Source organism: Salminus brasiliensis, chromosome 13, assembly GCF_030463535.1.
Source record: "Salminus brasiliensis chromosome 13, fSalBra1.hap2, whole genome shotgun sequence".
Lineage (NCBI taxonomy): Eukaryota > Metazoa > Chordata > Actinopteri > Characiformes > Bryconidae > Salminus > Salminus brasiliensis.
In genome coordinates this window covers 15934220-16484799 of record NC_132890.1, presented here as the reverse complement: position 1 = coordinate 16484799, position 550580 = coordinate 15934220, and the positions used below count along the sequence as shown (strand labels likewise).

General features: G+C 40.8%; 12 protein-coding genes across 18 annotated transcripts; 9 read left to right on the top strand and 3 right to left on the bottom strand.

The window, feature by feature from the left end:
- Positions 1-20433: 20433 nt before the first annotated feature.
- On the top strand, positions 20434-55813 carry pard6a (par-6 family cell polarity regulator alpha). Its single transcript, XM_072695554.1, has 3 exons — positions 20434-20732; positions 25008-25230; positions 51112-55813. The coding sequence occupies exons 1-3, from the start codon at positions 20670-20672 to the stop codon at positions 52005-52007; spliced, it is 1182 nt and encodes a 393-aa protein (XP_072551655.1). The 5' UTR covers positions 20434-20669; the 3' UTR covers positions 52008-55813.
- Positions 55814-61663: 5850 nt separating this feature from the next.
- ranbp10 (RAN binding protein 10) lies at positions 61664-103200 on the bottom strand. Of its 2 annotated transcripts, none has more exons than XM_072695426.1 (15): positions 102769-103200; positions 88495-88606; positions 87796-87848; positions 81790-81957; positions 81556-81578; positions 81074-81258; positions 80124-80236; positions 78764-78872; positions 74212-74357; positions 73470-73662; positions 73179-73318; positions 70690-70835; positions 67902-68013; positions 66445-66586; positions 61664-64522 (listed from the first exon to the last, which is right to left on the bottom strand). In XM_072695426.1, the coding sequence occupies exons 1-14, from the start codon at positions 102965-102967 to the stop codon at positions 66456-66458; spliced, it is 1830 nt and encodes a 609-aa protein (XP_072551527.1). In that variant the 5' UTR covers positions 102968-103200; the 3' UTR covers positions 61664-64522; positions 66445-66455. The 2 variants fall into 2 exon arrangements, with proteins under 2 accessions (XP_072551527.1, XP_072551528.1); XM_072695427.1 differs by lacking the exon at positions 102769-103200 and adding an exon at positions 102275-102361.
- A 202-nt stretch (positions 103201-103402) lies between these two features.
- Positions 103403-114755, top strand: tsnaxip1 (translin-associated factor X interacting protein 1). Of its 4 annotated transcripts, none has more exons than XM_072695424.1 (16): positions 103403-103421; positions 104901-104958; positions 105067-105173; positions 106524-106650; positions 106826-106919; positions 108665-108861; positions 110258-110399; positions 110630-110799; positions 111557-111716; positions 112428-112555; positions 112667-112795; positions 112887-113045; positions 113212-113321; positions 113612-113735; positions 113952-114058; positions 114170-114755. In XM_072695424.1, coding segments are annotated over exons 1-16 (2019 nt in total). In that variant the 5' UTR covers positions 103403-103419; the 3' UTR covers positions 114375-114755. The 4 variants fall into 4 exon arrangements, with proteins under 4 accessions (XP_072551525.1, XP_072551524.1, XP_072551522.1 ...); XM_072695423.1 differs by lacking the exon at positions 103403-103421 and adding an exon at positions 103440-104169 and having other exon boundaries at positions 110258-110393; XM_072695421.1 differs by lacking the exon at positions 103403-103421 and adding an exon at positions 103440-104169.
- Positions 114756-115037: 282 nt separating this feature from the next.
- Positions 115038-125510, top strand: nutf2 (nuclear transport factor 2). The gene is made up of 5 exons (XM_072695428.1): positions 115038-115130; positions 117905-118026; positions 118541-118612; positions 120282-120380; positions 123559-125510. The coding sequence occupies exons 2-5, from the start codon at positions 117928-117930 to the stop codon at positions 123670-123672; spliced, it is 384 nt and encodes a 127-aa protein (XP_072551529.1). The 5' UTR covers positions 115038-115130; positions 117905-117927; the 3' UTR covers positions 123673-125510.
- A 194-nt stretch (positions 125511-125704) lies between these two features.
- edc4 (enhancer of mRNA decapping 4) lies at positions 125705-149510 on the top strand. The gene is made up of 29 exons (XM_072695370.1): positions 125705-125900; positions 126917-127073; positions 127374-127485; positions 127575-127677; positions 129843-130029; positions 130205-130352; positions 131918-132022; positions 132154-132263; positions 132500-132583; positions 132803-132898; positions 133012-133111; positions 133905-134085; positions 134309-134375; positions 134624-134718; positions 134875-135065; positions 135273-135349; positions 135600-135726; positions 136365-136879; positions 137137-137238; positions 137516-137659; positions 137735-137768; positions 138269-138449; positions 138647-138802; positions 140100-140215; positions 141219-141384; positions 141693-141879; positions 143328-143547; positions 143812-143975; positions 147283-149510. The coding sequence occupies exons 1-29, from the start codon at positions 125813-125815 to the stop codon at positions 147464-147466; spliced, it is 4197 nt and encodes a 1398-aa protein (XP_072551471.1). The 5' UTR covers positions 125705-125812; the 3' UTR covers positions 147467-149510.
- A 2361-nt stretch (positions 149511-151871) lies between these two features.
- Positions 151872-200507, top strand: nrn1la (neuritin 1-like a). Its single transcript, XM_072695065.1, has 3 exons — positions 151872-152076; positions 192593-192746; positions 198206-200507. The coding sequence occupies exons 1-3, from the start codon at positions 152025-152027 to the stop codon at positions 198492-198494; spliced, it is 495 nt and encodes a 164-aa protein (XP_072551166.1). The 5' UTR covers positions 151872-152024; the 3' UTR covers positions 198495-200507.
- Positions 200508-218272: 17765 nt separating this feature from the next.
- pskh1 (protein serine kinase H1) lies at positions 218273-231188 on the top strand. The gene is made up of 3 exons (XM_072695650.1): positions 218273-218612; positions 219390-220542; positions 228020-231188. The coding sequence occupies exons 2-3, from the start codon at positions 219589-219591 to the stop codon at positions 228335-228337; spliced, it is 1272 nt and encodes a 423-aa protein (XP_072551751.1). The 5' UTR covers positions 218273-218612; positions 219390-219588; the 3' UTR covers positions 228338-231188.
- Positions 231189-233064: 1876 nt separating this feature from the next.
- On the top strand, positions 233065-254911 carry mbtps1 (membrane-bound transcription factor peptidase, site 1). Of its 2 annotated transcripts, none has more exons than XM_072695487.1 (23): positions 233065-233164; positions 234922-235463; positions 238317-238574; positions 241689-241907; positions 242142-242252; positions 242386-242495; positions 243980-244096; positions 244527-244594; positions 245865-245967; positions 246838-246989; positions 247996-248157; positions 248471-248615; positions 248989-249177; positions 249432-249604; positions 249751-249866; positions 250228-250384; positions 250650-250774; positions 251913-251990; positions 252131-252271; positions 252399-252530; positions 253550-253676; positions 253764-253894; positions 254134-254911. In XM_072695487.1, the coding sequence occupies exons 2-23, from the start codon at positions 235238-235240 to the stop codon at positions 254349-254351; spliced, it is 3258 nt and encodes a 1085-aa protein (XP_072551588.1). In that variant the 5' UTR covers positions 233065-233164; positions 234922-235237; the 3' UTR covers positions 254352-254911. The 2 variants fall into 2 exon arrangements, with proteins under 2 accessions (XP_072551588.1, XP_072551587.1); XM_072695486.1 differs by having other exon boundaries at positions 233065-233239.
- Positions 254912-263872: 8961 nt separating this feature from the next.
- Positions 263873-271817, top strand: slc38a8a (solute carrier family 38 member 8a). The gene is made up of 10 exons (XM_072695564.1): positions 263873-264061; positions 264670-264868; positions 265054-265210; positions 266236-266340; positions 268270-268327; positions 269138-269252; positions 269978-270125; positions 270761-270960; positions 271551-271602; positions 271715-271817. The coding sequence occupies exons 1-10, from the start codon at positions 263873-263875 to the stop codon at positions 271815-271817; spliced, it is 1326 nt and encodes a 441-aa protein (XP_072551665.1).
- Positions 271818-272434: 617 nt separating this feature from the next.
- On the bottom strand, positions 272435-407450 carry necab2 (N-terminal EF-hand calcium binding protein 2). 2 transcript variants are annotated; one of them, XM_072695519.1, is made up of 13 exons: positions 407058-407448; positions 394485-394509; positions 354824-354932; positions 349780-349805; positions 346921-347018; positions 312243-312379; positions 310757-310881; positions 299290-299369; positions 290895-290951; positions 279416-279528; positions 276977-277054; positions 275209-275300; positions 272435-273965 (listed from the first exon to the last, which is right to left on the bottom strand). In XM_072695519.1, exons 1-13 carry the CDS (start codon positions 407385-407387, stop codon positions 273937-273939), a joined length of 1299 nt encoding a protein of 432 aa, XP_072551620.1. In that variant the 5' UTR covers positions 407388-407448; the 3' UTR covers positions 272435-273936. The 2 variants fall into 2 exon arrangements, with proteins under 2 accessions (XP_072551620.1, XP_072551621.1); XM_072695520.1 differs by lacking the exon at positions 290895-290951 and having other exon boundaries at positions 407058-407450.
- Positions 407451-412182: 4732 nt separating this feature from the next.
- On the bottom strand, positions 412183-518338 carry hydin (HYDIN axonemal central pair apparatus protein). Its single transcript, XM_072695200.1, has 85 exons — positions 518299-518338; positions 517723-517895; positions 516723-516848; positions 515780-515899; positions 513466-513600; positions 511148-511347; positions 510935-511059; positions 497004-497205; positions 496567-496750; positions 491672-491771; positions 489309-489427; positions 485740-485963; positions 485111-485178; positions 484710-484945; positions 480651-480751; positions 480432-480567; positions 480061-480225; positions 478443-478595; positions 471732-471970; positions 470376-470637; positions 468208-468351; positions 465070-465213; positions 463985-464298; positions 459730-459840; positions 458295-458568; positions 457988-458197; positions 457764-457904; positions 455675-455849; positions 454554-454684; positions 454245-454381; positions 454015-454151; positions 453479-453606; positions 452227-452421; positions 450315-450464; positions 447134-447373; positions 445921-446047; positions 443749-443922; positions 443492-443644; positions 442087-442263; positions 440325-440524; positions 439315-439431; positions 438938-439121; positions 438542-438683; positions 437626-437782; positions 437321-437533; positions 435997-436422; positions 435548-435754; positions 435226-435443; positions 434853-435035; positions 434641-434760; positions 434212-434371; positions 433921-434093; positions 433173-433371; positions 432869-432968; positions 432656-432755; positions 432128-432296; positions 431765-432006; positions 431562-431667; positions 431002-431206; positions 429100-429332; positions 428859-429010; positions 428557-428752; positions 428354-428462; positions 427288-427521; positions 426542-426915; positions 425186-425346; positions 424966-425060; positions 424568-424781; positions 423856-424077; positions 422838-422964; positions 421253-421418; positions 420891-421038; positions 420555-420762; positions 420118-420339; positions 419573-419742; positions 419278-419476; positions 418915-419073; positions 418187-418467; positions 417088-417307; positions 416689-416901; positions 414987-415150; positions 414571-414721; positions 414112-414342; positions 413053-413277; positions 412183-412715 (listed from the first exon to the last, which is right to left on the bottom strand). Exons 2-85 carry the CDS (start codon positions 517852-517854, stop codon positions 412206-412208), a joined length of 15294 nt encoding a protein of 5097 aa, XP_072551301.1. The 5' UTR covers positions 517855-517895; positions 518299-518338; the 3' UTR covers positions 412183-412205.
- A 13378-nt stretch (positions 518339-531716) lies between these two features.
- Positions 531717-549159, top strand: pnp6 (purine nucleoside phosphorylase 6). The gene is made up of 6 exons (XM_072694887.1): positions 531717-531991; positions 535081-535250; positions 537146-537249; positions 543533-543708; positions 544059-544249; positions 546755-549159. The coding sequence occupies exons 1-6, from the start codon at positions 531969-531971 to the stop codon at positions 546949-546951; spliced, it is 861 nt and encodes a 286-aa protein (XP_072550988.1). The 5' UTR covers positions 531717-531968; the 3' UTR covers positions 546952-549159.
- The last annotated feature ends 1421 nt before the right edge of the window (positions 549160-550580 follow it).

Here is a 550580-nt window from a genome sequence, read left to right as displayed (position 1 = left end):
AACTACTTCTAGCATAACTAACAGTTAACATATATATACTACATATATTTAGTACACCAAAAAACAGGGTGCAGTGGTAAAACACACAAATCACCACATGTCCCTCATGTTTGTTTGACCTGCGGAGTGATAAGGCTGCAGTTAAAGGTACAGTTGAATCTCATCAGCAGTAAGAATTAAAAGGCCATAATGGAATTTATAAAGAAACAGCAAATAGCCACAGACGTTCCTATGCTAACAAAGATGAACCTCTAGCTAAATGCTGGAAAGGTCCAAATGTAAAAACAGAAAGCATCTGATTATGATCCAAAACTAATGCTTGCTAATATCACAATAACATACAATCATGGTGTCATGACATCACTTCAAAAGGTCAAACCTGTTACGGCATTAACATGTAGAGTGTAATGAATCTCTTAAAACTAGAACTTAGAGATGTGTTTGTTGTAATACAGTTTTACATATACCATTGTCTTTTAATGCATTAAATGCTGAAGCACCATCACACATGTCAGGTTGAATGGTGAGTGTTGGTAAACAGCAATTTTTAGCTTCTTCCACAGATGTTCAATTAGATTCAGGTCTGAGATCTGGCTGGTCCACTCATTCACAGACTTTCTATGAAGCCAATTATTATTATTATTATTTTTTTGGCTGTGTGCTTTGGGTTGTTGACTCCAGATTGCTCTAAAGCAGGTTTTCTGGGCTAGGCTCCCCGCCCCTGCTGCTGAAAAACATCCTCACATCATGATGCTACCACCACCATGCTTTACTGTAGGGATGGCATTAGCCAGGTGATGAACGGTGCGAGGAAAATGTTAATGTGTGGTCATATGATTGATTGACATTTTCTGTCCCCTGCATCTGTTTTTTAACGAAAAAGATAAGAAAAATAATAAATGTGTTCTTCGAGTTTATATAATAGCGTAATTAAGGTTAAAGTGGAAATAGTCATTATAATCAGGTTTCACTGCAATCATGTTTTGTTATCATAATAATTATAATAATATAACATAAAACTGAATACGTAACTGAAATGGTAAAACAGAACAGTAATATGATTTTCCCATCAACTATGTGATAGAGATTCTTTTGATCAAAACACATAAAATAAAACTTTACTTCTTAGATTGAGTAATAAGAAAATTAGCATGTTATGGGTTCAGGGATTTGGGAATGTAAATTTCTCATTTAAATGTTAAAGGTTGCCATATAACTGACTTGACATTTACCCTTAAAATGTTTATATGCCAGTTTCCTTTTGCATGAATTCTTATGTCCATATAAAACATACAGCCACAGGAAACGTTTTGTCAGTGTGTGTTTGTGTGTGTGTGTGTGTGTGTGTGAGTGCCAAACAACACCAGGGCCATAGGGTAGGTTTGATCCCTGCTCCAGTCTCTGTCTGTGAAGAGTTCTGTGTGTTCTTCTGTGTCCTGTGTGTATGGGCTTCCTCTTGCTGCAGAAGTTTGTAGCCCTGTTTGCACCCCTGCTTTATTTGCTTCGGTAAGTCAAATGTTTGGCCAGTTAATTTCATTGAAACGATATTTGTGTTTTCTTAACACAGCGATTCTCACTTCAGCTCCTGGAGTATCCCTGCTCTAATAAATGTACTTCAAGTCAGGGAGGACTTTTTAATAAGTTGATTTGCTGGCTGAAGTGTGGTAGAGCAAGCCAGGCATAAATATATAAGGAAAGAGAACTCCTGCACTGTTTTCTGTGAAAGTTATGTGTTAACACATTGTTGATTTGCTAGAAGTACTGCTGCCTTCAAACTGGAAGCTGTGCAGGAATGCCTTGTTATCTGAAAGCATAGAGTTGCACTGACATAATTTTCCACAAGAGGGTGTGTGATACCCATAGACCTTCAGAACATTATGCAACAACAACAACAGCAGTTCAGAGAAACTTTTTACTTTGAGCACTTTCTGCTTTCCTACTGCTTTTTTACTGTGATATATATTCAAAGATCCATGGGCCCCATTTAACAACAGTACAAAAGAGCCAATGGCTGGCTGAGCACATAGGAATAGGTGTGTGTCGGTCTTCACACTCCCAGTGTTGGGAGCATTGCATGTGATAGGAGAATGTGTTGGGTAATTGTCTATCCAAATTGTGAAAAAGCATCAAAATGTGAAATATCATATGTACAGAATTGTGCACACTATTTGATATGACACCCAAAAATGAGCTGAGGTAAATTTTGTTTCCACTGATACTGCTTGAGATGTTTATTGGAGTCTAACTGTGGTACATTCATTTGATTGGGCATGATTGGGGATTGCCAACACCTGCTTATAGAAGGTCCCACAGTTGACAGTGATGTCAGAGCAAACTCCAAGCCATGGGGTCAAAGGAATTATCTGCAGACTTCAGAAACAGGATTGTGTCAAGGAATAGATGTGGAGAAGGGTCCAGAAAAGTTGCTGCAGCTGTACAGGTCCCAAAGAGCACAGTGGCCACCCTTTTTAAATGGAAGAAGTTTGGAACCACCAATCTTCCTAGACTTGAGTGCCCGGCCAAACTGAACGATCGGGGAAGACCAGCCTTGGCCAGGGAGGTGAGAAGTAACCCTGTCACTCTGACAGAGCTCCAGCATATCCTTAATGAGATGGGAGAACCTTTCAGATCAACCATCCAGGCAGCACTCCACAAATCACATCTTTATGGTAGAGTGGCCAGACGGAGGCCACTCCTTAGTAAAAGGCACATGACAGCCCGCTTGGAGTTTGCCAAAAGACACCAAAAGGACTCTCAAAATATGAGAAACAAGATTCTCTGGTCTGATGAAACCAAAATGAAATCTTTTGGCCTGAATACCAAGCATTACGTCTGAAGGAAACCAGGCACCACTTATCACCTGACTAATGCCTTCCCTGCAGTGAAGCATGGTGGTGGCATGATCATGATGTGAGGATGTTTTTCAGCAGCAGGACCAAAGCGACTAGTCCAGAAAACCTGCTCCAGAGCGTTCTGGAGTCAATGACCCAAAGCACACAGCCAAGAAAACAAAGGATTGGCTTCATGCAAAGTTTGTAAATGTCCTTGAGTGGGCCAGCCAGAGCCCAGACCAGAATCCAATTGAATCTGTGGAAGGAGCTAAAAATGGCTGTTTACCGATACTCCCTATTCAACCTGACATGTGTGATGGTGCTTAAAAAACAGTGACAATACTATTCCAATGCATCTTGTTATGACTCCTGGTGTCGGACACTGCTAGTGTGTTCTTTTTTTCTCATGTTTTCAGTATGTGGAGGTCTGTGATTGGCCACATGGGGGCCACCATTAAAGAGGACACCAAGACAGTACCAAGGACAGTGGTCTCCAACCCTCCTCCTGCAGATCTGTCTTTTTGCAGGTTACATATTCAACCCAAAACTAACACACTTTATTCAGCCAATCAAGACTTCTGAAGTAATCAGTTGAATCAGCTGGTTTGAATTAGGGTTGGAGCCAAAGTTTGCAAGAAGGTAATTGTAATTATAGACCCCTGCCGTGATCTTGCTGCTTTCGGTTTTCAGTGATGATGTTCGGGAGAACCGCGAATAGATGTGCCAATGTGTGTGCCAATGTGCTAATGCAAGAGGATAGGGTTAACATCATGATAAGTACAGACTAACTTAACTCTGATGCAGGGGTCTCAGGCTAACACAGACAGGCTAACTTTACCTAACAAGTTTAATTAATGCTAATGCAGGGTGTGTTGATAGTGCAATCATTAATAATGAAGTAGAGTACACAGTAACAGAATGAGGGCCTCTGGGTAAAATCAGGACAAGGTTGTGAGATTGGGCTTTACACTGCCTTTGTTCGCTTTGTTAGCTTTGTTACATTTAGTCAAACTCAGGAATCATCTTGGAAAAGTAGGTGGAGGGTGCCTTTTGTTTTGTCTCTTAATTTTTTCTGGACAGGGTGTTAGGCTAGATTATTGTAGACTGGAAGCCAGTGTAACGATGTCAGAACTGGTGTGATATGCTGCCTCTTGTGTGTTGCTGTAACATCCTGGCTGCAGCATTTTAGACAAGCTGCAGCTTATCAACCAGCTTTTTTTGGCAACCTAGTAAGCAGCGAGTTCTAGATCAAGTAAAAACTTGGATTATGTAAAAAAGAAGGAGAATCTCTGGAACTGCAGTGGACCACTCTTCTAGTTGATCAATGGGCTTGTACTGGGCCTGTATTTGGGTGATACCTAGCGTACATCATCAGTGTGGGAAATGGGGACATCCATTGGCTAGCCTACCACTTTGGGTTCCTTTTCTCTATTATTTTACCCAGTCGTCCTTCCTTTTTTCATTTCCATTTCATTCCCCCTATTGTTTTTTTCCTAATCTAGTGTTACAGAGCACTTTGGAAAATCACGAGACTGTCCAACAAGTGACTGCATAAAGGAAAGGAAAAAAAGCTGACACTTGTTCCAATACAACACAAGGTCCTCACCAAACATACAGATTGGCTAATACAGCAAGTGTTTTGTATGAATAGAGAGACTTCAATTGTGTGCACTTAAATACAAATTCAGTAGATAAACTGTCAAAAATCAAATATCAAGTGGCCTTCTTGCCACTGTTTACAGATAGTGTAAATGTAGTAGTGTATGTAGAGTGTTAAAGGCCATTTCACATTTGATAGTAATGAAAATCGAATCAGGTGCCAACAACACTCTTTATCATAAACCTATAGAGTAAAAATAAATAAGCTAATATCAAACACAATAACAATATTATTCTTTTTTTTTTTTTTTTTGCTTAGTTTAGTAAATTTCACCTTAATATCCCCAGAGGAAAGAAATATTCAAGTTATGGTCTTTTCTTAATCTTAATATTTCTCCTAGACATGGTTAAGTCCTGTTTGAGACCAATGTGAGAGAATGTGAGCAATTTGTGTCCTGTTTCTGAATTTCAGTTTCTGAGAAACAACCCTAGGGTTCCCCTCACTTTGATCAGAATAATGTCTTACAGGTGGCTTAATCTCTTTTTGGTCAGACAGATCTCACCTCATTCTCAGCTGACTAAGATTCATATAAGACAAGAGTGAGATCTCCTCATTTCTTATAAAGCTCTCTACTACATCTCAGAGATCCTTCAGCAGCCTACCAGAGCAGATAGAAATCTCAGAAGGGTAGGGTGGGGGGATTTGGGGGGGCTAGGAGACATTTCAGGAACCAGTAAAACAATACCGAGGTCTGCTTTATTTGTTATCAGACAAAGATATAAAAAGACTCCTTTCCTTTGGGTCATTTCTGAAGTATTCCAAAGGATTACAAGTAAACAGTATGCAAACAAGACGTTTGCATGCATTTCAAGAGGATTTCTCCAACAGCAGGAAAACTCATTAATAAATAATGTGTTCTTGAATATAAATATTAATGAAGATATATTTTGTATCACTTCTTGGTAGCAGACTCCTTAGAGCATATTTATCAAGCATATCAGCGCAAGAACAAGTAAGAAGTAAGATCTGCAGTCAGGTCTAATCAGTCTATGTAGTTCTGCAGAGTGCTTAGTAAAGTGCATAAACTAACCCAGATCCCAGATCAAGCCAGTGTTTGGCAAGGTTTTAATTATTAGTGCATAATGTAACATAAACTGCCTTTTTAAGTTAAAGGGGGAAAAGAGAGGTTGGAAAATAGTCATACACATGTACACATACACATACACAAAAATGTACACACGTTCCATTAAGCAATAACAGAAATTACCACAATTGTATATGTTCAGACATGAAGCAGATGGAGACTGTATGAATCAATGCCAGAGGGCCAATGCCCTCATTAAGACCAGATGAGGAGCCCTTGTAACAAAGTGTAAATTGGCAGTAGTAGAAACTGTTCAGTGGCAATTTAGGACCCACTTTATTTAAACCATTTTATAGTACATAAATACATATATTTATAAAAAATATATACATGGTATGTAAATGTAAAAGACTCTCCTATTCAGACTCTTGCCCTGTTCTGTCACTACCCCTTTCCATCAGGGAGCTTTTCACAACACTGCCCTGTCAGAGCCATCCAGCAGTTTCTAGAGTACACTGCTCTTTCACATTCGTCCTTCATTGCTTGCATTGTATAACCAATTCTGGTCAATCATTAATCATGGCATTGAACTGTGTCCTGACCATTCGTGTCCATTACCATTTGGACAGCGACACAATTTTGGCTCTTGGACAGTCTCAGTAGATTTGAAATGAAATCCAAGATGTGACAAAATTAACCATTTAGAAATGACAGCTACCTTTACTCATCAGTACTTTTACTTTTCACAGGGTACCCATCATTTTTATAGGGTCAAAGGCAAATGGACAATTGACTAAAAGCAGTTTTAAGCCAGGTGTGGCCTGTTCCCTTATAATTGTAGGACAAATGAAAAATAAAACAAATTTGCGTTAAGGTGTTAAATTTGCATTTAGCTGGCATTCATGGACACTCTCAAAGTGCAGCCCAAATAGGTGTTGATGCAAGTGAAGGAGGACACCCTTAGGCTGAAAAGGAAAGAAATGGTTAATGATCCGAAGCATGGCACATCATTTGTCATGATGGAGGCGCTGTTACTCCATCTGCGTACTCCATGTTTGTAACCATAACACTTTCCTCCATAAGGTTTTTTCTTTGCCCATGTGTTCAGCTGTACACTGATCTGAAAGATGTCAAAGCAGGGGCTCTTTTCATTGGGCCCAAAATCCGTGGCAGTCTCATAATGTAGATCTTGACACTAAACATTTTGGGAAGCCAGATTTTAGTTAATGCACTGTTCTACTGTGCAATGTTGCTAACTCAAACATGAGTCATCACAATGAAACCTTACCTGAAATCTCATCTCAAGAGTCAATGTCTGAAGAATTCAACTGTTAAGTATAGGTTGAATTTGTTATACTTTAGGATTGAGTGGCAGCCAGTGGCAAATGAAATGTTACATGAAAAGAATGGATTCCTCTAAATATTGTAACAGCAAATTCAGCCAGCAATGATAAAACAGTCATACCATAAACTTCTTTAAAGCTTTTGGAATGGCCCTCACAGTCCCCTGACTTACATATCATTGAAAAAAGTAAATATTAAACATGCTCTGTAAGACAGCCAAAGAATATCACAGAACTAGAAGCATTCTGCAAGGGAAAGTGGGTGAAGGTTTCTAAAACAAGTACTTCTAGCTGCTTACACAATACATATGCATGCTTCAGTATCTGCTGAAGAGGATATCACTAAGTACTGACTTAGTGACCAAACCTTTGTACATACCACAATTACTAGTTTATTTTCTGTTTTCTCTGTTTAAAGTTATAATTATTAGATGTATGTGCACTGATATTTGCAGATGAACAGAGATTGTTTCATTATTATAACTTATAACATAATATGTGTTCATGTGTAAAAAAGCCTTTTTCAGTTGTGCTTCAGCATCACAATGGAATGCCATTGTCTTCCCAGTCCAGTTCCAGTTCCCAGTTCCACTGTTTTGAGAGGAGATCACTTTTAGCATGCCCTTCACACTGTCCACTGGTAGAATGGGTAATAACAAAATTCCCAACAGTCCGTATTAGTCTTGACAAGACCCTGTGTTTATAACAACATGGCTTCATCTTATTTTATGAGGTGCTAAGGGAACACAACAAATCTCTGCTTACCTACCTCTTTACCTTCCATGTCTGTTTTGTCCCAGCCTGGATGTAGTGCCATGGCAAGAATTCTGTATCTTTGGAAATCCTCAGTCAAATATTTAGTCAGCATGTTTAAGGCAGCTTTAAGGCAGAACCAGAGAGCAGTTAAAGAGGCTTTAGAGCATGTTTAGAAAGGGGGATAGTGATGGGGAAGATTGTGAGGTTTCTAGCTTGCTGTAAGTGAACTGATTCTCATAATACATGTTGCGAAGTTGATTCCTATAGTAAGAGGTTTAGTTTCATTGGCATCAGTACCATCATTATGGCCAAGAAGCCACATGAAGCAGTTACTGAAGTGTTTCTGAAAGATGTTGTTAACATGTTATGCATGGGAACTACCATCTGGATGGAAGACAGCAGTGTGAAGACGTTGATGATGGCTGCTCGCCTGCAGGACATGTCCAGCTGATGAGTAGACTGCCATGCTGCATTGCACAGGTATGGAAGGCAGTCCTGTGGCCAGCAATTATTCATCATTTAGAGCAGGGTGACTGGAAATAAAACGGAAATAATTGCTTGTCAGGTTTTTACTTTGTCATCACTATTTGCTAGTCTTGAAATGACACTACTGCAAGGAGCCATGAGGCACATTTTGCAAACACAATTGTGTAACACCGATAAGGCACACCAAACCACACTGTGGCTTTAGTGAGGCTGACAGCACTCTAAAAGCTTACTGACCTTTGAAACTAGCATGGGTCCCACCACGTTGGTCCGGTATGTATCCACCAACTCCTTCTCTCCAGTGTCTGATAGCACTCGGTGGACATTCACACCAGTGTTGTTAATGATCAGATTCAAACTGCCATCTTTCAGCTTGCTGCCCACTGTCTTAGCAGCCTGGGAGATGCTTTCTGGGCTTGCAGTGTCATACATGAGAGAGGAACACAGCCTTTATCAAACTAGATCTAGAACACTGGTTGTTGAGGAAAAGTCTTTTCAGTCAATTCCGTCTTTTTGATCAGTCTTTCTGTGTCAATTGTGTGTTTTTCCTGCTCTAACATACCCACTTCAACTCAGAAATAGCTTTTTAATTGGCTAGGTTGTTGGATCAGGTGTGTTTGGAGCAAGGAAAACTTCAAAATGGGCAGTAAAGGGGTACTCCAGGAAGAGCATTGAGGACCACTGATCTAGTACAACAACTCAACATGACTGTATCTGCGCTATCAAATGTTTACAAGGGTAGAATCCTGTTTGGGGCTGGTTTTCTAACTGTTCACAAGGCTTAATAGGCTTTACTGCATTAACTGGATTGACTTATTAGTAGTAGCATAATGAGTTTAATATATTTGTTATTTTACTCTTTAAAAAAAAGCCTTTTAGGGATGCACTGTATGTTGTGGGAGGACTAATCAATGGGGGATTTGTTGAATCAGTAAAATGAAAGCTTATCATTGAGTCACGTTCCAGGCTAAATGTTTGAATCCCAGGGGTGGGACCATATTTGCATAAGGGTAAAAGATCTAAAGTGCCATCTGCTGGACATTTCACTTTATGTAAATGTTCTGGTCCACATCTCTCTTTAACAAGCATTAGCATTTCGGGAAACAAGTCCTGAACATCTCTCCAACTGTTAATCATGGGGGCGGATCGAACATGCTTTGGGATTGCACTGCAGCCCATGGTACTGGGAACATTTCACTGGTAGATTCAATTAGATACCAGCATATTCTGATAGCAAGCACCATCAACTCCTGTAAAAAAAAGTTATAGGTATTGATAATTAGTCTAATGATCCTAAACACAGCTCAAAATTCACTACCTACAGAGGTACAAGCTAAACGTTTTGCCATGGCCCTCACAGTCCCCTGACCCTTACATCATCGAAAGGAAGAATAAAAAAATCTCCTGACAAGGACTGAAAGACTCTTAGCTGCTACAACAAGCCTAAGAAGTAATGACCATGCTGGGTGCCCACACTTTGCTTCTGGCTTTCTTTCATTATTGTTATTTTGTTAACAGCTACCTGCTTAGCTAGTCACGGTAACAGCAATTGTTTTACAAGCTTGTATTCTGTTATGTAAGTATATGAACAGATTTTATTAGACATTTTAGGCTTGTTTACATTTTTTTCATATAAAAATTAATTATCCTGGTGAATAGAAAGATGAGTTCTAAATGTTATGTCCAGCAGATGGCACAAGTTCACTAAATGGGAAGTACTTAATGCTGATATCTCTCTCTCTCTCTCTCTCACACACACACACACACACACACACACACACACACACACACACACAGTGATAAACCTATTCAGTTGACTCACATTTATACTGATTAATTTCTAAAGTAGGACCTAATAAAAAGACTAAAAAAAGGTGGCCAAAAGATACATTTTAGCCTAAAGATATTTTTTTACGTTTAGACCTGTTTCAAACCTTCCATTCTTGGAAAAAAGAAGTCTTTAAACATCTAAATGAATTCCTCAATAAAAAGTATATTTTCCAGTCAGGTTTCAGATTAAACACAGTACTACATACCATCATGATATTCTTATAAAATGCCTTCAAATATTGAGTAGCCCTTCCTGCTCTTAAATTGGTTTGATTCATATCTTTTAAGGTAGAAAGTACTTTGTTAATCTAGGTGAGCATCGCACCAATGAATATGATATACTCTATGGTGTACCACAGGGTTCTGTATTAGGTCTTCTTCTTTTTTCTTAGTACATTGGTTCATATTACATATTACTTTTTGAAAAATGATACCACAGCTGTGTTGATGGCACACAGGTATACACCGATCAGCCAAAACATTAATACCATCTGCCTAATACTGAATAGATCTAAATAGATCTTCGAGGCATGTATTCGAGTATTCGAGGCATGGACTTCACAAGACCTCTGAAGGCATCCTGTGGTCTCTGGCACCAAGGCTTTAGCAGCAGATCCTTTCAATTCTGTAAATTCTGAGGTGGGGCCTCCATGGTGCCCATGACCTTGTCACTTTATCGGTGAAGTCTATCTTGAACCACTTTTGGTAGGTACTGACCATTGCATACCGGGAACACCCCTCAAGATGTTTTGACTGATGAATTGATTTGTCTTGCCATCACAATTTGACTCTTGTCAAATTGGCTCAGATCCTTATGCTCAACCATTGTTCCTTCTTTTAACACACCTTCAACAACTGACTGGTTACTTGCTGCCTAATGTATCCCAATCCTTAAAAGATGCCCTTTTGGTTTAAGATAATCATTGTTTTTCACTTCACCTGTCAGTGGTATTAATATTATGGCTAATTAGTGCATATTTCTTTTTGCACAGTGTCATATTTTAAAAAGTAAATGAAGGAAAGCAGAAATTCCTATACTTGGCAATGAGGCAAAAGCAAAAATGCAGTACTGTAATGTTATTTACTGAGTTATCCAAAACCACAGTTGACGAGTTCAGATTAATAAACAGATCACAAAATTTGCCACATTTCACCGTCTACATTTGACCCTTTTTATCATGATAATTATAACTAAAGCAGACACTTCATGTGTGCAATCAGCTTCCTCTGATGCTGTTAGCACTGAAAATTTACCCACTGGCTGGGTTGTAACTGTGGCACAGTCACTGGACAGTGCCCTAACATATACCCCAGCAGCAACAACGAATGTCAGAGCGCTTCCAAAGATTTTTGGTCGCTTACTCACGCTAAATAAAATGATAATGGGAACATAATGAATATTTATGTGAGAGTGATACATCATGTATCTGTCATTATGTATCATCATGCCTCAATTACCTTACTAAAATCGAAAGTGGATTGTTGAGGAACAAGCTGTCCTGTGTTTCTCGTGCCTCATCATGCTGGTTGCAGTATAAGAATTTGGTGCAAACAACAGTCAATAGAGTCGCCCGCACAATAATGCTTCGTGCATTATGACACAAGGCATGTACCATCAGAGAGTGGTTCCAGGAATAGGATACAGTTGCTGAACATCCCTGGACCTTAACCCTGTCAATCATCTTTGGAGTTCACAGCAAGCAACCCTGTAGCACAGTAATATTTGCATGGTACAACGTTTCTGCAACTCATCTACAACTCATTTGGAATACTGTAAAATTGAATTCCAGGTGAATACATGCTGTTCTGAAGGCCAAAGAAGGAAAGAAGAGGCAACACGCTATTAAGTGTATTAGGTGTAGGTTTTTAATGCCAAAGTCTAGAGTCCAAGAGACCTGCTCTTTGAGAGTGGCTTTGCTTCAAGAGCAGATCTAATGTAAAATGTCAAAATGCGCTTGAAGAGTAAATTTCTTCCCTAGATTTCCTCCACAATTTCAGATAGCCAATTACCCCCCATCACATGTAATTCCTGAGTCACTGAGGGGGGTGACTGTACCAAAATTTGCAGCAAGAATTCGGAGCTATCCTTTGGCAGACTGCAGATAGCTCAAGAAAAGGGAAACAAATAGATTGATGCAGCATGCAGCCGAAACAACAGGTTTCCAGGCACTGAAACTTGTGGAAGCTCAGAGTTTGGTCAAGTCATAAAAGGGACAGCAAGCAAACCTGGATGAACCAGTCAACTAAATGTGCCTTAAACAGTGGAAAGCTCCTAAGAACATTCACTTAACTTTGTGTTCTAAGATATGAGATTCTGTTCTCTAAACAGGTGAGATTTGAGCCTCAGTTAGCTGGAAGCATTCTTTGCATTTTTGGTGACCTTGATATTGCCCATTGTGTTTACTTGCATGTATTTTAGAGACGTTACTTTATTCAGGGGCGCTGTTCTGTTCTGTCATCTGCTCTCTGTCGGAGGTCCATCAATACATCAATAATGTCACATCCATACACACACAGCAGACTGCGACAGGTAGTGGTGTAACATATCACACACACACCCCTCCGTCTCGCGATGCGTGTGTTGCATCTGTTGTATAAAACTAGCGTTGTGGAAGGTTCTGGACTGTCATGCATGCCACGCCTGACCTTGCGCAGGGCTACAAAAATTCAGTGTCTGTCAAAATAACCCTGTCAGCTAACATCTGTTATTTTTTCCCTGAAAGACAGCACAGTTCTGGCCAGAACGTTTGGAAGAGTGAATTCAAATGGACTTGGTTTCAAAGTCACATTCCACAGCTCCGGTGTGGGAACAGTTTGGATTTAAGACGTAACCCTATGAACGAGCCGACTTGCTGGTCTTTTTTACTATCTAAAACCACCAGTTTCAGCCAATTATCCCATTACATGTAATTCCTGCCACACTGGGAGGATGGCACATGCGCAGCCACTGCCTCTTTCCAACATGCTAAACGACCATATTTATAAATTAAAAGATAAACATTTTCATATTGCAGTGTCTGAATATGTCATGTTCCTTTACATAATGTTTTGCCTTGCTACATCTTCCATGCACTCATCCGCCATAAATATTTTAAAGTCCAACCTTGTCACAGAGTTACTGTACAGTGGTCCGCCAAACTGGACCTAGAATTTAAGCTCTTTTAAAACTATCTATATGGGTCTCGAAATAAAATGACGTTAGAATGAAAGGCACACACTGACAGAACAGAAAGCAGCTGTGTTATGCAAGTAACCATGGAGAAAAGGGGATGGGGCATCTCATGTACTGGTACATGGTCTTAGGTTTCAGAAGGTCTCTAGTGTCTCCAGTGCTGTAGGATCAGCTCAATGGGCTCATACTCAAGACAAACCCAAAAATAAAAAAGCTAGATCAACCTAGATCAACTGCTTTGTAAAGGTTTTGATTCATAGGAATGTTTAGAATGTGTGTAACTAAATCATATTTCACTCTAGGCAGGACCAAGAATGCGGAAAGATCTGATCGAGTTTCAGATGTTGCCAGATATCTCACCTACAAACACTGCAATCAATAGAGCAGAAGAATGTTGTTCACACTCTCATTCACACTAGTTTCTCTGTGACATTTTCAATCCCTCAACAAGCTTGGGCCATTCTGCAGTGTGTGCTCATTGCACTGTAATCTACCTGTCAAGCTGCATTGGCAAAATTCTGCCTTGTCGCGACAAAGCACAGAAACCAAGCAGCTCAGGTAACGCTTCCCACAGAATCTGAGAGGATTTCTCAAACTTTCGGAGTAAGAATGCTGATGTAGTGTCTACCTTTTATCCTGCTGAATATCATTATGCTCTCCAAAATGGTAATGTAAGGAGATTTGGAATATTTTTATTGGTGCATTTTTTAATGAAATGTTCATACAGTGTAAACGGCAGCTGCTCTGTTTAACCGATGTTGAAAAATGTATTGTATTATTTTTGGAAGAGTACCTGATACGCTTGATACACATGAAGCATATCTAAATTATACAGACACCAGGGGATGTTCTGTTGTTCGTTTTAGCGCCTCGTTCTGGCTAACACTTGTACTCTCATCCAGCCCACTAATGCAATGGAAAGACTGATGACTTTGTTCAAATCTGGGTGCTAACACAACTGGTTACAGTTGACTACAAAGTGGGAATGCTGTACAAACATTTGCATTTGCAGAGTTTAAAAATCTGATCACACTTTTAGTTGTGGCTGCTACAGCTGGGCAAGTTCGGCCCACAATTACATTCCCATAGCAGTCTATATGCCTAATTAAGACCCGTACAGACAGTGACTAGTTCTTTTGAGCGTTCACTGTTTTGTGTCTTTGACCCAGAATTGTCTAATCACTCCTGTACGATATATGGGGGAGCAAAGGGGAGCTGCAGGGCAGTCGTTCCATGCCAAGGATTCTTTTTCGCTTGTTTTCTTTAGGCTTTAAGCCTGAGGAATGCTGGGTAGGCAGCTGATTGGCTGACGAGCCTGCAGGTCGAGTCTGGTAACCTGCTGAGGAGACGTGGGAGAGCCAAGAGAATGTGGCGCCCTCGGATGCACCGACCGCTCTGACAGCATTACTCACATACATACAAACACACACACTTACTCACATGGCCTAGCTCAGGAATCCTCCAGAACATTCCACATCACATCCCTCACAACCGGCACAGGTTCCTGTCCAAACCCCCACACTTCTCATTGATCAAGCGTTGGCTTTTACTGCGCTGACTGTTCCTGTCCCAAAGCATAGTAAAAATATCGCAGCCCTTGTACCCTTGTTTCTCATGAAACATTCATGGAGCTCACTCTGAATATGACATTTCCCTCATCTCCATCAGAACTGAGGAGTGTCGTTTATATAACCCTTATATCCCGGTCACCTAGAGTTTGGCTAGATAAAAATCCACTGATACCTTTTGTGTATGCGAAGATGTTCAAGGTGTTATCAGTGCCACTTTGAGTAGCTTCTGAAGTTACTCTGTTAAGACATTTGTTTGTCGATTTTATACATACATTCTCAGACTCTCACCTCTCTATACTCTCAATACCTAACACCCAGAATCAGAGTTAAAGCAGCATTTTGAGAAAACTGGGATTTTACACAGTTCTCCTGAGTGTTGTCCTACCCTCCTTAGCAAAGTTCTATACGGCAGTTTCTGCTGTGGTGAGCCTGGAATATCAATGACAGAAAAGCCACTCTCCCCATTACAGGTCAGTGGAGCAGTTATTTTTGTTAGAAATGCTACATAATGTTGCTTTTAAAAATAATAAAAAGCATACAATTTAATTTCATTTAAATGAAAGCATAAAAAATATAATAATCTTATTATCTCCTTCTTCCTGGGCAGGGTCACAGTGGGTCTGGAGACTACCAGAAATCATTGGGCACAAGGCAGGAAAACCCTGCTGGTCCATCGCAGGGTACACACACATTCACTTATACCTAAAGGTGAACACACCAAACTCCTCACAGACAACCTGGAGTGAGGATAGAACCTACAACCTCAGGCCCCTGGGTCTGTGTGTTTGTGCATTGACAAACAAAGTAATTCAGAGGTGGTTAACTGTGGAGAAACTCACTCAATTTGATATTTTTTACACTGGAATGATAGGAAACAAGGGTTGTGATGTTTAAAACACAAATATAGTAATTATTTACTCTCCTAAATGGCCAGTGAACCTACATGTGTCTTCTGAGTTATTATATAATGTCGATGATGGTCATTTCTTTTCTGTACTCTACTGTAGTCTCTTGAGACACCTAAAAGCACCAAGGTGAGCAATTCTGACTTCTGACCAGAACAGAACAGCATTAATGATACAATTGCTAACTTTAAAACTTTAAATTATTCTCATTTGTCCCTGCACTGGCTATCGAATGTTTACTTCACCTTGAGTTCACATCCCTCTCTTGCTTGCGAGCTTGTTTATTCTCCTACTTACACATAATCACACACTCAAATGTACTAAAAATGTTTTTTATAATTTTACTGCAATGTTTTACAGTGAAGTGCAAGTGAGCCCTCTGTTATTCTGACAGTTATTCACTTGAACAAATAACAAATAACTAATGTTGCTCCACAGTGATGGTTCAATTAATCTTAATGATAATGTACAAGAAATGAAGGCTCTCTCTCTGTTTTCAGTTTTGTATACAGAACAGTTATACTTCTAAAACTTGATACTGTTTTCTTGAATATAGGTATTTGTCAACAGATTTGACATGCCCATTTTTGTCAGCATGGCACAAAGGCTTGCAGCTAGTTGGGCAATCATGAGTTAATGTAGATTGTTTCGTTCTGTTTGGCTCTATTCTGTGGAATTGTAATGGAGAATAGCTGGTACTGGTATTACATTTCACGGAGACTAAGAACCAGCTATCTAAAAGTGTTTGTTTACCATGTGGAACATCTTGTGATGGTGTAGCAGGATAAATACTGTATTTTTACAACATTCCAGATGCTGACACAAATACTTTAAACCACTTCAAATTGTTCAGTAATGACAAGCAGTTTGTTGTTTATCTAATTGTTGCTATTAAAGGTGACACCTAAGTCTTAAAAAGGTCAACAAGACACTACGGGTGAGGATGTTGTCCATGATTACTGGATAAACCTTCAAGAGTAAGAACTATACTCAATCTACACTACACCCTCAAGACTTTTCTTTCATTTGAATATTCTGAATAGCTATGACTTTGCATATCGACTTTCTGACCCACCCATTTTTACAATTTCAGTGACATTTAGGTCCAACCCGTGGAGCTGCTATGCTACAGAAGCATGTAGAAGTAAGAATACCAACAGAAAATAGGTCAATGCCCAATGAAGGGCGACCAGAACAGCAGAGATTCAAGATATGAATGAGGAAAAAGCCTATCCTCTTACAGAGCCAACAATAAAAGGCCCAGCTGTCAGACACTACAGCACAAATGTTAGACCAGAGCTATCATTTTCATTTCTATCCAGGAAAAACTATTTGGCAATTGATTAAACACTTAATACTTAAATATTACAAAACACATTTTTAGTCAAGAAAGCTGATTACAGTTACAAGGGTACATGTACAATGTTTAACTCCTGAGTCATTTGCGGTACTTCTGCAGTTTTGGTAATGGTGCTTCATTTAGGCTCTGTGGAATATAAGGCTGGATGTCGTAGTCATTTTTTGTTAAGCGTGTGTTTGTGAACAGCGTCTTCAGCCAGTAGGGTGGAACAGGACTGAAGTACAGCATATCTTATCGGCCTTACTGCCAAGCAGACCTCTTTTAAATAGCTCACATTCTTAGGCATCCTTCACCTCTACAGCTGGAAACCAAGCCTCTCTCACTGGCCTTACACCTAACAAACACTTGTGTGCTCTAAAACATTAGCAGTAATGGTACAGAAAATCATGTTCGAGCATTTACAAGAAACTCATAAGAAAACATTTCCCAGAAATAATATGATGTAAACAAAGCCTCTTTTTTTTAAGGGCCCCTTTTCAACCAACAGTAGCCTACCTTGAACAAAACATTAAAGCTACTCATAGCTTATTCCTCATTTTCACCAGATAACAGCCATGAGTCACAGTACACTCATAGCAACAAAGATGAGTATATTCTTCTGTTAATTACTGACCACACTCCCTAACACGGCTCACTGAGAAATATCTGGTTTGACAGGTGAAATTGTTTATACATGAGTGTACTGAGGAGTGAGGTAATTACCCTCCACACATGGCCAGACAACCTTTTTTCTGCTGGCTATGATCAGAGAGCATGCATGCTAATCACAAATCTACACAGCACTGAAAGATGAACAGATGAGTCAAACAGCAAGTCAACCGGTCATTATACTGCTGAAATGACTGACAGACACATGACAAAAAAGAACTCCCACAACCTGTGGCTCCATACATGCACCTTTGACCTCCTCAACAAAGTCCTTTTTAACTAAGATGTTGTTAAGATGTGTTGTAAAGAAGAAGGGTGGTATTAGGAAATGGAATATAGAACCACTCAGTGTTCTGGGATGTCATAATTTTCAAAGGAAGCCCTGACATCAAATTTATATTAGCTTTATAACCCATAGCCTGCATGAGGGGTAGAACAGGGTCCTGGTGGATCTGTTATGAATAACCTATTAGCAGCCAAATGAAATGCCAAAGTTAGACATAGTGAAGTCAAGCATACTGAAGTGAGAAGTACTGAAGACTCTTAAAATATGGTTCCCATCTCACAGAGTGACACTCCTGACAGTCCTACTTCTACTTGAGTGAACAAGGAGGGAGTGAATGTCAGCTCAAAGGGAAACATTTGACATTAAGCAACTACACATGTCACAGGCCAGGAACACGCAGCCCTGTGAGCAAGTTGTTCTGAGGTGAAGGACATCTTCATGAAGTGGTTCAGGTTTTTTGGACCAGTGTTGTGGAATATGTTCCAGAGAAGGTCCCTTCTTAAACTGTCATAAGAAAGTAGATCAGACAGCAGCCTTGTCTTTTTGATAGCAAACAACCCTTTCATAAAGTTCTTTCACTGACAGTTTTCCCCACACTGACTTCTCCCCAGTGTAACTGATTTCAAACCAGTGATGTTCCTGGCGATCAGTAGCCTGGCATATCTAGAAGGAAGCAGCTGTGTGAGTTTAAACTACACTTTTCTCTTATCCTGAGCTATTGGCTAGTCGCTTTGAGCAATAACTGTGAGGGAGCTGACTTATCACTAAGCGATGAGGTAACTTTATGTCAAATCAGACAGAATATTAAAGAGGGGTGCTGCATGTCTCCAATTGTATTACTACTTATGTATTTCTTGCTTGTGACCTTATAAAGGGTTCTTTGAGTGATGCCACTGAATTTGCTTCAATAAAGAACCACTTTTGTAAAAGAGACATGGCTTAACAGAGTATATATATATATATATATATATATATATATATATATATATATATATAGGCTCGATAGGTACCAATTTAAAGGTTCTTCACACTCACAAATAACTTTCTTCTTTATTGAACCAAAAATGGTTCTTCCATGGCATTGCTCCAGAAACCCATTGTAGCATCCTTATTTTTAAAAGCGTAAAACCAAAAGTATGTAAGGTATCTCACCTGAATTCTAACATGATCAAATTTTTTCTCTTTTGTAAAAATGCATTATGCAGACAGAAATGTGATTTCTAGCTCATGATAATTGCCACAGAAAACTGGGTTCTGACATCTACTAATACATAAATTTGTATAGCAAGGTTGTACATTTGACATACATTTTAGGTCTTATTTCACATTGATTGGATCAGTTTAATTGGCAATATGACCTCTGTACACAAAGTGACCATCCTTTAAATATATCTCACACCTATTTTTTTCTGCGTTCACAAATGAGTAAACCTCAACATCCGGACAAATCAAGATAGCCACAAAAAGTGACCTTATCATGCCTTATTATCTTGAAATCTGTCAGTTGTACAGATCACAGTGTTTTGCAGATGTAAAACTATAGATTTTAGTAGGTGTGTGTAAAATGCTAAATGGTCACTTTTTGCTGAACATTAAGACAACACATGTTTCTCATGACAAATTATAAGCAGCTACAAGTCATATTTCTGGAGATATTAAATCCTAAATAAGTAAATCTAAATAAGTAACTCTTATAATTATCTGTAAAATCAGCTAAAATACTTTATAGATTTGGTTTTAGATCATGAGCAGCAAATAAAAAAGAAAAGCTGGATTTGACACCAACTCTAAATCTCTCTCTGTAGTCGATTTTAGCAGCACAGTCTGCTCATAATGCAGCAGAAAATTGTGATGATGAAACTGAACACCTGATACATTTGACCAATTTTGCTTGATGGGGAAGTGAAGGGATTTCATCATGTTCCTCTAAATTATGCAGGTGCATTGTTTTGTCATACAGAGCTTAAATTATTACCAGCCTAAATGGCAGAAAAAAAGAACAGTAGAAATGTGTTATATTCGTAGAGAGCAATGTCAATATGCAAAGACCCTGCAATAGTGATATTTCATACACTAGTACAGTCTACGCAAAATTTACTCAGTATTCTCAGTTCTCAGTACTCAGTTGTATGGGCCCCCTTTGACCTGTTTGGTTTACTTGACCTTTGGTTTTGCCTCTGGTAGTAAAGCCCATTTATATTACAGTCCAGTTTATTATAATTACAAAAATACTGTTTAAAGTTGACATACTGCTTAAAATCACAGAAAGGGCAATAAATTAAGGTTCAAGCAAGCATTTGTATCTGAATATGAAACTTCTCTAATATAGAAAACAAGTAGACTGTCTAACATATTTTCTTGCCTTCAACTAATCCTGTCTAAACACTTAAATATTTTTTAATGGTTTAAGGGCTTCTGTATTAAAGACTAATTAGTCACAGGTTTATTGTACTAAATCAGGATCGCTCGTGGTGACGTTCCTCGATCGGGCGTGTCTTTGCCGTGGGCGGGACGGCGTGGGCACTGACGTCATTGTTATTGAAGGGGAACGGGCGCCGCCCACTCCAGGAGCAGCAGCCTCTAACGGTAGAGCTCGCGCTACCCGCCAGTACTGCGGATCGAACGGAGCTGCGCGCGCCCGCTGCTCCCAGCCAGACATCCATGCTGCTAACACCACTGCTGCTGCTGCTGCTGAGAGCGAGCGCGCTCCGGTGCTGACCGCTGCCTTCTGTCCAGCTTTAGAGGAAAAGCCGTGACTGGAATACACACACACACACACACACACGTACTACAAACCATGTCGAGGAATCAGAGGACGCCGTTAAAGACCACGGACAGCGTGGTCGAGGTGAAGAGCAAAGTAAGTGTGTCTCAGACGGGTTTGTAAACGCGCGCGCCGTCTGCGTGCGTGTGTATAGGTGTGTGTAGGCGCTTGTAGGCGCGTGCTAGGTGCGAGACGAGTGTTTGGCTCGAGCCCAAGTTGTGCGGCTCGGGCTCCGATGGAGCGCAGTACTGGTGCAGTGTGTGTGTGTGTGAGTGTGTGTGAGTGTGTGTGTTCGTTCGATGCTATGGACGTGCGCAGTGAAGCGACCGGGCCCCGGCGATCAATTATGCATGTTGGACACCGTGCAGCAACGGTGCAGTAAAAATATCAGCTGTCCGTCTTAATTCTGCACACCTGCCCTCAAACCACTGCGTGCATACGATGTGGGTCAGGACTGTCAGGATAGCACACACACACACACACACACACACACACAACCGCCGCCTATAGAAAGCTGTAGCTCCTGGTACAGACTCGACTGTGAAATTGTACATGGCTTAGATTGGTTGATAGATTGCCTGGAATGCACGCATTTCAGCAGTCAACTCCAGCAGGATGTCAGTGTCTGCACTGTGACCAGCACCTCGAAGCCCCTTCACACTGATCATCTCATGTGTAAACAAACCCAAGCTGTTGTTGACTGGTCACATGCTCCCCTCCAGTCTTACCCGGTTTCTACAGGGGTGATGATGGGAACCAGGCATCACAACAGATTCAGTAGGGCTGTGTGTTGGCAAGAACCTGACCTTACCATACGTAGCACAATATTGGAGTTACAATTCAATGTGTTGTGATATAGTGTGATTTTTATTTTTTTTTAAAGAACATTTTAGGAAAAGTGTCATAGTAAAAAACTAGTTTAGCATATTGATATAATAAATCTAGTAAAATAAATGCTTATTTGTTATGCGGTCAAAACATCGGGATCTGAAGAATAGTACCACGCTGTTATCTAGCAGTCAGGGTTTAAACACAACACAAGATGAATAATCTTTACATGTAAACTATGACAAAATTATACTGTGATTTTTGAAGTATTGCCAGACATAATCAAACAAAATATCAATATTTGCTTACATCAGAATTGATCAGAGACCTGACACCTCTCTCCTGAGTGTTCATATATAGTGATGATGGTCAAATAGTGGCAAATCTGCTAAATAGGTTTAACTGGGGACTATTTAGCCTTACAACAGCATGCCATGAATTGATTAAAAATGGCATCTTGGGTGAAAATCTAATCTCAAAACTATTGGTAATCAGTGTCTCAGGCATTAGGTCGGGTAATCGTGAGGATTTCAAGCAAGCTGTTTTATGAGAAGGAGGTTTTAGAGGTATTAAACTCTTCGGACGTCTTGGTTCCATTCACCACCACTGTGAACACTTTAGATCTGGTAAGTTTCTCGGAACCAGATCATTTCACACCAGATCATTCTAAATGACTTTACTTAGACCATAACCATTTCATTAGGCTGAAGTTTTGAAAAGTAGGGGAACTTTATCTTTAATATTACAAGTATGATAGGATATGTAATTTTTAAAAAGAAGGGAAGACATCACCTGTCCTTTACACTGAGGTGCAGTTTCAGAATGGATGGATAGAAAGAAACAGTATGAAGGGTTTGATAAAGTTTTTATTTTTATTTTTTGACCACATGCTGCTGCTGACCAGGGTGTTTTGCACATGTTGCGTTCAGTGTGCTTGTTGTGTTTACTTTAAGTATTTCAAGAAAAGCAGCAGCCAGACCCACTGCGGTGCGATCGCTCTCCCTGCCGAAAGAATGTCAGACAAGCACGACCTCAGAAACGAATAAAAGCTAAGAATGGAAGGAGCAAAAGTGAGCTTTTTTTTTTAGTGTTGTTTTCTAGCATGTTATGAAATTAGAAGCTTCGCTTTGGTCGGTGCCACTTCAGTCAGGCGAGGAATGGAGTCGGATATGGGCAGGCGGCTGGGCCTGACTTTCGATTATCGTCTGAAGGCAGTAAATAGCAGGGTGGCAGGCCTCACTGCTTTTCCTTGGCAGTGAATCTGAAGTGTGTTGACCTTCTCTTGGTCAAAGAAAGACAGTGATACCATTAATCCTTCCTTTCCTTCTTTGCTCTCCCACCCTCCTTTTCCTCACTCACTCATTCATGGTGGAGGAATTCTTAGGGAAATCAGTGTTTGATGATTTCATGTATGAAGAGTTTAAGCTCTCACTGAGTCAAACTCTGCGTTAAATGTCAGGCTGGTTTGTGTCGGCTCAGGCGCATCACCGCGCTAAAACACCTCCCTCCTTAGTTCCGTGACTCATGGCAGGAGCTTTATTTAGGATCTCCTTACACAGAGCATGAATCCGTAAGTTTTTTATGAACTCTGTAGGTGCACAGGCTTGGTGTTCTTGGTGTTTTTTGTAAGAGCCTGTTGTTGGTGGAATGCTGCTTGAGAGTGATCTTGGCATGAATTCACTCACATGGTTTGTCTTTGATTAGCACTTCGGCATGTTGTGTGAGCCACTTTGAAGAAATACCACTAAGAGAAGAATGAGATAAGGCAGGTTTTTAGAGTCTTGGGCTATGTATGCACTGCATGCCTTTGGAAGGTATCAGGCTAACTGTATGCTTTTGATAGGTAACAAGAATTTGTCTGGGTTGTCTGGCTTCCCAGACTTAAAAGGGGAATTCCACCAATGTTTAAACATTTCTGAATATTTTAGTCATTAAAGTTTGGACAGTCATTCAAAGGTTAAGGAAAGTCATTTAAAGCCAATCATTTTGATGTGAAATGTCTTTTTGTTAAGAAACTTATGTGCTGTGATATCCTTAAGTGGCCTTACAGTACTCTAAATGCACCACCATACACAAAAATAAATAAATAAATAAAGATAATCTAAAATCACAACTTTTAAAGGCATCAGACAAGCTATTTGTGGATTAGCTTTATTTAGCTTTATGTGAAGTAACATTTAGAGGCGTTAAACTCTTCAGATGTCTGGTTTCCATTACCACCACCAACAACTATGTATGTTTCTTTAGAACAGAGAATTACTCTACTTTGTTCACATCTTTTATATTCATTTGTTGCTGCAAAACATTTTCAATGGAATTCCCCTTTAAATCCCTCTGTAGTACGTCAGCAAATTGATTCTATGCCATGACGGTCCACTTTCTCCTGCTATAAATAATATCAATGAATGAAGGACAGAGAGCCAGACAGGCTTGAAATAAATCGATTGGAAATACATCATCAAAGCCATTACGTAAAGACTTGTTGTGAGCAACTCCTAAATTTGGATACCTGAGTGGATGAGTGCAATAGGAACAGCAGAGATGCTTACTTCCTGTAAAACCCCTTCCCGCTAATACTGAGAACTTCACGATATCGGAAACTGCGGCTTCAAATCGCTCCTACAAATAAAGGAGCTCTAAATGGTTCTTTAAGAGATAAAGACATAAGACAGCGGTGTTTGGTTCCCTCTGGAAATGTTTTTGTAAAAGAGATGTGAGTGTGAAGAACCTTTTAAATTAGTAAAGAGCTTTTGCAAACATGATTCTTTTGTGTATGTGAAGGGACTCGTGGGTGAGGCACTTGAGGCCCTGTTAATAACCTTCAATAGAATCCATTGCGCTTGCCTATTGCTTTGTGGCCTTTCTCTGGTGCTCAACAACATCTCCACATCTCTCATGTCTGAGGAAGTCCCGGCTGCTCCGGGAATTACTCACCATGAAACCAGCACTGAGAACCTGCCTGGTGTGTTTTTTTTTTCCATGCTTAAGATTCCTAAGACAAATTAGTGTATGTGTGCATCTTTGTGTGAAAGCTTTGTATTTTGATGCTTATCTTCAGTCTTTATCTGTACAAGGGCTAGACTGACCCTGGTTCTGTCTCTCCCCATTCATCTGTCACCTCGATGGCTCCCGTAGATGCGTAAGTGCACATCAAAGGGATAGGCAGACACAGGTGGCCTCGAAATTGATACTGAAAAGAGCTGCTGCCAGTTTTTGTGTGTGTGTGTGTGTGTTCGTGAAATTGCTTGCCCATGCATTATATACCTTTCTGATTTCAAATATCTCAGTCAGGCCATCTCAGTCTGGCTAACAGAAGATAACAATATTTGGATCCACTCCGGTCCCCCAAACAAAAGATTCCAGAAAGCCCTCGTCTTCTAAATGGTTCACATTTCAAAGACATGGTAGCGGGAGGCAGTCAGGGAAGAGACAAGGCATCAGTGAGCACTAATGCTAATATTGTTTTCATGAGCAGTCAGTTGAGTTTCATTCAGTCTACATTGCTGTTGTGCCTGAGTAACCTGCATGTGCTTATCGCTGCAGTTCGAAGCGGAATACCGGCGTTTTGCGCTGAAGAGGAACGGCGCTGGAAGCTTCCAGGAGTTCTATCAGCTGCTGCAGACCATTCACCGCATCCCTGGAGTGGATGTTCTGCTTGGTTACGCTGACATCCATGGAGACCTGTTGCCCATCAACAACGACGACAACTTCCACAAAGCGCTGTCCTCCGCCAACCCGCTGCTGAGGATCATCATTCAGAAGAGAGGTAAGGGGCTAAACTTGGGAGTTAAATGGAAGGGCTTGGGTTTGAGGCCTCCAGTCCTGAGGTTGCGCTTGTGGCTGGTCTAAGGGTTATATTGAGATCATCAGGTTGAAGTGGCAAAAACCTTGTGGCTGTAAAATTGCATATTTCTGTAGTGTTTAATTTTTCTTGCTTTGCACAATTACAGTACTAATCTTTATTCATCATTAGGTTGTGGTTGGAAACAAAAGGATTCAGTTTGAAATGCTAAATGGAAAATTGGCCAATCAGGATCTTGCTCTCAGTTATATCTAGATAGATGCAGAAAAACAAGCTCTCTCATTGGATAGGACTTCAACGGATGTGGAGGATCTGTGTTGGGGCTCTTTACTGAAAGAAACACTGTCAAACTCTTATATAAATGGTTAAATATGTGCCAAATGTCTTTCACAAATGATGAATGTCCATGTTCAATCTACAATGGCCAAAAATGCTGTTAACTGTTACATATGTACCATAACAAGAACAGTCAGACTGAAATTCATGTGTTATTGTTTACATTGCTACATACGTAGTATGAGTGCATATCATCACTGTCCCAATACCTTGTATCTCCATTTTTGTTGTTTTTCACTTTTTGATGTAATTTGAATCTAGAAGTTGTTTTACATCGTGTTTAGAATTTCATGATGAATGGACCAATAGAAATGTTCCAAAATGACTTGGAATAAAATCTTTTTACATTTTTTTACAAGTTAGTCTCCTGTAACGTTACCATTTTAGAGATACGATAGGTGTGGCCAATATAGTATTTTATCCTATTGTGACAAATTGTGTTATCGGGTTACACAATATACTTTACTGAGCATATCATGGATATTGACAATGCTTAAAGGACTGTTTAGTTACTGCAGATTGACTCACCCACACGTCTCCTCCGTGCAAAGCCACCCAAAGCCTCTCTTTCCTCAAGCTGACATGCTTGGTGGAAAGTGAAGGGTCCCCAGCTCCACCACACCAGCTAATCGATGCCTGTGTCGACCAACATTGCTTGAGAGTGATGAGGGGAGAGAGTACCATCTACCAACATGGACAGAGCACGGCCAACTGTGCTCTCTCAGACTCCAGCCACTGATGGCAAAGCGTCATGGCTTGGAATTTAAACCCGTGACCCTCAGGCCATTTTGAACATTTGAATCATTTGAACATTAAAACATTGAACCATGGGAAAAGTATGGGAAAGTATTTGAATAGCAGTTTAAGAGTGTGCCCCTGCTTTTGTTTGTTGTCTGTGCGTGAAAATATCGCCAAAGATTTGTTATGACAGCCCTGTGTAACTGATGTCATCATCCATTGTGGGCAGTGTGCCAGCAGAAGCTAACTACATGATAAAATGTGTGAATGCTGGCTCTTTCAGGGCAGAGGTCATTTACACTGATGACAGAGACAAATGACTTACAAACACAAATGTGAGCCGTCAGAGCAGAAAAATCTGAATTGAGCAATAAGGCATGTCATGTACACGTAGCCCCAGTGTTGGGCCAGTTTGGTTTTAGTTGTGGACGTGCCTTTAAGTGTGCTGAAGCGCTCTGTTGGGTGGTGCAAGATGTACAGTCTAAGTTTGAGCGAGTCAGACAAGCAGCAGACTAGCAACACGTGTGTGTGTGTGTGTGTGTGTGTGTGTGTGTGTGTGTGTGTGTGTGTGTGTGTGTGTGTGTGTGTGAGAGAGAGAGAGAGAGAGCTGGTAAATGAGTTATTTATTAAACGGTGTGCTGTTACTGGTCAGCCGTGTTGTAAGCGAGGATGGTGATGCTGTTGTTTTGAGATGGAGGGGAAGGGGGCAGTGTCAGCGATAGTTGGTGCCAGTCAGACCCGTCTCAGTTCCTGGGCTGCTTCTGGCTCTGGTCCAGATCAGAGGAATGCTGATAGCTGTACAGAGGAGAACCAGAACATGCATTTTCTCTCACGCTCGCTCTTTCTCTGTTTCTCTCCGTTTTTCTCTCTCTCTCTCTCTCTCTCTCTCCCTCTCTCTCTCTATGTTTCTTTCATCGCTATTCCATTTCTCCTTTACTCTGCAGATTACGGTCGGCGGTTCTGATCAAAACTGGATCGGCGACCTAACAGCCCATAAAACGTGCCGCTAATGCCCTTAAGAATTTTCCCCACCAGTCGCCATCCTCCTCTGTTTCATGTTTCTGTTTGTTTACGCAGTGGTTTGGGAGATGTATGTTGACTGTGAATGCAACTAGGCACAGACATTAAAAAGGCTTATCTCCTATCATAATAGTAGCTACCACAGAGACTAAACAGCACGTCCTCATCAGCCTTTTATTGCTGTGACCTCTAACAGATTGTCTTGCAATTACAACAATGAGCAATTTCACAGTTATGCCTTTTACTAGAAGTTATGGTTAATGTAATGACACTAGACAAAAATAGCCATAATAATAATAATAGTGTTATGTATAGCTTAAGTCTTATTAAAACATTAAAGCTGCCATGGTCCAGAATGAGTGGAACCCTTTTTGATTCTGTTTAGAAACCTTATTTACAGGTTCTACATTCAAGTAGTCAACTTTTATTTGAGTTGTCATGGTTCTAATTGCCTTCTAATTGACTAAAGAACTCTTAAATAACCCCTTTTTTAAATAGTGTCTAATTCTTGCTGAGTATTAGTCTAAAGTACATTCTTGCCTGAGTGTCTGAGCTGCTGGTGGTGTGTATTATGGTGCTGTTTAGTAGCAGTGTGGGAGCTTTTAAGATGACCCATGTCAGGATGAACTCTGGCTTTGAAATGTACAGCCCTTCACAGGGCCACATTTAGCGTTGGATATTGAAGGTTACAGTGCTGTTTGTGTTAGACGTACAGAGATGGACTGTGTGCCCCTACTCACTGTTCTGATTGAATGGGTATTGCTGCCTCAGCGGTGTGGCCTGATGCTGACCGCTACAGGACACACACAAACACACACACACAGAAGGGGATGAGCTCAGCGCAACCAAGTGGATACTAGTAAACAAGGGGAATTTGGGACATGAAAGAAGTGTGAGGGGTAGAGAGAAACCTGGAGAGGTGTGTTGTTTTGTTTTGGTAGTGGTGGTGGGAGGGGGGGTTCGCAGTTTGGGTGGGCTGAAGCAGGAGAGCCTGATTGATCTGAGGTGGAGACGCCAGCTCAGGGGAGCGAGAAATATTGCAAAGCTAATGAGTTGCCCCCTGCATCAACCCCCACCAATGGGATTGGAGGATTAGGTGTGAGATGAGGGGGAGTGTAAAATGGAAGGAGCGAGATTAGAGAAAGGGTGGGCAGCACATAACATGGAGTGTTTCCTGCTATTCTATTTTCTGAAAGCTTTTTGGTTGCAGTGTATGTGGGAGAGTGAGAGAAAGTGTGTGTGTGTGTGTGTGTGTGTGTGTGTGTGTGTGTGTGTGTGTGTGTGTGTGTGTGTGTGTGTGTGTGTGTGGGCATAGCCATGTTTTACATAATCACTTTTTGAGTCAGGAGTGGAGCTCATTATGCATGTGTTGTAGTATCACAGTAGAGAGCAGAAGAAGGACGGAGGCCAGGCTTATTCATTAGCCTCCATGTTTATTCTAGCACACGAGGCCCACCTGTTTATGCTGACTCAAAGGTTGGGGGTGAAAGAAGAATACACACTGATTTTGAATTGATTCACATTTGTGAGAAAAGTAATTAAAGATGGAGGAGGATTTGGGCCTAGTATCACATCATTTCTGATGCACCAAGTTTCAACAATTTTGCTAAGTATGAGTGGTCAAACCTCGCACTAGCATTCCTCATTTTCTATTTAAAGCAGAATAAGAATAAGAAGGCTTAGATTAACACCTTCCTGTTCCCAGCAGCAGCTCCCTTGCTCGCTCGCTCTCCCACTCTCCCTCTCTCAGATTTCTGGTAAATGGGCTTTCAGGCTGGATATATTTAATAAAGCCCATGTTTGAGGGGGGCGGGAATTTGTATTTCCACAGTGGTCTTATCACTGCAACCGGCAGGCCCGGACTGGAGGGATGTCGCTAGGCGATTACAGCTTCATCTGCTCTGTGAGAGAGGAAGGGCATTTTCTGCTGCAGTGGATTTTTTTTTCTGTTGCCCAGCCCTTTCATATTTCTATATGCTCTACAGAGGCTGCTCTTCTTCAATGCTCTGGATTTGCATAGCATGTTGGCTTTTAGCACGCAGTGACTGGATCTGCTGGAGCAGCAGAATTCTCCCAGTCCCTGTTTAGCACCCTGCTAGCTGTTTCTCTCTCTCCCTGACTCTCTGTTTCTCTCTCTTTGACTCTCTGTGTTTCTCTCTGACTCTGTCTCTCTGTCTCCCTCTCTGAAATTCAGAGTGGATTTATTGGCATGACCCTGTCAACTTCAGTGCTGCCAAACCATATAAAGCTGATTATACAAATGTGAACAAATAAAAGGATTAGATGGGGTCAGTGGGGTAAAGATGTTTTTTAATGGGGTTTAATGAAGTTGAATTGTAGTTTGATGGGGTTTAGTGGTGTAAAGGTGTGGTTTGATTGAGGACAGTGAAGTAGAGTTGTGATTTGAATGGATTCAGTGGAGTTAAGGTGTTCTTTGATGGGCTGTAGTTTGATTGGGTAGTGGTGTAGAGGTGTAGGTTTGATTGTGTTCAGTGGAGAAAGGGTGTAGTTCAATTGGAGTCAGTGGGGTGGAGGTGTAGTTTGATGGGGTGTAATGGGGTATAGGTGTAGTTTGATGGGGGTTTAGGGAAGTAGAGTTTGTTGTTTGGAGGCCAGTGGAGCAGCGGTATGGTTTGATGGGGTTTAGTGAGGTAGAGGTCTGGTTTGATTGGGGTCAGTGAGGTAGAGGTGTGGTTTGATGGTCAGTATGGCATAGATGTGGTTTGATGGGGTTTATTTTGGTAGAGGTCGGGTTTGATTGGGGTCAGTGGGGTAGAGGTGTGGTTTGATTGGAGTCAGTGGGGTATAGGTGAGGTTTAATGGGGTTTGGTGTTGTAGAGGTGTGGTTTGATTGGGGTCAGTGGGGTAGAGGTGTGGCTTAATGGGGTTTGGTGTTGTAGAGGTGTGGTTTGATGGGGTTTGGTGTTGTAGAGGTGTGTTTGGGGTCAGTGCGGTAGAGGTGTGGTTTGATGGTCAGTATGGTACAGATATGGTTTGATGGGGTTTAGTTTAGTAGAGATTGGGTTTGATTGGGGTCAGTGAGGTAGAGGTGTGGTTTGATGGGGTTTAGTGTTGTAAAGGTGTTGTTTGATTGGGGTCAGTGAGGTAGAGGTGTGGTTTGATGGGGTTTAGTGTTGTAAAGGTGTGGTTTGATTGAGGACAGTGAAGTAGAGTTGTGATTTGAATGGATTCAGTAAAGGTGTTCTTTGATGGGCTGTAGTTTGACTGGGGTCAGTGGGGTAGTGGTGTAGTTTGATGGAGGTTAGTGGAGTAGAGGTTTACTTTGATGGGGTCTGTGTAGTGTGTAGTGTGGTGTGGTTTGTGTTCAGTGGAAGGGGTGTAGTTCAATTGGAGTCAGTGGGGTGGAGGTGTAGTTTGATGGGGTGTATTGGGGTATAAGTGTGGTTTGATGGGGGTTTAGGGAAGTAGAGTTTGTTGTTTGGAGGCCAGTGGAGCGGAGGTATGGTTTGATTGGGGTCAGTGAGGTAGAGGTGTGGTTTGATGGTCAGTATGGTATAGATATGGTTTGTTGGGGTTTAGTGTCGTAGAGGTATGGTTTGATTGGGGTCAGTGAGGTAGAGGTGTGGTTTGATTGGGGTCAGTGAGGTAGAGGTGTGGTTTGATTGGGGTCAGTGAGGTAGAGGTGTGGTTTGAGTGGGGTAGAGGTGTGGTTTGATTGGGGTTTAGTGTTATAGTGGTGTAGTTTGATTGGGGTCAGTCGGGTAGAGGTGTGGTTTGATGGTCAGTATGGTATAGATATGGTTTGATGGGGTTTAGTTTAGTAGAGGTCGGGTTTGATTGGGGTCAGTGAGGTAGAGGTGTGGTTTGATGGGGTTTAGTGTTGTAAAGGTGTGGTTTGATTAGGGTCAGTGAGGTAGAGGTGTGGTTTGATAGAGTAATGGGGTAAGAATTTCATTCTCCTGTGTCTCTCTCTTTCTCTCTCTCTTTGCAGTAATGTGTGTCTCACGTTTGTCATTTTTCCAGGCTTATGGTGAAAGCGGAGCCGTTTGGGTAATGAAAAATTCAAACAGTACCTGTCTCGCCTCTGACACTCGCTCTCATCTGCGCTGATAAAGAGCGGCAGCGCATCGCAGGGAGTTGTCATTTGTATCGTCCTCTCAGAGTGTGTGTTTGTGTGAGATTCTGACAGCAGCATGCAAAAGTAACAGGTCTGCTTTGAACTGAGAGGTAGATTCGGCCTTCGGGATTGGTCTGCATGGAGATTGTAGATGCGGATACAGTGGCATTGTAGGTGTTGTCGAAGTATGGAAAATCAAAAAGGAAACTCAGAACAGGAACCACAGACTGGCTAGACAAGTTCTTAGGAATGTAGCATTTAAATGAACTCATGTTTTCGACATCGCCAGCTACGTCAGCATTTCAGTAGAGCTTTAAACTGCTGGTCCCAGTAAAGCTAAGCCTGGAAGTTTGGTTTTAACGTTAAGTGTTTGGCATTCAAAATATTACACACTAAACAAGCACTGGAATCTTAATTCCAGACTCGGAAGGCTATGTTTGGTCCAGCAGAGCATCATCATTGTTATTACAATAACATGAGCATGCAGCTTCTGCAGCAGGAACACCGCCAGTACTGATACTACCAAGAAAGTGTTACAGACTGATACAAACCAGCTTATATAACATCCTACCACTCCGTCACCGCTTCAGGCTGACTGACTGACACGCATCAGACAAGATAGATCCACTGTGCTGGTGGGATCATCAGCTATCTCTAATCAGTTTTCTCTCTCTCTCCCTCTCTCTCTCTCTCTCTCTCTCTCTCTCTCTCTCTCTCTCTCTCTCTCTCTCTCTCTCTCTCTCACACACACACACTCTGCAGGGACATTAAGGGCAGTGTAACTGAAACAGAGAGGAGATTGATAGTGCTTTTAGTGTGAGCTCATCCCGCATAGCGGCGGGAGACAAATGCAGTTGGTGGATAATGGTATTGGTATTCTCATGGCAGATGGGTACCAGTGGGGCAAGGAGGCAATACTGACATCTGCGCTATAGGCAAATGAAAGGAGCTTTACTCTAAAATCTATGCAGCAGTTTCTGCGATTGAGATTAAGATTAGTGTTGGGCTAAATGACTGTCAATTCTCCATTGATTATTTATTGGAAGTCCCATTTTAGGCCAGCACTGGACTGAATCTGTGTCCGTGCATCTGAGGCAGCGCAAGCAGCAAAAGAGATGAGAAGAGGAGGGGAACATGTGATGCATTTAGGCAGAGAGACTCTGTGTACAGAGCTATTTCTTAGAGCTCTGCCCTCATACACACAGTGCTGCTTAAAATGGCCAAATGAAGAACATTACATGGAAAACGGACACAAACAGGTTCTTAGAATGTGTGTTTGTCTGCCTTTCTGTGCCTCTGTATGTGTGTTTCTGTATCTCACTCTTGCGTAAGAGTGTGGGTGTGTGTCTGTCTGTCTGCCTGGCTTTCTGTCTGTCTGTGTCTTTACATATTGTGGCTGTCAGGCTAAACATAACCCTGTTGGCACCATGCCTAATGCCAGGCGAGGACGAGTAGGGGGGCCCAGCATTGGACATGGAATAAGGGGCCTCCATCCAGTACTTTTGTACTTTTGGATTGTTTAGGGGGAGTTGGGGGAAAGGTGGGGTGGTAATCATCCAACATTCTGACATCTCCAAAATCTTGTACAAAGCCTTCCCTGGACAGTAAAGACAGTTACTACAACTAAAGTGGGGTACCACTTCACCACTTTAATACCACTGATTTCGGAGGAGGATGGTGCGGTGGCGCTGGAGGTAGTGCATGTGTCAAAGCTGAGGTTCAGTTTTAGTATTTACTGTATAGAACACAATGACCTTTTTAGATTTGTGTTTCTTATAGATCTTTACTTTTTACATGTATGGTTAAATGAATATTGCACCTGTATATATTGGTTATCCGCTCCCTTTGTCTTGCATCTTTAAAATAACGTTGGTCACCCTCTAGTTTCTGTCCATCCTTCCTCTGGATCTGAAAGGACGTGAAGCTCGTGCAAATAATAAGGAAACAGACTAAAAATAAGAACTTCTGTAAACCAGTCCAGAGTCCAGACTTCAACATCAGGGAGTTTTTGTTTGAGATAACTTGAATTTAGTAAATGCTTGAGTTTCCAAAATTTAACTTTGAAGGTGGGGAAAGATCTCCTTGTGCAAAAAAGCAAGAAATTATTTTCTGATGCTGAGAAACATTAACCATTAACATTGGTGGTCTCTGCACTTTTGCACAGTATTGCATGTATTTGTTTCTGTGTAAATTAATGCCTGAACATTACTGGTAAAAGTAATCTGGTTAAAGTGTGTATACTGTGTGTCTATAAGCATGTCAGAGAGAGACTCTCGAGTGGTTGTATGTTAGTGTGTGTGACCCTTTCACCCCTGTTCTGCTGCAAGAGTGGATTGGGCTTCATTAGTGCTCAGTGTGTCGCTGTGTAATCTCTAGAGAGTCCTAGTCCTAGAACAAGAATAAACTGCACCTCCCTTCCACCCAGCACCAGTCCACCACAGAACGTTTAGCATTTAGCGGGTGTGTTATTAGCTAATTAGTGAAGGAGACTAGCGTAACGCCCATCAGCTCTACTGCTGTTTAACAGCAGAAACAGGGAGTGAGAGAGAGAGAGGGAAGGAGGTTTGGTCTGAGGTTCCAGCGTCTGCTTAGGACCCCAGGGAGGCAGTGTGTGTGTGTGTGTGTGTGTGTGTGTGTGTGTGTGTGTGTGTGTGTGTGTGTGTGTGTGTGTGTGTGTGTGTGTGTGTGTGTGTGTGTACTTGTAAGTGTGTGTACCCAGTATGCTGTCTCGTCCAAGTTTAATATAGCTATCTAGAGTCTGCAGGCTGTCGGGTTGGGAGGGGGTTGCTGGGGGGATGCTGATTCTGTTGAAGCTTGCTGGATTACACTACAATCTTCGCTGCTGTAACAGTGAAACACTCCCTTTAAACACTCCCCTTCTTTACCAGCAGAGAAGGTGTGAGGATTGTAAAGGAGAGATGGAGCCACTAAAGTGCGGAGAGCATGTTGAGAGGATAGCGATGAACCCAAAAAAGTTAGGAACCGCAGGGAGAGAGGAAAGAGGAATGAGAGCGGGAGGGAGAAAGGGTGGTACATCAGCACATCTGTTGTGCAGGTGCATGTTCCTGGCTAGATGAGTCTTAGCCTCTCTCTCTCCCTGTCTCGCTCTCTCTTCCATGTCAGATGATCAGACAGAACACCTGCCATGAGAGCGCACACTACGCACATATTCTGCACATAGCTTTTTCCAGCAGCCTCTGTACGCCTCTCAGCAAATCTGACACCTCAGCTTCCGAATGTATTTCACCTCTTTTGTGAGAAACTGTGGAAGTGAAAACTTTTGTTGGAGGAAGAGCATCTGTTAATATATCTTTTAAAACTTTTTGTTGGTTTGTTTATCAGGAAATGTTAACAATGGAATGAACAACTGGCATTCTCAGATAATTTTTTGACAGCAGACAGCATTTAATTTTGTTTTATTTTGGCAGCTTAATTAAGTAGGTTTCAAAATTGCCATTTAAAGGTACCATAGAATGCATGTGTTTAGCATTTAGGTTGTTTTCTGATGTATAAGTATAGAATTTCATTACGTGGTGGCTAATGGGGAAAAAAATTTAAGCTTTGTTTTTATTGGCTGGTTTACAGCACTGCGATGGATCACAGTAGCCACGGATCGTAGCATAGTCTAGCATGGCTCAGCTCTGTAACAAGAGCAAATTGTTTTTTTGTAACTATTCCCGAGTCTTACCAGATAGTCCTCTAGGTGTCCTTTTGGTTTGGTGTGAGGTGGCAGGCAGTCAGCTAGTGTTTAGTCTTTTAGCACCCGCTTGCTTCTTGCTTGCTTCTGTGATGCATGGCAGTCCCCTGGCTTCCCCACATTGTGGCCCCCTGGCTTCCACCGGTTGATCCTTCCCAGCCTGCCTATCGTTAGATTTAGCCCTTATTAGCTTTTAGTCTCCAGTTGGCCTGGTGTTACTTCCGTGTGCTGAACTGTGCCGAGGTATAGTATAGTATATTTTGCGCTCTGGGGCAGTATTGCAAATTATGAGCGTACCAATTGTACTAACTGAGGTTAAAATGGGGGTGCTTCCACAGCCAAACACAAAGGTGCAGGGCAAAGGTGTACTCTAGAACCAAGGTTGGTGATCTGTGGTCTATACCCACAGCATACTGGGGCTGATGTCACACATGATTTAGTGTTTTAGTGATACGGATATAGAAAACGTTTTTAACTGGATTTAACTGGATTTCACTTGCTGAGTGTTTGATAGTGATTCAAGGGAGCAGTCTATAAATCACAATGTATTGGTTTGTAAGACTTTTCATCAACATAGAGTAGCAGCATTCAGGGAGAATGACTTCATTAACTTTATTAATGCTAACTTACAAGTCATGTGTGATCCCGCCAGCACTTCCTCCATGTAAACGACGCTGTCTGATGCCTCTGCGCAGCTACTCTGTGATCGAGCCGCTGTTGCAGTGAGTCAATGTGGCCTTTGACTCTTCTCCCACCGCATGTGGGCAGCTCCCTGCTTGCTGGCTATAGGTCAATAAGTTGCCAAGACAATGAGCCAGCGAATCGGGCGCGAGCCGGCCTGGGCCGCCTGCTCCACAGGTGCAATATCTGAGCCCCGATCGCCATGACAACCATGCAAATGAAAACTGCTGTTTGGGGAACAGAATGAGAGAGGAGCAAAAAAAAAAGAGGGATGAGTGAGAGAGAGAGAGAGAGAGAGGGGGGGGGGGGGTTGGAGACTGGGCCGCTGTTGTTGCCATTTTTAACCCTCTCCTGGCTAAACTGGTTCAGGCTAATTTTAGCTTGGGTTTTCTCAGTGACTGCGTGCGCCACTCCCTGGTGTGACGTGAGTGTTTTGTCAGTCTTGGTTTATTTCAGGGCCCGATTCTGAACAAGGGCCAGCAGGAAGCGGGTGGGATCAGGCCTAGCTCCCCATAGCGCAGTGTCCACTTCCTGTCCATCCACCCCTCCTTACTGTACCTAAATCCGTCTCAAGTGCGGGGGTCTTGAAAAAGCGAGGACAGTGCAGTGGATGACGAGTAGGCCAGAAGCAGACGCACTGTCGCACAAAAGGAGGGCGTGGAGCATATTGTATGCGGAAAATGGGAAGAATGCTCGCTTGGCTTTGGCAGCTGTGCGCATGTGGATTAGAAAGAGAATCTGTCTCTGGTTACCTGTAGAGCAGTTTCAGGATCAGTGATGCCTACTGTGTGGTTCCAGTCAAGTATATGAATGACCTTGGCTGATGTCTGATCACAGATCATGGCTTTAAGCTACGAAACCCAGACCACTGCGAGCCAGAAGTGGAATACCCTTGTTGTGGAACTGCAGGATACGTTGGTACTTGAGTGGGACTTAACAAAAAAGACCAAAGGAGAAATGGAGAAGCTGACTTATACCTGTTGAACCTCAGTGGAGGAAGCATAGCTGGCACTAAGGAAGTTTGTTTTATTTACATACCTTTAGCTCAGCTGGATCATGTAAAAATTAGGGAAGTAGTACAGCCTGTATTTGGCTTAGTAGGAAGTACAGAGGAGGCTAGTTGGAGATTAAATGACTTGCTGGGTAAAATATTGTAATATACTGATTTACCTCTATTAGTGATTGTCATGGTAATGTTGGGCTTTCAGTAAAGCACATGTTTTTAACAGAAAAAAAAAGAATTTGCTCAAGTTTGAATTTGAGTTTGAACACAGGGCCTCAGGAACTCCAACAGGGTCAAAATTATACATGCAGCACACCTAATGTTTGGTTAAATGTCCCATAGCCAGTTCTGAGAGCCGTCAACAAGCTTCTGAAATAGTTTGGGTTGGATATTTAACCACTCTTGCTTGAAAAATCCCATTCTTACAATAGGGTTGAGATCAGGACGTCGGGAAGGCCGTTTCAAAATCTTAAAGTTAGCCTGCTTTATCTGTTCCACAACTACCTTTAAAACCACTGTTCTGTTTGGGGCCATTGTACTGTTGAAACAGCGCTCATGTGTCCTAACTGCCTAACTGATGGTTTGAGGTTATGGTGAAAAATTGAGAGGTAGGCATTCTCTTTAATTATTCTGTGTGCAATGCACCACTACGTTTAGCACCTTTACTACTCGTCTTTTCATTTGAATCCTTTATTTCTCAACATCTTTGGCCACAAAGCTTATGAATGTAGTCAATCATGATCACCAACAGGAAGTTAAGAGCCCTTGGCCTTAGCAAAGTAAAACACATTTTAGCACCAATACATGAATAGGCTAAGTGTATAAAGTGGGTGTATGTATATTGTTGACCCTCTATGTACAATTTCCTCAGAATGTTAGTAGTATTGGGACTGCTATGATTGTCCATCAAACAGAACACACATTTTATTTTAAACTTTTTTGTGAATTATTTATGAAAACAGACTCTACTGTAAAAACTGGTGTCTCAAACTTTACAATGAACTAATTATATATTTTCATTAATATTTCAATCATTGTCAATAATGTAATATTAAATACAGTTTAAACCTTTTTTCAACTGTAGGGAAACTCAATCACTGAGCAACTAGATGTAATTCCAGGTGCAAGGTGGGGCTCTAACTCATTAGGCCCTATGGAGGGCCTAATGGCTAAATGTTGGTCATTGAAAGGGGGTTGCTGCATGTGCATGTGCGTTTTAGTCATAATCCTAGAGTTAGGATTAGAACTGGCCCTCAGAAGGCCTCTGGGGTAATCCCACACAAGCCCCAAAGTAGCATACTGTGGGAACACACAAACCCAGAGCTACCCTGCATTGTGTTATGAAACTACTTGTAGTTGTGTGTGTCTTTCGTGTGTGTACTAGAATATGTTCTAGGTGCAGTGGTTCTCTCACTGATCCTAATGGACCTCCATACAGTTATGAAGTGTAAATGCAAAAATGTAGGCGTCTTCGAGGAGTGATTTGAGAACTGCTTTTCTAGGAGTTATTTTGCTTAGCCATATGTAAGGATATTAAATTTAGCATACTGTGTGTGTGTGTGTGTGTGTGTGTGTTGGAGTGTGTGGTGTTACACGCTCTAAAGTTTGAACCGGTCCTTGTGAAGCACTGTGGCTAAGTGGGGGTTGCCGTTACCATAGTGACCATATGGTCCGGCGCCGCCATCCAGATGGTAGTAGCACAGGGTGAGGTCATATGCTGAGGACCAGGCACACGCAGGAGTGTGGGTGTGGGTGTGGGTGTGCGTGTGATTCTGTGAGATTGACGTGCATCTATGGCTGGCGAACTGCCAACTGCTACACCCAGACAAGGATGTTAATCTACAGCAAAGAACGAGAGAAGAAATGAGGCTGGAAGACACAGATCAAACAAATTGGCATGTTGAATAACAGAGAAGCAGGTGACATTTGGAGAATGAAATGACAGTTACGTAGGCTTTTAAAGAAATTGCACAAAGATCTAACTAAGACGACTAAGTTCATGGGAGGCCTAGATTCGGATTTGTCTTTTCCGGATATAGACCGCTTTTTCTTTTTTTGTGAGACTTTTTGTCTGGACATCAAAATAAATGAATGTAGCTAAGGTTTTACAACATTTAAAGTCATACAAAAAGACAGCTTTGGTGTCCGACAGGGTGACCTTAAATAATTAACTAGCATTTATGTTTTGGTCAAATTGGTTACCTTGTTAGTTTATAGGCCCATTTGAGATGCCCATTGATGTCTGACCTCAGTCAGTGCTCTTGTTGATGTTAATCCAACACTTTTTTTTTTTTATCAGAAAGGTTCCTAAATGGTTTCTAAAAGTGTATGATTCTTTGAAATGCCTTTGTTAGTATAGAAATCTTTATACTAAAAGGAGTCCTAAGGACTCTCAAGCCAATTTTTGTATTCTTGTGTGCTGGGAGCTAAGACAAGAGGGACTACAACACTATCGGTACTATAGTGATTCTTGTGAACCCTCTACAATTCCCACAATACCGTGAAAATCAGACCTTACTTGTTAGCGGTTTATAGCTTATGGTAGCATACAACTTTGCATTGTTGCGTATTACATTCCTTAATCATCGTCCACTGCATGGATGCTTCACCCATGCCACTGTGTCCACCAAACCGTGGTGTACATACCATTTACATCTTCATAGGATACAGCAAAAAGGTGGCGCTTCATGGTATCTCTGAGGACTAAAAATGTTAAATTCATAAAAGAAAAATTACATTCTTCTGAACCACCACGCTTATCCTTCATGCAGCTTTATAAGGAGCAACCTTAGATTTGTTCTTACATATGCTGAGCAATGTTTGGCTGCTCAGAACTACATCAAATGTAATTGATTTTTTGCTATTTTGTTTTTAAACATTCCGTACATAGGCTGTGTTACTGTTTCTGTTTGTTCAGTGTGTTCAGACTTTAACCAGTACTGTAACGACTGATATGAAGTGCGGTTCCTGTGCTCACAGTTCCTGTGCTCACAGTTCCTGTGAGCAGTTTTGTGGGCTACTAGATCACTAAGATAATGGCATCCAGTGACCGAAGCAGTGAAAAGTCGCAGTCTGAAGTAGCACTGTCAGCAGCATCCTACCAGTGGCATCAAGTGTCCATCTTTTCTGTAGCCAGCAACAGCAGCAGGTCAGTGGAAGCAATCCAGTCTGTCTCCCCTACTTGCTGTGTAATTATTAATGGGACATGCATGCCTACTGTTACTCTGTGCTGGAGGAATCAGCAGGATGGACACAGAATGCCTGTGAAGAGTAGAGCTGTGTATTAGCAAGAACCTGGCGATGCAATATGTATCATGATACAGGGGTTACGATTCAATCTTTTGAAATATATTGCGATACTGTAAGCAAGGTGATATATTGTGATTTATTTTGTTCAACACAAAAAACACTGCCACAATCCCTAGTGAAGATTCATGTTCTGCAAGGATAAGAAGGCCAGGCTGCTGCTGTTTCTCTGAACAGGAGGAGGAGGATAGGTCTGCAACAGTTGCAACAATTGAATGAACTGATGGAGCCATTATGCTTTCTGCACTTTCATCTGACTTTGCTCCATCACAAAATTGTCATTTCTTCATTTACATTACAGCAAAACAGAAGAAGTCATTTTGTCCCCAGCCCTTTCTCTTGTGTATTGTAATGTGCCATTCAACGAGCATTACAGTGTGAAACCCGGCTCAAAAAAGGCTTTTGGGGAGCTAAAAATCTGATAAACGATTAAATTGTCTGATTATAGTTTTGTTTGTGACAGCTGAGGAAGACATTCATGCTTCATTTACACACCACCCACTCTTACCACATGTTTACCACAAGAAGAAGCAACAACCAGATTCCTGGTTTATTCCTGGTGTGTATTTATCATTACTTTTTTATAGTTTATTCCGCATGCAAAACAGTTGATCCCTTTTGTGTTTTTCCTGGTTATGTACCAGAAAGGTGGCTGGATGGTAATTATGACCTTGGTGAGGTGGTGGTGGTGTGTATAAAAAGAGAAAAAAAAGAAAACAACCTATTAAGTTGATGGGTAAACAGTAGAGATGTCACGATCGATCATAATCAGGGTCAATCAAGGCATATTGTAATGGATTAGGTATTGACTATCGTAAGCAATTTTATGTTTTACCGGTTTAGAAGATGGCCCTCTTCTAGACACCATTAACAGACAGCCATTTTTCACTTTCCCACAGCAGTAAGGAAGGTTCTCAGAAGGCTATAGAATAGGTTCTAGTCTGTAGTGTGGGACTTTTTTAGAGTGGATTATAAACACTACATTTTTGGCTGTGTTTGAGCTACTTATCCTGCAGATATTTGTTAATTTTCTGTCATTTTTGTCCATGCCACCAAAACCATGTAGGGGAACTCCCGTCACACATTTCCTCTTAAATTATGTCTGGAAGCAAATCTATAGTGGAAGCGCTCTGCTTCACTTTTGGGGGTAGTTTTAAACCAGCACTGAATAGTGTGGTTAGAAAAGTGGGCTAATGCATACCCAAACCAATATCACATCAAACATGAAGTGATTTCGCTGCAGTGTTTTGAAGTAACTGGAAGATGAGTCAGACCAGTCTGAACATTCCAGTATATAACTGTTTACTAAAAACACAGGACGCCGGACAATACTCATTAAGGTGCTCCTATTGGATCTTGTAGACCTAGGCCTGGTTGCATCCCTAAAGGAGAAGCCATAATCTGTAACAGTTGCGTATTATTTTTCATATTCATACAGCTTGCCCCCACACAGCCTGTCACACTATACACATTCTAATCTATCTCGGATTAGCCCACCACATTTTGAATGGCTGGAAATCAGTGCTGTTGAGTTAATATCATGATTGCAATGGCAATATAACACCAACTGTGAACTTATGCAGTAGAGCTGTATGAAAGACGTTTTTTCATTATTGACATCACTGAGCTATTAGCGTGCGATTGCTATGACTAAGCTGGAAAGGGGCAGATCATTTAATTATAGTTGGAGATACATAGCCCACATTCCATACTGTGGAATTGGCACTTCAAAGAGACGGATCAGACAGTGTTCAACCTCAGACAATTACTGTCACACACAAAAAAACTGTACTGTAAATTGTTTTCTCTTCCATTGTGGAAATAATTTAATCATACTTACTCAAAATCCTGATTTTCCTAGCATAGGGGCTGATGTTGAGCTGTAGCTGGAAATTGGCAGCCCAGCCCTTCCTCCCAGTTAATCCATTGGCCCCCATGTCCAAACGATATATGACTCTGTAATAACTTTCCGATGTGATCTGTAGGCTCTGAGTCAATAAGCATAATGCCTCTGCCATAACAGAATATTATGAGGTGTTAACCCTCCGTCAATATGCTACATTACACTAGCATAACACACTGCTCAGAGGTGGAACCCTAAAGTCAATAAGCTACCATAACTAGCATAATATACCTGACCCAGTCACTGGCTAGTCAAATTTAAATCTAAGATTGGTCATGGAACTGTTCTGTTGTTGCAGGCTGAATAATTCAAAATTCGGTAACTTCAGGCTCGAGGGACTTTAGAAGCGTCACATAGGTGTGCGCTGTATTTTTTGGGCCTGCTCACTTAGAAGAATGGGTATGTTTTGTGTCTGAGAGACACACCCGCACACATAAGTTGGGATTTGGGCATATTTCTGTCTTGCTGACTGACTGTCACTTGGGAGTTTTATCTTGGCACTGAGAAAACATATGAGAAATGGGAGAGAGGGAGAGAGAGGGAAAGAGAGATAGGGAGAGAAAGGAGAATCACAAAGTCATATAAAGATAGAAGCAAGCTGTAATGATTTGACCTGCCTGTCATTCTTGTTACTATGCACTTTTTGCTGCAACAGCCCTTCCACTTGTTGTTATTCCCAGAATGCTGTGTTCCATCAAAAGTAGAGGAAGTCCATGTAGGCCTTCTTTGACTCTAATCCTGAGAACAATGTTCAGAAGCACAGACAGTGCCCTTGGCTCTCAGACGACTGGCCTTTATTGCTGATATTGTCATGCTATTTTTTTCCATTTCTGGTATCTGGTGTGTGTGTGTGTGTGTGTGCTCAGGATGTTAGATTCCTGTGACTGTCCTGGGTTTTTTTTTTTGGTCTTTAGTTACAGACATTGCAGAATTTTATATGTAAAGGGATTGAGTTAGTGGAATTTAATTATATTAATTCATGTGGAATTCATTATAATTTTTTTGTTTGTAGCTAATTGACATTATGTCAAAAGTGCAGATTCTATGCTTTCTGTTGCCACGTTTGTGTATTTTATAAATATAATTTTAACGTGTTTTGTGCACAGTAATAATTCATGGAAAGAAGTACCATTTGTTTTTTAAACAGGTTATATGTAAAATGTGACGTTATGTATCCAGTTTTTAAAATAGACATTTTTAGGGGGTTTAATATCTATCTAGAATCACTGACCTCCATGATTATTAGCAGTTACTTTAAAATGCTGCAGTGAAATCACTTCATGTGTGATATGCATGGAAAATGGTATCTCTTGTTTTTTCACCAGTCGACTACTGAGTATGCTGTGATTCTCCTCTTGGTTTTGAATGCTGGTTTAAAACTAGTCGCACTAAGGTGCTTCCACTATGACCCGGGGAGAGCTGGTTTGAAACTTGGGTCGTGCTGCTTGCCATCAGGAGCCTTAGGGAGCACAATTGGCCTTGCTCTCTCCAGGTGGGTAGATGGTTCTGTTTTTGCTGTGGGTCTCTGCTCGCCAATTCATCTAAGCTGCAGATCGGTGGCAGATCGAAAAGCGGCAGTGATTGGTTCCGCATGTGATTGCGGAGGTATGCGTCAGTAATCACCCTCTCAGTGTAAGGTGTATAACGTGATTGAAGGAGTACTAACAAGTGGGTTGGGTTGGGTAATTGGCTGTCTAAAATTGGGTAAAAAAAAAAAACACAAGGGAAAGGTGGGCAGTATTCCTTGTTTAGTTTCTAACCAGACGTATTTCAATAGAAAAGACATGGAGGGAGTGTTTTTCCATATAAATATAAAGTATAGTAGACTAGAATAGGATAGAAGAGATTATCTGTGTCGTTGCAAAAGTTCAACAACATAGCCAATACCTGATCAGTTAAAACATGCCTACATCAGCCCAGATACCAATCCACTGAACTGGATAGGGACATCCCTAGTAAATGTCATTTGTTGTGTAACTCACTATAATGAAATATGTAATTTCATAATTTCATTTGGATAATAAAGCAAAACAGCACTACCTCTAGTCTTTAAAGGGCTTTCATTTTTCCAAAACCTTTTAGAACAGTCAGGGATTCCACAGGCGTCCTTTGTTCCTGTTTTCCTCTTGATCTCAGTGTCTCAGTGTTTCCCACTCGCAAGAGAAGCTGTCTGTGTGTTCTATGGTAATTTAAGTCTTCTGCCACTCCAGACTTGGGTAATTTGATAAGAGCTTCGGTAATGTTGTTATGACTCTCAGACTCAGAAGGTGTGTGCGCGTGTGTGTTTGTATGGGTGCGTCTCTGTGTTTGGGGGATGTTTTTTTGAGCTTGTCCCGTAACCTCTTTTGACTTACTGTCTCCTCGCATCCTCCCCGATTACATTAGTGTGAGGTTGCCAGGGAAACACAGAGAATATGAGTGGGTTCAGTGATTAGTCATATACTGTGATTACGTGTCATCCAGCTGAAGTGATTGATGGAGCTGAGAGAGACAGAGAGAAGTAGAGGAGATATGGAGAGTATTCCTCGTTGTGTGTGTGCTTGTATGTGTGAAGGCTTGGGCTCTTCATCAGCTGTAAGTGCTCTATGCATTAGCCTCTAATGTGTCCAGCTATACATCACATCAGTACACTTATCAACCTGATGTTTATAACACACAGCGTGAGCACACATACACCATCATCATGATCAGCATCCTCAGCACTTTACAAAGAAATGCACATATCAACAATGGGCCAGGTTCATAAAATGCACTACTAAATGATCATGAGGTAATCTCTCATGTATCTTCCAGTAAGAAGCTGAAATGAACTATTTTCAATAATGTTTTAAAATGTTTGATCACACAGACAAGTCTTGATGCATGTACACCAACTCAGCTGATTAACCCATATACAGTCATGTAAAAGCATTAGGACATCTCATTAAAACCTTAATCTTTTGTAACATATTTAAACGTATCCTTGCTGTCTAATGAAAAACATGTATATTTATTATGTATGTAAAAATTGTGACTGTTAGGCAGAGAAGGCAGAATTTTTCTTTGATTGGCAGTTGTAAAATTATAACATTTATTCCAGCTATTATAGAGCATTTCTATTGATATATTCATTCGGAATCATTTACACAGTGTACAGAAGCAGCTACAGGGTTCAAACGATAAAAACTAGAAAACTAACAACGACAAAAATGGAGACACGTGGTCCTTGGACAGCAGCAATATGGACATTGGATTTTAACAGTGTTGAGAGATGGAGGTAATATAACTAAACAAATACAAATGTCTTTTTCCCTTAATTACTGACGTCTTTAGAATTTAGTAAATCTTCCCTTTGCTGTTATGGTCTGCAGCAAATGTGATGCATAGCCAGACACCAGCTTTTGGCAGCATTCCTGAGGAATCCTAGTCTATTCCTCATGGGAAGTGGCCTCCAGTTTACTTATATTTTTGGGTTTACATGCTGCAGCTGCCTTCTTCAAACCCCACCTAAGATTTTCTATGAGGTTCAAGTCTGTGACTGTGATGACCACTCCCAAATCTTCTAAAAGTAAGCCTTGGTGGACTTTGAGGTATACTTGAAGTTGAAGTTTTTTAAGTTTTTGACAATTGAAGTTTTGGGATTCTGTTCTGACTGTGTTCTTTTCGGACCTTTTCGAAAGTACTGAAGACACTTTCTGTGACTGCAGCAGTCATTGAAAGTAGTATTTTGGAGAAAGCACTTGTTTTATTAGTTGTGCTGATCTATTTAAATAGTTCTAGTTCGATAGGTTTATCACAAACGGCTGAAAATGTTTACATATTGCTAAACCTGATTTGTAATTTACTGCCCTTTTCCCCCACATTTATTGCTGTTTAAAATGCCTGCTTAAAATAAACTGCAGATAATCAGAGCATTGTCGGAGAGGATTTTAAAGGGGCCTGTCTTATTTAACACATTTAGTTTGGTTAGATCCAAAGAACTCTAAGAGTCCTTTAGAAATAAGGTTGTAGATGCATTTGAGACTAGATGTTCTTTGGCAAATGTTGGTCTTAAGAATAATTAGGAAACTATAAATTATCCAGAACTATAGACAGAGCTCATGATGATAAAATGAGAAAGTTATAATAAAATGAATGCCCAGAAAGCCTCATATTTTGTGTTCTTTCATCTCAAAACAAACAAGCATTCTGTCTGCGTTTCTCTCACCCTCCTTCTCTCTCTCTCTCAGTCCATGCGGAATGGGCGGACCCCCAGACTCTCCTCTCTCCCTCAGGCCAGCCCTGTCTTTGACCTGCCTGTCTGGATGGCTGGCTCCCGCCTCCCCCTCGCTGTGGCTGGCTAACCAGCAGGCCGGGCCACCTCCTTCCAGCCCCTGAGCAGCTTTAATAACACAAACTGCTCAGCTCACTGCGGGGGGTCCAGCCTTTTAGTTTAATGGAGGGAGACAGGCAGGCAGGCCCAGACTCCTGCTATGGGCAGAGCATACGACATAAATGACATGAAGACTAACAAGTCAGACTAACACACAGAGACCTACACTACTGTTCAAAAGTTTGGAATCACAGTTCAAATATTTGGAGTCAGTTTGTTTGAAGATCTATGTGTAGATTGATGCTGTTTTGGGCAGCGTCAGTATCTGCCACAAAAAGGGGTTTTCTCAAATGCAGTCAGAATGCTAGAACTACAAGTATTATGTTATGTTATTTTTATGGTTCCACACTGCAGACTCTAAACTGCATTGTTACCTTCTGTGAAAGCCTGTGAATAATGTCTGTTTATAACAACTAGACTATAGAGGATGCTGTGTTACAGATGTCTCTGTACCAGCATCGCTGACAAAAAATAATTAAATTAATTAAAATTAATTTGGCAAATGATCCAAACCTTTAGGAGGGACTGAATTGGGGCAGGACATATTTGTCTGTATATTTGTTGGACTCATCATATTTGTTGGAACACCAGTACATTGTCATCTCCACCTGATGAATATACTATATCCAGATTTTGTTCATCAGTGAACAGCAATATATGTAGGTATATGATGGTGTCAGTTTTGGACAGAATTAGGGGATGCTTTTTGTAAAGAGACATGCATGTAGGTTCATGTAGTTTTGAATAAACCATAAAATAAATTAGATATTGCCTATTTTGACAGATTTGTGCGATATGTGCAAGTCAACATTTAGTAGGTCAGCATGTAAAACAATGTGTTAAACAACAAACAGCTAAAACAGAAAAGTCGCTGAATTTGCTCAAAACGATCAGGTCTAATACAGGCAGTAAAATTCAGAGATCTACGGGCAGGTTGACATCTGGCAATGTCAACCTCACTACAACTGAGTGTGTAAATGGTCTACACCATTGAAATGGCAAATGCTTACACCTATAAAAATAAAAGGTTCCTAAATGATTCTTGGCTTGGATGTACCTTCAGTTGGTCAGGACATTTTATTATAAACTTCAGGTTTTTACTAAACTGAGACATGCTCTTTTTCTGTTTTCAGTTTTTATGGAACCCACAGTGGTTCTTTGATGGTATTGCTTCACTTTGAGCCATTTTGTGGTTCCATTTGACACCATTTATTTTTATGTGTGTAGTTGCAAAACACGGCAGAGTAAACACAAGTGCAAAAAAACGGCCACACACTTGCCTCTATTGTCCTTGCTAGAATTAGAGCGTCGGTCTGGGCATCTGTTGATGAGTATGTGTCACTTCTTATTAGTGCAGGGGTCAGGGGTCAGGGTGCGGCTGACTCGCTGACTCACCGCCCCCACCCAAACCCCCCACCCACAACCCTCCCACCCTTACTATCAGGCAGTGATAATGAATTAGACGTGAAGAGCTCTGTGTAATAATCTTGGGCTGGCCCCTTCATGGGCTTGCCCGGGCATGTGGTCAAACTGCCTAATTAATCTAATTCCTCCTCATCAGCTGTTTTGAAAGAGCCACTCATTGTGCAGTATGTGGAATATGATGACGCAGATGATTGGAAATTGTGCCGAGAAGGCCAATGGCATGGATGTTTTTGTTTTCTTTAAAGAATGGTGAGATACACTCAGAATGCTGGTGGGGTTTGTGCAGATCTATATGCAAGTCTGTGTTCAGTGCTGTGCGAATGTTGTAGGCATGTAATCACAAGTGTTTTATGGATTTGTTAAATTCCATACAATAATATTGCTTTTGGGTAGAGCTGGGCAATATGATGATACATTCTGTTATTGCGATACACAATATGCACTAAACAACCGATCAACTATGTTTCCTTACAAACAATGTAATTAGACTGGTTTAATTAGATGAATGGCAGCATATGTTGAATAAAATCACTGTATTGCGTATAGGAGCCTATCTGAATAGTAGTCTGAATAGTTTTAAGAATCTGTGGCTGTTGCGTATTGTGAAAAATATCTTTAAATATCGTCATATTGTATTTTTACAATATTGCCAGTTCTAATTTTGGGTGGTTTGTATCTTGTGGTATGGCCTCTATGTTTCTGCTGTAAGTCTTGTTCAGAATGTGGATTGTGATACCGTCACCCCTGCCCTGTGGAGGTTGATGGTGATGTCACTGATTCATGTTTTCAACCAACAGCTCTCACAATGCTTCTGTCATCAGCTGCTGTTCTTTTCTATGGTCGACCCGCCCGATGTCCGGTTGTTAGTATACCAGTGGTTATCAAAGGGTTGTATTGGTTGTGCCCAATGGCTCAAATAGATTTCCCCTCCCTTCTCAGCTTTAAAAAGGCTTGCTGTTCTTCCATGGATAGTTATCTGGTCTTCTGATCGCTCTTCTCCTGTTCCTTTAAAAATGTCTTCAGTTCATAACAAAAACAGAACAACTGTCCTTGCTGTTCAATGACTTTTGGGGGGGACTGCATATATGTATTTATGCATGTAGTGTTCCTGGGATGTAGTAGTTAGAAGGAAAAAAAAGAAAAATCAATGAATCTGTGTGGATATGCGGCGCAATTGATTTTGCTCAACCTTATAAATAGCCTTTGCTTTTTTGTATAGACAAATCATTGTGTTAGTAACTGAGCGAGAACACATACACGCGACTGGTCTGACAATAAGGGAAGTTTTGTACGACAGTAATTGAAAAATGATCATAATAAATACTTTGTAATGTTTTACATAAGACAGTTCTACCTGAATAATTCTTACAGCTATGTTAAACCTACTTTAAAAAGAAAACTATCATCTTAAATGATTATTAACCTCCCTGTGCTGCAGCCTTTCAGCAGTAGTTTATGATTTCACTATACAAATTCTCTTCATCCTCTGCTCTCACGGACTGTAACTACATTTCAAATAAAACACCAAACAGTTGCTGGAAGTGAGCCGGGCTGGGCAATTGCTCATGTTTCCTCGTTTACAAGTAACCGCTTTAGAGTAATAGCAGCAAACTGGATGTGTAGCACGTTAAGCCTCTAACCCAAAATGCTATCATACCACTAATTTTCATCTTGCCAAGCCGCCTTACTGCTTCACTATGACTGGGTGCCTTTGTCATTAGCTTGGTGAACACAACATTGTCTCTGCTTGCTTGATCATTCCAGGTCAAGTTACTGAAGTTGCTCCACCAGTTGTATTATTTTCATGGACTGTGATTACATGTAATGTAGTGAAGAAGTGAAGAGTGAGTTGTATGATTGTATAATATCAGTACAGTTATATTGATTTAAATGAGAACATTCAAAAGGGATATGTTTGGAACAAAATCCCTTTAAGGAATTCCATCCATTCTTAGTTGACTGGGGATAAGTAGAAATTGTCATAGACCTGTTGAATATTGTACTAAATTTCTGTGATTGTGAATCATTTATTTATAATTCATAATTTCATTCTGATCACACTGTTACTTAGAATCTTACTTCAAGGTGTTAGTATACATTTTGTAATAGTAACTAATGGAAAAATAGTACATTATAGTTACCCCCCCCCCCCCCATCTGAGTGATGGTGTTAACAACGTCCTGTTTTTTTCTGTATCTAGCTGTTCTTACTAATCCCAGCATGCCCTGTGTATCAAACTCCCTCTCCATGTTACCCAAATCCTTCCCTACCTGTCTGACAACTGTGTGTTTTTTGTTTTTTAAGTTTTTTTTTTGGGGGGGGGGTCTGGTGTGCAGGCAACTCTAAATCGCTGTGACAGTGGCTTTGATTTATCTGCCTCGCTCGTAATCTGATTCTGTCTGCTGACCTCTGTCCTTTTTACAAGTGACTGAGACAGATTTATTGCAATCGCTTTTTATTTTCATCCATCTATCCGTCCCTGCATCCGCCCTGCCATTACCGTGATTGAGTCTGTGCTGTTGCTTCGCACTGGTGGTTCCTCCTGACCTTATCACAGCATATTAACACTGTCACTGGCTGGCATCTCTGTCACCCATTTTCAGAGAAAAATAGAATTATTAGTTTGCGCTTTGCCGTGATGAATAGAGAAAGGAGTGTTATGGGCTGATATAGGTCAACGGATACAAGGCATTTTTTTTTTCAGATAAAGACATTGAGAGGTAATTGTGGCAGTTGGTGCAGACTCAGTTTTTGGTGGTTGCATGCTTGTGCCTGATTCATAGTAAGGTCTGGATTAACATGCCTGGATGTTTTACATGTGCTAATGCTAACTGGGAATCCTGTGAAACCAGATTTAAATAAAGATTGTAACCTTGGTTGACATTGGTATTCGGGTAGGCACAGAGGGTAGAGTTGATATTGATAAAATTGATTAAAAAAAAAAGATAAAATGAACTAGTGATATCGATCAAATTCTTACTTACTTATTGTGATGTGTTTTTAGATGTTTAATATGTAAAAGTGTAGATACACAATTAATAACAGATAAACTATTTTAGCTGAAGAACAGCTAATGCCGTGTTCGTATCTGTTGACAGAACTTGCAGTTATTGCTCTCCTTCAAGCGTATTCAGCTGTCTGAAAGGATGGCAATGGATGGCTTCATTTGACATGGTGGAAGCACATGCCAGCCTGCACTGGTAGTGTCATGTGATTGAGGGAGTCCTATCTAGTTGTTGGGAATTGGAAATCACTAAATTAAGTTGTTTGTGTAACCAGTCTCTCTTCTTCTCTTTCTCTCTCTCAGATGTGGACGAACCTGTGGTCTTTCCCACTAATTCGCTGCAGAGGAGAAAGAAGGGTCTTGCAGGCCTGCGTCCCTCGCAGCAGAAGAACAAGCCAGCCCTACTGATCGGCCTGCCTCAGGATTTCCGTCAGATCTCCTCCATCATTGACGTGGACATCCTGCCCGAGACGCACCGGCGTGTGCGTCTGCACAAGCACGGCACCCACAAGCCCCTGGGCTTTTACATCCGTGATGGCGTCAGTGTACGTGTTACACCACAGGGCGTGGAAAAGGTCCCGGGCGTCTTCATCTCGCGTCTGGTGAGGGGCGGCCTGGCCGAGAGCACGGGTCTGTTGGGGGTCAATGACGAGATTCTAGAGGTAAACGGTATCGATGTGGCAGGAAAGTCACTTGACCAGGTGACGGACATGATGGTGGCCAACAGCCACAACCTGATCGTGACGGTCAAGCCGGCCAACCAACGCAACAACGTGGTGCACCGCGGAAGCAAAGCTTCGGCTGGCAACGGCTCAGCTGGCTCTGGAGGCTCTATCCTCTCCCAGGACTCCGCGCACAGCCCCGCCTCACAAACAGTCAGCCAGTGCAGTAATAGCAACAGCGTGGCAGAAGGGGACAGCGACGATGACGACCCTGACCTCATCATTGAGAGCGATAACCTCCCCTCCTACACACCCCATCGCCTGGCTAACGGGAACGCCTACAGCAACACTCAATCGTCGGGGGCGTACGGTCACAGGCCCCTCCCCCAAAGTGTCTCCCTGCCCAGCAGCAGCTCTCTGTCAGACAGTAAGGCCTCCCTGAGCTCACTGACCACACCCACGCACAATGGCAGCCCCACCAAAACAAGCAGTAGCCAGGAGAGCATGAGGGAAGACGGCAACTTCATCACGTTGTGAAACGGCCCATTCCCAGCAGCCTTTGTTCGCGCAACACACGTCATTGATGTCATAAGAAAACCTTGTGCGCCCAAAATGATAACTTTAACAGAAGGAACAAAGTGTAAGTTATGAAAAGGCCTGCTTTTCAGATTGCTCATGTTCCTACAACATAAAGGGCAGCTGGAATTTTCAACAGGTATAAAAGAAAGCAACAAAAAAAGCATTTCAAGGTTTTCTTATGACCTCAACATTATGAAATCAACCCGCTCATATGAAGTCTTTATGCACAACTAGACAAAACGAAGGCAAAACAGACTGTTTAAAGTACTGTACCGTTCTGTCACACGACATCAAGAAGATGTTCATTTCCCTGAGGACTTTCCATGCAGTTGAAAATCGAAAGGGGGTCTTTGCAGTGGAGATGGTGTGTGTGGAAGTGCAGCCAGAGAGTACACGTACACGCTCGTCTTCTCATGGAAGTGCCTTACGGCTCTCCCTTCATTGCGCCTTATGTATTTCTTTTAAAGCAGTCTCTTTTGATCTTGTACCTGGACAAAAGCAAGGTCATCCATCTCCTACAGCAAGAAACTCGGAGACTCTGCCGGAATAGATGAAGGAACACATGCACAGTTGCAAACACACACACCTTCACACGCCCTTGAGTCAATGTATTTGACTCCAATAGAATTGGGATGCCTGGTCAGATCAGTGTGTGCACTGTGGAAGGAGAAGTGAACACTGCAGTCTTTTTGGCTTGTTTTGGAAGTGAGACTCATCTGCAGTGTATGTGCTGTTTCCTGCATGTCAAAATTGACATAGTAGCACTGGTAATAATGAGGACCGTCAAGATGAAAATAATGCAAGTCTATTAGAACTGTCCAAATCCATGACGACTATGTTGTACAGTTGGGCCTCTGTACAAAACTGCTCTAGGAGTTACGATGCACCATGCCATGTTCACACATATCAGTTTCTGTAGGTTCTAGCTGTGGCTACAGTATGTGCTTTTAAAATCTGCCTCTTTACCATCTGTTGAGCCTCCTCTGCATCATGCCTTTAATGGGGTAATTTGTAGTCCTGCAGACCACATAGCAACAATTTGACAAGCTTTACAGAACTTTGGGTAAACTTGCCTTCAGGCTAATGGCAGCTCAATGGCAATTGGATGATGCCCTGATTCGAAGCGTCCTACATTTGAATTGTGTTACGTAGGCAGACGAATGTAGTTTTTAGGAGTCTTATCCATGGACTCTCTTTGGTGTAGCAGAATTCAAACCCTACTCTACAACTGGGAAGGCAGTGTTATTACCTACTGTAGTTTCCAAAAAAAAAGCATAAAAACTGCATTCTGACAAACACTAAAGTTGTGCTACAGTCTCCCATTGGTTTGAATGGGATTTTTGCCAGTGTTCTATAAAGCTCCTCCAACGTCTCAACAGTTAAGAAGGCTGCATTTGTGGCCAGAGCATGGAAAGGTCAATTCAGCCTTAGAGAACATGTCTGTTTCCATACAATCATCATGACAGTGCACTTACATGAGCCCATACGTTGCCTACTATCTACTGCGTTGCAGCCAGAACGGTGGAACATTCATTTCTTTGTTGAAGCAGTCATGTCCTGGTATGAGATTAAAATCAGAGGAAGTCTAGTTCTAATGATGTTTGAACAGTTGAGTTCTCGTTCAGCTTGTGTTACTGAATTCCACTCATTCACATGTCAGCCTTCGCACGGTGATCACTGACGCTGTAGGCATGTTTGTGTTTGCTGTAACTCAGCGCCTGTCTCTTTTCATTCTCACCGAAGGTGTGAAGCCTTTGACAAAGCATGGGCTCTTGTCTCTAACTCATTTTTAATCGCTGTGCCTCGCTGTCGACCCTTCTTCACACTCCTTTCAGCTTTGGCTCGCCTCTGGCTTCCCAGGACGCTAGGAACCACGGGATGGACTCTCCTTTTGAAGCTGGCCAGCCGTATTTGCCTGCCTGGGGTTGTTATTCACTCTCCCCAGAAATATATCAATAATAGATGTTAGCACTGAGACGTGGCTGGAAGGTGGAGAGGTGTTGCTTCAGGGGGTCGTGACCTCTTGTGGACCCGGCTGTCTGTACGCCATCCCATGTGTCCTGTGTTTGTGTGAGAGTGTGTAAGGGAAAAAAAAGGAAATTCCTCTCATGTTTGGAAAAGGCCAAAATCATGCACAACTGAGACCTTGTTCATACAGTCTGCTCCTGATGAGCAGAGGTGTGTGTGAGAAGACAGTTTTTGTAAAAAGAGGGCATTGTGTGTGTGACTACTTCAAAGAGGGCATTGTGTGTGTGACTACTTGGTCAATGACTAGAAAATATATAAAAATCCAACATTTACTAAAATGTTTTATTTGGACTATTCATCAATCTACTAACTGGCACCTACTGAATTAATAGAGCAAAGCAGTAAAGCCCAACCCGAGCTTGGGGTGGCACTGTCCTGCACATTTTAGAGTTTACCTGGCTTCCCCATACCTGACCCAACTCCTTACCTAGTCCTTGCTGAGTGCCAAAGCAGGGGAAGCACAAAAATGTGCAGGGCAGTGGGTCTCCAGGACCATGGTTGGAGGCAGCTGGGATAAAGTATATTAATGTGAACGGACAGTAGCAGAACAGCGCAAGTAAACCACTGTATAATGGCTTAAATTGATACAGATTAAGTATTTCATGTTTGTTCTGCAAAACCTTGTAGCTCCAAAATGCCACACCTTACTTTCAATGGAGCATTTCCATATTTCCATTAATAATGTCAAAGAGTGAGAAACATTAAAAATGAAGATACAAGGTTCTTGCATAACTGCAACGACTTGCTCAAATGTGTTACTTTTGACTATCCATCAATCCACTAATTGGCTTGTCAAATATTAATAAGGTAATTGGGAAAACAGATGTTATCAACTGGACAAAAATGCAAAAAATGCTTTATTTTGACTTCATAAACTTAAAAACTTGGCGTGTGAAGGTTTCAGATATCTTAGAAAATGTGAGTTGCAGCGCAGCCAGGGAAAACCGCCTGTGACCCAAGGTCTTTATAAGCCCAGGGGTGGGTGAGTGTGTTCATTGAAGGTGTAGTTTCATCTCTGGAGCCTTATCCATTTCCACTTCATCACACTGAAGTTCAGTTAACTTTGCCTTCCAACAGAGAAAGGCTACAGAACTTGGGTTTGTTTTGATATCCAGACACAGCGTCTGCACTCTCTGGTTCTCTGGTGGAACTCACTGGATCTGCTACAGTGAAGGTACGATAAAAGATGAAGACTGTTGTAAGTAGATGAAGAGTGTTCAGGGGGCCTGGGACAGCTGTGGTTATGATATTGAAGAGGTTATATTCTCATTTTTGGGAGGACACTGTTGCAATGCACTGGTTAGTATTTCCTTAAGACATTATGAAGATTCATAATCCCTCTCTCTATTCTATCACTCTCCCCATCTACAGCTATTGAGGGCACACAAATAGCATTGACTATAACAATCACTGCAAAACCACCATGTGTACTGAACATAATTTTTTAAAAATATATGTAAATGTATATGTATATATAAATATGAAATAATGGACAATTTTGTAAACTGGGAGCCCTTTTTATTAAAAGAGCATTTTATATATGTGTAAAATATGGAAAGTATTTTTCTTATTCTTGTACTTTTGTATGTATATTAGAATCCAGGAGAGGACGTTTCTATTTCTTTTGCGTATGAGAAACCAAAATGAAATCTGCAAAAGCCTGTGGTTTTATTATAATCAGATGGGTAAAGGTGTATAATACTGTGAATGCTATATGCTGATTCTAAAATGTTCTATGGAGATAATAAAAGTATTTAAAAAAAAAAAGGCTTACTGTCTGAACTCTGGTTTATCACAATAGCACTGTTTTAATAAACTTCTAATCAATTAGGTTTAGAATATATATATATATATATATATATTATCTAAACGTATGATAAAGCCACTGCAACACAAATGTATCCCAAATGACATGCGAAGTGATCCCCAACACACACAAACACACCAGGAATATTAACTCAAATCATGCAGGATATGACCGTGTCCAGCTCATAGACATTTCATTTCCTGACACTTGTTATGACTGCTGTGATCATTACCATCACCTGACTGGCCTGGTCCACACCCATTCACCGCTCCCACAGTCTTCAGTGGCTGATCTGAGCTCCTACATGTATTAATCAATTTCCTCAGCAGCACCAATTTTATTTAAGACTGGGAAACCAAGCATGGACTTTCCCTGCCAGGCTAAACACTTGGGTTTTGGCGCCATCTACTGTTCATTTCTGCTAGGACAGAGAACTTCTGCCAGACCTCTAGCTAATATAATAATAAAATAACAGTATCACCACCATATTCATATCTATTTATTTTTCACAAGTTTAAACAAAGTTAAAACTACTACTACTACGAGCAAAAAAAAAATACTACTACTACTAATAATATAATAATAATTATTTATTATTATTATTATTATTAATAATAATAATCGCTTTTACATTAACGTGTTTAACATATAACATAAGAATTGACAACTCACAGCTGGATATGAGCGTTTGGATGTGTTGTCATTAGCCATTAGCATGATGCCATGGTGCCTTCCTGCCTCAGAATCCTGTCTGAGTAGGCAGCATTGCTTACGTTTCGGACACAGCCCGTGTTCGTGTGTGACATCATCCACCGGTCTCCTTGGTTACCAGTCAACCGAAATAAAAACACGCTTCTTGGATGTGGATTTTAATCGAATAGTACCGTTAAATAGTCGATTTATACACTATACACACTCAAACACACTCAGCAGCCGTATTATTAATTATTGCCGCTTTAATAGATACCCTAACAGTCCAAATGTTCCAGGTAAATAAGCTAGCTAGCACTAGTTAGCTAGCTAGCTATTTAGCAACTGTTGCAGGCCTGTTTTTACATTTACATTTTACATCTTACATGTAAGTCGCTCGACTTACAAAAGTGCTTCGCTGTTTAGTCAGAAAATACCACTAGCTAGCTAGTTTATATAGACTAGCTAAGATCCAAAGATACCTTATAAGCCTACATATAGCTAAGAGGTATAGGTAGCTAGGTCTGTAGTTGCCGATGTGCAGGCTGTCCAGAGTTGGGACAACTCTGGCAGTCTTGAAGACGGATGGTAGCTACATGACCTGAGGATGAAGATCTGTTAATGAGAAAGAAGATGAAAGGAAGGAGGTTTGGAGCAATTGTCTGGATCAGGGTCTAGCGGACAGGTGGTGGGATTGTTAGAGGTGAGAAGGTGTAGGAGGTCATCTGTGAGATATGTAGCTAGAATGATGCCTTAGCAGCTGTTACCTCCACTCTACACCTGGAGAGAAGAGACTGACTGGATAGAGGTAGGAGTCTTCCTGTGACTTCCTCTACTTTCTTTCAGCCATTCTTAGCTTGCAGAGAACATCTGTCAGCCAGGGGTAGATGGAGAAGAACTTGCTGATCTAGATGAGTAAGGACAGAGAAGGTGGACAGAGGTGGAGATAGATGAGAGGAGAGTGTCTGCAGCAGTTTGTAATGGGAGAGAGGAGAAAGATTCAAGAGGTGGCAGGGTGGTCAGGGCGGTTGAGGCCAGAGCTGAGGGGGAAACCGAGCGAAGATTGAGGTAAAGAGTGGAAGAACTTGTGGAGGTAGCTAGCAGTTGTAGGAGCAGAGAGGGGGAGTGAAAAGGAGAGGAAGTGGTGATCAGAGACGTCTAGAGGAGCAGGGACAGGTCTGCTGAAGATTAGGTCCAGAGTGTTCCCTGCTCTGTGTGTTGGTGCAGACGGGTTGAAGGTGAGATCAAAGGGTGACAGCAATGGGAGAAGGCATGATGACTGAAGTTTCTCTGATGTAAGGTTGAAATCTCCAAGCAGAATAAGTGAGGCATCGACAGGGAGTCCACTCAGGAGAACATCCAGTTCATCAATGAAATTGCCCAATGGACCAGGAGGCTGATAGAGAACAATGATGTGAAGTCTGGTGGCAGAAGAGACTCTCGCTCACACACTGTTGTGAATGTTTTGGCAGTGGAGTGAGGATGGTAAAAGTGTACTGCAGACACTATATGGTGGAGCTCTGCTGCTCTTAGCGGTTGTCTTTGTGCCAACAGATTTAAAAAGATGCCATGGTGACAGACACAAACTTTACATTTCTCATTACTGTTGATGTTTTATGGGAAATGAGATGTTACTTTGGTTCCACTTTTTTTGATAACAGAAATGTAAAAAGTAGTAAAGGTAGTAAAATCATGAAAACATTTGACAATAATGTCAAAATACAAATACATATCTTTTGGTAGAAGAAACCATGTTTACAGTGTAAACTGAGCATTAAATTGTTCTGTGTAAACAGGAATTCCGATGCTGAAGTCCAGGTGTTGCAGCACCCTCAAATGTCCATCAAAGGTGCAGCCACTATGAACAGCCAGCGGAAGAGGAGCGCTAAATGGTTCTTAGCATAAAGAAACCTTTAAAAGAAACCGAATAAAGGAACTGAAGACTTGCTGCCTCCCCCTCTGATCCTTTCTGTAAGTACATGCATACATGCATTTCATGCAAGTTCCACATTTGAAATCAGCTCTTGAACAACGCAACTCTAATCTGCTTACTTGTTAGTGAAATAATGAGGGAATTACCCAGACCCCTCTGAAGAACAGTCGAGAAGCCTTTTACCCACTTACTTCTACATCCCTGAAAATAGAGACTACTTATGAAGATTAATAATAGGTGAGAATGTAAAAAGCATCTTATTTTGGGATGAGTTGGGAATGAAGTAGGGTGGTAATCATCAAACATCTTGATCTGGACAGTAGAGACAGTTACTCCAACAAAAGGGATAAAAAAAGAAACAACGAATGAGTGGGTGGATGTCCTAATACTTGAAATGGCCAAAAAGGACTAGGAGTAAAACCTTTTCATTGTTTTCCAGTGTTTCCAAGTTTTTTTCTTCTCCTGAAAGTTTGTAAAGTTTTCATGTTGAAGAGTATATGAATATTTTACTTTTTTTTGCATGCAAAAGAACAGGACACGAAAAAATACAGCAGACTCACAATATATGCTCATGGATGTGTATTTTAATAAAAATAATTCTGTCAAAATTAAACGAGTACAATATTTCTTTAACATGTTTCCAGAACATAGTTTTGTTTTGTATTTTTTCTCCATTATCATCGTTTTCTTTTTTTATGTTGTATATACTGTATATACCTACATATGTGTTGTTTCTTTAGTTAAATAATGATTCAAGTAGGTTTGAAGGTTGGAGTAGACAAGCTTATAACTTGAAGCAGGGGTTAAAAACAAGTATTAGGTTTAGAAACTTTTAAAGTTCCTTAAAGAACTGTAGTAGAACTCTGTACATCGAGCATCAGCAAAGGAACTGAATGCTCTACTCTCATTTTTTCTGAATCCTGCTCTAAAATAAAATGCTAATACTCAACTATTAGTTATGGAAAACAGCAAAGTAGTCCTGATGATGTACATGAAGCTCCCTCACACTATTTATGTATGAATTGCACCATTACCATTGCTGTCAGAATAACACCTTGGATCTCCATTATAATCATTTTAAAAAGACCAACAGTTTTTTTTTACAATGCCAAACAATAAACCAACAGAGCAATAGTTACTAAACATTGACTTTCTGTTTGTGAGGTGTTTGGTGTGGGTTTCCTCTGTTTTCCTTCCACCTGCCAAAACACACAGGGCAGGTTAATTGGCCATGCTAAATTGCCCCTAGGTGTCGAAGTGTAAGTGAATGGGGGTGTGTGCTACTTCCCCATGTGTGGTCATGGTAGTGCCCTGTCAAGTTGGGGGTGCAACGGTACACAAAGTGACGTTTCACACACTGCAAATCCAGCGGCTTATAATGTAAGGTTTTTGGGTGGCACGTAAGCATGTGGAATGGCCGTATTTGATTTAATAGTGTGTACTGTGTGATTTCTGGTTCAGTACGAATACATGTACTGCTACACCCCAGTTAGTACTTCTGCCTTGCGCCCAGTGTTTCTGGGCAGGCTTAAGACTCACAATGACCCTGACCCTGAAACTTTTGCATAAGACTGTATTACTCCAATATCGCAGCATTAGATTAACCCCAGTTTATCTAACCGGGGTGATGAATGACAGAACACAGAGGAAACCTTGTTTCATTGCTTTTGGAACTGTTTAACAGTCCAGACATCCTAAAAATGCTTTTCTTACAAGTATACTAGTGTATAAGTAAAAAATATTGTGTAGATGATGTCAACATCTGTACTCTACATAATCTACAATCCTTCTGCAGTCCATCCAGCGAAAAAAAGATGGCTGCTAGAAGCCATTATCAATATATACACTATATGCACACAGGGCTGCAGAGCAGACCTGCTTATGACGTTCTATTATAATATATATATATAACAGGACTGAGGCCTCTTCCCTTTCTTGACACTGACCCTGAGCACAGTGGCTCCAACAGCATGCTTAAATAACGCAGGTGTTACACACACCGAATACACACTAGTCACTAGTCCCAAGTACTCCAGTGGGTCGTGTTTTAGGAACAAAGCATTTTCTGAAATACAAAAAAAAGAAATACAAATGTTAGTCGGCTGAACTTTAGTAGTCTAATAGGGGATAATAATAGGGAAGTTGTTCCTTTGGCAGCCATACATGCCCACACAATAACGCTACCTCCACGTTTGACATCTTGTGGTCCTTTGTATTTACTCATGTGTAAAATTTTTCATCAATACTGTAACTTCCTGGAGGGTGTTCCTGGTCTGGCCACTAGTTGTGAGGGGTTTTATCTCCATAAGGGGGAAAAAAAGCTTTTTAATAGCTGATTTGTCACATTTGAGTTGTGACCATTGCTCTTTGATGAGTTTCTTTGAATTTTCCACTTAATGATGGCTTGTTTCACCAGCAGTGACAGCTTGTTGAACATGTTGAGTGTTAAATGCAACAAATTCCATGCAAGTTTCACATTTGAAATCAGCTCTTGAACAACGCAACTCTAATCTGCTTACTTGTTAGTGAAATAATGAGGGAATTACCCAGACCCCTCTGAAGAACAGTCGAGAAGCCTATTACCCACTTACTTCTACATCCCTGAAAATAGAGACTACTTATGAAGGTAGTCATTTCCACACTGATTTCCTGTTTTGGATGCAAGTATCCTGAACCCAAAACTGAAAGTCTACACTTTCCAAATACATTGGTTAGAATTCTCCATGACACTATGAATTTGATCAGTTCCACCAGCTGAACAGCTGATATACTTTAATGAAGGCTAAATTGGAAAAATTAATAATAGGTGAGAATGTAAAAAGCATCTCATTTTGGGATGAGTTGGGAATGTGGGGTGGTAATCATCAAACATCTTGATCTGGACAGTAGAGACAGTTACTCCAACAAAAGGGATGAACTTTACAAAAAAAAAAAAAAAGAAGGAGAGAAACAACGAATGAGTGGGTGGATGTCCTAATACTTGAAATGGCCAAAAAGGACTAGGAATAAAACCTTTTCATTGATTTCCAGTGTTTCCAAGTTTTTTTTCTTCTTCTGAAAGTTTGTAAAGTTTTCATGTTGAAGAGTATATGAATATTTTACTTTTTTTTGCATGCAAAAGAACAGGACACGAAAAAATACCACAGACTCACAATATATGCTCATGGATGTGTATTTTAATAAAAATAATTCTGTCAAAATTAAACGAGTACAATATTTCTTTAACATGTTTCCAGTACATAGTTTTGTTTTGTATTTTTTTACTCCATTATCATTTTCTTTTTTTATGTTGTTTTAAAGGTTTTTAAAAGGTTCATGCAAAGTAGAGGGTAAATCATTTCACAATGGCTAAAATCAAAACTCAAATAAAATTTGAAAACATAATAGAAGAAAATTGTGCACAGCTTGTTGTATTCAGCTTTAGCTCTATTTGTCCTGCTTCTGTCATCCGAGGCACAAAATGGCACTGCATGGACAAGCGAAGAAGGACAAATGTGTCCTGGGAGGACTTTCAGCTATTTTTTTCCCTTCATTGTATACTGTAGGTCCCTATTCAAGATTCTGTTCTATGATGGATTACTTTCAAATGGCAATATACAGTTTGGATGTTAAGCCTATGCCGAGTTCCCAAAAACATTGTTTTTGTTTTATTTTCTCCTGCCATTAAAAAACCTAAAACAAGCTCCTACTACTGACAGATCAGTAAAAGTATGAGCTTTCAGGTAGAGCTGGGATTGTGTGTCAATATTAAACGATTATGGCTCTGTTAAGAGTTACACATGATGTCTCCATGCAACAGGGTAACACCACTCAGTTATCTTCATCGATTCATCTATCGGAATAAGAAATGATTAAACATATGTAGACTTGAACATGGATTACTGGGTATAAGAGTGTACAAAGCAGTAGCCAAGCAGTAGCCATAGAAGTAGCCAAAACCATGTGGTCAGAGGTGTACTTTTTTGTCCTTTTCTTTTCTAAACAGACTGCGTTTTTGCCTTTTAGCTCCTATTGATCGTAAAGATGATAAACAAATGACCTTGAGGAGTACATACATAACCTTCTGGACCATTCCCTCTAACAGCCCAGGGCCCAATCACCCCATGGTGAACAGGTCAACCCGGCCCTGCTACTGCACAGCCTCTAATGTCCCTATTTACTACTGCTTCCTGTGACACGAACAAGCTAGACTGGGTTGTTCGCAAAAGTGAGTGAGGTATAACTGAAATATACAATGCAATATGTCCAGAAGTAGGTGCAAAAACCAGGGATGTAACAAACAATCTCATGATGGCCAGCAGCGAAACTTGAGTAATAAGCGGAGTAAACGGCTAGGCTACATTCAACAACACAGTGGAGCACCACTCGCTGGCTGACTGGGCAAAATACTGGGTTAAACACGTAGATGTGAAAGATATGCCCCTCCCCCCCACACACTCAGCCCATGAAAGCATCAAAATGAGAGAGTATCACAGGAAAAAATAAAAATAAAGGGATTATTCTGACACTGATCCAATTGGAGAGCAACCTAAAAAGACCAAGGAGAGAGGAAGAATCGGGCCTTAGCCACATATCCTACAGTGACTGAGTCAGTGCTGTGTGTAGAGTCAAAGTGACAATGCCGCAGCTTATCATGGCAAAGGGGGATATAAAATGGAGAAGATTGAGTATGAAGAACAGGGAAAGAGGGAGTCAAGATGAAGAGGACAAAATTAATTGGGTAACAATATAAACAAGAAACCACAAGAACTAAAATACTTGTTTTTTGGGGTCTAATCATCATCTTGCATGCAATGAGTGGCTTAATCAGACTCTCTGTTCCATAATGGCCAAAGGTGTCTCTGACAGCTGTGTCTTATTCAAACAACTTAATAATACAGGATCAACAGAGATGCCCGTTGTCAGTAGTCTGTAGCTTGTTCATTAATAGGAAAACCTTGCCATAAACGCTATGCGAGCGAGCACAAAAGCAAAACGTACGAATTAGTGTAAGAAGTCAGCTTGTAAGCCTCAATGGAGCAGTCAAAAATGAAAAAACTGCTAACCTTGGTTTCCTTTAACCAAAACTTGACTTTTTTTATTTGTTACAGCCACACACAATTAGACACCCACAGGTCAATTCTGATATTTCTAACCAAGAAAATAAAATTAAATAAAAGCAGGGGGTTACGTTATTATCTGTACGGTACCCTAGAAAGATTGGAATTAAAATAGAAGCCTTTTTGATGAGCGTTTGTAAAAAATAGACTTGGTTTCAGCTGGACTGTTTTGAATCTAATAAAACTGGTGCTGGTGCCAAAGCTTTAACTACTAGCTTTGAAGTGGGAGACACAAGGGAGAGGTGCACCTTCTCGCTAATCTCTCACACACTTTCAGTTCTGAATCTGAAGAAAAAAAGAAAAAAAAAACAAAAACAAAAAAAACACAAGGGTAAAGGGATCAAACTGGGCTCCCTCTACTACATCATAATGGTATCTGCCTAACACCTAAAAACTGTAGTTAAGCTGTACAGTAGCCAGTAAAATTGAACGAGGCCTTAATAAGTAGCCACAGTATTGCTAGCTAAAAGCAATACCTCATTCTGCAGTGTCTCATGCTAAAATGACACGTCAAATACCTGAGTTCTGAATAAGGGAGACTTCTTGCACTTTGAAGAAGAGTTTACTACTGTGGATGTCCTTGATATAGTGCGCATTTAGAATAATATGTATTGAATTCACCCATAAAAACAAAAAGGGAAATCTGGTTCAAGATGAGCACAACAAACTGACAAAACAGAAACTAAAATAAAAATGACTAGATAAACGGAATAATAATTAATTATCTTTAAATAGTGTCACACAATTTGTATTTGATAATACTAAATTAAAAAGAAGCCTCTCTCCTCCTCATGTTTCTAGTCATTCCTCATCCGGACTGCCTGTGGCAAGCGGCAAGCGACACACTAATTCAAACGAGCGTGTTCCTCATGGCAACCAACTGGAAAGTCCTCTTCTTAGCTGTCCCGAACATTGCCTGAGGAGAGAGAGATACACACACACACACACACACACACACACACACACACACACACAGTATACTTTATTATGTAAAAAGCAAAGCAGTTAATAATCAACGTTTTATTCAAGAACATCTTGCACAGCGTAGACTGAAATATTATAAGGCTCTTTAAAAAGGCAGCAGCTGTAGAACCATGACAACTAGTTCTACTTAGGCTAAAGATATACTTGCTGTTAACTACACATTTGTGTATGCATGATGGCTGCCTCGTGTATACTCACAAATTAATGCTACATGTATGCAAGCTGCAGTACACATAAAAACAATAGGGGCAGTGCAGGCACTCAGCAGCATCATTTGGCGAAAAAGTTTAAAATAAAGGCTGTGTGACCAAGTTTGCAATTATCTGCATCTGCATGACGTGTCCTTGCTGTTGCACAGTGACAAATATGCTTGTTAGAACAGCTGGCGAGAGCTCAGTATTATTTTACAAGTCAATGTGGAAACCTGGTCAGTGTTCTCTGGTCTGCCCTCTAGTGGGAGCCTCCATTACCACAGGGTAGCACATGTGCAAATGTGTAATGTCATTTTCACAACGCAGCCAGTTGTCTATACAAAAGCGTGGCCCAACAGCAAGTATCTCCAGCCTTCTTTACACTGGTGAAAAAGCCTTCATAGATGGTTCTATACCCAAAAAAGGGTTCTGCTATAGTCAAAGAACACTTTTTGGTTAGTGTCACCATCAGAAACCACCAGTGTAACCATGGCAAACCACATAATGTTTATCATACTTTTAATACTACACTAAAGACTGCATTTCTAATAGTACAGATTATTTAGTGCAGGAGTGCATGGTTTAATGCACTTAGCAAGAATGCAAATCATTCATATGCATGATTTCTCAATACAAATATACTGGCTCGTTTCCACCCTTATTGAGCTGGTTGACCGCTTGCTCCTAAACACAATAAAAGAAAATTTGCCCTGCTCTGCAGGACATTCTTCTTGCGTACCGACCCAATCATTCCTAAACCAGTTCATTCCGTTCCTACTGTGCTAACAAAGCATGTTTTTACGGATATACCGACCACTGAAGTGCACGTTTCATTACAAAGAGTATAATTAGTGCTGTGTAAGGTTATAATTAGTGCTGGCTTCAGCCTACTTTTGCAAAGCGTCAAAAGAAGTCTAGGCTTTGGTGTATTCTTATTAAAATAAAATATTTGTATTTAAAAGGGTCCCAGCAAAGATAAAATGGCACACATCAGTCTGCCTGACAGGTAATAGATTACTGCTTTTTGTTTGAGTATTCAATAACAAAATGTTAGTCAGAATATCCAGTCATAGTCTAGATGAGAGAGCCAAGCTGCCTTGCTCATCAGAAGTGCTGCACAACAGCATACAGTCTTGCAATAGATACGCCTAATGTCCGATTGCACACACGCAGCTCGTCTAGTCCCTGTAAAAAAGAACTACCAATAGAATAGGACTCTATGGTGCAGATAAACACGATCCTGTTGGGCTAGAGACCTCCAGCATTAAGCTGTGGAGCAGTAGAGCATTGTGATTTCGTAAGCAACAATAAATGAGCAGGTGTCCTAATACTTATTTCACCTCAGTTCTTTATCTATGAACTGAAGTGATGTAAAATGTTAGTCTTTGCTGCATAGCATGCATAGAAAGATCCAAGTAATAAAACTCTGATCCAATTTGGAAGTCAAAAATACATTTAAAAATAAAGTAATTAAAATACTAAAACAATTACATTTCTGTTCTGGGAGCAGTCAACCATGTCTTTTTTTGTTTTTGGTTCAATAAAAGGGGGGTTTGGAGGCCCTGGAGGCTCCTGTTTCTTTCACAATATTTGTAGTAATTACTGAAAACAGTGATTCCAATCTCTTGAATGCTTAGTGCATGTATGTGTACATGGCAGTCACCTGGACTTGGGCTAGTGCAAAAAGTTGTCGACTCTGGCGAAGGAACAGGAGCCGGAGCGCACTCGGGCCATGAGCTGCACACACTCGGTGGCCTGGCCCAGCGCCAGCATAAGTGGAGGCTGCTTGGGCAGGTTCTGAGACTCTGCAGAAAAGAGAAGCTTTCATTTAGGCACAGCAAATACAGATGGAGAGGGTAAGAGTTCTCAAGGTCCGATATCACTTCACAATTTGGTAGTTAATACGCGCGCGCACACACACACACACACTTCAGATTTGAATTGATTTGCAATTTGTTAAATAGTACGTTACTTTGATGATTGTAATTGGTCATGTTAAATAAACAGCAGAAACACAAATAAGAAACACTTTATCCTAATTCTTATTACTGTACTTAATACTACCAGCTACTCAGAACTCATCCTACCAGTAATATATCCAAAATATACAGATCTTTGCAAAAGCATACAACCCCCTTAAACATAATCAGGTTTATCTGGATTACAAAGGGCACCTTATTTTGTGTAATCATATTTTATTTCAAATGACTGACAAAACTGACTTCAAAATTAATTCAGTGATATTAATCTTGCATATTAATTTGTTATCTAACAAAAATATTACCTGACAATGTTGCTTGCATAAGTATTCAACAAGCTCCACGTTCACACAGATAAAACCCTAATGAGGTCACAACTGACTTAAAATTGGCCTCTACCTGTGAATCCTTAAAAAGGTTCAACTTTTCTGGCTTAAAGACCATCTTAATTTAAGAACCACTGGTCAGACCCAGAATCTGAAGGAAAACTGTGAAAATGAAGACCAAAGAGCATTCACCTGTAGAAGACAGGACAGGCTATAAAGTCATGTTTGGATATTGCAGTGAGCTGCATCTCATCACTCAGACACTGCCTAAATAAGAATGGCCCTCAAATCTGTATCCTAGCAAGAAGGAGACTTCTAAGGAAAGCCACAAAGAGGTGGTCAATCTTAGTCACAGTTACACAGTTTAGCACAGTCTGCTAAAATGACAGAAGGTTTGGTTTTTTTTGGTCAGAAAAAAAAAAGTTTGGTAGAAACTCCAGCTTTCAGCAAGACAGTGATCTTAAGTACAAGGCCAAATCAACACATGAACAGCAAAAAAGCAAATGTTTTACAACGGCAAAGCCAAAGTCCAGATCTCAGCATAGTAAAGAATGTGAGGCACTGTTGGAAGGAAAAAATAAAAAAGCAGCCTACAAGAGTCATCCAGCCACACTGTACAAGCTGAAGTGAACATGCAAAGAAGATGGGTGACAATCACTCTCAAAAGCGTTCAGAAAAAAAGAACAAGGTGTTTCTTCTGCAGGAGTTAAATAGTTTCTTTAAGGATCATTTGTAATCCAGACAAATCTAACGAGGGGGTGGGGTGGAATTCCTCTGCACGAGACTGTGTATGGTATGTGTCAACAGGTTCTTACCCAATATGGCGCTGTTGAGGGCAGAGCAGATGGCCTCTCTCTGCGTGGGGTCCAGCTGCTGGCCCACTGGGCAGTTCCATGGATCTGAATATGCCAGCAGACTGAACGCATCCTACACACACACACACACACACACACACACACACACACACACACACACACACACACACACACACACACACACACACACACAAAAAGGGCAATGAGAGCGGTGTTTGCCAGTGCAATCATAGCATGAGGGCTAATAACCTTTCCAACTGTGTGTCCATTATCATCAGCTGCAAGCAAACAAACGGAGGCTGGAGGGAACACTAATGCGTGCTACTAACCACATACGAGTGAACTAAATGTCAAACTCTGTCTGCCTGCCAAACTCTGACTGACTCATCCCATCCCTACGGCAGGGTCATAACAGAGCAATGCCAAAGAGGCAGAGGGCTTCCGAATAACAGCTACCTGCTTACAGATACAAGCTCTAAAAGCAATCAAACCAAAAGTGAAGAAGAAAGCAACTAGATCTAGATCTGCAAAACTGCTCAGCCTTCAAGCTTGAAGAGTCCTTCAGAGCACCAATAAGTGATGCAGTGCAAAAATGTTGGTAATATTTTATTTTCAACCCTGCTACGTCTATCATGAGCCTGAAATAGTGAGTTGTCATAACCGATTAAGTTTGTTAATATAATAGTGTTGCATATTACTGGTAACGAAAACTGTCTCCAATGTTTGGTGTCATGATGTTAAACATCATAGCAGCCCCACCTTCAATCAGGATCCGCCCAAAAAACACGGTCCATCTCTAGTGACCATATAAATGAAGTACGATTGATATGCAAATTGAGCGGAATGAAGTAGTGTTTGTAAGGGGTATCCAAGTGCAATTAAAGCAACATTATGTAGAATTTGTACCTCAAAATAACAGCTTTAAACACATTGTGAGGAAGCAGCAGCAACAGAAATAACCATTAACTAACAAAATATTAGTCAACTACCAAAAGCATTAGTTGCTCTACTTAATGCTCTGAAACCAGGTCATATTTGTGTAAAATCAAGCAATATTACTCTTCTGCGACATTCCATATTCCTCTTTCACTTTTAGTGACTGTTCTGTATTTCTCAGCTTGTCTAGAAATGCATGCATTCCACATTCTGACTGTAGGGGGAGCCCAGGGACAGAAACCCCAATTCTCTCATAATGCAGCTTCTGCTAGAGAAAATAAATGCAATATGTGAGCAGATGTCCGACGTGTAGAGTGCATAAAGTCGACAAATTTAGCAATTCAGCGTAGCAAATGACATCTGCCACGTTCATGACATTGTTATATCAATGTTATGAAGTGAGGCTCCAGTAAAGTGTTTCCAGTGAGTGTTTACCATCATACACAAATGACTAATTTGCTTGTGGCCCTCTGTGTGCTGCCACACCAGCTCACTCTACAAGACCTCCAAAGGTGCCCTGTGGTAACCGGCACCAAGACTTCAGCAGCAAATCTCTCAAGTCTTGCAAATTGCAAGCTGGTGCCATTGGACTTCTTGTTCCAGCACATTCCACGGGTAAACAGCATACACGTACCTGGTCATTGCTCCAAAGTTCCAACACTTGACACATGACCATTGTACACACTTTCAACAGTGAACAGAGACTAGCATAGGCACTCTGACTGGCCTATAGGATTCATTCCTCCTGTAGCCATCATTAGAAGCCATTCAGTTTATTTTGGCTAGAGGAGCCTGGGGCGTTCAACATTCTGTCACTGGCTCATGTTTTGTAGCTCCTTGAATCACTGTCAGTATGTACTCACCACTGCTGAGCAAGAGTCCCCACAAGCCTTGCCTTTTCAGAGATGCTCTGAACCTAGTAGTCTAGCCATAATTATTTGACTCCTGTCAAAGAGGCATTTGGTCTTTACATTGCACACTTCCTCCAAAACAGACAGATCTGTTACCATCCCAGCCCAGACCTTGACATGCACCATTGTTATGAAATAACATTATTAAATCCGCTTTCTAAACTGCTATATTTAACGTTACAAAAATATTTTTTTTGGCAGCTTCTTCAACAAGATGACTCCTTGTGAACAGATCCTAAAACAGAGTGATGTGTGTTTAGAACAGTGAAATGAGTAAGCCTCTTAGCTACTGTTCACTCTGTACATTCACTTTTATAGGCTACCTCTGCAGCATGATTAAACTGTGAATAAGAGTGTCCGTCACATACCATAAACGTCAATGTAACTGCCCAACTGTTGTGTCAGTTAACTTAACAGTGATTGACTAGCCTCACTGAGGGACTGAGGGAGAGCAAGAGCCATCTTTCCTGGCGAGACAGGCAGGTCAATTACTCTCTCTTAAGCTCCCAACCACAGATAGCAGTAGCAGTTTTTGACAAAAGGTTGCACTGCAGATATTTTTAAAAAGACATTTCCGACGCTTTCAAAAACGTGCCTCACTGCTGCAAGTTGTAGAGAGCATCCATTTGCCATCCACCTCTAGTGTTTAATGGCTTCATTTATCCAAATATGCTTAGTGGTTTGGGCCTTTTTAGTTACTTTTTGAAACCCAGAGTTCCCCTACACGGCTGCCTGAAGATTAGTAGTGTTCTTGCGATCTCCTAAACTTAGAGGAGACAACTGCAGTGCCCTTGAGCAAGGCACCTAACCCCCAACTGCTTCCCAAGAGACGCAGCTAGGGCTGCCCGCCACTCTGGGCTCGTGTATGGATGGGTTAATAGCTGAGGTCAAGTTCCTATGTGTGCAACACAAAGTGATCGAATGATTCGTCCTTTCCTTACCTGTAGCATTTTCTTGTGTGTGGCATTCTTGCCGTACTGGCGAGAGAGTTGCTCGTTAAGGGCCTGCAGCTCACGGCCGAACTGGATCATCCGCTCTGTGGCCGCCTGGTTGCCCCCACACAGCTGCCTTGAGCCACAGCTGTCCTCTGGGAAAGAGATGATGACAGAGGAGCTCGTTTGTGGGTTTTAGGTCAGTGAGCATTTAGAAAACCTGTGCTGGCATCTCTATACAGTGAAACGTACAGTTCAGAGACACAACACTATATGGCTTATTCCCAATATATTCCAAAGTATGAAAGAAATGATCAGCTATTGACAGTGTGTTAGAAACTCTAATTTACACTTACCTCTACAGAAAATATTTTTTTGAAAAGATTTACTGATCTTTGGCAATGAGAAAGCTGGACAAACAACAAGCTCACTTCAACACCTGCAGCACGGTAAACAGCCTGTGGCAGTTTTTGTGTGCACACAACACAGCTTGGAGCAGTGGCAGGCACTTGTGGACCCCTGATATTTATGGCTGATTAGAACTGCCTCACCACAACAGCAATGAGACACAACCTGACTCAAACCACAGCCATTTCTAAACTGCTTTCTGCATGTATTTAATGCTCAAAACAAAGTTTTCCAAAACTATCAGCTGCTTCTACAAGCCAAACCCAGTGGTGATGCATGTTTAGGACGTGAGTGAAATGAGCAGGCCTTTCAGCCACTGTTCCACTCCGTGGCATCACTCCGGCTCTCTCCTGCGCTCAGTAACCTTGGAGACAAACATTAAATTGCAGCAGAGCTCAGTTTAGCAGCAGGCCAGGAGGCACAGACCAAGCGAGTGTGAGAGAGAGGGAGAGTGTTTAAGCTTAAAGTTTAAGACTGATAAAGTTGTGAAACGTTGTGAAAGAACTCGTGTTTACCTGTAATCTACCAAGAAAATGAAACGACTTGCCATTTTCAGCAGGAAAAATAATAATAACCAACAAAATCATGTTTCACCCCCTCCTCCCACTACCCCAACATATCCAAGAGTAAAAACGCAGATATTTCAGAGATCATCACTTATACCATGTTTTCCAGTGGAAAAGTACAGAAGAAATTAACTGCTTAATTTCATATTTTTTTGGGGGACAAAAAACAAAAAAAAACTAAACAAAAAAAAAAAAAAACGGTTTATGAGTGTTAAAATTCAGAAAATAAATGGGAACTGTGCTCAAACACATAGCATCCATATAATATATAAAACAAACATCACTTTCTATTCACTCAGAAAATCAAACACATGCAATGTAAGCAGGGGTACTTTTGTGTAAAACTGTTTATATTTCGCAAATGTTCCATCTATGGCAGCTGAATGTAGTAACTATTGATTGTATGCAGGATCAGGAAGTAATCCTAGATCTTGTGTGTAAGAATGAGATGACATTTTTTATTTTACTTAACCAACACCAACACCAACAACAACAACTATTCAGCCAAATTTAGTGTGACTGCAAATGGTACGCCTTGCCTCATAGGCAGGGTTAACTGTACAGTTAGGGCTACAGTCACTAGAAAAGTCTGACAAAGAAATGCAAAATCAGTCAATCATTTTGCATCTTTTTGATTTCTAATGTCTTGTTTCTGGTTATAATATTGATTTATTCCCCTTTACAACTACAATGTCAAAGAGTTTTCATTTCTTAACTTTTAATTGAAGTCAATACATAAAATGATTTTAGTATTTTTTTTTGAGGATTCGATTCAAAATTTTGATACAATGTTAAGAACTGCCAAATGTCAAAAAAGATGAGGCTTATTCCAGGTTAACACTACATACCTTTCATCAGTGTCAGCACCAGATTGTTTCACGCGTCACAGTACACAATTTCTTGTCTTGAAATCTGGGATCTTTTAGTGTTTTTTTGCACAATGCACAACGGATCAGTGATACAGGGTCACAAGTGACAAAATCTTTCACCAGTAGGTGAAACGAGTCTGTCTGGTCTCCAAAAACTTTTTTGTGCGAAAAATAGATGCGAGAAATAGATGCCCGTAAGAGACGGGTGAAACAAGTCGTCCATGTCTTGCACCCTTATTGGCTGTAGCTAGTCACTGCACTAACTTCCAGTCACAACATTTTTCACAGTAATGGACTGAGAGGTCAACAGGTCCAGATATTAAACTACATATTTGCTAGATATTTCTCAGAGGCTTTTTAAGGCATCTGCGATCACTCTGCGAGTTCTCCGATTATGTCTTTCAGCAGCTCGCAAACAGCGACAGAGCCAATGACGAGCAAGCTGCTTTTGTCAAAAACATTGACAACTAAATCTGGGCTAAAATCATGTGGTGTAAACCTACCATTATTTGTAACTAACTGTACAGTGATAAAACTAACTGTACTTTACACTGGTTAGTGGCTAGTCTTTTTTTATATGCTTTAAAACGATGCTATATTAAAGCCAAGAAGCTCCACATGTAATACCCTTAAATGTGCTTGTGTGTGTCTATACCTGCTACTCCATTGCCAACACTACTGTCATCCCCTTGCAGGATCTCCTGATGCTTGTAGGTGCCGTTCATGATGCGGGTGGAGGAGTTCTCCGTCACCCCATTACTATAGTGCTCCGGCTCTATCTCCATCTCACTGTCACTACACATGCACAAATATTTACAGTAAGACATCCAGTCAGACAACAATGCAACAACACAGAAACTGAACATTCCAGGTCTAGAGGTTTCCAAAGTGTTTTCTCTGTACTACACACAGTAGTACAAGAACCCCCTGAAGCATGCACACACACCTAGTCTCCTGGTTGCTGGTGGCGCTGTGTGGCTGGGACTTGGTGGAGTCGGTGGAGTTAGATTCAGAGTAATTGACAGAGGAAGGGGAGGAGGAAGGAGAGGAAGAGGCGGAGCTTGCTCCAGGGTATTTGCCGTGGCTCTTGCTTTTGTTAGAAGGGGTCACCCCGTTACTGCACGTAGGACTGTCTGCACCTGCATGGACAACAGACCTATTAGATATGGTGTGCTGGTCCCTGTGCACTCCTCAGCTCAATCACTCCAAAAGACATCTGAGCAGTCAACTAAACTTTCCATATGGAAGAATAGTTGAAACCATGCAGCCTTTTATTCCAATGAGTGTGTTATTTCTGTATTGACTTAAATGAAACAATCTGCAATCTGTAATTATGTATGTATTTATGTTTTATATAACACTATGTTAATGTTATTATTAATAAATAAAAATACACTGAATTCACCCTGAAATCTACAAAAAATTCAACATTTTATTATTAATTTTGCTGAGATTTAAACAGTCATCCAGTGTGGTTTAAATAAAAAGCACTAAATCTATTAAAATATGCTTTTATGAGCACCGAACTTGAATGTGACATTCCTAGTATGTGCATTTGCAAATACTCACAGGTTTAGAACAATATACAGTGCATAGGCTATAGTAAGAGCGATGCTACCTTTTACTTACAAAGTGTGATCTGATCAACAAACAAACAGTAAGCATGTGTATGTGTAAGCATACGTTACCTGTGCTGTGCAGATGGGGGTTGGCAGCTCCGTGTCGGGGGCTTATGCTTGGGGAGCCGGGGTAACTGTCTTGGGGTTTAGAACGGACACTAAAGCATCGTACCTCGCTGTCTGTACCATTCACCATCTCCACAAACTGCCGACACCTGAGGAGGGAGAGACCAACGTAGGAGGTTACACAATGTGTTTTACACATCTATCACTCAGCAAGCCACAGAAATGTTCAAATCACCAACAGCCTCTCACAGATTCCTTACGACATGTCTGATGCCTGGCAGTCATTAGTCCAGTCTCAGACACACGGATACTGAGACTTATTAGAGTAGGAGCTAGAGTGAGTCTCTTCTATGGTACATTAAATTAGTAAAGAACATTTATATCTGCTTCTTTTAAATGTTTAAATGGTTCTTCACACACTACTTTTAAAAAATAGGTCTTTACGGGACCATAAAAGGTTCTTCTATGACACAGCTTAAATAACTATTTGTAGCATCTTTATTTTTATAGGAGTGTTTCATTGAGATGTGCGCTTCATTCAGCTTGGGGGTGCAAAATAAAATACAGCAAAATAGTATCTGCCAACAACAACAAAAAAGTACAGAAGATAATTTTACCATCAAAAAGGTTAAATATGAGATGGTTAAATATACTTCAGCCATTGGGAATCAACAGCTCGTCTTCTTCCCTTTTATTCTCAGCAGCAGTGTGCTTTATCTGTGTATGACTGATGTTGAACAGTGTCACACATGATCTCATAACATGAGGTTCTGGAGGCAACTATGACAGAATCTGGATGTACAGATTTATTGAGGCTGAAATTCATTCACCAGTCATTAAGCATGCGGACATGTTTTACATATGTGGACAAACAAGTGCTGTCTCCGTGATTAATCTTTCAAGTTTGGCCCCAACTTCCTCCCATCTGTCACTCTCTTTACAGAGCCTAGTGACATATAAGCAGTTTTATTTAGAGATGCAAACACAGCGTTGCTACTGTTGAGCTAAGAGGGTAGATTTGCATTTTATTTATTATGCTGAAATATGGGTTCACTGATTCAATTGATTGCTCTAGACAGTTTATTAGGGATTAGTAGGCATGTTTTCCATCACTAAAATTCAACATGCTAGCTAGCATTGTAACTTGTGATTAATCATAATTACTCACAGAACATTGCTGTTATTTTTTTTAAATTAATAAACAGTTAATAAACAGATCATCGCTGCCACTCATCATCTCCATTTTTGCTGTTTTCTGAAAGTCAACCATTTAAGCACATATCATTACACTCATTACATCAACTGTAGTCAAATGGAATCAAGTAGAGAGGATGTAGGAGGCTTCCAGAGCAAGAGGGGACACAAACTTTTTTTGTTGCCATGACTTATGTAGCATTGATCTGTGGTCCAGTTTCGCCACCTCCATGCTGTGTTTCTACTGGATGATTGCACTTAATAGATCAATAATGAGAGTGCTAGGCAAGAAGCATGAAGGTTAATTAAATTCTAGAAATGTTTGAATACCAAATCATGCCTATGTAAATAGGCAGTTGATAATGGATAAGTGTTTTTAATCAGCAGCTCTTTTAAATCCAGTAACAGGTGATAGAAGTGATTGCTGAGTAATAGGCATCTCATTTGGTAAACGCAGTTGATGTTTACTCTTCAGTCAATGCAGCTTGTTCTGGTGTCCTCTGAGACAGGAGAAAAGACACGAGAAAAGGATGCAAGACAACAAAACAAGCAATTTAAAATAATAAAAAAAAATAATAAAAAAAAGATATGAGCTCCACCTTTATGTCTATTTTTGTATTATAACACGTTTTACAGACACAAAAAGGAAAAAGTTGGATGCAACAGGCTCCTGTCTCTTAACCATTTTCTGAAAAAGATTCGTACCATAAAAGTAACTTGTAAACATTGCAATTTTTTGGTTAAATAAATCATCAAATTTAGATGACAATACTTAATTACCCTCAGGAAAGCTGTAATATGTTTCCATGTAGAAGCACATTACTCACAATGACCGGTAGCCAGGCCTAAGTATAGCCTCCACAAATGCACTACAGATCTTATGTAAGTAAATACTTATGTAAGTAAATATATATTTCTGCTATTTATAGTTAAGCTTATTTGGTTCAAATAGAATTCTATTGGATTAACTGTGCTTGTATCAATGCTACAATTAGTCTGTTAAAATGAGCAGACAGTTGCACTGACTTAGTGCTGATCTTAGTTCTGAACTATTTATAAGCAGTGGTGGAAACAAAGCTTACATTTTCATTACTATCACAGATCTGCAGTTTGCTTGTGCAAAAATAGGATTGACCTTATTCAAATAATTACAGTCCTATGCAGAAGGTTTGGTCAAATTACATGTATCGTCAATAAAAGGGAACACAGAACACTTCTGCACATTCTAAAGTTGAATTACTGTTTATTTGTTCAACACACTGTAAAAGAAAAAGGTACTTTCAAATATGCGGTGTTGAAAATACACAGGAACCGTGTCTAAAATATGCAGAAAATGTCATATTTAAGTTTGTATCCTGCAGAGGATTTGTTTACTCATTTTCACAAAATATGCCACTTTGGCCAAACATTGCATAAGACTGCACTTCTAAAATTATTTAGCAGAAACCAAAAAGTAGTAGGGTGTGCCCTGCTCTTCCCCTACCAAGCATGATTCAGATTTACCAGTTCAGCGTATACTGCAGTTAAACAGAGAGTGCCTTTGAATTACCAGTGGCATGTGTCTAAGGTTTTACCTAATCATGGAAAGACTGCAAGTTTGAGTTCTGGTAAGGTCATGACCAAAAATGTCCTGAACTAATGGAGAGTTACTGCTGAGATTTTTTACTAACACTGATGTGGCTCTGTAATACATCAATTTGAGCCAAGATTATCAGCAAGTAATTTTTCGTTCAGGCCCAAGTTAGTATAGGTGTCAGATGAATTTGGGGGAAAAGTCTGCGAGTATAGCCTTGTTTAGGCTGCTGATGTTAAACAGTTATTCTGCTGTCGGCTAACACCAACTAGACAGCCAATCATTACATTACTTCCACCTATTCTACCAGGTCATCTAACAGATATTATGTCAATAGTAATAATGCCTGCCACTCTGCAATCAGTCAGACAATCGGTTTCTATTTAAAAAAAAAAAGCTATCTACACTATAATGCAATCCCAACAAGTCTGGTGTTACATGTTTTCACCAATATGGTCACCTCTGCTTTGTTTATAGCTTTATAGTCTGACTATGTCTAGGATGTTGCAAAGAAAAAAATGAATAACGAAGTTACAGAACTGAGTTTAGGTAGACGAGCTGTCATTCAAAACCAACACTCATGACCGAACTGTGTTCTGATGGTGAGTAAAGTTCAAATCATTGAAAAGAAATGAAAAACACACACTAATAGTGCTGAAAGGCAGAGCTGTCAGAGTCTAGAGTCTGAGAGACATGAACGCTTTTATGAATAAGTAGTTAATGTTCTACAAAATTACTCTCAAGTTAGTTTGCTGAAATACTGACACAGTGGTTCAGGCAAACCAAACTTGAAGCTCGGATATGTGTGAAAACAGGGTCCATCTTCAACTATTCCTCATGACCATCTGCCCAGCAACAGGCCTGACTAATCACATCAGGAGTAGTACACTCTAAAGCAATGATGACCGGTGGTTCACCCTGCCATAGCTTTGGTCACAGGAGCATGCAACAAAACAACTGCTGTTTCTCTAGAAAGGAAAACCTGGCAGGAAACACATGGATCTCTCTGACTGTTTTTCGGATTGTACCTTCATGTTTGTCTCTAGTTAATATAATCAAATGTCTTTGGATGTCTTTGGAATGCACAGAGCGTTCCAAGGTTCTCAAAAGTTCTGTGTCGCAGTGTGAGAGTAATGCCGATGAGCGCTGGCAGCTTTCTCAAGCAAAGTTGATTAAAAATGATGCCAGCAGCAGAGCCAGAAGAAGAAAGAGACTAACTGCAGGACTTTTTTGTAGAATTGTACTATTTACATATTGCATACTGAAGAATTCATAGTCTGTGCTGAGTACTTAATAGTAATTACTGAAAAAAAAAAAAATAAGTTACTGAATAATTCATAGTGGATACAGAATGATTTATAACAGATCCTTAACAATCTATACGAAGTACTAAAACAATCGGATACGGCATAGTTTATACTGGATACTGAATATTACACAGCAGATATCAAACAATTTATAGTAGTTTCTGCTATCACTTTCTGCATGCACTTAAGCTCTGGAGCGCTACTCTGTTGAATAGAACCTGCAAAAACCTTTGCTTGAAGGACTGGCTAGGCCATAAATGCTAATGTTACTAAAACGGAATGACAATAAGTAGTCCACACATCTAGTAACATGCAAATTGAATGATGCCAATAGTTTTTCATGACTTCTAATGGCTGTTAGCGACATTCACATGTTCCTTTTAACTATTCCATTTAGTTCTTATGGAGTGACTCACTTAGTTGGGGCAAATCTGTGCTGTGTGTGTGCATGTGCCTGTGTGCTCCTGTACACTTTACTCACTTCAACATGAAGAGTAAATTGGGGTTGCGTTCTAGGAGCCCGGGGTACAGCTGCTGTGTGGCTTCGATGGCCTCTCCGACACGACCTGCCAAGACCAGCTTCTGTATTCCTGCACATACACATACACCAGCCATGGGTTATTGGTGACAAAAGCCATACTTAGAAAAGATAAACTAAAAAAAAAAAAGATATGAGCTCCACCTTTATGTCTATTTTTGTATTATAACACACGTTTTACATACACAAAAAGGAAAAAGTTGGACGCAACAGGCTCCTGTCTCTTAACCATTTTCTGAAAAAGATTCAGAAGTAGTGCCAAACATAATTCCATAGATTAAAAGAACAAACTGTCAAAAATGTTAAAATAGCTACAGCTACCAATTTCTTTGCAGGGAAAAACACAACAATACTTATTTGTCCATCATGGCTGTGATTATATGCCTGTCCCCAGGCTCTCTGTAGTCAAAGGACAAACAGAGACTCAAGTTTCACAAGAGCACTAATATTGTGTATAAAAGAATGGTATTAATAAGGTTAGTGCATTGTGATGGTGATCTACATTTACATTTAAGGAATTTTGCAGATGCTCTGATCTAGAGTGACTTACAAAAGTGTGTTTCCGTTTACTTCAAAATTATCTTTAGCTAGATTGTATAGACTAGAATCCAAAAGACACCTCAACCTAAATGCTCCCAAATACAAAAGCCAGTATGAATACCTAGAGACACATTACTCCTAAGTAATTGCTTAAGTACTCTTGGAAGAGATTGGTCAGGGATTCAGGGGCACATTGCTTGTCTTAAGTTCAGACTAAAAAACTATTATTTCGAAAATTCTACTTAAAATATAAGCATTTCTTAATATCTGTTTATTTCAGAAAACTCAACTAAGCCTAGATGCCATGCTTAATTCATGACAGGAGAAATGTCACATACTGGGTACTGTAGGGTACAGTTTTCCCAGACTGTCCTTTGAGTCAGTGTGGTAAATCACTGTCTTGCAACCAGCATTTTATAGTCTTTGAATGGGTTTCTTAACCTACAATATATAATATACCTATTATATATATATATATATATATATATATATATATATATATATATATATATATATATATATATATATATATATATACATACATATACACATATATATACATATACATATACACATATATATACATATACACATATATACACACACACACACACACACACACACACACACACACACACACACACACACACACACACACACACACATACACACATACACACACACACCTCTCTGACTCCCAAATTGGAATTCTAAACACTGTGGGATCAGATGATGAATGGTTGGTGTGTGCATTGATTCTCACTCTGTCTGTTCTTTATGGAGGTCTGGTCCTCTTGGATCATGGTCTCTGTGGCTCGGGCAAAGGCCATGGCAGTGGCGCAGTAGCCATGATGCACCAGGTAGCTGGACACCATACTAAAGAGTACATCACACACAGTTATAACAATAATAAAAAAAAACCATACATTCAACAGGTTTACAACTTAGCAGACCTGCCTTTACAGAATTGCTATTGCAAAAAGGGAGCATCGCTAGGAGCATCCAGACTAGGGCCTGACAAACACAATGTTTATGGCCAACAAAGATGTCAAGCTTAGGGGGTTAAAAATTTATATAAATTTATATTGACAGTGCCATGAAAAAGTATAAGTTATTAGCTCTGTGTGAATTAAAAGTGACACCTTGGGTGATGTGCCATATTTAAATCTTTTAACTTATTTAAAGCAGCATAGTTTTTTAATGTAAGAAAATATTATTATTAACTATTAACTTAATTATTAACTTGTAAACAAAAAAAAAGGCTGTTTGCAATGTACTTCAGAGAAGGTTGAATACTTCTGCAAAACATTATATACTTTAAAATACTTTGTTTTCCATCATCACACTTCTTACACTTAAATAAGAAGCACAACCTTTAAATAATTCTTTAAAACATTCTTAAATAATACAAATAATATATTACTAAAAAAAAAAAAACAGATACCCAGAATTTTCACCCAGAGTTTAATTTTGGCTTCCTCTGTAGCTCCACTTTATTAGTTTAGCCTTGTGTTGTCAGGAAACAAACTACCAAGAGTGAATTTTGGCGTATGTCATTGTTCAGGCTCTAATCCTGACCAATCAGTGTGTTTTCATATATTAAAGTAATCATACAACTTAAAGAAATAAACAAATAAAGCATTTTAGATAAAATAATGGCGGCTAATCTTTACGTCTGTCAGGTCAAGGGTGTTTGTGAAACTGGCTTCTCACTTCTGCAGCACTGTCTGCCACTCGCCCAGCCTCTCTCCGATAGGGAAGCGAGCGATCATGCCGTGGATCTTCGCCCTCCACTCACTCATATAGTCCTCGATGTCGAACACAAACGGCTGCTGGCCAAAATTAGCGTCCACAATTTCTCCAGGAGTCTGTAGCCCTACTGTGGGATACAAGTTTGGCTGGGGAGAAAAAGGAGATATGAGGAGCGCTGCCTGCATCTTCATGGTGTCGCTATCCTGCTCCGTCATCGAGTCACTGCACAAGACCTTCATCCAAATCGCCTCAACTGGCAAAGCATCAGCTGATGAGGCTGCTTCATTAATCATACACTACAAGCTGAAAGCTCAGCCAAGCGCATTAGCACCCTCTTAACCTGGACAAAAATGCATTCCAAAAGGTATGACAAGATAAAGAGACACCATTACGTGTGTGTGTGTGCATATGGCATGTGAGTCAGTGCTTTACTCTTCACTTACTGGGAGGTCTGTGAATGCCACACCTGGAAGAGAAAAGAGGCAGACAAACATCAGCTCATGTAAAACATAATGAACTGCTGTGTAGCTATTTGAACATTCTGACTGGTTTCGTAAAACAAGTTTGACAGGCTTAACACTTGAGGCATTGCATTTTTGACTAAGCGTTTAGTCACAGGTAGTGTTCCAATGTTTTCATTGGAAGCCTAGGCCAGACAGGCAGGGTTTTTATTTTACCTAAACTGTGCCCGTTCTTGGTGTAGAAGCATGTGTTATTGATGAGGTTCACGCAACAGCCAATCACGTCGCCCGTTGTGAAGGTCGGGCCGTACGGTTGGCCGGTCCCTGAGGAGCAAAAGGAGTGTCCATCGTCACCGTGGTAACCGTAGGAGTGCTTGTCCCAGCCTGAAAGAACAGAAAAACAAGTGAAGGCTGTAATTACGAATAAATCACTTTAATCTGCTGCTGTCCTGTAATTGTGACATCAGAGCACTTTAGCTATTTATTCCAGGTAATTGGAAAAGTTAAGGATGTGAAAAAGGAAGCTGGATCTGGAACAACTCTAAAGAGCCAATTCTGCACAGCTTTTTGGATCCAGACATGGATGAGGCTGTTTACACCTGGCATTAACATGCACTTATCTGAATACTATCTGAATCTACTTTGGCCAGGCGCCTTTTCCACTCTTTACTAAAAGGTGCCGCCAGCGTTAAGATACTCTTTCACATAAAAAAATGTCCATAATGTACATTTCCCGTTTACTTCCTTCAAAATGGTCCAGCTTCATGTGAACGTAAACTGTTCTGAGAAACTGAGGGGAAAAAAAAAAAAAAAAATGGTCGAACATTCCAGGCATGGCTCAGAAAATGTGAATGAGTGCTTCAACTGCAAGGGAACACGCTCTCACATACTGCCAGCTATGGTCGATCATCTATGAATGTGTTTTAAAGTGATCCAACCGTAATCCGATCATAATGGTCTCAATCACTCATCACCAAAACTACAGTGAAGCATCTCTGACCCCCTCTGAAAGTGGTAATCCAATCACACTACGTCCTCGGTTTGTTTACACCTGGATTTTCATGTGGTCAAGTGAAATCTGAACATGATCCGATCACCAAAAATGCCCGTCAATCCAAGATATAAACAGCCTTGATGAGCCAGCACCAACATTCTTTCTTCCCCCTATGCACTCACTTCAGCTGTTCAGCAAAACATGCAATGCCTAACCCGGCCAGAAAGGGGCCTCAGACTACATATCAGGTCAGACTGAGCTGTAATGAGTCACTCAACTCCCGGCAACACTTACTGTGCACCGCAGACACTGCGAATCCCAATGCAACCTGTGCATGCCAGTCCTAGGCACTGCATATGGTAGTGTGTTAATGATCTGGCATTACTGGGCACAAGTTCTACCAATGTCTCAGCAACGCAGAGAGACTGACTGGACCGACACGTACCAAGAACAAGGAGTAAAAAAGTCAAATCGAGTGGGGGGGTGGAAAGTAGGTCGTGTGTGAACTGTGAGGTATTAGATTAATCTGCAGAGCAGCACTGACCGGGATATTGCTCCTAAAGCCGCGTTCACTGTTCCCTCCATGCTAATGAAATGGGCAGGGCTCCACTATGGGATCAGAGACGCAGAGGTCAACAGGGCGCGTAAAACCATTATGCTCCACTCACACACACATACACAAACCCTAACAGACACACACAGGTGACATCACCGCTCTTCCTCAGCAACAGCAGTGTCAAATCATACATCACCACTTTTTATTTAAAAACACACAATTACCAGAACCACTGGGTACAATTAAAACTAAACAGACAAATCTAGGTGCAGCTAAGGCATCTCACTCAAATAAAAGTACTACACTGGTGCCTATACTAGAAAGCTGCCTCAGGCCAAGATCAAAATACAATAGAAAAAAAAAACCTAGCCTACATGAGCACATTTCCATTTCCATCATATTCCAAACCCCCTGAAACAAAGACCAGCGGCACAGGCTGAATTGTACTGTGGAGTTGTAGTCAGCAGGTGTGTGTGGAATTGGCTGGATGACTCCAAAGCATTCCAAAGGCCTCAAGCGTCATGGAGAAGTCAATAGCCAGGTGATGGAATCACAGGCTGGGGCCAGCTGAATAGACAGAGGAGCCTGGCCGTGCCATGTATTTGGTCAGGAGTGGTGATGGAACGGGGCAGCAGGGAACAACCTAATAGTTCTAACGCTTGCTTAAAAATACCTGGCGAACAGACATAATCGCAAAAAATTCAATATAATTCTACGCTCTCTGAGCCATATGAGGTTGCCCAGCCCAAATACATACATATTTTGTCCTTAACGTAGGACTGCACCTATTAGAATGCAGACTGAAACTTCTCTCATTGCTTCCTTGGGGATCTTTAGATGTACAACCTCAAGCAACCTCACTGTTTAAAGCCTGTACTTTAGCTTGGCTAGCTCATAGGAGTTGTTTATATGCTTCACAGCGTGGTGCTAAATTACAGCCACAGAGAAAGAGAGATTCAAATAAAACAGGTGTGAATTAATAATTTACATATAGCATTGCTATAGGAATATGAAAGGATGGTGAAAAGCAATACTACATAAACGATCTACTACATCACGATTAATCTCAGAATTTGATATATTTCATCATGATTATCACAATTTTCTTTGTAATCTGTGTAAATGCTATAGAAAATAAGGATGTTTAAGTGAAATGTTAAAATAGTTCAAAACAGTTAAAATGGGGAATGCATTTTATGCTAAATGTACTTATGTGAAAAGCTGCTGGGACAAAAGAAAACTGTAAGGGGGTTTTATTCACTCACATACTAGGTAGGCGGCTCGTTGCTGCAATCATATTCTTTGCACTTTCTGTTCTTAGGGTGCTCACTTTACTTCGCCACATCCATAAAATGTTTGGCACAGGTTGCAGCATGATGCCTCTCCTCTGTTTTCATGACCGTTAAAGCACGTGAATCAAGTCGCCACTGTTCATCTACATAATGACCTGTAACTCTGACATAGCTGTCGTTACCTAGTGATGTCTAGTAATCACCCGTAAGAGCAATAGTGGCTGTGTTCCAAATCCTGAGCTAGTTTAGCCCTGCCTGAGTCATATAGCTTGTAAATCATATATATCATAATAATCATAATAATAATAAATTATATTATGGTGAATCCAATTCAGTTACAAAATACCACAGCTTTAACCTGTAGCCTACATTCTTCTTAATAGCAATAAAATTACTATGTGCTTACCAACTGGGATACACTAACAATAGGTTTTATATACAGTACAAAAATCCACTGGTGCAAAAATCCGCTGGGGCAATAATCCAAAGCACAAAGCTCCACTGAAACATCCACATAGAATAATTTCCTCTTACAAAAGACCCCTTTGTTAAAAGAGTGTGCCATCTTATTTCACTGCATATTTTAACATAACTACTACAATCTGCAACACTTAACATCCAGTAGTTCTTCACATTCGTTTGGTTGGAAGCCAAAGCTGACACGCTGGCACCTGTCTTGATTATATAAACCTTCTTGTTTTAATTTGTCCAAATGGTGTTCAAAATATGTGCCGTGTGTGTAGTTCATTGGTTAGGTTCTGTTTGCATAGCTCATTCGGTGTGTCTACTGTATATATTTTGAAGGCAGACACCATAAATGTGGCATTTAAACGAGAACAATAACAAGTTGCAATCATTTAAATTAAAACACTGATAACATTAATTATTGGCTCAATGCTACTATGAATTCTGTTAAAAATCTATACTGCTGTGCTGGACCAATACCAGTATACAATACATTATCCAGCACTGCTTCTTAGACACAACATCTTATATGTCATCACGAAAACAGCTTCAGCATGTTTATAACTTCATACTAAACACAACTAGATATTAGAAACAGCGCTCACATTAGCCCACAATACACCAATCCCACCATTCAATTTTCTACAGTAAACATTAATCCACATCAATCTTTAATTACAGCCAATCCAATCAACTACTTAATCCAAACCAATCAAATAAAGCCTATTCATGCCTCCTTCTACAGCACAAACGTTCCTCAGGACTAAAACAAGAACGTCCCATGACGTAGCACACATTTTCAGCCAGGAACATGTTGAGGGGGGGAGAAAAAAAAATTGTCCACTTGACATCCCTTTTCAAAGAAGCATTTTGGGATTTTGGGAGAGATGTTTAAGGTTATTGTTTGCTGATGGCCTTTTCCAGGGCATGTTCAGGCATGCTCAGAGCTGCAGAGAGTAGGAAACTGTAGGAAAGGGACGGACAGCATCGGTGAAAAGGGGTGGGTGAGGCTGAGGACAGAGGGACAGCAAAGAAATTGTGCTGGTGTGCAAGTGGTGCCAAACCTCAAACAAATTATACAACTGAAATCCAAGTAGGCCTTTCAGGAAGCAGGTGGAAGTGTGAACAATAAGGACTCTGCAAAGATCTATCTGACCGTCTCACTTAATTAACAATCAAACAACCAATCATTCATAACAACTGATTAAGACTAAGAACTTAATTGTGAATACACACAGGGCCATCATGATTGGTCACAGACATACCCAATCAAACAGGGATAGTTTCTTTTTCTTTTTTTTTTCATTTTAGTACGGTGTCCAATTCACCAATGCTAATTTGTCTCTTATTTTTTTCACTGTTTAGCAACTGCCTCTGTCTGCCATTGCAACAGGTGTTCCACACTAGTTAACACACAAATTTCAGCTTCAGCAAGGCAAAAGATTTACCTGCAAGAGAGGAATCCCATCCCTGACAAAGTAGTGTGCTGTTTAAGATTAAAGCAAAGTTATTTGCCAGTTTTTTTTATTAGAATTTTCCATTCCACCTTAAATGGTGCACCACAGAACGCAGGAGGAGGAGAATAACAGGCAAATATCAGCCTTGTAATTTTATCCACATTCCAGAAACCAAAGGCAAATTAGAAAAAGCATGATTTAACCTTTATGACTGACTGATTTATGGCTTTAGTTTTTAAGTTAATTTGTGTTTCCATGACTTTGTAGTCCAATTTATTATGCCATCTTCGTTAGGCAACAGTTGTGCATGTTGTGAGCGGCTTTATGCTAATTCAAAAGTTGGTTTAGTTTATGTGAATTCTGCATTTCACACAAATCCAAACAATACCAATACGAGAGAGAGAGAGAGAGAGAGAGAGAGAGAGAGAGAGAGAGAGAGAGAGAGAGAGAGAGAGAGAGAGAGAGAGAGAATATAACTTTGTAATCTGCTTTTTAGGGCTATGACTTGTTCACAAGCAGACTCTGAAGTTGTACTGTGCAGTGACACCTGTACAAATATGACCAAATATGACAAGTATTAAAATATAGTCTTAAAATATAACTTTTTTGGCCGCAATGTGGAAATGGTATGTTTGGAGAAAAAGGTTTCATTCAATTTCATTAAAACACCACCCCTCCAACTGTGGATTGATCATGCTTTGGCTTGTGTTAAAGCCATTAGTGCAGGGAGTATTTCAGTGGTAGAGGAAAGAATGGATTCAGTTAAATACCTGTAAAGTATGGAAGCAAACATCACACTGTCTGTAAAACAGTGAAGATGGAAGGAGGTCTTCCACAACAGGATAATCATACTAAACACACCTTAAAATGCACAATGGACTACTTCAAAATCTCATGCTGAAGGTTTTGCCACAGCCCTCACAATCCTTCCAGCTTGAACAGGACTGAAAATGAAATCTGCGGATAGACCTTAAAAGAGCAGGGAAGCAAGACAGGCGGAGAATCTCACATAACTAAAAGCCTTTTGAAAAAAAGAAAAACAAAAAAACTTGAAAGACTCGCTGCAAGAAGCATTTATAAGCTGTCATACTTGCCAAAAGGGGGTGTTTTGACATACTGACCATGCAGGGTGCCCAAACTTTTGCTTTTGACCCTATTCCTAGTTTGTTTTTTTTATATGGTAAGGCAATATAGCTTAAAACTAAAGAAGTTGGTCCTCTTTAATTTAACCCCTTTTGAAAATCACTACTGGGACTACCTAGATGGCCTATCCAAAAATGTATTTCGGCCTATGTCACAAACACACACACACACACACACCTAACTGATCAGTGCTGCTCAGTCCAAACTCCACCTGTTCATTACAGATCAGGAGTCATGTTTACCAAATGATTCCCTGAGAAGCACAGTGCTCAATCCACCCCTCACCACACATATACCTCCCTCCAAATAACTCACCCGGTAGTCTGTTCATGTTGACCCCCTGGGCAGACAGTCCAATCCCCATGTACCTATAAACAACAGTGAAAAAGGAGAACAAAGGTTAATGCCATTAGGATTCCAGTATGGATCAGAAGCAGAATAATCATACAGTGGAATCATCTCTGGAAAATACTGCACCATCAAACTACAATCAGCACTTCCAGGAATTGGATTCTAATGTTTGCTCTATACTCAAATACAGACTAAGAACACTACTTAAGTTGGAAGATGGATTATGAGAAATCTTAATGTGAAATTAAAGATGACAAATATCTAAGAAATCATGACAGAGGCTGACCAAAATCAGACCAGGAATAGCGTTGGCGCATCTGGGCAGATATTTCAAGCTCTAGTCCAAATATCTAGGCTAATCATTGGACAGATTCTTCCTAATCAGTTCTTTCTTCTTTTATTGAAAAAACATGCGCCCACTGCTTGTTCGTACCTCTCATTCAGACAATGCTATGGGCAATGCCATGGGCAGTTTCTACGACAGCAGTTCCCAGTCTGCAGACATGTAGAATTGGATTAGCCGTTTCCAGTCTCAACAAGTAGGGCTAGCTTACCTCAAAGCTGCTAGTAAGTTTCTGCGGAGTTCAAATCTGCTGCTCATTCTCACCCACCAGTTCCTCAGACACAACAACAACAATTCCAGTCCCACAACACAACACTTACCCATCCCGGCCTTTGCTGACGATCTTCACTTCAAAGTAGTAGATGCCGCAGGCCGCAGGGATAGGGTGGGTAGCTCTCACAGATGCTGCATCTTTGTGGTTCTTGCCGTGGCCTGGAAATGTAGTGGACAAGAAGAGGACAATGAGTCACTGACCACAGGCTTCTAAAACAAGGGGCCATATGTGTATCTCACATTTCACCACCATTTCATTTTATTTAGCTATTATAGTAGTTAGTTTAAAAAAAATAAAAAACCCTAGACACACAACACACACACACAAACGAAGGAACTACAGCTCAGAACACTGCATCTCACAAACAATTGAATATTACAATGAAGTCCATCAGCATCCGTGCCTGCTTCTGTACAGAGTAAGAACACTCCTAGTCATTCCCTCACTCATTTACATATGAAGGACAAACACAGGATCTGGACCAGCATTCTTCCACAGAATTGGATACACATGACCTCGTTATATCTGCACGATTTGGAAATCACACCACTAACTATCCTGTGATGTGTGTGAGGGAGGTAAACTCACAGGAGACCAAGCCTAGAACCTGGACCTGGAAATAGACTTGTATCATTTTGCAATCCAACACACACATACAGACATAATAACAGCACAGTGGTGCAACATGCTTGCCTAAAGAGTGTACAGTATTAATCACTATTGTGAAATGAGCTGCCACAATCACAACCAAACCACAAATGGTCATAATGGATACATTCAGTTTAGTACTGTAACCACTGCACCAACATCAAGCATTTCATTGTGAGATGAATAATATACGTCAGTCCTTCCTCATCATACACTGAGAAGATTTAAATGATAATTAAATGGTGGTGTTGTCTCCCACTCACTCTGAGTGGGAGACAACACTGTCTCCTACTCAGAGTCACAGTTTCTATAAACTCAAGAATCGCACATACAGCAACAATTTGTCCAATGAATTTGTCCAAAAAATTCCAAAATCTAATTTCCAATTTTCTTTTGCCCTGAATGTAGTCAATCACCCAAGGCATGTCGATGATGTCTGAGGTTTACTTCATCACTGGGGCTTCTAATGCAGCCTAAAGCTGAAAACTGTATTCACTTCCTGAACTGAACTGAATTTAATAATGGGAATTAAGTGTATAAGTGACATACCGCTCAAACCCCTTTGTCTCAAAAGCATAAAAAAATTGCACATAAGCAAAACAAGGCTGTAAAATGGGCCAAATTCCAAAACCTCAAATACTGTGACTTAACACACACCCAGCCCACCTGTAAAAGCCCCGTTACCCCTGGTTAAAGCTGGCAACACGACAAAACGCAAACAACCACTTTAGGAAAACATGGTGTTTTTGTTACTTGGAGACAATGTCTGCCAGGATTTTGCATCAGTAACACTAAAGAGCAGCACATCACTGCCAGACTCCGTTAAGATATCGAAAAATAGGTTGCTTTGTGAACCAGGCCACATGACTGCGGCTTTCCTGAGGCCTATATGTGCATCACAGTGTTCTTGTTGCAGTGCTACAAAGCCATGATGTGCTATGCTAGGCAGCGTATGTGAGTTGTCATGGCACCTTGTTGTAAACCAGCCAATCAGAACAGAGTTTACATTTATATAAACATAAACACACACACACACACACACACACACACACACACACACTTTGTAGTTCTATAATTACAGACTGCAGATGATCTGTTTCTCTGTGTACTTTGTTAACCTCCTTTCATCCTATTTTTCAGTGGTCAGGACCCCACTCACTGTCCAATCTATTTGACACTCATATCTAGTTGGTCCACTTTGTAGATGTACAGTCAGAGACTTGCTGCACAGTTTGGTCATCCTCTACTCCATTATCAGTGCCCAGAGGACACTGCCCACAGGATGCTGTTGGTTGAATATAGCTGGTTGGTGGACTACTCGCAGTCCAGCAGTGATGCTACAGCTTCACTGCAGTCTCTATTCCACTCGTACCAGCACAACACACACTAACACCACATCACCAGGTCAGTGTCACTGCAGTGCTGAGAATGACCCACCACCCAAATAATACCTGCTCTGTGGTGGTCCTGTGGGGTCCTGGCTATTAAAGAACAGGATGAAAAGAGGTTAACAAAATATGCGGAGAAACAGAGGGACTACAGTCTGGAATTATATAAGTACAAAGTGCCTATATATTACATGGAGCTAATATAAAGGGCAGAGTTCTTTCCAAACCAGGGGTGGTCATGATATTTCTGATAGGACTGTATTACTTTGTACATTTATTTTCCAAAATACTGAAATAAAAAAGAATAACAGCTAAAAAAACATTTTTATTTCTATATATATTTCTGCATAAATTTACAGTAAACTCAACTAAAATAAATTTCAACCCCCAAACTGTCTGGGATCGCCTGGGACTGGTTGAGGTATTTGTGGGCATAGCTTAAAAGTTTTTTTTTTTTTTTTTTTTTTTTTTACTTAAACACAGTTATAATTCCCTTATAAAATAATATTTTTTTTTTTACCTTTCTTTTTACCTTAACCACACCATAACGTGCTAACAGATCCAGCTCACTGAAATTTCACCCTCCCTACCCTTTCTTTTTATAAGGCCCTCATTTAAGTACTCAGGTGCTAATCTTATATCCAGTGTACTGAAGGGTGCTAGCACTGGTCAGAATGGCAAGGCTTGTATCCAATTTCTTAGACCCGCTGGGCTGATCCTGGATCAGCTTAAAGCCCCATATCCTAGTGAACACGATAAGGCCTACATGGACACGATCAGCACATGACCCAAGACTGCTCTGCTACTCTGAGATTGGCAATACCGAGATGGGCCCTGGTGTTGGTTAGCTTGGGGGGGGGCAAGGGTGTACGGTTCAGGGAACAGTAAGCCTAACAGTCAACCCCATCCCCCACCCCCATCAGTCAATCGTTCATTTGCTCACATTATTTAGCAGTGCCTAAAAATCCAGGCTATAAGGAACTTCTATTTATGTGCTATGGAAACCTTTGCTCCTTTGGGTCTGACCTGGATAAGATGTGTATAAGTGAATCTTTGTCCATGTGTGCTCAGAGTGTGTGTGCCTCAGGATGGTAACTTGACCCCACATGCCGGTTGCCAACAAGACACCTTAAGGCCTGCGTGGTGCGTGCACATGAGCACGCAAGCATAAGGCCAAAAAGCTACGCAGGGATGACAAATAATGATAAATAATACATTAAAAGAATTCCCATGAAGTGCAATGAAGGCGCTACCTCTGCAGTCACTCAGAACAACCACCAAACGCACAGTACAGCATGCAATTAGATATAAAAGAAATTGTGATGTGTAAATGTCTAAGCTAGCAGGCTTTTTAACAGGTTTCAAGTGTGAGCGCTCTAAACTGCAAATAGACCATCAGCCATAATATTAAAACCACCTGGGGACATGAGAAGACTGAGAAGGCTGAGAACATCAACTAGCTGGATGTTGACAATACCAGCTGACGTTATCTATTTAAGTTGATGTTAGCTAGGCATTAGCCACTCTAGGTTGTTAGCTAAAAGTAAGGTAAAAGGTAAAGGTGCATGTATTTGTCACTGTACAGCGAAATGTGTCCTCTGCATTTAACCCATCTGTGGTAGTGCACACACACACACACACACACACACACACACACACACACACACACACACACACACACACACACACACGTGAACTAGGGGCAGTGAGTACACACACACCCAGAGCGGTGGGCTGCCAACTCCAGCGCCTGGGGAGCAGAAAGGGGAAAGGGCCTTGCTCAAGGGCCCAAAAGTGGCAGCTTGCCAAGTCCGGGAATCGAACCCACAACCCTGTTATTGATAGCCTGGCGCTCTAACCGATGAGCCACCACTGCCCAAACTACTAAGTAAACTACTCTAGTTGAGGTTAGCTAGATGTGAACTAGTCTAGCTGATGTTAAAGGGGTGTCAGTCAAGATTCAAGGAACACAACCTCTAGCGGTTAAGAGGTGGTAAAAACAAACACTTTCATACCCATCTACAATAAATGCATGTAACTATTCTTGAGGTTTTTTGGCAACACAGCATGTTTCTAGTTAGAGGGGTATAAAGCCCACCAGCATTGAGCTGTGAAGCAGTGGAACTGTGTTCTCTGGAATGACTGTGCTCCATCTAATACTTTTGGGGTGGGTTGGGGTGGTGATCATCCAATATTCTGACCTCCCTAATACACTTCCTAATACACTAATACACTTCTGAATACAATCAAATGCTCACAGCAATGTGTCAAAATCTAGTAGAAAGCCTTTCCTGAGCAGTAGAGACAGTTACTCCAACAAAAGCAGCATGAACTCTGATACCCTACAAAACCTGTGTACATCTTACGGTATTGCAGAACATCAAGTCACAAGAGGTCCTTGTGGTTTTCCTACGACACAAAGCAGAAAGAAATCAGAGCTCTCAAACAGCTGATCAAACATGTCCACTTTTGGTCATGCTCTACTCTATTCTGCATGTTCTAAGGTAGGTTTGCTAAGAAGACCCTTTAACATATTTTTGGTGTGTCTTTCGTTTATACTTCAAATGCAACAGAGTTCAGCTAAAATGCTGGTGTGCACCAGATAAATGGGCGTAGACTTGGCAACTTTTTGATGCATGAAAGAAGGAAACAATTTTTAATGGCATTACATTTATGGAAGGAAAAGTATGTGATTCTTTATGAGCATGTGTTCTTTGGGGTTATTGAGGTCTGTTGTTTAAAAATAAAGAATTAACATGGCCCTGCCTTGCTTAAAGAACCTGGGTCTTCACAAACAAAACCTGGTCTTCAATACAGCTTTATGACAATAAGCCATTTCTTGAACAAGAGATTCTGAGGACTTCAGAAAATGAGTTATTAATGCTCACCGGGCCATTTCTCAAAGTGGGAGGAAGGCTCTCAAATGGAAGAAATTCAGCATCAGTTACTTTCCTGAAGAGTGGTCATTCAGGATATTAGGACTGGGTGATATGGTAAAAACAATATATCACAATATTTAAAGACTTTTCTGTGATACACAATATTTATCACAATACATGTAACTACAGACTAAAAACATCAGCAGCAACTGATTCTTAAAAACTACTACTCAGATACTCTCCCATACTGCATACAGTGATTTATACTCAACATCTGCTGCTCTTCATCCAAATGAACCTGTCTAATTACAATGTTTGTAATGAAACCTGCAGCTGATCAGTGTTTATTAAGCACTTACAGTATCCTCGATATGCTAAGAAAAGCATATTATCATGAAAATTTATCACAATACATTAAAATATTGTATCGCACAAACAGCCCCAGCATAACATCTACGGACCTACAGGCTACTCTTGCATTAAGTAATCTCGATGTTCAAGAGTCCACCATTAGACAAACACTGAACAAGCACAATGAACATAGTAGGACAGCAAAGAGGAAGCCACTACTCTCTAAAAAGAACACTGCTGCCTGTCTGAGGTTTGCTCAAGACCACACAAGTCATACTGGTCTACTGGAAGAATGCTCTGTGGTCTTTTTTTTATGTTTGGTGAAAACCAAACACCACATGCCAACATTAAAACCCAATCCCAACTGTTAAGCATAGGGGTGGTAGTACAATGGTTTGGGGGTTGCTGACTTGCCTTTATTGATGAACCTATGGATTTATTATTGGGAATGTCAGGGTATTTGTTTGTGAACTGAAGCTCAACTATAAGTGGGACATGCACCAGGACAATGACCCTTAGACAACAAGTCCTCATCAACATCCACTGGAGTAACAGTTTGTTCGCTGTAGTGTTCGTTTATTAGCTCATCTGAAGATCATCTGAAGCCTCCATTACTCATCAAAACATTTTTGTTGTGCTACTGTTGTGCAAACATCCAGCTCAATATTAACCACTGGCTAATCATATAGTTTGTAGATCATTGCAGCTTTCAAGGATCATGATTTACCAAAGTGTTTTCATCAGCATATAAATAGCATATTGCATAGCATCCAATTGTGCGCAGGAGCCTTTTTCTTTTCTTTTTTTTTTATGTTGAAAGTTAACATGGAAAGTGTTGCTTTTGAGATAAAAATGTCATGACAATGTTTATTGTCTACTAAAATCAGCAATAAAGAGAAATATCTACAAACTTGTTTTGCACTCTATTTTACACTGCTTTATCTTTTAATGTAATCAACTGACATGAAATTTGCAATATTTATAAGCCCTGTCTGTGCTACAAAAATGCTACAAAACATTCCATGGTTATTTATAAAATAGGGGTGTCTATATTTACTGCTAAACCAGCAGGTGTTAAAGCCAGAAATAGGCTTAAATCTCTGAAGATCACTGTTTGCGCCCCTTAAAACCAGCACTATAACCAAAAAAAAAGCATGCGTACAGCTCCATATACTTTTGGCTATTTCTTTTCCTTCCCAAATAGTGTGGTTTGTTTGTTAACTCTTATGGTTACTCAAATACCCTATTTGATAGGATAGCAACACTTGCTTCACACGTTTCATACAGACTCTATAAATCCACATAAAACATCTAAAAAGCACAAATACATGCATAAACTAAAAAACTTTAAATAGTTGTTATATTTAAACACCAAAACAAGAACAGTAAGGAGCAAGCCATACTCTCTGAAAAGAACACTGCTGCCTGAGGTTTGTTCAAGACCAACATGGATAAGCTAGAAGCCCACTGGAAGAACTATGTGGTCAGACAAATACAAAAACGTTTTGGCATGAATATAAGGCATTATATTTGGTTACATTTTCAACACAAGAACCCCATCTCGAATGTGAAGCATGGGGGTGGCAGTATCACGGTTTGGGACTGCTTTGTGACAATGTCAGGGTATCTGTCTGTGAACAGTTTACAGCTTAACCGTAAGTGGGTCAAGCAGCAAGACAACCACCCTAAGCACACAAGTCACAAAGTACATTGTTAAAGCATGAGAACTATTGGTATGACCAAGTCAAAGTCCATCCCATAACCCAATAGAAATGTTGTGGAAGAACCTAAAAAACGCTGCTTCTGCAAGGGTGCCCACAAACACTTTGTAGAAACATTTATTATTTATAGTCATGGGCCAAAACTGACATTTAGGGCGTTACCACACCTGCACTTTTCAGTCTGGTTAAATCCAAACTCCAAATCGGTTTCTATTTGGGCGGGTGTGAATACAGTGATCACATGCAAATGCCAAAACAATTCTACAGAGACTATTAAAACACGTGGTCTCTGATCGGTCCCAAACGAACAAAACGTGTGACCTCGATCCAACCAAACTATGAGGTGTACTCCCATAGCCAGGTGTTAACCAGAGGTGTTACTACAGCTATGCACAAATGCCATGTTGTTGACTGATTCGGACCAGAGCAAACAAACTATAGGTGTGAAAACACCTTCAAGTAGTCAGTTATACCCCATAATTTCCAGATCATTGCCATCTACTGCTACGGTACAATCTTTAGGGCTATATGCGAACTGCATCATCCCTAAGTTCTACATACTGCAGAAATACAACAGACCGACAGCCATACGTTACTAGTCTATTACATTACATCTAATAAACTAAGCGATTATTAAATCATCTCTGATTACAGCAATGATATTAATCACCACTAATTTTAGCCTCCTCGGTTCTACAACCAAGTCGCAGCAGGCCTCACTGCCATGCCCAGACAAACATTCATAATAAAATCAACACGCACACACAAAATCTATTTATATAACTCACTCACACGAGCAGAGTAAAGTCAGACGACCCTGTATGTGCAAATCCTCCAAGCTCTCCCTCACACACACACACACAACCTCACATACAAATGCACACATATGTGCTTGCTCCTGCCCCCGTCCTCTCACACACTCCGTTCTATTTATACCACCAAAAACACACACACAAAATCTAACAGCACGAGGAGCAAGACGACCCTGATGGATTCTCTCTATCTTGCCATGTGTCTCTCTCTCTTTCCCTCCCTCTCACACACACAGAGCTTTCACCCACAGTGCATAATCATAGCCTGTCATTGTTGAATAGATGACACCCTGACAACACTCATCCTGTGTAAGATGCAGCATTTGATCATCTGTTTTGCACCAGACCTGCTTTATATTCTGATCTGTAGGCCTCTGATTTCTCTCCTCTTGGGAGAGGTAATCTGTTAACTGCTCGCTCCTGCAGAATGGATAATCATTAATAAAAACACTGACCCTATTAACCCCCCCCAAAAGCCAGATCCAAAAAAGCTCACACTTATTCAGAATTGAATACGGCCTTAATCCACTGCACCCCTTCTGACAGGCCTGGAACCCACCAAATCTGTTAGACCAGGACACACCCAAGTCACACCACTGCAGAAAGGAAACCACCAAAATGAAATGCACCACATGCATGATGTGCACACACTAACAAAGACAAAGCTTCTTCCCAAAGCACACAAAACCAACCAGATTCAGGAGAAAGACAGTGGGTAGTTGTGGGGAAGGCTTTTAATCAAAGCGTTCCCATAATATGGGCCAGCAATACCAGTTCCAAAAATTCAATGGATCTCTTGCACATTAACACAAACTACACATTTAAAGACAGAGCACTGAAAAAGCACTAACCATACTAATTGTTTTTAGACCAGAGCTAAACATGCTATGAATTGACTTTTCAATCCCTGGTGATGCCACAGCCATCCGTGGTCAGGAGTCCCAGAGAGCATAACTGGCATCACTTTGACCCTGCTAACACCTGGTCACCTCATGCGTCTTGAGTATCAGGATTATATCTGGATAAAGCCAAGCTACAGAAGCAAATCCAATCACTCAATCCACCTCAGGAGGTGGTCGGCGACTCACTTGAGCCACTTTATAACAGCGTAAGTGCATCCGTCTCTCCAAGACGCATCCGACATACAGTACAACAGTAATTGCCACGCAATGAGCGAACTTGCACATTCTGTCCAGCAATCAGATTTCAATCTGACCTACCAGAGATGCATTTGACTACCCAGTGTAAATGCATGTGACAAAAATCTTAGCAGGATATGAGCCAGATATTAGTCACATGAAGTTACAAGGTGCAAACGTGGTCATAGCTACTTAGAATCCTCAGATTCAACTCCCCTCCTTAATCGCCAAAGTCAAACAACCATGGACACAGCCCAATCTTTCAGCACATTTTGGCAAGCGGCTCCTTTACTTCTTTTAGGCTCACCATCGGCTCCGTCAGCCACAAGATAAACATCCTATGCACAATATGACATGATGATTGCTGTATCAATTTGCCTCTATACATGTTCTTTTGTTAAATCCACAGCACTTCTAGGAAAATACTAAACAACTGCAAGCATCATAATACAGCTTTAAACCAATTATACAGAGCCTGTAAAACAACCACCACCAGTGTGCAGAGAGTGCATAAACTGCATAGTAACAAGAAGCTGACTGGATGTCTGCTCATTCAGCCCCCCTTTTTTATAAACTGAGGCCCAGCTGTTCTGTTGGTGCATTTGGTATGTCAAAACATCTAATTTTGCTGTATGGCCTAGTCTGAATGGTTGGGGTATAGTCACAGGTCAGGGATAAGGCAGGTACAAATGATGCAGTAGCCGATGGAGCAACACATTTGAACAGCAGCCGGGCAGAAAGAGAAGAAAGGACAGGGGAAATAGATGAGAAGGCAACAAAAGAATAGGGAGACGAGGAGTGGCGTACCAGTGTTAGCAAACACAGCTTCCCTGACTCGCGCAGAGACACTAGGGGGAAGCCGACACATCTGGTGATGTCACTGAACATGCATGATTGGTTCTTCAGGAGGCTGAAGCCCCTCTGCACAGTAAACAGTGCAGCCAGCTCACAGCAGGCACCCAGCATAGTCCAACTGATGACACCCACACCATACCACCCCACCCCATCAAAGCAAACCCACCAACCTGGTAACTGTATCAATCATGCCTTCATCCGCCTGGTTAGGTAAAACACACATCACTGTAACACTATCGACTAAGATCTGAGTCAGACTTGGCTGATCCACATTTGACACTGTTTTACACCATCCTAAAAGGAATGTTGGCGTTTGATCATCTCTGCTTTCGCCTCTACTGTATATTTATGTTCTTTGGGAGTGTGAAACATGAGTGTCTTTAGCGGAGTACAGTATTAGATTGGTAACCAATATTACCAGATTTCCTGAGATTAGATACTGGAATCCGTAATGTGTTAGAAAATAGGGATGCACCGATCCTTTCACTGAGCACGATTCCCGCACCGCCAGTATTCTAGGCTTCACAACTCAGGATACAGACATAACACACATATCATAGCAAACAGCAAGCATATTATACCCTATCTAACCAGTGCGGTGCCCTCGACTCATCATCAAGTAAAAGCTAAAATCCACTCTAGTCTGTGCACTAGCCTGTCCATATGTCCTCCAGTCTCTGTCTCAGTGGAGTGAGTGATACGGGTCAGCAGAGCTTGTGAAAGGTTGAGAAATATAATAATAATATACAATATGAATTCCCTGTAATCACCATTAATTACGAATTCTGAATGGACTGAACATGCCTCATGAACAATTATGAGCTACCTTCCTATCTGTAGGCATATTCTCCCCTCTTTTCATCAAAGTATTTGGGGTTTTTGAGTGAGAAACTGAGTTCATGGAGTCGTATCTTCGATTTGGTGGTGTGATCAAGTCTACTCTCCTCTGCCTTTCGCCTTCAGCAGCCTGCTCCGTTTACTCAACAGCAGTGCTGGAAGGAAGGGCGGGCACAGGCACACATGCAGGCAGACATAGCCGGACACTGTCTTGAGTCCCAAAAGTGTCCAAAATCAACAGGGTACATGTTTTTTCACCAATGATCAGTATAGTCCAGATTTAAATCTCCCCGTCACCCCATTTTTAAAAGCCACAGCTTTGCTGTTTCTGATGTTTTTCAGCGACACAGAGAGACGACCGCTGAATTGCTCGGTCAGTGACTTGTGCTGCTAACAGAGGACAGCCAAAAGTGAGGGGGAGGAGTCCCTGCTACAGCTAGTCTTCTTTAGTCTCCGATACTTTCAGAATTTCAGAAAGAAAAAAAGTCCTGAGCCCAGGCAACGTCCAGCACATTTTTGTGTTACAAAGTTAGTAAAGTCAATCCTGATGCCTTAAGTCTCTGCCACATGGTGATGTATATGCTTTATTAATTCAACAATGGTATCAGATCGAGATACCGAATGCAAGTTCATGGAAAGTCGGACTGGTGAATCCCTATTTGAAAATGCTGGATTGAGACATTCTTAATTATACCATTAGTAAAAAAAAAAGATCATGGAATTCAAACAGAATTATCTCATCACAGACATACGTAACGGCCAGCGTAGTACCAGTCACTGCCAAGGGGTTCAAAACACAATAGCACAATGACAATGGTATACAATCACTGTCCCACGCTTACGATGTAAACATTCATATGGGCTATTCCAGTCACAGTCTTTCATATCTATACACTTCTACATTACAGCATTCCAGTGACTTATTAACAACGCTCAAGTCTGCTCCTTAAATTTTCTGTTCCACCATAAACAGTGCTGGAGTTACAGGGGTTTCATTGTAACAGAAAATTGGAATCACAGATGTTAATGTCTAAAATGTTCTTATTTTGTTAACGTTAAACAGACTGACAAATGACTGATAGATAGATAAATGAATAACTATCTATCTATATCTATATGACTGATAATATGATACCTTGTAATTGACATCTTTAACTTTGGGCTTAGGTTATCTGGCTAATGCAGAGACCCTATTTTGTGAAATGTCAACCTGGTCAGCACACTCACATTGTAATTTTAGACAAAAAGCTGTACACCAAAGCCCAGGGAATTATCTACAAGGTCATATAAAGTGTATTTGGCCTGCTGAAACAGGGCTCTAGAAGAAAGAAAGCTAACTATATAAAACATGGCTCTAATGTTCAAAAATAAAAAATAACCACCAAAACAACATCTTTTGAAAACATGCATTTCTACTGAATGTCCCTTCTTACTTGTATTACTCAGTGTATGGCTTGCTAGCTATAATAGTAACAACATAAGGAGAAGACTCTTTAGTGTTAATTTGGTGTATAAAATGTTCCTGGGACACAAAAGTAAATATTAGAATGAGTTATGGACTTCCTGTCCAAATTTGCCTCAGGAATCCAGCTAACCGCTGACCAGGACAGTATATTCAGGTCAAGTGACCGGCACAGGCCAGTCCAGTATCCAGCCTCCAATCACTAATGCAGAGAGTGAAAAACATAAGAAACCCAGCCAGCAACCTCTCAGCTCCCATATAACCCATGCCCCCTGTCCTCTACACTCTCTGGTCATGGACTGGAACACAAAAGCTGAAAAACGCAGCTTGAACAAAGCCTTTTTGCTCTGACCGCCGCACCGTCCTGCTCTCCCAATTAAAGCTGAGGCAGCTCTTATCTTGACAAAGCAGGGCCTCGCACAAATTAGCTTCAATTTAGCCCAGAGAAACGGAAACTGGCACACTGGCCAAAATAGCACTGAAATCACAAGGGTGAGGCAGGAGTAGCAGGTTCAATCCAGCTGCCAATAAACGTGCCGAGACAACTGGGTGCGTACGGACAGATTAGGATGAAGGACAGAGCCCAAAGTGGGGGCTTTTGCCAGCAATAATCAAAGGCAATACACACTTCACAAACACACTCCACTGTCAGATCTCAACCTCACACTCACTACAGGCACAAGAGTGTCAAAACACTCGTTATTATGAACGAGTTCTCCCCTGCACACAATGATATTCTATTGTGTAGGGAAATCAATACCGCAATAGAGCCGGACAGCAGGCAGTTCATAATCATACACAATAGGACTGATTTGGCCCACCTAGGGTGCCAACTGTTTACGGTGTAAGCTGTAAGCTGTAAGACGTCTGAACATTTCTCGCTGTTCCTACCAATCATGCCTGCATATATTAAACAGAAACCGTGTTGAAACCTTAGCTAGATCTGACCAGAAACAGGGACATCCTAATCTGACAGTAGTTTTGCTTATATGGATGAGGAACAGAATGATCTGCTCTAATGGGACTTTTGACTGCTTTCAATATGCTTGCGATTGTGTCCTGATGGGGAGCGTAGGTTATCATCACTACTGCCATTTAAAATACTCGCTTTGACCCCTTCTAACAAGATAATAAATCCCAACAGGACCGCAAGCCCAAACTCACAGTATTGCAGCAGGCAGGGCAAAGCGAGTTCACTGCTGGAGAGCGTATTCAACGAGCAGGGCCGCTTACCCCGATAATGAATACCAACGCTAGGGTTTCACTGCGTTTCATCAGAGCCCAGGACCCAAACACAGCACATCTGCTACTAGCAGAGTCTAAAAGGCCTTTGTGTTGCCGGAGAACGGCAGAGCTGGCTGAGTCCAAATGACATAAAACAGACAGCATTTCCCAATCGAGAGATCATCCTATTTCCATCAGTACGGCCGCGTACAGCGTATAGGCAGTTAGTGCTAGCTAACTAACTAAACACTCTGCCCGGTTTGCTAGTGCTTGCTAAATATGTAGCACTATCTACCTATCTATCTAAATCATCCAGAAAATAACAGCTAAAAGTTGATTCTGCTCGTTTAAGGTGTTCGGCCTGTTGCGACAGGGCTATAGGTGAGAACAAGGCAAGCAGAAAGCCGCCCAACCTTCCTGCCTCGAATGCTAAAAACACCCACAAACGAGACATTAGCTAGCTAGCATTCATCAAACATTTCGACTGGATCTGCATTGAGAGCTAGATACCTGTATTACCGCAATAGGTGTAGCTTTGGATTCTGGAAGTTAGCGCCAGCTAGTAAAAATATCTAGCTATAAGTAGAACTCGTTTAAGTAAACACACAAGCTTAGTATGGCTTACAACGTCTCCGATGTAGCAAGTCAGCGCTAAAAGTAAATACTGCAATACTGGAGTTAGTTAGTTAGCTCGCTGGCTTTATGGTCAAACAAGCACTGCTGTCTAAACACGGTAGCTACACCTCAGCTAACCAGCTAGCCGCTGTCGCTAGCCGAGCGGAGAGACGTGTTTTGCTGTAATCTGTCACCCGTTCGGGCTGATTCCTCTTTCCTCTTTTGAAACAAAGCAGAGGGACGGAAAAAGCAGCTCGGACTAGATCGAGGAGACGCGATACACATACACAAACACACTCCTAACAACACACAAGCTGCCCGTGGGGCGGCCGAGGCCCGAAAGCCGACGGCCGAAACAGCGTTGGAGAGTTGCTGTCACGTCTGTGTACCTTTGTAATGCACCCGCAGATTGTTCTGCGAGAGCCCGATGTAGCTGTACTTATCCTTGGGGCTCCAGGATCGGGGTAACGGGGTCTCTTCCTCGTTCACGGCCGGGTACAGCCGCTTCAAACGCTCGTTCAGCTCTTGCTCTTGGTCGTTTGAGGCAGAATCCCCTGGCAGCAGGCTCCCCGCTCCAAGATCTGCCATTTTCCCCTTGTTTGTCTTCTCCTAATTCCTACCCTGTTGTGTCAATCCGCTAAAAAAGGGGGAGAGCGATGGACTGAGCAGAAACAGCAGCAGTAGCGATATCCCCGGATAAGCAACGCTCTACAGTCGACCGCGCAGAGGCATGTGGGTAGTGTGGTTCAAAATACGACCCTCCGCAACCCACACCGAGCGCACACCGGAGAGAGCGAAACTACAGCCCCCACAAATAAGAAGATATGAAAACGACAGAGAGTGAAGTCACAGCCTAGAACATGTAGTTATAGGAATTAATCAGTGTTCGTCCACAGTGCCTTTTCTGTTTATTTGCCAGGCGCTTCGACGACAAGCCAATATTTGTATTTTGGATCTTTCGACAGGCAGTATAATTTCTCTTGCGTCCAGGGCAACAATTTCACGCACAACTGCTTCCACTAAGTACAGCACAACTCTTTATGTAACAGAGATCATATTAATCCTTATGTCTTGCCAAGCATTATGAGCGCAAGAACCACGGAGCATTTGGTGCAGATCTGGCGCATCGCGAAGCCCTCGTTTTTAATCGCAACGAGGCAACGTTTGCATCCGACACACGCGATATTTTAGTAACACTATTCTTGGATTTCAGTGACGTCATATTAACAATGTTTGCTTTTATTGACGGTCAATGTAGAGAAATATGTCTTAATTAGATTTCTCGTTTATAACCACTGGAGGATTGATAGCTAACTAGTACGTGAATCGAATGCTTTTGTTCAGGACGCTGTACACTCTGTCCAAACTCGGCAAAGCAGACTCAGAAAAACAAGGCTGTGGATCATGTGTGAAATGTATGGGCGTGGAAAGAGTTGCCTTGATGGAATATGAAGTCAAGACCCGAGTATTGGCGTTGCTCCCGCGCTGATGCGTCGTACAAGAGAAGCATATTTGTATTCGAACTGAATTGAAAGGGAAAGCCAGCTAGAAGCTGACGGACGTTCTCGTCACCTACAGTGAATCGCTTTTTTTAAATCAGGCACGCTACGGCCCCCGTTCAAAACGAGGTCCGTTTGGGGTCCTTGGCTACCATGGTAACCACTTATAAACAACAACAATGCCGCGCCGTGAGGTTCTGTTAAAGTGAAGAGAAGTGTTTTTTAAGTAATCCGTCTCTGCATGTCGACAATGAAGGGTGCACGATTGCCGCCTCTGTCGGCGCCTGGAAGGCAAGGATAAATATAGCGCTAGCTTAGATAAGAGCAACGTCCAGCAAATGTTCAAACGTGTTTCTTCAGTATCGCTGAACGCTACATTATGTGAACAAAAGTATTGGGACACCTGATCATTCATTGTTTCTTCTGACACCAAGGGAACTCTTCCTACTAGCTAGATTTTGGCGTATTGCTGTGAGAATTTGATTGCATTCAGCAACATGAACATAAGTGAGATGTTTGATGATCGCCACTCCACCTCATCCCCAACTCTTCCCAAAAGTATTGGATGGAGCACCATCATTCCATGGTGTCAATAGGGTTCATATTTATTTGTTCCAAAGAGTCCAGAGAGTTTATTTGTTCCTATTCTTTTGGAAGTACTTCACTACAGGTACAAGATAAGATGTGTGTGTGGGTACATTTGCACTGCATCAACAATGGGTGCACCTCAAAGTAGCTGAATGCATTCATCAAAAGGGGTGTCCACAAACATTTGGACATATAATGTATTTCTTTGTGTATTACAAACACAGCGCTGTTTGTAAAAATGAAATTATTCATAACTAACAAATAGGGTGTGACACTGACTGTTGGCCAAGCTACCGCTAATGTTGCAAGCTAAGCTGCAAGCTGTCTCTTTGTCAGTAGCATCAGTCAATACCTCACACTCCACAGTTGGCTAATGTTGTTCTTATACTGTGTCTGACTGAAAGTGTTGAAAGTAAGCACCTCCTTTGTTCCAGGACTTCATCAGGCAAAGGGGCCCGACGGCAAGTAAAGCCAGCTTCAGTGTTACTCAGAGTAGGTTGCCTTTGAATATACACATGCACTAACTTGCCATGGCATTGAACTCCTTCGGTTCTGTCTGTCTGTGTCACTCAGCCCTTAAATGTATGTCATATCTTTCAGAGTAAAGGTGCTGATAAACCTGGCTATCTTTCAACCTGGCCTGCCCATGTCTCCTCTCAGATTGTCCTGCAAAAAGACCCTTTGTCTGGAGTGAACAGGCATCATGGGTATGTCATGAATGTCATGAAAGCAGTCATTCGTTGCCTATAAAAAAATTCACCCCTTGGATGTTTCCCCCTTTTATTGCTTTTATAAATTGCATCTTAGTCCACATAATCTGGCTTTTTATGGCAAAAGCATATTTCTACAAAGTAATGTCAGTTATAAAATAAAAATATATGATGTAAAATAGGTGTCTTGGTGGCCTCCCTGGCCTATACTCTTCAATAACCTTTCTCTGAGTAGTGTGGAGAGTTCTTTTGGCCTCATGGTGTATCTATAGTCATAAATACTAATCAATCAGTGACTGGACCTTTCAGACTGATGTCTTTATACTACACTCACTTGAGACACATTCAGTGCACTCAGGTGACCTCCATTTCACTAATTGCAAAACTACTAGCAGCTGTTAACTAGACTACTGTTAGCTAGACTACTAGCACCTGAACCACTGTTAAATTACATTAGTCTATTTAAAGGTGAATGCTTATGCAGTCACTTATTTTGCATTATGTATTTTTTTTTATTTATTATGAATATATATTATACAATATATATTACATAAATATATATATTTTAATGCATTTATTTAATATTTAATTCTAGTCAAAAAGGTCAAATTATATTAACCATTGATCCATTTTTAAAGGCAATAAAAGGGAAAACAAGGGGTGGAATATTTTTTTATTGTTTATCTTCATAAATATTCTAAAATAATGTATACTGTATAAATAATGTAAAATATAAATAAAAATAATGTATAATGTATACATTTATTATAAAGTATAGATTTATTAAGTATAAACTATATGTTACTGAAAAAATAAAACCCCAAAAATAACACATTATTTGCTTCAAAGCTACATATGCAAATATGCAGCTTATTCTGAACTGAGAAATTGGAAAACTCAGAGCTCACAAAAAAGCTAATTGGTTGTACCTCAATTTCTCAATTTCTAATTCCATAACAAACTAGATATGCATTTACTGAAGGAAATATCAGTGCTTGCAAAGCAAAAAAATAACATAAATGTGAAATAATAAAAGAAAAAGAAATGTAACGTAGTTTAGAAAGAGAAAGTTTGTGACCTAACTTTAGGTTGGCTTGTCATTATAGAAAAGAGCCGCTGCACTTTGTAGACCTACACAACAAAGTTTCTAATCAGTTCTTCTTCAGTTATTGATCCTGGAAGAATAATAAGAAGCAATAACAATACTTAACTTTGCAAGCACTGTAATGACATAACACACATATAAACCAAAGCAGAGTAAAAAGGGAGTTTAGCAGCTTATTGTTTAGCAGTTATTGTCATTATTGTCTGAGTGCCTTGTGCTTTGAACTGCAAAACGTGCTGTAGATGCAGTGATGAATTTGGAGGACCCGTACCAAAGCCGCGGTTCCTGGAACAACTCGAGTGCTATCTGAAGAGAGAGCTGACAGCTCTGGACCCGCTCAGCCCCAAACTCCAGGAGCGCAAGCTTCAGGTTTACACTTTAGTACATATGTAACATCTATATAACACATCTTTATTGAAAGCAGGGTGCTAAGTTTTGTTTTCAAATTTTATGATGTAATAAAGTATGCATGACATACATGAAGAAGAATCCACGTTCACTGAAATGCCTCTTGCTGTTCAGTAATAGTGTTGATCCTTTAAAGGTGTACCGGGAAGTTTTTGACTATTTTATTGAGGACTTTAAAACATACAAGCCGCTGTTGTGTGCCGTCAAGAATGAATATGACATCACTCTAGGTATGTATGAATTTTGCTTAAAAAAATATAATATTCGATAATATAAAAGCTGATAAAAAGTAAAATCTGATATCATTCCACAGTCAACTCCAGAAATGGACTAGACAAAATTAATGGTGCCCTCAATGTAATAATAATTTGAATAATTTGATAATAATGATAATAATAATTTGAATAATTTGAAAGGTGCCTTCTCGCAACCAATGTTTTGAGATCTCTCCACAGGTGTCATATAGGATGTAGATCCGGACTCATTATTAGCCACTTCAGATCTTTCCAGTGCGTTGTCTTAAAGTTTCATATACCTCTCTACTGGAATATTGGAGCACCCTTCCAACTGGAGACCCAGCTATCTGACACTGGGCCCTATACTGCGCTCCAAGATTTTTTTGGTAGTCTTAAAATTTCACAGTGCCATACACATAATCAAGACACCCAGTGCCAGAAGCAGCAAAACAACCCCAAAATATCTTTAAACTGCATTATTTTCTTTAAAGGCCTTGTTTCATTTTCTTAAATGCTTCAATATAGCTTTACCAAAAAGCTATATTCTTGTCTCTTCTGTCCACAGGGTTATTCTCCCAGAATGAATATGGCTTCCTCAGTTCTGGCTGTTCAGTGGGCTCTTCTTGGATCTCTTACAATAGTGTCCCATTTGATTCAGATGGTGCCAGAGTTGTACCATGTGTCTGCAGGTCAGCTTGAAGTTGTTAGGAAGTTGATTGAGGGTCTTTAGTCACCATTTGAGTAGTCCATCATTGCAATGCTCCATGAGTTTTTCTCTTCCGTCCACGTCCAGGGAGGTTAGTCTCAGAAGATTGACTTGTAGCTTTGAGATTGTCCATGCTCTTCCATAATTTTGGTTCTTACATCCTCGGATGATTCTTTGCTCTTCTTTCTTTTCTCCATGCTTAGTGTAGTACACAGAGGCAAACACAGAGGCAACTTTTTCTCCATTCAAACTGGTTAAAGGTGTGATTTCTCTATGTGCCAGCACACATTAGCTGTCATAAATACAAATGAAAGAAGCATGACTGAAATACAATTATTATTAAGGATGCCAGTACTCGTGTTCAGTCCGTTTTTGAAGTTCTGTGTGGAATGATTCTGAATTTGACTTTTATTCTCACCTTTTTTGTGCTGTTTCAATGCAACCAAACCAAATAAGCGTAAAAATGGTGTCAACACCAAAGCATTTGTAACTGTGACAGATATCTGAGAAGAGTGGTGCATTTTCTAAAATATGTGCAGGGGTGTCAGTATTTTTAGCCATGACTGTAAATGGTTAAATGATTCTAAAAGGATAGTGTTGTGCACTGTCATATAATAAGTAGTATGGTAGAAAGCTGTAAATAAAAATGAGAACAATCAAAGGTGCTGTAAAAGACTCATAAAAAGGGAATATGCTGTAAAGCATTGAGGATTATATTACAGTAAAATTTATGTCAGGAATTAATCAGATCTCAATGCAGACAAATTGACTATAAAATACTAATCATATTAAATTATTTTCACTCATGGTCATTTTTATAGAGATATTATGCAGTAAGTGACAGTTTGACAAAGCATTAAAGCAAATGTGAATTACAGCATCAACCTCCAGAAGTCCTTGCTCAGCCTCTACCTAACACTTCTCAGTATAATAAACCTATGGCATCCACAAAGCAAATTATACATAACAGTCTTATGTAGAAAAAAAGTACTAAATGTTTGTAGCTGTACTGAAGTTTCCTTTGTTGTCCCAGCATATTTGCAGGAGCAGATCCGAGAGCTGGAGCCGCTCCGTTCCCAGTTGGTGCTGTTGTCTGAACGGTGTGATAAGAAGGTTCTAGGCTTGCGGGAGAAAGAGAGAGCTGAGATCAGGATTTTAAAACAGGAGCGCCAGCATTTGCAGCAAGTCATTGAGAGCATGAGGGAGGAACAGAGAGCCTTGCAGACCCAGGTTAGATCTGCTTCATCATTTGTCATGTTGTCATTTCTTACATGTCTTAGGATCTGTGTGTAAACTGGTGTTTAAGAAGCCTGTTATTGGCTTTGAAACTTACCAAACCTTATTGAGGATTTCCCAACAAAGTGGATTTGGAGAAGATTTGTAGTGCTGCCTGATTGAACCTATGCGGCCGCTACCACTAAAAGACTTTTTTTTTGTCTTATTATTATTAGAATTCTTCCTAGAATGTGGTCCATTTCTTTTTTCTAAAATCAACACAGGGTAAATAATATGCATATGCCCATTGATATTATTAATTCAGCGGTCCTGAAAATTCCACAGTGTTTTTTAACTTGCCCAGGCCAAGACTTCTTAGCTTTCTGTGTTCATGATTGACTACAGCTGGTAGGTTCTCTGTGTCCACATAAAAAGGGGTTCGACAGCTCTCATTGGTTTGACCAACACACATTAAAATGGGAAAGTCCAAGGAGCTTAATGCAACATTCCTACACAAATGCAGATTCCAAGATCAGTTCAATACTAGTTATTTCTGAGGTGTAAAAACTTTGCCAAGGCTTGAAAGTAGACCCAAACTGTCACCCTTCGGATGTAAGGAACCAACCTAATCTAAGGCACAAACCCACCAGTGTCCCTGTCTACGGTCAAACCAGACAGAGAAGCTAGTGTACAAGAAAGAAGCCCCTGTTCCAAAATCAACACCTTCAAGCTTGACTAGTTTGCAGTTGACAACACAGACAAGAAACATGCCTTCTGTAGGAAAGTGGGGGACAGAGGAGACAATGATTAAGTTGTTTGGCCACAACGATTAGAGAATCTTTATGTTTAGAGGATACCAAGTGAACTGCTTGGTAGTGGTAGTATCATGTTCTGGGGCCTGGTACATTGCACAAAGTGGATGGAACAGTGCAGGTAGGACTACCTCAGAATTCCTCAGTAAAACCTAAAACCGTCAGCTAAAAGGTTGAACGTGGGACACAATTAGGTGCTCCAACAGGACACTGACCCCAGACACGCATCAAAGGTGGAATGGATAATGTAGGCTAACACATAAGCCACTAGGAAAATTTCATTAAAATGTGCCAAACAAAGTGGTCAAATATCCAACCAGAATTTTGCCAGAAGCTTGTTTTACCAAATATTAGGTGTACTGTATGGTATTTTTCACCGAAAATCTCCAATGAGTTTTTTTTTTTAATTTGATTATTCGATTCATGTGCTGGATAAGTGTTCTGACCACAACTGAACAGTCCAAAATCTAATCAGGCATCCAACATCCACAGCATGAGATTACAGGGCTGTAACACATGCCTTAACTACAACTACTAGAATGTTGTTTACTGGATGTACGCTGCATTGATTCATACCTTCTATTTCGGCTCCTTCACAGGTTTACCGCCTAAAGGAGGAACTAGCAGTGCAGTATCTGCAATACAGGGATGAACATGATGCCCGCAAGTTGCTAATTGCCAATATTAGCAGCGTAAGCTACAACCCAGAGGAGGATCCGGACATGGCCCATGATGGTGACGGTCAGCAATATCGTATAACAGATAATCCTGAGAATCAGTATCTGAATCAGAATCAGATGCTTTTGGGTACACAGAGGCACTATGAGTCATTGATCACAGTTGGAAGAAGCCAGTCTAGAGTTTGATCAAACGTTGTTGGAGTGAATTCATTCGTAGGTGTTTGATAAAGACAGTGAGTCAGTGACGAAGACAGTAGGTTGTTCCTTTCTCATTCTTTCCTTTTCTTTTAGAGGTGCAACCTGAGGATCCTGTAACTGTGAAGCTGGCTCTAAAAGTTTGCAGAGAGGATCTAACCAAGGCCCAGGTGGAGCTTAACCGCTTACATGCGGAGTATGGAGATGTTGTTCCTCGTAGAGACTGGGAGAATCTAGACCGCATGTACAAGGAGAACCTATTAAAGGTACAGTATGAGGCAGTGCTTCATGTGACCCACTTTACAATTTTACCAATCTTACTTAAAGCACCCTATTCCCTATTCTACCAATCTTACCCTTTACCCCTTAAAATAACAGCTTCAAAAGCTTGCTAATGCTCCACAGACTTGTTAATAGGAAGAATAGTGTCTCAATTTCAGCTACTCTGTACTCGATACACTGCTAGATGCGCAATGTAACTTGTAGTGAAGCAGGCAGGACAACGCTCGCCAAAATAATCAAATCTAATATTCAAATTTGTCTAAAAGCTTGAATACTACTGTATCAGTCCACATTATTCTGTCCCTTTTAATGCAGATACTCTAGATTAGGGGTAGCTCAAAGCATGAATAACACTTTTCGACTGTTGGGTGGAGCTCAGTGGCAAGAAATACCAAATCTCGCATAATGCTGCTTTGACATGGCTGTTTTAAACGCACATTTAGGCATCACAAATTAAAGGGACAGATGAAAGCTAGCTGTTGGTGGACATACATATAGGAATGCTTTCTACCTTTAAAAGGAATCTTGTTGGTGTAAATAACTGCACGTTATATACATCATCACCAACAGTTACAGTCAACGGTACTGTATATGTGAATGAATACTTTCCAGCCATAAAATAAATTTGCTTAATATGGAAAAACTATCAGACAAAGCCCAAAGATTTTAGTTATATCAACAATGTGTAAATCAGCCATCACAGTTCAACATTTTGACACAGATCTAAATTCCCTGTTGCAGCTGGAGACTTCACAAACCGACTTTGACCAAATGAAGTCAGAATATGACGCACTGCTAGACGTACATCGCCAGGTCAGCTTGCAAAAAGACAGTCTTCAGAAGGAACTAGAGGTTTTCCAAGAGGCCTCCACTCCTAGACCACACTGGGAGCAATGTGCAGGTAGACATTTGTGTACTAGTATTATTCACTCCATACAGACATTTATTTTATATTCCAATACATTTTGTTTACTTTTTTTGAATAATTTGACACTATATTCCAAAATACAATGATCAGCCATAACATTAACACTGCTGGCAGGTGACCCAAATATCACTGATATATATCTATCGATATCTCAATGTTTTGTTACAGTGGTACCTGTCAAGGGGTGGGATATATTGGACAAGCAAGTAAACTCTTAGTTTTTGAAGTTTTTGTGTTGAAACCAAAATTAGCAAGCATAAGGACCTGAGCCACTTTGACAGGGGGCACATTGTGATGGCTATATTACTTGGTTTAGAGCATTTCAAAAACTGTAGGTCTTTTCTGATGTGCAGTGGTAAGTACCTACCAAAAGTGCTCCATGTAAGGAGAACTCATGAACTGGTGCCAGGCTCATGGGTGCCCAAGGTTCATTGATGTGATCCTTGGAGGCCCCACCTTGCAGCTTACAGGACTTACAGGATCTGTTGCTAACATTTTAGAGGTCTTGTGGAGTACATGCCTTGATGGGTCAAAGCTGTTTTGGTGGTACAAGGAGGGTCCTACACAATATGTATAATAATAATGTTATGGCTAATCAGTGTTTTTCTTTTTTCCTGTAGGCCTATTGATACTGCAGTGCATTGACTGTTACTGTTTTGTTTGTGTAACCCCACATGTTTTAAGACGTGCTTGGTAGCAGGGAACGTTGGTCTGAGATCTTTGAGGGCCAGTCCAGCAAGAAAAGGCTGGAGATCCTGTTGGAGGAGTTGAACAGCATGGGCTTGCAGCAGAAGGAGTTCTTCTCTGGAATGGTAAGAACCCACCTCGTAAAATTACTCCCTGCAACATTTGTTACAGTTCACATCTTGGATTTGCTTTTCACAGGACCAGGCTTCCAATAAAGACCTGCTTTGTCTTCCCAGGGTACCTCCAGTGATGTTCCCATCTACCTGCGCTACGAGGGGCAGCTGAGGAACCTCAGGCTACGAAAAGCTGATGTTGTCAGAATTATAAAAGACATATGGAGGGAGAAAGCATCTGAAGATGAGAAGGTAGTTAGTTCAGAGCCACTGACTTAGGAAGTTGTCTAATAAATGAATGCAGGTGATAATGTATTTCTTGGTGGTGTGCCTTTCCAACAAGTTGGATGACCGCAGTGATCTGAAGGAGTTTCTACACCAGTATATGGAAAGACAGCATGGAGGGCAGGCAGGAGAGTGGGTCTACAGCTTGCTGGACAGCATTAAGTGCAACCTAAAAGATGACTTTATCAGCCTCTTCTATGACATACTCACCAACAAGGTTGGTCCCTAAACCTGAAGCAAATCACTTTGTCCACTTTTCTAAATAGTCCAATAAAGTGCTGAATTATTTTTATTAATAAATGAATCCATAGTTAATTGTATAGGACTAAAAATGGAGATTAAGGCTTGGCTATATGACTTAGCTTTGCTTTTATGTGTGCCAGGTGCATGAGAGTTTGTACCATGGCCAGACCCAACTACTGTCTAACCTGCTTAAGGTGCTCATACAAAGTGACAGCACTGAGAGTGGTTTGCTCACTGCAGCTGAATTCAGGTGAGGGTGATATTAAGATGCATATTAATGCATGACGAGCTGGTTTCCTGGACACAAATTAAGCCTAGAACTGAACTAAATTGTAATGCCCATCCTGATTCACCTCTGAAAAAATCTGGAATGCTTTAGAATTAGGGTAAGTTTCTTGATCTGGGAAACTACTACTAATTCATTTAAACTGTTTAGAATCATTTGCTGCATGAAGTAGAAAAAGTAGAACATCTGATGACCTTGTTTGGTGTGTTGCCTTGGATTTGAATAATTGTGCATAAGAAACTGCTGATTTCCAGAGAGGCTCTGAGGACAGCTTTCCCGCTGAAAGGAGATCAGGATATAGAGGAGCTGGTGGTGGCTGCTCAGTCAGAACTGGAGACCAGTGAAGGAAGCATTGCTTATCAGAGGCTGTACACAGAGGTGAGCTCTTAAACATGCCATGTCGCATTAAACTATTGTTCTGCACCTACAAATGCCTCTCATGGCCTGCAGTGGTTTCTGGTGTGTGGTTTAGAATCTAAATCTCTGGTAAATTATCTTCCTTTCGCTGATACCAAAGTGGTCAAATTAGGATATTTCATAATACACCATAATTTAAGTCTTAATTATACCACCTAAAATATCTTTCTACTCCAGGATACAGATGGGAATCATGGTCAGTTCCTTGGTTTAGTGAAAAGGCAGGCTACAGCAGAGAGACATCATTACATCAACCAGTTAAGGACACAGCTGGAAGGCAAAGAGTAAGAGCCCATGCTATGAGCCCTCTCTGATAATATGACAATATGTATTAATGGTATTACATGAATTATGTAACTTGTTGAAGAGTTATGTCCCACATTCCATCCTTACAGGGTAGTCAGTGTGGAGGAGACAATGTCTGCTTTCAAAACCATCGATCCCACACTGGACTCGGAATCTCTGTATTGGAACCTACGGATAGCGTTCCACACTAAAGACCTGACCCTGCACACAGCACTACTAAGCACTGAAGTCGCAATACAGCGCCTCTCTGTGGCCAATGTGAGCAGGGCAGGACCCATGCCTCAGCCTGAGTAAACTCACTACAGTTTATTCAAACATATTATACATTTTTATATGGATCCTGATCTATGAACACACGTTCATAATAAAGTCTTCATATCATCGTTGTCGCACAAAAACCTGCTTAACCTTCAGTGAAAGTCTGAAAAACTGATTTTGGATCATTTCTATTTATCCATTCATCATGAAATTAATGTATGGAAAGAACAACTGTTGTATTGAAATTATGTGACAGCAACAATGGAGATACAAGTTTTTTTGTGACAGTGATGATATGAGATACGTTAATTGTAATATCAAGAGAAATTAAAAAGTAAAAAAAAGTATCACTTGTCTTTGCTTATATATTAAGACTTTTGTATTTCAAAGGAACATTAAAAGATGCCTATAAACTAATCAGCAGAATGATGTGTCTTTTTTTCAATGAGGAATGGGTATCAAACAGTATGATAGATGCACCGTTTCTATATCAAAACAAATGGACAGTAATTTTGCAACCTAATTAATGGTATCCTGTCTTGTTATAATAAATTACAAAAATCTAAGTTTAGCATTCTGTTTTGTTTAAAGTTTAGCCTGTACGTTTTTGTAGGCTATATGCTGACCGTCGCACTGAGAGGTTCACAAACCAGCCTCAAAACACCAACTCCCAGCATTCATATGTGTGGCTAATGTGCGCATGCTCGGCCGAGGAGGCGGGTCGACTTCTCACCGCGGCGCGCGCCGTAACCGCCATAACTGGAACCGGGGAATCGGTTTGGGCTCACTGAGGTAAGTTAGACTCCGATGCCCCATGTCCTGTTTAATGGGGTCTCTGTTTGGCCGCAGGCATACCACGGCCACGAAATCCGTTAGGCAACGTGAAACAGTTCCTATTTTGCCTCGTCAGTGGTTGTGGGGCTCGGCCGGGTGTCTGTCTGTCAGGACACGCCTATGAGAGAGCGGCGGTACGGGCCGTGCCGGGGCTCAGAGCGCTAACGCTACGGCGAAGGGCTCAAGTGGCTCGGGGGTATTTTTAGAAAGGGGAGAAAACACGTGTCGTCTGGAGTCGCATGTCCCTACAGAGACATATCCTGCGACAGTGGAGCAGTCAGCTGCAGGCCGACATTTTCGCGTCTTTCAGACGTTGGGTTAGCCGGCTTGTGCTCGGACACACCGCGTTAGCTAGCTCGCCCATGTTAGCAGGCAGCTCAGGGAGATGAATCAGTGCACGCGCAGCTAGTCGTTAGTCAGGGTGACTACCGTAGCTATTTTAGTGTCCTGTCTGATAGTCACCAGACTAATTCCTCAAACGAAAGCTGTTAAATTTGAAGGAGGACTTCAGCGTTGTTCTGCTGACGGTGTTTTCTGAGAGGAGTCAGCGTTAGTTTAGCTAGCACTGGCTAACGGTAGCTGGTCGTACTGGAGCCATGCAGGATCTGACTGTTGGCTAATGTAAAAGCTATCAGACCGTGGCGGGGTGGGAGGCTCATTTCATTACATTTCCAACTGGCCACTTAGCGGTGGTATAGATGGACAATTGAACCGCTGCCCGTTGATGATTAAATGATTAAGATTATTCACGTGTATTTGTTTATGTTATGAAAAACGGGCAAGTTAGCTAGCTAGTGCTAGTATCCGACGTTACGGCTATCTAGCATATCTATCTATGATTCTGCAGTCTAATAATTCAGCTCTCTCAAAAACAACAGTAAGTAGTGGTTAAGCTTATCATAGCCCTCCGTAACAGTCAAGTCATGACTTATCTGAAAACATGTGACAGTCCAGCGACGTCGAAACACACAGATGCCGATGTGGTCTCGTATTGTGGCCACTAAAGGACCTGAGCTGCTATAAAGAATAAAATGGTGTTCCTGGTGTCTGCCTGATGTGAAGCTGTGTGATTTGACTGGACTGTGCTCTCCCTTTTGACTCAAGCCAGGGGTTTTAAAGAGGGCTTTGGAATGAGGCCACTTCCCCCACTGCACACCACGAAGTTATTTCTGCTGATTTTCTCTTCTGTTAGTTATTGACTCTCACACCATCAGAGCTGTAGCCAGCGTTGCTAACGCAGTGCTGCATGTAATAAAATGACATCGTCATTTTTTTAATAAAGAGTAGAACAGTAATGTAGGCAGCTCTCTCAGAAATGTGAGGGTGGCACTCTCATGTCAGTGTTAGGATTCCTCTGACGACTGTTCTCTGTTTGAGAACCTAACCCCAGCCTAAGAAAGTTCACCTCCCTGTCAGGCACACACTGGGTTTCACATACACGTTGAGTTGCAGTGTTTAGTTTATTGATGTAAGGATGCATTTAGGACAGCACAGTGAAGTCTATTGAATCTCAAAATGGCAAATGGTAGACGCAAACCCGTAATGAGTGTCTGTTTTTCAGACACATTAAAGTTTTTGGTCAAAACTTGAAAGACAAAACATTTTAATGTTAAAACCAGTAATTTGATCTGTTTACTGATGATGCTTTCCAACAGACCACACTGCTTTAACTCTGTTGAAAACACCCTAGATTCTATTCTCCAAGTGCTTTTTCTGATTTTTGAAATGAAATGACTTCATTACTTATACAAATCTTGAACTACATCTGAAAAAAGTCTCGTAATTCATAATTGGGTAATTATGAATTACGATTTGAGTAGATTTATGGTTAAATAAGTATTTTCCTAAAACACTGTCAAAAAAAAAAAGTCAATAACCATCCTGTCATTTAAAGTCATGCATGTGGGATTATGTGTGTGTGGACGTGCCATGTTTTTTCATATATATACACTAATAAAGAGAGAAAAATACCACTGATTTTTAATCACGTCTAGTGTGTAACAGTAGTACTGTATATGTACTGTGTATTCTATGGATATCATGTCTTTTGGGGTTCTCTTGTGCCATTTATTTTTAATGAATTTTATTGCAAAGCTTAGAATGCCCCCATAGACCAACAAATGGTGTAGTTACTGTAGTGTTGAGATTTATGAGGTAAGTGATAAGATACCATGGACCACTGAAGTCGTGTTGTCATTCTGTAGTCCGCATAAGTTGTGGCCTATTTCTCTTTCTCTATTGATTCTATTGCTATTGATATCTATTTCTCTATTGCTGCTACTTTTGTTTACCTGGTGTAAATGCTTTGGAATGTCACGTGACCCTCTGAATTACAAGGACGAATGCAAATTTTACATTTACGTATGAACTAATGCTGCTGCGCACTGAACTGACATCATAAGACTGGCAGCCACAACAAAATAGCTCAAACAAATGAAATATTTTGTCAGATGAGGCTAGGTAAGGTTCTTGGGTTGTATTATAGTATATTTTATGTAATGATCCATTTATTTTTTTTATACATCATGATTCAGTGAGCAGTGTTTGCTTGTTACTACTAGGGGCGGGGAGTTTTTAAAACTCAAGGTAAGAAATGGGTGCAACAGTGCTTTGATTAGAAATGTAGTGAACTAGATGTATTCATGGCATATTGTCAAAACAGATCTATATATGTGGGGTCAAAATCTGATATAAAAAAAAATAAATCCAGCTAATGTTTGATACTTTTCCAGTGCCTGTAGCTGGGTGTGTCAGGATGGGAGACAAGCCGATCTGGGAACAAATAGGATCCAGCTTTGTGCAACATTACTATCAACTGTTTGACACAGACAGAACACAACTTGGATCAATATATGTAAGTATTAAAACAGGATTGCCTCCTTGGTTTATTTCTTTTCATCCTTTAAAGCAGCAAGGGGGTGTAGTCTGTTTGACTGTGTTAAGCCAGTGTATTTATTAAGGTCATATGCATGTCAGAGAGTGTTGTGATCCGTTTACTCAGACCTCGTAGCACTGTTATTCTCCACCATTCTTCCTTCATATCATGAATTTTTGGTACTCCGCAAGATCATCTGGCCGTAACAAGAATTAAGACGAACTACTTTTCTCTGTATCCTCCTTCGTCTTCTCTCTCGTTTATCCTCAAATTGTGTTAATAAGCTTTGTTCAAGTCTAAACAATCAAAAACCCCTTACAAGTATATGTCATAAGTGTTTGTGTGACAACAGAGAGATTAGTAGTAAAGCAAAATTCAGACATGTGGAAACAACTTTTCTTATGTTGTACTGGCCCTGCAGTTTTTTTTTGTTTGTTTTGTTTTGTTTTGTTTTGTTTTTGTTTTTTTAACCTGCATCCATTGTCTTTCACAGATTGATGCATCATGCCTTACGTGGGAAGGACAGCAATTCCAGGGAAAAGCAGCGATTGTGGAAAAACTCTCTGTAAGGATTTAGTTTTTTAGGACTAAATATACATAAAGTTGAATTCTACTACTACTGATAGCTGTATAAAATTGGAAAATTTAAATGTAAAGTGTGTTGTTTGAGTATTATTTTGCCATAGAGAACCCTTATAGTACAATATATGGACATAACTTCGATCATTTCTGCAGTTGCTGATTATTGTCCATAGTGTTTGCTTAGTGGGTTTTTTTTTGTTTGTTTTTGGTATTATAGTATATTTTAGGTAGCTGGTGGTATTATATAATATTATTAAACTTTTATTTAGCATTTTTATCAATGTGCAGTATTTGCTTATTTGTAGCATGGCTGTAGCAGTGTTCATATTTTGACTCCTTAATAACCTTGTAATTAAAAAAAAACAAACCCACAATCCATGACCCAAAACTGTGATCCGTTCTAAACCACGAGGTCTGTGATTCGTTACACGTCTAGCGACAGAGTGAGTTGATGTTACTCAAAGCAAATAGCTGTTTTCCCCAAAGGCAGAAAGTTTGGAGGACTGAGTGTAAATGGAGTTGGTTTCAAAGTCACATTCCACAGCTCAGGTGTGGGAACACAAGCTGGTATGTCGACTATGTTTAAAAAGTATGTACTCATTTATGCATTATTTATTTACAATATAAAAAAAAAACATTTTAATTCTACTGTCTGAATATTCTTAATGATCAAACATTTACTGCTCTTTAAAAGTGTGTAATTGCATTGTTATGCTATTATATTATCATTATTCAGGCAACAAACTTACATACATGCTTTAATGCTGAGTGCACACTTATGCAGTCTTAATGTTTCAGCAACATATTCATACAACATATCTTCGTACAATGTATTTTCAAGCAAAATGAATCTTGCACTGGGAGCAGTAATGGGCATGTCATGAGAATGTGAGAGAAAACGTTCATGGAATTCGGCAACAGCAAGCAAACATGGCAGAGGGGCTTTTGGGGGTCGGGATGGGGGCGTAAATATAAAGCAAGGCTGCTGACTACTTTCTATAGGGGTGGGTTTGGAGTCTCAGATTTGTGAAATGAGAGTGGTATAGTGATTCTAAGATTTCAAAGTTGTGTAGTTTCCACTAACCAATAAAAGCACTAAATGCTTTGGATATGTGGCTCCTTTTAATACTGTTGTTAATATGTGTGGCTTGGACAAATAACAGCAAGCCACTGTGAATATTTTTCTTTACATTTTAATTTAGTTATACTGATTTTAAAAACATTGCTGGATTTCAAAATCTATTAAATCTAGATCTATTAAAATTGCAGGACAATGCAGCTGTGCTGTATTGCTTTCTAGGTGTGTGTTTTTTTTTTTTTTTTTTTTTTTTTTTTTTTTTGTAATTATTATTGGTAGAGACTGTTTACAAATGCATACATGTGTAATGTGAATTCATTCAGCCACTAGGCTCATCGCTGTGGACATTTGAATACAGACAAATAGAGTTTTTCATTATTATTTCATTACATTGTAGCTATGTAACCTGGAACCTCCCAAGCAGGCATGGAACTAATAAACAGTTTTGTATACAAAATATATGAATTTATATGAATATGAATTTCCCATTTCAGTATAAATATGAAATTTAGAAAAGATAAGATGTGTCCAAGCAGTGAGCAAATGTTTAGAATTGTCTTTTTTGTCTCCTCAGAGCCTGCCCTTCACAAAAATAGCCCACAGCATAACAGCACAAGATCACCAGCCCACTCCTGACAGCTGCATATTGAGTATGGTAGTAGGACAACTAAAAGTAAGTATTTATACTACATTATCGATAGTTACAGCGTTTACTTCAGTGTTACTACAGGGCATATACACATGTTTGTGGGGGAAAATATGAAAACTGGCTTATAGACTAATCTCAGATATTTGGAAAGTACCAAAGCGTGTGCCTAAGCCCTGCACCAACAGCATGTGCCAGTGGCAGATGCCACATGGGGGTGCACATTTGTAGATTTCAAATGAAGTGGTATTTTAGAGATGTATGTGTGTGTGTCTGTCAGGCTGATGAGGACCAGGTGCTGGGCTTCCAACAGACCTTTCTGCTGAAACATTACAGCAATGCCTGGGTTTGCACCAATGAGGTCTTCAGGCTTGCCCTGCACAACCTTTGACCTCACACGCTCTCTCTGGTCACATGGCCTTCCTCTCCCCTCTGACTGTGTGTAAGGATCTGTGCTCTGCTTGGCTTGCCCTGATTGGTTCAAACAGACCCTACTACTAATGACTCTGGGCAGCATGCAGAACTAGCTCCAGCTCAAATCCCCCTGCTATTCGAACACTCTCCTCGGCCATAATTAAAGTGTATAGTGTAAAACCTAAAAAGCTTTCTGTATAGATTCATGTATTCCTAATATGCCAGAACTTTTACAGACCAGAGACAAGGAGCCTTTTCATAAGGTGTGCCTTAGAAAAATGGATTTGTTGAAGTTAAGCGTTGACCGTCAATGAATATCATACCAAAATGAATGTTGGTATGGCTTTCATGTGATCAACTGAAAGTCAACATGGGCACGTGGAATGAAATATGGAATGAAATATTAAAACTAAAAATATTAGCTTCATGTCCCTGTATTGCTAATGCCTTCACAAGACCTTCAGGGGAGACTCCCAGTGGCATAGCAGGGTACAGCATCTCGGATGTGTTGAAGCCTAGAACTCCTATAAATAACCTGATTCATCTGTGCTGTTTTTAAAGCTACAATCAGTACTTTTGTAATAAAAAAAAAGGTAGCAGACCTGTTTTGTTCAGGTTGGCACAATCTGACTAATTCTTCTGGATGCCAACCCCACCACCCCCCCTTTCTTTCTGTCTTAAGCTAGGGTTATATAAATACAGCTGTATTTAAAAATGGTAACTATCTTCAAACATAGACAACATTTTAAACTTATGGCGTGTTTTATGTGACATTACTGTTTTGTCTGTCTAGTACACCAAATAAGCTCATTCCCTCGTGCATTTAGAAGGGCAACAGGATGACTGTAACTAAACTTTCAGGCTGGTGATTTTCCCGCCTGTTTTCAGCGTGTGACAAAACATCCCTGTGGAAGCTGCAGGTTTAGCAAACAATCATTCCGGTCTAGAAATGAAGCACCTTCTATGTCTATATGTTTCCCATGGACGTGTTGCGCTGGTTAAAACTGCTTTTGGTTACATTGTTGCAGATCAGTGGCAATGAGAACACGGCAGATACCGGCTGTTAAGTTACTTCTGTTACCATTTACTCGATTTTGCTCTCAGATATGAGGCTTTATTCTCTAAAAAAGTGACTTGAGCCTCAGTTAGCTAGAACATGCTCTGTACTGTTGTTTGACCTGCTGGCTAGCTAACTCAAGTAAGCGAAAGTCCGTTGCACAGCAGTTGGTCAGAATTGCAGCTGCACTGTGCGGCACTTGTTGGATCTGTAACCAACATTACAGAGGAAAAACAACTTTTCAGTGTGTGTTTTGTTTGTTTGTTTGTTGTTTTGGTGAAACGTGTGCTTTCTGTCTTTCCAACGCCAGTCACTTGAACCAGTCATTTTAATCATTCTTATCTAATTTTTATAAGTGGGGTTTTTGGTTTGGTTACCCTGACTTTCTGTGTTTATCAGAAAGTTATCTTGCTAACTAAGCTAAAGCTAACCTGCCTCTCTGTCTCCTGAGTCGCAGCAATTAAACATTTTATTAAATGGTAGTTAGTTGGTGTCCCTGTAAACCCTACCTTACCCACAACATAGATTTAGAATTTAAAATTAAATCATAAGACCAGTATTTCACTTTCTGTAAATGCAGTGATTTGGTTGGCAGATATTTCATAAGTGGTCCATTTTTATACGTACTGATTGTGGTTTGAAGTGTTTGGACCGCATGTACAGTAGTACCTTGTGATGTGATCTGAGGTAGGCAAATACTACTTCTACAGATGTGATAGTGTTTTGTATTGGTCTGTAGGGTGGGAAATATGACGATATGCAGTACTGTAAATTGTTTTATACTAATAGAAAAGCATTAAATTGCTTACATTCTGTATTGCTATAAACCAACTATAATCACAAAGGGTTTGTTTGTTTGTTTTTATTTATTTATTTTTGTTGCCATATCTCCCAGCCCTGTGTAAATTTTTCAATTGGACGCATGCTTGAGTGTAAAACACCGGATTAACTCAAATGCTGTGTTTACATCATGACGGTTAATGGGCGCGGGTGAACCAGATTATCCATTTATGTCAGAGTTTGAATAATAGGGCTGCCTCCATAAAGTAGAAAATGCAGCCTAAGGTCTTATCAGAATTTGTTGTCAACCACAGCAGTTAATAAAACTGGATGTTTGGTGTGTTGTTGTTTTTTTTTTTTTTTTTTTTTTTTTTTTTTTTCCTTTATTTACCCCCCTTTCCTAAAAGATGGCCACTACATGTGCTTTTGGTGTAGTTGGTTATGTTCGACAAAACTCACAGTTAGACAGTTGATACATTAGTGTGTGTTTTAAAACCTATTCAGGTACAAAAGTGGCAAACATTTCACCGCTAGCTATATCAGTTATGCCATGACGTATACCACCATCCATCGCATACCACTATTCCTTTCTTCCCCCCCAAACTCCGAAATGTAAACGCAGCAGGTACTAACATTAACTTGGAGCAGTATGAAGCAGTTGACTTTATCAGAACATTTGAGAATGTTCTGATACTCGGTGGTTTTCAAGCTTGTCCTTAGGGTTCTCCAGATGGTCCACTTTTTTTTTTCTCTAACTATTTGTTGGGGGAAGAAATATGGACCATGTGGGAATCCTGAGAATCACTGTCCCAATGCATGGACCTGAACATGAGTGCTTTTGATCCTCTTTTGGACTTCTAGACATTTTATTGTCTGCTAGATACAACCAGAGTCTGTTGTGGCTTCTATATACTGTAACTAACCCTGTTGTTTTGTGCTTTACTTTATTTGTAGGCAGATGATGACCCCATCATGGGATTTCATCAGAGCTTCATCTTGAAGAACATTAATGAGGCGTGGGTGTGCACCAACGACATGTTCCGCCTGGCGATACACAACTTTGGCTAAAAGCACCTGGGCTGTCAGGGATGTGGGGGAGGGTGGAGAACGGGGCGCTCCGACCCCTGTGACACCTGAACCTGTCAGTCTGCCTTTCATTCATCACTCTTGAGAAACGGCACCGGATTCCAAGAAGTCAAATCACAGATAACATGCAGGCACATACAGTAGCGCCTCTACTCCAGACACGAGAAGCGTTTCTTTGCTGAAAGCCCACAACAGATTCATCAAAGTGACCCCTCTTTCCTCTGCTGATCTGCATGATGGGGAGCTTGAATATTAGAGGACACTCTGGCCAGGAAAAAAAAAAGACGTAAAAATCTAACCTCTGCCGGTTACTATTTACATTTTAGTTGTTTGATTTTGAACTAATAACTGTCTTAACTGTCTCTTTGCTTTAGTATGTAGCGTGTTATCAGCTTGCTTTTATGCTCTTTGAAGCTTTTTTTTCTTCTTCTTTAAACATTTATTTTCTCTCCCTCTCGAACATTGGAGCCTCCATTCATTGTGATGTCAGGTTGCTCTAGCTATCCAAAGAAATGTTAAAACACCACCCAGACTCCTCCTCTCCCTTCAGACCAGTGTGCTTTCCACCTTCTGCTCATTGCTTTCTGTGACAATAATTACCAAGCCACGATACACAATAAAACCTTTGACTTTTTCTTAACAATGGCATCATCTTGTTCCTCCCCATGTCTGGTTTTGCATCTGCCTTTTCCTTTTTTTATAACCATGTTTTTAATTCTCCTTATTATTGATTTTGCTATTGAATAAAAATACACTTCTGTGGGGGATTACAGCAGTTTTAGTGGGCCACAGTGTGTGGGAAAACTACTTTGTCCTCTTGCTTAACATGAAATCCTTAAGAAATCTGTTAATCTTTGCCAAAAAGTATTTTGCTAGTATTTGGAGAAGGCTGTGTCTGGCAGCTTTGCCTGTAATGTAGTAATGACCATAACAGGGGAAAGTTTACAGTGTGTAGCTGTTTAGCACCTGATTTAGAAAAATGTAATTCTTGGGGGACCTTGCTTTTTCTGTTGGTGATCAAGGACACACATGTGAGATCTGGCTAATAACAATCTGGCACAACCAATGAAAAGGTGATATGTTGAGGCTCTGATGCTATGTGGTCCTTTAAGCCTGTTGGGACATAAAGAGTATGTTTGGGTTTTTTTGTTTGGGGTACAAGCATTGTTCATTAATCTGTTACTCTAAAGATTAGAAAAGTAGATTATAATGGGAAAGGCTTATGCTTAATTGAATGCTAATACTGTGTAGGCTCCAGTATTGTCAATGCTCCTGGTTTAATTGTCATTACTTAATCCAGGTTCCCAGTAGGCCTTAATTTATGTGATATTAACAGGGCCTAATACTGCTGAAGATTACTCTGTTAGATTAAGCGTTGAAAGACTGGTGTGTGTGTGTGTGTGTGTGTGAAAGAGTGAAAAGCGGATTAATCCCTGCGCTGTTTACACTGTAAAGGGGCCATACGTGTTTCAGGCACTAGCATGGGGCAGCCTCCTCCTCTTGACGTTTTATGAAAAGGCTTTTGTGTCAACGAATGGAAAACGTGTTGGAAGGTACATGTACTGTACAGTGCATTGATTTGAGCGTTTGCACTGAAATATCCAAGAGCTGCGGCAGGAAACGAGTTGTGATTAGTTTTAGTCACTTTCTTAAACCTGTTTGTGCTTCCTTGCTTACTCTGCTTTGTGAGGATTCACTCTCCAGTGGGTTGCAGAAACAGTACGAAAATAGAGGAAGCTCGGGTGTTTGCGTTGAAAGAAGTAAGAAATGCCATGTACTACAAATACTTTTCAGCTGCTGACATGTATGTAAAATAAAGGAGGTGAAAGCGATGACTGATGGCGGTCTTCTTTTGAAAAGCTGGGTTGAGGCAGCGCAATCTCAGCTCCGTTTAGTGAAACGTTCAGAGCAATGAAACACTGGCGTGTAAAGCCAGGCTGCCGTGCAGAGCTCACCGTGCATGACGACGGAACTGAAAACAGCTGCAGTGCGTGGCGGGAATGAAAGCGTAAGAGCACCGGCGGAAGTCTAAGCAGTTGCGAGCTGTTCGGAGGGGCGCAGACGGAGAAAACTAAGTGGGAATTTTGTCATATTCCAGAGGTTTAGCCCCGCTCCCCGACTTATGGCTTCAAGTTCCAACATAGATATAGAGGGCGCGACCCAGCACCTTCGCGACATCTTGAAATTGGATCGACCCGGTAATTCAGCCGGTAGGTAACCGGGAAAAGGGGCAGGCGGATCCCCGTTAGCAGCGTTAGCTTCTGCTCGGCTAGCTGTAGCTAGCTAGCTGTTGGCTAACTTAGCTAGCTAGCTAGCTTTAGCGCTTCTCACTCATATACACTAAGCCAGGCCTCAGCAGTGCGAAGCTGATGTCTACGAGCCTTCGTCTGAACACCTATCGCTACCTTCTGCACAATAACAACCGACTAACTGCTCAAAGATGCACTGTAGTGAGTTAGGTTTGCTCGGGTGGCAGTTCCACTGAACAGATTCAGGCAGCACTCAGAGCTGAACAAGAACAGGGGGGAAACTCTCTGAGTTAGGCTTAGCTAAATCAGACTGACGCCAACATTTAGCCTGCTAGCTTAGCTAGTAAGCTAACCACTGTAGCAGCGCAGCAGTTTGGATTAGTTTGCTAGCTAGCTGACAGATACTGAAGCTGCCTCTGTTTATTAAAACAGTTAGTAGCACAAGCTAGATAGCTGTTTGTGTGTTTGCGTTAGCCAAGTTTGATTCGAGCGAAATTTGCCATGAAGGTTTTCTAGTTCTTATTTCCTGTGTATTTATATGTAGCCAGAGAGCCTCGCTAGCTAGCTAGCATGTCACATTTTGGAACAAGCCAATTTTGTCAGATAGATAAGTAGCTCGCTAGCTAGTTTCCCTTTCGTGAAAACGAAAGACTGTTACTCTGTCTGTTCTCATTTTGTACCATAAAACTAGCACAAGTGATGAACTTAAAGTCTTAACTAGTAGCTATAGCAAGTTCTAGCTAGCTATATTAACGTTAGCTAAATAAATAAATAATAAAAAAAGGTTGTGTGCTGACTCCAAGTTTGTGGATAATGTTTAGTAAAGACTTGAGTAACTGGAATGTAATATTTCAAGATTTTGAAAGTACAACCCTTTATCGTTATCTAATGCCAGGTAAAGACTGATGTGTGTTAAGGGCAGATGGACAGCCGTCAGTGGCAGCATCTGAAAGAAATGCTGTCCCGTCTTTTCACAGAGGCTTCAGCAAGTGAGAGTCAAAGGAAAACGTCCTTTAATGGAGAGCTGAATGGACTGATGGGAGCTGACCTCATTGGAACAGGAGTTCGGACTGCGATGGTGGAGCCGACCGCTCACAACTCAGATAAAATGAACACATTAGACTCTCAGACAATGTAAGCGCTCCAGTGTATTGATTGTATTTGAGGACTTGTGGCTGAAATTTAATTTCAAATGAAATGGGGTGTGATTATTTTCCTTTGATGTGTGTCTTTTATTTTTAACGTTTTAAAAGGGATTTTTTTAGATAAATATTTCACAAAGCAAGACAGCCATTCTGATGGGAGAAGAGCTAAGGCACCTTGCTGTTCAGCAGTCCTAGCCTTTTGTCAGCAGAATGTGTTGTATGCAGTAAGCTGTGAATGTCATCTGTTATTGATTTCTTAATGTAAACATCCTTTTTTCTCTCTTTCTAGTTCCCTATCTGGAGATGATGGCTCTACCTGCATTGCTATCACTGCCAGCAATGTGGAAATTATTGCCAGCCGAGACTCGAGTATTGACAGTAAAGCTCGAGGGAGCAACAAGGTATTGGAGTGTATATTTCTGTGATACAGGTTGTATCAGTTCTAGTCCAATGATGAATCTTGACGCTTATTGTTTCTGACTTCTTACAGGTTAAGATCCAACCAGTGGCAAAATATGACTGGGAGCACAAGTATTACTATGGTAATCTCATAGCAGTGTCTAACGCGTACTTGGCGTATGCCATCAGAGGAGGTAAGTGCATGTGCAGTTTTTATTTATTTATTTATTAAAGTTTATTAATTTATTTAGTTGTACATCGCTCAGCTCAAATTCTTGCAAACCCACGTAGGTTGAGCATCGATTGGCTCAGGCAAACCCATACTGTATCCAAATTAAGACAGCTGTGTGTGCATGTTTTAATAGATCAGAGAGCTCTCTATTGATCAGACACTTTACAGCCAAAATTCAGTCCCCCTCCCCCCTCCATTCTTACTTGTCAGTGATGGACTATGGTTGGCACTTTAAAATGTAAGTAAGAACCGAATAGGAAAAACATCAAGAAATACATTCGCCAGTGTAATTAAAAGAATTCTTATGAGAATGAAATATGCAGAAGTTGAACATAGATTTGGTTTTATTTTACTAGAAAGTTGGAATTGAGGGCTGGTTTTAAATTTGACAAAAATGTTTACAGTGTCCTAAACGTGAAATGCCAGTTGAATTGAAGGCAAACTTGGTTGTGCTTCTTGCGAAAACATAGTTGATTTCACTGGCTTGTATTTGATTTAGGGTGAAACTTTTAGTGGTGGCTCAGCGGTTAGAGCGACGGGATATCGATAACAGGGTTGTGGGTTCGATTCCCGGGCTTGGCAAGCTGCCACTGTTGGGCCCTTGAGCAAGGCCCTTTACCCTCTCTGCTCCCCGGGCGCTGGAGTTGGCTGCCCACCGCTGTGTGTGTGTGTGTGTGTGTGTGTGTGTGTGTGTGTGTGTGTGTGTGTGTGTGTACTCGCTGCCCCTAACGTGCGTGTGTGTGTACGTGCACCTTTACCTTTTATTTGTTTTTTTATTTAGTTAAAATCAGCCATTTTAGACCATCTATCTGTTAGGTTTTCTTGATCTATCTATTAGGTTCTCGTTGAATTCAGCAGCTTGTACCTGAGACCATTTAAACAGTTGCTGAATATCAGTGTAGGACATGCACCTCCTTTCCTTTTAACTGCCAGTGCATGATCTATAGTCATCGGTTGAAACATGAGTCACTGTTGATGTGACCGTGGAGAATGCATTATTTTCATGTTCTGGCCATTTAAGTCTTATGTTCACATTACAAACAATGCTATTAATTTAAGTAATAAATACATTACAATGAAGTAAGCCATAGTGTCCACTCATGCAGGCAAAACAATACATTTAAATAACTAATAACTAATGCATGAGACTTTGTCTGGCTAAATGGAAGTTCTGAGCTGTATATCTCCCTCCCTGTAGAGGTTCCAGAAGGAACTGACACCATAACATGTTTACCAACCAAAATATCCTTCCGTCACTTTCATCATCTGTTCCTGGCCTTGCCAGATCTGCCAATAATAAACGCATTCTATTGTCAGCTGACTTTTACATAAGAGTGTTGTAATGTTCAAACACATGGCATTTTAATTAACTTAAACCTTTCATAGGACCTGCCCATTAACTTGCCCTGCAACAACATCATTTCTGCATTGGATGCCTTCCTCACTCTGAAAGCCTTTCTTCTATTCAGTTTTTTTTGAGTGCATTTAAGAAATAGAAATGCCTGGAAAGATGGTGCACTTTGATGAATTTCTGGATCTTGGCGTGGAGGACTGAGGGGGAGGTTTTTTAGAGCAGGAATGCATCCTACGCGGAATACCTCCTCGTTGCGTGTAATGCTGGTTCACCCTCTGTCTTTATTGGTCAATTACAGTTGATGCACCATATGGACAAAAGTATTGGTTATTTTAAAAAAAATGTCCAGGGAAGGCTGTCTGATAGATTTTGGAGCGTTGCTGTGCGAATTTGATTGCATTCAGCTACAAGAGACTTGAAGTCAGTTTGTTGGCTGTTCGCTACCTCAGCTCTTCCCAAATGTATTGGAAGTAGCATCATCATTCCAATGAACGCTGTTCCACTGCTCCACAGCTTAATGATGGTGGGGGGCTTTATACCCCTCTAGCTCACACCTGGCATTAGGTTCATATTTATCTGCTCCAGAGAGTCCTATTGACAGTCCTTCTACACAGGGACTAGACAAGCTGTGTGTGCATTTGCACATTTGCGTCAGCAATGGGTGAAACTTGAAGTAGCTGAATGTGCTCATTAGAAGGTGTGCGTTCTTCCATAGTTTTATCTTTCCTTGCCTATCTACCTTGCAACCTCACCTTCTGACTTCTTCTTTTCAGGCGCCAACAACCATTCAATGATCCGGGTGCTAAGACTGGGCTCAACAGAGCGCACACTCCTTAAGGGCTTTACTGGGGCGGTCACAGATCTGGCCTTTGCCCACCTTGACTCCAACCTTCTGGGCTGTGTGGATGAGGCCGGGAACATGTTCATCTGGCAACTCTCCAGCCACAACAGCAAAATACAGTATCTTTTTCTACTAGAATGGGTTATGATATTTACCCATTAGGTTATATAGGATATAGTTAAGGACAGTTTGAGCTAGACTGTTTCATCTAGCATGCACAGTTAGAGTGCATGAACTTGAGTGATTTGGAGAAAAAAAGAAATTGCCTTGTTATCCTTTAACCTCATCTCTCAGAGACGAAGTGATTGTGCACATCCGGAGACCCGAGGACACGCTATTGAACTCCAATCGCAGGCTTATCTGGTGCCCCTTTATCCCTGAGGACAACGAAGAAAACCCAGAAGACTCTTGTCAGACCTTGGCTCTGCTGCACGAGGACCGGGTAAAATCTACAGTCCCACACATGCTCTTTATTTGCTTTTAAAGAGGCTGTTGACTAGTGCAAATAATGCAAATATTCCAGTGATTGTAAAGAATTGAGGTTTTTGATTGCTGGGTAAATGTAGATGCACACATGTATTGTAATAATAAGTGATTAGATTATACCTGAGTAGGCAGTGGTGGCTCAGCGAGTTTACTTGTTGATCCTCTCTGCTGGATATGAATGATTTATATGGCTGTATAGAACTGAAATGTTTGGACCTGTGGCAGGTTAAATTTCTCCAGCTGTCTCAGAAAGAGCAACCTCTACATCCTCTATTGTGTTGCCCATTATTGGTTGTAAGTCCCTACCATGGTGGTGCCGTTCGCAAACTTCAGAATTTTCACAAATGGGTGCTTGGAGATGCAGTCATCTGTGTAGGGATTGAACGACAAGGACAAAGGCCCTTGTGGCACTTCAGTGCTGAGTGTTTAGACGTCTGATGTGTTTTCCTAGCCGCACCTGCTGCCTCCTGTTGGTCAGGGAATCCATGATCAACCAGCAGATGGGATCTGGCCTGCTGGAGCTCTGGCAGAATGGTGTTAAAAGTGAAGCTCAGATCCTCAAACAGTACACTAGCACATGTCCCTATACTGTCGAGATGCTGTAACATAAAGTGCAGGGGCATGTTTACCACGTCACCCACGGACCCATTTGCTTTGTATGCAAACTGTAGTGGATCCATCAGAGGGTCAGTGTGGGTGTGTTCAGACCAGGTGTTTGAAGACCTAGTTTACCACAGAGGCCAGGGCAACCTGCCTGTAGTTCCTTAGTCTGTTTTTTGGGGGGCTGCAATGATAGTTGAGGACCTGAAGCCTAATAAGGGAAACCGAGGAAAGCCCCAATGACTGGAACTCTTTTCTTGAAGAGCTTTGTAACATCCTGCTCGTGGATTGAGAGACCTAGGATGGTGAAGGCTGGTTGGAGATTGTCCTATGTACTTTTAAACTTACAGTAGAACTCCTTCACTTGTGCTTTGGTTAACATAGTTCTCACAGAAGCGGTTTCATGCTTCTATCTAGTCCATCTGTAGCCTTTGCAAAAACAGTCCAATCTGTGGATTCGAAGCAGCCTTGTTGCTTTTTTTTTTTTTTTGTGTCCGCTGTTCCACCTCCTCACTGTTGTGACAACAGGCTTGTTGGTTTCGAGTTTTCTTCTCCTTTGCTTTTGCTGCGTCTCTGTCCACCTTTGGCTACTGAATGCTGGGTAGGTGTATGTACTGTTTGGGGTCACCTCCTCGCCTGGATGAGAAAGTGCTTGCAGTGAGATTGAAAAAAAAAAAACATTTTAGTGGACCGCTGTCCTACAGGTTCCTTAGGATAGTCAGATACAATGGAGTAAATGTGAAGGTGTATAAATCATTTATTTAAATTTATTTATTTGGCTCTAGTAAATGTATGCAGTCACCTAACAATAGCCGATTAAGGAGAGAAGTTGACTGCTCTTTTAATGCTTTCCATGTTTTCTTTCATTTTTTTATCTGCCTCTTGACATCATGTCTCTGCCTGTGCTTTATCTACCTGTAGGCCGAGGTTTGGGACCTTGACATTCTTCGCTCCAGCAACAGCATATGGCCTGTGGATGCCACAGACCTTAAAGAGGGCTTTATAACCATTAAAGGACACACAGCGGTAGGTGTTAATCTCTCTTCATTAGCTTCACATTTTGTTCTCATTTTCATTTGAGTTAATGAGCTACACCACGCTATAATTGCAATTTACAACACTACTTTAAGCTCAACATGGGTTTTGCTTTTCTGCAGCGCATCAGTGAGGGAGCTCTGTCCCCCGATGGCACCGTTCTGGCTACAGCCAGTCATGATGGTTATGTAAAATTCTGGCAGATCTACATTGAAGGACAAGACCAACCTAGGTACACGTAATTATACTGTCTTGGTTGTCATTATATATAGTGATAGTTTTCAAAAGGGGAAGCTGTATAAAAAAAAAATTCATTAATTGCTATTAACAGTTATTTAATACCAAGAGTTAACTAATTTGCAAAATGTTCATTATATGTCACATTTCCTATTTTGTTTAAACTTTATAGGTTTGTTTTTAGTACTGTTGCATATTGTCAATTATTCACTTCAATCGTCTTTTCTGTAGATGCCTACACGAATGGCAGCCCCATAACGGAAGGCCTCTCTCCTGCCTCCTCTTCTGTGACAATCACAAGAAACAAGACCCAGAGTATGTCACTGCAGTCCCTTCCCAAGCTAGCAGCTCCAGTTCAAACACCAGGAGCTTCATATTCTGATTAGAAACTTACTACCAGGGATTTACTTTATTGGCGATTTGGAAATGTGAACGCGGGGTTGTAAATGGTGCTTGCATATCCTAAGAGGCCAGGCTGAATTGGGTGTGTTGGCTGCAACTAACCTTTTTCTCTTTCTCTTTGCTGTGCTCTAGAGTACCATTTTGGCGGTTCTTAATCACAGGAGCAGATCAGAACCAGGAGTTGAAGATGTGGTGCACAGTATCATGGACCTGCCTGCAGACTATCAAGTTGGTTAATTTCCTGTGGAGACAGCATTCAGATAAACTACATCAAGAAAAAAACTAAAATCTTAGATCATGAGAATTCTCAGTTTGTGCTTTTGTCATTTGCTGTGTTCCAGGTTTAGTCCTGACCCGTTAAACTCAAGTGTCCAGCCCAGTCTGAAAGCTAGTCTGGATCTCTCTGCCGAGTGCCTCATCCTCTCAGACGTGCAGAGGAAGGTCTGCACCTTCTTCCTATCTATTATTTACAGTGCTGCTGTGAAAACGCTCTTACTCACACTGACTTTAATGGCCTGCCATTTAGAATGGCTTGCTATACAAACTGCATTACCTGAAATCACTTTAAATTTTAAAGTGACCTAAAGATCACTGCTGAGGCAGTCTTGTTGTCTGTCTGTGGATTGCTTTCAAATTGTTGAAGGTTTTAATTGCAAAAGTCTTGAAACTATTAGTAACAACTTACTTACAGTGCTTAAACCGGTGTTCAGTTCCTTATTTTCTGCCAAGTTTAATCTGGTTACTTCAGAGTTATTTACTAAAGCCAGTTGAAATCTGTACCAATTGGAAAGTACCAGAATGACACGACACAACTGGCTGCTGTTGGTTAAAGTTATGAATTTGGCTACTGCTTTTTGAGAATCCAGTAACTAGTCAGCCAAAACCTATTTCCAATTGGAGAAGGACCATTCAATTAACTTGCCTTCACGCTGCACTAGTGACAATTTGGATTACGTTGTCAGCTGTTGGAGGTGGTGCAGAAATGTGAAACGGAGGACATTGATAATTTAGCTAATTTATTTTGTAAGTGCTCTATGTATAATTAATATAACTGCATGTACAGTTATATTTAATATAACTGTAATGCATTACACTACTTCTGTTACAGGAGGAAAATCAGTTGCGTTTTACGATGAGTTTTTGTTGTCTCCAATATCACTGCGTTATCATTGGAGTCTGAAGGACATGGACCAGTCTTAGATCTGCATGCTGACTGTGTATTGATGTTGTGCAGGTTCTGTACGTAATGGAACTTCTCCAGGATCAGGACAAGGGCCGTGCCAGCTTCACGGCAGTTTCTGAATTCCTTCTTACTCACCCTGTACTAAGCTTTGGAGTTCAGGACGTGAGTCGCGCCCGTCTGCGCCACACTGAAGTACTTCCCCCAGATGAGGAGAGTGAAAGCATGACTGCTGGTTAGTTCTGTTTTATTGATTTTCTCAGTGTATCAGTTTTAGATCAAACCAGCTGATTGAAAATGTATTTTACGAAGTACATTTAAAGAGTCTAGAGCAGAATGAAACTGGGGTTGAGTTGTGTAATTCATTCCAGGCTAGCCTTTAAAAAAAAAAATACAGTCCAGTGTTTCATGATGCAGATTTTTGTGCAGAGACAAATTTACTTTTTTGGTGTTCACAGAGGGAAGCCAGGGGCCCTTGGAGTCCAAATCAGGAATCCAGATCAAGCTTTACTGCGTGCATACAAAGTGAGTCTATTGGATTGCCTGTTATTTCTACAGAAATCGAGCCAAACTATCATGTTTATCCCTGAGGCCTTGCATTCTAAATAAAATTCTCATTAGCCTGTACAGCTTAGGGCTTCTGCATGCATTTAGTGGATATTAATTCTAATCCTTTCATGCAGAGTCATGAAATTTTCATTGCATTCTGGGCTGTAATTGTGCAGTGTCTGAGTGTGAGCTGCAGTTTTGTAATCTTGGCTCCTGGCCCACAGGTCCCTCCAGGATGTGCAGATTTGGTTCCAGCCCAACCAGGGTGCTGCTGCCTCCCTCTTTATGCCTTCGTGCTCCAGCTCCCAGGACGGCTTTGGTACGGCCACAGCTTAATGCACACTTGATTACTTTTCTCCTGGCTCTAACCGCTAATCTCTCTCGTAATACCTGAACTGAGTGGAGCTTAGTTCCAGGATTTGTGTGTGCGTGCACCCGTGTCCTTTGCTCTGACTTCTGTGTTTATGCACTGCAGGTTTCGCAGATCCTCTGACCGATCTGAGCATGGAGGCTCTAAGCTCAGATAAGGAGTCCGGTGGGAACGGCTCGCAAAACGACCTGTGTAAAATCCCTGCTCTCCCGGCTCCCGCGGATTTCCTGAGTCCCGCTGGCTCCGCCATGCCGAAACTCATGACACCAGATGCCTTTATGACCCCCAGTGCATCTGTAAGCGCCTCATTCAGTCACCATTGCTGAGATATCAGTTAAAATATAAATACATTATTGGCAAAAGGTGCAGGTTGTTCTTTTTAGATGAATGCATGAATATTCAAATCTTAAGTGAACGAAAATGATTTGTTTATTATTAAATAAGTATTAATGTAATGAGCTTTAATAATCTTGCCCATCTGTTTGGGCTGTGTGCTTCATCAGGTGCCAGCGTCCCCTGGCAGCAGTGCTAGCAGCTTGACTATAGTGACAGCCATGAGCAGCTCAGACAGTGGAGCAAGGTGGGTGCCATGTTATTAGCAACAAAAGCTAGAGCTCAGAATAAAAAAATTGTTAGGAAAATTTGTTTGTGATTTTTGAAAGGGATGCTTCATCTATACAACATAACTTTAGCTAATGTAAGTACTTGATATGATAACCACTGTTTGTCATGTTAGCCTTGGTTGGACGAACAATCCTTTTATTAATATATATATATAAAATGGTACACTTTGTAAATGGTAAACTCTGCATCCTGTGATTCTTTTGCAGAGCTACGGAGGACCTTACCCAGAGTCCTAAGCTGTGTACAGATGGAGCCAGCAGCAGCCTTGCCCTTAGCACCAGCAGTCCAAGGTCCAGCTCCATCCTCATTTCAGGCCTTGGTGAAAACATCCAGGTAGTTTATTCAGTATGTACATAAATGGAAACAGCCTTAACATAAATAAACATAATAAACACAAGCCTTGTGCATCTGGCTTGTAACACACTCACTTGTGCAGGCTGACCGTCTAAATATTCTCCACAAGTGGGTGCTGTTAGTACTCAAATAACTTGAGCTTTGTACAAGGTGCACAACATGTTTGCCTACAGTTTAATTTGTCACTCAGTTTAACTTAACACCAAACTTAGCACCAAAAGCTATGTTGTTTTTTGTAAATTTATTTGTATATATATATATATGTGTGTATGTATGTATTTTTTTTTTTCCTTGAACACGAGCTAGTGTATATATGGGGTTTTGAAACCATTGTTTTTTGGGGTTTTTTTTGGCCCTCAACTTTAACTAACAGAAACCATTTGTAACACCTCTCTGTGCTGTTGGCTCTTGCATTTAGAGTTTCAAATCTCCAACACACTTTTAACCCCATTTGGCATCCTCTCTCCTTACCTCACATGCCTCTTTCCCATCCACTCAAGGGTTTCTCTCCTCCTCTTGTCCGCTCGCCCTCTCTTTTGCGTGAAGCCTCTCTGTTATGCGAGGCAGCCTCCTACACTCATGTGCTTCCCCTCCCTTATCCACTCCCCCCTCTGCAGGTGCTGCCCTCTCCAAACCCTCCCCTCTCCCTGGACCTGCAGGCCATTGAGCCCATCCTACTACCCCAGGCCTCCCCCACCAGGGCCCGTTCCCCTGACGTCATCTCCTCAGCCTCCACAGCCATGTCACAGGACATCCCTGAGATCGCCTCAGAAACTCTTCAGAGAGGCCTTGTGGGCGCAGCGGCAGCTGAGGCTCGTGACCCACTCCAGAGTCTCCATGCGGATAGTATGGCATCGGCTGCCTCAGCTCTGCATCTCTTATCGCCACGGAACCGCAACAGCTCAGATCTCAACCTTCTGCCGCTGGAGCTGGGCGCAGGGGCTGCAGACAGTGAGCAGAGGCTCAGCAATACGCCCTCCTTGCTGGAGACGGCTCTGTCGCAGGAAAATGCTGCTGCGGCAGCAGCTGCTGTCTCCTGCTCCGACAATGGTGCTAACCACAGCTGGCCTGCAGCCCCGGACATCACACGTGAAACACGCAACAGTCTGCGGGACAATGCCCTGGGAGACTGGTGAGAGACATGGTTACGCGATAATCGGCCATATTGTCAGATATCGCTGATTAGAAGCAAGATATGATTTTCATTTTTAAAAGCTTGAGATGATGTATATTTACATATAATGTACATATTGTATTTGCTGAATTCTTAAAATGCTTTCGCTGCTAAAGAGAAATTTCCCAGGTTGCTTGGCTGTTTCGGACTTTTGTTGGTTCTCTTATGTGAAGTGATGGGTCTAAAATATTAAGTGATGTTAATTATAATTTCAGCTCTAGAGAAGACCTGAAGGAAAGGCATATGTCATCCCCCTATCACAGGCGCACCTACCACCTAACCCAGAATGACAGCCAAGATGCCAGTGCAGAGCAGAGGTATGCAATTGTGAATCCACCAAGCAGCCTGTGTAGCATTCTTGGTTATAGTAATACATAAAATAACATTTAAGCATATATAGAGACATTTAAATGGTGTTCTCATTACATTTCATATAGTTACTTGTTTATTGGGATTAATTACCTAATTTTGGTAATCATTTAATATTCATGGATAAAATGGATGGGTGATTGATACAATCCACAATATTATTTCAATTGTTAAATGAGCCATCCAAAATTGTCAATATACCTGTTTCCCTGGGATGACTGACAGCGATCACGATGATGAGGTGGCCAGTCTGGCATCATCTTCAGGAAACTGTGGCTCCCGTGCCTCTCATAGGCTCCCTGTGAAGGACTGGAAAACCTCACCTCGTGGCTCTCCTAAGCTTAAGCGCAAGAACAAGAAGGATGATGGGTGAGCTGCCCTATTCCATGTGAAACCAACAAACATTTTCTATACTGTGTTAACTTATTAATGTTTCCCTTTCAGTGATTCTTCACAATCCAGGCAGGCAGATAACCAGGTAAGATCACAAAATGTAGCTGAAAAAGGTTTTTTAGTTACCAAAGTGATTGTGCAGTTACTTTAACCTTCTTTAGTTAACCAACCTGAAACATTTCCTAATGTCTAGAATTGTTTAAGTGGTACTACTAAAGCTGGTAATTAACTGATGAGTGGAATCGGGTGCATTTGAGCAAGGAAATTATCAGATTGCACTGGATACTGGCCCTTCAGGACCAGAGTTCAACGCCTCTGCTCTGGACTCTACACTCAGATTTAATTTTCATTTCATTACACAGAAGTATGCCCTAGTCTGTTATAGCACCATGATGAGGGCAAACTTATTAAAGTCAGGAATGTAAGGCTACTTGGGGAAGCCTTTTACTGTAGTTAATTTCTCTATGAAGGCTAAGATGATCTCCAGTATAACTGTACAGATATCAGCAGTGCCCGATGAGGCACTTTGGTGTGAAGTGTGTTTATGCGCATTTTATGCACATGTGTCTCTTGTTCTTGGTCTAGCTGAGTGCAGAGGTACAGGAGGAGCTGCTGCTGCTGCTGAGGAGCCAGCAGAGGGAGCTGGCAGAGCTGCGGCAGAGCCAACAGGAGCTGCTGCAGAGGGTCACGGGCCACATGGATGCTGTTCAGAGCTCCATTATGGCCCATGTTGAGCATGTCTTGCTTACTCAGCAGGAACAGGAACGTATCCTTCTGTTAGAAGCCATTAAATGTAAACGAGCTAAGAGTTAAAGACAATCTGGACCTTTTTTTTGTTGGAAGCACCCTGCTGTAATTATTGTAACTTTATATTAAATAAGTTAAATAACTTCACCTAATGTTTTTGGGTGCTTGTTTTTCAATAATATTTGGTGGTTATTCCATGACTCCCTATTGTACAAGAAAGGAGAATGGAGAGGGTGTTGGCAGAGGGACATGCGCGTAACCAGCAGCTTCAGGAGCACATGGCCCAGCAGCTGGCACACACTCTGGGCACAACGCTCTCAAGTCGCCTGGACAAAGTTCTGCGCGAGGAGATGAAGAAGACTGTTCCACAGAGTAAGAGCCATCTGTTGACTATCACCATTCAGAGCTTCACTAGCTAGTAACATTTTTGAGGATTGTGTAGAATAGTGAGCAACAACTTCGATTCCCAACATATGAGCCATATGATGTTCAGCTGTGGTTTACATACATTTACATTTAAGGCATTTAGCAGACGCTCTTATATCCAGAGCGAGTTACAAAAGTGCTTTGCTATTTACCCAAGAATAATCTCTGCTAGTTTGAATAGGCTAAAAAGATAGAAAGCTAAAATATACATCTAAGTTTAGACACTGCCAAACACAAGGCAATAAGGTGACCACTTTACTATTCGCCCAAGTATTCTCGGAAGAGGTGGGTCTTCAGTCTGCGTGCGACAGCGAGCGACTCTGCTGTTCGGACACCCAGGGGAAGTTCGTTCCACCACTTTGGTGCCAGGACAGAAAAAAGCCTAGACGCTTCCCGTACTTGAAGCTCGAAGGGCTCTTGGTGTGGATCAGCTTTTGACCATTGCCATACACCGATATTGCAGGGCAAAAATCCTACATACAAGGTCTACTGTACATGCAACCACTTAGCTTTTAAATAGATAAAGAAAAGCATGAACCCTTTTAAATTTTGGTAGTGATTTTGATTGACTACAGCTGATTTGTTTAACAGCGTTAATTGGATTGATCAACACACAGTACAATGGATAAGTCCAAGTAGCTCAGTGCAGATCTGAGAAGGATAATCAGTCAGGAATGTCCCTTGGAGCCGTTTCTAAACACCCGCAGAGTCCAAGATCTTCAGTTCAGACATGGTCTGGAAGAAGATTCAAATGGTCACCTTTCATCCAAGAGGAAATTGGGTTGGATGGTTAGGAACAATGCAAGATCCACCCCAGCACAGGCCTGCCATCAACTATAAGCTGAGAAATGAGAGACTGCCAAAAAGAAGCCTCTGCTCCAAAATCAGCATCTTTTCAGCTTGAGCAATTTTGCTAAGTTGACCACATGGACAAATTCTTCAGAATCTTCTCAAATCATCAGCTAAATGGTTGTAACAAAGATTTCCTAGTCCTGATCTCAACCCTAAAATCGGGGTCTCTTCCATTTCTGCCAAAATGACTGGTCTAATGTCCAACCAAAATACTGGGCATTCTAGGAGGATTAAACAGATATTTGGGTATTTTGTGTTTGGTTTTGGGGGAAAGAAATCATAAAAGGTTTGCTTTGATGATTGTATGTAAACATAGGATCACAGCTGTGTTTGAGGGACTGATGGAGTATCTGCTTTGTAAGGTGTGATGGTGATGTTCACTGTATTGCAGCTATTTCCAAGAGTCTGGAACCGGTGACTGGGCAGATGAGCAACACTATTGCTGCTAAGCTGACTGCAGTAGAAGGAACACTAAAGGAAAATGTCATCAAAGTAGTCAAGTCTAAGGTCTGTTGTATTCTGCATGATTCTCTGAATGTTTAGCAGATCAGAGGTGTATAAATAATGGGTATAACTATAAATCTTTCAAAACCCACATTTGTACAAAAAGACATGAAAGTTGGTCACTAGCCTCTTCTAATAGTTTCTTATCTTTCTATCATAATGTTAAAGTATCTTGCATTTTAATTGAACAGGAGCTACTTCTACATTTTAATACTTTCAGAAGTGCAGTCCCACTGGTGGGACTGTACCATCCACAGACCAGCCACTGCTAGTCCCACCAGTGGGAGGCAAACAGTGTTGGAACGTTCAGCTTTGAATGTTGATGCAAGCGTCAACTTCAGTTCTACTCGATCATCCAGTATCTACTCGTTTATCCTCCCACAATCTAAAATATCTTTCTAAAATGCATCCAGTACATGGTGACACCCGAAGCACACGTCTACGATGATTGATTTAAGTTAGCCTGTTGGGTTGAATTGAGGGCTGTATCCTTACACCCTTGGCCGTTAATATTTCATACTACGGGATATTTATCCGGTAAATGGCATGCAGCAGGCTAGCCAAAGCTGAACTAGGGCTAAATCTGGCATTGTTCACCACTCCCCAGGCTGCAGTAATTCACGACATTGTAAACAAGCACGGCTTGCTTTTTCGTGGGTTTCAGAGTTTTTGTTTGTTTCTCCCTCTGGCCTTTTCTGTTTATCGAAGTACATGCATCAGAAGGCATGAAGTGTAAACACTTTATTAAAACATGCAACAACTAAAAAAAAAAGGAGGACCATTGTGCAGATGTTAACGCATAACAATGACATTCCATAACTGCTGCTATGCAGATGTTAAAAGACCTCACTTTGCAGAGCCTGAACTTTTTTAAAATAGTGTTTGTCGGAAGCTTTGCACCACCTACTATTATGCGCTGGCTAATATCTCCTAAGGAAAAAGCATTCATATGTTAACAAGAAAATTTTTGTATAAACGAACACCTTTCCCTTTTATGCCTCTGCAGAATACAACGGATGCAATCGGCAGGGCTGCAGCTGAGGCCATGCAGGGTCCCATCCAGGCAGCCTACAAAGATGCCTTCCAGAGCATTGTGCTCCCTGTGTTCGAGCGTGGCTGCCAGTCTATGTTTCAGCAGATCAATGACAGCTTTAAACAGGGAACCCACGAGTGTAAGAACCATTAAGTCTGATCAGAACCCAGCTTCTCGGAAACCCATTTGTAACAAAACAAAGCCTGCACAGTCTTCCTGTGGAGTCGTTTGTTTATGTGTGGAAAGAGAAACAAAATTAGTATATTAGGGCATTTAACAGATGGTTTGTCATGTTCATATACGAGAGGTTAAAATTAAAAAAAAAAAAACCTTCTTACAATGGTGGAGGTTTTTTTATATTGGACCTTTTGTGTACACAGACTATTGTAAATAGTGACAGTTAATGTTTTAATTGGTGGATTGTATTACACCTCTAACCCCCAACAGATATTCAGCAACTTGAGACACATGTCAAGAACAGAAAGCAACGTGAGCAGGATGCCCGAGACCCTGTGATTGGTCAGCTTCAACAGATGATTGACACACTGCAGAGTTCTCAAGATCAGCTGGCCACCACAGTGGCAGCCAGTGTGCGCTCTGAGGTTCAGCATCAGCTCCACATGATTGTGGGAAAGTAAGCCATGCACATATATGCACGTGCGCGCACGCTTGCACGAACACTTGATTTCTGACTGAAGGTGGAAGTCACGACTTATTGAAATTTCAGCGAAGGACACATCTTATATTGAGGCTTTCTTTTTTTTTTTTCTTTTCCGTTCTCATGATAATCTGTGCTCTAGAGGTACAGATTGATTTGATGCTTAAGGCAAAGCATAAATAGTTGGTATGCAAAAGCTTGCTTAAGCCTGGATTTAATTTCTGCAAATAAAGTCAGTTAGTCTTTCTCACAGCATTTTGCTTTATGTAGTATTACACTGGAGTTGGAGACACTTATTAAAATCCCTTCTTACAGTGTGTGTTCTGTGGCTGCAAAAACAATTTATAATTGCAGTTTTGTACTAATTTGCTTTTGTATTCTGTTAGCGTGGCTTTAAGTAATTACTGCTTCAGCCTTATGAATACTAAAACAGTGATTCCATCTGGAGCCATTACAGAGTGTAAATCCATGTGGTTTTGTTCTGCTGTAAATACTAAACTTGGTGTATCATATTCTGGGCTCTCTAGACTTCTAAATCAGCCAGTTAGCTTTCGGCATGAAAAAAATATAGGTTTGTAAAATTCTAAACAGAGCTTGTATAGCCCCCCCCTCTTTTCTTCAGTAGATCATTTCAGTGTATGACTTTATTTCTGACTGTTTCAAAAAAGCATTGTTATTGGGGCTCGCCAACTAATTAACATTATTGATGACTGATAATAAATCATCGTTGGCAACAAATCTTATCGATTAGTTGGCTCAATGATGTTTGCACTTGCCGATTTACATCATATGATTGAAAGAGGGAAAATTCAGATGACTGAGACTGCAGTGTAGGCTTCTGCAGAACCCAAAAAATCTTTTGGGTCTCTCAAAACTAAATTAAACAAAAGCTTCATTTCATCATTAGAGGACAAATAGTGTTAATAGAAATGCAGAGTTTTTGTAGAATCAGCTGAGCCGAAAGTATTTATGTACAAGACAATCACATATAATTTGTCTTTGTTAATTCAGTACCTTTCACAAGAAAGCAACATTTTTATTGAGCAGTCCAGATCGGTTCTGTTGTTTTGTTGTTTTTTTGACTAATGGTGCTGTTTGAAAGCACATTATGCAAAATACCAGTAAAACTTTTGTTTTAATTGGAAATATTAAAGACTAATGACACTTTCAACTAATCAGACATGATAGACCAAAAACTGATTAAGGAAGTAGTTGTTAGTTACAGTCCTAATTATACTTGCTAGGTCTTAACTTTGGTTTACACTGACCAAAAGCTCATGTCTAATAGTGTGGCGCATGCATTAGCATTTCTTTGAACATATGCATTCACAATTACAGTGATCGTTATACTAAGGATACTTGGTATCTACCTACCTTCTTTCCATGATCCAATGACCTCTGACACCTGTGTTTTGTGTTTGCAGTCTGCAGGACTCAATCCTGACACAGGTGCAGCGCATTGTAAAAGGCGAGGTGAGCCTGGCCATGAAGGAGCAGCAGGCGGCTGTTACCTCCAGCATCATGCAAGCCATGCGCTCAGCTGCTGGGACTCCTGTTCCCTCTGCCCACCTAGACTACCAGGCCCAGCAGGCCAGCATCCTGCAGCTGCTGCAGCAGGGCCAGCTGAATGAGGCCTTCCAGCAGGTGAGAGACCAAGTTGATGTGTTGAACACATTAAAATGCTCAAGCATTAAGATTTGAGCATGCCAGGTACCACAGGATGTCTTGTGTGTTCTATGCTTTGACTGTTCAGATCTGTTGTGGCAGCATGAAGGGGACCTACTTGGTATTACACAAATGGTGTTCTGGCTGATTGGTGTATGTAATGAATGTAGTTCATCATGCACGCTTGACTGTGATGGAGAGATTGATTTGCTTTACAAAAACACAACTTTCTTCTTCCTCCAGGCATTGTCTGCAGCTGATTTAAACCTGGTGCTGTATGTATGTGAGACCATCGACTCGCAGCAAGTGTTTGGCCAGAACCCATGCCCTTTACACCAGGCGGTGCTGCTCTCGCTCATCCAGCAGCTCTCCACCAACCTAGCCACGCGCACTGACCTCAAGATCAGGTTAGTCTGCCCATACACTCGCACTGTGTCTAGCCCTGAGGATTCAGAGTCAGTTTTACACTTCAAATAGGAAATCTGAACACAATCCAGTTTTTTTTTTGCTCTATACCACCCCTGTAAATCCTCTAAACTGTTTTCCATCTGCTCAACATACCCCTGCATACAAAGTAGTCTGAATTTAAATACTTAATCTTTTGGAAAATTTTTAGCCAATCTTATATTGTATATTTTACTTTTGCCCAAATATGCTGAATTCAGCAACTAAACAGTAGTGGTGTATTAAAATGAGTAGGAGCCACTTGCAATTTGTAAAAAATATAAGCATATTAGCAGGATGTTATACAATGGGATAAAAAGTAGACTTCCCATTAATGATCCTGTACATGGCGATGACCTTGAAATGAATGACCGCTGGGCTGGAGCTCCCAGGTACGTCAGGCAGTCTGCGTTGAGTTGCACTGAGCTAGGCTTATTAAAGCTCTCTTCAGGCTGACCAGGCTAGATATGTGTGCTGAGGGAGAACGGCCGTCCTCCCTCCAATCACAGCCTAATGTTCTTCTCACACGCTGCCAAGTCCCTTTACTGCTCTGAAAGAGCTATAGAAGCCAAGGCCATCTCTGGATTCCACCCATGGAGACAGCTGTATGATACTGCCCATATGGTCCTACATTACTGTTTGCGTGCCACTGTACCTAAAGAGCGTAGTGCACAAACATTTGCCCCCCCCCCCAGTCAGAAGCAGTGAGATCTCCAAAAGGCAAATCTGAAGGTGAAACATAAGGTTTCAGTCCTTAATTAGCTTGTTAGGGCTATGGCCTGATAAGTGTTGGAAAAAGCTAGGTGATGTAGATTTCAAAGCTTCTCATACTGTTGTACCATTGCCCCAAATATCAGCAATGGCTGCTTTTCTAAGCAGCTGCCTAGAAAGAATGACCGCTGGCGGGAACTGTGGAGATCAAGTTAATATTTGGAAGAGAGTAGCTCATAGGATTGCTAAAAAGGCAAATCAGAAAAAAGAAAGATTCAGCAGACTGATGGTGGTGGTGTGGTGTTCTACTGTGCTGTGACATCTCAACAAATGAAATTCATGGATGGGTCATCAGAAGTAAACCTTTCCAGTGTGCTCATTACAGAAATCAGTCGTTTTTAGAGGAACATCTAAACAAGCGGGACGCATTTTATAAACAAATCCTGCTGACTAATTTGATTTGTAGAACTTTTGGCTTGCAGAGTTTTCTTTAAAAAAAACAAAACCAAAAAAACACCCCTCTGACCCACCCCGGTGCTTAACATTTAATCATGCTTTGGGCATTCTTTAGAGCCACAGGGAGTGTTTAACAAATAGAAGGATGGCATCTGTAGAACGATAATGTTTTTAAACACGCCTCAAATTCCACAGTGAACTACCTCAAGAGGTGCAAGCTGAATGTTTTGCCATGCAAGAGGCTCTATAATGTCACAGAGCTAGAAGCCAGGGGTGCCCAAACTACTGCATTCCACTGTATAGCTTTGGCAGCTGTAATATGTGGTTGGGGTGCTGACAAGTACAGAGCTAGAACAGTAATAAAGTGTTGAGTCATATGTTTTGGCTTTCCCTAATTGTCTGTCCTAATTAGATCAGCTCTTGTGTAGCAGGGTTTGATGTGAAATACGGGGTCAGAATGTGAACAGCACATTTCCACAACACGAGGCTAATGGCTCTTAAGCCTGAAGATTACCATTGAGAACACAGCAGCAAGGGTTTAAACGCATTGAAACAGGCCCTACAGATGTGGAATCAGAACAGTCTGATACAGGGCCTCTGAGCTTAGCCATCTGGAACAGGACATGGCACACAGCAGTTGGAAAGTCAATCATTTTTATTATTATTATTTGTATTTTTTTCTTATTATTATTTCTTTCATCATAAGTGTTTGTAACGTAATTAAGTTGACCTCTGTGTGACATGCAGTGTAAAATGAGGAAGATGCCAAAGTCGTTGCACTTGAAAGGCAGATGATGAATTTCACCCTGTATTCGGACAGGTGGCATTTTTACTAATCCTTAACCAGGTTTTATCGAGGGGAAACAAAGAGAAGTGGGGGGGGGGGGCTTTGTCCCAGAATAGCTTTTAAGCAGCCGCAAACAGCCTCTGCTAGTACAGCTGTTAAAGTAAGTGTGTGTGTTTTAATCAGGACATATCAAAGATCACCACCACTTCTCCTATCCAATATTAATTGCTGGAGTGCTGTCTCAGTGGAAAGGGCCTCTCAAAAGTAATGAGATTAGGCTTCAAAGCAAACTAATAACGATCTGAAAAGCAGAGATTAAAGGAGCTTGCTCTAATCGGAAAAACATGATGGAAATTATAGGAATTCTGTAATATACGATTTCTTTAAATTTACTTTCAAGTCTTTACTTTATTTGCCCTTTTCCAAGTTCAGCTTTGCTTTTTTTTTTTTTTTTTTTAAGCTGTTTGCAATAGACCAGTCAACCAAGAATTATTTTAAATAGCTGAACTTAACTAACATAAGTGGTTTCTCCAAAATGCCACTTTTAAGTACTACTGCAATTTGCAATTCAACCCCTTCTTGACCAGTGTCTTTAGTACTTAGAGGAGCACCCTTTTGCTGCTATGACCCGCTGCAAACGTAATGCATAGACAGACACCAGCTTCTGGCATTTTTCCTGAGGAATGGGCTAAGAGTACTTGTGGGCAGTGGCTCCACTTGACTAATATATTTGGGTTTCCGTACTTCAACCATCAAAGATCCATCGAAGAAGAATGAAGCATATTCTGAAATAAACGAAAATGAAAGCATAATAATAATACCTTTTGTGAGGAAGCTGAAGCTTGAGTGTCATTGGGCCAGTGACCCCCCCCAAGCATACAGTACTTCAAAGGCTTCAAGGCTTGATTTGGAAGATGTTCTAGAACTTGAAGAGATGATCATTTAGAAATATTCATTTCATTGGGGGAGGTTTTGGGTCATGGTATCAAAATTGGTATCGTGAATCCAAGAAATTCAGTGGTATTGGTACTGATTATCTAATATATCCGGTATCATGAGCTCCCTAAGCAGCAATAGGTGCAACTTAAAGTAGCTGTCTGCAAACATTTGCACATGGTGTATATCGTTTCTGCTGTGGTTGCTTGTTCCAAACGGCACCACTAGTGCTGAAGTGTACTGGACATCAGTTTGATCCACTGTGACGTCTTTGGGTGGTGATTTGTAAGTGTTATCAAATAATGATAAAGATTTGCTGTGTTCTCGTGATGATAGTTGTGCTGTAACTCTGTCCTTGTGTGTCATTTTTATATTTGTAGTTATCTTGAGGATGCTGTGATGAACCTGGACCATGGGGACCCGGTCACCAGAGACCACATGAGTGCAGTGTTGTCCCAGGTGCGGCAGAAGCTGTTCCAGTTCCTCCAGCAGGACCCCCACAGCCCCCTTAGCAAGCGTGCCCGCCGCCTCATGATGATGCTGCAGGGTCTGGTCAGCCACTAGTGCCCTGCACTTCCATTTGACCGATGTGACCACACCTCCATGCCGCCTCCTGCAGTCTCTGCGACGTTCACGTGCTTCTGCACTGCCCCCTCCGCCTGTATAGCTGCCCACGCTTCGCTCAGTAGCTCAGATGACCCGGAGTGGCTTGCATGACGGGAGTTGTAGTCCAGACCCAGAGACTGTGTAATTTTTCTTTATGATGACACTGCACTACATTTCCTTTCAAGCCCTCAAGATTTGACAACAGACGATCCTTGTGGCACTTTTGATCCAGACTTTTTTTTTTTTTTTTCCCCTCTTTATGTCCCCCCCCCCCAAAATATGGAAAAGGTTTGTCCCCACCAAACACATGATTTTGTTTTTTTGTGCATCTGGAGCCTTTGTGTTAAACATCCTCACAATACCAAGACTTGTAGCACTGATTTTTGTGATTTCATTTCCTAATCGAATGTTAGTTGTGTTGTGGAGAAATTTTCATATCTCAGCCAGCATTGCGCAAGATCCTATTCAGCATGGTGATGTGCTGTGTATGATGTATAGGCCACATGTGATTCCAGAAATTCAGGTCTTACCACAAAAGCAGATTGTCGCGTTAAAGGAAGTTTTATGCCAAAAAGGAACTCTTGGTTAGTTTTTGGAAGTTCTCAGATGTTAAACTGGGGCAGTTATTTGGCTGTTCGTTAGCTTGCAGTGCTCCTATTGGGTCTCCAGATGTGCCATTTATCTGCAATGATATTATCTGACTGTTTTGTATGCTGGTTCTGTGGTCTATGTGGGTGGTGGGGTTTCCCCTCCTTTCCCCTCCCCTCCTCCAACTCTTCCTGAAGAGCACTGATTCTCCATCCTCTTTTAACACAGATTTTGTTTTGTTGTTCCCTCTCTGCCCCCGTTTGCTTGATTGTTGGGCAAACTAACTGAAAAGCGATGTTCAGCTGTTGACTGATTGTATTTGTTTCAAACGGAGCACCGTTAATACAATTGGAAATGCTATTAAGTCAGGAAGAAAGGATACTGCTTGGTCAGTGAAGTAAGGACACCTTTACAGAAAGTGCCTTATCAGCCATTTGCTAGACATTGGTAATCTGCTTCTGGATTCCCCATCAGATTGGGCTGTATAGCTTTTTGTGTGAGCTGAATGTCAGATCCAATGTCCAATCCCTATGCATAACACACCACCCCCCCCACCCCCCACCCCCCCGTTAGGGAAGGCTCTAATTGGGATAGCCAGGAATGTTAAGGAAATATTAGGTTTCAAGTGCTCTAAAAAGATTTGTTGGGGTTGTTCCTGTTGTCCCCCACCCCCCACCTCTTTACTCCTGCTTTACTCCTGTTCCATACTGGATATACCTAAGCAGTAATTAATCATGGGGATCTTGAGCAACTCTTAGGGATATGCTAAGCTGAGAATGCTTGCATGCTACTGAGAAAAGCCATGTGTATTTGGATTAAAATGCTCTTTTGCCACAAACGTTTTCCACCCTGATAGTGTTGGCCATTAAACATAGGTTCAGTTGTAAGACCCACGTTTATCTAATGTAATTTCCTTTCGTTAAGTCATTTATATTATGACTTTGTAGAGCTTTCATGCATCACCCCTTTGAAAAAGTAAAACACAGATGGTCCGTGGTCAAATGACCTGGGTTTGTTTAGTTTGTATCTGTTAAGAACATCCCTCTTGTCAGCAACAATGAAGACTAACCTTGTTCTGCAATGTTAGGCAGGTAATTGCAGTGTAAATAAAATAAAACATGGTTTTGATGCTCTTGAAATACTGTTTTAGTAATGTTTAATATTGATCAGGGTTAAGCATCAAAATCATATAGACGTGAATGTCGGAGGCTTGCACATAAACGCTCTATTAAACGTCTTGTTTTTCCAAGTTCGCATAGAAGACCTAGCTCTCGTTTTGTTTGTCTGACAAATATGGATCATTTGTAATTTTTCCATTGTGTTTGGAGTTACGGTCCCTGTGTTTTGGATTATTATGTTGTATATTTTACAATTATTTCTTTTACCCTAGACGTTTTGGAATAAAAAAAAAAGAAAATACTGTTCAGTAAAACCTTTGGTCATTCATTTTTGCTTTGAAAACATTGTTCAGCATCTGCTGAGTAGACACAAGCTATGAGACAGGAATCTTAAGCAAGCTTAATTCAAGAGGACAACACCGTCCTCTGAGTGGTGGCTGTGCTTCAAGCTATGCGAAATACTCTGTGATAAGACTGGAAACTCCTGTCCACATAGGGCTGGTGTGGTTAAGAATTTATATTGTGTGTGTGTGTGTTTTTCCTCTACTTTGTGACACTCCTTCTTCAGCCATGGACTTCAGTTCCAGCAGACATCTTTGGTGCACTTAAAAGCCAAAGTGTTTGATCTTGAGACTGATACTGGCAAGTCTGAAGAGGAGGCTAACGACTGCAGACACTTCTTTCAAGATAAACTGATGCACTACAGCGAGTATAGCTCTGTTTGTTCAGGCAGGAGTTGTAGCTGACCTAGCTGAGGATTGTTTTATGTTAATAGGCAGAAGAAACAAAAGTGCTCATAAACTGTAGCAAGGGGGACAAGCTGTAGCAGGTCGATGACGAAGTCTTGAGTGTGCTGTATATTGATTGTACGCTGTAAAAGCCGTCAACAAGTGTGCTTTAAGGCATTTTACAGTGAGACATTTCTTGTCCTATGAGGTCTGAGATTCTACAGTGTCCAGTTCTAGTTGTCTAAATGTATAGCCATGAGCTCGCAAAACACTTTGAGCAGAATCAACAGTTTTTGCTTGTTTATAAAGTTACAGAACGTTTGTGATTAGGCCTTTACAGTGTAAAGTGTATATATACTAATAATATACTAGAGACAACTATTGGTTTATTTTCTCCATTCGCTACCAAGTAGTGCGTTCCAACTTCCCATCAACCAAGGAAATGATGTTTACAGCATGCATGGAAGGGTTAAGCGGTTGTTGAGGCAAATGTTTCAGTATCCTACGTGTTTTTAATGAAGTCGCCACTAGCTTTTTTTTACCTTTAGGCGTCTCGATTGCCCTTTCTGTACAGAAATTTGTACGCCATTTCATGCACTTTATTCCTGCCACATGTCTTCCCAGGCCTTGGAAAAAACAATTTTTACCTCAAGAGACTTGGTGAGCTAAATAAAGTAACTCCCTTTAGAAGGCAGCTCCTGAACACTTTGCCACTCGCTTTATTAGAAAGACCCATACACCTACCCGTTCATGCAGTTATCTAATCGGCTAATTGTGTGGCAGCCCTCCAGTGCATAAATTTCAACCGTAATAATGTGACTCCTTTTTCTTTTTTCTTTATTTTTTGGGACTATGCAATGCTTTCTGGTGCCAGACAGGCTGATAACTGCAGATCATCACTGATTTTTCAGGACAGCGGTATCTAGAGTTTACTCAGAATGGTGCAATAATGGAAAAAAAACATCCAGTAAGCTGCAGTTCTGCAGACAGGAATGGTCAATGGAGAATGGCCAGACTGGAATGAGCCGAGGCAAAATCTGTGGGAACTAATAACCACTCTTGAGCAGAAAACGCATCTCAAGTTAAGCCATCAGAAGACCTTGTGAGGTTCCACTTCTGTCAGCCAAGAACAGAAAGCTGAAGCTGCAGTGAAAGCCTGGGGGGGGGAGTAGCCTGGTCTGGCACACAGATGGTAGGATCAGAATTTGGCACTTGTCTTTGAGCCTGCCTGTCTTGTGGCAACAGTCCAGGCTGATGGAAGTGGTGTAATGGTATGGGAAGTGTGACCCATTAATACCAATCAGTCATAGCCACAACCTATAGTATTGTTGCTGATCATCTGCATGCCTTAATGGCCACAATTTGCCCATCCTCTAATAGCTACTGTCAGCATGATGATTCACCATGTCGCAAAGCAGTGGTCGTCTCAAACTCTTAAAATGTGATATTCAGTGGTCTGTCCAGTCACCAGATCAGAATGAAAACCGCACTGGGATGAGGTAGAATAGGATATTCACAGCATGAAAGCACTTCTCAGACCTCGGTAGGAATGTTGTAATGCAATCATGCCAACATGAGCCAGAATGTCAAAGTAATGTTTCCAACATGGAATCCATGCCTCAAAGAACTGTGGCTGTTCTGAGTAAAAGGTGGCTCTACCAGGTGTTAGTACAGGTATTAGTTACAGTGTAGGTTCGTATGAAAAGAACCCACAATCAAAGCAGTAACGACTGTCCCACCTATAAGAGGAGAGACCGGAGAGAACATGATCAAACGTGCTTTAGAAAACACGCACGCGCGCGCGCGCACACAGCCTGTACCTTTACACACAGCGCAGCAGATGAGGGAAGAGCGTGTGCCCGTGCGTGTGAGGATGCGTCGCTGATGCGCTCGAGCGACAGGCTCCGCCCCGTTACTACGGACGCACGCTCAGATTCGAATCACGGTCCCCGGCGCCGCGCGCTCAGTCTCCGTTCAACCTGAGGCAGAGATCACCGCGCTCACCGAGCACACACGCGCACACCGGCGCTCCGTGGACCCCGTAGCCGGTCTTACCCTTTTCCCCAACCAGAGCTCTTCACCATGACGTCCCTCAGCAGCGCCTGCTTCCTCCTGCCTGTTGCTTTCTACCTCCGTAAGTTCATTCACAGCATGGAGTCGTTTCGGTGAAGTGTCCTGGGTGTCAAACTAGCGCGTACTTCTGAACTGTTAGCTTGTGTCCTCCAGCCAACACGAGGCTCCAGATGCTGAATGATTTGGGACGGCATTTTAACCTGCAGTGATTGAGAACTGAGTGGATGTTGCCTAATTTTTTGGGGGGGGGGTGTTTTTAGGTGATAATAATACTAAAAACCTATTATCTTTATGTATAAATTATACCCCAAAACTTTCGCATTTAAAGTTATTTAAAGGCAGCTAAAAATGTCCTCTTCAGTGGCGCACGCGCAGCATCATAATGTGGACAAAATATCCGGTAAACTGGCGTGATGAATTTGTTCGTTTCAATTTACAGAACCGACTCTTTTGAACTGTCCGTTTCAGTGAACCGAACGCCCTATTAAACGATTCAGTGATTCAGAAATCTTCGAAGCTTTACTCTCTTAAATGAACTCTGACAATCAGATCGGAGAGAGTCTTATGTTGTTATTGTATTCACTAAGAAAGGATACGGATTGCGCAAAACGCTTAAATTTAAATACTAGCTACAAATGACTCCAGCTAAAGAATCTTACAATATTAAATTATGTTTATACAACAAATACTACAAATACTAGCTAGCTAGCTATATTTCCTCAAGCGGCCGCTAGCTCAGCTAGCACTAGCAAGTCCGTACTGCCACAGCATGGCAGATGCTACTTTTTACAGGTCACTTTTACCTTTCTTTATCATGAGTTTTATTATATTAGGCTATAGTTCTGCCCATTAGCCTATAAAGGTTGAGTAGATGCACCAAAAGTTAAGTTACAAAAATACGGACCTGTGTCGTGTCTATCGAGCCGTACTATCAGCGGTCACTGCGCATGCGTACAGCACTTGTATACTGCACCTGCGTTTTTGTTTTCTTGTGTTATTGAAATGACTTCGTAATTCTGCTTTTCTTCAAGCATGCTGTTCTGCTGTTATTTGCTTGAGTGTTTAAAAACCGTGTTCATCCGTTTCAACCGTTTCAAATTCGGTCTACTTTATATTTTACATCTGATACATTAACGTAGAGGATCAAAATATGATCTGTTAATACTGGAAGTATTTCCTATATGGTGTTTGTAGCCTGTCAGAATATCCTGTGTACAGTTTTATTTGGGCAGCTGTATGTATAAACACACGCGGTGGTGATTTAACGGTTTTGGGCTCATGTGCGCTAACGAAGTTCGGAAAGTCCCCGGATGTTGCCTGAGCGGAGCCCCGTACTCAGTCAGTCAGCTCGCCGCCGAAAGGCTCATGGCGATGTAACTCTGTTCCTCCGAGGATTATGTGGGAAGGGAAAACATGCCAATAGAAATAAATGATGAATGAAGCGCATCTGCTCTCTCTCCCTCTCCCTCTCCCTCTCTCTCTCTCTCTCTCTCTCTCTCCACCCCCCCACCCCTCACTTCCACAGTTAGACTACCTGCCCTCTCCACGACACACAAGAAAAACAGCACAGCAGACGGTAGTTTTTGAAGAACACGGTGTAAAACAGCGCATTACATTTACGAACAGTTCTGTTGTTTAGGATGTTAGCACTAAATCTCCGAAGAGAATTAGAAACGCCAACATCGTGTAAACCAGCTAGCGCTTGTGTGAAGGGGTTTCAGTGTTGTTCCCATAATCCAGCGTCACTGAAGGGCAGGTCGTGTCACAAAATGATGATATAATACATGATTTTGACATTTCATGTTGTGACTAAATCCCTGTTGCGGTACGTGTGACCTATCTCATCAGATACAGTTCTCTCCAGGCTGTGCCCTGAGCACTCGCTAAAACAGTGTTGGAGTAAAGAGGCTTTTTTCCCTTGACCATGTAAAACCAACCACTGTAAAACTCCTGCACATCTGAAAATGAAGAGATACAGCAGGGCTCTAGGGGGACTCAACCCAGTTAGCATACTGAACAGCATGTGGACTGCTGATCAGAATGTGCTTTAGGGGACCAAATCCTTGGAAACTGGGATTTGAAAATAGACGCAAATGTGATGGATAAAAAAAAACAAACATTTTTTTTATTAGTGCATTAAAAAAAGCTCCTGAAAAGCTCTAAGGTCACCTTTTCTCCAGCTTTTCGGTCCTTCTCCGGATGCTTTTTCTTGTGGGAAGGTGAACTGTTCTTCCAGGTTCCAAATAGCAGCCTATTAAACACAGATTTAGGAGGAAGACCATGCCTGAAACGGCACTGCACTGAAACTGTTGTCACTATTCAATTAAATGCATTTTTATTCATATCTAATAAAAATGGGCTGATATCAGCAGAAATTGCTGGATCAAAATGTGCCATTAGCAGAAATGACTGGATCAGCTATGAAATGAATCCTGTACTAATCCTATCCTATTCAGCCTCAGTGTGTGATGTGTTGTTAGCTGTGCGTTTCTTTGTGTGGGCCAGGAGAGTATTGAGTAAGAAAGATTGTAATTCAACACCCAAAAAAACCTCCATTTCTACCTTCTACCATGTTCTGTGACAAAGTTTTCACACCCCATCTCTTACCTGTTACCTGTTTCAGTCCCACACCCAGATAAAAAAAGAGGTTCTTCTCCACTCATTGAAGTGAAGTGCTTTAATTAAAATGGACTCCTCTGAAAACTTAGCAGATTTAAAAGAATAACAGTGAATGTATTTTTAATCAGTATTTTAATGGTAACAGTAAACAAAAGTGGTATTGAACCAACAGTTGCTGTGGCATTAAAAATCATTTGAGTGCCCTATAATAGAACACTGTACTTTTTTTTTGGAGTAGCTGAATCACACATGGAACTGACATACCATGATCTTCAAAGATGGTTGTCTGCTTAATGAAAAGAAAGCCGGACAACGCCAAAACAGTAGTGTAAACAAGCCAATTCTAAATATTTTGGCTCATTTTAGATATGTCCCCAAAATGCACATACTTTCAGCCTACTAGTCCAGCCCTAAAATCTCCCTCCTTTGGAGAGCATGGTGTTTTTGTTACTTTTCAGTAAGTCATCTGAGACAAGCAGCACATCACTGGCAAACTTTGCTTGTTAGAACTGCATTGCTACACGAACCAGGCCTCGTGAGCACAGTTTTGCTTGTGCCATTGTTCACAGAAAGGGAGGTCAATCTCAGCGAGCGAGCATGCTTAAACCCAGGATGTAAGTGGGTACCCATGGTAGGCTACATTACTGTCTGAACGTTTTTTATATTTCTTTTCTCAAATGTCCAGTCCCTTAAAAACTAAATGTAGTACCTGAGAGTGGAGGTAATCACACATAAGACATGAACTCTAAAGCCTAGCACAAGGAAGCCAAACTCGGGGAATCTAGTGGGTGCTAAATTAAAAGCTTCAGTTAGCTAACCACTCACTACAGCAAGAGGACACACAGAGGACAGCAACACGATCTAGTAAGGCCTCAGAATAATAAATAACAATGACAGCGTTCTTATTATAGTGCTAGAAACAAAGCTATGCTATGCTATGTTATGCAGCTCTAGTGAGCTGCCAGTCAGACCAGAGCTTATTTCTTTCACAAGCCCAAAATAAAAAAAAAATTTTCATTCCGAGCCAAAACAATAAGAGTTTAATTGAATTGTAAAAGTGCCTTTGAGCATTTTTCTCCCCAACCAAAGTCACATACTTACTATTCATACATTGAAGAACAACTTACCGACTTAACGCATTCTATGGCACCTGTATTTTGAACTGAGAGGAACACTAGGAGTAGGGCCAGAGTACATCACAGTTAGCTGATATCCCTGTGTCAACACACCTATTAGACCTGGCAATTTACTGGTGAGTTGAAGTGTGCCTGAACAGGAAAAGTACAGAACAGGCCTAGAGTTTTCCCACACCTGACACAGGGGAACCAAGACTCAAAAGAGGTACATATTATGTATGTCTAATGTCTGCCAGCAAACTGAGATAGCTCTTGTTGTGTATCACTTGCATTATACATACACAGTACAGGATGCTGTGTATAAGAGCACTATCTTTCCCTGTGATGGGTTTTCACCCACACTATCTCCCTGTCTCCCGTTCTTCATGACTCTTACACTCCACTCTTAGATCTTCTAGCCCAAATCAGAAAACACCAAGATTTTCAGCTCATGTTTCTTTTTGCTCTTTCACTTAGTACACTTCTTAAGCAGTGGTCTGCAGATTTAGCAGTTTGGGGAAAAGGGAGGTGTAACTAGAGTGCTCAGTGTCATTTTGTTTTAGCAACTAACCTGTTTATCTTGCCAGCATATTCTGATTCAAATTCAGATAATTGAAACCCCCTCCCCCGCTGGATTCCCTTAACACATAAAAAAAAAGAGCCATTTCTGTGAATGGCAATTTTAGGTACCAGCTGTCTCACCAGTTTCCCAATCTGTTAGTCTGTTTGCTGTCTCATGTTGTTTAGAAACTGACATTAAAGTACTGAAGCAGAAAGAATAGCTGATAATTACTATGAGGGAATGTTAACAAGTGGTGCATGGTAAGTTATCTCACAACTGGAGTAAAGGCAAGGTATAGAACAATTATAAAATTTGTTTAGCTCAGTCAAGGACTTCATCTCACAAACACAGAACCAGGAGATAAAAGCGATTTGACCTTTAAGTTATTTTTAAAAGAAGCTGATTAAACAACTGATAAAATTACAAATAAGGCTGTAAATTTAACAAGAAGTTGTCCTTTGTAAAGAGACTTTGCCTATTCCAAGTATCTAAAATTATTATCTTTTTAACATGTAGTTTTTTTATGATTTTGCAAATTTCTTGATGAAGGCTTGCTGACCTTGTTGGGGTTAACTGCATCTAATGGAAGAGCTCAGAGCACCACTAGCCAAATTAAAAAAATTCTAAACCTAAGAGTGAAATAAAGCTCACTTTGTACCATTGCCTCAAGGAAAACATATTGATTATTAGAAATTATGTAGTAACTTTTGATCAAATGGGCGGATTTATGAAAAAAAGTCTACCAACTTCAAAAAGCACATTTGGTAATAACTTAAATTGCCCTCATCTGGCATCTACTCCTCCTTTCCGCTTCCTCGTGTTGGCTGTAGTCCACTTTCAACAGAGGAGAAAAACATCCTGTCATGTATTTCCAATGATTTCTAAAAGAGTAGGTCAAAAGTGATCTTTTACATTTGGACTTGGATCTGAATAGACTTGCTTTGTTCTCAGGATCATCTACACTGGATGAAATGTCATATTTGTGTCATTTGCTTCAACATTTTTAGAGGCCTACAGTCAGGTTTCTGCAGGAGAGAAGAGAGCCCTCTTTATATAGCGAGAATTAAACCACTTGCCAAATAGGTCACTAATACTAGATGGGGAATTCTAAATGTTGTACATCAGATTTGATCTACTGATGTGTTTCTTGATGTGAACTGTAATCTTACAGTTCTTACACCAAAGTCAATAGATAGGCTCTGCTGTCCAGAGGATATGTAGCTGTGTGTGTGTTTAATTATGTATTATTATTTAATACTAAAAGTATTAACACCATATTCTCCCGAGTCCCAGCTTTGACATGGACTAGCAGAGCTTTCACTAGTGGGCTGTATGTAAAATTTAAATGCGTCATTTTACCAAAAGACTTCTGCCTTTAACCCATCCGTGCAGTGAACACACATACACACTAGTGAAACACACACAGTGACTGTGAGCAGTGGTCAGAGAGGGTGAAGGGCCTTGTTCAAGGGCCCAATAGTGCCAAACCCAAGCATCGAATGCACAACCCTGTCATCAATAGCCCCGAGCTCTAACCGCTGCAGTTTAATGCAGCAAGGCTTGTTATTCAGTAAGGCAAGGACTTCTGTACTAACTGGTGGGGCTATTTGTAATATAATTTTTGTTGCTGTTTAAGAGGTTAAAAGCAGTTTTCCATCCGAGAGCACCTTTAACTTGCTGTTTAAGATTTAGTAAAATCAGCCAAATAAAAAAAATATTTTTATTTTTATTTTTTTAACCGCCTAGGCTTTGGATCAGAGATGCATAATGATATTATTGTCCTAATTCACTTTTTTCTGATTGTTTATCTTTTTATCTTTTATTTTTTTTTAGCTCTTTTACCCATTGTTTGGTGCTTTTGTTTGGTTTTTATTGACATTGGAACTACATTACTTCATTTGCCAGGCAAACAGTTTTTTGGGTTTTTTTGGCACAGGGAAAAATGCATGAATTAAAAACTGCGCCCTCTTCTTTTGATGGTCGAGCCAATTTGATTTTGAGTCAAATTAAGAATTACTCTAAGAGGTATGGGATGCTGACAGCAGGACAGTCTCAATCTTAATATCTCCTCTCCTGAGTCATCAGGAGTTGCCTTCGAGTTACTTCCCTGTAATTCCATGTCTGCCCTTTGGCCGCTCTCTGTGGGGGATCTGTTTGTGGCAAGTCACAGCAAAATAAGAGCGTGACGCTGTACCCAGCCTCCGTCTGATGCTGATGAATATTTATGACCAGTGTGACTTGCTTTTTCGTGAGGAGTCACAGGAACTTGTGTCCTCTAAGCACTAATGAATCCTGGGGTGAATCAGTGGCTCTAACACACACGAGTGTGTAAGTGTGTAAGAGAGAGAGAGAGAAAGAGTAAGTGTGAGTGTGAGAGCTATTCAGTTTGTTGGGTAATTAAAGTAAGCTGAATAGAGTATATGCACTTTGCAGTCTGCGGAGAACATTTTCTTACTGATTGTCCAAGGTCACTGCAGCATATCCCAGGTGGTTGATGCTGTGAAGGCTGCAGATTTGGACCAATAGTAAGACATCTAATATCCCATAGAGACTGTAGAGGGAAAATGTACAGATAAATGTGGCCACCATCATCTGCTCAGTACGTAAGACTGCAGGGAACTTCCACAGGGCCTTGCTGATAGATAGTTTAAAGGGGTTCTTCCAGTGTGCTTTAGTAAAGACAGTATTTCTGTAGAGAACCACGGTGAATTAATAAACCATCTGAATGTCTGAATGGTTCTACAAATATTGCCTTCCACCACTTTGTCATATTTACATACTAATTCCTTAAAATGCTAAATAAGCAATTTCAGTATTTTAAATGTTTGATTGCTTGTTACCACACTAAGTAATAATTTTAGTTTACAGCATTACTGCAGCATCTAGTGGTTGGATTTGTCTTCTCCACATAAACTGATAAACAGCATTTATGCACCACTAATGCACCACTCCTCTGTATGTAAATCGTAAGTTCTGCAGGGTGCGTTCACTTCTGTTCTTTTAACAGCACAATGTTTTGAGCAGAATTCAGGAACGCAAGGGTTGAGTCAGTTGTAGATTTAGGTATGGATGACTGGGGCAGCTGTGTTACCCTCTGGGTCAGTAAACCTTGTGACAAGGATGCCCTGATCCTATTTGTGAGCTAGGCATTCCTGCTTTCTCATAATTGTATCCAGGGGTTATCAGTATCTTGTCATGCCTCTCTTGTTATCATTTGCAAGGTGTTCATTATATAGGTGTTCTGTATCTGTAGCCATTTGTTTAATTCAGCCCTATCAAGCCATGCGCCTGTACGATATCCAGGGACACCGCACAGGATGGGCTGGTTCTTTTAGGACGATTCTAAAAGCCTGTAACTGACAGGCGAACTAAAAAATGTATTAATCGAGTATTGTGGCAGAGTTGTTAGACTTATGTCTTTGGCAGTGCTCCCGACAATATCCTCATGCCCTTCACGGATGTGCTTATGTTAATGCCTAATTCTTAGCCTGTGTTTTATTTTAAGTTTAGTTCTCTTGTATCGATGCTTTGGAAGCCTGTGTTTTGGTTCAATAAAGTAACTCTTGCATTTACATCCAGCCTCTTTGCAATTCTGTGACAGGGTGTAGATTGACCTCAGGTCTCCCCACTGGAAGCCCGAGACACGGAGGAGTGGGGGGAATCTATCAAATAGCAAAGAGAGGGTTTGCCCAAGGCGCCATAGAAGCTAGAACCAAATCTGGTGGGGCAGAATACTTGAGCAGTATTGATCACGTAGTATCGATGGCTGAATACAGAACACACTGCCTTAAATGCGTGTAGTATGTAGTTTTTACTCACAGAATCCATCTCAAAAAGGCACAAGTGAATAGTTAATCCTAATTCAGTACTTGGTGAATTTGATTCTCTAGAGAAATCAGCATGTGTGGATCAATTAGCAATCTGTAATAGTACAATCGCATGTGCTACCTGGAAACCTTAGACTGTAAGCCGTTGCATTTGCATTGTATTGTGGGAACTGAACTTCTTACTCGGTTAGCTCTTTACTCTCTTTATTCTTTGTCTCTCAGCATTCTGTTTTAAAGTAAAACAACTGAAACTAAAATTCTGGCCCTTTTTCATCTTGTTTTAACTCATGAAATGGCAGTGGATAAGACAAGGATGGTGTTGCTGGACAGATGAAGGATGCATGTGCCTTTCAAGGTAAAGGTGCATGTATTTGTCACTGTACAGTGTACACCATACAGCGAAATGTGTCCTCCGCATTTAACCCATCTGTGGTTAGTGAACACACACTCACACACACACACTAGTGAACTAGGGGCAGTGAGTACACACACTCACCCAGAGCAGTGGGCAGCCAGCAGCCAGGGAGCAGAGAGGGTAAAGGGCCTTGCTCAGGGGCCCAACAGTGGCAGCTCGCCAAACCCGGAAATGGAACCCACAACCCTGTTATCTATAGCCGGCGCTCTAACCACTGAGCCACTGAGCCAGCTGAGTTTTTTGGTGACATTTACATTTATTGCATTTAGCTGACGCTCTTATCCAGAGTGACTTCCAGGGTTACTTATATTACAGAGGTGGGTCAGTGTCTTGCCCAAGGACTCTTATTGGTGTAGCGCAGCATAGTCACCCAGACCGGGAATCGAACCCCAGTCTCCCAAATGGTGTGGTAGCTCAGTGGTATCTGTTGCGCCACACCAACCACGACACAGCCCCATCCATAGCATCCATAGCTACAATTGGCCTTCCCTCAACTGCAGGTATCTGTTACCTGGTGTTTCAGATCTGGCAGTTCTCTTCCAAGTATCTCCTCCACTTTCCAGTGACTTTGTTTTAGCAACAGTTTGAAACAATATAGTGGCTGACTTTACAGGTCTGTTAGGAAGCATTCGATAGCACTGTGTAGGGGGGAGTCGTTGCTACTGGGTGGAAATTGGAAATCACGAAAATGAATGAGAACTAGGTTATTAAAAGGTTTATTATTAATGTAAATCTGCTGTCACACTGTGATTTTTTTATATAAAACCTATTTGTATGTATATGTGTTAGAGAGAGTTCAGGTAGAAGAAAACAACACTTTGTTGCCATTTGTGATTGAGGGGCTGTTGTGAAGGAGGACATAAGAAAAGATTAATATGGCTGTCACTTCCTGTATACCACACTTGACTGACTGCTCACTCGACTGTTCATACCTTTAGACAGCTGAGCAGAGACAGCTCCACTCGGGCTTTCTGTTTAACTCCCAGACTCTGGAGAACCAGCAGAAATAGTTTGCTACAGATAACCAGTAGAGAGGAACCGTGTAAACTGCAGTGAGGTCAACCAAAAGGGTCAAAATAAACATTTAGCTATTTTTCAGAGTTTCTCCGAAGTGTTTTTGCTTAAAGTGACGAGTAAGGACCAGGTTCATTACAGAGCTTTGCCACAGGAGTTCTGACGTGGTGATGTACTTGTCTGATAACTGGCGAACTGAACCTAGAGTTAGGTCTCAGTTTGACATAAGACACTTTTTTGACATTTTACAGTGCCAGGGCAGAGATGTCCAAGAATATGTTACTCTGACCCACTTCATAAATGTCAGGCCAAGCAGATGTCAAATTTTGACAAGAAGTAGTTTGGAAAATCTTTTCTTTTAACACATAGAACGATGGAAACTAGAATACCGTGCACAATTAGATTTTTGGTGCTGGATTCGCAATTCATGATATATATAAAAGAAAAATAGTGTTCCATAATTCTACTGCAACTGCTATTACCTATTTCCACAATGCTGACTGTATTGTTACATCCCTCATTTACAAAAGTACTTTGTAGAAAGGACAAAGAAAAAGGGGGAGAAAAACAATGGCCTCTTTTCCACTGCAGGACCAAATGGTTACAAAGGCCAGTACAGGCCCATTAGACGGATAACGTTTTCTTTTTACTTTTTGCTAACTCAGGTCCAGCAAGTGCATAGTGTCTCATAATAATCATGCAACAGTTTTATTCTTGCACTACAGCTAAGGCCAATGTATTTGTATTATTTTGTGCACGTATTTGTCACTGTACACTGTACAGCGAAATGTGTCCTCCGCATTTAACCCATCTGGTAGTGAACACACACTCACACACATGTGTTAGGGGCAGTGAGTACACACACACACCCAGAGCGGTGGGCAGCCAACTCCAGCGCCCGGGGAGCAGAGTGTATGTATGTATGTAGCTAGCTAAGGTAGTAGCTAGCTAATGTAGTTAGCTAACTTATCTGTCAGCATCGTGTGATCTGCATGCATAAATCATGTCATTCAAACATGACACACATGTCTCTAGTCTAAGTCTGACTAAGTCTGTTTAAAACGAACTCACTGATGCTTGCTGTGAGTGTGTGGCAGCTTCGGCATGTAGTTAGCACTGTGCAAATTAATAGCTACAGCCGTGCTCCTGGCATAAAAGGCGATATACAGTCACAAGTCATAAACTTAGTCCGGCACAGTTAGTACACAACCACCTTTAATACACAAACCCTGCAACCTCATCCAGCCAGCATGCTAACTCTGCAGTAGCAAGGTTGGACTAGGCCCTTAGTCAGCATGCTAACTCTGCGGTTGCAGTGTTGCACGAGGCCCATAGCGGATTTAAGTATGCTAAACTTAATTATACTACAGTGCACTAAAGTGTACTGGTCACCACACTAATGATCAATGATCAAGAATATATATATATATATTCTTGTACTTTATTAGATAGAGTCCACCACATACAGAGCCAGGATCTTTACAGACACAAATATGGAGACAACCAGCGTATCCCTAAGCCCTCCCATCAAACGGTTCTTTGGCCTCAAGTACGTTAGCTAACTTGTAAGCGTTCCATGCCGAACCGTGACTGTATGGAAAAAGCCCTGCAGTGAAAAAGAGGCCATTTTAGACTAGAGCAGAGAACAGTTTAACACTCTGAAGAAACTGATTGCAGTAAAGTTTAATGTGGTGTAGTTAGATGGAATTAAGCACTACAGAACTATTATACTGCGGGACAGTAACAGAACAGTTTACTGTACTACAGTACAGTCAAAACAGAAAAAAATTAAGCAGCATTCTGCTGAGAGAGAGACAGTGAAAGGGAAAAGAAGCAGTTGAAACAGAGAAGAAACAGCGGTTTGAACTAGTACAGCCTGTACACCTGGAAGCATGTGCTAACCCTGATAAGTTACAGCTGGGCACTTTAGCACTGAAGTCAATAAAAACTCATTAGAGCAGGAGCCGGCTCCTTGCCGAACGTCCACTCCAATGAGCTTCACATTTATTCTCCATCACAGGACTGGAGATAGAGCCCCATCGATCCCAGCCTGAAGCTCATTTATTTGGCGGATGGAGAATTGCCTTAATGCGGCTCTAACCTGCACTTTTGTCAGCAGGACACTTTGCATTAAACTCACGGTTTTGCCGATTTGGACATGATTCTGATTCATAGGCCCGTGCAGGACAGGTTAGAGGTTCTTGACAGAACACAGAGCCATTGTCTGTTGTGCCTTGTTTCACAGCAGGAGTACGCCGATTAACATGGCCTGAGATTTCACCTCCTGCTACCTTCTTGGATAAGAAGCTTTAGGACTTTTCTCAGTGGAGGCCACTGGATGAGAATAATACGCAAGTCTCCCAGCTCCCATTCTGTCAGCGTGTAAGAACAGCGTCTAGCTTCATCATGTCTGCCTCTGGTCCTCCGACACCATGTCCTAGGAGCTTGTAGTTTCTTCTGCCCAAAAATAGCAGCACAGTTGGTTTCAGTTCAACCTCCTCTTTTCAAATCCTCAAATAAGGAGCAGTTTAGACATGTTTATGAAGTGCTGTAGCTCCAGACAGAAGCACCCCACCTCATTAGCTCCACTGGAGCCCAGAGCACACGCTAATGAAACCCGGTTTGGGGTAGCCTTTGATTCTCTGCCCTCCAGCCCAATGCAGGTGCTCCCGTCCACCCACCTGCCAATTAAATGAAACTCCATGTTTTGCCATGTCCAGCCTGTCTGACCCAGACAGCATCTGGGACAGGCTGAAGGAAACCCTAACTGCCTGGCGATCCCGTCCACATGTAGAATGTCCCTGTCAGACATGACTGGAGGCAACGTTCCTGAAATGCATAATAGATTGAGATGTTCTCTTATGTTTACTCAACTTTTTTATATAATTTTTTAATTGGCTTACATAAGAACACAGTAGGTAAACTATTTGATGCTATGAATTTTTCATGGGATTGTTCAGTGAATTCCCCCTGTTAAATAATGCAAAGTGTAAAGGCCAGATGGTACTGCAAAGGTTCGTGTTTTCTTAGACACATTGGATAAATCTTCCAGTCTCATTGAGTCCTGCTGGTCAGTTAGTTTTACTATTGATTTATATAGTAATCAGAAATAGGATTCAAAAAGAATACTTATGGGCTCCTTGGCGGCTTAAAAGCAGCACCACTTGATCAAAGTTAGAGTTGTCTGCCATGCTAACTCTCTCAGCTTCTCATCATTTTCTCTTTCCATTTCATCTTATTTTTTGAACACCTCATCGCACTTCAAAAAGAGAGGAATTTCATATTGATTTCAGCATCGGTCAGCTGGACTATATGCCAGAAGTTTAAGGCTTTCACATACTTCAAAAAGTCTGTCAATGTAGGCTATGGAAACGGAAATTGTCTGTAATATTTTATAAAATTCTCCACCCAGCCTTTCCATTCAGCAGATAAATAGTTGAAGTTGAAAAAACAATGAAACAGAATTTCAATTGGTTACGCTGAGGTCAGGGAAGCCAAAGTTCCCTGTACAGCACAGTTTGCGACATATACGGACATGCCAAAAACCATGAGCTTCCATGGGATCTGGAAGCAGAAGTGTCCAGAGTGGCACCAGAGTGCCTCTTTTAACACCACGACACCAGACACCTGGATTCATGAGGTTGCTAACTGGACTGGCAACATGTAGCGTGGTCTGATGAGTCATGGTACGGATGGTAGGGTTTGTGAAGCCATGGATCCCAGTTATCTACAAGGCACTGTGCAGGCTGGTGGTGGTTCCATACTGGTGTGGGGTATATTCTCATGGCACGGGTTGGGTCCATGGGTCTGCCTCAACTTATCATTAACCTGTAACCACTACGTTTCACTACTTGGTGGCAATTTGCAGTCCTTCATGGACGCCATGTACCCCCACAATGATGGGATATTCTAGCAGGATAATGTATCGGCTCACGTTACCCCGAAATGGTTTGATGACAGTTCTGGCGAATGGTGTGGCCTGTGCGTTGGCCAAACATGAGCCCAATCGAGCATTTACAGGACGTGGTGGAGAGGACCATTAGCACCCAAGCTGTGGGTTGCTGCTTAGAAAGCATGGTTCAACATCCTTTCAGATGTCCTCCGTCCACTTGTGGAACCGATGCCACGTGGAGTTGCTACACTTCACCGGACTAGAGGGGGTCCTACACTATACTAGTTCTTCTCCCATGACTGTTCACGTCAAGTCAAGTCAAGTCAAGAGGGTTTTATTGTCATTTCAAGTACATACAGAGTACACAGTGAAACGAAACAACGTTCCTCCAGGACCATGGTGCAACATAGACAGTGCATACAAAACACAAGTGCAACACAAAGAAGTGCGGACAGACAACACAACACAGTACAGACAGAGAATAATAAATAATTGCCGGTAGTGTGCAAATTATGCAGTGTGTAATAAATATTGAGTCCAGTGAGGTAGTAAAGTTATTAGTGCAAATGCTTTGTGCAAAAAAATGCTTCCCATTTTATCTGGGGTAAATGGTTGGAGAGAGAGAGAGAGAGAGAGAGTGTGCATGTAGCAGAAAAGGCATCAGGTCAGAAATTGAGTTGAGTTGAGAAGTCTGATGGCTTGGGGGAAGAAGCTATTGCAGAGTCTGGTCGTGTTGTACCTTCTTCCTGATGGCAGGAGGGAGAACAGTCTGTGTGAAGGGAGGGTGGAGTCATCCACAATGCTGGTTGCTTTGCGGATGCAGGGGCAGTGTAAATGTCCATAATGGAGGAGAGAGAGACTCCGATGATCCTCTCAGCTGTCCTCACAATGCGTTGGAGGGTCTTGCGGTCAGAGGCTGTGCAGGTCCCAAACCAGGCAGTGATGCAGCTGCTTAGGATGCTCTCTATGGTCCCCCTATAGAAGAGGGTGAGGATGGGTGGAGGGAGACGGGCCTTTCTTAGCTTCCGGAGGAAGTAGAGATGCTGCTGGGCTTTCTTGGCTGTAGAGCTGGTGTTCAGGGACCAGGTGAGGTTCTCCACTAGGTGGACATCAAGAAACTTGGTGCTCTTAACAATCTCCACAGAGGAGCCGTTGATGTTGAGCTGAGAGTGGTCTTGTCTTGTTTTCCTGAAGTCAACAACCATTTCCTTGGTCTTCTCTACATTCCAGTGAAGGTTGTTGACTGTACACCAGTCTGTCAGCTGCTGCACCTCCACTCTGTATGCTGACTCGTCGCCTTTGCTGATGAGACCCAGCACAGTTGTATCATCGGTGAACTTTATGATGCTGTTGGAACTGTGTTTCGCAACACAGTCATGAGTCAGCAGGGTGAACAGCAGAGGACTCAGTACACTGCCCTGGGGTGCCCCAGTGTTCATTGTGATGGTGCTGGAGCTGCTGTCCCCGAACCAGACTAACTGGGGCCTCCCTGTCAGGAAGTCCAGGATCCAGTTGCAGAGGGGGGTGTTGAGGCCCAGCAGGCTTAACTTCCTGGTGAGATTCTGTGGGATGATGGTGTTGAATGCTGAACTGAAGTCTATGAACAGCATTCTGACGTAGGTGTCCTTCTTCTCCAGGTGGGTAAGGGAGAGATGAAGGGTGGTGGTGATGGCATCGTCCGTGGAGCGGTTGGGACGATATGCAAATTGCAGGGGGTCCAATGAAGAGGGCAGTTGGGTCTTGATGTTCCTCATGACTAGCCTCTCGAAGCACTTCATGATGATGGGCATGAGAGCTATGGGACAGTAGTCATTGAGGCAGGACACCGTGGACTTCTTCAGCACGGGGACGATGGTGGTGGTCTTGAGGCACGTTGGGACAGTGGAGCTGCGCAGGGAGACGTTGAAGATGTCCGTGAGAACATCTGTCAACTGGTCTGCACACTCTCTGATCACTCTGCCGGGGATGTAAAAAAGTTGAGCACGTATTTGTCACTGTACAGTGTACAGCGAAATGTGTCCTCCGCATTTAACCCATCTGGTAGTGAACACACACTCACACACACACACGTGTTAGGGGCAGTGAGTACACACACACACACACACACACACACACACACACACACACACACACACACACACACACACACACAGAGCGGTGGGCAGCCAACTCCAGCGCCCGGGGAGTGGAGAGGGTAAAGGGCCCAACAGTGGCAGCTTGCCGAGCCCGGGAATCGAACCCACAACCCTGTTATTGATATCCCGGCGCTCTAACCGCTGAGCCACCACTGCCCCTAATGTTGTCTGGTCCTGCAGCTTTCCGTGGGTTGACTCTGCGCAGAGTTTTCCTCTGTTCACCTGTTCGTCTGGCTTGGGTGTGATCTTGCTCACCAACGTGTTGTTCTGTGCCTCAAACCGTGCATAAAAGTCGTTCAGGGCATCGGGGAGGAAGGCATCACTGTCAAAGGACAGTGGAATTGTCCTGTAGTTTGTGATTTCCTGGATGCCCTGCCACATGCGCCGCGTGTCACCCGTGTCTTTGAAGTGGCTGTGGATTCTCTGGGCGTGTGTGCGCTTTGCCTCTCGGATGGCTCGTGACAGTTTGGCTCTTGCTTTCCTTAGGGCCGCCTTGTCACCCACTCTGAAGGCCGAGTCGCGGGTCCTCAGTAGCGCACGCACCTCAGGAGTCATCCACGGCTTCTGGTTTGGGCGTGTGGTGATGGTCTTGGAGACAGTGACATCATCGATACACTTGCTGATGTAGCCAGTGACTGATGCTGTGTACTCCTCCAAGTTAACAGAGTCGCCTTCAGTTGCAGCCTCCCTGAACATGTCCCATGCAGTGCACTCAAAACAGTCCTGAAGGGCAGAGATGGCTCCTGCCGGCCAGGTTTTTACCTGCTTCTGAACTGGTCTGGAGCGTCTGATGAGAGGTATGTAAGCTGGAGTCAGCCACACAGACATGTGGTCCGAGAACGCGAGGTGGGGGCGGGGCCCAGTACTTTCTACATAAATCGGACTTAAAATGTAATCAGATCTTCATGTTGACTTTACTCTTCTGACTCCCAGTCAGATTTCAACCCGAAAAACACCATAAATGAATTAGTAGTTCTTTATTCATCTGTTGTATGAGGTAATCTTACATTAGTCAATTGAAGTTTATTTATATGCCGTCTTCAACAACAGACATTGTCAAAAAGCAGCTTAACAGAGGTCTGGGTCCAAGCACCTACCAAGCAAGCCAGAGGCGACAGTGGCAGGAAAAACTTCCTTTAGAGCGAAAGGAAGAAACCTTGAGAGAAACCAAGACTCAAAAAAGCAAAACAAAGAACACAACAAAAAGCATGAAGACGTGAGGAAAGATGCAATAAATAGAAATAAAGTAAAAGTGAGCCTAAAATTGACAGAGGTCAGTGTTTCAGTCCAGTCCGGCATAACGCTATCTCACCGGTCTCATCACACAGGATATCTTATCACACTTCCACCCCATACACCCTGCACTTATTTACTGGAACTGTGACCTGTGCTCTGTCACACTGCACACACCAAAGACTTCTCCCCACTCACACTACTGCACCCCACTGCACTCAATTTTACACCTGTGTTAATGTGATGTGACAATAAACCCCTTAACACTCCAAGCCTTATTAAACACTAAGGCGTATTATTCAGTAGCTACAGGGACCTCTGTACAAACAAGTGGGGCTATTCTTTAGTAATAGAAATTTGTAATAACACATTTGACCCACCGGCAATAAATAAGCTTTTTAATTAGATTTGGTTTGATGTCTTAACTGGCAAAGACCTATGATTGCCATGTTAGCATACGTAAATAAATCAAATCAGGTTTATTGGTTGTAAAATCTTTACCTTGCTATGTTCACCTTTTATATTGTTAACAGTCGGAACAAATGTGCAGAGCTCTCCATCCAAATGAATAGGATGTAGTGAGACATCAGCACCCCTCTGTCCAAACATCAACATACCTGACATACATAAAGACATGAGAGCAGCTAGATTACATCTCAAAAACATCTCAGTTTAACAAAAATTCTGTGTCCCAGATCTGCACCTTTTATCTAACACTAATCACCTTTAGCCTAGACTTATAGACTGAGACTCTGTCCCGAGTCCCAAACACTGACTGGAAGATTATTCTAAAGCTGGGGGGGTTCAAACGAAAAAACTCTTTCCCTGCAGTAGCATAATTCTAGGTACTAATACAAAGGCATGACAGTTCACAATGAAAGATGAGGTCTCTCAGGTACTGAGGGGCAAGGCCATTTAGAGCTTTATATGTCAGTAGCAGAATTTAGCAATCAATATGGAATTAGACTGACAGCCACCGTGGTGTTGTTAATACCAGGTTGTAAGTGTCAAATTTTCTAGTTATTTGCTGCATTGTGGAAAATGCGTTTGTCAGTTTAGCAGTATTTCGAAGAGGAAAAAATGTGTATATGTGTATATATATATATATATATATATATATTATGTGCATATATATATATATATATATATATATATATATATATATATATATATATATATATACATCAAAGCACAAGGTGCCAAGGTTTTTCACAGTTACTGTACAACTGAAAAGCAATTATAGATTAAGCATGAAATCAGACAGTCTGTTTCTAACGGCCTTGAGACGCTGTTTTGTCAGGTTGAACAGGAGGTAGCACATATAATGTGAATAGTAGAGGTCCTTCAACAGAACTTTGTGGGACATCATATTTTACATATTGTACAGATGCCTCACCATTTTCATTTACAGACTGATAGCAGTCAGTCAGGTAAGGGTTGAATCAAGATAGAGCTACTTTTGTGACCTCTCAAGAAGGTTTTCTGACCTGACTAGCAGGATCATTTGGTTTATTGTTTCAAATCTCAGATTTAAATCAAGAAGCAAAGATACATTATTCCGATCAGACAAAAATAAAAGATGATTTAATATTCATACGAGTGCTGTCTCTGTACTTTGATGCGGTTTGATTTCTGACTGTTTTGGGTTGTTGTTTATTTTTCAATAATTTGAATCTTATTCAAGAATGAATACAGATGCGTGGTAAAAGCTTACTCCAAGATCTTAAAAGATATTGAATGTATTTGTTGTCATTTGATTAACATTGGATTGGACACTCCAAAATGCAAATTGCTTCAACTATTATTTAGCTGACAGACTGTTGTCTTGCATCAAGAACCACATGTTGAGCTTAATGGGCAGATCTCTTGACATGTAGAAATTCCTGATACAGCCCAGAATTCATAGTACCATCAAATGATGGAAGCAAAACAACCCCAAATTGTGGTACTGCCACCACCATGTTTGACAGTTGGGTACAGGTTCTTATTATAACTGTAGTGTTTGGATTTCATGAAATGGAAGAAGTCATGAACTTCTATTTGATTAATCAATGTATAATCTTGGAGTAGTCTTTTTCATCATGATGGCCTTGAGGTAACTTTCAACTTTAAGAGAAGGGAAGTTTCTTCTATCATCTCTATAAACAATTATTTTGTTCATATGTTGCACTGGGTTTCTTTGCAACCTACTAGACCTTTATACTCCCTGCTCTTGGAGTGAGGTTTGTTGGATGACCACTCCTGGGAGAATATTAGTGGTGTTGTTTTCTCTGTTTCTACACTGTCTGTCTGACAGTGGATTGGTGAAGTCCAAAGTCCTCAGAAATTGTTTTTCAACATCTTCCAGCCTGATGAACATCATCTCTTCAGAAATCTCCTTCAGCCGAGACATGGCATGTGCTTAAAAAGGCGTGTGGTGAAAAAGACAGGTGGTGGTTCAATTTCATGTTGTTGTTTTTATATTACGGTAGGTTCACCCCCACTTATACTTGTTTGTCATTCATTTGATTGAAACTTCTGGGCCTAATTGTCCACTATTCACCTTATTACAATCCTCTTTCTTTTACTATGTTAGAACTCCCGGTTCAACAGTGGATCTGCTGATCTAGATTAAAACCACAGTGATAATATACATACAGTAAGTAATATAATCTGATCAGTTACTATAGTGTCAGTATAGTTGAGACAGTGTTATGAACGCAACACAAAAAGATTGGAGTGTTGTAAGGCAACATGTTTTATATTCACCGTCTTTAAAATGTCCATAAGTCTGCTCTTACCATTTTGTCTTGAGACGCTGTTTTGTCAGGTTGAACAGGAGGTAGCACATATAATGTGAATAGTAGAGGTCCTTCAACAGAACTTTGTGGGACATCATATTTTACATATTATACAGATGCCTCACCATTTTCATTTACAGACTGATAGCAGTCAGTCAGGTAAGGTTTGAATCAAGATTTTTGTGACCTCTCAAGAAGGTTTTCTGACCTGACTAGCAGGATCATTTGGTTTATTGTTTCAAATCTCAGATTTAAATCAAGAAGCAAAGGTACATTATTCCGATCAGACGAAAATAAAAGATTATTTAATATTCATACGAGTGCTGTCTCTGTACTTTGATGTAGTTTGATTTCTGACTGTTTTTAAAATGTCCATAAGTATGCTCTTACCATTTTGTGGGGGAAAACCCAACATCAAAACATCCTTTACTCAGAAATGACATAGTTTTGAAGCCCCAGTAAAGTGGATGCATCAGGTGCTTGTGTCACAAGCGTCCGACATGCCCACTACACAGTTTTCCCTCCACAAAATGGTAAGAGCAGGTCTACTATTGTTGGGTTGCGCTCGAAAGCTAGTTAACTATACTCTAAGTTTATCTAAATAACATTAAAAAGCCTGTTGGAATGTTGGATTGATAATGATCAGTGTCCACAGCAGTAGCCTACCTCAGACAGTATTTACTTTAGATGTGATGCGAGCATAAACCATGTGATTCAAAATGACCAGAAATTATACACAAAGGCCAAGAAGAAACCAACTCCTGAACGTGGGCATGGGGAATTCAGGTAAATAAGGTACTGATAATTCTAGACGTTGACATAATTTTGCCAATGCAGTAAACAGATGCAAAACTGTAGTTGTTTGTATTGTTGTTCAGTTATGTGAATAAGGACCTTAAATAAAGACCTGAACACATTTTAGGCCAGATATACAAACTAATTTACTGAATGTTAAAGAGTTCACAGATTGTTAGCACCACTGCATGAGAGAGAATCATGTCAATGTGTCTTAATCAGTGAAACAAAACAGCTGTTTTCTGGGAATGATGTTGTTATGTAAAGCACCATCATCACTTACAAGTTAGTTTGACAGAAATCAGCTGATGGCCAGCAGAAGCCGCCAAAAAAGTTGCATGTTTTTGGTGAAATCGCTTGCAATTTGCACAGAAAGATAATGGAATGTAGATTATGTGCCACGTTTCAACACCACATCAGAGTGTTGACCTTCTTGTAATCTTGTCAAAAAGTAATAATTTGTATTCCTAAACAAAGCAGCCATTCTCAACCCCTTAATTTTATTTAGGTTCATTATTCAGTTATTAATTCTTATACTTATACTACAGATTGATTTAGCATAATTTGTGGAGTCCTATTGGATTCTATGTTAGGGCCTATGAAATTATAATTAATTATGACAGTAATGTAGTTATAAAAGTGAAGAAGTGCTGGCCAAAGCATCTAAGGGGTTAATTTGTCCCCTCCCCCCAAAAAAAGGAGTAAAGGATTAGTGGTTGGATCGCAAATGATTCAATATCTCAAGAGAAGCTGAATTCATAAGCCTATGATACCAGAGACAGACAAGCAAATTCTGCATTTAATACTGTCAGCAATTGGATAGTTTCCAGCGGTTTTACCAGATGTGGCATCTATTCTCGTGATTTGTTCGGACGGACCCACATTTCATTTTTAAAATGTTTATCAGGATATTGGTTCTTTTTATTATCCCCACGATTCTGCAGCCTACTCATTATAAGAGCTTTTGTGATGCCCTTTTGTGATGGGCTTTTGTAGGCTAATTGGTTTTCTGCTATTGTCCGACTTATAGGCCAATGCCAAGTGGTTGCAAAAAAAGCAGGCATTCATAAGCAGTGCTGTTTATATTAGAGTGAGGGGAAACCTATTGATGTGAAGGTTGTGGAACATTGGAAAGGTTGTATTGGATCCTTCTTCTGCTGCGATGGCTGACAATTGCCTCTGAACGATGCATTGTATCTCTGAATTTTCCGAAAGGACTGCCTAGAAAGTTGCAGATCTGCACCAATCTGCAACTCAACATAACCAAGATAACATTTTCCACCACTCTTGCCTTATTTAAAGGGCTTTGTCAAGGTCTGGTTGTGTTTTTTGCCCACTCTCTTGAGTTGACACAAGAGGAGAAAGCACACTGGATCGGTGGAATATAAGTGCATAAGCCTGCTTGGTGTAATTCGTGTGATATATTATTCCTGTTTTGTTCAGTTTCTGTTTGTTTAAAGTAGAGTTGTGATGCACTGGTGGGCCACTAGTATCCATGCGGGAGTCCAGTCTTATTCCCTCACTGCTTATTATGTAATATTTTTCTCTGTGTATAATCATTCAACATTGCTTCATTAAGCTCTCTGATCAGCATGTTATGTAATGTTCTGATAGAAATTATAATGAATTTCATTTTGCTGTGTGCTACGTTTTTTAGCTCTTCTCACTCTTTCTTAATGAAGAGAGCCAGGGGTTTAGGTGGAAAGCAGAGCCTGTCTGCACACTTCCAGAGTTTAAATGAAGGCGACTTTCAAAACCCGAAATAAGTACATATTTGAAAGAGGCTTTCAAAACCCATTCCTCTCTGGAGCCTCATTAGTATGATATAAGCATGAAATGAAAAGTCCCATATTTGAGCAGCTGAACAACACTATCACCAAGCTACGCAAAGGGTTTTGGGTGTATTGTGCATAATTAACTCACAGCCCCACTAGATCAGCCTTGTTAACTTGACTTTGACTGCAGTTCCCATATTCTATTATGGAGATTAGTTAGTGGATCTTCATCGGCAGAATTTTGGCAGTGCAGTGGCATGCACAAGACTGCTGTCAACAGCAAGCCAAATTACCAGAATCAGCCTTCTTAAGCGGTGTAAGAGGCTGTGGATAGTGAGCAAAAAGTGTCATTCCTTATTTATCTACTCTTACTATCCCATTCCCTCTAACATCAGTCAGTCAGTTTTTGCCATAAATTGCTATAAACAATATGAATATGATCGAAAAGCTTGTGCTGATATGGAGGATAATGGACAGCCTATAGAGCAACATTCATTAGATGAAAAAAAACTTTCAGTCAACCTCCAGTCAGCTTACAGAATATTGTATAGAATTTATTATTATTATTATTATTATTACATTTAATCTTATGTTACAAGGCTGCCCATTAAGAACAAGGCAAGAGTTTTTTTTTGTTTTGTTTAAATGTAGCAGTTCTTGACGATTTTATTCTAGCAGCACTGTTTTTTAAAATGCTTTGAAACTTCACGATAAATGACCAACAAAAATGATCAAAAATTGCTTTCTTTACAATAACTTACATTAAGAGTTAGCAACGTTTTTGCCTACTCCTGTAGAAAGATTCACATACGGGAAAGTTTACAGGGTTAAACAGGCCTGCTAGATACATTTTTAGCTTTGGATAAGCAGTGATGAGCTAATGTGCTCCCACCCTTCTTTTTACATGAAATAGTTCAATCTGCCCTTACAATAGGTGCAAATTGTACTGGCTAGCAGTGCACTGCGAATTGGGAGGTTAGCATGGTTAGTTTTCCCAATTTTCTCCCTAATTTGGCTGTTCCAATTAACCCACCTACTCACTAGGACTCCCCCTATCACTATAAATGCTCCCAATACCAGAAGCATGTCTTTTACAATACATGTAATGTCAGCCAATTTCCTATTTCCAACTGCCGCCAATGCAGCATCACTAGGCAGCCAGCGCGCTCTGAGGAAAGGGCTGAATCACCAGCTCTGATACATCAGCCAACAGACGCCTGTGCCGGCCAGCATCACAACAGGAGCATTGAGGGGAAAGCGAGCCATTTACTCACTCAGAGAGAGCGTAGCCAATTGTGCTTTCTCAGGTTCAGACTGCTGATGGCAAAGCATAGAGCCATAGCATCAGCATGTCAGTGTGCTGAGCCCCATACACTTTAGCATTTGTAAATAATAACTGCATTTGTTGACAAATGAAAGTAGTGTGGAAAATGACATGGCAGCTTATTATTATTATTATTATTATTATTATATTATAGGATTTTGCACAAATATGAAGTATGCAGTTCTTACAATAGGCCTCATGCAGCTCCACCAAAGCCATCTGAAATGTTACCATATAGTTATATCAGTAATCAGGAATAGATAAAAGTGATCATATACTTAAAATGGAAATTGTTTCAACTGGGTCTTCAGTTCTTCCAGCAATGCGCAATTAGAATGTAATCTGGGCAGCATTGTAAATGATGTGTAAGTGGTGTGGCTCCCTGATCAGTGAGGCTTATCTGCATACCCTTGCTCTCGGATTGCTGTCGGTTCAGTACCCGAGGGACTTTGATGGCCCTCTACCAGGCCATTTTCTAAGCAAGCTCAGTGTCCTGTTTTTGTCAGATGGAATTACAGAGCACTTGTATCTTCAACATCTTAAGTGAGATGTAATGAATCGAATGGACACGGTCAAAAACAAGTATGTCTTATTGATTCCTTCTCAATGTTTTTGGGGAGCAGAACATGAATGTGTGTGTGAGAGTGAGAGAGAGAGGGAGAGAGAGAAAAGAGAGATTTATTGGAAGAGCTCCATCACATCTCCCTGTGATCAAAGGTAACGTTGGCGCCTCAGTGATGGGTGGGATGCTGCCTGTCAGCCCCTCCCCCACCCGCTCCCCAATCTCCACAGGAAAACTGCAGCCCTGGGATTTCAAAATTGCAGGGGTATTGGGAAATGCTTATGTAGCTGTTCTGTTTTTCCTCTCTTTGTGGGGACAAAATTCGGTGCACTAAAAGGAAAACTGCTTAATGGACAATATGATCTCTTTTCCACTTCAGGGCCAAATCTTTAGCTTAGCACTACAAGAAGAAAAAATATTTTTAGTAATTATTCCTGATTCTTGCTGGATAGTGCTGCTGTCCTCTCTGTGTCCTCTCTGCACGGTTCACGGTTAGCTAGCTGAAGAGATGGTAGCTCTAGTCAGCTGGGTTAGCTTTTAGCCCAGAACCTTCTTGCTTCACTGGATTCCCTTCAGCCTTGACACTGTGCAGATTAGCGTTAGTGTTTAGCCCTTTAAATCCTTGCGCTCTCCCAAAGTAGCTGTTGCATTTAGGCTTGAAATTCTTTTGCCAATGGTCTGGGAGTATGTCAATTTTCGGAGCGGAAATAGATTGTGTTAAGATTGTTACATAACAGTTTTGGTGTTTCAGATTTGTACCATTTTAAAGCTGATTTGATTTATGTGGGTTTTTCTTTTCACTGAAGAGTCAGAAGTGTTGGGTAAATCACCTCTGAATGATTGTAATCACAGTGTGTGCTGAGTGTGTTTACACATGGCCTTTAATGCCATTACGTTAAATCCAGGTGTGATTTGATCACCAAAAGCATGTTGATGTAAGGTTTAATTAGCATCCTAGATTATCTAATCATTTTCCATGTTACTGTATTACGAAAGGATGTTGTGCAACTCTAGATCAGCATCTCTTCTCTCATCAGTGCAGCTCTTGTGCTTGTAGCTCTAGCAGCATAACAGCAGACAGAAGCTGAGTTTGGAGAGTGGGATGGGATGTAGCTAAAACTGAAACTATCTCTGTGCCCCAGGTCTACCTCTGCACAAACCGGCAGAGCGTTTTAACACCACCTCCCCTTGTACTCGGCTCTGTTCCAATTACTCTCTCTCACCCGGAGGACAGCCTGCATAGCCGAAGGCAACTCCTAATGACTGCGATGGTGCTTAGTTGAACAGGTGTCGCCCTCGTTGTAGAGCATCATTAATGAGCGGCTAATGTTGTACTCTGTTTCTACCCCTGTCTTGTCCAGTCAACTATTCTTGTCACAATTTAACTTGTGTGCCTTTCTGTCTCTGTCTCTATCTCTTCCTCTCTTCCTCCCATTTCTCTCCACCTGACTCGCTCTGCCTTTTATGTGGAAGTTAAGAGTTGATGAGTGTACCCCCCTCCCCCCAACCCCATTCAGTGTTCTGGGAGCGGAGGTGTGAATGGAAAAACGCGGCGAGGTTAACCAATCATTTGGAAAGGGGAGTTTGCCCGCAGAGCTAATTATCAGGTGTTGTTTGTGCAAGGCCCAGTTGCTGGAGGGGCCGTTTCAGAGGCTGGCTCTGGGGAATTGAGCCACCGCTATGCCTTTCGCACGCTATGCGGCCGCCACTGCCTTTGTTAACACGTCGCCCTTAACGATGCTACGCAAGCGAGGGCCATAGTTACCACAGTAAAAGTTACCATAGAGCTGTGGGAACGCTCTAAAGCAATGCTGACTCTGAACGCAGAGACACAGCCACAGTCTGTTCAGAGAGTGCCAGTGCACTCCTCATTCGCTCTCATTCACCAGAGCACAGCTTACTGCCAATGCCCTCAGGATGCCACTCAACTGCACTATGCTTCTCATTTATACTTTAATCTGTGAGAAAATATTGACTATGTTGACAAAAGCAGCATGGCCAAAATTACTTTTCTGTAGAAAAGTCACAATAATTTTTACAATATTTATTTTGTCCGTATCCTGGGTCTGAAAATAGCATTAAAAAAAGGTCACATTGTACCAGTTTCTTGGTATTTTTGATTATTTGACCGAGCATTAACATCTTAAACTACTAAATGTGTTATCTGTAGTGATGTTAACTAATTTTAAGCAACCCTTAGAGTAGTTGAGTATAGCGAAAGATATTAGCCTGTGAACTTGGAGCCTGAGTTTTGCATGACCGCCATTGGCTGCGTAGAATCATCAGTGACATTTTACCAGTGGGGGGTTTGGGACCAAAATGTCTGCTCTTTATGTTGAAAAACGTGCTGTGGAATAAAAAGACAATTTCATGTAACCCCAGCCTTGCCCTCAGAGCCTAAAGATGTGAAGAGCCCAGGACCTCACGAACATGGCTTGTGACTAACACCATGGTAATAATGCTGGGCAAAGCTCGCAGCCAGCATGTTAGTGATGCTAATGCCGCACTAGTAATGCGGTGCGAGGCCGATGCGGTAGAGATGCTAATGCCACGGTAGCGATGCAAGAAGACACAACCTTAGCTTAAGATTGTAGTTCTCAGACTGTCATTAAACTTTATTAGTTAGTTAGTGACTCACTCATTTAGTAAATGAAATTGACTCTTCTAGGCAACTTAATCAAGGTGCTTGAAATGGTTCTTTGAATGATGCTATTAAAACATTTTCTATAAAGAACCATGTTTGTAATAAAGAACTGAAAGTGTGAAAAGCCTTTAGTCATTGTAAGAGTTTTGTGATGGAAAGGCAAATTGTTTTTGGTTTACACCGAAAACATCTGGGTTTGAGTTTAAAAGATAAATATGAGACAATAGATCAGAATTTTTGCATCTACATGCACTAAATGGCACCTTTGTTGGCAGACCATCTGATTTGGAGGTGAGGAAAAAGTTTAAGAACAGGTAGTCCTAGAGTAAATTCAAGTAAATAACACTTAAAATGTGGTTGTAGTACTTGCATCTACCTGGTGACCCATTGGCATCACCAAACTGTTGCATTCTTCTTCCAGAATGGTTTTGCAGGCTTTCACTGCAGCACCTTTCAGATGTTGTTTGTTTTAGGAGGTTTCTTCCGGTGGTCCCTTCTTCAGAAATCAAAAACAAGGCTAGTTTAAAACGTTTGTGGTTAATTTCACAATTATGTAGAACAGCTGACTAGGTTCACCATGGGGTTTTTAAAAAGGTCACACTGGAACAGTGGGTGTTTTGATGTGAAGGTTTTAAGAGAAGCATGGGTACCTACAGGGACTAGAGATGATGTTATTCCTATTACTGTACACTGACGGTGAACTCCTTGACAACCAGAACACAAATTGTTTTTCCCAATAAAAATACAAAGTGCCCCTGTCCCACCAGTTCTCTGCTAAGAAGAGAAGACCTAGCTATCAACATCCCTCTATACCTACAGAGAAACTCTGAGTGACTCATAGTGTGCCAGCAGCACACTGCTGTTAAATATATCTCAGTGATACGTTGACTAATGAAGCTTCTCTCCAGAGCCTCGTCCTGTGGTTTTGATGGAGTTGTCCTCCCAGCGGGTAATGGGCTAATGTCTTAATGAGTTCTGCCCCCCTGCATTATCTCACGTCACGCTGGGTATTAACACTATCAGTCTTCTGACGTTTTCTGCTAAATCCCTCTCCTTCAGGACCACCCCCCCCCCATGTTCAGAGTCACAAAGGCTGTAATTCTTTTTTTTTAGAAAGGTATAATCAGATAAAGTCATATTCACTAAACTATCATATCATAACTGATCAAGCGAGTAATGTAGATAATTAGAAGTTGTTGGCAACGAATGCTGTTATCAATTAGTTGGCATAATCTGAGTTTGCCATCTCATTTACATCACATGACTGAAAAAATGGGTACAGATGGCAGAGGAGGCAAAGCAGCGCTCTGCACGGGCCTTCATGCATCCATCCTTCCATCTTCTTTTCCACTTCTTACTGGTTAGGCTCACAGTGGATCTGGAGCCTAAGTTGAATCATTGGGTGCAAGTGGAATGGACAGAGCGCCAGTCCATTGCAGGGTACCTCGCACAACCATTCACACCTCGAGGGCAATTTAGCGGTTTTTGGGGGACGAAAGGAAACCCATTTTGTAAACAGGATGAACACAACTAACTTCTGGCAGACAGTGACCGAAGCAAGGACCGAATCCACAATTCCAGGTCTAAAATGGTTTGCTGTAGGATATGGGAAAGATGCGTCGAAGAAGTGTGTCATCAGCTTTTTAGCTGTTTGTGGTTGGTGTGGCGCAACCGGTAACATCACTATTGGTCAGTGAGCTACTACAAAATGTTGGAGACTGGGGTTCAATTCCCAGTCTGGGTGACTATGCTGTGCTACACCAATAAGAGTTCTTGGGCAAGACTCCTAACACTACATTGGCTCACCTCTGTAATATGAGTAACCTTGTAAGTCGCTCTGGATAAGAATGTAAAATTTTTAAGTTTAGCAAACACAATAAACACTGTTAGCAGTTTTCAGGGCTCTGTTAGTGCTAACAGATTCACTCATTTAACATTTAGACTTTTCTTGACCACACAAAAAATGCTTTAGGTTGCTATAAACTGCTTCTGGAACATACACTCCAAAGTGGAGGTTTTTCAAAACTCTTGTGTTATAAAGCAACACTATGTAGCATTATTACCTTAAAACTACAGCTTCAAAATCATTGTCAACATACAAAACAACCAATTCATTAATTATAGAATTAGTCTAGTTGGAGCCCTAGATCAACCACATCATCTTTGTAGAAGCATTTCCAATACAAAATCTTCTTCAAGTATACACTTAAAAAGATTTTTAATGGGTTAATGGCTTCAGTATACAAACTGATGCCCTGTCGCTTGTGTGGTACTGGTGGCCATTGATTAGCACACTGTTCAGTGACCTTGATTTACAAGTTTCACTATCTATTCAGTAACCTCATGGCAAACAATAAAATCTGCACAAATACATCTTTATTTCTAAATAGTTCTAACACTGATAAATGCTTTTAGAAAGAACCTTTAATTGCACTTACATGGACAAAAACTTTTTAAAAAATGGTTTGTTAAAGAACCATCCATTAACAGACTGGTTCTTCTATAGCATTTCTAAAGAAATCTTCTTGGCATCTTTACTTTTTAGATCTCTGACCAGCACCAGAACCATCCACCTTTATGTCTCATACTGTAATGTGCTCCTGAATTCGTTCTGACCCTTTCTTCTCCATCATGGTCTTTTGAGCAGAGAGGGAGGGCGAAATCACAAGATATAAAAAATTCAGGCACGCAACACTCACGCCTCTTCAGAAGCCTCCGTCCTGTTTATGTATGTAGAGTTTTAGAGGATGCTACATGCATCCCTCCAAAACTGATCCATGAGACAGAAATGCTTTTATTTATTCCGAAGGCTGGCTGACGGGCGGTGTAGGTGAGCCACGTGCAGCGGACATCAGCACATCAGTGGCAGTCCTGCCTGCTCAGCAGCGGCCCAGCCGAGGCACGCATATGCCCATCTCATGAATAGCAGGCAGACCATGCGTGTGGAGAGCATGACTCTGCCTCCGTCATCACCGAAACCTGCTGGGCCGCAGAGGTTAGAGAGCGTGGGGTGAGGAGAGAGGCTTTATAAGTAGCTGAAGGTATAGTGAATGGGTCTCTGTTCTCGCATTCATCACACTGTGAAAATGCACAGGTGTTTATTGGGGGTTATTGCGAGCTTTAGTCTGCGTTTTTTGAAAGGGATGATGACGGATGCAGCCGAGTGCGCCATAAATCACGACACTGGAAGAGTGTTCTGTTCTAGATTATTTTGTTTGGGGGTTTTTTCATGAGTTTGTGTGGGTTTTTGTATCACGAACGTTTTACATGACCACTTTCCAGCATCCAATCAATTCCACTTGCTTTTCCTTTGGAGATTATACAAGCTGTGTGTGCACAACTAAACACCAGTGTCAGCAATGAATTCACTAATTAGAGGGGGATGTGGTGCACCTCTGACTGCTCTGTATTTTGCTTTATTGAAAACACTCCATAAACTATTGTGAGCTGAAAAAGTGGTTTTATGTAAATGTATTTCACAAAAACAAAGAATTCAAAACGGGCTGTTTTAAACCGAATGCACATAAAGTACATTTACACACTACATCAAATTTCTATTTGAGGGAAAAGGTCATTTCTTGCATGATATGAGCTCTTGTTGCTGAATAGACGGACCGCCTGTGCTGTAATTCTCTTGGCCCTTTTTGTTAGCTAAACTACACAGCTGTTCACAAGAGACATGACCGTGCATTAACAGCTCACAGATCCTCTCAAAGTAGAGCAGACAAAGATGACATAAAAACAGCTAATTTAATCTAAATGGAACTGAATGTCATCAAAATGTGTGCATAGTGACTAAGTCATTACTAGGGGGTCGGGGGGGGGGGGGGGGGGGGGTAGTTCCTCTAGGATGAATAAAAAGACCCACAAATGAACTTACAGCAGACCAAAAGGCACTGCAGTTCTTTTCTTACCTCTGTCATAGACAAGCTGCACGTCTTACAAGTGTATTTATATATATATATATATATATATATATATATATATATATATATATATATATATATATATATATATAGAGTGGCACCTGATCAGACCTGCTCCTTTAGCTGTAGTGTCCTTCAGCTTCTTTCTATCCTGTTTTCTTACCAGCATGAACTAACACAATGTGTTTTGCTCCATTCAGATTTAGAAGAACTTGAGGCTTAATCAGTTCTAATGAGTGGGATACTACTGATGCACTTGATTTAGAAAACCTAACAAAAATATGAAAGCCAGGAATTTATAGAGCTACAACCAACAAGGTTACTATTATTATTCCTGTAGCTGCCTGCACTCGATTAAAAACCCTGATGCTGGTCTACAAAGTACCTCCGTACTTGAAGGCAATGGTCAAGTGTCAGTCTCTGCTTGACCCACCATCCTTTAATGGCTTTTTTATGGCTTTTTTTCTGTCCTGGCACCAAGGTGGTGGAACAAACTTCCCCTGGGTGTCCGAACGGCAGAGTCGCTCACTGTCTTCAAATTCAGAGTAAAGACTCAGCTCTTCCAAGAGTACTTGGGCGAAGAGTAGTGTTGAGTGTTCTGGTCTCAATACGGACTTTTGTATTTAGTAGCGTCCAAGCTCAGAGGTGTCTTTTGGATCCTAGCCAATCCAAACTAGCTAAGGGTATTTTTTCTGAGTGAAGCACTTTTGTGACTCACTCTGGGTAAGGGCTTCTTTTAAAAGCCTTAAATGTAAATGTAAGTGTTGAGCAAAAATGCCTCAAAATACCTAAATGAGCGATATTACAGGAAGTTACAAGAAAAAAAATCTTTTTAGTCCAACCTTTTTTTTTTTTTTTACAAAAACATTTAATTATTGGTGTGAACACTGACAGCATGAGTCATCATGTTTACCTAAAGTTAGCTAGCTAGCAAACAGGGTAAAGCTATATTGAGAGCTATAATTCATGTTGTAGGTTGTGTAACAACAAACTTCCCAAATAAATATTTTGCCTCTCTGCAATCAAATACATTAAATTATAATCTTAAAGATCAGTATATAATATTATGTTATATTATTACTATTATTAGTAATATTATGGAACAACAAACACTGAAATGACCAAAAAATTCATTCACCCGCCTCCATAAAACACAGAGCATTACTAAACAGCGGTAGAAAAAAAACAGCACCCAGATCCTATTACCTGGCTTTCTCAGTATATTTTGAATTAGGGGATGTATAGAGAAAATGATTTCAAATAATTCTGTCTACTTAATCAGGGGATCTGAAGAACATTTTAAGCCCCCCTAAACTGTTCCAGCAACACTCCTGCTTCTGCGTCAGCTTATACCCCAAAATGATGTGCATTACATTGCCTCAGCATGTGGGAGCCACATAATGTAATCAGGTTCCTATGGAGGAAAGAGGGGCACTCAGCAAGGTGGACCTCCTGAGTGTAGTTTTTCTAACCCCACCTTTCGCTCTCACACCTTGTTCTGACCGACTGTCCATGGCTATTTGCCCTGGACCATCGAATATTTCATCATCAAGAGATGGAGTGGTCGATGCAGCGCTTTTACCCACACTTGCTCTGGCTATGTGACAGCAAGAGCTGCAAATTGTACAACTCTTTTGGCTATAAGTTCTCTGCAGTGGCTATAACAATATATTTGATTCAACTCCTGAAAACTGCATGCTTATTGTTAACATGTTTGATGCATGTTTGAAGTAAAATTTCTATTTTTTAAGCCAGCCATAGTACTTTAACTTGATCATATGTTCAGTAAACTGTACTGAAAAACTAGTCTATGAAGTTTGCCTTGGGTAAAACAGAGTTAACCTTGTTGATAATCCAAGTCCTGTAAGATTTGTGGAAACTGGATTATTTGCTTAAATTGTTTAGTTAATTTAACCACCTCATGCTGGGGTAATCTAAATCATCCAACCTCATTCCTTAAATACAAATGAATTGCTTGGATAAAAAAGCAGTTTTTACTTCACTAGACTGAACTTGATTGTTTTTGCCTTTTTAACATAGTAGCTGTATTCTCTGCCTGATCTCCCAAAAAAACGTATGCATATGTAACTAAAATACCATTTCAGGATTTGTGCAATGTGTACTACATACAGATTGACCCTTGTACATATGCACAAATTACTGACAGACATCACAGAAATCAAAAAAATTGAACAGAGACAAAGCAACCAGTGAAAATGTATTACCTGAACCAGTAACTCCAAACTTAACCATAGTAGAATGTGAAATCCTTACTGTTTCTTTCCATTAATTCCAAAAGTTTTTTAGAAGCTCCATAATGGAGAAGCAGCACAAATGTTGCTACTGAGTGCTGTAGTGTCCTTCAGCTTTCTGTCCCTCTTCTTGCCTGGATTAAGTAACGAACTGTATTTTATTCAGTTCAGACATTGAAGAACTTGAGGCTTAGATTAATCAGTTCATTAGTCATTCACAGCTCATTCACATCCCTGTGATATCACGATGTGACATCACAATAGTCGATTCTTCTGGATTGCATTTAGAGGGGTACTTCACACTTACAGGAAGGCACTCACAGACATATTTGCACTAATCCATAAAGAAACATCTGTGAAACACAAATCTGTGGTTGCTTGAGTCACTTAAAACTACCCCAACAAATAGCACTTACCAAATACTACTCAAAGGTCAGCACTATTGTTAAAGTATCAAGTGTGACACTGGTTTGATCAAACACTTTCTCTGATATTAGAACCTTCACGTTCCACTGAAATATTAAGATTACATTTCCTCAGGGTTTTACATACCTGGTACTATCAAAACTGGAGTTCATTCTAGAACCGATTCTTCAATGCTAATTCTAAGTGTTTTCATTTTAAATATTCTGAGATATGTCTATATATAGAAGGTATTAACATATCCTCCCCATTTACAGTCCAATTGTGCCATTGGAACTGATGCATCTTCACAATTCTATTAATAGGAAAGATTGCATTGCACCTAGACATAATGTAAATGCTAGATTCGAATATGCTTGATTCCGTAGACAAATATCTTTCCTCATAATGTCGTTTCACTGAATCAAATATTGCGAGGAGACAGTTTCAATGTAAACTAGCAACATTCTCCAGTCTTTGCTTAGTATGAATTGAATTCTGTGAGCTTTCAGAAATTGAGAGATATTGCAAGTGATCAACACGCTGCAACTTTTTCCACTGAAATTTACTGAACAACTATCTTTCTGAACAAACATATGTGACTACTACTACTGATTCTACTACTACTGATTCAGAATACCTAAAGACATGAAACCATGGAATAGATAAAGCTGTCAAAAAACAGACAGAGCAGGAGGGCAGAATGCAAAGTTTATAAGTTTGTGCTTTAACTATGTTCCCAAAGGTGAACATATATATCTAGTAAAACTGTGTTAGACAAGGTTCCAAAAACAGTTTAGTGGAGCAGTGCTGTGGAACACGTGACTTTTGACATGCTTGGCATAAAAAAAAAACTTTAGTTCCTTAAAGAATCTTTAACTGGGTCCTTCTTTAAAGATATAAGTTACTAATAAAATGTGGAGATGAACTTGAAGTTATGAACCGCATAGCATAGAGGTTCTATACCATTAATATGTTTTTTCTTTCAAAAACAGTACGTCCAGGAACCAGGAACCTTTAGTGTTGCTCATTTTTGTATTTCCTCTATGATCTGCATGTCGGCAATGTTGCATTAGACCATGCTATGCAAGAACATTGAGTTAGCTTGATGTTGGTGCTAGATGTCATTGTCATGAATACATCATTATAGTGGGTAGCACTGTGTGACGAGGGATTCACTGACTCAGACATGGGCCTGGTGGAACTCCATGTGTTTTTGAACTTCTTTCGTTGACTCTCTTCTCTGTGCTCTCCTCTCTCATGTGAGAACACAGTCTTGATTTTTTTAAAGGAGCACTCCCCATAGAGACCACCATGGCATCACCAATTAAATATTAACGTCCTGGTTCAAACGAGTACTGCAACTGCTCCATGGGTCACTAGCCTGGCCGGCCCTGATCCAGCTGTGCGTGGGTGGACCGAGCTGAGAGTTATCATAGAGGGTAGATTACACAACATCAATAATAACATAACTAATGTTGAAGAAAGGGGCAGCGGGAATGTGCCAGGACTCCCTCTGGATCATCTGTACAATCTACAGATACAGATTCTTAATTGGGTTTAGCCAGGCAGTAGCAGAAGTATTAATAGGATAACTTTTAATCGGCTGGTACTCTCTCTATCACACCTCTGTGTTTCACTCGCTTTGTTTGCTTGTTGGGTGATAGATTCAAATCTGCCTGGAGATTTGCTAAAGGTGCCCTTGAATGGAAAACTTACCTTGGCATAGTTGAAGAAATAAAACTGGCATAAAAATCTGGCATAACCAAATCAAGGCTGGAAAATGACCTAATTCCAAAACCACCAAACTGTTACGTAACAGTTTTGGCTGTTATTCATGCCCCCAAAATGTAGATAAACCCCAATCGGAAAAAGGGATAATGTGATCGCAGCTGTACCTGTTCCACAGAAGGGAAGCTCAAACTGGCCAAATGTGGAAGCTAAAGCTGGGTAAGCGTATGTGTGCTAGGCTAAAAGCTAACCCTAGCTTGGGTAAGCACTGCTGGGGAAAGCTTTGTTTGGTGACATGCTATGCGAGGAAGTGCCACCAGGAAAAGTACTGTTCCAGAAAGTGACGCTCAGGGAAGTTAAGCCAGCCTGATCCTAGCATGTCGAGTTTAACATCTTTACATCTCTTAACATACAGCAATGCTAGCACGACAGCAACACTATTCAGTAAAAAAAATTCATTTTTTGTGCAAAACATAGGGTTGTAAAACTGCATCTGGGCATTTCTCACCCCAACCAAAGTCACAAAACAAACATTCTATTTCTAAAAGTGCTGACCAGTTGGAAAGTATAAGGCTGAGACCCCTCCTTTGCATCTGAACTGTTTTACACCAATCTTACAGGGCTATTTATGAACCATGCCTTAGAGTTCCAGTAGTAGTAGTCTTTTCCTTCTCAGCAGCTCTGTCCCATGCTCTCTTTTGTTTCTCTCCAACGCGCTCCAGGTCATCATTAAATGTTGATGGAGATGAGTGAAACCAATAATCCTCAGACCTCACTGCAAAAACATTGCCAGAAATCAATAGGTTTGCAGCAGTAGGGGGACGAGGTCTGGCAGAGAGAGAGAGATAGAGGCAGAAACAGAGAGAGGGAAAGAGGAAAAAAGCCTTTTCTATCAAATATTAATCGAGCATTCCCACGAGGGATAGAGGAGAATGCCGGTGATTCGCTGTCCGACCCAATTAAGATCTTACCATGTACCTCACTTAGGCCTGCTGTTACTTACTTCTGCCGCCTAGCCATCAGTAGGTATGTCTCATCCAAAGAGAGGAGCTCAGCAGACAAGCACAACAGAAGATGCATGAGACGGCTCTTGCTGAGAGCTAGGGCACTAACATTTTACTCGTCATTACTTTAATGTATATCTGTATGCAGAGCTGTAAAAGCAGGTAGCCAATAGCATAGCTCTAGACCCAGCATGGGGAGCCACACCAGAAAAACAAACAGAATCTGTTTCTTATGTGTCTCTGATGCCTCAGCATGAGCTCCTCACACATAAAAGCAACTGAGACATCTTGGAACGCTTTTGAATTTCCTAAGCTCATTTCTTCAAGGTCAGCGTGCCCTCACTCAACTGTGTGTAGAGACGTTATTTTTATTAAAGTTAACCTCCAAAGTTTTTCTTCTTTTAGAGAACTTTTTCTTTGGTAAAGAACATAATTTTAAAGTCAGATGTAGTGAAAAATGATCTCCCATTATCTAGCACTGTATGTAAACTGATGTATTCAGTTTTAGGTTTAAAATGGTCAGAAACTGACGCAGGGTCCTGAAGTGTGTTTTATTTTTCCCCAAATTCCTTTACATTTTTTCCCCAAATTTGTTTTTCTGTGGTTCATTATTTTTTATTCGTATTATGGGGATTTTTACCAGACCTGCTGCAAACGTGATACATAGCCAGACACCTGCATTCCTCAAGGGCAATGGCCTCCAGTTCACTAATTTTCTTGGATTTGCGTACTGCATCCACCTTCTTCAAATACCACCAAAGATTTTCTGTGGGGTTCAAGTCAGGTGACTGGGTCACCCACTCCAAAAACCAAGCCTTGGTGGACTTCGAGGTATGCTTGGAATCATTGTCCTGTTGGAAGGTCCAACAAGTCACCTCCATGCTTCACTGTAGGCAGGGTGTTCTTTTTAGCGTGTGCTTTATTCCTCCTCCTCCAGATATGCTGCTGATCCATAGGCCCAAAAACTTCATCGCTCCACAAACAGAATCTCAAATCTTCTGTGGCTTGTGGATATGGAGCCGACTTCTTGCGCTTATGAGATCAGAGCAGTGTACGGACATGGAGACCTTTAGCGCTTAGCATGCAAACTGAAACCTCCAAAACTTGCTGCAGGTTTTTGCGATCACCCGAGGGTGATTGTTTGACCACTTGCCTCCTCAGAAATCTGGTGGCAGCTGGTGGTAGCTTCTTCTTTGACTAACTTGTAATCTGTGCTTCCAACTGTATCGCTAGTAATATTCAGGGACGTGGCTTTCTTTTTGTATCCTTTTGTGCAAGGCAATGACCCCTTCTCTGAATATTTTGGACAACCCTCTTGACTTGCCATATTTTTAACATGTAATCAAATGTCACAGTGAACAAACCCATAGAGAGTCCAGGTGTCTGAAACTGCAGTAGTAATAGTGGCATCATGTGTTGAATTTTGTTTATTATACCAGTTGACTATGACCTCGCAATGTGTCCTATAAGTGATAATATTTCATGATGATGACACTCCAAACAAATATCTGTATCAGTCCATTTTATTTGATTATGACCTAGAAACAGGAAACGACCGCTAAAAGTAAAACCGCCAAGATCAACAAGCTACATGAGCGAGCAGCAACGCCAAGCCCAAACACTCCCATTACAGACAGTTACGGTCTGTTTCTACACACCACCAGCTGCATATTGCTGGTTCGGTAGGCCAGCTGGTTTCTGTGTTTAAAGCATGGTGCTGATGTTCCACCTCAGCAAAACCACTGCAGTAGCCAAACAATAATCCATGAGGTGGAAAAAAGAGCATGATCCATATTTATATGCAGCAGCACAGATTAGATCAAGGTTTTTCCTTGCAGATGTGAGAACGGTTGCTTTCTGTATTTAAACTTTGTTGTTGATCAGTTTCCGTGTTATCACTGTCCTAAAAATTTAATAAATATCAGAACAGTGGTTTAATCACAATAATACACTCAGCATCATGCCATACCCTGGTTATTATATATGGCCTATACATATATTTCTATAAAGACTACAGATATTCAATAGGTCGTATCTAGCTGACAACAAAGGAACTAGTACTTGTGTAGTTAGTATCTGTCCGATGGGTGGTTAGCGTAGTATAGTGGGCAACGACCTCCCTTACCCTGTGGCAAAATAGGGTTTGATTGAATGGCTGGACAAGAGCACCACACTAGACTGGATGTGTTCAACCAGATTTTCAACCAGATTTGGAAATTAAACACAGAGCCGCACAGAGACCAAAACACTTGCGTGAGCATGCTAGCCCTGTATGGGGCGACGGCACCATGTAAAGAGAGACATTAAAACACAAATGACACAATACTCCCTATGTAGTGTACTTTAAATAATAAATTACAGAATCTAAATCTAACTAGAGCATTTTATATTTCTAAAAGAACAGTTTAATTATTCACATTGTCAAAATCTGAAATGTAGTATTATCTGTGTGTAGATGTTCACTATATAGGGAGTAAGGAAGTAACTGAGATTTAGCCAGAAACACGGATTGTTACATCAGCAATGAAAACTTTTCCAAAATTGACATTTACATTTACATTTAGGGCATTTAGCAGACGCTCTTATCCAGAGCGACTTACAAAAGTGCTTTACTATTTACTCAGGAACAACCTTAGCTAGTTTGAATAGACTAAAAGTTCAAGTTTAGACACTACTAAACACAAGGCAATATGAAGACCATAGTACTCTACTATTCGCCCAAGTACTCTCGGAAGAGGTGGGTCTTGTAAGTATGTAGCACTTGAGCCGTTAGCATCTAGCTAGCACTCATTAAAAGTATGTAGCACTTGAGCCGTTAGCATCTAGCTAGCACTCATTAAAAGTATGTAGCACTTGAGCAGTTAGCATCTAGCTAGCACTCATTAAAAGTATGTAGCAGTTAGCATCTAGCTAGCACTCATTAAAAATATGTAGCACTTGAGCAGTTAGCATCTAGCTAGCACTCATTAAAAGTATGTAGCACTTGAGCAGTTAGCATCTAGCTAGCACTCCTTAAAAGTATGTAGCACTTGAGCAGCTAGCATCTAGCTAGCACTCCTTAAAAGTATGTAACACTTGAGCAGCTAGCATCTAGCTAGCACTCATTAAAAGTATGTAGCACTTGAGCAGTTAGCATCTAGCTAGCACTCATTAAAAGTATGTAGCAGTTAGCATCTAGCTAGCACTCATTAAAAGTATGTAGCAGTTAGCATCTAGCTAGCACTCATTAAAAGTATGTAGCACTTGAGCAGCTAGCATCTAGCTAGCACTTGTTAAAAGGATCACACACTCGGGCAGCTAATATGTAGCTAGCACTATTCAAAAACTATCCAGCAGTTAGTGCTGAAAAACAAGGGCAGAAAGAGAAAAGCACAGCAACAGGTGCATAAAAAAAGCTTTAACAGCTAATTCCCAGGCTGCTGGGTGTTGCCAGTCCGCCTCTTATGTAAGGGTTAGCACTCTGGATGTGAATCCAGTGATCGGAGTGGAAATATCAGTGAGACTATCAGTGAGAACATCTATTTTCGACAGTAGCACTTCAGTGTCACATTAGCATGCTGTTTTTGCGTCCTGAGAGGGTGTGCTGCGTTTGCTGTGATCCAAGATCCATCTAGGTTTCCTACCTGGACAACAACGCCACGCTACACAATATGCCTGTACTCATGGGTCAAGTAATGCTACATTCACCTGCTTCTGTAACATAATACAATTTTGATTCTCCATGTATAAGAGCTTTAAAATATAAGTAATTTCGCAATTATTGGAGATTAGTGCCCGGTACATTAGTGGTAGAGTTTCAGGCTATTTCGCTGTCTTGTTTTTTTTTTTTTTGCCGGATGAAAATCAATTAGAGATCATTTCTGCACTTGAAATGATTTCGAATGACTTTCGTTGTCCTGTGTGAAAGAGATAAAGAGGCAATAGTTGTGTTGTCCTGGTAGATAGTTTCTAGTTTGCTGTCAGAGATTGTCAGGAGTGAGGGAAAGGTTTAAGACTTTATTGCTTTTTATTTATCTGTGATTCATCACAGCATGAATCATATTGCACTCCAGGTCTTTGTTTGTTTATTTATTTATTTATTTTGCACCAAGGATCCGTTTTTGTTATTAGCGATCGTTTCCGCAAAGAAACATGCTGTACTGTAAGAGGCTTTCAATGTTATGGGAAGTGGGTGAGACAAATGCAGAGTGTGTAAAATTAGAAACAGAAATAGAAGAGGTCCTGCGCCCTTCTTGCAATCCGCACGGCCTTCATCGTGCCTTGTTGAATGGAGTCATTTTTAGGAGCTGTTATTGGATTGCGAATGGGCAGCGCTGCCCTGGGGAACATTCCAGGTAGAGATCCTGACGAGGATTCCTTTGTTTGTTTTATTTTATTTATTTCAAACCAAGCCTAGCGTGAAAAATATCACACTGTTGTTCTTTCAATCCTTCTGGATTGTGTTTTATCTCAACAACACCTGTTACGCTGGTAATAAGATGGCACACCAGTGAGGACAACAAAAGCAAAAAGTGTGACCTCCTGTCTGATATTGGTTTGTCTGTCTGTGTGTGTGTTTGTGTGTTTGTAGTGCTTGTGCCCAGCCCTGGTTCTGCTGCCGCCGCTGCTTGGAGGTGCAGCATCATCTACAGGGGCTTTGCTCAGTGTCTCCTGGTCCTGGGAGACAGCCTGTCTGTCAGCAGCCAGAAAGACGATGACAAGCAAGAGATCGACTCCATCTGCAGGTGTGTACGCTCACTTATAGTGCCTATACACCAACACACAAACACACACACTTTGTACACTTGTAATGCGATTTTTTAAAAAGATGTACTATATGTCCAAATGTCTGTGGACATCCCTTCTAATGAAAATATTCTGCCACTTTAAGTTACATCCATTGCTGATACAGCTTGTCTAGTCCCTGTAGAGAAGTACTGCCACTAGAATAGGACACTAGCATAGCAGCTAAACATGAACCTATTGGCACCATGCCTAATGCCAGGTGTGGATAGAATGAAATAAAGCCCCCAGCATTGAGCTGTGGAGCAGTGGAACTGTGTTCTCTGGAATTATGAATGGTGCCCCATCTAAAACTTGGGGGTGGTGATCATCCAACATTCTGACCTCAGTAAAGCTCTTGTCACTGAATGCAATCAAATTCTCACAGAACAGTGCTCCAAAAAATGCCTTCCCTGGACAGTACTCCAGCAAAAGCAGGAAAAACTCCATAAACTCCTGACAATACCCTTGATTTAGGAAGAAATTATGAATGAGCAGGTGTCCCAATACTTTTCTCAATATTGTGTATATGCGAACTACTCCAACAGCTATTGTGGTTTAAAACTTTTCTCTCTAAATATTGCGCTACTGTGTTTTTCACCACTGCACACCACAGGTAGAACTATCACACACACAACTAAAGACAGAAACTGAAGGATATGAGAGATATAGATCATAGCCAACCAGCTCAATTTCTACATACACACACACACACAATAAACTCACCCACACCTCAGATTATTTGTCATGCTCTGCGGTTGTGTTGTTGCAGGCAGGAATAGGTGATATGGAGGATTCACTGACTTGACACCTCACGCTCTCTAGCCTCACTCACCCTCTGTCTTTACTTTTCTCTCCCTCTCCTCACGTTCACTGCCTCTTCTCTCTCTCTCTCTCTCTCTCTCTCTCTGTTTTTTATTATTATTTCACGCTGTCTTACTCTCTCCTCTTCCTTTTCTCTTTCTTTCCTTACTACTTCTTACTCAGCCCTTTTTCCTTAACTTTCTCTCCCCTTTCTGTCTTTCCTCACTCTCAGACTTTCTCTTTACACTCTTTACTTTATCTCTGTCTCACTCTTTGTTTCTCACTCACACCTTCCCCTAACTCGTTTCTCTGTCTCACTATCTTACTCTCTCACTCTATCCTCTCCTCTATCTTCCTTTCTCTCACTTCTTTTCTCTTTACTCTCTTTACTTTCTCTCTCCCCTCTCTGTCCCACTACCTCACTTTTTCTGTCTCTTTCTTTCTCCACTTTGTCTTAATCTATCTTTCTCCCCCCTCCCCCCTCTTTTTCTTTCTTTCCCCTCTCTCTCTCTCTCCCCTTCTCTCGTTCTCTCTCTCATGTCTCTCTTTTTCTCCACTCTCTGTTTTAAGCTCGCTCTTCTGCCCCTCCCCACACACACTCTCTCTCTCTCTCTCTCTCTCTCTCTTTCTCATCTCTGTTCATCTTTCTAACTGTGTGTAGCATGCTGACAGCCTATCCCATGTGCTCCATGTGTTTAAGTTGATGGTCTAATTAAAGATTGAGTCTCTGTCTGTCTGCTTTTTTCTCTGTGTCTCTCTCCCACACCATCCCTCCACCCCTTGTCTCTGTGCTGCTCTTTAGCTCATGCATTCTGAATCCATATTTATTTTGTCACATTCATGTGTGCTGCAGCTCCTTAAGTATTCATTGAGTAGCAGTAAGGCGTTCTTCGAAAACACAGTGCCATGTATCTCGCCGTCACACTTAAAGTGTTCCACGCTGCTGCTCTACTGAACTCACTGAGTGAGTAGCGATCCCGACAGCTGCCTCATATGATCCAATGGGCTTCAGTCAAAGCACATTTAGGCAACCTGTAGGGACAGAGTTGAGCCTGCATGTTCACTTATTTCTATTCCTTAAGGTCCCAATTAAGGTATAAAACTTGCCACTGGCTGCATGATAATACATGCCTACTCTCACACACACACTCACATGCACATGTTCACAAACACCACCAAGAATTTATTTCCTTCAAGATTTTGCCTGTTCTCCTGTCTAATCTAATAGGGACCACTTTAGGAACAGGAGCATTTTCCCACCAGAGCAAAAGTTTCTGATTTACATCTAGGCCAAGGCTGCTCCTTTTTGTTCCTCTCAGGAGAGCGAGGGAGACATTTAAGCACAGAATCACAATGCCATGAGATTTACTGTTACTAGAGGAAAGTATGTGTTAAATGACTGCTGAATATCCTTTTTTATCTACACAGGAACGTTATATAGTTGAGGCAGACCATAAGCAAGATATTGTCTGAGGACAGCATTACAAGGGCCATTGTGCTGCTTTAGGCGAAACATAATTTGCAACACCATGGCCAATAGACAATAACACTTATAAACCAGTGTCCTGTCCATACCAATGACTGTAGAAAACATTGACAGCGCAACATCTCTCGCTGCAATATCATGTGTAACAAAACAGACCATTTTTCTCTTCTAAACTATCTTTCCATGTCCAGTGTCTAATTCCCGGGGCTAATTTCCATATAAGAAGGCGGGATTAAACTTGAATGTAGTGATTGACAGCATTGGCTGGCAGCTACTTGCAGGACCTGCATTGCGCCCTCTCTGTTCATACTCTGATTCCCTGAACACCCCCTTTCCCCCCCCCCGGTTCCCTCAACACCCCCTTCCTCCCCTGATTCTCTCAACACCCCCTCAACACCCCCTTTCTCCCCCTGATTCCCTCAACTCCCCCTTTCTCCCCCCTGATTCTCCTTAACACCCCCTCAACACCCCCTTTCTCCCCCCTGATTCCCTCAACTCCCCCTTTTCCCTCCCTGATTCCCTCAACTCCCCCTTTTCCCTCAATGATTCCCTCAACTCCCCCTTTCTCCCCCCTGATTCCCTCAACACCCCCTTTTCCCACCCTGATTCCCTCAACACCCCCTCAACACCCCCTTTCTCCCCCCTGATTGCCTCAACTCCCTCTTTCCCCCCTGATTCCCTCAACTCCCCTTTTCCCTCAATGATTCCCTCAACTCCCCCTTTCTCCCCCCTGATTCCCTCAACACCCCCTTTTCCCACCCTGATTCCCTCAACACCCCCTCAACACCCCCTTTCTCCCCCTGATTCCCTCAACTCCCCCTGATTCCCTCAACTCCCCCTTTCTCCCCCCTGATTCCCTCAACACCCCCTTTTCCCTCCCTGATTCCCTCAACTCCCCCTTTCTTCCCCCTGATTCCCTCAACTCCCCCTTTTCCCTCCCTGATTCCCTCAACACCCCCTTTCTCCCCCCCGATTCCCTCAACTCCCCCTTTTCCCTCCCTGATTCCCTCAGCACCCCCTCTTTCCCCCCTGATTCCCTCAACTCCCCCTTTTCCCTCCCTGATTCCCTCAACTCCCCCTTTTCCCTCCCTGATTCCCTCAACACCCCGTTCTCCCCCCCTGATTCCCTCAACTCCCCATTTCCCCCCCTCAACTCCCCCTTTCTTCCCCCTGATTCCCTCAACTCCCCCTTTCTCCCCCCTGATTCTCCTTAACACCCCCTCAACTCCCCCTTTTCCCTCCCTGATTCCCTCAGCACCCCCTCTTTCCCCCCTGATTCCCTCAACTCCCCCTTTTCCCTCCCTGATTCCCTCAACACCCCCTTTCTCCCCCCTGATTCCCTCAACTCCCCCTTTCCCCCCTGATTCCCTCAACTCCCCCTTTTCCCTCCCTGATTCCCTCAACACTCCGTTCTCCCCCCCTGATTCCCTCAACTCCCCATTTCCCCCCCTCAACTCCCCCTTTCCCCCCAGATTCCCTCAACACCCCCTTTTCCCTCCCTAATTCCCTCAACCCCCCCTGATTCCCTCAACCCCCCCCTCCCCGATTCCCTCAACTCCCCTCTGGTCTTCCTCTGTTGTCCTTAGCTCCCCAATTCCCCGAGCCCATCTGCTTTGTTCGGCGGCTGGAGTGCAAGTGTCAGAAAGCTGCGATTTGCAGCCCTTTTATCATTCCCTGGTTTATGATGTCACAATGGACATCAGTGATGTCAACAGTCAAGCCTCCTTCCAAGCACAGCTGGCTTTAAGCCAGCTGAACACCCCCTTTCCTCCCCTGAATGCTGCGATTTGCAGCCCTTTTATCATCCCCCTGGTTCATGATGTCACAATGGACATCAGTGACCTCAACAGTCAAGCCTCCTTCCAAGCGCAGCTGGCTTCAACAGACTACTGCACAGTTATATTCTAACAGAGTAATGTTGCTCTGAACTGCTGGAGAGCCAGAATTATGTGGTTCTTATATACCCTATTTATTTATTTATTTATTTATAACCTAAAACAAATTTCCATTTTTATTGGTCTAGTTATTGTGAAATCTTAACAAAATGTACAACTTATAACAAAATTAGTCTTCGTTTATTTGTGAATCATTTATTTTTGTAATTTAATAATTTTGAATAAATAAATTGAATCTGAAAAGTATTAAAAAAGAAGAGTAACAAGTCTGCCTAATACACTGCACATTTAAAAAAAAACAGTGCTGTCAGAGAAGGGCCGCTTCATCACAGTATTATCATAATGTTATTAAAAAACAGGTCCTTACTGTAAAATTAACATTTAAATTTAATTAACAGCTGATTTCTATTAAATGTAGAAGCATTCAACAGCAAAGGACTCTGGGAAGGAGGATCTACCTGCTGTACATCCTGTGTTATGCCACTTGGGTTGTGACACTTTGTCTTATACCACTTGTATAAGCTATTTAGTAATCTGCATTCTGTTTTTCTTCAGTAAAAAATACACCAAATGCATCTGATTATCACTTAAATAACCTGGATTCAAACACAGTATTTTATACCAAAGCTGCAGTACATACACATAATATCTTGCTATACAGTATTAGCTAAGATAGCTAGAAAACAGTGATTAGCTTCTACTCGTCACTTTTATCTTTGGAAATGGCAACGTTTTTACCTTTTTACTTCAAACTCTGGAGATACTGGGTTTCTGATTTATAAATTCAGCTGGCCATGCTGTTTTTTCAGCAGGGTAGATACAGGTTGCTAAGCTGAAACTGATTAGTCTGGGCAGGATTAGAGATGGCCTGAGCAAAGACTCACAGATTTCTCATCCACTCACAGAGAGCTTTGTTCCTCTCAGATGGCAAAATAATTACTTACATTTAAAACAGCTTCCGAAAATCGAATAATAAAAACAGAGCCTCAACAACTAATAAGCAGTATATATGTAGTAAGAGGCAGTAAGCAAGCAAGAGAACAACAGTTCAGTTAGAAAAGGTCATTAGCCATCTGAACTCACCACTAATAGTGACACACTAGGTGTTTTCTTACTTAAACAGCTTTGGCTCTGCTTCCTAACTGACATTTGTATTGATGTGACTAGTTGAAGTTAAATCTAAGCAAATCTAATGGTTTCTCTGTAGCTAATATGCTGTTAAATATATCTGTTGCAGATCTTGGGACGATTTCCATGAATGCGCAAACATTGTCATGGCTAGCTGTCCCGAAGAGGCGGCCGCTGTGTGGGAGTCCCTGAGACAAGAGTCCAAAAAGATGCAGTTTTCGGGCAACCTGTACGACATGTGCTCCAGCAGCACCCAATCAGTACCCACCACCGGAGCCCAGAACCCAGACGAGACCAATCAGGAATCTCTAAAAGGACGTGCCACTCATGTAATCCTAGCTCACAGCGCCTTGCTTCTCTCCTGCTTGTGTTTACTGCTCCTCTGTCCGTGGATATAAGCCAAGTCTTTCTGCTTAAAGAGACTTTCAGAGTAGTGTGAAGTCAAAGAAACGTTGACGAACTGACATGTTTGACACCGAGACTTCTATTAAGATCACATGCTGTAAATAATATAATTCATTTTTTTATTTTTGTTTTTTTTCCCACGCTTCACCATAAACACACACACACACACACACACACAAACATAATTTCAAATGAATTTCCCTCACAGTCAGATGAGAATCCTCCCGAGAGACGCAGCGTGTGCAGAATAGCAATTCCGAGCGCTGTTTACAGTATGTGCAAACCCACAGTGTTGTAGACGTACAGGCGAATGCCTCAGCTCTCATAGCCCAAACACCTCTTAAGGCCAAATTAAACTGCTAACAATATGGCCCGCTAGCTGGAAAATGCCAAATCTCTGAAGATGAAATTAAGTAGCTGCAAAGCTTCCTGGGCTGCAGGAGGCAGAGCAACATAAAGAAGTCCTGCCAAACCCCCTCTTTTATTTCTTTATTTATTCATTTTTCCTCTGTTTGTTTTGTTTATTTTACGAGAGGATTATCAGTGGGGATCGCTTATTATAAAACCAACCCACAGCAATAGAACGCACCTGCAAACAGGGCTGAGGAAAACCACTGAGGTTTTCTAAAGTTCAAATTCCTGGCTCAGTTTTGCAAGCAAGCCTGCTATGTAATGATCCGCAGGCTGATTTTACCGTTTTAGCCAAAGCCGGCAGCAATAGACTTTAACATGGAAGTGCTGTTCATTTCTCGTCTCATCTAAAAAATGCTTAGGAATGTAAATGTAACTCATCGCACATCATTTATTTCCACAGATGTACATATTTGTGTCTAAACCTTGCAACAGACAGAAAGACAGAAGGTAACTTTAAAAAGAAGCTCTACCACGTGATGGAAATATAATGGATATAAGAGCATATTAGAAAGTTTGGATGCGCGGGAAGGATTTGTTCATTTTATCGGCACCTGAGGCAAATATGTTTAATATGTAGTGCGGCATTCTTTGTGTGTAATGCAATCACGGCTTGCTCTCTTAAGTGTTTTTGTGTTGGGGAGGGACCACACAAAGCGTGGCGGATCACATTCCCTCATCCAATGCGTTGACACTGCTCTCCTCAGCATTCTTTCCTCTATTAGCTTTCTGCTTACTTTATTGTTTTAATTGGAAATCAACCATGTTGCTAATGCAGTAAACACATTTATTTTTATGCGAAGAGCCAAAAATTCCACCCATGACAAAAACAATCTGTTCATGCACTGTATAAACGTAGTTACTTCTAAATGAGATTTCTGAACTTTTTAGATGTTCATTTAAGCCCGAATCAAAGTTTCCAGTAGCCAATATCAAAATGTATCTGTTGGTCAGCTGTTATTATTAACCTTTGTTGAGCTGTAATTTGGCTCTTCGTACTGAACTTAGTTCTGCTTATCACCATAAGGGCTAAATCAAGAATACACCAAGAACACATTGTAGATTAATACTGGATTCGACTGTAACTATGACCATTTTGAAGAACATCAGAGAAAATGTATCATAATCGAGAGATGTAATATACAGGACGCATGCACAAGTTTTCAGTTTTCTATCCAAAACAAAGGACTCCTCCACATAAGCTTGGTCATCGCGGAGATGAAGAAAGATGAAACACTGGAGTTCATACCAATTCATTCTTTTGAAGCTCGGACTCCATCATTTCACTGTCCATCAAACTGGATCTTTATGTAGGAGCATTGGGGATGAAGGGGGCTTCTCTCATTGACTTTCCATAGACTTCCATACTGGGTAGCTCACAGCCAGGCTTCAGAGATGCCACCAACCAGAGACCTCACAGTGGATCACATCTGGCATTTGCCAGTGGATCATCTGAGGGACAATAACAATTCAGTTCTATGGCTTTTCAAACATGTTTTGTAACCTTTTCCTTTTCTCGCATGACTTTGCCACATGCAGAGATGATGAATAAAAGACGCTGATGGCCGCACTTCAGCCCAACGTTTTGGCCAGAACCTGTCATGCGACACATACCTTTCTTGGTAGAACAGACACGCATGCTGTGATGTATCACTCTCTCTCTCTCTCTCTCTCTCTCTCTCTCAGATACTGTTTGCCCTGTATATAGTGTGTCCTCATTGAAATGAATGCTGGGGATGTAAGGTTAGAGTGAGCTATATTCCAGGCTGTGTGTTAATGCTATGCCATATTGCGTTTTTTTTCCAATGTGTTTTTCCCCCCTTTTTCTAGTCCTCTGCCTCTCATAGACATGAATATTTCATGCATCCCAGCTGCTTCCGTAAACATAGACCAGTTAGCAGCGTGGAGACCACCCCACCCCTTGCTGCTGGCTCTTGCATGGCTGCTTGTTTTACAGCAATTACTTTCATGCTCGCTCCAGATCATGCCAGAGTCAGAGCTTTAAGAGTTTATAGTATGCCCAAACAAGCACGCCTTGACAGCGCTAACACACAGGACAGCCAAAATGGGAATTATTGGAGATTTATGCTGAGATTAATTGATTTAAAATCAGTTATTAAGAATTAAAGCACTGAACTTGACGATGGCTAATGATCTAAAAGTAGGCTATCAGATCATTATCTATACTAGATCATTTTATTAGAACACTTGTAATCGTACTTCTGTTAATGTTGAGTTACTTGACGATATAATGGTAGATAGTAGCCATTTGTGACTATTAGACCTAAACTAGCCACTCTGTGGGATTCTAGCAGCTACGAAGCTAGCTAAGTACTAGGCTAACGGCAGTGCACTGGAACGTGTTTTTATTTTGGCTGTTCTAGATTAAATAGTTGAAGCTTGTGATTGACATTCCACATGTTTAATTTGATACATTTTATATTTGGAACAGACATTAAAATATATTTAACCGGCTTTCACCTGATGTAACAGAACAGTGAGTGTTCCCCTCCAGGCGAGTTCATCTGTTCAATGGTGTTAAAAAAGTGTCTGACTTGATGTTATGCAGAAAAAGAAAAGCACTTGCTAGACTTCACCCTCCCAGCACTGGAGGCATTATGTGATAAGGGAAGGCCTGGCTAGTGGGAATTAAAGCAGACTAAACTTGGGAATAAATAAATACCATATAGGAGCGCTCTGTAGTTCTTTAATTCCATCTGTTTCTCTGCATACTTTGTTAGCCACCTTTCACCCTGTTCTTTAATGGTCAGGACCACCACCAGACCACCACGGAGACCACCAGGATGACCAATACAAACTGTGCAGCTGCAGATGAGCTTCTGTCTCTGACTTCACATCTACAAGGTGAATCAACTAGGTAGGAGTATCAGAGTGGACAGTGAGTGGACAGTGTTTACAACCTCCAGCAGCACTGCTGTGACTGATCCACCCATACAACTCACCACCACCACATCAGTGTCACTGCAGTGCAGAGACTGATCCACCACTCAATAAACACCTTTTCTGTGGTGGTCCTGTGAGGTCCTGACCACTGAAGAACAGGGTAAAAGGAGGCTATCAAAGTATGCAAAGGAACAGATGGACGACAGTCTATAATTACAGAACTACAAAGTGCTACAAAGTGTAGAAACAAAAATGTTAATAAAATAATAAAGAAAGATATTCATTTATATTGAATTAAGCTTTTTGTGTGACTCACGCTTTAGGGCTTCAGTTTTTAACCCATGTAAGAGCTTGCTTGTATCATTACGCCTTCTCTGAGGGCTCTGGTAGTGTTATATATGTATATGTATGACAACTCTGTATAAAAGGCATAAACTTGCATTAGGTCAAAGCCCCAAACTTTCCAGCCATCCCCACCGTGCCCTACTGTCCATTATTCAAGCTGTGTTACTGCAGCAGTCAGACTGAGGCTGATTTACATTAGGTGAGAACTCTTTTAGACTGGCCCTGTGCAGATGCTGCATCTCCCCCCATCCCCCCACCTTAGTCCCGTGCCAAAGTATAAATGCTGCTTACATTAATTCTAACACTGACTGATTGATCTAGGGAGGTTGGGCTGTTTGATTACTCCTCTGCTGCTTTCCCCCTTCCCTCCTCCTCTCTCCCCCTTTCTCCTCTCCCTGCGGCTCCTGGCAGCTGGCCTGATCTGGCAGATTAGAGCCAGGTACTGTTTTATGAAAGCACTAGGAAGTGCTAGAGTAAAAGGTTGGGAGGGGCAGTTTAACATCTGCTCAAATCACACTCCAACTCAGATGTCAAAGGCCATTCAGTTTCCATCAATACCATGAAATTAAACGGTACCATAACGTTACATGCTTATGTTTACAGAATGACAGAATGAGCATATGTTTGCAAATTGCTACATTACTGAAAGGGCTTTATTCTGTAGTATGGCTCTTTTCCAGCTATTGTTCTGCTCTGACAGGAGCTTAGTCCTCAGGTGTAGTTCTCTGAATGCCGGTCAGTCGACATCCTGGCCCTCACATATGGTCAAGTCAAATATGTTGTGACTGAAAGAATAAGTGCAGCAGAAACAAGGTTCCTCAGCAGGGTTGCGAGGCATCCAGGAGAGCCTCAATATGGTGGCCTGTAAGTGCAGAAATACGCTAACAAATGAAAACACTCCAGCAAATTCATAAACAGCAAGGAGATTCTAAAACCCTGCAGAAAATCATTGCTGTCCCACTGAACATAAATCTCCAAAATGCTGACTTTTCAAGAGAAATGTTCTTTCAAAAGTTTATTCCATGCAATTTAAAGCATTTCTACTGGTTTATTCATCATACACTGTGCAGGTGCAGGGTTCTGACAATGTAGAAAACTAAAAACTGACAAAAATGGAGATACATGTTTGTCTTTGGACAGAAGCGAAATTTGCTGCAGTGTTTCTGAGTTTGCTGCAGTGTCTTTAGAAGGTGTTTTGCACTGAACAGACACAGCAACTCCAAATCAATAGGAGTGAAGAGGAAAGCAGATATAATGTGGTTCGGTCCATCTCACGAAGGATCCCCTTCCAGACACAGCCAACTGGACTGTAGAGCCAGGACCTGGGACCTGAGCTGCTCAGCATGTTGATACTGTTGATACCCTTTAAGATTAAGTAAGTCTTGTCATTGTATGAGAAATGTGGACTTTCTGCCATTTTGATTCCACAGGCTGTTTAGATTGTCCAGTCCATTCTGCATTAACCCCCCACCCCTATTTTACAATCCCATCCGCACAGCCAGCTCTCAAACTTTGACCAGTGCAGCTGCTGGTTCCCACACACAGGCGTCTCTGATGGAAAGGGCCGCGTAGAACAGTAGTGTAACGCCACAGAGAACTGACATTAACTTAAGTGTTAGTGACCGATGTAGGATTCAGAAGACTGGCCTTCGTTGCTGTTGAGAGGCTCTCTGGGACTGATCTGGAGTCCGCAAGAGTAGGTTGGACATTTAGCACTAGCTAAGCTAGCGGCTCCAGTAATAATCAGAGAATAGTCTCTGAATATAAATCTCTACTGAGGGAGTCAACATCAAGTCTGACTTCCAAAGTTAATAATGTACTTAAAATGCCTCAGAAGCTTTAAATGTCTGCAGTCCACTTTAGAGAGCTGCTATAAAAAGACTACGTTTACCACAGATAGCCTGATAACCCAGATAACCCAACAGGCAAACTAGCATAGCATGGCAAACACAAACAGGCTACTGTGCTTTTGTGTGAAATATCACTGTGGAATGACTGTATCTGGTCTTTCTGAAATATATTTTATATTTTTTATAAAATCAGCACCCCACAATGATCTGTTTCTGACAGGAAATGAAGGCAAAAAAACACTGTAGTTCATTCAAAGAGCACAGTATAATATCTATGAAGAATCTAATATTTTTAACATTACAAATCACAGACTTTAGCCTTGTAGTGCCCTAAACCTGCTCCAGCTTCTCATGGCAGCCGACTCCAGGGCTTCCATATGTCTGTAAGGGTTTATACATATGTATAAAAGCATGAACACAAAGAGCCCGGCATACTACTACTCCATGCTTCCTACTGTATCAGGCAGCAACTGCCCGCCCCATCTCTGCAGCATTCAGAGTGTTTTGCAGAGTCTGGATTGCGATCAATGGCCTAAAGCAGCACATCTCACACTAGCTTGTATCCAGGTGTAAATTGGTGAGTTGGTATAACTGAGGTCCCATGTAGGGGCCTTGCACTCCAAGCCTGTGCAGACATGAACATGCCATGATAGATACTGGCCGTGAAAATCCGTTTTGTTCGCTCACTTCGCTCACTCATTAAATTCAGCCAGACAATAGGCGATTTATCACTCGGGAAATCCTGCCATTGCCCTACCAGCTCCAAACAAAACGAGCACACTCTCACTTATTAAAAGTCAGCCCTAGAGGCTGAATATAGTTTACTTTCTGTATTTCCCCCTCATTTCACTGTAAAGCTGAATGTGCCGTGTGGCGAGGAAGCGGAGCTCTGTTCTGTCTGTATTTATCGCTGTCTCTCTCTCTCTCTCTCTCTCTCTCTCTCAATTTCTTTCTCCCTCTCTCTCTTACCCCATCCCCCCCTCTGTAATATATTAAGCAGAGATAGAATGAGGGACAATCTCAAACTGTGTAGGGAAAAATGGGATGAAAAGAGGTGAGGAAAGTAAGAAAACTGTGAGAAAAATATGGGAAAAAAGCGAGAAGATGTAATGGGGGGGGGGGGGGGGGTGGATCAGTGTAAAGAAGGAGGAAAGGAAATAGAAGGGACGAGGGGACACGACCAGAGAAGTACAGAAAAGAGAAAAAGAGAGTGAGAGTGGTTCTGTAAAAGAAGCGCAGATTTGAATCATCGCCCAAAAAAACAGAGAAAAAACAAGGACAAGTCGTCCAAAACACTTGAGTCCAAAAATACTTGAAACAGACGTGATTCATTATGCATGAATATGGGTTCATAGAAATGTAATGACCCTGGAGTGAAACAGCGTAATCTTTTTTGTTTAACACTGAATTGTAGAATGAGTCTCAGAGCCATTAATGAGCAAGCACACAAACACTGGAGTTCGGTGAACACACTGCAGGCCGCATGACCCAAGGTTGCTTTGAGGTGACCTGTTGATTAGCTGAACACACAGAGCAGTCTGGAGATGCATTTTTGTGTTTGTGGTAGAGTCATCCGCTGCCTGTGTCCTTGTCACAGAACATGGTGCTTTCCCACATACAGATGAAACTCGATCTTGGGCTGAAATTGGATTTTTCAATAGAAAATCCCTATTGACAACATAACGGAGACCAGGATTAGGCTCAACCAGTGAGCAGCTCTGCAAGAGGACTGCAAATAACAGCCTAGGACTGCAGTTACACAGATGCGTTTGTTTAGTATCACAAGTGCAAATTAGCCCAGTTAAAGAATTATATGACTATCCCAGTTAAAATGGTTATTGTCCGGCAATAGAGGAACTGCTTTCGGTGCAGTGTTGGGCCATTCTTTTAGAGCAAGAGATTTTTCCATCGTAGAGAAAAAAACGCTTAACCAAGCTCAGAACCATTTCTTTTGGGTTGTCATTGTTTTATATAGAACCATTGCTTTTAACAAGGAACCACTGAAACCCTTTTTTATCCCCTTAAAGCAGAAAGGCTTAATACAGATCCGAGTCCCGTCTTTACCTTTTCCTATAGTGTACTACTGTGTTATGCTGCTGGATAATACATCTATCTATCTATCTATCTATCTATCTATCTACACTAAGGCTTGTTCGGTAACTACAGGGACTTCTGTAGAAACTGGGGGGGCTATTCTTTGGTTATAGTTTGCAATAACATTTTCGGTCGGCCTGTGTGCCATAGGCTTTTTAATGGGTTAAGGATGAAGGTTTTCAATGCATGAACAAGCAGGGGCAAGGATATATCACCCTCACCACTACACCGGTAATGAATAATTGTAACGCTCTCCTAAATGACACGGCTGAAGCATGAATCTGTGGTTCTACAAAGCTCCAAAAAAAAATCAATCTTGGATACACATTTGCTGACAGAATTCAACAAGTTTCCACTTGCTCCTATTATGAGTGTGTTTTGAGCCTTTTTCTATGAACAGGGAAATGCATTGGAATTACTGAACTATATAGTGTAGGAGAAAAAAGTCAAGAGATTAATGAAGGCCAGTTATCACTCAATTCTGGGTGCCATGTTTCCCCCCAAAAATCATAAGTCTTCTTATCAGAATTGCCGTAACAGCAGAAAGAGTAGTTTATAGTCAGATGAACGAGAACAGCTGGGAGGAGAGACATAAAGAAAGTACTTGGAATAGTCAGAGTGGCGTTGTTTTTTCATGTGTAGTTTACACACCGTACAGTCCCTCGCCTGGAAAACTGGATCGATTATCAGATGTGTAAGGGGCTCATTTTCTCATTTTAAGGTTTTCAGCCTTCTAGGATCCAATATCTGATAGTGGATTAGTTTGGGTCTCTATATGTGTCCCAAAGCATATATTTACCACACACATGGGTGGGGGGATTTATGGTATTGTGCTTTTATGGGTCTCATAAAATACCAATCAGCTAGACTCCGCCAGGGCTTACCAGACTGTATACAGTTCAGCTTCAACTGTGTGGGGGGAGACTGGGGTACTGTGTGTGTGTGTGTGTGTGTGTGTGTGTGTGTGTGTGTGTGTGTGTAAAAAGCTGTGATTAATTTTTCTTCAGCACCATATTCTAATTCCCCACCGAGATAGGAATGGTCCCTGAACGTGTCCCAGTGGAAATCACAGGAGGTAGCAGTGGGCTTGCGATCGCTGTGCACACAGAGAAACAGTGATGAATAATCTATCGAGAGAGAGAGAGACAGAGAGAGGGAGAGAGGGAGGGAGGGAGAGGTTAAAGGGATAGCGATGCCCCACAGATAGGGATGAATCAGTCTTCTATCCTGTAAAATAATTAATACTTCACACTTTCTTGAATAGAAGTTTTGGAACTCTTTACTATGGGCTGCAGCTTTTGGTTTTGCTTTAGTAACTCCTATAGAACACACTGACTTTTTTTACTGGCCTAAACTTCAACTACAGACGTACTTTGGGCCGCATTGGGCACCAACCAGTATAGTCACGACTGATTAAAGATGACTAAAGAGACTAAAAGAATGAAAGTTGTCCTTTTGAAAAAGAACATTTTTGTTATCATAAATCAGTGTCACAGTTTGAATGAAAAGCAGAATCCTTGACATTTTTTATTTGAGAATCAGATGTAATTAATTTCAGATTTTTTTAGTGTTTACATGTATATATATAAATAAATATATAAACTTTGGTACTCCCACCTAACCCACCCATTTGTAGCTCGCCCCTAGCCCCAGCAATGCTCTCGACACTCCCGACCCCAGCAATACTCTGATACATACGAAGCCAGACACTGCCTCTTTTCGAACTGCTGCTTATGTGGGTCACCAGCTCCACCGTTCCAGCTAACACATCTGTGCCGGCCAACATTGCTTTAAGAGTGATGAGGGAAGAGAACGGCAACAACCTACCCAGAGAGAGCTCAGCCAGTTGTGCTCTCTCAGACTCTGGCCGCTAATGGCAAAGTGGCATGACTTGTGATTTGAACTCCTGACCCCCAGGCCGTAGTGGCAGTGCATTAGACCGTTGAGCCTCTCGGCTCATGTCAGTGTGTATTCAAGCTACATGAACTCCCCATGACGTTTGTGCAAAAGCCTCTGATAAGTAGATCAAATCCACATGGGTGTCTCCTGAACATGTGCTTCAATAGAAGGCATAAGATAGAAAAGACCTTTTTGTAGAAAGGCATTAACATGGTCAACATCACAGATTTGCTTAAGGGCAAATCACTCTCAATACCTGGTGCAACAGCTTTTAGATAGAGTTCAGAAAATGAAGGTGTCAGAATGCATTTGTTTAGTAAAGTAAAAAGTAGCAAAAGTGCAAGTATTTGTCACTGTACTATGTACAGCGAAATGTCCTCCGCATTTGACCCATCTGTGGTAGTGAACACACACACTAGTGAACTAGGGGCAGTGAGCACACACACCCACCCAGAATGGTGGGCAGCCAACTCCAGCACCCGGGAAGTAGAGAAATGGTGAAGGGCCTTGCTCAAGGGCCCAACAGTGGTAGCTTGCCGAGCCTGGGTATCGAACCCACAACACTGTCATCAATCAATAACCTGAAGCTCTAACCGCTGAGCCACTACTGCCCCAGACAAGTTCCCTGGTGTCTACATAAAAGGTCTGTGGCTTTGGTTAAGGTAAAAGGTGATAAAAGACATTTAAAATACTATGTTATGGCCTTAGAATGAAAGATGCTGATATTCTTGGTCTCATGGTGGGCTCTTGAATACTCCGTAATACCATATAGCATAACGCAGCATAGTCATATGTTTGTCGTACATCATACGTATGTCCTATGTGACTGTTTAACCTGCATGGACTTTGACATTATCACCGAGCATGTGTCCTACACTCACTCACATTCTAATAACTCAAGGCCTGTTGCCACATTAGCCATAGCTCACCTCATTCTCCCACTCTTTCTGTCCAGTTATTCTAGCTGTCTTGTTGCTATCCGGCGTCGACCAGAGGAGGATGGGTTGCCCTTTTGTCTCTTGGTTCCTCAAAAGGTTTTTCCTCATAATGTGAATTTTTCTTTAACATTGTCGCCTTTAGCTTGCTCAAAAGAGGCTTGGCGCGAGTAAAGCTTCTTTGTGACAACATTCTTTGTGAAAAGCATCATATAAATAAATGTATATTTGAATTTGAGCAAAAACACCACCTTTTTTCAGAAGTGGGCGTTTTACCTAGACATAGCAGGGCTTTTGCGAGAGGGCTGGACATATGTACTTTTTTTTGGGGGGGGGGGTTCTAAATATGTGAATCAAGGAATAAGGAAATGTCCTGTTTTCCAGCCCTGAAGGTTCATGGTCACTAACATGTACCAAGCTCTTCTTATTCAACTATGCTTAGATATATAAAGTTTTCCATTCTAGGCCACTTTTAGCCATGTACAAAAACATACCCAGCTCTGTTTTTTTTTTTGTATGTTGAAACTTCACAGCATGCTCTACACTCAAAATCTACTTTAACATTTGCAGTCTTGTAGAATAGTTATTCAAGACATTTTCTTCTGGTAGTTGCATCAAGTCCCTTTTTGCGCTCGTGTACAGCGGGCTGCTGAAAACACACATCGATTCCAGCCTTGTTGCTCCCTGAACAATAGCTTCAGCAGTGGTGCAGTGACCTCAGTCCAATTGGAAACCTATGGAGTGGTCTAAAGCGTGCTGTCCAACAACGGTTCGGTGAGCTTCAACAGTTCTGCAAAGAGGAGTGGGCAAACAGTGTCAGACCACAGATGCAGAATCTCAGTTACCCCTAAGACTTAAGCAAAATGGCTGGTTTCAGAGTGCCTCTCAGCTGTGAATCGTGTTTTCATGAGCACTTTTTTTTCCTGCTGTCTGTTTTGCCAGAGGACACATGCCCATGTAATATTTTTAGCACTTAAAAATCCCTCATTGTTCAAAGAGCCTCGGCCTTCACAGCAGAAATGTTACCACAGAATTCATCACTCACTAGTTCCGCAATTCATAATTACTAAATTGGAGGGTAAATGATGAAGCAGGAACTCTCCATGAGGATTAACATTCATCTTTCATATGTGTTAATTTGTAGAGGCAGCGAGCTCGGCCGGAAAGAACTTGATCTAAAAATATCGTAAGAACGCTGAGAGATGGACACTCAAGTGGTTGTTGTTACCCGTATGGGAATGGTGCGCTTTACATGTTTAATAGCCTGTCCGTCGTGACGTCTTTTTACTTTTTGTGAACCCTATACTGAGTATACCCTATTAAATACTGAGTAAATGCATTCTATGGCACTTTTAAAAGTAGTACTTGTATTCCGTCTTGAATTTAGGTAGAATCGTACTTGCTTTTAAATGTATTCAACATTGACATTGGACAATTGTCTGCGACGGTGAAAATGCTTGATAAGTCATTTGGTGAAAGGCCGTTAGTAGTTTCAACTAGGCATGTCCAGATTTGATACTTTGGATTGGGATCAGGGCCTATCCAGGCATATTTTAATGGATCAGGTATTGGCTATTTTAATCCCAATCCAGTTCTGATTCGTTGTTTTAACAACTGTGTTCAGCGCACCACCTGGTGTTCTCAAGGTAACCATAGAAAGACATTATCACACGGCAGGTAGCATTAAGAGCGTTCTCAGAAGACAAATAAAAGAAATTAAACTCACCAGTGTGGAACCTTTTTTTCAGATGAATGGTCAGGGCGGAGAGTCTGAATTCAAAAATATTAAACACACTGTGAAACCGTAATTTTAAGAAAAATCTACTAAACAACATAAATCAGTCCACAATGTCTCATTATAGAAAACAAAATGATTTTACTTCAGTATTAATATATAGGAATTCACAGGTGTTTGGGATTATGTAGGTGTGTTTGATTGCCTGCATTGTGCATTTCTAAGAGATTTCAGAATCTAGTGTCGATTCTTTGCTTTGGGTCACCTTTAGAGTCAGATTACGTGGTTTACCAACACGAGAAATAGTTGTGCCAGTCAATTAAACTACTGCAAAGCTGAGAAACACTAAGAGACACTGGATATTGCTTCTATATGAACATGAATTTCTACATAAATCCTTTCTTGAAAATGAACTGCACCAATGTCGGTATACGTAAGAATACGCAAGAATGTTCCTACTACCACTACTTATTATTTTCTCCACTGCTGTAATCTTTTATTTTTTTATCAGTATTTTTCAATAGAAAGCCACTGATTTTGATGTAAAGGTTAGCTCCAAAGGCTACAATTACCTGATAAAAACTACAACATGAGAGAAACTCTTCTGTTGTAGAACAATACAACGGATGACGCAGAGAACACATAGTCTACTGTGTCCATCCTCCTCTGTCCTATCCCAGTGAAACCCATTCATTTCTCAGTGTTTGGAATTTTTAAGATACATTCACCTATTCTTTTAGAATGACTCTGCGTCCTACCCAATTCTCATGACATTCTCATACATAGAAACGAATCAATTTGACTACTTTTCCTTTTCTAATTATCAAACTACAACTAACACATTTGGTAGAAGCATTTCTTGTTTCACCCAAATCTCTGGGTGCAAGTTTCCAGCACTGCTGGCCTTTCCTTCATCCCTGTTTGGTTGCATCAAAACATAGATTTCCATTTCAAGGCCTTGAATTCTTCAACTAGACAATGGCCGGGTTCTTCTCGTGCTCTTGTAATGGCTTTTGAAAATCCTTCCTATAGGTTCTTCACAAACTTGATTTTCTCCTTCGAAATGTAGCTCCTGTTTCTTGGAATCATCTAGTGTCTCTTTACACTCAGCCATGGTCCACTATTGCATAATGGCCAGTGTACATTGTGTCCTCTGTGCTCTCAGGTCTCATGTAATGGATTTTACAAACACATTCAAGGCAGAGATTTAGTTTGGCCCAATGGAACCCATCTATTGATTCCCTTTGAACCAGCCATACAGCTGAAGTTTGAAACCAGGGCAGAAAGGGCCTCCCCCTTGAAGATGTTCTGCAGTGTTTGTGTCTCTCTGTCTCTCCCGGGGAGCCACCGGGGCCATCGGAGACGCCATGAAACAAGAGTGCGGGCTAGGAATAGCAACGCGGCCAAGAAATGTGTCTAGAATTTAAGCTCTACCTGACAGCAGATTATGCACTCAACATCTTTTAACTGCCTGTGTCTTAACTGCCTGTGTTTGCTCCCTTATCACAGAGAAAAATTTATTGCGTGGTTCTCGGACCAGGCCTGAGTGCATAATCCTCCAAATATTTGGGAATATAATATTCAGAGCTTTCTGTATAATGAACAGAGCTTTTGTTGGGGGGAGGAAGATTATAATGGGAATTGGGACTTGAAACTTTCTCGGCCATAAGACTTTTAGCAGGGCCCAGCCTGGGAAGCTCAGCCCATCCTGAACTCGCTCCAGACTTTGTGTCCAGATTGCCAAATTTTAGAGCGGCTATAGATCTCGTCTCTGCCCTGTTCAGAAATCCGGTCTGGACAGGCCCACAGGCCAAGACTGATTATCATGAGAATAATTGAGGGAGAGGAAGAGCCAGTGCTGCTTTTAATAGAGCCAATTCTATCTTCATGCTGATAAATAATGCACACCAGTCAGCAAATTTGGATTTAACGGATGGTATTGACCTTTTTGGGGTAGATAGGAGGGAGATGGAACATGGGGAGAGGGTGAGAGAGAAAGAAAGAGAGAGAGAAAGAGAGAGAGAGCGAGAGGGAGAGGCACCACACAAACAGAGGAGCCTTGAAGAGCAACCGATTCATCATGCTGATGCTGTTGATTTGTTTGCAAATTGCTAGGGAGGAGCCGAGGCAACACAGATCATGTTATGACAAACCTCTTAAAAAGGGTTTGTGAGAAGCCTAAATTTATCTGTTCCTGCATAGCAACTGTTGCCAGGTTGGACAAGCTTTGCAGAACTTTGGCAAAATTACATTCAACCCACTGAATTTAGGGTGGAGTTAAGAGTTGTTAAATGTCCACCATGCTAATGAATGAATTAGCTCAATAACAAAAAAACTCAATAAAAAAAACATTTCTGAACCACTACAGATTCCAGAATCATCTTCAAACGATTGTAAGTAATGCTGTATTCCTTTTAGCTCGGAATGTGAACGTCAGAGCTGGAAATTACATCACACCCAAGTTGGCTATGTTCCAGTTAAACATTCTTATAATTGTCCACTATTTCAAAACATTTCCAAAAACACAGCTAAAGGTTTGGAGTTTACCATAATGGTTTTGACAATTATCACTATACAATTGACATTGTTGGCATTGTCCCAGGTTAGCATAGTTAGTGACAGCAGTTGATAACGCATTATGTCGTTATTTGCGCATCCAAACACAATGTAAACATGCCCATCTTGGATTTTACACTCAGGGTTGGTGAGGCCCTCCTGACTTTCTGATTTGTTGTGGTGTTCCAGTTAAAATTTCCTATTGGAAATTCCAACATTCCGGTAAAATGGAACACAGCATAAAGGCTACTTGTTGGGAGGTGTAAACACGTTGCCATGGTCTGGAGGAAACTCTTGTCACTCTTAGCTGTGAGGATATTAGTTTGGATAGTCAAGAACAACTCAAGAACCTCAAAGGCAGAGGCTTAAAATGGACTGGAGTCTAATTATGGGATCTTATTGGCTGGAACACCAGTGTCACTGTCTATAGTCAAGCGACTTTATAGATGTTCTTTTCTGTAAATATCAGCTCTTTACTTTCTGTAAATATCAGCTCTTTATTACCTTTAGCACTTCTTACTTTTTTAATTTATCCCTTACCCTATTTATTGTTTAGTGTCATTTTTCCTTTAGTTTAAGACTGTGTTCTGTGTTTTTTGTTACTTGTCATACGTGTTGCTCTCACCAAGACAAATTCCTTGTATGTGCAACATACTTGGTGAAATAAAGAGATTCTGATTCTGATTCTGACTTTACATTTTGCTTTGGGCTGAGAAGGTGCCATTTAAGAGAGAAGCCCCTTTTCCAAAATCATCAACTAAACACCTTCAAGGTCAACTAACATTTGCAGCTTATCAGAATCAGACATTTGCTAAGGAAATGTGTGATGATGTCAAAACAGTATTGCAGAAATGAAAAATAATTAGAACACAAAATTGTACTGCAGATTGTCACTGTCACACTAAAACCTTGTATCTCTGTTTTTGCTGTTTTTCACTTTTTGACATAATATGAATCTAACAGACGTTCTTTACACTGTATCTAAATGTCATGATGAATGGACCAATAGAAATGCTCCAAAATGTCTTGGATATTTTTCTTTGGCTTTTTTCCTTCTCCTGTTAAGTTGCCATTTTGAGAATTTTGATTTGACACCAATGAAATACTATCTGTCTCTTCTGAGGGTCTGTTATGTACAGTTCTCGTGCAAAACAGTGATAAACTGAGCCATTTTGACTAACTGTGTCCAATATCTGTTTTGACCAACTGTACATCTGGGTGCATCCAATCCTATTTCACAATTTTGTATTTAATACCATTACTGCAGAAACACTGTTGATGTTAACGGTCTCTTTAGATGCTCTGAAGATTGTCACATTGTCTTTAAAATAACGCTTAACTAACTACCTATAAAATGTAACTGAACTTAAAGTTAAATATTTAAGTTAAATATTGTTGATATTGAATCCAACCCTAAACCTAACTTCAGTTTGAGCTCAATTTTATCTACAACCCAAAACCTACACTTAATCCTAAGCGTGACCTTAGCCCTAACCCTATTGATAATAATCTGATTGATTGTTAATAATCAAAGCTTCTGTAGCCTATGTAATCTATAGGGGACTGTCAATAAGCATGACCATTGAAGCTCTGTTGAATTAGGGTAATTATACATAAATTATACAGAATGATCACATTAACACAGAATTTAAGCTCAAAAAATACAAACCGTATCAGATCAGGAATAATCCTTATAATTACACACTCAGTTTTAATTTTGTGATATTTCAATCATGTACAAAATAGATTGCATAAATATCCCATATGCCATATGAATAAATAACACACACTGCAGTTCTTTGCAGTGGTCATTCAAAGCCATTCGAATCTGAAGTCCGCTGTTCATAGAGACATGCTAGACATCCTTTTGTCCTCCCCCCCTCCCTCGTTTGTGCCCCTTGTCCTTTTTCACCAAAACACTTTATCTTATCTAATTCAAAGTGGAGCTGTCAAAGAGTCTGTGCCCTTTACAGGCTACAGATGGCTGTCACCAATTCTATAGCTTACCATTTCATATGGCATTTCCATTTGCATTCAGAGCTGTGCTACATCATCCTATTTGCCCTATTTAGAGTTGAAGTGATGGCTTCTTTTCCAGCAGTGATGCCACAGACATTCGGCTGCTAGGCCATTGTTCAGTATAGAAGAATGAGAGAAGAATTTGCTGTGTTGAATATAACACCCAGAGTGGATACTGGAGCACCACCTGGGACAGCATCAAGGACCATTCCACAGAGCACAAAAAATTTCTGAGAATATAAGCATATATTTTAAAATGCTTTCAGCCATTTTTTCATAAAAGAAAGAGGAGCATATTGCACCTGCAGAGAGCACTGGAGGCCCAACTGGGACAACATCAAAGGCTGTACTGTGAATCTTCAACAATGTGTGAATATAAACATACAGTATAAAATTAATTTGTCCTTATTGTTATGAGGACAGATGCATATATACACACACAGCTGTGGTTGGAGGCTCACATGCACTCAGCATAGACATGAATGTCAGAGCAATATTGGGCTTTCAGTGATTACTTTGAGCTTTTCTGGGACAGAAATCATAAAACATCTTAAAATCATAGAAAAAATAAGAATTTGGTGCACAGGTTTTCATTTTTGGGGTTTTAAGAAATTGTTGACAGGGTCATGCATGTATCCACTTAGATTATTATTTCATTGGTGCTGAAAGTTCCAAAATGTCATAGCCTAGGTCTCTTAACTTCCTGTCAGTTATCATGACTGATTACAACTGGTAGCTTTTCTCTGCCCACATAAAAACGCCATATTTGACAGCTTTCATTAGATTGAGCAACATACAGTACAGTGGGAAAGCCCAATAAGCTCAGTGCAGATCTTAAAAACAAAGAAAACAGCTCATGGAGGAAAGTATTATGGTCAGATGAGACAAATATTGAATTATTTGGCCACAGTGACCAGATCTATATTTGCTGGAGTAAAGGTGAGGCATTTAACTGTTAAGCATGGTGGTGGTAGTATCATGCTCTGGGGCTGTTCTGATTCCAGTGAAACTGGTATATTGCAAAAAGTGGATGGAATAATGAAGAATGAGGACTGGCATATTTGTTCACCATAACCTTAAACCAAACTTGGACACAATTGGGTATTCTAATGAAACAACAACCCCAAACACACATCAATGGTGGTTACAGAATGCATAAAGCAGGTAAACATTAAGCTTAAGGTAAACATCCCAAAGTCCTGATCTCAACACTATCGAAGATCTGCGGACTGTGTTTAAAAGACAGATCCATGCCAGGAAACCTGGTCAAACCTGGCCAATCAGGAAAGACTGGTCAAATACCTGTGCAATAAAAACAGCAAAAATGTCTTTTTAAAGTATGACTTTTGTAAAAGACTATATCCTGCATACATGTATATAGACTGCAAAAGAAAGACTGCACAGTGGCATCAGAGGTCCGTTTTTGTGCTGTTTTTATGCTGCCCTTTTGTTTGGGACGCAACAGAGCATCTTCAGCTTTTCGTCAGTTTGGAATAATAAGACAAACAGGCGCAATGCTGCAGAGAGTGGGCTGAGTTTAAACTGAGGAACAGCATCATCTAGTGGCTCCATTCATTCAACATGCTCTGCAAGTTTTGAATGTGACTCAATGTCTTAAAACGGCTCAAAACGGCCTACATTTGTCTTGTATTTGACTTTTTCCTTGACGTCCATTTATGCTTGTGCATTTGATGTGCCAGCTGTTTCTGGTTCCATGCATTTAAGACATATATAAATGAACGTGGTTCTGATTTGCTGCCATGTTTTGTGCTTCATATCTAAAAGCAGGTCAGACTAATACACTACCAGTAACTTCAACATGAATCAAAAGTCAAAAACACTGTCAATTTTTAAACAGTGATGATAATTCAGTTTTCTGGGATGTGGGAAAAGAAAACATTTAGGGAAACCAAATTAATACATAGTGTGACCCCATTGGACTTAAAAAGAACACAAACCTAAAGCCTTAGAAGTTAGAACAGGACCCATTAACAGATATTACACCCCCCCCCCTTTTTTTTTTCACAGCTTCATTAAATATGTGCCTGATTACCATTGCAGTCGGTTTCCTGAAAGTAAGCGACTGCACATTCTACATGGGATACAAGTCACTGGAAAGTGGGCTTGGGTTTACTAACTGCCTAAGATGCAGCAACAACCACCTGAATACAGCCTCAGATGAAGGCAGAGGAGGGAGATGGGTCTGTAAAAGTTTGCTTTAGACTAAGATACAGTCGGCTTTTGGAAATCCCTCTGCTCCTGCTTTAGGAATTCCATGGCAAGAAAGTTTTCTCAGACTTTTTTTTTTTTAAGGAACATGCATTTCAACTCCACTAACAGTGGAAGCCAGCAACCACTCTGGCTTGGATGGTGGTGGTGGTGGTGTTGGAGGGGGGGTTCTTTAGGAATTAGAGTTTTACAAAATAAAAGTCAGTTAAAAGAAATGTAAATTCCCCAAAAGTTTGGCATCAATAATAATAATAAAAAATAATAATAATGTTCTTATCTGTTAAATGGATACTTAAAGTAGTTTGAGAACAATATCAAATGCTATAAAACTTTATTTGCAGGTGACAAAAAGTGACGAAAACTAACATGACTGCATAGTTTAGAGTGAACTGAAGGATCTGAGAGGTTATCTCTCCGCGTTCACACATAGTATCTCATAACACAGCTCCGGGAACGTTGAATATTCATTATAGCTACATTATAATTTATTAACTAACTCAAGTTTTATTCAAATTTATTCAAGTTCACATTCAAATGTGACGCTTTTATTCCATAACTGGAGAATAATTAGCTTTAGCTAAGACGGCGTTTTGTTGTTCACTCGTAGTTTAGATGAATGAGAGACAGAGACTGAGGTGGTCTTTGTCTGTAATTTAACAGTTTGTCTTTAATATTTCTGAGAAAAGTTCGGCCATTTTCTACCGTTGACTGAGGCTGGCTTCACAAGAGTTGTTGCGGGGGTCGAAACAAGCGGAGGTCTTCCCAAAAAAAAAAAAGAGAGAGAGAGAGAGAGAGAGAGAGAGAGAGAAGCTCAACACAGGGGAAAAAGGTGGTCCCATTCCGAAAACACCGTTTCGAAGCGAGTGGCCAGCTTCTCTAACCCTTTTCTTTACGGCTTTCTTGCTCGATAAAAGCTACCAAACTTGAGTGTCGGCTCGTTTGTGGATCAGCATGTCGGCTTTACCCCTCAGAAAGCGGAGAGCGCTCGAGCGGTTTTAACTGGATTAAAGTTTGAGAAAAGCTGCAGTGAAAAAATGGAGAGAACAGCTGAGAGTGGGGTGAGGAGGTTGGCGTTGGCAAACCGGAGTGTCCAGCCCTGTTACTCCCTCCGCGCGTAACAAAATCGGCTATAAGGTGATGTTAAAAACAGCTACTTCGATGTTTTAAAGTTTGGGGTCGTGGTTTGTGGAAAAGTAGCGGGGTTGAAGCTCTGTTCACAGTGAAAGCGGGACGGGCTCAGCGCGTACTTCTGTCCAGGCCTCGGGAAAACAACTGACTGAAAACTGCGGCTAATGTTGGCTTTCTGTAACAGTTCGTGTTACAACGCTTCGTTTCAAACGTGAATAAAAGCTACTCTTACTCATGTCTGCTCCAGAAAACCCGGACAGCAGAGAAAACCTCGTTTCTGAGTGTTTAAATGACAGTGCAGCAGCAGCAGCAGCAGCAGCAGCAGTGCTAGCTTCACAAAGCTGATCCCGCTGACAGTGAGAGGCTGTAACAGCGCAGACACCAGTCAGTCTGTCCACTGAAGTAAAGTTGGATAGTGCTGAACTTTTTAGAAGTTTCAGATAGAAATCATTTTTGCTTGGGGTCACTCAGAGAGTACCCTGTCGCCATAAAGCAGCAAATTGTTCAGAAAGGGCTTGATGAACTTCTATAGCTAGATCCATTTTGGTGTACATTGTAAATCCACTGTTGGTTGGTCTTTAGGTTCTGTGGTTGTTGCCATGCCAACCAGATTTAGAAGGTAATCTGATAATAATCCCTGTCATGTTCTGATTATTATAAGAAGTTTACATTTATGTAATTACACATGACAAGACTAAAGCTGGCATATCCATTTATGTAGCTTTTATAGCTAAAATGTTGATTCTGACCTTCTGATTCTTTTCATTCTTTTCATTCTTTCAGATCGATATACTGTCCGTTTACGCCAGACCTGAGGACGGGTTGGTTCTGCTGTTACTTGGTGACCCTCAGTGTTGAGCGCGGCCCTGGAGGCTTCTGTCTGTTCCTTTGACTGGCACGGCCCAGTGCCATGTACTGATTGGCTGTTTGCCCGGGCGATGAGGATGTGCTGCTGGCATCAGAGGGGTAGGATTCTGACGTGATGGGGTGCAGGACGAGCAAGGTCCTCCCAGAACCACCCGCAGATGTCCAGCTAGACCTAGTGAAAAAGGTAGAGCCTCATCAGACCGATGTCTACAAGAACTTTAGCGTGGGGGATGTTGGCACAGACAAAACGGGCTCACCGTCCCCTCAGGGCCAGAGCCGAGCTGCTGCGGCGACATCCGCCGCCACCCAGTCCCCGCCCAGTGGCCAGGCGGAGCCTGCTGACCCCCGGCGTAATAAGGTGGCCAAATACAGGGCCAAATTTGATCCTCGGGTGACGGCCAAGTATGAGATCAAGGCCCTGATTGGCCGTGGCAGCTTCAGCCGGGTGGTGCGGGTAGAGCACAAAAGCACGCGGCAGCCATACGCCATCAAGATGATCGAGACGCGATACCGTGAGGGCCGCGAGGTGTGCGAGTCAGAGCTGTGCGTGCTGCGCCGTGTGCGCCACACCAATATCATCCAGCTCATGGAGGTGTTTGAGACGGTAGAGCGTGTCTATATGGTGATGGAGCTGGCCACTGGTGGTGAACTGTTTGACCGCATCATCGCCCGTGGCTCCTTCACCGAACGAGACGCCACACGCGTGCTGCAGATGGTCCTGGACGGTGTGAAGTATCTGCACACGCTGGGCATCACACACCGTGACCTAAAGCCTGAGAACTTGCTTTACTACCACCCGGGCGCCGACTCCAAGATCATGATCACCGACTTTGGCCTGGCCAGCACGCGCAAGAAGGGTGACGAGTGCCTGATGAAGACCACTTGCGGCACACCGGAGTACATCGCCCCAGAGATTCTGGTGCGCAAACCTTACACCAATGCTGTGGACATGTGGGCGCTGGGGGTCATCTCCTACATCCTTCTCAGCGGCACCATGCCCTTTGAGGATGACAACCGTATGCGGCTTTACAGACAGATACTCAAAGGGAAATACAGCTTCTCCGGAGAGGTAGGAATCCTGCTTTCATTCAGGACAGTTACTCCAAGTTGCATTACAGACATGTTCATGGTTTCATTTTCAAAGTTGTGGTCTCTAATAACCCATTGTGTTTAACCTCGTAAACTACTGTAGTTAGCAAAATTTGACACGTTTTCAGACAGTTTTAATTGCATTTTGGTAGCGCCTGAAGCAAAAGATCTAAAAGACACACCTTACATATATGAGATATGAGTATTCATACGTCAGCTATATTAAAGAAAGGCCAAAAAGCACCAGTAATGTGTGGCGTGATCTTATTAATTCCCAAACAGTCAGCTAGCTAACCCACAAGCCTTTACTGATTTGCATGGACTGGACACTGTCAGGTACACATAATCTTGACAGTGTTAATGCAAACAATTGTGTTTGCTATATCATCTGACACCATTGCAGAGGCATATTTTGTGATGTGCCACACACTGTGCTTTTGACAAGTGGAAGGGTTTAGTTGAATGTCTGTCTTGCCTGTAAATCAGTAGAAGCAGTCAATGTGGAATTGCTTCTCACTAGTGTAGTAGGGCAGTAGAATGACAATTGACGGTTGGCTGTAATGCTGCAGTGCAGTCCCATCGCTTGTTTAGCATTGCGGTGTTTGCAACCCAAAGATATTCCTCTCTTATCAGCAGCTGAACTTTTAAATTATCAAAGAGGAAAATTGGTGTAAAGTGTTTCTGAGGTGTTACGTTTTCTTGTGTTTGAAATTTTGTTGTGGTCAGACATAAACCTTACATTTCCAAAACAGTAACTTTACAGGAGACTTTCTTAACCTACTTTCAGTGAAAGATTTTTTTTCAGTGAAAGTCATTGGGGAGTATTTCTATTTGTTCATTTGTCATGAATTTTTGACACAATGTAAAAAGCAACATGATTGACATTATGTTTAAAAAATGAAAATTGAATGTTTGAATTTGAACATTGCTCCTGCTCACCAAAAGAGGTGGTCGATGGCTTATTTGGCAGGGGATGACAGAGCCAGGTGCAATGAACACCATCAGGAAACAGGCCTGATATTTGCATTCTGCATTAAACAGCATTATAAATGCCACACATAGTTCTTCAAGCATATGTGCAGTTGTAATACTGCTTGCTGTAATACACGGCAAGTTTTATTCTGAAAACAGAAGCTCTGCTGATTAATAGACTTTCTATGAAGTTCTAAGCACTTAGCGAAGTGCAGCATCAGCACCTGCGAGCTTGCTGTTAGCCTTTAGTAGACATCTCAGATGTCCATTTCCCAGCTACTACTGTGTCTGAAACGTGCTTGTTCTGCACCCACTATATATTAAAACCTGTTTCGTATCCAAACCAGTCCAGACTGTTCAATTAAGACCATTCTGCCAACATTTAGCATATGCCAATTTCTGGCAGTCAACTAAGTAGCAACCTTATGCTGTTTTTGAGCATTAGGGATAAGTGATTGCATAAAATTGATGGAAAATGCTTTTCTCTACCATCTGTTGCCCCTCATTAAGTTTTGCTAAAATGTGAGCAAGTTATGATCATCCAAATCCTTTTGTTATTTTGACTCCTAACCATGCGCTTGCTTTTCCTCAGACAGTAGTTGTACCAGACCTAATGCCCTCCGCCCTCCATTGAGAGCAACTGACATACAGTTGTTCATGTTATTTTATAAAAGTCAACCTGATATTAGAATTGACCTTTGCTACCTTGATTTTAAGCATTTTTATTATACACCAACCAGCTATTATAGAAGCATCACTGACTGGTGAAGTGAAACATTGATTATCTTCATATACAGTGGCATCTGTCATGATGTGTGATGTGTTTATTAGCAGGTGAAATTGTCAAGGGGTGGATATATTTGACAGCAGGTGAAATTGTTAAGTCTTAAAATTGTCTTAAAAGCAGGAAAAATGGGCAAGCATACGAATGTCAGAGACTTTGACATGGGTCTGATTGTGATGTCTTGATGACTGGGTCAGAGCATCTCCAAAACATAAGTGGTCAGTGCCAAAAAAGTAGCATAAGAAAGTACAACCTGTGGTGTGATCCATGAAGGCACTTACAGGTCTTAAAGGATCTGCTGCTAACATCATGATGCCAGATACCACAGGAAACCTTCAGAGGTCATGTGAAATCCATGACTTGATGGGTCAGAGCTGTTTTGGCAGTACAAGAAGGACCTACTCAGTATAAGGCAGGTGGTGTTCTTGTTATGGCTGATGGGTGTATATCAATAATTGATTTGGTCACCACCCTGAAAAAATATGGTTCATGAATCAGACCAAAGTCAAATGATTGCACACTAAAAAATGTGCTACAATAACATAAACATTTTTATTTTGCCTGTTTTGGCAAGAAAGTTAATATTAACCAATAACATTTATGTTTCACCTCCACCTCCCACCATCACCATCAAGAGAAAATACACAGCTACATCAAAGACCTTACTTTTACCTTTAAAAAGAAGCAATTTGCTTAATGTGTACTTTGATGTAGTGTCTGAGTACATGGATGTAGCCAATTTATTAGTAGGCACCAATGACTGTAGAAAATACTTCACCAACACAGAACTGCACCAAATGTTTCAGCACAGCAGACTTTTTTTAAATAGATTTTTTAAAAGCTTTACAACTCCAGTTCTAAAGCTCCAGCGTCAGCTCGTCAACCAATCAGCACTCAGTAGCAGTAATGCTTGCATCTCTATTGACCAAAACCTGTTTGCTGTGTAAAAAAAAATGAAATATACAGGAATGTTTTCTTATATAATTCAATGATTTAAATGATAATTTACTAAATTAAAGGAAGATCCTGGACAAGTGGTTGCCACAGGTCTAGCACTGGCCTGTTGCAGTATGATGTGTAGCTCTGCCCATCCCCATATGTTTCAGTGACAAAATTGCCTATTTTGCTTGTCCAAACTGTATTTCCATCCCCAGTGTTTAATTCCAACGGTTAGTTTTCTCTGTTCTAATATTGCCGTTGTATTTTTCATTTTCCCCGAAATCAGTCACATTATTCTGTTATCTTGTAAAAAGTGGAATAAAGTGAAAGAGACAGTCTGTAGGACCTGCATTGTGTCCTCTCTGTTCATGGAGTAGCTGAGTTGTTGTTGAACTTTTTTACTGTTGAAACTGTTGATGCACATAACAAAGACACAAGACCAGCCCCCTCTGCATATGAAGCTAAAATCTTTTGAGAAACATGAGAAACCATATTACACATTTTCGTTCAGTACAGACCCAAATCCTTGGCGTTGAAAGTTGTGATAGGGTTAGTAATTCGCTTGATCTTTTCCGAGTTGGGTGGAAGCTTTAACATTGCTTTCTTCTGGTTTGCATCAAAGAAAAACGCCCGGTTGTACTTGCTGCAAATCAGAGGACCATCAAGCAAGTGCAAAGTGAATTACAAACTCTTTTGCAGCTTTTATTGCTTTTATAATCATGATTTTCTCGCTATGTTGCGAACTTCAGAGCTTAGATACATCAGCGTCCCATCTCAAAGAAAGCATAGCTCTAACGTGATGGACCTCCATTATGGGTGCTGATATGGCTAAGCTTTTAAAGTTGTATATAACTGTTATTATTATGGATGTCCTATAAGGGGATTTTGGATGATCCAAACTAGGGCTGCACAATATTGTAAAAAAAACTGACATTGTGATATTTTGTTGTTCTGCAATATTTATTGCAATATTATAAATACAGCAATTTTCCCCAGATTTCTCCAGAAGTTAGTGATATTAATAATGCACTCTGTGTGTTCAAGATTGAAGTAAAATAAATGATATGGGGCATATATGTGATGCGACTATTGCGCATGCACACATTGTGATGACGATGCTAAAACGATATATTGTGCAGCCTTACCCAACCATATTTTAATCTGCTCGAGTGTCTTCCGTTACAAGCCTGATCAACAGTTAAACCTTTGTTATTACCACTGTTAACACGGTTGTATGTCTGTTTTCTGCAGTTTTAGGCCATACTACTTAAACAATGTGGCCATATTACATATTCATACAGCCGGTTACTAACTTTTACTTTTTGTTGTTCTAGCCCATATCGACCAGAGGAGTACAGGTTCTGCTTCTTAGTCTTGGTTTCTTTCTAAGTTTCTTCTTTTTGCTTTTTGTTGTCTTTGGCTTGCTCAAAAGAGGCTTGGTTCTGAATCTCTGGAAAGTCGCTTTGTATGTCACAACACCCGTTGTGGCATACAAATACATTTAAAAGTAAACAAATACATAAAAAAGGGGTGCAAATTAAATATTATTATTATTATTATTATTATTATTATTATTATTGAAAACTAGTAGTACCATGCTCTGGTTTTACAGGTTTAAAAACTGGTGCTGAACACTACTAATGTCTACAGATCAGAGAAAAATCAAATCATAGCACGTTCACAACACAGTGCAGAGTGGGACCACTGCACATATCAAAAATGATTTGATTTTGTAATTGCACTTTAAAGTATCTGGTAACCAAATAATAAGAGAGGTCAGTCAGATTGTATTATAAGATGTTTTAACATTTTTTTAAAAATTCAGATAAAAAAAGAAAAATGGAACACAAAGGTTTGGGACATTCCTTGTTATTGAATAATTGTTTGCATTAATTGGTTAGCACATTATGTAGTCAGCTATTCATATTCAATACAGGCAGACGTATTGCTCAGAATAATCACACTTATGACCGACTATGATTTTAACAGCCCTATGCTATGGTATATTTGGGGCCTTATTGCTGGTTTGTAAGACTTGTGGTACAGCATAGAGATGTTGACAGCCTGTTGTTATAAAGCTACATGGAGGCATGTAGGCATTTACCCAGTCCATTCAAAAACTGCATTCCTAAGCAGAAATATTCCCCAGAAGGCCACTGTCACGAAACCAGAAAACAATAGCCCATGATAATTCGGCCTCTGGCCCCTTTGCTGTCTGGAGGTTTGTCCTAAACCCTTCTCGATCTGTTTCTCACAAGACTGGGAATAGTTTTCCGTTACCGTAAACGAACCCTTGTTTTCTTGATGAAGGAAGTGCTCGACTGTCCAATTGTGAATTTGTGTTTATGTTGGTGAACGCGGTTCCTTGTGTTGTGGGGCTGTGTGTTTGTTTGTGTCTTTGTGCGCGCGCGCGCGTGTGTGTGTGTGTGTGTGTGTGTGTGTGTGTGTGTGTGTGTGTGTGTGTGTGTGGATTGGACAGCATCCAGGGCTCTCCTGTCATCACATCTTATCCCACACTAACCCCCTGCTGGAGTGTGTGATGCAAGGCTGCAGTGTGTCTGGCCGAGTGTTTGCGTCAGTCTTCTGCTTGGAATCACACAAAACAGCTAATGTGGGGTTTACAGGGAAGAGCCCAGGGGCAGTCACACAAACTAACAAAAGCTCATCTGTGTTTTGTGTTCTCCCTGTCATATAAAGCCACATGAAGTGGATGCGGCCACTGTGAACAGCAAGGTTCAACATTAATAGTTTCGTTCCTCATGTTGTTCAGGTTAAAAGTTCAATAACTCAATGTTATTCTCATGCCTCTCCTCACTAATCTTCCAGTAACACAGAGGACATGAGGTGTAACAGAGTTTGCAATGAATACAGTGTCTGATGTTCTGGTTATAATGTAAGACCTCAACAGATTTAAGTCCCCCTAAGGGACTGAGGCAGTCTGATTCATATGCTAGAATATGCCAGAAAAAAATCCAGACTTGTCTTAAAATGAAATGTTGTGTAGGCTCTACTCTAGCTCTACAATTGCAATAATTTATATATATATATATATATATATATATATATATATATATATATATATATATATATATATATAATTTGTTTTGTTTTCTGAAATGTCATTACATTACATACACATACCACATTTTATGTTTTACAAATTTTTCAACATTTCTATAAACTTGTTTACACCAGGGTTTACCAGTCTTTTGCATACTAACTATACATTTCAATGAAGAGTAACTTCTTGCTTTACTTATTCAGATTTAAAATGTTATAGATTCATTGTTTGGATGCCTGAGAGCCAGAGAGCACTTTATCATGTTTAGCATCTGCAGTGTGAAAGTCATTCTACTTGTTTTGGCTCTATTAGTTCAATTGGTTTTTGCTCAGATATTGGCAGCTAACAAAACAGATATGCTGCAGTGTTATCCTGTGTGCACAGTTAATTATAGTTATTTGCAAAGCTATTGAGTGAAACTCAAATGAAGCTATTGGGAGCGATATTAGTGATGCATTGATCTGAAGGCAATTATTTATCTGCATTGATGTTGAAATGTTGTAATTTCTGGGGTCTCCAAACCCCAAGGGCTCACTGGGCATTGATTTATTTGTTTACTTCAAAAATGTCTTCTAAAGACATCACTGATGACTTAAAAAAAAAACAGAAATAAGAGTGTTGTGCTCAAACACACACACACACACACATTGTTTTTATTTTATTTATATATTTTATTGTTTAAGTTTAGTTGTCTGTTTACTCTGCCCTTTATTGTTTACCATAATATTTATTAATTAGAAATTAAGAATTAATCCTGATTAATAGGAACAAAGTATTAATTAGTTTCAATACAAAATAAATTCTTGCATATAAAATTGTTACACTTTACATGGTTCCTACCCACCGTTGAAAAGTCTTAGAAAGTCATAAAAAAGATTTTTAAAATGCTATAGGTTATAGAATATCTAAAAAGGTAAGATTTTACTACCAGAGTTAAAACGTTTTGGGATGTCGGATCTGGGAACATCTGAATGTTAACTGTTAATTCTTACTGATGCCATACACAAAAATGATCCACAACCTGCAACAGTTAGGCACACTTTTGGGGGATTAAAAGTCGGTGTATAATGTTATCAGTGTGGAACTGTCTATAAATGAAGTGAAAACATGTTATTAGTGACCATGGCATTGAATGTCACCAACTCTGCGTAACAAACACCTTCTCACAGTGCATTTTGCTCACAACTCATTCAAAATGAAACCATTGGCCGGTTCTTGTTGATTAAACTGATGTTGAACCACTAATAATGGGCTTGTGAATGGCAGAACTGATGAAGTCAAACACACATAACATACTTTAAACCCACTTAACATGAATTAATACATTCTAAAATATTATTTAATCATTTATGATTGTTTTTTATTAAATTTTATTTCATTTAGTTTCATTTAGTTTAGTTTAGTAAATATATAAAACTTACAAAAGCAGTTCTTCATAGTATTTCAAGATAACACTTTAGCCACAGGTAAATATGCATAGCCAAGCAAATAGCCACAAGCTAGCATGATAATTACAACACAATGATACAGTACAGTTGGAATACATTTCAATACAATCAGTATGCTCATCCAGAATTAAACCTCTGCCTCTCCCCTGTATTCATTCCCTTTCCAATGACTGAATCCTAATAGTACCATTCACTTTATTCAGTACTTCAGTGGATTCATTAAAATTTTTCTTTTTTTTACTCTTTTTATCAGCCGTGGCCCAGCGTGTCCAACCTCGCGAAGGACTTCATCGACCGTGTGCTGAACGTGGACCCCAGTGAGCGCCTGACGGCGGGCCAGGCACTCAAGCACCCCTGGATTGTCAGCATGGCCGCCTCATCCTCCATGAAGAACCTGCAGCGCTGCATATCCCAAAACCTCCTGAAGAGGGCGTCCTCTCGCTGTCACAGCACCAAGTCAGCTCAGTCCACACGATCCAGTCGCTCCACCAAGTCCAGCAGAGCACGGCGTGTCCGAGAGAAAGAGCTGAGGGAACTCAACCGCCGCTACCAGCAACAATACAACGGCTGAGAGGGGACTTACACTGACTACGCACAAACACACACAGACTTGCACAGACAAAACAGACCCGCAAAGGAACTAAAGAGTCCCATACACCTCAGATATGGAGTGGTGTGGAACAACGGTGGGTGTGTGTGTGTGTATGTGGGGGAAAAACTAAAAAAGACACCCTGCTCAGTGACCACCGAGCCAATTAAAAAAAAAAATCTCACTCATTCTTCTGTCCATCTCTATTGTTGTTATTCTTTTCTTTGTGTTCCCCTATTTGTGTTTTCCCCTCTTATTTATTTATTGTTGATGTTTTTTTCATTTTATGTTAAAATTACTGTTTCATTAAGCATTTTATCTGATTGTATCTGTTGAACAGAGTTCTACACAATGAAGTTGCTGGAAGGACTACTAAATATGTGTTGGCTGTTCTTAGACCTTCCTTATTGTTGCTGTGAATTATTTTGTGAAGGCGCCGTAACAGTGGGTTGCTCTTCTGGGAGGGAAATTTATTTGGAAATTTATGCTGTGGATTGAATATTTACAACAGTATGCCCTGCCTAAACCCAGTGCCAAAACCTCACTTCAGATATAAAGATCAAAGTAGTCCTGTAGGTTTCCAAAGAAGCCACTTGGATTCAGTTGCGTGGATTAGAGTCGTTGAACTAAGAGGCCAAATACATGTGAGTTATCCAGCGACAATACTTCATCCAGTCACGTTCCAACTGTTTTCAGAAAACCGCAGTAATGTGGATTCTGCTGTTGTTATCTGCAGGCAGTCATGAGATGAAGCAGGAGTTATAGTATGTTTTTGCCCTCAGTTATTAACACACCAAATCTATGGCTTAGACCTGCAGTGTACGAGTTTGTAGAAACAGGTTAATTTCAGATAGGGACAAGGGAATAGAGAGCTGATGCTGATATCCAGTATTGTTCACATATGTCTGTTACTGTGAAAAGCTAGCTGAGGAAAAGATGACCTGGTTTCCAAAAGGCATAAAGTTAAATATGACACGCCTTTATTATTTTAAGCAACTTTTATTTTCATCCTTCACAACTTCAACGTAACAAAAAAGATACGCTACATCATGAGTACTTAGTAACACCTCCTTTGGCGAGCGTGTAAAAACTTATGGTAGTCAGCTAAGAATCTTTCAGTTTTTGTTTGGGAGATTTTCTACCATTCTTTCTTGCAAAGGACTTCTAGTTTTGTGAGAGATTTTTGAGCCAACTTGCTTCATCTTGCGCCTTTAAAGGCACTATTATGGAATTTGAGGTGTGTCTGTGACACTGGCTGCAACACAAGCCCAAAGCATGATTGATCAACCCTTGCTTAACAGAACTGTACTTTTCATGAAATGATGCACTTTTTTTCTTCAGACATACCTTTGATCATTGCAGCCAAAACGTTCTGTTTTACTTGATCAGTCGACATGATTCGTTTTTCAAATACATCAGGTTTGTTTAGATGTTCCTTTGAAAACTCTGAACTCTGTGGTGAGGATGCAGGAAAGGGTTTCTTCTGCTGACTCTACCATGAGGATGATATTTGGATAGGTGTCACTGCACAGTAGAACGGTGCACCACCACTGCCTAAACCTGACTTCCACCATTCCTCTTAACTGCCATTTCATAATTACAATTCGAACTGAGAAAGAAAACTTTGCTTAGCATCTGCTTAGAGGAGCCCATGGGTCCTGATGATTGGGAACACATTGGTGGAGTAAAACATGCATCTTATGACCTTTCCTAACTATGATCATGAACAAGACATAGCTCTAACAAGCTAATAACGGTGTAAGACCTTGGTAAAGTTATCCGAGAGCTCAAATCTCTTGGGGGTGCCCAAATCTTTGCATGATGGCCCTTTCCTAGTCTATTAAACAAAAATAATACACTTATCTTAAAGCTTAAAATGGTGAAAGGAAGGTTTCAGCATTAAGCACTTTGCCTGTTGGAGGTCAGTTCATCTTCTAATCACTTAGCTATTCCTAGTTACAGACCAGTTACCTGCTGGTACGGATAGGATTACGATATCATTGTGCATCTCTGAGTCCAACTACAGACACATCCGAGCAGAATTTATGGCGTGTACTCCTGGATGACCATTATTACATAAATAATTAATAGTCAATGATTGCACTTCTAATAATTTCTTTCAAGTGTGATCAAATGAGCCATGAACTCCGTCTGCTCTGGACCATTCACATAACTGCTGCATAACTTGAGTGTTCTAGAAATGTACAGTAAACGTCTGTACTTGATAAGTGTATTTCTTAGACAGACATGGTCACGCCTCTTTGGCTACTTTGTTTTGGCTGGTTTCTGTTTTTTAAAGAAAATGAAATATAGCAGCTGTTTGGGTCTTTTCTTGAAGTTACCTGGTAGGAACAGTGCATTCCTTCCTCCTTTAGCAAATTGAAATGCTATGTTATCCTGTGAATTTCCTTTGAGATGTTTTTTCTTTGTTGTTTTTTTAAGCTCTTGTCCCTCAAAAAAATTGGACCTATAGCACATGAATAATCAGATGCCCTGAAGGATAATGTAATAGCCTTGCATATCTTGCCCATTCTAAATATCATGTATTTTTTGAAGGGTTTTATTGTAATTATAGATCTCCATCAGAAGGAACTTTCTGATTCAGTAATTCTCTGTTTATTGGGAAGACCACTGTTTTATGATCGTTTTACATTTCTGTTAAACAGGCTAGTCATTTCATGGAAGGAAATTGTGTTAAAACTGTATGTAATAGTTTGAATTTATAGCTGGTTTACTAATTAAAGGAGTAGTCTGCCACTTGTCAGTGGAGGACATTTGCTGCAAAACTATATATATATATATATATATATATATATATATATATATATATATATGCAAAGGAAAAGTTGATGGAATCACCAAACCGTACAGTACATGGAGTTGTGTTTTTAACAGTTGAATAAAACTGCAGCTGTTGTCCATTTGATGAAGCCAATCCAACACTGTCTCTTGAAGGAAAATGTGTACGTTTGTCATGTTTGTGTTTGTTTTAACGATGGATAAGGATCTTAACGTTTTTTTTTTCAGAATAGTGAATCTGCTCTTTTTTTATCAAATGTCTCAATTAAAGAATTTAAAGTGAAATTGTTTTACAGTGTTCTGTGTTTTTTTTTATGTAGGGTCATTCTATTGGGTATTTAATCACAAGGTCACTTTACTAATGCCTTTAAAAATGTAAAGGTTGTGAGTAGTATTTTCTACTTTATTTATGTGTTTAAAGGACACCAGTTCAGCTTGCTGAGTGTGGGAGTAATGTGCAGATTTTTGGACGAACTCAAGTTTGATAATAGTTTTAGCTAGGAGACCAATAAGAAGTTACAATAATCAATACTGTAGAATATTGATAACCCCCAACCCAGCAACACTGACTTATTTTTCAGCTTAAGATGGTTAACTATTTGTAAGCCAGTCAATAATACCCCCTTGATATTATGGCAAGGGTAAGCACTTTCTTAGTGGTTGGAGCACTGGGTTATTTATCACATGGTTGTGAGTTCAATACCTCTGTTTATTAGGCTTCCACTGTAGGCTATTTTACTCTGAGCAAGTTAATGAATGCTCTCTGCTTCAGGGGCGCTGTAGCATCGCTGACCCTGCTCTGACCCCTGCTTTCTAAGCTGGGATATGCAATAAGAAGAATTTTGTTGCGGGGAGTGTACAGTACACATATGACTGCAATTAAGGTAGTCTACTTACTGCTTGTTAGGGTGTTTTATTCCAGCGTGTTTTTCTTGTTCAACAAGTAAAAACACAGAAGTGATTTTATTGATTGGTCTAAAGTGATGAAAATACTGTGTATATTTATTTCCCTGTTTAGAGTCTTAGCTAACAGTACTTTGTAATTGTTTATTTTATGTAGGTTTAATACTTTTATTCCCATGCAAAATCAATAAGTCCAAAAGACTTTAATTATGATGAATTGATTGATTAAAACTGGGTTTTATTAATTTGGGTAAACACGGAACTCATTTTCCTTTGGCGACCGCAGGGCGGCGCAAATACGCCGTAACAGTAAACGGAACGCATGGAAAAACCTGGGACCTAACGGTTGTTTTCATTTTGTTTAATGGCACTAAATGAACTAAATGTAAGCGATGGTCTGTTTCATCAATTAATCACCCAATAAAACGGTGCATTTTTGTTTTATATAAAATACAAAGGGTTCGCATTAGCTTTCGCTGGTTCAGACTTCCGCGCCATCTTGTGGTCATACAGAATGTCACTAATACTCATATCACTCTCCAGGTGAGAAGTGTTCATTTCAGTGTAATATTATAAAAAAAAAAAGACATTTGTGAGCCAGTATGTTCTGTTTTTTTTTCTGCAGTATTTTTTATCCTGCTGTGATAAATGTGCAATAATATAGCAAGTCAGACAGGCATTGTACTGAGTTTACTGGTGGTTTGTAAAAAAAATACATTTGTGAGCCAGTATGCTCTGTTTTTTTTTCTGCAGTATTTTTTATCCTGCTGTGATAAATGTGCAATAATATAGCAAGTCAGACAGGCATTGTACTGAGTTTACTGGTGGTTTGTATTTCAATGTGCGACTCCGCAGTCTGTAGCTAATGTACTACCCAGCTCTTTGTGAAATGCCTATATGCTCCGCCTCCGTTACTCTCTCGAATCCCATTGGCTGAAGGGGGTGTCACTCGCAGTGTTGCTCTGCGTACGCATTGCTGATTGGTTACTTTCTGGATTCTCAAGTTACAGTAGCAAAGCAGACGCATTGCTAGTTTAGCATAACAGCTAAATCCATCAGCAAATCGCGAGTAGATGCGTCTGTCAGCGGGTAGTGAGCTCAAAGAAGGTAGCTATATTCTTTCCATTTCCTGTGAGGTGTATACATTCATTTCGCGGAGAATGTTGTCGTCGTGATGTGAGAGTAAGTATGAACGCGTGTATGCTACTGTAGCTGTGGTACACTGGCCCCGTGTGTTCAGACTTCAGCTGAGCTGCTCTAAGCGCACTAATGGCAACATGGTCTCACTCGCGTGGGTCTGTTGGTTTAGCTGGCTGTGTGATTTAGTTAGCTGGGTTTTTTTAAGCTGCAAGCATTAAATCAAACTATTCAATGGCATAATTCACGCTGTATAGCCGTATAAACTAGCACGCCACCTAAATAACGCTAGCTACCTAGCGTTTGTTGTGGTACTGAAGTTGCCTTGGTTAGTGCTAGCTAGCCACGCTAGCTGCATTAGTGCTAGTTGGCTCTCGTGGTCTATTTTACACTTATTCAACCAAATTGTTTTAATTGTTGCTTATTTACAAGCAATTCCCACAAAAGAAAAAGCTAGCACCTAATCTAGTTTGCTTGTTTTAGCTTCGTTATGTTGTTTGAAGGTAATAAACCAACCGTCTGCTCTGGGTGAGCTTGCAAGCAAGTGCTAGCTTCCTTGCTAACGCATGGATTCGGAAAAAGGTATTGAAGAGTTTTAGCAGATGTGTGTAGCAAATTACTACAATGTGAAATAAGCAAACTGCTGCTTTTACGTGACTCAGGAGACGTGTGCTGTCTTGTCTATGCAGACAATGCTACTAACTACCAGTTTCATTGGCCGATTCTGCAGCCACAACAGCCTGGCTCTTTTGTATTGTGTGGGAAGTCCTGTCTGGTTGCCCCTCAACATGTTAACAAACAGCAAGTTCAGACTGCCAGTTTCTTGTGGTACTTTTGTACTGAAAGCCAAATGTGTGTTTGATGGGCTTGGTCCATCTTGAGCTGTAGCTTAATAGCTAGATAGCTCCATAAGGAAGATTTGCCATTTTGCTTTTTAGTGGCCATGACCTTCACGTGGGATGGGCATGCTTTTATACCAGTCATTTTTATTGTTTATACCTTTTTGGTTCAGTAACTCAAACATGGTCCAACATCTTTAGAAATGTTCAACCTTAACTTGTAGGCCACTAAAACTGGAACCCCTTAATCAAAACCACCAACAGATCTGAAAAGCACCTAAATAACTTTCGTTATTTAATATTTGGTTTGTAAGATTTCATTTCGCCATTATCTTGTCCATTTTGCAGACCCTGCACCAGCTGTATAAAGACGTTCAGTCTTAGGTCTGGACTGAAGGCCCATCTGCTGTGCACATTTTGGGCTGTCCTTTTATTTCAGGATGTGAAGTAGGCCGTAACAGCCTTGCATAAGAGTGTAGACTGACTCCATCTGGATCTTTTTTTATTTTGTGTTGTTTTTTTTATTTTTATTAAGGTGTAAATGAACAGCCTGGGGTTAGTGGGGAAGTCGAAAGTCGGCCCCCCTCAAACCTGGGTGGCTGTTTTGCCAGGAAACCTGCCTCTTGCGGGTGGTACTTTGCGCTGGAATGGAAGAGGTAGCATTTAGGGAATGTAGGTGTTAGCTTACTCGTTGTAGTGTAATGCACAATATGATGTTATGGGCTTTCTCAGGACACAACTGCATTATATTGATATTTGATATCTTGATAAACATTTTGTTTGCTAAACTTAATATATGGGATCTCGATAGTTTAATAAAATAAAACTATGAGCGAATCCAGTGATACATGTTTGGTGTAATTGTCGTTTTGTCTGCTCTTTCCATAGAAGAAAGAATTATCTGGCAGATTTGGACCTGACCATTAGATGAACTTCCCTTCATACGTACTTTAGTTTTCTCTGTGTGGAACAATGGCCCTCATCACGCTTTTTTTGCCATGTGACTGACCACCTCTGTTGGATCACAAAAATGGAGAGAAAACGTCGAAAGAAATGAAAATGTAAGCCATGTGTTATTCAGGCTTCACCAAGTTCCTTATCTGACCTATTGCTACGTTTTGAGGACCATTTAGTCACCTTTGCTTATGTTCAGCCATGTTCATGCAGTGATTTAAGAGACATTGACACTTTTGGACTTAATTGGATGGGCTATGAACTGAACCAGACAGCAGGCATCATGGCCCCAGTCTGCCTCTTCCTGTTTGTGGCTCTGCTGGTGGGGCGCTTCCCCCTATCTGGCTCTGAGGAAGAGCGAGGGCCTTCCGGCTCATCCTCCTCCTCCTCTTCTTCTACCACGGAGGGATTCTTGAGCTCCAACTGCTCTCAGCTCACCCTGAAGGTGGACTTCTCCTCCAAAGTAGTGGAACATGGTAAGTAGAGCAACCTGTTTGTCTTTGGCATCAGACACTCTTATTCAGTCATCTCTGTCTGTTTAGTGGTCCATGATATAACTGTAGTATGCCTAAACACGAATTTGGTCTTGGGATTAGCATTAGCAGCACAGTTAAGGGATCTGTTTGAACGTGTGTGTTGATCTGGGTTTAGAGAAGGTTAATTCTGGGGTCACGCAATCACACTCTCCATACTCTTGAGGCACCAGTATGGAGCATACGTCTTGATCTTTTTTTTCTTCTTTTTTTTCTGCCACATACTTATGTTCATGATTTCCAGAAGGCCTTCATTAGTTTGATTAGATGCAGAATGCTAAACTGGAAATAAACAAGGCACTGTAGGTTTTCATTGCATGAATACATTGGATGAAGAGGTAAAGACTGCCATCATTTTCTTAAATTATATTGTGCGTTTTGGTGTCCAAATACTGTTACACTTGGTTTTGTAATGATCTTAGTGATCACTGAGGCAGCGTCAGTGTATGGCACTATATGCTTTTTATGACCTATCTCTAAACAGCTTTGCCAAGTGTGTGTTGGTGTGAAGCTTTCCAAATGTTTTTCTTTCCTTTCAAATTATCAGCAGTCACTTGTCTGTAACTGTGAGATATTTGAAAGAACATTTTGTTCAATGTAGGAAACACTGATATCAATTTCTAAAATGATTTGATAAGACAAATTAGGCTTGGGTTTATCTTGAAGATTAGAGTAATATTTTTATGGCACAATTAAATGAGCTACCTGGTGATTGTAGTCATTTGTATCAGAACAAAGGGTTCTGTTCTTTTGTTTGTACCTGTGGGCAAGACCCACGCAGTGCTAACCGTTAAAACTAGCTTGCTAATTTACTGTACTGGCCTGGGGGGTCCTCAGGCCCTGCCCATTCATTGGCTGCACCTCCTCTCCAGCTGATGGTGTGAGTGTTCGTTGGCCTCTTGCCAAGTGTGTACAAGTTCCTAGAGCCAATTTGAAGGCCTAATGTTGTCCTGGACTATGTGTGCGCGCACACGCACAGACCAGGGCATAAATGGTATTTATAGTGACCTGATTATTGGCCTCTGAATGTAGTCTTTGTGCCAAACCCCAATGTTTTATTCATTCACACTTCCTCCACTAGCAGCAGGGCATTATGGGACTTGGGTAATGGTGGTAAGAGGTCAAGGGCTTACAGAAGGACTTTTATTTTATTTCTCTGTGTTCTGGATGGAACTCTTAAAAGCTGACGTTTAATAAAATCAGCAGTACATGAATTACGTCATTCTGAGTTTCTGAACAATTTTCTAATTTGTACTAAAACCTAAAAAACTTAAAAAGTGTGCCTAGGAAAATAAAGTAAAATGCTAAATGCACATTTCAGGTCTGGTTCTAATGGCTAACTTGCCTGACTAAAATAAGAAATGTTGAAATATATGAAAATATTCTGTGAAACATCCCACAAAGCAAAATGGAAAAGCCATAAATTAAAAAGAGAAGTGCCAAGTGGGGAGTGCACATACCCTCAGGTGTTGTCCTATATCTTAACCATCAGTGCAGATAAGTAAGCCTGTACCTGGGCCATATAGGTCAGAACACCCCTACCACCATAATAAAAAAATAAAAGGCTTGTGTGAATGGCTCGTCATGCAGGGCATGTATGAATAGGCGATTCATGCAGAGGAATATGCCATTGGCACAATCCATCCCTGTACTCCGTTGAAAGCCTGAACGTTACCAAATCTAGCTAGTGACACCACTGATTTGATGCAGGATCTACAAATGGTAATGATTTAAGGAGGTAAAAAGTCTGCTTGTGAAAAAGCTGAACTGAAGAGTGCCCAAACTCATGTATTAACAGAATAAGTGGAAAACTACACTGTGTACTGAGGATGTCAGAAGTTACAATTCTTTACAAATGAACAGTTATTAACTTGATAACTAGTAAAATACATCTATCTTGGCAATACAGTTCTGGTTTCAGATATTAAGTATTTTAGATTTTCAGTACTGTCTTGAACTCTTTCTAATCTGAAGTCTCAGAAATGGGTGACCACTCCCTGTTATGATGTTACTCTTTTGTTAATGGTGAAACTACTTGTCTGTTGTATTTTTGTTGAAAACCCAATGTACTGTTCATTGTTTTCAGCTTGACAGAGTTGGGCAATGTGAGGAATGTTAATGTAATTCTGATAGTAATCGAAGAAAATGGATTCTAAATTTCTTCAAATGCAGGACCAGATTGCCGCCTGGTGTTTCTGTTTTAGTTGCCATACTCTGGCCAACTTGTTCTGTACAAAGGTTTTCTTTCTGAAGTCATAGCTGTTCCTGCGCCGCTAACGGGAAAAGTCTAGAAACCCCTCTTGTGAGGTGTTCAGCATAACGAGTTACATAAATGTAGTTTGGGGAGGAATATGGGTGTTTCTCCTAACCCACCCTGTCATACCAGCTCGCTTGCTTTGTCAACTGGGTTCTCCCTCTTGTTACAGTTTTTGTGCAAGACTTGTTTGTGCCGTGCAGAATAGGATGAAATATGAGCTGACATTTTATCTCTGCTTTCCTGGCCCCTTGTGGAAAGCCTTTCTTTCATAACCTCGAATTTCCAAGGTTTGATGCCTGCGTTCATGACTTCCATTGGTTTAATCGAGTTGTAAAGAGTCCTTGTGATCTTCAGACGCTTAAAAAACCATTTTTAGCTATACCATCCATCAAATAATCTGGCATTGTCAGAATTGCTTCTTTCACATGTTCTATACTGTCTGTTTCCAGCAACGTGTATTTTAGATAATTACAGCAAGATGTTGAATAAAAGAAATCTGATTTGTCCTCTTCTCTCCCTCTCCTTCTTGTCCACTCCAGAGTACATCGTAGCATTTAATGGCTACTTTACAGCCAAAGCCCGCAGTCACTTCATCAGCAGTGCCCTGCGAAGTGCCGAGGCGGTGAACTGGCGCATCATGGAGCGCGAGAACCCAGCCAGTGACTATCCCAGCGATTTTGAGGTTGTGCAGATCCGGCAAGATGCTCACAGCAGCTTACTCACGCTGCAGGACCACCCCTATATCAAGAGGGTCACACCCCAGCGCAAGGTCTTCCGCACCCTCAAACTGCTCAGTGGTGGGTGTAACCTTTTATATGGAACATTTTGTATTGCCTTTAATTCTTACTGTGTCCACTCCTGTTGCACACTACACTCTCCTGAAGGCTAGCCTGTCGTGCAGTGGTCTGCACAGCATTATTACAATGGGCCCAGTCTGAACCTCGTCTTCAAAACTTCAAAAGTAACCTTTCTTTTAGAAAAGTTGGAAGCCAACTGGGCCAACATAGTGACTGTTTACAAACTACATTAAGCATATCCTTGATGAGGATACTTAATGAACTTAATCAATCATGTTACCTTCTCATGGCAAATCTACTTACTAAATCTTTGAGTTTGATCATTTTGTTATATTCAAACTGTTAACTTGAGTTTCTGTGGGCAAATCCTACCAATACCTTTAGTTTACGGGCCACAAACACACACCCACTCGCACAAAACACATATGCAAAGTAAACACTTTTGTTTCTCTGTTGTTAATTTGAACGGAAGGCAGCAGCTGTTAATGGCTCAGAGTAGGTGAAGTAGAACCCACTGTTCCACCCCAGGGAGAGCAGCAGGGGGCGGAACACAGAACATTGACGGTTTATGTGTGGCTTGAGCTAGAGAGGAAATAGCCCCCAAGAGTCAGCAGTGAAAGAATGCTGTGTCTCTGCCCTACATGCGTTCCTCCCCACACCCAGGCTGAAGTCACACTAACATGTCAGACTGCAGCCACTGTAAAGAGGCTTTGGAGTTCTTAAACTGTTTACCCATCCACCAGTTCCCACCTACAAATCAACTCAACAGCCTTCACACCCACGTTCAAACCAGGATTTGAAGTAGGGGTGGACAAAATGCATTGCTGTACAGTGAAGAATTAGTCTGAAGATTTGCAAATGGAAGAATTAATGTAAGATAATGTTATCAGATAAATGATGTGCTCATTTATTAGGCAGAATAGAAAAAAATGGGATTTAGTAAAATAGGGGGCGGGGGGGGCATACAAGTTTAAATTATTAAAGCGTTCTTTGATGTCTATATACATGCATGTTACTTTGGTTTGAGCGCAAATTCCCAGATGCATGTTTATACATCCAGTTACAGCTATGATTTGACATTGAAAAGAACCACAGATTTCCTTTATGCTGACTCATGAATATTTTAACAGGCTCTGCTCTGTTCGGCTCTGATTGGTTTACAGTGAAGCACTGTGATGGCTCATACACAATCAACATTTGTAGCCACACTAGCATAATCCCTTTTGCTGATCTCATTTCACTTTCTCACGCACCACTTTCTATATCTCCTTTATTCACATAGCAGCTTGGTTGTGTATCCTATGCTGTGTGCAGCAGCATTTTTAAAATAATTTCTCTCTCCACACGAGAAGGTGAAATTGTCCCTAAAGTGTTCACATGATTCTTGTAGTCCAGGGGACACAAATACAGAGTTTTGTCTGACTCAACAAAGAAACACATAAGGAGAATGTGTGCAATTCGGAGACCGCTGCATCAACTCCCCTCATCCCCCCCCACCCCATGGTAAATTTAAAAGCTTTTTTTGTTTTTCCTGCGAGGGGGAAAGAAAGTTGGGGTAATGTCTAAATGCGCTAAATGCAGTGCAAAGATGAAACACATTTTCTAACAACAACATCAAAGGATTTCAAAAACAGGCTTCCAAAACTTGATGTTCAACATGTAGCAGGAAAAAAGCTTTCAAATTTACCATAGGGTAATGATGCCCACATTCACCTGATCAGGCAGAGATGTAAAAAATTTAGAGTTCTCATCCAAAAGGGGCCTTGGATGTTCTCTAACAGCGTAAACAATAAACTAAAAAGTAATCTTTGTTGATAGTTGGTAATGGCCTTGTGCAAGTTCATTGTAATGTCAGCATATTTTTTAAGCTACATTTTGCACATTTTAAAAAACAAAATTCTTCACCCTAGAGAAACCCTTTCAAAACCCTCTGTTTTCAGTGGCTAAAAATGCTGTGTTAATGTGGACCAGGCCTTAGAATGTCAGTGTACTGAGGGATCTTAGAGAAGTTCTACCTAGTAACCTCTGTTTCTTTTCTTATGCCGTAATCTATCAGTCTGCAGTGTGCTCGGACCCCCCCTTTATCAAAGTGCGCAGACCTTGCTGTACTCTGGTTAATAGCAGCTAGTCATGCCGCTTCAGTAGGAACGTGCTACAGAAACAATTAAGTGGCCTTCAGCCGGTCCTCTGGTCGGCGTCTGATGGACACAGGAGGAGCAGTAATTATCATTAAACTGCAGCAGGGCAAGAGCGAGCGTGGGAGACTCAATTTTAATACAATTATAGTTTATGGAGGGCTCTCCTCAGGGCACGTCCTCTTAAAATCAGTGTGCAGTGCTCATGTAGAGAGGCTGCCAGTCTTGTTGGTGCCGCTCGAGATGATCAGCATGGCAATTTGGTCTCACTTGATGCCCACTCTCCCACTCTATACTGGATTAAAATGTGGTGTGAAAAGAGCTCTTTCCCTCTCTGCATGCCCGCTTTTGCATAAACATCAACTTATGCCTCAAGGTTGGATTGCTATTGTCTCCTTGTTCTATAGTGCCACTAGGAGCTACTTAGACAGAGAGTTGAGAGCAGCAGCTACTCACGCATCTATTAGCCAATCATTTACATTGCCTGTGCTTAGCGAAGCTGGCAGGGAGAATGCTAATTTGCCATGGGTTTGCATTTATTGTTAGGGAGATGATTATAGTGGCATGCTTTGATTGCGGCGGTACAACAAACGCCTGGGTTGGTAAATCTGCCTTGTTTATCATTGAACAAGCCTTTCTCCAATCATCCCTATTCAATTCGGTGTTTAACCTTTTAGCGCTGATTGTAATGAGAGGTGATTTGTTGTTCTGCCATGCCTTTCTTTTGGGATGATGTCGCAGAGCTCTGGGTAATGGAGGGGGGAAGGTGTGTGTGAATAGTAAATTGGATTTTAAATGCAGAGTTTGATTGATTGTGTTTAGGTAGATGGAGGCGGGCCTTTTAATCAAGCTAATGTTGCAGGCATGAAACCTTTTGGTGGTCTGTTTGTCAAGAATAGTTTGTATGAACTATAATTCTTTTATTCTTTTTTTATTTTTTTTTATTTTTTTATCTGAATCTCCCTTTTGCCCTATTTAGCGGGAGGTGAAACCAGCTCCTCCTGTAATGACACGCGCTGGGTGCAGAAGTGGCAGTCATGGCAGTCGTCTCGGCCGCTGAGGAGGACCAGTCTCTCTTTGAGTTCAGGCTTCTGGCATGCCACTGGCCGCCATTCCAGCCGCCGCCTGCTCAGAGCCATCCCCCGCCATGTAGCGCAGATTCTACAGGCTGATGTGCTTTGGCAGATGGGCCACACTGGTAAGTTGGGACTCGTTAACTTCACTTAGATGCAAAGCAATCAAGGTGCATATTTGTATCAATTAGGACATCCCTTTCTACAGCTAGTAGGCTCGCAAGGTCTAGTGTGCATAGCAACATGAGGTTGCATATTTTACGCTATATTACGTTTCTGATAATCTTGTAAAGGTGTTTTTTGTGTGATGGTGATGATATACAGGCATTTAGTTATAATACTTTCTGACTTCTCTACAGGTTCAGGAGTAAAGGTGGCTGTTTTTGACACTGGACTAAGTGAGAAGCACCCACACTTTAAAAATGTTAAAGAGCGGACCAACTGGACCAATGAGAAGACACTGGATGATGGTAAAATTCCAAAAGATGGAGACATTGTAATGCCGGGTTTTGTTTGTGTTCCATTGCTTTAAAATGTGTGAAAGTATTACACAAAGCAGAGGTTGAGTTTGCGCTTTTTCATGTAATTACTTTTTCTGTATAGGCCTGGGCCATGGTACGTTTGTGGCTGGGGTCATAGCAAGCATGAGGGAGTGCCAAGGCTTTGCTCCAGACTCTGAGCTGCACATCTTCAGAGTGTTCACAAATAATCAGGTACACACGTGCACTAGATATATGAAATATATTTATTTACTAAGGATGCACACAAATGAACATTAGAATCAAGTTGGTATCATAGTTTCTTTTAAACATTTGAAAGTAAAATTAATGTCAGCGTTAATGTCAGTTAAAGGCTATGTTTATCTGTAATGCTAATCTAGGTCAATCAACTCTCGATTTTATTACATTTTGTAAAGTTTTCAGACACTGCTCTGGCCCACAAGTCGCATATTGGTGCATCCCTAGTACTTACTGCTGAAACCTAATGTGTTGCATAATATTTGTGTACTAATTTGTCAACATATACACTGATCAGTGTGTTGCCTCAATTTAGGTTGAAAAATTATATCATCTGGTGCTTACTCTATTATCAGCTAATGTTTATATGGTTCTTTATCAGGTTTTTTTATGCTGACCAGTAATTTTCAATGAAGCTACATAAATGGAATACATATTCACCAAGCACTTTACCTGTACTAATTCATACTTTTATCCAAATCCAATATGTCCATTGTGTTGCAGCATTGGATTCATAAAATGGAAATATGTATCCTGGTGTAAAGAATCTTGTGGGGCAAATATTGTGGGGTCAGACTTTGGTGGCAACAGCTAGAATCTATTGACCTGCCTCGTGGCAACAGTGTAGGCTGGAGGCTGTATGATGGTGTTGGGAAGGTTTTCTGGGCATACTTTGGCCCACTTAAACAGCAAGCAATCATTGCTTGAATGCTACTGCCAATTTGAGTGGTGTTATATACGATGTGCATCCCTTTATAGCCACAATTTATCCATCTTCAAATGGCCTGTACGATGATGCGCCATATCACGACACAAAAGTTGTCTCAAAGTTATTTCATAAACATGACAAAGAGCTTAGGTGTTCTTCAGTGGCTTACCAGTTACCAGATCTGAATCCAATAAAAACACCTTTGGGATGTGGTATAATGGGAAAGTAAAATGAAAGTGCTTTTGAAAAATGTACAGATTCTTTTGAATACAATCAAGTTAACATGGGCCATCAGGGTTCCAACATCTTGTGGGCCCCATGCCCAGAAGAATTGAAGCTGTTTTCCGGGAAAAGGAGGCATTACCCAAAATTAGTGTTCCTTGTAAAGTGCTTGGTCAGTGTGTTTAGTATTCTGTATGCTAAACAAATATATTGAGAGGGAAGGCGGAGGTTTGGAGTCAATTTCAAGTTTGAAATTGAAATAAATGCAAGTAGAATTGCTATACATATGCATAAGAAGAGAATATGTTGAAGTACACTATTTATTTATTCATTTTTTTCCTTGCTAGCCCTGCATATTGGTGAAATAGGCCCAGCTTCCTCCTGGCCCATAATACACTGTAGGGAACTAGATCATAACCTCATTATAACCAATCTGAAAGGCTTCCTCAGCGGATGCCAAAAAGGAGATGGGTATAAATCTGAATCAAACACAAGCTCATACATCAGACTGACTGAACATTTCTCTCAGGTGTCCTACACCTCCTGGTTCCTGGATGCTTTTAACTATGCCATCCTGAAGAAAATTGATGTCTTGAATCTCAGCATTGGAGGGCCAGACTTCATGGACCATCCGTTTGTGGATAAGGTACATCAATAATCCCTTACTAGTGCAGCCTTTATAGAAGTTAGACGTGTGATGTGTTCAAGATACTGGTCTCGGTCACTTGCATGTTTGTGCTTAAATGTTTTTGTTTTTTTTTTCGGTTTGGTCTCGGCACAATATCTCGAAATCCCAGTGTAAAGTTGAATCGGTGCAGTTTCCTGGAAAAGACTAAGCATAAATGATAGTATATCATACATGATGGCAAATAACCTTCACAGCCTAGCTCAGCATCAGTACTTACAGAAGGAAAAAATTGTTAGACAAGAATGCCTCCAAAGCAAAAGCTCAGTCAAAACAGAGTAGCACATTGAAGGCCAATGAGAATTAAATGAACTGGACATGGTTCCTAGACATGGTTTACCACTGTATTAAGCAACAAATGAGTCCTAACGCTATTCTGGCTTTGCTGCAGGTTTGGGAGCTTACAGCAAACAGGGTGATCATGGTGTCTGCCATTGGAAATGATGGCCCTCTCTATGGGTAAGTGGCTTAACAAGAGCAATGATAAACATGGACTGCCTAAATCTTAGCTACGGGGCCCTCCTTAATGTTTAGGATTAAGACACATTTCTCCTTGATTTGCCCCTTTGCAGTTTTCAATTTCACAGCAAACCAATCGGATGTGACTGAAGTACACGTTCCGGGCTTTAATTTATGGGTATTTGCATACATTTATGTTTTACAATGTTGAAATGATAACTTTTTTTAAAAATATATAATTATTAGTATATATAAACACAATCACCCTCATTTCAGGTCATTTGGCTTTACAGGCGTTGGGTTACTCAGGTGTGTTCCATTGCTTCGTTATTGCAGACATTAGATACCTTGATAAACAAGAATAAACTATTAGAGACATCAGTCAATACTTGGGATCACCAAAAACACAACTGTGTGGAATATCTTTAAGAAGAAAGGATGCATTGGTGAGTTAATCGCAACTGTTAGGCCAAGGAATCTTCACTATGGTAAGAGAAAACTCCTTGATTGTCAAAAGGATCAGAAAGAGCTTTTAAGAGGCAGGTTTATTTGTCTGAGACTACTATCTGCAGAATACCTCGTGAACAGAAGTACAGACGGCACCCTACAAGATGCAAACCACTAAACAGATTAAAAGCACTCAAAAGAGCTGCAGAATTCTGAGAAAAGGTCTTGTGGACAGACTAGACCAAGATGAACCTGTATCAGAGTGATGGCAAGAGCAAAGTGTGGACACACAAAGAAACTTCCACTGCCGCAAAATCCAAAGCATACCACCTAATCTGTGAACACCCTGGCGGTGAGGGTGTCATGGCTTGGGCATGTTTGGCTTTTACAGCTACTGGTGCACTAAACTTCATTAACAGTGTAACTGCTCAAAGCGGTAGCACAGTGAGTTCTAAGATGCATAGGAACATCTTATCTGCTAAAGTTCAGTACATTCCTCCAAAGCAAGATCTGAAGACAAGCAACAACTGAAGATGGCTGCATTAGAATCTTGGCAGAGCATCACCAGAGAAGATACTGGGGAAACTAAGGAAGAAAGTGTTGTAATTTCAACATGGTTAAAAATGTGTGCATTACCCTTAAATTAAAATCTGGATTGTGTACTTTAATCACATCTGAATGGTTTGATTTGAATTGGTTTGAAAAAAATTTTAATCAACAGAAATATCCAAAACATTATGGACAGCACTGTATATCTGTTTCTGTAGCAGTGACACCTGGTGCGACTTTTAAGTGTGTGTATATTTGTGTGTGTATATTACAGCACTCTGAACAACCCAGCTGATCAGATGGATGTGATTGGGGTTGGAGGGATTGATTTTGAGGACAACATAGCCAGGTTCTCCTCCCGGGGAATGACAACATGGGTACGTCCTGTTTCATAGCAACCTCATTAAACTCCAGCTGTCTGCTAAAGGCGTGTGTAGGGCCATGTCAGTACATGCTTGCAGATTTTGAGATGACCTAGAAAGGGCAGACATATCCTGCTTAGTTTCTGAACTGGAGAGCCACTGTTTCAGCCTGTTCACCTCAGCCAAGGGTGCAAAGATTGTAGTCGGAGATTTGCTTACACTTTTTAAGTCTTCTACTCTTAAGAGACTTCAGTTGTTCATGAAAGCATGAATAGAAACCTACTTGAGGGAAAAACAGCATGTCATCTCAACTGTGGTCATGTTTTAATATTAATTCCCTGAAACAACAAATGTGGAGGGTTTAGGCACCTAAGCTTTATTTTAAGTACTTTAAGTGTCTTGTGAGCTAGTTTAAGAACTGAAGCATGGTTCTAGATTTCTCCTGGACGCCCCCAAGCCAGCACATGGATATATTCAATTCCTTCAACAGCTCACCTTAAGCACTGATTTTAAATGGTTCTAGACTGCCATGAGGATAGCATTGGAAATGTTTAATGAGCACTGAGGTAAAACCACTCATTGTATGAATATTTATTCTAATAATGGCGTTTTACTGTACAAATAAAAATGTACTGCCTAGACAAGGTGCTTTTCTCTCTCTAACGTTTTGCCTAAAACCTTTGCACAGTACTGTATGTTGAAGTTTTGTAATATTCTTGCATAAATCAAATTATTTCCAAAATGTTATTTATTTCTCCATTTCACTATTCCGTCTTGTTCTCTGCCCCCAAATCATGTGGCCCTAGTTTATAAAAAGTATATTGTGCTCTTGTTACTGTTAGAATGGATAGTTCATGTCTCTCATTCTCTCGCCCTCTCTTTTAGGAGCTACCGGGTGGCTACGGCAGGGTGAAGCCTGATATTGTGACATATGGCTCTGGTGTACGCGGCTCTGGGATGAAAGAAGGCTGCCGCTCTCTGTCCGGCACCAGCGTGGCCTCCCCCGTGGTGGCTGGCGCTGTCACATTGCTTGCCAGGTAGAACACGCCAACGCAAATAAAAGCCTTCTCTCTTAGCCTTTCTCTTTTGATCCACAAGCTGTTTTCAAAGCATTTGCTTTCAGACATTCAGCTTTGGAAAGAACAGAGATAGCAAATGGTAGGGTGGTGAAATTTGATGCTGAAGGGAGGAAATGAGGCTTGAAGAGGAGGGCTGTTATGGCTGTTCTAGCCCACTCTTCCCCTGTGCTGCTTTCTGTACTGGCCTTAAAGCCAGACTGCGTTGCAGTCACTGTCTGGAGATAACCACTCAAGTGCTCAGGGCCAGACTACACATGTAGTATGAAAGGCAATTATCTCTGTGAAATTCTCAGTTCTTAAGGTTTTTGAGATTTCATATTTAACTCAGAAGTTCAATTCTAAAGAATCTAATGCTCAGTGTTCATTCTAGTTGAGTGTCTCAGTGTCTGTTAGCTGACTTAACAGAACTGGGCAGTTAGTGTGATTTTAATTTGTGATGATAAGACACCGTTTCTGAACAGGGCTTTGTCAGTCTCCTGATAAAATGACCAGAAGTGTTCAGGACGGATGCAGGTGGTTTGTCTCTAAGCACATGGTGCCCCCATTGTTGATAGATTTCCTTCGCGTCACTGAAGTCAAAAAGAACAAGGACAGAGTGAATTAACAGAATCAATCTCTTATGCCTTGGGAAAAGGGCTGGCATGGTCTCCTGCACGCTCTGCCGTTTTTCTATGTAGGTCGCACCTTGAAATGAAATATGGCTGCAGTCGTTTGATGGCTTTTCACCCCACACCGCCATTTTGTTTCTTAATCTCATTTCTTGGTTCTCTGAGGTGCTTAACCCATGCCCTGTCCGTATGTCAGAACCCTTGCTTCAAGCTGAAGCTCAATTTTAAAACATTATTGCCCCCACTCAAATGATTTTAGCTTATATAGAGCTGATCTCTTCGGTTTTTAAGGAGAACATCTAATCACGTTCCATTAGTTTTTCATTTGTTTATCTCTCTTTTTCTGTCTTTTTCAGTACGGTGTTGAACAGAGAGCTGGTAAATCCAGCCAGTATGAAGCAGGCCCTGATCGCATCAGCACGCAGGCTGCCTGGAGTCAACATGTTCGAGCAGGGCCATGGCAAACTGGACCTGCTCAGAGCCTATCAGATCCTCAACAGCTACCGCCCCCAAGCCAGGTAAGTTATGCGCAGACACTCTTTTTCACTGAAGCACACTGTTTCTCCTCCCTGCGTTCTGTTTAGGTAGCATAGCAACGCTATTTGTTATTCATGCACGCTATCCAACCCATTAGTGTTCACTTATAGAGTCTAAATCACTATTCCGGCATGCTTTTTAATCATGTCAGTGCACTCAGTATTCCAGGTTGAACCCAGCTCATTAGACTCATATTCCAACTCAATGAAGCAGAAGATCTGTATCTACTCATCCCTTACAGTGCCCTCTGCTGTCTCTCCGTCTAACCCTGTATGTAATGGCTTTTTACAACAGTCTCAGTCCCAGCTACATTGACCTGACGGAGTGCCCCTACATGTGGCCCTACTGCTCCCAGCCCATCTACTATGGTGGCATGCCAACCATAGTTAATGTCACCATCCTGAATGGCATGGGTGTGACTGGCAGGATTGTGGACAAGGTAAAAACATTTTTATTATTAATTCTCAACATTTGTACATCTTTCTATTGTTTGAAAACTGTGGTATGGCATTATACCAACATCATATTAAAACCATTTCATTCAAGCCACAAAATTGGTTATGTATATATTATTGAAAACATTTAAAGATCATTTGAGCATTGAATATAAGCTATTAAGCACATTCATATATGGATTTTTTTAACTATTGTGTTGCATCGTCTTTCATTTTAAAGCAGCATTATGTAGCATTTTGTAGAAAAGATTTTAGGGGGAGCTCAGGAGTGAGAAATGTCAATTTTTGCATAATGTTGCTTTAAAGCTCAACAAAAGTTTCCCTGACTAATGAACTATACCTGTCTTCCCTCATTAGCCGATCTGGCAGCCCTACCTGCCCCAGAATGGGGATCATATAGACGTGGCAGTGTCCTACTCACCAGTGTTGTGGCCATGGGCTGGCTACCTAGCCGTTTCCATCTCTGTGGCCAAAAAAGCAGCATCCTGGGAGGGAATTGCTCAGGGTCATGTGATGCTCACTGTGGCCTCACCTGCAGAGAATGACGTGAGTAATTTGCCACTAATGCCTCCAGTGTTCCTAATGGAGAGCAGCTGTTCTAAAACCTGCAGGATAGCCATGCAATGTTAAGATTACTTGTGGTTAGAGAAATGGTCAATGTTATTGTGTGAGAGATATTATTGTGTACTTGGAAAGTGGGTAAAATACATTTGTTGGTACTGTTTAAGATTTTTTTTTTAAATACTCAAAGCAGTACAACAGTAGTGTTGACTGTTCACTGTGTTTTTGAATTTATGTAGTCCTCAGTTGGAAGGGAAATGACTTCAACAGTGAAGCTCCCAGTGAAAGTGAAGATTGTGCCCACTCCTCCTCGAAGTAAGCGGGTGTTATGGGACCAGTACCACAATCTACGCTATCCACCTGGCTACTTCCCCCGAGATAACCTGCGGATGAAGAACGACCCACTCGACTGGTAGGTTTATGCTTCCATACGTTTAACCATTATCATTGTAAATAGTAAATTTACAACAGAGGGCAATATTTTGTAAAATTGTGTGTGTGTGTGTGTTACTTGCTTATTTATTGATGACTTTTATTCATATACACTTGCTTCTAAAGGAATGGAGATCATATCCATACCAACTTCAGAGACATGTACCAGCACCTCAGAAGTATGGGCTACTTCGTTGAAGTTCTTGGCTCACCCATCACATGTTTTGATGCCAGTCAGTATGGTAAGTGTTAGGATTAACTGCAACACAGTACTAATACATAACATGCATAACCTGCATAACATTTGTAATGATTATTTGCACAGCTGTACAGATGTTAATTCTCTGTAAATGTTTATATCATCGTATCTGTACATAATAGTTTGTACATAGATGTCGACGTAGGCCGCATATGAATATACAGTATTTATACCTGTACAAGTACAGATTTCTGATTACATTTTTTTCTAACAGCTCTTTATTACTTGTTGTACTTTTTAAACTTATTAATCTTTATTCTGTTATTGTTTTGTGTATTTTTCTCTCTTAGTGTAATACTTTTTAACTGTCTGATTAAGATGTCCTAAATGTGTTTTAAATGCAGGGACTCTGTTGATGGTGGACAGTGAGGAGGAGTATTTCCCAGAGGAGATCACTAAGCTGCGCAGGGACATAGATAATGGCCTGTCACTCATCATCTTCAGCGATTGGTACAACACTTCAGTCATGAGGAAGGTCAAGTTCTACGATGAAAACACCAGGTATCACTGCTTATCTATGTCATTCTCTCAGCATAAAGAGGCACAGATCAGTTCATTGCTAGTCCTGCGTTTAAGAAGGGACACTCCTCAGTAACGTTCTGCACTGTTCCTAGAGAATAAGTCAGACAAATGTTTCAATAAGCTTTAATATTTTTTTTAAAAATGCTCTTAATTGCACCAAATAAATACTCTCTTGGTGCTTCGCAGAAAGGAATTTGTGAAAACACTTGAAGCCTGAGCTATAACAGTGTACTTGCATTTATAGGCAATGGTGGATGCCGGACACAGGGGGCGCCAATATACCAGCTCTGAATGATCTCATCTCTGTGTGGGGAATGGCCTTTAGCGATGGGCTATATGAGGGAGACTTCACAATGGCAGACCATGACAGTAAGGTTTCACTCAACACACTTTCTCAGAATGTCTTTTATAAGAAACCTTGAACACTTTGTTTCAGGGAACACAAATTTAGGGACTTATTTAGCTCTTGGTCTTGCTCAATTTCTAAATTATTATTTCATATTTGTTGTTATTTGTTATGTTTTATTGCTTGTTTTGAGGCCTGGTATTTGAAAATCACTAATTGTTATTAGTAACAATTGTAAGTTTAATAATGAAGTTAATTTATGAAGATCCTGGTATGCAAATTATTCTCAATCCTTTTGTAGTTTGTAATTAGTGAGGTATATTACCTATAGCGCCTGAAATGTCTTTTATGCAAGCTGGACCGGTGTTTTTTTGTTTGTTTGTTTTGTGCCGGTGAGTTTTGTAACCAAAGAACCATGAACAGATACTAAATTTGACTCTTACTTAAGCACAAGACCACCACATTCACTACTTGTGTTGGGCACACATGGAATTTGGCCTCCACATTTAATCCTTCTGTGTGGTGAACGCACACATACACAGTGATATAGTGAGCACACATACCCAGAGTGGTAGACAGCCATCGCTGGTTAAGGGCCTTGCTCAAGTGCGAAACAGTGACAGCTAGGTGAGCCCAGGTATCAAACCCACAACCTTGTCACCAGTAGCCCGGTGCACTAGCTACTGAACCACCACTGTCTCAAGTGCTGCCAATTACACACTAATTACATGTAAATTAAGGAAAAATTCATGCTCAATAATTTGCATAACAGGGTGGTAAGGTGTTTATTTTGCATCATTACAATTAAGAATGCAATTATAAGTGATTTTCACATAACAGACCACTAATTACACACTAATGAAGGTCATAATAAATAAAGCTTAGTGCATAGTAAAGGTCTTTTGTGAATAAAGCTCAAATTAAGGCTTTTTTTTAAATTACAAAGACCTTATTGAACTGTGAATTTAATAAAGCCCTAATTTGTGTTCATTAAAATACATTGTCACTGGAATAAAAACCACTGCCTGTTAAGCAACCTAAAAAAAATCTGAGATAATTATACTTAAATTTTTGGGAGACAGTGTGTGTGAAAAATGTGTACAGTTCCAGCAGTGTTGTTTATGCATTTTAACATAACGTTCCACCTCTCCCTCTCGTTAGTGTACTATGCCTCAGGCTGTAGTATTGCACGCTTTCCGGAGGACGGGGTTGTTATCGCACAAACCCTAAAAGATCAAGGTAACCGACACTCTCTCCTACTGCACACCTCACTACTGTTTCCATGGATACCAGTCATTAGACATGTCTCTTTTTTTAGTAACGAACACACACACACAGACAACCCTAACCATGTTTCTGCCCATGACTTGAATTCCTAGGACTAGAGGTCTTGAAGCAAGAGACTGCAGTGGTGGAGAGTGTTCCTGTGTTGGGACTTTACCAGACACCCTCAGAAGGTGGAGGACGCATTGCACTGTATGGAGATTCCAACTGCATAGATGACAGTCACAGGCAGAAAGGTATAGTCTTTGATTTAGGATCTAAAACTCCATACAGGACAGTGGTGCTCTACTTGATTTGGTGTCAGTTTACACTCATTAATTTCTCTCTGTGTGTCTGTCTGTGTGTCTGTGCCTGCATCTTTAGACTGTTTCTGGCTGTTAGATGCCCTGTTGCAGTACACGTCCTATGGCGTGACTCCGCCCAGCCTTCTCCACTCACAGAATAAAGTGACTCCTCCTACAGGCACTGACAAGCCCTTACCAGAGAGGCTGGAGGGTAAGGCTTCAAACTTTTAAGATAGTTTCTGCATTGAGTGAAATATATAGTTTTGCTAAATATTACATTTTAAATATTAATATCAAATATTTTACCCAGTGACTGTATGCAAGATCATAAGATCTACAGTCCCTTAACACCAGGGCAATTCATGCAGTTTGTATCTGAACTCAAAGATAGTTCGATCATTTTAGTCCCATCCAGACCACATTTGTGTGTTTCCAGTCAGATGCCACTTCTTCTGCTAAATAGCTCATGCTTGCTGACTCATGCAGGTTATTCATTACTTTGTAGTAGGTATGGTTTGGGTGGTTGATCATTCTTGTCACTGCAGTGACACTGACATGGTGGTTGTTAGCATGTGTTGCGCTGATCTCATTGGATCAAACACAGCAGTGCTGCTGGAGCTTTTAAACACCTCAGCATCACTGCTGGACTGAATAGTGCAGCAACCTTAAAAATCCGGCTAATGGCGCCCTGTGGGCACTACAAGGTGGGACTCCTACAAACTGGGACTCTGATCATTGAAGAGCAAGGTGAAATGAGATTAATAACGTATGCAGAGTAATCTGCAATTATAGAACTAGAAAGTGCTCCTTCATGGTAATTGGAGATTATAAAATGGACAGTGGTATTAATATGTGGCCGATCTGTGTATGCGACCATGCTTGATGATAATACTAATTGTAATAATGAGAACAGTTCACATAAAATAATGAAAGCAACCATGCTTTTATAAGTTATTAGGGTGAAATATTTATTGAGCTTTTCTCATTTTTATAAAACATTTGAGATCATGTTCAACAGAATCTTGTAATAACAATATTCTAATCCAGATAGAATCCTGATTCTCAAGACGTAATTTACTTCTTTTTTTTTTAACCCCTTGAACCCCATTGTTCAGTTGTTTCTCTTATTATTCAGTTAATAACTATGCATTTTTGTAGGTATTATGAACCTCACATGTATAAAGGTAAAAAGACTTTAGAGAGTTGGACTGCAACTTTTTATTTTTGCAGGAAACCACCTCTACCGCTACTCCAAAGTGTTAGAGGCCCACCTGGGCGACCCAAAGCCTCGCCCTCTTCCTGCCTGCCCTCACCTGTCCTGGGCCAAACCTCAACCGCTTAATGAGACAGCTCCCAGGTCAGTGCCTATGCCACCCATACTGCTATAACAGCAGGGCCTGACAGACAGGGCAGGACATGACTGATGCAATTGTTCTCTTTGCAGTAACCTTTGGAAGCATCAGAAGTTGCTGTCTGTGGACATGGACAAGGTGGCGCTGCCCAACGTCAGGGCGTACCGGCCCCAGGTGAGACCCCTGTCCCCAGGGGAGAGTGGAGCCTGGGACATTCCTGGAGGTGAGCTGGGTTTACTTCTGTCAGTGATTTAGACTTTGTTAGGCCTGATGTTTGTGCAATTTGTCACATGGCAACCTTATATTTCTGAAGTGGTACTTTTACAGCAAAAGGAGGAATGCTGTTGAATGTAACAAGATTTTAGTGTTTTTGAACTTTTTATTGTTCCAGTACAGGACAAGTCAAATATTTCCAAAATTAATGTTTTACATGTTTTGTTCCTTTTTTTTGTGTCTCCTCAGGTATAATGCCAGGTCGCTATAATCAGGAGGTGGGTCAGACCATCCCCGTGTTTGCCTTCTTGGGTGCTATGGTTGTGCTGTCCTTCTTTGTGGTGCAGCTGACTAAGTCAAGGAGCAAGCCCAAGCGCAGAAAACCTCGCATCAAGCGGCCCCTCTGCCTCCAGCAGCAGCAGCAGCAACAGCAGACCATACACACAGGCAAAACCCCAACTGTGTGATACTGCCTCACACCAAAACCTTAACATGCCAGGACTTTGACATGGCATGTTTGTGTGTGCCATTTGTTGGAGACTGAATTGCCACTGACACGCTCTCTTATGAACCTGAAACTGCCGCCCAGACCCCTAGTTATGGGGTTTGCCTATGGACACCAATGTTCCTTTCTCCAAAAGAGCCTTTCGTTCTAATGACCAAAATCATGGACCTTTTTAATTTATTAATGAAGCTCATTTGATGATTCGACCCATGCTTTGTATGTCAAACTGGAGAACCATGAAAAAAAAAATAACTACACAAAAAAGGCAGTGTTATGAAGATCTACCTTTTTGAACATTTCCACACCTCTCAGTTTTTGTATTTTTCGGTCGAATTTTGGGATTTAAGTCAATTGGTCTTTTTGTGTCCTGTTTTTGTTTTTATAAAATGGGCTAATGTTTATAATTTTGTAAATAGCATCGTGATTTTCACCTTGTTGGTGGGGTAGCATCAGCAATATGTTAAAATATATCTCATCCGTAATAAAGCAGCACGCTTGTCTCTGCCTTTTTATTGCACCGAAGCGCTAGTATCCTTTTGTATTTTATGTTTGTCCTTGAGGTCTATTTACAACATTTGTGGTTTTATGTTTTAAATACAAACAACTACAAAATATAAACAAGCTGTTTTGAAGCTTAACTTGGATTAGCTGAAGCGAATTGTACATTTGAAACCCTATTACTACTTCATTGCGATACAGCGAAGGAAATTCAGTGTTCCATTAAAGCCAGTGGGCTTAATTTTGGAGAACAACGGTTGATATTTAACCAAGGTAACGACACTCGGCTGCCGGACCAAAAGACAGAAAAAACAAATGCACCTTGTACAGCATCCCAACATAGTGATGTTGGTCAAGCCTGTTGTAGGAGGCTGGCAAAGGGCATGCAATCACCAGTTGTGGCTACCTAGCTATATTTGCCTTGATAATGTTACCTAGCATAGCATTTTGAATTATGCACAAATCTCTATCATCCCACTGCTAGCAAACTAAATTTTTTTTATTTTTTTATTTTAAGACCTTCATGGCCAGTAAACCCTTTGCAAATGTTGTACAACCAAATAGCATAATGTCAGAGAGAGCATGGTTATGGCAAGTAATTAGCTTTAGAGTGGTTAGTGTTAGCAAATGTGTGCTATAATTGCTGCTGCTAAGCAAACCAGTTGTGATTATCGATCCCAAGCTAAGATGAAATGATACGGAGTTATTTCTGAAAGTGCAAATAAGTCAGTTATCTCTCAGTTCTCTGAGTTCTCTTCACCCTCCAAACACACCTTGTCCCCTTGCTTGATCTAAGATTTTTCTGTTCAGCTTTTGTGAGGCAGATCTTTTTGTTTTTAGCTGTTTTTTAAGCCATCTCTGCTTGACCATGTGTGTAGTTCAACACATAGCTAGCAAGCAAGTGCCAGATACGCAGTCTCCCCTCCGCCACCCCTTCCCCATCTTGTGCAGGAGCACAAACACCTCCTTTTGCTGATTAGCTGGAATAATGTTGTGTGTCCCGACCTGAGCCACTGTGTTTGTTTCCCTTTTACAGAGCCAGATCTGAGTAGAAACACCAGGACACTTCAGTGGTTTTCCAGGACAAAAACAGACGAGTGAGGAAACGGTCACTGAATTTTACAAAAAGTATACTGAATGGAATCATATACAGCACCTATACGGGCTTTTTAAAGTAGGGCTGTATGATAATTTCAGAATTATCAGGTTTTGGCTGATTGGCAAAAGCAAAATGCATTTCACTCTCATTTTAAGCCTATCATTTTTAACTGACCACACCACAGAGTTTAAATACGGTGGTCTAGTGTGCCTGTAGGGGTTCATTTCAAGTAGGAGCTCAACTCCTATAATTCCCGAAGTGTTTAAAGACTGAGACCAACTGATTAAACAAGTGAAATCAAGGGGAATCTCATAGTGGAGACACGTGATGACCGACCCCTGGTTCGAACTAGTCTCTGCCTTGACACACCTGATCCAGCTCATCTGATCGTTATTAAGTCCTTCGGGATTTAGATCAGGTGTGCTGAGGCTGAGAATGATGTAAACCTTCCAAGGCACTGGATTCTTAGGACTGAAGTTGATTAGTAACCAGTGTTCTAGTGCTGGACTATTGCTTATTTAACAGTGTTTGTGACCTGTAAAGCAGTACATCAACCCCCACATCTGTCCACTACGAAATGAAAGGGACATTTGTCAAAGGTAGGTTAACACAACTTGCTTTTTATTCCCAGCGATTAACACTAAACATGCTCTCTTCTTCAGAGAGACTACACATATGCTCTGTACAGTTTTCTTGAGAAAATGTTGGTGTTTGGCCAGAATGGCCATCACATGATGCCCAATGATGCCGATCAAAGAATGGGGGTAGAATAACGGAGCGTTGACGAATGTCTCATACAGACTGACAGAAGATCAGTTTTTCAAAGAGGTTTTTTTCAGTACGCATGCTGATGCCAAAGCTAAAATAAACATTCCTATTTTATTTTATTATTTTATTTTATTATTATTATTTATTTTATTTTTTTTTTACATATTTTACAGGTTTGAATTAGTACAAAAAGGACAGACTCTCACATTTGAATCATGTTACACAAGTAGGTGAATGTAGAGTCATGAGTCTTGCCCAAGGACTCTTATTGGTGAAGTGTGGTGTGCTTGCCCAGCTGGAGAATCAAACCCATGTCTCAAATAGGGAGGGTGGTGTTGTTACCCACTACTCTCCACTATACCATCCGCCCTGTGTAAAGTGTATTATGTGTGCCTGTGTTATATTTGAAGTCGCAAGCTGAGAATTCTCCTGGCTGTGGCTGTGTTGCTGTACCTGACTCATGATGGAGAACTGAGTCAGAATGGCTCTGTCCCCTGTTTGCTTCAGACACAAGATGGATGGAGCTGTCGAACTCGCTCAGCGTTTGACTGAGAGGCCTGTGAGTCCATTCTGCACTTTATAAATGAGTTATATTTTGATAACAGCTTCTATCATTTGACAAGAGCCGAAGTCAGCCCTCGCTTTTTTTTTTTTTTCTTTTTCTTTTTTTATCACACTAACGTCACAGTGTCAGGGGCCTTTTCTTCCTCTGACAGGTCCCTGTCCTGGCAAGCTGCATTCACTAATGGGGGAGGGACAAATGCTCTTATGTGACAACTCTGTCTGACGGTTAGACAGCCTGAATACACCTCTGGACATCTGCTGATAAGTTACATCATGGCAGCAGCGAATGTTTTCGGATGCAGCTTTTTTTTTTTTTGCAAATGCTATGTTGTAGGTAACCTGGTTAAATAAATCATTCATTGATTCATAAATCAATAAAAAATGCAAAAACCGGCAGGACACCAGGCTAAGCAACTCTAAGTATTAAGCCCTAAAAAGCCTATGGCCTGTTGACTGGCTAAAAGTGTTATTACAAACTATTATTACCAGATAATAGTGCCACTAGTTTGTACAGAAGGCCCGTGAATTACTGAGTAATACACCTTTGAGTGTAGCTTTGCTGTAATAAGCTGTTAAACACCCCTGGCCAAAAAATCTGTTATTGAGAATAGCTAAGCAAGTAAAAGATGATCTGATTTTCAGAAGGCATTACGCTAAATTTGAACCCTTATTGTAATATGTTGAGCGAGAACACTTTTTTATTTCTAGAAATTTAATTTTACAGTTTCAAAATAACAAGAAAAGGGCCTAAAGCAATTAATTAAAAAGATCAATCCACCTTCCAATTCTTGGTTGGGAAGATTTGTACCCACTTTAAAATATTTCTTATGCCACTGGCTGCAAGCCCAAAGCACCAATTCACTTCTGTGCTTTACAGTTGGAAAGATGTTCTTTTCATGACATGTTGCAACCTTTGTCTTCCAAAGCTACTTTTTTGGAGTTTATTGTGGACAAAAAAAGCTATATTTTAACTTAATCTGTCCATTGTTCCCTAAAAAAAAGCATTAGGCTTGTTTAGATGGTCCTTTAAGACCTACAGACCGTGTGAGGGTATGTGTGTGTACAGGTGTCTGCACAGTACAATAGTGCATCATCATTCCAGAGTCTGCTAAATCTTCCTGGGTATTGGCACCTGCAAAGGTCTTTTGGAGTTACACAGGGCGTTTGCTTTGCCTTTCTAGAAATCTCAATTATTTATATTTTCAGATGGGCAGCTACTTAGAGGAGCCCATGACTGCTGTTGTTTAGGACAAGGATTGAGGAGAGTGTTCAGAAAGCTTTGGAATTTGCATCACTGTCACTTTCCTAACCATGATTGTGAACAAGCCATAGCTCTAACTAATTATGGTCTGAAAAAAAAGAAAAAAAAACTCCTAGTAGCTCAAATCTCCTGGAATGGCTGAACATTTGCATGGTGCACTTTTCCTTTTTAATCTCAACAATTGTACAGAACATTCATTTATATCTTGCTTAAAATAAAATAAAAAATATTTGTTAACCCCAAATTCTTCCCTAATTTTAGATTACCCAATCATGGGTACATGTAATGCTCCTGACACTGGGCAACCAGCCACCGCCTCTTTCCGAACTGCCGCATATGTATCGCCACCAGGCAACCAACTGGTTCGAGATCTGCTGCACAGGCTTGCAAATGGCCACTGAAGTGATGTGAGAAGAGAGAGAGTTCTCTACCCACCTAGAGAGAGCATGTCTAATTGTCCTCTCTTGGGCTCCGGCTGTTGATGGCACTCAGATTTCAGTGGCAACACCTTTGTCCACTGGACCTCTCAAAAGTTCGTTTAAAGTTCGCCTTCTAATTAATTAACAATTCACAGAAACCTTTTTGTATCCCACTGTAATGTTAAGTGACTTTAGGTGAGCTAAATGAATTCTGTACAATTCAGAAGCCAATCTGGGAAGTGAGGTCCAGGGCTTCAGTTTTGCAGCATTTATTTACATCAGGTTTAGAAGCCTTCACCAGTCGGTCAGTGTTATGGGACTTCATTAAAACCCTCCCAATAAGGCTATTTACTGGAAGAGTCACACAGGGCCGTCCCAGCATGGAAAATGAGGTCTTTATGTGGCTTTTAGTGGTTGAGTAGTTTTCATGTTGATTTTACAGGGCTTTTGGTCTTTAATTGAAAAACTAACAACACAAAAAAATGATCTACAATATGGACTAATCTATATTCATGCTTCACAGTGGCGCTCTGTGTGATGAAGTGTGAACAGTGCTTGGCCAAATTCCCAGACTACTGAGATCGAAGGCAGGCTGCTGTTTCTCAATGGCTGTATAGCTTTTAGTGCCAGACAAAACAAATGCCATTGTCAGTTTGAAAGGGTCTGTTTATGAAATGGATGTTGACGAAGTGGCAGCAGTTACTACATCAGAATAGAGACATTTACATTTCTTTCACTCGAAGAAGCAGAGCTGTTAACGTGGGTTTGATTCTATAGAGTAAATCAAGGCATTTTACAACTTAGTACTACAGTACTGTACTCACACTTTGGGCACTTTTCATCTTAACACATTTCAGAAACAGGGCCGGAAGTGCTTGAATACTTGTACAGTCATTATTGTATATATAAAAATTGTAAATATAAAAACCTTTAACGCAAATTAATCATCTTACCAAGTTTGGCCCCAACATCCGCCCCTAGATCCCTCTCTTTAAAGAGCCTAGTGACGTATTAGTGGTTTTATTTAGTGATGTACATACAGTGTCGCTACTGTTGAGCTCAGAGTGTAGATTACTATTATTATTATTATTTATGCTGAAATATGGATTAAATCTCATAACTAACCCTCATTCTCACTCACACACACAGCTGCTCCTCCTTTAACCCGCTTAATACAGCGCAGTGACTGATCCTGCATTTATCTGTTAAAAAGTTGTTAAGACTTTTTTTTTATTAAAGCTTCTGTGTCCGAGCTTCATCGAATTGAAGGCTAAAGTTCTCAAAACTACACTGAGAAATTACAAGAAAAACAACCTGTAGTCCTCTTGCCAGTTTATTAGGCATCCTGGCCAAAATGTTGACGTGCTAGCTAGCGTTTTGACTTGTGATTAATCATAATTAACCACAAAATATGTTTCTGATTAATGCAATTAAACCTTTTGATAGATTGACACCACTTCATACTTCATATACTAAAATCAAACTGCTCAGTGCTTACCTGTCACCGTTTGTATTGCTACCGTCTCGCCTCACTAGCATCGCTAAAACAGCGTTACTCACAAGCCATGTCCATGAGATCCTGGGCCCTTCACATCAAGCTCTGAGGGCAAGGCCTTTACCGGCCAGGACTCACATAAAGTGGTTGATGAAACATAATAGATGTCATTCATGCCGCAGTACCTTTTTCAAAATATGTTTAGTTCAATAACATTTTTTTGTTTAGCGACAGTAGCAAGGCAAGTGGCAAAACTCCCTCAAAGCTGGAGGAAGAAACCTTAGGAGTAACCAAGACACACAAGTCAAGTCAAGTCAAATTTATTTGTATAGTGCTTTTTACAACTGTTGTCGTCGTCACAAAGCAGCTTTAGGTCAGTCTTCTATCAGCGCCAGGGCGGGCAAGTAGTCAGTCATTAGTGGAATGTGCTTGTTAAAAACTTTGTGGTGACTACATAACTGATGGTAAACTTCAGGATCAGTGAGGTTTACATTCAGTAGGATTGACTGAAATCAGGCCTGGCTATGTATAGTCAGCTGGTTCTCCTTGTTTAATGTTGCATTTTGTGTGATGCTCTAAATGTTTTGCTGTTTTACTCAAGTTTATTTTTGGCTCCATCTTTTCACTTGTTGAATTGTAATACAGTACTCTGTACTTTCTTCCAAACCCCTTAACACTCCAATGCTTATCACACACTAAGGTTTATTACTTAGTAACTACGAGGACTTCTGTAGAAACTTGTGGGGCTATTCTTGTTTTCAGACAGTCCATAGGCTGCTTAAGGGGTTAAGTACTTTTCACTACTTTCTCTTCTACCCCTGTTAAGAACTCGAGTCCACTCCTCCTTTTAGTGAATCCATCAGGAAATCCATCAGGAAAATATACAACAGGATTAAAAAGTCGGAAACCATGTCTTGACCATGTCTTAACCATGTCTGAAAAATAAGATATCCCAAATGTTTCATATAGCAAGTTGTAGCATATTATACATTTTACCCCCCTGTTTTCAGTTGGGGGTGGCATGGTGGCGCCACAGGTAGCGTGTGTGTCACACAGCCTCAGGGCTTTAGTGTTGTGGGTTTGATCCCAGCTCCGGTCATTGTCTGTGAGGAGTTGGTATGCCAAACCTGTGTCTGTGCAGGTTTCCTTTAGGTACTCCAGTTTTCTACCGTCTCCCACAAATACACATGGTAGGTGAACTGTCTGTGCTAAACTGCCCCTAGATGTGTGTAAGTGACTGCTTGTCTGTGGTACCCTGCGCTGGACTGGTGCCGTGTGCAGGGAGTATTCTTGCCTTGCGCCCAATGATTCCAGGTAGGCTCCAGACGCACTGAGACCCTAATACTGGTCGGAAGCAGATAAGAAGATGGATGGGTGGCTTTTAGTTGTAGCATTCCTGAAACATCACTTCATCACTTTTTTCTAAACATTTGCATATGGATGTACTTTCCATCCTTAGATGCCTCTAATTGATGCCAGTGATTTATAAAGGAACAACATACACTGAATCTGTGATAGGATCCTTCCATCACTGGTGACAACATGCTGTACAACAGCACTATTGTTTCCTACACTGCTGTAAATGAATGCAAAAACAACAGAACGACAAACCAAAAACCCACAGTTTAGAACTGGAGTGGGTCGAGAAAGCAACAGGCATTCTTTTCCCTGCCTTTATCTCCAAACTCTAAATCCAATCTGCCCCCTCGGTACATCAGTCCTCCAGTCATCCATGCTGTGGATCTGAAGTGAACTAATTTCATTAAAGGTGATGGGGTTCAGGCGGTCCCTCTAAACCTCGTCCCTGATCCACTTTTAATGGGGCTGAATAGCCTGTGAAAATGTCACTGGCCCCTCAGTACGATGGCCTTCAATGGAGGCTAATTATATGAAGAACATGGGAACTGACCCTGTGACCAGTTATCTGTGCTTCAATGAATTTCTCAAACCATGTCCTCTATGAGGTCACATGACCATGCCCCTTATTTTCCTGGAAGGTTCCCAGCCTTACTCACTACTTCCGCTGTCAGCAGGCCAGGCCTGGATGAAGCATGCCACTTTTCTCTGCCCTTGTTTGACAGCAGGGCCCGACACTAAGCCTACAGCCCCAGCCTCCACCATCAGAGCTGGTGCCAAATGACCACCCTGAGAATGGCTAGTCGGGTGTGATCCTGATTACACCACATGACCTTTCTGACATGGCTAAGCAGTGAGGACACACATGACTTCACACTTTACATTGTCAAAAGGGTCCTGAGGTCACATGCTGGACCTGGTTTGGTTGAATGTGTCTCACATATCCAGTGACTGGCACAAGTTAGAGATGATGAACATAATACAATCCAATTAAATATGATAGCGATTCTGGTGATTGTCTTTGCTTTTTTAAATATTGAATCTAAGAAAACATGCATTCAATCATTAAAATGTGTTAAACTTTTAATATATACATTATATGGACAAAAGTATTGGGACACATTCTTTGTTTCTTCTAAAATCAGGAAAATTAAAAAATAGTTTATCCTGCTTTTGTTGAAATAACTGTGTCTACTGTCTCCAGGGAAGGCTTTCTGCTAGATTTTGCTGTGAGGATTTGATGGCATTCAGTTCCACTGCTCCACAGCTCAATGCCGGGGGCTTTATACCCTTCTAGCCCATGGCTGGCATTAGGCAAGGTGCCAATTGGGTTTATAATAATCTGCCACAGAGAGTTGTATTATATTAGCACTATTTCTGCACAGAGCCTAGACAAGCTGTGTGTGTGTGTGTGTGTATCTTCACATCTGTGTCTGCAATGGGTGCAAATTAAAGTAGCTGAATATTTGGATCTTTAGTGTACTGTCAGTCACACAAAAACATTTTCCACTTTGGTCAAAATTTCCATCTGACTTTGTGCATCTTAAGATGCTGAATCTCACATGAAAACATAAATAAATATGATTTGTGAAGTATTTTAATGATTATATTTCAAGATAACCTATAGTTTCCATGGACCACAGCTTCTAAATACAGTATAGATTTGAGCAGATCTAGCAGATAGTGATCGTTCAGTATGGCTCCTGCCATTTAACTAATAATTCTCAAATAACTCAATATCAGATTCTGTTATTAATCTCAAACAGTCTGAGGTTTGATGTTAATGCTATTCTGAGGAGGTAAGTATGCTTAGTCTGAGAGGCCTATGCTTCAACGGACACTGTTGATAAAGTGATGGCGACAGCCATGTTGCTGGGTGTGACCCGTCGTTCACTGATCTGATTGGTGTACAAGCTTGACACCTGAAGCTTTAGCCAATCACCTGTTTGATTTCCTCGCGCCCTTCACCTAATTGTTTGAGGGGCGCGTGCGGTTTTGGGGAGAGTTCTGCTTCACGTCAAACATGGAGGAGCTGGCTAAGGAAAGCATTAGCTTACTGGCTAAACCTGCGCTGTCCGCGGACGGCCCCAGGCTGGGCTCCTTCGGAGCGTTGGTCATCATGCTGAAGTCCGCTTTGGGGGCCGGACTGCTGAACTTTCCGTGGGCTTTCGCCCGGGCAGGAGGAATCCACGCCGCTCTCACTGTGGAAATGGTAAGTGCCTTAGAAAACGCCGGACGCGTCTTCATGGTGTTGTATGAAACTGTAAGAGCTTTAACGTTAAAACTTCCGAGGTGTTTTATGTTGAATAAGACGGTCTTCGTACATGTGGAATGCAAACATTGCTTAGAGAATGGAGTAGATGAAATTAGCTAGCATTTGGGAGCAAGTTATGTGGAAGGTAGCTTAGATAACAGTTAGCTAGACCCAGCCCTCTTCTGATACTGGCCTGATAACTATATGCCAGCTCTGCTGATTACTGATGTTGGAAACTGTGGATATGCAGTTTGGAGAGTGTAGCTAGATATGCATTCTGGAGCCTGAAGATATGAGGAAAATGTTTGGAAAGTGTAGATGTGATGTGGGATTAAGATATGATTGGAGGGTTTGTGTGTGAGAGATTGTTGATATAATGTTTGAAGAGTGTAGGCTAGATATGATATGAGAGAAATGTTAGGAGCGTGTAGATATGACTGATTTAGGTGTCTGGAGAATGTCAGTATGGTGTGGAATATTAATATAGGACATGGTGGTTGTGTGTGTGATCCTCAAAAATGCACATGATGGAAGCTTATCATGCTCATGTTCAATCTCCTCTTCAGATGTCTCTTGTGTTCCTCGTTAGTGGACTGGTCATCCTGGGCTACTCCTCGTCCATCAGTGGACAGAACACCTACCAGGCTGTGGTGCGGCACGTTTGTGGATCTGCCATCGGAAAGCTCTGTGAGATCTGCTTCGTCTTCAACCTCTTCATGATTTCCGTGGCCTTTCTGGTTATAGTGGCAGACCAGCTACACAAATGTAAATCAAGTTCACACTGTAATTTGCTTTGTTTGGCTTTACTGGTATGGTGTCCGTTCTAGGTATCTTTATTAACTGCTTTATGGTAAGCTCATTGTCACATAGTCACACAGTAGTGAATGTTGATGCAAAAGGATTTCAATTGCTTCTATCAATTCCGTCTGTCCCTATTCCTTTGTTCACAGTGTGGGTTTCCATTTACGAGGTAATCACTGGCTCGAGTGAAAGTGAGCTGCCTTATCATTGGTACACAGACCAGAGGTTTACACTCTTCCTCTTGTGCCTGTTCCTCATCCTCCCCCTCTCTATCCCTAAAGAGATTGGAATACAAAAATACATCAGGTGAGAAACCTTTAGTCAAGGAGCTGTGGAAGATTGACGGATTTGTAAGATTAGGAGAAGGCGATGGATTCTGTGATTATACTAACTGTATTCCATCTGCTAATTTGAAAATGAAATGTATGAACTGGATAAATCCTGCGATAATTCAGGCGGTTTAATGGGGAAAAATGAGTAATTAGTAATTATAGTAGTAATTATAACAGTGTGAGACACTGATCAGATTTGAGCACTGCATTGTTTTCGGTGCCATGTCATTAATTAGGTAAACAAAAGCTGATGATAAACAGGTTGTCACAGTTTGATTGTACTATTACTTTAAGAACATAATAATCTTTTTTTTTTTTTTTTTTTTTTTTAAAACAATGACCTTCTACATGATTCATTAGTTACTGCATTTCAGGCCTTGAATTAACTGAAAATGATCACTAATGATGTTAGCAGTGTTCATTAAATGTACTGCTTTACTGGAAGACTTGCACACTTATTCATTCATATGATTATTTTAATGGCCGATCATGTGGCAGCAGCGCAATGTGAATCATGTAGATACGGACCAAATTTACTGTACTTCCGATAACCTCTGTACAATTGTGTTGAAAAGAAACTGGATGAACCTTGTAGAGGGATGGGCTAGAACAGCAAAAGCCCTCTTTTTGACCTTTTTCAAAAGTCAGTCATGAACAGAAGGCTGAGGCTGCAGTGGGCACAGGCTCACCAAAACTAGACAAACTACACTAGATAAATGCAGCCCTGCCTGAATTTCGATTTTAGCTGAGGATCACATGTGGTAGGACCAGATGTTGGTGCCAACAGCATGAATCCATGGATTTACCTGCCCTGTGTGAACAGTCCTACCTGGTGGAGATGGTGCAATGATGTGTGTTTTCTTGGCACACCTTGGACCCGTTACTGCCAGTTAACAGTACAGTGTTTGCAAGTGTCTTCTATTATGAAGTGCTTGGTAAGTGAACATAGTTTCTCAGAAATGTCTAATAATTTATTTCCTTTCCTTCTGTTTTCTGTAGTGTGTTAGGCACGCTAGCTGCTACATATTTGACCATAGCCATCATTGTGAAGTATTACACAAGAGCCGTCCCGGAAGCACACCTGTTACCCATATACAGCAGTGGGTAAGTATTTAATCTCATTTACACATCTCAGTGATGAGCTTGACTGTTATCAATCAGATGCTATAAGCAGCCAACACTGTGGTCTTGCAGATTTACTGGTGAGGTCTAGGGCTGGCCTAAACAGCACTGCACTAGCTTCCAATACTCACCATTAAAACAATTCTCAAAGCTAGTTGTTTGTGCAACGGAACAGATATAGCTCTGTTTTAATCTGAGCTTCTGATCTCACTAGCTGTACTAGGCCAGAGGAAGAGTCCAAGACCATGCTAAAAAGAAAATCCAGACTAGTTGAGGGAAATATGCCTGTGCGAAAATGGTTAAAAAACTATTTTCATGTTCAAGCATTACTGAATCGCAGTTACAAATTGTGTACCTGCTGCATCTTCGTAGAAGTAGCTGGCCTGCCACAATGTCCCTAAGGGTGCAGCAGCAAAGCATTCAGAAAGTCACGAAAGGTTCCAAGACAATTTTCTTTCTTTTTTTGCTTTAGCCAAAGTCAGTGTTCATGACTCTTGAGTAAGAAAAGGACTAATCGGAAGTGTAACTTTTTCATGTGCTGTTATATCAGATGTAAAGCAATTACTGTATTTCACAGTAGGAACATCTTGCCATTTTTCAACGGTGGGACGTGGAGAGCTTAGTATTATTGGAAAAACACTGGAATTTTGCTCAGTATCAGAGCGTTCTTAAATAGAACTGGTTCTTTGTGCATTAGCTCTGACTATACAGAAGTAATTAGAATATATCAGAATTAAGCAGAATGGACAACAAAATACTTCACAATTTTCATGTTCTAAAAGAACAAAAGAAGACGGTTATTATCATTAATATATGAAATAATACAGAAAATCAGTATCTATGTAATTAATGAGTACTTGACATTTAAGTACTTGATGAACCAAAACTGGTTACATTTGGACTGTATTAAATATGAATAGATTGTTTATTGGGAGAATAGAAATTCTCATGTTTCTTTGCCCTGAAAATGTTACTGAAGCAGCTAAAACAGTTCAGCAAAAGGGTGCAGTGGCCAAAACACCTCAACACAGCTGTGCAACATAGCCGAAAGCGTCTGCGTTCAATGTAGCTTAGCTATTGAAAGGACTGGGGTAATCACTTTTTTAAACAATGGATTGAATATCAAATATATTTTCTCAATAAATGCATGAACTGTTGGTCTCATAACAGACAAAAGTATTGAGAGACCTGCTTGTTTATTATTTCTTTAGAACTTAAATGTATTAAATTGTGTTTATCCAGCTTTTGTTGGAGTAACTGTTTGTAATGTCCAGGAAAGGCTTTCTACTTGATTGAGAATTTGATTGCATTTAACGACAAGAGCGCTAATGAGGTCAGAATGTGGGTTGATCCACCCCACCTCATCTGGTATTGGATGGAACATCGTCATTTCAGAGAATAAGTTAACGTTGATCTGTTCTAGAGAGTCTAGTTCAGTTTGCAGTAGGTCTCAACAGGGGCCAGACCAGCTGTATGTGTGCATTTGCATTTGTCAGCAATGGGTGCGACTTAAAGTAGCTAAATGCGTTATTTAGAAGGGGTGTCCACAAACATTTGGACATATAGTGTATGTGCACAAATTTAAGAATTCAGACATGGAGGGGAAACACTATATTTTAAAAGGAAAATGGCAGGAATCAAAGCAATGCTCAAATGGTGCATAATTTGCCTTTCTCTATGCATGCTTTATGTTAACCCTTCTAATCTCTTCCGCCCCAGCCAGTCTGGAGGTCAGAGCCGAGGCTAAATAAGGTTGAGATTGACAGCTGAGCAATCAAGGATGCAATTGTTTTCTGAAGGCCAAGAGACATGAAGACAAAAGGAGCTCCTCTTAAATTTTTGAAGTGGTTAAGGTGTTACCTTTGTGTGCTATATTTATACTAGTCTCTGGACGTTTTTTTCCCCCCCTAGGTTAAGTTCCTGGGCCTCAATGTTCAGCGTCATTCCCACTATCTGCTTTGGCTTTCAGGTGAGTGGTTGGTGGCTGTAATGACTGTGGGGTAATGGGGTTGTCAGTTACTTTCCGTGCTGGCATTTTACGTGCGAGTGGGACATTGAAATTCTTACACAGAATGGCATCACTCGTAAGGCCCAGTTCATACAACTCCTACTATAATAGTTAGGGCCAGGTGAGAGGGAAGCACTGGAAAAATGATACATTTTGGAGGCTTTATTTATTGCTTTCCAGGAAACCAAGGCAGCAAAGAGGGAGTTATCAAAAGTGTAATAAAAGGCGAGTGTAAGGCCACATATGAGCACGGGAGCCCTCTGCACCCATCGCTGGAGGCTGATTGATTACAGGGTGGGGATGGAAATGGAAAGGAAAAGGCATATTGAAAGAACTGTGTAAGAAATTACCTGGTTAGATGGAAGTTTTTTTTTTTTTCTCTCTTTTGTGGTCCTTTCTTTAATGATCATGTGTGTTTGTGTGCACTGAGCCTGGTAACTGGTTTAACTCAAATGTGAAGGGGACATGTTTCATATTTAATGGAAAGATGTGTTAGAATTGCCAGTCTTTCCTCATTTCTTATTGCAGGGAGGGTAACTACACATCAGAAACATTGCAGTATTTAAATAATGTATTCTATCATTATTATTCCAAAAGCTGATTTTGGTCATCTTTTGCCCATAGAAATGTTTTGCCTTGGTTTGCAGTTGTAAAACAGACATTCCAGCTCCAGGTGTAATTTACATTAAGATTTTGGATGATATGAGATGAACTCTGGAATGTAAATTCAGTCCTCAGTAATCCCCCTTATGTCTTGTTTGTTTTATCCAGTGTCACGAGGCCTGCATTGCCATATACAGCAGTATGGAAAATAAGAAGCTCACTCATTGGGTCTTTATCTCATTAGTCTCAATGTTCTTCTGTCTTGTCATCTACTCCCTCACTGGTGAGACTAAATGTGTGTTTATACTCATTTGTAGATAAAATCACTCATTGTCACGTATTTGTGTATTTATATACATTTATGTGCCCCCATTGTCCTTTCAATGTATCTGTGTTTTTGTTGCTGAAGTAATACTGTATTTGATTAACAAAAAACAGAAGGTAAGGAATTATCAGAAATATTCTAGTAGTACTTTGATCAATTGATCATTGTTGGCATTTGAGTTTGTGCTCTTGTAAAGGTTGTACGTAGATGGTTATCTAGTAAATACACTATATATTAGTTTTGAGGCTTGTCTAAAGATACAACACAGAAATAGAAAGTACAGAAATGTATCCTGATTTTTTTTTTCCTTTGCTACATAAAATATAAATGTAGCTATTGTTTGCACTTGTTCCAATTATGTGGAATCAAGAACTGAACATTTATGGTATTTGACTTGCCAATTGTCACTGGCAAAAAAGATGAACCCTCATGGTATGTGTCACATCTGCTAAACTCATGCTTCGTCTAGAGTCCAGAACAGGTTCCTTATTTGTGAATGGTATTTTATTGACTGTTTGAGTGCCATTTTCAAGCCATCTGAGTCATTGGTTATATCTATATTAGAAATCTATAATATTAAAATATTATACAGTGCATGTATGTATGTGTGTGTATATATATTTGTGTCCCTTCCTGTATGCACGTTCATCTGTGTGTGATTTTTATTTATTTATTTTTTTTAGGGATCTATGGGTATCTCACCTTTGGAAAAAATGTTGCCCCAGATGTTCTGATGTCGTATAGTGGTGATGATGTCCTCATGATTATTGCCAGGCTGCTTTTTGGGGTCTCAATCATCACCATCTATCCCATTGTTGTCCTGCTGGGAAGGTAGTATAACCACACTTGTCCTGTTATTAGTTTTAGTTGAATAGCTAGCTGATCTAGCTTTATGGATTTAAATATTTGGTTATGGATGAATTGACTTAATTGTAGGCCATGTTCAGGCATGGTAATCATTAGCAGAACTAACAAATTACATAAATTAATCTTTTTTTATTTTTTGCAGCCAATTGGATAGCTGCCATTCATTTAATATTTTAAATCTATTTTAGATAATAATATTTATATTATTACTTTAATTTCTGTCCATCAAAATGAGCTACCACGTGCTCCCCCAGCACTTATCTTTCAATGGTAATCACCTGAACAGAAAGGCAGAAGTCTTATTGCCCGTATGTAAACCACAGTACTGTGGGGAAAATACAGGGCATATATTTATTGAATGAATGAACACTTCATTACATAAAGTCTGGGTAAGGTATTTATGTGGCTGTTTTTGATAACTGTAATGCAATGAGTATTGTTCAAACAAGAAGTTACATGTTGATTATTAGCTGATTTAAAAAGATCTTGTGGGTTTACACCAGTGAAGACAAATTGCATGTTATCTTTCCAATGTTCAAAGGCAGATTTTCTTGTGGTTGTACAAAAGCTTTTTTTTTTTTTTTTTTTTTGTTCAACAGGTCTGTGATTCAGGATCCGTTACTGAAGTGCAGACGGACACACTTAATGGTGACTCCTTGCTTTGAGACCTGCACCAGAGTTGGCCTAACAATAACATGGATTGTTACCACTCTCCTCATCGCAGTGTTTGTCCCAGACATCAGCAAAGTGATCAGCGTCATCGGTGGAATTAGTGCATTCTTCATCTTCATTTTCCCAGGTCAGATTGCATAATATGGGATAACTGGGATTTGTTTAGCTAGCTACTGTAACTTTGCTAATAAGCCTGCGTTGCTAGCAACAACAAAAAGAAAGTCAAAAGATTCTTAATCAATGCATGGCTAACTACTAGCTTATGGAGGGAAGCAGCATTCCAAATGGGGGAAAAACCTGCTTCTCAGTCTTCCTAATCCTGTCGTACTGTGACTGACTACTTGCATATGAAAGATGTGAAACTAAGTAGTAAGTAGAAGTTGGTACCTGGACCATACGTATCAGATTTGGTCAATTGAAATCCTAACAATATGTCTAGAAATCAGATTTAAGTAACACATTTGGATTTGCAGTGTGAACAAATAATTTGTAAGAGGCTGCTGCTTGAGCACCTCTTTAAATGGCAAAATAGGACGGCATGCCAAATAGGGTCCATTGGTCAGTAATGGTGCAGTGTAATAATAATAATAATAATAATAATAATAATAAAAATACCCTCTTCTCCCCAAGTTAGGGATGATAAAAAAAGAGAGAAATGCATCTTCATGCATACCTAAATTTGCTTTGCTTGCATGTCAACTTTCTCTTCTATTGCAGGGCTTTGTTTGATATTTGCCATGCAGTCACAACCAGTGTCAGCAAGACTTAGGTGAGATAGATTTGAAGCTGCAGAAGTTGCTTTGTTTTTCTTTTCTCTACTCGTATAAGCTTTATACAGTCTGTCACCGGTTCCGTACTCTGATTTGTGTCTGTGTTTACAGGATTGTTCTGATTGCATGGGGAGTTATCACACTTTTATGTGGCACATTCATCTTTGGCCAGAGCACTTCCATTGCAGTCATGCACATACTGAATAAGCTATAACGTCTCTCAGCATTCTTCTTCAGAGGCTTTTGAATTATTTTATTTACTCACGTCTACAGATATTTATGGGCTATCAGTATTAAAAAAAAGGTGGGTATGTTTTCATATATTTTACTTCCTTTCATATGTGATCACTTCCACTTCCACCAGTTCAGTATGTTGGAGAAATGATCTTAAACAGAATTGTTTAAGAACAGTGCCTGAAAGTACTGAGGACCTATACAGTTGTTCCAATGTCATGCTTGTAAATTTTCTGTAAATATTATATTTCTGTAGATATAATGTCAGATAGGATGTTATGAACTTTTCATGTTTTTGATGTTTGGACAGACTGGAGCTACCAGTTGCCATATGTTGGCAGTCCAATGAAAGTACACCAGTTGTAGTTTTCTCACTTTATCAGACATCTTTATAACTATAACCTCAGTAATTATACATTTATTCTTTTTAGTTGTTTTATTTATTTATTATTTTACTATATTTAGGGACCAATATCCTTCACCTTTTAAATAATGAAACCGGAGCCAGTTTTGTGGCTTGTGGCCTCGGACATACAGCAGCCTAGGTCAGAAGTGTGAAAAGAGGAAGGAGGAAAAAAAAGACATGACCCATTTAACTTTAGTCTTTTAATTTTATTGAATTGCATCACTCCTACATAATCTAGATTTTAAACAAAGTTAAGACGAATATATTTGCATCCCTGCAATAAGTCTCTACACTCACTTTTAATAGAGAAAGCCAGTTTTACGGAAACATACATAGGTATAAGAAGTATTTCATTAAACAATGCCATAAAAGTGACTTCATACTGGAGTTTTTATTCCACTCGTGTAATTCTCAGTCTCAGTCGTTTTATTTTTTTTTTTGGTTTTTGTTTACTGGAGTAATATAAAAGAAATTAAGAAATGCACAAAATCCATTGAAAGTAGCATATCTAAATACTACAGCAAATAAGTTACTGGACATTCATTGGACCATGCACTCACGTGAGGGATGGAATGGGGTGGGGTAGGTTTTGGGGAAGCTGGGTTGTCTGGGGAAGCAAACAGCTAGGAAAGTTGCAGAAAATTTGCTTCACCTGGGTTATTTTTTTTTTTGTTAGTGTTTTAACCTGTTCTTCCAAGAGCCTACAAAGAATTCCACAATTTTCTACTCACAAACACGAATCCTACATTCCATAATTAGTCTTGAGGCAGTTTGTTCTTCCGTAAATGGTGAGATTTTGATTGTTGTTGTAGAATAGACACTATTCTGGAATTTGAAGTCTGGATTATGTAATGCTCAACCAAGAATTGTTTTCCTGTGAATATTTAATAAGCCATATATTTCTTATTAGTAAACCATCCATATTTTTCCAAGATAAAATATTCTTCTGTCATAAGCTTTTCTCTATAAACCTCATTTAAGTAAACATTTACTGCACATGCACCTTGACTGGGTTGATGCGTGACTGTTGGTTCTTCAACACTTGATTGAAACAGCACATCAGAACATTTCAGAGAGGCAGATCAAAGTACCCATTACATCCTGACAGATGTTCTCGTCCACTACAAGCTGGTAAAACCCGTGGCTGTGTCCACCTCTGTTGCGAGGTCTGTTGACAGGCTTAGAGAAACTGTTTACTAAACATGAATGCATGTTTGCGTTGTTGTAGATTACCAAACAGCCATGAAAAATTAATCAAGCCTCTTGTGGGTGGCGAGAAACTGTTTATGTAACTGGAGACTGCTAATAGGATATTTTCACTGTGTTTTGAGCCGCTTAGCAGCCGTGAAGGATTCCCGAGGGAATTCTGTCCCAGTGCAATTCCTGTTAGGAGCTATGAGTGAACTCAGCTAAAGAAGGACTCGGCACTGTGTTCAACATTTCTCTGCAGTCAGCGCTTTTGCTTTTGTCTCAGTATGAAACCAACACCATGTAAACAAGTAGTTACAAAAGAGAGGGACTGCAGATGTGGGGAGAGAGGAGGAGGAGCACGATATAGAGTGAGCATTGAGATTGGAGGGAAACGGAGCCATAGGAAAAAGGGTTTATGGATGAAGAGGAAGAGAAGGAGTGTGGTTAGGGGAGGGTTTCAGGCTAAGGTGGGTCTTCTACCCGCAGACTGGCTCTCTTCCAATCAGTCTTTGCTAAGACTGCACCAGGCGGCTAGAGAGAAGAGAGAGGGAGGGAGAGAAAGATGGAGAACAGTCAGAATGGAGTGCATTTTCAAAACCTGGACAAAGCCCCTAAAACCAAGTCCAGCTAATTTTGTTTACATCAAATTGAGGGTATAATGAAATTACACGTTTTTTGTTGTTGTTGCTTTTTAAAAGGTCAATAATCTGTTCGGTTGTGGTGCAAATCAGCAGTGATTTCATGCTTTTCCTCAAACACGATTTAGACCCTTTTCATTTGGTTCCTTGTCATTTACTTCCATTCAGAGGTATGTCTGAATTAGAAAAGGCCTTTGTTGTTCTAAGGTCTCAATTTGTTGCTTTTATTTATGGCATTATGTTCTAAGCCGTACAAGGAACAAAATAAAGACATTAGCATAATTCAAAGCTGAAAAACAAGGCCTGGATTCATTCAGAGGACGTGATGCATTCACAATGCTGTTTGTCGTTGGGAGTTACAAAAGCACAGTAAATCATGCATGCCACCTTTCAATGTACCAGACTAGTAAACAGTAAACACTGTGTTGTGAGCTATGGTGGATTACCCAATGCTTCCCAATGAAAAGCATGTATCTCAATCATTGTCTGTAATTACTTTGAATAAACTCTTAAGTTTACACTGACTTCCATTGAAAGTTACAAATTTTTTTTCAATGACAATATGCTAACAGTGCCTTTAAAAACAAAGCCATCTGCTAATGGATTCTGGATGAACTGACAGGCAGTGTTGTAAAGCTAAAACTGCAGTAATGTGATTTCTTTTTATTGTACCGTGTATGTTTCAGCATCTGAACAGGTTTCTGAATGAATAAGTCATTCCCATATTGTATTTAGAGCTGATTGGGCTAAATGATCTGGTGTTATGGTAAATCTGTTTAGATTTGTGCTCAGACATGTTCAGACAACATTTTCAGATATAGACATTAATGGGTTAATATGTGTTTATGTATTATCTGACACGGTTACTACTGCAAGACCCATTCAGAATGTTTTCCATTCACATAGTCGCAGTTCTGTATATTTAAGAATGGGTGTCCAGTAAGTGTACATAAGATCTGGGGTTGACCTCAGCAGGCACTTCCCCACTTTCAAAAAAAAAGAACCTCTTACACAGTTTCTGTCCCTGAATTCCACCTGGGCAGAGTAAAAATACAACACTACAAATAGCATCAGAGACTGGTGTGTAGCCAGTCCTCAAGCAGGCCCTGCAGCAGGGCACCTCCCCAGCGGCTCACCTGGCACAGCCACGCTGGACACGGCCTCAGGCTGAGACAGCGTGTCCACTTTCACATGCTGGAAGGCCTTGAAGGCTGCAGTCTGAAGGTGTCTGAGGAGCAAGAACATAAACCAAACAAAGTGAGGAGACGCTGTGCAGCGCAAAGCTGCCTCAACTGAAGCACAGTCTAAGAATTTTTACCTAACATAAGCAATAAAGGCAGATTTGTAGGTGATAGATATCGATAATAATCCTGGAGAGTCAACTATCAATGGCTGCACAGTGTGTATATGTGTGTGTGTATATATATGTATGTATATATATATATATATAAAAATTACACATTGAACCTGAGTCAGGTTCTGAGTCAGAACCTTTCTCTATTCATTCAGCTAAAATCTATATTTGATTAAAATATTAATAAAACATGCACCACTGGACTCTGAGGCATTACTGTCTCAGCATATCCAGTAAAGCTTCAATAAGTCATGCAGCTCCTAATCCGTAATGGATGTAAGGCTCAGTTGGCAGGGTGAAAGGGGATGCCATCTCCCACCCCCTTGTTGCAAACCTGTCATTCTCCCAATGGATTTAGATCACCTCATATTGAATACATATCTATTCTAATTAAATATCTATTCTAATTAAACAATGTCGGACCAACTCGTGAAAAAAAAGTTACCATACAAAAGTTGTGCTTCAATTTGCTTTTTTGCAGTTATTATATTCTTCAGCTCTTTTCAGTTATCACATAAGTAGTTCAATCAGTATTTAAGATGTTTTTTGGAATGACTAACAAATATTACAAATAACTATTATTTTTTTATTTTTTTATTTTCATGGCTGAATTAAATTGCAGCTTGTAATTATTATTCTTATTCTTAATATGTTGGTTTTTTTTTTTCTTTCATAAAAAATGGAAATCATCAACGATACCTGCCTGGTACTAGTGTTGGCATGGAATGACCCAAATGTCACACTGGCATTTCATCCAAAGATTGATGTTTCTCTTCAGGTCAAAAGGGTCACACATTGGACTATTAACAAATAGCAAAAGCAGATGTATACGTAGGCTTATGATGAAGTTACACTAAGTAGATTTTGACCTGGTCCGTAAGCCGTGGCAAAAGTACAGTAAGCTACACCCTATGGACAAAAGTATTGGGACATCTGCTCAATCATTGTTGCTTTTGAAGGCATCAAATAGAGTTTATCCTGCTTTTGTTGAGTAACTGTATCTTCTGTCCTGGGAAGGTTTTCTACTAGATTTTGGAGCATTGCGGAGCATTGCGTAAGTGTATTGGCAAAGTCAGAATGACCTGATCTCAAAAGTATTGGATGGAGCAACATCATTCTAGAGAACATAGTTCCACTGCTCCACAGGTCAATCCTGGGGGGCTTTATAACCCACTAGCCCACACCTGGCATTAAGCATGGTGCCAACCGGTGCATGATCATCTTCTCCAGAGAGTCCTATTCTATTGGCAGTATTTCTCTACAGAGACTAGCTGTGTGTGTGTATGTGTGCATTTGCACATTTAGAAAGAGCATCCACAAACAGTGTAAAAATAATGTACAGTATAGTGTACAGTATATATTAAAGTTTGAGCCAACCTGAGTAAATAGACCCCTATACAATGTCTTCTGAACTCTCTATTTACCTTGATAAAGACAGTCTTAGACTGTTGTGAGAAGTGACACAGGGCTGGAAAGGAATGGACAAAAGCTTTCCAAAGTAAGAGCAAACACCCATTCAGGCAACAAAGGCAAGCGAATGTGCCAGCTACCTTTTCCACTCCTCCTCTCCATCCCAGAATTCATACAGAACGAAAGAGAGGCCATCAGGCAGCCGCACTGCAGTCACACTGGAGAGAGAGAGAGAGAGAGAGAGAGAATAAAACACTTCTTGCTTCTTAACGTAAGCCCCTTGAGTTGGCCGAGGGGCAGATCCTGAAGAAAATATCACAACATTAACGAATCAATTTACTAGAAGAATGAAGAATGTGGTAATTGCCTTCAATGAGTTTGGCATTAAATTTCAAACTGTGACAAATGCTATTGAATTTTGTTATGATACTGAGGTTCTTCAAACTGTAAAGGACTCTCAAACATCCTATTTGCAAAAATAGTTCCATGAAGAACCATAAATGTAAGATGGCTCTTCCATGGCACTGTTCCAAAAAAACCCTTATGGCATCTTTATTTTTAGGAGTGCTGATTTATTATAGGAATGAAAATTTCCAATTACTATGCAGCCCTCCACTGGATGGCAGTAGTTCCTCGTCCGTCTCCAAAACGAACGGTATTTAGGCAACAGAAAAGTGCAGTGATGAACATTAACCAAATATTGCATGTGGCTTACATCACAGATAAGCTCATGGCTGTGGACAGAGCTGCCAGTGCCTATTGACCGCCTGGCAGCTTTCATTAGAGGCTGTAATCCTGCGGCCTCTGCTCACAGCTCTGTTATTGCACCGCACTGCTTTATTGAACACACCAGTGTGAGAGTTCTAAATTAGCCTTATCAGACAAGACCTGCTTAGAAAGAGCATTCTGCAGGGCTGGAAGTCCTTATGTGAGTGTGTGTGTACATGTGATTAAGTCAGAGAAAGTCTTTCCCTTATATCCAGGAGCATGAGTGAATTGATAAGCTACGGTGTAGAAACTGCTGCACTTCATTCAGTTTCAGCAGACTGTCCTAAAGCAACAATAAATAAAAAAAAACTTAAAATGAGCAAAGTGGATGCCACATGGTAAAAGCGAAAAAGGTCCCAGGAGACTGATTTTTTTTATCAATGTATGTATAGTGGACCCTATCCCGAACCTGGCAACTTCACTGATCAATTATTTAATAGGCCGACATGCTTCATGAGGTCAAGACTAAATGCTGAAGAACTCAAGGCCCTCTCTAAAAGCACAGACTCGGGCATGGCTCTTTCACCAGCACTACTAAAGAAACTTGCAAACTTAGTGTTTATAAATATTTCATTTATAGGGATTCAACACACACACACACACATTCTGAATGTGATTTTTACATTCAAGCATGTGCTTACTCGGGACAATAGCCAACACAAGTCACTGGACAGATGAACGCATTTGAATTAGACAGCTAACTGCATGTTCTGAAACCTAAGAAAAAATTTAATTGTGAGCCTGGCATGATTGTTGGAGCCAGACAGCCTGGTTTAAGTATTTCCATAACTGCTGATCTCTTGGGATTGTCAGTACAACAGTCCCCAGAGGTCTGATGAATCTTGATGTCTGCTGTGATTTGTGCACAGATGACAGGGTCAGAATTTGGTGCCAACAGCATGGATCCATAACCCACCTGCCTTGTGTCAACAGTCCACGCTGGCAGGAGGGGTGTAATGGTGTGGAAAATGTCTTTTTGGGTCATTCTGAACCCATTCATCCCAGGCAATCATTGCTTGAATGCAACAGCCTATCTGAGAATTGTTGGCTGACCACATGCATCCCTTCATGGTCACAGTTTACCCATCTGCTAACGGCTACTTCCAGCATGATAATGCACCACATCACAAAGCAAAAGCTGCCCCAGACTGGTTTCATGAACATGAATTCAGTGTTCTTCAGTATTTTTCCTAGTCACCAGGTCTGAGACCATTAGAAGACCTTTGGAATGTGGTAGAATGGGAGTATTGCAGCATGAGCAGAGCTCCCGAAAAACCTGCAGGAATTGTGTGATGCCATCATGTCAACATGTAGCAGAATCTCAAAAGAAATGTTTCCAAGATATTGTGGAATCCATGGCATGAGGAAATAAGGCTGTTTTCAGAGCAAAAAGAGGAGACTTTAAGTAATTAGCATATTTTAAAAAACTGCTCAGTGTGTGTTTACACCGATGCATAGGTAGGATCTGAACTGAGCAATGAATTAATTTCCCTTCATACTGCAGATATTCAGAAGGTCACTGCATTCCTTATTGCATTGCTTATTTCTTTTTTTACATCATTAATTCATGAGCTAAAACAACTGGGCGGGGAGCAACTCTGATGCTTTACTGCCACCCGTATTCATTCTCTAAACCAAACATAGAGACACAATGAAGGAAAACGAGCTCCAGCGGAGGAGAACACACATATGCACTTGTTAGAGAAGGGAGAATGTTCCACTCTCAAAGGCCTGTACTGATAATAGACATTCGCAAAAATGGATGGTTTACTATAAACCTACAGACTGTAAGTACATAAACACACACTCACTGGAAACAGTCTCTCTGGGCTGAGACATTCTTCAGGTACTGCTTCAGGGCCTCACAGAACTCTCCTAGCTGCTTCTGGCAAACAGTCATCTCTTGGCGGATCAAGTAGAGGGACTGTGGGGAAGAGAGAGAGAGAGAAAGAGAGAGAGAGAGAGATCAATCGTAAAGTATCAAATTCCCTGGCTATGCAGTAAGGGGGACCAGTGGCTCAGTGCTGGGGAAGCAGAAGGGTTATAAAGGAATAAACTCACTAATTACTGTCCTCCCAAATGTCAGTCTGTGTTCATTAACAGCGGAGTTCACTGATGGTCAGATTTTGGGAAGCATCGTAGCTAAGTGAGCTTCAGCTGTAGCTCATTTGTTAACTGCTATTGATTATTGCTGCCTCCTGAAAGGCAATGAGTCGAATCATCAGTCAACTGAGATTCTCCAAGTTGAGCAGTCGAGAAGGTTTTTTTTTTGGAAATCAGACGAAAGTTTACAAAAATGCACAAGGATTACATTTTATGAAGAATTGTAAATAATGGAAATAAATAGATTTGTACATACTAGCGGGTATATTCTGACATGCTTGCTAAAAGAATATCTACATCATGTGCTGTGGTTTACTGTTAAGGGCAAGCTGAGGTGGAGAGGGTGGTAAGGTTAGCTAGAAATGACGATGTTCCAGAAAAGGTCTAAAGTTTGGAGCCATTTTTAAAGGATCCTAACGAACTTTTCAAAATTCTAATTAAACGCCACTCGAAACTGGTAAGTTGTTATAGGCAGCCATTCTCCAAATATCTGGACAGATTTATTGTGGGCAGAAAGTCTGTTTACAGGCTAATTCTATATATCTCTGCTGGGCATACCCAATAAGTATGACCACACATCTACCTTGTGATTTCTACAGGCCAGGCCAGGACAGTCTTTTATTTTAGACTTATTAGCCACTTGTTGTGTTTACTTTGATTATTTATTCATTTACATCTGAGATTTAGTCATATTTAATGAAAAGTACAGTCACCTAGAAGAGAACAAATGATTATTTCAGAGCAGGCTGATTTCTGATAACTACCATTTTTTATTTCCTCTAAAAATATTTCAAATCTTGACTAATATTTTTGTTAATTTAGTTTTATTTGTGAGTTTATGTTTAAGGACAAGTAGAGAAGTATCCAGTTAAAGAAGAATTTTAATGTTTAAAGTTAAATAAAAAAATAAAACAGACTATAAAAGTCTCAATATTCAACAAATCCATATGGCAGCATGATCTGACAAAATTCCGGTACTGCCATTATTTTGTTAACCTTTCTAGATGATACATAATATACACCAGACACCTCTATTAATTCCGTTTCCAACAGGCATTGGATTGTACTACTTGTAAAATCGGCATCGAAATATTCCAACAGAATTGGACAATCTCAGGCAACTACACATGATTATAGAAGATTATAAAGCCCCAGCATTGGGCTGTGGAGTTGGAGTGTTGTCTGTGATCTACAACTAATCATCCAACATCAGTACCTGACCTCACTGACCCTCAAAGACCAAGAATAAAGAAGTCCAGAAGAGTCAATGTTACTCCAGCACAGGAGAGGCAGACCTCTCATTAAAGATGGTGGCCACCAGTTTTCAAGAGCAGTTTTGTAATGACTGGAGAAACCCTCTCCAATTTAGTACCTGTCAAAAAATACATTCTCAGAGCTAAAAATCTAGTCAGAAACGCAAGGAAAAACATAAAAGTGGACCACCCAACATTCAGCCAATCCAGACAAGGAGGTTATTCCATAGAACCTAATAGGGAGCTTTAACTGAGTGAGCTAGTGTGCAACTCACTATGCTGGAGAACAATTAATTAAAAAGTAAAGAAAATAACACCAACATTGCCAGTGCCACCAGTCCTTATAATATCTAAAGTAACAATATAAAAGCTGTTAGCATCAGCAACGTTGTTGATCCCTCCTATTCTGCTACCCCCTACAGTTGTGGAGCATAACTCACTTTTACACCACTGCTGTAAATACAGATCACGCTTTGACCTCCCCCTTAATTACAAATGCATTTGTTGACAAGCTGAGAGATATAGAAGTGGCATCTGAAGTGAAAGAGGCATGTGGACTGACATGCTAGAGTAATCCTACAGGATTTTACACATGCCTGTCTTGGGTTATGCAGTGTTACACAAGGTGTTCTAACATCTTGTCTCTGAAACAGATAAGCATGGTCCTGTTCACGCTCCACCAAAGTCACATGGCACAGTAGCTGCATTCTGGCAATGACAGATAATGTACTCTCTAATACAAATCAGTGTCCCAAAAAATGATTTTGAAGCTATTTTAAAGTAACACTGTTACTTAAATGTTGCTTTAATACCCTAAATGTCAAAATAACGAATGGGAAAATTATTTTTTCAAAGTTGGACATTTTCCAACTGAGAACAAATGGCGTTTTAATATTACATTTGTATACACATGAGCATCTAAAGCATACACTCTATATGTCCAAATATTTGTGGACACCCTTTCTGTAAAAAAATAAACAACAAACTTTAAGTTGCACCCATTGCAAATGCACATACACACAGCTTGTCTAGTCCCTGTAGAGAAGTACAGTAGAATATGACTTTAGCATAGCAGATAAACATTAATCTATTGGCACCATGCCTAATGCCAGGGGTGGACACACACACATAGCATTGAGCTGTGGAACTGTGTTCTCTGGAATAATGGTGGACCATCCAATACTTTTGGCATGAGTTGGGGTGGTTATCATCCAACAACCTGACCTCACTAATGTCTGACACACTTGTTGCTGAATGCAATCAAATCCTCACAGCAATGCTGTGCCAAAATCAGTAGAAAGCCTGACCTGGACAGTAGAGACAATTACTCCACAAAAACAGGAGAAACTGTTTTATTCCTCCCAATACTTTTGTCCATATAGTGTAACAGAAAGGGATTGTTTATACTTCTTCAGAAGTTAGATCTATCATCTGAGGCTTTTCCAGAGAGCTTTTGGGCAGCATGCTGGGCAGTCCTGAACATTGCCAATAGGAGCTCTTCACTCCTATGTGCCCAAATGATCTGTGCCGTGCTCTGCAACGTAATGCAAACACTGCATTTTTCACTATGGAAGAGCAATGAGCTGCAGCACGCCCTGTTTATGTGCAATCAGCCTTTGCCTCTTCAGTGCAAGTGAAACTAAATGCAGGAGACAGAGAGCAGATGGTACGATCAATATCGTGTAACCTACGACTTGTGTTAAGAGATCCATTTATGACTCCCATTCCCAGAGGGAGCCAACATTTACCACTTCAAGCTCTGCAATGTAGCGTAGGGGCGAGCTAACTCCAACCAACTTCTAGCTTTCACAGCAATATGTGTCACTCGAGTACTAGATTCCAGAGATGTAATAATACTATATTATTAGACTGGAAATTTGGTAGCTGATCCAGATCAAATAATACCCATCTCAATGCAGGCCTATTCTACATAATTGCACCTTTCTCATATAAAGGCATGTCACTCAAAAGTCCTACTGTGCTCTAAATTGGCATGCTGTCCTCTGGGGCCTATTTTGTGAAGCTTCAGTGAATTCATTTGTCGGATTTGATAACCAATCTCTTCCACATATGACCTAAAACAAATTATAGCTTTAGTTATGAGGACCTAGGCTAATTTATCATTTCAGACAATTTCTGTAAAGGAGATCAGTACTGATTCACATTGCAAACAATATTTGTAGAGTACCTTGTTGTCTTCTCTCATTGAATACTTTGTTCTGTACAAAGTTGAATGTGCTGACAACTAAATCACACAAAAAAAATCTAATTTATTAACCAATGGAGGCCTGGATTTGGAGTCACACACAAAATTAAAGTGGAAAAACACACTACAGGCTGATCCAACTTTGATGTAATGTCCTTAAAACAAGTCAAAATGAGGCTTAGTATTTTGTGTGGCCTCCACATGCCTGTATGACCTCCCTACAATGCCTGGGTATGCTCCTGGAGGAGGAACCCAGGGCCAACCGCACCAGCATATGGTCTCACAAGGGGTCTGAGGATCTCATCTCGGTACCTAATGGCAGTCAGGCTACCTCTGGCGAGCACATGGAGGGCTGTGCGGCCATTCTTGACCCACTGCCAAACCGGTCATGCTAAAGGATGTTGCAGGCAGCAGATCGCTCTCCACAGCGTCTCCAGACTCTGTCACGTCTGTCACATGTGCTCAGTGCGAACCTGCTTTCATCTGTGAAGAGCACAGGGCACCAGTGGCAAATTTGCCAATTCTGGTGTTCTCTGGCAAATGCCAAGCGTCCTGCACAGTGTTGGGCTGTGAGCACAACCCCCATCTGTGGACCTCGGGCCCTCATACCATCCTCATGGAGTCGGTTTCTAACCGTTTATGCAGACACTTGCACATTTGTGGCCTGCTGGAGGTCATTTTGCAGGGCTCTGGCAGTGCTCCTCCTGTTCCTCCTTGTACTAAGGCAGAGGTAGCGGTCCTGCTGCTGGGTTGTTGCCCTCCTACGGCCTCCTCCACGTCTCCTGGTGTACTGGCCTGTCTCCTGGTAGCGCCTCCAGCCTCTGGACACTACGCTGACAGACACAGCAAACCTTTTTGCCACAGCTCGCATTGATGTGCCATCCTGGATGAGCTGCACTACCTGAGCCACTTGTGTGAGTTGTAGAGTCCGTCTCATGCTACCACGAGTGTGAAAGCACCACCAACATTCAAAAGTGATCAAAACATCAGCCAGAAAGCATAGGTACTGAGAAGTGGTCTGTGGTCTCCACCTGCAGAACCACTCCTTTACTGAGTGTGTCTTGCTAATTGCCAATAGTTTCCACTTGTTGTCTATTCCATTTGTACAACAGCATGTGAAATTGATTTACACAGAAGTTTGATTTACTTGGAATTATATCGTGTTTAAGTGTTCCCTTTTTTATATATACATAAAATACCTGAATATTGGCACACCTAGAAAATATATATACTCCTATATATAAATATAAAAGAACCACATGCATTAGTGTTTGCTGTATTTGATTGCCTCTCTGGTAATATGAACTTTCCTCCCAGATGGAGGGAGTGATAAAAACTAATTGAAAGCGTTGTGAAGTTCTGTCTGACAGCACAATTACAGTGGCCAGCTTTTGCTTTCCCTAAGGCCTGGGCAATAAGCCAGCCAAAGCTTGGTAATAAACTCCAAACTTAATCAGGAGCGCTATGCAACTCTACACACCTTAAAATGCAATCAGAAACACTACATTACCCATCCACCCCAGCCACAATCCTACCCATCACAGTTCTTCTACAGTTGCAACCAGAGGTTCAGTGAAATATTTAGAAAGACAAAAGGACCTTTTGATCTTTTCCCTGTCTCTGATTTTTAATAGTAGGTTTATTCCCAAAATGCTCAATTTGGACCGACTCCTGTAACATTCATTTGTCTTTCATTTGTCTTCTGGGTTTTTGCCTGAACCGCAAGGGGCTTTATTCAGACTAAAAGCCTGCTGATAACTCCGGAGAGCTTTTTGGACTGTGTAAGTGTGACTCATAAAGTAAGCATAAAGAATCAGCATGCTCTGAGGGAGGTCTCTGTAGTTTTTCTCTCGTAGTCTTCAATGCCATCGTTCAGAAGTTGATATTATTTTGTGTTATTTTGTATTCTTGGAGTTAGTATCAACTTTACCTTTTGGTTTAATCATCGCTTTTAGAGCAAACCATTTGACTACACTGGGTAGTATGATCATTTCATGACAAATGGACAACTAGAAATGATTCAGAATGACTTATGTTGATGCAGCAAAACCAGTCACAGTTTATATCTACACAGCCATTCTACACTCACCTCTAGAGTACTGTTTTCACCTGTGTCTGTGTTGCCTGACCCCTATATCCTGTTTGTTTTGTTCTCTAATACTGAGCGTTCATTTCTCTTTGCTGTCTCTGTTTTTGTTTGACCCTTTTTGTATTCTGACCTCCTTTTTGGCACTAGACTTTGGCTCTGTTTTTGTTTGTTATCCTGGTTTTGATCCTCTTTTTGTCTCTTATTTAGATCTTGGAATTTGTGATTTTGTCTGATGTTCGGGTTAAATATTAATTCGGTTTTGACTGTTGCCTGTTTTATTAACCATATTATCTGATCTAATTTTGACATTAAATTGGCAAAATAAACTTCTATCTGTCCTGACTGCTGAAGAACAGGGTGAAAGGAGGCTAACAAAGTATGCAGATAAACAGATGGGCTACAGTCCTTAATTACAGAACTTTTCAGTGCTCCTATATGGGAAGTGAGGTGGATATAATGGAAAGTGGGTGTAGAAACAATAATGTGATGTAAATGTTATGGCTGAGCGGCAAAACCACTGTAGTCTGAATATGCAGATACATGTAAATGTATTTTTTGTGACATCACATGTACAGTGAATCTAAAAAGTTACACAACCGAACAAAACTAAGTCATCACACCAGAGTTCGTTTTAATCAAAATAAGCATTGTATGGCCTGTGTTTTGAAAATCGGATCGTTTGTTTACTCTTTTACTTCATAAAGGTGAGGCACATTACGTTTTGCGTGATATGGGGCCTTTAAGTGTAAAAAGTAAATTTTCCTTCTCCAATGAAGCTGCCATTTCAGAGACACTGGGTTTTGTTCTGACAGCTATTTCATGCTCATGGGTGGTTCTCTCCTTTCCAGTGTGAAAAAACAGAAGCCCAAATGAACCTCGAAGACTCCCGAGCAGAGTTGCCCTACTTCTTCTAATTCATAAGAATGGGGCTAGGCTGGTACATACATGCACTACGCACATATGCTAACATACACACATCACCAAATACAGCTGACACAAGTAGTGCACAATCCGGTGAAAATGTATGATTTTCACAACCTCCTCAGTGAGCGAGAGAGAAAGGATGTGCAAATGTGTGAGATACAAACGAGAGCAACCTTAAAGAGGGGGTGGGGGGGTATGGAAATTGCAGTGTTACCATGGAAACTGGGGAATACCGTCCCCCTTTTCTCTGTCTCTCACTCGTTCTCTCCCCATTCCTACCATCTCTCCTGCTTTCAGAGTGCTCTGTAAATCACAAGATTTCATTTTTTCCTCTTATAAGCATTTGCATACATTTCCATATAGGGCTCTGCTTAAACAGGATTAAATAGCTCAGGCTCTAAAGAAAAAAAAAAAGACCTGAGTGCTGATAAAGCCAGCACATGTCTTTTTGCAGGGCGTGCTCTCTTTCTGGAGCCTTCCCCCGTGATTATGGCCCCCAATTGAGCAGGGATGGCTTTCAGATACGCTGTTATATATCTCCCTTCAGGGCTTTCAATTTCCATCGTTCTGCCTCTCACTCTCTCCCTGCCTCTCTGCCTCTGCCAAGCTCTCTCTGCCCATCGCTCCCTCCTCCTTCGGCTCTTCTACTTAGCTTGTTTCCTCTTTCTGTTCTTATTCTGCCTGTATTGACAAGGCTGGTGATGTGTATGCTTGCATGGTGGTCTGCGTGGGGTCCCAGAGACTATTAAAGTTGGTTAAACTTTGAATACTGCACGACGAGGCCTTAAAAAAAACCTGCTGAAGCTACAGATATGCCCAGCTGTTGTCGCGCAAGACTGATGGAGCGATTACTCACAAGCCTTCCCTTCCCAGAGGAACTCCGACAGAAGATAAGGCCGGACAACGTCCTTATCACAGAGACACAGGGCTAGCATTGACAGGCTGTCCAATTAAGAGCAGTACTATCACTTGAGTTTGAGAGTGAGTCGTTTACAATGTTAGAAGTAGAACACTCAACTCTTAAAGACATGTTTCGCAGTTAATTTAGCTAGGCTGGGCATTATAAAACACCTGTCCTCAGATTGCTTGTGTTCAGATAACACAGCCTTTCTGGTACAAAGGCCTACTGAGAAGAAAATGTCTCAAATCAGAGGCATAAAGTCAACAAATGCAAACAGTTAATGCTGAAAATGAGTGAAATATCCCAGCTTACATCTGAGTAAACAGATATCAACATGCTAAAGTATGCATGCAAATGAGCCAGTAATAGTGGCGTTGATAGCGGTGGCAATCAAGTGCCATGACAACCGAATGTGCCAAAGGGCCATAATTAGCCAGCAACTGCGAGTACAATCAGCACTCAGCACAAAATGACGGAAAACTTGAAAAGATTTTAATGACTATGAGCCAGTTTAACTCTCTTTCAATGACGGAACCTTGCGTTGAATTACTTATTGCTCTGCATGACTCTTTAAAATCCTGCCATTTTACCCTGAGAAGCATCAAAAGGTTAACTTTGTCTAGTTTAGGCTAAACACACTGTGCTTTACAATATATAGACAAAAGTATTGGGACACCTGCTCAAGGTATTAAAAATAGAGTTTATCCTGCTTTTTGTGGGAGAAAAGGCTTTCTAGATTTTGGGGCATTGCTGTGAAGATATGACCACATTTAGCAACAAAGAACATTAGTGAGTTCAGGATTTTGAATCAACTCATCACAGACAAACAGCCTGACTAGCACCTGTAGAGAAGTATAGCCAAAAGAATAGGACTCTCCGGAGCAGATAAACATAAAGCTATTGGCACAATGCAAATGCCAGGCGTGTGCTAGAGGAGTATATAGCCCCCAGCACTGTGAAGTGCTTTATCCTGGTGCTCAATTCTGTTGGGATGTGTTAAGGAGTTGGGGATGAGGTGGGTGATGAAGTGATCCTGACCTCACTGATGCTCTTGTAGCTATATGAAATATGCAATGCAATCAAATCCTCACAGCAATGCTTCCATATCTAGTAGAAAGCCTTCCCTGGACAGTAGAGACAGTTACTCCAACAAAAGCAGGACAACCTCTTTTTTAAAAAAAAGAAACATCGAATGAGTAATGAGTCCCAATACTTCTATCCACATAGTATACATAATAGAGGGCAGTAAGTGTACAAAGTGACACACTCATATGTTTTGATGCCACAGCTAAGCTGAAAATGGTCCACCTCCCAAATAATATGTGGTCAGTGGTGATCCTGTGATTTCTTACCGCTACTGGATGGGACAGAGGCAGTGGAGAGGATGTGTATTAGTGTATCAGCCTTATTTCTAACATCAGAACCTATTCACCCCTGTGAAGCATAAATCTGCCTTCTGAACTGAAAAAATCCCCCTCAGGTCCTCAAATAAGCGAACGCTACACACTCGCAGCAAATTGTCAATCACATGGCTAGAGCTGTCATGCGGAGCCTGTTCTAATCCTATTTGCTCCGTGGCAATTTAAACGTTAACAAGGATTAATGGGGAAAAGGAGGAATGATTCAATTTGCTCAAAACCCGCCGTGCATCAAAAATCTCTGTAAATCGCAGGCCAAATGCAGATAAGCTCACTACAGCCTGACCTCAGCATTTTCGTTCTAAAGGAGAGCAAAGGCACAGCTGGAGTGCTGCTCTACTAAACACACAAGGCCCCATGTATTTTTCATCAGAAAGTGCGCAATGTCCCGGCATGACCCGCCATCTCTCTCCACCGCACAGCCTCCGACACCTCCTACAACATCTGTGCTCATAAGCAGGTCATCCTTTCCAACACGGTGGGAATGGTGGGAATCAGTTACAAACGGAAAAGGGCTTGATCTAAGACACTCACCAAGATGTTCGTCTGTAACAGATATGATGATGAAGTGGAAAGAGGTCATTTGTGTTATTTTTAGCCCGTCACAAAAAGCAGAGATGTAGTTATGTGTTTTTCCTCATGGTTGAATTTGTCTGAGGTTGAACTTCTGCTCATGCCTCTTTATGGTTAACTGAGGTGGATTCATTCAGCATTAAAGCCAGGCAACCTGATATAATACACCAATGTTCAGTCTCTTCATGTGTCAGTATGCCGTAGTTCTGATTGACCCATAAATCTGAATACTATATTGAGGGGTGGCCAAGTAATCAGCAGGGGCTCCTGTTGATGGGTTTTTCGTAAAATGGCTGGTTTCTACAACAGACCAATGATCCAAAGCATAAAGTATCTGTGTAGTTCTGCTGTGGATACAAGACAGCCCAAGTATATTGCTAAAGTAGAATTGTTCTGCAAGGAATCTAACTTGGCCAAAAAAAACACAGTTTGTTATCAGGGTCTCTAAACCTTGTTTTATGTTTAAACTTACCAAATATAAAGTAACTGTGCGTAAACATGTGCAGAAAAAAGGATTTTAAAACCCAGCGTTGATCAAACTATTGCATAAATATTGCATAAATTTCTGTCACCTTAAATTGCTACTCTGATTCAGCTGATCAATAATAAGCCCTTAGTTATCTAATGAACATTTTGGATATGTGTTTGGCTGCTGAGAATCCGTAGTAGTGCATCCAATAGTAAGGACAGTATGGTGCCTTATTTACTATATATAGTGAAAAAAAACACAGATGTACACAGAAAGCTCAATTCAACATGCTGATATACATTTTGCTTTGGCTTCCATGCACATATAAGCGACCCTACTCTGAAGGCACATTTTAATAAGCTATTGCGCACAAAGCTAAGGCGCTGGAGGAGTCACTAACTATATGTTTAATAAGATGCTGTTGAGACTGCTATGTCTTCTATTAAGGGTAAAAAAAGCACACTTAATGGTTGATGGAATGGTTCTTTCTGTGCTCTGCAGAAGGAGCAGCCTTTATCTGGGCACTAGGCAGAATGAACTGATGGTGTGGCTTCTGGCTCTCATGCTTGAGATAAAGAGGTGGAAATGAGTCCCTGATGATGCTGGGAATTCCACTAAAGCAGATTATTCTCCTTGACAAAAGGCTACATTAAGCAGACTTTCTTACATTTGGATTTTGTAAACAAAATATTATATATAAATGTTATATATATGCTAACTGAATATGTGTTGTCAAATTAGCTCACAACAGCATGGCTACATGTAGCTAAGGTGCAGATGTGTTTGGGAAAATAACAGAGGTTTGAAGTAATGGTTCACTGAATATTCATATAGTCTTAAGATGTTTTGGACTGAAGCTACGTGATGAAAGTAGTATAAATGTAAACATTTACGTCACCTGAAATCTTTTTGGGCAACTTAGACTTCTATCTTCTATCTAATCTTCTATTATATTGGCCTCACAGCTCTACAGAAAAACCTAACGAAGCCAATGTCGGTCACCCAGCAGGCCTTGGCCAGGGGTATAATGTATAACCTTTTTTAGTGAACCATTCTTTTTAAGAGTACTGGAAAGAGTCCCAGTATTATGCATATATAGAAGCATGTATATATAAAAATTCTTTGTGCTGTTTCCAAATAATGCTGCCACCAGACAAATCCACAATTCCAATTCAGGACATCTGTTACACACTCAATTGCACTTACTGCTAAATGTGCCCTGCAAACCTGGTTGAACTTCAATGATGAGTTTAACTGCAACTTAGCTGACACCTGTATCAGCTTTTCTTCACTGGTGAAAACACAGAATGTCTTTTGGCATGCTCTTCATGCAGAGGCTTGCTCCAGTACTTACTGCGCTAGTTGTACCATCAGTGTCTGTTAGCCGCTGATGCAGGTCAAACCAGACTGTCTGCAACGAGAATCAAAACAGTCAGTTCAGCTTTTACGCTCAGCAAGGCATTCTGGACTGCCCTTTCATACCCCTATCACAGCACCAGGGGGGTGGAACATCAGTATGGTCGAGTGAAAGTCACATTCTTACAACAGCCCATTAAAAACAGTTTTAGTCCGTCCTTCCTTACTTCCCACCCGCCCACATACCGCCCAAACCTGCCCACCTACCCATCACTTACCAGCAAAAACAACTTAAGGTTAAGGTGGTTGGTCCGTAGCTATTACACTATACTGTTTGTGGAATTTGATGTAAGAAATGCTTTAATACATGTTTAAATGAATATTTCAAAATACATACCTTTCAATTCGCATTACAATTTTACACTTATGGCAACTGGCTGACGCTCTCATTCAGAGTAACTTACATTTGAGTCATATTACACAGATAGATGAATGCAGTATTAAGAGTCTTGCCCAAGGACTCTTATTGGTGGAGCGTGGCAACACTTCAAATCCTAGTCTACCAAGCTCACGGAGGTGCTGAAACCAATGCTCTATGCATTATTAAGCTTCTTTCATACATGGCTGGCATAGGATCAAGACTTTTATAACTAGACAGACAGTAGATCAGCGATAATTACAACTTCATTACTGTTTCATTACAACTGAACAGTTCATTTCCCATCTGCTCAAATGGTCCAGTGAATCTGCCTCCTCAATTAGAGTTGTGTTCAATGACTCCTGCAGGGTGGGCGAAGGAAAAAGCCTGACGCGCTCCTCAACCAAGCCCGAAAGCGGCTTAGATATGGCCGGATGAAGCGAAACTCTGCCAAAACAGCCGCATCTGGACTGACTGATCTCTCTCCAAAAAGTGAATCTCATTTGGCAGCATGAAATCACCCACAGGTAATGTTTCACCTCTGATGTGCTGAAGTGGGGTGCAACATCAACTCTGGCATAGGAGCGTGTGAGGAAATCATCAAGAACCTCCTTTGCCAATAGCCAGTGGTGGGTAAAGTAAACTGAAATACTGAAATATTGAAGAAAAAAAATGATGTCCAGTGGCTTTATAAAACTGTGTTGAGTGGCTTCTTACATAATTGATTCGGTAGCATGTACTGAATGGATTCGAGTAAACCGAACTAAAAAAAAAGTTTGGGTAAATTCTAATGAACTGGACTGATTGTTTTTATACAGTACTCCTACATCTAGCTTAACAGGGTTCGGTTTAATGACTGAGAGTAGAACTACACATGTATGTTTAGTTTTCTTTATTTTTTTTTAGTTTTCTAGAATTTCTCCTCAGTTTCATCATCGTCAATTCCCACACACTGCTAGGACCCCATTCATCACAAAATGCTACCAGCACTGGGACAATAAAGATTAGAAAGTGTTTCTTCTAAGATATGTGAAGCCAACCATCCTTTTATGAACTGCCATAGTCACAATGTTAGTGCATAGCACAGTGTGCTTGAAGTTACAGGCTTATGATAGGCCTGCATCATTTAGTTAAGTCACTGAATTTAATTAGCACCCAGATGCAGGGTGCAGGCTAACATGCTCTTACAGTCATCAGCATCAAGGCTGTGCAGATAATAGAAAATGTCAGGAGCTAGTGGAAAGGTTGCACTGACCCAACTCACTGCATTTCATGGAAACACAGCTGACTCAGCTTTCCTCAGTTACATGAACTTAGTAACATCAACAAGATGACCTCATTCATTTTATTAACAACAGAGCAATTATTACTTAAGTAAAAGTCATGTTACTTCAATTAAAAATGGCTAAAGTAAAAGTAAAAAGTTGCTGAGCAAAAAGCATAGAAAACAAATGTGTGGTTAAATTAATACTTCAGTCTATAATTCTACTCAGTACTTCCAACAGCCTACGTTCCTTTGGTGCTGTTTAATGGTGCAAATGCTTAATCATACTAATGGTTCTTTAAGTCATACATTTTTACATGCACAATATGAACAAAAGTATTAGGACAATTGCTAATTCACTTTCTTCCGAAATGGGGCGATGATTTTGAAGCAGAGTTGAATGATCACCACCCCGCCTCATCCCCAACTTTGTATTGGATGGAGCTCCATCATTCCAGAGAACACAGTTCTGTTGCTCCACAGCTAAATGTTAATAAGGCCTTTATACTCCTCTAGCTCATGCCTGGCATTAGGTCAATAGGTTTGTGTTTATTTGCTCCCAAGAGCCATATTCTATTGGCAGTACTTCTCCACATGGACTAGACAAGCTGTATATGTGCATGTGCACATCTGTGTCAGCAATGTAAGTGCAACTTAAAGTAGCTGAATGCATTTATTAGAAGAGCTGTCCACTAATATTTTGGCATGTGCAGTCTAGGAATAAGCTGAAAGACTATGCTGGTGTAACATGCAATATAGCATATAGTCAGTATTTCTGTCACTGCATTACCATTTGCAAAATTAAACATACACATCATTCAAAGTAACACTGACTGTATCTGCCAAATGAATAAAACATTTGCACTTAACACAATATTGTTTATGTGTAATATACACTGGCTAGGTTTAAGGTTTTTCACTTTGTAAAATGTGTTTTTTTTTTTTCCAGTACTAACCACTGATCCCGGAAGGCCGGCATCCAGCACAGTTGGATGATTTCTCTGCTCAAAACACACCTATTAAACCATTAATTGAACCAGATGAGATCTAATCAGGGAGAGCACTAAACTGTGCTGGATAACAGCCTTCCAGGACTGGAAACGGAAAAATCCTGGTCTAAGCTATGTCTAATCTTTCAATGAAAAGCATTTTCACACATCCGATCCTAAGAGATGGAGTGGATGGAGGGCAGCAAGCCATCCTAGTGAAAGAGCTGAGTGCATAATGGCTGCTAATGATGCTTTACATGCAGAAATTTCTCTCCTGTAGCGGCCAGAGAGGGCAGCTAATCCATCAGGAGATGGGGGAGCGAGGATTGCGGCTACTGTCCCATAGTGAAACAGCGGGGGGGAGAGACACAGCCTCTAGCTTCCGATGGGCTAGAGGGCTTAGGAATGCTAAGACGGGAAGCGAAGGAAATGCGCTTTCCTTCGAGCAGCAGGATTGCATTATACAGACAACAAGAGCGTGCTGATGAGAGTGACGATTCAGTCAGCTGTGAGCCAGAAGCTGGTCAGCCAGTCAGACCACCCAACTCTAATCCATCTGCTGGAATAGCTTCCAGTGGTGTGCTAGTTAGAGTTTTAGAGAGAAAACTGATGCACTGCTGTTATGCTGTTTTTCTTTTTTTATTTGAAACCATAGTTTGGATGTGTGGAGAACAGGGCTGCACAACAATGAGACTTTTCATTTTGACTGTACTCTACATGTTGTGATATACACTATATGTCCAAATGTTTATGGATGCCCCATCTAATGAATCCATTCAGGTACTTTAAGTTGCAATGACACAGATGTGAAAATGCACACACACTGCCTGTCTAGTCCCTGTAGAGAAGTACTGGCAATAGAATAGTACTCTTTGGAGCAGATCAATATGAACCTATTGGCACCATTCCTAATGCCAGGTGTGGGCTAGAGGGGTATAAATCCCTCAGCATTAAGCTGTAAAGCAGTGTTCTCTGGAATAATGGTGCTTCATCCAATACTTGAATTGGGCAGTTGAGAATAAGATGATCTAGATGAAGCACTGATTGAAACTACACTTCTTTTCTTCAACAAAATCGACTCACTGCTCCCAACGGATCTGGAAATGAGCCTGAGAGAAAAACGAATTAACTTCAAATATGCACACCAGATTAGGCATGGTGAAAGTGCATTTTCATGAGCAACCAACTTAGAATCTACTGTTCTGTGTTTTCTATTACTACATAACACAGCAGAATGGCTAACAGGTTGGCTGAAAACAGTTTGCAGTCAGATCATTGTCTGGATCTGTAAGCGCTCTTTATAATTAGCTCACGTTTGTTATGAATCAAAATAGTTAGAACAATGTCGCTATGCTGTTAGTAGCCCATTAACGTAAAACTGCAGATATTGACGTCTGCCTAACCGGCAACTGGAATATCTCTCAACGAAAGTGTTTAGCATTTGCAAACTGGAATAAGTGATTTTATTGTATTTAAATTATATTATTGTGACAATATGGTATCTTTCAAATTAGGAAAGCTGCAGTTGTGCTGGCCATCTCTATAAAGATGTGTTATTTCATACACACAGAGTCAGCAGTGTCCTAGGTTATCTGTTCACAGATTGACATTTAAAACTATACTTTCAATGATATCAATTAAAAATATATAATAAGTATAAAGTATTTCCTTTCTGCAGGTGGAATATTAATGCAAAAATATGCTACCAAAGGTTGATAAAAAAAAGAAATTGAAGCTGCAGGGTTATGGAAATCTTAAGAAATCGTGACAAATGCATTGAAACAAGCCAGAGCAATGTTTCTGTGAACCTAAGCCCTAAGATCTGACTACAGCAAAAGTCGGTACTGTGTCACAAACTGGTGTTCTGCACACTGTTCACTTTCCAGTGGAGCGTGTGAGGAAATCAGCAAGAACATTGTGCATCTAAAAGATTTTTTTTTTATCACAATTTATTAATTAATATTAATATACTCCACTTTGTTCAAAAAACAAACAAACAACAAACCAACAAACAACACAATTCTGTAGTGATACTTAGATAGTGGTATCTATGATGGAACATTATTTCCAAACAAATTTTAATTTTATAAAATGTCCAGTGGAGTACTGCTTTGAAATACTATGAACAATAGCTGCTGCTGCTGCAATAGCACGAGTACTGTAAATTTAATGATTTAAGTACTAGAACACTACGCTAAATTAGCCTTGATTTCCACTTCACTATATCACTTGGACAGACAGCAACACTGCAGTATAATTAACTGGATTTAATGGCTTTCTTCACTGTGTATGGAGCGCACTCCATTCAGGTCCACAGGGAAATTGTACACAATCTAGTCATCAATGAAATCTTGAGCAACAATACATTTCTTTGTGATTTGAAACATAAATTCTCTCCCCACTAAAAAGATATTATATGCAAGTCAATGCCCCTGGGTAACACCCAAGTTTGCAGAGTTTGCTTAAGCTATTGAAGAAAATCAATCACCTTGATTTATTTAAGTTGTATAGACTTAATCTGGATACGTGACTCATAGAAAAATGTTGGCCTTAAGTAATTGCTCTGCTTAATTACACAGCTAAATAAGAACCACTTAAATCAAGACAATTAGTTTGCTTAATTTATTTAAGTAGCCTAAATAACCCTTGCGTTTTTATTTGACGTATGGTTTACAAATAAGATAAGTAGTATATCTTATTTTAAATGGGGAAAGTCTTTATTTTATTTATCGTTAAGCTGTATTTTTATGGATGACTTGCAGTCAAAAGCAACTACTCTAATGTATGTGTCAAATACTGATCTAGCTGCTGTTCTAGATAGATTGGAATCCATGTCATGCCTTTCTCTGGTGGATAACAATGTGAATCACTGGTTAAAATACTTCAGAACATGCAGGACAGTGACCCTGTTTACACCTAGTCACTTCATCTTCATCGTCTTCAGAATCAGGATTATATCTGGATAAGGTAAAGCAACACATAAATTTAAGTGTAAACACATTTAAAACAAACAAAATTGGTAGCAGTGTAAACGCATATGTCTCTCAAAATGCATCTGACAACCACAACTCCTCACAGTACAACCAAAACACCAGCAATAATTGCTGTGCAATGAGCAAATTTGCATATTCCATCCAACAAAGCAACTGGATTTTAGTTTGATTAACTTGAGACACATCTGTAAATGCATGTGACGAACATCTTATCAGCATACAATGCAGATATTAGTTACACTAAAATGACCCAAGGATGTGGGTCTGGGGATAGCAGTGCAGATAGTGTGGCAAGCAGTTTGTTATACACTTATACATTTTCAGAAAATATAATGAAAACAAGCTGTAATTGAGGATAAGGAGCTATGCAAATATACTTATATGTATACACTATATGTCCAAATATTTGTGGACACCTTTTCTAATTAGTGCATTCAGTTACTTTAAGTTGCACCCATTGGTGACACACACAGCTTGTCTAGTTCCTGTAGATAAGTATTGCCAATAGAATAGGACTCTCTGGGACAGATAAAGCAGATTGTCACCATGCCTACAGCCAATCACAAACAGAGTGAGACACTTCAACTTTGAATAGGCTTTAATCATCAGCCGAATAAGGCTTAAGGCATTAGAGCATAGAGTCAATACAGAACACTTTAATAGAGGAACTCTAATGAAATAACTGAAGTAATTAGATGCTTGAAAGGAGAAAATCCTTATCCCGATGTGTGCACTTTGGTCAATTCACTCAGCATTGGCACCATTTACCTGGAAGCTGCTGATGCAGGTAGGTTAACTAGCAAAGTATTTATAAGTATAGAAATGCAGACATCACTTTTTGAGATAATTTCTAATTTATTTAAATTTAATTTCATTTAAACTTAAAGCCCCTGGGAACACATTTTGATGTACTGAATGTTTTGTATAATACTAACCCAACTTAGAAGGTGTTAAGTGAAGACATTCAGCAAAGTGTAAATATAAAACACAAAGCAGAAATATGATAAAATGCTACTCAAAAATTGCTTAAATATACTCATCAGACCTCTCTGAGAACAGTCTGGTCAATATTTTAATGAAAATGCATGATTGACAGCTCTTTATCACTAGTGAACAAAACTTTGTTAACGTTACCATGGTAACGCACACAGCTTTGAGACGGAGAAGTGTTTTTTAGCTTTTTGTTTGAATTTCAGATCTTTATGGCTTAGTGAGGTTTGGATATCTGTAATGCAGTACCCAGCAAATATGTAAACACAAGCTGCCTTGTGCGTCCAGTCATCCCTCCACTTCACTGCGGCATTTAGCAGGAGGATCTCCCCGGCTAAGGTGCTGTGTCGGGACCTACCTGGAATGGATGAGGGGCCACGTAGGGCAGCTGCAGCTTCCCAGATTTAGCTTTAGCTTTAGCTCACCAGGTTGTTCAGACTCGAAGAGAGGGTGTAGGACTGCCCATTCATTGAGAGGAGAGCAATTTACATTCATTAGACTTTGGGCAGATGTTCATAAGACATACTTTGTAAAGTTATATTGGGAGGCATGAGGAGCCACATTACCTTAATCAGAAAGTAAACTCAGATTTAGGTTCCCAGGGGCTTTAAGACACTTGTGAATCACTCTCCAAATCCGTTTCCAGGGCTTCAGGATAGTAGAATGCCACCACAAGACCTAATTCCCTTCCATTTACTGCTACCCACTGGGACAGTCTACTCCACTGAGTGTGGAATCAACCTGCCTGGATATTCTTAGCTTCCACAATCAGACCCACCTGCCAGACACAGCAGTATTAACTAGGGACACCATTAGCCATGGTGCTAACTGCACATACACTCTCCAAACATAATCATCCCTTCTGTCTGTCCCTGTAGGGGGACAATTTTTGGAATGGTTGCATTTCTATCTTCAGGTTCTGTAAACTCGCAGAAGCCAAAAGGTCATATCACCTCGTCATTCCAGGCTGGAGTCATTTTATCCAAGAACGGGATGATAGAGTCCGCCTGTGGCAGGATAGAGACACTTGAATGTGTGGTCTCTCACATTCTTTTTGCACTGATGGGATCTTACACTGTGGTGCACTGTGGTTATTTATTTGAGGGAGTTCACCACTGAATACCACAGCGTCCAGAAGTCTTTAAATATTATTGGCGCCATTGCAATGTTTCGACTGATTCTTTAGATTGCAAATAACCCTAAGGGACTATTGAGGAGGCAACAAGGGAGGGGAGAGGTAATAAAAGATGATATTGCAAAAGTATAGATGTCAGGTCTCTATAATTGCCTCCACTGTTTCCATGGGATGTGGGTATGCCCTATGCTATCGGAATCTCATCTCATGCTTCTTGAATGTGAGTGTATGCAATTATCTTGAAGTGTGTGAGATCTACAGAGAGGCTATATGGAGCTGGGCTTTAGAAACACTATACGGCTTAGCACTGTAAGCTATAAGGGAGACTCATGATCATGAAAGCTCCAGCTGCATATAGGACTCCTTTTCTCACTCTATTACAAATCAATATCCCACTTGAGATCTTTGTTTTGAATTAGGCAGCTATAAGAGTTGTTATCACTACATCATCACAGTGTTGTGGGGTCTGTTAGCATACTATGAATACACAAGCAGATGCAGAGGTGAAATGAGGTGGGATGTGTTCCTCAGGTGGCTCTAAGTATGTTATTATTATCTATGACTCAGAGTATTAGGATGTAATTGAACACAACAAAAGTCTCACCTTGTTCTCCAGGCGTCCGATAAGCTCAGCCAGGCGGTTGATCTGAGTCTCCAAGCCTTCTTTCCTCACCTCTGTAGGCCCTGGCATAATAAAAAAAAAATACAGACATATTCAGCTCCCATGGACTTTATACAGGTTCTGTATTACTGTCACTTCTTTCAGATGTCTGAATAAAGGTCTGTGTAATGAATGAAGGCACTACACCTCACATGTATTCCTCTAAAACCCTTAAAGGATGGCTGCCATGACATCAAAACAGTGTAAAACAAGCATGCAGCCTTTATTTCTGAAACATTATAACCTGAAGTCAAGCTTGTTAGGACGGCTATGGTCATTGTAAACCATACTAGATGACTGCTTTGGCTTTTCCACAAAGGTGACGGTTATTAAAGTGTGCAGTAAAGGAGGGAGAATGAGCATTGTGTTTAAATCAACAATGATTAATACAGTGTCCACCCGCTCTCTGCGTGCAAAGACATGTCCAGTTAATGAGGAGAAAAAGCTGCCCTGCCTTTAAGTCAGCACCGCTTAAGGTGCCAAACCAATTAGCTATGACACTTCCGCAATACTGACGAGCCTTCCAGGGCATGGACGAATCGGGAGCACATCAGCCGTAACCATAGTGACGACTGTGTTCTCTTTAGAGATTTAGTGCTGAAGTGGTAGCACTCAGCTGGGCTAAACTCCTGAACTGGCTCTGACTGCTCTCTCTGTCATGTTCTGGCTTTCATACTAACTTGAGTTCTGTAGATTCTCTAATTATTGGTTAAGACTGGGATCAGTGTGGAGTTGCACTATATATTGTTTGTTTACTGTTATCATAAAACTGGACCTTGCAATACTCAATTCACAGGTTGTGTTAGAGCCAATGAGATGATGTGCAATGTTATACAATAAATGCCTTATGTGCATATATTTTCAGTGCATCAAAATAATGATATATTTTATCATTTTAATTTATTAGCACGAGAAATGTATAATAACTGTAAAATTAAAATAATTATTTTGTATGCATTTATGCCCACTCAGTCAGGGGGTCCATTCACATACATATAAAAGTAGGGATGTCCCGATCAGGTTGTTTTGCCTCCTGATGAAATCCCAGTCTCTTAATACTGAGTATTAGACAATGTCGATCCGATCTTTATGTATATAAATACTCACACACAGTTCAGATAAGATGTGCTGCTGATTAATACAGACATAAAACCACTTTATTTTCATCAGTTTCTATAATGAGATATTCTGGACTGACTGATTTAGTCTTTTCTTAAAATGATTTTAATGTGCTTAATATCTTATAATCCACTCTGACTCTCCTCCCTGACCAATCAGCTCCCAGTTCCTTTAAAAAAACTGCAGTCTAACTACTCCCTGTGTGTGTGATGGTACAAACACTGGATTGATATATGTTGCTGTTTGTTGACTACTGATGTGAACTGTTTTACTATGAGGTGAATGTGCTATGATTGGGTTTCTGCAGCATTGTATTAGCATTTGCCTTTTCCTCCACTTGATTCTGAACGTGCCTTTTTACTGCTAGTTTAAAAAGAAACTGGACCTAAAAAGAAAGTCATGCAGTTCTCTGTGGGTAAAACAGAGCATTTACACATTTATTATTTATATATTTGTTTATTACATGTTATTCTGTTTTGTTTTCATGCTTTTTACATTTATTTACCTTCTGAGAATGTCCTTACTGCTACCATCAGGGAATAATGCCAGATAATGGCACCTTGAGGACACCAGATGGCGCTCTGAACACCATGGTAAACAAAACAAAAAAAAGATTTGGAACTAGATTGGGATTAAAATACCTGATATATGCCTGGATCAGGACATGCCTAGTAAAAAAGTTATTGAAAAGGTAATTAAGCAGATTCAAATAAAGTAAATAAAGTAGCTAAATAGGACAGCTTTAGTATCCTCTATACTCTACTACTGCAAATTATTTGTCCATAAATTGATTTAGATTCTGATTCATTTATTCTTATATGTAAATTTTTTAGCTGAATGCCACTGAATCTTAAAATTATGAAGTTGAAAATGAAGAGTTGAAATATCAGCACTGCTACAACCATGCAAAAAGCAGACTAACTGTCCTGCGCTTTGAAATGACACTGCACGAAAGCAAGTCAGCTATTAAATTTAACATTTTTATACAACCACACCAGCTATTCAAACAGCACTTTACTACGGCTGAAGAAACTTAACTACAAGTTGCCAGTCGTAAGCTGAGGTCACACAAGACATATTCAGTTCGCATTGCCTTGTGAAGTAGCTGTGACTGGTGAAGCATTTTGGTGCTGTTAGCACACTAACATTAGATAACTTGCCAACCGTAAACAGTAAAAACACAAAGCATATAATTCTATCTGATGAATTGCTACTGGTGAGAGCACTAACCTGGTTATCACAAGCAACAAAATACAAAAGTGAGGATAATTATGTGAGATAATGAAATAATCACTACAGTACATTGCAGCCCTGTATGTATAGCTGCCTTATATGGGACAGTGGGTGATGTGTGTCATGCGCCTCTCAGCTGAGGAGCTAGAAAAGTTTAGGTCTATTGAATTGGGTCCCCTTTCAGGGGTTTGCGCAACCTGAGCAGGCTCATTGCAATGAATGTAATTTCGCTCGTGAACATTCGCCAACAGAAGCTTAGTGTGACTATTGGGTTGCAATTTCCAAAGATAGTGTTCATTTATTTCATATTAAAAAAGACTTGGGAGTGCTTAATATGGGCACGACTATAGAATGGCAACATGACTGCGTTGGGATCCTAATAGGCCACATCGATCTCTTCACACAGATAAAAGGGGAGACACTGATTACTTTGATTGGTTTTATGACAAGTGACAGCCAACCAAAGTATCCAGTAGAAAAATCAATACTCTTTTACTGTTTATTTATTTATTTTTTAATGCAGACCCTGGCAAAGTTCTGGTGCAATCTGTAACCATGTTTTAGTGTACTTTAAGCAAGGCATATTACAATACTCATAACAGTCTTCATACTGCACGCACAGTCTAGATTAGGGTGTATTATTCTGACTAAAATAATTTGTTTGTTGGATTATGTGAATGCTGCAAAGGAGGCTTAAATAAATCTAGGGGCGGCTCCCTAATGAGCTAGTGGAGTGTGACGGCGGCACGGAAATCTCCTTAAAGCCAGGCTTACACCACACAATTGATAACATCCTACCAGGCTTATAGACAGAGGACATCTCACACTTAACGTCAGTTCTTCCCAGTCGTTTTTGTTGTCTTGAGCGCGGACACACACAACACAATTAGAAAGATGGGGCATCACACGCACATAACGGGTCTGCTGTGGCAAACGCCACAAATATCCTTAAACTAACAAACCTCAAGAGAGTAAGTGCAAGAGTTCACATTATCAACAACCACAGAGCTAAATATGCTGCAGGTTACGAACCCACAAACAAGATGTGCAAAAGATAAGAGTTAAGAGTCAAGAGATAAGAGTATGGGTGAAGCTGTGGTTGTGAAAATACAGACCCTATTCACTCTCCCTGTCCCTGTGCTTCTCTATGCTTTTTTTTTTTTATACATTTTTACTCTCCTAGCTCTCTCATTGGCCGTTCAATTTCTGAATGTCTTCAGTCATAAAAATCAATACTTGGAAATTGTGAATGCTAATGCTTGATTTTGGGGGCTAAAGACTGACTCGGTTTTCCTCTCACACCAATAGATCATCCGCACCACCAATTGCTTCTTGTTGAGCTCCTGACTGGGAAAACGGAGAGTGTAAAAATGTGTCGAAAGGATGCAAATTGCAAGTAAAATCTGACAAAAAACACCAAGACAAGAAAATTGAAACCCATGACCATTTGGCTTCCACGAATAACAAAAGCTACAAGTTTATGTGAATCTCATTTAGATCAGGGGATCAAGATCGGCTCATGTTTTCCCTTAAATCACACAAAGAACTCACAAAGGCTGAAAACCCTAACAAAGACATTGCTAATTACATCATGAGCTGAAACAGCTATTATTACTGAGTCTGACATATATGCATATATATATAGACATATATATATATATATACATGCCTTTATTTACACCTTGCATTCACAAGTGTTGAATATCCAGCACATTTCTGAATATACACCAATCAGCCATTGTGTAGATTCTCCTTTTGCCACCAAAACAGCTCTGATCCATCAAGGCATGGCCTCCACAAGACCTTTAAATATGTCATGTGTTATCTGGCACCAAGCAGTAGATCCTGTAAGTTGTAAGTTGTAGTTTGTTTACTGGTTGTCCTTCCTTTGAGCACTTTTGGTAGGTACTGATCACTGCATACCAGGAAAACATCCCACAAGACCTGCTTGATGTTTTGAGATGCTCTGACCCAGTCGTCTAGCCATCACAATTTGGCTCTTGTTAAAGTTGTTTAGATCCCTGAGGGTGTTATATGTGGCTTCTTATGCCGCTAAAGAAAATGCGAACGTGATTTGATCACGTAAACAATAAAACTGATTAGACGTTTGGTGAGGTCAGCAAAAATATAACACAAACATTTGTTGTAGTGAATGTATAAATGTGCTAATTAACATAGTAAGACTGACTATTCACAGGGAGGTCACTGTGTTTGTGGTGGACTGGTCTAAACAAAAGCCCAGGGCTGAATGCAGACCCCAGTCCAACACTGATTGAAACCCAAAATGAAACTAAAAGTAGTTCTAGAAGTGGAGGGGGCAGAATTTGCGCTAACTTAAGCCAAACCCCAGATTAAGAGAAAGTGGTCTCAGTTCAGCTTCTTTCAGGCTGTAACAGATAACAGACTTGTTATTGTGAGGCAGCCATGCTGATGACAGCGCTCCCTGTGCGCACCGGCTGTAACATACTGTCAGACATACTGGCAGATGGGAACTCCTCTCACACTCTGCTGCAGACGTGCTGCGAAATGTCAAAGAATGCACAACCACAACACACACAGACACACACACACACTTCTTTTAAAATGTAAATCCAAATCCATTGAGTCCAAAACCTGACCATGTCCAAGACAAGGCTGAGATTAGTTAATTCAGGATTAGACCTTCTTAATTACATGGGCATGATAAAGACCTAGAAATAAAAGGATGCGATAGTCCAGCTAAGTCTGGAGAAAATGATAAAGTTGATGGTGTATTCTCTGAGCTGTGCCATGCGCTGGTGCAAGTGGAAATGTCATTGTAATTAGCAGAGGCACATAAGCCAAACCCAGCTCCGTCCAGTAGCCAAGCTTGATGAGAACAACACTGAAAGCTGATCTGAACTGGCAACGAACCAGTGCTCATTCGCCCTCCTGCTCATGTACTAGGGCTGTGTATTGTCAAGAACCTGGCAATACAATACGTACCATGAAAGAGTGGCGATTCCATATACTGTTACATATTGCAATACTGTAAGCAAGATGATATATTGTGATTTTTAAATCAAATTTTAGGAAAACAGCATATATAAAAAATATTGTAAAACATAATACTGCAGTACTCCAATATGTCAATATTTTCTTGCACCCCTACTATCTACACTGAGAGTTTACTACACTGAGCGTCTGCTAAATGCTTTCCAATTCTGGAGCTCATTCAGAAACGTTTGATAGTGTCAGTCGTAACTTTTCTGATTTAGATCTGGAGTGAGCAGAAATGTAGTGATATTTTCATCTACAGTTGTGGTGCACAGCCTTTCAGGTTTTCTGAAATCAACAAAGGATCAATATTATACATGCAGGGTTCAAAAATATACATAAATACACTGAGATGGTTAATTCAGTGATGCTGAAAGTTCTAAAACATCTATTTGATGATTGACTACAGCTAGTAGCTTTTCTCTGTCTTACCAACACATAGGAATGGGAAAGTCCAAGAGGTCAGTGCAGATCTGAGAAGGACAACTATAGATTTACACAAGTCAGGAATGTCTCTTAGAGTCTGCTGGAACACCAGTGTCCCTGTCTACACTCAAGCGACTGTAGAAACATTGCCATGGACTAAGAGGCTACCGTACAAGAACACTTTCAACACTTTTAAGATCAACTAAAGTTTGCAGCTGACCACATGGACATTAAAGTCTTCTGGAGGAAAGTTTTATGGTCGGAATGAAATCATACGTTTTAAGTTGGTTGGCCACAGTGACCAGAGATGTGTTTGGAGGAGTAAAGGTTAGGTGTTCTAAAAGGACAATGGCTGCAAACACACAAAGACAAAGGTGACAAATGCAGATCCAGAAAGTAAAAATCCATTGCCCTGGAGCCACCCAGGTTGGGACAAAGTCTTGGGATGGATTTTTCCTCTCTTGATTTGCCATCTCTGCACGAAGGTGGTTTTTGAATAGATACCTTAGAGACTATATTTAGAGACTTTATCTGCTTTAAAAAAATATGAGCTTTTTGAATGGCCTTGCCAAAGTCCTGATCTCAGCCCTATCACAATAATGTGGACTGTGCTTAAAATTATAGCAAATTATTATTTTTCTATATTACCAGTCATTTCCAACAATTATTTGCAGTAATTTGACCAGTATTTCAGTTTCAGGTTCACAGGTCAAGGTCTTCAAGTAGATCCTCGTGCTGTGTTACTGAAAATAATAGACTGGGAGCAATGTCAAGACTTTAGTTAAAACCCATCAGTGCATTCATCCCATGGCTGTCACATCTACACCTTATAACCAGCTGAATATATATTGGCAAAAATTAAGATTTTTATAGGTGCTTATAAAGTTACCATTGCGGATTTAAGTGCTTGTTATGACAGTGATGATACGAATGTTACACAGAGGGGAAGTTTTGGCTGGCAAAAATAAATAAATAAGTAAAAAACATGAGCGCGTGTTTATTTTTAGCTGTTCGCCTAGCAAAGTGCAGTCTGATCAGTGAAGAGAGAGATGGAGAGAGAGAAGCCAGTGAAGCACAACAGGAATATGTCATCTTCTAGAATTAAAGCGATGATACTGGCAGAGGACACACCACCAGAAATATGTATATCAGAAAAAAATGAATACTTATATTTGTACAGATTTGAGGCGCAGTATGAGAATGCAGTGAAGTTGTGTGTATAGGACAAAGAGACAGGAAAAAGAGAGAGAGAGAGAGAGAGAGAGAGAGAGAGAGAGAGAGACTCTCACTCTTGTTCCTACAGTTCATGGATTCTAAGGACATTGACATTTAAATAAAGAATATTATTATTATTATTATTATTATTATTATTATTTTACCTCATTTTATCTCCAATGTTACATAGCCAGTTACCCACCCACTCGTTAGTACTCTCCCCCTATTACATGTCATGACCCCAAAACTGGGATCAACAAGCAATCGTCTCTTTTCTAACTGCCGCTAATGCAATGTCACTGGGCAACCAACTCGCTTGGAAGAGAGTGCCGGGTACCCAGCTCTAATGCATCGGCTACCAGATGCCCATGATGGTCAGCATCACACTGAAGCAATGTGGGAGAGTAAGAGAGAGCGAGCCATCTACCTCTCCTGCTGTCATTTATGTTGTGATTTTTACTCATTACAGTCATGCTAATAAAGCTACTTTGAATATTGAATCAGAGAGAGAGAGAAAGAGGGAGAGAGAGAGAAAGAGGGAGAGGGAGAGAGAAAGACAGGGAGAGGGAGAGAGGGAGAGAGAGAGACAGTGCGAGAGAAAGAGGGAGAGGGAGAGAGAGAGGCAGAATAGAGAATGTGCTATGAGTGGAAGAAGTCATACAGGAGTATTGATCAATATGTTCTGCCTGATGCTCATAAATGACAGCTGGAACAAAGCTTTCTCCATGGAGGAGCTGACAGCTGCAATGACTGCTTTTATAGTGAGCAGGGGCGGCTTTATGTGTGTCTGGGGGAAATTTAAAACTTATGCCGCCCTCTCAACGCCGGCCTTAGAAGAGAGCATTTTAATAAGCGCTGCTATGTCATTTCATGGATATTGGCTTATTGAGCATGGCAGCTTTACAGCGAAAGGGAGCAAGTAATTGAAGCAGATCTCAATAAATGACCATGAATAAAGTCTGAAGCACATCAATTTGAGCACTTCTACCAGTGTTTCCCTAAATTGGCACGTGGTGCTTTCCTCAGCAATATCACTGATGTGTCCATTGATGACAAAAGGGATTTACTTTTATAATGTTCAATTATTTTGACATTGCTGGACAGGTACTGTGGTATACAGTTAGACAGGATCACCCCTAGCTTTGCACACATTTTATTAAGTGTTATAGTTTTTCTTTAGTTGTGTCATTTTCATTTTTGTTACAGTTGTTAAGCTATTTTGTGTCATTTTTAATTGTCAAAGCTAACAAAACTGGTTCAAATACAGGACAGCATCTTCAGCAGACTACACTGGACAGTACCCGCAGGTGGAGAAATCAACAAGCAGCAAACTAACAAGAGCAACAGCAGAGCTCTAGATGCCCTCAAGTGCCTTCACTGCACTCTCTGCACTGCACTAGATTCTCCTTAGATTCTCTAAATGGTTCTTGGAGTGATGCCATAGAGGAACCACTTTTCAGGCTTGTGATGGGGATGTATGAGTGTGTAGAATCTTTTAAAGGTCCAAAGAACCTTCACCTCATGTACATTTTCTTTATCATTTTAAAGGTTCTTTACACTCTCACATCTCTATTACAAACATGGCATCTTTGGTGGCATCACATCAGAAAAGTATCTAAAGCACCTTCATTTTTAAGGGATATTATAACAATCTATTGGCTGTATGAATGTTGTTCACATTTACACATGCCACACCTTATGGTTCAAATAAATAATATTTAAAATTAACCAGCAAACTCAGTAATTGTGCATCACAGTGCGCACAACTATGAGCATTATAAGTTATCTGTAGAAAATGCTTCTATGGGTGCTCAAACCTTTGCATATAACTCTGGAGTCACTGTTTCGTCCCCTAATTACGGATAACTGCAGCCTTTCAGGAAGCAGCTCCAAGCAGCTTAGACTTTGGAGCCGGTAGAGAAGACGTTAGCCTCCCAGCTAAGCAGCATAAGCCAGCAGAGCGGCCGTTAGTGTCCCGACTGAGGAACGGTAGCCATCCCAGAGACTCATACTAGAGAGGTTAGTGTTTTGGGTTTTGGGTCACACACAGGGTTCAGTATGTAAACACAACAATAACAATTGTTAAAATGCCTTTATTTGTCTTAATGTAGTGCATACTGTGCAGGTTTCTGTACCACCCTGTCACATTAGTGCTAGGCTAGCGGCTGTTAGACCCTGTACTTCGTACAATCTCCCCTAGGTTGCTTTTTTTCTTTTTTTTTTTTTTTCTTTTTTTTTAATGATTCAAGTAATTAAATTTAAATCAGTCAGTCAATGCATCCCCCGCTCTACAGTTAGAAGTCTAATGGGAAAGTGGATTGAAGAATATGGGATTGCTTTTTTCGTCTCTCTCTTCTCTCAGATTGCATCATACAGTGTACTCAGACACACTATGGCAGCTGAGTCTACAGAAAGTGCTGACTTGACACACGGACAGCCCTGTGTTGTTAGCGTCTCCTAAGAATGATTATGTAGCTAACACTGCAGCTCCCTTCCAGACCAGTACTGCTTTGTTTAGAGGGAGGCTCTTATGTGATAGCATCTGATGTGACAGTGTCAAAAACATGGTACAGTCACAATGTTTTCACATTCAACAGAGGACTGGACAGTATGTGTGCATTGTATTACAACAAATACAGGCTTTTTAGCTGTTTCTGTTGTTGAGTTTACATTTGGATTCCATGTTGCCACGTTGATTTGAACTAACCCAAGAAAGTCACCAACATATAGCCAGTTACATAAGTTACAGTAGACTTTTTTAAGACTTAAAGCAACAACATGCAGGAATTATTTGTTTTCTACGGGTGTGGTGTGCAAGTCACTTTTACACTACTGCAGTAAATACAAATAGGGCTTTGAGCTCCTCCTTATGGAGAGCTAATACATAAGCATTGTGCAAGCTGAGAGATGCATGGCATCTGCATGTGGACTAACGTGGTAATATTATAGGATTTTACACAATTACCCTATTACGAGTCACTGGAGCGACAACACGTATGTAGACTTTAAGCTACGCTACACAATGACCTTCCTAAAGCTGCCAGAAGCTACTCGAGTGAAATACGTCATTCAGCATCTGTAGTTTGCAGACTTGAACGGCCTGAGGTATCTGTGCCATGCACAACGATAGTAAGCACCTCCCTACTTGAGAAAAAACTGGAAAAACTTGGGGGAGCATGCAGTCTCCAAAATCTGCTAAACTAATCCTGTCCCCAAACTGCTTTACACAGGTAGCAAGTGTTCTGTTTTAATCATCATATTTTACTATACTTATATACATACATACAATTTAATCTATCACTTGTATTCTTATCCTGACAATTATTATTTGAGTTAAAGACAATCATATTAGGCAGTAAGTGACAGTATGTTGTAACCAGTCAGGCCCTAATTCAAACAAAGCACTAACAGTCTTACTGATGAGAATGGCTGCATGCAAGTTATGTATAGACCCTTCCTGTTAGCTTCAGAGGACATTTCTACAGAATTTACATAAAAAAAGAAAAATCACAAATATAATTCTGTTTGCCATTTATTTACACTTCTGAGTGCAGTGTTTCGACTTCCTTGCACCCCCTTTTCCTACCACGTTACAGTGTCTGAAACACCAAAGCCTACCTTGATCTCCCTGCCCTTGACTAACAATAAATTGAAAATAAATGAGGTAGCTGGGTAAGAACTGCACGTTTGATCTGCCCTCTGTGTGATTTAGTCTTTCAAAGAGCCTCGTTATGACTGTTTCTGCTGATACAGACATATATGTGCACATTGGAGTAACTCCAATGTGTGGAAGCCTCAGAGAAGATTCACCGTGTCAGATCAATCACCCAGTAGAATACTCTACTGTACATCTGCTTGGCATTATGCCAGAATGAAGTCCAACGGAGATCTAGCTTAGCTCCTGAGGCTGTCAGGTAAAATGTTGGCCTGGGGACCTCACAAGCACTGATGCGCCTGCGTCACTGCTCATTACTGAGCCATTTCCCTAAGTGAGGGTGTTCTGGTGGTGGTTTCCCCTTCATAAAACAGTAAGAGCAGACGTATGGACATTTGGGTGGAAGTTTTATATTTAACGCCTTCAACCACAGACGCAGGTCCTCTTCTTTGGAAGGCAGTGGATGATGGTAATATGGTGCCTCACAACACTCTAACTGAGCATATTATGCTACTCATTGTATGTTTCTTATCTCTGTGGTTGTAATCCGTATCAATGGACCCACTGTTGTACTGAAAGTTCTAACACAAACAAAGATGCCCCCCCGATTGTTTAATGTAAATTAATGCAGCCCCACACAACAGCTTTGAGAGATAGCTGCTACGTGAGATTGTCTATCTAAAACAGCATATGCATTTTAACATGTATGTATGTAGGTATGTATGTGGACAACTCTGGAAGACCTACCTGGGCCCACATTAAGGTTCCTCGTGGCGTCCTTGGCACTGACTCTGTTATTAGGAGGATAGTCTGGCACTGGGGTTTCATAGCGTTTTTCTGGAACACGTGGACTGGCTTTACTGGGGAATGATCTATGTTATAGAAAAGAAAAAGCATAAGAGTTATTTCTGAAAGGGAATGCAAAGAGGCAGGCTGCAAAATTTAACGTCAGTGGAGATCCCGAATAGACATTCACAGATAAAACAAGAGAATGATTTAGAAAGCTGTTTTGACAGTTACATTTATAGTTGCTTCTACAATCATATTCATTTAATAATTGATTTTGTTTAAGCTATGGTGTAACATGCCTTTCCTTTTAATCTTAAATCAAGCTGTGCTGTTCCTATGGGGCACTAAAAAGATCTCCATCTCCAGGACAGAGCACACTGACTAGTAAGAAAGTACTACTGGTGTGAACAGGAGTCTTAATTTGTTAAGAGCATCTATTTTGGCAAACATTCTGTATTAGTTAATACAGACTACTATCTGTAAGGTATTGAGAACCATGGGCCAGAACTAGGCCATAAGAGTTTCTATTTTGGATCTAGGAATTATGTCCTTCACCTAGTACCCTTTTGGATATGACATTACTAATTATTACGAGGAACTATTTCAAAGGCTGTGGTTCATGGCTGCTTCTGCTCTTCTACCCAGGTTTTTAAATAAATCCTAATATCCAAACCTTACCCACAACATTGATCCAGTAATGTGGCAGTATAACTATCCCACCACCATGTAGAAATGTACTTTTATCACTTTTATAAAACTAAGATCTTGCCTGACGTTTTATCAAATCCCAATGAGATTTCTTTCCACCTTTAAAGTCAACGTGAATCAAAAATCAGAACACATTTCTCTTCCTCAGTGTGATGTGAAACAAGACGTGCAGGTTGGTAAATTACGTTAATAACGTTATCTATCTTGATTATATACATCTTCATTGTAAAAAGTGGGCGTTTCAAATAAAAAAAAGAGCTAGTCTGTAGTAAGTCATGGAGGAGTACTTCACTTCCTGCAACATCACATCAGCCCCCGGCTCTTCAGGTGGGAGCAATGAAATATTGATAGTACAGGAAAGGAGCACAGAAGGAGAAGGACTTCATTTCAGGGGTTGGGCCACATTGATTTGAGTCTTTACTTGCAACAGCAAGATAGCCCCCCTATTATGAGCACATTAAAGATGGGAAAAAAAGTCACTATACTTCATTCAAAGTTTTCGGAGAATCAAAACTGTTGAATTTTAATTACAAAAACTGATAAATAGTCCCTAATATTACAGATGAACTTTACAAACAAAGGGTAAAAAGGTCCATTTTGATTTCAGGTTGACTTGTGGACAGTCAGGCCAGGTTTATTAGACATTCTTTTACCTTGCCATCAATCATAATTGCAAAATATTTAATCAACAGTTTTACAATACAGGGAATGGCAAAATATAGTGCATGTAACTCACCCTACAGGGCAATGCTGCTCATCAATAGCATCCACTGCACTCTCCACAGAGCTGAGCAAGGATTGAATTTGATTGGCTGATTCCTTCAGCAGGAAACGAGTCACAAATTGCTCAATATTAGTTCCCCTTTCATATACCTGTTAGAGAGAGAGAGGGGTGGGGGTGGGGGAAGAGGAAAAAACAAACAGGAGCTGAGTCAACATTTTGCAATATGCTTCATGTGCATATCTAATGAGAGCTTGTCTAAGGCTTACAGCGAGCTGCACTCCACCAGTGGGGTTTTAAACCAGTGCCATTTAACCAACCTCCAGTTGGAAAATGTCGAGTGCAGCATATGTTTAAATAAATGTGCTCTTCCTGAAGTGTGCAGGGCAAATTATGACAAAGTCAAATGAGTATGGTAATAACAAGAAGGAAGACATGAGAAAACATGAGAAAACTAGCAAATTCAAATGAAATCTCCAGCACCAGTAATTACTTACCTGATTACTAAGTCAAAGATCAGAATCTAAAAGGTCACTTGGTATTGGATATTACAGACCTGTATGCATATTGATATGATGACATTTCCATGGTTTTGCAATTAGGATATCAAGTGGTAGGGCTTTTGCACCATGTGAATATCATGTGACATGTACAGTAAATGGGCATGGAGGACCTATGGATCTTGAAACTGTGCCTTCTTCAAAGACAACTACATTTAGGCTGTAAACTATAACAGAGTTTAATCACGAAGATGTTTTGTGCTAGTGCTGACACTGACTTTCACACTGCATCAGAATAACACCTGTTATTACTCCACTTGTTAATATGGAGTATTGCAGTAGTGACTGTGAGGACACAACACATGCACACACACACACACACACACAGTTACTTGTTTTAAGGAGATATATTTGGGGAGGTTACATATGAGATCCACTGCCAAAACCTGAGTTCAAATTATTTAAAGGGTACAAAGAAAGTGGGACTCCTAACATTAGACAAACACCTAGAACAGTTTTTGCTTCAGATCTGAAGATCTCTGTTTCTGTCCATGCCTCCACTTTAAGAAGTGTTGTGGGTCTAAAAGGATGTGGAGCTGATCAAGCCCTTACTGAGAAAAGGAAAACATTGTTAAAGCTGCTGGTAGTTTCCAGAACAGGGGACTGACCTTCCCAGAGTACAGACCTCAACATCATCAAATATATTTATAATTGCTTTTTTGTATTTAGGACAGAGAGAAGCAAAAATATGCAAACTTTGGAAATGTGTACAAAAACATTCCTGTAGAAAGATGGAAACCGTGTAAGCTGTAATAAAGGCAAAGCATGGCCCCACTAAATAAAGAAAATATAACACATCAAAAAATTAAGAATATTTAAATATAGGATCCCCTGCCAAAAAGAATTAAAAGACACAGGGAAAGCGGGAGTCCTAACAACCATGCAAGACCTTTTAGACCACCAAAACTGCTTCATCAGATCAACAATGTTTTCTGTTCATCAGTCACTGTCAGCAATGTGACAATATGACTTAGTGGTGTTGGTTTAAAAAGATGTGCTTCAAGCTGACCTTAAAATAAAAATATTTTTACAAAGTATTGCTTGGATGGTGAGAAGCAGAAAACAGCAAAGTCTAAACTTTGAAAGTGTGGAAAAAACCCTGTAGAAGAACGGAAAACATACAAATACAGAACAAGAAATCTGCTATATTTAGTTGCTGTGAATTATATGCAGTAAAAACTTAATTAACTTGCACTGGATGACCTGGTAATTGACTGGAAATTCAGTAAAGGGTCTGACTTTTGCACACTAATGTTTTGCTGGGTGATATGCCCTCAAATCAATACCATGATTAATTGAACATTTTACCTCAACAACGATTACCAAACAATTATTTAAGCTGCTTAAGTTGATCAATCTGTGGCTCTGTGTTTGAGTTCTTCTCCATGTTGCTTTCATATTGCAGACTGGAACGGGCAGAGTTGTGGGAATTTAAAAAACAGCCAAAAAATGTACAGATGATTTACCCTCTTATTCAATGGAAGTCGATGTAAAATGATCTGATCAAATCATTTTGATGGTCTACTCATCATTCATATTATGTCAAAAAGTGAAAAGTGTTAAACACTGTAGGTTTGCATGAAAAGACTTTTCTTAATTTAGCCCTAAACCATATTCTAATCCTATCCACAGCAACTACTGCTCCTGCCCTTGAAACATGTACATGAAAATGAAAGACAGAAACAACAGCTAAATATTCAGGATCATTTTGTATTTTGTTTTTCTGGTATGTGTGAAAATGAACCAGTCAGTTTTATTCAGCTGACTTGACTCAATACTGAATCCTGTACAGTGCTCAGAACAGTAGGATCCATAAAGGCTCATTGGAGTTTCTGATAATTAACAGTGGCGTCAGTCGTTTCCACTGTTGTATTGAACGCAATGCCTCCCACAGGCAGAATATCACATTTCACTCCCTTAATCACTGTCTGACAATAACGGCAAAAACATCTGACATTGATACAGTGCTGCTTGCTGACTGCTGGATTTTGCTGGAAGCTAGTCATAGTGGTCAGGGCACGAGCCAGCCTTCATTACTGCTTGCAAATGAATATTGAATGCAAAGCAGGCATGAGGTAGAGAGTTCAGCCGGACCTCAGCGCTGGCCTCCCTGACACGTCTGGTGAGTTATATTGCAATGCTATGCAGATTCATGCTGACCGTGTATTATAGAGGATCAGAGGGAAAGTAATGGAGAAGAAAAAAGGATGACAGTGAAGGAGAAAGACAAAATGTGGACCACCTGACTGAGCAAAGAGCTGGTGAGTGGGGAGTGTGTGTGTGTGTAAGTGAGGGTCAGTATGATTAATGCTAGCAATATGCTAGGTCAGCAGTTCCGCACTGCGTTTTACTACCACTGAAGGATTCAAAGATCATCAGTGAGCAGTAAAGCACTAGCTGCCAATGCTAAACGCAGATTTTTTTTTTTTTTTTGATGAAGACTTGATGAAGAAAGCTAAAAAACTGCAAGGACTGTGGGGTAAGCACTGCGGCTTTCTATCAATGCAACAGGCCCGTAAAGTAGCTGGGCATTCGAAATATCACCTACAGCAAGCTACATCTACACCCGGGAGGAGTGCCAGAGCATTACTGGGAGGAGTGGAGTGGTTCATCTTTACATCCAATCAACACAGAGCACTTAATCAGCTCTTTCAGCTCCGACAAGTTCATTAATGATGTGTAAAACTTAGTAAATGCATTACTACTGAATTCAGGGGGGAACGCATAATACAGTGGCATGACTAAAACCCCTTTAGGCCCTTTAAGCGTGGCACAATCACTGTAATGCGCAACCTCGTGTGGCTTCTTGCTTTCATTAAACAAGAACAAAATAAAATGCACAGGTTGCCTAGCAACATAACCATCAAAGCCTTTGTTCAGACAGGCAGCTCAAAACGGATTTTTCAGCATATTCAAATCGAGCACGACAGATTTCCTGCAGCCTGAAAGGCAAACAGCCACATGGAAGTTCACGTTTTCCAATCAAACTCAAACCACATATGTGGTTTCAAGTCTAATCTGAATTAGATTTTGTGTTTTTTTCTATTACTGGACCAAGGTGGCCCTTGATGTTCTAGCTTAAAGCAACATTACGTCAAAATTGTACCTGAAAAGGCTGCTCCACTGAGTTATAATAGAGAGAATAGGGAGAACACTGCATAACGCAGTGTGGAATCTGGAGTCATATTTGTGTAAAATCCTGTAATTGTTACACTACTGTGTGAGTCCACATGCTTCTTTCACTTCAGACGCTGGTTCTGCATCCCTCAGCTTGTCAGTAAATGCATGTGTAGAGTGTGTCCATGAGGGGGAACTCAAAGCGTGATTTGTATTTACTGCAGTGGTGCAAAAGTGAATTACTTGCATTGTTACTACGGATATAATGTGTTATTATGTATACTATGGTATGTAGGTGTCATAAGTCATAAGTGTTTGAATGTAGCCCAGCCAATCAAGTTTTAGAATCTGAAATATTTAATAAACTTATAAAATAAGTTTAAATTATGATAACTGAGTGTATCAAACTCATGGAAAAGATCCAGCCCCATCAGAGTCCACTGTTATAAAACATTATCCATCTGCAGCTTTACAGTAAAATACTGCTTGCTAACATCTTGGCGGTGTGACAAATTGTGTGAATTACTGCATAACAAGGATTGACATGCTGGACTACAGTACCCAAAAACACCTGTGCCTACTGGAAGGAAAAGCATGCTGCCTCTTGCCCAGGGACAGATTCATGTCTTCTAAATAAAATTAACCCTGGCACATGTGCGCTAATTTTTAATGAAGAGGAGGCACTGAAAGTCAGTAGGGTAATGCAGTGAACTGCCTCTATGAATGAAGCTCTGGTTTGGGCAGCTGCAATGGGGACAGCCTAGTGGCCTAATTCTAGCCCAGTTTCTTCACAGTTTCATGGTTAAACTGCAACCACAGAGCACTTCATGCATTCTGTATCACCATTCTGTATCATATTCCAGCAGCTTCTTGCATGCCCAGATGTTACACATGTTTTAATGGCATTTGAAGGAAATACTGGATGTAATGTTAGACAACGACCAGCTCATTCTTCATTCAGCGACACGATTTCCAGCCTCTCGGCTCGAGCCGCTGCTAAAATATATCCAGCTTTGCTGCAGTTCATTAAGTGTGTCCTGAACCCCAAGAAGAAATGAGATGCTCAGTAATTTAATGAGCTGACTGTATTTTCGACCCTCAAAACTCAGGCAGGTGTGGGACTTATTCAGTGGCTCCCTTCACAATGCTGGAAAAAAACAAGTGCCTTTAAACTGCTGGTTTCACTGTGGCACACTGAAAGCACACTGAGGAACAGAGAAGTCCTTCCATAATTGATCATATTTCATCATTGAAGGTTATGTGAAAGCAAGAAATCTCTAGTTTGTTAAATGCAGTAATGTAAACATCAAAAAACAAAAATATTATGGTTTATATGGAGACTATATTTAGTACTACACTGGGAATATGTAATTTGCCTGAGTTCGACACAAGCCTCTTCAAAAGCAACTTCTGCATATCATCAAACACTGTTGCTAAGTAACATATTGACTCCTGTTGCTAGGATACGATTAATTGGTTCATGTCTGAACAGCAGTGTAGTGTCTGCGAGCGAGAGAGTTAGTATCTTAAAATAGACGAAACAACACAGTTATGCCGCCATATCTATTTAAAACAACTGCCCACCTCTGTTTGTCGAATCCGGCAATCCAATAAACTTAGACCACATGCTGTCTCTTCTAACTGTGCAATAAGCAGGCACTTGCACTTGCTTAAACTTTAGTGGAGCCGAGTTTGTAAGGTAGATTTTTCATCTCAGCAGAAGGACGAATCTCAAAGGCTCAGCTCCAGCATATGAACAAATCATCCTTACTGATTTAGACATCTGCACAACAGCCCTCATATCTCTACTTTTGGTTTTACGTCGCCCTGCAGGTCAGAACTGATGGCTAAATGCCTTTTTTAGGTCAAACAAAAGGGCAAGAAGGCTGAAATCATGGCAAATATAGATATCATCAAATTACAGGATTACAACAGAGGTTAGAAAAAGGTGCTGTCTGGATGTGCAGCCTGGTCCGGTTAAACAAAGCTTCTGAGAAATAGAGAAAAGAGATTCAATCTCAATCACATTAGGCCAGCTGAAAGCAGGAGTCATAGCATAATGTGGTTATTCAGCCAGGAATACATCCATTTGTGGAGGATCCAAGCTGCTGAGACTTTACAAGGCTGGGATTAAATGCAGAGCTGGGGGTAAATGAAGGCCAGAGAAGATAGGCTTTGATTTCCTTTAGTGAGAGAAAGCGATCACTGTGTTGTTTCCATTGTCTGTGTACGTGTGAAAGCTTTATACTGTTTTTTTTGTCCCCTTGAGCTGTGGGTGCGTGTTAGCACTTGGCACCCCTGTGAATTCGTGCTGGAGGTCGGCCTAACCTTGGTGCCGTTTCAGAGAGAGTTTTTCAGTTTTGGAGCAAGACACTTTGGGGAGGCTTTCATCTGTTACCTCTAATGCGTTTTCACATCTCTCTTGGACAGGACATTTTACACAGTGTTCAACGGCACTCTTTGTCCTGATAGGATGTGACACTGTGGCTGTGAGGAGCCTGAGAATGTATCATGGTTAAAGGACTTCTTTATGTGCTCTAAGTATATTTTGGTATAACAAACAATGCTTGGAAGTCCTTTATAATAACTGGCTAAATGTCTGACATGTATGTAGAACTCATGTAGTCTTCACATTCATATAACAGTAGTATTGCCACACGCAGGTTAAGCTAATCTTCAATGCTTCACAGTGGCAGGCAAAAAGTTTGACCCCTGGTCAAAATGTCTGTTATTGTTAATATCCAAAAGGATTAAAGTTAAATATGAATCATTTTTGTCAACATTATAAGCAAGATTACTATATTATTTTATTTATTTATTAGTTTTCTCAAATTTAGAGTGCACAATTTTAATTTAAGCTCTCAGTTCTCTTTTACAATGAATATAATTAGCTTGTTAAGGCTGTGGCTTGTTCACAATTGTCGTGGGAAAGGCAAATGCAAATTTCATAGTTTTCCAAAGACTCCACAAGTCCCAACAATCAGTCCCAAAAATCCTCTAAGGAGCTGCCTAGCACTTTAAAATATTGAGGCCCAAAAAGCATATTAAGTCTATAGGAAGATAGTAAAGCCTTTTTTAGGTAGCTGCCCAGCTAACAAGCTCATGTGGGGCTCACATGGGTGGAACGTGGGCTAGGTGGATCCCAGGTCGTCATGGGCTCTGAGTGGATTTGTACTTGTGTTGTTACTGGGACCCAGTTGAGCTTTCCAAATGGGCCCCATCCTTACAGCACATCCTAATCTCAAATGGGTCCCGTATACGCCTGCATAAAACCCCTCCTGGTCCCACCTCTGACCCTGGTGGGCATCCATATGTGGGGCCAACATGGAACCCATGGACAAAACTTTCTGGTTTCCCAGTACCTTAGTTCATATTGCAGTTAAAAATGGCAGATAAAAGAAACTGTGGAGGGCAAGCCAGTGGCATGGGGCACATTCTTCCCTGAACTAAATATTAGCAAATTCTGGATGCACGTTTTATACAGTCTTGCTTCAGGCTGTGTAAAAGTGTTATTTTGTTAAAATGTGTCATTCTTTTAATGCACTACTACACAGGGGTATTACTGTGAGGCTAAAGAACACATGAGAGCAGATCATCTACAGTGTGAAATAAGGTATGATCAGATGGGTCCTTCATCATGTTCTCCACAAGTGAGTGAATGCACTTGCAAGCAGAATACATGCGAGCAAAACTGTAGCAGGCTAACCCTACCCCTATTGCGCACCCCTTTACTGAGTGATTATCTCAAAGTCACACATGAGGAGCGGCATTGTCTGCTAAAGTTTAACTTGATCTGCAAGGATTTGGAGCTGAACAAATGAAAACCACTTTTAATCAGCATATGGAAACACCACTGATACATGGAAGTTGTTGTTTCAAGTGGAATACACTTTGGCCTTGGGGGCATGGTTTGCTGGCATGGTTTGGGTTTCCTTAAGAGCAGTTTACACTGTACAATTTTTGTCACCATATGACTGTTGCAGATAAACTGTTGCAAAAGAATTCTTTGATTACGGGTGGTGGTCTTTGAGCATTTAATGTTGTGCCGGCTGATTTAGACACAGCCTGCAATTCTTCTGGCAAGTTCTGGCAGTGTAAAAAGGTTGGTCCAGACCCCCACAAAATGACCTCTGTTACAGCACACAAATAAAACAACCAGTTGCGAAAGGCAGGAGTCAGAGAATGTAAGAGGGAATAAAAACATGAGTTAAAACTTTACTGCTGTTAAATGATATACTAGCTTAAATACACTATATAGACAAAAGTATTGGGACACCTGCTCATTTACTGTTTCTTCTGAAAATAATAAATACAATTAAATAATAAAAAAAGAGTTAATCCTGCTTTTGTTTTAGTAACTGTTTCCACGTCCTACTAGATTTTGGAGCATTGCTGTGAGGATATGATTGCATTCAGCGATAAGAGTCTTAGTGAGGTCAGGATGTTGGATGATTACCACCACTTCATTACCACCTAAACTCCCAAAATGTATTGGATGGAGCACCATCATTGCAGAAAACACAGTTCTGCTGCTCCACAGCTTAATGCTGGGGGGCTTTATACTGCCTTATTTATCTGCTTCAGAGAGTCCTATTTTACTGGAAGTACTTATCTACAGGGACTAGACAAACTGTGTGTGTGCATTTGCACATCTTTGTCAGCAATTGGTACAACTTTAGCAAAGTAGCTGAATGCATTCATAAGAAGGGATGGCATCAACACTTTTGGACATAAAGCGTTATGTTAGTCTGGCCCAGCTTTCAGTTCACATATAGAGACTGACCTGTCCAGTAGTGGCAAAGCTAACTACTACGCAACAAGGTGATAAATGAACCTACTTCCCTTAAACTCACTTTGGAGAATGGGGCATTTCATGCAGCCCTCTGTTTCCTATTCAGCTCTAAGTGCTTAACCTTCTGTGTCATCAAGTACATTATTTTCAGGTAGAATTTTGCAGTTATTATGCCAAGGGCTTTTTGGTTGTTGTGCAGCTAGTTTTTTTGGCAAAAAAAGCATAGGTGCAAGCATTTCCTTGCACTGAAAATTTATCGCCATAAAATCTTTAGCGTATAGTCTAATCAGCAGCAGAATTGAATTTGCACAGTCTGCCATGGAATTTGTCCAAGCTTCCTGAGCAGTTTGGCACATGATAAATTCATGAGGTCGCCATTGTTGTCAAAATCAATACAGTTATTCTGACTGATCACTATTGTCCAATCATTTTATTTCCACCCATAAAGGGGTCACTGAATGGCTTGATCAATCTATGAATCTATGTAAATCATATGCTATGGTCTCTACAGTCACCAGATAGCCACCCAAGTGAACAATGATGAAGATTTTGGACTGACATTCCACAGCGCAGACAGCCAATCTCCTGTCTGTAGTCTGTACTCCATCATCTTGAGCAACCAACAGTAGGTACAGGTACAGTGGGTGATTTTCAAGTCACCTTTTTGTTAAAACTGCAATATTTACAGGATCACTAAGATCTGGCTAAACAGCCTAGCTCCAGAACCTGGAGTCTATGCAGTCTTTGACTGTGCTGTTACTGTCCTACTGTTACTCATCATGCATGGACAACAGGCGTAATTACCATGTGAAAGCTGTTCCATTTCATCTCTACCTAATCAACAAATCTCTCCAATATGAGGTGAAAATGATGCAAATAAGGGTTTGTAAACTGCAATTTGAGCACCTGCCTAATATACATTTAGTCCTCAGAGGTATCTGGTACCAAGACTTTAGGATCCTTTAAATTCTTGCTGCGAGACTTGTTCCAGCACATCCCACAGATGCTCGATTAAACTGAGATCTGAGAAACACCTTGAGCTCTTCATCATGTTCCTTTAATCCTTTCTGAACAATGTGTGTAATGTGGCAGAAAGCATTATTCCGCTGACCGAGGGTGCTGCTATGTGGGGATATCATTGCCATATATCATTGTGATGCTTAGATAGATAGGTGGCTATTCACTGCTTCAAGGTCCAGTTCCATTGCTCGTGTGCCCGTTGTATGCACTTTCCATAGAGGACAAGGCTTATAATTAACCATGCAGTCCCATATGAACTGTGTCTGACAGATTATTACAAATCATTATTTAAACTTTCTGTGACTTGTGTCCCCATTCTGTTCAGTTTGGACCAGACAGGATAGTCTTGCCCTTGCACATCAATGACCCTTGGCTGCCAAAACACCCTGTCGCTGGCTTGTGGTTTGTCTCTCTTCAGACCACTTTCACTTTCATCTTTTTCAGGTGCACCTAAAAGAAGCACTGCCGTTGTGGGCAAGCTCTTAACCAGTCGTCTGGCCATAATGATCTGTCCCTCGTGAAAATGTTTTCTCTTATCCAACATGTTGCTTACCGTATCATTTATCCCAAGACTGTTATTGGCAGCATTAAAATAGTCAGTGCCAGTTCAACGCCGCGGTAACAATGCTGAGCAAGGTCGGCAGGTGGTGTGGTAGCAATGCTAACAACGTGGTAACAGTGCTAATGGCGCAAAAAGCAATGCTAATGTCGGAGTAGCAGTGCTAACATCACAGTATTGATGTTAGTGTTGCGGTAATAAATGGGATGCTGAGTTGACATGCTACCTCTAAGGACTTTGACACACATTAATGTCTTCGCACCACTTAACTGCACAATAATATTTCAAGCAAGGAGACCCAACTTCAGCTTACTTGAGATCTCCTCTCAGCAGCACATATACTTGTTAGTTTTGTGGCAAAATGTAGTCCTAAGACCATCATTCTGAGAAAATGTCAAACGAGCAGGACTTGCACATATGCATTTTAACAAGGTGCATCATTCATTAAAGAGCCACTTGATGGATTCAGCCACAGACTAACATGCAGATGTGAGAACAGCAGGTGTAGATCAGTCTGGAAGTATGGAGGGCTTGAAGGTTTAACCTATGAAAATGTGTGATCTCCATCACCACATCACAAGTGGAGACAGTAACTGTATACAGATACTGTATATACAATGATGCTAGCGAGAATCTGAGTTCACACCACAAAAGAGGTGGGAGGCAGAACAATACCATGCCTGAGTCAAAGCCACCATCACCTAACAAGAAGAGCCCTAATTATAATCGCCTCTGGCCGCGTTTTCCAGGCAATTTTAATCAAGCAAGATGAGCTGGTGAAATTACCATCATAAAGGCAGTGGATCCTGTAACAGTGATAATGCTTTGTGTTTAGACAGAGAGAGAAAATGCAGAACGACAAATCGGTCTTGCCGCAGGAGCTTTTTGTAGCTGCCTTATTAGAGAAAGTGCTCATGGAATTGGCAGATGCAGTCACCATCACAGTTCAATGTAATCCACCTCCTGAAGGCACTTCAGTCAGGAGCCTCTTAGAACAAACTGACCATCACAAATACGTTTTATCTGTTTTTTTTTTAACTCAATTAATTTATTAAATGAAAACACATCTTACTTTTAACGTCCAAAACAATGCTGTAACGTTCAGCACCAGAAACCTAATGGTCGAGAATTGGGAGCCAAAGAAAAACATGATGGCATACTGTACAGAAATATATACACCAATACAATTGGGTACTTACAGTGTGTGCAGAATTATTAGGCAAGTTATATTTGAGAGAATTCTTTTTATTATTGAACAACAACTATGTTCTCAATCAACCCAAAAGACTTATAAATATCAAAGCTTAATATTTGGAGTGGAGTTGGAGTGGGTTTTTTTTTTTAGATTTGGCCATCTTAGGAGGATATCTGTTTGTGCAGGTAACTATTACTGTGCAGAATTATTAGGCAACTTAATAAAAAACATATATATACCCATCTCACTTGTTTATTTTCACCAGGTAAACCAATATAACACAAAATTTAGAAATAAACATTTCTGACATTAAAAACAAAACCAAAAACAAATCAGTGACCAATATAGCCACCTTTCTTTACGATGACACTCAAAAGCCTTCCATTCATAGATTCTGTCAGTTGCTTGATCCGTTTACGATCAACATTGCGTGCAGCAGACACCACAGCCTCCCAGACACTGTTCAGAGAGGTGTACTGTTTTCCATCCCTGTAGATCTCAAATTTTATGAGGGACCACAGGTTCTCTATGGGGTTCAGATCAGGTGAACAAGGGGGCCATGTCATCATTTCTTCTTCCTTTAGCCCCTTACTGGCCAGCCATGCTGTGGAGTATTTGGATGCATGTGATGGAGCATTGTCCTGCATGAAAAGCATGGTTTTCTTGAACGATACCGACTTCTTTCTGTACCACTGCTTGAAGAAGGTGTCTTCCAGAAACTGGCAGTAGGTCTGGGAGTTGAGCTTCACTCCATCCTCAACCCGAAAAGGTCCCACAAGTTCATCTTTGATGATACCAGCCCATACCAGTACCCCACCTCCACCTTGCTGGCGTCTGAGTTGGAGTGGAGCTCTCTGCCCTTTACTGATCCAGCCTCGGGCCCATCCATCTGGCCCATCAAGAGTCACTCTCATTTCATCAGTCTATAAAACCTGAAAAATCAGTCTTAAGATATTTCTTGGCCCAGTCTTGAAGTTTTATCTTATGTTTTTTTGTTTAAAGGTGGTCATTTTTCAGACTTCCTTACCTTGGCCATGTCCCTGAGTATCGCACACCTTGTGCTTTTTGATACTCCAGTAACGTTGCAGCTCTGAAATATGGCAAAACTGGTGGCAAATGGCATCTTGGCAGCTTCACGCTTGATTTTCCTCGATTCATGGGCAGTTATTTTGCACCTTTTTTTTTCAACACGTTTCTTGCTCCCCTGTTTGCTATTTGCCATGAAACACTTGATTGTTCGGTGATCATGCTTTAAAAGTTTGGCAATTTCAATACTGCTGCATCTCTCTGCAAGACATCTCATAATTTTTGACTTTTCAGAGTCCGTCAAATCTCTCTTCTGACCCATTTTGCCAAATGAAATGAAGTTGCCTAATAATTAAGCACACCTTATATAGGGTGTTGATGTCATTAGACCACACCCCTTCTCATTACAGAGATGAACATCATCTGATTTACTTGATTGGTAGTTGGCTTTCAAGCCTATAGAGCTTGGAGTAGGACAACATGTATAAAAAGGATGATGTGATCAAAATACTCATTTGCCTAATAATTCTGCACACAGTGTATTTCAAAACATCAAACAAGCGGCAGCAGTAAAATGCAGGTATATGGGTCAGCATATTCAGGTAATGTTCACATCAGTGATTTTGAGCGTGGCATGATTGTTGGTGCCAGACAAAGCTAGTTTGAGTATTTCTAGGATACCATGTACACTAGTCTAGAGTTTACTCAGAACAGACAATAAGTATCAATAATCCAGTAAGCAGTTCTATGGACAGAAACACCGCAAGTGACGAAAGGGGCGACGCTGGATCACAGGGAGCACATTGGGTGCACAGAAGACCACACTGGGTTCCACTTCTGTCTGCAAAGAATAGAAAGCTGGACATTTGAAGACTGGAGAAACAGATGCCTGGTATGTTGAATGTCAATTTCTGCTGAGGCACGCAGATGGTAGCTGGTTAAATTTGGCACCAGCAGCATTAATTCAAGGATGCAACCCGCCTTGTGTCAACAGTCCAGGCTGGTGAAGGTAGTGTAATGGTGTGGAGATGGTTTTCTGTGAACACTTTTGGCTCTTTGATACATACCAATCACTTCTCGCCTGAATGCCACAGTACACAGTACTATTGTTAACCATGTGCATCCCTTCATGGCCACCATTTACCCATAAAGGCTATTTATACAGTATTATAATGCACCATGTCATAAAGCATCATAAAGTCTCGCCAGATCTTTGAAATGTGGTAGAACGGGAGATTTGCATGAAAGGGCTCCTGAAAAACCTGCAGGAACTGTGTGATGCAATTATTACAACATGGACTAGAATTTCATGAAGAATTGAGGCTATTTTGAGAGCAAAAGGAGGCCACACCCAGTATCAGGACATTCTTCCCAAAACAGAGCTTGGTAAGAATCCTTTTAAAATGTTACATTCAGTCATTAAACAAGGCAGGGTCCTTTAATACAGCCACAGCTTTCAGCTTTTAACTAAAATGTAAAGGAAGTCTGATAAGCGCAAAGAAAGAAAAAGAACGTTTTTCTTTAGCCATCACGACCACGAATGAGCTGATGCAGGACTTTTCATTCCTCAATCACACTGCTACTCTCTAAAGGCAACTTATTCTGCAGACAACTGGCTATGGATGAAGTTCTTTATGATGGCAGCTGTCTATGGAGGCCAACTTCCAGTAAGGAAACTCAGCTTTCTATTTATGTAGTTCTTTTTGGAGTCAGCTGGCCATGGCAGTAGCAAGAATTAAAGGCACACTCTTTTTACAATTTCAAGAATATTCAACCTAATATTGTTAATAATCTTGATCTGATCCACTCACTTATCTACACCTTAAACATTTCATTTCATTTGTGACCTTATTTCACTGAACAAAGCAACAAAAAGAAGTATTTTTTTTAACTAATACAGTGTCTGGTGAAGTTACCAGTTAGCAGCCAAAACCAGACTGAAGTTGGCTTCCACTTTTAACTTTAACTTAAATGCTGTAACAGTTGTGTTTTGCTGTTGAAATCTACACAATGTAAATGCTGATAGGTAAAACGGAGAGTCAGAATTAATAGCCTTGTTTTGGCTGCTAGCTGGTAGTCACCACACTTGTCAGTTACAATAAAGCTTGTTTTTGTTTTGCTCAACGACATAAGGTCACAAATGAATAGGGTATGTCTAGGGTTGTTTTTGAATCTATTTTACAGCTGCCATTATTTTCAGGGACCTCGTTTTATTTTTTTTAAGAATTCAAATCTAATGATGCTGAGGTCTGGACTCCGGAATGGCCAGTTCATTGTTCTGAGAACACCAGCAGCTCGTTTTACAAATTTTGTTTTTGGTGGTCCACCCAGTCTTGCACTGTTGTTAGGAGTCCCACTTTCTCAGTATCTTTGAATAATTTTCAACCACATTTTTCAAAGCCTGAAACATATTTTTATATGTTTCAGGCTTGTTATGTTATATGTTATGTTTTATATGTTTATATATTCTTTGATTCCTTCCTTCCTCATGCAAGAAGGTTAACGTATATATCTAAATTTGGTCAGAAATATCTCCTGATTTCCCCCCCCACTTATTTACGGTATTTGACTGGAAATTATAGAAATGCAGTGCAATGCACACCCAGCCATTTGTTTGTACTATTCCTTTAACATTACTCAACTCAAGATTATGCACTGATGATTCAACTGCTGGTTGAGTTCACTTAATATCAGCATAAGTCCCTCTTCTGTGTGGCAGTCCATTAGGAAATGTCAGGTGTTCATGAATATGCAGAAATAACAACACAATTATGTGTGTAATTCATTTTACATTGACAGATGGAATGACAGTGTGTCAATATCAAAACAAAAGCCAGTTCCAAATAGTGTTTCAAGCCAACCTGCTCCATTACGCCATACTTTAAGTCCTGTTTGTGTAACTGGACGGCATTGCAGTATGCTATTGTGAAAGCAATTAAAGACCATACGGCAGCTTGGGATTCAGAGCCAGGCTCATTAGTGCTAAGGATAGCACATTCACTGTACTCCACTATGGCAACACGCAGCTTCAGAATTCCAGGCTCGCCCCTGCATCCATATTCATGAGCAGAGAAATATGGGGGAGAACACGTTAGAGGAGAGGAGAGGAGAATAGGGGAGGGATTATAATGCATCTGCTTATTGTTTATACAGACTCACTGATTTAATCCCCAACACTAGTTTTAGACCTTGGAACAAATTGGCTAATAGCTGAACAGCATATGTCCATGGAATGTGATTGTAAATACAGATATATATGTATTTTAATGTTGTGTTCAGTTTAGAAGAATAATAGTGGGGGTTTGGGGGCTCATCGGAAGGCTGTACATACCAGATGGTTAACTAATAAACATGACCACTCTGTTTGGGCGCTTGTTCAAAGATACGACCAGCACACTGAAAGGTATTTCCCATTTTACCCACACAGTATAAACAGAATAGCTCCCAAGTGGTGCAGCCATCTAAGTGTTCGAGATTGCAGGTTTTGAACTCCGAGTCCCAGAGAGCATAATTAGCCTCACTCTTTCTGGGTGGGTAGGACGGCCCTCCCTCTTCCCCATCGCTTAACACAATGCTAGCCAGGGTGGGCGTCTGCATGTGGGAGTCAGAACTGGCAGTTTAAGTGCATTCAGCAGTCAAATGCCGTAAACAAAGTAATCAAGAGCGGTTTAGTATAAATTAGTATATTTCTCTCCATTTTAGAGAAACTAAATTTGATTAATTACTATTTTACCATCATTACCTAAAAAATCTACATTACATACAGTGCTGTGCAAAGGTTGGTAAATGTTATTAGATGTTATCAAAGAGCTCAAATCTCTTGGGGTGTCCAAACCTTTGCATGGTGCTCCTTTACTTTTCCGTGCACACTAAAGCCATTTTATTGTAATAGTTGACAACGTTTCTCAACTATGTGCATCTATAAGCATTTGCTGTAGATCTGCCCGTGCACTGTAGATCCTGAAATAAGGCTTTTGTGAATTAATATGATACTCTTAAACAGTCCAGTGCACAAAGTGCAAAACTATTTCCGTTCCCTATTCCGTAATCACTCCCCTCCCACTCTGCTCCAGGCTCTTTTGCTCACTGCTCAGATGAGAGAAAACCCACACAAAGTCTGTGCCATATTCTTTATTCCTATAGTATTCCTAAAGTATAAATATCCACCAAAAGTCATATTTGAATGCTTGAATTTAAAACAACACCATGAGTAGGGTTTGAACTTAATGTAAACTATGTACTTTGCACCAACAGTGAATCTCTCTTTGTACTCATCACCCCCCACACTCTTATATTCACTCTTTCCATCAGGCATTTTTATTAAACATTTGTATTTATGATTGTTCTGACTAGTCCTGCGCCCGGTGACTGTTAAGAGACAGCCTCCACTGATGGTGACTCATTTTGTGCTATTGTTCATTTATTTATTTCATGCAAACCAGAGCCTGATGGAAATATTTTTAACATAATGGAATTTTTCTACCTTCAAATAACACATTTATCGTACCTCTCAGACGAGAGTGTTCTAGAACGGTGGCTGCTGAGCTGAAAGCAGAAAATGCTGTCTATACGGTACAGAATATGCTATAACTCTGAAAACCCAGCTTTGAGATTCAGACTGACCAGTTCTCTGGAAAAAAAACACGAGAGTAAAATCAGGTCTCATCTCTTGTACATCAGGTGACAAGGGTCGTACAAACAATACTGTTCCTTCCACGGAATTACAGCGGTTTCGGGGCCAAATGAAAGCAGACAAATACGACAACTTTTACTCACCTGCACGTTTATGTTCTTTTATTTGACAAAGATTAAGCTTCAGCTACACACTCAACTGTGATGTTTTGGAAGCATCAGCAGAGGTACTTGCAGAGAAAATAATAATAGTGACACTTTTTTTTCTTCTAGTAATTTTAGACAGTCCCTGAACTCCCTGAGCTGAAAGTGGACTCATGAGCAAACAAAAATCACATCTCGGTTGGCACTTCATCATTGTCAAATAAAAGGTAAAAAATAACTCCGGAGAGAACACAGATAGCCCCCATAGTCTAGTGTGAGATACCTTTAAATTAAGTGCTGTTATGTGTTTAAACGGGGAGTTATTTTGGATTCACCACAAGAGGCATTACTCACTGGAGCTGTGCATTCAGGCTCATTTTCATTTGATTTAAATAATCTTTTAAGTGTTAATGAAAAGACATTTGGTCCTGGGTAAAGTGACATTAGACAATGGGAACGTCTCAAAATTTGATAACCTGGAACATACAGCCTCTCAAAACAGCGGTCCAAGAATGTCAAACTGTTTTCTTTCATGGCATCTTTGAATAATGAAAGTTTGGGACATAGAAGTGACATATCGTTAATCTCAAACACGGTTGTGTTTTTCTTCAAAAGAAAGAGCATGCATAACCAAAATCTCCAAATAGTTTCATAACAGTCTTGACTCATTTTATTTATAGCCCCAAAATGTACATATACCCAGCCTACTAGAGAAAGCCCTAAGTAAAGCTGGTGAACTCCACCTCCAGATTCCTTACGTGAACCAGGTCTTGTTACCTCAGCTTTTCCAGTGCCGTTGTCCGCAAAAGGGAAGCTCAAATCAAAAGCTTGGGTATATTTTGGTACCTAGTCTAAAGTGCCGCAGCAGTGATAAATCCAGAAGACTACGATATTTCCAGAACTGACAGGGGCAGCATAATAAGTCTACACATGTAGGGAAAAAAGAAGGAAGGTTACCATAACAACAACAGGTGGAATGATGTCATGGAGTTGAACCGGATGATCAGTGAACAGAATGCAAATGGTGCATTCGGAACCACCTAAGAACTTATCTAAGGATCTCGAAGACAGACACTCAAATCTGTACACAGAATTTAAGGGTTCAAATGTTCAAAATCTGAATTTTTATTATTACTATTTGTGAATTGTTTTCAGAAAGGCAAGCATTTGCTTCTTTAGGCTAATGCGGCAATGGTTCATAACCAGTTGTATTACCACGCTGTGTGTTAACTTTGTTTTTCGTAATACCATGTGTGTTAACACCATTAATACCTAGAAGTGCCGTGAAGGTCATCTGACCGCTCTGATCACCTTTTAAAAGCACATTGTTGGTTTTAGCTACTTATAGCTAGGTTCAGTTCGGCAGTTAAAATACAGCTATACACAGTCTATACAAAGAAGCTGTTACTGACATAAAATGATCCCTAGATGGCGCGTCATGATAATATGCCGGAGCTGGACTTGATACTATGAACCAGGTCAGTACTTTTCTTGTTTTTTTCTTGAACACCAGTCTATTGATGACAGGGTTATGAGTTAGATACTTGTGAGCAAGCCCTTAACCCTTTCTGCTGCCCAGCGCTCCGAGCATGTTTGCTCACTTGCGTGTTCACTACACAGATGGGTGTAAGGTAAACAGTCTTGTCTAAGTTTACCTGTTTGTTTTTTACAGCACAGGCTGGGCACCACTGTTGACATGCTGTGCTATAACAGGTTGAGTTATTCAAGTCAAGTTATTACACAGAACTGTTTCAGTTTAACCCTTGGAGGCAACATGGCACTGTTTTGTAATATTAATATGTCTTCTTATGTATCAGAACTTGGCTATCTGCATTATTTCTGCCACAATATTGTTTGGTTTTATTTGAAGAGAAAAGGCTTCATCCTACAATTTCTCTTAAAATACTTTATTCAATTTCAGTTGAAATACATTTATTTCATTTGTACAATTTCGGTTAAAATATGTTTATTTAATTTGTAAAATTCTGGCTGAAAAATGTTTAATTGGCACAATTTCAGTGGTATTGATCAAATCAAATTTCTGGTATTGTGACATCCCTACAATGGACTATGGAGTGATTTGAAAGTGGCATGGCTTGAAATGTTATCAGTGTTAACATATGGTATCAAACATAAAATAGTGATAAAATACCAGATAATATTGCCAGATTTAATAATATACCTGAGAATACAGGTTCATACTCATAACCTGACTAAACCAGGGAAACATCCATGCTGCTTCTTTCAGCCTGGTCTCAGAGTCACTGTAAGAATTTGATAATGGCAGTGGGTGCAAATACCAAGCAAGCAAATCAGAAATAATGGCGGTGGCTGAACAAATCACTTGAAACAAATTTTGCACAGCATGCCCTGATGACTGTCACATGCAAGGCAGTACTCTGAAACGGCAGCGGTACAAGACGGAAACCATGGTGTACAGCAGTCACACGTTTCAGGGTGATCTAACCAAACACATACACCCACACACCCCCACGCAATTATCGAGATTACGGCCTATCGGGCCTGATTATATTTTTCATCCATCCATCCATGTCATCAGCTGCCATGCTCAAACGGAACCCTCCCCGCTAACCCCATTATCAGCAACAAAGTCCTAACGAGCCCCAATTAGGTCAGCATACAGCAGCACATAAATGTAAAGTGCCGTGTAGAGTGTGTCTTAGGGGCTTAATACAGTAGATTCATCAGGTTGAAAAAACATGCTTCTCTGAGGCACTCTCATCTCTTCTCTATCAACCATGTATCCGTAACAGCTCATTTTCATCCCAATTATGCGATTGGAGATCAGATATTTCTCTATCTTAGCCAATCCTGAGAGCTGATTAGATCAAATGAGGCATATTTTGCTATTTAAGGATTGCTGCAGTGTTCTGTGAGGCCCCTCCGTCGCAGGGCCCTAAAGTTCCTTGTTTAACTGCTAGATGGAAACCAGTGTTAACCTTTCTGACTCAAACCAGAGATGTTCAAAATGGGGAGACCAGACACTGTTTGAAATATGAATGGGCGTTATAACGCTCAACATGGCGTCAGTTTACAAATATACTGCTTTTAACAAAATGATCCAATTAGCTTGCAGGTTACACCATAAGTGGAGGATTCCCACCGTCCATGTGGCAATTTCTGCAAGCACAGTAGCCAGAACAACCCCAAAAAACACTTTTTGTAGCCAGATTTGATCAAATCAGAAATTCTGACGTGTCTCTTGGGGAGGTAAAGTTAGTACCTTTACCACCACTACCCTGATACACAATGAGAGTATATCGCTCAACCTGTACTCAAGTACAGTCAAGTCAAGTCAAGTCAAGTCAAGTGGGTTTATTGTCATTTCAACTACATACAGAGTACACAGTGAAACGAAACAACGTTCCTCCCGGACCATGGTGCAACATAGACAGTGCATACAAGACACAAGTGCAACACAACAAACAAGTGCGGACAGACAACACAGTACAGACAGAGGATAATAAATAATGACTGTAGTGTGCAAGTTGTGCAATGTGCGATAAATAGAGTCCAGTGAGGTAGTAAAGTTATCAGTGCAAATGCTTGTGCAAAAAATGCTTCCCATGTTATCTGGGATAAATGGTTGGAAAGAGAGAGAGAGGGAGAGAGAGAGAGAGAGAGAGAGAGGGAGAGTGTAAGATATCAGTTCAGGAGTTGAGTTGGGTTGAGGAGTCTGATGGCTTGGGGGAAGAAGCTATTGCAGAGTCTGGTCGTGTTGGACCGGATGCTGCGGTACCTTCTTCCTGATGGCAGGAGGGAGAACAGACTGTGTGAAGGGTGGGTGGAGTCATCCACAATGCTGGTTGCTTTGCGGATGCAGCGGGTGGTGTAAATGTCCATGACGGAGGGGAGAGAGACAGTGGGTATCAGGACACAGCAGAGCTACCAAAGACCATTAACAACACAAAAAGGCTCAACCAAATGTGCTGAGCACACTCAACCAGTACCAAAAAGTACATTTTGTGTACAGTTGGAAAGCCAAAAGAATCACATCCCAAACAATGGATTTTTTAGCACTAGATAAGCCTCACTTTGAGCTACACAGTGCTCTTAATGCATGGGCTTTAGCAGCTCATGCTCAGAGTTCCACAGCATTTTAAATGTGGCTGACTCCAAAATCCATTTAGAAAGTAAAGTATTTCTTCTTGAGAGACACTGCATGTAACAGTACAAAAGCCCTGCTTGATGATGCATTACCAAGTTTGTCTATAAAGGTTAATATGGCATCCGGCATCGCCCTTGATCGGAATAGACTATTGGCTGATCGAGCTGAAAGACGATCAGCAATCTGTATCAGTCCCTAAAAACACTGATCACTCCATCTCTACACCTTACAGTTCATTCATTCATTTCTTAAGAAGAATTCTCAACTTTTATCCAGTGTTCAGTGCAAGTGCAGAAGTAGTCTGATACTGATAGCCTCGTTGTTCTCTACAGTGAGACCATGTCTGAAAATGAAGAACAATTTTTATGTTTTAACCTCTTTAGCACTCTCTAAATGAAGGCCATATATGATTCTTCTCAAATAGCCCGAATCTGCTACAACATGCGGTTACCAGGGAAACAAGGTAGCCGAGGTGACAAGGCGTCACCAGATGCAGTGTAAACAGCAGTGACAGGTCAGTGCAGGGCAGCTGTAATAGGAAAGGCTGCATGTGCACAACCTAGCCAGCCATGGCATAAAATAGGGGAAAGAGTTTCCAACCGAACAACTGCAAAACATCTTTCAGTTTTCTTCTTTGGTCCACCGGCTCCGGTTTGTGTTTACTGGGCTTTAAAAAGCATCTGTGGGTTATATTATTATTATATTTATTATTATATTTTCCCCAAAAGCTTTATGCATCTAAACTTTTTCTCAGTCTTTCTCTTTTGCACTCTCAACAAGCTTTTCCTGCCATTGTCATCCATGGCTTATGCACTAGGGGGTTTGGTGGAACCAGATTTCTATTAAGTTACTTGTGAAAATGTCCGATCTACGTCTATGTCCCATCTAGGCCCCATGTGCAGTGTACAACCCAGATGGGGCCCATGTTTTACCCCTCCTGGTCCCAGCACTGACCCTTGTGGGACTAACAAGGAAGCCATGGACAAAACTTTCTGTTTCCCAGTTGGGCTAACCAGATAGGCCCTACATGTACATGTTATCTGGGTGGTTGCTATGATGTTACCAAGTCCTTGGCTGGGTTTGTACTTGTGTATTTGAATCATCCGGTTGCACCCCAGTCATTGCTAAAGGAATGAAAAAGCTGTATTCCAGCCCTAATTGCATTATCAGGTCAACAATCTGGAGTCAAAAACTGTGAGATGAGTTAGTCTGAACAAATATGGCTGAAAAATAAGAGGATAAGTAAAAAAATAAAATATGATTTAAATGGGATAACAACATAACTGTAAAGCAATACACAACCATATTTAGAGCTCTGCAGAATCAAGACATTTGAACCAATATTGAATCTTTATTGGATCATAAACCATGTGTGCTGTTATACCCCCTAAAAGTACACATAAGACTGTGTTTTTGGCTTTAAAGAGCAGCTGTGTGTACAGTTACCTTTTTCAAAAGCAGTAAAATGGTTTCCTCACACAATTCACTTCTCTAGGTTTTCCATACACTTTACAATGTTGCTTTAATGTTGGTTTAAATGCTGCATTCCTTTTTTCAATCTAAATATTGAGAAACGTTGTTTATTGTTTAAATGGATCACAATGTTTTGTTTGCCACATTATCCGAGTGTCCGATAATCCCACTAATAGGACAAAAAGCTATGCTGAAAAATCTAATGACTAGCTCACCACAGGCCAACCCACCAGCCTGGACTCATGGTGCTCATCTAAGTCCAGTGTGACAGGCCACACTGGGATTACAGTGGATCAGGACTGACAGGTAGCATTGCCTCCGGGCTTCTGGGACCAGGCACAATGCCTCCCACCACATCACTCCATCTAATCCTGTCAATCTGACCAAATGTGGATAAGAGCACAGGCAAACAAGTTGGAAATAAAGCCTGACCTGTGTCTCATGAACACCCCGGCTGCTGAAGCTGCAGCCACTTGCTGCCATGCGGCAGGCTCATGAATATCTACCTTTGGCATCAAACAGAGACGACTTTCAGAGCACAGCACAGAGTCAGCCTGTTCAAACAATGCCAACCTGCAATTCAGCCCTCTAATGAGTTTCTGCAGTTCAGCAGCACCTGCTGCAGCTTTAGCGTTTTCACTTGCAGTGCTTTTTGCTCGTCTTTCACATTACAGGTGTAACAGAATGCAGGGAAGACAGAAGTGATAGAAATCTGTTTCATGCTAACTGTAAACGAGATTACAGAGGTGAGAAGATGTGGTGAGGAAGAAAAGAGGAGAGAAGAGGAGAAGATTAGAGAAAAAAGGAGGGGAGGGAAGAGAGGAGGAGAGGACAGGAGAAGAGAGGAGAGGGAAGAGACTAAAAGAAAAAGGAAATGAGAGGAGAGAAGAAGAAAGCAGAGCGCTGATGAGAGCAGAGAAGAATAGAAAAGAGAAGCAGAGAAGAGAGCCGAGAAGATGATGGGAAAGAAGAGGAGAGTGGGGAAAACTGGAGCAGAGGAGAGAAATTGAGAGGACAAAAGAAAAGTGAAGAGGACAGATAAGAAAATGAGAGGAGATCAGTGGAAAGAAGAAGAGAGCGGAGGAGAGCAGAGAAGAGGAATTTAGGAGGGAGTAGAGAAGAGAAGAAGAAAGGAGAGAAATGGAAATGACAAAAGAAGATGAGAGGATAGTGGAGAAAATGAGGGAAGAGAAGAGAAGAGAGGGGGAAATAAAAGGGAGATGAGATGAGGGAAAAAGGGAAAGAGGAGAGAAGAAAGGGGAGTATGGAAGAAGAGAGAAATAAGAAGGGGAGAGTAGAGAAAATGGAAAGCCCAGAGGAAAGAAGAGAGAAGCAGAGAGGTCAGAAGAAGACATTAGTAGAAGAGAAGACAACAGAAGAAGAGAGAGGATAGTGGAGAAAATGAGAGAAGAGAAGAGAAGAGAAGAGAAGAAAAGAGAAGAGAGAAGATTAGAAAGGTGAAAAGAAAAGAAGGAGGTGAGAGGCGAAAAGGAAAGAGTAAAGAGTAAAGAAGAGGAGAAGAGAGAAAAGGAGTGGAGAGGAGGGAAAAGAAGAGGAGAGGAGAGAAGAAAGGGGAATATAGAAGAAGAGAAGCTGGGAGGAGAGAAGGAAAGGGGAGAGGAGAAAAATATGAAAAGAGACGAAATAAGAAGGGGAGAGTAGAGAAAATGGAAAGCCCAAAAGAAAGAAGAGAGAAGCAGAGAGGTCAGAAGAAAAAATTGGGAGAAGAGAGGACAACAGAAGAAGAGGGATGAAAAGAAGAAAAGAGGAAAGGAGAGAAATGGAGATGACAGACGAAGATGAGAGGATAGTGAAAATGAGAGAAGAGAAGAGAAGAGAAGAAAGGTGAAAATTAAAGAAGGAGGTGGAAGGTGAAATGGAAGAATAAAGAAGAGGAGAAGAGAGGAAAGGAGTGGAGAGGAGGGAAAAGAAGAGGAGAGAAGAGAAGAAAGGGGAAGAGGAGATGAGGGGAAAATGGGGAAAGAGGAGAGAAGAGAAGGAAAGGGAAGAGGAGAGAAATAAGAGAAGAGAAGAAATAAGAAGGGTAGAGTAGAGAAAATGGAAAGCCCAGAGAGAAGCAGAGAGGTCAGAAGAAGAAATTGGGAGAAAAGAAGACAACAGACAGAAAGAAGAAAAGAGGAAAGGAGAGAAATGGAAAGGAACAGGTGTGAGAAGAGGAAGAGAGAAGAAGGTGGAAATGAGAGATGCAGAAAAGGAAGGAAACACATTGTGTAATACTAAAGTCTTAACAAGGTGCATCAGCTGAGCTAAGGAAACGCTAATGAGAGGAGCTCATTAAAAGTTGTGTTGGACAGACAGAAGGAAGACAAGACATGCCTAAACATTCTCTTCTCACACCACGTTCCCCATCCTCCATTAGCCACTTCCACCTTCTAAAGAGCCAATTAAAAATACATGTTCTAGAAATCCTCAGACTACACAATTAACAGAGCAGCACTGCAGATAACTCTCGTGTTTGAGAGAAAATCACTAGTCTGTTTTCTAGGTTCTGTTCTATATTTGAGTAACTGAGTCATTGGTTAGACATTGCCTAACTCCTCTATAAACTGACATTTTTCATCTTTATCTTCCATGCAGCACCAATGTCTCACTGCCATGCTGACATTGTAAAACATACTGCCTCATTTTCAGTGTGTTTAGTTTAGGCCGTATGGTCATATTCGTGTGAAATCCAGTTACTCTTCACATGCATTTCTCATTTCAGATGCTGGTTCTGTATTTGCCAACTTATAAAATGTGTGTGAAATGCGTGTCCTTTCAGGTATGGCCCAAAGTAGGATTTCCACCTCCCGGCTGTAGGGGGAGCCCAGGAGCAAGAAATGCTTGAATGAGAATTCTTGCACAATGCTGCTTTAATGATAAGATAAGATAAGATAGTCCTTTATTAGTCCCGCAGTGGGGAAATTTTCAGTGTCACAGCAGAAAGGGATAGCAAGACACTCAGTTACAAAAAATGTAGATAAATAATTTGCACTATATACACAATATAAATAAGAATTTAAAAAACTAGCAATATTATTTACAGATTATTGCAAATGACTCTTAATTGCACATGGGGGGGGGGGGGGTATTGCACATAGTATTTTTGCATTGAGGGACCTCTGTTCCCTGAACATGTGTGTGTAGTTAAGTGTGTGTGTATGTGGTCCACTGGGAGCAGTGCTGGTTGTGGAGTCTGGCGGCAGCAGAAAGGAAGGACCTGCAAAACCGCTCCTTCACACACTGGGGGTGAAGCAGCCTTTTCACTAAAGGAGCTGCCCAGTGCTGCCAGAGTCTCATGCATGGGGTGGGAGCTGTAAAATGAGTTCCTCAAGGGTTTTTGTCGGAAGGAGCCATCACTTCATAACATGTTCTGGTTTGTTCAGACGCTCTGTTCTACTTTCCAAAAAACAAAAATCTGCCTGAGAATTTCAAACACTTTTCAAACACTTTCAGCTGTTTAGCCCTACTTCAGCCTTCCTTCAGTTAGGACTTGCTCAGGAGCGCCCTCTAGAGTTAGAGGTAGTCATTTTGGGTAGAATGGAAAGAAAAGGAAAAGCCAGGTTCCTAATAAACTAGTTCTGGTATAGGTAATGATATAAGTACAGCACTTCCTTATCTCGAACTTTTGAGATAATATATCTACTAGGGCAGGTCTACATCTGCCCACTGAACCATTCATCATTGTCCGTGATAAGTGAGCATTAGATTACAATAGTTTAACATTAGGAAACTGTTTTTTCTTATTTTGTCTAATTGACATTGTGTCTAATCTGAATGAACTGGAATTATAGATCATTTCTTTTCTGTCTGGCAGGCAGAACAATTCTGCACAGCCTGGTGGTTTCCCTTGTTGTACAGCGCAGAGACTGTCAAAGACAAAAATCTGAAAGGGCTAAAAAGGCTGCATTACAGTGCACAATTGTTGCTGAGATATCAAACTGAAACAAAATCTTAAGATGCTCTACCACTGCATTCGTCATATAGGGGAATTCCATCCATCCTGCTTCTCATCCACTTTCTGACCTTCCTGCTCAGGGTGTTGGTGGGTTCTGAGCCAGCATAGATGGACATTAAAAGGCAAGAATACCCCTGGACACGGTACCAGTCCATCACAGGGTACCACACACCTATTTACTCACATGCTTACACCTAGTAAACTATTTAGCATAACCATTTCCATAGCCATGTGATTTTTGAAAATGTAAGGAAACCTACACAGACATTGAGGGATCACACCTCACAGGCAGTGACCTGGAGCCAGGATCAAACCCAAAACCCCAGGTCCCCACACACTCACACTATTTGAGATAAATCACCCAATTAAAACAAAAAATGATGTGATTTAAAGCAGCATTATGGAAGAATTTGGTATTTCATGCTCCTGGGCTTCCCCTACAATCACACAGTGTAGGTTTCTGGACAAGCTGTGGGATACAGAGCCAGCATCTGAAGTTAAAGAAGCATGTAGACTCTGACATATCACAGAAATATTACAGGATTTCACACAAATATGACTTGGGTTACACAGTTAGCATGGCCTACTATATCCTGCCTGCTTCACCAGTTAGCAGCATGCCAAGCCCAGACTATTCTTCCTATTACAAGTCAGCGAATCATCACAAAGATTTTGAAGATGCCATTTAAAGGTAAAAATGCTACATAATTTTGCATTTTAAGTACTGTTGTCGTTCAGATACACTCCATGTATTTTAAAATATCTTAACCTTTAAACTATGCTAAGCAGCGTATTTCGTGTAATAACTTTGTAAGAGGGAGTTAGTGCCAGCTGCTGGGAGGGTAGCCAGTAATGTTCATTCTAAAGAGGGTGAATATCTCTTTTTCTGACAATAAATGCAACCCAGTACACTACACCATGATAAAAGGTAAATACAATGTTGTCTTTACAAGCTGAAAAAAAAGCTACTACTCCTCCAAGGCTGTCAGCCGCGATGCTGAGACGAGGGTTTGGATGCTCTCTTCTCACTGACTCTGAGGCTAACAATGCTAGCTGTATCTTGACTAAACTTGAGGGAGATAAAGGACCCCTGACAGCGTGAGATGAAGTTTTTTTTTTTTTTTTGCTCTTTGTCTCGTTCAGCTGCTAATCTTGCTCTTTCGCTCTCTTGTTCAGACACGTAGAGATGGAGGAAGTGAGCCTTCCTCTGCTCTGACACCATGGCGCACTCTTATTGAGCTCATTTGTTCTGAGGGTTGTCAGATATAGCAGCTGCTAATGAGAACCTCGAAGGGTGCAGGAATCCAGTCTCACAGCCGGAACAGTTCATGGCTACAGCCTCACTAAGGACACTGCCACGATTCCACTGTATGGATAATTGACCAGGGCTGGGTAGAGTAGCAACCATATACTCAAATGTAAGTCTTGCACTTACACATAAAATAATGATTGAAGCGGAGGTGAAATTAGCTACCAGAAAGCTGAAACTTGAGTAGAAGTAACAAAGTCAGATAACCTTGAATGGCTCATCTATCAGTACTGGAACTGATGTTACTGTTCTTTACAACTGCAAAAGAATCGTATTGAATTGAAAAGTACCTGGATTTTCACATGGATTACTAAAAAAATGTGGTCTGACTGCCATCGAAGTCACAAGAATAGACAAACACAGTTGAAAAAAACTAATAACACAAACAACCGTACTGTTCATGTATTTTACTGAGCGCAGTGCATTAACATCCACAGTGCAAGCTAGAAGTGAAGTGAAATTAAAGTATAGGGGTAATGATTTCTCTAAGCTAACTGGCAAAACTTGTTTCAATTAAGGAGATGAGGTGCTTTGCCCATTAAACAAAGGCACACAAAGTCTGGTTACTGAGAAATCACAATTATATTATTATTATGTATATATAAGATAAATGTATGAACAACGTTATGTTTGGAGGAAGAAGAACACTGCACACCAAAACCTTATCCCAACTCTGTAAATGGTAAATTGAGTGTCATGATTTGGGGCTAATTTGCCTCAGAAACAAGACACCAAGGAAACAAAAGATTGACCCCTTGTGAACATCGTATTTACAGCTACAGGAAACACAGGTAGATGTAATTGCTCATAAAGGGGAATTCAGGTTATTGAATACACTTGAATTCACAGTTCACTTACTTTTTCTAGCCTGCTGTGGATGTTTTACTCAGTATGCTCGATAAAAGACAAACAATAAGATAAAAACGGTTTGCATTTAATTAGACTGTCTTTGCCTATAACTGTGACTCAGATAACAGACCACATTTCCTTAGTAACCAATGCAATAATCTGGGTAATTCCAAAGGGTTTACTTACTTATTCTTGCAACTGTAAGTTTAAAAATCCTAATGTGATTTCTACCACCTTTTAACCTTTGTTCACTAAACAAAGTGGAAACTAAGCTTACTAATTGGCTCTGAGCCTGTCAAAGCATGAATATTTCATGAGCTGTATGAAAATATCACATTTACATTAATAATTACTGGCAGCCTGTGACAGGAGCTGTGGCGTTGACGAGTAAGGGGAGGTTGAATAGGGAGAGCCCTATTGATCGCCACAACATTTCTTGAACAAAAGACCAGGCCATTTGATCAGAGGCCATTGCATGGACATCACTCTCAGGGCCTTTGTATGCACTTAAAGAAGAGGCAATATTAAAGAAGGTCCCTTGGGGCAAGACCTTCATGCAGAGGCTTGTGATCAAACAGTGACCATAGGCCATGTAGCTTAATACCATGGCCTAGCAGGTTTGGTACATGTGATAGGTCAGCAGGTCAGAAGCCTTGACTGTAGATGGGATGGCCATGAACACAATTCCACACTTCCATTGCAGCATAGCTAAAATAAGTATTAGACAAAAGTATTAGGACACCTGCTCATTCACGGTTTCTTCTATAATCAAGGGTATTTTTTAAACGAGTTTATCCTGCTTTTGTTGAATTCTCTACTGTCCAGGTGAGGCGTTCTGCTAGATTTTGGAACACCCCAAAAGTATTGGATGGAGCACCATCATTCCACTGCGCCACAGCTCAGTACTGGAGGGCTTTATACCCCTTTAGTTGATGCTTGGCATTAGGCATGGTGCAAATAGGTCCATATTTATCTGCTCCAGAGAGTTGTATTCTATTGGCAGTACTTCTCTAAAGTTTTTGCACATCTGTGTCAGCAATGAGTGCAGCTTAAAGAAGCTGAAGAGATTCATTAGAAGGGGTGTCCACAAACATCTGACCATATTGTGTGTTTCTCATTTCTTTGCGTGCTAGAGATGTATTTGTTTCTCCTTTAAGTCCTCAAATCTTAATAGTTGAGGTTGTGCTGGTTCTTCTGTTGTGGATCTCTACTGCATCAGGATGTTTGCTATGGCAACAATATTTACACTTTTTTTATGTGGCAACTTTTAGTTCTCTTCCAAAAGTTTCATTTTTGGGGGTGATGTTGGGTCTTTATTATTGAGGTAACACTGAAAGCTGGACATTAAAAATCAAGTTGGGATATAAAGCTTTCCATATGTCACAAGAATAGTATCATGCAGTTGACTGTGACAGGCTTATCCTGTATGTGTCAATATTTTGAGTAAAAACTAAACAGCTTCCTCAGATAGGGATTATGGTTTGAAGATGTGAGGGCCACAATATTCCAAATGAGTTGGCACTGCTCTCCCGTTTCCCCCTGCAGGCCTGTGCTGCAAAGGCCTCACTGCATTAGAGGAATCTACACAAAGGGGTCGTGCACCACTGCTCATCCTAAATACTTCTAAACATCATATAACTTCTAGGTGTTCAACTAGCTTGCTTTGTTTTGTTGCTGTTCTTTGGTGCAATGTGACTTGCAGGAACCGAGAAGACAGTCTGTGTTTTTCTTTTCTGATGGAGATGAGCTGGATCAGATGACTGAGTTTCTCTTGGAATAACCCACTGGTGGGTACTGAGAGAGGCATCACCTCCAGATCATATTACCTGTACTCGCAAGACAAAACAATCTCTATCTGATCCTGTCTATCCCTCTCTCCCTCTCTCTCCCTGTCTGTATACTGGGGCTTGACTGGTATAAAAATACGGTGGCTTATACCTACACTGATTTTAATATATACATAATAATACAATAGATATTTCGATAACCAATAATATTGGCTGATATCATTTAACACATTTAAATGTTCAATGTACTATAATAGCTTATATAATAGCAGTTAAAGAGTCCGTTACTGACTTAAATGACTGAAGTTATCAAAATGTGAACAGTCCAATTTGATCATCAGCCTAAAATGGAAAGGAGCCTAGAACGAAAAACTGCAGGTACAGTTTGGTACATGAAGGAGACATTCCACCATCCAACATGGCTGCACTAGTGTAACAGAGCTGTACAACGGGTCAATTCCAAAACCCCAAACACCCATTCTATTAATGCCCCAAAAACATGAATACACTCAGCCCAGTAGTGGACATCTTTTGAGGCTACTTTGCGATGACTACTTTGGGAGAAGTAAAAAGGCAAACAGCTGAGCTGAGACGAGGGCTGCGTTACCTGCACGTGACGACTGAATGGGAGCCAGCCAGGTCCTACCTGTGTGCTAGGCTAAAAGCTAACTCTACCAGAACTTTACTATCTCTACAGATTGAGGCTGCTGACGGGCGGTGGTAGCTCAGTGGTTAGAGCACTGGGCTATTAATGACAGGGTTGTGGGTTTGATACCCAAGCTTGGCAAGCTGCCACTGGTGGGCCATTGAGCAATACCCCTCACCTGCTTCTTGGGTGCTGCTGCTCCAGGCACATGTGCTCTCTGTCACTGTGTGTGTTTCATCACTAGTGTGTGGTATTACCTGTTTGTTTCCCCCCCCAATACCAGTATTAAGCAAATGTAAATGATATGAACCATCAATTGTACCTAAAAGCAGAATACTGTTGCAGACCTACTTTTTAAGAGACTTTTTTGTTTCAACATGTTATAACCGAACCCTTTTTTAAATGTTGGTATTTTAACAGTGATGGTGCTCAAATTCACCAGGGACGTCACTGTTGGCTGATATTACTGGCTGATATATCGGCCAAGCCCTCTTGCACACTTATTTCTTAGCATTGGAAAGTGTTCCTCAAACATCTTCAAAGCTGAAATTTGTACATGGGGAAATATGCAGACAGCGGAGGAGAGGAATTTGTTATTTTTTTCCCCCCTCTGGCTTCCTTTGGCGAGCTTCTACTCTTTCTCTGGAGGAAAACATCAGAACCGAACAGCGACGTCTTTGCAGGAGATGAAGAAGGAACAAGCACAGCTGCGGCTGGCGAAAATGACAGGCAGGCGACAGTGAGCGAGCGAGCGAGGAGAGAGAACGGGAGAAACGGAGAGTAGTGCAGGAAATGAGAGAAGCGCCCTAAACAGGGGGGAAATAATAGCTTTCCTAAATCATTGAAGTTGTGCTTGTTTGTAGTCGTTTAAGTCGCAGTTAAACAGAAGCGTTTTTTCATCAGAGTGGCCGCGTGCCGGGTCCCAGAGGCCACTGCAGCAGAGCCTGCGCTGCCGATGAGCAAACACACACAGTCACACACTCGCACAACACTCTAAATGGGTTTTAAATATTTAAAGGGTAAACTCAGTTTGTATTGGGATGGATATTTTTCCGCCCTGGAGCTCTGTGGTCTTTAAGAAGCTGTAACCTGCAGTAATAATGTGCAGCTCCACATGATCTATCACTCAAACAGCACACACTGCTGAGAGAGAGAGAGCGAGAGAGAGAGTGTGTGAGTAGGGAGGGAGAGTAAGAGACACTGTGAGAAAGACTGGAGTATGTGAGAAAGAAAGAGAACGCAGGAGTAAGAGTGACGGAAAGAGTTAAGAACTCATAAGAAAGAGAAGGATGGAGTGAGGTTCAGAAGAGGGAGTATGAGAGTAATCACACTTTAGGACATTCACAAAATAGACACTCCAGGTCAGCTGTAAAACAATCTGATCATGATTATTGCGCTGTATAGAAATGAGGTATAAACCCATGGGACATACTAGAAAGGACAAGCATCCCACAGTGTCCCTGCATGCTAAATTCTGCAGGAATTATATGAACAAAAGTGCATTCTATTAATGATCTGCTAAGAGTTAGTTCTTGTTCTGTAACTTCTGCACCGCTTAAGGTGGAATAGGAAATTCTAGCATTTGAGGGATGCGCTGTATGTTGTGGGAAGACTAATTATTAGACAGATTTGATGAATCAGTAGAATTGTGTGGACTCAACAGATACAGAGATATAGAGAGAACAGTGTGTGAGAGAGTTAAAGTGTCAGAGAGACAAATAAATATAGAGTTTAGGAGAATGTCAGAGAGAGAGAGAGAGCGAGAGAGAGACAGTATTAGTGTGTCAGAGAGAGAGAGAGAGAGTCTGATACATACAGAGTAGGAGAGTGTCAGAGTCAGAGAGAGAGTAATACAGAAAGAGAGAGTCAAAGAGAGTAATAGAGAGAGTCAGAGGGTGAAAAATTGAGAGAGAGAGAGAGAGAGAGAGCGAGAGATAGTCAGAGGGAGAAAGCTTGAAATAAAGAGTAAGAGAGACCATTTCATGACCATTTCACCTACTACACACTGAAAAAAGTTAGTTTTGACTACCCTAAGTAGTCATTAGATATATTTATTAGATATATTTATATTATGCATGTTAAAAAATTTCATATTTATTAGTTTGAACTGTTCTTCTCAACTCTCAAACCTCTAACTCAAGCTTTGGCAATACAAATGTAGCACTATTTCCCATGCCAGTAAAGCACGCTGACATGAACTGAACTGAGGAGAGTGGCAGAGAGAGTCAGGAAGATAGTCAGAGAGAGAGAGAGAGAGAGGGGGGGGGGGGGGAGTGTCATAGCCCTGTGCACATCTGGTATTAGCATGTGTCTTGGGTGAACGATAGTCAAAACACATAGCATTTAACATGCGTCTCCTGTGACACCATTTCCGCTGGAGGAGGAGCATGATGCACATTAATAAACCAATTTAATAAGATCTTAACACCAGCCATGAGTATCTGCTTTATCCATGCAGGTAGTTTGTTACTGTAGCGTGCTCAGTTAACTTGTGAACACTGGACAGTATAGTCTCACAATTTTTGTCTGGAGCAGTGATGCGGTTGATGCGGGCGGTGCTTTCCTGTCAAGGACATCTCGAGGTGCTTTAGTGTTCACACTACAAGAATAATGTGGTCATATGCATCTCTGAGCACCTCCGAATGTGGTCCGGATTACAACATGTCCTTGAGATGCACTGTACCCTGATTAACACCTGTAGTTTGTGCTGCTCATTAATGATCAGACGCATGTTGATGCCAGGTGTGAACAAAGCCATAGAGACTGAGATAGAGAAAGAGAGAAATTGTCAGAGATAGAGAGAGAGGGCGCACGTTAGAGCAAGAGAGTCAGCGCGCGAGAGAGAAAGTCAGAGAGGGGCGAAGTGGAGTGAAATCAAAGGGGAGTGTTAAAGGGAAACAGAAGCAAAGTAATGTGTTCAGTAAATCCAATTCTCTCCACCTCTGTAGAGAAGTGTGGTAGTGTGCGCCGCTGTCAGACTGAGCTCTAATCAGCCGCAAATACCACAAAGAATTCACATTTCAAATGAACGGTTATATTTAGCAGAGCACCAGATAGCAACTGCTGTATTAACATGCTTATATGCCCGTACAAATGCTCACACACCTTCACACACACACACAAACCTCACTCCTGTTTCAACCCCACACTCCATACTCGCCACTCGTTTACCTTAGACTATTACAAATACTTCTGTCCTCTGAGACTTCAATTAGCACGGGCTTATCAGAGGCCGACTCCTGTCTGGGCAGCAGATTCTCGTATCGGACACCAGCGCACTCCCTGGGGCGTCAACTAAACGTGTTGGCTTTCATTATGGAACAAAAGACAGAGGAGCACAAAACACAGAACCTTAAAGAATATTGATCTCTAGAGATTTCAGTGAAGGCCGCGGTGAAGAAGTGCACACACTGCTGTAAATGTGTGTGTGTGTGTGTGTGTGTGTGTGTGTGTGTGTGCGCGCACCCACATATTCAGACAGCACATGCTACACTAACCTTCTTGGTGAAGTCCATGGCTTTAAGGATTGAAAGGTTGAGTGTTTCCAGGGACGCCAGCACACCTTCATACTCCCCCATATGTTTGGCAAAGTAGTCTGGGTAATAGAGCAGGGAAGTGAAGGGAGGAGGCCATTAGATGTTTCATAGGGGACAAAACACACACACACACACACACACACACACAGTCAATGAGGCCGTGCACCCCACGGAATCATCCTCTAGCAGAACCCCTTAAACCCTAAGCGCCTTTATGTGGGTACACACATACTGTATGTCTCTTTCTTCCGTTAAAGCAATAAGCCTGTAAATAATCTGTAAATAATATATTTTTTTTCCTCAGAGTTTTGACTTCTATTATTTATATCGTGTATATAGTGGTAATTTATCTTTGCTTTGCATCTGAGTGTCTTGCTATCCCTTTGCTGCTGTGGCACTGTGAATTTCCCCACTGTGGGACTAATAAAGGATTATCTTATCTTATCTTAAGCCACTTCTTGCCTGAGACCATGCACTACAGTGATGGTTAAAGGGGAAACAGTTTGGGGGAAAAAAACAATTATGGTATCTGACCGTGCTTCTTTGGCAGATGTTAGGCTAATATTGCTAACAAACACTAGACTTGGACTGTCGTCAATCTCCATAAATATATGAACAAACTCTTAATTTGTGTGCTTTAAAAAACTACTGAAAATGTATGTAAACAATTTAGTAAAACAGCACGGACAGACCTTATGTAAACCTTCAAACTTAAATTGGAGGGTTAATCAAATTTGCTCTGTAGAGAAGTCTGATAAAAGATGGAAGTAAATCCAGGCTTCAGGTGACACTTCAAGTTCTACCGTTCCCTGCGAGCGACATGCCACCAAATCCATGTAGAACAGTGGTTCTCAGTCCTGGACCTGAAGCTCTACTCAAACACATCCAATTCACCTGAAAAAGGGCTTGTTATATAGTACCAGGACCAGGATTTAGAAGCACTGATGTAGAAAATACACTCCTGCCATGCATTTCGCTCACAAGCCACAACTGGTTAAAAACTAAAGTATCACGGAAACATTCAGCTTTAGTGGAGAGAGTGTTGTGCACTGCTTCTGTGAGCCACGGGCTCACTGCTACTGATGGCTTTAATGTGAAGGTTGAATTCTATTGTACTGCTGAGCAATGCCTATAAAGTGTGTTTCTAATACTAATTCGGGGGAAAAAATAAATGATTGACAGCATTGGTTTAAAGAGAAATATGAATCTATAGCTTATTCACAGTATTGTAAAATGAGTGTGTGTAGCAGTTCAGCGTACTGCTACACACATAAATCGTACTGAATTTTGAAGCATTTCACTGGCAGTCGAATAATCAGGTCTGTCAGTCTGAATCATACTCAATGTTAAACACACTGTAAAATAGTAATTTGAAGAGAAAACAGAAAACAAATGTCCACATTATGTACATACTATGAATGAACTGTAGAATTACTCAGAGCAGTACCTTTTTTAAACCTTAAGGTACAATGGATAATAAAACGCAAAGATTGTTATGGGCAGACACTCAACAGTAAAGTACACGCCTGAAAAAAAAGTAGTTTGAGGGCCCCAGAGTGTTCAAGCGGACTAATACGCTGCCACCAGGATGGTTCGAATCCCAGGTCACGCTGCCTGCCATAAGCAGCTGGAACCTGAGAGAGCAGTGCTCTCCCCGGGTTTCGTAGATGGCTCTCTCTTCCCACATCACATCAGTGTGCATCAGACATGTTGGAGAAGGCATGTGTCAGTCCTGGGTTAAGTAACTGTGTAATAGGGTTGCTATTGAATGGGTTGGGTAACTGGGTAATAGGGGTACTACTGAGTGGGTTAGGTAATTGGGTAATAGGTGTAATACTGAGAGGGTTAGGTAATTGGGTAATAGGGTTGCTATTGAATGGGTTGGGTAACTGGGTAATATGGGTACTACTGAGTGGGTTGGGTAATTGGGTAATCGGGGTATTATTACCCAATAAAAAGTACTATCAAGTGAGTTGGGTAATTAGGTAATGGGCTGCTATCGAGTGGGTTGGGTATTTGGGTAACCAGGGTACTATTGAATGGGTTGGGTATTTGGGTAACCGGGGTATATTACAAAATTAGAACCCAAGAAAAAGTACTATCGAGTTGGGTAATTGGGTAATGGGGTACTTTCAAGTGGGTTGGGTAATTGGGTGATAGGGGTATTATCAGCCAATTAGTCCCCAACAAGAACTACTACTATGTACTATGAAGCGAGTTGGGTAACATGGTAATCTGGTGCTATTGAGTGGATTGGCTAACCGGGTAATGGGTAGGGTAATTGGATACCTAAAATTGGATCAAAATTAAAATAAATAAATAAAACGAATCTGACGTTGACTTTTTGTTGAGATTTTTCTTGTGAACAAATTTAAATAAGAGGCCCATTGTTCTTTATGGAACCAAAAGGGGTTTCCTTCTATGGCATTGCCCAAAGAACCATTTGAAATCCTCTATTTTTAAGAGTGTACTCTGATTGGTGACAACCCTATTAACATGCATAATCCCTTTCAAGAGTTCAAGAGGTTACCTCAATAGCGCCTGCAAACTCACTTTTCCACAGTTTCCCACTGCTAATCTTACCAACCCCAGATACGCCAACTAAGCTGCGAATGTGTTTTTATCAGCCATTATTGTGAGATGATAAACATCTGCATGACTTTATACTGCTGTCAGTCTCATACGCGAGAGAATAGGACGGGCCTGGAAGCAATAATGATGAAATTCGTCACCATATTCATGCAATAATCTCTACATCTGCATGCACACAAACACAAAATGCACGCACAGTCTCACACACACGCTTCGTGTGATACTCACCACATAGTTCCTTGGTGTCAACATTACTAACACATCACAGGAAAAGGGGGCAGCGTATGGAAGGATAGAGAAGGGGAGGAAGGAGGAGAGAAGGAATAAGAAACAGGGAAAAATTCAAACATGCAGATCCATCACATCACCTTCTTTATCATGAGGATAAAGACCCTGAATTAATTCCGGTAGTTACACACACACGCAAACACACACATACACACACAAGCAACTTCATGGATTCTTTAATGCATTCCCACTGACTGCGGAAATGTGCTCTGGGCAGAAAGAGTGATCACACTTCATTAACATGTCCAAGCGCTACACAGTAGAGAAACCCCAGTCTGTAAAGTGAATTGATGAGAGGGGAGAAATGCACAAAAGTCTCCGCAGTCAGCTTAGTGCACACGGTCAATAAAACAGTCTGCTGCTGAAGAGCAGTGGGTTACTATGTAAATCAGAGCACTTCAGACTAATCAATTACCTGCTTAAAGAACGACACAGGAAAAGTATGTCAGTGGTGACGGAGGTGATGGATGATATATATATAGTGCAGGAACTGTCATGCATAAAGTGTGGTACAGTAAACTACCTTGGTATATGTGAATGTAGAAGACTGTATCCTAAAAGGTTTGAGAATTTGGGAATGTGAGAATTTACCTGGAGCACAGTATTTTGACAGTGTAGGTGAACAGTGTAGGTCTTAAGTGTGACATTCTCTGTGATGTTCCACATGACAAGGCTCTTTATTAGGACACTCCACGAAAACCTTACTTTTTTAACATATTTAATCAGATGGACATCCAATGAGGAAAAAGTTGGAACACCCCTACAATATTTACTACCTTTAATGGCAAAAAATTTGAATCAGGTACAGGTGCAGATGATGAGAACATGGTTAAAGAGGATTTTGGAGGAGTCTGTCTTATTTAAAGACATGTAGTCTTGTTTGCTCTTGATTCAGTGAGTGGTATCACCATATGCCAGATGCAGAGAGCTCTCTGAGGCCCTCAGAAAGAAGGTTTGGGATGCAGATTAGTGTGAGTAAGTACAGCATCAACCATCAGAAGGTTTGCTTTTCATGGCAGGTGTACAAGAAGGAAATCCCTTGCTGTTAAAAAGCCCCCTAAAAACATAAGATTCATCTGTCCAAAGCACATTGTTCCAGAAGTGTTATCCAGGTGTTATCTGGTTTTTCTTGATGTTACCGTCAGTTCTTGTTTGGTGGATTTTTACCCATTCTTCTTTGCAAAAGTCTTCTAGTTCTTTGAAATTCTTGGGCACAGATTTTTTTTTAATTCGAGGGAACAGTGGGCACCTTTTGAGGTAGTCCACTGTGGACTTTAAGGTGTAGTGATCTGAATTTTAGCATGTAGGGGAATAGGGCACACCTAGACTATTTATAAAGCTTTGACATTTGCATCACCTGACCTTTCCTGATGATGGCTGTGAACAAGCCATAGCCCTAGCAGTTTAAGAGCTTGGTGAACGTTACCTGAGATATCAAATATCTCAGGTTGGCCAAACTTTTACACAGTACTTTTTTCATTTAACAAAAAACAAAACAAAACAAAACAGGGCAAGTTTCACAAGTAAGTTCTGGTTATCTGTAATGGTCCAGCCAGGTCTTTTAGCACCAGTGCTGCTGGTGTTTTAAGGATGCGCTTTATGTTGTGGGAAGACTAATTGTTGGACAGATTTGTTGAAACCGTAGACTTCCGGCTGACTGTGTAATGTTCAAAGCCAAACGTTGAATCCCACATATGGGACTGTTCTTGCGAAAGGGTTAAATACTGCCTTCCGTAACAGTTGTCCATTTATTTCACTTAGAACATTCTGAACCATACCAAAATAATCATAAGGAACTTAATGGTGTTGGAATGCGAGATTTCATGGTTCACTGAAAAAGTGAAAAAGTTTAAATAATCACTATGGAATTAAATTGTTGTAAAGTCAGAGCTCACCACACTTACAACCCAAAGTGGGTGGAAGTAATGCTGTACTGAAATAAGGAGTGGCAGATCCCTTTTATTTTAATGAAAGGCCCTAAGAAATGACTGACGTGAGTATTTCAGCATTTGGCTTTAGAAGAAGTCATGCATTTCCAGAATTGCCTTTTGAAGCTCAGGACGTCATGGACATGCTAATTTGCTGCTGTGCCCTCCTGCTTCAAACGTGTGTGGCCATCACATAATGAGCTTGATGTGGTAAACAGTATGTCTGAGGACCTGGCAGGACAAAAGAGGTTGAAGGACTGAGTGGGAGAAAAAGAAAGAGAGAGAGGAGGAGGTGAGAGAGAGATCATGAAAAGAGCACAGCTAATGAAGACTTTAGAGAACAGTAATTCACCTGCTCTGTCTCCTGTCCGTTCTGATACTCTTTTATGTCTGCCTGTTTCTCTCTTTCTCTTTCTCCTTCACCCTCTCTCCACCTTCTTTTTGATCTTGAGCTACTTTCTTCTTCTTTCTTTTAAAGAAAGGTGTCATCATCGGAAAGGAGCAAAGGATGCCTCCTCCACCACCACACAAGAGAAGAGCATCAGAAAAGAAATGACATTTGCAGTTGGCAGATGGAGACTGACAGTGACCCAGGCTAATGAACTTGTGCACCTTTCTTTTCTGAGGAACCTGGTGGCCATCTCTTTTTCTCCACAGCTCTTGAAGTTCACCTCTCGCCTGACAAGCAGTCAATGGACTGTGGAGTGTGTGGATTATTGGCTTTGTTCTTCTGTGAAGGACTGGAGAAACAGTTCCAGGCCATGTCCCTATTCTTTACCATTGTGTCCTCTCCTACTCATCATTGACTAAAAATACAGCATTACTTTACTTGGATGGTCCATTGTAGATGTACATGCTCCCCTGGCATTTAACAGAATATCTATTTGTCAAGTTATCCAGGTCCTGCAGAAGCAAAGCAACCCCTTACTCTAACCACCACCATGTTTGCCTGTTGGTATGTTCTTACAGTGAAATACAGTGTTAGCTTTACACTGGATGTGACAGGACACATGTGTTCCAGAAAGTTCCACTGTTGACTCCTCAGTCCCCAGAATATTGTCCCAAATGTATTGGGGGACAAGTGTAGGAGATGAGGCCTTGTATTCTTTTTGGTCAGTAGTGTCTTGCAACTCTCCCATGGATTCCCTTTGTGCCCAGTGTCTTTCTTATTGTGGAATCATGTACATTGACCCTAACTGAGACAAGTGAGGCCTGAAATGCTCTTTTATGGATATTTCAAAGGGGCGTGAATGTTCAAGGCGTCACAGTTTCGAGCCTCACGTCCCTTAGCCTGTATACAACACTGCTGCTTAATCATCAAATACAGCAGTTACACTGTGCTGCTATTAACAGCTGCTGCCAATGTCACTGTGCTGCTGCTGAAACTGATGCTAAAAGTGGTCAAGAGTGGTCAGAGAACCAAGTGATCAGGCTTTTCTTTCAATCTTATCCCTTTCAATCTTGACAAAGAAAAAGATTTATGTTTGTCTGGGTTCTCCTGACCTCCTGGATGATCTGTCGATGCACTTTTTGAAAATTTCGTAAGCTGGCCACTCTTGGGAAGGTTCACCACAGTTCCAAGTTTTCTCCAATTTTGGATAATGGCTCTGACTGTGGTTCACTGGAGTCCCAGAGCCTTATAATCTTTTCCAGACTGGTAGATTTCAATGATGTGTATTTGAATCTCTTTAGAATGTGGCATCATGGGCTGCTTTTTGAGACCTTCTAGTCCGCTTCACATCTCTAAAGATTTGATTTAACAGGTCTGGCAGTAATAATGCCTGGGTTAGGCTAGTGAATTGCCATTTAGGCCTAAACGCTGCACAGAGTGTGTGTTTATATTCAAATGAGTTGGATGATCTGAAACATTTATGTGTGTATGTGTGGTGCCTTCAAGTGTAAGTGCAAATGTTTCAGGAAACTACTACGTTGTGTTCTTATTATCTATGATGATAATAAGAAAATAGAAGGAACTCTACCCCTGAGTCTAAACCCAGTTGTAGTGAGCGCTTATGAAGTGGGTGAGATATCAATAAAGGGAGCAGAAGGTCCAGGAGACAACAGAGATGAGAAAAGATCCAGATGGGCAGAAAAACCTCAGGGTACAGGGAAAGAGGGGACAGAGAACTGAGCACTGTGCAGAAATGTCTTCATCTTTCACTGTTTGTCTCTCCCCTCCTCCTCCTTCTCCTCCTCCTCTTCTCCCTGCTTGTCAACATTGCTCTTCTTAGCCCTCCCCCACACCTCACACTGCGCTCTCTCTCTACACCTCTTTCTTTCTTCTCTCTTTTCCTTCACCTCCTCTCTCTTTCTCTGTGTGTGTGCTGGTCAGTGATGGGCTCTGGTGGTTTATTATTTAAAAATGTGAGCAGAGAGAGAGAGAGAGAGAGAGAGAGAGAGAGAGAGGGAGAGAGAGAGAGGGAGAGGAAAGCCTTTTTTACATAATTCATTCTGAAATGTGATTAAAGACAATGCACACAGTGGAGCGGCAGAGGCCTCCTGAGATACACACACACATGCATGCAGGCACGCACACACTCAGAGGCAGAGATCTGACGGCCAAAGTCCAGATATGGAACATGGCACATACATTCTGTACACACACACACAGGATGGGGAGTGAGAACAAGACACACAAGCACAGAGAGAGAGAGAAAGAGAGAGAGAGGGAGTGGAACAGAAAAGCAGAGAGAGAAGAACTGTGTAAGAGAGAGTGAGAGAGAGAGAAAGAGAGAGAGAGAGAGAGAGAGAGAGACAAGTAGAGAGTGAGAAAGAGTGAGAAAACAGAGAGAAAAGCAGAGAGAGAGAGAGAGAGAGAGAGAGTAGCACAGAAAGAGAGAGAGAGAGAGAAAGTGAGGGAGAGAGAGGTGCCGCTCTTTGAAAGCAGACAGGTGAACACCTCACAGCTTCCTCTCTCAGTCTCTCTCTCTCTCTTATTTATATTTTCACTAATTCCCTTTCTGCCTATTAACTCCTTTCATTTCCTCCTGCTGTGAGGAACACAGTTAGCTGCACTGTCAAACTGCCGTGCTGCGCTCCTCGTGCAGGACCCTCACCTGGTGTTATCAGAATCAATGGTGTGGAACAGCTTCTCCAGCTCCTCCTCATTCAGAGTCCCGTCCGAGAAGAAAGCCTGGAACTCATCCAGGGAAAGCTTTCCATCATCTGCACAGGGGGGAAGGGAGGAAGGAAGGGAGGGAGATAGAGATGAGAGAGAGAGAGGGAGAGCGTGAGTTTATGATAACTGAACATATTTAACAAGACACTATACACAAAATGGACAAAAGTATTGGGACATCTGCTCATTTTGGAGAGCTGCTGTTAGGATTGAATTGCATTCTGCGACAAGAACATTAGTGAGGTCAGGATGTTGGATGATCACCACCCCACCTTATACCAAAATATTGGATGGATCACCAGAAAACACAGCTCTGCTGCTCCACAGATTTTTAATTAATTTATTTTTTTTTCAGAGGGCTTTCTACCCCTCTGGTCTAATGGTGCCAATAGGTTCATGTTTATCTTCTCCAGAGAGTCATATTGTATTGGCAGTATTTCTCTACAAGGATTAGACAAGCTGTGTGTACAGGACTTTCATATCACAGTTATTGGACATCATTAGAGAAGACAGAACAGCTTTCTATAGCACATTCACAAACATAAAAACAACACTTTTATACAGGTCACAGATATAAATATATAGATTAATAAATAGACAGATGGTAGAAAAACAGATATTTAACCTGATATTTAATATTTAATCTATAAACAACTAAAGTATAAATATATCAATATAAAGTTAAATGTATTGCCCTGGGTATACATTTGCAGAATTGCAATGGCTCTATAAACAAGAAAGGAGAATATATGCATACTAAGGTGCTGTTAGAATGGAAACATCAGTAAACATCAGTGCAGTGAAGTGTAAGTGTTGTGGTGCATGCATGCAGGTCCCAAACATACATGCATGTGATGGACCTGAAGCGTCTTCCCGAAGGTGGCAGATTATCAAACAGGTGATGTGCATGGAGGGATGGGTTTCTGAACCCTTTCATAAGTAAGTTCTGGCTACCTGTAACGGTCAGCTCAGAGCACATTCCGCACCATTTAAGATGGAACGGACAATTTTTGCATTTTAAGGATGCGCTGTATGTTGTAGGAAGACTAATAAGTAGACAGCCTATTTGCTGTGTCACTTTCGAAGCTGAAAGTTCAGAAGTGATACTATTACTGTACTCCGTCTGCTGCATGTAAATAGACATTTCATGTAACTTGCAGGCCTGCTAGTTGTACCTGTATCACAATACACACAATACAAATAAACAATTTAGAGTTGATTGGATGAATTAATTTGAGTTTACACCATTAGGCCTCTTTCTGCAACCTGAGACAAACTAGTTTCTGAAAGCAGAGTAAATGCAATATGTCATCTTGACAGAAATGTAGACTGGGGAAGCAACTGATTTTAGGCAGCAAGCCAAAGAAGTATGAGGGAGGGAAGAGAGAGAGAGAGAGAGAGAGAGAGAGAGAGAGAGAGAGAGACAGTGTCTCCCATTTTGTATGCAGGGTGGGAGGCGCGGGGGGAAAGCAGGCATTAATTAGGCAGAGTGACCCACTTTGTGGTTCCGTTTTCCACTAAGGAGTACCTCTCACTCAGCCACCGCCTATCTCTAGTCCCACTCCACTTTCACTACTGTATCATACTGACATAAATGCGCCCACACTTTAGGCATGATGCTGTTTACAGGAGGACACTCCACTGTTCTGCAGCCCAAACCCTTGATAGTCCTTGTTGGTGCTAGCCCACGCCGACACCTTTTTCCTGGACAGATGAAGGCTGGGAGAATGCATGCTCTCAGGAACTGAAATCAAATGCTCCAACCCAGTTCTGTGAGCTTTAGCTTATTTTAGTCTGAACTGAAACTGTTTCCGCTGTCTTGTTCATAGATGAACGTCATGAAGCTGATTTCATTTCAGTAGGTTTTTTGGTCAAGCTACACAAATGTCATTTTCTATAATAGCAGTGTTGAATCCCAATAAGATACTATTCCAAAACAGGGTATGCACTGAAGCCCCTTTCCTGACGGAATACGGGCCTCATGTAGACTGTGTGGCAAGACACTTTGCAACATGGCTGTGTTGAGTAGAGAAAATGGGAAAATCAACAAGCAATTATCCACTTAAATTAAAAGCAGTTGGGCTCGACAGCGATCCATCCAAATTCCCAAAGAACCAAGGGACCATGGCCAGTGATATGTGGCCAGGAATTGCATTACCCTGACATTTATATGTACCTGGGGAAATACACTAAATAAAGCCTGAAGGCAAACAAAAGCCTCTGTGCTTGGTCGCACTTCCAGGTGGGATTTGCTGGTAAAATTGAAGTGGCGAAGACAGCAATAAATATTCTGGTTGTTATTGGACAGATTAGCAGAGATATTTGTATTGTAACAATGTTTATTTGAAAACTGTAAGCTACCTATGTATCGTTAATAACAAACACCTCCCCTCAGTAATGGTACATGTACCCTGAAATCTTGGATAGCTGCTGAGAAGACAAGGACAGCTTTGACAGTGCACAGTACATGTAAGGCAGGACTCGAGATGAGCTCACACGAACCCAAGAGCTGCTGTGCTCTCTGTAGCTCCAAAGCACTTGGAAGACCTAGATGGAAGACCACTTACAAATATTGGTCCTGTGGCTCAAAAAGATGGTAAAAGATGGCTACCCTTTACTTTTGATTCCTCAGCTGGGCAAGCCCACTATGCTACACTAATAAGAGTCCTTGGGCAAGACTCCTAGGGTCATGTTCTCTTACCTATGTTACATGACTGAAATGTAAGTCACTCTGGATAAGAGTGTCTGCCAATTGCCTTAAATGATGTTGACAAATGTGATAAGAACTCTGCGGATTTGTTCATCACAGATGCTCAGTGTAATCCTGTTGAACAGAAGACTGAGGGACAGGTGTGGATTCCAGCTGTTTCTGTGGCCAAATAGGTCAGGAAATTAGACTGTCCCTGACCGGTGTCTCTGAAGACCAGGTGAAGTACACTCTTAAAAATAAAGGAGCTTTATTTTGAATGTGAAGACCCTTCATATGATGTGAAGATTCTTTACCAATTTAAGGTTTTTTCACACTTACAGCCCCCCAGACACCCCTTCTAATAAATGTATTGAGCTACATTTAGTTACTCTAGAAGGGTAAAAAGCCCTCAGCATTGAGCTGATGGTGCTTCATCCAATACTTTTGGGATGTGTTGGGGATGAGCAGGAGTGGTGATCATATAACATTCTCACCTCACCAACGCTCATGTCGCTCAATGCAATCAAATTGCATCTTAAAGCTAGTAGAAAGTCATCCCTGGACAGTAAAGACAGGTGTGGCAACAAAAGCAAAAACTATGAATGAACATGTGTCCCAATACTTTTGTCCATACAGTGTACATGGCTAAGCCAGTAGCTAAGAGGCAAGCAAGTCAAGGATTGTATTAACAAGCTCCTGAGCAGCGATGATTGTCAGTGACTGTGGCAACCGTCAGTGTCTAGACAGAGATGACCTGGCCGCTGGGAAGACTGTGAAAATTCCCGGTGCACTTCTACATGCGGGCTGCTGAGAGAGCCGGAAAGATAAACTATAATAAAGCATTCACCCGGCACATGTGCCACATTGTTGCTGCGTTGATGGAGTCTTATATATAGTGAGTGGAGACCATCTGGGGCAAACGTCATGTGGTAGGCGAAGACTGGAGTGTGCACACCTGGACACGTAATGACCCATTGTATCCTCAGTGCATGGCCGTGAGTCGGTCACACAATGGCGACTTCCGAATGAGAAAACATAAAACAAGTGAGAATGGAAAACAGTGAAAGCAAGCGATGAAGAAAATCCACAAAAGGGGATGGAATGGAAAATACATTATATGTCCAAATGTTTGTGGACACCCCTTCTAATAAATGAATTCAGCTACTTTAGGTTGCACCCATTGCTGATGGGTGCACAGATGTGCCAATACACACACACAGCTTGTCTAGTACCTGTAGAAAAGTACTGCCAATAGAATAGGACTCTCTGGAGCAGAAGAGGAGTATAAAGCTCTCCAGCTCTTGTGTTCTCCTGTGTTCTCTGAAATGAGGGTGCTCCATCCAATACTTTTGAGATGAGTTGTGGAATCGGGGATGAGGTGTTGATGATGTTCCAACATCCTGACCTCACTAACAAAGTCTAACTAGTAGAAAGCCTTCCATGGATAGTAGAGACAGTTACTCCAACAAAAGCAGGATACGTCTTTTTAATTACCTTGATTCAGGAGCTGGTGTCCAAACCTTTTAAGCATGTAGTGCACTTGATGCAGTGAAATGCATTAATGCATCATCGGTTTAATCCCCTGGACCAGCAGGAAGTGTGGTGCAACAGATAACAACAATACTGGCCAGTGAGCTACAACACCATGGGGGAGACTGGGGTTTGATTCTCAGCCTGGCTGACTATGCTGCACTATACCAATAAGAGTCCTTGAGCAAGACCCCTAACACTACATTGGCCCACCACTGTAATACGAGTACTGTTATATGTAAGTCGCTCTGGATAAGAGTGTCAGCTCAATGCCATGAATGTTTAGATTACACAGGACTTAGTGGAGCGTGAAGGATGCTGTAGTTATGTTGAGAACTGCTGACTGCATAGCCCTGTTAAAAACACAACCACTCTCTGTTAGCAGGGCATCTATGATTGTAGTGGGAACCTGACACCACTGGCCTACAAGTCTGAGAAGTCGACTTCCCTTAATAGCCTACATTTGAAAAATCTTGATTGTTGAGTTCTATGAAAAGTGTGTGTGGTGGGATGGATATAGACACAGATATAAACACAACGCAGTTTCCTTTTAGAGTGTGTGTGTGTGTGTGTGTGTGTGCGCGTGTTTGAGTAGGCAGCAGACTGCAGGGACTACAAACCAGCATAGACCTTGCTGCTTCCAACAGAAGGGAGGCAATTAGCACTTTCCACTGTCTGCCGCCGTCTTTCCTCTCAGAGCCTTCTAGCACAAGTAACACTCCGAGTTTTCCTTTCTCATTTCTCTCATCTTCAGCTCATATTTTCAGGGGTAAGGGAGGAGAAGGATGGTGGCTGGTTGCTATGACGACCAAAACGAAAAGGAGCCGACCTTCTTTGGGAACATCTCAATCTTCTGCTCTCTTTTCACTCCTCTCTACCTCTGTTTTCTAGTCCTCTTCACCTACTCTGTGCTACTTCTCATCTCTATTAACTTAATGTGCTGTAAGGAAAGCTGCAAAATGTGGTGTTGTTGAATCAATATGGACAAAAGTATTGGGACACCTGCTCACTCATTTCTCGTTTCTTCTGAAATCAAGAGTATTAAAAGAGTTTATCCTGCATTTGTTGAAGTAACTGTCTCTACTGTCCAGGAGCAGGCTTGAATCAACTAAATTTTGGAGCATTGCTGTGAGGATTTAATTGCATTCGGCGACAAGAGAGCCAAGTCCCAAAACTACTGGATGAAAAACTCAACAAACTATTTGTACGCTTTGTCTGGCTCAATGTTTCATTAAATACAAGTACAATCTCTTATAGATGGTTCTTCTGCAGGATTTCAGCCCCACCCTAAATCTAACACATCCTATTCAGCCAATCAAGGACCTCTGACACAGTCATTAGTTTGATCAGGATGGATTATGGTTGAATCCAAAGTATGCAGGAAGTTCATCTTCCAGCGTTCATCATGTTTATCATTAAGTGAGGCGCTCAAGTCATTGTAAAGCTTAGTAGCTTTTAAAGAAATACTGGAGCAGCACTGGTATCGTCTGAAACTCAAGATTTAAGATTTCAACACTGATATTGAAAAAAAAGCAATATGGCGGCATCTCTGATCGATATGGCGGCATCCCTCCAAACCCTGATGTATTTTCAAGTGAAACACATGGCCTCTGAGCTAGACAAGCGTTTCACTAAAAGATGGGTGTAGTTGTGGGGGGATGGTGGGGTCTTACTGGTTAACTTGCGCATGTCCTGCCCAACAGCGCATGTTTTATGTTTCAGACTCAATGGAATGTCATTAATTTGTGATGAAAGATTATGGGAAGACATGCGTTTTTTGTCTTTTGTGTGATCAGATTTAAGCAGAATAAGATCTAGGAAGCCCAAGGACATGAACTAAGATAAATAAATAAATAAAATTAACTGGGGCAAACAGTAGTATCATATAGTAGTATCACAGAATGTCCAAAATTAATACATTATTAATTTAATACAGACTTGTTGTCATTGGGGGTGCATTAGTGCATTTCTGAAAGTCAAATAATTGGTTTTAATTGATGACTAATACTAATAGCTGTAGGAAGTGTGGTAGCGTGAAGCTTTACAGTTACTGTCTTAACCAATCAATAACTATGCCCCACACACACACAACACACACACTGTTCGGGCCTCCAGACAGTAGCTGAAGTAATAATGAAGTAGCAGACTGGTAACATGTATACACATACAATGTATGCACACTAATAAGAAAGCCACCCGTACACACTCGCCTCTAGCTAGTCCCAAAGCTACAGCTCAGAATGCAGTGATGGATGGGCAACCAAAATGGCTCTCACAGGCCTGTCCCCTCTGTCGCTGCTGCATTCATCAGTACTGCATAAGCAGCCTAGCCTAGCCTGTCTGTCTGACTCACTACCCATCTATCGGCCTGCTCAATTCGATTATTCAGTGCTGTTCAGTATTATACATAGAAATATGCTGAATGCACACACAGAGATACAGAGTACAAAGTAGTAACTGTAGTAACTCTGGAGTTACTGTCTCTACTATTATGTACTAGATTTTGGAGAATGGCTGTGAGGAGCCACAAGAGATTGAATGAGGTCAGGATGTTGGATGATCAACACCCCAGCTCATCTCCAACTCCCCAACTCATCTCGAAAGTATTGGATGGAGCACCATCATTCCAGAGAACAATGCTGGGGGAGGGGCTTTACCAATTTATGCCTATAGGTCCATGTTTATGTGCTTTAGAGAGCCATATTGTATTGGCAATACCTCTCCACAGGGACCAGACAAGCTGTGTGTATTTCCACATCTGTGTCACAATTTCAATTCTCGATTCAAGTGGAGATTTGCTTAGATTTTTAAAATATATTTAAATATTAATATATATTATTAAAATTATATATATATATATATATATATATATATATATATATATATATATATATATATATATATATATATATTATAATATAAGCTTTTCATTTTCGCCATTTTTCACTTTTTGGTGAATCTGGCAGTTGTTCTTCACGTTGTGTACAAATATTTTAAAATACATTGACTTCCATTGAAAGTTAAAAAGCTCCGCTTGTAAAGTTGCCATTTTGGATATACACAGTGTTTGCTTGACAGCAATGATATGGACATGACCTCAGTAATATTTGCTTACCTCGATATTGCTCATTTTGTTAACTTATTGAGGAGAGTCCAGTAAGTTGAATTATATACATTAAAAGTGGTTTACATTGGAAAATGGGCACATGATGACACAGAGAGGTGGATCAACATTTCAATTTCTCAAAATTATATTAAAATTATTACAGCCTTCATTGTGTACACCTTCTGATCCGTTCTTCACTCTGAAGCCAGTGTGCTGAGGGGAACATTGCAGCGCTGTGGACCCAATGTTTCCCCTACTACTACACACCTGACTCTGCTCATAAATGGGTCGGTAATCAACGCGTGTGTGAATGGTAGCAGGTGGTGGAGCGAGTAGAAACCACTTACTGTGGCTCAATGATGAGACATTGTCTTTGCATTTTACCACTTTTTTTCTTTGCAGTACACACAGCTGTCCCATCAGCAACGCACAAGGCCAGCCCCTGCTGTTTCAGATCAAAACTGAGCAGAGCCATGGACGTTAGGGACCAGTGCAAAGGCAGGACTTTCATGGTGAAGGGTGGTAATTGCTATATCCTAAGAGATAGGAGTCAGTTGCACATGTAAAATTTTTTAAGACCTTAATGTGGACACTGAGCTTCCTGCAGTGACACCAGCAGACAGTAAAATCTATTTATATGTGCGAGAAACCCATTCTCAGTACACTATGGAGACTCTGGAAACACAAAGTTAGCGGTTTGCAAGATGCTACCACCCTTCGCCCAGGACCTTGGACATCAGAGCGTTTTGCACTGTACTACAACTGACTGGTGTTTCTCACTTATTTACACATGCAGCAAACCTTGTCACATGGCATCCATGACGCCCCGGGCCGAGTTCATTCCAAACCAGGGGTGGAAACTGCTAACTGCTATCTCCATTCTCCAGCACAGTGATTTATTAGTCTACTCGTGCTTTAGTAGAGCTAAGTAACACTGAGATAAATAACTGATCAGCACAGTGATTTATCAGTCTACTCAGGCTTTAGCAGAGCTCAGTAACACTGAGATAAATAACTGATCAGCACAGTGATTTATCAGTCTACTCAGGCTTTAGTAGAGCTCAGTAACACTGAGATAAATAACTGATCAGCACAGTAATTTATCATTCTACTCAGGCTTTAGTAGAGCTCAGTAACACTGAGATAAATAACTGATCAGCACAGTGATTTATCAGTCTACTCAGGCTTTAGTAGAGTTCAGTAACACTGAGATAAATAACTGATCAGCACAGTGATTTATCAGTCTACTCAGGCTTTAGTAGAGCTCATTAACACTGAGATAAATAACTGATCAGCACAGTGATTTATCAGTGTGTCAATTAAAATAGCCAATAATCATTGATTGTGTTTCTTTTAAAGATCGCTACAAATTTTCCTGGTAACTATTCTTAATTATGTTCTTTTAAAAAAGTAAAATTAACTGAATGTGTATTCCTAGTACCCAGGACTGCATCAGTATATCTCAGCACTGCAGATAATTCATACATGTTAACATTAGACTGGAAATATTGGTTATAAACAAAGTGCCCTGCTATAGCCAACAAGCGCCTTCCCTTATAATTAGCATGTGCGATGTGTTGATGTGAAATTGCTCTACCATATGCTGGGATTTGGAGAAACACTGCCACTAGTCCAGAAAGGATACAACTGGCCATGTCCCGTAGCAGAATGAGACTGGATGGTAGAGACCGGAGGTCAAATTGGATAAAAGTGGCATACTGGTTTAGTCAAGACTCAATATATTTGCGAAACTGTGTGATTAACACTCTTGTCTAAGCATGCTGAGTCACAAGGAAATGCTGAGCAGCTGGTGACTTGAAAAACTGCTGTGGAAAACTTCACAGGCTGGGGAGAAAAAATGTGTGCAGTCTTTTGCCTCCCAGAAGACAGGAAAACATATAGAAAAGCACACAAACCACTCAGGACATCTGATTGCAAAGCATATAAACTCACTTAAAAGAAACACAAATTAAAGCTCTACTGAGTACTTTAATGAGTTTGACTCTAATGTCTCTGCATTTCTGTGCTGCAACTGCATAACTTTCCCCCGAGGTAATCAACACAAGTACAAAAATAACACACACACACACACGCTATATCACCTTCTGTAATCCCCATGTCTAAACAACAAGCTCCATTGAATGCCAGTAAATGTAAACAAAATATATCCCTTCTCCCAAATGTACACGCATGATTACAAAGACATATGAGACAAGTAATGAAAATCAAACACTAAGCTGGACCAGGAGCGCAAGAGCCACATGAGAGACAGAGTTTCTGATTAAACGCAAGACTGCATCAGCAACCCCGGCAGAGTCAATTAATGCACGTTATAACCAATCTGATTATATTAGAGTTCACTCAAATGATTCAGCACACCCAGCTGGGGCTTTGGCGTCCCACGGGAACTCAGAGGAGGGTGAGTGAGTCAGTAGCAGAGCGTTAGACCCTTCCAGTATGAGAGCTTTTATGCCACTGGCAAAAAAACACTAAGAAAAAGTAGCGCTGCTGTTATGAAGAAAACCTCATATTTCCAAAACAGTCATTTGCTTGATTCAAATGTGTACATAATTCACATATATTGATACATAATTTCCTCATTAATTAAATATCTCAACACAATTACCACCAAGCATGAGTTGTAACTGGTGTAAAATATATTATTCATGTGGAAATTATGTACCTATTTGGAGCAACTAAATTCAATTAAGATATTTTTCAGTGTTGGGGAAAGCAAAGGGTTCTAAAGATTTTTTAAACTCAAGTTCAGTTCACACACAATGCTACCAAGCTAGAAGTGAGGCCCCACTGCAACTGTTAAAACTGACACCATCACAATGTCGCTGGGCAGCTCTACACATTTGAAGGAGAACACTGGTTAACACCGTTAGATTAGCTAACAGACACTCACTTTGGCTTGCATTGTGCTGAGGGGAGGTGGTGTCATTTTATTGCTCAAAGTAGAGTACTACAAGCTGAACTAGCAATGCAATGTGTGCATTTTCTAGCTAGTATTATGAAAACTGTTTCAGAATAAAAACAGAACTTACTTATCTACCTGTGCAGAACATGCTCTGCAATAATCAGGAATAAAGTAAATACAGAAATGTTTGGCAGTGAATGAGATAAAAGTCATGAAAGGACTATTTTCTTTAATCATAAGGCCAGGGCGTTTTTACCCTGGAGCTTTTTTTCAGGACTCTGGACATTTGGTCAAATGGGAAAGCTGTTTTGAGCCCGGGATTGGTCCAGAGCACTGATCTCTGGTGCTCCTGAAATCTGTGGTCTCGGGTTCGCTTCAGGGGTCTGCTGCAGGTGTGGAATCTATCCGCATTTATTTGACTATGCGATCTTTGGGTGGAGCATCCCCAACATTTCAATATGCTATAGGCAGGCAGCATAGTTTCTCTGGTTCAGGTCTTGCTAGCTTGGCTGGCTACTCTGCCTTGTCAGTCAACATGGCACTTTCACTTCCAGTGTTTATTTTGCCAGTTCTGTATCCTTCAGCTTGTCAACAAATGCATGTGTACAGCTGTATAGGAGAGGGATCGAAGTGCGATTTGTATTTACGACAGAGGAGAAAAAGGAAATTACACTCCAACTGTCCAAAAAACATCAAATCTCATTTAACACTCCTTTAACTTAATAGCGTTTTATTCGTCATGGGAATGTTTTTAGTCAAAGAAGTTTCCTTTGACAGCAATTACATAAAACTGGTCTAAAACCAATTTACTTCTTACCACAGAGAGCCATACAAAACCCTCAGGCTTGCTGTAATGTAAAGGTTAAGAAGACAAAATTACACCAAATTCCAAATATTTATTAGTACACTAAACTAAATCTACAGCAGTGCTCTTTCTTAATCAACACTTCTATTTCTATTGTAAATGGGGTGGGAGCAAAGCCTGGTAGGATCGCAGTGATCATCAATTCTGCTCATTCATGGTGCTCGGGCTATCTACAATGCACTTTTTAAAACCTTTGCATTCCTGCAGTCAAGGACAAGGAGTCTGCCAAATGGATAATGCGAATCCAGTCCATCTTCTCCCAACAGAATACCAATGTCCTAGCTTTATTGTGCACTGCAGTGTCCACTGATTTAAATGTAGATCACTAATTCGTAGTAGTGAAGATTAATGGTGGTGATGGTCAGCGAAAACATAAAAGGTCAATAAATACTACAGCTCCTCCGCAATCAAACAAACATAATGAACATGCAGTTGGTTTTGTCCGAATGGAAACTAGTAAGAGGAGGTCTCCTTTGAGAGCATATGCTTTGCTTGTTTTGAGCAAAAGTGAAGAGTAGAGCAGAGAAACGAAAACAAGAGACGAGGGGACAAGAGAAGAAAAGAGAAGAGGATTTACTACTGTCTGCTCTCAACAGTTTTGCCCTCCCACACTATGTTCATGGAGTAATTTTGTAATTTTCAATAAGGATTAAAAATTCTCAATTAATTTTCCCTCTTTATGGTGTGAGACTGAAGCTGGAAATCCATTGTGTGCAAAGGAAGGCAGAAAGTGTTTTAGTCCATATTTTACAACCATTGTGCAGCACATGCTGTTCCGTGCTAGCAATAAAAGGACTGCCTTAATCTTCTTTTTCACGTTGCAGTCAAACCTCCATCAGATCCCAGCCAGGTGTGGAGGAAGCAAAGAATAATTGAAGGAGGCTTTTCCTGAAGGAAACAAGGGCAGTGTCTAGATGAGGACCAGCTAGCTCTCAGAGGAGAACCAGAGGTAGATGAAAGAGATGGGTGAGGAATGTAACCCCAGATTGGAGTTTCATTTGATTAAAGCCTTTGGCCATCTGGAGACTTCTCCACAAGCTTATGGAGATGCTGTTGGCTCCATAGCAACACCAGGAGCCAATGCCCTAATGGGCAGGAACAGCCTTAGGATGCAGTAACTAGGAGTAACTAGGTAATGAGGCTGAGAACGAACCGATAATACAGAGCGCTTTTCCAACAAGAAATTAAGCCCAGTTCTGGACTAAGACCAAGGGGTTGCACCAATATGGGAACTGTAGGCTGAAGATGATATCTGACATTTCTGCTGATTCCTATATTATATCCATTTTCTATATCCATTTAGAAAATGCAGAAATTGAGACTACATCAATCTGGATTAGAGTTATAGGAGTAGAGAGAGGGATATCACTTACCAGTTGTTAGAAACCCAGTGAAACCCAGTAAAATGAAGACATTATAAAACAAAAACAGTCTAGCTTTGATAAAAGTTTTAATTTTAATTTTAATTAATTTTTGAGTACAAGCAAATAACCTTTTGATGTAGATTTTTGCTGTATTGCTACACTAAGGGCCTGTTTAGACCTGCCATTAATATGAGTTTGGTATCTGAATATCTGGACCGGTTTACACGTCATTAAAATGTGTCCCCAGTGTGACCAGATGAGATCTGATTTTACTTTCCCGCGTAAAAAGCACACCAACGCGGACATCGCTTTCATTTTACTTCCTGTAAACTTGTACTTCACTTGACTGTGAACAGTTTAGAGGAATGGTGGGGGTTCCACAACGCAGTGAAACAACAGATGGACCCTGCGTTCCCGTAACAGCTCTGTCAGAAAATGCGAAGGACTATTTAAACCTCAAGGGAACACACTCTGTAATACTGCTGGCATCCACCACTAAATTGCACGAGTGCACACAGACAAGAGCGAACGATCATCGACAGGCATATTTCCGTTTCCCAGACAAAATCCACTTGCATTTAAAGTGATCACAATTCATCTTAATAAGTTTACACCTGGATTTCATGCCAGGTGGTCTGGGGTTCGCTTCAAGCGGACTCTGGTGAGGTCTGCTGCAGGTGTGGAAGCTCTTCACTCCCAGCGCCGCATGTGGGGTTGTGTGATTGGTTCATTTTGCTTGAGTGCTTGTCTCCAAAGAAAATAATGAAAAGCAATAAACGGAGGAACCAAGGTGCTACCATTTTGTAAAAATTGATCAAGCGAAAATTCTTCTGCGTGAAAGCAAACCAGTGATAATGAGACCCTCCCCCAAACGAGCCAAAAAAGCCGTCCTGGGTGTGGCCTTTCTAGCTGGGTGTGGGAATTCTGAAAAAGAATCATATTTATACCTGAAAATGTACATCAATATCTATAATCATGATCCACCTCTGAAAAAAAACACTTTTCACTTCTAGACTAGATATAATCTAATAAAGCCAGAGACTTCCCTTTTACGAGCTTCTCTGCCTCTGAAGACTTCACTATGCTCTCTGAAGAAATCTGAGAATGTCCCGGAAAACAAGAGATAGTCATTAACTGCGGTTTGGCCTTGTTTTCAGTGTGTCTTGAGAGACAGACAGCTTTATGCTACTCATCCCCGTAGTGCACTGCTGCTCCACATGACAGACCACTTTCCTTTGACTCCAGTTATTGACTGCAGTTGGTTTATGGGTGGAAAGCTGCTGCTACAGCACTAAGTTCAGCGCTCGCTGTCTTTGTGCGTTTCTGGAGCTCCATGGAGGTGTAGATGTCACAGTCATTAGCTGGACATAAGCACATGCAGGGAGTTCTGGCTGAAGGACAGTTCAGGCTGCGGGCTGCGATTCTGCAGAGAAAAACTTCACATGGCTGATCAAACGACCATGACTCCAATTTGGACAAGAGGCTTCGCTTAAAGGAGCCGAATTCTAGAGAGGAGAATATATGTAAGGCCTCTTGTACTTTTAGAACATAGTGAACAGGCGTGTTCTAGAGCTGCACATAATTGTGCAGTGATTGATTGATTTAAATATAGTCCATCTGCTTCTCTGCATACATTGTATGCCTCCTTTCATTCTGTTCTTCAATGTTCAGGACCACTAAGCAGTATTTGGGTGGAGGGTCATTCTCAGCACTAAAGTGTCACTAACATAGTCACGGTACGTTATTAGCGTGGTGTGTTGGTACGCTGGTACGAGTTTTTAAACACCACAATGAGTCACTGCTGGACTGAGAACATTCCACCAACCAGAAATATCCAGCCCATAGTGTCTTGTTGGCGGGGTGTTCTGATCATAGATGAAGAACTAGAGGATGACCAGCCAAAACTGTGCAGCAACAGATGAGCTTCTGTCTCTAACTTTACATTTACAAGGTGGCCCCAATTAATACTTGTTCTGTGGTGGTCCTGTGGGGTCCTGACCATTTACGAACAGAGTGAAAGGAGGTTAACAAAGTATGCACAGAAACAGACGGACTACAGTCTGGAATTGTAGAACTACAAAGGGCTCTTATATGGTACGTGGAGCTGATATAATGGCACGAGTTCATTCCAAACCAGGGGTGGTCATGATATTCTAATATGACTGTGTATACACTGTTACTAAACTTGCTGTTGTCTTCTGTATAGTTTGTTTGTTTATAATACATGCAGTTCATTGGTTAGTTCAGGCTACATATTTGATACAGTGTAAATACAAAAAAATGCTGAAAATGTGTCCTAGCTTAGCATTCACACCAGAAGTGCCAGTGCTTCCTAAATTCAAACTACATTGAACAGGGATCCTATGTACTGAGACCACTTCTCATGGCAAAAACAATCCCATTTTATCTTAATTTGTATATAAAAAAAATGTATAAGTGGTGGATATATTAGGCAGTAAGTGGTCAGTTCTTGAAGGTGATGTGTTAAAAGCAAGGAAAACAGGCAAGCATAAGGATCTGAGCCACTCTGACAAGGGCAAAATTGTGATGGCTAGACCACTGGGTCAGAGCATCTCCAAAACATCAGGCAGGTCTTGTGGGGTTTTTCTGGTATGCAGTGGTCAGTACCTACCAGAAGTGGTCAAAAAAAGACAACCGGCATCAGAGTCATGGGCACCTATTGACACGATCCAATGAAGCTCTACCTCTCAACTTGCAGACCTTAAAGGATCTGCTGCTAACGTCTTGGTAGATCTCTTGTGGCAGCACAAGGGGGACCTACTGAATATTAGGTTGGGTGAACGTGATTCCCACCAGAAGATTGTAGATAGAGAATTATGGGATGTGTGCAGAAATGCTATGCTTCATTAGTAGAGTTAGATGTGGTTTAGGTGAGCGGCAACAAGTTGGGTTTTGCTGAGGGCCCCAGGGGCACTGTGTCCTGATGCAGGCCACAAGCTAGCATGCTAGCCCAAAGGTAACATGCTTTTGACTAAACAACAACAGCACAAATCAATCTGCTATTCTGTGATATCATTTAATACAATGAGAAATTGCATTGTTACATCCAAAGGAAATTTGTATGACTAGTACTGATGTATAAAGCATGTCATTCATCATGACATATTTCCAACCACCAGGTGCACATACACTTACACCCCCACCCACATCACACACACAGAGGCAACCTATACAAGGCCGCTAATTAATTGACATCTAAATGTCATTTGGCCAGAGACCCCAGAGAGTGGCGGCTTATAGCAGCATTTCAACAGAGTCAGCAAGGATAACCCCGGCCTAACCGGCTCTCATTAAGGAGAGCTGGGAAAGGCCAGATACACATAAGCGCCCTCATACAAACACACACACACACACACACACACACACACACACACACACACACACACACGCACACAAGCGCACACACACAGAGATTACAAGAATAACAGCCAGCACACAAATAACCTCAGCCATGTATAACTACTTCTTTCTCAAATCAGCCATGTCAATCTCGGGCTAGCAAGTGTTCCCCACCTGCCTCAGAGATAACCCACTGAAGGTACTAATAACATTCTGCTGTTCAACACACGGAAGAAAACTGAAATAGGTATTTCAGATAGAGGTGAGATGTGGCAATCTGGCTGCAAAATCGGTCATTAAAACATTCACCAGTCATGTCACAGGCTCCGTTACCAAGCAAGGGTGTAAGACAATGTTGATATATCGAATTATCGCAGTATTATATTTTCCAGTAGTGTATCGATTCTCAAAAACACAGTATCGATTTTTAATTACAGTTTACATGTAAATGCTGAGGTTCATTTTGTGTGGTGTTTAATCCCCAGACCATGTGATAACAGTGCTGTCTTCAGATCTTCATTTTTATGCTCTGATTGCATAAAATTTCAGTATTTCATCTTGCTAGCCTTATCGCGATATTTCACAATATATTGAATCATAACCGTACCTGATCCGTATTGTGTCAACAGATTCTTGCCAATACACAGCTCTATTACCAAAGAAGATAAAAAACGAGCATCCTAAAAGCACCTACAATATTGGATGTGGTGTCGTTTGGAGTGTTGTGTTTTGCAGTTATTACCTTAATTCTACTTCTGCCCTAAGGGCTGTAAAACAAATCAGTACGAAATGATCAATAGAAATGAATCATTAAAGTGTTGAGGTCATAGAATAGAGTACCAAGGGGGTTAAGAAAAGACCATCAAAGAAGAGCCACCAATTGTTGTCTTAGGTTATTATTATGTTAATTCCACTTCTGCACTAAGAGCTGGAGCATAACTTAATATAGCATAACATTAATACAAATCAAGTGTTCAATTATTTAATAAAAAATAAATAAAATCAATTTTATTAAAAAATAAATATAAAAAAAGATTTAATATTGGATTTTAACAGCTTCCATTTGATGAAGTGATGTCTTAGGCTGCTATTACCTTCATTACAAAGTTCTACTTCTGCACTAAGGGATAAAGCATCCTCAAGATTAATCGATCGTTAAAACGTCCAGTATTGACGTTGTAGAAAATTACAATCTTTCAGAAAAAAAAAAAAATGAGCCTTTGATTAAATGTTAGGCAGCTACAACCTACATTCTAATGCTGCACTAATGATTATAGAATCAATACACAGCCCCATGTGTCAATGTTTTATTATTTCATTAATCTGTTTATTTATCTTTCTGGTCAGGGTCACGGCGGGTCAGGAGCCTACCTGGAAACACTTATTGCAAGGCAGGAAAACCCCTTAAACAGGTTGCCAGTCCAACACAAGGTACCACACACACCCATTCACCTACTGTGTGTTTTGGGAGGTGGGGGAAATCAACGTACCAGTCCAAAAGATGGACTTTTTTTACCTTCTGATGAGATCAAGGGTTAAGTCAGTAGAGGCATGAAAAGCTGGATAATAAAGTGCAGTGCTTAACCCTCCTGAAGATCTACCTTTCAGCAGGTTTCACTTGCAACCGAAATCGAACGCACTTCATTCAGTTAATTAAGCACTTCTGAAGGGGGTAATGGGATGGATCAGGTAGGGTCAATTAGATTTGGGACTGAAGGCCACAGGTAGGTAGATCTCCATGAGCAGTGTTGCCAATTTCGTGAATAACACAAAATCACACAGAAAAGAGATGGCAGAACTATTCCCCATTCAAACAAGAATACTGCTGCTATGCTGAGTATAAAAATGGATCTCCAAACATACCTCTGACCATGTTTGCTCTTACAAAACCAGCATTCTTAGAACTCATTTCATTAAATACACTTGAGTGAATTTCAAGTATATTCCCAAGTATAGTAGTAATTACACCAATATCAATATACTAGTAGGATACTTGTAAGTAGAGGCAGGCAAAATTACCATATTTATCATATCTATACGATATATTGGGATCATAATACACAATATGCTTTCCTAAGCATATAGAAGATCTTTTTAGGATATGTTCGAAGAATACTGACAAATTGCATGTTTCATTACAAACAGTGTAATTAGTCTGGTTTATCTGGATGAAGAGCATCATGTGAATCAAAAACACTGTACTGTGAGTACGGGAGTATGTGAACAGTAGTTTTTAAGAAACTGCATTTTGTCTGAGATCACGGTTATTACACTAAATATTGTGTATCGTTTAAATGTCTTTAAATATTATATATATAATATATGTATATATATATATATATATATATATATATATATATATATATATATAAATATTATATTATATATAATATAATATCGCCCACCCCTATGTGTAAATGTGCTAAGCGTGCATTACTTCCTGGGAAACTCTTTAGTTTATAAAAGTTCAAGTGTAAGGGTAGGAAACTTTGAACTTAGTTCATATCCATCCATCTTCTTGTCCACTTCTTCCTGAGGCACTTAGACCTAGAGACAATTTAGCATTGGCAATTCAGCTACCATGTGCATTTTAAAGAGGCAGGCAGCCTGTGTGGACACACCAAGCTCCTTACAGACCAGACCAGTGACCAGAGTGGCTATCTAGTTCAAGTTTTATTTTATACTGCAATTACACTAAACTACTCTGTTGTCCAACACTGAAGATGAATTGAAAGATGAAGTGTAAACTCCATTACATAAAACAGCTTTCTTAGCGCTTTTGGTGGCAGTGAAACACTGCAGGGAAAAGTTATCAATGTGAACGAATCTTGATAACGTTGTACCGCTGGGCATTAAGTGATTTCCACCCTGACTGTGCAGTGTTTTGTGCGTTAATGCATTTGCTTGTTTGCAGGCCCCTATCTTCTCTTTCTGCAGTGCACTGGGCGTGGGGTCACTGATGACCTTGCACTCAGTCTGCCTGCTTGGTACTGAGATGTTTGCTCGGTTATTTATTGTAAGGGTCTGAGCAGATGGCTGTGCGCACGCACTGGTTTGAGAAGAAAGATTGGCTCAATTCAGAGTGTGTGTGTGTATGGATGCACAGTGTTAAAGCAATAGTTTAGCAAAAAAATTTAATTAATGCAATTTTCCCTTTACCCAAAACGGCCATGTTTGTTTCTGTAGTTCTTCACTGGAGCTAAAATACTAAGGGTTTGTCCACACCTATAGTCCATTTGCTCTGGTCTGCATTAGTTAGTGAGTTTGTAAACCTGGAGCGTTCCCCCTTTGGTTTGGTTTGTTTTCACACAAGGGAAAAACTAAAGCGCACCAAAATGCATCACAACAAACCATGTGAGAACGATGTTCTACTACCGTGTTCTGGACTAGTGCATATTGCTGTGCAATTTACCAGCAACGGCAGAGAGAGCGTCCGATCATAGTAATTATATAGCTGTAGTAATTATATGGGCATCATACCAGGTGCGCCAACCTTGGTGCGGTTGTATAGGCCCGCATACTAGTGTGAATGCTGTCCAAATTACTACCTATCCAAGCGTGAAAATGAACCAGAGTCAAAATTTAACCAGACTGAAAAGTGCAGGTGTGGAAATGCCCTAAAGTAGCTAAAAAGCAGTAGGGAATTCTCAGAAACTGCTGAAGATTTCTGGGAACTTAAACATACAGTACATATCATTATTAGTTCATATTTATTCTATAGATTATTTGTATTTGAACTCTATAGGCATTACAGTACTAGTCATATTTGATTGAACAGGGTTATGAAACCTCCTATGTTCAATAAAATTGCTTTAGGTCGTAATGCAGTTTGCTTGCACTATGTACACTGTAGGCCTGGTCATTCTATACAGAATCACTGCCTTTTCTAAAAAAATATATTAAAGAACCCCTATTTTACGAGGTTAGATGTGACATCGGCTCAGAATCTCCACCGTACTTCAGCAGAAACTGACTTGCACAGTGATGCCTGCTCAGAAACATAGAAGAAACACCCTGCCCCCCTTCAGGGTCTGCTGTGATACACCACACTGTGCCAGAGGCTCCAACGGCAGCATCTTAGCACATAATCCTGACACTTGAGACAAAAGTCAGCTCAGGCCCCAGACTGGAGGAGCACTGGCATCATCAGGAAGATGGATTGTGTGTGCATATAGTCAGAGCTGTGTGAGCAGAGGAAAGGAAGGAAGACTGGAGATACAAAAGAGCCATAAAAACCTTAAAGTGCATACACTCATCTAAATTAAGCAAATATAATTAAAGGGAATGTTCAGAATCTGAGAGACTGCGGTAAAGAAGGGAGTTTGAGGCAGAAACAGGGAAAGAGAAGCAAATCCCCACGCTCCGTTCATATTACATCCCACACCACTACTCACAGAGAGAGAAAGCAAGGCGCCAAAGAGCTAAATAACAAGAGGCTTTGAATTTCTGCTCTGAAACCACAGACCCTTACAGCTGCTGCACTGGAGACATCGTCTCAGAGACACTTTCATTGGCACAAACTAAGTCTGGCAGAGAGAATATCTGAAGAGGAAAAGGGGCAAGAAGTAATAAATATTTTTAAAATCACTCTTTTTTTATTGAGCAGGCAAGAGCTATGACTACACGCCTCTGAAACGTATTATGCATTCATACTGAGTGCTGCTAAAGCTGCGAAAAGCAGAATGATCATCACTTTTGTGTACATTAAAGGAAGAGGGGAGTGGAGGATATAGTGAAAGTCAGTCGGAATTCAAACATGGCTGCGAAATCATCAATCATGGCATGTTTCAAAATGTCCCAGTGTTGAGAAAACGTAATTATGAAATGGTCACGTAAACACCAGTGTGAATACGGTCTATAAGCACTGCATGCTAAACATTTTTGCAGACTTTAGACTTTGATTGTACAGATATGTCGAGAGATGAAATTGATGAATATTAACATTGAAATTGCACGCATTTCAGGGGTGAGCAACATGGCACAAATATAATTCTCTACACTCTAATGACAATATTCTGACACAGATAAGGTAAACTAGCACTGGCATTATTTATTTATTTTTTTAAATGATTCACAATGTGTAAAATATGTATTCGTCTGGGTTTTTGAATACGTGTTCCACATTATTCACTCTTTTTGAGATTAAGAATACTTTAAGGAATCAGGGTATTTCCAAAAAATGTGTTTTACCTTAAAAAAACTGTGTTTCCTTCTGATCCAAAGTAACAGGGTTGTAACAGGCATGTAAAATCGCATTTGAGCAATTTCACCACATACATACTATTTATACACCAAAGAACAAGTTAAAACACCCAGTAAATACACTGCATGGCACATTTACACATCTGCACTTTGTACTCCCATCTTATTATACAGGACGAGGTGGGGTGGCAATCATCCAGCAGCCTGACCTTACTAACGCTCTTGTCGCTGAAAGCAATCAAATTCTCACAGAATGCCCCAAAATCTCTTAGACAAACCTTTCCTGGACAGTAACTGGACAGTGACTTCAACAAAAACAGAATAAAATTGAATACCCTTGATTTTGGAAGAAACAATAAATGATCAGGTGTCCCAATACTTTTGTCCATCTTGTTTTTATATAATTAGACAGTTACAATAGTAGGATTTATGTGATCAATAATTTACACTTGATTTGTGACGTTAATGCTTTGTGCTAAGGGCGTACTGCTGTGAGGCAGCCTAAACGATGCTGCTATGCTACGACCAAAAAAAATTCCAAAAGGAACGAGACCTAGAAAACCCTGGGACTCCAGTGAACAGGTAGGGCATCCTACCAAAATACCAGAAAAAGCACAACGACAACTTATCCAGGAAGTCACAACAGAACCCAGTTTAACATCTCGTGCACCTGAGATAAGGTCAGCATTAGGAAGAGGTGGCAAAAAAGGCTGCAATACAAAACCCACAGGCACATTTGCCAGAAAACACAGTGATGACTCTAAAGACTTTTGGAATGATGTTCCGTGGACTGATGAGTAGACGTGAGCTTTAACATCATACCTAATATTACCAGTTAAACATAGCAGTGGTAGTGCGATGGTGTGGGGGATGCTTTGCTGCTTTAGGGCTGGGCGACTTGCCATAATTAATGCAATCATGAATTCTTCCCTGTACTAGAAATCCTCTTCTAGACTAGAAATCTTGTAAGGCACTTTATGAAGTGGTCCAGTCACCCCACCGATGACCCCGTTGCTTGAGCACCCTCCAAATTGGCTAAAATAAAGCAATTCTGAAAATGAAAGAGGGCTATTACAGGAAGAACCTGGTTGCAAACTAGTTATAAAGTTTAAGGGCAATTACTTTTCACTATTAGTGATATCAGTGTTATTAGTAATATTAGTGTTATTAGTGTTACTAAAACCAGGGGAAATCTGGAGGAGGCAATGAGAATTGCTTATGAAAATGCCTTACAGCACCACATGCAGAGGCCTATATACAGTACACAGTAATATAAGCCCGTCAGGCAGCCAGTCAGCCGTATCCTATGTCATGCTCCCTGTGCTTCTGCAGCTCATTCCCTTTCTTTTGAGTGGCAGAGCTGATGGCGAGGCTGCAGGGCTGTCAGCGGTTTATTCAGACCTTCCCGGTACAGTTTATCCATGCCTTCCCAGGTACAGTGAGCACTGTCCTGTGGAACAGTGACTGCAAGTGGCAGCTAACACATCACACAGAGTTCGGCAGTTGAAAGACAAATGGCGTTGACTTTTCAACGGCGCTGCAGTGGTGCCAGGTAAGTGGGAACATGATTGTGTGCAGCAGGGCTGCTATTAACTTCTGCGAGGCTGAAGCAGAGTAGAGTGAAGGTAGGACTTGACTGCCCCGTTGTCTGCTGGCTGGGTGCTCTATTCTCAGATTAAGCGTGTGGTTGCTGAACCTTCGGTCCGGGCAAAAAAAAAAAAAAGTGCACATTTTCGGCACCGTTAAAAAGAGCGAGAAGAGGGGAAGTAAATCTTCAAAGGGGCTTCTTAACCTGAAGTGCTTTGATCCAGAAATCTATAAGACCTAGACGTTTAATGAAAAAGATTCTGCCCCTCCCCCCTTTGAGCTCACCTCATAGCGTTGCGTCGTCAATCAATGCTTTCCCCTGGTTTGGGACAGAGAGTAAGTGGTTTGCTTTGGAAAAGAGATAATCAGGTGTAATTCCATCGGATGGCTGTCACTATAGATTGCACATGAGGGAGCTAGATAAAGGTGGTCTTCTGAGGAAGAGGCTCACAGCCAACAAAAAGGGCTTTCTGTGCTCATAAGACAGAAGACTTCTTGGTCAGGTATTCTTAGAGACTCTGACAGATCGAATCGACTCCCCTCTTTACACACGTCCTCTCCTGTTCAGGCCAGGCAGTTGCGCCGCCGAGGCTGGCAGGAGAGCGCGTGGGCAGAAAGGGTCAGGGAGGCGATCTCTCACAGGAGCTTCGGCTAAACCTGCCAAACTAATCTGCCTCGTGGCCAGGAATCCTCGCCTGTCTTCCCCTGTGGCGCCTAAGGGCGGCCGCTTCATCTCAGAGCGGAGACAGACTTCGTTATGAGGTCCTGTCTTTCCTGAGCTGCTCTGTGACTGCGCCGTCTGCTTCCACATTTAAGCATTGAGCACGCCAGGGTGTGGGATGCTGTGAACTTTCTTTGGCTTGTTTCTGTGTCCAAATCACAGCCACAATGTTATTCATGTTAGTGCACAGTCTCAAGTTCCCTATTGTGTTTATACAACACATTCACAAAAAAAAAAAAGGACAGGATCCCCAAATTAGAGATGAGTTTTTTTTAGTGCCGCTCTCACTAGATTTCATTCCACTCCTGCAATATTTCATCCTGCTCCTGGGATAAAATATAATTTTCAATATCACTATCTTCTTCTGACAAAAAAGTAGTTCCAGCACCTTACAGTAAAGCAGCCTTTTTGTTGTTGCTTAGCAACTGGCGTTCAGTGGAGTAATACAGACAGTCTTGGGCAAATTAATTAAAAAGCTATCAAGTTAAGCTACCAGTTACTCTTCAAAGAAAGGTTTGACTACATGAAAAGACATGCATTCGTAATGCAGATAGCTGTACGAGTAGCTACAGCAAGACGGGATCTACTGCATGATTGATGTTATCTTAAAGCCTAAGTAAATTCTAATAGCTATATATACATACATATATATATATAGATAGATAGATAGATAGATAGATATAAAGTTTTTGGTATTTTTTCCATTTTTCTCCCAATTTAATATTGCAAATCAACTCAATCGTTCATAGCTCCCCCTAGAACTACCAATGCTTCCGACACAAGGAGGGGAAGAACATAACACGTCTCCCCTGATACATATGAAGCCAGCCACCCTCTGTTTTTAAACTGCTGGGCAACCTCCAACCATGTTTGGAGGATGGTGCCACAGAAGGAAGGTCACAATTATAGACAAACACTAACTAACACTAACTAACCTAAAAAGACACATTCTGTTCATATGGAGCACAGTAAATAGTAAATATCCACAGTGCAGGATAAATGTCAACTAAATGACACTGATTACACTTTATATGTCTATCTATATATCTATATCTATATCTATCTATCTATCTATCTATATATATATATATATATATATATATATATATATATATATATATGAGAGAGAGAGAGAGAGAGAGAGAAGTAGCCTAATGTGTGCAAGCTGTGATGGCATAAGATTAAAATCACATGACATCTACAATGATCAGTCTTAGGCCCTGTCCACACTTAAAGTTTACATGAGGAATGTCACGTAACTGCAGCGGAACATGGAAAATAGGGGGCGCTCGTGAGCACCCATATAGGTGAAATTTAAAAAGATGGCACAGCCTTGTACACATAGCTGGCACACGAAAACAAGACATGCAAGGGTGTAAGTGCAAGTAAGGGACAGGGAGCAACAGGAAGTGCCACATTAGGCTAATTCGACCCGTATATTATATATAAACAATTAGAAGAACAACATTGCTAATAGCACACTACTGGGAAATGAAGTTAAACTGACACAGTAAATGCAATTATGGTGAAAAAGCATGCCATAAAAGCATAGGTAGCTTTTTAAACGAGCAGATTACGCTCTGACTGCTGCATGAGCTACAGCATCTCACATCATTGCTGTGTTTGAAATGCTCACCTAATAAATATCACTATTCTTTATCATTACCCAATACAGACACCATTATAGGGCATACAATTCTCCCTATAATATTTCAGCATACTTCTAGAACCCTAATACAGACATGTTCAGCGGTCCACACACATCACACACCTTCTAAATACACAGTTTACCACCAAGCCAAACACAACGTGATAACTTTTAATTATACAGTGAAAAAAAATATCTCCCACATTTTAGTTTCATCTTATTACTTACGCGGAGACCACAGTTAAAACCAAACTTTGGCCAAACCTAATTAATCAGAAATTAGAACTGAGTTTGAGAGGGGGGTGGACTGAATGAGATGGGTGGGTTGGGGTGGTGGGCAGAACAATGAGAAAATAAGAACAAGCTCAAATCTCCTAGCTGGAGCCCAGGAGTGTGTTTTAATTAGGCAGAGGCTCCTGGGAGCGAGCTGTGCGTCTCGAGCGGACCTGCGGGTGCCCAAGCCATTTTCAAACACTTTTAAAAAGGCTCCCTACAGACACTTGATGTTTCACTCGCTGCTGTGCTTTTGCTACTGCATAATAACTTTCACGCTGCAAAAAAACAAAAAAATAAAAAAGGCAGTTTGTCTCAATCATGCAGCGGTTCCTCAAACACTCATTAAAGCAAACTTCCATTTCAACGGTCTGTTTGTTTGGTGGGAAACAAATTTACAAGAAAGTGTGGAGATAAGGATTGAAATAGGAATATGTCAGTGCTGAAAGCAAGAAATTACTGAAGCAAAAAAAAAAACAAACAAAAAAAAAAACAATAACAGAAACATATGCATTTCAATCCAAGTAAAGATAAAACACACAGTCCCCAAAGGAGGGGGTGCATACAGTGGACACTGGGGGTCACTTAATTTCCTTTCAGGGACATAGGTCAAGTGTTGAATGCTCTCCTTCAAGCATGTTGCGACAAATACTGGTGCTACTATGGTAAGACATGAGGAAATACTGATACTTAAGTTTCGTAACTCTAAAATAAAATAAAATAAGGGAACAGAAGCTCTTAGCAGAAGCTCATAACATTAAAACTGAAAAACAAATAGGAAACTGACGGTGAATAGTGTGTATAAATGTTTTTCAGCTTAGCCAGATTTGAGATGTGATACTGTATTATGGAGTCCCTAGAATGTCAAACTGTATTTGTCTTGGCATAGTTGAATAATGATAGTTCAGTATATGGAACAAACCGTGAACCTAAAAAACTGCTTTCAACCTCTTCAAAAGTCTCGACTCATATTTACTCCCCCAAAGAATTGACATACACCCAGCCCACGAGAGAAAACCCTGGTCAAAGCTCGAAGTAAACAGCAAAAGCAATGGTGACTTCTGAAGAATATGGTGTTGTTGATTCTGGAGAGCAGCACTTCACCTCCAGACTGCTAATTATGCCATTATGGGCTGCTAAGCGAAGCAGGCCTCATGACCATTGCTTTTTCTGTACCAGTGTCCGGAAGTTTAGGAGGGGAGCTCAAAATGGACACGGGATGAAGCAAAGGCCATGGAGGAGCAGACAGGAATCCATAGTCATCTAAAAGCTAACACCAGCCGAGTGGATTTTAACATCTCTTCTCTCCAATGTCCCACGAAAACAAACTGGACCTCTGCTGATTACCAAAGTGGAGATAGATACAAGTCAGAGGGGAAAGTACAGGCCTCAAGAAAGCCGAGACTAAGAGCAAAAAGATATTGTAAGTTGTGCTTGATAACATCAGATTGTGCTAAGAGGACACAAAAATGATGGCAACCCTTTCCTTAAAACGTCTGTTACAGTGTTAGAACCGTGTTATAATATGTGGCTTTTGTGAGATGTCTGTGCTATAAACCAGCCAATAATAGCAGAGCTTATTGTTTTTTGAGGCAGCATAACAGGGTTGTAAATGATAAACGACATCTGAGCCACCCAAACTAGTCACATAATGGGCATAGAACCATTAAAAATACCCAGTAAATGCATTCTTTGGCACCTTCCGTGACTTTCCGAAGCCTTGTAATCCATCAAATTTGTTGATATTTAAAGTGCTGCAGCTGCTGCAGACGTTATGTCTTTGGCCTCCTTGAACGACTATTTTATCATCCATCTCAGACATAACATATTCAGCTCACTGTCTGGTCTGAAGGAAGACCCAGCAGAATCGTCCTTGCAGCTTGACTTCCGAGGCAGAAGGTAGCTGGCAGTGGTGCAGCTTTGTCTACCCAAAAGCCCATTCTTAAAAGCCCATTCTTTCTGGCCTGACTTTGATATGTGAATCAAGAAACAGGAAGGGCCTCAGAGCAGTTTGCAGACTGTGATGCATTCTACTACACAAAGCATCTCAGAGCACACTTCTATGGCATCGCACCAAAGAACCCCTTTTGAACGCCATCATTTTTAAAGAGTCTACCGTCTAGATCTAGCATGCACTGGTCCATCCAAACAGTTGCAATGCTTCAAACACGAAAAGCACAAATTGATCCAAGGTCAGCACTTCCACTCCGAGACACTTTACATCTCCAGTGCAAGTTCCTTCAACACATGCTTGGTGCTGAATAAGGCATGAAGGTGCAGGCTTTTGTAAAAGTGTATGAATAAATGAAGGAGAATGGGAAAGTACAAGTACTCGAAAGAGCAGTTAGAGGAAAACATCTTCACACCTGGCTATGGCATTCACCCAGGTTCATTATGCCACATCGACTTCAGCAGCCTGAGACGGCCATGAGTCAGCAGGACAAATCGGCTTCTAAATATATATGCACTATACAACCAAAAGTTTGTGGACACCCTTTCTAATTGAATAGAATAGGACTTTTGGGAGCAGATAAATATCAACCTGTTGGTACCATGCATAATAATGCCAAGCGTGAGCTATTGGGGGTAAAAAAAGCCCCCCAGTGCAGTGGAACTGTGATTGTGGTCTATATACGACTTTTTGGATGAGTTGTGGTATTGTGGATGTGGTGGGGTGCTGATCATCCAACATATCAACCTCACTGACACTCTATAACTGTATTAACCTTCTAGATGTAACACCAATTTGCATGCTAATTTAAATACCACTACTGATCTCTTACGCAGCAAAAGGAAAACGGATATTCCGTTTCATTCAATGGAACAGCACTGTAGTTCTAACCCTGCTACCACTGAGCAACAGCAGTACACAGCAGTGGTCAGTGGGTGTTTTTATAGTCTAGACCTAGCTGTTCATTTCCTACAAACTCTAAAACATGCCATTACAAAGATTACCATGTGTTCAAACATTCGTTTTGGATAAATACACAATCGCCCCACATACAGACAGGCACGCTACAGCCATTCCAGTAATGCCATTACCATGGCAACAGTACAGCGACACGCTGTCGTCAAAGAGCAAGTAAACCCATGCTTTGTTTTTTTGTTTTTTACACACGCACACACACACACACCTTGCCTCTTTTTCTTAAAACAAGTGATTAGTCCAACTATAACCATTTTAAGCACATACATTACATTTCTGCATTTCCAAGCCTAGCTTGAGCGCCCCCAAGAGGTTACACATTCAGTTCGACTGTGTCTGGAACTCCACCCTAATTGCTCGATTAGGCAACAGTGGGCTGCAACCTTCCAAATGCTGACACTCTGCTTGATTGCAGCAATTTGGCAATTTGCAAAGCCGAAGACCCTCTGGTTGGCTCCTTTCTACCCCGCCCACTTCTCACTAAGCCCCGCCTCTGTATGCTTGTTATCGACAGCCGAACATGCATTTTTCAAATGATGCTGAGAGGCTGCTCTTTAATGCCAACATGTAAACACTGCATAATTCAAAAGTGCAGACTTTGCCCCAGCAGTGGAATAAACCGGATGTTGATTTATTCTGAACACACAGGCCTTAAATGCTTGTGGATGAACCTGCTCATATACACTACATGGACAAAAGTATTTGGACAACTGCTCATTCATTGTTTCTTCTGCAATCAATGAGTTTATCTTGCTTTTGTTGGAGTAACTGGATGCCAGAGAACAGAGCTCCCCAATATGGGGGGGGGGGGGCTTTTCCTCTAGCCCACACCTGGCATTAGGCATGGTGCTAATAGATCCATGTCCAGTCCTATTTTATTGACTGCACATTTATACAGGGACTAGACAAGCTGTGTGTGTGTGTGTGTGCATTTGCTGTGTCAGCAATGGGTGCAACTGCTGAATGCATTCATTTGAAAGGGTGTCCATAAATATTTGGACATAGTGTAGAATAAAACCCAAGCTCCCCAAATTAGCTGGTTTCCGTGTATATTGCTCAGACTTTTTTATTCATAGTCAGTGACAGCTCAATTATGAATAAAGGAGAGCAAGCTGAGAGGGCATGTGAAAAGCTTTCTCTGTTATTCACAGAAAGCCAGGGTCTTCAGCACTGTCAAAGACCCACATTTGTACACTCATCCAGGGTAAATAAACCTCCCTAAATGCCTGTTGTCTCCCTGTCATCGTGAGTGACAATAATTACCTCAGCCTTAATGAGTCAGACATCTGCTGAGCATCAAAAACAGTAATTAGGCCCTTAAAGAATCAGGCCAGCAGACAGGTATTTTCTGTGCTCCACAGAGCGCTGTTCGTCAGAGCAAGTGTATGTGTGACGGCTGATTATGTCCTAGCACACTGTACTGTATGACTGGCGGATCAAGGAAGGATGAGGATGCCTTGAAGGAGTGCATATCAACAGTCCTGTGAGAGTGAGAGTGGAAAACAGATGGTCCAGATCTTGGGTCTCTGTGAGTGTATATGTATATAGGGGCATCTCTGTCAGGATTCCAGCTCTCTCCCGGGAGGGCTGTTCTTTAAAATGGCTGTTTGTTGCTGCAGGTGGCAGGTGCTCTTGTTGGAGCAGAATGGCAGCAGGACTGCACTGAGATGTGAAAAGGAGGCTGAATAATACATTTCCCTGACCACGACTGAGCATAGCATGACCTCTGCAGACAACAGCAGTGCTTGGTGCTCATGGAGTGCTGGACTGCTGGTTACATGTGTGTGCTTTATAAAAGATCTCGAATCCTTAACCCTCTGGAGTCTCTAACCCTCTATATTTGGGATAGTACAGCGCAGAACTAAGGGTTTAACATTTTCTGGCCTTTCTATGGCATCTTATAGTATGTGACTTACATCCAGAGTTACGAGGCTGTAAAGACAAGTCAAGATACTCGTCTCTGCCTCTCGCCATATCTAACTGGTGGATCTGTGTGTCCGTCATCTCATCTGTAATTGGTGGATTAGTGCATCTTTTTCTGGGTTTGTGTGAACTTGTGTTTGGAATAACATTAGCTGGTTCAGGTCAAGTTTGGATTTGCCCAGTACCAGACTGGTCTAAATGGAGCTGATGCAGAGCCCATGGGACCATTGCTTAGTTTGCTAGCTGGATAGTTCATTCAATCAACCTGTAAACCAAGGCATACAGATAGCTAGCCTAGTGTTAATGTACTTTCACATGCTAAATCTGGCTAATTAACTGACTAGCTCAGTTCCAGTTCTTAATCACTCTACAGCATGTTTGACATGTTTACTCTTACATTTAACAATGCTTAAATATGAACAATACTCACTCACTGTAACCATGACAACAGGCTAATTCGTTTTCTTTAACACAGACAAGAAGTCCAGTTTTTTGTACAGCAAGCAGTGACTACAAGGTTGGTGAAGATGGGGGAAACAGTAGAAACACTGCAGAGAATTGGTGTTTAAAGTAAATGTATTGGAAATGGAATTTCTACTTGTCTAAATAAACTTTAGTTTATGGTGGAGTCACTGTGACTGTGGTGGACTGGTCTAAACAAAAGTTCAATACCCAGCCCTAACTAAGCCTTTTTTCATCTCTGTAACATTACCTGCACTCAGTCATTACTTACTACCATGAGCGACAGCAAAACTGCTCAATCATTTCATGTCCTACATACCCTGGGAAGCTCCTTCATTCCTATACCCCCCTGTACAGGCTGTTCACAGTCCCTCACATTAGACTACTCAATTTTGGGTCATACTGTATGGAATTCCCTACTGTTTCCACAGTAACCACCACACATTACTGTATTTTCTTAACTGTACTATTACTGTATTTTGTGATTGTGATCTATAAACTCATTATTATATAAAACAAATGTAGAAGAGTAGAGAACTGTCTCTACTGTCCAGGTAAGGCTTACTACTATGTTGAGATCTTGAATGCAATCAGCTCAAATCCCACTTCACTCCAAACCTTCCAAATGCATTGGCTAGAGCACCACTATTCCAGAGAACACAGTTCCACTGCAGCACAGCTCAGTACTGGGGGGCCTTTATACCCCTCTAGTCCACGCTTGGCATTAGGCATGGTGCCAATGGGTTCATTGGCAATACCTCTCCACAGAAACCTGACAAGCTGTGTGTGTGGGGACCACTGATATTATCTAGGTGGTGGACCATTTTCAGCACAGCAGTGACACCAAAATGGTACTGACATGTTGGGTGGGTTGTGGGTGAGCATATGAGGTATACTGGTGTTGCTGGAATTGGTTGGACTCTCTCATTGGTTGTATACTCAAAAATACCCAGGTAGGAGTGATCCTGTGGCCAGAAACTAATAAGGATGTAGGGTGGCTAAATATATATTTTAGGACTTCAGTAAATTGGATAATTACTAGTGTTGCACCGATACCGGTACCGTGTCGGTATCCGCACAGATACTGGCACTTACACACAGTATCAGTATCTGCAATTAAAAGCACCGTTATCATGAAGCTTACAGACTCCCTACAGTTTTTTTTATTTACATAGAACATTTTTGTTATAAAACCATATGTAATAAACAAATAATAAACCAGTCATAAACAAATCAATACAATTAAACAGATTTTTGTTTCACTTCTCTGAACTGTGAATTGTGGTCAAGCTTAGGAATTGTAATTGTTTCTGCTCTTATTGCTCTGAAACTTTTCAAATGTGCAGGTACTCAACCAGTAAACACTGTTCTTTCAACCTTATAACATCTTTTTTTGGAATAAGATATAAAAAAGTATGACCTATAAAAAGTTGAACACTATAAATATCAGGATTTATAGCCATCAATCGAGTATTTGAGTCAGAGTTGGTATCGATAACAGGAAGGAAAAGGGGGTATATGTGCATCCCAAAGCCAGCTAAGCTGGTTTTTGATGGTCAAGGTGGTTGAAAAACTGATCATCCAGATGAAGACATACCATATCCTAGTAAACTAGCTGGTTAACCAGATCTATTTTGCATTTGATTTTGGTCAACCCTTGTCGACCAGCTAGTTTACCAGAAGTCAATAACCCAACATGTCATTATTAATAATTGTAATAAAAAGACCAGAGTAAAATAAATGGTATTGGGCAGATTAAATATTCAGATTTTTCTTTCGTATCGAGCAGCCAAAAATAGCATGACATGTTTAATTTAATTTGACATTGCACCTGTCATTTTACATCCTGCAATGTAACTATTGCGCATGTGAATGCTGCTGTGCAACCCTACTAAATACGACCCAGAAATAATTGCTATCTAAAACAAATTTCTGCTGAACTTAATGCATGTAAAATAAAGAGATGAAGATAAAGATGGCATGTCAAAGTCAGACCAATAAAATGTAACCCAGTTCAATATGTTATTTGTAGTTTGCTACTGGAAAGCTGATGTAACTTCACTATGCTAGTATCAACAAAGAAGGGCATCTGGAGAAGAAATCAACTTGTCCAGAAGTGACAGATTCCCCTTTTTGCTTTGACTGCACTTGCACTGCACACGTACCCCTCTACCAGCATGCTGACCATCATGAATAATGAATGAGACAGTTGGAATAATGCATAACTGTGGGCAGCGGGTAGGGGCTTCAGAGTACTGCAGTGTGTATCGTCCAAAAAGGCCCATTTCAGACTTGCTGCAGACCTCTAAATGAATTCAGTCCCCGCAGCAGCAGGGCACTCCAATCACCGTGCGGTTCAGCTCTGAGTGCGCTGATAGCTGCCCTTCCAACAGTAAACGCACAGCCTTTATTCCTCCAGTCGGGCGTTTTCTATATCCGCCCTTAATGATTCATAAGAAGCGGGGGGGGGGGGGGGGAGTCCTGCTGTTTCCATGCTGACAGAGAGGTTACTGTCAACTGTTTATTGTCACTGAGAGTGCAGTGCACGTAAACACTCATTTACGGCCTGCGAGAGCCTCTGCATGTAGAACACTGAGGCAGAAAGGGAGAGCGAGAAAGAGAAAGAGAGGAGAAATGGCGAGATAAGGGGGAAAGAAAGGGGAGAAGAGAGATAGAAAAGGTAAAGAAGAGAAACAAAGGAAAAAGTAAAGTAGAGACAGAGTAAAAAAGAGGAGGGGTGAGAAAAAAAGACTGAGAAGTAAGGAGGAAGAGGAGAGAGCGAGAAACAGAGAGGTTGAGTTGTGAGAGAGAATAAGAGAGAAAGAAAGAGAGAAAGTGAGAGAGAGAGCACGAGAAGGGGAGACAGAAAACTAGGACAGATGGAGATAGATGAAAGAGAGTGATAGGAGAGGGAGAGAGAGGGAGAAAAAATAAGATAACAGAGGACACCGATAGGAAGAGTGAGTGAGAGAGAGAGAGAGAGAGACAGAGAGAGAGAATGGGAGACAAAAGACTGAAAAAGATGGGGAGAGAGAGAGAGAGAGAGAGAGAGAGAGAGAGAGAGAGAGAGAGAGAGAGAGAATGGGAGATAAAGTGTATGAGAGAGAGCCAGAGGGTGGAGAGAGGTTAGCGGGAAAGAGAGAGAGAAAGAGTGAGTCAGTGAGTGAGAGAAAGAGATGGGGGGGGGGGGGGGCAGAAGACTGAGAGAGATGACAGAGAGAGAAAGAGCGAGAGAGAAATTGAGAGAGAGAGTGACAGAGTGAAGGGGAGACAAGATGGAGAAAGATGGAAAGAGATGAGAGGGAAAAGAGAGAGAGAGAGAGAGAGAGAGAGAGAGAGAGAGAAGGGTGGCAGGGACAGAGAGATAAGAGAGGATGGTGAGAAAGACTGAGAGAGGAAGACACAAAGAGAGAAATTAGAGAGGAAGGAAAGGGGAGAGAAAGGAAATAGGGGAAAAGAGAGACTGGGAGGTAAAGAGAACGTTGAGAGCGAGACAGGTGGATGAGAGAGAAAGACCAAGGCAGAAAGAAAAAGCTAGAGAGAGAGAGACAGACAATCAGACAAAGGAATAATACTGACTGGTTATCACAAGTAATGCTCAAGAGCACACACACACATACAGTTTCATTTCAAAACACTGGGCAGAAATAATGTCTGTCTTGACCCTGTGTACACACACTGTCCTCTGGGACACACTGTTCAGGGAGAGGCTATATAGAGAATGTAAAGCAGAAGATACCAATTATATTTCCATTACCTCTACATGTCCGTAATTACCCTCACCCCTCTCTCTCTTACGCAACAGCTCCATTATAGCAGGTCTAGTACTGAAGCGGGTGTAGTGAATGAGGGTGAGCCGCTGGGTCACACAGGGCACTGCCACCGCACCTGCACTGTCAACAGCCACGCTAGCTCTGCACACTTTGACCTGCTCTAATCACCAAACGCTGTGGCACCCCCTGCCAGAATTCTCCAGGATAAAAGCTCCAGGGCCAAAGGAGCACGTCACCCCTGCTCCCTCCTTAACCAAATGAGTTCTTCCTCTCTGGGTTCCAAAAGAGGACATGGCACTTCCAATTTACTTCTACGCTCAGTTTAGATGTGTTTGCTTCTCTAGTTCTGCACAGGAGTTTTCTAACAGGATGAAGAACCCTTTAAAGAACAGTCCCTTCCAAGATTCCTTACACTCAATTACAAAACTATTACAAATGTTGTCCTTTATAAAAAACTAAAGTGGTTCTGCAATCTGCGCTATTTGAAGCACCTTTATTTACCTTTAAGAATGTCTGTTTCAGGTTAAAGCAACAATATGCAGCATATGAGCTGTTATAGGGAGAAACCTCTGTTATTGTGACTTTAAGCTCGGTGCACTATTAACTGCACAATGTAACTCTGTTGTATTATTCTACTGTGTCAGTCCACATGCTTATCTCACTTTCAGTGACGGCTCTTTACCCTTTTGTTTGTCCAGAAATGTGTGTATAAAGCGTTTCCTTTTGGGGTGGCTCAAAGCATGAATTACACCTCCCGACTGTAGGGGGAGCCAAGAGCAAGAATGCCAATTCTCGCATAATGCTGCTCTAATATTTAGATCAGATTCTAAAAAAATCAATACTACTTGTGTTTGTAGCGACATTAAACGGCACAAAATCTAAAAGTGTTTAGGGAATATTTGAAGTTGTTCCTTGCATATAAACAGTAAGTAGGTGACATTGATTGGGTCGAAAAAGGCTCAGATGTTGTTTAACAAGTCTATTTTACAACCCTGTAATTTTGCCTGTAAGAAAAAGATAAAAACAAGATGACAGCTAGTCAAAGCCATATATTATACCAGTTTTAGCACTGTAACAAACTTTCAGATAGTGTTGCTGTCTTTTTATTGTGTCCTCACAGAGTGGTGTGTTGGTAGCTGAAGAGATTGTAGCTGGGTTAGCGATTAGCTAGTTTTCTCGAGTCTTACTGGTAAAACAGTGAGCCTATATTTTCTCTTCAGATGTGTGCTTAGTGTTTAGGTCTGTGAATTTTGTCTAACCTGAAAAGTTAAAAGCACTAATGCTGCGATGGGTCATAACCAGTGATATTAGCATGCTTTATGTGCAGCAACCTCTAGAAGCCGCTATAAGTTTGGCACCAGTCTGACCTATTTATACCTAGAAGAGCGAGCTCTGGTCATCTGACCTCTCCGATTACCTGATTACCAGAAGTACTGTGTTGGTTTTGCCTACTTATAGCGTGGTTTGGTACAGTGGTCAGAACACCGCTGATTCTTTATACAAGGAAGCTGGTACTGACATCTGCCAATGCTGGACTTGATACTAGGAACCAGGTCAGTGCTCTTCTTCTTCTGTTGTTTTTGGCACTGTTATAGTAATATGAATTTTTGTTGTTCTTATTATTTATTACACCTAGACTATTTGCATTTTTCTTGTTTTAGATTTACATAAGTCTTCTGAAGAGAAGAACACACTATTATACAGGGGCTCTTCCACTCTCTTTTTGTATATAAATGTTTTTTATTTGTTTTTTGTTTTTTTTGTAGAATCGTAGAATGCCATCAGAGCAAGCGATAACCAATATGAATTACTGTTGGCAACTTTACATGCAGGAATAGCATCTGTAGCAACAGAGGACACATATTTCTAAAAATGTATAAAAATGCAGAATTCCTTAAGCAGAAGCTGCCAAATATGATTTCTTTTTTGAAGAGTGCAACAAGGACTCTCCCAGCATGACCCTAATGCTCCAGCCAACAATTCACAGGTAATATATGACCCATATATCACTCGCATTCAGTTCTCTTTTTTGTGTTTAGCGCACCGCTCTCACAATGTGCACAGGGAGCAAAGTGGAAGGACATGGCAGCACAGCACAGGCTTTTGCTTAACAGAATGGGTCACCAGGATATGAAATTCCATTCCACAGGCCATCACTTTCACACAGTTTGAGACAAAAGATGGTAAATAACACTGGAGCTGAATGATTTTGCTTCTAAAAGTTGGGGACAAACTTAAATTGCTGAGCCAGGGCCCCTTCTTGTGGCCACTGTGATAGAAAGCCAATGTCTGGCACAGCCAGGTACCCATCTCCCTGCAGCCCCCTAGCCCTCTCTCTCTCTCTCTCTCTCGATCTCATTAAAACCACCATCGAGTCGCTCCCAGGAGAGAGGTTTAAAAATAACCGTGCAGTAGCACCACACATCAAATAGCAACAATTCCCTTTAAACAAGATGCATCACTTTTCCTTCCGATATTCGTATGGAGTCCAAAAGGTTTCCCAAATGCAGAGGTCTTGCTTGGTGTCACAGCATGGATTTTATGTATTTTTATTTTTTCAATGTTTTGGGTTCTGCTTCTGCTGGTGAAAGAATGGCAAACAACAAAAAAGGGCTTTGTAGTCGTGTTTCATCCGACTCCAAAGATTCATACATAAATGCCAGCACAGATGAATCAAAGTCCTGAGAGATTGACTTTGACACTGTGTGGTGACAATGACAGACAAACGGCTCTGGAGCCCTCTGGGAGCCATGCACCATGCTGAGAGTCTCTCATTCGCCATAATCCCCGAATTACAGTAATAATGCATGAAATGTATTTCCCCATGAACGCTTTAAAGAGTTTATAACCTGCCACAGTGCCTCGCTCTAATGATGACCGATCTGAAAGAACGCAGAATATGCATGAGACTAAAAAGCTTCATTTGCATAATGAGATTTATCTAAAATCAATTATCGAATGCAATTTACAATTGTAGGGCCAATTAGCATAAAACATATCCCACAGTGAAATTATGGGGGAGCTTGGATCTACATGAAGAATGAAAGAAAGCCTGAGAAGAGCAACAATAAGGTGAATCACTTACCATCGTAATGTCAACAGCACAGGCACAAGGCAGGCAGCTTTTTTTTTTCTTTTTCTCTGCAAATGTAATATTTTGTACCTCCCTAGCTGTCACTCACCCCCTCGTCCTTTTAGCAGAACTAATGCAACAAAGGCAGGGGCTCTGGAAAGAGTCCAGAACACCAGTTCAGTCAGAAAACTCCACCAGGTATGTCAGAAGTAATGAAAGAAGGTTTCTGCTGTGTTCTTCCTCAAAAAACACAAAGGAGCTCTGTGGACAGTTCTGCCTTTCCAAAAGCGTTGGCCTGCTTAAGACGGTAGAAAAACACAGCCATCTGGGCTACAACACAAACAACCATTTAGGCCAGAATGACATGGCGGTTTTCTGAAGCCTTGACTTGTTACTCTTCTTCAATTGTGTTAAAAGGCTCTCAGGCTTCCGTGAAGAGGAAAACGGCAGAGCTAGTGGTTACACTGCTTAGTGTAGTGTTGTGAATATGTCGCAGCTAACAAATCTCACCTCTTAAGTATGGCATTTAACTAATGCAGTGTAGAACTCCATTTGCTGATAAGGCATTGATTGGTTAGCGTGTGCATATAGCTCCATAATGGCATTCTAAAAGCACCAGGAAAACTCCACCCAATATTTACTATCAATTGGCTACTTCACCTATGCAGATAGTAGAGTTCTTAGCGAACATACCAGTTATGCTCCTAGCAAGGTGCTTCACAAAACAATCTACTGGAAATATCATTGTCATCTTAGGGATACACTCTATGGACAAAAGTATTGGGATTCCTGCTCAATCATCGTTTCTTCTGAAATCAAGGAAATCAAGTGCTTTTGTTGGAGTCTCTACTGTCCAGGGAAGGCTTTCTACTACATTTTGAAGCACTGAAATCTTTACACAATAGAATTCAGCATGAATATTTAACAAATAGCAGAATAATATTACTAACTAGGGATGTTCAAATCCGATCCAGTGGATTGGGATCAGAGCCAATCCAGTCCAGTTCAGAGTATTTGTTTTAACCATGGCGTTCAGGGCGCCATCTGATGGCCTGGTTGGCACCAGTAATGGACATTATGGCCCAGCCAGCAGCAGTGAGAAGTGTTCTCAGAAGGTAAATAAAAGAGTTAAGAGTCTGCAGTGTGGAGCTGTTTTACAGTGGGACAAGGAAAACAGAACATAAAATCTGAAACTTCATAAAACTATTACAGAAACCCTCTGTTTTACCAACGGGAGAACCACACACCTTTCTCAGTTTTTAAAGCAGCGCTAAACAGCACGTTCCAACACACAGTATAGAAACCCAAATTATAGCGACTTCATGCCCCTATACCACTATAAAATGTCATGTCAGTAGTCGACAAACAGACAAACGGATATCCGTCCAAAGTGTGTACCACTAAACGCATGCACACACATTACAGTGTTTTAAAGGAACTGGTGGCTAAATGGTCCGGGAGGAAAGTCAGACTGGATTATAAGATATTAAACACGTTATAAAACAGTCATTTTAAGAAAAGGTCTCTACTAAAAACCGTTACCGAAAGTAAAGTGATTTTACTTCAGTATTAATCAGCAGCACATCTTATCTAAACTGTGTGGCTGTATTATTTATACAAACACGAATATATGATAAGATTGGTATCAGCTGATACTGAACATTAACAGACTCAGATTCGATTGGGGGGGAGCAAAATAACTTGATCGGGACATCCCTAGTACTAACATTTTGAATGCTTGTCCTCCAATCTGGTGTATTATATTCAATAGTGTAATACAAGTATATATGTATACATACATGCATACATAATTGTAATAATGCTGGTGGCTTTACATTTATGTGGATCTTTGTCTTTGAAATGTAGTCTTTATTATTGTACTGACTGAATTAACCTGGCATTGTGTCATTACTGGCATTGTGTAATTGAGTAATATGTTTTCTTCAAGCTGTACAAACATCAAATGAAGCATTGGATCACAGTGACCAGAAACTACAGTGACGGTGTGCGTGATAGCAATATCGGGTGTGTTAAATATTACAATATCACAATATATCTTTTTACTGATGATCAGCTATGTCAATAGGTTGCTATATAGGTAGCCTACATTTTCAGACACAATACACACATAGAAATGACTGGGAATGTTACTGTACTGTTTATTTGTCACTTACCATCCTTGTCAGCTCTCCGGAATATCTGCAAAAGAAAAAAAAAAAAGGTCTGTTATTACATGACAATTATATTGTTATGTGTAATAATGTGACATACGATTACATGAAGGTTATTTCACATGGCTTTTGTAGTATTTCAGGCCATAACATAACTATGTCCCCAAAGACAGCTGAGTAGCTGTTTTCTTTAACGCCAAGAATACAGTTCATATACCATGGATCAACGCAGCGGAGCTGTGAAAAGACAGAGGTGAGGCACTTTACAGCAGAAACCTGATTACACTGTCCATTCACATGTGAAATAGAGCACTTAAAACGCATAGGCAGAGAGAGAAAATCATTACGTCTGTAAATTTCATCCACTACTGGGTCATTCTGAAGCCCTGAATGCAGGCATCCCAAAGCTCTAACGCTCACTGGAGCTTATAGGTAATGCTTGGTCTCTGAGTGCCACTGTTTCTATACTGCTTGTCTCGATTTGTGCAACCATGTGCAATGGAGTGGTTGTTCGTGTGTGTGTGTGTCTGAGCGTGTCCACATGTGCACACGGTCACAGCAGTCATAGCACAGCACACACTGCACTTGTACAACAATGGTAGGGATTGGGGGGGATCTGTAGTGCTAATTCACTTCAAAAGTAAAAAAAATAGAAATGGTAAATGTATTAATAAAGAAATGAGCAAATCATCTGTTAATACTCAAACAATTACTTTATGCTACTTTAGGTTATTTGTCTAGCAAGAAATAATGTCAGATTGTCAAGGTTTCACAAGGTTTACTGCCTGCTCAAGTTAACTGATTACCTTAGCTTATACATTAGCTAAATTAGCCAGAGGAACTAGCTAAAAAACTGTGAACTGAAAAATATTTGATTTTGTAAGAGAAAACAAAATAGCAAAAGTCTGTTTTTTTATACATAAGCTTACATTTAAAATCAAAATTCAATTAATTAAGCTGTACTGTTCAGGGTATAAACAAAATCTCAAAGATACAGTATATGTACAGACATGGGTCATTCTGCCTGACATCAGCAGCCGGAGCCCATGAGAGCACAACTGGTCTTGCTCTCTCTCCCCACATCACTTCAGTTTTGATGACGGCTGGCACGGGGCTTTTCTCCAGCACTTTCCTCCAAGTATGTTGGTTGCCTGGCTACAGTGCATTGGGAGCAGTTGGAAAAGATGCATTGGCTGGTTGTGCAGGTGTTGTAGGATGCATGTGTCAGCCCTTACCCTTCCAGTTTCGGGAGCATTACATGTGATTGGGGGAGAGCACTAACAAGTGGGTGGGGGTCTTTTTTAAAAAATGTAAAAAAAAAAACTAAAAAAAACAGTGCTGTGCCTAATTCTGTTTTTGCATAAGTGTCACATTTAAATGTTTTAGAACATCCAACTAATATAAATATGAGCTAAAGGCAACATGAGTATTCACACAATGCAGCTTTTTAAAGTGATCATTCCATTTATTGAAGACAAAGATTTATTCAAAACTCTTTTACCCCGCAGTGAAGGACTGTTGGCCCACTCTTCTCTGTAGAATGGTTGAAACTTGGTTCCAGAGGAAGGTTTTCTAGCACAAACTGCTTATTTAAAGTCTTGCCACAACATCTCAATGGGATTCTGACGCTGACTTGGCCAGGACTTTTTTTAAGCACATTTTGTACCTAATTCAAGTTCTATTACTACTATTACTACTAAGTGCCTTTATTATGCTGCTCTCTTGTTTGATTTTGCTGCTGTAAAAACTGACTTTCCCTGTGGGATAAATAAAGTGATCTATCTATCTATCTATCTATCTATTGATTTCATATACCTTCAGGCTTGCAGGTTATGGAAACATGGAAATATGTACCTGATTTTTCTTTTTTTTTTCTTAGTTCTGACCCCACCAACCACCATGCAACTGCCATAGCCCCTTACAGAAGACTCTGTATTACCAGTGAATAAACTAAAAAGCTGTGCAACCAAATGCAAAAGATATTCTGCTGTACCTAAGCCACAGTTGTTCTTGTGCCATTTTTCCTCCGATAGCCACATTTTTCTCTCCCACTGCAGCAGGGAGCCAGCAATGGATGGGCCTAGACTCAGATCAATACCATTTATCTTACATGCAATTTGTCTTACATACAATTTGTCTTCCGAGGCCCATAAAAGACGCTGTTAATGTCTTTTTCTGTTTGCTCAAAGGGTAAGCTGCCTGCTCTGCTAAAGCTTTGGGGTGAGCAGGATTCCTGGGAGGGGTGGGCAAAAAAAGGACATAGTATCATGATTACATGAAACATGGAGGGCCAAGAATCAATGGTTTATTATTTAATTTTATTCATTCTGTGTACTTTACATGATGAAATATTTAGAATATTCAATCATGATTATCACATTATTGATATCTGATCATGATCAATTACATTATTTAGTCAGTTAATCACAATACGTTTTTTTGTAGTAAACCAGAATCACATTACTTTCTGTAATCACAATTTAAAGGTATCATATTTCTGTACTTAATTATATTACTTTCTGTAGTTAATCATAACTAATCATGCTAGTATGCATTTATTTGTAATTAATCACATTATTTCCTGTCCTTAATTGTAATAAATTAATTTTTTTGTTGGGAATCATGAATCATTTTCTATAATCTTAATTAATTACATTTACAAACAATACATTTTTAGAATTATTTTTGATTAATCACATTAGTATGTATATGTATTTATAGTGAAATCACATTATTTCCTGTGATTAATCATATTTATGTATGGAAACCATGAATCACTGTATGTAATCACAATAAATTACACTGTTTTCTGTAGTTAATTATAATTACTCAGTTATATGTGGTATGTGATTCATTTTAACCCCAAAGAAAGTTGCTTCCAATTTAGAAAGCAGTGCATTTTATCATGATTTAGTAATTCATCATTACACACATTATTTCCCTGATGTGTATAATAACACATTTTAATTATTTTGAGAGTCCTAAGTAAAATAAACTAGCTCAGAATGTCAATTATGTATGTATTATTATATATACAGGCAATGGTTCCAACTCCTACTCCACTTATAACACTTATAGCAAGAAGAGGACTATGGTAGGAGGAAAGGACTGGGTCACAAGGAGACAATCTCGGACCGTATCATAGCAACATACGGCGCAGAAGCAGCAGCTTCAGTCTGGAAATAAGGACTGTTTGAAGGATTCGACTAAAAAAATAAGTTAGATGTAGAGGTGGTGCAATATGACAATATTTTATTGTATCGTGATAACTTTTGTTATCGTGGTACACAATATGCTTTATGGGTGTATCATGGATATCATTAGTGCTTAAAGAGCATCGATCATCTGCACATTTCATTACAAAGAGTGTAATCAGTCCTATTTATTTCAATGGCGTGCAGCATATTTTGAGTAAAAATCACGGGACTCAGTATGGGAAAGTATTTGGATTGCAGTTTTTTAAAACTTTACGCTGCTGGTGCATTTTGTCCCCATGACGAAATATTGTGATAAATATCATACAGCGTAAAAATGTCTTTAAATATTGTGATATACATTTTTTCCATATCGCCCAGCTCTAGTTAGAAGGTGTTAATAATTTATTGTATTCATTATGTCATTAAGCCTGATGGCCTGTATTTGGGTTGCATAAGTTGCATGTTAGTTTCATAGCAGTTTTTGAGTAATTAATAGGAATTACTGAATAATTTATTAATATAATAATATAAACTCATATATAATAATATAAACTCATATATCTGATATATATGTTATATTTTTAATCTGTAATATTTTTATGTTAAGTGATTGTACGTTAAGGAGCTTCTATTACTGATACAGGTGTTCAGTTATGCACGCAGAACTTGTATAATGTCCAAAAAGGGAGCATCACTAGTAGACTAAGATGCTCTGAAACAGCTACACATAGGCTTAAGGCAAAAAAATGCCCAATGTTAAGCATCAGCTGGAGGCAGACTGCAATGAAATTGATCCCAAAAGAGTAGAGGTTGTAACTCCTGCAAAATGGGGCCAATATAAGAAGACATATTGCCTGGACGTCTTTAAAGTTTTGGACACACAATGTATCATAGTGATTTCCACTTCTAATTTCCAGTCACCAGAATCCTAGCTTTCTGCAGCAGCTAGGAAAAAGAAAGCTGGAAGAAATATGATCCCAGATCTCTGAGTACAGAACACTATCATGAACATAAAAAAGTCCAAACGTACTTTTAAGTGCTTTTAACATTAATGACTTTCATGTCCTTTCCCCCGTGTCAGATAAATGATTATTGCGAGACCTTTCATCGATTGGTTTAAAAAAAAGAAGTAATGACTGCACATTCAGGGAGGTCTGGAGAGAGCAATTTGACGTTGGCATGGCTACAGGAGGCCATGGCAGCAGCTCAGCAGGGCGCCATCACCCTGACTCACGTAACAGGACGTGCGTTACGGCGGCTGACCCTTCAGATTCATTTAAAACAGACGCGCCGGAGGTGCGAGTGCGTGCTAAATTGCGGTGAAATTGGACGGCTGCAGGCGAGGCCTCGTCTGATCAAAAATCTGTCTGACACTGAGCAGCCAGATAATGTAGGTGACCCAGTTTGGCTTCACTTCAGAAGAGGGATTTCACTGTGATGGCAAAAACGAGGACGATGACCCAAAAGGGAAAGGGCTAATGTGGGGAGACATGAAATGACATGAAAGAGTGACACTCATGATAAAAGCCACAAACAACTGGGGCGGCTGGAACACCTGATTACACAGGAAATCACACAAAGTGCTTAATGATCAATGCACATTAGAACTCGTCTTACTTCTAAAAACCCTGAAAACCTAAATATGCTATTAAGTCAGGACAATAAAGTGACACATAGCCTATGTGATTATCCAAGCATGGTCAAGGACTGCTCATTATAAGTAATTGCACTACAGCTGGAAACTGGAGCAACCATTCCTTTTAGGCTGAGCAGAAAATGGGAGACAATGAAGACAAAAGAAAACTTCTCTCTCTTTCTCATTAAAGGTGAAGGGGAATCGTTTTTAGTTCTTCACGGTTAGGCTGCCAAATGCTGCTTTGACCCCTTCCAAATTGCAGTTACCACTGCAAAATCAAAAGCATGCTGTAAGCTGGTATTAGTTTTTACTCACTTTTGTCTCACCGAAGAAACCAAAGACATTCTGTCCAAAGTACAGAATTTACATCTTTAATCATTACCCTATACTGTCTGTGTTTACAAAAAAGAGTAGAAATGTGATGGTTAAGAGGAGTTATTGTTTGTTAGAGATGGGCTGTGATTTCTGTATTTAATCACAATTATTGATATTATTTTCTGTAGTTAATCATACCTAATCATGTTAGTATTTATATTCATTTGTAATGACTCACATTATTTACTGTAATTAATTGTAATACATCCCATTTTTGTAGGGAATCATTAATCATTTTTGTAATCATAATTAATTAAATTCTTTCATTTTTTTGTTATTAATCATTATATATGATATGATATATGTATGTGTAATCAATCACTGTCACTGGTGTTCTACTTTGTCTGCGATCACATGTACCGTGATAAATATTGCATATCGTGAAAATGTCTTCAAATATCGGATAATATTTGTAACATATCGCCCAGTCCTACTACTTATATAGCATTGTTTAGCCAAAGGTAAAATCATTATTTACATCTGTGTCATATCTGAGTCATTTCTTGACATTAAAAACAAAAACAAAAAGCAAGTCAGATGTTTGGCCTCAGGCTCTATAATAATCTACTGCATTCTTTAAATGCAATAGCTTGCTGTAGAAATGGTATCTATGATAATATTTAAAGCAATATGTATCTCAATATTGATTGCAGACAAAATGCACCAGCAGCAGCAGATTTGAAAAACTGCTAAGCAAACATTTCCCACTTAGTGACTTTACTCAAAATCTGCTGCACATCCAATGAAACAGGAGTTATCAGACTCTTTGTAATGAAACAGGTGGGCACTGACAATATCTTTATATCTTTATGCACTGACAATATCCACGGTATGCTCAGAAAAATTCATATTCACACAATCTGATCAATTTTGCCTCCCTAGATGGATTTTACACTAAATAGCAGTTACATGCAAATTACACTAGGAAAGTAACTAGGGATGTCCCGACCAGCTTATTTTACCCCTTGACTGAATTTGAGACTCTTAATGCTGAGAATCAGCAGATACAGATTAATACTAAAGTAAAACCCTTTAATTTCAGTAACAATTTCTATAATGAGACATTCTAGACTGATTGATTTAGTTTAGTAGAGACAGTTTTATAATGTGCTTAATATCTTATAATCCAGTCCTCCCTGACCAATCAGCTTCCAGCTCCTTTAAAACACTGCAGCCAGATCACTTCCTGTAGAACAAAGACCCGGACCTGAATTGAACTGGTACATCCCATTTCCCTGGCTTTTCACTACGTTCCATGTTCTGCTCTTTTTGTGCAGCATCAGTTCTTGGACTTATTAACTGAATGAGTCCCACAGTTTACCATTTTCATTCACTCTGTGGATGGCTGGAACCTTTAGATCTCCTCTTTTGCTGTTCTTTGCTCTTTGGGAAAGAAAATCGTAAACTAGGGTCAGTTTTTATTGTTGGACAGCTTTTAGGCATGCTGACACTAGTATTTTTTAATTTGGCGGCAGCAACACGATTGGGTTAATTTTCTTCCCAAATGGGGCGTGGTTGCTCTCATCCATGTTGGAATTTGAGGGTGGAGCTTCCTTGCATTCCTTGCAGTTTTGTTAGTCTCTATTAAAGAGCATTTAGGTCTTAATCTGCAGTTCTTTTAGTATTCTTTTCTTCATTCATCTTATTCTTACACACTAAACACCGTTCTGTTATGTTCCGTTATCGTGATATATTTTGTTATCGTGATAATATATTAGTGCTTAAGATACACTGATCAGCTGCAGGTTTCATTATAGACAGTGTAATTAGACTGGTTTCATTGGATGAAGAGCAGCAGATGTTGAGTATAAATCACTGTATTCATTATGTTTTAAGTCTGTAATTACATGTCTCGTGATAAATATTGTGTATCACGATAAAAGTTTTTAAATATCATGGTATAGTATTTTTGCAATATCGTCCAGCCCTAATTTAAATACAAAGTTAAACTAAAGCAAACTTCCCTTTTTCACAATTAGTGTATTATGCTGTAAATAGAAATTACAGTAAAAGGAACAGAAACAGGCTGCATAGATTACTGGCTTCCTGTAGCTGCCAGCATCACATTCAAAACACTGGCGCTGGCCTACAAAGCCAAGAATGGACCAGCCCCTCCAGAATTGATGGCAATTGTCAATAGCTGATTAGTACCAATAGCTCTTCGAGCTTCAAGTACGGCTCGGCTTGACCTGCCATCCCTTAAGATCCATGGAAGACAAGTGTCCAGGCTTTTTTCTGTCCTGGCACCGAAGTGGTGGAACGAACTTTCCCTGGGTGTCCTAACGGTAGAGTCGCTCGCTGTCTTCAGTTGTTTTTAGAAGTATCTAAGCTTCTAAGGTATCTTTTGGATCCTAGTCTTTACAAACTAGCTATGGATATTTTCTGAGAAAACAGCGAAGCACTTTTGTAAGTCGCTCTGGATAAGAGAGTCTGCTAAATACCTTAAATGTAATTGTAGAATAGGCTTGTAAGATCAAGTGCAGGGAGTGCAAACTATCAATGGTTTATTATCAAATTCACAGGAGTTTTAGGTGTTTATGATGTAAATTGCAAATGTCATTTAATATGCAATTTATAGTACAATTAAATGCTTAATAAATCACACCTGAATAGTCCAGGGCAATGAAAGTAATTATTCTTGGCTTCTAAGGGTTCAAGTCCATTTCTTCAAAGTGCTGCTAAAACGAACCCCTACAGCTCCTGTATGGTAATTGAGTAACAGAATGAGGCTGCATTTCTCTGAACCCAGAGGGGGTGGGGAGTGCAAAATGGCATCATGGTGAAGCCTGTGACTGCCTCCATCTCCATCAGCTCAACGGAGAAACTTACAGGCAGAGACTAATTGACCACTGATTCAAGACTTGCTGCTACAGTGAGAGCACAGAGGGCGAGAGACAGAGGGAGACAGAGAGCAGCGAGCGAGCGAGAAGGCAAAGTGGATGTCAAATGTCAGGCTGGAACGAACATTGTGCATAAGAATCCTAGAGAGCTGAGGGGGGTGTACTGCAAGGGAAAGACAATGAGAAATATACAGAATGCTACACTCACATAGCATCCTCCTGTTCCACCACATCCCACATCCCAGTCCAGGGAATTGGGAAGGCCACTGAAGAACACTGAACTAAATGTCATGCTTATACTCTTTATTTTGGAGATCACTAACGCAGAGTTTATGTCAGGCTACTGAAGCAAACTGCTCCATGCACATTAGCCTTGTTATACTTTACTGAGCCTTACTGAGCCACAAATCAAGAAGACGGAAAGCAGATAAGTGGGGAGTTTTCAGTAAAATATTGAAACCACAGAAGCCTAATCCCGAAGATATGTGACCACGCCTTATTAAAAATGTCAGCCACGTAACTTAATCTTATAACTTAGTCTTAGTACGATGTTCAAGCAACACTATGTGACACTTTTACCTTAAAATATCAGCTTCATGACAGCTTTGTCATTGTCACTACAGGCTGGGAATGCTGGCTATTTAACTACGCAACTTTAGTGGAGTGCAAATTGCGTAATGCTGCGGAATTTGTGTGTTACTCTACTGCTTAAGTCCACAAGCTTCTCTCTTAAGCTGCTGGTTCTGTATCTTTTAGCTTGTCAACAAAAAGGGGCTCAAGTGTGACACTATTTGTATTTATGTCAGTGGAGAAAAAGTGAATTACACTCCATGCCTGTAGGGGGAGCCTAGAAGGGGAAACACCAATTCTTCTAAAACGTCCGCTATGTCTGAAACTGTGCTCTATTTGGTACAGTATAGTTCATTACTTTGAGGATTCAGACATTCTGTACTGGTGTCCGAAAACGTAGTGCCGAATTTTCAGTGCACTGTAACAGTCCCACAATCGTGTGCAAACAATGGACACCAAACGGACATGCAGCAACCGTAATCCACCAGGTTGTTTGGTTTGAAAATTCGCTTGCAGCATCTCTGGCGAAGAGCAACGCTCAGACTGTTTATGGACCAGTGTTTCCAGATTAGGCGGTTTTCTGCCAAATTGGGCGAATCTTATAATCAGGATTTTGATGTGCCTAATGTTGCTGAGGAGATTCAACTCCTCCATGTACTGGTTAACATGGCAGAGAGTACATAGTTCTGCAACATACCTGTACACAGTTCTGCTGTTGGAAAAAAGGAATGAGCAGTGATGCTGAACTGCTTATAAAGATAAGCAATTTTATATGTATGCATAGCCATGCGTCCTTCATTGCTTTCAAGTGTATGCTTTAGAATATGAAAAGCAAAGAACAGGAATTGATCTCTACCTCTTTATTTCTGTATATCGTAAATCACATAATTGTTGCCATGTATAAATACATAAAATGCACAAAAATGCTTTTCAGTACTTTTTTAATACTAGATAAAAAGGTACAGACAATACAGCAACATATCCAGGACTGTACTATAAGTGCAATAAGTGCAACACAAACACTGAAAAGCGAGACGGAAAGCAAAATATGAACCCTACACCATTCTCCATGTCTTCATTCACTCTAAAATGTGCACTCAACTGCCTACTTAGGGGCTCCATTTCATTGATTCTCTGTGGTTGCCGCAGTATGTCCTGGCTGTGATCCAATTTACTAAGCAAATGGCAATACTGTTAATATTTCAAGGTTCAAGCCTACATTGAGTCGTCTGCAAATGTCATGTGCAGTCACCGGCTGAGGCCAGGTGATGGAAATCAAGTGACCATGCCTTTCCTCTTGCACTTCACGAGACACGGAGGAGTTAAATCCACAGAGGCAGCCCGGTGCTCTACAGGCTCACATTATGTGCTGAGATACCCACAATATATATCATCGCTGTCCAATGAAAAACCTTTACAGGAGACGACAAAAATGTTTTGAACTTTGAATGGAAGTCAATGTAAAATTTGCAAATGTAATTTAATATGCAATTTATTATGTAATTAAATTATTAGTAAATCACACCTGAATAGTACTGGGCAATGAAAGAAATGATTCTTGGCTTCTTAGGAATTTAGAGCATTTCTATTGGTCTATTCATCCAGAAGATTTACACAGTGTGCAGAGCAGCTATATCCATTATAGGTATACGTTTATACTATATTATACTATACTATTATTATATTATATTATACTATTATACCTATTATATAGTTCAAAGTCCGTAATTGTGTGTAGTGACGTCAAGACAGAACACTTAGCTTTAAGCACTCCCGTTGAGGCCAGTTAGACTGCTAAAGTGTTGGCGAGAACAATGAAGTGGCTATTTCTAGATTTCGTTCAACTTAGATTTCATCAACTTCTGTTGTGTGGTTTGAAGAGACCATGAAGCAAGAAGCAGCTTGAGTCTGTGAGTCTAATAGAAGAAACCAGATAAGTTGCTAGTACGCACAGAACTAGCAAGATACCACTTTTCTTATCTTACAATACCGATGCTGAAATCTTGAGCGTCGGCCTGTAATTATATTCAATTTTACCTTCTGAATATCATTCAAATCATTACCTTTTAGAATGAGCTGTTGTTGATGGAAGCACTTCACTTAAAACAGGTTAACAACATCACATCACACAGTGTGAGTTAGATTTCTTACAAGATCAGATCTAATCCATTGCTCTTTGCACTTTGATGTCCGATCCAGCCTTTTCTGCTGATATCGGACCCATATAGATACACTACCTCCAGTTGCTAGTGTTGATCACACTGATCATATGTAAAGAGGCTGTTCATGATGAACAAGGCAAGAGTTCATTTGAGGAGTAACTATTTGGTTACTACTATGAAATGTGATATGCAGCATTTTAATGCTGTACAGTTCTTTAAAACTTGACAATGGACCAACGGAAATGCTTACTGGAGGTACTGTGGTTCTGCATCCAGGGCTCTTGCAGTTTGCAGGGTTAAACAGGCATGGCAGGTAAACTTTTAGCTTTGGATTAACAGTGATGAGCTCTCCACACGGCCCAGGCATGGCAGAGGCTTCACGCAGGTAATGGAATCCACCCCCGAAGTGAGGATGGAAATCAATTCCCTGACAGGCACCTGCGCTCCCAAGTGAGCCTCCATGGAGCGCTATGCACTTTCCCTTCTCTCTCTGGCTCTCGCTCTCTCACGCGCACTCTCTTTTCCATCCCTAGCTCCAGATCCTCTCTTGCACCATTTCTTTTCATCCTCCTGTGTCTCAGACCTCGTTATTTTCCCCTCCAGTATGATTTTCTTAATTTCACATTTCTGGGGTACAACTGTGCCTCCAGTCTTTTATTCCAAAGTTGTCTCTCTCTCTCTTTTTTTAATTAGTTTTAATGCACCACTTAAACACATTACTACCGTTTGCTGTATCTGGGTCTGAAAGTGAACTACTTTTCTTTCCGACTGGCTGGGTTTTTAACCCTCCCCTCCAACCCCGGTTCATGGATCTGGAGAGAAAGAGAGAATATCAGGTAAAGGAGCCCTGAAAATCCTGAGGCACTCTGACCTGCTCAATCAATGCTGCTGGGACCTCGCCTCAGTACAGCAGGGCTTCACTAGAAAAAAAAAAGTTCATCAATTATTTAAGCAGGGTGTGCTTGTCACATATACGGTCGTGGGAGAAAATGCGTGAGTGAAAAGTCAAAAATCGAGCAAGTAATGAAGTGGTAACCTACGTGTATGAGCGTTTTCCATGTAGGCTCACTCGATTCGGCTACAATTGAACCGATTAGAGATGAAAAAGCCATCAAACGGCTGCTTCGCGGTGCGTCGTTCTTTCCACCACCCGTATTTGGACAAGCCCCGCCTCCTGCGCTAGTATTGGCTGGTAGTATCTCCGTCGGGCGCTAGGATTGGCCGGTGGTTCACACTCGCGAGCGAATCGTTACGGCATGCACCACTAACCGGTCCCAGCGCAGGAGATTTAGCCAGTGATGGCGCGGAGAGGGAGGGGCTTGACGGAGAAGAGGTGGGAAAAACAAGTTCGCGTTCGCCTTCGGATCCAGCTGCTCCGAGTTACGCAGTCTATTTTAAACATCAGAGCTACACACCCTCACCTCACACTCAGCAGCTCTGGTTAAGGTATATAAGTTTAAGCACGGCGGCGTTTCATGTCCTTTTACAAAATAGGAAGCCTACTAGAAGAGAGCGTGGGTGTGAAACAGGGTAGCGGGGTTCCATTAAAGAAAGTTGGCCAAGATTATCGTCTCTGAGCTGCCGAATTGCGTTGACGCGAGGCAGCGGCGCTCCGGGGATGATAGCTACCACACCGGTTAAGTAGCCTCAGCCGAAACACTGCTACACCCAACTTCTCCTCAAGTCATTTTCTATCAGAAAACAAAGTTAAACTTCACGTGCGAGCACCGGTCAGCCGTTCAACACCCACCCACACACACACACACACACCAAAATAAATAAAAACACACACTCACGTCGAGAATGACGGAGATGCCTTTCCGTGGCTCCGGGGCGAAGAACTGCTCCTGGGCCACGGCCACCTCTCCCTCATCCTTGGCGTACTCCCGCGTCGAGATGCTTTTGTTGTCGCTCATCTTGGTGACTATCCAGCGGACGAGCCCGTCGATACCCCCGGGCTGGGCTCCGCCGCTGTTTTGGGCCGGTGCAGCCGTCGCTGTCTCGCTGTCCCGCGGCCCGCCGCCTCTGGGCTGCTCGCCGCTGTCCTGCGCGCGGAGTTTGCCTTGTTCCTTGTGGAGCAGCTTGTGGACGCCGTCCCTGCAGTAGCGCGCTGCCTGCTCACACATCCTTTTGCCTCGGCGCGTTCATGCTGCGCGCTATGGGGGCCGGTCCCTCCTCCCCTCTGACATCAGCACATGCCCAAACACATACGCCCGCGCGCGCCCGCGCGCGCCCGCGCGCACACACCTCTCCAAGGCACGCGCACTCAACCTCTGAAGCAAGCCCTGCCCTGCACACTTCGGTGCCTGGTCCTGGAACAGACCTGCTCCTTCCCAGGTACAGTGGTTTCCCTGCTCCCAGAACAGCCACGGGATCATTACCAGAGCCATTAGACTAAGCTAAGCTGAATGAAGGATATGTGACTAAACACTGACTGTTCAATCTATACATGTACAGTACTTGGAAAGCTGTGGTCAGAGCACAGGGTCAGACATGCCACGGTGCCCCAGGAGCAGCTCCCCCACAACCCTGTGATCAATATCTCAGCTCTCTTACCACTGAGCCGGCAGTTATACTTTTATTACACTAGTACAGTACGACAAAGCTATCGTTCACATATCCCAGCTTGGTAAGCAGATCCCAGGGTCATATTATGCTACAGCGCCCCTGGAACAGAATTAAGTGCCTTGCTCAAGGGCCCAACATTGGCCGCCTAGCTAATAAGGGTATTGAACCCAAAACCATGTGATTATTATCATAAAAGTATGATAAACATGCTAAATTCCTCTACTAGTGAACTGCCATTATCACACTATAATGATGTTAACTGTTGCTCTGGACTCAGTCCTGCAGAAAATAAGACAGTAAAGCTAAAGCTAAAGCTAAAAGAGCTAAATGATGTATTTGAGGTAAGTAAGATCTTTATCTTGCTGTTCTTCACTCATTATTAACAATACATGAAGCATTTTGCTAGGTTGGATTTGTTTGTTTGTTTGTCAGTGTAAACATGAGCCTACAGTTCTTGGCTTCTCCAGTCCCTGCTGCTCAGAAATGCAGAAGATTGATCCCAAAGTTCAGTTTGGTGAGATCTTTTTTTGAGAACTTGTTTACTGTAGCAGTAAAGAACACCCCAAGCCTTAGTTGGACACTGTACATCTGTCCACTATCACATCCAATAATGTGTGATTTTATTAAGCCGTATGTGAAATTACAGCTCTTCATTCATGCCAAGAACCAGCAGAGCTAAAAATCAGCCTGGACTCTAAATAGCTCCATCACTTGCGAAAACAAGTGTGTCCACTGCCGTGGCATTTGCTGTATAAGCAGGTTTCTGAAGAGTCTAATCAGTATGTCTCTAGGGACACATCTGTGACCTGAACATTACCCTGACCAAAGTGTGACCGAGAATGCAGTACTGGTGGAGAACCTCCGGCCTCGTCCAGAGGGACGAAACAGCAGCTATCTGCAGATGTGTAAAAAATTAGAGCACAAGCTCTGAAGTAGATAACTAAGAGAGGAGCTGAAATGTGTGACCTAAATATGCCAATTCAAAATACTCTAATCACACCGAGCAGACTTCAGTGTACCAGTGAACCCTGTTTTAGCATACAGAACTTATTTGAGCAGCAACTTAACAAAGGTGCTTAACGTTAGTGTAGTTCTACCCAAACCCCAATCAGATTAGACCTGGGTTTCTGGGTGTTGCTACAGATGTAGACTAGCTTATAAATGCCAATTCTCTTTAGAAACATTTCATCACTCAAGAAGCACATTCTTTGCCAACTGACTGACAGGGTTCAACCAAGGTCCATACTGGAGACACTGCAGACCCCCAGCAGACGGTTTCAGTATTACATGGCCTTGTCAGAATCTATTTTGGCCAGTGAAACAACCTTATTGGCAGGAAGTAGAGACAGCCATAAAAGAAATACTGGCAAAGTAGGTGCCGCGCCTGCTTTGAAGATACATCAGAAGATGTACTGGAGAACAAGGACATGCATTTAGTGAGTACAGTCTTGGCAGCCTTTGAGAAACCTATAATCCGGAATCTCCGAACAAGAATACGAAGGACTTTCTTTCATATTAAGAGTGAAAGCCACAGACTGAAATGTCAAAACAACCCATCTGATGTCGTTGGCTAATAACCATAATACATCTGGACCTCCATATCATGGCTTGATAATTATTCTTGGCAAATGAAAGAAATGTACTATAACCAAGCATTGAAAACACATCTCCTGTACACCTTAGCACAGTGGTTGTCAACTCGCTCAACACACAGCCCTGGAGACCCACTGATCTGCACAGTTTCGGGTGTGCTCTGCCACAAACACCCCTGATCCACCCCATGAAGGGCTTGATAATTAGAAGATGAGCTGCATGAGATGTGCTGGGTGGAGAGAATAGTTTAAACCAGCAGGTCACCAACCCTCCTCCTGGAGATCTACATCCTTGCAGAGTTCATTTCCAACCTGCATCTAACACGCTGCCCCTCCACTTAGCTAACACTGCATCTCATCTACACTCTTGAAAAGAAAGGAGCTATAAGTGCTTTCTTAAGCAATGCCATAGAACAACTACTTTTGTAAAAAGAGATGTGGGAGTGTGAAGAATGTTCATGTAGAGATTCTTGACCTATATAAGGGTTCTCTCTTTTACAAAAACGGCTCTATGGATCCAAAGGTCATTCTCCCATGGCATCGATCAAAGAACCCTTTGTGGAACCTTTCACTTTAAGACTCCAATTCCACTTACAAAGAACCTCTGAAGAAATTAATTAGCAGGGGCATGTGTGTGACAGGTCATGGTTGAAACTAGACTCAGTTAGATCTTCAGGACCAGGGTTAACTGGAGACCACTATTAAAACTATACAGGGTTTAGAGCATAGAGGTGGCAGTTCAAAAAGAGGCGGTGGTTGGCTTCCCATGGGTGCAAGGGGAAGCTACGAACGGGTGGGTTAATTGGCAGTTGGGAAGAAAAGGGACTACTCTACAGGGTTGGTTTCCTAGGACGTCAGATGAGAACAACTGGTTTAGCCCCTGACTGTGGTTGTTCTTGGCCATTCTCGACTATGGTTGTGTGACTGTACAGTTGTCAATTGTTCTTAATTATAGTTGTTCTTGACTATTGTTCTCAACTGGAGATAGGAAAAATGCCCTTCCTGAGGTTACTTGGTGTGTTATAACAGGGAAAACACTTCAGCATGCAAGGCAGTGGTACTCTGAGAATTGAGAAGTACTGGGGTAAAAACACTATGCCCCATGCACCATACATTCGCCAACCTCTGTAACATCATGAAATCTGAGATCTCCCCAATTTTCACACAGAGGAAACCTGTTACTTCCGCTATTGCAGGAGGGGTGCTTTCTCACTTGCTTTCTCACTCCTACAACACCCTCATTACCTTAGCGCCTCTATAAAGGCCTCAGATGACCTTTGCAAGTTGAAAGGCTGTTAAAAGGCTCCCCTAGTCCTGCCCTTTGCCACAGGTGATTAAGACCTCCCTGCTAAAAGAGCCCTTCATTTAATTGGCGCGTGGAACAAGCCCCCCCATACACACAGTTTGTGGTCCTATAGTGAGGCATTTAGCCCGACAGGAACGCAGTGCTGAAAATATGTCTGTATGGGAGAACGGAAGCAAAAGCCTTTTCTGCTTTTTCCTCCCCAAGCTGAGCTCGGGTAATTACGACAAGCCGTAATCTCTTGTCTTCGGCAGCGCCTGGGACGCCACCACCTGCTGTCTCAGTGCGGCTGTTACAGGCTGCTTCCCGGCTCTTTGCAGAAGCCAGCGCAGTGGTGCGCTGCAGTGCCCCTACGGAGCTAAGAAGGCCCTTAGCAGGTGGGCGGCCACACTGGTTACTGCGGCTATATAGGCTGATCAGCCCCTTGTAGGAGTGCTCAGCGAGAGGAGGGCAACTCCTTAATGCTCTGCATGGCCCCCCCATGCATAGCAAGAAAATGCTGGGCCTGTTGGCCCCTTGCTTGCTCTTTCGAAAGCCATTTTGTCCTGAATACTCTGGAAATAGCTAATGAGTGCTGGTGGACGCATGTAGAGAGCATTTCAATTCATCTCTGGCAGACACAGTCCACTCTATCAACGCTGAAGAGATTTAGAATTGCAAGTCCATTCAGACACTTAGGTCTGTTGATTACAATGTTCAGTCTACATTACATGAAAAAGCTAAAAGCAGGTATAATGCATGTGATACACTGTGCTGTAAGGGAAAGCTATTTTTCATCGACCTGGTGATGTTCTGTACTGTACCATAAGCAGGTCAACATTATCATATTGTCAACTGACCTGCTTAATGGTCGGGGCTCAAGAGGGTGTTTGAAGATGAGGGTGCAGCGAGCAAATTGCAGAAAAATTGAGAGCCAATTTAAACTATGTCCCTAAGAGGACTATTGCTTAATGTCAGGCTGCCCTTGCTTTGGCTGTGCTCACCCACTCTCTCATTAAAAGCACTCCCATAGTCCATGAAGTGTCTCGCCAGACTGAGGGGAAAAAAAAAAGAAATAAAAAAATATAAAATTTATATGCAGACCGAACATTGGAGGCATGTTACAGCAAGCACTCACCCACAGAAATGTATTAGGAACACACAGACACACACATCTCTCTTACGGAGAGCTTGTATTCTTCCATGTCATATTAGAGGTGTTATAAGGGCAGCAAGTGCACCTCCTGGTGGAGGTCAGTAGAATTCTGGAACTGGCCATGCAACCTACAGCTGTGTGAACTTCCAACCCCCCCAAAAAACAGCGTTTTTTCAGAAAATAATTTAAACACATTTAAACACATATGATTTCAAATGTAACATTTAAACACATATGGACAAATTTCTAAAGCATTTATTTCTTTTGTAAACTAAAGCCATGTGCAGCTCTCAATAAATCTGGTTTATTACAGTAAGTAGTGCAGCACATTCGTTATCTAGGTCCCCTATGAGGTCTTCTCTCTCTGAGGCTGCTCTGGGCAGATGCCCTTCAGGTAGTACACCCAAGAGAGGCTCTGTCCATGGCCTTCTGTCCGTGGACTGGAGATGGTCAGCTTCCCTGTGCATGGGGTCTTGGAGCCTGCTGGAGGGCCCTCGAAGCTCACCAGAATGTTGTGGGACTTCTTGGAGCGGATGGTGTCCACTCCCTTGACGGTGAAGGCTGGGTTGTCCACTTGGAAAGAGAAGGCAGTGGCCTGTGAAAACACGTTCTTAAAGGAGATGGAGACGTTGGAGCCGGCACGGACGGTCAGGGGTCCCTGAGCTTTGGGAGGGGTGCAGGTGCCATAGAGCGGAAACACATAGTCCCCGCCGGAACTGGAGGAAACGGTGAGCAGGCCTCGCACTTCGCCCAACTGGCTGGGCTCGAAGTACACCTCCACGGTGACATCACTGCCTGTCTGGAGGCCTGCTGCCGCTGTTATGGTCTTCTCCACAATGAAGTCGGGGCAGTCTGTCTGAAAAATGGATTTTGTAGGATTAAAGGAATAGTTTGGATAAATCAGATTTATAAATATACCCTAAATGGCAGCCATTCTGAACTGTGTCCATTCTTTTTTGTCCACTACTATAAAATAGTACATATTGTGTACATTTTATTTTTTCCTAAAGTAATATGAGATATAGTCAAATAAGATCAGATAGGCTGGTAAACCATAGCAAACATAGCAAAAGAGTGACAACGAAGTCCAAAATATAATAAAGTATTTAAAACAACAAGGACGCAGTAATGTACTGCTCTAAACGCGGCATGTACGATTCTGCTGTTTCATTCAGTGCTCCACAAAGCTGTACCTTGCAGGCGTACTCAGTCTTGACACGAGAGTAGTTGGTGAACTTGGCAGTGAGGTAGTGGCCACTGCCAAGCGGGGCTTTGAAGTAGAGGGGTTTCTCAGAAGGGGCGGGGAGGGCCCGGAGCAGCAGCTCATAATGGAAAGAACCCAGTTCACTGTTCTGTAGCGACAGCCGGGTTGTGGACTCGCCTGTACGCAGAGGCTGGTACTGCAACTTCAGGGTGTCCTGGCATAAATAAAGAGAGGGAGAAACAGAGAGATAAAGAGCATTTCAAATAACAGTCCCTTCGAACTAGGAACAACTTGCTGCCTTTATATTAAACGTTTTATCTGGCACTGATTAGGAATGAAAGCAGAGCAGTAGACATTTTGTTATCTACTTTGATCTATGTGTGATTACTCACATCTGCTTAAGCAAGATGTCTGCAAGGATCTATGCAAGCTGACAATAAAAGAAATACAAGATTTCAGTGTGTGGATAGTCTTTATTGCCCACTGTTGCTTAATTTTAAGTGGGGAGAGGAGAATAACATCCTTTTCGATCATTCCAGAAACTCATTTATTGCACACATTCCCCTGTGCTTTCCCAGCAGGCACCAGACATCAGAAAAATTGCTGAACTGGAGCTTCAAATAGTCCAGTGGACTAAGGCACCATGATCTAAGGGTTACTGGTTAGAATCCCGGGTCATACTATTTGCCATCAGCAGCCAGAGCCTGAGAGAGCACAATTGGCCTTGCTCTCTCAGGGGTTGGATGATGGCATGTTCTTCCCACATCACTCCTAGTGTGATGTCAGTCAGCACAGGCTGCAGTATAAGAGCTTTCCTCAGAGTGCGCTGGCTACCTAGCAATGCTGCAGCAGAAGTAAGTTCGAAAAGAAGTGATGGCTGGCTTTACATGTCCACGTGTCGGGGGAGACATCATGGCTTACATTCAACCAGACAACAACGGTGGCCAACTTGGTTAACTCAATTACTACAGCAGCACTGCCCCTTAACTGTTACTAGAAAAAAAACCTACTAAAAACCTTTGATGAAAGCTTTAAAAACAGGTCCTACCTTGGACAGTGCAGACACTGGGAGCTGGGACTGTACGCTGATGTCCACACTGCGACACTCAACCGAGAACACCAGGTTTGTAGGTAATGGATTGTCCACCTCCACGCATGCCGAAGTTGTCTGCCTGACGGCCGCCACCATCTCAATAGTGCTAATCACTCCAGGAGGTGTGGCCTTGAAGCTGAGGTTGTAGAACAGGTATTCACCTGTGACTTCATTCTTAAAGGTAACCTGTGAAAGGAGGAGGTGAAGTAAGTCCAGCAGTATGCTTGCTAATGTAGTTTAAAACATTTAAGTGAAAAGAGCTCCCGTTTGCATAATTCTAACTGGGGAGCTTGCTAGCATTACCAGCATTTTTCCCCATTCTTCTTAGGGTATTATATTGGTATTGATTTAAGCAGCGTTAAGCTGTAGATTTAATTGGCACAAAATGCAGGCCTAATAGGACTTGGCACTTGCTTTGGCATTGTATTGGCCCTCTTTGTAGCTGAAGAAGGAGATTTTGTAGTCCCGCTTGGCCAGCGCAGGCACGTCCACATAATCCAAGCCCTTTAGAGAAACAGTGCTGTCGGTACGTTCAGGCTTACCCATCTCCACTATAGCACGGAACCTGCACAGCAAGGGCATAGAATACATTACACATCTGTTGGTTACACTTCTATTCTCTTAATTTTTTTGGGAGCCATGCCATAGAAGAAACCCTTTTGGATCCAGAAAGAACCATTTAACCTTTTAAATTGGTAAAGAACCTTTACATCAAGTGAAGCTTCTTTAAAAGGTTCTTTAAAACCATACATCTCCTTTACAAACATGATTCTTTATTAATCCAAAAGTGGCTCTTCTATGGCCTTGTGCAATAATGAGTATTCTATTACCTCTGTGGTTTAGATAGCCAGTTCTGAACAGGGACCATCTCTGTATATGGGGTCTTACACGGTATCTCACGGCTGATAATGCCTACTGCTTTAGGTGGTTCGGCCGTGCCCTGAAGGGTGTAGAGCATGCCCGAGCCATCGGGAAAAGAGAAGAAGACAGAGCCCTAGGCCAGACACAAAATCACATGCAAATAAGAACGCAAAAATGCAGACACTTCTACTGGCTGTGGAACAATTGAGCTTGGAGTAGTATTATCATAACAATTAGCATTCAGCTTCAAAGCTCCATAGCCATGAAAACTTGTGTGCTTGCTTTATTTCAAAGCGAGCACAAAAGAGTGGTAACAGGCTGATTATCATTTAAAAGGGTTTCTTATTCCCTATACAGTTCAACTGAATTGTTCAATTACTCACTACACAAAAAACAGTGTTCCGAGACCACTGACCCCACCGACCTCACCTATGAGTCATTTTCTAAGTCTGAACTGTCTCAGTAAAGTGATGTTTTTTGGCTTTTGATGAAAAACAATGGCATAAATAAAACTTATAGGTAAGTACTTTTAAAGGGCCTTAATTATTCTTATTAGCTTAGTACAGGGCTCTTAAGTTGTGGCCCTGGAGGTCCGTTATCTGTAACAGTTCAAACACACCTGGTTGAATTCATCTGATAATTACCAGGTATGTTCAGTGTATGTTTTAGCAAGGAATCACCAAACTGAGAATTATTCCCTATACACTATATGCCCAAACGCACACTATATGTCCAAATGTTTGGGTACACCCCATCTAATGAATGCGTTCAGGTACTTTATTTATTTGCACCATTTGCTGACACAGATGCTCACACACAGCTGGTCTAGTAGAGAAGTACTGCCAATAGATTAGGAGTCTCTGGATCAAATAAACATGAACCTAATGGCGGCGACCTGCCTATTGTCAACCATTAGTTAAGGGGTATAAAGACCCCCTGCATTGAGCTGTGGAGCAGTGGAACTGGAATGATGGTGCTCCATGCAATACTTTTGGGATAGTTTGAGGAGTTGGGGATGAGGTGGGGTGGTGATCATCCAACATCCTGACATTACTAATACTCTTGTTCCTGAATGCAATCAAATTCTCAGCAAAAGCTGGAAAAAACTTTTTAATACCCTTGAGTTTGGAAGAAACAATGAATAAGCAGGTAGTCCCATATAGTGTATATAGACAAACCTTCTAATTAGTGAATTCAGCTATGTTAGGATGCACCTACTGCTGACACAGGAGTACAACTGCACACACACACACAGCTCTCATAATCTCCAAAGAGCAGCATTTCTAATGGAATGGCAGGCAAATTAGTGCCAAGCATTGACAAGAGGAGTATATAGCTCCCCCACCATATAGCTGAGAAGCAGTGGTACTGCATTCACTAGAGATAAAAGACTGTACCTTTTTGTCATTATACTTATACACTTGTACGATACACTGAAATTTCTCTTAGTGTCAGCCATGCTTTTGCACCCCTGTAGCAGAAAGGTTCTGCTCAAGGGCCCAACAATGGAGGCTTAACAAGCCCAGGTGCTGGACCTATGCATAGTGTGACAGAGCACCTTTATTTCAGAAAAAGATTCTATCTAAATATTTTAATATATAGAGTACAGTTAGATTCCCCTGGTCTAAACAACATGAAATGTTAACAATGGACAGTTGAGAAGAGATTTACCAGGTGCTTTTTGCCATCTGTGGTCATGACCATGGGCTTATAAGTGATCTCATAAGCTTTGTTCTGCTGGTAAGGCTCAACGACAAAGGAGGGTGAGGCGCTCCAGTACTCGCCCTCAAGCACTGGCTTCAGGCTCCAGCGGTGGTTCGATGGGTTGGACAGACTAAGAGACTGTGTGCACTGACTGCGCACCTGGCACATAAAGTTCACCACCTGCAAGGGAGAGAGAAAAATAAGTATAAGCAGACAGTTTTTATGTTGTGGAATTCTAATTTATTAAATCAAAGTAATTTGTAATTTATTAAGCACACATCAGGGGTACAAGCAATCTATGTAAATAAGCAAATCATTTATCACTATCAGCACCCAGGTTAATCAACTGGAAGCAAAGAGACTCACTTGATTGGCAACTGGTGGGGCGATGCAAGAGCCAGCCAAGGTGAGGTTCACAGGCTTGCCTCCCTCTATAGAGCAGCAGAGATGGTCATATCGCACATTCTGCCTCACCTCTACAGGAGCAAAAATCACCTCCAAGGGTACCTCCATTCCTGGAAATATATATCCCTCAGCTGGGCAGATACTAAAGTCTGGAGCAAAAGACTTCACATCCCACTGGAACCTGGTATGAGCACATGCAGAAGTCACCATCACTCAGTATTAAAGTGCGGGATGTAGAATATGTTTGGTCTGTAGTGGAAGAGTGAATGTGAAATGTGGGCTAATATTGCTGATGTACTTTTGCTATTATCTAACTAGTGAATCACACTGTATCCAGTATGTGTACAGAAGATGTACAAAATAAGAATAATAACCATACCATGTGGCACTCTATCTGTAGACGTTTACAGAATCAGTTATGTTATTAAATAAAGTGAAAATGTAATAACAGTCATTGGGTTCTTTCTGATAGTAGATGCATGTACTTTTACCTTGCTAGGACGGCCTAAATTGGCCATGTGGGCAGTTGTTTTACTTGTGGACAGTGGAACGGCTGATTTCTAATAGTTCTGAGATCTTTTAAAATCCCTTCTCAAACTCATTTGCATCTACAACCTTCTTTCTGAAGGAGCGCTTTCTGATTCCCATCATGGTGATATCACTTACTTCAATACTCAAGAGCAAACCAAACTAAATGTCTGAGGTTTAAATAAAGCCTCCTCCAAAATCCCCTCTAATGATGATCTAACCATCTGGAGCTAATGTGCTGCACCTGCTTCTGACTGTAAATAGCAATTATTGTGGTGGAGTTCTAACTTTTTTCTCACAAGAAATCAGCATTTATATTAATTATATTTTACAAATGATTTTTAAATATGTTAAAATATGTTTAAAAAGACAAAGGATTAATATATAATGGAGAAAACATTAGAATTACTGGGATCCTTTAAGTAAAAGCATAAAAGTTAAAGGAGAGCTGCTCTTATTCTTTCTCTGTAGCACACTCAGAACACTCAGTGTGTGTGTGTCTGTGGGTATGTTAGCATGCGTGTGTATGAACCTAGCCCCGATGTCTCCAGTGTTCTGCAGAATAATGCGGCGCGTGGCTTGGCAGCGCTGGGAGACAGCCCCAAACAGCAGATAATCTTGGTCCAGTGTGACCTCCACACCCTGGCAGCAGCCCTTCAGCACCAGCAGGGGGCACACAGTGCCCAAACACTTCAGTTGCAGCTCCTCGCTGAAGGGAGCCATGCGCTGACATGGGGTAAAGACCACTTCCACCACACATCTCCCTCCTCCACCTGGCAGGGTCACCTCCCTCTCCGGACGCAGAGACAGGACCTGGAGAACGTACAATATGTGAAGCATGTTTCCACTATAGGAACCTTTGAAGAACAAAGAACTAGATGCTATAAGCGGTTGGTATATTGTTTTTATTTATTATTTAGTAATCAAATATTGGCAGAATATCTTGTGAAGACACTGTTGATGGCTTTACTTACGTTTCTTTTAAACGGCAAGAAAGAAGAACCAACCAGTAATTGGAAAAATGTAATTCAGAACAACACAACGTCAGTCTTCACCTGCTTAATGTTTGTTGTGTTGTACATTTACCTCAGATGACATAATTGTATGCAGGAAGAAACACAAAGCGGGAACTCATGTAAATCTCATTTAGAATAGTTCTAGGACCTTTGGAGGAGCCAAAGGAGGAACTGTTTTTGCAGGGAAGCTTGACACCACACATAGTGGATAAGGACTGCTTGTGTGTCCGTGCTTGAGTCTTACCCTAGAGTCCAACAGTGTGTGTGCAGAAGGTGTGAACAGGAGAGAGAAGGTCAAGGACGAGTCACTGTTGTTGATCAAAGGAATCAGCTTCCTGCTCTTCTGGCCCACCTGGAGGGCTCCTAGTTTCACGTCCTTGTGTTTTGGATCTTCCACATCAATCTAAGAAAGCCAGAAACAGACCACAGAATGCCAAAGAGTCTGAGAGTTCATCCTTCTAGAGCATCTAGAAGTGAAGCCTTTTACAAACACGTCCGACTGTGCTGTGCATGGAGCATGGAGTTCATTCAAACCAGATCAAAGGTGTAGAAAGACATGTAGGCCATGTCATGTTTCACAATGCATCAGAGATATTCTCTTTCTCACCTTCATCTTGATTCCTTGCCCCAGGATCTCTACTACCTGCTTGGCACACTCGTTGATCTCGAAGACCACGTTTTCATGGTACCGCACTGCTTCTCGAGGGTAGAAGGTAAAAAGCACCTTCATGCTGCCACCAGGGGGAAGCACCTCAGGGGTGAAGCTCGCTTCCAGAGAAGGGGTGTTAGAGAATAAGCAGTTCACACTGTGAAAGACGAAGGATAAATATGTAATTTGCTGCAAATAATGAGCAATTCGGAGCACCAACTGTACCTTAAAACCACATTTTCTAATTCTCTACCTGATTCCTCTCTCTCCTTTATTGCTGATGAGCAGTGTGTGCGTTGCAGGCACCATTCCAGCAGAGTAGATGAAATTCATTCCGAAGTTGTACTTGAGGAAGGAGAACTCCAAGCTCGGGGCAGTAGCTGAACCCAGCAGAGAACAACAGAAAGTTGGGCCATTCTTAACCTACAGAGAAAAATCACCAAAGGCATGAACAAATGGATCCTGTTGAGAAAAACTGAAAAAAGGACATCAAAGAGAAATGTAAACCCAACAAGTAATAAAGATACACTATCTGTGTAAGGTTTATGGACACCTCTTCTAATGAATGCATTCAGAACAGGACTCACTAGAGCAGATAAACAAGAAACTATTGGCACTAATGCCAGCTGTGGGCTAGAGGAGCCTCCCAGCATTGAGCTGTGAATCAGTGGAACAGTTTTAGTACCCCTACATTTTAAAGAAACAAGCAATGAGCAGTTTTCCCAATACTTTTGTCCATATAGTGTACATTTACTATATGAGTGAGAGAAAGAGAGAGCAACTGAGGCAGGTAATCACCTTGACTGAGAAGCGCATGTCTTTGAGGACACATTTCTGCAGAGGGAAGAAGCTGAGGATGCAGCGATCCTGTCCTCCCACAGGTACCATGGCTGTTTTAGGCTCCACCTGCAGATGGCGCTGTAGTTCTGCAGGCCCTGTTAGCTCATACTGCACATCCAGGCTAAACTTCCCAGGGTTGGACACCACAAATGCACAGGTGGACGTATCACTCAACTCCACCTGTACAGAATGAACAAATCAAGAGGTAAAGAGATACACTGCATGTCCAAAGGTTTGTGGACACCATAATTACTGAATTTAGCTACATTAAGGTGCACTGCACTAATACAACAATTAACAATAGAGTATCTTGAAAGGTCAGTGGAATGTTGAATGTCATATTCCCACAGTAGAAGATCATCAGCAGACGAAAAAACTCTTCTCCTATAGCCTACCATCTTGAAGTCCACTAGATGAACTTTAGTAGGGGAGAGCTCAGTGACAGCTCCCTCTGGACCCTCATACAGGACACAGGCGTTCATGCTGTAACCCTCTGCCTTTACATTCAGGGTGAGTGGCTGAACCTTCCCTCTGACTGTTATGAGCAGATTAAACACCACTGATCCTTCCTGCGTGGGTGTGAAGGATATAACCAAGGGCACCCTGCCAGAGAAATAAGTACATATGTATTTAATGTAGTTTTCAAAAGGAAACTTTTGGTGGTAGATTTGTGGCTCCTTTAGCATTCCATTTGGTCTGACTTTAGTACTAAAAGGGTCTAAGCTGCTCACTTTTCTTTAGGGGGTATTGTCCCTTCCATGGGCTCCAACAGCAGACTGTCTCTGAGGGCCTCTGAGTGGCGTGAGACTTCCTCGATGGAAAAGCTGAAGGGCTGGTCTTCTCCATTCACCACATTCACAGTTTTACAGATTTCCTGACCTACATGTGAAAACATACAGACCTCACAATGACTTTCTGCAGAGCGTCCTGTTGCTGCTCATACAGTAACTCACATTTATAGCTATTTGTCACAAGGTTATTATTTGTACACTCTTTCTGTATGTCAAATCCTTGGGATCTACCTCCATTGACTGTGTTTTTTTTTTCTTTCATCAACTTCCACACCAAGTCTGACACCTAACAGGAATCTTACCGATAAGCAGGCTGCCCAGATTAAGGTGAGCATGATCAATGTACACAACAGGTTCATTAGCAGTGCCCACCAGCAGAAAGGGTACAGAGAGGTTATGCTCTGGGATTAGGAAGGTCCAGAAGGACTCCACCAGATCCAGCTCCTGGGCCTGAAACCTAAATGAGACCTGGAGTAGAGGATAGAGAAAGATCAATAGAGTGAAAACCAGCAGAAAGAAGACAGTTGGAAAAATGTGGTCCATTGAATATATATTCAATATTTAGCAATACAGTGAGACTCATTAACATTGAGACAATGAAGAACAGGTTAATTCTGTTGTATATTAATGAAACTTCTTAGGCAGGTTAACCTGTTGTCATTTGTCATTTTCTGTATTTAGTTCAGCTGTTGTTGTCTTTTTGTAATAATTAATGGGGCATATATATATATATATATATATATATATATATATATATATATATATATATATATGTGTGTATTTAGAACATCAGTTTTAACCTCAGCATCTCTCAGTTGTTTCTAATTTTGAGTTTCTTCTTCGACAAGGGAAATGCATAGAGAACTGGAAGGGGATATTAACTACTTTTTTTGATATTTTGGATTGCTTTCTTCCACTGAGCGAGGCTGGAGGCATTTACTTAGAAGACCTTAGAAGACAACATGTTTCGGGTATACTTCAGAATCCACTTGTGAGTCAGGTCCAGAGCAGCCACGCATCCCCAAGCCAGGGTGTTTCAGAACGTTTGCAGCCTTTCTACTCTACACTCACTCTGACCAATGTTTCTGATCTGACTGATCTACTTTTCTTTTCTGTTCGTAAAAAAACTCCATCTGGCTTTCCACTTTTAATGTTGATTAAAAGCACACATCCTCCAGTGTAGATTTTATGTTTGTCTTCTGTGTCATCTGTGAATAGTGATTTGAGATTCTCGCTCTCTCCAGCTCTGCAGTTTAGTTGGCTGTTATTTAGGGTTTTCCCCTTAAAAACTCCCATGCTTTTCTGTTCCAGCAGAGTCTTTCTTTTTCAAACCAATGCATACTGATGTTTTGTGAGCCACCTTCTTTAAATACCACTAAAGATTTTCTACTGGGTTCAAGTGAGGCGACTGTGATGGCCACTCCAGAATCTTCCAGGACTTTTTCTGAAACTAAGCCTGGGTGGACTTTGAGGCTTGGGATCATTGTCTTGTTTGGAAGGTCCAATAATGCCCAAGCTCCAGCTTTCTCACAGCAGGCATGATGCTTTTTTCTAGGATTTCCTGATACTTGATCAAACTGTTTTTGCAATGCCCATTTGCTCTGCAGTGTTTTTAACTTTAATCTTATCTTCAAAATGTCTTGTTTTCAACTACTGGAATCCTAACTCCTAAACCAACTCCACTAGCTACATTCAATCTAACACATTTGCACATTTTTTATGTAAATATACACAATTATGGGAACATTTACAAACATGTGGTTCATTTGGGCCAATACTTCCAATGTGCTAAAGGGAGGGACTAATGCACACACACACATGTAATGAAAAGCAGATAACCTTATACTACTTCACTGTCTCAATATTTATGTTTCTACATACCCATACCTCCATTTTCTTGCCAGGCTGAATGGTGTTCTTTGGTGTGAGGCAGGTAAAGGGTTTAGCCTCTGAATCTTCACATCTCCATAAGAACGAGTATGGCTTGCTGGTGGGATTCACAATACTGAACTCTCTGCATTTAGAATTAAACCCACAGTTACTATCACTGAGCAGCAATTACCATAAATTAGATTTATTTACAGTTGCACCTAAAATTATTCAACCCCTATTGCAAATTATGTTTATTAGCCAAATTTACAAACTTAATCTGTTTGCAATAAATCAATCAAACAAAACCTATTTAAATAGCTTAACTAATATAACAAGTGCTTTCTCCATCACCTTTTTGCTGTTAAGACCTGATGCAAACATGATGCATAGCCAGACACCAGCTTCTGGCAGTCATATCCTATTCCTCATGGGCCAATAGTTCACTAATATTTTTGCGTTTGTGTGCTGCAGCTACCTTCTTCAAATACCACTAGAGTTTTCTTTATGGGGTTCACGTGAGGCGACTGTGATGGCTTCTCCAGAATCTTCCAGGACTTCTTCTGAAACTAAGCCTGAGTGGACTTTGAGGCATGCTTGGAACCATTGTCTTGTTGGGAGGTCCAATGATGCCCAAGCTTCAGCTTCCTCACAGCAGGCATGATGCTTTTTCCTAGGCTTTCCTGATACTTGATCAAATTAATTTGCGGGTTTCCAGTGCCAGAGGAAGAAAATCAGCTCAGAGCATCACTAATCCACAGTCAAGCATCATTGTAGGCAGGGTGCTTCTTTCAGTGTATGCTTCATTCTTCCTCCTCCAGACATAACCAAAAAGATTTGAAACTGCACTTTTCTTTAAAGGGGGCATGTTGTGTTGAATATGAAGAAAGCACTTGTTAGATAGGTATGTTGAGCTATTTTAATAGTTTTTTTATTGGTTTATCACTAGCAGCTGAAACTTTGTACATTTTACTAATAAACATAACTCACAATAAGAGTTGAATAATTTTGAGTGGAACTGTAATTGAATTCTTACCTGCAGATAACTGTTTTGACCCCTGCGGATATAAACTCTATTACTTTAGTGTTGGGGTCCAGGACAGCCCTGGATAAGGCTCCGTTGGGAACACTGAGCTCAATGTTGCGTCTGTTGCCACTAAGGTAATCAGAATCTTTCAGATGGAAGTGGCAGTAAGGCAGCAAGCTGCGACCTCTCACTGCCATCACGGGACCTTGCTCATCCTTCAAATTGGGGATACTGGCAACACAAGTCAATTTAGAGTGTTACATGTAAGGTAATATCATAGTCTCTGTCACAAATGACAAGAATAAATTACACAAAAGTAATGAAACAGCTAAGTGAGGGATAATGCGGACTGCAGATCTTACATACATAATGCAAATAAGCCTGTGCTAACTTCTATTCATTAATAGCAGTGGGGTCATTATTGAGCAAGATGTTCTTTCGGAGCCTAAATAAATATTTAAAAAGGTAGAAATATTTGTTTAATGTACAGCCTTATCCTAAAGTTTAAGCACCCATTCTGTTGATTTGTTGCTAAAGTGAGAATATGTAGAATATGGTATTTCTAAGCAATTGTAAAATATAGTTTGTTGCATTTCCCAAATTGAATGTATTAGAAAACATATAATATTAAAATACAACATATTACAGTACTATGGTACTAAAATTGTACATCCATAGCTGAAATATTTGTTAGCCATGTGGTTCAGTTTGCTTCACACACCTGCAGTGCAGCCTGGCCTCATACTCTGCTACTTCCAGCGGGGAAAAGCGAATGTGGAAGGTCTGGCTAACCCCAGGCTGAATAATTCCCACACTGGGCTCCACACTGAAGGGGGGTAGCTCTGGGTTTCCCAGCAGAAGAGTTGACACGCTCGCCAGAGAGCTGGCTGGCCGTAGCCCAGTCTGACTGCCCTGAGCAGAGCGAGGGGTCATGTCTATAAACAGAAAGCAGAAAAAACGGCAACTCTAGCAAGATCATTTCTTCAGTTATAACATAGATGACACTTCTGAGCCATTATGAATATGAAAATCTTATGGCATAGGAGGAACAGAAGTGGTGAATTTAGCTCTTGAGCAAACACAAATTGATTTCTGTTCTACTGCACACTGAAAGCTTACCTCCATGATTAAAGCACTGGGTCTTCCCAAAGGTTTCCAATATCACCTGCCAGGAATACTCCAGCTTCACAGTGCCTTTGTTGGCCATCTGCATCCTGCATTCATTATATTAATTTGGTCACATTCGAGTATTAAGGGAATGCCTTAATAAAAAATTATATATTAAATTATAACACAGCTAATGACTGAGACAACAAACAAGTTTAATCACAATACATACTGGAAGACTCTCGTCTGGTAGAGCATGGTATCTTTGAATTGGATGGGCTCAGCACGACACTCGAATTTGGCATAATCACATGTGGCACTGACCCTCAGATCTAGCTCTCTAGAGGAGTTCTCCACCACCAAGTAGTCGGGTTCTGGATCAGTCTCCACCACCTGACGACAGAACACAACAACTGTTAGATTTCCTATGCTATAAAAGATATGACTGCTGCTGACCTCCAAAATGCTCAGCATTTAAAAGCTCTGATATAATACATAGAACAGATGGAAAGTAATTACTGTTGTTAAAATATATCCTTTTTCATTTAAATTGGTCTAAAGAACCTGTCAAATAATAGGAGTTCCTAACTCTCTGACTAGGCATTCTCTAAGCAGCTAACTGAGGATCTACAAACAAAATTAATTGATGCCTACAAAGCAGCGGAAAGCTATAAAAAGACATCAACATAATTTCCACTCTCAAAAATAATAAGTGGCTTTTCTCAGGAAAGCCCTCAGATTGAAATGTTCATATGCTGGCCTGGAAGGTGTATCTGACATACAAGAGGTGGTGGACTATTCTACTGTGCAGCATTGCTTTCACAAACATCACTTGAGTGGAGTCATCAGAAAGAAAGCTTCCCAAAAAAGAGGCTAGTTTCTACAACAGGATTATAATCCAAAACAAAATCTCAAAACGTACTTGAACAACTTTAAAAATCGCAAGCTGAATCTTGAACATAAATGAAATACAATTGATAGATCTTAGACTCCGTTTACACCTGGTCACTTCATGTGACCAGTATTTGGATTGTATCCTTATAAGATTTTAGCCACATGCATTTACACTTGGTAGTCAGACTGAAATCCAAATGCGGTGTGGGGCAAAATAAGCAAATTCCCTTATTGTGCAGGTATTACTACTGGTGTTTCAGTTGTACTGGGAGGAGTTATGGTTGGTATGCTTCTTGGAGAGGCAGATACATTTATACTGCTGTTGTGTCGCTCAAAACATCTCAGACCACCTCCTGTGGTTTGAGAGATCGAATCAGTATCTGTTGTAAATGCATCTTGGGTGATTTGTACTTGCATTCTTATGTGGCTTGGACTATCCAGATACAACCCTGATTCTCAAGATGGATGAAGCGACCATTTGTAAATAGGGTCTTAAAAACACTGAGGATGCCAGAAAACCCAAGAATATCACAGGACAAGAAGCATTTTTGCAAGATTGCAAGACTCTTAGCTGACTAGAAAAAAGCATTGCTGTAATATCTGCCTAAAATTCCTAAAACTTAAACGAACTTAATAGGGAATTCATTATGATATTATTATTTTTGACCCAGCTGAGTCATCACTTCCATCTCACCTTTTTTTTGGCTGGCTGCTGGAGCGAGGCCTGCTTATCAGCATTCACCCACTTGACAGTGCGACGACGATCATCCCAATCTGGCACTTGGTCCACAGGCTGCTGAAAGGTTATCCGGCAGAGTTTACACTTGACAGCCTGTGCGCTCAGCACAATGGGCTGCTCTGAGCTAAGGCTCACTGTAACCTCTTTGCTGCAGCCAGCATGGAGGTGGCCTATCCGGGGTGAGAAGCGCAGCTGCGGGCCATCAGGAGGCCACTCAAAACGGAGAACTTCCACGTTGCTGTGGTTGCGCATGGTAAAAGTGTCATTGTAGAGGCAGCCCACATGGCAGTCTCCAAAGTAAAGGAGGTTGGACCTGTCTGTGGAAGCTGCTTGATAAAGAAAGGGCAACAATAATGGGGAAGTGACTTTTGCTTGTCTTTATTTAGAGGCATTCTGAGCTTTAACGAGTCTCTCTGGTCTCCCATGTCAAATTTAGAATTGTACAATTCTTTTGCATTTGAGTAGAGACTTTTTCTTTCACATTTATGTTGCCATATAATTCTTTTTTAACTAAACCTTTCCTATTCATTTCCTTAAACCCAAATTCTAACGATGAACGCAAGCTAGTAGATTATTTACAATTCTGCTAAACTGTTTCTATTTGCCTTAATTAAAGAAAGTGTTTTACCTTTTTTTAATAAACATTCAGTGCAAAACAATGTAGGTTCTGTTCAGCTGGAAAACATGAGGAGTGAATTCACCTTCAGTGCTGTCCTGGTCCTGAGGAACCTTCTTGTTGATATTGTCTAAAGAGATGATGTCATGGAAGCCCTCGCCCAGCAGCTGGACCAGTGTCTCTTCATATTGGTTGTCTTGTACCACTAGCCGCATGTTGGCCTCAAAACTCTGAGCCACCTCAGGGCGAAACAGCACCTCAAACTCTGCCTGCTGGCCAGCTAATAGGGTCAAGTTGGCCACATATGCCATCTGCTTCACTGAAAAGGAGCATAAGTGACAAATTAAGAGAAAAACTTGAATAGTCTTGGTAAGGTGCGAGGAGAGCTTTAGTGTGCTTTGGCTTGGATTCCACAAGTCTCTGGGACTGTATTGGAATCATGAAGCACCATTCTTCTAGAAGATATTTCCACAATTTCTGTTTTGATGAGGGTGGCAGAGAACGTAAACTAGCACCTCAGTCCACCAAAGTAAGAGAACCCTTTGGAAGTATCTAAATTTCTGCATTAATTACTATAAAAATGTGGTTCGATCACTGTCAATTGACAATTATGGACAAACACGATCTAACTAAACTAGTAGCTAAAATAGCAGACAAACAGTTGCATCATTTATTTTATAGAGTAAACTGAGTAAACATCCACAGTGACGACTAGAAAAAGTAAGTCTAAAAGGTCAATTGGGTCTGCTCAGCATATACTGAATTAACATGCCACTGATAATGTGTACCCCTATGATCATTTCTATTGCTTCTTTAGTAAAATTCATTTAAAGAGTTGATCTTTAAGGTAGACAAGCGCTCATTCCACTGATTAAATGACTGTTATAGTGAATCATAGAGGACTTAAGGACAGTATTTTACACTGGCTCTCAAAGGTGAAAAAATGAGTCCGGTTGGAGAGCCCAGAAAATGAGTTTGTTGTTGTGATCTGTTTCTTTTTATTAAAAACAGTACATATTCAGCTATTCATATCATTCACTCATGTCTGGGCTCTGATCGTGAGTCTTTACACAGTCACAGTCTCTACTAACATGAATAGGAATATTGTGTGAATCATGTTTGAGTTGTCCAAATGTACCCAAACATCTCACCTGTATCATTGACACTGCCTACATGTGTGGAGGAGATGTGGCTGCATGTTGTGTTTGGTGCAGTCGTAAGTCCAAACACTCCCATCTTGTCAAGTAGATCAATGCAAAGCTGTAAGAGTTATGAAGATGTATCAATCAGGTGTTATATCTGAGCCCTACTGGCCACAATGTCAGCCTTTTAATAATGATGTAATTTGTCTTACTCGTGCAGGTACACTGCTGACATTCTTGATGACCAGCGGAAGGGTCTGTCCCCTGCCAACCAGCAGTCGTTTGAACTGCAGCACTGGCTGTCCCTGGCTAGTCCTCTGGGCTGGTTTCACAACAGTGATGCACGGCAAATTGCCTTCCCCAACTAAATCAAACACCAGTGCTTTGCTCTTGCCCATTGGGGACACACTAATAAAGACAAGACCAAAGATGTCAGATTTCAGATTAGGAAGAGCAAATATTTCAATGTCAAAATGTCTTACACATAGATGTTAGATGCAAATCCTCTACATACCCGCTTGCCCCCTCCAGAGTTGCTTCAAACACTCCGAGGTAGGTCTGCATGGTTGGAGGGGAAAAAGTGATTGTGGCGAAGGCGTGTGAATGGCTGGGGATACTCATCCGTGTACGGCTTAGCTCAAACACCTCGGCGCGGCGCTCTGACATCTGAAACAGCCAGACAGTAAGTAAATATAATCAAACTCACTAAATATTTATTCTCTAATATTAGTAGCCAAAAATGCAACAGCACCCACCTTGGAGAACACAGACCTGACCTGCAGACTAAGCTCACACAGCACTTTGCCAGGGTTGGTGAGGCGGAAGCGGGCTTTGGCTGACTGGCCCACCAGTACATTGTTGAAGAAAAACTTGTTCTCGTCTTGGATGTAGATGCCCGTGGCATCTTGATACTGCTCACAGTGTAACATGTTACTGTTCTTACACAACCAGTGCTCCTCAAAGATAGAAGCAATGTCCTTGGCAATGTCTACACAAAGGGAGAGGGGAAGAAATATAAAATATGACCACAATTCTATCTATCATTAAATTTGAAATTTGAAATTGTATTTCACACACAACAGACATTTACACTGCCAGTCAATGATTTGCACTTCCACATTTTGTAGTAGTCCGTTGGCAGTGTTGCATGGCATGGCAGGCCTGCTTTTCTTGTTTTGTCAAACCTGCAGCTCTCTCTTTTCACAGTTGAAACAGAGACTTGGTCCAGTGTTAAGCTTTACTACAAGGTGTTGTCACGTTAGCCGCCTATCACACAATGATGCTGTTATGGATTTGAGTCTGTCATAACTCTTCCTGTACCAGACCCCTTCCCAAAAGCTAATAAATGTCTGCTGTATTTCACCAGTATTGCTCTCCTCTCAATATAGAATGGGCATTCTTAAAAGTGGGTCAGATTCACGTCTGCACCCCCCTGACCAACCTGGAGAGCTAAAGCTAGGGCCAGAGCCAAAACTGGAGCGCTTGCCTCGATTTAACGACTGGGTGCCCACCCGAACCCCACCCTACCTCCACAACGCGTAGACAGCCACCAAAGTGGAGTGGGAAGGACAATGGGAAGGACAATGGGGCATGTGGGGCTTGTATCTGCACATGGACTTTTAACTTGGTTGCAGATATCAAAACCTGTTCGCAATTCAAGATCATGTAGGATAGTAAAAAACGAAACTTCTCTGTCTCAGGCTCTGTGCGTAGTCATGGTAACGTAAACGAATTTTGATGACCAGAGATAGAGGGCTTTCAGTCACATACATTTATTAGCTAGGATATTAAGACCACACCCAGACCGTTTACAGAGATGTCTAATGATTGCACTTTTCAGTGCAGTTTTGGAGGAGTGTTTTATCATATTTATGCTTTGTGTTTTCCATTTAAACTTTGCTGAAGGCTTCACTTAACACCCAAGTTTAGTATTATTCAAAAAAATTCAATATATCAAAATGTGTTTCCAGGGGCTTAGAGCGTTATAATGGTCTCCCTGTCTCCCTTTGTTATGTGTCTTTTTCAAGACATTATGATAGCTAGCCGAACGTGCAGTGTTGTCTAAATATTGTGGTAGACAGTGCAGTCACACACTGTCTGTTTCAACACTGCTTTCATACAGATTATATATGTCTGTAAACTGTAAATTGTTTCCGTCCATTCCCAAAGCTTAATTTACTGCTATTCAATTCCATTTATTTAATTAACATTATTTTTTATTTTTCTTTAGGTCATATTTTTCATCAGAAGCCCTTGTTTTTACTTGTTTACCTTTGTACCATGTGAGGTCATTGGATGTTATACAATTTCAGGTTTTATTACCTGGACTTGAACTGCTGTTAATAAAATGTCAATTCTGGAAAAATTGGGGTCGTTCAAAAATCTTTGACCGATAGTGTAATGCTCCCATAATTTGCTGTGTGAAAATGTTATTACCTACTCTTGTGCATTTTATGGAAAGAATAGCAAAATCAGCATTTCAGCATGTTTGTGTTCCTAGATAAAGTATGAAATTGAAAAGTACTCAAGTGTTAAATGTGGCTGTCCTATACTCAGGCGAGAATATTACACAATGGAACATTAGCAGAGAATTGTGATGGCTCAGCAGGAGAGGTTAATGGTGTAAGTATTACATATTCATATCCAGTGCCACAAACCTGGCACGCAGACTTCTGCCATCAGACTGTAAGGAATTCCTCCTGGGCTGTCAGAAGGGTCACGGTCAGTTATTTCCACAGCCAGGCACTCTTCCCAAAAGCCTGCCTGCTCTGCCACACAGTCCACGGTGACCACTTGCTGGCCATGGGGGGGCAAGATGCCGAAGCATGGAGACAAGGAAAACACCCCCATAGTCATGCGGGTCTGCAAGCATTACAAAGATAAAAGGGTGAAATATATTATAGACCACATATATTATATGGACTAAAGTATTGGGACACCTGTTCTTTCATTGTTTCTTCCAAAATCAAAAATATACTTTGTACCACTCTAGTACCACACCAAGGCAATGTGCATGGTGCCAACATGTTCATGTTTATCTGCTCCAGAGAGTCCTATTCCATTGGCAGTACTTCTCTACAGGAACTAGACAAGCTGTGTGTGCATTTGCACATCTGGGTCAGCAATAAAGTAGCTGAATGCATTCATTAAAAGACGTGTTCACAAATATTTAGACATAAACTGTATGTTTTCCATTACATTTGTCAAAGCATTCTACCTGTGTGGGCACAGTAGTGTCTTTCTGGATAGACTCAGACCGCCGTAGTTTGGTAGCAGTAAAAGGCTTTGCAGATGGACTCTCTCGTGAAGCCTTCTTCCCCATACTATGAGAAATGAGACTTTTAAAAAGAGAGGAGAGGAGAGAGGAGAGAGGAAATACATCTTCACAAGATATTGACAAGCAATGTCCAATATTCATACCCTTTTCTCTGTGCAGGAAGTGGGAGATTATTAGACGTTCTGGAGATTGTGAAACGGATCTCAAAGTCGCCCCGGTTCTCCACAGTTAGAGTCCGCGTCTTGCGAGAGCCGTAGACCCGAGCACCGAAGTTGATGTTGTTTGGAGGGACGATGCAGTACTTAGAGAACAAACACTGTGCAGACACTTTAATGGGTATGGTGGTGATGATTTCCCCACCCTTCACTACATTTGGCTCAATCACCTGTAACAAAGGACAGTCAACAATTAGGCACCTACAGTAGGTACAGTAAGTCTAAAATAATAATAGTGACTGGTCAGATGTAGTATGTAGATTGAAGATTGATTTGAAGATATGGAGAGACCTGGCACTTTAAGATTGGCTGATCTTTGATCGACACCTCCCCATTGTGGCAGAAGACGAACTGGACAGAGGTGGGTCGGTCAGTGGGGAACAGGGAGCCTCTTTGGGGCGTGACAGTGAAGATGGAGTTAAGGTTGGGCATTCCAGACTCTGTGGGCTCCAGCATGAACCTGCAACCATGGACGTCCAGCAACATCATCTCACATTATAGCTATTCTCAGTGAATCCTCTCCTCAATAAGAATAGTTGTGGGTTCTGCTCACTGTTTTACTGTGTATGTGTGTGTTCACTGCACCGATGGTTAAAAGGCATAGGTCAAAGTAGGCCATGCGTTTTAGAGTGTTTGCACACTTGCCTTGAGAATGTTTCTGGCCTAACACTGGCCTAACACACACAAGGTATGTTTAGCTTCAATGTTCTTATAGGATCTGTGGTGTTTTGGAATTGGTTTTCTTTCAAAGGGACTGAGAACTTTGTTAAGATACATGGCATTATGGAGGTTATGAATATAATCTGAATGTGAACGTACATGTAGGCTATTTCATATTTGCCTTTGTTTTTCAGATTAACCGATATCTTCACTTCATCTCCTACTTTGATTAATCCGAAGTCCAGACCACCATCCGCACCTGAAAAATATTGTGCAAAAATAAAAATTAACTGTGATTTATGGACAGATAAAGATGTTCAGTACATTTGGCACACCTATGGGCTGCTGTCCGAAGTCTCACATTATACCTACCTTTGGGATAGGTGATGTCCAGAGCAACATCATACGCCTCTGCTATAATCTGGATGTTTTCTGTATGGACCACACCAAGAATATTCTCCACATCTGACACCTGACCAAAACAAAGACACACTTTTTTAGACATTCAAGCACAGGCCAACAGCAAGCACTGATGCTCTGACATTTCTTTTTAAACCGTAAACAAAGGTCATTTACCTTCAGTTGTATCAATACTACTATAATCACTAATGCATTTTTTGAGATGGAACAATTATGAACTATGCTAATGTTTAAGCCATTCTTTGGTTTATTTTACCTCAAGATGTATGGATTTTTTTAAACTTATGGGTTTCATGGCTCGGAAGTACATGAGAATTGAGAATTCAGACTGAGGCATGATGACGCCATGGTCTTGTGACACACTGAATTCATCCCCCAGCAGCTCCAGTCCACTTAGTTTCCAGGCCACTGGCAGAGTGGTGGGATTCCGCAGGCACAGACTCCGTGTTTCCCTTCTGGAGAAACACAACCACAGAAGCGTGCAGCACTGCATCAATGTGACCTTCACTATTTACCTTATTCTGCCATTCTGCTCTACTGTTGCACCGGAAGTTCTGACACATAATAAACAAAGAGGCCCCCAACTAGGGTTATTGAATAACACATTATAAACATTATAAACTATTAGAAATTATGATTATATTTTAATCTTGCCCTCTTTTATGCTATAAAAGAATAAGTAAATATTATAGATTATAAAACACATAAAACACTTAAATTTAAAACATTTGGCAGATTATCCTCTACATCTGATTATTTTAATCATGTTACAGAGGTGGGTGAATATAGTGTTAGTAGTCTTGCCCAAGGGCCCTTGTTGGTATAGAGCTTTGCTATGTCCACCTTGCTCAGGAGGAGAGCTGATGCTCAGTCTCCTGCATAGAGGGTAGCACTGTTACCCAATACACTATACCAAATAACCAACATATTAAAATCAATATGGCTTCAGAGGACCACTAATATGTGCCATAGTGGTATAATGGTATAACTGTAATGGCCCACACCTGTGCAGGAGAATCTTGTCAAAGTGAAGCTGCTTGCGCTCCATCTCCAGCTCAGGCCGGACTCCTCTGCAGATGAAACGGAAGACTGCAGGATCTGGGTTGTCCTTAATACAGCACACCACACTGTCCTCTATGAGCCCTGGGGTGGTGGGGTACGCCCATACTCCAAGCTCCTGCGAAAACCACACGGGTCTTAGAGATGCTTCCTTCACAGAACAACACCATAGACTTAGCATGATGTTTTTCTCCATATAGGATAACTTTGGTGATTTAAAGTTATATCAACCATACCTTTTTCTCATTGGGCTTGAGGACCATACTTGGTGGGTCCAGGAAGAATGTGGTGGCTTTGGTGTCTTGCTGGAAGCAGAAATGAACCTCTGCCTCCATTGGGGAGTTGTTGTGGATTACTAATCTCTCTGTATTTTCTGGGTACTTCTTCTCCTTGTATCTACATAAAGTAAGCAGCTGCCTTATTATTTTATTATGGATTGCCTACTACCTATGAAAGGCATTTGAGAGCGCAGTCTAAACACAGTCGCAATTATTGCGTTGGTTTGATCACAGAACAGAATAGTTATTTAAGCATTTGGTACCAAATTCTAGAGAAGACTTAAAATTGTCAGGCAATTAATTAGTATACAGGACAAAATATGTAGATGCAACATAATTCAGATTTTAAACAGATTGTTGGTGTGAACAGTGAGGCAGCACTTGTACCTGTCTCTGGTCTTCCCACAGAGCACCGGGCCAAAATCATACAAGCCTGAGCGGGTGATGTACGTCTTTTGCAAGCCATCCTCAGGCTGCAAGACCTTCTTACAGTGAGCGAACACTGTCCTGTCAAATACACAAACACACATACAGTCCCCTAACATGAACTGTAGTCCCAATCGTACTGCCTGTTCTTCAGATCTGCAGGTGTTACTCACTTATGATCTTTGCTGATTGTTGGGTAGGCGCAGATGCCTCTGAGGCAGAGCTGATAGCAGCGCTTAGTCCCCATCACCTCAAAGCTGAGTGTTTGATTAAACACACCCTTTTCAGTTGAGTTGAACCAAATCCTTAAAGTCACTTCTCCATTTGCCGGCACCACCCAACGGAAATCAGTGAGCCTTCAGGCGACCCACAGTGATACCCCAGCAGCAGACAACCAGCAACGAAGATGAAAAACTGTTATTAGCTTTTCTCAATGATGTATTTGCATTGGAAAGCATGGCTATGGTTGAGTGTGTGTGTTGTATGTTGTGTGTGTGTTAATTCCCTTTCCCTATGTGAAGGATTTTTTCTCATACTGCAACCTACCTCTGTTTCTCTTTCATAACTGACTGGCTGTCCACAGTCATGGACTGGTCACTTTTAGGTATGTGCTGGATTGTGTTGAGTGGTGCAGAGTGAACTTCTGCACTCTTGCCTCCTTTCTTGGCTGCGGATCGCCTCTTCTCTTTCATGTTTTCTTTAGATGGCTCCTCCTTTAGAAGAACCTTCTTCCCTTTTCCTCTGGTTGGAGATGCCACCTCCTCCTGGCAAGCCAATAAAAAAACGGTTATTTTGCTGATTCGCTTATGAACTGGCTTTACTGAAGACAGAGATGAACTTCTTTAGGGAAATCACATTGCACCCATACCTTGGCAATCACACTGGGACTCTGGGCCTCCAAGTCTGTCTTCTTCTTCACCTGAGCCAGGTCCTCCAGAGAAGAGGGCACCAAGAGGGCAAAACAGCTTAGCTGTGGGCTGAGCTCTGATCTCCTTTTAGGGTATGGGACCACTGAGAACAGCATGGGAGGAGGGATGGGTGGGCCACTAGGTCCAAGCCCCAAGCCATCCAAAACCTGTGATGTTGGTGAGCAAGGAAAAGGTCTGCTTTAGGATGTACATCAGGTAAGTGCATATTTCATTCTTCAGGCTTGGTTTTGGCCTTATTTGGTTATGTTTGTTCATGGTCATTAACAGACACACAAAGTGCATTCTTTTTTTGGGTTGAAAACTAATAGCTCTTTCATGTTAAAAGCCAGCATAGGAACTGGCAAAGTAGTAAGCTTATTAAGGAAGCACCAAGTAAATATTGCACTACCTCTTCTAAGGATGGCAGCTTCAGGCTGCTGAGAAGTTTGGTTTCGCTTAGCAGCTCCTTCTCACTCATAGAGATGCAGATTCGGGGAATGACCTCAAGTGCCAGCTCCCTTTCTGAAGCCTCTGTGTCATCAAACATTGAGTGTGCCTGGTTGGGTGGTGGTGACAGAAGCTCAGCTTTTGCTTTCTCCTTCTCTTGTCGCTCCCGGTTCACTTTCTCTTTTTCCCGCTCCTTCTTGGTCTTCTTACCAGAGGGCACCTGACGCTCAGTGACCTCCTCGTTCTCCTGTGGCTGCTCCTCAGTGGACAGTGATTGAAGGAGGAGACCCTGGGCCCGGTCCCAGTACTGCAGCACATGCTGGATCTGCAGTTGGCTCTGCTCATACAGGGAGAAGCGGAAGAGCAGCTGCCTGTCGGCCTCACTGGTCTGTTAACATTAGATCACATAGTGGAATTACTGCCTTATTTAGGAAAAATATGTAACGATACACTGGCCTCATGATTGATTGATTCAATTTAATTTGATTCACAATACTGGGTGGATGATTCAATATTGTGATATTAATATTTTAACAAGGAAAATTGATGACTGCATTTAACTGCATATTCTACTAATGAGACTAGAGCTGGGAGGCTGGAGGGATGTGGTGTATGACATCATTGTGCAGGACTGGGCTGTTGATTGTTGCTGGTTGTTGCTGCTGGGACAAGAAATCTCAGCATAACTGACGGAGATGGGAGTGGCTACTCAATTCTCCGAAAAACATGATGATAACTAAATATATAACCCACTTATAGTAATAATGAAATTGTAGTTTCAAAATTAGCTACATGTTAATAACACATATGTAGGCTATATGCTAAACTACACAATTGCCTAAAGATGTCAGCAGCTTCAGGCCTCTGAGGAGTCCTTTGGTTGGACCATTGGATTTGACGGAGGATTGCCACAGACAACCCGATATATCTGTGCACGTCGAAAGTAAACGCCTCCTTAAGCACCCCCATACTTTAAAAAAAGCTGCGGAAAACACATTTTCCACAGGGTATGACAAAAAATTTACCCGCATGTCGATTTGCACGGTAATAACATAACCTGAGGTTGCATTTCCTTAAGTATCCGTCACAGGCTACCAATCATTTGCATGAAAAATTTGAAGTTAGAGCTCAGTGAAGGCAACATTGCTACATTAATGGCAATTGTTAGTCAGGACAGAAAAGAGGCAACATTTAGTATTATCTGGTTAGTGCTAAAGGTTCTCAAAAAACACCTCAATATAAAAAAGTATGGACTTAGCATGTCATTAACTTCGGCTTAAACTGACCAGCTCTCCCTCCAGATCGTCCAGTGGCAGTGGAGAATCCTCAAAGCCAGCTAGCTTGATTCTGTCTTTCTTCTTGTTTCCTTCCTCGTCAAGCTCTCTAGCGGTCTCCAGAGGTGGTGACTCTCTACTGTCTTTTCCATCCACGCAGGACATCTTCCTGCCCTCTTTAGGGTGCTGCTCCAGTTTGGATTCAGGGCGCTGCACAAAAGCTGACTGTGGAAAGATTAGATTAATGGACAGAGATTATAGAGCTGCCTTTCAAGCAGGAGCACTCTTGTATGTTTGTCATAAGCTGCGGTTCTAACCTGTTTCCCTCCCAGCTGGCTTCTCTTTCCTGATAAGTCTTCTTTAAGGGGCTCCTTTTTTCCTTTCTTGATCTTTTTCTTCATCTCCTCCTCCTCTCGCAGTCTCTCTAATTCCTCCTGCTGCTTCCTTGCCTCCTGCTCCAACCGCTCCTGCTCCCTATAACAAAACCACAATTCAATTTAAGCAGTTCCTATTACTTCTCACTTACAGCCAGGGATGGATAATGGTAATATGACAGTGAAACACATATTACAATAAGCAGCATTTACTAACATTCCTCTTTCATTAGAAAATAGTTATTTCTTTGCTTTGAAAGATTAAAAGATTATTTTAAAAGATTATTTTATCTCAACCTAAGATGAAGTTGATAAGTCAAAACATATGATATCTGAAGTTTGCTTCTTTCGTTTTGAACGGGAGATGCTAGACTAAGTGACAAATCATGACAGATTTTTCGCCAAACATTACCTTTAACCACAGGAAACAGCCATGCCTCATGAGGGTTTTTCATCCACCTCTTTTACGCAAATTATGAACATGCACATACAGACATATACTGAAAATCCAGAAATTAGAAAAATGTGAAGAAATATGAAGACCAGCGACGTTTGTTCATATGGTTACATTTGCACACATTTTTCAGGCTAGTAGGCTAGGCTTCCAGGTAACTTTGAACCGGGCCTGGCAGCGCTGCGCAGTAGCATTTACAGAGTTATGGTTGGTGATGTCAGTAGAACTTTAGCTCTCAAAAAATGGGCCACTGGCTGCTTCACCTGGTGTCTCTGAACTGTTAGATCTTCCTAACAGAGGCCTGTCAAAATTGTTTAAATGAAAGCAACTAAAACACTGATTAGTTTATGTGTCTTTTTCTAATTTGAAAAACATCTGAATGGAATCCCTGCTACCGCGGACTACCTGTGTTTGTGCTCCCTCAGAACCTCCAGGCGTAGCAGGTTTAGCCGTTCCTTCTCATCCTCAGGCAAGGCATCATACTCATCCTCATCCATCTCCTGCAGTCTGCGCTGCTCTTTCTCCATCTGCTCCCTTTGCAAGGCCTCTGACCGTGCACACACACAAAGCTTTGGTAATGTCAACTGCACTTATTAATTTATCCATCCATTCATCACTCTGTTAATCTGCATCTACAGTAGTTCATTTCATGTATGTCACAATAATACTTCCAGTTCGATACAGTACATCAGCCTTTCACTGTGCACAATATGTTTCTGATTCACTGTTTCTGTCTTCCTCTCTTTCTCTCTCATCTCTGTCCCTTTATCCTGTCATGTTCTCCTCAATCCCCCTGCTCACCCTCCGCCTCCACCCGTGCTCTCTCCTCGGCTTTGAAGGCGTAGTAGTTGTTGTTGAGGTCGATCGCATAGATATGCCTGCGGTTGTTGAAGGATTTGAGGACAATCTGGAGCACGGAGTTCAGAGAGCGGCAATACAGCGTCTCCAAGCCGTCAATCACCACGCCGCGGTGACAGTCGCTAAGCTACAACAGTGAATGCACAATTAGCATACATCAAGCCAGTACATTTTTTGCTTGTCACAAACTGTACGGTTTGCTTGTCAGCTGTACGGTTAAAAAAAAAAAACTGATAACCAGTAAAAGCTGTCAGCCATGAAGCATTTTCAATAATGCAGTCAAATGTGGTGGGGGTGGAGGAAGGGGGTGTGCTGGTTACCTGTAGTCTCTCTGACAGAATCTCAACCAGCAGATCATCAGGTAATAAGTTGCTCTGGGCTCCCGGCTCACCCATCAGACTTACACTCTCACTTGGAAGCCCCTGGACCTGAGCAGCCTGCATACAAGTCAATAATATATATATATATATATATATATATATATATATATATATATATATATTGCATACATTCACAGATCAGTCATAACATAACATAACACAACATCTCACTGTCCATTTTATCAGCTCCACTTACAATAAAGGCACTGTGTAGTTTCAGAATTATATATTGTAGTCCACCTCTTTCTCTGCATACTTTGTTAGCCTCCGTTCACCCTGTTCTTTAATGGTCAGGATCACCACAGGACCACCACAGAGCAGGTATTATTTGGGTGGTGGATCATTCTCAGTGCTGCAGTGACACTGACCTGGTGGTGGCTTGTTAGTGTGTGCTGCGCTGGTATAAGTGGATCAGACACAGCAGTGCTGCTTGAGTTTGTAAACACCTCAGCGTCACTGCTGGACTGAGAATAGTCCACCAACCAGAAATATCCAGCCAACAGAGTCCTGTGAGTAGCATCCTGTGACCACTTATGAAGGACAAGAGGATGACCAACACAAACTGTGCAGATGCAGATGAGCTTCTGTCCCTACAAGTTAAGTGAAGTCAGAGACAGTAGGAGTGTCTAATAGACTGGACAGTGAGTAGGCACAGTTTTTAAAACCGTCAGCAGCCCTGCCACCTTGTCAGTGCCACTGCTGTCAGTGCTGAGAATGACCCACCAACCAAATAATACCTGCATTACAGTCTGTAATTATATAACTACAACGTGCTCCCGAATGATAAATAGAACTGATCAAATGGACAGTGAGTGTAGGAACAAGGAGGTGATGTTAATGTTATGGCTGATAAATCACATAAAACAGCAAGTCCGTTACTGAGATGTTATGTAATGGTGTGCATTAAGCACGGCGTAGTCCTGGTCTAGAGGCTGTTAGAAGATAGGTACCATGAAAGGTGCAGTGGGGTTATAGCCATCATTCCTCTTTGGTCCTGTAGTGCTGGTCTTGTTGTGGGTTGAGATGGTAGCTGCAGCAGGTTTGGGATTATTGGCCGGACCATCCTCTGCAGTGTGCCTGGCTACAGCCTCAACACTGAGCACGCCCAGTGGCAACGCAGAAGCACCCATGACATCTGACACAGAAGGGGCTAAAAAGACATACACACATAGACTTTGAGTCTTCGGGTGTAGATCAGCACACAGGCTGGAGGGAAAGGAGTTTAAGGTTTGAACCCCCACCCTCTGCAAATGGTAATACAGCACAGATGATCACATACATTCTATGGACAAAAGTATTGGGACATCTGTTCATTCACTGTTTCTTCTGAAATAAAGGGTATTAAAAGGGAGTTTATTCTGATTGTTGGAGTAACTGTCTCTACTGTCCAGGAAAGACTTTCAATTAGATTTTGGAGAATTGCTGTGAGGATTTGATTGCATTCAGCAACAAGAGTGTTAGTGATGCTGAATGTTGGATGATCACATCCCCAACTCCCTAACGCACCCCCAAAGTACCATCAAAGTACCAAGTACCATCATTCCAGAAAAACAGTTCCACTGCTCCACAGTTCAATGCTGTGGGGCTTATACCCCTCTAGCCCATGCCTGGAATTAGGTATGGTGCATGGGTGCAACTTTTGTTTCAGCAGAGAAAAAGAAGGGTTAATCTGGTCTAGGTAAGATGACAACCGTTCATTTTTCTGTCATTACTAGTCTTTTATTTGAAATACTTTTCAGTGGAATTGTCACGACAGCATTTTATTTTCCTAAGTTATTAATGTGGCAAGTCTGGTTGATGGTAGATTATGCCTTAAATAACCAAATGAAAAATTCTACTGCTGTCTGGCAGTCACTCAAAAGTGTGAGCACATCAATTTAATTATACAGATCATACAGTGATTTCATTTAGAATACCCCACTCCCCCCAAAGCCCTGAAATGAATTCCTGGATATGTCACTGGATCAGCACACTAATGTCGATATCTCTTCAGCAGCAAGCCAAGTCAAGAGTTTTGTAACAGGCATATTACCCCATTTTCAACCACAATTCCATTATTGCTATTTTTGGCTTTTTGAAAGAATGATGTCACTAAATGATCAATAAGTGGGTGTATTTACATTCTGCAAAGAAATATAGTTGTATATGGTTGCAGTGGCTGGTGGCAGGTGGATAGAGAGTAGTGATACTTCGCTAGCATTAGATGGTATTGGCATGCATCTGAGAGGTTGGAATGAACAAATCCGTAGCAAATTAGCACAAACTGTGTTTATATACTGTGACCCCATAAACACAGTAGTCTGGTCTAAAACCTCATTTGTAGACGCTTGTTCAACAGCTTTTATATAGCTTTTAAAGCAATACCTTCTTGCCCATCATCAGACTACATTCTTTAGGATCACATTTGAGCAAATAAAAATAAATGTGATTATTTGCTTTAAACGATACATAATGGGATTAATGATTAAATAATGCATCATTAGACAGCCCTAATATACATGGTACATATATGTACCAGCAGTGAAATTATTGAACAAATTATCACTTGTTTTTAAGGAAATATTTAAAGATATTGTAATCATTTTGTTATTATTTAATCATTAATATGTTTTTCTGAGTTTCTTTCATTTTTTTCTTTCCCTTTCTTTGCCATTGTAGTGTAATTCACAGTTTTATTTTTTGTTTGATGTTGTACACTGCTGTAGGCCTTACCCGTTTCCTCTGGAGTTCCCTGTGCGAGCTCCACTGCAGCAGTAGTGTCACACAGCTCTCTCGCCTGCATGGCTGCTGTGCTGACTCCAGACATCAAGGCTTCCTGTACTACACCATCTATATCCAGACACGCCGCGCCGTAATGCTTTGCCAGACTCACTGCCAGAGCTGTCTTACCTGCACACAGTTACAGGTGAACAAAAACATAACCATGCATTATCTGCAAAATCATACCCATGCCATTTTAATCTCTGCTTTTTTGCACAGCAAACATTAAAACCAACATAATTAAAATACTGAGTTTCATACTGAGTTTCATATTTAGTCCACAGATGATAAATGTGGTAATATCTGGTTCTCAGTTCTGATACCCCTAAACATGTAATTAACTTTCTGTCAGATATTTTAACAGTGTTTATATGAATTTGATCAAATCAAAGTTGTTATTAAACAAACAAAATACTGACACCACCCATATGAAATCAACAGTCCCTCCGGTTCTGTTGAACTGTGCTGGTTTCCAGGTCTTTCCTGGTTTTAAGAAACTGGTGGTAAAGATACAGTATCCAGAAAACTTGTAAAATGTTCACTTCTATCAATGTTGTCCAATCAGATTTGGAAACTCGTTTCTGAAAACACCAGCTTTCCTACCTCACAGAACTAACAGATTTAACTCTAATAAACAGGTAAAACAAATTGGCAAGATTAATCAATAATAAACACTGATAGCTAGCTATGTGTAAATGCCTTTGAGTTCATTCAGTACAACAGTGGGAAGAACAGTAAATTAAACATCATAGTTTTGGGTTTTTTTGCTGTCAGATTTAGCAAACTTATTTATGCGAAACAGAACCACTGTATGAACCATCATTTGATTCTGCTCTTCAGTGTTTCTGACAGAGCAGTCTCTGATACACACCTCTGACACCTTTACTTCTGACCGAACCACACAGATAATGACAGTAATCTGGGCAACATCAATGTAGACTATGAAGAACACACTTAGCTGAGAAAAATGAACCTGGAAAAATATGCTGTCTGATTGCTGTGAAAAGTACATAATGGATTTTACCCTGTATTAGGTTGGTCCCTCTCTCGCCTACATTCTTGCCGTATTATAAGGTAAAATTACAGAATATATACAGACCAGATTATGCAGACTTTCAGGCATGCATGAACTTATAGTACACTTACATGGTTATTTAATAAAAAAATGATGTAGAATGTTTATTAAGAGTTAATTAAGTCTGGTCACGTTAGAAGGTTTATTAGGAAACAAACATGGCCTTATTTTAAAAATGCAGCTAGATACATTTTACCCCAGGGTGTATAACTGTTGTTCCCTAAAGAAAATGATTAAAAATGGTGAATTATCATTCTACTGAAAAGTGCAGTAAATGACTACCTGAGAGTGGAGCACCATGCACTATAATGGCAATGCCCCTGCGATTGCGAGCAGCCTGTCCCTCTGGTGACATATCAATGCCCATGTGGCGGGCAATGGCTCTGGACACAGGGTCCACTTCCAGATCGCCCACACTGCTGGTTTTGCCACCTGCTTTGACCAAATGCAGAAAGAGAAGATGGCTTTGTAATTCTGTATCTATTTGGGCATGGTAGATACACTGAGTACTGAACATCATTCTTTTTTCATTAACATACCTGCACCTGTGATTACTCCATTTTTGGCTAGCACAGGTGCTGTATCTACCCTTTCCTCCTCTTTGATGATCTCTCCAGGTGGAGAACTAGATAGGTTCTCCTTCTGCTCCACAAAATGCCCGTTCTCCCCTTCGTCAGCAGTCTGATCCCCTTTACAAGAAACGGCCTTGGACTCTACAGCACAAAAACATGTTAATGCCATTTTAGAGCAACCATCAACCATCTTCTCTAAGAGAAAAACACCTTTCTTATAGGATATGATGGATAGCATAAAATCGCAGACTGCACATATTCATTAATCTAAAGCTCTTTGTCTGCATGAGTTGCTGCTTATCTCTTAGTTTTAAGAAAAACAGCACATCTATCATAAAGATGCATATACTTCTTCAGTAAACCAACACGGAGAAGCACAGAGGTGTGAAGTTGATCAAAAATGTGGCCACGTTTGCTCACATATCCACATTGGTTGCCACAGTAATGATGTATGTTGAGGTACACCGATGAGGAAGATAATTTGTAGCATTACCAGCTAAGATAACAATTATACTATACATCAGTGCAGTACTTTTAGCAACTACAGCATGAATAGAACATGACATTAGTGTAAGCTAATGTTGGCTGACATTGGCTAAAAGGCTAATAAGCTTTTCCAGCAATATCCAGAGTCAGGTTTACTAAAGTCAAGTCAAGTACTCTTCAAATCTTGTGCTAGCACTCATTGAATATAGGTGCCTCTATGGAAAGATCCAAAGATCTCTAAAGAATCGATGCTCACAAGGCAAGGAAAGGCAACTGGAAGAAAGGCAAGTGTTTTCAGCTTGTCGTTTCTTAAGTACAGGCTGGTATTAAGAAATGGCAGTTCAAGGACCTGGTGAGATCTGGAAGACCAAAAAATGTCCATATGCTGGTAACTGAGACCTTGTGTTTTTTGAGATTTTTGCAGATGTTTGCTGCTAACCTCTGACAGATACTACAGGTCCATCACATCACAGACAAACAGACTCAAGAACAGCTTCTACCCCACAGTCATAAGAGAACTGAACACTGCCTGTACTGATACTGACTATATAGTAAGGGTACAAGATTATTCACACCACATCCCCAGTACATTTCTAAGTACATTTATCGGTACCTTATATACATATATGTACTACTTAGCCAATATAGTTCAGGACTGAGCAATATCTTCACATGCAAATATCCTTTGTATTTATATACTCACAGCTGCACTACCCGTACATCAAGACACGATAATTTAAGAATGCTGAATATCTTTTTTTTTAGTATATTTACTTATTCTTGTTATTCTTGTCTGCACACTGTGACTAATATTTGCTATGTATGTTTTAGTTTGTAATGCACCTCCACACCGAGAAGGAAGGTGGGGTGGGGGGGTGGGGGGGGGTGGTTGAAGTTGGGCAATTATTGATGTGTTTTTCAGAAAAAAAAACAACTCCCCAAAAATAGAATTAACAAAAAATTTATTAACAAAACAAAAACAGTATCTTCATGCAAAATACTTTATGTGCAATATCTTTATATCCTTATGTGCATTGTCTAGTGGTAATTAGACAATTTTTTTCTCATTTGTTTTTAACTACATTTATACTTTTTTACAAATATCTTTTGCACTTTAAAAATGTGTTGTCTTATGTAAGGCTAGGATTTCTGCTCAATTTCGTTGTACTCTGTGCAATAATAGTGAAGGAATCTGTTGTAGTGCTTCTACTACTACTTTAAAGGGTGCCAATGGTGTCCAAACCTTTGCATAGGTCTGTTTGCATGTTAAGACCAATCACAATATTCCACCAATATCTTGGACTTTGGTCTTTAATTAGATTTAGACATATTTAGATTTCAACAGATTAAGATCTATGTTGATTTAGAAACCATTTGTTTATTATTAATGCACATATAAATGCACATGATATGATTGTGTATATATATATATATATATATATATATATATATATATATATATATATATATATATGTAATCATAATGTGCAAGCTGTAATGAAATGTTTTGGATGAAACAAAAAATGCTAACACCTAATAGTCATCATTTAACTGTAAGGCTACATGTAAAGTAGGAACATGCTAATTAATACCTGCTTTCAGTCAGTAGTATTTTTGGGCAAACTGTGTGTTAAGTTTAAAGGGGAAAGGTACCCTGCTCAGGCTCCTGGCACTGTTCTTTATAGTAGTCCACGAGTTCAGCAGGCAGAGGCTCGCCAGGGGCACGAGGGGGCAGTAGCAACATGCTCTGTGCGTCATACCCTTTCATCATTCGCAGGATCTGGGGAGACGGAGTGTGGAAAAAGATAACAGCAGAGTAGAAAGAAAGCTTGAGGAGAGTCGACTACTTCAGTACACTGGCACAGCTAAGTGGTTCTGAGGCCTGGGATGCAGTCTTTTGAACTGTTGTGGGCGGTTTAATACACAAACAGGAATAAGTCAGGAACCTGTAGTCTTGATGCCATTACCAAAGGATGACACACTATGAAAAGGGTTCTCTGGAGAAAGTTGTGAAGTGCACCTTGCTGAGGCACCTGCAACACAACCATGGCTAAGATTACATCTTGTCCTTGGAGCTTTAATCACTCCTCTAACACGTCAGCTTAAAAGCTTCATCCAGTTGTTGTTTTCTCTGCTCTTTTCTTTCTTCTCAATGCTATTTGCCAGTTGCCAGTTTCTTCCTCTCATTTCAGTCTCTGTTATTGCATAGTGCTCCATATCTGTGGCTGTTTATAGTCATTTCATTTCATAGTCCTGTTCATCATTTAGGACACATTTGTTCATTTTTCATAGTCAATACAGAGCCAGCACCATATAAATATCGGCACTGTCACGCCGTTGTCCATCCAACATGACAACCAACTGCCAGATTCATACTTTTGTAACAAAAAAGTATTATGTATTATGTAACAAAATGAAAAAAATCAAAAATAGAGATCCATGGGGGCTCTGACTGGCTCACTATGACCCAGAGGTCGGTTTGCCATCAGTGTCCAAAAAAATGTGGAGGCTAGCTTTGAGGAGACATGTGTTAAGTCCTTACCTTCCTATTGCTACTGCTAGGCGGAGCTACGTATGGGTGGGGTAATTGGTAGTACCAAATTGGAAAAAAGAGGAATAAATCCATAAACTAATTATTTAGTAATAATAATAATTATTAATAATAATAATAATAATAATAATAATAACAATGGAGACACTAGGTGATGTTTGTGAGATACATCACCTAGTTTCTCCACTGTATCTCTCTATCTATATTTGTTTTATATATATTTGTTTTATAATTGATAAAGAAAAATGAAAAAACAAAAAAAAACAAAAAAACAAACAAAAACAGATGCCGTGTTGAACACTAGCATAGGCTCACCTTCTCTTCCTCCAGGTACTGGTTGTCAAAGTCCAGTGAGTAGAACTCAATAGGGAAAAGGCAAAGGTTGCGGACTACCACCTCAGCCTCCTCCCCGCCACTGTAGGGCAGTACAGGGCCCAGCTCCAGCACGGAGGTGGAGAACTCCAGCTGAGGCTCCTCTCCTTGGCCCTGGGCCAGCAGCAGGATCCGCTGAGTGCTATGGGCCACCACCACCACCAGCCTCTCTCTGTATGCCCTCTGCAGGAAACACAGGGCAGGGAAGATAACTCACAGGTTTATTTAAACAGTGTATTTGCTACATAGAACCATTAGATATATATATATAGAGCCAAAAGATTCTATACTAAAGAACCATTGAAGAACCCTTCATTTTAAATATTGTTTTTCTTACAGGTAGCAATGTCACAAAACATTTAGAATTCCATGACCAAACCCTTAATGCTCATGCAGAGAGCAACAGCAGCAAGGAAAAGCCCCCTGAGAAAACAATGAGAGGGCCAAGATCCGAAAGGAAACTCGTCCTTATCCAGATTGGAATTATATACAAATAATATCTGAATAGTCAATAGAATTGTAAAAGACAGACTCATCCAGACACTGTCTGCAGTCTCTTTGTGTATTTTAAAATACAGCTTGTTCAGTTCTGGTGATTTTATTTAGAGAACCATAAAATGTTTTTTAGTCAAAACTAGATTGTCATGTACATTGTCTTCCTCTCTTGTTCAGTCCTAAAGTTCTTTTAATTTTTATGAGAGTCTCTTGTAAAAAAAAATCAAGCCAACGTGAAATTAAAGAGTAACTGTTTACTACATCTCTGTGTAGTAACACTGTGGTCAACAGTACATATTAATTCAAGCCTAAAAAACAATTAGTTAATTCGTTTCATTAATTAGTTAATTAATTTTACAATAACACAGGAGAAATGGGATAGGATTTGCAGACAGCAGTGGTTGACAACAAGCTCTTCTTGTGTGATTAGTTTTTTTTTCAAAAGCTTTACTACTCTGATCAGGCTGATTGCTGGAGATATTGTGGAAAAACTGTGGCAAGTCACATTCACGTTTTTCTGGAACTGTCCCTTGTGGCTCTATTTTAGAGAAAATGGTCCACATTCTAGAGGATCAGTGGTCTATTGAGCTGTCGCTATGGCCCGTACGTCGCAAGTTCAAATCATGACCCATGCCTCTTTGCCATTAGCAGCTGGAGTCTGAGAGAGCACAATTGGTGGTGCTCTACGGTGCTCTACATGTGCTCTATTCTCTCATCACTTTACAGCATTGGTTGAGAACAGGCTTCCCCTCCTGAGGAGTCTTTGACTGAAAGAGTGTGATTCGTTTTTTTCTGTACTCCAGCATAAAAGCTTTGTTGATCTGGCCAGGCTGACTGCTGGAGGTCTTGTGGAGAAGATGTGGCAAATCACCTTAATGTTTTTGTGGAACTGTCCCTCTGGGGCACAATTAGAGACAATTTACAGCATCCTAGAGGCAGCTTTCAGAATGAAAATTAATTTTGAAATGATCTGATAAAAAAGTACCTTTGTGATTTGGAAAAACTTCATTGTGCAAAGGAAAAAAAAATGTGCCATTAGTGCAGTGCAAAAAAGCTGTGACAGGAAAATGGCTTAAGAAGGATTCCCCAATAGTAATGCAAAGTACTGATGAAGTTCATGATATGTATACTTTGGAGAGAATTTACACTAAGAAATTAGACTGATGTCTAACACAGACAGGCTTATTACACAGTAAGTAAGTAAGTAATTATTCATTAACTACAGGGACTTCTGTACAAACTGGTGGGCTATTCTTTGGTATCAGAAGTTTGTAATAACACTGTTGCCCGCTGGCTGTCCATAGGCTGTTTAAGGGGTTAATGAAAACTGGTAAACCTGGCTTTACTATGCCTATAACAATTAGGGCCAACTTTGTATAATCTTGGGCTACAGCCTCTCCACTTGGTACAGCTGAAATAGATAAAATATTTTGTAAGCTTCCTCCCTGTCAATTTGCTTACAGTGTATTTTCATCTGCAGGTTAGAACTTCACCTTTCACATCCCCAGACTGGGAGGCTTTTTAGAATGGAATGCTGAGCCCTTGCTGGGATTTAAACTTAGGATCTCTTTACACCTTATGAGCAGACAATTAGACTGTGCCACTCTAGAGCTGTGAAATCACTCTACATAAAACACAGTTCTGAGTAAATGTAACTTTTTTTACCTTTCCGTTAATTCTTGGTCATAAATATCCACATGGTTGTTCAGATTTTGAGTAGCGCAACTGTCCAACTGGATGCAGCATGCTTCTCAAGAGACAGCACTCCATAGTAAGGAGTGTTAAAATACGAAGGCCTCCACCCAAAAGACAAAAAAAGGCGGTCCTACTCCATAGATGGTCATCAACAGTAAAAAAGTTGAGAGGGAGGGGACACAGACTGGAAATCTTATTCAATGTTTAAGCAATTTAACTGCAGCACATTTTCCAAACGCTTTTTAAGACTCAATGCCACAGGTTAACCAAACTAAAATGCAGAATTAAAAACATGACTTAGAAGAACTTTTGACTAAACTAGTTGAGTTAATTCAATAAATGCTGTACAATCTGAATAACTGCAGCATTGTTCTTGTAAGACTTATTAGAGCAGGGAAAAGGTCAAGTTACAGAGTCCAATAGCTGAAATCAAAGGTATAATGGATCACAGGCAGGGTACTTGCCAGTACTAAAGTGTTTATCTGTCTGTGTGTAGGCTCTTGCGTGTGTGTGTGTTTGTGCTCACGGTAGCAGCAATCCACGCTCAGATAAGGATGAGTGTGTGAGCACCCAGCTCTTATCAGAGTCTGCCTGAGCTCATTGCTCAGCCTCAGTAGTGTGTAATCCACACAGCCTGATGGGAAGCATGAGTGCTGCACATACACCAGCCCTTCCTGTGAGATCTGCATTAAGATATATACACAGGAACGGATAGAGGCCCTGGGAGCCATAGCTCTCTCCAGGATTGAGTTAGGTGATTTATAAGAGCATTGTGTGGGTTTTATTGATAGGTTTAGTACAACTGAGCCTTCAGAGAACTCAATAACCAATAAATCCAGGTGGGAAAAAAATGGACAAGAAAACATTTAAAGTAAGGTCATAGGCTCCAACATTGACAACTGCAGTGAGTGTAATATTCAGCATTTGACTTTACCCCTTCAATTGGGCTGAATTTGACCTGGACGTTGACCCTGTCATCAGGATACAAGATGCCACTGGAAGGCAACATTTCAAAGACGACTGGAGAAGGCAGCTGATCGAAGCGGGTCTTTCGTCTCAGACGGTAGGGGAAGTGCCTCTCCGGCTAAACATACACCCAAAGAAACAACATGTCAATTTAAGTTACGTTAAAGAACTGTTCAGAATAATGACTGTAGAAAAACATGGACCACATGTCATCTCTCAAAAGTGAGTATGATACGTAGCTCCGCCCATCCCCCATGTGTTTTGAAGACAAAACAGACCATTTTCCACCTCACTCGTCTCCTCTAAACTGCCTATCCATTTCCAGTGTCTAAATCTAACAGTTAGTTTTCCCTGTGCTAATACTGGTCTATTAAAATACATCTTAAAACCCTTCATTCTGCTATATTGTAAGAAAGCAGGCTTATACTTAGAAATTAAGTGATTGACAGCTTTACCTGGAAGAGCCTGTCTGTAGGACCTGAGCTGTAGTCCAGCGGTCAAGCAACTAGGTAGTGAATCATACTATTGTTTTTCATTACTTATTACTGTTTAATTTAGACGTTTTGGCAGTCATGTTGTTCTGTTGGTGGTATTACCCGGCAGTCTGTTACAAAGTTCTTTGCAGTCTTTGTCTGATGTCTTATGTCTGATGTTTGTGTAAAATGGCCAATGTGATAGTTGTTAGCCAGCCATCCGGTGTGCTGGTACTGTAGTTTGATGGAATTGTAGATTATACATTATATTTAGTCTTTTCAAAATTATATTGGATTATATGATATGATATACTACTCATTTCTAGAGGAAATATTTCAATATTTGTAATTTAAAGACCATCTAGCACACATACAAAATCATTCTGATGCATACTGCTCGTTCATCTTAACATACTGTTCAATTTAAAGCAATAATCTGTGAAATCTGCGGCCAAGACAGCCTAATACAGACAGACTTATAGTATTAACAGTGAGATTGTTACCAATCAAAACAGCATGGTCAGGGACCAACAGCTGGATGTGCTGTGGAGTATTTCACTGTTGAAAGAAGTGTCCATACAGAAGCCTTTAGGCTGCGCTGTAAGCCCAATGGCCGTGAGAAGGTGGTACGTCTAACCAAACGAGTAGGCGTGTCTGCCGCCGCCTCTGGTCTCTACTGATCAGACAAGATGGTGGACGATTTTGGCTTCATTTCTATATAACGGTAAGTGGTAAAAACCACTTTTTTACAGTCATTGGCCTAGATTCTACCACAACAACATTTGTTAAGCTTGTCTAAGGGTCTGGAAAAATATAATTATACAGCACAGATGACTGTGACAGAGAGGAATGGACCTGCGGCTCCTGCGGCACCTGCAGCTAATGCTGTTGATAACTGCTCATTAGCTATACTTCATCATCAAACCTGCCTGTTTTTAATTAATAAAAATGCAGCCACAGGTCATTTATTTGAAGAGGAATAAAACATAGCTCATGTTGAAACTGTAGATAATTACTTCTGCCCAAGCTGTGCTGCTGTTCGCCACTACAGGGAGCTTAAAAGCAGGAGTTAAACTGGTATGCTGGTCAACAGTCCACCAACATTTGCATGAAGATGCCAAGTATACATTTAACGTATTTAATGCATCTCGTTTTCAGAATAGGTGATCAGTTGAATATTAGTCTAGACTGTATTAGGGGTGTAAGGAAATATCAATTCACTACACAATACAATATCAATACAGTTTTCCTACATTTGTTGTTTTAAAAAAACAATCACAGTATATCATTTTGTTTACAATATTGCAATATATCGCAACATATTGAATCGTAACCCCTATATTGTGCTACGTATCATAGTGCCAGGTTCCAACTATAAAAGACTAGGACTGGAGTCTGACCCTGTACCTTCTTCTTGGGCCGCTCCTCTTCCTTGATGCTCCACTCACAAGGCACTGGCTCAGGGTTGTGAAGCTGCACTGTAGCCACCTGGCACAGGCCACACTGTACGTTGTCGAACTGCAGCACATCTCTGGAGACTTTGAGGGAAGGCATGGTAACCACTGCACGCAGGCGCACCTGCACCGTAGGACCACCCAACACCTACCAATTGCAAGCACTTCAGAATGAAGGAAAGTGATACTAGAGGTGTGTCCCAACTGCATACTAATTACAAATACTAATTAGTTTTTCAGTATAAAATATGCAGTACAGATAAAAGTGTCAAAGTTAAGAATACTCAAATATCCAAGACACATACTTAGAACCAGTTGTTTTTTGAGTGTGGATACCGTGGACAGTATTATTCAATAATGTAATGCAAAACTGAAGTGAGGAGCTACCATCGTGAAAAATGATGGTGGGTGTGGAACTTGCAGTGATGCATGTTGACATAGCAACATTTTATTACTTCCTGTTAGTAGAAATGGGGTACGTTAATATTTTGTGTACTAACCTGCCAAACCTGCGCTATTAAGATCAGAATATAGTATGTGTAGTGTACGCAATTGAGATGCAGCCTAAGACATTAAACGTATTACATATATATATCATGTTAATATTGGACAGTGTGCAACATAAGTGTATGAGTGTACAACATGAATCTTTAATAGAAAAAAAATTCCTTAGTTTTGGGGGACAAATATAGCTGTATATATATATATATATATATATATATATATATATATATATATATATATATATATATATATATATATATATATCTATCCTTATTAAAGACTGTCACACTCTGTAAGTCTACAGTTCTCTTGTAATCAAACATCAGACATTTATGCATGTTGCACTAAATGGATTCATCTACAGGGACAAGCAGAGCAATGCTGGAATAATTTCGGCTAAAGCATTTCTGAAAAACAGCATGGGCACTTTCAAACGCAGCCACTCACAAAAACAGTCTCATAAAAGGAGGTTCAAAAGGATATTTCAGTAAGCATAGCTACAAGCTGAGTGCTCTTTCAGACTCTCTGAAAAGCTCTTCAGTGATTTTGTTTTTTGAAATAAAAAAACATACAGATGTTCAAAATCATCTTTACTTTGTCCATGGAAGCTGACTGAGCACTTACAAATCTCTCAAAACCCTCAAACTGCATACACTTTCCAACCTATATGTATTTTCCTCCTAAATGCCATAGCAGCCTACCTGTATAGGCATGACGGCTGTAATCTCCCCAAGCTCTACATTTGCACCACGAGGATCGAACTTCACTTCAAATGTCTCAGTCTCACAGTAGGGTAGATTCATCACCCTGTCCAATTCAGTGCTGAAACCTGGAGAAAACATGAACCATGTTATTTTAGAATGCCGCCAATGCTACCAATGCTACCAATGTACCAATGTATATACACTATTTCAACAAAAGTATTGGGACACCTTATAATTTCTTCCCTCTTAGATATTCCACGATCAACATTATTGAAATGTGGAAGCGATTAGGAATCAAAGCAAATCAGCCACAAAGGGGCAGACCACGTAAAGTTACAGAGTTGGGTCGCTGAGTGCTGAGGTGCAAAATGCATAAAAGTCTCCAATACTATGCTGACTCAATAACTGAGTTCCAAACTTGTATATTGATGCCTATGAAGATAGAACGAGATGCCATAAACGTCTTGTATGTTTGTGTGTGTATGTCCCAATACTTTTGTCCATGTAGCGTATCTAGGCCATTATGAACCAACCTGTGCCTGCAAGTGACTGGCGCTCAGCTCTAAAAGACACAGAGGCAGGCCCTGCGTTGGTCACTTTGACAATGTGAGTAGGGATGCTACCATGGATCACATAGCCAAAGTCCAGGATGTAATCAGGCAAAACAAATCTGTTGAGAAGATGTATTATAAAGATCATAATTAGCATAATTTGCTAAATATGCTACATAAAACTTTAAATGCTTCTAGGTGTGTAGTCTCACCTGCCAAGCTTTTTGCGCCATTTGCTACTGGATCTGGATGTTTCACTTTGTACAGTTTCTCTTTGCAATTTCTCAGTGGCTATGGCATGTTTTTTGACCAGGATCCTCTCAACTTCCAGCTGCAGCAAAGCATCATACTACACACATGCACAAAAACATGCTTAATAGATCAAAGACTAACATACAATATACATACACAGGTCTATGCTAAAACAGTAGGTTGCTATTTAGGTTTATTCAGCAGTCAGTGAGTGAAGCCGTGACTGAAGACTGTTTGTAGTGGTGTGTAGAGCTCAGAGTTGCACTCACAGTGGGGATGTAATCCTCTTCATGCATTTCAACTTCTGCCGTGGCAGGCCTGCTCAGCACCTCCTCCCTTTGCCTCTCACTTTCCACAGCCTCCTTCGCCTCCATCATCACTGAGATATATCGCTCCTCATCTACACAAAAGCACAGATTTAACCTAGGCTGTGCTGAAGAACAGGGCTTGAAAATGTTGGTGTGCATTGCTTAACCCTCTTTTACTAGATATCTTGAAGGATCTCTAAAAAAAAACTGAATCAGTGCTCTACAGAGAAATGAATACCAGGAAATTATCCCTAGAAGTGGATCTGGATTTTAAAATGTATGGACTTTTAAGACTTGATAAACATGCAATTCCACAGCCAAGTCAAAAAGATATTTGGAAAAGCAATGATCTGACGGATCATCCATACAGCATCTCTCACGGATCGAAAGACTGAAGATCTGCATTCTTTACTCGTAGATGCCTGACTAAGCAGCGCATTGCAGAATCCTGAATCAATACCCCATCAAAGTCCCTGCTTTATTTCCCTTACAAAACCAACATTTGCTGACACTTCCCTGGATCACAGCTCCCAATAAGTGTGAATGTGCACTTCTAGACAGGTTCCACAGATTAATCACACTCTTTCACCAATCTCCAGGCTGGCTCAGGACTGCACAGCTTTGATCAATGAGATACTTCCACAGGTCTCTGAACTAGTGCAGGGTTAGATGTATGTGATTAATAGTACCATTAATGTGGACTTCAAGCTGGCTCATGATCAGCAAAACTAAAAGTCAAGTGGGTTGGCCACTAAGCTGGCCCTGACTTGCATATGTACTTGGTGAACAAGCATTTAAGATGTAAAAGAAATGGAATGGAAAAGGAATCTGCTTGTTTATGTGTAATAATTGAACCAATAAAAAAATACTTAAGGAACCCTGAAGAGCTTAAACTGTTATTTAGTACTTGGCCGATCTGTAGCCACACAAGGATTACATTATATTCTGATGTTAAAGGAGGACTAATGCCGGCACAAGCTGGCTATACATCTAAGCTTTTTCCCCACAAAGACAGCATATGTACTGTCTCAGGTCTTTAGTCAACCCCATGGTCAGCAGTATTACAGTGAGGATGTCTTTACCTAGGTCTCTGGGAAGGTCCAGGACCACTCTAGGGAAGATGCCTTCTCCTTTCAGGGTAATGATTTCTGGCTCAAAGAAGGCCACTTGCAGCTGGAAAGTCTTCTGGAAAACATCTGGGATTCCAGGCAGGTAGTACACTGTGAGCCTCAGTTCAGTATTCGCCTCTACATGGCCCTTCAGAATATATTTAAAGACAGACATTTAGTATTTTATAACCCTTACATTATACATTATTTTGCCACAGTTCACATGGACATGCACTGAACGAAGAGAACAAAATGACAAGAAGAGGTTGGGTAGCATAAAAGAGTTTTACAGCGGCATGTGTCAGGCACTCAGTCTCACGCTCTCCCCAGGGTGATCCCGAGCTGCCGCCCAGAGGCCCAAATAAGGGCATCTCCGTCACTTCAGTTGGGTTCACTCATTGCTCTTTGTTTGTTAATGTGTTTCACCTGGGACTGGGAGTACTTAAGGAGCTTTACCCCCGTGAATTGCCCTGCCGTGAATTGACTCTGTTGGGATCTCTGAGACGCTCGGAGATTCCTCACGCGTTACCGGCATTTTCAGGTCAGCTCAAGATTGCGGTCCACGTTCGGTAGAAGGTCTCCACCCTACTCTAGACTCAAGCCAGGTGCGTTCGCTTCATGCTTTTTGGTCTAGCGTCTGGTTCCCTAGCCTCCCCCCTTTTTGTACACAGAGCACAGCTCTGTCCTTGGTTTTGTAACTCCCCTTTAGTTCTTCCCCTAGTTTCACTCTCATTCAACTGCCTGCTCCTCCCAGTCCCAGGTTTGTTGTGTTGTGCGCCATTTTGTTTGTCACGTTTGGGTTCTGTTCATGGTTTTGACCATGTTTCTTCACCTCATGTTTCTTGTCCCTGTGTTTGGTGTTGGTTTTGTTAATAAACCGTCTTGCTTTGGTCTCCATTTCTGCGAGTGTTTATCCCTTTAGGTCTAGCCTTACACGCCATGATAGCATGCAATAGCTTGAACACTGTTTCTATGAATAGCTAAGTGATTAAAAGATGGCTTGATTTCCAAAAGGCATTAGGTTAATTCTGAAAAAATATATATGTATTAAAACTATATGTATTTAATATTTAAAGCAACATTAGGTTTAATTTTCATCTTTCACAATAAAAATAACAAAAATTCAAAGAAACCCAAAGCAAAGGTTTGGGCACACTGCATGGTCAGTACTTAATATCACCCCTTTGTAGCCAGATTTGTAAAGAGTCGTCCAATTATTGTTTGGGAGCTTTCCTCCACTCGTCCTTGCAAAAGATAACTAGTTCTGTGAGTTCTGTGTCATCTTGCATGCACTGCTCTTCTGAGGTCTTTCTAGAGAGTTTCGATGATGTTTAGGTCAGGAAACTGTGAGGGCCATGGCAAAACCTTGCAAAAGCTTGAGCATCTTACAGTAGTACATTTTGAATTTGGAGGTGTGTTTATTAGGATCATTACTCTGCTGTAGAAGCCACCGTCATTGTATCATCAGGTTTTTTTTTTACAGATGATTCCCTGTTTCACTGGCTGCAACACAAGACAAATGCATGCTTGAGCCACCTCTGTGCTTAACAGTTGGGTAGGTATTCTTTTAATGAAATTCTGCACCTTTTTCCTCCAAACATACCATTGTTCATTACGGTCAGATTCTTTTTTGACTTCATCAGTCCACAGGACTTGTTACGAAAATGGAAAATGTTGGTGTAGATATTCCACATTGACCGTTGTGGGGAAGATGCAGGAAAGGTTTTGGCCCATGGCTGCTAATTCTTGAGACAAGCTTTGAAAGTAGCACTACTTTTTGTCTTCTTAATGATCACTATGAACATGTCATAGCCTTGACTAGCTAATTAAGGTCTGAGACCCTGGTAAAAGTTACCAAAGAACTAAAATGTCTTGGCCTCTTGGTGTACCCAAGGTGGTCCTTTCCTCTTTTCTCTGATATTGTACAAAACAATACACTAATCTTACTTAACATTTTAGAATGTTTCATCTTTAACTTTGTGAAGAGGGGTGCCTAAACCTTTACACACCACTGTACAAGAGTAGGTTTCTGCGTTTATGCAAAAAGTGCTGTCCATCTTACTGTGCTGGGAATAACAAGATGCTGTCCAGGTAAGGGGTCTTCAGAGGAAAGCTGTTTATCATCTAGCAGAGCACTGAAGTCAAAACCCACTCTCCCCGTGTTCCTGAGGGTAATCTCTGCCTCTGCCACTCGGTCAAACAGCTGACAATATAAAAAATATTGATTTTAAAAGAGAATAATAAAAAAAAACTTTTGTGAAGGACGTACGCTATAGGAATATCAACCTGATGGCCCAAGTCAATGTCAGTTGCGTCCAAGGCATATGTGACCAGTGATGCCTCTCCTTTAAGGACGATCTCGTAGGTAGGGCCTTGCTCTACCTGACACAGCGCCAGCACTTCAGCCCTGATGTCAGAATGGCCGAAGAATGAGAAGGTTACCAGCTGACTCTCGCCAGGCTGCAGTACACCAAAGATTGGCAAGATGTCAAATACCTGTGAGAAAGAATGAAAGAACGAGGGGGGGTGCATCATTTTGAGCAAGTCTCAAATACAACTCAAATGAAAGAAAAAATGACCAAACACTGCCTACCTCCTCCACTCCTACACTTAGGCTCTCTCTTGCTGTTATGCTGGCTGTGCTGAGCTCCAGTCTGGTCACAGTACGTGACACTCTACTGGGCTCCTGGTCATGTGGAGTGGAACTGTCTTGGCCATGAGCAAGCCCTCCATCCAGTTTCAGAACATCCTGCTCGTAGGTTGATAGTGGCTCGTTTGAGGAAAATCGCTCTTCCGTGTCAAGCTCGAGGTCTTTGCTCTCCTTGGGCCATTCCTTTTCCATCTGAGCACTGTGGATGTCAATGTGCCTGAAACCAGTGTTTATAAATCAAGAAGTGGTTTCAATGACTCATCAAGAAGCATCAAAACCTTATTAACTCTCGATCAGAAGCAAACTGCCAGGTCACAATCTCTCTGTCTTTTCTGGCCCATCAGTCTCTACAGTCAAGCCAAATTGAAATTGGTTCTGTCACTGCAGCCATTAATTACAACAAGGGCTTAATAATTGAATAGGGATCATTTATCATAACATGTCCCCACAGGATATCTCAGGACCAGACCAAAGATGGTACTGCAAAGAGAACCAGACAGATGCGTAAGCGACTAAGATGACTACAGAGTAGACGAAAGCGCAGTGAAAAAGAACAACCGCACAGTGACACATAGATGGGTCACAAGTCGTGACTAAAATATTTGGAAACACCATCTCTTCCTCCTCCCATCCTCTCTGGTGTGGAAAGATCCAGCTGTGTAGGTGAAGGCAATGTGTCACATGTCCAAACACAACTGCTTTGTGTTGTGAAGCTGTCAGCCTGAATCTTCTCACTGAAACCACACAAAGTGGCAATGGGGCTGGAGAAAGCTACAGTGTCATGCTGTTTTATGGAGGAACAGCAGGGGGCAGTGTTGTATGGGGAACTAAAGCTCACTAAAGTCTTTTCACTCATGCAGGCTGCATAGGTTTTATTTAACATGGGTAATGAATGTTCTCCTCAGGACTCCTCACAAAAAGAAACATCTACACCCTTTGTTGTTTTTTTGTATTTTAACAAATCTAATTTAAAGCATTCTGCGTTCTCTGTTCTGTCCCACTGCCCTTGTTTTTGCACGTTCATAGATCATCGTCTGACACTAATCCCCCGACAACGTCACAGCAAACAATTCAATTAAGCAAAACTGACAGCGCTGATGGAATAAGAGTGTAGAAAGTCTGGTGTGGACTCCCAAAGGAAGTCACTCCACTGGAGGTTCTTGGGGGACAGCAATGAGTATTTACTAAAGGCAAAAACACAGCCAAGCTTTTGTGTAACGTAGGCAACTACGTAATGTGTGGAGGGGACCCAGAGGTAAATTGCACTAGTTTTGTGGGTAATGTTGTTACATTATTTCTGCAAATTAGCAAAAGGGAATCTAGGGATTTTGGCAACAGCAGCTTCCACGATTACAGCCCGACAGGCAAAGTCTCAGACCTGTTCCAGAATCTCCCAGCGGTAGCCTCCTGTGCCTCCAATGGCTCCTGCTGCGCCTCCTCTCGCTTCTCCTCTGCGTCTCCCTCCATCATGCCCTTCTCCCTGTGAAACCTTGAAGGAGAGAGTAGAGAAAGCAATCAGGTTTCTCATCAGATTTCTCCAACGGATGGTGAACGTGAGTCAGCTAACTCGGATGAAAAAACCTATCTGTCAGCAAGAAATCCCCCCGACGCAGCAGGTGGTGATATAGTGCGGAATGGTGTAATGATGGAGCCCTGGCGGTGGCCTTAATTACTGATAGGCTTTTAATTAGCAAGCTGGACAATGTGTGCTGAAGGCTCGGAGGTATTGATAGGAAAGGTCACGGTGTTATTGGGTGGCCAGGCCAGTGGGCGGTTGAAGAGAGGCAGGGGGAGTGATTAATCTTCACCGGTCGGCACTCCAGTCCCACGGAGAGGGGTATTGATTTGTCCGAGGCAGGACATGGCAGCTGCTGAAGAACAATTAAAAACTATAAAAACTCTAGTCCGTGCGGCCTGGAGCTGGCCTGCTATTGACAGCTGAGATTTAACACGGTGCCTTGTGCTTCGTATGCTGTTTTGGGCAACCGCCATGCTTATGTGTATGTATAATGTATTTACACAAATTCTCAGTAACTGAACACCAAAAGCACCATTTTAGTCCATAATGTTTGAAGGGATTACACTATGTTGATTTTTTTCATTATGAGCTCCAGTAGCACTGAACATTCCCATCAGCAGGGAAAAGGGTGCTGACTGCTTTATTCCACCATAAACCATCAACAGCTTATTCAACCATGGCAGTTTATTCAATCTCTTCTTATGGCCCGTGAGGCTTGACTGGATCTGTCCAATTCCAGCTCTTATCAAAAGTGATGCACATTTCCTCGCAGGCATGAGCATCCAGTCCCTGAACTGCTCGGCACTGCACCCTGCAGCTGGGTTTCAGGTTCAGGTCCCAGCTGTGCCATGTGCCAAGGGTTATCAAGGATGTCCCCTTCCAAGCACTTTGAGAAATGTGTGCATGCTGCATGGTCAGTAGTTTGAAAGATGGTGTCAGGCTTCACATTCACTGCGGAAGGTGTGTACCCCCCCCCCCCCCCCCCCCCCCCCCAAGCCTGGCACCGCTGACGCGCAGTAGGGGAGAGATCTGCGACACTGGGAACTAAGAACGACTGTGACTAGGCTGGAAGAAAAAACAGTGAAACTGCAGGAAGGAACTGTGGCCAAAAAAGTGATGAATGTTGTTGTACAGTGTTTGTGGTCCACTGCAGCCAAGTACCTTTAAGGGCAAGAGATGTGTCCTGATCTGGCTTTAGCGATACTCTTAACTAAATTTGTTCATACTGTTTCTTTGTCAGCTTTGAGGACTCTAAGACAGCAAAGGACAAACAACTCTTGATGTTAAAGTTAAAGCAAAAATATCATCTACTGTATTGCGAACATAGTTTGACAATACAAGATATGCACTGTAAATAAATAACTGTAAATTACTGAATGTCTGGGTTGCCAGAATTTCCTATATTCTAATAATCCCATATTATTTATTGTTTACAATACATAACTATAAAAATACACTGTAAGAAATGCAAGTCTCAACGTAAAAATTATTGGTGGCACATAATATTTTAGTCTTATTCTTTCATTCCTAATTGTTTGATATCAACTATCTGCCCGACAGTATAATCCTGTGGTAATGCAAGAGTGACCACTGCCATGCACAGCCAGTGCATGTAGACACACGCAGCAGTATAAAAATGGTAACCTTCAACACTGAGGCCAGATGTATCCTCAAGAGAAAGTAGCATGGGGGAATGAGTACCCACTGTGAAGAGGGAAAGGACACACCCGATATGCAAATAGAGGATGCCAGGAGCCAATGATAAAGGAGTTTTACTTCAAAATGTTGCACATTTTGTCACATGTTTCTTATGTTTGCCGGACCCCAGAAAGAATAGCAATAGCAGCTAATGAGGATCCAAATAAAACATTCAAACTCACAGCACAGCTGACTCAGATCCAACATTTTTACAGTGCGTATGACAATCATATTTTCAAACCTGCCAGAGAATCATGAACGCAGGTTGCTTTCTCTGCTTTATATAATCTATGATCTATTTTACAGCCACTTTTGATGTGTGTTTGAGGTCAGTATCCCTTTGGAACACCCAATTGTGTCCAAGTTTCAACAGTCTAGCTCATGGCTGGACGTTATGATAAAGAATTCTGAAGTAATCCTCTTTTTCCACTAATCCATCCATGTTGTGTCCAGAGCATGAAGCTACCACCACCATGATTAACAGCTGGTACAGTCTTCTTGGGGATGGCCTCACCTTTACACCTCCAAACATAGTTCGGGTCATTGTGGCCAAACTCTGACTTTGTCTCATCTAACCATAAACGTGTCCTCCAGAAGGGTTTGCCTCTATGATCAAGTGATCAGCTGCAAACTTTAATAATGCTTGAAGATGTTAATTTTGGAGCAGGGGCGTCTTTTTGGGACAGTAGCTTCTCGGCCAGTGGCGAAATAAAATTTGCTTGGTGGTGGACAGCGACACTGGTGTTCCAGCAGCTACCAGTGGTATGGTAAAACTTGGTGATTCTTGGGTTATTCCTGACATCTGAACCAACTTTCTCTCAGATGAAGGTGACAGTTTTTTTTATGGCAAAGTGGTGACACCTTCCAAACTTGTACTTATGTACAATTGTTTCAACTGAACAAAAGGGTTTTGGTCCAGGAGACGTTTCTGACTTGTGTAAATCCATGACCACCTTTTTTCTTTTTCATTGTACTTTATGCTGATCAATCCAATGAGTGCTGCCAAACAAATCCTTTTAATTGGGCACAGATAAACTACCAGCTGTAGTCCATAATGATCACTAACAGGAAGTGAAGAGGCCTGGGCATTTGCAAGTTAAAAGACATTTTGGAACTTTTGGCACCACTGAATTAATAATCTAAGGGGATGTATGTATTGTCTGTATGTATAATTTAAACTGTGTTTCTATTGAAGATTTTGTTCACTTGATCTGCCCCAGTATATTAAGCATGCATGTTTTTTATGTAGAGATGTTATTATGTTGGTGCTGGAATGCAAGACAGGTTATGCTTGGAACAAAACAAAACAAAAAATATTCCTTTTCTAAACCTAAGTACATATATTAGTCCAGTGTCCATCAGGTTTAACAACTAGATGGTGTGTAGTAACAGAAAGTGATCATCCATCCCACATCCTTGTGTTTGCACTTAGAACAGGTGAAGAAGGTGAAGGCTACACAGCGCTTTTTTGGGAGAAAGAACAGCATTTTGTTTTAGCAGTGTAGTGCAAGCTGCTCTTGTTCAACAGAGGGGAAGGAAACAGCCTGCCTAAGTGTCGTTTTAATTGGCTACTATACTGGCAGCTGCATCAACACCGTCTGTCCCCTTCTCACTAGAGCGTCTTCTATTAAAAATGTGCTGGTCCTTAAGCAACACAAAGCTCTGTCCACACTGTTTAAAAGTGCGAATTACCATACTCTTCATAATCCGTGTGTGAGGGACAGGACTAACACTAGGCACGAGAAAGCAGGTTAAAAATGAAGCTGACTGCGGACTATAAAATGAGATATAAATGAATTAATCTATACTATGATAGGTTTGTGCCTTTTTTGAATAATATGATTTGGCTCCTTTTCTGATGACTGTGCCTTTTCTGAGTTAAGAGTGGCTGATGCCAGATCTGCCATGATATAGTCAGATATATGCTTAAGTTTAAGGTCAAACAAATGCATTACCCCCCAAAATGCTAATGTGGCCAACAGTGAATGAAGGCTTACATGGACCAGTGAACATGGGCTCATTTACATAATGCTGAGTTTCAAACTCAACTGTATTTCAATCATCATTAGCTATGTTAGCATTTCTTGTGTGAGCCTGTCCTTCAGGTGACAGTTTAAATAAGTGGCACAGGAGACGTTTTGCCTTAAAGGAAAAGTTGAAACAAATGTTAAAGGAATGGCACGGCTCCATCAAATATTAAAGCAATAGCTAGAACATTAGTTTGAAGAACTTATATATATTTAACAATGAATAAAAGCCACTGATCGCTTGAGGTCATTTTGATAATGCTAACCACTAATGCCAACCTTATTTTGACACCTATTCCTCAGGTATACAATTACACCTCATTCAGTGCACCTGACGCAATTCATCAACCAATTAGAGAGGCCTTCATGAGTTGAATTCACAGTCTTACCTGATACAGTATTGCTGCTGGTCTAGCAGGAAGGCCCAGTGAAAGGACACAGGGAGTGGGCTGCAGTTGGTCATGGTGATCTGCTGTTGGGCCTCGGTGTGGTTGAGTACACAGCCAAAGTCCAACATGCTGCTAGAGAAGTGTAAGTTGGGGAAGTGCACTTCACCTCGCAGGGCCACTGAGTCACGCTGAGGGTGGCCACTATACCGCACCTCCAGCACCTCCTCTGCCACACGACTTACGAGATCTGACCGGTATGAGGGGTCGAAGCGCACCCACTGCTCGGTCTCAGCACCCACACCCAGAACCAGACACTAAACACACAAACACATAGAAACAGACTGACTTTTATTTTCTCAGGTTCAGGATTTATACCGAGGGTAAAGGTGAAGCTCTTATTATTGCTTCTGTCTGGTCACTTACACTATATGTTCAAAAGTATGCAGACAGCTATACACTAAAGCAGCCACTGCAGAGTGTAAACAAAATGCAGTGTAAACATTATTAATACCCTTGACTGGAATGAACAGGTGTCTAGAACTTTTGGAAGTATAATGCTTGCCTCATATCAGTATAAAAAGCTTGGAAATGGAAGTGCTTTTTAATGTGTGCACTGCAGTTACAGCAACTTGTCATGTGCAGAATTCTTCAGAAATTGTTTTCTGATTTGATTTTAAATGCCAATATCCTTCATCTTTGCTTACATTTTATTGCATTTCACATTGGTCCAAGTGTAAAGTGTGTGTGGGTTTTCTAACCTCTTTTTACCCCTTAGAATTATCTTCAAAAACGATATTTTTGCTGTTGCCCAAAAACACTGCATCTCTGAAATGGTAGCTTTACAGGAGAAGGACAACGCCTCTCAACATTCAATGAGGCTCAATGTTAAAAGATTTATTTCCAAGTAATTTTGGAGCACTTCTATTGGTCCATTCATTCATGAATCGATGGCTGCCAGATTAAAAAAACACAGATACAAGGCTTTGCGCTACAGTGATGATGTGTAAATACTCATGTATTAATGAGCCAAAATGCTTCTCCGCTTTAAACAGTTATCCTCACAAACTGCTTTTTGAAGAGCGCACCTTTAAGGAGGTGAAGGAGTCATCACCAGCATGGTCGCAAAGTCCAAAAGGCTCAGCCAGGGTGAGCTCCATAGAGAGGGTCAGGGTGGACACGTTTTTTAGACACAGCCTCTCATACAGAGGCACCAGAGGCATGCTTGGAACCTGTAGGAAACAGAACTGAACTGAGATAATTCAGAAAGACAGATCTTAAACATGTCTTAAACATATCGTAAAGTATATCAATGATGAGGAATGTGATATATATGGTTGATGCTTGGTTCATGTTTTGCAATTTGCACTCTGATTCTTGCTTGTCAAGGCTGTCCCTTGCAATTCTGACCTGAGAGGGTATCTAATACTCAATCACCCACAGGCTGGATGTAATATTTCTCAAGCCAGACTTGCATTCTTCCTCCATAAGGCTGGCACAAACTCTAACAAACCAGTATCCTCCCCTTTCTTTCCTCCAACTCAGGCACTAAGTGTCCTCTCCTTCCTCTTCTCCCTTTGCCTTTTCTTTTAGATGCTTTAGTCCTGCAGGCCCCGCTGTGGGAGCTGCCTGTAAATCTAGAAGCAAGGGCTGTCAACACGCAGATGGATGGAAGCGAATCAGATAAAAGAACGCCACAGCGTCAAATTAGCATTTTTAGATCTGAAAAAAAGCTGTCTTGCGAGGGACCCTGAAAGCAGCTGTCAAAAGATAGCAGAGATCTATGAAAATCAGTATAGCTGAAGCTGAATGGGGAGAGAATAAGCGAGAGTGTGTGTGTGTGTGTGTGTGTGTGCGACAAAAGAGGATGTGTGTGAGAGAGAGGGAGAGGGAGAGAGAGAGAGAGAGAGAGAGAGAGAGAGAGAAAGATAATAAAAGTGATATAGGGCAGACAGAAAATCAGTTTCATTATGATGATGGTTCTCCCTGAGCTAGAAGTGCTTATTCTTCAGCTCTGTTCGAACAGAGGAGGAGCAGAGATGTGCTGTAGTGGTGCTGAGACCATTCGTTGTTCCAAATGTTACTCTTTAAAGGATTTCACACGAATTCCAATGTTTTGGACGTTTTCTAAAGGTCTGTATATTAAAACATGCTTATGTGCCTTTGGGGTAGACAATAAGCTTCAGTTTTTAAATGGCTTCAGACCAGAAAGGACCCTACGGTCAACTTTGTTTTACTTGCAGTAGCTGATTAATAACCTGGGTGTGTTGTTGCAAACGGTGGGAAATGCTTAATGGAGAGAATCAGTGTTATTTCTACGTAAAAAAAAAACTGTGCCAGTTCTGGTTTTACAGCACTCTAAATATGCTGTTGAAACTGAGATTAAAGTTATAAGGATAAAGCATTGAAGGTTTGCAGTGATCCCTACTTCCTACACTGCATAGGTCTTTAAAAAATAGCTGCTTGGCATTAATACTGCATAATGTGACACAGAAAATGACATCTAGAATTTAGCTGCATCTGGACATACACTAACCAATCAGCCATAATATAAAAAGCTGCCTAATATTATGTAGGTTCACCTCGTGCCACCAAAACTGCTCAGACTTCACAAAATCTCCTCAGGTGTGTGGTATCGGGCACCTGTATTGCCAGATCGCTGGTAGTCCTTTCTTGGCCCATTTTCTTCGTGAGTGACCACTGACAACACATTAACTTCACAAATTGACTGCTCACTTGCTGCTTAATATAGAATATAACTTGATAGGTGCCACTATAACCAGATGATCAATGTAATTCACTTCACCTGTCAACAGTTTTTACGGTTGTGTGTTTTAGTGTTACGGCTGATCAGTGTATTTTTATATATATATATATATATATATATATATATATATATATATATATATATATATATATAGTATAGTTTTTGCCTGTAGAACTGTGGAACATACATAAGAAGTAGAGAGCAGGTCTACCATGCAGTTACAATGCCTGTTAAATAGTTCACATTTAATAAATACATTATGAATTCAAATTTAGATATAGCAAACAAATTTGGTCAACCAATATAAACCAAATAAGAGAAAAAAAAGATTTTTGTTTGGACACGAAACAATAACAAATCCTTAGTGCTAGTGTTCGGGTCAGCAATCTATTTTCCAATTCATTAGACCGTAATTCTGCCCTATGGGTTGAGCCATCCTTCCACAGTGAATTGACTGATGTATCGATTCACTGATCTCTAAAAGGATTTGCAGTAGGAACAAGCAGGAGTAGAATACGCAGTTGGACAGGATGTATCTGCACTGCTTTCACATGCAGTAATGGCCATCGTTTGCTCTAGAGAGTAAACAAAACAACAAACGGCTGAGGAACTTTCTTTGTTTGTGAGGGAAGAGATAATTGCCACAACGCAAGCACACGGAACAGACTGACGCATTGCCAGCGTGTAAAGCAGCCCTCCCAGCACTAAAAAAAAAGAAAGATTTGATGAACAAAATCTCAGCGTTCAGCCACCGAGCTGCGGCACAAATCTCTCGACGCATGCATGACAGAAATGACATCTGATGTCGAAGTTCTTATGCAATACCGGGTTCTGCCTCACTACCCCCTCAATCTTGCTCTGGTGACATTATGAAATGCCAGCATAATGAAGTAGGTTAACATTATATAATGGTGGAGGGAGGAGTTTTCAATAGAATTTCAGAGGAAGAGCATGCAGTCAGGAACACAAACACATAAACTCATACATACACTATAGGTCTAAATGTTTGTGGATACCCCTTTTAAAGAACGCATTCAGCATTATGTTGGACCCATTGCTGACACAGATGTGCACATGCACACACACTGGTCTAGTCCCTGTAGAACAAAATAAACACATTAGATAAACCTACTGGCACCATGCCTAATGCCAGGCATGGGTTAGCGGGGTATAAAGCCTCCCGGTATTAAGCTGTGGAGAAGTGGATCTGTGTTCTCTGGAATGACAGTTTTGGGATGAGTTGGGGAGTGACCTCACTAACGCTCTTGTGGCTAAATGCAATCAAATCCTCACAGCAGTGCTCCAAAACATAGTAGAAAGCTTTCCTTGGACAGTAGAGACAGTGACTCCAACAAAAGCAGCACAGACTCTTTTTAAATACCCTTGAATTTGAAAGTAACACTGAATGAGCGGGTGTACCAGCACTTTTGTCCATATGTATGTAGGCACCCACACACACCTTTTCCACATAGAAGTTGAGCTGCTCAGAAGACATGTCTAGAACTGGAGCAATGAATTGGCATGAGACGTCCACAGTCATGATGCGTTCCTTTGCAGTCTGATGTCCCACGATGGCATGGCATACCAGCCTTTCTCTCACAACCTAGACACACACACATATATAAACACACATGTTAATCTTATTATCTAAAGACACCCACTGACTAGTGTAATACTTTTCTGTCTACATCTAAGTATGTTTTTCTGCTACCCCAGAGGAGCAAAATGTTTAAGGGAAGATGGGCTACTGCATTTTTATGCATTTGTAACTCTACAAAAATGTATACTACATGCTAATCCAGGTAGTCCTAATTTCTACATTTTAGAAATGTTGATATATTGGCAACTGTATTGGTCTCAGCAGATCCAGCCTCTTGCAGAAGATTTGTCTAAATCATAATTAAGTACCCCCAACTTAAGTACTACTGGCCAGGCTGTGAATTTGATATACAGTTGTGAAAATGAAGACAAAAGAGCCTTCTGAAAATAAATTTGAGATGCCGACAAGAAAGGCTCGAAAATAATATTCAAGTGTTCGGATACTTTGGTAATTACTATCGGATCGAATACGAGGAAATGGTAGCTGCATCATACCACCCAAGAACTGGCTAGACAAGGCCATCCTTAAAAACTCAGCATCAAAGCAAGTAGAGGATTTGTGAGGGGAGCCACAAAGAGTTCAACAGTCACTTTGAAGGAGCAACAGAGTTCAGTGGCTAAGGCTGAAGTGAATATGCAACAATCAGTTCTGCATCCAACTTGCCTGTATAGGAGGATGGCTAAAACGAATCCATTACTAAAGACAACACCACCAAAAACATCAAAAACATGTCTGGAGTTCATCCCAGCATTCTAGCTAAATGTGAGATAGGGTGTTGCAGTCTGACAAGACAAAAATTGAGCTTTTTGGCCAAAATTAAAAATGCATGCATGTGTGGCACAAACAACACACTGTCCATTCCCCAACAAATAGTGAAGCATGGGGGTGACAGCATCATGGTTTGTGGATTTGTTTTCCTCAGTGGAGGCATCTTGGGATAACTGAGGGATGGATGGATAGTACAAAATAATTATATAATAATGATAAGAATAATCAGCAAATAATCAGTTTTTTGAATTTGAACATTTACCTTGAGAGCAGACTGGTGTGCTATAACCTACTGGAGCAACCTGTGTCATTTGTTATCTAAACAAAATCGCTGGAACAATCTGTAATAGTGTCCCTTGTACTCCAAATTAATCTCTTGAATTTCCCAAGGCCCAGAACTTCCATATCAGCGTAACCTTGCTTTAAATCTTTCATATTCCAGACCCCATGCTTGATATGCACCTTTTTCATAGGCTCATCTCTTATCTTAAAACGATCTTTAGGCAGGCTTGACAGTGCTGCTCTGAAATACAGCTGTGCTCTGTCAGCCCTGAGCTCCAGCACACTGAAATACACCCCGGCCAGGGCCAAGCAGAGATGTGGAGCCCTGGCGTGGGCCGCAGAGACCTGGCCTTATCTCCACTCCTCACCTTCCCTCCTCTCCCGCTCCCCATTCAATCAATAGGGGCTCAGGGCAGCAATGCCCCAGAGAGGAAGTCAATATGCTGCTTGGCACGGCTCCATTAAGAGAAGATTAAGGGTGGTTTTGAAAGCCTTTATCTCTGTGCTATTCAACCTTTAACAGGCTGTGCTGGTGTGTGTAACACTGAGGAAGAAATGTGGCAATCACTTTTAGGCAGGCTGATGAACACATCCCAACAGATACTGATTACTTTGTGTAAAGTGCCGCAAACCTAATATGATTGCTCACTGACAGTAGATACAGTCTGCAGATCAAATATCTAAATAAAAGGGTATGTTATTTCAGCGCTGAACAGCTTTGGCTGAGTGAAAGCTTATTTTAGTGTGTGAATACAGCCATTTCACACAAAATACAACTGATAAGAAAACAAACTTAAAGCCCAGTGAAGCACTCAAACTCTGTGGCAAACCTGAATGCTTTGCAAAAGCCTTTGGTGCTGCAGTACTGAAAAGTGGTCAGATTGCAGCATGTCCTAACTGAGGCTTTTTCAGTCAATTCAGTCTATAAAGAATATAGCGATATATATTTTTTTTTAGAAAAGAAGGGTTTGCTCTACTTTGGGCGTGTCACAGGAGCCCTCCAGCAGCATGTTAGCTGATTGGCCTGGGGCAAGCTCCAATCGGATGGGTGTCAGGGTGAAGACAGGGCCATCCAACGGTGGAGTCGTCAGTGGACTCCTGGCTTTCCCCTCCCTGGAGGTGCTGGTGGGCGGTGGGCCTCTGCGGCGGAACTGCGGAAAGCCCTCTGTGGCCCAGTAGAGCTGGTGCAATCGGCCACCTTTGTTGGTCACTCTGAAATGGTACTGGCATGGGCCGGAGCTGCAAAGCAAACAGAGGACATGTGTTCCTATAAGTCTAAGGCTTATATTAGCTAAGCTCATGAAGGACTGATTGACCCAGAACTAATGGAGATAAGCTTAAATTAATCTCTCCAGTCTCAGAATTCTAAAATGTGGCCCGCAAAGATTTTGAGGAAAATGAACAGCTCGGGTCATTAGAGTTGCTATAATATGGGTAAGTGTGTGTGTTGGGATCATTTTTCGTAAATATTAATATGACATTTTGCATAATTAAATTAAAAATGAAGCTCAAATTATGTTAAAATTAGTTAGGGTCAAAATTATACATACAGAGCCAGAACTAAAGCGAACCTAATAACAGCTTAAATGTCTCTTGAACCTGGTCAATGCACATTGACCACATGCATTTAACAGCCATCATTACCTGACCTGTGTAAATCTACAACCATTCTTCATTCTTCAGATCTGCACTGAGCGCTATGGACTTTCCTATTGCATTGTCTGTTGGTCAATCCAATGAGTGCTGTCAAGTCAACCCTTTTATATGGACACAGAGAAGCTACCAGCAGTAGTCAATCATGATCACTACCAGGAAGGTAAGAGACCTTGGACTAGGAAAGCTCAAAGACATTTTGGAACTTTTTGAGCACATTCTGAGCACAACTAAACAAATTATCTAAGGACTGTTTGTATGGTTTTTGTAACCCATCTGTGACAATTTTGACAATGCTCAGTATTGTCATGACACTTGTATCTATGATAAGTGCATGTACACTTACGAACACAACTATATAACCAACAATTAGCGTTGTGTGAAGTACACAGAGAACTCAAAGTAATGTAAATCATCTATAAATAGCTTTTGACGTGTCCTACATTTACCTACAGAAATGGAAAAGGAGGTGCTGCATTATTAAAAACAGTAGCACTTGCCATCTTTAACGTTAATGTTATCCATACTGTTGATCCATTGTTATAAAGAATACAATCATACCAAATATGCGGAGACTGCCCGTCCTGCTCTTGTAGGTTAAGTAGAAAATTGTGTAATTTTGACTCTTTACCATTTTACATCACTTTAAAACTTGGTGATAACTCTACTGTACAGTGTACCTGAAGTGGGCTCCAAGATCCAGACTGGGGGCAAAGGGTCGGTCAGTGACAATGGTGGTGCCCTTGCCTGTGCCTGACACAGCAACTGTTTGGGTTTGGCTGTCCTGGATCGCCAGCTGCAGTTTGTCCTGGAAGGGCAGCGTGTCATCCAGGTGGGCCACCAGCCTTAGCTCGAGGTAGCCTTCCGGGGCGACCTCTCCTTCTGTGGGCTCCACACGCCACTGAGACCTGCTCCGAGCCTGTAGATATTGTTAAGATGTGGTAACATTCCACATGTTACATCCTGGCACTACACTGAAGCAGTCACATCTTTGTTATATCAGGGACACATATAAATGTAAATCGAAGTTTATGAACAGTACAATAGTATAAAGCATGAACCAAATACATTGCAATTAACAGAACAACATAAGCAAGAACTGTTGACACCTAGCAGGAAAGATGGCCTACTTTTGACCAGAATCTATTGTATTGCACTGGCCCTCATATGGGGGTATCTGAAATCAGTCAACAACAATTTCCTTCAACACACATCTCAGTGAGCTGCCACTTACACGCCTCCGCTAAGCCAAATCTTATCTCGCCCTTGTAGTTTAATGAGGGGCGCCTTTTTAATGAGCAGCCAGGGAGAGATATTTGTGTGTGTGTGTGTGTGTGTGTGTATGTGTATGTGTATGTGCTCTCCTTCCAGCAGGATTCCCTTTATCAACCACTGCTCTCAAAGACGAATTCAAGAATAGGAGTGGATGGAGCTAGAGTAAGAGAGAGAGAGAGAGAGAGAGAGAGAGAAAGAGAGGACTGAAGGATTTGTACTCTTCTCTCAGACTGAGGAAGAGTGCACAGGGGCTAATGAAGGCAATAAGAGTTATCAGCTGTGGGAGCCTGGACTCTGGGCTAGCACCAGTGGTGGGGTATTCATGCAGAGGATAACAAGGATAACCTTATGAGCCAAATACTTCACGTTCCCAAACACCTAAGATAGAGCAAAAAACCCTTCTTTCTTCTCTCTTTCTTCTCTGATGAGAAACACGGCAAATGAGGAAATCCCTGAAGCTTGCACTCATCTCTTTCTTTCTAGGCATTTGCACACGGCACCCTCCCCTTCTTCTCTTCATCTTCTCCATCTCCTCTCTAAGGCAGCCTCAACTATTAGCTGAAAGGCAGATTAAAATCAATTTAATGCGCCATGCTGATTGATGTCTCCCGCATAAAGTTGTAATTGGGATTTTCAGAGCGAGGGAAGAGAATGGCGGTGGGTTGTGAGTGGTTTATTCTGATTAATGGTGTATTATTTATCTTCTTCAGTGGGGCTCGTCCTGCTATTTGGGCACAGTACATTGCATTCATCATGTCCTACCTGCATCTGTCTCTTTGCTTGCCTCATCCAAGTGCAGGCCAAAAAGAAAGAAGCCAGGCTGCTTCTCATCTGGAGTGTGCAGTGTGCCGCGTAAACCTCAGACGTGAGTGAAATGCAGAAGTAGCAACTTTTTCATTACCAAGTCCCCCAAAGTGATATTGAGTGTTTGCGTGGCATTATGACAGCGCATGTGTGGGCTAGCGCGTATATGTGTGTGGCAGAGGGAATGTCGCTGAGCCACAGAGGCAGCAAGTAACGGAAGCCTAATCCTTACAGCAGTCATGTAGAACCACACAGAGATGATTACAGACTTCTGATTCGGCTCGCTCACTCTCGCTATCTTGCTGCCACTTTTCTTGCTGCCTAGACAAACTCCGGGGGAAAACCAAATTGCGAAAAAATACTTTTATATTCGGGCAAATAAGTCTCACTATCTCACTGCCACCATTCCCAATGCCTGGCTAAAATATCAAACCAAATTATAAAGAATCCTTCCATTTTCCCGATATATGCACAGTATGTACAGCACTTTCATAAGAAATAGGAACTATTATTATGGTTATTATGGCTATAATATTATGGTTACTGTGACTGTACATAAAACAAACTGAAGTTGTGTTTCAATGCCTGGTCCTGATTACTTCATTCATGGACAGTAAAGCTGCACAATATACCACTTTTTTTCAGCATTTTCACAAACTTCAATAAAAGTGCTTTCACTTGATCCAACAAATAGTCAAAATAAGTCGTACCACATTTCATCAAGTGCAGCCTCCACGAAGGTCATGTTTGTGCAGGTGTCGCTACACAGTAGAACAGTGCACCACCACTCCACAGTCTTTTGCAGTCAAACTGGTGGCTCTGATTCTCCTACAGAGTTCTCTGGTTCTCTCCAGCCCTCAGCTTGATCTCTTCCGTTTCTTAATTACACTATGAACTAAGGAACAACTACCTAAAAAAACTCTTGCTATCTTCTTATAGCCTTTTCTTGCTTTGTGGGCATCAGTTATTTTATTTTCAGAGTGTTAGGCAGCTGGTTAGAGGAGCCCATGTCTGCTGATTGTTGGGACAAGGTTTTATGAGTCAGAGGGTGTTTCTCACTACCAGGAATACCAAGAATGCAAACTGTGTTTTTGGGAAAAAACATTATTAACAAGTTACCTTATGGGAATGAACTCGCAAGAGCACAAGGACGGAGGACATTTAGCTTTGAGATGTGCTGTGTACTTGCTATTGCGCAATACAATGAGCCCAGCTGGTATTCACTATTATCCAACCAGCTTAGCTAAGGCTACAACAGGAGGGTATATGAACAAAACAGAATAAACAATCGTTGTTTGCATCAAATGAACAAAGATTTGACAATTTTACTACCCATTTCTCGCCTCAGGCAGAACCAAGGGCACAGTTTATTCTTTTTTTTAATTTATTTTGAGTTAATGGAGGTTGGCAGAGAACAAGTTCAAGCGGTACAGTTTCTTTTATGAGAACTCAGTGTCTTCTGCCATCACATCAGTGATAAATTTGCATTGAATACTGGGTATTTCTAATTATTCTTGTTGGCAAGTCATCCTCTGAGTCACCCTCACCTCGCCTTTCCTCACGATAACTGTAAACAAGCCACTGGCCTCTGAGACCTCGGTTAAACTTAGTAGTTATACAAAGGTTCTTTATCAATTTAATGCTTACATCTATTACAAAAATGGTTCTTTATGGAACCAAAAGAGTTTCTTCTATGTCATTGTTTAAAGAGCTTTCTGTGGCACCGTTATTTTTTAGAGTGTACTTACAGTACCAGAAATACGGATCAATGTGCCCCCTATGTTTGGTATGATTAAGGAAGATTAAGACAGCAGGTGGGAACTGGTGATGACTCTGAGAGGGTAACTGAGCAAAAAATGAATGAATGAATGATTCAATCAAAGACAAAAAGTAAACACAAAGTAAATTAAAGTACATACAAATACAGTGGAGGAAAGAATGATTTGATCCCTCGCCGATTTTGTAAGTTTGCCCACTGACAAAGAAATGAACCATCTACTGTATAATTTTAATGGTAGAAATAAGTATTTGATCCCCTACCAAACACAAAGTTCTGGCTCACACAGACCGCTTAGATACTCCTAGTTTCAACTCATCACCTGCATTAAAAACACCTGTCTCAACTTGTTACCTGTATAAAAGACACCTGTCCACAGAATCGATCAGTCAGACTCCAAGCTCTCCATCATGGGCAAGACTAAAGAGCTGTCTAAGGATGTCAGGGACAGGACTGGAGACCTGCACAAGGCTGGAATATGCTAAAAATCCATGAGCAAGAAGCTGGGTGGGAAGGAGACAACTGTTGCAACTGTTCGAAAATGGAAGAAACACAAAATGACCATCAGTCGACCTCCGTCTGGGGCTCCACACAAAATCAACTACATGGGAGGAGCTTGTTAATGATCTCAAGGCAGCTGAGACCACAGTCACCAAGAAAACCATTGGTAACACACTATGTGGTAATGGATTAAAATCCTACAGGGCCCGCAAGGTCCCCCTGTTCAAAAAGACGCATGTACAGGCCTGTCTGAATTATGCCAAATGAACACCTGAATAATTCAGAGAGTGCTTGAAAGAAGGTGCTGTGGTCAGATGAGACCAAAATCGCGCTCTTGGGCATCAATTTAACTCGCCATGTTTGGAGGAAGAGAAATGCTGACTATGACTCCAAGAACACCATCCCCACCGTCAAGCATAGAGGTGGAAACATTATGTTTTGGGGTGTTTTTTCTCTGCTAAGGCCACAGGACAACTTCACCGCATTGACAGGAGGATGGAAGGGGCCATGTATTGTAAAGTCCTGAGTGAAAACCCTCGTCCCTCCGCCAGGACACTGAAAATGGCCAACAACAATGACCCAAAACATACAGCCAAGGCAACAAAGAGGTGGCTCAAGAAGAAGCCTAGAAGAGGCATAGCCAGTCCCTAGGCCTTAATCCCATAGAAAACCTGTGGAGGAGTGGACCAGAATTCCTCCTGATATGTATGCAAACCTGGCCATTGACTACAAGACACCTCTGACCTCTGTGCTTGCCAACAAGGGGTATCACATACGGGATTAAATACTTATTTCACTCAATGAAATGCAAATCAGTTTATGTATTTTATATAGAGTTAAATAAATTATACATAAACTAAATTATATATAAATTATATATAAACCTACCATTAAAAGTATAGACTGTTCATTGCTTAATCAGCGAGGGATCAAATAATTATTTTCTCCATTGTATGTATATGTAGTTTATATCACTATATATGATACACTGAAAACAAAATAATGCCCTAACTTGATTAAAATATGTACACCATTTTCAATCATAAACAATATGAATGAACATGATTTGAACTTTTTATCTACTTACTTTTGTGTTTGTGTGCAAATGAAGTACAGTTTATTTTTATTTAATAAACAACATTACTAAGGTAATTCTGTAAAAACACTTACAGAGCAATATTTGACTAGCAAATCAATTCCCAAAATGTATGGCTGCAAAAATTCACCAGTCCTGCACCCCCCCTCCTGAACTTTCTTAAAGTTGCTGTATCTAAGCCAGAATCCCAAGCTGCCATTCAAGCACCTCCTCACCATCAATATATTTACTCTCCACAATTACATGAGCATGCAGCTCTGCCAAGATGCAGGGTGAATGGAGGGCATCCACATACCAAACCACAGCCTGCGCCCTGGGCCACAGTTTAAACTGATGTCCGAAGCTCCAGTGACAGTAATGAATGTTCTTGCAGAAAGTCACTTGATTTAGTTTTCATTTACAGCCTAAAGTCTGTTGTCAGCTCATTAGACCTGGAGCAAGAAAAGCAAAGGGGGGCTGTACTACAATGCAATCAGTTGCACAAACAGCAGCACAGATTGCCCTTGGAGCTGGGGGGGGCAGACTGCAAGCACACTACTCTCTGCAGTAAAGACGGCACTTGGGGAAGGAGACAGAAGGGAGAGGGCTATCATTTTAGCCATGTGAGACTATAGAGGAGTCATCAGGGACTCATAGAGCTCCCTCTCTCAGCCTTCATTTGAAAATGAGTGTGAGACAGAGCGAGAGGGTAAGAGAGAATGAAAGAGAGAGGGAAGGAAAGAAAGAAGAAATGGTCGATAGGGGCCTGGACGGGGAACTGGACGGTTTCCCCTTGAGAGGAGGATCCGAGTGAAGAACAAGCCGTATGAAATTTCAATAATCAGATCACGCTTGCATTAGCAAGGTTTAACACCATTGATTGCTTCAAACTTCATCACGCTGGAGAGGTTTAAAGTGGAACCAAAGTGGAACATGCCTGTCTCTGAAGTGAAGATCGCCTCCTTTCTAAATACCTCATATGCTGCTACAGTATGAAGCATCTATAACAGATGGACATGTATAGATAAAGGGCAAATTAATCTGCATTTATAAAAGTGTATGTTCATCTGGCACCCAATACCAGTTCCTTCTGGCTGGAAGCCTGTGCTATCGAGTGACTGTAATGTAATTCAAGAGAACTTGCAAATCGATTAGAGCTGAAAAATGCTTTGTAAAACCTCTCGCATTATCAACACACACACAGGGTCAGAGCGTTTCCTCAGTGCTACATTTTAAGGATAAGCATCAGTCCATGATCGAGGACACCTTGAATGGGCATGTGTGTGCGTACAAATGCATGTGTGAGTTCGAAATCCTTCCCAGAGTAAACTCAGCAAAGCCTGCTGCTAAAATGATCTGGGCTTAGAAACAAAGAAAGCCCCTCCAATAATGAAACCACAGTGAATGGGAAAATGGAGATGAGGGGGAAATTAGGCCAGTTAAATAAGATATGTGACTATGGGAATTAAGCTGACTTTTATCTTTAAGCAAACATCCACCAGCCGTAGGGAGAAGACCAGGAGATTGGACTAAGCCCCCACCCCCCCACAATAAGACCAAATTACACCACTTTTTATGCAAATTAATAGACAATAAAGCAATGGATAAAAAAGACCATTAAGATACTTTGGCCTGATAATGCCTACATGGAGCAATATGAGAGACATGACAGGGCACACAATGAAGCCCAGTGTGCAGCTCCTGGTAATAGAATTACATTGGCAGCCAATTTACTATAAAGCCAACAAACCATTCAGCCAATCAGCTAATTCATTATACACTCAATTAGTCTGGGAATTAATTAAGGACACAGCGTAACAAGCTTGGGGAAATCAGGTGCCGTAACAGCGAGCATGCGGGTCATGGAAACTGCACAAAACTTTACCCTAGTAGTTAAAGAAGCTACACAGATCCTTCTTTGCTGCATCCTGACCCCTAACCACATGGGACCGGACCCACCATTTGTGCACGGAAGCGGGCCGGGATGGGAGACTGGTTGGACAGCCGCAGCGACCTTGGGACGTCAGTAAGCACTGGGATGGTGCCAAAATGCAGCTCGGTAGCAGAGAGGGAGATGGCAGGGCCCTGACCGATGCAAGACAGGAGCAGTTCCTGCGGGAGACACAGAGGAACTGAAGGAGCTAGAGGTCACAAATAGAATCAGATTACTCCTCTAAATGCTCTTACTCCTTCTTAACACTTACTGACAGAGTGAATGCGTCTCAAATGAAATCAGAAGTACAGACATAGAAATTTAAATACATGGGCCAAAAGATTATGATTACTCAAATGAGTAATAAATATGTAGTAATTATATATATTAATATGATTAATATAAACAAATAATTATCTTGTAACAACAGCACATGTCAAGCTCTGAGACCTCTTAGATGATAACCAAACAGTCAGTTGTTGTAGCTGATGTGTTGGTTGCTTCTTGTAGTTGGATATGGTAAACTTGACAGGAGCATCTCAGAAAATGCAAGGCTTGTGGGTTGCTTCCAATCAACAATGGTGAGGACATATCGACTGTTAATGACTTACTGATATGAGAGCAGTGGAGATTATCCTGTTTAGACTGAACCAACATAAAGCCTTCTGTAGCACAAGTACCTGCTGCATATGGGATTTCTTTGCCGTAGAACATAGAGCACTCAGAGTGCTCATGCTAACCCCTGTCCACCACTGTAAGCACATACAATGGGCAAGCATGTGTCTGAACTGGACCTCAGAACAATGGAAAATAGTCACATGGTCTGTTTTCTTTTACATAACATAAACAGCTGTGCACATGTGTACTGTTTGCATGTGGGATATGTTGGAATGACATGTTCAATCCGCCCCGGCTGCAACTCACAACTTGATAAAGAATCTGAAAAAATGTGGCAGATACCACAGAACACTTTCAGAGGTCCTGAAGTGAGCTGTGAGGTCCAACAGCATATTAGGCAGGGAGTCATAATATTTTGGCTCATCAGTGTAAACACTGTTGTAAATTAACAAGTGTTAATTTAAGGTTTAACTAAAAAGGTAAATCAGTACCTTAAACCTCCACTGAATTTCACATTTCAGTTATTATAAAAAAAAGCAATGAACCTTTGCCTGGGACACATTTTTTACATTTTATTCCTTTACCTAAGATAAAGATTTCTTCCAAAATGTATATATTACAGCATTCAGGGCACTGAAAGGCACCATAAAGGCAATTTATTACTATCACTGTCCAAATGACATGTAGGGTTTGGATAGCCCTATCTGCACTGTAGGCATTGTGGTCCCTAGCATTTATCCCCACCACTGTAAAGAGTTGGTCTAGTCTAGTGAGCCATTTCACATCAAACCACTCTGAATGACTTTGTCTACATCTCAAGGACTAAATTGTGCCGAACTGTGAAAAATCAGTGGAATTCCCCCTTAAGCTTTAACAAAGTAAATGGCTTTGGCTTAGCTTGTCATCAAATAGAACTTTCTTTTGTAAAAGTCACATACTTGTTTATTGGTACATTGTACCCCCATTTTGTAGGTAAGTCTGTTTTATCCCTTAAATGTAAAAGCAAACACACAAACACAAGCCTACCAGTGGAGGACCCTGTTGGCCAAGTATGGCAATGAAAGCTGTGAGCTGCCGTTGACCCAGTGCCTTGGCCTGAAGAACCAGAGGGATCTGCTCTGTACTATATGGGTGAATAACTCCTCGTGGATGAGGACTGGAGTACAGCAGAGATGGGTTCTCTTCATATTCCTAGACACACAGACACATTTAAGCTTACTACAGAATAAGAGACTATAGTGTAATAATTCCTATCCCCACAAGGTTATTTCATTATTATAACTATTTTACAACCCTGCCCACTATACTATAGTAATACAACAGTAATGGAATGGTCCCTTCACAGGAAGAAAAGTTGCAAAAAAACATCTGCTGATTAAGGATTTCTATTTATTTACCTGGTCCAGAAAGCCATAGCATGCAGGAAGATCTGTGTCATTGATTAGGCTGACAGACCGCTGATAGGGGTAACCTACGAAGCAGTGCTGGAACTCAAGTAAACGGTTCTCGAGGTGAACTTCAGGAACGACACATCTACAGGCACAGTCAGCAGCCAAGATGTAAATGCCATGTATGTGTGGGAAGTAGGAACAGACTTTGTTTTGTGAATGCCCTACCTGGCCTTGATTGGGAGAGCCAAGACTTCCTCACCCACACCGTGCACATCCACCACCAGAGACAGGCTGTACTGCTGCACTGTGTTGGAGCACAAAATAACCTGCAGCACACACAAGCACAAAACACAAACACACACACACACACACACACATTGCTTGCACATTTTATTACTTATCAATTTTGCAAATTACACTACTTACCCCAACCCTAGGGACAAAGGCAAGCGATAGTTCAAAATATTATTAAACATAATTGATATGCTAATGTAGCATGAATATTTATAGAGCGATACACTTGTCGAAGACTTGTTGGATACAAGACGACTTGGATACAAATATTATTAAAATGCACCTCTTGACTTCACATTAAGAGCAAAAGCGCCTTTTTATTTATAGGAATAATATATTAATAATAAGTAGGACTCAAAACAGCATCAATTCTTCCTCAATTCACACAATTCCTGCAGATTCTTCATTTCACACTTTCATCTGAATCCCAAAGATATTCTACAGAAAAGTGTGCAGGAAACCGTTCTCACACCACTACACCAACTTCACCAGCCTGAACTGTTAACCCAAGGGAGGTTTGGTCCATGACCATGCTGTTGGTGCCAAATTCTGACCCTCCTATTTGTGTGCCTCAGCGGAACTCAACAGGGATCAGACAAGGCTACATTTTTCCAGTCTTCAACTATCCAGTTTGGGTGAGCTTGTGCCTACTACAGCCTCGGCTTTCTGTTCTTGGCTGACATGTCCTTCTGTTGTAGCCCATCCATCTCAAAGCTGGACATTCTAACATGTTTTTGCACACCACAATCGTACAGAGTGGTTATCTGAGTTACTGTCAGCTCAAACCAAAATCTAGTCTGGCCACAGAGATGGTCTGGTGTGGGCACAGAAATCACAGAGATCACATTTTTCCCCATTCTGTGAGGATCGTAATTGGCTGATCAGATACACTATAACAAAAGTATTGGGACACCTGTTTTTTTCATTGTTTCTTCCAAAATAATGGGTGTTAAAAAGGGTTAACCTTCTTTTGTTGGAGTAACTGTCTCTACTGTCCAGCGAAGGCTTTTTAACAAAGTTTGGAGCACTGCTGTGAGGATTTGATTGTTTTCAGTTAAAAGGGCAATAGTGAGGTCAGAATGTTGGATGATAGCCACCCCACCTCATCCCCAACTCCCCAACACAGTTCCACTGCTCTACAGCTCAATGCTGGGGGCATTAGGCATGGTGTCAATAGGTTCATGCTTATCTCATTTCTACAGTGGACCTGTAAACGTACAGTTATGGTAAAGATAGAGTGAGAACCTCCACTGCAGCTTTATGAACATGACTTTTGTGATGCACACTTTGCATTGCACAGTGCAGTTACCTGTGAGATTTATGGCCCAATGTGTGTTTAATGCTCCTTATTCAAATCTGAGGCGGCAATACTGATGTTTTACTCTGCAGTGTTTTTGTACTTATAGACCAAAGTCCAGTAGATGCAGAACACCTAAAAAACTGACTTTACATACTGATCTAAAAGTGCAGCAAAGAGCTCTTCAGGTAGCCCATTCTGTTGTGTGCTTTTGGCTGGAAGCCTGCTGGGCCAGCTGTCATGAGGTGGCACTGGGAGTCATCTGCCTCCTCAGCAGCAGGACACAGCTGCTGACCCCTCATACAGACCTCTCTGCATCACCAGGCCTCATTAGAGCTTGTGCAAGTGGCAGAACTGTCACAGATTGAGACCAGCGCTCCCTGCACACAGGACAGGAGACACCCCGAACTTGGAGAGGCACGCAGACAGCTGGACAGATCCAGCAGATTAGTCCTTCCGAGGGTATGACAGCTAGAGCTGATCGGAAAAGACCACCAGCTGACAGCTACACACAGAGCTGGACAGCCAGCAATGGAAGCAAGGCAAGATAATCACGGCTTGATGGGGCTAAGCGAGGGGAGTCACCTCTCTCTGAGCTCGTTCTTCTGTTCTGTCGTTTTCATTTTCTCTGCTAGAGACAGCAAACCTTAAAAAAAAAAAAACATCTAAGCTGTCCTAAGCTGATTAGGGATTAAAGTTCTGTTCTGCAGTGAAAGAAATTCAAATTTCTTTGAGTTCTTCTCTGGCAGGGTATTTCTTAAATAAAAGATACGAAGTAGACTAAAGAGGGTTTTGACTTGGAAGAAAGCATTGTTGATAGAAAGGGCAGGGAAGACGGTCTCAGCTGCCTTAAGGGGGCAAACCTTTGCATGCTGAAATCAATGCAAATTTTATTTTGCATATGCAATAAGAAAATATACTGAAGACTCAAGGAAAGTTAAATAAAACTAAACTAAAGTGAGCTGGCTAGATAAAATTTAGCATTATGTTTTCCAAATATATCCAACAATCACAGTGGTAAGGAATCCAAAATATACTACATGGGCAAAAGTGTTACGACACCCATTCTAATCCTTGAGTTCAAGTGTTTTAGCCATGACCAATGGTAATAAAAAAAACACATAGCCATGCGTGCCATAAGTATCCCAAAGAGCTGTGAAGGGCAGGCAGCATTATCACCACTAAACTTTGACAAATGGAAACGTCACCAACAAGAAGCAGGGCCACAAGGCCAGCAATTGGGAACCCAGTGGTGCACCTCTGAGCTGCCAACGGGCCTGCATGGCCAGTGACATGTCCCTGAGCTCCGCCCCCTGAACCTCGTATCTGGTTCTGCAGTATGGCCAATAAACTACATCTTACATTCGATCTGGGACTGGGACTCCAGTGTTCTGCACAGAATGTTGATTTCAACCCCACTGAAGACATTTGGGAAATGGAACGCCAATTGTGAGCCAGGCCGTCTTGCTCATCGTTAATCTCTGACCTAGTTTTTTTCCCTTCAGACTCCGAATGCTGCTACTGAACTATATAACGTGCACGAGTCAAGTTTTTGTAAATATGTTTTATCTCAGTTACTGTAGTCTTTCTATCAGCTCAATGTCTGGTCTTGCCATTCTGCATCGACCTCTCTCATCAACAAAGAAATTCTGTCAACTTACTGGATGTTTTTAATTTATTACACCATTGTGAGTATACTTTATAGACTGTTGTGCTGAAAATCCCTCATCAGCAGATCAACAAATTTAGAAATACTCAAACTAATCAATCTAGCACCAACTCAAAATCAAAGAGATCATATTTTTACCCATTCTATGAGGGTCGCAATTGGCTGATCATATACACTATATGGACAAAAGTATTGGGGCACCTGCTTATTCCTTGTTTCTTTCGAAATCACAGGGTCCTTTTTGTTGTTGTCGTAAGAGTAACTGTCTCAACTGTCAAGCAAAGGTTTGGAACACATAATGAAATATTATGGTGCTATGTAATGCTTTGTTATCTATGAATAGTTATAATCACAATAGGTGACTCACGTCAGCAATACTCTTAAGTCAAACAGCCTTTAGTTTAGTAAATGCAGCTAACACAATCACACAGTTCTTTAAAACTAACTGGATCAGTCTGAATGCTTCTTTTACTTTCAATGTCAGGTCTGTATCTCTCAGCTTGTCCAGAAATGTATGTGTAAAGGGTGTCTAATGGGGAATGCTTGAAAGATGATTTGCTGCTTTACTACAGTGATGTAAAGGTGAATTGTACCTTACAACTGTAGCGAGAGTTCAGGAGACAATAACAATTCTTTCATAATTACACTAGCCAGTTAGTATATTTTATGTACAAGCTACTGATTAAGCAACTGTTTCAATCTGTTTTGGGTTTTTTTATTTTAAATGTTTTTGACTATTACGTTCAGACAAGCTAAAATCTTATTTGAAGATTTTGTTAAACGTGACATGTTTTAAGTGGGTGTTTAGGAGTAACTGAGCTCTTCTGAGTTTTTTCAGGAGTGGACATGTTTGCAAGCAATAGGCTTCAAATTAGCATCTGACTTCTACATTCTTTGCATGCCTTTACAGATGTCATTACTTGGAAATTGCATAGCTACACAACAGGCAAAATTACAAGATTTTGTTTTGGGATTTGGTTAATTGTTTGCTTAGCTCACAAGACACTAGATATCTAAACTATACCTGGATGTCTATTTGGCTCTGAGCACGGATGGTGCCTGAACTAGGCATCACTCTGAATTCTTGGAGCCTCCCAGATAACCCGTCTCCAGGCCTCCACGTATTCCTGTTGAGCTGTGAGACCTGTTCAGTACTGGTCACACTGTCCCTCCCCATGCCATCCCCAGGGATCCGTAGGCCAAACCTCATGGGTACCAAGGAGGTATTGCTAAGACAGCAGGTCAGCATTTGAGGAAAACCTATGAGGTCAATGCAGAGAGAAGGGGCAAAAAAGAGCACAGCAAAAAAATGAAGACAACTACACAGGCCGAAAACAGGACATGGCAAAGGCTTTAAAGGCTATTGGTAAATGGGAAGGCATTGATCATCTTGATTAATGAAGTGCAAAGTACAAGTTCATTTACCGAAGGACACCTCGCCGAAGTTGAGCTCTGAGACGCTGAAGTGGAACGTCGGGCCCATTACACACCCCCTGCCACACACAAAAGGACAGAGAGGCACCCATTAAAACTAGACTTCATGCTGCCCGGGGAGAAGTGAAGGTCACTGGACACGTGGCATGAAAAGTAATTAGCTAAAAGTACCAAAGGATCTGCTGAAGAAAAAAGCAGTAAGACAGGAAGAGAGAGGCCGAAGTTGAGAAAGGGAGAAAGAAATGAAATTAATCTATTTTGGGGATGACAATGCAGAGTAGTGCTTCCGTAGCCTTTGCTTTCAGCATTTTCAGTAGTAATCCATCTTGCTCAGGAAGGAGTGCCAGGAAGGGTAAGTGTATTGTAGAGTTTTCACCAGTCTTTCTCACTTATTGAATTCAGGTGCAACTCTTAGAGAGATTCGTTTAATCTGCATTACAAAAAGCTCAGCTGTAGACAGAGGGAGAGTTGTGAAAGATGTGAAAGTATTGTTAAACTGACCCTGGCCCTGAAACATCTAAAATGGCAAAACAACTGCAGTTTCTTTAGGTACAATTGGTTAGACCAGTAGGAGTGTGTTAGCAAAATCGATTCACCGGGGATGAAAGTGAGAAAAATACCTAAAGGTGAGGCTAAGAGGCTGGGGGTTTCCCACCACAGAGAAGTGAAACTCTTCAGAGAAGATGCCCAAGTTGTCTGAGGAGAAGTGGACCTCCAGAGCATGGCAAGCCCCAGGTGGCACCATGCCCTCAGCAGGGCTGAATGAGAAGCACAATCCCATTGCTGTACTGGGCGGCACTAGCCTGTATGGGGCATTTATAAGTCCCTTATTGCTCACAAGCACCTGGGGAAAAGGTAAAAACAGACACAGCACGAAATCACAAATGTGTTGAAGATCTATCGGACCACATGAAGCTTGAAGGGCATATTCTCAGCCCTTCTGGAAATTCCAGCTCAAGTTTAGCTTCTGCTAATAGCTTGTTTCAGATGGTCTAAGCTGGTTAAAAAGCTGGTCATCCAGGCAAAAACATATGCCTAACCAGCTGGTTGACCAGCTTAGCTCTGTTGTTGGTCATTCTGGTCAATCACCTTGGTCATACTGGTGGAACTGTTTGTGTTGCTGAGCAAACCATCAAACTCAAATACTGATCAAGAGCTAAGCTGGTGCTGGGCAGGCTGCTTTTCTTTTATCAGTGAAGACATAACAGCCCTATGTGTTTTCAATGGATTACATGATATCATTCAATGGCCAAATCTATGCTCAGATCAGTTACAGCAAAGCTGGGCTAATCTTACACATCCACAATACCTCGAAGGCAAGTTCTCTGGCCAAATCAGATTCAGTTAGTCTGCAACTTCCTTTACAATTACACTAATGCAATCTTAAATACGCCTTAAAGGAAAATGAGCTATCTGGGCAAGCCACTCAGTTTAAATATTTCAACTTCAAGAGTATTTGACCTGTGCCAAAATTCTGCCTGTTTCAAGACTGGTAATGAAAACCTCTTTCAATTATTCATCAGCTGTTGAATTAATGCTAAAGTAATCCATAGATCACTGCCTCCAAAAGATTGATGAAGTTGATGTTAGTCTCCACTCAGCGTCTTTTAATGGTGAATTGGTAAGCAGAGGACTAATTCTGTTACTGCATAATCTCCACCTCCTGCAGAGCTTTTCACAGGGCTCTGGGTAATGATGTGGGCATGAGTGGTCATTAATGACTATGGGACAAAAGGCATAGGGACAAATTTAGCTGAGGCAAATTTAAGGGATATTTTTTAATAGGGCAGTATCTCAATAGCCAATAAGACATGACATGAACCTTGATTGTTATGATTTAATGTTAAGCTTAGGTGTCTTGGTTGTTCAAAAACACACAGACATACACATATAGGACCAAACAGTGAAAAACAAGTAAATGCAAGTTTATATACATCCTTTTAATCCTATGATTTTGTTTGATCAAAAAGAAGCTATAAATAGTTTTGTATGCCTCAAACAGCTTGTTTGAAACATGTTTAAGATGCAAAGAAAGGCAAGAATATGTTTCCCTACTAGTCATCCAGAAATGTTTCTGCAAACTGTTAAAAAGTAATGATTCCCTACATCAGTGTTTCTCAACCCTGGTCCTGGAGGCACCCTGCCCTGCACAGCTTAGTGGACTGTAAATGAGCTCATTAGTTGAATCAGGTGTGTTGGGAGCAGGGAAAACATAAAAATGTGCAGGGCAAAGTGCCTCCAGGACCAGGGCAGAGAAACAGTGCCTTACGTATGAACTTACATTTAAGAATTTGCAAAAGTGTCACACAGTCATGAGCTCTGTTTAAAACTGCATATCTTGGTTATATGTGGGTCAAAACACTACACAATATTAATATAAAACAATCCAAAATACATTAAATATAAACCACAATAGTTGTTTTCATTAAATACAGTAGGGAAAAAAGTATTCAGTCAGTCACCAATTGTGCAAGTTCTCCCACTTAAAAAAATGAGAGAGGCCTGTAATTGACATCATAGGTAGAACTATGAGAGACAAAATGAGAAAAAAAATCTGAAAATCACATTGTGTGATTTTTTAAGAATTTATTTGCAAATAATGGTGGAAAATAAGTATTTGGTCACCTACAAACAAGCAAGATTTCTGGCCGTCACAGACCTGTAACTTCTTCTTTAAGAGGCTTCTCTGTCCTCCAATTATTACCTGTATTAATGGCACCTGTTTGAACTTGTTAACAGTATAAAAGACACCTGCCCACAACCTCAACCAGTCACACTCCAAACTCCACTATGCTGAAGACCAAAGAGCTGTCGAAGGACACCAGAAACAAAATTGTAGACCTGCACCAGGCTGGGAAGACTGAATCTGCAATAGGCAAGCAGCTTGGTGTGAAGAAATCTACTGTGGGAGCAATAATCAGAAAATGGGAGACCTACAAGACCTCTGCTAATCTCCCTCGATCAGGGGCTCCACGCAAGATCTCAGCCCGTGGGGTCAAAATGATCACAAGAACGGTGAGCAAAAATCCCAGAACCACACGGGGGGACCTAGTGAATGACCTGCAGAAAGCTGGGACCAACGTTACAAAGGCTACCGTCAGTAACACACTACGCCACCAGGGACTCAGATCTTGCAGTGCCAGACGTGTTCCCCTGCTTAAGCCAGTACATATCCAGGCGCGTCTGAAGTTTGCTAGAGAGCATTTGGATGTTCCAGAAGAGTATTGGGAGAATGTCTTATGGTCAGATGAAACCAAAGTAGAACTGTTTGGTACAAACACAACTCGTGAGAGTGAATGCTGAGTTGCATCCAAAGAACACCATACCAACTGTGAAGCATGGGGGTGGCAACATCATGCTTTGGGGCTGTTTCTCTGCAAAGGGACTAGGACGACTGGTCCGTGTGCATGAAAGAATAAATGGGGCCATGTATTGTGAGATTTTGAGTGCAAACCTCCTTCCATCAGCAAGGGCATTGAAGATGAAACGTGGCTGGGTCTTTCAGCATGACAATGATCCCAAGCACACTGCCAGGGCAACAAAGGAGTGGCTTCGTAAGAAGCATTTCAAGGTCCTGGAGTGGCCTAGCCAGTCTCCAGATCTCAACCCCATAAACCTTTGGAGGGAGTTGAAAGTCCGTGTTTCCCGCCGACAGCCCCAAAACATCACTGCTCTAGAGGAGATCTGCATGGATGAATGGGCCAACATACCAGCAACGGTGTGTGCCAACCTTGTGAAGACTTACAGAAAACGTTTGACCTCTGTCATTGCCAACAAAGGATATATAACAAAGTATTGAGATTAACTTTTGTTATTGACCAAATACTTATTTTCCACCATCATTTGCAAATAAATTCTTTAAAAATCAGACAATGTGATTTTCTGATTTTTTTTCTCATTTTGTCTCTCATAGTTGAGGTCTACCTATGATGTCAATTACAGGCCTCTCTCATCTTTTTAAATGGGTGAACTTGCACAATTGGTGACTGACTTTTTTCCCCACTGTACATTGATCTGTTTGTTAGAAGAACACAGTTAGAAGAACCCAAATTTGGATGCTCAACATAACTCAACATAAACACTTACGGTCTGGATTATTAGCTGTATATGTCATATTACACAGTCCTGTATGTATCTTAGATGCATATTGTCATTATTATTACTATTACAAGAAAACAAATAGTGATACCTCATAGCTGTGCTTTGAACCAACAAAGACATTCCCCATGTCCAGCTGATCAAAGTTAAACTGCAACTTGGGCCCCATGCCCTCCGCCTTTATACGCAGTGGCAAACGGGCCTCTCTGCCTGAATGAAGACAAGAAAGATAATGGATTCATGATTATGCACAGAAAACTAAATAATTAATAAGTGAAATGCTCCAAAAAACATAATATTCATGTTCAAAAACATTATATTAATATTCTGCGAAATCTGTTGATTTAAAAGCTGAATATGACATTTCGTTGATCAGCTGATTGCATTGTTTTCAACAAACTAGGAACTGATTTACAGAAAAGAGATTTTAGCCCATGGATTCATTGGTACAAAGCTGATGGGATGGAATTTGCCACAAAGAATATTAAAACTCTGGGGCTCTATCTAACTTCAAAACGAATCTTTAGTAAAGATATAAATCAAAGCACATGTAAGTTCTCCTATAACAGATGGCCTACGAACGTACAAGGAAATAAGTCAATCAGTAATCAGTCAATGCAAAAGAACATTTATTTCTTCACTATGTAGCCGATCTGTAGCTAGTCTATTAGAACTTTAATGCAAAATATACCCCTGTTTGGCTTGCATGCTTTAATTATGTACTATATTTCACTTTTTGAGAATGTATGTGAATATTAGTTACATTTTGACAGAAATATTTATAAAATATAAAAAAATGTTTTACTTTCCATTTCAACTTTTTTGTTTGCTGGTTTGAGCTGAACTTAAATGCCATGTTGAGCACATTTGGTACATTTTGTGCGAGCATCCTGCTCATTAGCAAATGTTCAGCAACGTGCAGTGCATAAAACATGTTTGTGACACTTCTGCTGCAGAAACCACAGTCCACACAAAGCAATTTTGAGTTTGAGTAATTTAGATTTTGTACAAAATATGCCTTTGTGTGGTCAGAAGGTTTTTTTATACACTCATCATGGGCATGAATGTCACTGCAATAATGGTATTTAAATGATTTCTTGAAAATGTTCTTTTTGGGGGGCAGAATGGGTGAACATATATTACTAGTAGAAAATAAGAATTGTTGTTGCTAATTGAGGATTTTTTTAATTAAAATTATACATACAGGGTCAAAATATTCATAGACACACTTATTAGATTAGATTATTCATTCAGTGGTGCTGAAAGTTTGCAAATGTTTTTTAACTTGTTAATGACTGACACAATTGACTACAACTGCTTCTATGTGCCCATATAAAAGGGTTTATTTGACATCACTCATTCGACTAATCAACACACAGTAAAATGGGAAAGTTCAAGAAGTTCAGTGCAGATCTGAGAAGGATGATCGTAGATTTACTCATGTCTCTTGGAGCCGTTTTAAACAACTGCAGATTCCACAATCATCAGTTCAAACAGCTGTACGCAAGTGTGCATTATTGGGAAGTGTAACCACCTTGACAAAGTCTAGAGGAAAACAGGAAATGTCACCCTCAGCTGAGAGTAAACTGGCTTGGATGGTCAGGAACAACCCAGGAACCTCCAGGCACAGTTTTGTCATAAACTGGAAGCTGGTGAAACACCAGTGTCACTGTCCACCATCAAGTACATTTTATAAACCCCTGCTTCAAAATTAAAACTGTACCAATTGTTAAGCATGCCAGTAGAATAATGGAGAAGAACTACCACAGAATTATAGTTATAGCATAGCCATGGCCACAACTGTGTTATTACCGGACATTGACCCCAAATACACATCCAATTGGGGTTTGGAATTGATGAAGCAGGCTACCATTAAATCCTGACCTTAACCCTGTGCTTAAATGTCAGTTCTGTGCCAGGAAACCAAACAATTAATTTGAGCTTGTTGATGGCTACCAAAAGTGTCTGGTAAAAGATCAACTTGCTAAGGATCATATATAACCAAATATTAAGTGTGCTCTATATTTATTTTTGACCAACCTTTTATGTATAATTATGTATAATTATTATAATGTATAATTGTGATAACCCTCCCCACCCCCCAATTAAAATGTGTTCAGTAAATCTTTGTTGTTCTATTAAAGATACATGCTGTTCACTCATTCTGCACCAAGAACAGTTCAAAGAAATAACTGATAGTCCAAAAACACCATGACATTCATGTCCATTATAAGTATGTGTAAACACCTCTATACCTTAGTAAATCAATTAGGTGCCTCGTTATAACAATGTCCTTCCAGGATTTTGCACTTCGTTGCGTATGCATTCGCAAGAAACTCTTATGAATGCAATAAAGGCAATAAAGCTGGAAAAAAGTGTGATCAGATCTTATTACGGACACTAAAGTCTCCTTGCACCTATGGCCATGGTCAGGATAGGTTAGCCTTAGGTTACCTGTAACGTCACAGTACACAGTGTGTTGGTAGAGTCTGGCTTCTTGGGGTTTGAAGATGATGTTGATTTCTGCTGTCCGATTTGGCCAGATGTCCCCCTCCTGCAAACAATGCAGAGAGATGTTGTCAACCCAAACACAGCAGTCTTTCCGCTCCAACAGATGCATTGCTGAAAACTGCACCTCAGGCATTTCAGCTGCTTCTGGGTTTCACTGTGGGCTTTGATGCAGCATTGTTACAAGGGTGCCTCTAAAAATTAACGCACTAATGAAAGTCAAGTGAACAAAAAGTACTTAGTTAAACATTTTCACATACACTGTTAAGTGTTAAATAATTGAAAAGGTGTTTTACAGGCCTATGGCCAACCGGCAGGCCAAAAGTATTGTTACACACTTACATTACTGAAGAATAGCCCCACCAGTTTGTACAGAAGTCCCTGTAGTTGACATATGGCTTAGTGTGTAATAAGCCTTGCTGGTTAAAGGGGTTAAATCTTCTCTTTTAACATATAACTGCTGTGCAATGAAAAATGTGTATCTCCATTGGTTGATCCCTGTAGTTGCCATGTACAGTTCTGAATGAATAGAACAATAGACATGCTCTAAATGATTTGGAATAAACTCTAAAATATTACAGTATAATTACAGTAACTTTCATTCAGAGTTAAGAACATGTTTGTCTTCACCTGTATAAAAAAAATTCATTAGACATCGAAAATATTAAATAATAATAATAATAATAATAATAACAAATCCTCTGAAGCGGAGGTGGACCACGCAGCATGACAAAGACCCAAACAATTTCAGTAAATGCATGAGGGAATGGCCCAAAAGGAAAAAAAAAAACTCTTGGAATCTTGGAGTCTTGGAATGGCCTAGTCAAAGCCTGGAGCTTAAACCCATTGAGATGCTGTAGGGTGATTTGAAATAGGCTGTGAATACGAGAAACCCCCACAAATATCACACAGCTGAAAGAATTCTGCATGGAGGAGAGGGAAAGACTTTCTCCTACCTGATGTGAGAGACTGTTAGATACTAGGGTATTGGGTGTCCTAAAGTCAAATTCTTATTATTTTTGTACAGTGATCACCTTTACCTATAGATAATGTTTAAAAGAAGATCAAATATTGATATGTCATTATTTCCTAATAAAGAACTACATATTTAATGGAGTCTCCTAATTTTATCACATGACTGCAAGAAAACATAACCCAGTGCATAAGGCCAACAATTTGAAATAGAAACTCAACATTATGTAGCATTCTAACACAAACAAAAACACAATAGTCCCTTTAAGTTGGGTTTTTTTGCCATGGTTCTGTAATGTTTGACCATCCAAGCAAGAACGCATTTGTGGGTGGAGCCTGAATAGGTCAAATCAACAGTGTGTGCATAGTTATTAATGAAGAATCAAGGAAAGGATAGCGCTACATTTGTAGAGCTGTAAAAATCTGTGGAATATGTCAGGAACTATTCTTAATTATACCATACAGCAACTGACTGCTTTCAGACACATACACACGCATGAACACACACTTCTCACAAAGCCCTGAAACACAGACCTGAGGTAGATGGCTAGTGGTGAAGACGTCATCAGTACTCTAGCAGTTAGTGGTCAGCAGTGGCCCTGCAGAGCTCTGACAGCTCAAGCATGATACTTCTTACCCAGCAAGCAAGGGGGAGGAGCATGCACACCCGAGCAGAGGCCATATACTCATGCTATTCTTTTTCCATTCTGCCACTTTCCCTCGCTGAACAAGGCCTGACAGGGTGGCATTGAGGTCGAGTCATTCCCTCCCCTCTCTCTCCGCCTTCCCAGAGGGGTGTGGGTGTGTGTTACGGGCGTGTAGGGGCAGATGAGGCGTGGTGTCTAGGAGAGCAATGGGAATGGATGAGGTAGAGAGAGTGTCTCTGGGGGGGCTGTCTCTACCCATCGGTCATAGCCGGAGGTGAGTTAGGGTTGAGATTCGGATCCAAGGCTGTGACTCAGCTCTGCAGCTGGATGGACGTGAGGGAGCGCTTTTCTCCTCCCTCTTTTCTTTCCTTGTTGCCCTATAGCTTTCCTCTTTTCCTTTACTATGTTTCACATGCACAACATGGCACCAGAGAGAGAAAAAAACAGAGCTGAAAGCTAAAGCCAAAAATGAACTTTAGTGCTTGTCGACAATGGTCAAAACTCGATCTGCCTTTCGAGCTTAAAGTACATCTTGGCTTGACGCACCATCCTTTAAGATGTACAGAAGACAAGCATTCAGACTTTTTTCTGTCCTGACACCAAAGTGGTGGAACGCCTATCTTGCACTTATTAAGGCTTACAATTGTACTCATATCTTACTTGATTTGTTTGATATTTGTATTGTGTATGTAAGTATCCATACTGACAATTTTGGTCTATACAAACTAGCTATGGATATTTTATAGTAAATACTGAAGCACTTTTGTAAGTCACTCTGGATCCAAGCGTCTGCTAAACGTCTTAATCGTAAATGTAAATATAAATATGATCATATTAATCCAGGCTATATTGCATTGTCTGAAAGTTAAGACTAAATATACCTATATTTATTAGAATGATACCCCTCTTTTGGCCTGTATGACAGAATTAATATGCCTGGGCATGGATCTACAAGATACTGAACACACTGTTGTTCCATGTGGGCAGTTTGCTGGACATTTTACAGCTGTTCAGTGTTGCTGTAAACAACCCTTTCCCCCTTATCCTAGCCCAAATCACATGCAGGCGTGTGCCGCTTCTGGCAAAGATATGGCACTGCTGGCCCACTGTTGGAACTAGCAAACAGCATATGAGCCAAAAGTGGCCCACATTAAAAATTTGCTTATTTGGCCCATTTTCCTCAAACCAGATTAGAGCCAATTTTGGCGGAGACACAGAGATATGGCAAGGCTGCCTATTGTTGACAGTGATGGACTGCATCTGAGCCAACAGTGGCTCACATATTGAAAATGCTAATTTGGCCCATACATCTCAAAACAGATCTAAGCTACTTCTGGCATTGATATGGCACACATAACTGGCCTTAATATGGACCACAAACTAACCAGACGCGGTGGTCTGCATTTAAAACAGATTTGTGCAATGATAAGTGTGAAACGTTTCATTGCCATAATGCTTCTGGATTCATTTGGTGATCATACGTGTAACATGTAGCATAATGTCATCATAGGTTATCTTTGTTTAATTGTGTAGCGCAGTGGGTTACAACGTGCCCTCCCTGCAGCAAGGAATTTGATTCTCCAACTGGCTGTACCAAGCCAACCACACTATACCAACAAGAGTTCTTGGGCACTTGGGACTCCTAACCCTACATTCATCTACCTGTGTTACATGATCAAATGTACTGTGAGTCACTCTAGACAAGAGTGTCAAAACCTGTATATCTGAGAATTGTTGCCAAAGAAGAAACTTTAGATACCACACATTGCTACCATGAGCATATAATGCAAACACTTAACAGGGTGGTTCCACAGACTAATGTTGCTTCAAAGCATTTAACTCTAACCCTTCCATCACCATCATGGATCTTGGGTATTTTTTCTCATTCTTAGTAAACTGTTTAAATGTTTGTGGGTAAAAATCTCAAGGTGAAAGGTCTCTGGGAAATGCTACATCCAGAATGTCTAGAGCATATATTATGCTACATTCAAAGGTCACCTGTTTTATTCATTCCAATGCTCTACTGAACACTAACTGAAGCTAGAAATGATGGTCTGCTTCATTTATACCACATATGGCACATACGCCTTGTGAGAAGATAGATGGGGGTTACCTAAACAACTGAATAAGTGCATACTATTAACTAGAAAATGCATCATCAGTCAAAACACATGACATTTACACACTATGAACAAATTTGCAGTGATACATTCCACAGAACTGCAGAGATAGACAGCAGGGTTGGAAGTGGATTGGATTGGTAAGGGCACTGGAGGAGGAAGGGAAGGGGCAAGCGGTTCATCAAAGTGCTGAGCTGGTATCCTCTAGAGCAGAGTAAACTACAGAGACACATCTGTCTCTGTCACCCAGGACAGAGGCACTGGTTGAATGAGAGAATGAGAGAACAGGCATAAATCCAAAACGGTTGCAGAGAAAACCCAAACACTCTCTCACACACACATACACACAGTTTCAGATACAGAACAAATGCACAGTGGAAAACGTATGTTTTAAAAATCAAATGCTGCTTTACAAGCAAAGTGCTGCCTATAACCGTTCAATTTCACAGACTAGAAACTGCCAGGATACCATTACCAGCTAAAACCAACCTTAAGGTTTATCGTTCTTTTGCACTACTATGAAAACATCTCCATTCATAATTGGCTACACCATTCAGTCACACACTTTCCTGTTTATACTGACCCACATACAGAAACCTCTCAGCTAATTAGTGACATCTTCTGCATGATGTAAGTTGCTGTGCTATGTTGGGAGACGAGTCTGGTTTACACCATATGTTTAAGCATATGGTTGTGCATTACATGGACATTCTAGGCTTCAGAATTAATTGCTTGTTGTGTACTTCTGAATGGGAGCTGGATATATATATATAAATATATATATATATATATATATATATATATATATATATATATATCCCCAACTAGACCTAAAATGATGGAGAACCATCATTCCAGAAATTCCACAGCTCTACAGCTCAATCATGGGGGCTTCATACCTTTTAGTCTATGGCATGGGCCTGCACAACAAGAGCCCAATCAGGATGTTCTCTGTGTCACTCTCTTGCTACGTCTGGTACTCACTTACTCACTTGCTCACTCACTCACACCCTCTCTTTTACTCAAACAATTTCCAGCAACTTTTATATCATATCAGCGGAGAGACAGCAATGGGAACTAGTGTGAGACATGTGTTAGACACCTGGGGCTCAATGGTGATGTGTTTGTCACTGAAAACTAGGTGGTCCTGATGAAGCAGCCTGCGCCTCTGCTGGAAGGTGCGCGAGAGTAGCGAGAGCCGGTCGCGCAGAGTGGGGTCAGCTTTGCACTCAGTCAGAAACTGCTCCATCTCATTATCCTCCTCCTGCTGCAGTTCTGAACAGAACCTAGAGACACAGAGAGAGAAAGATAGATTGAAACATGACATTCAGAGTGCCTCTCTGGGGGGGGGACATCCCAGTCCCCTTAAGTGAACTGGCATTCTGACAGATTCAATTAAACAACATGAACAGCTTATGTTAAAATAAAATGATCTACAAGCCCACTACTCAAGCTGTCGGGAATGAAACCCCTGTGTGGGCACTGATACAGCTCTGGGAGTCCAATATCTAAAGCCAATCCTGTTCTAGTCTGATTAACCTTAATCTGTGCTGCTCCTCCTCATCCTCAGTGGCAAAACTCTTCCACTGGTAGTGCACTATGGTGTCACTTCTGTTCAGGATGGCCACCATGCGCTGGTTGGTCATGGTGATGTAAGTCTTCTCCACCAGCAGAGAGTTCTTGTCCAGTCTTACATTGGCATCTATGGAGGCACCATACAAACTGATGTAGACATCCTCTCCTGAATCAGAAAACAAATTGATTAGATTGGTCCAAAATTAACCACATCTCATGATTTTATGTTCGCTGAACATTGGGCCACTGGAGCTTCAGTGTTGTTGATAAGGACAGGAACACTGATTAAGTTTATTATCTGTATTCATCGATCTACACTTATGCAAAATAAGGTGACCATATTTAGTTTTTTCCAAAAACACCTGAGACACTGGGATGTACTGGGGCTTCAAGTGGGCCTAAATTGTAGGACCATAGCCATGTGTATGTGTGAGGGTGGGTGGAAAGCAACTACTGTTTTTAAAGGTATGACCATATACATTAATGAACATTACTACTCACCAAGACAAATAAATAGCCTTAATATCCTATATGACCAAATACTCTTACAAGAGTAATGCATAAACATGCATGGTATTTTCATGCCAAATAAAACATCTGAATAAAACATTGTCCTGCTCTCTCTCTCTCTCTCTCTCTCTCTCTCTCTCTCTCTCTCTCTCTCTCTCACTGATAAGCAGCCTGACCAATGGTCACATGAAGATGCAGATACATATTTGGAGGGGTGGGTGAACATGTGTGGTGAATATAGAAGCAAACAGTGCAGCGAAATCATTGGGAAATTTGGCCTGTTTTACTTAATTCAGAAATAGCTGGATCTCAAAAAGAAGACATGTCCAGGAATAAAGAGGATGCATATGTCAACATAAAGGTGCTTCAAATGGCTCTTTGAGCAAACCTTTTAAAATAATGTAAAACTTAACCCCTCTTAAACTTAAAACTCATTTCCTATTATTTCACCAACCCTAAATCGAACCTAGTGACTAAACAATTCTGCATTAGGAGTAATAACTTAATAATAAACCTAGCATGCTCCAAATAAGCAAGAGGTGGAAGCTAATGACAAGAAGACAGAGGAGTGATTGCTTAGTGTTTACCAAGATGGCGCTATTGCACTGCTGTGAGCTGACGCTTGTTCAAACGTATAAACAAATGGGCTCTCCAAGCGCATGCAATCACATGACCTCACAGCAACCACCAACAATGTACAAAAAAAAAGTGGAATTCAAAATGAGGGCCTCAGTCAGCAGCAGAAGATGTAAATCACCAACATTTTGATTCGTTTTGGTTGGTTAGGCTACATTCAAAACAGCAGCTCCACATCATGACCTTAACAAAACAACGATGAGCCAAAATACACACTCACACTCCTGCACACAAATTGGAAAGACGTATTCAAATAAAAACGCAGGGCAGCCGTCATTTTCTCTTCACTGTGATTTAAAATGACAGGCGTAAAGAAATGAGAAATGATCAGAGGGTGCAAAAAAAGGGGTTGGTCTCCTTGAGGTATCTAAACAAGAGGTAATGTATGCATAGTGCCATTCGTTTTTCATATTTTACACAGCCAGATGAAATCAGTCTATCAACAGAAGCCAACAGGGCAGCACTGCCAGCTCTCAGCTGATTGACAAACACTTGGAGAGTTGAGTGTGTGTGTTTGCATGTGTGTTGGTGGTGCAGTAGGGGACAGGGATCCAATTCCTCTAACAACCCTTCCAGGTTTGAGAAAACAAATTTACAAATAGCCTGCAGATAACAACTTTGCCATCCACATGACATGATGGATGGATGGGGAGATGAGTGATAGATGGATTTGTTGAAAACTGGGCCTCCAATTTGGTTGATAGGTAGGCTTGATTGTCAAAACATTCACATACATACGTGAGATGACTTTGAGATATGATTTGGAGGCAAAGACTTTTTTAGGTTTCAGCAGTCGCTTGACGTTCTGTAACGAGTTCATTATAAACGACGTCGGATCGACATGGATCCTAAAGGCGTTTTTGCCCAGCAGGACATGTCCATGCTGTCTGGAACATTCCTCTCCTCCGCAGGACATTTGCAATGCATCTTGCTTGCTGTTTCACGCATGATTGCGTATGCCTCCACTTAACGCGTTGCATAAGACGTGCACATGCACCCTCAGAGACACTTAATATGTTCACACAAGAATTGCATGTATTGGATGGGGAATACGTTATTTTTCTCATCATGAGCTGCTCTATAGAGGCCTTGACAAAAACAGGGAGGTCACCAGAGGCCTGGCAGATCATTTGACTGCCGTCGGAGGACGGTTTGGTATCAGGTGTGACACAATCCAAACACCCCCCATCCCCCCATCCTGAGCCTATGTTCATGAAAAGCTGTCCAATCCAAGCACACCATCACTTGAAAGGCTGTTTTACAAGCAAGACATAGAACAACTGATTATCCACATGTACAGAGATTTCAGTGTTGTGCCTTTCAGAGGAACAGAACATAAAGGCCTGCTGTGAATAAGTGTTTTTTTTTTACCACCCCAAGAAAACATCTAATTACAGCACATAACAACCAACTCATCTGCCATTTGAAACATAGCCTTTTATGCTGCAATTCACAGCCTGTTACAAACAATGCTAAATAACATTCTAATATTTACTTTAAAAATATAAAAAATGATGAAAACAGAATCAAACTACACTTTCAAACATTATTAGTAAACAAGAGCAAAGTGATTTTTTCTTCTGTAGACATTTAAAGTACTTGAACAACCTTTACCTTTAAAATTGCTAAATTAGATTAATGAATGAATTCCAGTAATTTAACCATTTAAACTGATCATTTAAGAGGTGTAACTTCTGAGGCTATTGTAAGGTAAAGGTTTAAACTTTATATTGACAAATTAAAAAGAAGCTAAACAAAAGCACACCTAAGTCAAAATCAAGAAAAGCAGAGAAAAGATCCACAAATTAACCCATTAAAGCTAAGTGTATCATATTTGATACATATGTTGGCCTCTGCAACACCAGTGTAATACTAATATAACAATAATTTCCCTAAATAATTATTAAATTATATCTAAATATTAACAATAATATCTAATAAATTAAATAAATAATGATGAATTACATAAATAAGAAAAAAATAAAATCAGATACATGTTTTCTGCTCCCTGGTGGACTGGCTGTGCACTGCATGCACCTTAAGATTATTTACAGCTTTCTTAGTTTTGTAATTACTTAAATAAAATTTTAAAGGTTGGAGTATAAGGGGTAACACAAGTTTGTGGTCTATATGTTTTAGTCTGTTTTAAAAACAATCCAGCTGTCCTGACGTATCAAATATGATACAAATTAAAAGTCTTTTTTGTGTGAAAATTTGGTCAGGATGTCAAATAGGCACTTTAGTTTTAAAGCATCAGACTTTTCTGGCAAATATTTAATCTCTCTTGAGTCCTAACAGATTAATAACTTCACAATTGTAATGTTTTAGTTCACTAACCTTTTTTTACTAACCTTGATTTTCAATTACAAAAATACATTGGCTTTTCCAAAAACAAAATTGTGTGGTAAATAAATATGTTCAGAACCCTATGCGTTTTATTCAGCGTATATTTTCCTCTTTTACAACAGTGGATCCTCTGCATCACAAGGTTGTTAAAGAGAAAGTATGAATATTGCTACATGTAACGTAAAGTGTAAAATCTATGGCTCTTTAAATAACTGCAGAGGAGTCTTAATTTACTGCTATAGTCCTGTATGCTGGCAGTGAGGACTGCCTTTGGTTTTCACTAAATCACATTGGTTAGAAAGAATGGTCTAGTAAAGCCCTAGTGTGAGAGGTGATTTTCAATAAAACAACCACACAAACCTCAAAGAAAATATGGAATCATAATGCGACAATATAGTGGGAGCTTATGAAACTACTGAGCTACTTTTAGCGATTTACACATGTGCCATTTTCTTTCCAATGGATAATGACTGATTTAACTGAACTACAGGGTATGTACAGTGATTTTTATGTATCTATCCCCTGACTGATACTCTTCTATAATCTTTGTCTGAGTTGAGTTGAGTGTTCTTTTGTCTTTTTGGTGTATCTGTAGCCAGGAATGCTGACTGACCAGTGACTGGACCCTCCAGGCAGGTGTCTTTACACTACACTCACTGGAGACATATTTACTGCACTAGGGTGATTTCCATTTCACTGTGAAACTGTGACTGTGAGACTACTAGAACCAACTGTCTGAGCCTTAATGTTTCTGCAGTCCTGTATTTTACATGAAATATTTTAATGTATATTTTTGTAAAAAAGTCAAATTATATTGACCATAATTCCATGTATTTAAGCACTAAAAGAAGACAACAATCAAGGGGGTGAATACTGTATATAAGCACTGTATGCTAAACATAAAAGCAAACAAAACAAAATACGTTATGCTTTTGTCATTGCTGACCATAAGAGTTTAAACATGAATTCACTGCTTCTAAAGTCACACCTGTCTCTGTTGGCGCAGGCCGTAGCACAGTGAAGAGTGTGTGGAACACTGGGAGCCTGAAGGACCTGCTGTGGAGCAGCTCCTGCTGCAGTTATATAAGCATGTCTCCCAGCAGTTGGAGAAAACCGCTGTTGGTTAATGCACATTTTACCACAGCGGGTACAAAAGGAAGCTGACACATCTGATGTGCCGCGAGCAGAAGTATTAGCAGTGATGTTCGACTGCTCAGACACTGAAAGGCGGTTTGGAGAGAAATGGGGGAGAATGTGGGGAACGGTGGGGGGTGGAGGGGGTATGCGAAGAAAATAAATAAATAAATAAATAAATAAATGAAAACCCAACATCATTATCGCTCTCATCATAGAGCTGACGGAGGCAAATGACAGGCAGAGCACACTGGTTTTTTAGACGCATGCACATGCGCACACAGACACGCCACCAGTCTTCTGCTTTCATCCTCTTCCTCTCGCTGCTTAATTCTGCACAGCCATCACTTTCCACAGCATGCCAGGGACATTTTTAACCCCTGTCTCTATGAGTGGAGCTTTTGGTGGGGGGTGCATATGTGTGCTGGGGAGGGGGGGGGGGGATGGTGGTGGTAGTGTCTTTGATGGGCCACGCTGCATCTGGCAGCCTACTAGGGGGATTGTGGAAGAAATGAGGGTGGGGGTAGGAGGGAGGCAGGGCTGCAGAGAGTGTGTATGTGTGTGATGTCTTCATCAGCTCATGTAAAGTGCACTCTAAAAAGACTGCAGAGACTCTCTTCTGCACACCAGGCTGTTAGAGCTGAACGCCAGCTTGCACGCATGAGGGAAGTTCCAGCTTCTTCTGAAAACACCGAAAACAACAGCAGCACAGGTTTAAGAAAGCACTGCCAGGTTTTTGGGTTTTTTTATGGCGCTAATAATGTACTGTGCATTCTTATACATTTCAAAGAAAAGGATGAGCTATATTCTGGTGAAGCTATATTCTAGAGAATATCAAGCAGTATAATCACATTTAAACCAGGATACAGGATACAGGTTGCCTCTCATATGCTACTAAAAAGCAGTAGGATCAAAAGTGAATTCTCCACTGCTGGTTAGTCATGTTAAAATCATGTCACTAGTAAATTAAGGGGTGTGAATATGCAAATGCAACACCCAAATGTCTGTGTTCTATTCAAAAGAATAGAGAATAGAATAGAGAATACACCAGCTGAATATAAAAAGACAAGAAGATAACTATAACTAGCTATCTACTGACCATTGCCACTTACTAGCCATCATCATCATCATCATCGTAAACCACAGGTTTAAACGAGTTGTAGCACTCCAATTAAAACCAACTAGGTTATCCAAACTAGCATTCTGACACACAGTCCATCAAATCAGGCTACTGAATTATACTCAGAGATGAAACTCAGGATGTCAGAAGTAAACTGAAGGATCAGCGATCCTCCTGTTAAGCGATGGCAGTCCAGGAGGTTGTACCTTCCCCTATGCAAAGGAAGATGCCGTCACAATACTGGGAGTGGTTTAGACTGTTGAGACTGAAACGCATCGCTGGTCACCTCCTGAAGAAGTCAGATTTCAATCAGTTTTAAAATGAGTCTTCTGTGCATTAACACTTGCATTTTTACATAGACAATCCCTGTCTAGACATAATTTTGATACTTCAAACAACTGATGGATAAACAGTCGACACCAAACTATGTGTTCATTGAATCAGTGTTGAGATTCTGCTCATCTGCATGATTTCACACTAGGAAAATAATGTATACAGTAGTCTGAACAAAGAGACTGAGGTTACTTTTCTACTGCATGTTGGACATGTTTCAGCCCCACATTGGACTTCTAAATGTCACATTCCATGTGTGTTCACGCTGTCATGTAAACAACAGATTCTTGTCGCATATGAAGAAAAGAATCTGATCCACTGCTACCTGCTCAGTGAACTGGTAATAAATAAGCAAATAAATAAAAACAATATTTGTAATAGTTTTTTTAAACATTTTATTTAACAAAAGCTTGATAATCTTCTCTATAGTTAGTGAACATAAAACTGAAGCCTTGGGATTATAGAAAAAAAATATTGCCATGTATCTCCATTTTATCTGTTTGTAGTTTTCTCTATCTGTGCACTGTGTGTACAGATAGAGAAATTTACATTTATATGTAAATAACTCTGGATAACCAGGCCAAAAGAAATGTTCTGAAGAACTTAGAATAAACTCTTATTTTACATTAAGAACATTTTTCCCTTCTCCTGTAAAGTCACCATTTTGGAGATTCATGTTTTTAATTGGACAATGGCGATATATAGTTGTTGCAGAGTTTTCTAACTTCTAAATTGTTTTCCGTAGTTTTCGATTGTTGGATTTAAGTTGGGCGGGCCTATCTGACATCAGACCGGCTGAAGAACCAATCAGAGTTAGCAATATGTTTAAGCCACCTACCTAGTTTGTACTTATGACTTTGGAGCTCATAACTACAAAGTTGTTCTGATCAGACACAGACACAACAAAACACAACGCAATGTTTTTGTTTTTTTTACTTCTATTTTTCTGTTGCAAACAGCAAGCAAGTAAGATGGAATATCAGCTTCTTGCTGTGAGGCAAGCACACTCCAAACTTTTCATGTGGCTTATTTCTTTAAAATTCTATTTTAAAACATTGTATATAAGTCAGATCCAGTGAAAAAAAAACAACCACTGCCGATCATTCTGCTATCTAGCACAGCTTTGGTTCTGAGGCTGCAGCTTGCATTTTTCTTTGAGCACTACTATTAAACTACATTAATATACAAATATATATTGAATATAACATTGGTAAAAGCTTATTCTGTGGCATGTCTTTAGAATGACATTTGTTTTATATTTAAAACCAGTAGACAGGGGCTTTGAATTTGGAGAGTTAATGGTTGCTAAGCAGGGAGTTCCAGAGTTCCAGCCTGCAGCAGTGGTGGCTGATTTAACCACGCTCCAGCAATCAGCCAGCAACACAGAAACGATGCATAATGCAAATCATCCTGAAGGTAGACTGCACAGGACAAACAAATAAACAGATATGGGTGAGGGAAATAGAAACTGAGAATATAGTGCTCACTTCACTATTACCATAGATTACCATGCATTACTGCGGCCCAAAAACAAATGTGTGCAGTTCAAGGGATTCACATTTAGAGCGGCATGACACATCTCATGAACGCAATGAGGACTCGTTCATTATTCAGTATTTTTCAGTGGTGGTTATCCACTCTATTTTCATGATATGTGCTTTTTCATAGAGCGCTCACTAAGTGATGGAAGGCGTAGGAGACTGAAGGCAGTGGCCCCATGACCTATGTGTATGTCTTGCTTAAATGTATAAATCACATAAATACGTTTTTATTTGTGACTACGAGGCTGCTTTCCTGCATTAACTATCCTTGCACGAGCTTTGCCATTTCTACGCAATTGAGCCGCTGGCGGCTTCCTCGGTCCCAGAGCAGCGTCCGATAATGAGATTTCACTTCTGTGTGAACAACTTTAATGGCAAAAGAGCCGGCGGTGAGGCAGCGCGCCTTCATTCGAAATGGAAAAATGGCAGAGACGTTACTTTGCATACAAGGAACTATTCGTCATAGCAAAGTTAGAAAACACGCCTTCATCTATTTATAACCGAACATTACACTGTTGTGGGAAATGGGGTACTTCTGAAGGAGGGAAGAGGGGGGGGGTCAGCTTTGAAGAAGCTGAAGTGTCCTTGGAGAAAACCTAAGAAAGAGCTTTCCCCGTAAGCAGAGGAGGCACATTTGCTGGTGGGGAAGGTCCCTCAGTAGCCAGCAGTACTGCTACTCGTGGGGCTTTTCTCCTCCTCATGCATATTTCACAGTCAATAGGCAAGCTTCAAGCAGGCAGATGATACTAAAAAGAAGAAAAAAAAGTCCAAGAGACCTCCAAAAATACAGGGTGGATTAGCTAACTCATCCTTTGCCATGTCAGTTAGAGCAGGGCCAGGACCTGCTCTTTGTCATAGTCATCCACTAGTAATTAAGCAAACCTAGCTTGCAGCAGGACTACACAGTCTTTTATAATCCTCTTAGCTCACTGCGCAGTTGTTCAGATGGAGAGGTCCAAACAAGGCATTAAAGTTATTATATGGTTTTGATGTTCATTCTGAATAAGATTTCAGATTTTTGAACAGTGTATACATCAATTTGTAAGGTAAACATTTTGCATTTGTGTGGATCTAGGTGCATCTCTTATAGCTTGTTCTACTAACGTCTACTATCTAGGTGCTCTAGAATGAAAAGATGTATATGTTCAGCATTGTTGAATAATAAGAGTTTGATGGAAGATATATAAAAATATGGAAAATATATGTGGCCTATGTCTATGCCACTGTTTGTGGAAGGGTTGCGAGGATGAAAATGCTGAAGACTGAAAAGCAAACGAGTATCTGAAAGCTAAAAGCTAGCTAACCATGTTGACAGGATAGCAGCTCTATCCTGTAAGACTTAGGAATAAATACTGCGTTCATTTTACAGTGAAAAAAACATAGCGCTGCTCTGCTATGCAGCTTCTGTATGAGTGCCCTGCTATAAACCAGTCAATTAGAGCAGAGCTCATCAAATTATTCATGAGCCCATCATAAAAGGAAAATGAGCTTAATTCTAGGGCTAAATCACAGAGTTGTAAACAGGTGCGTAAACCACATTCAAAGTCACATACAGTCATGTGAAAACCAAAGTACACCCTCTTTGAATTGAATGGTTTTAGGACGTATTAGGACGTAATAACAAAAGGATACCCCATGGATTAATAGCTTCTAGAACCACCTTTAGCAGCAAAACCATGAAGCAATGGTTTTCTGTGTGACTTTATCACTCGCCCACATCATTCTGGAGGAATTCTGGCCCACTCTTCTTTACAATGTTGCTTCAGTTCATTGAGGTTTGTAGGCATTCATTTATTTATTTTTTTTTTTTTATTGGGTTGAGGTGTAAGCTGCACCTTGATTCTTTTCTTTTTTGGCCATCCTGTTGTAGCTTTGCGGGTGTGCTTGAGATCATTGTCCTGTTGCCCAATTATACCAATTTTGTCCAAGATTTTGCTGTGATGGCTTCATATTTAACTCTAGAATGCTCTGGTATGAAGGAATTAACATTCGACATGATAACTGCAGGTGCCCAGGTCCTGTGTCTGTAAAACAAGCCCAAATCATCACCGTCCACCGTCATGCTTGAGATGGTATTAGGTAATAGATATGCTGGGTTGTTGTTTTTTTTAAATGACCTGTGCATTATAGGCAGACTCTACTTTCCAAAGGACTCATCTGTCCAAAGGACTTTGTTCCAGAAGTCTATGGGTTTGTTCAAATGCCACTTGCACACTTAAGCTGTGCTGTCATGTTCTTCTGAAAAAGAAGAGGCTTTCTCCTAGCAGCCCTTCCCAACAAACCATACTTGTTTAGTCTTATTCCAATTGTACTGTCATGGACTTGAATATTTTACTTGCTAACTAATACCTGTATAGTCTGAGATGTTTTTGCAATTTCTCTGAGCATTGCACGATCTAACTTTAGGTTATATTTGCTGTTGACTGTCCTGACTGTTTTCCATTTGTGAATTTTTCTTACTGTAGAATGATGGACTTGATGGGCTAAATTGCTAAATTTAACTCTGGCTGTTTTTTGCTGTGTATGATCATTTCATTATGATCATCTGAATGCTCCAGACCAGCAAACTGCCAAAGCTTTTGCTTATAGAGGTGGTCATACTTGCTGCTTGCAATTAATCAAGGGAATTTGAGTAGCAGCACCTGGCTTCTACTTACTCTCTTATTCCTATAGAAGCAATAAGGGAGTACTTAATTTTTCACACGCCGCTTCTGCATTTTGGCCTATTTTTTATATAAATGAATAAAGACGCAGTGTAATCTGTAATGTGCTGTTCTTCATCTGAGGTGGTATTTTCCTCATTTTAAGACCTGCTAAGGATGTTTTTTGTTATGCCGTGATACAAAAACACTGAATTTAAAAAGGGGTGTATTGTGTATTTCAGAGAACACTGTAACTGTGTGGACACATATGAAGTGGATATGATTGAAATGCAGCAGTGAATGTCCACAGAAGTCAAATATTAATTTAAGCAGAGTACAGCTGTCAACAGGGCTGTGTGATATGGCAAACAATATTATATTACAATACTTAAATTATATTAGTATACTTGTGTGATACAAAAGACATTATGGTTATTTACAATATGTATGTATCACAATATTCTGACACTAGTAGTGAAGAATTGTGAAGAATTCCACCAACAATTACAAGTATTGTTTCATAATATGCCATACTACATCCAGATAAACAGGACTAATGAAATAAGGAGCTTGTCAGTACTCTTTATACACAATAGGCTCAGAAAGTATACTGTTTACTGTCACAGTAAAAAAATATACCACAATACTGTTATGTCAGCTGGCAAGACATGACCTGCATTATAGTGGCACAGCACTGATTGCATTAATGATTTAAGAAAGTTTTTTTCTTCTCCATTTTGGGTGACGGCAATGATTCACAAACCACACAATTACAAAAATCCATCGAACAGAGCTTCAAGATGTTTTGACGACTGTGTGCTCCCATCACAAAATTACCCCACACTCCTTTCCATTCCTGGTATCAGGTCAGGCTCTGAACTATAAATGAAGGGCTGCAGAGTTGACTCTGAAAATGAAGACAAAACAGGGTCCCATGTGCCACGTATGTCTATGGTGAGAGGAATGAGCTGGTCAAGAACCAGCAGCATGGCATGCAATGTCAGGGAGGCAGCTGGCGTTCTGTTTTTTGCTCAGGCCCATGCTCTGAAGCCCACGAGGAGCTGTTCGCGAGCAGTTTTAACGTGAAAGATAAATGAGGAGGAGACAGGGTAAGGTGCTAAATTAAAAATGATACTCCCCTGATGGGCCCAAAGTGATGTTTTTAGAACGGGGCACATTATGAAATGTTAATGCCACTGGCCTTCAGCGGACCTGTGTGTTTATGCACCGAGACAGGCGGGCCACCTTAGTGGAACACAACCTGCAGAGCTCAGCCACATTCTGTGGCATATATGCACACACACGCACATACACGCATGCCGCACACTCACTGACACATGAACGCACAGAGACATGCATAGTTGTATCAAAGCTCTATGTGGTTGGTTGCTCTGGTTGTCTCTGACCATTTAAACCCCTGACCGTTATTGAAGAAGCTCTAATCATCACCTGGACCATCAGCAGTGTTTAGGTTGCACACTTCATCCAAGCTATGGAGTGGTACCTCAATCAGCTTTCCATCAGCTTAATCTCATCAACATCTAAACCTATTCACATGGAAGAGAGCCATTCATGAAGGTCAGGTGATTATGAGAAAAAAAAGAATTATTCTTCTAAACAGCTTCTACGTACTTAAAGGAAAAAATAGGTGGTGGTGTTCCACAGTACATGCGAGATAATCCAAGTGACTGCAGCAGTTTAGGCTCATAACCACTTTTAATAGGATGCGTTAATGAAAGAAGTCAGAGCTGCTGCTAGCGCAGTGGAAGAGCAAAGATGAACAGTTTTTCATCTCAAACGTGGTGGATATTACTCCAGCTGTTTTAACACATTAGCCTCAGGGCTGAGCCGGAGAAAAACATGGCTGCTGTAATTTCTATGCATAAACAGATACATCAATTTTGTTCCCCTTCATTTCGTAGGGGCAATTGTTTTCACAATAGCATGGGCTGATGTTTGTAAATGACTTCATACAAATAGGGTTGTGTAGTATTTAAATATTCAAGTGATATCATGACTTTGCTAAGCCGTGATAGCAATAATCTTGTTCATGATATCATGAATTAGTCCAAAGATTTGACAAATAAAAAGAATACATTAAATGCATCATAAAATTGAGAAGTTTTAAAAGAGCACTGCTCCTGTGCAAGATTGGAAGTGTATGTGATCCTAATATTAAGCATGTGCGAGTGTGACTATATCCGTGTGCCAATGGGCATTAATGTGAGTGCAAGTATTAACAATATTTGAATCTTTTATATACTGTCTGTGTCTAAGTCTATGACATGCAGCACTACTAGAGCTGGGCAATCTGACATTATTTTATCACATTGTGATAAATGATGTTATTATGTAAGTGCTCAATAAACTCTGATCAGCTGCAGGTTTCATTACTAACAGTGTAATTACACTGGTGTAATTAGATGAAGAGCAGCAGATGTTGAATCAAAATCTATTCAGCATGGGAGAGTATCTGAATAGTAGTTAAGAATCTGTCGCTGCTGATGTTTTTAGTCCGTTCACTATCGTGATATAGTATTTTTATCATATTGCCTAGCACTAAGCACTGCTACTGTCTATTGTTCACAGGAGAGTGGAATTTATTTTATAGTATTACAGTTGACAACAGGGATGGACAAGATGGCATTACCACAGTTTGTCCCGACCTGGCAATGTGATTAGCTTAGAGGCATTTTATGAGTGACAACATTTCACAATAACGGCACTCTGAACGCACCTCTGTAAATATCAGTCTGCCTTAACCACCTATAATCTAGCAACCTCCCTGAAGCCGTTAAAAAGTCTGAGCCAAGTGTAATGAGCCATATGTAACAGGTCAGTTGAAAAGAACAATGTTAAAAAAGCAGTTGCAGAGTGCCGGTTTGAATTGACGGTCCATCTCTGTGTTTGAAGTGTATGCTGCTGTTATACCTCAACAAAAACAATGCAGTAAAGGCAGACATTCTTTATCAGAATATGATTAGGTTCACCAAATGCAGACAAGTAGAAACTGGTCCATGAGATGGAGTACAGAGAGCTGTATGACCCTCAGTGTTCAAATGCACATGCTTAAAGATATGCTTACAGATATGCAGATATTACAGCTATTTCTTTTTTGTAAATGTAAGTGAACATGTTTGTTACTCAGTTTTGTGTGTTGTCTGAAAATCAAATAAATACCAGCACTATGGGAACTATGGTCTAACCACAATAACACATTCATAGTCAAGCTATACCATGGATATTGGCATGGTTGAGCTGATCTTCGGCCATACAGTGTTGTAACGCAACTTTTTTGTGTATTATTGTTTAATCATATCATGATACATTTTTACAGTTCACTATATGTATAATGATATCTTGACCCAGACAAAAGGCACTAATAGATTTTAAAAACTGTTATCAAAATCTCTGAATGCTGCACTGCATCCAATTAGAAGGGACTACCTATAATCTTTGTACATTTTATTTTGTCAGTGTTCTTTAACTGCTGATGAGAAAGAAAATCATGGTAACAAAATTTACCACAACGATTTTTTTATATTGCTGACCTATAGTCAAAAATACTGGACCTGCATTACAGTGGTACAGCCTTAATTGTATGAGAGTACTGCTGTAAATACTCTACTGTACCTGTGTGGTAGTGGAGGAGCAGCTGCTGGCTGTGGTCTCCTGTAATTCTGGGTAGAAAGTCAACAGTCACCTGCATAATGTCTCCAACACCAAGAGTTCCTACTGTAGGCTCCACAGAGAATGGGCTATGAGAAAAAGAGCAACAAGAGTATTAACTAATCACATCCTATTATTTAGTTTAATTAAATCTTTGCTCACAGACCCATGTCTTACCTCTGCGTGCTGAGCTGAAATTTGGCTTCGCTAGTCCCAATGTTGCGCACTAGAAGGGTTTTCTGTGACGAGCTCTTGACTGGACATAGAGGAAAGTTGACCTGGTCAGGAAAGTCCAAGATGCCACGTGCCCCAATTGCCTGGATGGGCACCTCAAACTTCTCCCTTTCAGTCACACAAATCAGTCGATGGATATAGTCCTTCAGGAGAGACCGAACATGGTGCAGGCAAACAAGGTTAAATCAATATCAGAGAGTGATTAAGACACATTGTTCAGTTCGCAGTAGTACAGTTGTTATAATGTGCTGTTCTTGTTATCATGTTTACAATCTGATTTTTAAAGGTAAAAGTGCACGTATTTGTCACTGTACAGCGAGATGTGTCCTCTGCTTTTAACCCATCTGTGGTAGTGAACACACACTCACACTAGTGAGCACACACACAGTGGTGGGCAGCTAACTCCAGCGCCCGGGGAGCAGAGAGGGTAAAGGGCCTTGCTCAAGGGCCCAACAGTGGCAGCTTGCCAAGCCAGGGATTTGAACCCACAGCCCTGTTATCGATAACTCTGCGCTCTAACCGCTGAGCCACCAGTTTTTGTTTACGCTCGCCAAGCTATTTATTAGGAGGACTATACTCATACTCATCGTGTAGGGCCTCCTTTAGCACGGATTCCACAAGATGTTGGAAACACTGCTTTGAGGTTCTGGTTCATGCTGACATGACTGTATTATGTAATCTTTCACTTTCATGATGCAAAATGTGTTCTGCTGGATTCAGATCCTGTGACTGGGAAGACCACTGAATGAAACCAGTCTGAAACAGCTTTTGCTTTGTGACATGGTGTATTATCATGCTAGAAGCAGCCATTAGAAGATAAATTGTGGTAAATTGTCGTCAAAGGATGATTCAATCGATGATTGATTGGTATTATCAGGCCCAAATGTGCAAACATTCCCCACACCTTTACACCACTTGCACCAACCTGAATCCCACACATATCAGGTGGGGTCCATGTATTCACGCTGTTGGTGCCGCATTATGACCATCTGTGAGTCTCAGCAGAAATTGAGATCCGTCAGAAAAGGCTACTTTTTTATTCTTCAGCTGTCCAGTTTTGGGGAGCCTGTGCCCACTGCAACCTCAGAAGTAAAATATGATGTGGTTTTCTTCTGTTGTAGCCAAAGTCTGCCTTAGGGTTCAATGTGTTGTGTATTCTAAGATGCTTTTCTGCTCTACACAGTAGTTATCTAAGGAGCTGTGGCCTTTCTGTCCACTTGAACCAGTCTAGCCATTCTCTGTTGACCTCTCTCATCTATAAGACATATTTGTCAGCAGAACTGCTGCTCACTTGATGATTTTCCTTTATTACACCATTCTGAGAACTGCCGTGCCTAAAAGAATTCCAGGGGATCAGAAGTTCTGTATCTACATGATCATTTGGCAGGGCCCAAATGGCAGATTATTATAATTGCATGAATGAGTAAGTGTATAGACCTTATTAAATTATAGCTTGGTGAGTGTAGATCTAAAGTTGCACAGAAACTACCACATCACTGACTTCATTTTACTTCATATTCATAACTGTAGTCATAAAAACTGATAAGTACAAAGATCCAGCCTCATCTTGAAGCCTTTAAAAATCATAGACTTTGGAACAAGCTTGAAACAGATTTATTTGCCAGAGTACACTCCACTATAGCAGGCATTTTTGTGTTTTTTAGTTCTAAAGATATCACACCTCACAGCTGGGGCATTCCCTCAGCAACACCTGTGGCTAGGATTTCACAAATCTAAAGTATCACTATAAAAGACAGAGTCCAGCTTCTGGAAATTGAGTAGTGTTGATTTTTTCACTGATTGGATTGCAGTGAGAAGAGCTATAGGGACTTGAACTGGAGTGGCACTATGCTACAATCAGTATTAATGTGCTGCCACAGCAAAACAGATTAGTGGGCTATTCAACAGACCACAGAATGGCAGCTAATGGGGGAGAGAGAGTGGGCGTGGGTGAGAACAGTGCGTGTCCATTGCTTCCATTGCTTGCCTACACATTAGGCCGTAATGCGAGATTTGATGTTGATGTTGATGTTGATGTTACAATGCGGCGAGACACAATCAGTAAGACTGGTAGGAGACCCAGAGGGTGTCTGAAGTTGGTTTGATTAGTATTATGAAGTGTTAGGAACGACAGCTTTCCTTTCACAACAGTTCTCAGCTTACTACATACAGACAGACAAACAAATGGTTGTCACTGCAGTACTAACTAGTTCCGTACAGTATATGCAAAAGAAGGCTGTAAATTCTAGAGGAAAGTGTACCTTGTTCTCCTGTGGGGTGAAGAGAACTGTAAAGGTGCAAGCCATGCCTGGGGCTACTTTGTTGCCCACATCCACAGGACTGATCACTCTGAAGTACAGGGAGTCTTCCTCAACCACCTTAATCAAACGAGGAATCTGCAGGGACATATGAATATGTAATGAATGCACATTATTAACATCTTGTAAGAAGAGATGTGGCATTTCGGCTTCAGTCTACAAAGTTTGATGTTTTAGTAAGGCTTGTAAATATGGGTAATATTTTAAATTGAGAGCAAATTGCATTTTGACATTTAGCTACACTCAATTTAACTGATGCAAGAAAATGTTAAAACAGTTAAACAACTGGTGATTAACAATAAAAGCTTGTGAACATGTGTATTAAGCAGTGTCTTGTGTATTAATGAGAATAATGAGTAGTGATTTAAGCATCCATTTATAAACACTGTATAACATGGTGTGATGGATAAAATATGCAATTTCAGTGGCACACAGCTCAATTTTTCCATGATCTCTAATATTTCCAGGACAATTTTTGGTAATTTTACCACTTTTCAGAAGTCTCCATGATTCCAAATTCTCTCAAAATGTCCAGATTTAGAACTATGTACTACTTGTTTTAATTTGTTCCTCTCCCTCCTTTTTAGTCTATCCAGCATGCCCTGCTTTTCACTTGTCTCCCTCGCTCTCAGATCATTTTGACGTGCCCATCCCACCTCTAATGTCTGTTTCAGCTGGTGTGAATTGGAGGAGATGGTGGAGTTACCTGGGCACATAAGTATACAGTCAACAACTAAGCACTGCATAAGCTGCTGCATAATTGAGTCGGCCGCCAGGTGACGGTTCAATCATTTCATCACGGAGAGCGTCTCTGAATTATTAAGGCTTATTTTCAGTTAAAATATGCAAAGTTCTTGTAATGAGGCCAGTACAAACTGTAATTATGAAGCCTGAGCTGTGATTGGCTTAGCTCTGTTATGAGAAGAAGAGCCACAGAACACTGTGATTGAACAAACCCTGCATAATAACAGCTGCAAAATAAAAAAGTGTAGAAAAGTAAGTCTTAACATACGTCTTCTAGCTGTAGTTGCTGTATTTATGTTCTGCGGAGCAATTTTCTTTTACGTCTCTCTATATAAGAAATTCCATTTTTCAACTTAGCAGCTAAAATTCATGGCTTTATATTCCAGAACTTTATCCCAATTTTTAAGTAATACAGGACAGCTGTCTAGTTGGAATGTCAACAGCTCAAATACAGTCTAAAACTGTAAACATACTGTAAAATCGAAAGCTACCAAAAATGTGTACGTTTGTGGACACCCATACTTATCACTCCATTCATCTGCATGGATGCACAGTCATTGCTAATTAACAACTGATTAGGCATTACCTATAGAATGGGACAACCGGGTGGATCAAGCACTGGTTAGAGGGTATAAAGCCCCTCAGCATTAGGCTGTGAAACAGTGGAATTGTGTTCTCTAAAGTGATGGAGCTCAATCCAGTGTCTCTGGGAAGAGTTGGGAGTGGCATTGGGATCCAGAAATAATCATTCAACAAATGTATTTGACCTCACTAATGCTCTTGTGGCTTCAAGCAGAGGGAGGGGCAAACTCATCTGTAATACTCTTTATTTTGCAACACTGGTTGAGCAGTTTTTTGCAAACCTTTGGCCATATAGTGTAGCTTCAGAAAACAAAGCATTACAGTATTGATGCTAAATGCCGCTCACACCATAACTCTCCAGAATAGCCACACAGTGAATGGACATTTTATTCTATTTATCCACAGCAAGCATATAATTAGATCCTCATGTCAATTAGGTCCACTACATTAATGTGTGTAATGAGTAGATGTTTCATAATTAAACTGAAGTTAGTTAGGCCTAAATCAAGAAGCACAGTCATTAGAATGTACAGCTCTCGCAATGAACATTGGATTTTTCTGTCATGGAGGGGTGGTTTTCGGGAGAACACATCAATAAATCTCTCTGGCCTGCTGATGACTCTTTCTGTAGGTTTGTGTTGGCAACTGAAATTCTAGCAACTGAATGAATGTTTCTAAGTACAATTTAACCTTTTTATTCAGTTATTCAGGTTAGATGATTTCTGTTGAGAGTTTATCAGGGTTTGCGGTTTTTGGGAACCCAATCAGTGTTAGTTGAGCTGCAATTAATAACTAAAGGACTGTGTCATTATGTCCCCCTTTTCACAAAATCAACACACATACACACATTTGAGAGAAATGCATACCCTACTGTACAGCACAATATGTGCTGAGCTGTAATATTAAATGCTCAGCTCTTCGCCAAAGTCACCTTGTCATTATTGCGCAACACCAGCGGCACCTCATACATCTCGGAAGGCATGTAGTTCTGGAACACAATCTCGGATGGGTAAGGCTGGAACAAAGGCTGGTCCACATCCAGGGAGGAAAACTGGGAACATAAGGGAAAGCAAGCATACCCCTCAGCATTGGACAGTGAACAATAAAGGGACTTTTCTCTAAAAAAAACTCCAATTTCCTTTGGCTTTTGTTTGTGGCCACAAAGCGTTTGACTTATTTCACATCAAAAGGGTTGGTGATGCCATCCAAGTATCTGTTTTGCTGAAGGCACTTCAAAATTCCAGAAGAGAAAAAACAAGAGATTTTGAGGGTAGACGGTTCAGGACGGAGGAAGGGGGTGAAAAAAAGAAGAGAAGAAGATCGAGATATAGATAGAGTTGGTTTGTGAGAATAGAATGCGTAAATGCAGGAGAGAGATAAGGGACGAGAGGTTGGGAAAGGGGGAGAGAAAGAGAGATTGAGAAAGAGCAAGAAAGAGAGAGAAAGTGTGAAAGAGAATAACCAGATGCAGTGCACCCAGGGGGTATGATGGGAAAAGTGCATATACTGTACGCTCAGATTCGTAAATGAGGCGTCTCCTGTATAATTACCGAAGTCACATCCAGTTTATTTCCCATTCAGCACGGGAAGGAGGAGATTCAAACCACTGTCCTAGTTTCAAGAATGAATAACTCTTTCCAGAATAACTCTTTTGTGCAAGTGCATATATATATATATATATATATATATATATATATAGTATATATAGTATATATATATATATATATATATATATATATATATATACTGTCTATAAAATTACACCTTCTCAACTGCGACAAAGAGCCGCTACATGGGATATTAACAAACATAGTAAATAAAAAAAGGGAGGACAAGTTGTTTAAGTGACTAGATGGTCCAAACTGATATTTTACCTTCTGGTGTGTGGTCTCGCTCATGTCTAACAGCTCCAGAATACGAGGCGGGTACATCTCATACGTACTGGCTAATCGCTCCTCTGTAGTCTGAGACATCTCATGTGCATACACAGATGGAGACAGCTGTAACAAGATAAGCTACAATGAGTTCCTCCATGAACAATGAGTACATTTAGTTGTGTTGGCAGTATCATTTAGGAAAGTATATGAGTACATCAGTGCAAACATTACCTATGCATGTCCCACTTTCTCTATTCCATTTCACAGCCAGCAAACACACATACACATACATTCGAATATAGAACACACTCATATGTTTACATGCAGACAGTAGAAGTGTGCATATTAGTCAGCAATGCTACAAATAGCCAAAAGTCCTAAATCACAATCTGCATAACGAGTCTGGATTACAGCGTGTGCTGTAACAATTAAACATGGCCTATTATCCAGTCTATCAAAGAAGAAACATCAAACTGCACTTACTGGGCTTCAAGGTCAGGAGCAAATATGATTTTAACTTGAAATATAAATGAATAATGGAAGGGGGACCTGTTTCATTTTTAATAACTGCCAGTTTTGTGTGCAGCCCAAACATACAGTCCTTTCCATAATTCAAAGACAACAGAAAAATGTGAAGCACTGCACTATTCTTCAAAAATCAAACAATATTTTGTAAGATTGTGGTTTGTGATCATTGTTTGTGTTTGTGTGTGTGCATGTGTGTGGCTTTGATGGAGCAGGGTTTTGGATGTGGAGTATATTTGCAGTTACCCTCACAAAAAAAATCGGTGGTCTATTCCCACTGCAGATTTATAGCTATATATTTCATCTACCACTAGCTAACTATTTTAGCAAAAAAGGACTGAACTCATTATCAACAGATCAACTAAACTCATTACTCATTATCAAGTAATATGACTCAACAGCCTGATGTGACGATACAACACTGAAACACGTGTAGAAAGATGGTCTGTTTATCTGCTTTAAAAAGACTTACCCTTTTGACTTTGTCTTCCCGTTTTACCAGTTTGGGATTTCTCGGTGCTACTACTTTTGTTTTGAACCCTTCTGGCATCTTCAAGGGTAAGGTTTGGAGAGTCGGGGTAGCTTGGAAGTTAGAGGTTAGCATTGTACAACGCAGCCACCTCTAGTCTTACCCTGTCATCAAAACTGGAGAATTCATTAACGTTAGCTAGATAATTAGAGATATAGCGAGCACCTATGTTTATTGAAGAAGAACTATTTTTGCCCAACACTGGACTTATAGATACATATTATAAGCTTGCACTACTCTTTGTGAAATAAAAACCTTTAAAACATGAAATTAACAAACGCTCAAATAGACGTTAGCTAGCAGACTTGCCCATGTTAGGTAGCTAGCTAGCTATCTAACACTGGCTAGCACAAGCTACTGTACTCTGTACCCATTAGCTACATGTTAACTTTATATCCTGCAACGGTTTATTTTTTTCTACTTTTAAACTGTTTTTATTAATTTAATGCACCGTTAATGTAAAGCTTTAACGGAAGATAGAAGCGTGCACGTGGTTTTAAATGTTAGCTACTTACTTACTATAAGCTCTGAGTTCGTTATTCAGTCCGCACACCTTTCTCAAAACACTCACAGCTTGGTGGTTACCATAGCACCAAGCAGAGCCCGCCTTAGAGTAAGCTGCGCGCTGATTTGCGGAAATGGTCATTGGTGCGCCCCGATTGGACCACGAGGTTTAAATGACAGCGGATTGGGCGAGGCGAGCGCAGGGTCACGTCTCTGCCGTAGCAACGAGGCAACGGTAAACAGGAGAGAGCTTGGCGGTGCGTTCATGTGAGAAGAGTCAAGCTGTAAACTGTCAAAGAAAGATGGGCCTTCATTTCTGTTCAGTACTTGCGCATTTGATTTTCAACACAATCCGCTATTCAGAAGTTTGAGAGAACACCACAGAGATGCACTCTCATGTAGTCAAGCGTTCATCAGAAAACCACCCAATCACTGCTGTTATGGAGAGCTTTTTTAGCATCATATCTAGGATGGCTAAATAAAATGATACAGCTGCTATTGTATGGTAATAAATATGAAATAAATAACTATATTAAGTGACGATAATCAAACGGGAAGATGTTCAGTTCAGAAGAAGCTGACGGGCCTTAATGTAATTGGGCAATTACCCGATTTTAATGCCAGGTGTGGCCTGTTTACTCATTACTTCGTGACAAAAGGAGACAAACGGTCTGGAGGTAATTCCTGTTGAAAGCGCATTCGGTCGCAGTTCGTGGGAAACTTTATTAAGCGGCCCAAGGCGGTTTCGATGTAATCAAATAAGATCATCATTAGACTGGAAAAAACAACAAGCCAAGTAGAGAAATAATAGAGCATTTAGGAGTGCCCAAACTATGTGGTACATTTAAAAAAAAAAAATAAATGCACTGTCCAAAGTAGATAAATAAACACAGAATTATTTATTATTAAAAAAACACAAAAAAAACAGGCAGTTACTAACTGCAAAAATGCATAAATAATTATTAGATTATTATAATATACAATATTTGTATTAAACCCTATGAATTAAGCCTGAAAGTCTACACTTTAAACTTTTTAAATGTTTCATTTTTTATCCATTGAGATAAAGTACAGAGGCAAAAATAATAATACAAATACAAATACAAAAACAAATAAATAAGTCATTCTGCAAGTACTTACAGTCCTGACTGTGGATCCGCTGGTTTTGACAACATTCTTTAACCATTTTTAAAAATCTGTATTTTTATAGTGTCACTCCTATGCAGGTGGGTCAACAGAGCTGGATTAAATGCTGTACAAATCTTTTTTTTCCGTCATTATGTATTTTTTACAGGAGACGAAAGCACAGCAATGGGAGTCATCTGTACTGTTTTCTCTCTCTCTCTCTCTCTCTCATGCAGATTGTGAGGAACTGAAAGATTTTATCTGGTAGCCTGTAGTTGCCATGTAAACTGCCATGCCTGCGTTGTGTTGCCTATCTGTTCCTTGTAGCAGTTTATTAAATGCTAAAGCCACTGCATTCAGTCTCCTCCAGATGATCTGTAACTGTTAGCCCACTTGCTAAGCTAGTCTTGTATCCCAGTATCAGACAGCCCAGTGCAGCTGCTGTTGACTAGCTACAACCAGCCATAATAAATGTGTTGACGATAAAGCCTTCAGCCTTTAAAACAGGGCAGCAAAATTAGTATTAGATGTTTCATAATTCTTTCTTTTTAACAGTGCAGCCACTCCTAATGGTTGTTTGTGCACATTATCTTGATCTACAGTCTATGGGCATTTTACTTGATATACAACAATGCTATTTCTTGTTCTATTCATAGCAAATTCCCTATTCTGCTAGAGAGGTGCAGGCCGTTAACGTTTCATTAGCCACAATGTTTTCATGTCATTCCAACAACAAAGCACTTAAATGCAACAAACTCGGAATTCCTACTTCACAAGAGGGAAAGAGGATCTTCTGACTACCACGTCCCAACACAGCTAGCGGGCTAAACACCCCAGCACAGTAGTGGTACACTTCGTTCAAGTTTGCTTGTTATGCCTTTTAATCAAACTTTTATTTAAACCTGGAGTACACTGAGGATGACCCTCATTTACAATGTAGCCAAGACCAACTCAGCAGCTGCAGTGGGCTTGTGTTTTGTTTGTTGTTTTATAAGTGTGACATCACCAATGTTCATGTCTCACGTTATTTCTTTTTCATGTCTTACGTTATTTCTTTTTTTTTTGTGTGTCTGTCTTTTACTAATTACTAATTATGTAAAGCTGCTTTGTGACGACAACGGTTGTAAAAAGCACTATACAAATAAATTTGACTTGACTTGACTTGACCAATCACAAATTTAAATGAACAGAAATTAGACACATCAGACACATCTTCATGTTGAAAATTTTACCACTCGAGTTATACCACTCGACTCTTCTTGTGATGATGTTATTGTTGTTATATTAACATGATTGATGGGTTTATACTAATGTGCAATCCCATTCAGTTCACACATGGCACAGTGTCATTGGTAGGCATGGACATGTGAGTGGATTTGCGGAGATTAATGTAGATTTCTGTGGCAGTAGGGGATTGCCTCAGTTTTAGCTGATGTTCCAGTCACCCGACTTTGGCCACAATGTCACCGTGCAAAATCCAAATTTAATCTGGGTGTGAATAGTTGGACAGCAGCTGAAAAGCTTTAAACAAATTAAACTTTTTATATGTACAATCACTTTTTGAAAAAGTAGATTTTTTCTGTATAAGTTTGTGTTATTAAATGTAAAACATCTTGAAGCTACTGCCAGCTGTGCATGAGTTGGTGGCAGGTTGGGTTTTGTATGTTTATTGATTTTTAGATCACATTTAGATTGTTAGATTTATCCACTTATTTGCATTTTAGATATTTCATTTTATTAATATTTAGACATTACATTACATGTCCCTAATGAGAAACATGCCATAGCCTTGCCATATAGTTTACTAGAATATGTAAAATCATGTAGGCCACGCACGGTGTGTGTATGGCAATAATCCTATGCACTGGCAATAGGAATCTAATAACGGTGAAGGACATTAAACCTTTAATCTCTCTCACCCTCGTGTAGTCCAAGTTTTAATATCTAAATGTGGAGGCGCCATCTGTTATCGACTATGTCAGGAACTAATATTTGCACTAGATTGCTTCTTTCACTTTTCTGGGAACGTCAAGGTGCACAGACAGAAGCCAAATTTTTTAAGCATCTTTTGAAGTCTGGGCAGAAATCGATTGTTTCTGTGGTTGGTAGTACAGAAGCATTCAGCTTTGCCTAATGCAATGTACAAACTCAAAGATGGGCTGCTGCGATGAGGGTGTCTCTAAGGTAATGCAGAAATAGAGTGAGGATGACAGGAGGGGGACATGCCTTCTGTTTCAGCTCCACGAAGCCTGTTAGTCTCACTGTTTACCTCATTCTGTTAAAGAAAAATGCCAGCTTGGCCTTCACTCATCTTCTGGTAGGCGTTTTTACTAGAGTTGTAGAGTCCTACGGTTAATATGACAAGTACTGGGCAAGCAAACACTTCTTTCTTTCAATCAATCATTGTTTCGTTCTCGTTTTATCTGCATCCATCTCTCATTGAGTTTAAAAGTGCACTCTATGGACAAAAGTATTGAGATAAAAGCTCATTCATTGTTTTTTTTTCCCCGAAATCAAGGAAGTGGATTTAAAAAAGAGTTTATCCTGCTTTTGTAAGATTTTGGTACATTGCTGTGATGATTAAATCTCATTTCGATACATAAGCATTAGTGAGGTCAGGATGTTGTTTGATTCCCACCCCACCTCATGCCCAACTCTCCAACTCATCCCAAAAGTATTGTATGGAGCGCCATCATTCCAGTACCACTACTCCACAGCTAAATGCTGGCGGGTTTATACCCTTTTAGCCCATGTCTGGCATTAGGGATGGTGCCAAAAGGTTCATGTATATGTGTTCCAGAGAGTCCTATTCTAATGGCAGTACTTCTCTACAGGTACTAGACAAGCTGTGTGTGTATGCATTTGCAAATCTGTCAGCAATGAGTGCAACTTAATGTAGCTGAATTATTTTTTTAGAAGTGATGTCCACAAACATTTGGACATATAGTTACATATAGGACATATAGAAAAATTACAATCTAATCCGCTTAACATTGAATAGGTGGCAGATGTCACAGCCTTTTTGATTTAATACAACTTAGTGTAGTCAATCTTCATATGAGCTTACACAAACAAATAGTTAATGTGCTGCTAAATTGTTTTGGCTAACTTACATTGTTTATGATATTGTTGCTCAGTTACTTCCTCCCTCTTTTCTAGTTCCCATCATTTCTGCTGAAATCCCAGGTTAAGGGCAGGGGATCATCCTTTTCTCTAACTCTTGTCCATTGAGGACTGTCACTTTTGATTGATATGTTCCTGAAATCTCACAATGAAAGAGTGAAATCATATGAAGAAGACTCACCTCTTCCGAGAATACTTGGGTGAATAGTAGAGTACTATGGTCTCCATATTGACTTGTGTTTAGTAGTGTCTAAATTTAGAGGTATCTTTGAATTTTTTATTTATTCAAATTTATTTGGATAAAGAAGGTTATTCTTGAGTAAATAGCGAAGCACTTTTGTAAGTAGCTCTGGATGAGAGCGCCTGTTAAATGTTGTAAATGTAAATGTAAATATCAGAATGCATGATCAATATAATGCTCCCCTGCTCTAGTAACTGTTCCTGTAACCATACAACCTTTTAATTCTTTCATGAACACAAACTTCTACAGCTTCATGGCTCTTGGGTGGTCTTATGAAGAATTGTCTGATCATCAGGAGATCACAACTTCAGCTCCTTAGACCCTGACCCCTCCCCCATTTTTTTAAAAGCAGAGACCTAACCTGCACATGGGAATTGGCGATAAACAATTGAGAAGAAGAAAAAACTACAATGCAAAAACATATATAAGCAACTTTTAGCTTAGAAAGATCAAATATTTTTCTAAATGTAGTTGTGACCTAACTAAGTTGAGTTAATGCTGTGAAAACACTTGGTGTGTGATCAGCAATGGCAGTCGCTTTTAGAGGCCTCTTTCACCACAAGGCAGAGAAGATGTCAGAGAAGTCAGAGAAGATGCCTGATGTTTAATCATAACTGGATTTATAACATTCATAAGCTAAAATGAAATAAATCCCTGTATGTGCCTTGAAACGTCCCCCATGAGTGCATTCTGGCTGATGAGTAGATCTTCCCGAATTCATTATCATGATGTGAACATCTGGCAGACTTTGCAGACTTTGCCTCTGATGCTGCTGGATGGATGGGTGTTCCTCATGGTATGATGATTAGAATGGATTATTCAATTAAAGGAATTGCAGCTTAATGGCTATTTATTATGGTTGTTTGTTGTTGTAGTTCTTGTTGATGATGATGGTAGTGGGTGTGATGAGGATAATGATGATGATGACGATGAAGATGACAAGCACTCTTAAATATATACAGGCTTTCACAGTTTCACAGTGACTTATGTGGCAAATAAAATGAGGTGTCATAGATTTCAACTGGCTTGTTGTCAAGGGAATAATCCACTGTTGAAAAAGCATAGAGAAAAGCACAAGTTACACTGAACTACATAATTGTTGCTTTCTATCATATGTAAACACACAGCATGCATTTGATGATTTTGGTCCTTGAACAGAGCCGTTTCTATTTTGAAAAAATGTGTTGTGGCAGTTTACAGTATAGGATTGGTAAGCTAAAGGTCACTTTAAGTAACCAATTAAAACACAGAACACATTTAAAATAGCAGTTCTATTGTCACAATAAATACTCAGATGGGGCCTTTTAATCAGGCTATAGCTTGAAGAAATTAAAGCCTAGGGTGCTTTAGGATGTAAGCGTTATTTTAAAATAACAGGGTGGTAAATTATGAACATGCTCAATCTTGTGGCCATGGCTTTTAGAAAAGTAAACATACAAACCATACAGCTAGTAGCAAATGTAACAGTGCTTCTATAAAATCATTGACAGAGCCAAAATTTAAAGCTCAGTGGATCCTTTTTGTGTGCCTATGCAGAGATTGGGATCTTATACTAACAAAATCATCCAGTTACATGATTTGCAGCCCAGACAGTAAAATAACACAGCAACTCCAGAAGAATGTGCCTGACAATGGCCGTGTACCTGCTGCACAAACGCCCACCAGTGACCTTTCAGCATTTGCAGGATGTAGAAATATTCTGGACCACAATTCCTGTGGTGGCTGGTAGTTGGACTTGTATACAGACCTCCATTATCAGCTCCACCATTCAGTGTGAATGCTCCTTTATTCCTGTTACAGAAACAACTGATCTATCCTTCTGACTGCTTTCAGTGATCAAGTTCGCATAATGTTTCCAAGACCTAGCTGAGCATCAGATGAAATGCTAGATTGGGCCATGTAATCTAGCAATCACAAGTATTATATTGTTAATGAGTGGGAGCTGCTGAGGTGAGCAGTATTAGAGGGAACCAAGGTGGCACAAACTTGTGGCAAAAGGTTTCAAATCACATGAGCCATGTGAAAGCATGGGCAGCTAAGCTACCTGTACTTGTCAAGTCAAGTCAAGTCAAGTCAGATGTATTTGTATAGCTTTTTACAACTGTTGTCGTCACAAAGCAGCTTTACATAAATAGCGATTAATAAAAGACAGAGACAAAGAAGAAAAAAGAAAATTACGTAAGACATGATGGATCAAAGACCCCCAGTGAGCAAGCCAATGGCGACAGTGGCAAGGAAAAACTCCCTCAGAGCTTGAGGAAGAAACTTTGGGAGGAACCAAGACTCACAAGGGGGACCCATCCTCCTCTGGTCAGAACAGATAGTTAATAATGGTGATATTAATAGTGGCAGATAGTTACGAGTCCAAGTGGTAGATAGTTACGAGTCCATTTTTTTTTTTTAGGTTTTAACATGGTCATTAAACAGTGGTAGGCAGGTGAGCCACTGGTCTGCTATGGGTGGTGGTGGGTGGGGGGCCTGCTGGTTGGACCGGTAGGTGGCAGCTGGTTTGACGAAGGTAGAGGGGACCTCAGCGGGTCGGGCTGGGTGGCCATTTACTTGGAGAAGGTAAAAAGAGAGGGTTAGTTCTGAGAGCAGAGAATGTTGGGCAGTATCAGATTGTGTCTGACGACTCCGGCAGGTCTGACTATAACAGCCTAATTAAAAGGAGAGAGCCAGAAGGTAACACAGACATGGGAGCACCCTGAAAACGCCAGCATCTATCTGCTCCACCGTCAACAAACCTGAGTGATCGCGTGTAAGCAGCGAGACGACAGCTCCAGCATCTCAGTGTACTACAATTCCCTGGGTCCGCGAACCCCTGGACCTGCAACCTTTATCTAAGAAACATTAATTACCAAAAGCTAAACTAAAGTTGTTCGCAGCCAAAGTGTCTCATCCTGGGAAAACTCTTAAGGGAGGCATGTTGATACTTACAGGTAAAACATTCTCCATGCCTTAATGACCTGGTTCTGCCATGACTGATATTACTTGCTTGATCACAAACATGAAAAACTGGTCGCAAGCGTGAGAAGAACTCATTGGCACCAGTGAACACATTCATGTACACATTCTAATCTGTTAACCTTGAAGCCACTTGGCAGAAAAGCCAGCTAGACTCTGTGGTAAAAGGCGTAAGTGTACCTAGGCCGAAACAATTCAAGGCAACAAGCCCAACAAGGTAGTCGCTCCAGCAGACACATTAGAGAGTCAGCTTGAGTGGTCATCCTCAGGGTGTGAGGATCCCTGCAGTGAAACACAGAAGAGACAGAAAGTCTTCACAGGGCTTCAGAGTGCATCAGGGGGAGAGAGTTTCATTTGTCTGATGTGGCATCTTAAGAGTGCTGTGTGGTGATGCCAAAATGCAGGTGTGGACACTGGGTGTAGTAAGATGTTGCGGCTGTGTTACTCGCTAATACATTTTCTAAGAATGAAGCAGTACTTATTAAAGTGCAGTTGATTGCACTTGTCTTAATTTAATTTCTTTGACATTTCTATTTATACTGCCTTTTTTCTTTTTTACATTTTTTTTTATTTTATCCACCCAATCTAGTGGCCATTTACCCAATCTCTGTTCATTGCTTGCAATGCCACAACACTAGGAGGGTGAACACTAGCACATGTCCTCCCCCTCTTTTTGAACTGCCACGGATGCAGCACCACTAGAAGCTAGGTACTTGGTGCACCTAGAGCTCAGATACAACTGCTAACCAACATCACACTATGGGGAGTGATATGAGGAGGAAGTGCCATCAACTCAGCCCTAAAAGCAAGGCCAATTGTGTTCTCTCTGACTCCAGCTGCTGATGGCAAGCAGCATGACCTAGGATTTGAACCAGCAATCCTCAGATCATAGTGGCAGCACCTTAATCCACTGGACCACTGAGTCCTCGATTTTTGTATTAATCAGTATCTAAGCTCAGCAGTATCTTTGAACTGTGATGTAATCACATTAGCTGGTGATCATTTCTGAAAGCACAGAGAAGCACTTCTGTAAGGTGCTCTAGATAATATCCTCTACCAATTGCCATAATGTTTGGCAGTAAATGTCACTGAATGTATATATTTCAGTTTTGTTCCATCAGCACCTGAATTGTATGTTGAGGTATCAAGGTGCTGACTGAATAGAAATATGGGGCATTATTGAATTAAGTTCATACAGAAACTCCAGTTTGTATTTTACTTGTTTTGCTCACCCTTACTGTCTATTTCTTTACCTTGTTGTTGGCAGTTGAGAGACTTGCCATGTTGCTGAGTGTGTTTCTGTGACAATTGAATGTCAAGTCAAGTCAAGTGGGTTTTATTGTCATTTCAACTACATACAGAGTACACAGTGAAACGAAACAACGTTCCTCCAGGACCATGGTGCAACACAAACAAACAAGTGCGGACAGACAACACAACACAGTACAGACCAGAGAATAATAAATAATTGACGGTAGTGTGCAAATTGTGCAATGTGCAATAAATAGAGTCCAGTGAGGTAGTAAAGTTATTAGTGCAAATGCTTGTGCAAAAAATGCTTCCCATGTTATCTGGGGTGAATGGTTGGAAAGAGAGAGAGAGAGGGAGAGTGTACATGTACCAGAAAGATATCAGTTCAGAAGTTGAGTTGTGTTGAGGAGTCTGATGGCTTGGGGGAAGAAGCTGTTGCAGAGTCTGGTCGTGTTGGACCGGATGCTGCGGTACCTTCTTCCTGATGGCAGGAGGGAGAATGTAAGGAATACATAAAAGCAATACGAATTTACTGAATTCTTTAACTTGAATTCAAGTTAATTTTGAATTCACTCAGTCCAGTATCTTAGAAACACTTGATAAATCACTCATTACATATCCACCAAGATGACAGTTGAAGGTTTCTAAATGTGTTATTGGTCTTTATGGCGTGCAGGGCTTTTCCAATTTCACAGTCAGAATGGTTATCTTCCTAAGACCAGCAAGACATTTATATTCCTAACATGAAAAACACTGACATAAGGAGCCAAATGTAGATCTGAGCTATAGTGTCTCACTATAATCCTGAAGCTGTTGTAGCTATCAATATGACCAAGGGTAAATGGTTAGGTTCTAAGCTAGAGTGCGATGATATCTTCCTTATAAAAAACCCAGTGACATGACATATGATGTAGAGTAATGCCAAAACCCTGTTTACATGGAGGACAACTTCATTTCTATGTCCTTTTATCACAGTTACATTTTGTAGCTCGATAACATACAATCAGATTGCTATTGCACAGCCTAGTAATGTGTTCTGTGTGTGTTTGTCTTCATGTCTACTTTGGTTACGTGCCAATCGTTCAGTTTGCATGGCTAAGGTAAGTTTAGAAGCAGGCTGGTTTGGCTCTTAAAGAGAACTAAACTAATTTAGCTTAATTAACCCCTTAACGCAGCTAGTCTTACTACACACTAAGGTGTATTATTCAGTAACTGCAGGGACTTCTGTACAAACTGGTGGGGCTATTGTCTGGTAATAAATTGTAATAACACTTTCTGCCTGCTTCGAGCCATAGGCTTTTTAAAGGGGTTTTCAAAAATATTCTGCATAATAAAAAAGATAGTCCCAGACCAATAAATAAACAAAGTCCCAGAGTGGGTTTAATGTAAAGTGTTGCATTGCAAGAAACCTACTGACTGATTTCTTTTCTATTGTGGTGATACGAGCCAGAGGATGCAATACAATGCAGAGATATTGTCGCTGTCAGACAAAAATCTTGTATCTCCAAAATTACAGCTTTGCAAGAGAAGGACAAAGCCTTCTTAACTTTAAATGGAAGTCAATGAAAAAAGATTTTATTCCAAATCATTTTAGAGCATTTATATTGGTTCATCATGCCATTTAGACACAATGTAAAGAACAACTGCCAGATTTACATTATGTCAAAAAGTGCAAATTGGCAAAAATGGAGATACAAGTTTTTAGCATGCCAGCGATAATATAGTTGTTTAATGAATCATGTTTTGCATGTATTTCTCCATCCTGAATATTCTTTTAAATAGGCCATATACCAAAAGTTAATCTGAAAATCATGAAACGCCCATTTGTGACCCTATAAGTAATGAGTTTCTGTAAGGCAGCTTTGAACACCTTTCCGCAGTACCCTGAGTGTCTTTCTTAATCTCCTTTACTTTGTTAAAACCATGAGGCCACCCTTAATGTTGCATTTATTTGAGGTGATGAATGTGATCTAGCAGAGTAAGTGCATTAGATTTTTAGTATCAGAAACTGACATTTTGGATAAGATAATCAAATAACATCAATCTAACATCACTCACACTTTATTCTGATTACAAAAAATAACAATAAGGTGCATAATCTGCTCTTATCCATCCAAACTCACTCTCTGCATGCTCACTTATATAAAAAAAGAGCTCACGTTCACGGTGTAAAAGCCTCATATATTTTTTATAAAGCAATACATTGTTAGCCCACAGAAAGCATGGATTCTACATGCTGACCTGTTTTATTTTGTACAGTGTTAACATGCACATGCCGTAATACGTTCAAGGTTGTAACACAAAACAGATTTAAACCAGTAAAAGATTATCCGACCAATAAATTTCTTTTCTGTCATTGGAATGACCACTAGGGGGCCAGTGGTCAGATTATTATGGTTCTTATAACAACCAATATGAACAATTTTGACCCTGTATGCTTCTCTAGAATGGAATGTGTCATATTAAAGCAATCAGAATTGCTTTGTGTACATGTTGACTCAATTACGCAGATGTTTTTAGAAATTGGTGGAATTTCCCTTTAACAGTGTTAAAAGACATCCCTGCTTTATGAAACTTGGACTTGACTGAGTCGTTGCACTTGATGGATAATTTCCCTGTATAGTTATTGTGTGTACATGTGTGGGTTTGTGTTAGTGTCGAGGCTGAGGTTAGGTAGAGGGTCCAAGCTGATAACTGACAGCTGTGTATATAAGGAGTGATTATTTCAAAACTTAACCTAAAGTGTGAATCTCACACACACAAACAATAATGTGCTTGTAACTCTAGAACCAAAATCAGCATTATGAACAGAGAGGATGACTGTAGCTGTGCATAGCTATGATTCTGAAGAGTTTAAACGAGGTATGATTGGATTGGTTGCTGGTTTATACACACATCTGGCCCAAATCATCTGGCAATCATCTGCGCCACAGGCCTGGACTGTGTTTCTTATTCTGCATGAACATCTGTTATAAATAAGATGTAAATTCATATTTTTGTTCACAATTAAAGTCAAAATTAATAACCAAAACTCATTGGAACCACTGGTGGGTAATGGCTTTCCACCACTGTTATAACTCAGCCTGTTTGCATTGCATTGCATGTATTTACCAGGTAGTTAAAAACATTATAATAATGATTAAAGTGCAGTGCACAATAAAACTTTTTTATATTCATTATTAGGGAATATTGTTATCTCATGTATACCACTGACTTTTTGATTTAACCTTTTTTCACATTAAAGTCATAGGAAAATATGAATAGTGGTAGGCTCTGAGAGAAGGAGTTAATAATATCCGTTTGAGGTGCAACACTGCACTAGTGCCAAGTAGGTATTTGAAAGCTGATTAATTTACGCAGTAAGCAGATATAAAAGCTGATTAATTAGGCTACTGCATGGGTGCAAAGGTGGTTTATGTATTTCCTATTTATTACAAAGAAGAATAGGGTGGCTATGTGAGATATTGTTAAGGAGCATTTTGTCTTAAATGGCTTAGACACTTTATATGGCTGTATACAGCAAATATGCCAGTGTTAAGTCAACCCAAACAACCACGACTCCCAAACAACCAAGTCAAGAACCATTTAAAACCCTTCATTTGAAATAATGTACTGTAAGGTTTGTACTATTTTAACATACTGTACTGTACATGATCCTACTATACTTTACCACTGATTTACTACTTGTAAAAGTATAGTTGTATGTCATTTGTTTGAGCTAATATAGCTAGTGACTGTTGTAGTATTAATAAAAGTATGTTTTATGAACACAATTTAGTAAATTACAAAATAGTTTTAAATGAAAAGTCTATAAATGTATTTTAGGAACAATTCAAACTCGGTATGGTATTATGTGGTTTCTGATGTTGCCCAGGGCATTTTGCTAAACACAATAGCATCAGACTTGCAAATTAGGTATGTATAGTACAGTAATGTACTGTATCGTTACGTATAGAATAGTATAGTATAATGTAGCACAATATAATTGAGCATAGTGCAGTATATTATAGTAGTGTCATATAGTATATGCAGAATATGGCATAGTGTAGTATGGTAGTGTTGTACAGTGTAGTATAATACCATATCGATACTGTATAGTGTAGTATAGTATAGCATGGTATAACACAGTATCAAGAACACATCACTTTTTTCATTATTTAGAAATGAATCACTGTAGTGTGTGTACAGTATAAATATGTACAGGGTATAGTGTAGTATTGTATAGCATAGTTTAATACAGTATCAACAATACATCACTTTTTTCATTATTTAGAAATGAATCACTATAGTGTGTGTACAGTATAGATATGTACAAGGTATAGTGTAGTACTGTATAGTATAGTGTACATAGATGTATAGATTAGTATTACTATAGAACAGTACAATGTAGTTTTGGACCATATCATATACATGTAAGCTTATGCATTACTATAGTACCTACAGAATAGTCATGTAAGGTACATTGTAGTCTTTGTATAGAATAGTGATCTTTCACATGAAGAATCAAATGAAGTGACATATTGCTGTTTATTCATATTTTAGTGCAGTTTTTATATAGCAGTGTCTAAGAGCTCCACTGCTGCATTTTCTAGTGTATTTGAGCGCAGTAGGAGGCTAAAGAGGTAGGTTAGCCACGGCCGTGTTGCCGCAGTGTCAGTGAGGCCGTGCTGAAGTATTTGCTGGCCGGCTGACAGTTCTCCGGGCTCTCTGCTTGCGGGTCAGCGAGCGGCCCAGTCTGTCAGAAAATTGGATTAGCACGACGGAGCCCCTTTCAAAGAAACCGCGAGCCAGGCAGCTCCTCCTCCATCACGCCACCTCTCCTCAACGCCGCGGCGCATGTGTGTGTGTGTGTGACCGGTCCGGTTAGCCTACTGTAAGCGACATATAAAGGGGAGCCACACAGAGCATAAAGCAGTCTTTTTCTTCCTTTAGTTGACTAACCATTTCTCCCCCTCTGGGTCGCTCGCCAGCCTCTGCGGACATGTCTGCATCCAGCCAGTGCAGGTAAGCTAGAAACCCACACAGCGCCAGTCATAATTCACCTGGAATTATAGCTACTGCATAGCCAAGCTACATCTGATCAGATTGTTATGGCATCGAAATAAACAGGAATAATAAAAGAAAAGACAGCTGAAGAGGGAAAAAGCTCCCGTGCTCCTCGTTGTTTATTTCTGACCGTGGGGTTAATCCTGACCACAGCGTAACGGTCCAAATCCGAGGACGCCTGAAGCGTCGAGTTCACTGAAATGCTCGATTCTGTTATTTTTGGGGAATGAATTGAGGTTTATGAGGTTTATGATGTGCAATTACTAATCGGCACAATTATGAATGCAGTAACATGATCAATTCGATCGATCCCAGACTGTAGTATGTAAATCCTGTCTAAATAATAATAATAATAATATCCCAGGTGACTGTATCATGGCGTTAATCCTGCAAACTCACTTGGGGACCATAGCAGCGTTTGGTTAGATACAGCCACTCGATTACAATAAGCGCAACGATATATTCCTATCCAGTTTCGTGAATAGCTGTCCTGCGAGGCTGGGGCATGCTCTTAAAGGGACAGACACCTATTCACGTAACACCACGAAGGACAGCCACTAAACGTCTTCTCGATGAGGTCTACAATAGGGGGGTTCCCTTCTCCCTTTTTACACGGTCAGAAGCTCAGCCTTGTGGAAACTGCCTTGAATCTGTTCTGGATCAAGTGCTGAGGCCGCAGTGTGTGTGTGTATGTACATGTATGTGTACATGTGTGTGTGTGTGTGTTAGCACCACGGACAGCGCCCCCTCCCCCAGCCCACTGCCTCCATTTCACATGGCCTCCAGTGGTGCCCATATAAACGCAGCTACAACACAGCGCCCAGCTGAACGTGAACGCGGTCGTCTGTACTCCTCCACACGCTCTCTGGTTCCACTTGTCCAGCACTGGCAGCACCAGACCTAAGCCAGATTTAAAGCAGCCTGTAAAACGGGCAGAGATAAACGTTTATGGTGACTGAAGTTTTATGGTTTCTAAATCACATGGGAACAAGCATTTATGAGCACAAAACAAAAGGGAATGTTTCCTTTGGGACGCTGTTGTGAATGAGTTAGACATCAGGCTCAGTTTACTGCCACTAATGATATATACAGTTCCCGACTAATCACTAACTACATTTCCCTCTGTGTTAATGATGATGTAGATTCAAATTAGAGGCATATTACATATGTATATTACATGTACTACTGCTACTATTTAGCAGTGTTCACCCTATTATTAGTAGTAACTGTATTAACTGTGATACTGCTGCTAATATTACTACATATATTAGCTATACAGCTATACAGCTGCTATTGCCAATACTACCAATTACTGTGGCCACTGATAGTAATACTACTATCAATACAACTATTACTACTCACATTACTATTACTACTACTAGTAGCAGTAGTATTACTACTACGATACTATTGCTACTGGTATTATTAGTTCTGCTACTGTTAGGCTACTGCTCCTACTACTAAGACTATTAGTATTAGTACTACTCTTTAATACTTCTAATAACAAAATATTGAATTGACCTCATGCACCAATATCGTCCTAGGAATTTCATCATCATTTGTTCTGAAGACAAGTCCTGACAGAAACTCTGTCAGATTCATGATGTGTTTTTTAAACTACAGAATCGTTCACAGCTATGCTCTTACAATGACCGATCCCACTGCCCTTGTGAATTATGAAAACATTGGTGAATGTCAGAAAACTGTAAGCGGGTTTTAAGCAGAAACATATTTTTAAGAAAGGTTGGTGAATAAGGGTCAGTGTTGGCAAAGAGAGACAAAGGGTAAAGAGAAACCTTTTAAGTTGATCCCAAAATATTTTCACTGTATATCACTCAGTGTCCAAACCCATTACATTACTCATCGTTTGGGTAGAGAGTGTTCATTTGCTGGGCTTCTGGGTTTTCATGTCATTTCTGGGAGCGTTGCACACGCGAGTGAGATAAATAATGGCTATATGAAGCACATCTTGTTAAAAAATAAAGTTATAATAAAGCAAAACTATGGAAATATGATATAAGTAGAATAATAGCAGGAAATCTGTTATAAGCATATTATTTCTATTTCTTAAGCTTTTCTTGAGCAGAATCAAATGATGTATTGATACCACTCTATTTGCTATTGGCAACAGATTAACATTAGTAAATCACTGAACCAGAGCATGTCTTCTTACCTACTTTGGTCACTGTTTGCATGGCTATGGTCACTTATAAACAGAGTGGTCAAAATGTAGTACATGGAGAGTTCTAAGCTACAGTAGTTTAGCGATTGCTTAATGGGGACCTGGATGTGTTCAGTAGTGTTTTAGAATTTATAGAATAGAATAGAATAGAATAGAATAGAATTGATATTTAATATAATATGTAAAAGAAAATGCTCTTGGTATGTGTTGTCTGTTTTTGTGTTTACTGAATAGTTGATTAATGTATTATGCATGGATTTGAATGCAATATTGCATGTCTGTGCCAGTATAATAGAATAAAATCTATCTAAATATAATAAAATATAAAATAAATAATAGAAGAGAATAGGATGAAAAAGGCTAGATTTTCCTCTAGGTGGTTCCACTGTGTGTGGGCCCATTTATCTTTGTTCCAAGTGCTGTGTTCTGCTGGCCTGTATCTCAGACAATTCTTCATGTTCTATGAAACTGCCAAGAGGACTTGATAGGGTCACTGTAGTTGACAGCTCATTTCTCTGCAGAGTCCGTGTGCATTCTGGTTGTGTTTGTGTTGGTGTGTGAGTGGAGGTTGGGGAATGGGGCGAAAGTAGATGTCACTGACAGCTACACTGTGTGCTGCTTAACCGCCAGTCAGTCAACTGCAGGTGAAGCTATTATAGTGGCAGCTTATGTACTCTGGACAACTCATCAGTCCTTATGTCTCATGCACCCTGAGCAGCGGCAGCAGCAACACAGATTACACTAAAGCCTAGCCTAGATTGTACACTTCTCACAGTGTGTAACTGCTTGTTACTGAGTGACTGGGACTAAAGAGTGAGTGCATTTCTGATTTAATAATGGATATGATGGCTTTGTCTGTCTCTAGTTATAAGTATGAGCAGTACAAAGAGACAGCGGACTGGTTGCTAACTCAGACACACATCCGACCCAAAGTGGCAATCATCTGTGGCACAGGCCTTGGAGGACTGGCCGATCTGCTGGACAACAAGGTCGAGATTCCTTATAAGAACATTCCCCGATTCCCTCACAGTACAGGTAGGTTACCTCCTAAATTGTGATCTTAGTGGTCACAATGCTCCAGAATTGGTTTGCAATAGCATTATCTAATTTAACTCACCTTGGGATTTGCAGTTCCTGTTGTTTTTCTTCTATAACTTTGTAATGTGAAGAGTGGGTGTTGTTTGAACAAAATGTGTATCCTTAGTCTCTCTAATAATTCCTTGTAAAGTCATAGATTTTCCAAATATATTTAGCATATTAACACACAACCATATGTTATAAACATTTGGAAATATATCAGCATCAAATATCTCTCTTATTTGTCAGAACCAAGCTTAGCATAGCACCCATTTAGCATACTAACAGCAAATGCTGTACATCCTGTGAGAGTCACATTTTAGCATGTACTAAATTTGGTCAGTTTTTTTGTTTTTCATATACAGCATTTTATATTTTGAAAATTTAAAACCTCTTACCATTTAAATCCATACTGACCTGTGACCCACAGTTTCTCAAGGGTCATTATTCACTGGCTGATCTGAACTTCATCAAGTTAGTAGTCTAATGTAGCAAGCAAATACATCATATAGACAAAATTATTGGAACACCTGCTCATCCATTTTTTATTCCTAAATGAAGGGTATTAAAGAAGTATTTGCCCAGCTGGGTAGAACTGTTTGATTTTGGAGCATTGCTGTGAGAATTTGATCGCATTATGCTATTCAGCGTTAAGCTATATGATCAGGATGTTAGATGATCACCACCTCACCTTATCCCCAACTCCCAAACTCATCCCAAACTTACTGGATGGAGCACCATCATTCCAGATAACACAGTTCCACTACTCCATAGCTTAATGCTTGGGGTTTTATACACCTCTAGCCCACACCTGGTAGTAGACAGGGTGTCAATAAGTTTATGGTTACCTGTTCCTATTCTATTGGCTATACTTCTCTACAGGCACTAGACAAGTTGTGTGTGTGCATTTGCAAACCTGTGTCAACAATGGGTGCATCTTAAAATAGCCGATTACATTCACTAGAAGGAGTGTCCAGAAACACCAAGAACACTGTACCAACTTAACTGTTAAGCACGGTGGTGGTAGTTTAATGCACTGGGGCTGTTTTGCTGGCAGAGAAATTTGTGCGTTGGTCAAAGTGGATGAAATAATGAAGATAGATGACTACCTCCAAATTCTTTAGCATAACATCAAACCATTAGCTAGATGGTTGAAACTTGGACACCACTGGGGTTTTCAACAGGACAAGGACTTCAAACATGCATCAAAGAAGGTTGTGGAATGGATAAAGCAGGCTTACGTTAAGCTTTTGGAATGGCCTTTGCAAAGTCCTGAACTCAACCTTATTGAAAATATGTGGGCTGTGGTTAAAAGTTGGGTTTGTGCAAGGAAAGCAGTTCTTCTATAAAGAGTGGTCAAATATTCAACCAGAATTCTGACAGCGATTTCTCAGACCTGTAGTTTGGCAAGGGTCATTACTCATTGCCTAAACCGGACTTCATATAATCAGACATGAAATAAATAGTCTAATGTAGCAAACAAATATATTATATTATTATAATATTTACAGAGGAAATACCTTACCTCATTTCATGATGTTCAAATAATACACTTCCATACCTTCTGAATACGTCAGTTCGTTTGCACTGTAGTCTCTGTAGTAATGGAATAATAAACCTTTGGGTGCACTACAGTTGAGAATTTAAGGGATTAATCAATGATGTCATCAGCTATGTATGGCTCTTAAATGTATAGCTATGGTCTCACAGCTGCATGCAAAGTGCCAATGTGCCAGCCAATTAACAGTGAATGGAATGACAGTCAAACGTTGCCCTCTCTCACCTTATTCTATGTCCAATAACTGCTTACATTAGCAAACATTAATTAATCCTCCCTCCATCTCTCTCTGCAGTGGAAGGGCATGCGGGTCAGCTTGTCTTCGGGGAGCTGAAAGGGAAGCAGTGTGTGTGCATGCAGGGCCGCTTTCACTTCTACGAGGGCTACAATACTGCTACAGTGAGTATCCTGCACATTTACAGTAGCTGAGCCTCATCATCCCATCTGTCCAGCAGTGACAGCAAAAGACATGCAAAGCAAAAGTCTTCTGCAGAGTTCACTTTTAAGACCCGGCAGTGCCAGCAAACCTGACACAGCAAGAAGCTGGCGTTCTAGAGAGAGGCTAAGAAGATCATTTAATAATTTTTCACATGGCAGTTCCCAGGAGGGAACAAACTGAAAGAATTTCACAAGAGGGTTTTTATGTGTATGGTCATATCCACCTGAGCAAGGAAAATACACTATGTCCAAAAAATTGTGGACACCCCTTCTAATGAATGCTACTTTAAGTTGTACACCTTTGCTGACACTGATATGCAAATGCACACACACAGCTTGTATAGTCCTTGTAGAGAAATTTGCCATTAGAATAGGAATCTGTGGAGCAGATAAACACACACCTATTGGCACCATGCCTAATGCCAGGCATGAGCTAGAGGAGTATAACATCTCGCTGCATTGAGTAAGGTCACTGACAGCCTCACTAAGGCATAACCTCACTAACTAATGCAATCAAATCCTCATATCAATGCTCTGAAATCTAGTAAAAAGCTATCCCTGGACAGTAGAGACAGTTACTCTAACAAAAGCATGATTTTTAATACCCTTGGTTTTAAAAATCTAATAAGGCTAAATTATAAATGAGCAGGTGTCCCAATACTTTTGTCAATATAGTGTATATTCATCTCTGACTGAGTATTTTCAAATGGAAAAACTCAGTCCCAGTTAAGGAAACCACCTAACCTCCAATTGTTCCCTGGGCAATGATGTGACTCCCCACCATTCCACTATCCATAGTCATTGTAAAGAGTGTTTCTTAAGTGGCTGTAAAGTGTGTTTCTAATTCTAAAGTTATGTTTTAATGACAGTATCTGGGCTGCTTTGTGACTGGTTACACCTTTATCTCTGAAATTTGTTGTTTTATTTTAGAGTGCCTGGCAAACTAGTGTGCTTGTGCTGCAATCCTCATAGTTACTTCATAGTTACTTAGTATTTGAACTAAGTAGTGGTACTCCCAGGTTGGATTTCATGCTCAGAAAGGGCCTCACCAAACCGGAATTTAAGATGGCCACACCATACATCACCAGTAGCAAAAGCAGTAGTGTTATACATGTCCAGTTTCTACCTGTGGAAGTGTTTTCATGGTGTTTGGATGCACAGAATATGGGAATGGGAATGTGTTTAATTTGGGTGTGACATCATTTCCAGCTCAGACATCTGAGGTAAATGAAAGGCAGCGTTTTATTCAAGTTGATGTTTTAAAAAAGCACTTTTACTTTCACTTCAGTCATTATATCACTTTTAGTTGAGTTTCTGCTACTTTTCCCGCTCCAGTGTATGGAAGCATATAAACAACTCACAGAGAGAACTAGCAGGGCTAAAGTCTTCATGCCCTACTTCCCCTTCTCATGTCAGAAGTACTGGATGCAGCACCATCACTCTGTTAAACATTTCATGCCTAACTTCTTTTTCTCATCCCAGAAGTATTGGATGCAGCACCATCATTCCAGCGAACACAGCTTTATACCCCTCTAGCCCATGCCTGCCACTAGGCATGGTGCCAAAAGGTTCATGTTTATTTGCTTCAGAGAGTCCTATTCTGTTGGCAATGCTTCTCTACAGGGACTAGACAAGCTATGTGTGTGTGCATTTGCACATCTGTGACAGCAATGGGTACAACTTTCGAGTAGCTGAATGCATAGTGTAAAACCATTGCCTTTACTAAAACATCTTGAAGAATCATTTTTAACAGCATATAGGTATATATATATGCATATAGACATTTTATTCACCCCATATATAAAACATGATGCTGCCTCTCTTATTGGATGAGCTGCATGTTCCTGTGATAGTGTGCGCACAAATCCAGAACATAATTCAGATTGCTAAGATCTTGTTAATAATTCTTCAGAGTAAAAAGTAAACAGTAAAAGATGATGGCTTGTGAAGTATATCCCTATTTATGTTTTTTATGGGTCATTTATGACATAAAACAAATAAAAATGTACATATGTATGACTTTGTTAGATCATGTTTGTCATACAAACGAATAAATATGGTCAACAGTGAAATCTTTTGCTGACACAAAGCAATAATTTTCAGCACAGGGTCTTTTAGAAGTTAAATCCAGGCAAAAGTTTCAGGTTTTAGTCAGCTTTGGATTAAAGAAAATCAGTGTACGGACTTAAGCAAATGAATTGCAACTTTGTAAAGCACAGTAAAGCACTAGTTAATCTAGGCAGCAAGGAGCACCTAGAAAGCTGATCTGAGATCAGGCACCCCTGGGCATTAGGCATGGTGGTGGAGGAAGTAACAAATCCATCACTTCAGTTAAAGTAAACATAACCTGATGTAATACCACCCTGTTAAATGTGGACTTCCAGTACCTAAACATCCACTTATTAGTATTAAGAAACAACTGTAGAACAATATAAATATCAGAGTAAATAAAAGTAGCATGATGTCTATTTCAAGGATTTATTTAAATATAATTTATGTTTGGATTGTGCCTCCTGTTTTTTACTGTGTTAAACAAACAGTTTATGATCTTAACAAAGTTACTAAATATAGTGGATTTAAATGTGGGACTCCAGTGGGTCAATATATTAATCACAGTTACTAGGAGGCTTAGTTGTAACAGTTTATAAAACTTCAGTTTCTGTGTAGATACACTAGCATGTAAATGCTGAAAATAGTAAGAAGTACTGTTGTACTGCTTTTCTCCCAGTTATTTTAATAAAGTTATTTTTTACTTGAGTCATTATTTACGTAAGTAACAGTACTTTTGCTTAATTAAGGGATTATACTACTTCACCGATCTCTGTTTAAAGCCTGGCAGTGTAGAGGCTGTACTTTGGCTTGGCTACTTTTCACTGGGAGTTATTTACATGCTAGCCAAGAGTATCTCACAATATAGAGTACTATATACCTTCATCATCCGTTGAGATTTTTTAATGAGTTGTCAGGTACATAACCAGAATTCTGCTGTATAATTGGCCAATGATTTAACACATTATGTGTTGGACACTTGTGTCATGCTTTTCTCCCTTATTTTAACATATATTCAACTCAATACAACACAGTGACAAAACATATATCTTAATCTTAATGAATACATCATTTTTAGAGTGCACAAATCAAAAAGCAATTACAAAAACTGCTTTAGGCAGAATCTTAAGAAATATCTGACTGACTACAATTTTATTATATTATTATTATATTATTATTATTATATTATTATATTTATTATATGAGGGGCAGTGGTGGCTCAGCGGTTAGAGCGCCGGGATATCGATAACAGGGTTGTGGGTTCGATTCCCGGGCTCGGCAAGCTGCCACTGTTGGGCCCTTGAGCAAGGCCCTTTACCCTCTCTGCTCCCCGGGCGCTGGAGTTGGCTGCCCACCGCTCTGGGTGTGTGTGTGTACTCACTGCCCCTAACACGTGTGTGTGTGTGAGTGTGTGTTCACTACCAGATGGGTTAAATGCGGAGGACACATTTCGCTGTACAGTCCACACTGTACAGTGACGAATACGTGCACCTTTACCTTTAGATAAGATTAAAATCACATACTGCTCGGACCTATTTATGTACATGAAAAATTCACATTTTGTAGTTACAGTTACATTTTACACCAAATTAGACTGTGCTCCTGGTCCCCAACTCAATATGGTCAGTATGAATCCTGGTTATTGAAGAAAATGTATTTTCAGTTCAAAGTAAATCAACTTAATCTGACTCTAAAAACATAGTTGCAAATGAAAAGAATGACTAAATGAATTATAAAGATTGTTTGAATTAAACAGGAATCTCACACTAGATCAGTTAGATCTCCATCAGGTCAGGACCAGAACACATCAAGCATATTTGATGTAGTAGATTTAGTCTTATTACACATACAGATAAAAAGAATATCATCATGATCATTCTTAAGATAATGTGTCCAAGCTGAATTTTAAGATACGTATCACACCTACCAGAGGTTGGAAAGGTCTGCTTGAGGAGTTTTATGACAATGTGGGATTTGTGAAATGTTATCAGCTCCACGATCAAATGTCATATACTTGTGATTCACCTTTTATATTAGCCCATGATTGTTGCTTCATCGTGTCTGAGATTGAATTATTCTGTTTATGACTGCCAAACTAAAAGCTAACAGCACAGAGTGAAAGCTAATGCAGAAACACGCATGAGGCTAGACTGTACCTTCTAAGATGCTGCTGAGTACTCTAAATGGTGTGAACTGCATTAGATCCATGCATTAGATCACATGGTATGATTGTTTCAACACCCAATACATTTTACAAAAGGTTCCTGGGTTCCATTCAAATGGTGTTGCATAAGCACACAAGTGACAACAAACCAGTGAGTTAGGAAAAAAGGAAATGCTAAAGACTAGTTGAAGAAACCTGCATATGAGCACTGACAAAAATGTAAAAAAGCTACACACAGCTCAAACAAGTTTTTACTTCAGAACCCAAACTTTGAACCAAGCATGGATTTGCTACTCAATTCAAAATCTAGTTCCGCCCTCCACATCCTAAACAGCCACCAGTGATAGACAATAATTCATCAGTTGACACTTTCTTTCTGACAATCATAAACCTCCCCAGACTGACACAAAGGTTATTCTCCATTTAACCATTGACCCTTTAGGCTTCCGAAGCAGCACTATCAGGAAGATGTGTATACCTAAGAGAAAGTAGATGGTTAAAATTTGACTATGGACACCTCAATCCAATAACCTTTAAGACCACATGACCTTTTCTCACTCTAGACCTATGATCTGTAGTTAAACTTTCATTGGGGTTTCACACATACTATGTTGTTGTACACATATGTTTTCTGGTAGTTCTGCAAGCTTGAAGTGTATATTAAATTAAAAAAGTAAAGTGACCCGTTTGGAAAAACAATGTTTGTAGAACTTTCTTAAAAACATTGGTGTATCTTATATAAAGCTTTCACCTGTGGTGAAACATAAAGGTAAAGGTGCACATATTTGTCACTGTACAGTGTACACTGTACAGCGAAATGTGTCCTCCGCATTTAACCCATCTGTGGTAGTGAACACACACACACACACTAGTAAACTAGGGGCAGTGAGTACACACACACACCCAGAGTGGTGGGCAGCCAACTCCAGTGCCCGGGGAGCAGAGAGGGTAAAGGGCCTTGCTCAAGGGCCCAACAGTGGCATGCAAGACTTGCAATGGTCTCACTGACATTTTCCAACGATAACATGTTGTTTAAGACAATTAGCAAAGTGCTCCATTTGGTCTTCGTTTTAGATGCTCCGCTACTTGAATTACCTTAATGGGGGTTGACGCCCAATACTAAAACCAGTGCTTTCAAAAATGTATAAAATCAAAAAGAACAAAAATATAGATACAAGATTTTATTCCAACAAAACTTGTATTGCTTATTGTAGATGCTTTTTCAAGACCTGCATGATAGTGTGTGTGTGTCCTGTTTCTCATCAACAAGGAGGAAGAAATATCTTTATAATGTTAATCATTGCTTAAATGACAAATTTAACTACCTGTAAATATTTGTAGCAGTTCACATCCATAACAGTCATGAATTGTTAATAACACATTAAACACATTTATAAAATACAGTGATGAACGCACGCAGTGTTTTCACCTAGGAAGACAATCATGACACTGGTTATTATAGTATATATTATTGTCTGTGTATATATTTATGACATATGACATGATTTATGTATGTGTTATGAATGTTTCATGAAGTTCTTGAGTAAAGACCTCAAATGTGATAAGGGTGATAAATTGTGACGACTTTGTTATTACAGCTTGGAAACAACACTGTATTTCATCCTAATCTAAATGTCTGGTGTATTATGACAACAAAATAAAATCACACGATGAATTTGTATATTTGTATTGTTGTATTGTAGATATTACTAAAGGTCACCAATAAGTCTCCCTCACCAATATCTTCCTTAAATACATCAGATTCGTGACGTTTTTTTAAACTGCAGAATTGTTCCCAGCCATGCCCTAATAATGATGGATCCCATTGTCCTTGTCAACAGAACACATCCTAAATAAGGAAACATTGGTGAATGTCAGAATCTTTATGAAAACTGCATATGTGTTGTTTTGTTATTTGTTTTTTTTTTGTTGTTGTTTTTTTAGAAATGTCTTTTTAAAACGGTTGTTAAGTAAGGTCCATTGTTCCCATCGCTCCTGCACAGCAAGATCTTACTCAGTCTTCCTTCTCAGGTAACATACCCAGTGCGCGTGTTCTACCTTCTTGGAGTGGAGGTCCTGATCGTTACAAATGCTGCAGGTGGACTAAAGGTGGACTTTAAGGTGGGAGATATTATGATGATCAAGGACCACATCAACTTCCCAGGCTTTGCAGGCCAGAATCCTCTGTGTGGGCAGAATGATGTGAGGTGAGATATTGCTGTTTTCTGGTGTGCTCTTTACATTCTGAGATCACAAAGCTTTTCATGCTTCTCTATTGGTTTGTATTTTCATCTGGTTCATGTTTAGGTGAATAGTAGCATTTAAAAGATCTGTTATAAAGGCAAATAAAGGTGGTCACATTCAAAGCATGGACCTAAACATGTGCCGAAAACTGCAAATTGTGCTGCATGAATCAAAATAAGGATTTCCTTTTTATACTTAACAAACATTTTAACTTGTTTTTAATCCTGTAGCACTGTCTGCAGTTCTGGATGGTGACTGGTACTCTCTCATTAAGGAGCAGAGATAAGTAAACTGCACTGTTACTTATGTGCAGGTTTGGCGTGCGTTTCCCCTGCATGTCAGACGCATACGATAAAGACTTGGCTCAGCTGACCAGACAGACGGCTGAGGAGCAGAACTGTGCCTCCTTCCTCCGGCAGGGAGTCTATTGCATGCTGGCTGGACCCACCTTTGAGACCATAGCGGAGTGTAAAGTGCTTCAAATGCTAGGAGCTGACGCAGTGGGTGAGTATTACCATGCAGTCAGTTACAGTCAGTCATGCAAAAACACAAAGTATACTTTAGTTTTACTGGTGAACTGTGATTATAAGAGCTCTAGGCTCTCAGTTCAAGCCATAAATGTCATACAACCTCTAAAATAATGCTAATTAAGGCTAGCCCCCTATTGGATTATTGTACCATGGTAATGCTAAGCTAGTGGCAATGCACCTTAACATTTTGTGCCAGTTCTAAAAGAAACATAAAGCTTGTCAAAATCTACATTATTTTAAGCTTGCGAATACATGTGAACATCTATTTTACCATGTATGTAGCAGTTTATCAGTGCCTGTTTCAGTGAGTGTTGTTTGAGTCACTGCACAGTGCTACCACTGTTTTTGATTTCTAACAACTATCTGAATCCTGGTTTGGCTACCACTCACATTCACAGCCAACCACGTGTCTCAAGAGCTCCTAGAAGGCCTACAGTTACATTTTGTTTTCATGAAATCGGCCCCACCTACTGAAAATCAATTTTGTGATTGGTTGATGCCACAGTAAGTTAGTAATGATTTAGGTTTCCACTTGTGTTTGTGAAGTCCCAAGCAATGGCAGAGCTTGCATGGCTGAATCTCTCTAGATACCATGGGAGACAAAGTCACGTTTTAGCAACCAATCCTCTATCTGCCCCCTTGGGCAAGTTTTTTTAGCAGCATTTTTAACAGACAACCAATTAGAGACAAATAATTAATCTCTGCAATGGGTATTATACTTAAATAAAAAAAAAAAAAACACATTTACTTAGGCTTAGAGCTTATTGTCCATTAAAATTCTGCCTTTCTGCTGTAGAATATTTAAAGGTCTAATTTACAGTGGGGCAAAAAAGTATTTATTCAGCCACTGATTGTGCAAGTTCTCCTACTTAGAAAGATGAAAAAGTTCTGCAGTTTTCATCATAGGTACACTTCAACTATAAGAGACAAAATGAGAAATCACATTGTAATTTTTTAAGAATTTATTTGTAAATTATGGTGGATAATAAGTATTTGGTCACCCCCAAACAAGCACGTTTTCTGGCTCTCACAGACCTGCCTTCTTTAAGAAGAATTACCTGTATTAATGACACCTGTTTGACCTTGTTATCTGTATAAAAGACACTTGTCCACAGCCTCAAACAGTCAGACTCCATGGCCAATACCAAAGAGCTGTCGAATGACACCAGGAAGAAAGTGGAAGATATACAAGACCATTGACCTCCCTCGATCTGGGACCCCACGCAAGATCTCATCCCGTGGGGTCAAAATGATCATGAGAACGGTGAACAAAAATCCCAGAACTACACAGAGGGACCTGATGAATGACCTGCAGAGAGCTGGGACCAAAGTAACCGATACTACCATCAGTAACACACAGAGAGGAACTCAAATCCTGCAGTGCCAGGCGTGTCCCCCTGCTTCAGCCAGTACATATCCGGGCATGTCTGAAGTTTGCCAAAGAGTATATGGATGATCCAGAAGAGGATTGGGAGAATATCATGTGGTCAGAAGAAACCAAAATAGAACTTTTTGGTAAAAACTCAACTCGTTGTGTATGGAGGAAGACGAATGCTGAGTTGCATCCCAAGAACAACATACCTACTGTGAAGCATGGGGGTGGAAACATCATGCTTTGGGGCTGTTTATCTGCAAAGGGGACAGGACGACTGATCCGTGTTAAGCGAAGAATGAACGGGGCCATGTTTTGTGACCATCAGTGAGAGCATTGAAGATGAAACGATGATCCAAAATACACCGCTCAAGTAACGAAGGAGTCGCTCTCTAAAAAGCATTTCAAGGTCTTGGAGTGGCCTAGCCAGTCTCCAGACCTAAACCCCATAGAAATTTTGTGGAGGGAGGTGAAAGTCTGTGTTGCCCAGCGACAGCCCCACAGTCAACATCACTGCTTTAGAGGAGATCTGCATGAAGGAATGGGCCAAAATACCAGCTACAGTGTGTGCAAACCTGGTGAAGACTTACAGGAAATGTTTGACCTCTGTCATTGCCAACAAAGGTTATGTTACAAAGTATTGAGTTGAACTTTTGTTATTGATCAAAGACTTATTTTCCACCATAATTTACAAATAAATTCTTTAAAAATCCTACAATGTGATTTCCTGTATTTTTTTCTCCATACAGTACTTTTGGGATGAGTTGGGGAGTTGAGGATGAGGTGAGGTAGTGGTCATACAAAATACTGACCTCACTAACTCTCTTGTTATTAAATGCAATCACATCCTCACAGCACTGTTTCAAAATCTAGCAGAAAGCCTTCCCTGCACAGTACAGACAGTTATGCCAAGAAATGCAGGATTAATACCCATTAATACCCTTGATTTCAGAAGAAGCGATAAATGAGCAGAATACCCAGTACACACCTACAACCCCACAGTGCACAGTGTAGCTCATAGTTTTGAACAAACACATGTTTCTATTTGCTTAGTCATGTTCTCTCTCTCTCTCTCTCTCTCTCTCTCTCTACCTGACTGTTCTCCAGGGATGAGCACAGTTCCCGAAGTGATTGTGGCGCGCCACTGTGGCCTTCGTGTCCTCGGCCTCTCCCTCATCACCAACAAGGTAGTGTGCGACTATGACAGCCAAGAGCACGCCAACCACGAGGAGGTCCTGGAGATTGGCCACATGCGCACCATAGACTTTCAGCGGCTGGTCAGCCATGTGGTGGCTAAGATGTAGGCTCACCGATCGCTGGTGCCTGACCAACTGGAGATAGAGGACCATTAAATGTAAGAGTATTTATAGAGTGAATATGCAGATATACTGCAGGGATTGCACTAATTACAGATTTATAGTCCATATTGTAGTGAGGAAAAATAGCACGTAAATTTTGTATCTGCACCAACTGATATGACACTTTATGATTTTATTTAACAACAAATAGTAGGATCATATGACAAGAACCACTGTGGTTGGAACACGAGTACCTAGAATGACTATTGATTGCATAAGGTCACTCTCCATGACTGGCAGTCTTCCAGAAATTCTTGGCAGAGAAAATAACCAGTTTTAAGACAAATGTTACCACACAGTGCACGCTACACAAAAACTGGTATCTTGGAAAATGAAAGTGCCTTAAATGCAAGCAGTATATCCAATATAATAATACATTGTAAGAATAGTCTACCATTTGTACTTATCAAGTATCTTATTGCCGCAGCAGGTCATGGGACTTCCTTCAGGCATTGTTTCTTGAAGGGCCCATATCTTACATTGGCCATATCGGTTACATACTTCATTTACTTGGCTAAGGTATTTGGAGTATACACCTTTAGCCCCAACTTAAGAGGGAATAGATGGGAATAGAATAAGATGCTGTATGTTAAAAAGGCAGATATATGCAAATGCATAGTTTTCATAATTGTGTCATAGGACTCAGTCACAAACACAATACATTTATGGGTCACTTCTGAAGCTTATTTTTCATATATAAGGACCATATGGACACAGACTGTGTGGTACAGTACTTACATACTATATCAGCCTCACAAAAAAGCAATATGCAGTTTTGCATTGTACAGGCAAAGGGCCATTGTACAGGCAAAATTGACCTTTCAGGCCAATAAAATAATTTTACTTGATAACTTTAATAACTTTTCACTTGATGACATGATCAACATAAAGATCTGGAAAACATGTAATGTCCATTCAAATATCAGAGTTAAGAAAATATTATAGAGACATAATAATGTTGTCTGCATTTAAGTCTTTATTTGCCAAGATATCATTTGACCATATGTGGAGACCCATTTAACGCTGTAGCTGCTAACACGTGTGTGAAATAGTTAATTCCTTTACATTACATGATGTACTGAATACCTTTTATTGAAAGAAAACATAGAGTATGGACCTTATGGAAACAATTGGGTATTCTTCAGGAACACACTTGACTTTTTTATTCTCATGCCTTGGAACAAATACAGAAATATGAGGTACTTGACTTTCTTCAGGATACTTCTTGCAGCATAGACACCACACAAGTAGCAAATTACATGCTTTACTTTTGGCAACACACTAGTTTTGAAATGCACACAAGTTTGTGTGTATGCATAGTACTGTGCAAAAGAGTTTAGACACCTGCAAAAAATACAATAAAAGAACATATATATAAATGAATAATCAATTAATAATAATGTCAAATATTAGAGGTGGAAACATTGTCTATATCTAAGGTTTTATTTACCAAAATAAAAATGTGTAGAATTTGGGGACCAACTTATATATACAAAACTCCATCCATCAGATCATGTTTACTTGTAGTTATCATGCAACACCTGGTTTGGATTATGAATACCTCATTAAGTCAAATCAGTTCAATTCAACAGATTTAAAAAATCCATGCATTGACTTGGGTGTCCAGGAGAAATCTGCTATTCTTATATTTTATTAACAAGCAGGGTTTTAAATAATGTGCAGTTAAAGGTTACAAGTTTTAAAGAATGTGCAGAACCAAGACAACTTAAAGAACCAAAAGAATGCTTAAATGGAGCCCTTAAAAAGATGGTTCTATATAGCACCAAAGTTCTATTGTTAAGTCAAATAATTATTTTTTCAGTACTATATAGAACTGTATTTGGTGTCTAAAACTTTTGCACAGTACATACATATTTTATACAATATATAATTTAACCAAAGAAGACATCATGTGGAGGTGGAAAAGTACTGCAAAGAAAAGTGCCTTCAAAGAATATCTCACAACAGACTACCTAACTAATAGCAGTTTGCTACCTGCTTGATATTCCAGGATTCTAAGCTCAGTATAGTATTCAAAGCAGTCAGAATTGCCTTCAGATGATCAATTGTCAGGCTGGGCCATGTGGTATTTCAGAAATGAATGAATGTAAGAATGCCATGCCTAAGGAAAGAGTTGTAGAACAAAAAAAACAAGAAACATAAGCGTCTGGTGGGAACAATAATTGCTACAGGGACTTTTAAAAGAATACACTGAGGGTGTTCTTAGATCGCACATATTCAGTCAAGGAAAAAGCCTACTTGAATGTCAACAGTTAAAGTTACTTTGGCGTGTAATATTTGTCTTGTCTATTAATCTGGCTTTCTGTTCTGATGACTGGGTGGTCTTTTGTGGTGTTGAACTGGAAAATGGGGTCTAATAAGTTTTGCTTATCTGTCTTGAAGCGTCCAACAAGTATAATGCATAGAAAGCTGCTGTAATCAAATGCATATTATTCTGTATTGCACAATACTCTATTGTAGCCATTACTTTGAAATAAATAATAAAATATAATGTAACTACGACCTACCAAAGTTGTAATTTATACACAGTTAAACTCCCACATCTCTATACACTTTGAGTTCATTGATTTTACAGACTCAGACAGTATAAATGTTGATTATCAGCTTCCACATTTCACGCTCTGTCACACTTGCAGTCAGCAAGTAATGCACCAGTGATATAATCATGTGCCAATGTGTGTGTGTACATGTGTGTATTGAGGACAGGATGTGCACACCATATATACTGCATCCAGCCACACCCCTAGTTGCATATACACCCACACACACACACTCACACATACACACACTCACACATACACGTGAAATTACTGAATGAAAAGACTTCCCCACAAAAAAGCCCATTCACTGCATTATTGATTCATTCCACTGCCACGTCCCAGAAGTAGAGCTGATCTGAATTATTAAGCTTGTGAAATTTACAGTGCAGACGTCCCAAGCAGCAGAGTAAAACCCTTCAGCTAGTACACAAGAAGAGACCCATACAGAGTGTTCACAGATGAGAAAGCCAATGAAACGTGATTGACATTTGAGATAATTGCATCGGCGCACGTTCAGGGAATGAAACCGTCATCGCCGAATGCTCTGCGCTCACTAGCTGCAGTTGAGATAAAGGCCAGGAAATGAAGCAATCAAGCAGAAGGAACATTATTGTTTCAAAATGTGCAGTTTGATGTTGAGGGTTTGCGCGATTGCATTACTCACAACGGAATTCATATTCCTCAACACGATGTTCCAGAACGAAAACACAAATACCAAGACATCATTCCTCCTGTTCAAAATGCACTACTGCTTTTACAATGAAAGCCCTTGTTCAGCACTTTGAAGATTGGGTTGCATATTTTGTAGAAGGCCTTTCAGTATTACTGAACAGGCCGAACATTTACACTCATCATATGCTGCTGAAACTCTGGAACAGAAACTTTCTGGCGCAATCATCTGTTTTGAGTTGACTTTGCAGTTCTTGAAGTTGTAAAATAGCCTACAGAGTTCTGACAAAATTAGGCAGTTGACTTTGCCATTCTCAAGGTTGCCTTTCCACGGACACTAATTAA

Coding starts and splice junctions, on each gene's coding strand:
- pard6a (XM_072695554.1), top strand. CDS start 20,670: ATGTCGAGGAATCAGAGGACGCCGTTAAAGACCACGGACAGCGTGGTC. Junction 20,733..25,007: donor TGGTCGAGGTGAAGAGCAAA/GTAAGTGTGTCT, acceptor TTATCGCTGCAG/TTCGAAGCGGAATACCGGCG. Junction 25,231..51,111: donor GATCATCATTCAGAAGAGAG/GTAAGGGGCTAA, acceptor TCTCTCTCTCAG/ATGTGGACGAACCTGTGGTC.
- ranbp10 (XM_072695426.1), bottom strand. CDS start 102,967: ATGGCAGATCTTGGAGCGGGGAGCCTGCTGCCAGGGGATTCTGCCTCA. Junction 81,259..81,555: donor TGGCATTCACAGACCTCCCA/GTAAGTGAAGAG, acceptor TTTTCTCCCCAG/CCAAACTTGTATCCCACAGT. Junction 74,358..78,763: donor AATTTACTCTTCATGTTGAA/GTGAGTAAAGTG, acceptor CTCCCTCCTCAG/GTGTCGGCAGTTTGTGGAGA.
- tsnaxip1 (XM_072695421.1), top strand. CDS start 104,120: ATGTCGACAATGAAGGGTGCACGATTGCCGCCTCTGTCGGCGCCTGGA. Junction 106,920..108,664: donor TGAATATGACATCACTCTAG/GTATGTATGAAT, acceptor TTGTTGTCCCAG/CATATTTGCAGGAGCAGATC. Junction 111,717..112,427: donor ACACTGGGAGCAATGTGCAG/GTAGACATTTGT, acceptor ACATGTTTTAAG/ACGTGCTTGGTAGCAGGGAA.
- nutf2 (XM_072695428.1), top strand. CDS start 117,928: ATGGGAGACAAGCCGATCTGGGAACAAATAGGATCCAGCTTTGTGCAA. Junction 118,027..118,540: donor CACAACTTGGATCAATATAT/GTAAGTATTAAA, acceptor TGTCTTTCACAG/ATTGATGCATCATGCCTTAC. Junction 118,613..120,281: donor CGATTGTGGAAAAACTCTCT/GTAAGGATTTAG, acceptor TTGTCTCCTCAG/AGCCTGCCCTTCACAAAAAT.
- edc4 (XM_072695370.1), top strand. CDS start 125,813: ATGGCTTCAAGTTCCAACATAGATATAGAGGGCGCGACCCAGCACCTT. Junction 127,486..127,574: donor AAGCTCGAGGGAGCAACAAG/GTATTGGAGTGT, acceptor GACTTCTTACAG/GTTAAGATCCAACCAGTGGC. Junction 134,719..134,874: donor CAGCTCCCAGGACGGCTTTG/GTACGGCCACAG, acceptor TATGCACTGCAG/GTTTCGCAGATCCTCTGACC.
- nrn1la (XM_072695065.1), top strand. CDS start 152,025: ATGACGTCCCTCAGCAGCGCCTGCTTCCTCCTGCCTGTTGCTTTCTAC. Junction 152,077..192,592: donor GCCTGTTGCTTTCTACCTCC/GTAAGTTCATTC, acceptor GTGTGTTTGTAG/TGCTTGTGCCCAGCCCTGGT. Junction 192,747..198,205: donor GAGATCGACTCCATCTGCAG/GTGTGTACGCTC, acceptor TATCTGTTGCAG/ATCTTGGGACGATTTCCATG.
- pskh1 (XM_072695650.1), top strand. CDS start 219,589: ATGGGGTGCAGGACGAGCAAGGTCCTCCCAGAACCACCCGCAGATGTC. Junction 220,543..228,019: donor AATACAGCTTCTCCGGAGAG/GTAGGAATCCTG, acceptor TCTTTTTATCAG/CCGTGGCCCAGCGTGTCCAA.
- mbtps1 (XM_072695487.1), top strand. CDS start 235,238: ATGGGCTATGAACTGAACCAGACAGCAGGCATCATGGCCCCAGTCTGC. Junction 248,616..248,988: donor CTGGCAGGATTGTGGACAAG/GTAAAAACATTT, acceptor TTCCCTCATTAG/CCGATCTGGCAGCCCTACCT. Junction 250,385..250,649: donor TTCTACGATGAAAACACCAG/GTATCACTGCTT, acceptor TTGCATTTATAG/GCAATGGTGGATGCCGGACA.
- slc38a8a (XM_072695564.1), top strand. CDS start 263,873: ATGGAGGAGCTGGCTAAGGAAAGCATTAGCTTACTGGCTAAACCTGCG. Junction 265,211..266,235: donor GGAATACAAAAATACATCAG/GTGAGAAACCTT, acceptor TGTTTTCTGTAG/TGTGTTAGGCACGCTAGCTG. Junction 271,603..271,714: donor CCAGTGTCAGCAAGACTTAG/GTGAGATAGATT, acceptor CTGTGTTTACAG/GATTGTTCTGATTGCATGGG.
- necab2 (XM_072695519.1), bottom strand. CDS start 407,387: ATGTGTGAGCAGGCAGCGCGCTACTGCAGGGACGGCGTCCACAAGCTG. Junction 290,952..299,289: donor TCGGACGCCTGGAGAACAAG/GTGAGACTTTTG, acceptor TTCTCGTTGCAG/ACAGTCTGGTTTGACCTGCA. Junction 279,529..290,894: donor CTGATGGTACAACTAGCGCA/GTAAGTACTGGA, acceptor TCTTCCCCACAG/TCCCTCTACTTGATCCGCCA.
- hydin (XM_072695200.1), bottom strand. CDS start 517,854: ATGCTAACCTCTAACTTCCAAGCTACCCCGACTCTCCAAACCTTACCC. Junction 454,382..454,553: donor AAGAGGATTACATCCCCACT/GTGAGTGCAACT, acceptor GCATGTGTGTAG/TATGATGCTTTGCTGCAGCT. Junction 428,463..428,556: donor TCAGCAGTGTACCTGCACGA/GTAAGACAAATT, acceptor TAACTCTTACAG/CTTTGCATTGATCTACTTGA.
- pnp6 (XM_072694887.1), top strand. CDS start 531,969: ATGTCTGCATCCAGCCAGTGCAG. Junction 531,992..535,080: donor TCTGCATCCAGCCAGTGCAG/GTAAGCTAGAAA, acceptor GTCTGTCTCTAG/TTATAAGTATGAGCAGTACA. Junction 543,709..544,058: donor TGTGGGCAGAATGATGTGAG/GTGAGATATTGC, acceptor ACTTATGTGCAG/GTTTGGCGTGCGTTTCCCCT.